At 37.6% G+C, this 576716-nt stretch overlaps 4 long non-coding RNA genes across 14 annotated transcripts; 1 reads left to right on the forward strand and 3 right to left on the reverse strand.

Annotated features, from left to right (window-relative positions):
* The first annotated feature begins 100109 nt into the window (after window positions 1–100109).
* Window positions 100110–177298, forward strand: LOC135580197 (uncharacterized). The gene is made up of 10 exons (XR_010474509.1): window positions 100110–100254; window positions 103396–103506; window positions 113596–113702; window positions 121032–121373; window positions 132063–132215; window positions 136680–136916; window positions 146274–146375; window positions 165555–165633; window positions 173245–173401; window positions 177049–177298. It is a non-coding gene; the product is annotated as an uncharacterized LOC135580197 (long non-coding RNA).
* Window positions 177299–192412: 15114 nt separating this feature from the next.
* On the reverse strand, window positions 192413–209913 carry LOC135580249 (uncharacterized). Its single transcript, XR_010474722.1, has 2 exons — window positions 208829–209913; window positions 192413–201180 (listed from the first exon to the last, which is right to left on the reverse strand). It is a non-coding gene; the product is annotated as an uncharacterized LOC135580249 (long non-coding RNA).
* Window positions 209914–210917: 1004 nt separating this feature from the next.
* On the reverse strand, window positions 210918–396255 carry LOC110358124 (uncharacterized). The gene is made up of 7 exons (XR_010474721.1): window positions 396129–396255; window positions 389483–389658; window positions 385256–385366; window positions 285513–285617; window positions 230165–230330; window positions 227956–228069; window positions 210918–211248 (listed from the first exon to the last, which is right to left on the reverse strand). It is a non-coding gene; the product is annotated as an uncharacterized LOC110358124 (long non-coding RNA).
* Window positions 396256–473123: 76868 nt separating this feature from the next.
* On the reverse strand, window positions 473124–530272 carry LOC135580250 (uncharacterized). Of its 11 annotated transcripts, none has more exons than XR_010474727.1 (12): window positions 530113–530272; window positions 529695–529855; window positions 520841–520990; window positions 497558–497709; window positions 496284–496406; window positions 488202–494401; window positions 486257–486385; window positions 484019–484326; window positions 482609–482740; window positions 480450–480522; window positions 479952–479971; window positions 473125–479475 (listed from the first exon to the last, which is right to left on the reverse strand). It is a non-coding gene; the product is annotated as an uncharacterized LOC135580250 (long non-coding RNA). The 11 variants fall into 11 exon arrangements; XR_010474728.1 differs by lacking the exon at window positions 486257–486385 and having other exon boundaries at window positions 473126–479475; window positions 488202–489054; window positions 489170–494401; XR_010474729.1 differs by lacking the exon at window positions 486257–486385 and having other exon boundaries at window positions 473127–479475; window positions 488202–490273; window positions 494259–494401.
* Window positions 530273–576716: the final 46444 nt, after the last annotated feature.

Genomic DNA, 576716 nt, shown 5'->3' on the forward strand with positions numbered 1-576716 from the left:
AGACTCGTGGCCACAAAGGGAAAGCGTGTAAGGTGCGGGAGAGAGAAGCTGAGGGATAAAATGCAAACCTGAGGTTTGAGAGTGTCGGGAGCAGCAGAGAATGGAGAGGGACAGTTTCTGTGACCAGGGCTCCAAGCCAGAGGCTGAGAGTGGATATTGCGTAGAGGATATTGCTGTGTGATGGTAACATGTGTGGGCACATGCTGCTGGTCTGAGTGCCAAGGGTGGAACATCCTTAACCGTCACTTCTTCACGATGCTGCTGCTTAGCGTAGGATGTAAAAGCTTTCTGGCACTTGAACTGTCTGAATTTTATATGTACACGGTTCACAAGTGGCTCCTCTAGAAATTTTCATAAGCTTTTGAGCTGTCTATATTAAAATTATTTTGAACCAAATTCCTCTTGGGAAAGATTCCTGTGACACTACCAGAACTGTATCATGCAGCATTGGTTCCAAGATGATCCCATTGATGCTGCTGGGTAATTGTGTTTTAAAAGCAAGTTCAGTGTGTTTTCTATGAGAGAGCAAACCAGCCAACTGGGTGTTTCTCTGGTGCCTTTATTCAGCTGGTCAATGTATTAACAGAAAATGTGTCATGGCTGGAAAAACAGATTCCATTTCACAGGCACAAAGAAGTTTTACAAATTATTTGGTTTTATTGTGAAATGAAAGCAAAACCTTTACATCTTTTTAAGAAACAACTGTTTCAATATGTCCAGTGAGGACTGAACACTTGGGTACTCTCCGTGCTCTTTCTTATTATCTATTTTTTTTCCCTTTTAGCTCTCAAATCTAAGAAATGATCCTATGAAAACTTTTTACCCCCATGGTTTCATTTTCATCCAAGTATATGGATTTTACTGAAGTATTTCCTTACTCATGAGACACTAGTCCTCTCTCTGCCCCTCACTGTTTCCACATGTTTATACAGTAACATGAGGCAGGCAAGTGTATTTACATATAGAGCCTATATATTTGCATCTCAGTGACAATGTATGCAGGTGTCCATGAGCTGAGCATCGAGTAGTGTGAGGAACAAACATGGTTTATCTAGAGACATTGGGGCCATTCTAGACATGTCAAGAAAAACAAAATGATTTTTGACAATTGGGAAGGGAGAAAAAAAGGCATGTTATGCTCTAAATCAACATGATTAAAACTAGAGCTGCGTTTGAGGCCTTGACCTCAGTTATTTTACCCTTTCCCTCTCAAGGAAGTACCCTTGGGCCATTGACTGATGCTCTGTTGAATGGGTTACAGACCTCTGACATATCTTATTTCTGGCAGTGGCCCTGAACATAATGCTTTGTTTACAGGAGCCTCCAAGAAAGTTACATGAATATGTAGACATTTTCCTTAGAAAACAAAATTAAAACCTAAAGGATTCCATTCCAATCAGCTCAGTAAAATGTATTCTTCATGGGTGGATGGAGAGAGTAGCCACGGGAATATGCTACACTAACTTACTTTTATACATCTATATATAGGGCAATTATATTCCAGTAAAGTGCTGTGGATTGCTAGCCTCTAACCAGACCAACAAAGGATAATGACATCCTTGTTTTTATAGCACTCCTCAACTTACTCATGATTCTGTTCTATAAAATCTTGTAACGAATGAAATGGGCTGAGGCATTTTGGTGTTCACTTTTTGAAAACTATCTTTAAAATAAAAAAAAACAAAGTACTGCTGGTCAGCAGAAGAAAACCACGTCAGGAGCGCTGTGCTCCTCCCAGTTCTGCCAAGGTAACCTGCCTCCCCTGGGGTCAATAACTACAATCTCAGGGCCGGGCTGTCTGGGGCTGTTGGGCAATTACAGGTGCGGGTAGGTGCCTATTGCCAACTTTTTAATGATGCTTTGGAGCTGCTTAGCCGAGGGGTGCAGCAGCTCACGTAACGAGCTCCTGCTTCCCAGATGGATCTTCATCCTAGCATTAAGCGTCTTGCTGACGAAGCTCCTGCAACGTCTCCATCATAATAACCTGAGGGAGGGATTTATCAGAATCTGGCTGTCATGGCACGTAAGCTCAGAGAGGCTGGAAAGCCATGGAGGAACCTGCTGTGCTGCTCTGGTGCCTCGGAACCTGCTGCAAACCTGCCCCCAGCCCGTCTCCATGAGACCTGCCCCGGGCAGGTCCTGTCCTCGCTGGCCCTTCTTCCTTCCTGCTGCTCCCGGCCTTCACAACCCCTCCTTCTCTCACTATTACCAGGATGGTGGCTTTCATGAGAGGTGTTGTCCTGCCTCCTGCTCACCTGGGCCTTCTGTCACCTAGCCTGAGCAGGGTCAGAGGCACAGGAGGGTTCTTCAGAGAGCAAGGGGATGGGTGGGTGTCCCTTCTCCTGGGAGATACTCTCTGAGCTCCTGCTCATTTGCAGGCTGGGGGAAGGTCATTAGTTTTGGGCCAGCATCAGCATTTAGGCAGTTCATCTGTGTCTGGCCACGTCATGCATGTTTTAAAAATGTGAGGTGAGCAGGCATCAGATAGATTTCAGTAGGTTTAAATCCAAAAGTCCTTTAAAAACACTGGCCTCAAATTTTCAGAAGTGCTTTGGAGCTCAGTGCCATCTCATTGCCACGTTCCTATAGGATCACCTGGAAACTTAACACTTCAATATTCAGCACAAGAATCCCCAGGGAAGCAAGGGAGTTCCCAGCTCATCTGCTCACCTCATTCATCTGTGTCTGGGAGCTTACCTGGGACTTTCCATGGAGCCAGCAGGTTGCAATATATGATGAGGATTAAAGAGCATTTACTATAACCTTTTTAAAAAATTGGTTAAAACTCCCTTGAAAAAAAATTTGAGGTTATAATTGAATGATGATGTTCTTCCACACTTAAAGAGGCTGCTGGGTTGATTGAAGCAGCATAATGGGGAGGGCCCAGAAAAGGTGACACTGGCGTTGGCAGGAAAATAAGGATAAATGAGGTGATCTGGTCCTGCAGGTGGCATGAACTAATTTCACTGGGACTGCCCTGACTTGCGTCAGCTTAAGGATCTGATCCTTAGCTACATGCTACATAAAACTTCAGATAATTTGCATTTATATTTTTCACTAGAAAGTATATTTTAAAGTGTGATTTGGCAATGACTCACATAGTGATAGCAAATTCAGGTTGGTCTTTCTGTCTATTGTATGTTTTTGTGTGGCCATTACTTATGCAAATATTTGAAGTATGTGTCTAACAATACAAAATAATGGTATCCAACAACAGACAGAAAGGTTTTTGTAGAGTCCTGCAACTCCTCGCTTGGTCAGCTTTGTTTTCAGGTTTGTATTATGATGGCAGATGGGTTTTTCTGGCCAAATGCTTAGGATTGCAACATGACATCCTCAGAGACCTTTTTTGTCGTGTTTGCAGCCTCTGAGAGTGCCCCACAGTGGCTGTCAAAAAGACAGGACATCTCTGTATCACTCACCGACTTTTGATGTCTAGTATCCACAGATGGAGGAAAGAAACAGGAAACTAAAGAGCCTCCTCATGCCATTGAAGGGGTCTCAGGCTTGGGCGGGCGCACACGGACACAACGTGCTCCCGACGGCCCGGCAGCCCCGCGGGGCAGCAGCGGCTCAGCTCTGCCTGCAGCGCCAGGGTTCAGGGGCTTCTGCTGACCTTGGTGACCCCTCACACAGGGGAAGCAACCTCATAAGCGGGATGTCATTTTTTCAGGAGCACTGGCAGCGCAGTTCCTGTTGCTTCAAAGTTTGAAGATTCCCCCAGTTGATGTCGTCCCGCTCCGTGGGCACTTGCCTGGTGGATCCCACTGTGCTGGGGGAGGACAGGCGGGGAGCCCGAGCCAGCGGGAGTTATTGAATATTTGCAGGCAGCGTCTCCACTCTTCCTATGCCCAAACATACTGCTTTCATAAGTGTTACCAGCTTCGGAAACTGATGTCCAGAAACTTTTCTTATACAGGTGTTGCTTCACTTTTCACCTGCTGTTGTCTTCACACCAGGCCACAGCCTGCTAAGAGCTACTTTTGACTTACCCACGGTTTTGGAGGTGATTAGTTATGGAGGTGATTAGTTTTGGAGGTGATTAGTTTTGGAGCCAGTTTATCATTCTGAACAGGTGGAAGAGATCGTCAAAATTTTTTAATCAGCTTTCAAAGTGGGTGTAGTTGATCCAAGAACAAAAAGTATTCACCAACTGCTAAATCCAATCAGCCGTGGGTGACTGATTACTTTTAGCTTTCTTAATTGATTGACTGTGGCATTTCTATGAAGAAGCTATTCTGAAACCCAAGGACATCCACACAACTGTTTTAATTCTGAGAATAACTTCAAAGTTATGTGTCAAACCTGTGTTTGAATCCAACAGTACCGAGTATTATAAGCAAAATATACAGATGGGTGTGCAAGAGTTGTGCTGGATTAGAGTGGGTGACTATTTTTCTCTTGCTTAGTAACAAGTTAAATGGTGGGAGAAACAAGTTTATGGATCTTTTGATAAGAGTTTGAGGAGTTTTTCCCAGTTAAAAGTTCCTGTAACATTGCCTGGTAGCTTCCAGCAATGGAGTTTTCAAAAAGAGGCTCCTTTCATCCTGACCAGGTAGTACTAAAACTATCTGTGTGAGTCTATGTGTGTATGAAATGGCCTTGTTTACACTCATGTGCCTGAAAAGAGCTTTGTTCTGGCTGAGTGCCGTGGAGCAGCGCTGAGCACCACAGCTCTGCGCTCACCTCCAGCCCACCCGTGTCTGGCAGAACCACCAAGAAAGCTGCTAAAGTGGCATTTGACGTGGCACTGACAGGGCGAGTGTGCCACTGTGCGGGAGCTGCCTCTGGAGGACGTGACCATCTGTGCATGGGCTCACCAGTCCAGAACCACCCTTGGGAGACAAGTCAGATGTGCTCTGTAATAGTGTCAGTTTTTTAAATATGTTCAGTTACTTTTCCTTGCGTAACTGAAAATGTACCTGACAATTGCTGAAGTACCATTTCCACAGCAGTACTGCTGCCAGTGTGTTCTAAGGCAAGCAGTTAATGTCATTAGCGTTTATTCTCAACACAATAAGACAACTTCAGCTGGCAATGAATGTGTATAATACACAGAGATGCTTTTGGTAGGATACAGGGCAACCGGTCAGAAGGTGGCTCAGATCCAAACAAAGGTACAAACTTTCATTCAGCAGGACTCACTCATGGGGTTGATGGAGAACATTTTACAAAATGCTTCTGAACCTGTGGGAGTTTTTGCCAGAAGCAATCAGGGTCCCTGGGAGCAATCACCTTCCCCTGTAAAATGCAGACTCCTTCCTCCTTCAGCCTCTTTAATAAAAAAATGAACTCTTAATTCTTATAAACGAACAAAAGTAAGTCACACCAATCTGGCTCTTGACTTGAAGAGTTTGGGTGAAACTGATGGCATATTAAAATGATAGAGATTAGACCGGTAAAATTCTTTCTCTGGGGCCACTTTTTACCTATGCGTAGTCTGGTTAAGCAGAAAAGACAAATATATTGTTGATATTGCATCTTTTTGTTGGTTTTGCTTCTGTCTGAGGTAAATGCAACTGGTTGTCTTCAGCACGACCTTTGTAAGGTGTATAAAACCACCTGTGGTCAATGTGTACCTAACCTTTGCCAGCTGTGGAAATTATCCCAGCTGATGCGCATCTCTCTTAATTACAAGCCACAATTAGGGTGCTCCTGTGCTCTTTGTTCCCCAGTGAGCCAGCAGCTGCTTGGAAGAGAAGAAGGAACTCACAGAAAGTCAGTTCCCTGAGGATACTAGGTAATTTTTACTCTTTGGGCTGTGTAGTAGGGAGGGGAGTTTTTACAGTAGCAGTGGTGGGAGATTCTGGCTCTCTGTGAATCATTTGTGGAAGCTGCTCTGGTCCTTCCTGAGGGTAGTGAACTTCCAGGCTCAGCCAGGGATGCACCTGAGCCCTGGTTGTCTTGGGGCACCCCAAGAGATGGTGTTTTTGGGCTCAGATCTGATGCCTTGACTGGTGCTTTTTTCAGTGGGTATGTTTTGTATCATAGCAAGACTTTAGCTTGTCAGTTGCTTTCTAAAGGGAAACGACAAACAAGTGGGGCTTAAATCAGAAACACCTGCAAAATCCTGCAAAGTTTGTGTGTGCGTATGTATTTTAGCTGAGGGCAGGGGTACATATATATATGTTTGTTTGTTTGTTTGTTTTTAGACTGTAGCTTCACAATTTGTTGAAAAATTGTATGGTCTCCATTCCCTCCTCCCAAAGTTAATTGTTGTCAAACACTGAGCCAACTGAAATGAGTGTTTGTTATTCACAGTAGAGGAAGAAAAGCTGAACAGAATTAGTTTGTGTTCCAGAAGTGCACACAGCTGGTTCTGGGCCTGAGCTCAGATTTGTATTTTATTAATCAAAGAAACCAGGTAAAGCAAAAAAAAATAAAGCCGGGGCCTTGTCCGGACTGTCAGCAGTGGCTTCTTGGCAGGTTTTACATGAAATTCTCCTTCTCTCTCAAGAAACCTGCATGTTTTCATTTGAAAAACTCTATCAACTGGTGATTACTCTACACACAGTTATAAGCAGTGCCGGTACTGGGTTTCTTCACCTCTGCTTGAGTCTTCATTTCCTCAGCACATTCATTCTTGATGCAGACAAGCTCAAGTCAAAGCTTGTCTGATAAAGTGCTGGTTTATTGTATTTTTGACTGCTTCCTTCCTATGCTCATCCCAAATTATTCATATTTCCTATTCTCCAGCTCCCATTTATGTCAGTTTTTTCCTTTTGCATCATTAAGCCTCCCTCATCCCTCATTCTCTAATTGCCACTGGTGAGGATTTTCCATTTTCCCAGGTCCCGAATACCCTGTGATTTCCTGGCAGCCCCGCTCTCATTACAGGACTGGAGGGGCTCGTGCGTGTCATAATGACACACATCCAGAGAGCATCACTACAGCATCTAATGCAGATACAAACATATTTCAGCAATAAATGAAAAGCAGCTCCACTTAAATTATTGAGGAAATAAAGACAATGTGCTGTTGGGTACTGGAACGCTTCCTCCCTTTGTTTGCAAAGAAAGCAGTTGTTAAACATCACGCACATGTCTGTGTTTGTGCTCCGTGTTCTGAGGATGAATTTGCTCCTCATGTGTGACTGGGGAGCTGTATGTGGTACTGTCAGCAGACACAGCACTGCCCGGGCAGTTCCAAGCATTCGCGTAACCCAAACAGCTTCCCAGCATGGGACAAGTCACCAGATGACTTTTTTGTAACACTCTTATTTTCTTGCTGGAATACAAATCTTTTGTTCATCCACCATTTTCCTCATTGGTTCTAATTTTCATTGACTGTCGAACAAACTTATGCTAAACCCTTTCTGCTTGTATTCAAAAGGGATTTCCATGGATTTATAAGCTGACCTCTTTAAATCAGAACGACATGTTGGTTTATCTCATAATCTTTAATACCTCATTATCAGCTGGAACAACATATGGAATCTTAAATAGAGCAACTGGAGACCTTATTTGTGAGCAAATTGTGTCCATTGTGAAGTCTGAGTCTGTGCAAAAAAACCCCATGCCTCTTCCATACATAACAGCCTGAACTAACATATATCCCTGTAGATGAGGCAAATTGGTGTTCAGTATTTACCTGGGTCTGTATTGAACTGGTGGGATCGGTGCTGCATCGCTTCATGTGTTTCATTTTGTAGCTTTGTCTTTTCAGCCTCAGTGTTGTGTTCTGGGGCTTTGGTTCAAGTGGAACCCACTTAAAGCAGCTGCATTTCAGCTGTGTGCTCATTTGTAAATGATATTCGATATATATGGTGTTGCTTTTTTTGTTTATATATCATTTTGTAAATCAAAACGGATTGTTTTAATGAATTTGCTGAAGAGCGCAGCCAAGCATTCAACTCATGAAGTGTCCTCGTTGATTCATCACTGTTTGAAATTCAGTGTGTGACTGGGCAACTGAGTTGCATGGGATTTTTTTAATGTTGCCTGAACCAATCAAACTTTCTCAGTGACAAACCATAATTTAAAAGAAAACCACACAAAACCAAAAAAAACCCCTGTTTCATATTCTATGGCTCAGATTTTTACAAGTGTGAAGCAGCCTTAGAGATGTCTTGAGAAGTCAGCTGGGGGTTTCCTGGCATGAAATAGTGCAGAGCTAATGCAGTTTGTCTTACAGCACTTTAGTTCAGACCAGCATCGTAAGCAGGTATAAATCTGCGCAGCCCTGATGAGTTAGGAGGTTGTCTTTGCTTCGTCTGAGCTCCAGCCTGTGAAATTTGTCTGAAAGTAGAAGGAGCTGGTGGGGGCAGAGCTGCAGCCAGACTGAGAAACAACAGGGAAGCCAAGAAAATGCAGGAGGAGCAGAGGGACAAATTATAATACAGAAACGTTATCATTGTAAGAGCATGTTGCATAGTTTTTCAGAGAGGAGAACTTGCTCACTTTTAGAGTTGTCGTAATGAAGTGGAAGGCACAAATTAACAGCATTCACTCTGTTCTGATGAATTAAAAATGCATAACAGTATTTATGAATTATCAAAACAAAAGATAACCTAAGAACACGAAATCTGTTGTGTGTTAAGGAGTTCAGAACATGGCCAACGGACTGAGGCGTCCTGGCCTGCGATGCGGGGCGGATGTGTGTAATGTGTTGCATGTGTCCCTCCATGCACATCTGATTTGGGGCTGGCAGTCTGTGCTGTTGTTTCACTTGATTTGTATATTTTAAAAGCCCCGTCTCCTTCCTTGCTAAAGATGAGGAGATTACTTTCTATCTTTGTTTTAACTGGACATGAGTAAAGCAGATTCCTGACAAAGCAAAAATCCAAACATTTTTCTTTCTATTACTTTTTAGAGAACAAATATTTTGAAGGGTTCAGAGGGCTCTGCAAGTCAAATGTCAGAACTGGGAAACAAGAAAAGGTGGGAGATGAGGGGGAAATTGTGATGAAGAAGAATGGCAGAACACTGGCTGGGAAAAACAATAATGGATATTATTGCTTTCTGGGCAGAATGGAAGGGATATGCCCCTGGGTGGTGTTAATTGGCCTAACTCCTCTAGACTTGGTAGAGGATTGATTCACAGCAGCAGTAATCCTCAAGTGAAATCCCAGCCCCACTGGGATTTTGATCATTGTCTTCAAAAGGAGAAAGGTTTTAACCTGTATGTTATTTCTTTTCAATCACCTAGTGAATCTCTTAATAGTAAAAGAACTTGGCTGAGGCAGCCCTCCCCTGCAGGAGGGATGGGGTTCAGGCTGCTTTATGGACTAGAAATGTGGAGCTAACCTTCCGGGAAAAATGGTCAAAACTCTTCTGAACAAGCCTTTGTCTAATTTTAGTAGATTATGTGGGTTTGTGGTGTTGTGTGTGGTGGTTTTTTTTTTTTTTTTGCTTGGTTGGTTGTTTTTTTTTTTTTGGTTGTTATTGTTTTTTGTTTGTTCACCGCCTCCCCCCACCCCCAAAGAATTTTGGTTAGGGTTCAACCTGTGGCAATGAATGATGTGTTTTCATGTCTTCATGGGAGACAACTGAGCTACTGTTAACCAAACACAGGAGCACATGCATAGATCTCATTTTTACTATGTGGCATGCATCGGAAGCAAGTGTTGATCCTTGCCTCTCACAGCTAAGTTGAAGAAACCAGAAACCACTACTGTAAGGTGTGAACCAGGCCAGCTGACTGGGGGTGATGAGATTTAATGACAGGAATGACAAGAAGTACAGTCCTCATCTGGACTGAATTTCCACCTGAGGGAATCAATGTAGGGTTGACCTTTAGCTGTCCCTATGCACTGATGTGATTTCAGAGCTGCCACAGGCCACGCAACCCTAAGGGACAGGAAAACAGCATAAATTTCTTATTTTTTTTCTTTTTAAACCATGTTTTGCAACTTTTGAACCATCAGGCCTCTGCATTTAAGTTGCTTGTTTTTGCAGTTTCAAACACCACCTCCTCTTTTATTTATCTATGTGGAGTTGTAAGCTGTGTATACAAAATATCGACACATTCCTAATTAACTTACTCATGTATGGTGAATTTAAGAATTAAACTAAATTAAACTTCCCTTAGGAATAAACTGGGCTCTGTTCCTCAGTCTCTGACTGAAATAGTGCGAGCACCATCAAAATCCCACTGTCAACACCATACGGATAAACAGAAAGCCAAGACAAACTCCCCTCACAGCACAGCAAACATCCGTGTGTCAGTGCATGGGAAGCAGACATGGCAAGCAGTACATCCATGGTTCAAAGATGAGGATATTCATGGCGAGGACCAACATGCTTGCTCTGCGTCTTTTTTTTTTTTTCCTGAAAATCCATTTATTTTTTGTCGTTGAAAAGTTGAAATGACTGAATTAGTAGAGTAATTTTTGGCAGGTCTTCACTTGGTTTTTATTTCTTGAAAATAAGTGAGAAGAGTAACTGCTATGCCAGACTAGTGGTATTTTAAGGGCTTTCATAAGACAATGGGCTTGCAAAAAACAATGGAGAATATGTTTGGTTTGGGTTTTTTTTTTCATGTTTTCTCTGTATTTTTTTTCCTCTGCTGGTGAACCTTTCCTCTGAAAATGTTTCTAAGCTTCTATTTCATGCAATTGTGGTCTTCTCAGCTTTACCTTTAGCTTCTGTTTTATTTTCCTTTTTATCTCCTTCTTGCTATATTTTCTTTATAACTGAATTTTTATTCCTTTCTTCATCAGATTGCTGCCAGTCACTGTAGGATCTGAGAGCTGTAATATCTCCTTCTATGGTTGTTTTCTGCAATTATATACCAAATACAGGCTATTGTTTTAGTTAATAAAAAATGAACAGTGTTCCACAGTCATCATTACCTGAAATCTCACTATAGGCTTCAAAATTATGGCAGTGTTCTTGCAAAAGTGCTGAGGGGAGGGTAAAGCTCACGTCTCCAGCTGTAGCTTTGCAGCTTTACTCATGTTTGTGGGCAGGGGAAGGACTGAGACTGGGTTCCAGCAGGGGAGTAAGATGGAAAATTATGGTGGGAAGAGCTTGGCAGGGGGTGTGCGTGGAGGGTGACTTTCCTTTTGGTCATCTTGAAATAAAAGTCTGCTTTCTTTGTCAAGCCACATCCCTATCTCTTCTCCTTAAAGCTCTTAACTGCTTAGTCTGCTTTCAAAAAGGCAATTGCTTTTCTGTTTGAATACTTAAATAAAAAATAATCAGAGACATCAAAATGATATTCAGATTCCACATTATTTTCCTTTACGTGCATGGTCGAAATCACAGCAAGTTTGCTACTTGGGGTGAGACTACAAAGCTCACTTTTTTTCTTTCCTATTATTTGCAAATTTTAACTGGGAATTTCATTTAGGAGTGAATGCAGTGAAATGCAGTTTGGGGGTTTGGCTGTGTAACGGAAGTGTCTGAGGATCAGGCTAACTTGGTGTGGGGACAAGAGCGTCAAGGAGAAAGCCGTTCCTTGTAGCACCCTGTCCCTCCTCTCTCTTTTCTGTCATTCTACCAAACTACCCATCTACATGTGGCTAGCTGCAGCCTGGTAGAGAAGCAGTTTGTAATAGTCTTTTTCTTGTACTTTAGCATAAATTAGCACCATAACCCCTGACAGTAAACGTGAGCAACTGCAGGCTTTGCAACCAACAGCAAGAGACGGTTCAGGCTACAAATGTGAAGAGTGGAAGCCATTCAATATCGAATTGCCACAGACTTTAACAAGGGCAAGCAAAAAGCTGGAGTCCAGAGGCTGTAACAGGAGAATAGCTGTGCACACTGATACTTTTCATGGCTGTCCCTTAGCTGGCTTTTGAGAAATGGGTCACCAAATGCTGTGAAAACTGCTGTAGATATCAATGCTAGTAAGTAGCTGAAGCCCATTTGATTTTGGCCAGCTTAGGGGAGTTAAAAATTCCATCACATCATGCCACAGCTTCCTTTTCGCGCTGCACAGGCACTCCATAAATCCACACGGCTCTCTCCCTCTTATCTGAATCGCAATGCAGTTATTAAACAAATTGTGAGTCTATTTCATATCCTTTTTAATACTTTGAAAACTGCACAATATAAGGCTTAATAAAAGCTGAATGCTCAAAAGCTGCTCTTGGAACTGAAAATATAACTACATCAAAAGACTTTACAAGGGCAGGATTTTAATGGCTGAATAATACGCTGGAACAGAGCAGTAATTTCTTCTTGAATGCTGGGATGAATTATTTATGCTTTGACAACATTATGTGTCTCTAAAGCAGCTTTTAGTTATTCGCCTGTTCGAGGACACAGCTGATCCTGCTGCCCGCTCTTGTAATTACATTAACCTCTTGACACTACATGACAAGCTTTTCCTGTGAACTGCGATCAATAGCCCATAACTGCTACCTATTTAATAGGGCCATGGTTACACTTCAGTTCAGATATAATTAGCTCTTTCCCCCTTCCTCTTTTAACAGAACATGGGAAAAAAAAAACACAACATGTTGTTTAAATTAAAAAAAAAAAAATACACACAACAAAATGAAGACTGTTAAGGAAAAGAATAAAAGCATTCAGATCACTGAATTGGCAAGTAATGTGTTCCCTGAGTTTCTGTTCAGAAATGCGGAGCCTTTCCATTAGCGCACATCTGCATTTAAATGGAACTGGATGCCACAGTGTATGAGGACTTGTAGGAATCAATTACAGAAGTGTTGGTACAGGTGGGCAAGGCTGCGACCTGATACAGTTGAAGCACACACTGATAATGAGATAAACTAGGTTCATTTCCTCTCTGTTTTCACCTAGCTTTGATAGAAGCACAGCATTTGATTGCTTACAATTGGAGCTACTTCACCTCAGCGATATATTTAGATTCAGATAAATTACAGATAGGGCTGGAAATGAGGAAGTTTGACTAATTGTGTTAACACTTTTAAATAATGCTTTCTTGTAACTAATCTTCTTGCTATTTGGGCTGTATTATGGAATATCTGACAAACTCATTAATACCATATAGAAGATAAAGTTTGATCTTGATGTAACAGAAATTACTTGTCCAGTAGCCTGTAAACCAGCTTTCCATTCCTCTGTCTGTAGATAGATGGCCATGCTCATGCCATTGGCCCAAACAACGTTGCCCTAGTTGTAATTTAAAAGCTTATATTCCAAGTATTCCAAGTAGCTGCTTGCATTTTCACGTATTACTTTGCAAAATGGCCTTTGGGCTAAAGAGGTTTTGTGGGTTTTTTTATTTTATTTTATTTTTTTTTTTGGTTGGTTTTGGGTTTGTGGTTTTTTTTATTTGGTTGGTTGGTTTTTTTTGTTTGTTTGGTTGGTTTTTTTTTGGTTGTGGGATTCAGTACTTTATGCCACTGTTCATTTTCAAAGGACAGGATAAGCATTTGTAATTAAGTTTAATAACTTTTTATAAATTGGCTGTTTGCAAAAGTTGCATTCTTTTACTCAAGGTCCAAAGAAATCAAGTCTGCGAGGCTCTTTCCATCTCCTTCAAGGGTTCTCCAGCCAGGTCTGCAGCAAGAACTAACGCTGTCAAAACATTACAAAGCAATATGGGTAGTGAAAGAACTTAGATGGTGTCTCTCATCAGAAACACATCTTTTTAGATCCATGAACACTTCAGGTTAGATGCCTCTGTTTTTTTGGAGCTGTACTTGAATTTCAAACTTTTGGGGGTTAGATGCTTAAATTCATGTGATATCTGGGTCTTAGGTGTTGCTTCCCCTTCCCTGAAATTACTGGAAAATATTTTTTACTTCCTTGACTTCACTGGTAGGAAATGGTCTGTTATGGAAATTTATTTAAAATTTAAAAATTACTGACTCTACCTTCTGTTTATAAGTAGTTATTCTCTAAAGAAAAAATATTCTCTTGTGGTGAAAATATTAGCTTTTGTTTACACATTTTACTTAGATGATACTACAGACTGTAGACACTGCTGAGGTTATTAGGAGGCCTTGTGGACCTGACAATGCCTTGGTCTCACTGAGAAATTCAACCACTCTGTGACTGATTTGCTGGAGTAAGATTGAGGCTAGATGATTAACAACATGTATCCCTAGGAAGGCTTACCTTTGCTTCGTAAACATTTTATTTCCTATTTCAAGACTATAACAAAGCCACAGTTGTACCCCACCCTTAGAGCTCAGAATAGAATAATAGATACGAAAGAATAGTGCTGCTATAAAAACTTCCTCCTCAGTGTGTGCAGTTACTATCTGGACACTTTTTTTTTTTTTTTTTTCAGCATAGATGGATTAACAGAATTGTTAATACCATTCTAAATTAGAGTAATAACCCTGTTTGAGATGGTAACTAGGCGCTCCTGGGGATAGCACTGAAGTGATCAACCATAAGGAAGCTCTGAAATGCCTTCCAATTTCTCCCAGGAGACAAAAGACAAGAAAGAAAAGAGCTGATTTAGCAGTTAATAACATATAATGAGTTAGAAGTTTGAAGTTTATGATGATTCATTATTATTATAAGAAACCAGTTTGTTGATTCAGGAATTCAAGACAAGCTTGTTTTGCCACATGCTCCCTATTGCCACTTGCTATAGTTGTGGGGTGTTGTGCTGCTTTTCAACAGAGCTTCATTTTTTGGAGAGTTTTCTTTCCTACAGCATGTCTGTCAAGTAAGCAAAGGGTTTGGCTAAGTTTTCTGTTCCTCCTCCTTAAATTAAAAAAAAAAGACCAGTCAGATTTTCCAAGATATTTTTAGTAACAGCATTTCCCTCTCACAGATTTGTTGATCTCAGCAGCTGACAAGGTGTGTTAAAGCAAGTTCTTATAAAACTGCTGTCCTAAGAAACATGAAATATGATCTGCTTTTCTGCAGAAGGCCAACATCCTCTTTTTATGACTTCTGAGTGCATCAGAGGTTCTCAAACATGAGCTTCTTGTAGCTTTGACAGTCTTGAAAGAAAAGCGAAGGAGATTTAGGTAAAGTAACTGAGGGAAGAGGAGTTCTTAGTGCAGGGCAGAAGTGAAACTACAGCAGCAGAGTGGATCAGTCTGCCTGAGAGACTGATATTTGGGAATGCATAATTTTTTTTTTAAAAGTCATTTAGGGGCTTACTACCTTCCACAGTTAGCAACCCCTCCATTTCAGATGAAAACAGTGATAATTTTCTTACTACTTTCATAGGTTAGTTCTATTAAGCTGTCAGAAGATCTTGGTATTTCTTTGAGTCTCCCCTTGGGTTATTTAAACATGTCAGTTATGTTTTCTCTACCAAAGATACTCCATTTGTTTATAAAAGGGGAATGTTTCATTTTCCCCGGTTTACAAAGTAGGAATTGAGGCACTTTGGGTAGTTATTTTGTTAAAGGTCACCCAGACAGTATGACAAAGCCAAGAACAGAAGTCAGATTTTCAGGTTCACAAACCTGTTTCTTAATCACAAGAACATCTTTCCTCCTGCATTTTTAGTATTTCAAATGGGCTGAGAAACCCTTTGTGAATGTGGATTTGTTTAATGGTATTACAAGCTTAACACTAGTCATCTAGCTGGAATTTTCACTAGCAAGTCATATCACTATGTATTTATTTAATACAAGATAACCTTTCATTTTCCTGCCAGCAAATATTTTATTTGAGAGATACTAAGCTGACTAAACTTACAACTTGCATGAGCGATATGGAATTTGAAGTTAAACAGAAGACTGTTTGTTATATTTATAACTGATAGCAAAAGGGATTTCAGTTCATAATTAAAAATAAAAAAGTCAACAGCTTGTCAGCATTAAAGTGAAGGAAGTCTGCAATGGGCAATACATAGCATAGCTCAAGAATCTATGCACATACTTATTTTCTTGCACACCCATGTGATTAAGCTCTGTGCTATCAGCCGAGCTTCCAAGCAAGGATTTCCTCAGCTCCTTATTGCACAGAGCAAGGCAAATCCTGAAACAAGTTGAGAGCGGCCTCAGTTTTCCTGGGCTTTTTTTCTTGCTGCGGTAACTGGCGGATTCTGGATTGTTAGGAGAAGGGTGTTTCTGCCAGACCTTTTCCTAGCGCCGTTGCCAACTTGACCTCATACTGGGGTACACTGGGCTTTAGAGACTGAATGAGCTGAGAATATGCTTGGGAGTGAGAATGTGGTTTTGATTACTATCTTCAAGCAGATTTGGCATGTTCGTCTGACATGGGGAAGTATAAATGAAAATCAAACCTGGAATCACCTGTATGGCAATGCAAAGCACTCTTACTAGGCTGGCAAGGCAGAAGTTTGCAGGACACATTTGAACGTAGGCACGGCTCCATTAAAGCCAATATTGCTTTACCTCGGGAGCTTCTTTTCCAGACAAGGCTGGTTCTTTGTTTTCTTAGCTGGGGGGCAGGGGGCCAGGCCCTTTCTAAAAGCACCTAAATTAATAAGGTCTTTGAGTGTCTCACTGAGGTGGCACTGGAAGTCACAGAAAAAAAAAAAAATTCTCCTTTATACGGCAATCCACCCATTTGCCTATACATTATTTAAGAATGGCAGGAAAGTGATATCTCATGTCACCTTTGAGATGTTACAGGAATAGTATTCAGTTACAGCACATAATATCCACAATGGCTTGAGAGATACATTTTCCGTATCCAGTGTCCAATTTAAACAGGGAAGAAGAACAATGGGAACATGATCGCACTATCCATATGCTGGAACGTGGGATACAGATGGGCTGCTTCTTTTGAAAGAAAAGCTTTGAATCTGACAGAACAATGTGCTTCCAAATTTGTTTTTCTATTGCATTATTCCAGAAAGAATTGTTGCCTTAAAACAGGATTTCAACTGCTGCAGAGCAGCTGTCTACAGCAAGCAAGCTATGAACTCCACCAGCTTGTTGTAAGCAGAACAAGTCATCCTGAGGAGAAGGCATTCAGAAATCTAGAAATGAGCTGCCTGTATTCAGAGCAAGGTTCACCCCTGCTCCTCAATCCCAGGGAAGAAGCAACATCCAAGGGAGGGAGTTGCAGGATCCCTGCAATGTCGGTGAGGTCAAGCTAGTTCTGAGCATCTCTGTTACTTGGCTTGATGGTACTTGGCAGGTCATCTCTTATGTTTAGAAAGCTCTGTGTGGGACTGCTTGTCCAAAATTCCAGTAGGATTTTCCTCCTGTCTTTTTCTCCTCATGCTTCTCATACAAATCAAATAGGTAAAATTATTATTCCCCAGTCTTATCCTTTCGTACCTCACAAGTCTTTCTACCTGACTGTTGTTGAACACTGTGCAGCCCAACTTAACCTCCCATAGAAGAAAGTATGTTAATCTTCAGGAACAGCATCTTTCCCATGTCTTTTATTTTATTTTCTTTTTCACGATGTTTGGATACAGACTCTGATTATTTTTAAAGCTCATTCATATTTTAAAATGATTTGATTAAATGTTTTATGAATTTTGCTTGCACTTCAGTTAACTATTTCCATACCTAGTAGTCCCTATCTGGCTGTTTGTTTGCTTCATATTCAGTTCTGCAGTCAAGGGAATTCCATGCTGCTCTGCATGGGTCTACTGCACAGATTGCCACAAAGTGTATGGTATTATTTTTACTTCTTAACTAGATGAACATAACCCTCCTAATCAGATTCCTATGGGAATGATTATGTATAGAATGTTAAGATTTGCTTTCCCAGGCATTTAGGGGAAATCTTATAAAACTCAATTTCAGTGGTATTTGTAGAAATCAAAAATATAACTGGAGTAGCTTTGTGTTTAATTTTGAATGAATATTCTTATTGGATTTCCTTATTCCTTGAGTGTTTTTACATCATCCACTGCACTCCTCTTGTGCCTATGGACAAAATCTGACTTATGTAGTGAAAATTATTGATTCCATGGATAGATTTGACTCTTGAGCTGAAAAGAAAATGAAATATACTGTGGAAAAAAAGAAAACTAATATTTATGAGGGGAAAAAACCTCTCTACAGCATGCTCCAAATTGGGAGAGATATAGCAAGAAATGCTATAGTAAAAAGACTTGCAATGGATTGTTTTCATAAAATTGGCTTTGATCTGCAATGTGATGTAACAGGAAGAAAGGCTGGCGCAGTTTGGGGTGGCCTTCCTTGGAAGGTGTCCTGGAGCAAATAAACCATAGATTTGGTATTTCTTCAACTCCTTGGGTTTTTAATGCCATCTATTTTTCCCCAAATTAGCTGCCCTCAGTCTTTCATAGTGGTGCCGTGGGGCCCTAGTGTCTCCACATGCATCCTCACACACTTGTGTCTGGGATATCTTGTAAAGATATCAGTGACCTGAAAAATACTGATAACGGACAAATAAAGTGGACTGGAAGCACTAGTGTGTAGAGGTAAATATAAAGTGTTCTGGTAAATATCACATGCTTAGCAGGATACTGGCTAAGGAGCAAAATAATGCAATTGATGTATATAGAAGAAAACCAAGGATTCAGTCACACCATAGAAGCTATGATGTTCAACAGAATGAACATAGAAAGGAAAAACTGATTTGAATATTAGGGAAAATATTCTGGACTGCTGTTAGCCTTTCAAATAACATCCCAAATGAGGTTGTGGAGGATTCTTGAAAATTGGTCCAACAGGTATTAATTAAAGAACCAATAAACCTGCAATAGACAGCAGTCTTATCTGTCCTGGTGGGATTGCCCAACGATCCATGCAATATTTTTGGTTTCTGCCACCTCTGGCTTATGCAGATGAAAGAGCAAATGCAGCAGCAAAGTCTTCAGTGCAGGTGGTAACCTGGCTGTCGGTGAAACATCAAGTCAGCCAGTGCTGCAGATGCCAAATGGAAAGGGGCAAAGCAAAGAGGCATTTGGAGGGGAAAAGAGCAAAATGTATAAATGTAGTGCTCTTCTAAGGGGTGCATCAAGGAAAGGGAGAGCAAAGTGGAGCAGAGGTTTTTATAAGGGAAGGAGCAATGAGAGGAAAAGTGACAGGAACTTGCTTGGGAGTAAAATGTGAGCACTCGTAGCTGTCCCCACTGGTGCTGTCTGGAAGCTGCTGGGGAGTGGGTGCAGGGGTGGAGCCGTGGCAACCAACCTGTCTCCTCACACAGCCCATGGCTGCTGCTCCTGCCTGCTCCTTGGTTTAGCCCATCCCTTCGAGCAGAGCTGACTCTCAGATTTAGGAGACCTTTTTTTAGTTTTAGTCAAGCTGGTGCTGACAAGCTCGCCTGCAGGGAACGCGTTGCCTATAAAGTTTCCACAGGGCTGGGGCAGTGGGGCTGGGCTGTCTGGGGTGTCCTGTTGTGGCAGCCGAGCAAGCCCGGGACCCCGCCACAGCCCCGGGCGCTCACCCAAGCTGCTCCACAGCAGCCTCACCCTCCTGGGCAGCACTGCCTGGGCTGTGCCCGCGGTGACAGAAAGACTGATTTGACAGGAAAAAGTAGAATAATTTAGTGGAACTGAGAGAAATTTTTTTCTACTCCAAATAAACAAAGCTGAAGGTAGAAAGTTTCCAGTCAGAAAGACGATGGTGGGTGCCCTGGGCAGGGCTGCCCAGGCCGGCTATGGCTGCTGGCCTATGTGCAACTGGCAGCACACACCGTGGCCAGCCCGGTGGTTGGGGGAGCCAGTCCTTTCTGCAGTGCTATACTCTTTTATGAACTGTATTTTAACTGCCTGTGGGTGAATTTATTTGGTTTGGGCTTAACAAGCACAGTGAATGCTTTTTGTTAAAAAGCTGTTGGGGGGCAGGAGGGTGCTTCCCTTCAACAATGCCTGCCGCCATTTTGGAAGGGTCTGTGCCCAATGCTGACAGGGTGCAAATCACAAAGGAAAGGTAAATGGTGCTTTCATATGCACAAAGCAGCCTTTTTTCCCCAAGCTGATTAATTTTTTTTTTTTTTTTTTAAACAATAATGGCTGTTTGGGAGGTTGTTTTAATGCCACAAAACTGACCCAGCTCATGGAAAACTCCTAGCAGCCCTACAGCGAAACAAACCACAGAGCTCAGAAACAAATGGATTTCAGCAAAAGACTTGGTTACTAACTGAAGGCAAAGGGGATGCTTTCCTTCCACTATTTCAGCTATTTTTGCTGAGTGGGTGCCTCCGTCAGGATCCCAGTCTGTCCCAGCAGTGGGTGCCTCTCCTCAGGCTGGGGGGGGACTCACTCCTGTTTGTATTCATCCTTGGATTTGATGAGGGCAGTGTTGAAAGTGAAGAGCTGTTTTACAGACTTGCATACTAAACATATCCATGGATATATGTACACATGTATTTGAGGGAGTCAAGCTGAGAGGAATAAGGATGGAAGGTGTTCTCTGAGTGTATAACAGTAAAACCAACAAATATATTCCCAAATGTTATGTTAGGTAAAAATCAACAGCTAAAGTAGTCATTGTATCAACTGCTGGTTGATATGTGCTTTGGGCTTTTAGTGTTCCCCATATCATTGTAAAGAAAAATGCCCGTTTAGCCAGAAAGTACATGCAGCAGCACTGCTTCCCTGTCTGTGTGTGGTGTGTTTGCTTGTCTCAGCTAATGCAAAAAGCTGCAAGATGTCTCTCTCATAACATGCAATGAATCTTTGTCCTGTTCAGAACTGGGATTTTTCTCTCCCTTAAGAAACACCAAGTCCAACTCCTGACCCGTGTATTGCAGGAATCCCAGTGACTGGGGAGAGGTTGCTGTTCGTGTGTGTGTGCAGAGGAGCCTGTTCATGTCAATTACTTGAGACAGCAAGCATCATTTGGTGTCATAAACAAGAAGTTAATCTTGTGATGTGATGAGGGCATGTTTTGCTAACTGTTTAAGACTGTATTTTTTTGCAAAAATCCATGTGATTTAATCTAATTTTAACAATATGTAAAGGATTCAAAATGTAGCACTCACCAGTGACTGGAAATGTACAGAAAATTGCAGCTGTTAGTTTACTCCCTGATTAACATTGTAGCTATTTCCCTTATTTTTTTTTCATTTTTATTTTTATGCTTTATTCAAGGTATCTTGCATGCAGATAACTTAATTGCTATACTGTTTTCTTGTACCAGATCCTGTTAAATGGGTGAATAATACAAAAATGCTGCTACTAATGCAGCACTTTTTATTTTTTCTGCATAATTTTCTTCTTAGAGACGGACTCCTATCGATATTATTTTCCCTTGTAATCACATTGGCAAGTGTTCGAAGGTGTGATGGGAAAGCTTTTAAACATGTGAATGCTCCAATTGACTGTGAGTATCGGTAGTGGAAGTGCTTTTGAGGTCATGCAATGATAGATCAGCAGTGGTACAAGGTATCTTTCCTAACCAGACAACAACTAATTCATGTTACTTGCACAATGAGAAATTACTTTCTACAGCAACTGATAGGAATAAACCCATAGCATTCAATCAAAGAATTCTGGGAATTTACCAAGCAAGTGAAGATTACACTCTCCACAGATATTTTGCAATAGAAAGAAAATACTAAATTTCTCTGATAAATGACCTTTGAGTTATTTATCTAGGTCTCATCAGAGTGGGTGCTCTAGATTTCGTCTCTTGATGTTCACCAGAAGAAATTTGCTTTGTTTTTCCCTACCTGATTGCTATATTCCTTTAGAGGATATTTACTGTTAAGCTATGGCCTCTGTTATTTCCTTTGCTGCCTGGGCTTAGTCAGAACTCTGCTTCAGACATGCAATAAAGCCCAGTAGCAGAGGAAATAACAGTGCAGTTAACCTGCTTAACACTGATAATAAATAAACGCTAATAAGATATGCACCAGGGTAGCAATTGCCCTGACATAATGAAATGCACTAGTTTAAATAAGTGGTAGCTGGTGTCATTGTGCTTTTCAGTGAGAAACCTATGCAGGCACCATATTTTCTGGGTAATTTATATGTCACATTTTCTAGGCAGCTCAGCTGCTGTTAAGATATTTAGTTCAAGTGGCCCAGTTTTCATAAATTCTTGACACTGAGAAGAACCCTTTGTTTTTACAGGTGTCTATCTCAGATCTGAGCCATTTCTTTAAAAATATTACCTCGGCTGGGGGTGTTGAGCATTCTTGGAAATCTCGCCTCCTTCTTCTTCCTCTTTGTTTAAACTGCATTTCACTGGATTAAAGCCAGCTCAATTGAGAACTTTGCTTTCCAGTCGCTAGTGTGCCTCTTGATTGAACATGGTATCTCTGCTATCAATTTTACATCCCTGCAGATCCAATAGCTCTCTTCATCTCGACATACTGACAAGCTATCATGACAACTCTGTGGTGAATATATACTATCTGGAACTGGAGGGCAGTTTTGCTTTACTGTAAAGTAATTCTTCAAGGTGGATAGTGACGTATTTTGAAGGAAAGACTAAGGTTGTCTTTGCAGCAGGCCTAAACCTGGAAAATGCAAAGTGTACCCCCGCCCCGCCCCCATCTAAAATACATTTAACAATCTCACAGCACTGCTTTGCACAACTTGTGTGCTCTAATTGAATTTCAATACATATTAAAAAAAATAGTAGTACCGAATAACCAGGACATGTTTATAAGTACCAATATTAATTAGACAATCATAGTTTATAAAAGCTACAAGAGGATTTGTGAATTGTAACTAAGTCTGAGTGATTGTGCTAATTTATTACAGTTTGGAAATAGAAATGTAAATTTGTAAGCCCTGTGCCTCATTATGATTATGATTTTTTTTTATTTTTTTTTTTTTTTTAACTCCACGGTTCCCTTGACACTTATTGTGTTACTAAAGACAAGAATAATAATAGCAGAAAATGGTCATGTTTTATCTCTGTAATATTGCTGGCAAATTGAGCCAGCATGGTAGCAAAATCCTAGAGGAAGTTCTCTCTGACGTGCCCACATCTTTGTTTTATGGAACTTGTCAGACTTTCGTTGTTCCTTGATTGCAAAAAAACATCTGTTCCTGCTTTTGAGAAATATTTGTAGCAATTTTACAGCAGGATTTAATTATTGCCAGTGAATAGTGGTTGGGTGACATACAGTACTCACGAATTTTTATCTATACTCCTTTATATCTATGAAGTGTAAATGACAAATAGGAACACTATTTAACTGTGACTTTAGTAACAAAGGCTATTTGCTGAAGAACTATGTGGTGAAAGAGTTCAAACAATGTGCAACACTCAAAGGATTTGTTTTCAAAGTTACTCACAAAGTGATGTGATTTGTTTCTTCTTGAGCTCCATTTCAGGATGGAGCCCATTTAAACCCTAAAACTGTGTTAGACACAGAGGACAATGTCTAATATGAACCTTGAGTGAATCTGAGATACTGGGAACCTGAGCAGTTGCAGTTATTGCTGTTTATGCTTTTTTTTTTTTTGAAGTGTCACTGGTGTCTCTTGATGCCACATTTTCAATGGAGCTTTGTTTTAATAAATGATTTTTATTAGGTTTTAATCACCCACCTGCTCTTTGGGAAACATCTTCTTAGACATTTATGTTATCATGAAGATACAATCTGATTTTTATGGTGTCCAGAAAGGGGGATATCTCACTCATCTAGAAATAGCAATGCTTAAATAAGATTGATGGTATTTAATGATAATAATTTCTCTGGTAATTAGAGAGAAGCACAGTAGCTGAGGCAGCAGTAGTCCCGTCTTTGGCTCTCTCCTTTTTCTCCAAAAGCTTCTGCCACTCTGATTTTTGCAAGCCTGCTTTCTTCCTATTCTACTAGAAAAATAAGCCTTTTCCCACATCTGATGACTTCCCTCATTAATCTGTGAATTCCCTGAACTCTTCATCCTTGTCAATTGTATCAGCTTTGCAGAGAGACCCAGCAGCAGGTTCTGCGTTCTCCTGCACGGTGTGCATCCTCCGCTGATCAGCAAAGATGGCTTTGCAGGCATAAAGCCAGGGCTTGTCACAGATGTTAGTGAAGTTCCAGTTTGGCCTGGGGAATCTTTCCACCACTCTCCCTTCTCTGCTCACACCCTTTTCGTACAGTATTTGCATGAGAGGTAAAGAGCCCAGCTTGGCTGGTAAGGGCAGGCCTGGGAAGTTGTGGAAAAACTTTTCAGTGCTTATATATAGGACATTATATATGGAAATCATGATGTTATTACAGCTTGTAAGAAACATTTATATTAGGGTGGCACCCACATGCTCTGTCTACATTTATGCATGCAAATAAGTGACAGAGCATTTGCAGTTTGCAACTGAGAAACATTTTTTTTCTTTAATCTGGCTCCTCATTCAGTTCCTGCAATGACCTAGCTGTGGCAAAGGTTCAGACTGTGGTATTTGAAGATAATTTCAAGCACCTTCGATGGTTTTTAGCAATACTGACATGCCTGCACAGGCAAACAGACATAGTCTGGACTTTATATCAGCAAAAAAAGTGCATTTGCCAGTTTATGTTGTGTATGTTTCTAGGACCGAAACAACTTATAGCCCTAAGGATGTCTTACATTGTGCATGTATGGGGCTTTTCTCAGCACAGAAAATTAGAACCCCAGCAGATAGTGTTATGCTGGCAAAAGCTTCATGTGTCAACCTTTATTTTCTTTAAAAATTCTTGGAATTCAAAAAACAGTCATCCTGCCTTTTCCCTTGCTTTTGTCTGCTAATGCTTTGCAGAAGGTTTGGTGATGGATTGGTTTGTCTAGGTGTTTGTTACACACTGACATGCAATAACAAATGCAGGGTTAATGCTATGAGCTTCAGGGAGACTGAGAAATCCTCCTTCGGCTTTCTCCTGAGCCCTAGGAACTCAGTTCACATCTCATTCATTAGACAAACTATCTGATCTGAAAACAGCATGCAAAACACTCCAGTTTACTCTGATGCAAAAGTTTAGTAGCCTGTTCCCCCAAGGAGTGCCAATAACTCAGCCTTTAGACCTCAAAGAAAACCTGATTTTGAGGGTCCAATTTACAATGGCTTGAAAATGAATGTAGGATAGTGTTTGTGAAGAATTGAAAGCTAAAGACAACATGCATTTTGTTAGTTTAAAATAGGAGGCCTGCCCCCTCACCTGTAATCTCTGAAGATTACCGGCTCCTGCTACACTCACGGCACTGACAATGCCCTGTTCATGGCATACTGGCCTGGGGCAGATCCATAATAACTCGCATTTCTGCTCAAGGTATATAATTTCATTGCTTTGACGCAGGCAGTATTTGTAATAGCAAAGAATGATGGTTTTGCCCTATCTCAAATGAGTGACAATTCTCGTATTGTCCCTCTCTCTCTCTCAGTTGGGCCCATTTCTATCAATTCTGATGTGATTTTTTTCAGTCTTGCATATATCTATTTGCAAAGTTAAATGAGATATTTCCTTGTACGGATGCAGGCAACTGATGAGGGGATTTACTAAGGTGGTGTTCAGCATAAACACACTGAATTTGGATACAAACTGTGAGACACTGTCAACCTACAAAGTTGACCAAAATTTTTTTTATCTCAAATTTTCCTACTTGGTCTCTGGAATTTCACTCGTAAATTAATTAGGAAATTCCTAGCTTCTGAAGTAAGAGGAGACCCTCTTTAATGTGTACCTGATCTGTGCTGATGTAGGTCAGAGCACTCAAACTGGCAATTCTGGCATCAAGATTACCACTTCCATTTGAGTGATACTACATCTGAAAAGATTTGTACATAGGGAAATGTACTGGAAACACATTCAAATGTAAAGAGTTCAAAGACCTAAGTGACTGAGAAATGACACCATTCCTCTGGTAATGTCTTCTGATGACTTAATTAGCTATTCTATTTAAAAATATGCATTTTCATTCTAGTGTGAATTCACTGAATTACTAATTTCTAGCTGTTACGTTTCATTATGACCTTTCATTATGGCTTTTTTTACCACTAGATCTTTTTTCCCTGTAGGTGCTTCAAACTCATACCTGTTTGCACTGTGGACACTGTTTCCTCTCTGAAGCGGTACAAATCTTGGTAAGCAAACACAGGATAAGGCAGGTGGGGGTCTGGGTATGGAGGGGTCAGTGTCATCACAGGTATATCTCACAAAGCCTGGAGCCAAACCAAACTCCACGCTCTCGCCCAGAGAGCTCTAGGCATTGCTCTTGCCAGAATAATTTTGATCTGTTCCCAGCATAGCAGTGTTTTACAGATGAGATTATCCTCTGTGAAACCCCTCACAGTAAAAGACTCCTCTCTGTACCCATAACAACACAGTTCTAGGAAAATGCCAACAGTAATAGATTTTATTCTGCATTCTCTAAATGGTCTAAACTCTCCCATTGATTTTAATAGCTCTTTTGCCTGAGTGATTGTTATGTGAGCAGGTCATGATTGAAATGGCCTAATCCCCATTTACAGGAAATGTGTATGAAACAGAATAGAAATGTCCAGAGAATGCCGCCAAGTAATCATTGTGTGTGTGGTACAAAGGGTTCGAGTACGGTGCAAAGTAATTTTAGCTTTAAAGGTAAAGCTACCAGACCTAATTCCTTGCCTCTCCTTTTTATTTCCTTCCATCATTGCCTTCACTGTTTTTTATAGGTCTTTTCCCCCCTTTTCTTGCCAGGTTCTTCCAGGGACCTGAGAGCTGAATGGTGATTCTACGTACAGCTCTGTCCAGCTCAGGTTATGATTTTGTGCTCACCAAAAGTAGTTATGTAAATTCCTAAATACAGTAAGAAATTTCCTCTTCTAATTAGAAAAATACCCCCAAAACCAAACTAGTTGAGAATCTCAGGTTGCCTTAGTCCCATCCAAAGCCCTTGTCTTTTCCAGCAGACTGAAAGAAAGAGATTTAAAAAGCATGGGAAATGACCTTTTACCCTTTGGTCCCCCAAGTTAATAAAATCCTTTTAAGATTCTTAAGGTTTTGGGGGCTTTGGAGGGGTGTTTGAACCAATTTTCATCAGGCAAACAGTCTAAAGTTCTTGACCCAAGTGACATAGCATTAGCAGATACCTGTAGTATGCAGCAGCCTCATCCTGCACTTGCTAGAACTAAACATATTGGTAAAAGTGTCTCCCTTTTTCTGTGATACAAGATGGCATTTTTATCAATCAAGGAAGCACTTAGCTAACTGAAGATAATGCTGTAGCTGAAGGATTTTTTCCTCTAAAATTCATGCTGCAGAAGAAAGTATATTAAGATAAATATTCCAGCATCGGATGCACACAAGGAGGCCTCTGGTTTTGAGCAATGTCACTAGACTAAAAAAAAACAAAAACCAGAAACACACGGTGCAGCCTGCCCACTGTTACTCCAGGGTAAATCTGGTATCCGTCACCTGGTTGTACAAAGAACCATCCCAGCTTTTCATGAAGGCACATGACGGAAGACTTTTCTTCCTGATTTCTTAGTATTACTTAGGAAGGGTTTTTTAATGCCTATATATTTATTGCAAGAATTTTTTTTTTTTTTTTTTTTTTTTGTGGGCTGAATGAGAACTCATTTATTCCCTTGAAAACTATGATTTGAAGCTAGGGACAATCAAATTCCAAGCTGCTGATTTGCATGAATCCACGTATAACATAGATACTTTGGTGTGTGAACTAGAAAGGGAGGAAGGGTGGAGGGGTAGGGGGAGAAATGGTTAAGGGAGGAGGTGATCATGTAAATGGAGTAATCTTGCTTGATCATCATGAGAGAACAAATTCTCCAGGGGCCAAAAGATTACTGTGTCTACAAAGGTCCAATAAAGGGGAAGGCTGAGCTGCTCGTAGTGTCATCATAACTATAATTCTCAAGCCACAATAGAACTCTGCATGTTATTAATTCAGCTGTTCTGATTGCTATAGAGATGATATTCGACTATTGCCATTAATTCATCTTTTTACTAACCAATATATTATCTTCTACAGGGATTCATTGTTTTAACCCTCAGAGTGAACTAGACTGTGGCATATTTCAAAGGTTTCCACCCAATTAAATCAGTCCAAGGGCATCCACATTGCATCAGAACCACTAGCGTTACATTAGCAAAGATAAAAACCCCAGTCAACAGCGCAGGATATCTTTAATGGGACTTTATCACTGAGACTTGAAGTTGTATATATGAGAAGCAAAATATGCTTGGCTATTCCCACAGAGATCATGCACTCTAAAATTATCTTAAAATGCACAATCACTAACAGCAGGATTTGTCACACTCTTTACTCATTAGTTTAGACCAGAAAATTACTTCTGAATAAATGCTGATTTACCACAGAAAATACATAAAGCAGTAACATGTAACTAAAAATGATCACCAAATTCCAGCATTGCTGGGACTTGTTTTTCACACTGATGGGTGATGAAGAGCTTTTAGCTAAAAAGAAAATGAGCATGTATAGTGCTGATAGAGAGAATGGGAAAAGCAAAGTGGAATGAACATTATATGAAAAGTAGCTGAGCAGGACCTAAGCAGCTTTGGTGGACCTGAGCTTGTTTGAGGCCTCAGCACCATATTCTGCAGAATATGACACCTATATTGTTCATGCTTTTGCATTATCTACCATATCCAGGCTTCCTGCTACTCTGGATTGTGGAAAGCTTTGTGCAGCCCTACCACTTAATTTTTCTCTTCCCTGAACAGCAGCTGGAGAAGATAGCAGATAGAAACAGCCATCCCAGAGCAAATCCTCTTCTCTCCTACACTCTGGATGGGGTAAGCACAACTGTGTGTTTAAGTTTTGCTTGTTATTATCAGAATGAGAGTAGGTGTGAATTTGTATACCTATGCTATTTGAATGTCTGCCCCCAAACTCTTAGTACCCCTGTCTGTCTGCTACAGTTCAAATACTTATTACTAGTGTTGGTTTATGTAGAATGCCACCTATTCTTATTGACACTGTACTAGAAATTAAGGAGAAACCTTTCAGAATAACATTAGTTTTCATGGTATTAGTACCTGGTTTTATGACACTGTCATTTACTAGGATCTGACACTGCTGAGATGCAGAACTCACTGGTGTCAAAAAACAACAATGCAGAACATATAGACAGGACAGATTTTTATTAGGCATTATATCACACTAGGGAAGGCATTTTAAACACAAATAGACAACATGTAGCACATGTACTATTAAGCTTTTATGGGGTATTATTCCACTCAAGGGATGCTTGTGGTGTGAAAAGAGAGAAAAACAACCCAGGACACAGAGAGCAAGGCAGATCTTTATAGGGAATTATCCCACACCAGGGAGGCTGCTATTGTGAACAGAGGAAAGGAAAACAAGGCAGGAGATAAAGATGAGAGATTTTACCAGCTTTAATGTTTGCCTATGTATGATCTAAAGCAAAACTGGTAGCCCTGGATGAAGAATGCACACTGAAAAGCTCATCCTAAGATCTCATTCTATTTTCCTGTTTGCTAATTGCAAAGGTTGAACGTGGCAATTTTTTCTCCCACAGAAGTTGTTCTGTGAATATTTTTTGTCTCAATCTATAGGATAAAACGGCCAGAGAGGCACTAGTGAATGTACTGAGAATAGTTCTTTTAAGATCTGAGGTTTTTCAAATGCTGTGAAACAGAGCTGTACAATATATAAAGACTAGTGAGATTCTACTGTAAAAGGGGGCTCAAGAAGAATAAAAATAGTGGCTGACTTAGGGTCAAAATAAGCAAACTGTTTCAGACAAAATAAGGTACAATTTCAAAATGCCACTTTTGTTGTGAATTTAGATGTCTATAAGAAGTTGTGTTCTCTTAAATGTCTTAAAATCAAGAAGTTTATTTTCAGCTTGGCACAAAATATTTTGATCTTAAATGGAACTTTTAATTTTGTTGCTGAGAACATCAAAAGCCAAAATTTTAATTTGGAGGTTTTTTTTCAAACCTTGTTCAGACAACAGTTGCAATAATGCAATTGTTTGAGTACTGACACTAGTAAAGCCTCATGTCTTATGAAGTATGATCCTACAATTTCTCACACAAATATCTTACATTGCTCTTCCTTTGGTATCTGAGAATCAGGAGTCCTTCCTATGACTGGGCATTTATAAAGTTTCTATGCATTCCCTGGTGCCTAATAAGGAGATATCATGATGTAGCCTTTCTCAGAATCATGTCTCATGACATCCTTCTTTTCTCAACTTGACTGAAATCTGTAGGAAATGCTCTTTTGAGACGTCTTTCTGCTATAACAAATTTAGTTGAAATGACTGTCAAAAAAGCTACAACAGCGACAAAGCAGACACAGCATGTTCCTACAGCTCTTTCTCCCAGAGCAAACCAGATAAAGGCTGATCATTGGGTCAGCTTCACCATGTAGTGTTCCCCACGGTGCAGTGTTACCGCAGCGGCCCATCATGCAGTCTGGGGGGGGATGTAGGTCTTGTGGGAGTTCTGTCGGAAAAGGTGTTGTCTGCCAGTGGGGACCTAGGCCTGGCAAATGGGGTCACTGATCCGCTGCCACGAAACCCAGAGTGACAAATAGCCTACCCGGCATCCCTAACAGCTGCTGCATTCTCTTTCATGCATAGAAAACTGTATCTCTTTGCTGTAAAACAGGGCTATTCACTTGCTATATGCCATGCTGCATGCCACAAAAACAGCTGTAATATGGATAGTATGATGCTCAGATATTATAGGAAAGAAGGTGATATAAACTTCTTTGTATGATATAGTAGACAACATGAACGTTTAAGAGGCTTTCCAGGTCATTCTGTAGCATTTAATAGGCTACTATGTTCTTGTGAGTGTACAATTAAAAAACCCCAACAAAACAACAGGACTATACCCAAACAATCCAACCATATAAAAACCAGAGCTTAGTTTCTCCTATTAAATTCTGTCATCTAAAAAATAAATAGTTTGGTGAAATGTCACGGCTGATAAACTCTGGGAAGTTTTTCTAAAGAAATAGTGATTGTGGAAAAAGAAGAAGAAAAAATCAGGTACGTGAAAGTCACAAGGGCAGGAAGAGTTGGCAATTAAGACCAAAACAAAGGGAGGAGATACAGAAGGTGAGTTTTCCAAAGAAGTTGGATGAAGTCCTCAATAGTTAAGAGAACAGTAGCAATAGGATAAGGAAATATGAAGGATGGTGGCAGTGAGAAGGAAACCCAGAATGTGGAAAACATCCTGTAGGTAGGGAAACAACAATAGTTATGATTTATGCACTTTGGCTGGCACAAACTTACCAGTATGCAGTTGCTACTTTCTAAGACTCCTGTGATTCAGTAACTTGCTCACTCTTTCTTGAGTTTTAGGAGAAACAGCCTCAAACCATCAGAACAGCACCTTGAACAATGTGGCTGGTCAAAGGGAATTGGAACATACTAGATACAGAAATGAGCAAAGAACTATATTTCAGCATTTATTTTTATTAACATAGCATCCCTCTGCCCACTTGTTTACATGCTGCCAATCAAGAATGTTTTTGTTCAAGGCATGTTAATGAGCATACATATAATTCATTCTGTTATTAATGGATCTTGTTTGCATTTAAGTATTTTTTTTTTTTTCTCCTGTGATCCATGCATGTATTCCAGGAAGAAGACATGTAATCTCTCTTCTTTCATACAGGTAAATTCAACTTTCTAAAGCAGGCTAGTCCAAGAGAATATGCCATTGTCTTAGCTAATAAAACTAGGGTAAACAAGGAGTTGCATCTTGCCTTATACCTTGTAAGTGGTACAATTTAAGCTTTGTCAGGATTTTTCTGGGGTCAAAGTCCAAGGGACTGCTGCTGACAAAAAGATGCCTTCCTTAGCCATGCCTGGAGCTGCTCAGGGCCTGGGTGAGGACAATTAAAGGATTCCCACTTGACTTGGAGCTGCTACAGGGCAGACCCTGCCTCTGACACTGGCAAACCCAAATTGCTGAGTGCTTTAGCTTGACTTCTGGAATGACACAAAATGAATTAATTGCAGAGCTATCTCCTAGCTTTCCTGTTACTGACTTCCAAGTGTAAACGGATATTTGCCAAATTTTGCAACCGACTAAGTAGCTCTACTGTTTTGAGTAGACATGTTCTCTTCAGTGGGACTACTCACAAAAGCACCTGCATTGATACTCACATGGCCATGCTTTGTGAATTACATTTGCCCAAGGGAATGCCAGAGGTATCTTGCAGTCTTGTTTGCCTTCATCCATGTGCTTTCACCATAAGACAGTGAAAGGCTGTCAGCAACATCTGGAGGCAAATAGAGGACAGACACTGGAAAAGTCATGGTGGTGAAAACCCTTACAGTTTTCTTCTGATGTTGCGCAAAAGTGCTTTATGCTAGAAAATGTGTTTGCTAGTGACAGTGAGATGTGTACAAAAGCCTTTGTCACTACATTCTGTTGGTGTATTACTTGTTTATTCAGCAATTGGTTTTACTGCTGTCTTCAAATCCATGTTCTTTGTACCTAACACAGCTAGATTAAGACTCAAATGTATTAGGCATAGCCCTAAAATTCTGAAAGTTGTGGTCCATGACTCTTCATAGTCATGAAAAAATATTTCTGATCCAAGTCACAATGTGACTTAAGGATACCTGATGCCCAGGGACACGTTTCTAGGTCTTCAGCTGGCACAATCCGAATTTTGGTTGTGTGAACTATTCACTGAACAGCTGATAAGCTCTCTAAATTGTTGTAAATTGTGGATATATTGTGTCCTTTTTCTTTGGTGAAGCAGGTGCAAGTTTCACTCGAGATAAATTCATTCCTTACTTGAGGAGAGCGTGAAAGCTGCCCAGCCTCACTCTCCTATTTTAACTTGTCCGGAGAAAGCGGTATTGTGTACCCGGAGAAGCAGCAACTGTGAGCTCTGTGACTGACCGGTACAACCCTCAAATGGAAGAAGTGTAACTTATGTTTGCATTGTGTTATCCAATGTATTTTTTTATCACTCTGCTAAATCAGAAATCCTCTGTAACCTCAGGTATCTTTGAATAAGTAAATTTGATATTAAATATTACACCCTCCCAGTATGGAATATCTGAAAGAACCTGGTTAGAGAATGTTGGGCTCTGCTACCACCAGAGAAATAGGATCTGGAAGAGACCCCCGCTATCTACACTACACTGTGATATACAATAATTATCCTGGCTGTTATGTTATACTTTCTAACAGGTGCTATCTGTGTCCAGATTAGATTGAGCTGTGGGACTTTGTGTGTGTGGTTTTCAAATTCAGGATTTAGAATCCTGACTCTCACACTAGCGGTGGGATAGAGAGGAAACAACTCATTTTAATATCTGAGTTATGTAGTTAAACGTTTCAGTTTGTGGCTTGCTGAATGTTTGCATGTTCTCTTACTGGTGATTACAATATTTTTTTTCTACTCTGATTAGAAGGTTTTTGGGTTTTGTTACTGTTGTTGTTTTTTGTTTGTTTGCTTGTGTCATTGTTTTCTTATTTTTTTTTTTTTCCTTAATTTGTGCTTACTGCTGGGCTCACAAGTAAATCTCCCTAAATAACAAATAAGCACTTGAAAATAACCTGCATGGAAGGAAGAATAGGACTTGGCTGTATGCACCCTCTGCTCACTCACTTCCCCTGGATTTAATAAAGGGGGGTCTGCATCTCTTTATAACACTAGTTCTCAGTGCATCTGTTCAAGTGGAAGATCTGTGAGCTAAAAGTAGGAGGCCATCTAATATTTCTTTTCACTTCCAGATTTTCTGTGCTTACAAATATCAATTACAAGGTTTGTGTAAATTACAAGGACGATGAACTTGGAGTAGCTACATTATGTTTAAAATGTCTGTACAGGAATAATAAGGAGATTGTGAGACTTCCTAGAGCAGATTTTCACAGACATTTCCAGATAATTAATGCAATATGTGGAAACCTGAAATAAGCACTTATTTTTTGTGTTCTTTTTTAAAACATATTTTATAAACTAGTAATTTAGAAGTGCATTACAAGAACACATTAAATTAACCATTATTAGATGAGGAAATGTTAAGAATATTAAGATAATAAAAGCCAATTAGTGTAGGGTTTTTGTGTATAACATGGGTCTTGTATAGAAAACTTATTATCCAGGAGGGACTACAAATATTTGGGGTGATATTTCAGGTAGAAGCCAGGACTTAAGGGTCTTGAGCTGCTTTTGCAGCAGGAAAAGAGTGTTTTATGAACAATGTACTATTTGAAACACAGTGCTAGGATTGAAAAAAGCAGTTACCCCAAGAGGATTTCAGGTAGCATGTAAGAAGTTTGTCCATTAGTCTTATATCCTTTGGGAATAAGTTGTGGCAGCTTGAAGAAGAATTTGTTTGTTTGTTCACATAATTGTGGAAGCAAATTGTGTGTTTGGCCATGTTAGAATATTTAGATATCATTCCCGGAAGGTTAATCCATCTGATTTTCTTCTGGTTAAGCAGTAAATTAAACTATTTTCATAGACATTAAAAGCTTGACTTCACTGTGGAGACACTGGAAAGGAGATGAAAATCACTCCCAGTCAGTATCTCAATAAAGGCTAACATGATTCTGTGAAACTACTTACAGTAAGCGGTGGAAGATGTCTTTAATATCAAGGCAAAGTTTTTTTATAGCTGTACCAAGCTTTTCAGAGAGTTTGTATGCTCACATTGTCTTAATTTTGCTCCTGTGACTGTTGCAAATGATTAGAAGTTTATCACCCCTTCAGACAAAAATTATATAGGGTCAATAATTTCCCAATTATAAATTTATGACATCAGACATGTTTATAATCCTTGCATCACATTCATTTAGGTGTTTCCTGGGCTGCTATCCAAGTCACCACTCTGGATTCTTGTTGGTTAGTTTGTTGCTGTGTCCAAACCCATTTTTTCAGATAAGCCTCAAGCTGGAGCAAATTAAGGGGACCTTCATGACAAGTGTCTTTCCCATCTGGTAGTTTATTCAAATGATTGCTCTTCATTTATTAATCCCAAATGCTAGTTCTTTGTATGACAAATTATTGTCCTTCAGAATGACTTGCATCCCACAAGCATAGCTGTCAACCTAAATTTCACTCGATTTTTTCCACATGATAGATTTCTTGGAGATGCTATGTCTAGCCAACATAGTATGGCCTTCACTCACCTCCTACTTCAGGAAGATGTATAAAGTAGTTCATTTTGATGTGACCTATGGCCTGAAAATATGGTAAATTCAGCTTTGCATAGAAGTGCATAATTGCATATCCTTTGTATGTACCAGGCTGCCTGCTTGTTGTTGAGACAGAGGCATTTCTGCAGCGCCCTTTTTTTTTTTTCTCAAAATTTTCACAGGTTTTGTGTATATCAGGGCACTGAGTGCACATGGGTGCACCAATAAGCCTTAATTCTCCTGACCAGCCTCACACGAGACCTCCATCCCTCATTTGTGCATCCAGATACCTTATTAAAGCTCAAACCTGGGCCCCCAGTGCTAGGCTGAGCTGGAGGAGCAGAGGACAGTAGTGACAGCAGCAGTCCAGCCATCATCAGGAGAAAGTAGTGCAACAGGTCTGGTCTGCAGTCAGCGTGAGAAATCTAAACAACAGCAACTCAAGTGCAGGAATGGGAACAGGTATGACTGTGATATATAGCTCAGGTGAGGACTGTGTGTTTAGGCCTGAGTTTAAATTATGTTTCTGGATATACGGGCAGGAGGGGTGTGGGTGTAGGTCCTGGATGAGACTGGTGAGGACAGGATCTATTAATGCAATTGAGGCCCTGACTGTCTGCAGTTAAAATGCATGTGAGTTTAAGTGTGCCTCTGCATGCTAAAAGGGCATCTTTGTCAGCTCTAGAGGCAACCCAAGCAGGTGTGTTTCTGAGTTTCAGTTTTTGCAGTGTCCAGTTTTGTCCTTTACTTTCAGCTAGATGATTTCTAAAAATGAATGTGGCAGCTCAGCAAAAACCTCTGGTTTCACCTGGGAGAAAATAATTCAGTACAAAGCCATTAATTAACCTTTGTTTTATTTAAAAATTGGACAAAATTCTCTTAAATGTACTATTCTTATGTCCACCTCTGAGCAAAGGGGGTCTGAGCTACATGCTTGTGACAAAACCTGAAATGAGGCCAAGGCTCTCAGCATTTGGTTTCATTGCCAACATCTTGCAGTGCACCATTACATATCTGTGTATAGAATATCTATAGTAGTCATTAACGTGGGCTCATTACAGCCTGCCATCTGTAGCGGTGACAAAATGAGCTACATTATTGCCTCAAAATGCTGTGATCTTGAAATGATTTTGCCCTGCATCTTCCTCGAAGCATGTGCAAAGCAGTCAGGGAAATTAACACTACAAGGAACTTTCTTTCTTTGCATTTTCTGTTCCTTTCACTCATTCCAAAATTTGCTGTAGTTTTAACTTCCTCTCCAGGCAAATATAAGGAGATGTGTTGATCCCTGTCTCTTCATAATTTTTTTTTATTTGGAGTTTGTCTTATTTTTTATTTTGGGGGATTTTTTTTTTTGATTGTGGGGTGATGGATTTTATTGCCATCCTTCTTTAAGTGATGCTTAATGTTACACAGACTTTGAGTGAAGGGTATACTCCGTGCCTTTGGGTCAATACCATTCACAAGAGAAAATACATTGTAAGCCCCTGCTCAGACACAAAACAATGCATTTGTTCAGAAAGGGAGAAAACATGAAAGAAAGCTGGGGTAGGATAGAGACAGTTTCTGGGCATAAACAGGTAACCTGATCTCATAAGATTATGGAAGATTAGTGTTCTATCGAGGAGCAGAGAATTCTTTTTGGGAGAATAAAACCAATGGATTAACCACAGAGGTACCTGTCTCTGGTCGTGCATGGCAACAGTGCTAAGGTTCTGCTTAATGGGGGAATTATACAAAGAAACAGCTTATGCTTTCTTAAGTCCTTAGTATTTGGCTGCATTGCAAGCTTCAGCAGAATCCTGGATACCTCAGAGAAGTTTACATCCCTGTTGATCTGGGCGGAGAGTGCCTTACTCTCTGTCATAGTTTTACAAAGGAAGAGTTTTAAATGCAATTCTTTTCCAAGCATTTCTCAGAAATGAAGAGAGAAGAAAACCCCAGAAAAACTTCACCAGACCTATTAGAGTCCCAACCTCTCTCTTCTTCTTTATTTTCTAGGTAAAAAAATCCTAAATTTCTTGTTTAATCTGTTCTGGACTTTTTTTTTTTTTTTTTTTTTTTAAAAGGACTTAAATGCTCATTTTTCTCCTCTTCTTACCGCTGTACTGTCCTGTTTGCCTTTTCTCTAAGAAGGTGTCTCTCAGTCCTGGTAGCACCACTGCTTTTCCTAAAAACTGCTCTGTACTTTACTACCTCATTGCAATTTCTGCCTTAGAGCCAACTGCTAACTGTATGTTCAACAACCAAAGATTTTGATGGTGCTGTGACAAATTGCAAAGAAGGTGAATTCACTTTGCTTTGAGGTACACAGGAAAAGGTTAAGCTTTGTATTGCCTCTGTCAGAAACTCCGATACCTATGCACACACATCCCCGTGGAAAAGTATCATGTCTTATCGACATAATTGGCCCTATTTACCGCTGCCACTACTATTTTTTTTTTTCTTTAAGACATTTTAGATTGGTTTTCAAAAATTTATCTCAACACAAAGCAAAAATGAAGTGTAAGTTGTCCTTTGCCTATCATTTGGATACTGTCAACTCCCATGCTTCTAATGAAAGCATTGAGCGTTGAAGGTCTAAAGTCTCTCATGCTATCTTGTCCCTCATGTGTCTGCTTACCATGCAGCAATGAAGCACTGGGAACTGAATCAAAATATATATTGAATCTATGATTGTACTGCTTCCTGTGTATCTATCCCACAATTCCTGGAAAACCTTATTGAGATACATGTGATTGGAAGTTGTATTGGCAAAGCAGGCAAAGTGAATATGTAGAAAGGTTAGAAGGTACCTATTTTGGATTACAATTGGATCACATCCCACTTTAACAGCCTAGACTTCACTGTAGGGCTGTCAGGATCTGGATGGAGTGGATGCATCTTTACCACAATGACTTTGGTTTGATAAGGTTGACTTTCAGCCATTATTACTGGCATGGGAAATACATGAGGCTTTAGGAACACTTCTAGTAGTTAGTTCTGAAAACAATGAAAGCTGGAGTGGTTGCTTTTTTCTGTTAGTCACAAACAGTTTTTTCAGAAGATGAAATAAATTAAAAGTGACATGAAAAGCTAACTCAGAACTAATTTTGAACTTTTAAGGTAAAGCTTAAAGAGGGATTTATTTTTAAAATCTCCTTCCCTCCACCCCATTCCTCTGGCAGGATTATAATGACAACTGGAATGTATTTGTCAGTATAGTTAGGAGGGCATGGCAAAGATGAAGATATGGCTTGTGTGCTTGTGGGAAGCACTGCTATCTCATAGATATCATGGGAGATCAGATAATTTTCTAAACTTCAAAACAAACTAAATGTGAAGATTCCATACGATACTGGTTCTTTGTGCTTCTAACAGAAGTGAGAGGTACCCTCCAGGCAGAGTAGTAACCAGCTCCACTGACTTTTACTGTAGTCTGGATAAGCCCTGTTGGTTGGCCGTATGTTTTGTGTGTTTTGACTGGGTTGGAATGCCATTAAAGCTGTCTTGTTGTCTTGAATCTGGGGACAGCTAATGGCTGAATTGTTATAGGGGGATGCAATGTGCTTTCAAGACAAATACATGTAACCATGCTGTCAATCTGTCCATCTTTTAATTCTCAGTAGCTTTGGAACTCAGTGGACTTCTTCAGCCAAATTTGATAGAGAAGTATTAGTTTCAAAGGTGTTCTGCAGTGCATGTTGGTGGCTCAGAAAAGGCTAGAGTGTAAGTTCACCTGTGAAGTGGAATGATTATAACTTGGCATCTTAACCATTCGAGAAAGCAGCAGCCAGTTGGATAGTCATCACATGTGTAACTTAAGCTTGACAGCAACAGCTGTTAAATATGCTTGTTTAAAAAGTTCTCTGGGAATGAAGAGGGAAGGCAGGAGTGATATAGAAAGGGTGTGGAAGAGAGGAGAAGTGGGCTGTTGAACTATGGTAGACACAAATAGGCAGGAAACTTGCTTTACTTAGTTGTGGTACCCACAGGAAAATTTGCTTAGCTTTTTTACTTAAAAAACAGACAAACAAAAAAAAAGTGAAAATTTGCATAAGGAATTACTATAACCTAGAAAGGGTCTGGTGTGATCTAAGAAAGTAGTGTACTGCAAATGTCCATACTGGATATTAACATCTTTAACAGCAAAGGCAGTTTGAATAGAATAAATTGCAGGAAAACCTGAAAGGAGGGATTAAATAGAGGATTACAGTATATAATTGAGATGAAACCAACATTCCCTTCTAAATTGGATAGTACAAGTGTGAAAACTTCTTGTGGGGCTATTGATGGGAGCGCTTAGCCTGCTACAAATGCAAGCATACAGCAGAACACTTTTCAGTACAATGGTGAATGGTCTCAGTTGTGACAGGACACTTACTTTAAGTTACCAGAACTACAGAATGCCCAGAAACCCAGAACTTTCCTTACGAGCCTGTGTTGAGGCTTGCAATTTTTATACAAACCCAGGTTTTTGCATGTTTGGTCCATTTTTTTTCATGAAATGATAAACTGATGGCAAAGATGACAGATGTCCACAGAGACTGAAGTGATATTCCTCTGTATTCCAAGGCTTTCTCTGGCTGTTTTGAGGGATGCACGTTACAGGAAATTATTGTATTCACAGACCTGTGGGACTGGTAGTAACATCTCCTTCAGTGACACAGAACCATTTATTCTTCCCTTCCACAAAATAAGGGATTTTTAGATAAGTGCCCAATATGTGATCCTCCTATCCATCAAAACTGGAAAAGCAGAAGGGTGACGGGGAGGGAGCAAACAAGTTCCTCTGTTTCTGTGCTGCCTGGTTTTGGAAGAGAGAAGAGCCCTGGCTTGTGAAGGGAGCACTGAAATCTTGCCTCTACCACACACCTTGTAAATGCTTTGAGTAAGTTATACAGACTCTTTGTGCTCCTATTACTACAGCAGAGATTATGCCACTGCTTTACCTCAGGAATGTGGTGAGGGTAATAGCAATTAAGTGTTGTTGTGTGCTCAGCTGTTCTGATAGTAAAGCCAAATGGTAGCCCAGATGGGCAGAAACTCTCAGCTGCTCTTAGGGAAAGTGAGGGATGAAAGTTGGGAAGGAAGTTTCAGGCTTTTATGGTTTCATAGGAGAATATTCTTTCTATGATAGCAGGTCTTCTGTAAGAAGGTGTAAAGGAACAGGGCTGCCACCATAGTTTACAGATGGGATTAACTACCCATTTAGTAATGATCACTGGCACTGCAGGTCAAAGACTGGGTACCCTGGATAAAGTTATACAGAGAAATAAGGAAGAAATTGATGTAGTTTCTTTCTGACTGAAAAAAAAATTAAAAATGGTGCAAAGATAAAGTACATGAAACAGAAAACTAGAAACATCTCTATTTAAACTGTGATACTACCCTCATACTTAAGAGAAATATCTGAAGTAGCTTTTTGTTTGCTGGATCTAGCCTTGTGGATATATAAAAGAGTGATGGATGAAGCAAACCACTTGTTGCAAACCTCCAAGCTGACAACAAGAGAGTAGGGAATATAGTTCAGACAAAGACTCAACATGCTGGTTCTGTCATCTGTATTATTAATGTGCTGTGTTTGGTCCCTGTGGAGAGCTTAAACTGAGCCAGAGACAGGATGTGCATCCAGTGAACATTTCCTATGATACTGGATTCATAAAGGTTTTTTTTTTAATAGCCTTGAAAGTTAACTCCATTCTCCTCTTGGTCTGTCTTCCCTTCCAGAGATGCCCCAAGTGTTTGATTTACCGTGAATTGGTTCCAGCACCAGTCACTGAATGTTTACTTGTACTGAACAAAGAAAGAGAAAAGCCAGGCTCATAAGGAAAAGGTAGAGGCAAATGTGAATCCTCAGAGCTATTGCTGGTTAAAGATTTGTGAACAGTTTGGGAGTTTGTTTTGAAGAAAGGAAGGAAGGGGAAATACAGGCTTAATAGGAAGGAACTCAGGAGTAAGTCCTTTTAAGTTCACTACTTGGTGTTCCTTTTTGTAATCTTGTTTCCAACTTTGTAATCCACCTTCAGTATTCAATTTTCTTTTGCTAGCATAAACTTCTAACATTTCCAGCCTTGAAGTGATGTTTAAATTAATGAAATTAATGCTGATAAATCCAGGGTGAAGTTTTGTTTGGAGTAATAATATTGTGGCTGTTGTGACCTTTTGGAAAACTTAAGTGGATATGAGACACTGACCACTTGACAAGCTGAATGCTTAACTCCAGATTGCTGTGAAGCCTGGTGTTGGATGCCAAATTCAGGAAAGGCAGGGAAAGAGCAGCTCTCCTTCACTGAGGAAGAGCAATGAAGTGACCACTTCTTTCCTCTCTGGTTTGTCACACTGCATTAACGCTTGGACCTCTCATCTCAGTCCCACTCAGAAGCACAATCTCTTCTAAAATCTTGTAGCCAGGATTATTCAGATTGTATAGTCCAGAAAACTGATTAGGAGTTGGGCGTGCACTTCACTTTTTGAAAATGTAGACTAGATGTTGGAGAATGTGTCTCTCACATGTGTGTCTCTCTTTTTTTTATTTTTTTTATTTTTTTGGTGTGTGTGGTCGTTGTTGCTTCTCACCTCTGACAATCCACTTCCCTTCCCTCATTAATATTTTTTCTAGTGTTATAGGATATGGCAACAGTGAAAAACTTCAGTTCAACCAACAAAATATGGTAGAGGTTTAAAAGGTTTTTGAAAGGTCTCTGTTTGATATAACAGTCAGATCCCTTCAAACTGCACTTTGATGTTCTAGGCTTATATTTCAGTATTTCTGTGCCTTTACATGTGGCTAAGTTACCTCTGTATAAATTCAGTCATAGGAACTCTGCATTATCACAAGAGATTGGATATTTCCAGTTTAATGCCAGAACACCCTGCTTTATATGGTTTTGGCTGAAGACAAGCATTACTGTAGACATAGAAACCTCTCTGACTGCAGATAAACTGGAAGAGACTAGCCTCCAGGCAGCTGTCTTTGTCACCCAGAAAGAATACACTGTCCACTGGTATCTAGCAGCTGAGCTGCTGGTGACATTTTCCCCTGACTTTGTTCCAGTCAACATGGACTGGATTAGTGTTAGCAAAGACCTGTTGTTAAGCTGTTTACGCTAATCAGATTTATTTTGTCTGAAACAAGCACTCGGAAAAGTAGCTTAGCTGAGAGATCTGGGAAAGCAGTCACCAGAGGTTGGAAGCTGCGATGCGGACACAGGTCAGTGGGATCTCTTCTACTGACACAGCTAAGTTGAAAAAGAACTTGTAGCCACAGGCTCAAGTTAAAGATGTTCAAAGTCTGATGGCAATATGGCTCCACAACTGCAAACACAATCTGTGTTTCTCTATGGCAGTGAACTTTTTCCCCTCCTAGGCTGGAACATTGTCCTACTAAAAGAGGTGCAATGTACTGTTCCAAATTTGTTATTCCCAGCTTTGGATCATCTCTTGTGTCTACTCAGCACAACTGAGGAGCAACTCAAGTGGGTGAGATGCTGTCTCCCCAGCCAGCCTGATGCTGGTGAGGTAGAGCTTGTTCTGTAGCCATCCTCAGAGAGGAATATGGTAGTCATTCTTCATCATCAGCACTAGGCAATGTTTTATAACTGGGGAAATGAGTAATTTATTAAAATGAAATTAAATAGTGGAGAGAAATAAAGGGTGTTTAGGGTAGAGAGGATGTAGTTATCCAAATTGGAACATAGCCAGGATACTTAGATCAATTTCTGCATTCTTTCACAATATTCCTTGGGATCAGTAATGAGAACAAATGGTCATTTATGTCTAGGTTGTCTCTTTCAGCCTGTACAGGAGGTGAACAAAGAATCCACATTGTGCATGGGCTCCAGAGTTTTACTGTATTTGGAACACTTCAGCTCAGTTCTCAAAGCAAATATCTGGCTATTCAAAAGTGTTTGCAGCTCTGATAAAACTATTACTACTAACTGGTAAAAGTTAGTAATGGAGCAGCTCATTAGTCAACACTACCTCTCTCTGTATATTAAACGAAGAATGTTTTTCAAGTAACAGGAAGCACCTAACAGTATCTAATTATAGAGAGTAGTTGGTAACTATGTCACTTTTATTTTAATGGCACAATCAATTTTATAGATGAAAGTTTGAATTAAAACTTAAGGAACTGTAGTTTTAGGCAGACAGCCAAAGCTTGAATTACTGTACTCTGTAACTTGAAGAAAAAAAAATAATTTATAGAAGCTTACACATGTCTGTATTTTTTAAAAAGGAGCTCTTGATTGCTTTTGTTTTATGTCTCTTTTGAAATATTGACTAGAAATCAGATGAGAAATAATAATAAACTAGATGGCTCAAACTCAAGTGGCCAACATTGGGAATGTATGTGTATGGCCACAGAATATATGTTAATCAGGACTGTGGCTGGATTTTGGAATGAAGCTATCATGGTTTCATGTGATGGAAACAATTCAGTCCTGCCTTTTAACAAGAATGATGTTTAGGTTTTTCTCTCATTCTGAAGCTGTTACATTTTCCCTTATTCATTCTGAAGATATACTTTTCCCTAGTGAGGCGTTCATTCAGACAGGACACAAATTTGAAAAGCTGTGCGATCTCTCTGTGAAATTCTAGACACAAAACCCCCTTAACTAATAGTGAGATACAGGACTCAAATCTCTCTGAACTTAGAATTCTGTACATGATAAAAAAAATAGGTCACCCATTAGTTATTTGTATGGGGAATAGTAAAGTTATATTTGAGGGCTTTTATGTCAAATAGTGCTTGAGCTGTTTATGGACCAAAATATTAGAACAATTTTCCATATACTAAAATCTGTCTCTTTTCAGAAATCTCATAATTCAGAATCAGCTTGTTCAACTTACCAAGATATTTTTTCATTGCTTTTTGTTTGTTAACACAAGTTAACTGTTACGGTACTCTGCAAAGATTCTATTTTGGAGATTGCTGAACTGTCTAAGTTGTATTTAAAACAAAGCCTGTTAAGGAATAACTCCTATGGGTACTGTGGGAAATGGAGTAAACATTGTGAATTAAAGTTTTCTGGAAAAGAGATAATTATTGCAGTACGTGGAGGAATGGATGGACGTGGTTCTTTCCTCTTCTGTATAGTGGCTCTTCTAGCTACATATTTAAAGGATCAAGGTTGTCTCTGCCAGGCTCCACAAAATTACTTTCAATCAGTCAAAACAAAAATCAAGGATTTCCAGTTTTGCTCAGTGGTCAAACCAGGGAAATACAATACTGAGCTGGTGGCACTTGAATTAGACTTTGCTTAAATGAATCACAGAGACTCAAAGGTCTGCAAGCATATTCTATAATATATGTATGCTATAACTGAAGAGACTAAAGAGTTAAAATACCTTTAAACATGTGCTGATCCATCCTGGGTAGTTTAATAATGTTTTAGGATTATGGGTAGATGATTTTTAAATATGTTCAAAGCTTGCAAGATGTGCATTCCAGGCTTGCTGGTAACAGCTGGAAATCCCTAATTATAGTTCACAAGTTACACATTCATCTGACAAAATCTGTAAACAAATCCTGAAAGGCAAGAATTCCACTTCCGTAGTTAAATTCTGAACGTTGCAGACTGAATCACTGGGGACTGGGCAAATAACTCTTCAATAATATTATCTTTCAGTGTGCCAAAGGATGAAAACGTCTACTCCTTGCCAGATTAAAGAGGGATTATGATGCTGGTATTTATGAAATTCACAGGATCATGTTGGTTGCTTGTAAAGTGAAAATATTTTAAGTACTTGGATAAACTGTACCTAGTTGCTAGCTGATTTCATAACATGGATAAAAGATAAATGAAACTAAGTAAAGCTTCCACCTAACAGCTGATCTGTCTCTAAGCCCATCTGTCTTTTTTGCACTTAAATGATGAGGGATGATACCTTGTTCATTCAGAAGACAAGGCAGTGGATCCAGAGTGATTGTAGGCTGAAGTGGAGGTATCTGTGGTCTCTCCTTCCCACAGTACAGTGGATGACATGTGCTTAATTTGAGCTTGCAGGCAGTCAGGGAGCTGAGCAGTTGCCTGATTTCTTGCTCAGGCTTGCTAGAGAACAGGTGTCACTGAGGTTCTTCAGAGTCCAAGCACTTAGGCCAGAAAATGCAATTAGGGAATCACATTTTAGAGAGAGTCAGTAATTCACTATGCCATTTGTTGGGACCTTGACCTGGACTACAGCTAGACCAATAGCTGGATACCCATCTTTTGAGCCATCTACTCTCCCAAACTATCCTCAATTAAAGTATGAGAATAAGTTACAATTTAAAGGTTTAGGAAAAATTTCTCAGAGCAATTTTATTTATTTTTAGGGTTTTCAGTTTATTCAGTTAAAGGAGGTTTGCTCAGGTTTCTTCGTAGCTTTAAGAGGAAGATATACTATTATAGAGAGCCAAGTGACATAATTATACTACTCAGTGACAATTAAAATGTCTTAACTTGCAAGCTTCTGTGAAGATAAACCCACCAGTTAGAGGACTCCATTACTGCCAGTTTTTTGCTTTTGAAGGAGAAATTTTCTATTTGTTTGGATAGAATACATTTAAGCCATTTATTTACACACTTAACACAATTTAAACAAAATAATCCAACCAGAAAAAATGTAATTTGCCTGTGATTGTCACACATCAGACTTACTGGCATTAGTCAGTCTAAGTGTCCTGAGGCACTAACAGATGTAATGTCTGATAGAAAATTGTTCTACTGATTTCCTGTTCAAGAAAATATAGGTTTTATTACTGTGTAACACATGTAATTTAGTTGGATATAAAGATAACATGAGATAACATTTGAACTTGCATTTATGAAAGAGTGATTTAAGCTACATTGATTTCTTTTCTCTTACATTTTTGGAAAAGACTTCTTTCTTGCCTTCAGAGTTTGTCCTCACTTTAATGAGCCTGAAGAAAAATACTGCGTTCTGTCCATATTTCTGATGTTGCCTATGCCACCAGAACCCACACCCCAGGAGTGGGAAGGGTGTGGAGGTGTCATGTGCTCAGAACTTCTGAAACTGAAACAGTGCCTATGTCTCTCAAATAATGCATCCAACAATTTAAACACCCCACATTGAAACTGCTTATGAAAATGCATTTGTCTTTTCTGGGTAAATTTGCTTCTGTGCAGAGGACCTGAACAAGGTCTCTGCACCAATCTTTCATGTGCTTGCTCAAGTGTGAATGTATTACTCTACCTATTTAAAAAAAAAAAAAAACAAATCCATATTTACGATGTGTCCTTTTATCTCCTGTCATTAATGGAGTTGCATCTTCAAAGGCAGACTGCTTTTCCTTAGTACAAATGTTGTGTGTGCCCACAGCAATCACCAATTACAGCAGGGAACATGGGCAAGCTGCCTTGACTAAGTTGGGGTTGGCAGTCAGGCAAAAATCCCCATATTCCCAGACCCTGATATCAAGCATAACCATGTGGCCTAGGGAACAGAGACGTGTTTTCTACCAGCTGAGATGCACTGGCAGAAATTCCTGGTGTATGTAGAGACCTAAGAGCCCTATAAACTGGACAGGCTGCCTAAAGGTTAATTTAATCTTCATGGCTTTGAAGTTTATTTATATATATATATATACAGCACTGTGATGTTGTCTATGTTCAGCACAGCATCCCAATTTGACACAGTGAAGAGAATGGGGTCCAGGTGAACATGAGAGGACATATTCACATATGCATATTCACAGTACCTAAGCTGGTTAGTGCCTAGCTTAGGGGTTGGCTGGTCTCCCTACACCCCTCACAGTGAATGGGAATGTAATTCAGATCTAGTGTAGGTAATAGAAATACCTGAAGCTCATTAATATGGTCTACTCTGTATCTATCTCCTGTTCTCTGGAATATGTCTTCTGCTTGTATGGACTCCATATGCGTCTAGCTGGCTGAATCTCTGGTTATCTTTCTTACAATCTCCAGTGACACACTGCAAACCTTTGTGTGTCAAGAAGGTCTAATGAAATCCCTGCATGGGTGTATGCAGAGGTATTCACAGCACAGAACTCCTGGGCACAGTGCTGTACTGTGACAGTGCCCTCCTTGCCTCATAACCATGGAACCAGGCTACAGTCATCATTTTCCCAGTTTAATCCACAGCACTAACAGATTGAGAGATTGCCCTAAAACCTGAATGATCTTTTTTTTTTTTGAAAGAGGAGGAAGGGAACTTACTGCTGTCTTGAGCTGTGCATAAGAGAAATATAACAATAGAGAATGATGAGCTATTATTTTAGAAAACAAAGGCTTTACTTCATTCTGTCGATCACCTTCACGCATTTGCTATTTAACCATACAGGAATACATCCTGCTATATTAGCCTTATGCAATGAACAAAAGCCGGCATCTTCAATTGATGCAAGTTCTCATTATTTGTTGTTTCTAAGGCTGTGCCCAAGTTGCAAACTGGTTTGTGAAACCATTCCAAACAGTGTGCTAAACAACATTCAGTGCTTCCAATATGTGTTTTTAACTATTTTTATTGCACATTGTATATTGCACAGTTTACACAAAATTATGAAAAATGTCAGTTTATTTTTGTTACAGATAGAGTGTTTTTTACTTGTGTGCATACATATTCCTACTGAATAGGCACTTCCTAATTTGTTGTGGTTGGATATTGTTCAGAATGTTGAAGTGTGTCTTACTGTGTGCAATCCATTTACTGCAATTTGTTTTGTTGCTACAAGGGATTTACTGAGAATCAAGAGGAATGAGAGAAACATATCATTTAATTATTCTGTGCTGAAGGAATGCTTTATCATAGGAAAGATGCATATGCCCACATAATGAGAACAGGTGTCTCATGTGAAAATACATGGGAAAGTTCTGTAACGGAGAAGAAAAATGATTTTATGAATGGAATTTATTAACATCTGCACAAAAGCCTTTAAATCCCTTTAATTTACAGCTGTAAAACTAGTTTACAAGTGGCGGTACTGAAGATTTGCAGTTTTAGTGCATGCCACTTTATGTTTTTATGCTTGAGCCAAACATTTCCATGCACACATAGAAAATCAAAGCAATATGGTTTGTAGCATGCTCTCTGGCGTGCAGTAAGCTGTGGAGGCCTTTCTAGCTGGCACTTGATAAGAGCCATTCCTGTGAAACGGGCATATTCTCTTAATTATTTACGGAGCTACAGGAAGGAGTAAAGGATTTGGAAATAGTACTTGCTTGAGGAGAGCAACCCACCTGTGTCTCCTAGGTAATAACCCCGATGATGATTTTATGCGGCTCGTGCTTGTGCAAATTCAAAAATATTAAACGGAGAGTTGCATAGAATAGTGAAACCCCAAACAAAAATTCCGCTCCTGTTAGAGAACTGTCTTTATTGTTGGTGTGTGGGTTTTTGCCTTTTTTTTTTTTTTTTTTTCCCTCCCCCTCCCTGCTCAAGTTTCGACAACCTCTGATGACATTAGCAAAGCAAATTGCAATGAGGACAGCTGGGAAGCACAATCTCTGAGCAAATACTTGTAAAAAAAATGACCTTAAATATCAGGACTAATGGAACAAATTCTATGCTCTGTTATACTGGTAGGAAAAAAAATATCCCTAACAAAAGCTATCAAACTGATTCCAGTGCAATGCCTGCCTTTGTGCAGGACTTTAAACAACGTTGCTATTTTTTGTGGAGGGAAGCATGTGTTAAAAAGTTAAAAAGCACTAAGACCCTTGGATATTGCTATATATAGTCTGTAATCTCTTAAATAATTAATTTTAATTCTTGATTCTTGCATGGCTCTACCCAACTGAAGTGAGAATGCGAAGAACTGCTGTGCTATCGAGGTAGCAATTTCCCTTCTATTCAGCAGCACAGAAGTGCTGAAAGAAGCAGAGAGGGAACATAAGGCATAGATGTGTCTAATTTTTGTTCCTATCCTAGTGAGAAATCCTGTTTTGAGCTAAATTGCTTTAATCTAAATGCAGTTTAAACAGGGAGAAAGGCTAATGTGCTCTAAACTTAAGAGCTCACATACTTAGGGTTTTATAATTTATTCTCCGAAATAGAGAAGGACCTGAGCCCAGGCTCTGCCTTTGTCCAGGCTTTCCTCTGCTGCTGTGGGATATCCTTGTTGCTGTTCAGCTGCAAAATTGCCATCTCTGGAGAGGTGGAAATGTATCTTGCCTGTTAATATCACTGCTCTAGGGGGAAAGGAGAATGAGTCTGTCAATGTCTACCTACGGTAATACTGATGGAAAAAGAAATTGCATGTACGCTTGTAGACACGGACATGTGTGTAGCTGCAGTATTACAAACAGAAGATATCTGCTGTTGGAAGGGAATTCCTCAAAGTGCCATGGGGGTTTAACAATCACCTGGGCAGGAAAGGAGAAGAAATGTAAATTTCAGTTCTTCAGCTGTGAATAACTAAAGTTATTTTTGTGTGTGGAGGTGATTTATTCCTGTCTGCTTTCTCATCCAAACACTTCTCATTGCAGCATTGCAGGCAAGAAACGGGCCTGTCTGTTACAATGATGTGCTTTTAGACGTTAAAACTGAGACCTGGCAGGGGTTCTTTTTTTTTTTTTTTTTTTTTTTTTCTGAAAACAAAACAAAGCAGAATAATTCTTAGCCTGTATGTTGAGCTTGCATGTTGTAAGTGATAAGTGATTGAAAAAGCCCCTGGATTACCTACTGTTCTGTGGTGGGGTAGGTTTAGTGACTCATGAAAACTTTTCTCCCCAATGCCCTTGGATACCAGTGGTTGTTTAGTTCCCCATCTAGCTTGTTTCTAGAGGCGCTGGTCATACAGGAAATGGCAGAATACCCTGATCAATATAGGCATGATTATTTTTTGTTTTCAGCACCCAATGGACAGTCATTAATAGAGTGGAAAGTCCACAATGAAATGAGTGAACCTTTTTAAAAAAATATGTATATAAATATTCACACAATGTTTAATGTACATCCTCCTAGATTTCTGCATATTTATCCTTGTTTTGCTATGTGGCAACTTTTGAGTTGAAGTATTTTCTCAGAGACAGTATAGCAGTCTGGGTCAATGAATCTCTGCAGCTTTGAAACTTTAAATTAATCTTGCACATCAATAAGGCAGATTAGTAAAATTTCAAAGTAGGTTTCTTCTTTTTTTGTTGTTGTTGGTTGGTTTTGTTTGTTTTTTTTTCTTAATGTGGAAAACTGGGGGTTAGTAGGCTTGTTTGTTGAACAGATAAGTTTTGGGACTATCCCCTTCTTGTGACCTACACATATACTAGCTTACTGGGTGCTTCATAGAGAGAGATGGGTACTTCTAGGAGTGATTCAGCCTACTGGAATCTGAATATTCTTCCATAGATGTCTCCTGAAATTGCTGAATATGATTATACTCCTAAATTCAGTTTTGGTTAGTTTGGGGTTCATCCCTCCTCATTTTAGTCACCTGTGTGTTTGTACAACACCTAATGCCACGGAGTCTTGCTCTCATTTATACAACTTCTAAGTTTTTCTGCAATACAAACAGTAAACTTGCACAGTGTAAGTCTGAGACATAGAGCAGAGTTTCTCCTGGTCTCCTGTACAGTATTTGAGTTCAGAATCAAACACCTGGAATTTGGGCAAAGACTGCTGACAATCTACCAATTGTGCTAGTAGCTCTGATTGTGTAAACACCTGCATTTCTAAGTAACTGTTAGGAAATTTGTTCATTTTATATAGGCTACCAAGCAACCTTCAAATAGAAATTCTTTTTAGCCAGATTGGTCTTGCCAGGTCTTGATATGGCTTTGTTCCAATGTGTTCAATTTAAACTGGTAACTTAAGTACCCATATCTCATTGCTGAACACCTGAGCTTTGCAAAAAGCTGGGTTCACTTTAAGCTTAAATAGTTTTGCAAAGCTCTGTAGCAGAGTAACCACACATCCGAAATGATGTAAACTGACAGACACAAAGTGGAATTAAAGTGAAATACACATACTGGTTAAAACAAAATCATCTATGTCATGAATGAGAAAAACAAAACAGATGGAACTATGTTTTTGGTCATGCATCAGAGGATTTTCAGATTATTTTAATACAGTGTAATTTAATAAAGGGGAAAACCCTTCTATATTCAAAATGTAATAAAGTTAAAAAAGTGGTTTTTTTTAAATCATGTTGGAATTTTGTATCAATAACTGTGAAATAAGGAGTGTATTGATGAAATTACATTAGAGCTTAGGAAGAATATACACATTGATTTATGAATGATTGAACTGATGTATAGTTCAGTTGTGATGTCACCCGAATGCTGACAAAGTGGCTTTATATTAGCATACCCTGTGCTAAAGGGAAGACTATATTGCTCGGTGAGTAGAATTCTGGTTAAAAGAAAGGGAAGTCACAAGGACTTTGAATAGCCTGCTAGCCCCGTCTGCAAAACTGCTCAGTGCTCAGAAATGGTTCCAAGTATGCAATTCTTCACACACACTTTATCCTCCAACACCATGAAAGATGAAGCAGTTTGGTATAATGATTTTACTAGAGTGAGCTGGAGCCACAGGGAAGTCAACAGTCTTTGTGTTTGGAATGCAAAATTTTGAGGTCACCAGGAAAGCTTCCTCCTGCCAGAGGTGGGGAGAGATGCACATGTACAATAGTGCTTGTTGGCAACTGCATGTGGAGAGTGTAAATAAGAATTTATTCACTATGAGGTACAGATTAAGCAAGGTAAGGTTATAGACTTTACACTTACTCATAACAACCGGTGTTGAGTTTCAGATAGTTTGCACAGAGAGATGATTGTATCAGACAGCACCTACTTATGGATGATTATAGCATCTGACTCATTGCTGTGCTCTCTATAGTCTGCCTTATTCCAGTACCTTGCTGTGTAGTCAAAGCCTGTACTGTGTGTAGTATTCCTGTATTCCTCTCAGATCAGAGTAACAGAGCAATATGTAGAGAGAATAAATGCCTTTGAACTTAAAATACAGCTTGCGGAATCTCTTCAAATGCATCATTGATTATATTACCTAATGTTTAATATACAGATATTTTTATGTTCTTTTTCTCTTAAAATAATAAATGCAAATAATAACTATTTTCTGTAGTAGATAGTTGAATCACAGTAATGTGGGTCAGGATCATGGAAGAGAATGTTTCAGATAACAGAAGTCCTTGGGGACTTTTGTTACTGGAAATGGGATCTTTGCCAGAATCTGCAAAATATCTTTATAGAAAAGACAAGATAAATGGATTCTTATTTTAGGATTGTGCCAGACACTTCATTTTCAGGATTTTTTTTTTTTAAACTATCAGAGGGTCAACTTAATTTGTGAATCAGTTGAAAAAGGAAGAAAGGAGGGGGGAAAGGTAAAACAGTTGACATTTTAAGCTATAGAAACCTCCGCAGAAAGCAAATTTCTCTTGGTGATCAAGGTAACAACCATAAACACATTTTCAGAGTAAAAATTACATTTTGCTGTAACACAGATCATATAGAGATGACTGATTTCTCTTTCAAGTTCAAGCACAAAAGGGCTGTTATATATATTTAGCATCTATCCTAGTTCTTGAAGAACTGAGGAATGGTGGCTAAAGGGGTCTCAAAATGCTTTTTGGAGAGGAGTACAGGATAAAAATCAGTGTAAGCATAAACAACTCAGAATGCTGATAACAAGTGAAGTTGTTGATTCAGATAATTTGCCATGCTTGCCCACTTACATAGATGCAATCAGAAAGTTTTTATTACAGTACATTATAAATCAGTCATGAAGCTGCTTTGGGTACCCACTGCTTTTCCTTGTCTTGGGATGTGCTAGAAGTAACTGCATGTATAGAAATTTAGAGGGTGTGTATTTGTGTAAATAAGGAATGTCTTGCAGAATAGGCTTGGATTCTTTAATGCCTCAGATCCTTGTGCAGATAACTGTTCTCTGTAGATGGTGCTGGGAATGATGCTGGTGTAAATAAAAGCTTCAGAGTGCAAAGCGTTAGATAGCTTCTTCCAAATCCAGAGACCATAAGTTTCTCCTCTTATTCTCTTGTTAATTAGTAAAGACCAAAGGGACCCTTTCAGCATACTTCGTTTCAGTGGTCTAGTGCTCAACTATGGCAGCTTGGTTTGTACTTGCAGTACCTACCATTTCCAGGTGGTTTGTATCTTGTACTGTGTTTACTTAGGTTTGAGTTTCAAAATCATGCAAAATCTCAATATGCTCAACATACTACAATTCATACTAAGAGAAAGGTAACTATATCAAAATAAATGTACAAGAAGATACTCCTACTGTTGTTTTCCCCAATGCTTTGTACTTTCAGTGGTGCTACCATGACAGTGTGTTTCCCAAGCTTTGACTTTCCATTTGAGTTTCATTTCAGTTGTGTCTTTCGTAAACTCATCTAATGTGCTGCCTTAAATGGACTTTCTTAATTTTCATATGAGTAGAAAAGATACAGTTGTCCTTGATCTGTTCTGCTGCTGCTCATGTACCTTGCTTTGAATTTCTGTGGGTCTCTTGGAGAGTCACATATAGACAAACACCATAACAGCACAGAGATCAGCAGTTGTGTGAATTTGACCCATGTCTTCTGCAGATGAGTCAAACCAATGGGTTATTCAGCTCTAAAAACAGTATTGCTCTAACCTTATCATAACTCTTGTATCAAATCACTAGGGTTATGGAAAGTGTGGATATGTAACTGCTAATATCACTCAAGTGCATGTAAAGAAATATATTACTAGAAATATAACACGACACCTTGTATTTTTTTGTTTTTGTTTTTTAAATTATTATTTTTTTAACTGAGAAGCCTGAATTCTATCTTCTGATATTTCTATTTAGCTTTTAAAATAGCATAATTTAGTGATCTAGTCTTACTGGTTACCGCATGCTTCATTCCTGTTACAGAGCTAACAAGTAAAGTGACAGATCGAAGCCTTGAAAAGTGTAGCATGGTTTAGAAACTCACTGTGTTATCCAAGTGGGATGAACAGACACCAGTTAAGGAATGTGCAGGACTGTAAACATCTTTCTTTTTCTTAACTGAGAAAGCTTATTTCAAAGCAACTGTTCATTTGTTTGTTTGGGCTTTTTTGTGTTTAATGTTATGTGATTAAGGAGCCTAAGTCTCACTTGTTTGATCACAAGCTTGTTTTAAAAGTCTTGCTATTTGTTGACACCTTGGTGCAATTATGCGGCTTCATATGTTTCTATCTGTCAGCTACACTACAATAGCTATGTACCTGCTCTTTGCAAAAAAGCACAAGAAATTTTAGAATATCTAACTGGAGATGTCTGGAAAAATTCAGCTTTTCAGAAACTTTGCTCTCTGAGGGTTGTCATTCAAGCCAAATACTGGAAAATGCAGGTTTCCTTCCCAGAACATTTAAAGCTTACATGGCAGGACAGCTTATTTGTGTGTTCTTGGAACATATTACTTTGTAAGAGTTCCACAATGCAATGGATGTGTTTCTGAAGAAAGGTCAAAACAGGAAGACTTTTGAACTCCAAGGAATTAATCTTCAACCAGTTCTGAAGATTGTAAAATATGGAATATGGAACAAACAAACAATTTTGAAGCTTAAGGCACACATAACTAGGCTTCTTTCTCCAAGCTACTTCTGCTAAAAATACTAACATAAAATAGCTATTTTCTGTTAAAAATACTCATACATTGTTTTTACCTTACTGCATTTTAAGAACTTCCTCTCCTGAAACACTTAAAAATTAAATGCTGTTTTTTCCCCACCCCCTCAGATTGGTTTTACTATTAGTTTAATATAATGTGTATTAGTGATTTAATAATGGAGACAGAAGATTGAGCAACACCTCAAAAATTGGAAAAGTTTGTCATAGTTTACCAAGACATTGACATAAATATTTTTGTGTGTGTGTAAATGCATTTTATTCTCTTTATCAGTACGTATTTAAAAGTCTAAGTTTTATTGTGTGTTACCACTTAAATATTTTTTAATTTGTAAAATAATCCAAGGATTCCAGAATGATCCTATCTGAAAAAAAAATCTCAAGCCTGTGACATGAGGAATGGTACATAGGCATTAGAGATCTTAAGAACGCTTTAAGCCGCTTGATCTGTTTTTTAACTCAATGCAGGATTTCTTCCTTTATGAGCTGGTCAGCATAATGCTAGGTGAGCCAGCTACAGATTTCCAATGAATAAAAATTAAAGGAATGGACTTTATCAATAAGATAAAGAATTAAACCACCAGTAATAGAAAAAAAAAAGCAAGTGTGAGTTAAATGAATATGTAGTGTAATCTTGCTGATGAGACATAAAACCAAGAACCTGATTGCTTATGGTTATTAACAGTCCAATGGCTGTTTTTGTAGGATAGGGCGCAGTAGCCCCAGTGTCCTGGCCTAATTCCAAATATGTGTTCATTCTCCTTCAAATCTCCCTGAAGTATCAATTGGATATGGTATTCTCTTCTCTATTTCCTCTCATAAACCAACATGTACTGAGGCTAGTGCTTCCCAACCCAGCAGCAGAACTTGGGGATTATCCATAAGAAAACCTGTTATATAAATGTTTGAAGTTGTTATTTTTATTATAATGCAAGTTTTTTTTGTTTTTGTTTTGTGTTTTTTTTTGTTGTTGTTTTTTTTTTTTTCTTTTTCCCCAGAGAAAAATGAGACTGCAGCCCTTCCCAACATAGGTTTTCCTCACATCTATTTGAGGAAATGTATTCGCTTTAGCCCTTATCCCATATATTCGCAATATACTGGAGAAGGTTGATTTGTTCTGAATCATGCTTCTTTTGTTCCTCCTGCCTTTTTCTGACAGCTAGACTTATGAACTTATGACCATCCATTAATAAAATACTCCATTTATACATGACAGTATTCCTTCCTCCATTCATGCTGTACAGCTATTAATTATTGATGAAAAGTCCTGGACCTCTCTTTTAAATCTGGGTATTTTTGTGTGTAATTTTAGGGTCTATCTCACATCTTGAGATGCAAGGCAAGTGTCTGGCTTGGTGTCTATTTCTTGCTTGAGATGCAAGGCAAGTTTTCTTTATACTGGGCCAGTCAGGTTTCTGACAGCCACCAGCAAGTGCTGTGAGGAGGGAGAGAGCAGGAGAAATCTTTCAAGGAATAAACAAAATTTGAAAGAGAAAAAAAAAAGGGAATTTGAGAATAGGAGCAAAGAGCTCTGTAACAATAGTATCAATGACTCTCTAGGGGAATGGCTGCATTGCAGAGTGCAACCTCGAGTGAGTGTCAGGTTGCTCTGCACAGACCTGACTCACTGTGTAAATCAGCTCTGGTGTTTGGGCACTCTGGGTCTGCACATGACACTTGCTGTTGGATTCAGTCAGAGGTATAAGGAGAACACAGTGTATTCTCTTTTGTCCAGTAACGATGGAGTGGCCTCTTCATTTTGTGGATAAGAGGAAAGATGGTGAAGCATAAAGACAACTGTAGTAAACAGAGAATCTGATTCAGTATCTTTAAACACACCAAATCTCAAAAAGTTTTGCGCGCTGCTTTCAGAAACTTAAATGCTGTGTTTTTCTGACAAAGTCTAGTTTCTACTTGTACTAAGATCTCAACCCATTTTGCTGAAGTGAATGACCTCTAGGCAAACACAAGTAAACGCCTTAGGAACTATTCAGAAAGTACTGTATGACTATTCTATTTATAGGATTCTTACGAAGAGTAGTATTTAAATTAATTTTTAAAACTAAAATTAGATGTACTATAGGCATTATGGTTAACTTTCGGGGAAAAAAATCTGATTTTGAGTTTATTCAAACAAACTTGAGCTTCCTTTATTTTTTAATATGATTCCAGCTTTTTAGCATTGCTGCAGTTTCAAGTATCATTGTCCTGAATAACAAGCATTAATTGACTCAGGAAGACTGTTGTATCATTCTTCCTAAACTGAGCTTTCTCTCTGACAACAAGATTATTTTCTTGATTAATTTCCTCAGAAAACTCAATACAACCATCATTCCTAGCACTAACTGAAAAATAGATTTTGTCTGGCTTCTAGACATGCAGAGAAGTCACAGCTTCTATTAAAATATGAGAAATCTGGAAAAGTTATCCTACTCTGGTAAAAGTGAACAACAATGTCTCTTTCACAAACTAACAATGACTTAAGATTTTGTAAGAATTTCTGCTCATTACTTTCTTTAGAAGCAGATGTTATTCTCAGGAAGGTACAGAACTTCCAAAAGAGAATCCTGCTTTTTGCAACCTTATCCTTTGAGAAGTTTACCCTGTAAAAAAATGCTTTGGAAAAGATTTGTACAGTTTTTACCTGGATAGTATGGGATGTGGTCTTTTGTACATAGTCTTCCTTAGAGTTGACAGTATAGCTTAATGGAAGGCGTGATTCCTTTTAGATGTGCATCTTTATTAAAAATATTTCTGTTTAAAGATATTTGTTATATAAATATCTTAACGCTTATTTTTCTATTCAGAATGCCATCAGAGCTGCTAGGCTGAGACTGTTAACAGTACAGCACAGCAGTACTGCACAGCAGTACCAGTGTAAGGCACCATCAGTTTGGGATTTCCCACGGGAGATAGCTTGGGTTCAGCTCAGTGATTTAAAAGTAGCTCTTGGTGCTGTTTGAGGTGCTCCAGTCACCCAAGGATTCCCCATCAGGCTGGCAGGTTCAGTAACAAGACCTACAGGAAACTCAGGCACTGCTGGACTGTCAGCTGGAGCCAGGTGGAGTCCCCCAGGGCATCTCACATGGCACTAACAGGTTTGTTTAGGCAATGGATTGACCCTTCCTTTTCACTCATGTCAGAGACAAAAGTTTTACTTACTTTCCTGAGACCTTTTTTATTTTATAACGAGAATTAAATAGTACCAAATTAATTGCCACTATATTTGCACAGCAGCTTTGGAAAACTCATCATCCTGGGATTGTTTGTAGGTACTGCTGACTAGAATTGAATTAGAAGAGGTACATGGGAAATCCCATGAATATTTCAGTATTTTTATTTATATATGTGTATATACACACACACACAGAGAGAGAGGTTATTACACTAACATGTGTATATTTTAGTCTAATAAACTATCTTCAACTTTTTATCAAAAAAATAAGTAAAACATTTCTGAGTAATGATACAAACACTCCCATGGTTCATATTTCTAATGACTGGGAAAAAGTACACTCAGTAAGCAGCAAACACAATTAAAGGCAGAATATACTGCATCACAACATGTACTAAATTAATTTATCTTGACAAGTTTCATTTAGTTTAAATAATTCATAGTATACTGTTATTAAAACCTGAAAGGAAAAGTAATGAATTCTTGGTTGCATGGTATCTTACTGTAAAACTCTTACATTATTAAAATTATAAATGTAATCACTTGAAGCTATTGCTTTTTTTGCAGAAATCTGTTTGAGGTGACATTTTGTAGAGAATGATGGTATGAGAAGAGCTGGAATTAGAAGGATGTGCTTAAATGTGATATTGCTAGTTACCTATTAAACCATGCTTTGTTCCTAATAGATCTCAATGCAGTTTGCAAGGGAGGTCAGTGTTGTATCCACTGTGCACAGACCAGGCAGCAGAGAAGTGTAGAGGGGTAAAAGAACTCGCACACAACTGTCCAGGAAACTCGTGGCACAAGTGGAAACAGGACTTTAAAACTCTTTTTTTCTTCCCCACCCCGCTACATTTCAGTAAAGTGATTTTGTCAGTACATTTTTTTATTATTATGATTTCTTCATGGCTTTGTCTCTAGTGGACTTATTGACCACCATTGTTCATGTCAGTGATGAATGTCTTAATCCTGCTTTTTAATCTAGTTTTAGTTTATAGTTCTTGGGAAAAAAAAAAAAAAGTCTTTTCTGTGAGAAGAGATTTGAACTCTCTTGCTGCATGAAAACTTTACCCTCTCCTCTAAACAGTCTCCTGAGCATAATGATATGAACAGAAGTTCATAACCTCAGGTGCAATAAAAAGCAGTTGGAGAAGATGATCCTTAACAAAGATCTGCCTTTGTACAAGTTGTATAAAAAGTGAGACAATATAAACTGAAAACATTTCTTGTAGCAAGAAAACAACTGAAGAGTGTGTTTGATAGCAATCATTGAGCAGAGGTTTCCTGAAAAATGCATTCTTTCTTCTTAGAAGTTCTCTGTGCTTATTTAAAGTGTGTGATAACAGAATAAGTGAACCATAATAATAATATTAAACATTTTTCTCTACTTAATGTGTTCTGAGAACTGGTTTTGGCAGCAAGCTCTGAATGGGAGGGCAGACTTTAGGTTCCCCTGGCATCCTGATGCTGTAACTCTGCTCCTTCCCAAGGTCCTTCTCAGTAGTTTAACGTGGGGTTTTTGTTATTCAGTATAACAGCACGGTCTGTCACAAAATGTTTTGAATAAGTGAGGATAGATAAATGATGTTGTGCTTTGTACTGAGGACGTAGCATTCTGTGACTGAAACTTCAGCTTCTAATAGTGTGCGATAGAATAAAACCGTTCATGTGTTTGTATCCTTCCCCAGTTCAGGGCTTTGGATGTGCTGAAGTCAAGTGCTTATTTTTAAACAAACAAAAGAAAACAACAAAGAAAACCTTTCATGGTACAGTTGTTTTATGCAAGCTGCAGAGCAGGACAGCGTCATCAGAACATTTCTCTTCAGGCTGCTGATTGTGAGTTCACACAAAAATGACAAATGTGCGCTTGACACATCACTGAGTGCCAAGGAGGGAAAGGAGAAAAACCAAAAAATCTACCCTGTTTATACCATACAGTACCCTTATTCTTCTATTTTTTTCTAGTCTTTCCTTTTTCTCTTCTGACCTTCTAAATGACTTTGCCCTCACTGTATTTCCTCTCACCATGTCCCAGTTCCCTTTCCTTCGTCTTCCTCCCATTTAGTTTAGAGGTGTTGATTTTAGCCTCATTACAAAACCATTATAGGATCCAGTGTCATTGGCAGGAATTCAAGAAAGGCTGTACAATGCAATAGTTGGCCATTTGCAGAGGAGGAGTGTCATAAAGAGACATTTTCCCCAAAGACCAGTGGGTTCCTGCCATTTTAATAGTCTGTTCATTTTCATGAACACCAAATTCACATACATTTATGTAGTGTTAAGACTATAGTAATAATGCATATATAAAGCATTACTGAAAGATGTGTACACTGTAAAATGTTGCAGACTCTACATTTAACAATGTGAGCAAGCTGTGCTGTAGCTGCCCACTGAATTATAGAATATAGTTTAAGTATTTTACATTAATATGGAAGACTTTTTGTAGGATTAGCATGTAAGTATGTGAGTTTTCTTTTTCTTAGGTCTTCCCTGAGAGGTTGACATCCATAGGACCCCTAAAAATCAGACGGTCTGTCTGCCACTGCCAGTGGGCCAAAATCTCACAAAGGAGGTCACGTCTGCAAGAGCTGATATGCAGTTACAGACCCTGCAGATTTCAGGTAAGTGGAAAAACTCTTTTCAACTTTTGCTCTTATTAAGAAAGAAAATGAACCAAGAAACTTTGTCTGTCTTCAGGTGTTTGGTCACATGCACATATAGAGAAACACAAACTCATTTCTTATGCAGTGTTACTCCAAGAAGAACAACTGAAGAAAGGGGAATCAGGCTGTTACTCTTGCTGTTATTACTCCTTAACTACTACAGTTTTGAGGATATAGACTTTACCTAAACAAGCAGGCTAGTAGAAATGAGATAGTAATACCATTGGGAAGGTAAAAAATTGAAGAAAACAAAAACAGGAGAGGCTTACGGTTGTTTTGTGGGGTTTGGTTTCATTTGTTTTTGTTGCTGTGCTTTTGTTGTGGCTTTGGTTTGTTGTTTGGTTTGTTTGGTTTTGTTTTGGTGTGTTTGTGGTTTGTTTGTTTGTTTTTTTTTTTTTTTACCAAACATATTTCACTCTATTTAATGTTTTTTTTTTTTCTTACTGACCCTGATGAATTGCCATTTCTCTACTGTATGCCACTGGTAGTGGACTGACTGACCTCCAATAATCCAAGTTTTTTGTCACTGATGTAGACAACTCCAGGAGAGGCAACCTGAGGTGGTTGTTTCTGTTCTATAGACACAGCACTGTGGCAGTTGACAGGTTGGACAGTTTCATTTTGAGGCCATATATTGATATTATTTCTAGTCTAGAAACTTCTATTAGATTTGTGTGACGCTGGCCAGTCTCTGACTACTAATCAAAATCTCACTGACTTGCTAATGTGTTTCTTTGGATGTTTGGATACAGTGCACTTCTTCCAAGTTTGTGTTTTGTTTTCTCCTTAAACTCTTCATTAATTTTCTTACATACAGTTTTAGGAATGTTTAAGTCATACCATGAATGTACCTTTGAATGAGTTATAGCTCTTCCTTGAGAGACTTCTACTGTTTTAAATTACAGGAAGTGCAGGTGGCTTCAGAATTGTCCATATGGTTTGCAACATGTGGACTAGATAATGATTTTCCTCTGAGAATGTAGACACCATCATTCTTTGGGGTGCATATTTCTTAAATTTGCCACTAGTATCCTCATTCACTTTTTGGCTATTTGGAGAAGCAAAAGAATGAAGAGTCAATTTATTCTTTGTGGATAGAAACATCTTGTAGTTAAAGTTGTATTCATGTTGCTTTCTTGGTCAGACTGAAAACTATTAATATCTTAAGTCCCCATTGTATCAGTCAGCAAGCTACATTTGACCTTAAGCACTTCACACAAGAAAAATCACTGAATCAGTGAAGTATTTGAGTCAATCATATCAGTGTTTTAACTGTAGACAAAATTTTCCAGTGGAAAGCAGTGGCTTGGGCATGTTAATCAGAACTGAATTACAGCTAACTTGGTCATTTCAGTTTGTAATCCCATATGTTAAGGTTCTGAATGAAGCAGCAGAGTGGGGATAAACCATCTAGAATAGATGGTCTGTTGGTTGAATTATTGCAGTTCATTTCTCCAGATAGCATGCCTTTACTGACCTAGGCTTGTCTCAGGTTAGCTTTTAAACATGTGAAATATTACGTATTTATTTATGAAATCTCTGTTTATTTTATCGCTAATGTATTTTCTAAAGTGTATCACCACTGAACAGGAATTTGATCTTCTCTTACAAGTGGAATTCATTCTCATCTGCAAACAGGAACACCTAGCAACAATATCAGCCACACAACTGCCAGTATTTTATGGTGTTTCAGGACATTATTAGAAAACGTGGTTAAATTTGAAAATAAATGAAAGCACTTTATTCAACCTTACAGAACAAATATGTTTTTCTACTGTAATGTGATCTGGAAACTATTTCAGAACAAAGAACTTGTTCAAACGTTTGCCCATCTGCGGGTTCTTCATGGCTGTGTGCTGCACTATACATGATGCTGATAAAGGCAGCAGGGCCAGCAGGAGTTTGTTTCAAAAACTCCTCTGGCTTGTACTCAACACTTCTATGAACAGTTTCTTCCATTCACCCCTTCCTGTTTCTGATTAGCTTCTTCCCATGTATTTTCCAGCAATATTTTTTTAGTGAAAAAATACATGATGCATTTTGATAAGCTGTTACATGATATTGAACTACCTGTCTCTGACAAGAAGGCTATAAACTAATACTCAGGTCTTCTGTTTCAGTAGCAAATTAAATGAATTTTGTAGCATATATTGGTTATCCAGAAATAAAGTGGAGAGAAATCTACTATGTTACCCAATGTACCTATTAAGGAGTATCTACCTAAAGTATCTGTTACTTTTGCAAAAGCAGTTATGACCTCTTGATACGTGTGTATTAGGAAAGTTAAACTGAAACTTAATCCATTGGAATTTGACGTGGATTGTTGAAATGGCATCAGTTTCTCCCACCCTCTTTCAAAATTGAAATGTCTTTAATTTAGGCTAGACAAGGAAGTAAACTGAACTATATTTGGTTTAGTTTATATTAATTTTAAAGGAGAGCTTCTACATAGCAGTTTAGCCTAACTAATTTTGAGAATTCTTTCAAAAATGAAAACATGACAAAATCTAAAGAATTTGAATTATTCTACCTCATGATTTAACAAAGAACATATGTGTACCTTTAATTTTCTGCTAGAAAAATGAAACAAGGAAGCTTGAACAACATTCATGCTTTGCCTAGCTCAAAAAGTTGTGGGGTTTGTTTGTTTGTTTGTTTTCTGTTGTGTTTTGTTGTTGTTCCAGAAAGCATTTGATTTTTGTTGGTGGTGACCTAAACAGAAGTTAAATTTGACAGCCTCTTTGCAGATAATACCAGAAATGTGACATCATGAAAAACAATTACAACAACCTTTGCTACTGCAAAAATTAAGAGAGTGAGCTGAGAGACAAGCATCACCGGAGCTGTTGTTTCCCATAGTAAATGTAGCACCAATGTACAGGCACGTAGATAGCTGCTCTGGAGGAGGAAAATAGTCTACATGGTAGCATATGGAAAACTGGTATGTCATGTTGACATGCATTATTCATATGCTATCCTTTATATATATATATATATATATATATATATATATAAAATAGGATGACTTTGAGTAGGAGTGAATCCCATCCTCAGCAGTAATAGTTATGATGTTGCCTGTGTCGCTAATGGTGCTCATTCATATGGAAGAGCTAGAAGCAGTAAAGATCCACCCCTGACACTATACCAGCACGTGTCTTGCAACTTGGCATCAAAATAATGATTAACTGTGGGGGACAGGCATATTTTTTTTTCTTGAGGTCAGAGTGTATACTTAGCCTGTTCATAGTTAAATTGAGATGGAAACGTTAAACAGATATTTTTAGTGAGCTATGATTATTCAATTATTTGAAAAGAACAGACTATACAGTTGCAAATTGGGGTGCTTTTGCTATATGTTGTCAAAAGTCTTACATAAAGAAGATAGCACAGGTAGACCTTTTTTACATTCTTACTAGTGTTAGTGAATAGGCAAAAGAACCTTGTAAGCTGGGCTTAGCTGGAAGTCAGCTGCGCCAATAACTTCTTCCGAGTATAGGGGTAAGTCAAGAATAGAAGAAAGTTTTCTCCTATTTTAGTCTGCTAAATTCCAGTATTCTGTGGTTTTGAGAATTCCAGAGCTGCAAGTTATGTTTGCCCTATTTGTATAATAGGCCTTGGTGAAACTCTGTTCTTTAAATTATGCCTTTTTTTTTCTCTAGCTGGCCTATGACTTTGGCACACAAAACATCCTGTGGCAAGGAACTCAACAATGAAATTATCCATTGTGTGAAAAAGTACTTCCTTTTGTTTGTTTTAAACATGCTGCCTGATAATTTCATTTGGCGCCTGCTGTTTTTATGCTTAAAGAATTAGTGAATAAGAAGCCTGAAACTTCACAGAAATCCAACATAAAACAAGACATTAAAGATTATTGATATGACCTGTGCATAGCTGGCTTGCAAATTCACTGTCAATGACTTAGTCATGCAATAAAAAGTATATGATATATTATTCTCATTTTTAGAGGAGTCTGTTGTGCTTGTTACTGTCCAAGGTAATAAGGCAATACCTATCTTCAAGGTCATTAGTGTGGAGTCCTTTTTTTTTTTAAATTTAGGGTATTTTGAGTTGCACATTCTCTGCACCTTAAGAAAAAGAACAGGTCTGCATTTTCTTCAGGATGATTATAAAACATCTATGGTACCATGTTTATAGTTTTAGCAGAATACAAATAGCAAACTTAAAAGCAATTTATTTGAAAAGTCTAAGGTTGTTGGAGTTTATTTGCATTTCTAGAAGTTACAAATTTCAGGAACCCAACTTGTATAGTTAGGTTTTGCAGTGGTTTGAAAATTACCATCTTTCTTGGCTTACACTTTCATAGGCACAGACAGAAGAGAGTATATGGATACATTTGAAGGAGTGAAGCAGGAGATTGTTTTTGAGTCCTATGCTGACCTCTGCTCTGCAAAACTTATTGACTGGTATTTTGACAAGATAGTGCCTAAGTGCAGCATGCTCCTGCATCATGGACAATTTGGTATAGAGGAGTAAAACTCTGCATTTATTATTTTACTTTAAAAGATGCAGGCCTTGAAATGCATATCCAGCCATTAATTGCAAATTGTTTCCATAATATTATGTTCCTTTGTTTTCTTTACGAATCACTTCTCCATATGTAGATTTATTTCATTCAGAGATTCCAGCAGTCTTCAAGCTAAGGCCCAAATACAGTAATGTGCTCTGTGCAGTAGCTAGAATGGCAACAAACCTGATGTTGGAGTATGTTCAAGATGAAGCATGTGGCAGAGAAGGTCCTGAGGGTAAGGTATTTGCAGTTTTGATATTACCAGATGAAGCTGAGCTTGACTTGAACACATTATGACACTTCAACCAATGTAATACTCACTTTGGTTAATTAGTTAAAGCAGCTTAATGGTGGGTAGATTCTGAATATAAACTGGAACTGACTGCATAGCCAGAGGTAGAGAGCTGGAGAAAGTGCTGTGCCTAAAAGGCTCATAGTGAGCTTGCATTTAGTATTGCACGCAGTGCTAATATTTCAGTTCCAAGAATTAAGAGGTGCATAGAATTTCCATTAACTTTAATTTGTCGTGGGTGACTTTCCTACGATATTTAGACATACAAATATGTGCTTGTGGAAATTAACTAACATATGACAGGCTTGGGTTTAAGAATACTGTTTATAATCTTACTTTGTCATAAATATACATCTGGAAAGCAGGAATTGCTCACCACTTGTGAGTATGATCAATAGAGGTTATTATTACTCAGTTGGTTAAATATTTTGGTAAAACATAGTAACAATTGACAAGGTTTGCCAACACACTTCCTGAGATGCAAAGCCTCTCCCATGATGGTTTCAATGTGCAAAAAGCAGAACTTAAAAGGAGCTTATAAGGTCCGTAGTTTGTCCTTTCATTATATTGCTGCATACTTATCAGAAACAGAGTAGTGGCTTGGCAGGCAGAGCACATAGTAGTAACACATAATTGAGACTGGAATTTTTGCGTTCATAAAATATGAGGCACACATTCTCTACCATTATAGATCCAGTGTAGGGTTTATGTTTTTTCCCTCTCTTCTTTTGTGAGGAAATGCAAGCACTGGTGTTTGAGTAGAACCCTTCTGAAGTGCTGAGCTGGAAATCATGTCAGTGGCTCAGGGCTAGCACAGTGGGCTTGTCTTCAGGGAAGCATGTAGTAATGTTTCTTTGCATGCAGCCAGATGGTGTTGATATGTACACCTTTGCCAAGGAGCTGGGAAACTTGTAAAAGGAAGTGCAGTAAGGTTCAAGGGGAGAGAAGATCAAAGAAATAAATAATAATGAGTAAAAGGCCTGCTGATTCCCTATGAGCCGGGTAGAAATGAGAGGAATTGTTATTTTAGTGGCATGGATTGCCCAGATAGGAAGGGGTTTGCTGCCACAGTGCTTAACTATTTACTGGCTGGTGCTTTCTCAGAAAACTGTGTAAGTTAAAGTTTGTGTTTTGTGATTTTGGGAGTAGTTGCAGACCACCCTATAATGTTAGTTGCTAACTATAAGTTTGATTTAGGATTGAGTTTTGCAGGAAATTTGTATATTTCTAGACATTTTCATTTTCTCAGCTCAAGATTAGGGAATAGCACGTTTTATGGCAACTAAGGCCACAAACCATCTATTTAACTTTGTTTTCTTGGTACAAATGCTTTTTCAGACTGCAACATGTATCAGCCATATCCAGAAAGATAGTGAAGAAATACATTTTTGCTCAGCATCAGTAAAACAAATATTTTGTAAAAAAATGTTAGAATTGCAGGGTTTACTTAGAATATACAAGTAGTTTTGCATGAGAGTATCTTATTTTATTCAAACTGTTTTACCTTCTGCCATAAAAATGACTGATAAAGTTGATGCAGGAAAAAAACTTCTTACTGTGATAAAGAATTTGAATTATGAGGATAACTTGAACATGTTTAAACATGTTATTGGAAGCATGACAGGAAGCCTTTTTCAGCCTCTTATAATGCAGGAATTGTTCCTTCAGACTAGTGAAAATACACTGCATATGAGCATTAAAACTATTCATTTATAACTGAGATAAAAATTTGGCACGTAAATTTTATTTCTTACAGGGTCAGAAAAATCCTCTTAATTGTGGAAAGTGTAGCAACAGCTTGGTAAATACAATCAAACCTATAATGTGTGTTTACAAAACGTGCCATGTCGATGCTGCAAGGGGAGAGCAGGACTGACAGCAACCACCTTTGTTCTTCCACGAGCCCCAGTATTACCTGGATAATACTGGTGGACTATTCAAAGGATAAATTCTCTTGTGAGTGGCATATTTGTGACTGAAGGGAATTCTTAGAAAAGTGGTAATCCTGGAGCATAAGCAGCTTTTTGTAATAATTTCTGAGGACTTTCCAGCATTTTATTCTTCATGAAAGAAGGCCTGCAGAGTTGAACAGAGTGTCATAACCAGTGTCTGAGATTTCTGAGTCATCTTAGGGAATTGTGGCTTCAATTCCAATAACAGGAGCTTTGTTATCAACTTTAATGGGCCTATATGCCTTTTACAGAATAGTTCCTTAAATTTTGTTAATACTAGAATAAAATGAAATAAATCGTTCTCAATTGAATTCTTCTATTTTGGAGGGTAATTGTTATAGATTCCTATTAAATTCTAGGCAACGTTTCAATGGTGGAGGTTTGTCTTGTCTTTCAATAATAATAGACATAAAGGATCTCAGGGGGTGTCTCTGAATAATGTTTGCTCTCTCAGTTCCATAAGAAGGAGGAGTATAGCAGAGAAGTGTGTAATTATCTTGGGTGCAGTGCCACGCTACTGCTGCCATACTTCTGCTGGTGTTCGAGTTAATGTATTTTTTGGTGCTGTGTTGAACTGTGTAGACAATCCAGCTCACGCAGAACTAGGTGAGGCATTTCTAGGATGACATCAGATTGTGCAACATAGAAATGTCCTGAGATCTTACCAGTAACTCTGTTTATTGAATCCTACTGGAAAGAAAGGAGGATGCTATAGTAAGGATGCCAGTTCTCAAGTACTGTTGTTTTAATGGGATTACTACTGAATCACCAGCCTGTTTAATTAGACCTATAAAAGTTATTTAGCAAGGTGTGGATTGGGGCTTGGGGGAGGAATATCAGGAGCACAGCATGTCTGGAAAAGTGTCTATAAAAATCTGCCTGTAAAAGTCTCTTACTATGTGGTCTAATTAAGCTCTGGATACAGCACATATAATACATTACTTACAAAACAAACAAGTTAGTTTCTGTTTGCCACACTTTATTTTTATAACCTGATTACAAACTGAAAGAGTTTGTTAATTTAGTCTTAGTTTAGGTATACAGCAGAAAGCAGCGCTTGTCACTGGTTTAGATCAAACCTACTCAAGGCATTCTTTGGAAATAAACATAATTGAATGAAGTTGTATCAAATAACTGCTTTTTCAAATAGTTAATTTGCTTTCTTTTGTTGTTAGAAGGTTAGATTACAAACACATCAATGATATGATGTTTCTGCCTAAGGGAAGTTAGCATACACCCATGTCTGGAAGAGGGAAAATAATTTATAAAATGTGGAAAACTGAACTGCAGAAACTTGATGGTGAAACTATCACAAGAATATTTTGTGCTGCATCTGCATTGAAGAGAAATGTGGGATGGTCCAGCTGAGAATGGGAGAATGGTGACACCACATTATGCTGTAGCGATATGTATTTCAGTGTAAGCTTGCCATTAGTATTGTGTTTGTGCTCAGTAACAGCAAGGCAAACATAAAGTAACCCTGAAGTCATATTACTGCCACTGCTTACAAGCCAAATCTTTACCATAGATCACTAAATTATTCAAACTTTTCAACATGGTTTGTTGCTCTATTTTAGGTCTTGCTGTCACTAGGGTATTTCTTAAGAATGTTCATAAGAAATGCTTGCTGTTTTTTCACGATGAGCGTGGTCAAACACTGAAACAGGGCCCTGAGCAGCTGCTGAATCACCATCCTTGGAGACATTCAGAACCCACCTGGACAAGGCCCTCAACAATCTAACTTTTAAGTTAGTTCTTCTTTGAGGAAGGTGTTGGATATTACAGGTCTACACATTACCTGTCTACCAGGCATAAGATGGGTCACTTAGTATTGCTGATAAAAAGACATGGTACAGAGCAACACTGATTTCTTCTATACACAGGTGGTGACTGCATTCAATTCCAAACAGAAGAGGCACTCTCTGGAGCTATTTTGGCATTGCAGTCCTTGTTCAGTAATCTTAAAGGGTTGTAAGATGATAGTGGCTTCCCAAATGCTTCCCACCAGCTGCTTGTATTGAAAGTAAACTGTCTGGTGTATGTCTAGTGTGCAGAGTGTAAATAGCATCTCAAATACCATGAAATGTCAATACTAATGCTTGATGCAGAAATTCATTTTAGGTCAAGCAAGTCTAAATCTAACATAAGTGATTTGTTTATATTCTCCAGCACTGAGGAACTGACTATAACTCAGACCTTCTCTAGACTGGTTTTAGTGAGATCTTTGCTTTATCTCCTGTATGTACCTCCCTTGCTGCACTGCTCTTATCTGTTAGAGGAAAGCCTAAAATAAACATCTCAGTGAGATACCAGCTGTCTCAGTATCTTCTCAGAGAGAATGAGCAATGTATATGACATAATACATCAGCTTCATCGAATAGAGGGGAAAAAAAGAATTGTAACTAAATCTATCTGTAACAAGGTTCAGAAATAATGGGGATCAACGGGTGGTAGGTTACTGGGTGAGAACAAATTTATGGCCTAGGAAAAAATAATCCTAGTGGGATATAGTAGGATTATTGAAAATGACAAGATACAAGGTTCTGCTGGATATTTTTTCACTATGCTGGCTCTTGTTAAAAGATCGTCCATCTGGCTCTAGATCAAAAACCTGAGCTTTGCTCATTGAAAACTTGTAAAACTCAAAGAGGAAGAAGAAAAAGATCAAGAAAAAATATGTCTGTTTATTTTATTTGCCTGTCTTTCCCCACTCTTCCAGCTTCCCACAAACATAATGGTTTACAGAGGTCTGTTGTTTAGGGCAGAAGAAAGTTTTACACCAATCAAGTTTCTAAATGCAAGTAAGTGAAATTTTCATCAGTCTTTTCCAGCATTTGCCATGTCACTTGTGCTGGAGAAATAACTGGAGGGTGAATGAATGCTATTTGCCACATGATATCCTGAGTGCCTACAGAAGATAAACGTAACTTAGATTCTGACTGATGTTGATGTTGGCATTTGAGGTTGTTAAAGAGCAGTTTAATGGAACTATGCTGATTTATATATGTGGGTTACAGGGCTTTTCATATGCCTAGTTTCTACTGGTTTATAGCTACTTTTTACTGCTGATTTGTAAATAAAGAGAATTCCTTTCATCTTTTTCTGGCCAAAGTCTGAGACCAGTGTGGCAGGTTGTGGGAGAAGAACGTGCACACTGTCATATGATGCCCAAAGCCCTGAAGGCCATGGCAGGGCCACATGCGATTTCTGGGAAAGGTGCGCACAGGGAGTGCTGGGCTCTCTGGGGGCTGTGCCACAGCCCTCGCTCAGAGCCCGTCTGTTGTTGTTACCAGTGGCAGGGCAAGCTGAGCAGCTGTGCGGTACCGATACTGTGGGTTCTGGGGAGAGGTTGCAGCCCTCAGCTTGGACCAGCTTTTGTGAGGGTGGTAATGCTCACCCTGGATACTGTGGCGGCTTCCCAGGTCTGCTGATCCTCTACCCTTTCCCTCTGGTTTAAAGCTGTCTTAACTCCCTGGCTCCCCCAGAGCCTCCTGCTGCTGAGAAAATTGGGACCCTTCTGGCTCCGGCATTTGCAGTCTATTTTTTCTTGTTGTTTTTCCAGTCTTCTGCTTAACCCTCCTTGCCAAAAGCACTCTTCGGTGCCTAGCAAACTTAATTGGCCGGAGGAGGTGTCATCAAAAATTCATCTCAGATAATTAGACATTGAGCTACAATTATCCTTGGGGTTCAGATCATTTTTGTTTTCGTTAGCTGTGTAGTTCCCTGCGGTAGATATTTCTGATAATTTCTTGACACTGAGGGGTTCATGACTCCTGGCAGTCTCTCAGATGTGCTTCTCTTACATGTCCTTGCTTACCTAGCAGGAGTTGAGGGGAAGAGCTCTATTAGTCATGCTGTATTTTATCTGTTATTTAGGGCATCTAATGTAAGAAACAGAGGTTTTGCTAGATAGCTGGCAAATTCAGTGCCACACAGTTTGTGAGGGAGTATTTCTGGTTTTCTAATGTTTTCTGCTAAATGTAATTTCAAACAGCTGTTGATAACAGTAAGAGACTCCATTTGATTTTTATGTATTTACAATTACACAGCAATTAATTTTCTATACAATGACTTATTAATATTAGGATTAGGTCCTTGAGATTTTATTGCTTTAGCTAAAGTAGTGCTCTTTTTCTTGAGTCCTTACATGTGAAAAGAATATAACCAGATTTCCACCAGTAGAGGCTTAGCACTTTCAAATTTTTGATGCAACAGTGAAATAAGGGGGAAAAAAAAAAAGGATAATTCCACAGTAAGAAATAATTAGCCTTTGTCTATGATATGAAAAAAAGCTTTAATTTTTTTTTCTTTTTGAGCTGCTGTTCTGCATGTTGCAATAATAAATAATTGATTATTAGAGCCAGCAAAATATGGAATTTGTATTTTTTGAAAACTCTGATAGTTGGGAATTTGGTTTTATTGTTAATAAAAATCCAGACACAAGAAAATATTTCCCCAAAATATGTACCTAAAATTTTTTCTTGGATCAACTAAAATAATAATTGGAAAGCTGTTTTGAAAGGAAAGCTGAAAATACTTTTTATTGTTGGAAGAGTTAATTTAGGATCAATATGCTCTTACAGAAAATACAGATACTGCTGAAAATGAGTATTTTAATGGAAGGAGTTTTCACTGCAAATATTTTATTTATAATTTCATTATACACGTTATATCCCAGAAATGTAATGTTGTTGGAGTTCATTCACGTATTTAAAATCCAAAAATATTTTGAATGCATTTAAAAATGTATTCATATTTGCTTAAACCCTTGCGCATTCAGCCTTTTATAAGACACAGAAAATTATATCATCTGTCTTTAGAAACTTAGAATAAGCAGTCAGTATTAATTGTTAGCCCTGATGCTATCGATTAAAATGTTTCATGGCTTTTCTCTCCAGCTGTTGATTGCTTCCTGCTAAGAGAGGAACAGTGATGCTGTTAGTACCTCAGAGATGTGGAAATTGCTTGCAGAGAACAGTTGATCTGCAGCTCTTGTTTGTCCTGTGTATGTACCTCTTATGAATTCAATGCAAGTAAGTTGTGATGAGGTTTCATACTGTGCTTGTCATGAATAGCTCACATTCTGCATGATCTCTTGTAACAAAGCATGGACTGAAGCAAAATTAAGTAAACAAAACCTTGCAATAACTCTGAGGTTCTTGTTTGTTTTTAATCAAACCTGGTTTAGTTTCTTGGGTAGGGATCCACAATTTAGTTTTACACAAACATTTTGATGAACAGAGCTGGCAGGAAAGATAGGCGGGGTTATTAAAAACAAACCCAGCTCAAGTTCATCCCACCTTTAGCTAATCTCTCTTGAGCTTAGTACTAGGTTTCTGCTGACACACTTGTTGCCTGTGACTTCAGTGGAGCTCTGTTGATGTGCACCAGCTGGGAATGCGGCTGAGGAAGCTGGTGGCTTTCTAAAGTTGATTTTATTAAGATTACTTAACTTCCTCTTGTCTCTGGCTATTACTTCTGAGTTACGAACAACAGAACCATACACTGTGTAGGCACCTAGATTTCCCAATGGTTTTATTTCACTTTTTTCAAGGATATCTACTTTTTTTTTTTGCCTTAAACCTGTAGGCTCCCTTCCCCATGGTGTGCCACTTCATCACATCCCCCACTGGGGGCAAATATGTTTTTCCATACAGTAAGACTGGATGAAAAGATAAGTGAGGTCACTGTATTTCTCCCCTTGGTTAAGGAAAAAGAGAAAAAGAGTTCCCGTTTTACTGGAGACTTGAACCGAGCTGAAATTTCATTCTAGTGTATTAGCACGTAGGCTGATAGTGGGAAATGTCAAATTCTTCATCAAGATTAGCATATACATTTGCAAGCCAACTAATGCTGTGAAAACATTTTAAGGAACAATAAAGCAAACTAGTGTGAAGGTTGTATATTTTCATTGCTATTTTGAAACCAGGATGGAATTAATAAAAATAAATAAAAATCACCACATAAGTAACATCTCTATTTTTAAAATGTGGTATCTGTTTTGTATCTTGTGAGCAATGCAGTTGTTAGAGGGATACAACTTAGAAGAATTCATGGGCATGTTGAGTGCTAAATAACACGGTAGAAGGACATGGAGACCTTCATCTTTCTTTGATAAAGAAATGAACATCTTATCAGATCAGAAAAGCTGGTAATATTGGCAGATCAGCACAACTCAGTCATGTCAATCTGACATTTGATCATAAGTAATGTACTTTTGGTAAGAAAGTCAAAGTGAAGGACAACACAACTTTTATATGTAATGATCCAAACTCAGAAAGATGGTATTTTTAAAATAAATTCTCTTCCTATTTCAAGTACCATTCTTACGGTTGAATCCTTATAAAAGGATATTTGGTACTTGCCTCAATTTGTTTCCTAGGTCCAGGAATTTGACTGTATCTGTTTGCTCAGGAATGCATAGCACAAGAGAGGTTTGGGTTTTTTCAGGACATTGCTGTAAAGTATGTTGTATCTAAGCTGTTGAATTGACTGCAAAACCTGTACTATTTCACTGTCTTGGTGAACTGCAATTTAATTCTTTTGAAAGAATACTTGTCTTTAAGTCTCTCTTCATTACTAGTTAAACTTTCCCATTTAATATCAATATACGTTGATTGATAAATGAGTGACCCACTTCCCAGATGTTAATTTCACTGTTGTTTTCTCACATTAGAATTGAGTTTCCTAACCTGGTACTCCCTGCAGTTTGCTAGATGATTATCCTTGTAAGGGTATTATCTATATGAAATATACAGCTAGTACTTTTTCTGTCCCCACTTATATCCCATAGGACTTGAGTCAGCTCCAGACCAAGCACTTGTATAGTGGAATATATTAAACGTAAGTTAATATATCAGGTAAAGCAGTCAGGCTGCACTAATTGTACCTAATCAGTGGCTAATTTATGATTTCTGGCTTTTGGTTGGTTTTGCAGCATAGGTGAGGCAAGCTTACATTTGCCCACAGCTTACAATGTAGACCTGCTTTAATTAACATGCATCACTGAAGGTGAATTTGCTATAATTCCTTATTTCATAGAGATTTCTACAGAAAAGGTAGTATTTTGACAGGAAACATGACTCCCTTCCCTTTAACTACGGGCTAGCTCACATATGCTACATCCATAGGTATTTATAATGAGCTCATTTATCAATGTACCTTGAATACAAAGAGTATCTACAGGATTTTATAAATGATGAATAAAATAGTACAGGTTTATTTTCATAAGACCTATCTATTGGCTAATATTCTTGCTTCAATGACAATGACTTGTTCAGCTTTTAAAACAGTTTATACATGTAAATCTTGAGATTTTGAATAGCACTCAGATGCAGTACAGAAGCCCTGAGAAATGAAGTCCCGTGTAAGAATTTTGCTTGTATTTGGGAAAAATTACCTTTTTCTGATATTTGCTTCAGGCTGAAACCAACAAGAACAGAAATATGAACTTGTATTATTTTCAACTTTAAAAGGATATTGTTAATTTTGTTGTGTTTATTTTTTAGGTGTGCTATATTAAGGTGAATGCATTGGTATACTGAGCCTTTGGAAGATGAGAACAACAACTAGCGATGAAGGAGCTAGACTTTATAAATTCGTGTGTTTCTCTAGTTACCAAAAACTCCTCTGAATTTCAAAATCACCTACAGCATCTCTGCATCTTTAAGAGGTCATCCATTTGTGAGTATTTTCTCTGGTCGTTTCTCAGGTCCTCTAGGGCAAATACATGGATTGCCCTCCTTGCTTTCTGCTGTGCTTTGGTACCCGGAGAGAAATACAGAAAGCCATCATGACTGACTTCTAAGTTACATGCTTGAGCATTTTGCTGAGCTGGTTTAGGATGATCTGAAAGTTGCAGGTTCTTCCCAAGATCACTACGTAGCTTGTTTTAAATGGACTGTTAAAAGCAAAAGTAGAAAGAATTGCGGAAAGAATATAGGGACTTGTCTTTCCACCAGAATACATAGGGGTTGAGATGAAAACAGTAGTAACTGCCTGTGAAATGTTTCTAAATACTCTCGTACCATTTCAAGTAGGAAAAGATATGGTGTTTCATTGGATAGAACAAAAGTTATTACTAATGAGATTAGTCATAGGCACTGTAAAATCAGGATAAAGCGTAAGAAATATCTGAACAATCATATTTTCCTCAGTGTTCCTATGACTTAATGTGTTTGTTTTCATAATGCAGAGAAATGAGTATGTGATCAATTTTCTGTGACATTCAGTGATGGCAGGTGTAGGGCAGGATGGGCTTCAAATATTCTCAAGATACTTCCTGAGGGCTGTGGGAACCTTTCACTCAAAACCTGGTGCTACGTCTCAATAAGCTGGAAGTACATACACAAAATAGCATGAAACCTGAAATTTGGGATGGCTTTTTTTCTCTTTAAAAAGATGAATAATCTGGCCTTTGCAGTAGAGCTGAAGTGTTTCCCTGGTCATTGCTTGACCATCTGGCACGAGGTAGGAACATACAGATCAGCTTTTCCCTATACTGATGTTGAAACCAAAGGAGTTACTTTTCAAGGATTACACTATCGTCTTCAAAATTTACCATGTCAGCAGAAAAACAGGGCAATATTTATTATTAGGAACAATTCTGCTGCTATATACTAATCCAAACAGATAATTTAGGGTGTATTATATCATTCTTGCCAACACTTTTTATTACATGCTAATTATTTTATATTTATACCTACCTTATGAATTGTGTTCTTCTAAATAAAAATCCCTGGGGCCTTTATCCTGGTTGCCATTTTTTACAATACAAGTAAGGCCACATTTTATTTTCTTGGTTGATATATGGGTTTTCTGCTGTTACCTCCTCCTTTCTCTGTCTTCTAGGCACAGCGTGCTGCTTCTCTGCAGTTGGCAATTACTTCCCCTCCTTTCAGCCATATGCTCTGGAGCCACAGGCAGGCAGTGCCTTCCCCAGGACCATGGTGGGAAGGGAGAAGTCAATTAACCAAACTGTGAAGAGGCGGAAAGATTTCTTTTCCCTGTTTTCTGTAGGGGTACTAGGGAAGAGATTAACTTGGCCACCAACCTCTCTTTCTTTGAGAGATTAAACTGTCTGAATCAACTGGAATGAAAACTCGCAGTCAGTTTGGTCCTGCCGGATAAATACCCATATTTTCTCAAGTAGCAAAAGAAAATTTCTGCAAAAACTAGGCTAGTGGGAAGCCTGGATGGAAACAGTGTTAAGGTGTGAAAGGAAGTAAGGAGTAGTCATAATATTTGGAGTCTACTTACATTGAAGTCTTAGCTGCGGCATATCAGCATCTTTTGATCTAAAAGTCAGGAGCTAACTTTATGTTCAGTGTAGGCTTTAAAAAGAATAGGCTTTAAAAAGGGAAAAAAGAAAAGAAAACTATAGCCTTTTCCCTGAGAAAAGTGGTATCTGGTAGTTCCAATACATCTTTTTTAATTGAGCACAGTGAGATTGTTATATATGAAACAAATGATCTTGTGGCCATAATTATAAAACCATTTACTTCAATTTTTTGGCCCCATATAATTCGGTAAATTTAGTGTCTCACTGTTACTGTTCATCAAGAGATGTTCTTGTCCCAAGCTAGATCACACTAATATGCCAGACCTTGGTCCATGGCTGCATGTTTGTGGTCATCCGTTTGCAGTTTAGCATTCATAAAGCCTGTTTCTGCTGTTTTTCAATGTCTTGGCATTAGAACATGTTCTCAAATATATAATAAATTCCTAAAATATTGTATTCTACATTTACATTTTCACTTTATCTTCCTATTATTTTTAAGATAATATAAAATAGGTTTGGCAAGAAATTATTTTTCTTGTTTCTATTTCTAATTTTTTTTTTTGAATGGGCTTTCTTAAGGAACAGATGGAATCATTTGATAAATAACATGGAAGACTGAGGAAGGAGATTATTTCTAAAACCAATGGCAATCTTTTTGTATAATGAAGGCTGGCCTGGATATGAGTCAGAGACTTGAAATTATTAGAAAGGAAACTTGAAAGCAAAGGTCACATGCAATTAGTGGGATAAACAATTTGAGAGTTATTTTTATTTATAGTTGCGTCTCTCAAACGACCACTGGATAATGGTTCTTATAAATTCTTATTCAAAAATGAAAGAATGAATCCAAGATAGATGTTAAAATATTTTTTAAATGGCACTTAAGGCCTATTCTGGGGAGAGAAGGCGATAGTATGTGTGGTGTTTTGTTGTGTGTGGGGGGGTTTTTTTGTTTGTTTGTTTTTGTGTGTATTTGTTTGGTTTTGTGTTTTGTTTTGTTTTTCTTCCTCCCTTCCCCCCCACCCAGTCCAACGAGAAATACAAATACTAATCTTAAAGAAAGCTGGAGTAATTTCTATTCAGTAGAATAGCAATGTTTTCAGTTTTGTATCTTCCCTCAGTCTACAATTTGCTATTTACGAGGCATATTTAAGAGTAGTGTTCTTTCCAGTCCCCCCGGGGAACGTTAAACTTGCCTATTACAAAGGGCTCTTGCTAGTGTAAACAGAATTCAGAGGCACTAGACCAGCCCAGAAATCCCATCCTACAAAGTGGCTCATATCTGCTGTGCAGCCCAGTGCTGGCGAGTGTGGAGCTGGTCCTGCCAGGAGCTCTTGCAGTTCTCAGCAGGATATGAAGCTGCTCAGCGCCCAGCACAATGTGGAGATCTTTGTTGTTGCAGTCCCCAGTGCACAGCACACGAAGCTGTAAATAGCACCAGTGCTTTGAGAGTGCCTATTCCATTGTTTACAGCAGAGCAGACCTGTTTCTTTTGGGTGGGTATGAGTATTTGTCTTGGCCCTGGAAGTCTTAACTCATCGCTTCTTTGGATATCAGGTTATTATGAGGAGAAAACATATTCTCCATGGCAAACAACTGCAAGAGAGGGACAGTTCAGTGTAATCCCTTGACCTGCAAGCAAGGCAATACTTTCAAGTGAAATGATCAAATATATATTCTGTGTTGAGGGTTTTCTTTCTAACTGATTACAAACTAATAGAAAATATGAATACAAAATATTACTTGTCACTTGAATCAGTAATTAATTTAATAATCACACTCTGAGCTGTCTTCAGATAGCTAGTTCTAAACAAACTGGGTTGATATGATGTCAACTTGAAAAGTCAGTGAGATTTGAAATGGATATCAAGGATGCTTTCAAAAAGTCTATTGCAGTAGTAACTGTGTAAGATAGAACAAGGTGGATGCATTAATATTTGAGCTGTCAGATTTACTATACAATTTACATGTCAAGTGTCAACTTGATGTGCTATCTTGATAAATGCCTACAAACTATACTGCTACTCAGTGCAAAAACTTTCTTGTTTGACAGTTCAGATTTAGAGACTTCTAGCTAGCTCTTTTTCCTTTGAAACTAAATACAAAGTATCATCTTAGGACATTAAAAAGTACTGCTTCCACTTACAGATGGACTCTGGCAGTCAACAGCTGAACTGTAGTTTAAGATAAAGTCACTCCAGTCAGGGGTCTGGGCCAAGAGAGGAAGTGCAGTGGCACTGAGTATCCTGTGGTATAAACCCTTTGCTCCTGTTAGGGAGGTAATTTTATCTTTTGTTGCATGCATTGGCTTTAATGGGAGTTATTTGTGTCAAATTCAATAACTGCACCGGGTCCTAGAAAAGTAGGTGAGTGTGGGTTTTAAGACATTCTACTTAGCAAGGGATTATTATTTAACTTTTTAGTTATAAGCATCTAAGGAGTATTTTATCTGCAAAGAGAAGATATATCCAAATGCTTTTACTCTTGCATAAAAGCAAAATTGCTGTTGCTATACTGAATAAAATCCTTAGAGAAAGTTACATCTATCTCTCAATTGTTTGAGGCTGCAGGTGTGTTAGTCATATTTTTCTACTCATTAGTTCACATTATCAGTGATATGAAGGACAGCTCTTTGTCGTACATCAAAAGACTATGGCTATACTTCGCACTTCTTTTATGCCACAGGGTGTGGCTCTGTCAGGCTGTAAAATCTGAAATACTGCATCTTTTATTCTGTTTTTAATCATAAGATGACATCCTTGTTAAATATTCAACTTCATATAATAAACATCTCCAAAATATTTCTGTTGTGATGGTTTAAAGAGGTAAATAAATAAAAAAGAGCCTATAGTTTAATGTCTAGTATGGGTTCTTAGTCTTTATTTTTGACTGATATTTTAGAATGTCAAATGAATGACTAGGGAAGGTTTATTTTATGCAGGAAGATATATAATAAATTTCTGCTTTACATGTTAATATGTAGATGTGTACATGACACAGTTGTTATCACATCTTGTGAATTTATGGTTGCTTTTTCCATGTATCCACTTGAACCACATGTACACTTTTTAAACTAAAGAAATTAATTATTATTACCAAGCATTATTATTAGCAGGGATAAAAGGAAAAGGTGTAGCTCACGTCCTTTTGGAAACAGAGGTAGGTTTTGTTTGATAAAAGTGGCACCTTTGGTTCCCTGCTCTGTCTGGGAATTCCCAATAGACTAAATCATACAATGAAGTAAAGGGAAAGGAAGAAAAAGAAAAACAGAAAGAAAACAAAATGGAAGGGAAAAATGAGAGAAAATGGGAAAATTTTTCCAGGCACTGAAAGTGGGACCTGACATCTTAATCCTGACTAAGTCCACAAGTTAAACTACTCCTATCCTGCATGCAGGCCTCTAGCCATGAAAATGATTCTATTCTGCTTCTCCGATAGCCTGCGGGCTCCTATAATTCCTGCTTTTGTGCACGACCATGACTGCCTTGCTCTTGCCACAGCTTTGCGTCTCAGAATCCTCCTGCACCTTGGGCAGATCAGGAGCTTCATTCTAAGTGTTTGTCTACTCATGTTCCCTAAGGAGCTTGTTGTGTTTGCAACGTGTAACAAACAGTAAAGGACTGGGGACCACACAAAGGCTTCCATAGGAAGCTATTGCCACAGCATGAGTTAGATGTAATGTTCAGGTATTTCACCTAGTATATATAAAACAGAAAGTGTTTTCAGATTAAGAATCAGAACACAGATTTTTCAGCACTAGGTCAATGCCCTTGTGGCCTCAGCTGCAGAAGCAATGCTCCCTGTGCTTTATTAAAAAAAAAAAAAAATAAATGAAGAATGAAGACAGGATACAGTGTGGTGCCCTGGCTTACTCCTCCTCAAAGGAAAATGAGGTGGGGACTGGAGATCTTTTGCGAACACAGAACTGAACTGGAGTGTGTAACGCTTAGATGAGTGTTATCACTCCTAAAGCTCTGCTGTGACCTCTTGGTGCTATTCTAATACTGATGATAATGGATTATGTGACAGAGGATTGTATGATAGAGACTCTGCCTGCAGTTATATCTAGAGAAAATTTATACTTGCAAACACAAAGCCAAGTGGGACTGTGTAACTGTTTTATCTTAGTTTCTACTGTACCAGGTTGAGCACAGACTGTGCCGCTGCAGAGAAAGAATAGTGCATCAGCCACTATATTACTTTGGTGTCTCTGTCTGCCAGCTGGTTTTATGAACTATGAGAGATGATGGCATCCCCTTAACATTCTTTGACAGTACAATATTTTTAGTTAGACTGTCTTCTAGAATGATGCTTCTCTGATAGAATGGCCAGTCAATCTCACAGCATGATAGAAAACAGATGTAAGATTAGGATGCAAAGTAGTTTTCCAGATACTTGGTCCCAGCATGCTGTACAACCCAGCCCTAGAGTTAACCAGCCAAGTGCTGACACATGTCTTATAGCAAAATATCACTCACAGCCACAGTTCAAAGGCCTTGCTACCCTCCAGGGCAATTAATACAGCATCACGTTCAATGGTGCTTGAACCAAATCCATCAAACTCTCATGGGAGGAATAACGAAGCAATCTCAGAGCTCAGACATAAGCAGCATGCTGCTGCAGCTAAAGTTTCAGTCCCTAAAAACACAATCCTTCCTTAAGAATGTTTGTGTGACAATGCATTATAAAAAGTGGATTCTTCTCCCATTAAAATCTGTGACAACACTCTCATTAGCATCACTAACTAAAAGTTCAGACTCTAGATGTGGATCTCCACTTTTCAATCTATTTATCCCAAAGGCAGCTCCAAATGTATATGGAAGTTAGCTTTTCAATGAGAATTGTAAAGACAGTTTAAAACAAATAAGTGAAATATTTGTACTGTACATCTACTTTTTTTGTATGAAGCTGTATGTATACATTCAGTGATTGTATTAATAATACTAATAGCTAACCATAATACCTTTTGCTTCAAGTAAGTTTCCAAAGTGATTGCATTTCATTTTGGAAATTATGGGCAGATTTTAATACTAATGCTTTTATTATGCAGCATTTGTTCAAGTAATGGTGCTATTGAAAGTACTGAGGCGTCTCATAGTATAATTTAGTACTTGGTGTGAACAGGATTCGATAGCCTGCCTTGTACCTGGGACATCCGAAATTAACTGTGTCTATTATGTAATTGTGACATGCTATAGAGTGCAGGGAAATAAAACAAGTGGCTTTTAACTCCTGATTTCATTTCAGCAGTTCCCACTTCGATTTCTATTTATTAGTGTATGAATGATGTGTTCCCACTGATCCTTCTATTGTGGTTATGGTAGTTCAGAAAGAAAGAAAAGCTACGTGTAGATGTGCTTTACACTCTGTTGAACGTAACTTGAATATTGAATTGAATATTTTTATTCAGACAATTCTTTGGAATTCCCAGACTGATCATATACGATGGAAACCAACAAGCAGTCCAAGTTCCATTGTAATTAAAAGTAGCATATGCAGATGAACAAATAAAGAGTAAAATTTTAGTGCTTTTACTGTTTAAGAAAATTAATATTTTAGTGATGGCTCCATGTCCTAGATTTTTTTTTTAAGGAGAAGCTGTGCAATTCTTAGAGAGGCATGTTTACATCCTGTCCTACAGATAAGTGCTTCTGGCTCTCAGTTTCTTGCCAACCTGCATGCCTGCATTTATATATTTATTACTCTGTTGGGTTTTGTTTGTTTATTTTGGGGGTTTTGTTTTCTTTATTTGGCTTTTTTTTTAAATGGATAAAATATGTATAGATGAGAGAGATGGATCTTGCCAATCCTTTTTTTCTTTTTCTTGTTTTACATCTGCATGGTCAGTCCATATCAGATTCTCCATACCTGTTTTTCTCCTCTATTCCTTCCTCTCAGGTATGAAAGTTTCAAAGTTCTCTTGTAACCATGCTCAATTTCTCACACGCACATGTAGATGTCATAGATGTGGACAAAGATTGCTGTTTCAGACCTCTTCTTACAACATAAGTCCTGGGGTTTCATAAACCAAATTCGATAATACATATGACATTACTTAACCTCAGTAGGATAGGGATGACAGTGATACGAAATCATAGCTAAAGAAGATAGGATTTTTTTTCTTGACCGATGTAATTAGCCCCTTGAATACACACTGCTGTTAGGAAGATCCGGCTTTATATTTGCAGATGATATGATTCCATAAGGCTAGGAGTATTGCATATAAATGATAGCTTTGGTTGCTCTAAATATTGCAAAGTGTCTTGTCTAGTGAGTGTAGCCAAAGCTGTTGGATAAAAATCCTTCTAAATAAACCATATTTTCTTCTATTTTTACTGGAACATACTTACTTTTATTTTTTTTTAATTTTTTTTTATTTTTTTTTCCTTTTATATATATATATATATATATATATATATATATATATATATAATTTAAAGACACCAGCTTGTCAAAAAGATAGTAATACTTGCTAGAGTTCTGTCCTGAATAGAAAAATTGTATAAAAATGTATGAAGATATAGTCAAAACAGTGTAAACTTACTTGGGATCATTTTTAAAAAATTGTCTTTTGGTCTTTTTGCTTCAAAATATAGAATCAATACAAAGTGAAAAAAAACAGAACAAGTCAAAATGCAAAGGAAAATTTTAAGAGATGGCTTCAATATTTTGAAACTTTGTTGTAAATTTCAAATTGGAATTTTCCTATTTTAAAAAGGAAAAGTGCTTGAGACAAAACAATCTGATCACACTAAAACGATACTTCGAGGATCTGCAGTCAAGTACTTCTTTATCTTTCACTCTTAGAAGTTAAAAGCAAATCAACAGAAAAAGAATTTTTGTAATGACAAATTTAGAACGAACAGTTGATGAGCTAAAAGCTGCTTGGTTAAAGTCTTTTCACAGTATTAAAGCATATTGAGATAGAATGCATCGTGATGTCTATAAATGATTGAAAAGATTCCAGGAAACAGCTGTTCTAAAGAAACTAGTCTGGAATTATTATTTTTTTTTTTTTTTAAGTCATCATTAAAAAAATCTGAAATTAAAATTTTTTTTCTTTGCTCAAGTCCTTCATTCTCTGTAACTGATTGTGTTTCATGAGCTTCCAATGCCTGTCTTTTATATGATTTTCTTTTCATAGCTCATATTACTTTTCTTGTCTCTCTCTAGATCAAAGGAGGGGAAAAAGAAAAGAAAAATGGTGACTGAGAATGATGTCTGCAATCTGCCACATTTTATCTTATTTTTTTTTTTTTTTTTTTTTACTAAATGTTCTTACCTTGATTTAATGCAGCTTTTGCTCATTATAATTCTAGGAATCACGGCAGATAATTCTTCGCCATCCTAAGTATCCCAACCTTTCATACATTTATAGAAGTAAGTACTTTGCCAGCCCTGGCGATAAAAATTCAAGCCCAATGTAATTAAGATTCTAAATACATTTCATTTGCTTTCTTTAAATTTTAGTTGCCATCTGGCTATACAAGCTAGCATAGCTTACATTTTAATTTTCTTTTGAAACTTTGAAAGCTAGAGGCATGACTAAAAGAATGCCAAGTTATCACATGGCTACAAGCACCGATGATTTTAAAAAAACATCAAACATTGTGAGGAAATAGTAGCCCACTTCCATATATTCTTATGTCGAATTTCAGGAGACTAGTGCTTGGCGTCTCTTTGCTTGAGACTGAAAGTAACTCCTGGGCAGTGTGACGATTTGTATCTTGTAAGCATTTAAAACTAGCCTCTGAATTTCATTAGCTATTCTTGGGAAAAGTCCATTGCTGTTAGGTTTAGAGTTGTAGAAGAAGGTAACATACATATATTTGCAGAAAGTGATCTCTCAGGTAGTGCAATTTTTGCCAGTGTACATGAATTCTGAGGGAAACTTAGTGAATACCTGCCTTCTTTATGAATTTCCAAAGCCTGTTGCTAGTTGTGACTGCAGCGCTCACAAGGAGTGGCTTTGTTTTGTTGTAGGTATGAGCATGAACTTCCCAGTGCTGTGACGTCTTTGTCTCCCTCCTCTTCCCATGCCAGCCTCTCCCTCATCCACAGGTTTGGCCTCTTTCAGCAGCGATATCCTTACTTATGCAACGTAAGTAGGACTTTTGATGCTATAATTCTTTTTGATAATGACTGCATAGCTCCATGTCATCTTCCATTAATCTACCAGTAATCACCCTTGTGTTTAGAAATAATAATGGAAGGATATTTAAAAGTTGAATGGGCTTAGGATGGGCTTACAAGGTATCCTTTCAAAATTAAATTGTATATCACCTGAATTCCACTTGAAGGTACAAACACGATAGACCAAAGGAGAAAAAAAATAAGAATCAATGAGGGACTTGGTTTAGACTTTATAAAATCTTGAGAAACATGACTTTTGTACTTTTTCTATAATTTTCAGCATACACATTGTCACAGGTACTTGTAACAGCAAAAAAAGGATAAATTTATGTAATTTTACTGCACTGCATCTTTTTTCAAAGAAATGTAAAAAACTTTCAGAAGTGCTATTTCAACGGAACAGTTCAGTTCTGTAAGTGGTCAGACCTATGAAAAGTCATGGATTTTGATGTCTAGTAACAGCCCGAGTTATTTTCTAACTAAATAAAGCAACCTGTTTCGGGCTTGACCTCATTTTCATATATACATTGGGAAAGCCAGTGATTGTAAACACAGATGGTCTGACACATCGTGTCGTGCTGCTGCCCTTGTTTTGGAACAGGACAAAATCTTGCATTGAGAATAAGGATTTTTATGTCAAACAAAGCACTTAATTAAGAACAGATTTCAATATTTAATGACTACACAGTAGCTTATTAAAGTGTTTGCACTTGTGTTTATGATGTTTGGTGGGTTAAATACCAATATATTTGTTAACTGTAGAAAAACTTGCATTGCTATTGCATCAAATCCAAGCCTTACTACTGCGATGTCACAGAGGGTCCCTCACCTAGAAAAACAGATTTAATCTTTGTGTATCTGGGACAATGTCTGGAGAACTCAGCATGATTTTGGAAGCAGGATACAGTCAGTGGGTACAAGAAGAAACAGAATGGACAATTTGGTAATCTTTCTTGTAGGACCGCTACGTCTCTAAATCAGCTATAACTGGGTAAAATCTTTGCTTCCAGCCCAGCAGAACATCATCTTCACTATTTAGCATTTGGAGGGTTAAAGATATCTGTAGACTCCCACAGCCACACTAGGATGTACATATGTTCACAATCTACCCCAATTTCTTCCCTGAAATCATAGATTGAAGCAATGGATGGTTTCTTTTCCTGAGTTTAAGGTATGAAGCTTATGAAGTCTGTTACATTTCAAACTGAAAGTGCACAGTTGCAGTATAAATAGAGGGATTTGCAATTTAAACAGATGGCCTTTTAACTTGGACCCTTGAAGAACCCACCAACTCTCTCCTTCTTTTAAATTGTGGGCAAGAGAACTATTTCCTTCTTCTGCAACACATACCTTGTCCTGGTGTATGGTAAAGGTTCTTTACTGTTTTCATGCCATTGGCTTGTTAAATGATAAAATAGAAGACCACAATGTTGCTCTTCTATCCAGGATGAAAATGTTTCAACATTTCTCTTCTAGCAGCTCATTTAAAAATGATAAACAAACATCTCATCGCTCTTTTCCTTTGGGACCTTTCCTCCAGATGAAAGAAAAAAGTTCACTGTTCAGTTCCCTAAATGGTGCTTCTTCTGAGAAAGTCATTGTGGCTTCAAACTCTTACATATGGTATTGTACATACATACTTAATGCTATGGTCCTGTGAGAGATGTTAGTAATTTATACCTCCATCTGCAATAAGTTATAACCACCTGCACCAGCTCAACCATGCTGCTAATGTGCGAGTCCTCCTCCATTCCCGCTGCCTTCCCAGATTATCATTTATGGAGGCAGTGTGGTGCCTTTAGAGATGGAAGTGAGGCTGTTACTCATGACCTTCCCTGAGAAATGCGGTTAGTCAAGGGCACCATCCACCCCAGCAGAATGGGTGGGTTAACCTTCAGGGAAAGAATGTGATCTGTTGGTGATTAATGTGAAAAAAAGAAGCATCAATGTCTGTCATCTGAATGACTTCTTACAGGCTATTCAGAGAGCTCTGTACAACATCACGGTTCCTCTTGTACTGTAGGATTTTGAGTACTTTGATGGTAGAGCTGATGGAAGGGACCTCTGTCAACAGATTATAACCATCACCTGTTGTGCATATTTCTGATTAAATCTAAATTAAGTTTTCATTCAAAACAATTTAAAATGAGATTGCAGTTTTTTGCCACCAAATGTTAAGATATCATGAAATACACATTTTAAATCTCTACAGAAAGGACTCTAAAAATTTGATGGAATGATAACGTTGGACAGTGGCAAAATGTCATCATTGAATTAAAGAATATTTATTAAATCCAGCAATATTCCTTACAGTATTACACTCTTTAGTGTAAATTTTCTCAATTCCTATTTTCTGGAGTTAGATCTCACACTGTATATTTGATTCTTTCCATCATCTCACATTTAAAAGAGTATTCAAAGGTGGTTTTTCTGCTCAGTGCGAAATCTTTTTTTTTTTTTTTGCATTTCCATGATATCTTCCATTCAGGAATCTCAAAGACTTTTGATATTAGTGACACAGCTTTGCAGTACCCTTGGAGACAGGCAGCATCATGATCAGTGTCTGAACAATAAGAGAGGTCAGGCAAAGAGAATCTGAGTAACTAAGTAGACAAACAAGCTTGTGGCATAGCCAGGAAAAGAATGCAGAGCTATTCTTTCCAGAGGAGATCTGTTAATTTTTTAGTTTATTTTTTCCCCAGCAAATGATTCCCCAAGCAATTGCAATTTCAATCATTCTGAAATGATTTGTGAGTTTGACTAGAATTTATGCAACAGTTTTAATCGAAAAGTTGAAAGAAAGAAAAAAAAAAAAAGCCAAAAAGCCAGAAACATAGGCTTGGCTCCTAACTGCTGAAATGAACATTTTCACTTTTTTATTTAGGATTGTTTTCCAGTGTGCCCACCCCAGAGAAGGTAAAGCCTCTCTCTTTTTATGTAAGCAGGAGGGAAGGAGGGCTGTGGAGCACAGCGTGCAGTTTGCTGCAGGGTGGGTGCAGGGGCTGCAAGAGTGTTCCTGGCCTCTCAGGCAGGCAGCACAAATGAATCTCGCTATTTCAATCTTGTACTATTACAGAAAAGTACAACAACGGATCTCTTTGGTCTAGTCCTTTGCTGCTTTCATTTTCCAAAAAAGCTTCAGGTCTGAATAGGCTGTCTTAGAAATATCCCTAATCAAGTATAGTTAGACTAAGCATTAGAAAGCTGGACACAGTAGTGTTTAAACTCTATCAGGTGGGGAGAAGAAGAAATATAGCCTTTTGGTAGATGAAAAAAATACATTAATTTTGTTAACTGAATGCAATTTTCATTTTGCTCAAAAAAATTGTTTACGCAGTTTTGCTCCTAGGCTTTACACATGTATTTTCCACTATGAAAACACTGCTTTTCCTTACAGCTTCACCTGTCTGTATCTTCTTTAGGAGCATATATTGGGATGCAGTGAGTTGTTCTTGTTATTATTTCTAAAAAAAGAAAAAAAAAAGTGCATCACCTCATTGGAGACTATTCTGTAAAGTTACAAGTCACTGTTGTTTCCTGGCACATACGGAAGGATGAGCTAGGTCTTACACTTCACCTGCAGCTGGGCTGATACTTGTTCACCTTCTTGGATTCCTGAATGCTTTTTCTAAATCAGAGTTGTGGCTAATTCTTTGTGGATAACCTAAACCAAGACATATAGAAAACTGATTTGAGCTTAACTCTGTTAAAAGGAATGAGAGAGAGATGTGTTTGTTCTATTGTCCTATAGATATTTGATATATAATATAAGTTGATGCACGACTGGAAGAAAGTTAATGAAGTTTCACTGTCCATTTATTCCCAACAGTATAGCTAATCATTATAGTCATTAAATATTTTCCCTGTTTATATCAGTACTGTTGTGAGATCTCAGCTTGATTTCTAGACCTTGCAGATTAGTACAAGGTTACTGAGGCATGTATGAATCACTTTGGAAGTCTAATTGTTTTTCCTGCTCAAATAGCAGAACACACTGCAGTCCTGAAATTGAGGAACAAATCCCAGCAGATAACTTATCAGATTTTTTTACCCCTTTCTGCAAATATAATGCAAATATTTTAAGCCTCTTTTTCATATTATGTATTTATTTCTGTGTGAACAAGTTCCGGCCAGCTAATTTTTTAGCAATTTGCTCCATGTAGATCACTTTTGTATTGTGGTGTATTTTTTGGGTTGGTGTTTTTTTGTTTTTTTTTTTTGTTTTTTTTTTTTTTTTTTTTTTTTTGATGAAGTTGTTTGTTTGTTTGTTTTGTTTTTACCAAGACTATCTGGCAATCTGCTCTTTTCTAATTCTAATGCAGCGTTGTAGGTGCTTTATCTTCTCTCATATTTATGCCACTTTGTTGCATGTACCTTCATTCATATGATCCTGTTTGGAAGATTTGTAAGATATTTGTCTGGTTTATTTAATTCCCCTGGGTGCCTGAGTTTTGAACGCAGGTGTAATTTTGTTAATCTCTGTAGTCCCAGATCAGCAGCACAAGCTATTCCATACAAATGCCTTTTTGAATGCTATTTTCTTGAGAACAGCTACATATTTTTAAGTGCCTTTTTCCCCATCTCAGACTGCATTCTCAGACCTATGAGCAACCTGAAATCAATTCACTGGCCTTCGTATTTGTAGATTGTGTTTAAGTGCTTGCATTTGACATAGTAGTTCATTCTTCAATGTTCATGAGAATATTTGCACTCTGCTTTTTTTGGTGGGAGCAGTTCTTATTGAAAGTTAAAAATGACCAGCACTAAAGGGAGATAGTGGCAATAAAATAATAATGTTCAGATTGAGTAACAGTATTATTTTGGCTAAGGAATTTTGAGAGAATCTAAGCTTTACGTTATGCCTGAGGACTAGATCTGCTTTTAGTTGAAATTTGGAGTTGAAAAGAAAACAAGTAGTTGAACAAATAAGCTGAGGTGTATGAAAAGAGGAAGGAAGAAACTGAGTTGTGAAGGGTCTGGAAGGAGCTTAGATGTTAGGCTGAGAGGCTTAGGACAACGGTGAAGGAGATTTAGCAGACATTAAAAGGTAGTGGGCTATATGTATTGAATGAGTGTTCAATATGTGCTACAGTATGGTTGTGTTAGAAACTGCTCAAGGTGCTACCTGACAAGGAGACACCAGGGAAAACACAAATGTCACTGTTTCCATGCTGTGATTCTGAAGTCTTTTGTGGTTCAGGGGTTCATAGATTGGGAATTGTTTTTTGACAGATTTATGAAGAATCTCTTTTGGTGTGAACAGAATACCTGTGTGAATTACAGAGCTTTTTTTTTTGCTAGCGCACAGACTGCATCAGTAGTTAGAGAAAAAATGGGTGAATACTATGTTTCTAGCACTTTGATAACAATGATTATTTTGCTTACAATTTAAATACAGTTTCCAGAAGTTTTGTTTCAATTTTGTGCAGCAGAAATACATGTTCAGAATGAGGGGATTTGCATTTAAAGTTTATAGAGAAAAATGGTGACACAGCTGGGAACTAAACTCTGAGCTCCTCATTCCTAGAATAGAATCTGAACTGCAAGACTGCTCTCCTTATGTTTACAGATCCTACTCTGAGGCAGATAAATGTTGTGGTACAAAATACAATTCAACTGGTTTACATCAACAGGGAACTGACCTTTTATGAGAAGAAGACAAAGCTTCGGAGTTTGATTACCCACTTGAAATCTATTTGATTTCCTAGTGCAAGGACTATAACCCAAAAGAGAGCATGTCTATTGCAGATTAAAATTAACCTTTGTTCTGTATTTGTTCTACCTTGTAATAAGGATATACAGAGAGAAAGCTACTGGTTTGTTTTGTAATCATTTAACAGTCTGTTAGGTATTTGGATTCTATGCCTGTGCTGTATAACACTAACATCTGTTAGCCCTGTTCAGCTTATTTCTTACAGAAAGACACTATATACGATTATGGGCTGGGAGCAGAAAATGAACAAAAACACTGCAAAATCAATTGCAGAACTATGCTTGCTGAATAGAATTGATAATAAAAAATATGACTGGAAAGAAATTTAATAAATAGAAGGATGATAGCAGGATGACATCTAAGAAGAGGTAAGATTTGGACTTGATTTTTGTGGTTAAGAATTATTGCTGTTACTTTTTATGATTCAATAATATTGAGGTCCAACTACATGTGAGGTTCCTCAATTCTCCACATCTTTGAAAATGCTGTAAATAAACCTGGACAAGAGGGACTGCCATATGTATTTTAGACTCTTTTGTAATGTATACAATTAATCATTTTAGAGTAGCAGCCAAGTGAGATGGGAGAAGACCTTTCTTTTTTTTTTCTTTGGTTCTTAATAATGATTACCAGCCACATGTCATTTCTGGTGAACTTCTGATTCTTTCTCTTTTGGGAGCAATATTTTTGGTGGCATTTTGACACGTTTAGCTGATTCTTCACCCGACATTTCATTAACTCATTGGTCTTGATTTTTCCCTTACAGGGATGAAAATTGAGAGCAGCATATTGGTGTGAAGCTAGTGTGAGAGAGACCAGGTTTCAATTCAGTGACAGAATCATCCCTCACGCCAACCAACTGCTCAAAACATACTAATGTGTCTTTTGGGATTTTGAGACTGCAGCTAGCTGTTGGCTAATACAACCAATATAGTCTTCCCCCTCGTTTTAGTGACTGCTATTCTAGCACAAGCTGTTGCACAAGAAGATGGTGAACCTTACTGTGGAATTGATTTGGCTTATAAAGAAACTGGCAAACATCCCTACTTTATTTTTCAGCTAAATAATTTTCAGTTCTGGCTTGCTGGATGGCTGCCAAATGCTTATAAAGCTCTGGTACAATGGGTAAGATCTGGCAGCAGGGATGTGAGAGCGTCATTATTTTACCCTAGCACTGCTGTGAAAAAGTTCTTGTGATAACGTAGGAGATGCCTTGAGATGTTTTGCCTATTGTTAGATGCCAGGACAAACCTGCAATTCCTCTTTAAACTAAGTGAAAAATGCTTCCCTGGTCCGGAAACCTCAGAAATCTTCCTCCTTTATGGTTTTGAAATTATTTTTTAAAAATAATTTATTTTTTTGTATAATTTTAGCTCTTTTGTAATTGTTTCCTGAGAGTATTTTTTCTCTGGATTTCTGTGTTTGCCTTCTCTGAGATTTTGCTGGTACCTTTTAGCACATGATACATTCAGGGGACATGAAGAGATTCTTTCTTGTAGAGGAACATAATGCACCTGACAATAATGCTCTGTATTTCAGGGACTACCTAGGTAGGTCAATCCTGATTAGTGTGGGCAGAACAAACATAGTTTCTGGTGAGGGGAAAAAAGAATCCTGTGTCCTCTTTAGTACTGAATAGCATGGAAAATAGCAAAGACATTTTGCCATCCTTGATAGATACTGGCAGGAAATGTAGTTAAACCTTTATTTAAAGGTTTTGGAGGCTTACACCTGTATGATCCTCTTTTCCTCCAGTGTTAGGCTAGAGTTGTTGAACTGCTATTTAATACCATTATGATAACATAAAATTGGAATACCTTATAGCCTGTGATTTTTCTTTATTTTTTTATCAGAGATTTTTTTCACTGTGCGCTGCTGACCAGAGCCAGGGTCAATTGCATCTATCTACAGTTGATTTCCAGTTGTGCACTCGATCTTTATTTCAAAGTGCAAAGTTCCCATTGACTTATATTAGCAAAAGATTAGGATGTTGATTTTTGATAGTCATAGTAATTCCCATAAACATATATACTTTTAAAAACCTTCCATAAAGATTACTGGCTTTTGCCTTGATTCTGGCATTGTCTTAAGAGCGACATTACATAGTTAGGAAGGAGGCATCAGTATTTGGCAATATCACAAAACTGAAAGTACTCAAATACAACAGAATGTTACCAAGATTTCTGATTCCATTCAGAATAAGGCAGAATTTTCATCACTGCAAATTGCTTCACACTTAAACACTTTGCCAGCAGACAAAATTGGATTTTTTTACAGCAGCCAAAGAATAGTATTTACATTATCTTAGTGCATAATTAAGCCATTAAGCTGAAGGCTTCCGGGTTTGAGCATACAAGGAGAACATTTGAAAAGTGTTAGAAAGACTGTATAGTGCTAGGACACTGTAGACTGTCTGGTGGCTGCTACCAAAATGGGCTGAGCTCAGGCTTTTATGGGGGATGTAGGAATACCAGATATGGCTGGTTTTACTGTCTTATTTTGACTTGCAAGACACAGTATAATATGTCATGAGGAGGGGTGTAGTTTGCTCTGTGAGCAGAACCAGACATGTAAATGTCACTCTTTTAAAACCCCAGGAAAATGGCAAACAAGGTATGATATCAGTTACTTTATAAAGAGTTCTACTTCTGAATCACAGTTGCCTATCTTATTCTTGTTGCTGCTTTTGGCCTTTACTACCACTAAATTACTTGTCTGACTGCTGGGCTGGCTGACGTCTGCCTTCTCATCTCATTCTTCACCTGTTCTCTGCAGATGCACTAGACAGGGAGGAAGGAACTGGACTTGAAATGAGCAGGAAGGGTGTTAGGAGAGAGGTTCAGGAAATAACAGCTTTCTCCTACTTATACAGCTCTGTAGTTCTGCTCAATTTTTTCATTAATGACTCAAGGGGTGGAATAGAGGGATCGCTAGGTTTATGAAGGATTTGAAAGCTAGATTTAAATGACCAGTCAAAAGAATCTGGAGAGTTGAAAATGTAACTTGGAAAAGTCAGGATATTGTGCAAAAAGGAGAAGCAGAAGTTCAATATTTAGGCAGAACTAATCAACTGCTTCAGTATTGGGTGTATGAATACGGACTAATACCAATTCCAAGGAAAACATCTAGCATAGAGTTATATCTGATTGTGAGTTGGGTTCAAGCCAAGGGCTTTGTGATGCTGTGAATAAAGCAAATATGACTGCGTGTGGAGCATAACCTGTGAGATCCATGGAGTCAGGTTCCTACTCTGTTCCCTGCAGCAGTCTTGCTTGGAGTAAAGTGTCCAGTTCTGGGCACTGCCTGCTGTGAAGGATATTGGCCAATTGGAGAGAGCACAGCAGAGAGCAAGGAAAATGGTCGGTGACTTGAAACACAGGGTAAGTTTGAATAAACTGTCATTGTTCAGACTAGACAAATGATTTAGGTTCATTTAAAAATGCAAAAAAAGATGCTGCAAAGAGGGAAGGAATAATGTGCTATCCATGTCCTAACAGCTGGGATGAGAACTTAGGGAATTACACTGCAGCAAAACAGATTTCAGATACTGAGTTAGTATAAACCTTCCTGAGAAGGATAGTGGCATACCAGGATAAATTACTAGCAGAGGCTATTGATTCTCCATTACTCTGCAGAGGAAATCTTAAGGAATGTAAACTATAGATCTGTCAGGAATGGTAGAGATATCTTGGTTCTCCCTTGTCAAAGAGGTCTGGGCTAAAGGATTTCTTAAGTCTACCAGAGAGTACCAGACTACCAGAGGGTTTTTTTAACCTGAGCAACCGAGGAGGGTGGGGCAGGTGGTGGTGTTTTTGTTTGTTTTCTGTGTGGTTTGGGGGGTGGAGGGTTGTGTTTGTCTGTTTTGTTGTTTTGTTCGTTTCTCCCCCACCCCCCCCTTCTTTTCCTCAGCTGGGAGACAGAGATCAAGTGGGGGCAGTAAGATGCACACGATCACAAGATAATTCATGTGAGAAGAGACCTCAAGAGGTTTCTTGACCAGCCCTGTGCAAAGCAGGGTCAGCTATGAGATGAGACATGGTTACTCAGGACTTTGTTCATTTAGGTCTTGAAAATCTCCAAAGATGAAGACACACAAGTAGCTGCTTTTGCCACTGACCTACTAGTGCCTCCCTCTCCTAGCTGATGCCCTCCTCCCTGGCCCAGTGCAATTGAATCCCCTGCCTCCTTGATTTCCCTTTATAACTCCTGAGTGTGAAAGAGGCATCAGTCGTTGCTCAGAATAGCCATATAGGCACCTTGTACCAAAAAATTCAGCAGAGACCATCTGACTGTGCATTCACTGAGTCACAGCTACTGTCCCCACAGAGATGCTGTCCTTGACTTAGAAGTGGGATTTTTCAAGGAAATTTTGGAGAGTTCAGCTCCACAAACCACTGGTATCCTTTAGAAAATCCCATACCCAAATGAATACAAGATTTTTAAGACAGATGATTTTCTTTTAATCTCCTTCTTGTGGATGTTTCAAGAGGCACTGGATTGAAAATAATACTTGAGTTACATGAAGCAGTTGAGAGAGTAATTCCATGGAGAAGCCTGAAGTAGATAAAAACAAGATAAACAGGTACCTTGGGAGCTATCGATCAGTTGAATAAGTAGGAAGAAATGAATGTGAAATAGGACATCATGGATGACTTTGATATCAAAGGGAGAATGATGCATATTTAAAATAATTTTGTTATTCTTTCTTAACCACAGTGCTTATTCTTCAGTTTGTTCTTCAGTTTCTTATAATTTTTCTAATGTTGCTACAATAGGCTTGTTATGAGCAGATACTCTTGCTAATAAATGGCTTAATCTAGCTTCCTCCGAATACAAGGAAAGATTTCTATTGATTTCAGTGGGAAATGAATTAAGTCCATTTTCTTTAAACTTGGCACCGCTTGTCATCACTTAGATTTATTGCTCAGGAGATGGCAAGTAATAGAAAAGATGGGAATTAGTGTCTGCCCAAAATGTGCTCTGGGCTGGATCCAAAGTAAATTCATATTTTTATAAACTCAAAAACAAATCAAACAGTTCTTGTCCAGCAGTTTATTTTCTTTGCCTGCTACCATTTTGAGCCATTTTATTTGCTTTACCTTCCTATTTGAGCATTCAAGCTCTGTTGGCCGCCCCTTTGCTTGTGGCCTTCAAATTGAGGATGGAGTTCCCATTGGGCAATGGGTTTAATAAGTACCATATGTCCTCGTGATGTTTCCTTGTCCAGACCAATCCTGTTCTTTTGTTTAGATGATCTAGTTTCCTTCTTTAGCAGACTGCTGAGTTGAAAATATCCATGCAAATGGTCTCATTCCAGTGAGTTCCAGTGATGGAGGCTTATTTCCTCCAACAGCTGGCTGTACGTCATTGTAAAATTGTAAATGCTCAAAACTTTTGCTCCCGTTCCCAGGGGTTCCCCTATTAAAATGATTTTGCATTCACTACCTGCCAACAGGGCCTGTAAGTGAGCCAGAAAAGCAGCAGATTAGGCATAACTATGAATTCTAGTAGAACAGAAGGGTTGGAGATTGAATTTTTAGTTAAAAAAAAAAAAAAAAAGGGCCTTTCATGAGAAACAAAAAACTGAGTACCAAGTGCTCTGTGGGGCCTTTATATTGAACTGTAATTCACAATTAACACCTCTGCTGTTTTCTCACCATGGGAATAAAAGTCCTCCAAAAAGTTGATTGTGTGAAGATTTACCCTCCACGTTTTAGAGATCTTCTTCCAGCCAGATCCTCTTATTTCTGTAGGCAGAATAAGTCATTGTGACTTTCTCTTTAAAAAGAAGCTGGGTATTAACTGCACCATTCCAGTCTTTTCCCTAGGCCTTGTAATCAAGGGATCTAAAGTTTTAATCCTTTCAGTTTTACAGACCTGCAGAAAGAAGTAATGAGAGAAAAGCCTCTTGCATATTTTCACCTTTAAGTGCCCAACTTTTCAGTGTTATGAACAGACCAATTGTGTAGTACAACAGATGCTGTGGTCTTTCATCCTTCATAATAAGGAAGAAAAAAAAAAGTTAATTACACATTTGCAACCTGGAAATGTTTTCTAAGGACTGAAGCTATCTTTCTGTAATGAATATTTGTAATATGATTGTTTAATTTCTTAATTATCACTAAGAGCATGTACCTTCCACTTTGCTTCAAAAACTTAGGTTTGCGAGCATGAAAATTTGATCTTTCTTGTGATACGATTTGTTGACACATATGATCTTATGTTGACACTTACGATCTTTCTAGTAACAGAACATTTATTTTAAACAATTTATCTGAATTTATCTGTTTTTGTTTCTTCTATAATAACTTGGCCTCCATGCCAGTGGCTTGCTGTTGATTTTTGCATTGTAGTGTCACTGTTCATGTTTTGTTAAATTGTAATAATTATACTTTTCTGTTTTATATATATATATATGCACACACATATATAAGGTAATAGATATAATGTATTTATGTTTGACAGGTGGAGACAGAGAGAAATTTCCATCTTGTATTTACTACTGAAATTCACTTAGTGTTGTACTGTGTTGTGTTGCTTTTGGAGCTGTACTTAGGTGCTTGATATTGGAGAGCTGTTAAGGAAGTGATAGTTGAATTCTACTTCAATGTTGTGTAGCCTTGTGAGACTTGACACCAGTATATAAATATAGAGAGAATATTTTGGAGGTTGCCATAATGGAAGAATTAAAATAGTTAAAAACAGGAAGACAAAGGCCACCAGTAACCTGTCAGTTTAGCCTTAATAAATGCTCCTTAGAGACTTGTTTTCAGTGGGAGGCCATAGAAGAGAACCTGAAAGGAAAACAACTGAAATTAAGCAAAGACAGGAGATCATTTTCCTTCTTATTTGTGCTGGGTTTGTTCTGCTTTCATTTTTGAAGAGACAGAAGCCAGAAAAAAAGCCCAACTCCTATTCCCTTTTTGATAATCAGCCTATAAAACTAGTAGCTAGTGCCATAAATAACAGCTGTATAACTGTTGAGATGCTTGGAAACTGAAATGTGTGATGATGTATGATAGAACATTAATGATGGCTTTAAAATATTATTGGTGATACGTTTTGTCTTCTCAACAGAACTCAGAAAGAAAACATGAAGGCCAAAATGAATTAAAACAGAGTTTAGATGTGCTTGGCTTTTTCTTAAAGTGGAATTGAAATAGAAGCTTTATATATATCTATGTATATATATTTCATGATATTTGACAGCATAAACTTCTTTGGTTTAACATACTGTGTTGTGAGTAGATTAGTATTATTCTTTAAGTGAAGGAAAACAGGCCAACATGATCACACTGAAATATTAAAAGCATTGCGTATTTCAACCAAAATTAGGTAGCAAGATACATGAAAGTATTTTAGGCTTTTTATTTGACATATTTAACTTTTTCTTCTTCTTACTTCACAATGCTTGACTTAAGCTGTATTCTAAACTGTGACATAGCCCATTGTTACGGTTTGGAGATCTTGAAGAGCACCTGACCATATTACAGAAACAAAGTAAAATAATTTTTGTAGCATTTCTCTGGGTTAGTTCTTAGATCAGAGCAACCTTAAAGGATGAAGAGTGCACATCCATACCAAATTACTGCTCCTCCAGGTACATGATCACACACTTGACATGTTTTATGTTCCCTAGGGGAATAAACAAAAATTCTGGCAAATGTGACCTTCCTAAAGTTTTCACTGTACTGTTGATGACAGGCATGTTTCTTTTATTTGCTTGCTTCTACCTTTATAGAACGAAGGTTAAGCTGTTGGTGTTGCAGATCCTTGTCCTGCTCAATTAATATTTCACATTATTATAAGCCTTAAGAAGCTAACTTCGTTCCTCAGACACTAGTCTTCCATAACAAACCCATTTGACACATTGTTTATCAAACAGTAATAATATATTATAGCAAGCTCTTTTATTTGTCATTTTTGGACTAAGCACATAAAAATGAATATATTTTTATTCTGCATTTTGGTGCAGCTTTTTTCTTACATCTTATGGAAGTAATTTTAAAATATAAACCTATTATGAATTTACATGTTCTTTCTAGTTGTTTTCCTGTTCTATATAAATCTTAATGTTACATTCATGTTTTTATTTGGGAAAAATATAGATGCTCTTTATAAATTACAGTCAGGCTGACATTAAATATAAATAAACCTGACAAGTACAGGTACAAAGTCCAGTGTGACCCTTCACAGTTTTCTCCTTAAGTGTGATCTACACTGATGTATTGTTATTAATAACAATCATGAGATTGTCTTTGCTTTCAAAAGAGACTTAAAAACAATATGTTTTTATAGCATTTTATTTGGAGGTTTCTGTACTTTTGATAGGATTCTGCTGCTTTATGCTATCAATCTTTGCTCAAAAGTAGAGGTAATAAATTGTTTTGAAATCTGACCTTCAGATACAGTCACATGAACCTTGCAGCCAGGATTTTGAAGAAAACACCCAATACAGTGAATATTTGTTAAAATTGTGGGTGCTGACAATGTTATACTGTCTGCTCAGTCTATGCATTTTTTAAATAAACTAGCAGTTAATACGGCATTAGTGTTTAGATGCTTGATGTAAATAGCCATTTTGAAAGAGATGGAGCCTACTGAGTTATTTCATATGAGATTACAAAGCTCAGTCCTAATTTTGGGCCTTAACTGGCTTTTAAACACTGACTTGGAGATGAACTGGATCACATCTTCCACTTAAAAAATTATGGAATGCCAGATATTTTTTTTGCAAACTATTTCACTGAGTCAGTCCTATGATTTTCTGCAAAAATTCCAAGATAACAATGTGATTTATTTTTAAAATAAATCACTTGACATCTTCCAGGTTTTTATAACTTAAAGTGTTTTGTAACTTGTAGAAAGTAGGGGGTAATTCAAGAAAATATTGATATATTTTCCTTGCCATGGGTCTTCTCATCATCCCTACCCTTGGTTGCTGTCATACGATACCTGGAAGAAGCCTTCCCATCAGCAGACAGAACTCTGCACATACCTATGTGGAGATCACTCATGTAGCTTATCTGGGAATTAATGGTGCAACTGTGAAAATAGTAACATTCTAATAGCTGTAAATAAGATGTTTGAGCACAGTAGCATTCCAATGATGGCTGAACTGGTCCTTGAGGGGGGAAAAAAAATCAGAAAAGCTGGTTGATGTGGTACTGACACAAAAGATGAGTTATGAGCTGTTATTCAAAAACATTCATTTCTAAGAGCTCTACTTATCAAGTGGTGGCAAACATTTGGTTTAGGTTTTTATACTTAAAAAAACCCCACAACAAACAAATAATAATAATAATAATAATAACATAAACTAAAACAACATCAACAACAAAACAAAATAAAACCTCCAAGCCCCTAGAGGGGACAGTTTTAACTTTCACTGTTACCTAAAAATTCTGCTCTGGCTGTGCCTTGCACCTCTCTCTCTCAAGTCCTGTATTTCCCAAAAGAAAGAAGGAAGGCTTTGATTCCTTTCTTGACAGACCAGTATACGCCTGAACAGATTTTCACCCTATATCACTGATGTCCTTGAAGCCCTTAAGCAAAATTTATTTAGTGCACTAGCAGTTTTGCTTACTTTGTTACCCTGAAAGACATTTAGATTATACAATATCTCTGTCAAGTGAATAAGATGTAAGTCTGAAATGCTGATGGTTTGTGGAAAAATTGGAAAAAAATGTAGAATATCTATGAAACAGTAAGTGATGCCTTTAGAAGCACTGCTTTTTAAAATCACAGCGGTTTTTGTTCTTTCTCATATATTTCCTGTAGATTCTATTCCTTTACTTTAGTAAGACTGTGGCCTTTCCTATTTTTTGCAAAACCAATAATAAAAATATTGCAAAAGGACTTTACACATAGGAATCACTAAACATTTTACAAACACCTGTTAAATCTCATAGCACTACTTGTCAGATTCAGGCAGGTATTTAGGGAGCTTACATATTTAAAGCACCATCTTTGTACTAGCATGACATGAATAATGATATTATTTTATACTTGTCTCTTTCCTTCCAAGCAGGGCAAATAGTTCATTTGTTGTTCAAGATGGAGAAACCTATTGAAGATAAAAATTATTCACAAAAAGAACCTGAAGAAAGTGTTAAGCTCAGAAAAATCTTCTCAATTTCAGTCAGCTGCTTCTCCAGCTTCCAGAGGCCCAGGAGGAAATCAGATGAAGGTGGGGGCTGTTACTTTTTGTAAAATATCTTGGAGAAAGGTTTCTCAAGATTTTAATTCTGCAGGAATTTTCAGTTCTAACTCTTTGGATGAGGCATCTAAACAGTTTTCACGGGTGTCCACTCAGTTCTTATTTCTGTCCCAGGTTCTCATTGAGGCTTTCAGTATGATTGTGAGAGTCATCAGAATGTATGTGTCTAAAAGGGTTAAGATTCTTCTACTAACCTTAATTGTGGTATTGCTTGACATTTTAAAGCATGACCTTACAAAATTCCTCCACTACAGCTGCTTTATTTGTAATTACAGAGAGAGGCCGACTGGGTTTGAGGAACTACTTGGTTTTTTGGAATTGGTACTCCAGTTTCACCTCTCCAGAGCTCACTACTTCCCAACTAGAGGGATTGTACAAGGGAAGTTATAATATATAGAAGCTCTACAGGGAACAAAGCTGAGTCAGCCACTGGCATAGCTGTATTTTTGGTGGGAGGAAGAGAGCTTCTGTCTGCTGCTGCTGCTGTTGGGAAGGGTTGGGTGAGGAGACCTGTAACTAGGTGACAAGCAAGATGGTGTGAGGCCAATTTCATTTTTTGTGACCCTTCTCCCTTACTGCTGGCATATTTAAAGGAAACGTAGGATGTAACTAGGCTGACCAAATCATAGCAATTTGGGGGTATGCAATAGGTGTCAGGTTAACTTCATGGAATCATAGAATCATTGTGGTTGGAAGAGACCCTCAGGATCATTGAGTCCAACCACAGCCTAACTCTAGCTCTAAACCATGTCCTGAGAACCTCGTCTATTTGCCTTTTGAACTCCTCCAGGGATGGTGACTCCACCACTGACCTGGGCAGCCTGTTCCTATGCCTGACAACCTTTTCTGTGAAGGATTTTTTCCTAATATCCAATCTAAACCTCCCTTGGTGCAACTTGAGGCCATTTCTTCTTGTCCTATCACTCGCTACTTGGGAGACCAACACTCTCCATGCTACAACCTCCTTTCAGGTAGTTGTAGACATCAATAAGGTTTCCCCTCAACCTCCTTTTCTCCAGGCTAAATAGCCCCAGTTCCTTCAACCACTCCTCATAAGACCTGTACTCCAGGCCCCTCACCAGCTTCATTGCCCTCCTCTGCACTCTCTCTAGTATTATAGTGTCTGTGTTATGATGTGGGGCCCAAAACTGAACTTGGAGGTGAAGATGGGGACTTGCCAGTGCCAAGTAAAGTGGCACAGTCATTTCTCTAGTCCTGCTGGCCACATTATTCCTGATACAAGCCAGGATACTGTTGGTCTTTTTGGCCACCTGAACACACTGCTGGCTCATGTTCAGCTGAGTGTCACTCAATACCCCTGACCCTCAGTGTTCTTTTCAGCAGTACTTTGAAATCTGAGGGGGAGGTCATGTGAGATCTGCAAGAATCTGTCCATAGCAAGCACCCATGAATTAAATCATCTCTGTCCCAGTAGACACCTGTCAGGTGACATCCAGAACTGAGTAAGAGAGTCATCTGTGCCCTATGTGTGAACCACTTTGTGGGTATTTGTAGACAGATTTTTTCTATCATAAAAATTATTAAATCCAAATATTACAAGTTCCTAAATAGCCTCAATCAATAACAGCTATATGTAAAGCAGGACATTAATCAGATGGATTTTCAAGACATACTAACAGTCTTCCCACTGACATTTTTTCCTCTTCAGCCCTGAGGTTGTATTTTGTCTGTATGTTTTGCTGAGTGCCTTTTAAGAACTCTATAAATAAAAAGTTATAACTGTGTTTGCATTTTCCTTGATTAAAATGCCATGTAAATGTATTTAAAATAATATGCAAATGATATGAATCCTTCAGGCATATTTTTTCCAGCAAGACCCTCTGCATTGCAAAGGTTGTTAACAGAGCAAGGAATTAAATATAATAATCAGGTCATTACTGGAAGCAAAAGGACAATGAAGGAGACCTCTTAGAGTTCTAAAATGGGGTTAGAAAGTGGAGGGAAGACATGTTGGCAGAGAATTTATTCTTTCCTGGTGACTATTATAAGGAATTAGCTATATCCTTGGGTCTTTTACTAAGTCTTGCTTCATGAGTGCATGCTGTAACCCATATTGTATTCTCTACTAGTTTAGAATTTATGTATTAGGACGGAATTAGCTGAATTATCTTTCTGAAACATCAGACTTAGTAATATTCATTGAAGGGATTTATGGTTTCAGTGGTTTCTTGTCTGGATTTTGACATATCACAATTTGGTGGTACACATTGTGATAGGAACCTTTATGCTACAATTTTACCACTCAAGGTTATGAAGTAAGAACCAAGAATGTGTCTTTAGAATGTTGTACACTATTCACGGATCTGTATCCGCAAAGGGATGGGTACAAAGCTCTGCACTTTCTACTTCGTTGATGTTATAATTAGGTTCTTCTTGAATCCATGATTTCTTGTTTGTTCTGTGTATGTGTGCATGCACGTATAAGGGTGGGTATATACGTATGTATGTCAGTGTGAACAAGTTGAAAGGTTGTTACTGTCCTCTTGTTGAATCTGTAAGAAATGGAAAACCAGACGTTGCTGAATTATGGCATTTAGGTGATTTCTTACTGTTTTTATATCTCCATATAGTAACATAGCAGCACGAGATTCTCTGGTGCATTCTGCATGCTCTACACCAGTTCTTTTAGCTTAACTGGCTTTAGAGCTGCTTTTGGTCACTGACTTGGCATAAGGCAGCAGGATCATACTACTCAGCCAGTTTTGCAACAGTTTGCTGAAGGGAGGAACAGGGGTTTCAACCGAAATTGCCTAGAGGCACTTCCTTGTTAAAAGAGAACTCAGAGCTTGCTTAAGTCTCCCTAACTAGCACAGAAAATTCTCATCAACGTAATACCTGCTGAAGGATATAAGTCTAAGTCAATTATGGGTAAGACAGCTGAAGATCAGAGTAAAATATTTCATCAGGTATTTTTATTTAAGCAAGAATGGAACTGTGATCCTGATTTTAACTTTTGCATAGTCATTCATCTCACCACTGAGCTAAACGTCTGTCGTTGCAGCAGTAAGAAAAGGAACACACTTCTAGGTCTGGAAGATTAAGAAAAGGTGGATGTGGCCTCTATGATATATATTTTTTTTTTTTCCACAGAAAAAGGCTCAGCAGTTCTGGGACTCAACGGGATAAGACAGACACAATGTGCTATGGAGCTGATCAAATTCTGTGGCAACTGGATGCACTAGTTAAGAGCTGACTTGGCAGGTACTGTTCCCAAGGCAGCTAATTGTTTCTCAGAAGTTTTCCTTTTATTCGCTCTTTTTTTAAGAACAGTTTTCTTGGGTCACAGAGAAGCCAACACAAATATGCATAATGAGTATTTATTTAGGTTTCATGCAGGACACAGGGCTTCCCCAACAGTATGTGAAAACTCAAGACACTTTCCGTAGCTCAGACTGAACTGGATTGAGAGCTGCGGTAAGGTTTGACTTTAGGTAAGAATAAATGAAACCCCCATGAGAAAAAGCCAGGTTATGTGGCAGGTACCTTCTTAGGTTAGCCACCACTACCGTGAGAGAGATTAGGAGAAATTCCTTTTATGATTTAGTTAGGTTTTCTTTTCTTTTCTTTTTTTTTTCCCCTCTCTCTCCTGAATGCTATCTCGATTAAGTTAAATGTGGAAAAACTGCCAAGGTCTTTTAAGACATATAAAATAAGGTACGCCAATAAAGTCAAAAGGTATGTTAGTAAAGTTCAACATGTTTGTACTAATAAAATCAGTGATTCAAGAAACTCACACTTCTATAGTCTTTGAATGAGAGAACTTGTTCACTAGGTGTGAGTGAGTCACATTGCATGCATGTCCAGACGTTGCAGTGTTTTATGTGCATGAGGCTAATGTTGTTGTAGTGCCACTGAGCTCATAAGGATTTTTTTCTCCTCTCTGTATTCCTTACCAAGCTTCACATATTTCTGGGAGGAAAGGAAATCTGTGGAGGAATTCATCAAATATGACTAGTATATTTAAATTACTTGCAGTGATAACAGAACGAGACATTAATAAGGGGGTCTTAGTTACACACTTAAAGGCTTATTTAAAGAGCCTAGATTAGATCATAGATCAACAGAGCTTCACTGGAAAGAGCAGTCTTGTCTTACATACAGGGCTCAACACTGCAGCACTTAACTGAAACTTTGGCAAGATAAAGCTGTTTGGCTTTTAAGTCAACCTTGAGATGACTTTCCCTTTAAAAAAAAAATCACTTTGGTTATGTATTTGGTTTGCGTGTTAAATAAGCTGCTCTGCTAAAAATATATCCCTGCAAGGAGCTTATGTCATCTCCCCCCAAACATGTGACAGATAGTGAAAGACAGGGAAGGCAGAAGAGGCAATATAAGAACCTAAGTTTTAATTAGGGACAGGATTAATTGGAAAGTTTGTTTTAAATTATCTAACACATAGAAGACAAAGGCATTAGCTTTTATATGCTAGTTGAACCTGTGATAGCTAGAGGCCACATCTACAGGTAGCATAATCATGTACGGGTTGGTGGACTTTGTTCATTCTGTGCTATTCTACATCAGCTTCCAGTGCTCCTGTGTAAGCTTTGTGACCTTTCCACTTATTCTAAAATACACAGCAAAGCCAGCTAGAAACCCTGCTGCAATTGAGGTTGACTCCTTCACCCCACTCCCCCTATGCACCTTGGTGCAGACTTGGCTGTCCTGGGTGAAGAGTTGGATCTCCAGAGATCTGATGTGCAGTGGAGATGCTGACTCTGTGCCACACGTTGTGGAGTAACAAGTACAACGGATGTACATTTTTTCCTGGCTCGTTTTAGAAGGATATGCCCTTCCGATAAATTCAGCCTCTGTCAGAACGGATACCTTTCTTTGGAATTAACAGGAGGTAAAGTTCTGAAAAGCCAGATTCCCAGTAAATTCTCTTGGCTTTTCATTATTTCTCTGGTTGTAGATACCCCAGGAGACCTTAAAGGGCCTTTCTATTGTTCTAAGGGACTTGTAATTTAAACAGGTAGGAACATTGTGTTCTCTGTGTGAGAGGTGAAGGAGCCATAGTAGGTTTATTATTTTACTAGAAGGTAAAGGATGAAAAATAGGGAGTGTTTAAATTTAGAATTCTCCACCACTGATCAGAACTCCAGCTCTGTGCAAGGACTGTGGAGAGGAGGGCAGTTTTCAAAAGCCTATTCTTCCTGGTTTACTGCATTGTGACCTTTTTTTTTTTTTTTTTTTTTTTTTTTTTTGTAATCTCCTCAACAAAACAGGGATCAGAAATGGAAAAGGAAACCTCAACAATGCAGCCCGGCCCCTGGGGAAGCAAGGCTGATTAATGGACAATTTTATGGCTCATTTGTAAAAAGGGAAACTCTAACAGAGTGCTCTGTTTACTTTATCCATATGATGCATATCAGCATTTCCGGAAGGGAGGGAAAAAATAAAAAAAAAGTTTGAAAATCTTGAATAGCTTGGAAAAATAAGCAAATAGCTTATGGACATCTGCAATTAAGAATACAAACTGCTGGAGGATTTATTACATACATGGCATGTACTAGAATGGTCAGACTTTAGTAGATTTTTCTTTACGCTCATATTCTTCCTATCAGTTTAATCCTAAATGATATTTTGGAGAGTAAGGATGAGTTTCCCTCTTCTAATAGAAGCAGTGTTTACAGACCTGAAGCTGGTTTTACGGGTTTAATGCCTCTTTGGAGTCTATCTGTAAAAAAGAAGAAAACAAATATCACCACGCAACACCCAAAAAGACACCAGATGGAAAGAGTTAAATTAGCCTTTGCCAAATTGTACACAGCGTGGCTGTCTTTGGCACTGAACTGACAGATCTGTGATTTTGGATTGTGTTCAGATGTGTTATGGCTATCGTGAGATGTCACCTGACTCTGAATCACAAACTGGGAAGAGAAAAGGTGAAAGAGTAAAATCAGAAACAAACAGGAGATATGATATTATATTATACAAGGAGGGGTAAGCTGGGAGAATATCAGTAGAAATGAATAGAAGTATCAAATATCACCTGTGTTTTACCAGAAATAGCAAGCAATTTTTCTAAAACACAGAGGATAGACTCTTTAAAGTACACAAAGATCTGTGTGTGAATGTATACAAACACATTGCATATATCTGGTGAGGCTCAAGATGGTGGAAAACGCATTGGAGTGCAAAGCTAAATTGCAACTTTTCTGCTTAAGTTCACCACCTCCGTATCATGGACGTTAAAGGTAGTTTAATGTTAGTCATTAGTTGTCAGTCATAAGATTTACTTCTCTTTTGATATATGCACCTAAGTTACATTTACTTTGGTGAAAAGCTGAAGAGAGCCGCAAGGTAAATGTAGTAAATATATGCAGAAACTTGACACTTTACAGATGCCTTTATTTTTCACACGTGCTAACTGTGGTTGACATGTTTTCACAGAACAGTTGAGGCTGGAAGGGATGTCCAGAGATTGTCAAGCCCAACTCCCTTGCCAAAGCAGGGCCAGCTACAGCAGGTTGCCCATAGCCAGTCAGGGTTTTGGTTATATCCAAGGACTGAGGCTCGACAACATCTCTGGACAGCCTGTCCCACTGTTTGGCCACCCTCACAGAAAAACTGTTGTGTTTGAATGGAATTTCCTATATTTCAATTTGTGCCTGTTTCTTGCTGTCCTGACACCTGTCACTGGATATTACCAAGAAGAGCCTGGCTCCATCTTCTTAATCCCTCCCATCAGGTATTTATGCACATTGACAAGATGCCCCCAAGCCTTGTCTTCTCCAAACTGAACAACCCCAACCTTCTCAGCCTCACCTCATTTGTCAGATGCTGCAAATCCTTTTAATCATCTCTGTGGCCCTTTGCTGGACATCTTCCTGTGTGACCCTTTCTCTCCTGTCCTGGGGACCACAGCATTGGGCATTGTACTCCAGATTTATGCTAGCAGCTGCTTATCATAATGCATCCTAGAAGGCTATTGACTTCTTTGCTATAAAGACGCACTGCTGGCTTGTGGTCAGATTGGTGTCCAGTAGGAGTCTCTGGTCACTTCTTCAAACCTGCTTTCCAGCCTGGTGCAGGGGGTTATTTCTCCCCAGGGACAGGACTTTGCAATTCCCTCTGCTGAACTTAATGAGATTCCTGCTGGCCCATTTCTCCAGCCTGTCCTTGTGCCACTCTATGGCAGCACAACCACCTGGTGCATCCGCCGCTCTTTCTAGTTGCGTATCATCTGCAAATATGCAGAGGCTGCCCTCAGTCCCCCTGTACGGGTCATTTATGAAGATGTTAAACAATGTGGGCCCCAGCAGTGACCTCATCCATGTCATACACCGCTAGTGTCTGGCCTCCAGCTGGACTTTGTGCCATTGATCTCAACTCTGAGCTGGGCAGTGCAGCTCATTTTCAGTCCATCTCACTGAAACATTTATCTAGCCCATAGTTCATATTTTGTTTGTAAGGATATTATGGGAGACAGTGTCAAAAGCTTTGAGGTGAAGATAACCAACATCAACTGTCTTCTCTTCATCCTCCAAGCTAGTCATATCATCATAAAATGCTGTCAGGTTGGTCAGGCATGATTTCACTTTCATGAATCTGTCTGATTTCACTAAGGGCTATAGTCACATTTCTAATAATGCTACAAAACAAACCAGAGAAATATAGGAGATGGGGTTAAATCAGGAAGGTTACATCTACTTTTAAATTCTGGTATATAGATTCTCTACCTGAAGCTCCAAGTAGTGGTGTCACACATAGAACCTCTTACAACACCAACCTAAGAGGATATAAGATATATGTATCTTTGACTTCATACCCAACACAACTGAGAGCTCTTACTGGACTGGTGGATTTCCATGTTGTGTTTTATTTCAGAGTATTAAATTAACACCACTGCTGGAATGTGCTCAGTGTCTCTCTCTCTGGCCTTTTCATGATCTATGGTGTCCTTTTCCACTTGAGTTTTGGAGCTGTCTTGCCAACTGATACCTGTGGTATTTACTTTCTTGTAAGGCCATCCTATCTTTTTAGGCTTTACACTTTCTATTTAGCCTAATTTTGTATATGTCTGAGCAGTGAGTTCCTTAGTCTCTTGGCAAACAGTTTAATTGGTTAATTGAGTTTTGTTACTCTTTCATGCAACAATCATAGCTGCCTTTGAGGGGTTGTCGTTGTCTATTGTACAGTCTTGTACATTGTGGAGATTTTGGCATTGATAAAATGCTTTTGGCCAGACTGGATGTGTATTGTTTACTCCTGTTTCTTCAGAGGCAATTATTCAAAGGTTGACTGTAACATCAAACAGAAACAACCAAACCTACAAATGCTTCTGATCGGCTTGTAGTTGTCTGACAATGCTGGGCTTAGTGGCATGTGCATGTTATTGGGCACAAGCCATTGAGCTCTGGAGAGGATTCAGAGCCAGAAGTCGGCAGCCTAAATGGATTGGCCAGAAAACAGGAACTGAGCATTTTGAATCTCCACTCAACAGTGTGTTCTGTGAGTGCCTGTGAAAATCTGGCCCTCCATATTTTCATGGGCATTTTAATGCCTTGGGGTGCCATTTCTCAGAATAAAATAACAGGAAGCCTGTACTTCTCATCATCTTTTGGTTGCTAGATATCGGAAGTATCTCAAGGACAAGATCTCCTGTTGTTTCTACCTCTTAAGGGACTTCTAGAAGCAAACGCTTTCTTGGAAACACATGGACCCGTACACAAATGCAGCTATTGAAATACTTCACATTAAGAGGGTTTCTTGTGGGATGCTGTATGCAAGGCTTGTTGAATAAGACCCCTTCTGGGTGGCCTTTGTCCATCTTCCAATGTTTTCATGATGCATCTTTTACCACAAAGAGGAATTAAAGGCCTTCACCTCAGAGGTTCAGGGAGAATAGAAGGTCTTGTCTGAACGATGATACATCCAACACTTTTGTTCCTATCGTTTTCCTGATAAGCTCAAGCTGTTAAACTCCAGCTAACCAATCAGTAGAACAATTTACTACCTCTGTGTCATTTTAAGTGGGCTGTCTGACTGCAGCAGGATGTATTCAAATGAAAGTTAACAAAGTATGTTTTCTTTTGAAGATTCATCTGCTACAAAGACCTTGAAGGGAAACTTTGAACAGCCATTCTCAACCCGTTACAGCTGAAATATCCATTGTACCTCCCACGGCTTCAATAACTGGAGTTATTTTCATTTCCAGCACATTTGGAAACAAACAATGTTTAATCTATTTTATTTGATGGGAGAGGTTCATAAAGAAATGGCAAAGGGCTTGCATTTTTAAAATATTTGGCCTTCAGATATCCTCTCCTTTCCAGATGCTTTAAGCCATGCTCAGGTGACCCTTACAGGCTGAGCAGCAATACCCTGCTGGGAGAGGGGGGCCCAGAGCTGCCACAGTCTCACTTGTGGTCCCTGCCTATCAATGTCTGCTTATTCCACAATGAGGCTGGACTGTCTTGGCAGGGAAAGCTTCATGGGATCAGGTATAATCCCCTGAGGAAAACAATTGTATACAATAAGAACTTGAAAGCATGAAAGGAAAAGATTTTCAACTCCTCTAAGCAGAGCTTTATTGATAAAAACTGCATCTGCCAGTTTTCTCTAGTTAGTTTTCTATTATTCTAAGAACTGTAGGAAAGCAAGGCTCAAGCTATTCCATAAATGAGCTTGTCTGGTAATTGAAAAATAAAGCTATTTGGCTACAACTCTTATATAAGTTTCATGACTGAGTACAAGGTATTTGTTTTCTTGTGCAGACTTCTCACATTTTCTCCTCCCCTCACCACAACCCCTCTGCAGAAATGTTTTTTTCTCTTGTTATCTCAAAGCCTGCATATTATAGATTCTGAGTGAAAGACTTAATTCAAATCCTTTTCTCCCATTCTCCTGTAGCAATTCAAGACTTGTTGGTTCAGAGAACATGGGTTCTTCTTGTCTTTTCTTTTGTTTTCCTTTCAGTATGGTCAAGCTGCTGAATTTTAAAGCTCAGTGCTAGCTAACAGTGAGATGATAGTAAAATATCTATTTACATTTTGTGTGGCTGGAACAGGTTAATTTTTTTTTTTTTTTTTTTTAATACAGAATGTAGAAGCCAAGCAAGGTACAAGTATATTTTTTCTCTTTGCTGATGAGAGACCCCTTGAGAATATTCTTAAATGCCACTTTATAAGATAGCCAAGCCTTGCAGGTAAATGTTACCCATAAAAAGGGAATATTGTGCTTGTGCTGTATATACCTGAAGTGCCTTTCTGTGTGACTTGGATGTCAAAAGGAATTTCCCAGACGCCACACACAACTGCAGCCTAAGAACAAAGGCACTAAACTGATCTTTTGTCTGCTGTGACTGCCTTGGAACTAACTTTATAGACCTGCATTTTCCACCCCTCACAGCCCTCAGCCTGCTGTGCACAAACAGATCGGCAGCTGCCTGGGCTCCTTTCCCTGTTGCAGGGTGATGGGCAGAGCCAAACTTGTTCTCCCTAGAAGACAGAAAATGAAACTGCATTTCATCTCTCTCTGGCTACCAAAGCTCAAACCTAAGACTACAAGAATGTAGAATAGGTGTTAAAATCCTACCTTCTTACTTCCAAAGACACCAAATGAGCACAAGTGCAATTAGGCTATTCCATTTTATCTCAGCTGTGAAGAGAGAATTGAGTAAGAATGATGTTTTTGACATCTGTCACTTGCACAATCGCCTTTCAGTGCTATCAGAATAACTCCATTACACTTCCTTATTAGAGAGTGATTTTAGCTAAGCAGAGTTATAGGGTGATACAAGCTACAGTGACAGATATATGTCCTGGAATGCTTTCCCAATCCTGCTGTGTTTATAAAAGGGATGCAATGTTACCTTTTTATAGCAACATTTCTGGGACGAATAAAACCCTATAAACAAACATCATTCTTCCCACAAATAATATTTTGATATGAAAGTTTAAATTACATTGAAGTTACACCTACTACCTGCTAGAAGTCACAGATACATGTTAGTTTCACGAAACGAAAATACAATGTGTAAGCACTGAAGTGTAGCACTGGGAAATGCAACGTTTTCAACATTTAATTTTGCCATGTTATGGTTTGGTTCTAGATCATTGTTTGTGATTAAAAGAGTTCACAACTTTTAAAGGAAAAATCAGAGACAAATAAAACCCGTATACCCTAGAGTTCTGAAAGCTGGGGAACCGTAACAAACCTGAGCTTTAGCAAGCCATCGTCAAGTAACTCTGGCCTTGTGATCAATCAAACCAACACCCCAAATCCAAACATTCCTGAGCACTGGAACTTTTAAAATAGGAATCTGTGGGTTGGTGCTGTATTTCAAATAAATGTGAATCCCCTTTCCCCAAACCAAAAATCACTAGGCAGAAGTTGCAGAAAGGGAAAGGCAGAGGCCTTCCAAAGCTGCTTATTGTGATAACCCTTCACCATATTGCTAGATAGGTAATTTGTATGTTAATGTGTTTACCTTATGATCTAATATACATGTCACGTGCACAAATGTATAGCTAACCTATGTGTAAGGTCAATGCAGTGATGTTGCCCAGCTGGGCTTATATCTTTGTCTTAAAGTCACCTTGTGCACGTGTATTTAGGCACAACATGGAGAAAGGTGTTTGTACTGTTGGTAAAGAAGGCAAAAGGGAAGAGACTTTGGTCACTGTAGTGTGAAAATTCCTTATTGGTATGTGGGTATGGTGACTCAGGAAAAGGGTGTCCCAAGACTGTCTAAAGAAATGGACTTCCAGGTGACTTCTAGTCCATGGGTATCAGCTATCTTTGGTATTAGTGGGCCATCACCATAAAATGGGCCGACATCTATCAAAAAGCATATCAAGCACTTTAAGCTTCCAAAACAATAATTGATAACTCTGTTGTAACATGAAGAAATTCAGCTTGTTCTGCAACTGAGTCTTTACTGAGGCCCTAAGAAGTATGCTAGAACTTCCTGGTGTACTGGGATTCCAGAACCTGCATATGCATCCATAAAGTCAGATGACCTTTCATTAAACTATTCTGAGGATGTTTCATTCGCTTTACAGCTTTTGAATATTGTAAAAGTGTGTAATTTCTTGCTTCCCTTGATTGGCAGTAGCAGTCTTTTCAGAGGGAAATTTAGTAGAATCTTTAGGAGTAAAGCTTTGAAACTTAATGGAGCAAAGAGGCCAAACTGCTCTTTTAATATAGGAATACGCTGTTCTGTTTGATTTCCTGCCTCTTCCTAGGCTAAACAACTTTTAAAATCAAATTATTATTTTCTTGAGTGGTCAGCAACAAAGATAATTAAGATTAGGGGTTTAGGAAAAAAGAATTGGCCTCAGGAGGATAGAGTTGTACAGCACAGCTTGTTGCTCCTCAAGAGTTCTGCTAAAAGTTGGCAAAAACTGGTTTTTGAGTGATTCCTTGTTGAATAGTAAAAATGTTGTTTTGGAACTGTAACAACTTTTCCTTCCTTACCTCTGCTCTGAAATGTGTTGAAGCCAATAGAAGGATTCCTGCTGCCTAAAATTAGTTTGGGATTGTGCCATATCAGCTGAGTGTGGGAAACAAAGGCAAGCTGTGTCTGGAATGGGGGAGACACCTGTAATGTGGGTCTTGCTTGGTTGTAGTTTTCATATCCTTTTCATACATGCTTTCTTTATTTTCATGTAATTCATCACATATCAGTAAAGGCAGCTGCAGTCACGCAAATAGTGGCAGGAAAATGGGAAGAATTAGTTCCTCAAACCAGTAAATATGGATTAGGGAAGAGCAGAATCAAAGAAGGTTGGAAACATTGTTTATGCTAAAACGACCATTTGCTGCTGTAATTTGTGTTTCTCATTGTCAGGTGGCATGGAGCCCAGTGGCTCACTGGCTTTGGCTTAAATAAAAGCAGTGCTATACAGAAGGCAGATTGTCTCCCTTTTGAATTGAGGGCACGGTATCTGCCGTCTGCAGTCAGCACGGAAATGGCACAAACCTCCAGTGACTGCATTCGATGGGTAACTTCAACATTTATCAGAACCATTTTTCCAACTCATCTGCTGAGTTCTGAGTCTGTCCTTATGATGCTATTAAATAGACTCCCTGTGTTCAACAAGGTGAATCTCACTATTCCCTTCACCTGCTTTGTAGGTGTGTGCTCTGTGTTAAATCCACTGTGAGGAGGTTTCCTGTTCACTTGGTAAAACTTGGGCTGTGAACACTGCCTGGCCAATTAATTTTTGTGGTACCTTGGGAGCAACAAAGCCTGAGAAACCAAGTTAGGTTTTTCTTTCTTCAATTACATGCATTGTGGTAGTGAAAATAATAGAATAATTAGATCCAAAATTGTTTTGGCAGGATTCTTCTGTGATGGACTCCGCTGTGTTTACTACTGATTTGCAACGATGTGGTGCTGCAAAGAGCTACCAATAAATTAGAAGTCTGGGCCAACAGGAGGAGAACAGGTGAGTCAGGCTTCCTTTATGTGTCATAAGGACAAAGAGGGGCAGTTTCACACTGAGCATACTTGGTGGAGAAGCAGCCTCCCAGAACTCTTGTCATTAAAAAGCATTGCTGAGTGAAATATCTAAAACAGCTGGACAAGGCAGGAGGCAGGCCATGCAAGACAGTCAGCAGGTGCAGAGGACAGCAGGAGGGCAACAGAATTTGTTATAAAGCCTGCCATTAATGATAACTTTTAGTAGTAATTTTATTAGAGGAAAGGGTTTTTATTATTATTGTTTTTTCATTAGAAATAATAGTACTTGCATGTGAGGTACATTTATATATTGTACTCCAGGACCAGATTTGTTCACAGAGTCTGAAAGAGCATATTGTCCACCATCTAACATATTTTAGGCTTTAAGTTGCATCTTGCTGTCATCTCAGGTAAGTGTTTCTCAGTTGGAAAAACTGACTAATCTGTGTCATTTACCTGCACAGTAAATTCTTTGACTTGTAGAGATCCGGGCCTGAGTTTTGGAAGGGAAAGAAGTGTGTTGTGTGTGGGTTTCTTTGGTGTGCTGGGTTGTGTCAGCTTTTTGTTTTTTTGTTACATGCTACTTCAGGTGTCATTTTGGTAAAATGAAAGCTGCCAAGTTAAGAAAAAAAAAATCTATGCTGAAGTCCTGTGGAGATTTCTCTGCAGGATTAAGAGAGAGTTTGAAGAATCTCCTACCTCCTTATACATTCATGCATATGTCCACACACACATTTCTCTCTTCCAGCAGTTACTGGTTTTTGCAATAGATTTCCCTTGCTGAAATTCTGCAAATGGCTGCTGCATTCTTTGAAATGGCTGTTCCAAATACAAGTGTCTGCCATGTAGGACTTCGCCAGCTGGATGGTTAAATGCATTTCCTTTGCTGCAGCAGATAATTTGTTTTACGTTGCATGAGAGAAGTCAAGAAGTCAATTAATATGCTGACCAAGACAAATCAGTTCTTTACACCTTTAGTCAATCCCAGTGTGGACTCTTCTTATGAGTAAATTATTTATAATAAGTATGTTGTAGTACCCATGTCATCTCTCTTGGAGATACTTAATCCTACAAGTTGGATCAAGAATCTCATTTGCTTTTAATCAGACAGGATATAGCTTTGTGTATGATGAAATACTGCTTAATCTTTTTGCATTCTGATGGAAAGGCTGGGAGCCAAATAGCCATTGTGATTTTAGGACTCATTCAGTGTTGGCAAAAGTGAATAAACTCTGTATTCCAGGGTTTTAGCATGACTCCTGTGGTTTCCTTTGCCTGTCCTTTCAGAAAGTGTTTCACTTAGACACTCAGAAACAATCTGGGGAGGGCAAGCTGTACGAGAGGGAGTCTTAATGGGTCACAAGGCAGCTGCTATTCCAATTACTGGGTTGTTTTATGTTACAGACTGACAGCTTAGCAGTACACCGCAGGTGCAACTTTAGGTGTAAAGGCTATTGAACATGCAATATCTGATGCATGACCACCACAGACACACCTGTGGCTGTGTATTCCCAAGGCTGGATCCTCAGCTGCAGTCAGTTGGTGTCTCAGTTACTACCTAGTGCAACATCTATGCTGGCGGATGACAGCTAAACTCAGGAGTTACAAGGACACCAGCGTGGGTAGGTGAGGTTGGAAGTGAGAGAGGCTTAGTGAGAGGAGAACTTAATGCGAGACCACTGTTGATTAACTGAAGTTCAGGCTTTTCCTGAATGTTCCTCTATGCATCTCAGCAACTGTGTCCAGTAAAAGGCAAAATGAAATTAATTTCAATGTGTTCAGAGATTAAGATGGCTACATATAATGTTGCACTAAATATAAAAAAGCTAACTGGGATTGATTCTAAACCCTGGTATCTTGGTGTAAAGTAAGAATAGTCTAAACACTATGACTTTGTTTTTAAATCAGTAGGAGAACAGGATTTGGCCCATCAGACTTAATTTGCAGTGTGTGGAGGCTATTAATATTCTACTTTAAAAAAAGGCTAGCAGCAATCTGTCATTTAATCTTGAAAAGTCCCTGCAGCAGTGAGATTCAGGTAAGAACCAATTAATGATAATGGTATTAATGAACATTTCCAAATGCATATTTCATTTAGCTATAACAAGATAATTATCTATGATAACACTGAATATCAAATCAGCTATCAAACTGTGGAAGAGAGACTAATGGATCGGATAAATAGCTGGATATATAATTCTTTAGCCTTAATGTGAGAGTTGTAAAGTAAATACTAACTGGCCATCCTGGGCAGATAAGGTTTAAATAAACCCTATCTGTAGAATTAGGCTACAGACCAACACAGGATTTTTTTATATCACTTTAACTCTAAAATAACTAAAGATTCATATTTGTTGACTCCTGAAGAGGACATGCCCAAGTGTAGGCTGAAGGAAAACATTGCCTATACTTCCTCTGCCACAAGCAAATGCTGAGTATGCTTGCAAGACAGAGATTTTTATCAAGGTATATGTTCTGTATTGTAAATATCGCACCAATATAATGGAAATTACATTGAATTGCTAAAGAAAAGACAGTATGTTTGATTATTTGACTCATAACCCAGTTTTGTGAAAGTAAATCCTCTGTTTTCTGTCAAATTATTTTTAATGAGCTTAATATAATTCCTTTTCTTCATATGGCCATTTGTTTGTAACTCTGGCCAGTGGATAAGAAAAAATTATGTATTCCTTGAATTGTACCAGGCACAATTATCTTCTAGCTTCTCAAGGGTGTATTTTTATTAATCATAATACCAGTTGTTCAAAGAGCCTGACTGACAGAGCAGGCTTCAAGTGTCCTTCGAGTGGTTAGAACCACTCATCTGTGTAAGCTGGGTCTGGACATAGCACATCGCTCAGGAAAGACTGGTCACTATGGCAAATGTGCCAGCAAGAAGAGAAGCCCATCTCCACAGATAGCCTTGAAAAAAAAAAAGGGAAGTGAGGTGAACAGAGAAAATAGAGCTCTTTAACTCCAAAAAGACCCACCATTGCAGGGGAAATAAAAGAAGGGGACATTATGGAGAGTATGTCATGTATCTCACACAGTAGTCATGCATCCCTGCCTCTCTGCTGAGGTGTCACATATTCAGCTGAGTTATAGGTATGCTGCAGATATCGTTAGATGTCCCAGCAGTGCCCAGGAAACACATTCTCATGCTGCCTTGTCTGAGGGATCAGGCCAGAGAAAAGTGCCTGCTGTGGCAGTGGAAGTCAAAGCAGCAGCACAAGGTGAGGGGCTAACATCTGTCTTTCTCACTTCTCATTCAGCTCTCAGCAACTCAGACCTCAGAAACCTCTAATCTTTCTCTCCTACCAAATGAACTTTTCCCTCCATAAATAGCAGCATTTACTGCTTTTTGGTGCCAGTAGCCATTTATGTATTGCTTCTCACTTAGTTTCTCAATCTTTCTGACACCTCTAAAGTGCTTTGCCCTGTTCCACACCCTGTCCCAGCTAAGAGTTGGGATACCACTAGTTACTCATAACTTAGATTTATAGGAAAAAAACAAAACAACAAACAGAAACCTTCAAATACTCTTGTTCCTTAAGATGAGGAAACTGTGACAGAACAAAGGAAACCTAGATGGCTGATTAGATGATTGCTATAATGCTGCTAATGGAAATCAGCTGTTAAACAATGGGCAGTGTTGTGATGGAATTCAGACTCTGCTGGTTCCTGAAGGAAGTGATGCCCAACAGTTAATGCATGAGCTTGAGTTGATACCTAACTGATATATAAACTGACTGCTCTATGTCTTGGTTTTCCATATCTGAAATGAGAACAGTAGCTCTTTCCTACACCAGAGAATAAATGTGACAAAAGTGTGTGTAGTGCTTGGGTATTGCAATAAATAGAAGTGCAACAGGCAGTAAACAGATTTACGTAATGTAAGAAGTAATCACAGAAGACTTACCAAGAGATTTCATTTTAGAAAAGCAGCAGAACAAATTCAGGTTTAACAGATATGGGATAACAGAGGAATACTTAATTCTCTCTTTCCTACGTTATGCACAGCAAATCCACAGTTGACTGTTTTCCATTACAGGCTCAGCAGGTACAATTCAGAAAAATTCTAGTGACTTGTATGAAGAAAAAAATATGTTTGCTGAGAATCTGAATGGTCTTTCAACACAGTTTTTATATGCCCTGCATGTAGGAGGCTTCACAAATACAATATCTATCAATTATCTATTATATTAATTTTGAAATATAAAGTTGGTGTAAAGTTCATTTATGACATTAATTCAGAGCAGAAACAAGGAATATTCCTGTCCTAAATACCTATTACCAAAATCCAGTAACAAATCACTATGGTTAAATGTGATACTGTAACAAGCAGCTTAGTAGCCTTTTCAGTGGCCTTTCTGATTAAGCTCTGTAGGAGATGTCTGCTGGGACCAATAGGAAAAATGTTCCTAGATATTCATTGTGAGACTTACAGGGAAAATGTGGTGCTCAGTCCCAACTTACAGTTTGACATGGCCCCTTATAATGAGACCTGGAAGAGATCCCTATCTGCACTTTGTGAAGATACACAGAAAAAAAGAGGAGAAAGTGGTATAGGGAGTTCTACTGTGTGCTTTCTAAGGAATGATAAAACGTTGTAGAAGAAGGCAGTAACAGAGAAGGCTCTTGGATATCCTGAAGCAAGATAGTGCTGTGAATGCCTCAAGAACTGTATCTGGGTGTAGGGTTTTTGAATTCAAGGCTGGAGAGGAGTGCGACTGGGTTGTCTCTCATGTAGTGGTAAAAAGAAGGTTAAAGCATGGGAGAGACAGAACTGTTCTGCTGCAGGAGAAATGGGGGAAGAAGGAAAGGTCTGAGGGCAAACAACCAGGACTGCCACTTGGAAGACTTTATAAAGGACAGGTTTTGGCTGCCAAAAATCAGAGGGCTGTGTTTGTGACATGAATGGCTTCGCCACTGACTTAAAAAGGCCCAGCTCACGTTCCTGTTTAGGATGCCTCGTTTTGCATGAGAAAAAACCAAGCAAAGAGTAGCAGCCAGCCCTCTGAGCAACCAGTTGCAAATGTGACCTGTCAGGAAGCACTTTTGAGAAAAGAAATCTTTAATTATATTTTTTAAATCTCATATTCATTCATGATCATTGCACTCATATTTTCTTCACAAATTCGAAGGCTAAGTATTGGAGGCTTATAGAGTGATCAAGGTTTGGCTTTTCTGTCCGTATTTGCTTGATTTATCTTGATTATAAATGACCAAGCCACTTCCATTCTCTTCTAAAAACTAAAATTATCTGTGTCAAATGTTTGTGGCAGACAAACAACGTTACTTTTTATGCCACAGATGAGCTTTCTACTCTTTATCAATACAGACTCAATAGGGATTTGTGCCTTAAAACAAGGAACCCTTTTGAAAATGTACCTCCAATAGCAAAATACCATCCCATTGTTTTCAGCTAAAATGCCTTAATTGTTTCGGTTGCAACTTTAAGACAACTTTCCTTAGATGAAGTTAATTAAAATTCACCGGTTGTTATGGACACTGCTATGCTTTAGTGAGTTTCTGTGGAGCAAAATACCTGGGAGACAAATAAAGAACACCTGAAGAGGAAGAGAGTTAATGATGGGTTTCAGGTACTGAAGAATGTCTCTTGCACTCAGGAACAAAACCTGAGCAAAATGTCTTGTAATCAGCGTCAGTGGAGGTGGGGACAAAGAAAAGAAAAGGAATGGTTCAGTGGGCTGGCTACTACCAATTAAATGTTTTTATGCACTATCTACCTCAGGTAATGAAATCTGTCTAAACTTTTAGGCCCTGGGCACCTGATAAAGAAGAGAAATACAGCCTATGTGGGGCAGAGAGCTGGTGGTAAAAAGACAAATTTCATTGGGACATCTTTGAATTTATCTGAATCAAATGGCATGCTGCCACATCAATAATCTTTCATGGAATGCAAATAGGTCTGTCTAATGTAGAGAAAATGCACATCATTTTAGACTTTAATTAGGTTTTAATTTAATCAAATATTGATACCAAAGCAGACCTTGGAGAAAGATTCTGATATTAAAGCCATCAAAGCTTCTTTGGAGAACTCTAAATGGTTTGTGTGGTAGTAAATCAACTTGCAAAGTGATGACTATACAGTGTGCATATCTTAGCTCTATCATGATCTATTATAAGACTTAAACCAGGGAATGAGAGGAATGCAGTCCTTTTAAGAGAGAAAACACTGAGTCATACTGTGAGTCCTGTCTCAGGGAGATGATTTCTTTTGAGAGCTGCCTTTTATGATAGTAGTGAATAGAACTATCAAGGACAGTGTGCAATTAATCCACTTTAATCCACATTTAGGGGCTAGATTATATAGCATAGAATTATTAGTAAATAATGTTTAATTGCGAAGGAAGTTTAGCAAATATGAAATTAATAATGGATGTATCAGCCTTCATTATTATGGTCCTGTCTATGTGAGCAGATTCAGATAGTCTTGTGTTCCACTTTGGAAGAGTAAAAGATACTTTCATCTTATAGAGTACGTGGGATAAACTCCAAAATTATTTTCATCCCTGGGCAATGCCCTACCTCATTCCTTAGGTACTCTAGCACTGTCAAGTAGGCTATGTTTGAACACAATCCATGTGGAAGCTCACAGTTTCTGTGAAGGACAGTCATCACTTGTGGATCAGTTTTCCATTTTCAGAGTATGAAAATGATAGAGTAGATGGTGAGGTCCCAGACTTAAAAAGAATGCCAAAAAACACTTTAATAAGAAACCCTCTCCTATTTCCCTTGGTGTTTCTTTAATATTAAATCAAACTACTTATCAGAGCCCAAAGTGCACCAATAGGCCTTGATTGCCATGATCAACCTCGCCTGGGACCCACACCTACAGAGGTCCATTGCTTCAACAGCCCCATTTCAGCTCAGGCCTTCAGTCTGCTTCCTTGCTGGTCCTGAACTGTTGTTTGGATTTCCTTGCTTGACCTCGGATGTGACTTGTTGCATTGCCTTTCCCTGACAATTGTTGAACTGTTGATGAGACCTGTTGTCACCACCCTTCTGTGCTTGGGCATGGTGGAACTGCGTTCTGCTGGTGCCATGGTCTTCCTCTGCCCCCGGCTCCTCCTGCCTCCTAGAGCAGCCCTGTTCTTGCTATTCCCTGACATTGCCAGAACAGATAATACCTGTATTATCAGGTATTATAATAACTAATAATGCATGTATTTGTGCTGGTATAGTACACTTTGAGCTGCTTTAAGCTCTGTAGGAATTTAACGTGTCTTCTAGAAAAGTCTGTCAAATATTTGAAAATGAACTAATACACATCACTTTTTTTTTTCCTCAGAAAACTGCAGGGATGCACTCAGACTGCTTGTTCTTTATTTACTCCCAGAGACACATAGGAAGAGGCTTGTTTTGATGTAGTTTCCCCTCTCACAAGCACTGCTAGGTGTGCTGAAATGGAGGACGTGGCTGTGAACATTAGGATTCCAGCAGGCTGCTACAAAAACTATTGTGGAAAGTCTGAAAATACTCTAAAACTACCACTGATCATTCTAAACACCAGTGAGGGAGTCACAAGGTGCTTCCCCATCAGAGAAGGCTGCTCTACCTTGCAAGCCCAGAAGGGACCTGACAGTGGCAGAAGGCCGAACAGCTTTCCCTGCTTTTGGATCAGTTCCTAAAGGTAAGCGTGGGAATGGAAATCGGTAGGGAAACAGGGGCAAAAATCTTTCTGATCCTTAAGAAAATCAGAACTACCTTGCAACTCTGATTTTGGCTTTGTGTGTGTTGTTGTGCATGTATCACCAAATCTCTATGCGTGGAAATAAGCTGATGGCTTTTGGGATATTTACAAACTTATGTCAGACTGTAGTTTTGATCAATAGTAAATCCTGATCACTGAAGTGTTTACAAGAACCATAAATGGAAAAAGCCTCTTGCTTCCCAGGGTGCTGTCTGTGAACAGAGAATTTGGATGTGGCATTTGTGAGAAATGTTTGAATGCTTGGGTTTGTTGAGTTAAGATTAAAAAGTCTTGTTTTGGATTGTTTTGTGACTGAACTATAACCCCCTGAACTGATGTATGGTCTCATGGGAGACATCATTCTATTGCCTTGTAATTTTAAAGCCTGAGCTTCCTGGCCAGATTGTGTCTCCCATCTCTATTAGAAGCTGGTGTGTAAAGAAGGTGGTGTTTTCTGATAGCTGCTTGATAGTGAAATCTAGAAATTTGGTCCTGAGCTAACCAAAATAAATGAGAAAACTTGAATTAGTTGCACTGGATCATCCAGAGGGCTGTGAAAAAGTAATAATATAATGTAAGTTTAGAACATGGAGAAAGTCAGTATTTTCACTTCATACTTAATTTTCATTCTGGCATTCAAACTATAACTGGTGTTTACTCAACTATAGTATTTGATTTTTGCAGTTAGTATTAAAAGTGTATGTACTCACTTTAAATTTAATTTTTTTTATGGTGGGCAGATAAAGCTTTTTAGGTTAAGGTTAAGTTTAAGGAAAGAAAGGCAGACAAGACAAACCCTACGCTAGCTGGAAGCTGTGCAGAAAGATAGCATCTTTTGATGTGGAGAACAGTGGATATTATTAACCTTGACTTCAGCAAAGCTTTTGACACTGCCTCCCATGATACCCTCACTGACAACCAATGAAATATGGGCTTGATAAATGTTCAGTGAGATGGACTGAAAATGAGCTGCACTGCCCAGCTCAGAGTTGAGATCAGTGGCACAAAATCCAGCTGGAGGCCAGTCACTAGTGGTGTATGACATGGATGAGGTCACTGCTGGGGCCCACATTGTTTAACATCTTCATAAATGACCCGTACAGGGGGACTGAGTGCAGCCTCTGCATATTTGCAGATGATACACAACTATAAAGAGTGGCTGATCTTGACCCAGTTGGCTTTAGAATGCAAGCCATAGTGAACACAGAAGTTATACTACCATGTCCAAAACATTTTTATTTCAGAGAGGATTTTTTTTTTAATTTTTCTGACAATGTGTCTAACCTGTCATAAGAAGCCCAAATATTATCGGTAACTTCTCCTAATTGGTGGCTATTGCTGTTTTGTATTCCTTGTAATCCTTAAACAATCCTGAACTATAGCAGGAGGTTTCAATTTAGTAGAGCTGGTCTTCATAAATAAATGCATAAACACTGCAGCACATGAGGTTTATTATGAGACTTCGTCACTGGGTCTGGACCTCAGTTGAGGAATTGATTCTGTTCTTGCAATGCCCAGTGATTTCAAAGTGATGCTTTAATTTGCTAGGAATGTAGACTGAAATAAGTATCAGTTTACAGCAGAGTGGATCTGCAAGACAAAACTTCATCTCTAAAAAAGAAAAAAAAATTCTGCCTTTATTTTGCATCATTGACAAAGGCTTATTGGCTGAACAGTCCATACATAGATGTTTGCAGCTGTTGCTTGTGCTAAATTGTGACTAAGCAGTTTTACTGCAAGAGGTGTCACTTTAGCATCATGTAGGCTATTGTGCTCACTTAAATACCTTTGTGTATTTAGGAGATTGCTCATTAGTTTCCCACTGTCCCCAGCAGAAACGTTACAGGCTCAGTTTGCTGGACGTTGTTATGAGTTGATTTCCTGCCCTGCATTGTTTTCTGCAAATCGCTTCTTATGAGGACATGGGCTTTTACTGCAATCACAGCAAAAGTAAACATCTTAAATTAACACAAACAAAGTTTGGTTGTTAGGAAGAGAACCAGTCAGGCAGGAAATGCCAAGCAAAACAACATTCTTTGTGCGCCTGATATAAATATGATTCTCCAAGCATCCTGTTGGGTCTTGCTGGCTGGGGCTTCCCTACACTCACTGCAGATGCAAAGAAGTGCAAGGTTAGTGATCCTGGCTGAGATGCAGAAATTATCCAGTATAGAATAAAAATCTCAAACTTTATGCTCATTTTACTCGTATACCACCTTTAGCATGCTCTTATGAGTCACAGAGTCCTGAGGCTTCCGTGCTGCACTTGGAGTCTCTAAAGCTGGTCTGAACCTGTGGTGCTGCATGTCTCAGTGGTGGCACGGTCACCCAACATGACCTGAGCACCACTTTGTGTGCAACTATGTGACAGAGGCTGAGGGGTTTCCACATCAGCTGAACCCAGGATCTGTTACGGAAGTTAGAGGGAATTGTCCTTGGTCACCAGATCAGACCAAGTAAAACACAACATAATGTAAAGATGATAATATTTTAAACCTTAAATTACTTGTGAGTTTCCTGTTTTTCTGGCTTCTTCTGCTAAAGAAAAGATAGACAAAAGCATGATGGTAGGGGCTTTTGTTTTTATTGTTTGTTCTCTGAATGTTAAACTTCTGACTTCAATATAGTCATACTGCACACACATACACTGCAGGAATATTTTCTGAAGGATAAACCTGGAATATCTATGCAGTACTATCTAAGGAAATGTCTGCATTGTCAGACAGAGCTCAGAGTTTTTGAAACTCACCTTTCTCTATGAAATAGAAGAGGTACAAGTTAAACAGCTTTGAGCAGAGTGTAGGTCTCCAACACCACACCATTATCCTCTGGGGAAGCTTTTGAAAGTTTTAGAAATGGGAACTCCCAGCAGCGAGCATCTGAACAGGGAGCCATTTCCATCTGAAAAAAATGTGATGTACCGTTTTGAATGTAGCCTTCCATTTTGTCCTGAAAAGCTTGACCTGCTATTCTTAATACTAAAACAATTCTGTGTGGGAGACAAAAAGGATTTTGAACTATTTGCTTGCATTCTGATACATCAAAGAATCTTATATGGTTTATTTCAAACACACATTCCCACTGAAATCAATCAATGGAGAGGAGTGGCAGGGATGCTGCTAATTTTTATGAAATATTGAATTTGAATGTGTAGAATCAGGGCCATTGTTTTCATTAATAGTAGAGTTCTGCAAGATTGCTACTCACAGAAAAAAAAATACCTTACTGTGAAAGAGGCATTAAAAGCAGTTCTAATCTAGATTACTATATATGTAATAGAAAACATTTCAATCCGATGCCATGTTAATGACTTTCTTGCTAATGTGATTAAAATGACTTCTCCTTGCTGGTCATCATATTAGTGATGGTGATCTCTCCTTAAATTAGATGAGCGGTATAATAAACAGAATGTGAATGTGGAGTCCCCATGCAATGGAAGCATGACCTGTACATTAACACTAATGCTTCACTTAAAGATTGTTACTAAAGCTTCCGTCTGAGCTTTTACTCTGTCTGCATATCCTTGAAGTTACCAAAAGTAAGAGCTGAGTCTTCACTTCAGATCTGGCCTCATGAGGTTATGATAATGTTTGAAAGTCCAATTTGGTTATACTTTCTGATGGCCTATATTTACAGATGGGCAGGAATGAGGTTTGTTATCTTGTGCCAAGTGGTTTCAATTTTACTTTGTTCTTAACTCCATGTGCTCCTCTTCTTTCAATGATTAGCTACCAGTTGGCTAAACTGACTTCACAAAATTCCTGATCTGGGTTGTGGGGAGGGACTTCTGTTCCACCCCTTCAATTTCCTCCCCTTGCCTTTCCTTACCACCCTCCCCTGGCCAAACATAGATGCATCTATAGTGGAAGGCCTCAGATTTCACTTTAAATTCCCATGAGTTAACTGGAAATCTTATTTGTTCTCCCATCTTATATTTTGCATATATTTTAATTCCTGAGGTTTCAGATCAGTGTATTTTTTCCTTTAGTAAACATTTAAGTTTACAGCTTTTAATAATTTTTTTTTTTTTAATTTAAAACCACAAAGAAATGTAAAACCTTTTATGAATTCAAATTAAAAATGAAGTGTGGTGGAAATGATTTACAGGCACTGTAGCTTAGCAGGGAAAATACACAACTCCTTTGCAGTACATCATATTCTGTTCCTTTAATTTATAAGCAAGCTGTAATGTAATGCATTAATTATACAAAGAAAATGTAGCTTCAGTTTGAAAGATTTGTTGTGGTTGAACTTCAGGCACCTGCAAATTATGTATTCTTAAAGAAAGAAAAGAAAACATGTGCAGTACACACTATTGCATACAACAGCAGAATGGATATATTTAGAAAAATAATGCAGTAAATTATTTTTATTTTTATATTTTTGTACTTTTCAATTTCAACCATTTTCATCTCTCTTGAGCTCCGCTTCCTGTGCTCTCTCAGTCAGGCGATCTGTCTCCTGTGGAAGTTAAAGGTGGCTGGAGAAAAGGGAGAAGGATGTCATTGCTACTTCAAACCTTGTGTCACACTTCCCTTTTAGAAGGGGAAGAAGCGACCTGTTACCCTGCAGAGGGAAAAATACAGTCCAAAATACTAAAATATTTTTCAGATTGATATACAAATTGGTTCATTGGGAAAATTCAGATTGATACAAATTGGTTTCTTCAACCAGTATGGTAGACAAAAAGATCGGCAGGGTGTAAAGATATACTAAATAGATGATGCAGCAAATATAATCAAGTTTACTGCTAGTACATTGAATATCTGACTGATACTAACAGAAAACAAGGTTTCTTTTTAGTGCAACAACATGTTTGCAAACACCTGCTACTGAGATGACCGTTACTGTCCAAAAGCAGCCTCTGCCTCTTTTAAGGATTTGAATCTTGCAAACGAGTGTAGGAGAGTTGCAGACATGGAATTTTTGGAGCCTGATTTGCTTAAAATGCAGACAGATTGCAAGGGAAGGGAAGATCAGGCAGATTACAGCCAGCGTTTCAGAGGCGGCAGGTGGTGTGGATATCTCTGCGATGTCAGGCTGGCCTGTGGGTTTCTTCCTCTCTGCTTTCCAAATGAACCTGCCTGGCCCAAGACAACAGGTTATCTTCACCTTACGGTGGTGTTTCTCTTGTTAAGAGCAAAATGATTTTGAAAAGAGTTGTGGAGGAGGAAGAAATCATGATATAATTGAAATTTTGCCTTTTACCTCCTTTCCCAACCTGAATGGGAGAGGTACTTGGAAGAGGATAAACAGAAAAGGGAGTAACAGGGAGTGAGAGGGCAGCAGCGAAACTCCCAGAGGGAATGGTGAGTCTTGTTCTCACAAGTCAAAAGGAACCACTAGGAATAAGTAAAAAGGGAAAACAGAAGGTAGAGGAAGCCAAATGCGGTGCCTCTGGGCATGTGAGTTTGTGTAGAGTGTGTGCAAGGGAACTTCTTTTAACTCGTTCATTCTGCATTATTGCAAGGATGAAGTTGACTTCATGTATTCCTTTTTGCATACAGTACTGTCAGTTTGCTTTACTGAAGTCTTAGAAAGTTGGCTGATTTCTTAGCATGCTGACTGGCAGGAGGTATGGCAGAAACCAACAGTTGCTCTCGCAGATTTCCGTCAGGCTCAGGTGTTATCATTTCTGTGGGGACAGCTCAATGCACCACTCCGTCTGCTGTGGCTAATTCTAATTGTCTTAAAGAAAAGGACAGCTGATAACGCGTAATAGAATGACTGAAAAATAGATCTGTTTTGCTTGACTGAACTTAATGCAGACCTGCTATTTGTCCCCATCAAATCTGAACATTGCTTTTTTCACACAAGCAATATGCCTGTGAGAGCAGAGGACTTGTGACTCTGGAGCCTTGAGGATTAACACTGCCAGCTGAAGACCCAGGGACACTGAATGGCCTCCTCTGTTCCATGTTGCTGGGTTTATCCCCTTAAACTTCAGTGCTAAGCTAACCTGTTAAATGGGGTAGAGTACTGAGGAACTAAACCAAACAACAGTTGGCTGAGTTTCTTAAATAAAGCTAAAGTAGCACTAGCTCAGTTTCAGTCGAAAAGCTATTGCCAGATCTAGTGTGTTTTAGAAAAACAGGATGTGCTAACTTTGGCCCAACATGGTGTTAACCCAGTCATGCCAGGATCTGGTCTGGTCAGAGGCAGCTCTGTGTCTCCACTGGCCTGTACGGAGGCTGGGAATGGAGAGGCTTCCCACATGCAGCAGCACCTGTGTGGTGTGATCTCCCAGAGCTTCATGCACTTTAGCTCAGGTTTGTACTTTGCAATTCAACCCCACCCCACTACAGGACTATGCCTTGAAAGCGTGACCTGGGTCTGAAGTAGCAGCTGGCTGGAGCCCAGCAGCTCTTGCCAAGTCTGAGAGGCTTTGCTGTGTGTGAGGATGGGGAAGCAGGAATAGAGGAGAAGAGCATAAAAAGACTGAGTACATTTGCACAAGCCTAATTGAGGGATTCAGAGACCTGAAGTATGAATGCTTAATCTAAGAGATGGTATATGTTAAAACAAAACCAAAACCCAAACCACTGCCACCACTAGAAAACCACATCCCCTTAATGCTTTGGAGTGAGTAGTGCCTGGATATGAAGAGTTGACAGTGTTTTTCCTCTTCTGCCCTATTGTGCCCTATTGCATAACAATCCCTCACCAAGTCCACCAACACTGACACATATTGATCCAGGGCAATACTTTCAATATGCGGAGAAGATTACAAATGCAGAGTTGTGTTGGGTTTTTTGGTTTGTTTTCGCAACAAAAGCAAAATTGTTAAATCCTCCACAAAAGTAACTTCCATCCTCCACATAAAAGGAGGATAAAAGGCCTAAGATATAGATGATAACTTTGTTGTACTGCAAGACCTTAAACTGTATTATTAAAACAGTTTATTTATTAGTAAGGTCTTGTAATGAACCAAGCATAACAGATGTGGGCAAAACTCTCCTCAAGCAGGTACAAACTGAAATAATAATGAGGGGAGGCAAATAGCTTGACATTCAAATCACTAGCTAGACCTGCTTTTAGTGCTGCTTTGACTTAATTTCTAAATAGAACAAAGTAGGTTTGAACCTTTTCTCAAGGAAAGCTGGAGATACTGAACTGAAATGGCTGATAAATCTACTGCTGATGTAGTTCAAATTTCTTGGTACTGAAACCACATTTTTGGGAAAATGGGACCTTTTAAGTAAAAAAAACCCAAAACAAACAAAAAACCACCCCCCAAACTAACAAAAAAAAAAACCCAAACAAAAACCCAAACAAACAAACAAACAAAAACCAAAACTAAACCAAAACAAAGAAAAAAACCCACCAAAACCCACAAAAGTGTAATTCACTTGTAGGAAAACTTTGTTTTGGACATTCTGTCTCTTTCAGTCCTTCCATACCCTCTTCTTCACAGGTGCATGTATAGGTTATAGATGCCCAGTAAGATCAGTTCTGACACTGCTGGCCTGGAACTGGGTAGTGTGGTGTCTCTGCTGATTACTATTTGCAGCTACAGCTTCATGGCATCACTCTTGTTAGGGTACAGAGGGTTTTTTTGCCTACTCATTGTGCTGCCATCTCCTTTACAACACTTGTCTTAATAACGAAAATTGCCTGCTGAGTTTGTCTCATTTGTTGGGGGGGTGTTGGTGTGTTGTTAATTGGCATACAAAACACCGCAACTTAGCATATGTTTGTAATCTTTTCTCTTAGTGCTCTTCCCACAATAGCAATTTACATCCCTCCTAAAGACCTCCAGAAATGATGACAGAACAGCTCCCAATTTTTTTTGTGGTGCTAAAAGCTAATCAGGTGCGGTTCTGTCTTGTTTTTCATTTGCTGTATGATGTTTTAGACTTTCTTTTATCCTACTAACGTTTATCTAAATTTGGAAGCAAGCTTGAACTCCTTTTGTTTTAAATACGAATTATTGTAATTCATGAACATGGAGACTCTGGTGAAACAGGTATTTCTCCCCTCTCCTTCCTTTACCTGAGGAGGTGAACTTCAGATCCTTCTTCACAGCATTTCAGTTTTGAATTAGTGCTGTACTAGCTGACTAAGCAAGTTGAAAGGTATTTATTGCTGCTTCCTGAAAGTACTGTGTGGGATAGGTACATATTTGAAAAGCAAGGAGTAAAAGTACCTTGGAGTACAAACTATGAATAAGGCCAGATTCTGACTCATTTTTGAATGCTGAAAAGTCTTTACTCTTTGGACTTCAATTTGACTTCTTCCTTAAGTAAGCATTACTCATGGTGATTAGAGGCTCAATTTTCCTGCCCTGTGTTATGTAATTAAATTATGCAAATAATTCAGCTATCCAAGACAATGCAGATTGTGAATGGAATAGTCAATTGTACATTTCACAACTTGAGTATCTTCAGAACACATCTGATTTGCTGAAGAAGTGAATGGAACAATTTGAAATAATGACTACATTTTTAGACTCTAACAATTTATTTGTGAGCAGTAATGGACAATTGGTTCTGAATAAATTATTTGCCTATTTCCAGGATGGCTGTTCATCCCTCCTGCAGTCATGTTCCATCTCTGTAGCTTGTGGGCTTTACATAAAGAGGTTATGAGCAGTCTGCTGCAGAGTCTTTCCCACTCAGTGAATCAAAGCCTTGCTCTTCCTTGGTCCGTTTCCACAGACAGATGATTCAAGCCTCCTTCACTTCTCAGCAGGAGAGGTTGCTTAAACACTTGTCTGTAGCGCCTTGCAACGTTTATGAGGACTGTTTACATAATTCTGAAGGATCGCTCTTCTTTGCTCAGCAACGGCTAGATGTCCCTGCTGAGAATTGGGTATCCTGTCCATTAATTGGCTGCTCACAGAATCTCACTAATGAGCCAGGACTTTAAGCGAAATATTAGACTTCACTGAATCAGTGCTTGTTTCTTGCAATATTGTCTGCAAACAAATAAATATTTGATATTAGTTCAGTAAACTGAATGCTATAGGTTTTTTTTGGTCATCTTATTTTATTATTAAGGGTAGGAGATTGAAAGCATAATGTTACAAATACAGTTGGATGTTTGGTTTTGGTTTTTATACTGCTTTTCTCAAAGTTGTATCATAAGTGGGATTTTGAAATGACTTGGAAGGTGCGTGGAAGTTGATAGAAAGATTCCTATTTGACTCTCTTAGGATTTGGAACAGGCTTGTCAATATGAATCAAAAATTTATGGCAGCCTAAGCATCAGTATGCAGAAATTTCGTGCAGATCCTCTTCAGATTTTTAAGTTAATTAACTGGGCAGAACATTGTCTTGAAGAATGCTGCAGGGCAGGACAGACATAAATGTCTATAAATTTTAAAACAGAATAATATTATCTGTTGGATTATGCAAACAATGCATGGAAACTGATCTCATATATAAAACATATCGGTAACAAAATGGAAGTATTACACAGTTGTTAAGGATCCCTGTTGGAAGGGGTCCTGAAGGGTACATTTCATAGATGGCATCATAGAACCCTTTTGGTTGGAAGAGACCCTCAAGATCATGGAGTCCAGTTGTTAACCTAACACTAGCACTAAACCATGTCCCTAAAAACCTTATCTATGCATCTTTTAAACACCTCCAGGGATGGTGACTCCACCACTTCCCTGGACACCTTGTTCCAATGCCTGACAACCTTTAAGTGAACAAATGTTTCCTAATATCCAGTCTAAACTCATCCTGGTGCAACTTGAGGCCATTGCCTCTGGTCCTATCATGGAGAAACTTTACTCTTCTGACTCCTCTACCTGTCACTCCGAGCAGTGAAGGGCACGGGGAGTGGTGGCTATGGTCAGTCTGTAGCAGCTCCTTCCTCCTTGTGTTTTTCCTGCTGCAGCATGGGGCATTCTCCTGGGCTGTAGTCCCTCAGGATAAACTCTCTCCCTCATGGGCTCTTCCACGAGCTGCAGGGGAACCTGCTGGGGTTCCTGGAGCACCTCCTCCCCTCCTTATTCTCTCCCTGTCTGGTTTTCACATTTTTTCCCTCACCCCTTGCTGCAAGACAGCATTTGCCCCTGTCTTCGATACATTTCCCAGAGGCACTGCTGGCTCCGGGCTCCTCACAGAGGCTGCTCCTGCAGCCCCCACCAACACCTTGGCACCTACACCCAATGCAAATTAAGAATGTGGAAAGAGATAGTAAGTATGAAAGTGATGATTGGTTTTTATAACAGATTTAAAGGGGTTTTTTAAGCATTAGCAAGATCTAGAGTAAAGTACTATTCTGAGGAGCGAGGACCTGATTCTAGGAACATGTGTGGTTTGGAAATAATTGTGTGAGGAACAGGTCATGTAGGAGGACAGGGTTAAGATGTTTGGTGGTAGGAAAAGCTGAAAGGAGAGGGGAGGTGGAGGGAGGCTGGGGATGTGGGTTGGTCTCTGCAGGGCTGTGCCCAGGATGCTACTCCAGCAGCTGCACAGCCTGGGCATGGCTTGCACCCCCGCTGCCTCTGCCATGCTGGCTCCCCCAGGGCTGGGTGCACATGGGGGGCTGCTGCTGTGGGCTGTGAATGGGCTCTTGGACATAAAGTCACCTTGTGTCTTTGCTGAGTACTGCTTGGGTTAGTTTTCTTCATATTCATTAACTTTTGTTATCAAAAACTGTTTTTTTCTTGGAAAGGTATGATTCACAAATATCTCCTGAGGATTCTGGAAAATCTACAACTGACACAAAAAATGTAGGACTTCGACACAAACCAATATTATCTTCCCTTCCCAGGAGAAGGAGTGGCTCATTTTACAATGACATTAAGAATTCATTCCCTTAAATGAGGTATGTCACCTTGCCATTTTAACTTGATTCATTAAAACAGTGGCTCATTAGTTATTCCCTTGTGCAGAATAGAATTTGCATATTAAAGGTGTATGCATTTCATGTGCTTACTACATTCAGGGATAAATTTCTAGCCATCTTGTTTGAAATGAAAAAGTGTCAGTTTTCAAAGAAAAAAAAAAAGAAGTTAGAAATTCTAGGAATCTGCCCCTCCTTTCCCACATAAGTCTTTTCTAATCTTTTCAGACCCCTAATATTTCATTTTAGAAACCCTAACACAAGACTCAGGTAGTGCTAAGATCTTTCCAGACATATGCTTGATATGCATTCTCTTTTGTGCCTTGTGTAGTGTAACAGAGATTTTTACCTTTCTTCCCTTGGTCTTGCCATGAAAATTATCATGTCTGAGTTGAACAAATACCTTAAATCCTGGGCAGGGAGGAGTTCTGCTGTTGTCTGAGTGAGAACACACCTCCTATGGAGTGGGGATTTGCGATTACCTTGTGTCAGGCTGGTTGGATAAAGGCATCTCCAGTCACATTCCAAACATATAGGCCTCTTCCCCAAATAGACAGATCCCCCCATTCTCAAATGACACATTTTCAGTCAAAAGCCCTGGTGTAATTCAGGGTGACAATAGCTTATCTTACCATTACACGTGCTGTGGGAAAGCATGGATCAACTGGAGGAGAGTAGGAATGTGATCGAGAAGTTCTTTGTCCAGTGCAGTGAGCTCTCTCTATTGAATTGGGAGGCAAGGGCAGTGCTGTACAGCCTCCCTGCTTCCCCCTGCCCTCACCTCTCAGCAGGACCTTGGTAAGGTTCACTGATGTGCTGGAAGAACCACAGCTCCCAGTTGTGAACCACAACACCCAGTCTCATGGTGTTGGCTTAGGTTCTTTAGCCTTGCTGGGTGAACAAAATAAAATTCAACATGGGAAGAATCTCAACGAGGGATGGTTGAGAAGAAGAAGAAAAAAAAGAAAATACTAAATTTGTTTGAAGAACTAAATGGAACACACCAGGAAAGGTATTTGATCCTTTTATGTAATATTTAGGCTCATTCCAGACCCTGGCTGATAAACTGCTTCTGTATTCTTAGAATTTGAGGGCAGAGCTGTTGGTCATTTAGCAGTAAATGCTAGGACTGTATAAAAGGAATGGCATCCATAACTAAAGTCAAAGTCCTTTGATTTCACTAGTGACTCAGGCTACAGCAATGGAATACAGAGAGCCTTCATTCTCTCCCCTGACATTTTTTTACTGCATTACAAACACATAGTAAAATAAATGTAACAAAATGCTGATCCTGCTTAAAGTGCAATTAAATATATCCACGTTCCATCTCCTGTCTTGCCTGTGATTTTCTTGCATGTGACAAACTCAGGACTTTTCTTCTTACCTTTTCAGTCTCTGTTCATCAGCATCTTTCTTGTTTTCAAGATGCTTGTACTGTAAGCCAGTTTTTCAAATCCCTGACAAGAAACTCATTCCCATACAATAAAGTTCCATAAAAATATAGCTAATGTCAATAAAGATAAAAAGATAAGCCAGCAAAGACCCAAACAGTCAATTTATTACAGTTAAATATCCTGTCCAGACATTTTATTTACAATCGAAGCTTGTTGTATAAAGCAATTTCTCTTCTCTTGATATCTTTTTTATCTCACAGTTTAGAAATTACTGCCCTTCTCTTTGCATCCCATATGAAATACTGAATTCATTCATGCATGTTCTTTGAATACAATCTTTCTGTGCTTTTTAAATGTTCTTTTTTCGATGATCACTCATAAGTATATTAAAAAAATGGGAATTTGTCACTTTTGAACAAAAGAAGTTGTATCACAATAAATTTGAACTTGAAAGATATTACTGAACACTAACTCTCGTTAAAAAAAATCCCCCAAATGACTTAGAAACATGGTTTACAGAAACTTACATATTTTTATTAGTATCTTCTGTTTAATTATACCCTTTTTCTATTGTAAATATACATAGCAGGAAATGTGCATAGCTTTTTCCATAGGTTTTCAGAATATGACTGTTCAAGGGCAGAGGAAAAGTACAGGCCATTCTGACAGAAAAAGAAAAGCCTAGCTTGACAAATATTGAGATACAAACCCAGCAACTCATTCATGTATTTTTTATAAAAAGGCTACTTTTGACTTGTGATACAGACAAATCAAGCCTCTTCCAGGCTTCTGAAAAATCTTTTGTGTGACTTCCCAACTGTGTGCTCCACAGCTTCTGAACTGGTCCTCAAATAATGTAATGGGAATGTGAGGAAGGAGACCTCATATTAAATGACACTTTCAATCAATTACCCACATCTGCTTGTGCTTGTCAGGGAAAACCTGGGGTGGGTGTGCAGCATCTCTGAGTTTGCATCTGTGAGCAGGTTCCAAGACACTTTATCTGGCACAGGAGAACAGTAAAGGCTTCTCTTCTTATACCAGACCTGCTCAAGAGATTCTAAATTCCTCCATGATAATGAGGTGTCCAGAATAGTAACAAGAGGCCAGAAGTGTACTTTTGGTTTACACTGTGCTGGAATATCTGCTGACTGTGGGCAACTGCAAATTCACATCAGTGTACCTGAGCAAACTTGGCCCAGAGTGAACAGTGAAACCTTATCAGGTGCCAGATCTCCTGGGCTATATGTGAGAGGTATAGGATTACTGCATGTCTAGCACAGCTGTGACAGGCAGAGTGAGAGAAGACTGTATGACAAGTAAAGCTATTTCTCTTTACAATATTGTAGTTTTTGCTTATAAGGCTTTTTCGCTGGGCTTTAATGCTGGTGGTAAGAAATAATTCTGTCTTCTCTGACATATTTTGCATGCAAAATAGATAGAAAACAGCACTCCTTTGCAGGTGTAGTTAATATAGATTCCGAGGAGTACAAATAATTACCTGCCTGGCAAAGCTGATGGAGAAATACTCCCATTCAAGTCTCCGATAGGTGGAGAGTGGAACTGTGAAAATTTCCTGGACTGTGCCATTTTAAGTTTTGCAGATGTTCTCCCTATGGCATTTTTCTCCCATCTCCGGTTTAGCCAAAGCACAAAAATATTTTGACCAACACTGCAGACTCAGAAAAGGTCATACACGTACCTTCTTGTGACATGTTTTTCTAACCTCTCTACCTGCTGTGGGTAGTCTGCAACCTCCTGTGCTGACAAGTCTGTGATGGCTAGGGCTGTGATTAATGGGATTTCATTAATGCTTGTGCAACTATCCCTGAGAACCCTCAGAGGTGCTCCAGTCTCCTCCGCACACTGTGAACCTTACAATGGCAATAAGTGCAGGCAGATATGTTGGAGATCCTCTACCCTAAACTTCCCCCCAGGCAACAGGGGTAAGTAATGATTTGTATCGGAAAAAATAATGTATAATTATTATGACTACATGGTCCTAACAAGAAGAAAGAGTAAAACATCCTGTTATTGCTACCCTAGTATCCCACCTTTGAGAAGAGGTCACTTCATGCATGTTACATGTTTAGCTGGGACTCCTCCCTTCTCTGAGCATGGATGGGAAGGAAAAGAGGGAGAAATACACAGACTGGCTGCATAACAGGTATTTCTTCCTCAGTGGGAGAAAGTGGAGTAGTTTTTCTGCAAAGGAAATGGAAGGATTGAGTGCAGTTTTTAAGACAAATTTACATTGTGGGGTTAGACACATCTATCCTGACTGCGCCTCTGTTCTGACCTGGCAGATGAGAGTGGTGCAAAAGTTACCTGGTTGAATTAGCTGTGCCCAAGTGAATAATACTCTCCTCATCTTTCTTCTCTAGTTTGTTACTGTGCGTATTTTACATTTTGTCATGTGGGAAAGGTCTAGTTTTGGGTTTTCCTTGAAATAATTAGAGTCAAACTGCTATCACTATATTTGCCTGGTGTAGTACCTCTCTCAGCGTAGAACAATATTGTATTTAAAAGGAATGCTGCTGGTGGAGTGTATTCAACAACTGCATTGTGTTGGGGGTGTATTGAGGAAGGATTAATTGGTGCCTGTTCGCTCCTTGTTACCTTTTTTTTTAGTATCTGCTCCTGACACAGCCTGACACAGCTCAGGCGTCCCTATGTTCCATTTTGCTGTTGTCTATATATCATGCTGTCTACTCTTTTTCTTTAAGTTTGTTTGAAATGACTGGTTTTTATGTTTAAGTTTGGAATCTTATACTGTGGTAACATGTTAGGTGAATATAACTAAATTTCTTGTGCCACACTGCCTCAGAGCATGAGCTCTGAGAGGGCAAGGTGTGAATGACAGTGGGAGCTATGGAAGGCTGCGTTATTCATCTCAAACTGCTAGAAATGGAAGAAGAGCTCCCACGGACTGTGATGGGTTCCAGAGGGATAAGTGCATTTCCATTATGCAACAGTATTAATGCATATTAAGGACCGAAGATAGCTAAGGTAAATTAAACTGCTGTCAAACTCTTGTTTTGTATGACTTTAGGAGAGATGGGAAAATGACATCTGCTTATGGTGAGAAAACTGGACAGAAGAGTCAAAAATGCCTATGGATCTGACAACAGTAATGTGTATAGCAGTCAAATTGCAGAGAGCGAGGATTCAGGCAGCTTCCACAAGCAGAGACTGCAAAATGTAGCTTTGTGCCTACTCTGTGGGAGGGAAGAAAGAATAATATCACGGAGGTCATAAATCCTAGATTGATGAGGCTGCTGTGCTTCAGGTAGGTACACTGAACAGGAACTGTTTAATGTAAAAGGAAGCTCTGTAGCTCATTTAAAATACAAATCCCAGTTTCATGTGTGTCCTGATTAGGGATAGGAGCAAAAGTCCAAATACTTGTTAGGTTCAACAGGTTGTTATGAAGACGCAAGAATCTATGCTAGAGTAAGTGGAGAGTAGGTAGGTGAAGGTCTGTCTCAGGGGCAACTACGGGCATTTCTCACAAAATACCTAAGTTGTGTTTTCAAATTCTTAATGTGGTGAAGTAAGGGACCAAAGTCTAATCTTCAAAAAGTTGGTTTTTTATTACTGTGCAACTTTTCATCCAATTTCAGTAAAATTCTGAATTGACTGATACTGATAATGCTCTGGTGAAAACAAAAAAGTTCTAGGAGTCCATCTAAGTTTTATCTATTCCTCTAGATGTCCCATTTGCTTCTGTTAAAAATGTTTTCTTCTCCAGGATTTCTGATGCTTTCAGAAAAAGGGGTAGTTATGTTGCCCTCACTTTCATTGATATTGCTAGAAAGCTTCGGGATTTTGCTGTTGTTGCTCTATGAAATCCCACTTGCAACATATAGCACGTATCTTTAGCACCAGGGTATGTCCAACCCTACTTAAAACATAAATACTCATAATACACTCAGAGTGATAGGGGTTTTTTTGCTAAGTATGTTCTTCTTAGTGTTCTTATTTTTCTCTGTTTTTCTAAAGTATTCTAGCACTTGGGAAGCCAACATACTTTATATTACCACAGCCCAGTCTGTTGCGGTCTAATATTCATAAGCCAGGGATAAAGGCTTGAAAATGAAAGCAACAAAAAGGGCAAGACAAATCATTGATTCTTCCAGCTTTTTGTCTGGGGACTTAAAACATTAAATGTAACTTTTAAAGTTCTCTAGAAAAGCTAATGTGGTGATAAAAGTAAATTCTAACTTAATCACCTTTTCTGACACAAACCTATAATGTAATGATATTCTACTAAGGCTAAGGCGATAATTTCAAATCAAGTCTTTCAGCCCCATCAAGTGTTGCCACAGGCAATGAGGATGGCGGAAGTCATATAGCCTCGTTGTGCATATCCAAGTGGAGCAGCAGAGTGATCAGTTTCTCCCTACTTGACTCATCCTATGGTTTCTGATTATCTCCTCCACTTTTTTTTTATGTTAGGAAAGATCTTGTGGAAGACATAAAAGTGAAAAGCTTCCAACTAACAGACTCAAAGATCTGATTTCTTTCTCTGAGCCTCAGACCTTCAGCAATAGGTGTATTGACACCTGAGTTGCCAGGAAGTAATTTACTGGAAAGTGCCATAGAGGTGTATTTGTGCGCTCTGGTGTTAGTTGCTCTAGACTTAGCTGAACAATTCTCAAGGATGATGAAAACAGTAGAAGAATATGCGGTCTGAGGGTTGGACAGGTGTCTGTTTTGATTAGAAAACGCATATTTCTTGACAAAAGCTATTGTTCAAATGTTTCCTTCAAAATTCTTCTTTTGCTTTTCCCAAATGAAATTTGTGTGCTCATGCACTCAGTCACTGTTCCTCCTTAACCTCTAGCGTAAAACACTTCTCCTAGTTTTCAGGTATCTTTGTATTAAAATCTTTATTTTGCCAGAGTCAAATTAGTGGCTTTACAGCACCTCATAGCTGAATGGCTTATTTTCTTTTCTGGTTTAAGTATTTTATTATTTGATGCGAGTAAGGGAGAAAATTTACTGTCATTTTCAGTTTATCCTGATGTAAAAGGGAGGTTGTCACAGCCATTGTATATTTTGTCCCATTGTTATGAATATTTCAGTGGAATAATTTTCATTGTTTTCCCCCGAGGGTAATATCTTTGATATTTTTTAAGTCTTCAGAGCAGCTAGTCTTGTTTAGGCTCTACTCATCCATCTTATGATGTTTTTAGATGACCACTTTAAGAAAGGCTGGATCTCATGCAGAATTATTAGGCAACAGCCTTTACATGTCCACTTGTTTTTTCAGATGAGTCACTATTTTGCTTAGCAGAGGTCTGTGTTACTTCTGTACTTCCTGCCCTAGAGCAAATAAAGAGGAATTTTCTCATAGGTGATTGTGTTATAGTGATGGCTGAGACCTGCCATTAAAACTCAGACTCATTTAGAAATGCTTGTGGGCCCTGCCCTGAAGAGCTCTCATTTCACATAGGTAAATACAGATAGAAAGCAAATGTGGTGGTCACACTGGTCAGTGCAGTAGACTTTGACCTGGTGATTAGAAATATGACACAAAACACATGACGCATGCTAAGGCATACTGTGTAAAGGTAAACCCACATCATTAGATGAATCAGACAGGATGAAACTAGGAACCATGCTAGACTAATCGTTTAGGAGTTTTGCTAAAACACAATGGCATTTAGATTCTTCCAAAGAGTTTATGGTGATTGCAATCTGCTCCTTTTTCAACACATCACCTCAGTTGTGAGCCCAGGATTGCTGTATTATGATTTTATACTAAAATTGAAGATTGGCCTGAGATTCAGAGTACAGAGGCGTGCAAATGAATAATGGTGGGGTTGGAGCTTGCTAGTTGAAACCAAGTATAATGCTCTGTTTGTGCTTCAGTTGCGAAGCTGAAAAGTTTAAACTGAATTTCACTTTTTAATGTGTGTTCATATCTATGAAGTCATGAATGCAAGTGTGAACAAACATGAAAAGTTGTTTTGGTTCACAATGACTGACATTTGTTGTCTTAACCTGCGTTTTCATTTGACCCTGCAAACACTTCTAAACAGCTGAATGTATGGAACAAAATCTATAGCCAAGACTAATAAATTGCAATGCTAGGATCTTAAGGTCCTCAGTAACTGTAAATCAATAGAGCTACAAAAATCAACTGAGCTGTGCTAATTTACACAAACTAAGTGTCTGACCTTTAGTGTTCATTAGCATCATTAACATTTCTTAAATGATGGCAACTGGAATTCGAGAACAGTACCAAAAGTAAGATTAAAATATATCCTTTACCTCCCCTAAGTGAGGCACAAAATAATTTGACAGGTAATTAAAGTTCTTGTAAAAATTATGACTATATAGCTTGTTCTCTGCAGATAAATAGCATGAAAATCTACTGGTATCAAAAACAGCTTCCAACATAAATGACAGCTTTCTTGTTAGGGGAAAAAAACAGGAATTTGGACTGGTTTCCACAATTGTGTCATTAAAAAGTCTTATGGTACAGGTCTTTTTATTTTCCTCTCCTTTAGCCTACATTCAAACACAAACAATTTGTGAGCCAGAAGAGCTTAATATCTGAGGAATTCTAATCTGCATATTCCCACTTTAAGTCAGGTACTGCTTTCTGCATTTTATAAGAAACTTCAAAGCACTCCTTGCTTTCCCTCTAGCTAAAAGTTTGTGGGGGGGGCACATACCATTTATTTATCTGTCTTCTTAAGCCAAGTCTCCAGGCTTGATATATAAACATACACTTCCAATTAAACCTACACAAACTTGCGTAAATGTACAGTAGGCCAATACTGTTGTGGTTAAATTTATGTTACTTTATTTTGGGGTTGTTCTTATTCAGGTTTCAGAAAATGCTGAGATAATGAAAGCAGCAGTCTGTGCACCAAACTTATAGCAATGGTCTGTATCTGTCAAACTGCAGGACAAACTGTAACATACTCTGAACCAATTTCACCTTCTCTTCAGTCTACCTACGTAGAAGAGGGTTCCTAGGAGTGGGCTAACTGCGACACAGGCTGTCAACAGCCTTCTGAGTCACCGTCAAACAGCTGTTGAAGAGTTTGCCAAGTTTTGTCTGAAGCAATTTTTTATTCTTGTTTTTAAGAAAGACGTAAACATTTTACCAAGCTTTGTATGTTAGCTATCTCTTTTGTACAACTTCTGTCTGGTAGGCACAACATAAGTTAATCAAATCTATCCTTGTTCGAATCTGTGAGCCTTACTATACTTCTCAATAATGTTACAGCTTCTTAGACATTTCTTGACTTGTTCAGAATTGGCTTTTGGCAGATTTTAAATAGTATTACAGCAATGTGCAAAGCAAGCTGTCTTGATGACTTTGCTATGACTGGATGTCTTTAGAGCACAATCACGTTTCTAAAGCAAACATTCACTGTCATGAAACAAATATTTTCTTGTTATTTTGGCAAATGATTCCAACTTACCAGAACACTAATGAAAATAACCACAGTTCATTTGTTTAAAAACTCACTTGCTACTTATGGAAATAGGCCAACAGACCAGGTACAGCTCTGTATATACAGAATTTGCAAAATGTTAATCGGTCCTTTAAGTTGAAAAACATTTTTTTTGGACATAAAATAGTGGTGTTCTGCACAATTAACTTAGCATTTTTTTAACCCATCTTATTTTATCTTAATTATTCCTTTGAGTTTGGTGGTTTGATATTTCTAAGTAGTGGAATATAAAGTAATTGTTTCTATTACTGTTATTATTATTTTCCTGCTCACTGGGAAATAATGTCAGATGTCTTTCCTGTCTAGTCCATACTAATGAATTGAATTTGGAGTGGGTGGGATTCCCATCTTGGCCATGACAATGCACCATGTGATAAGGAATCCCCTGGAAATGACAGACTATGTAAAGAATGAACTGCTATCTGATTTGATTGGTGTGGAAGAATTTGACCCATAAACTATGATTATCACCTGCTTAAAAAGTTATTTTAGTCTGTGTTTTAGACTGTGGCAAAATTTTGGAGCTAAAAGCTGCTTTTTTGGTATCACTAAAGCAATACAGGAATATATTAAGAGCCAGACTAAAATTGTCACCTTTTTAGTAGCTCTTAGATCAATGCTCAGCTGTGAAACCCACGTTCTAAACAGATGGTCTGAGATATTATTCTGTATTCCCTGATTCATTTCTCTGAACCTGTTATTGGGAATGAAAGCAGTGACAAATCACAGCCACAAATGGAGAGGCAGACTCAGAGATAGCTCATCCTGGTGTGCAATGAGGCCATTGATGCTATGAGGATTAAACAGCGGTGCACAACAGCCATTCCAGCTTCTTTATGTGCTCTTGCAGCAGACCAAGGCATAGGCTGCTCAACTCACAGGACAATCATGTTTATGATGCTTTGGGATTTCTTGGTCAAAGCCTGCCTGGTTGGTAGGTGATCTTCTCACCTTTTCTCACCAGTGTGGCAGGATGGGTGCAGACGGGGGACATGGCCCAGTAGCTGCACATGAATTGTGGTATTCAGAGATGCCAGATGTCTGCTGCAATAGGAGATGAGGGCATATGCATAGCACCTGCAGCCTGCTTCCTGTGTGTCTGGTTGGTCCTGTTAAGCAATGAATCCATATGTCTAAGGAGAACTTGCACATACTGAGTCAGTCTCTGTCCTCTGTGTCCTTGGGTCGTTAGGTATACTGCTTGCATTGTGCAATGTACTGAGATGGATCTGGAAAACCTTTTCAACTGAGTCTGCATAGAAAAACAAACAAACAAACCCCACAAAACTAACAAAAAAACAACACACAAGTTTTTTAAACGCAGCTCCTCAGAACTGATCTCTTCTAGCCCTTCTCTGTAACAGCGATGTTCTACTTGCCTCCTTGCGCTCCTTTATAACTACATAATTCTGATAGGCGTTTTTCTCTGTTATGCTCTTTTCAAATGTGTTTTGCCCATGCTATAAACCCAATCTTTCTACCTAATGCCTTCTTGGTATGGCAAAGCTCAGTGCAGAGGAGCCTTGAGCTTGCTCTTGTCTAACTTATCTGTTCAACCTTTTGGGGACTCATAGACTGGTATTTGTCTCTGGTAAAAAGTGAGGAGTGGACACAATCTCTGGCTGTCTAATATGTCTAATGTGGTGGAGAGATTAAGGTTTAAATTAGTTTTCACCTGTCACTTCTGTGTTTCATGCCCTGCCCCAGGGATCCCACGTGTCCCAGACACATCACATCTGACATTTTGTTGACATATAGAACGTCAGTAGGGACTAAAACCAGAGATGGTGGCTGGTTGGTGACTGAACTCTCTCTCATCAAAGAGTCACAAGGACAGCTCTTTGCTGGACACTGTGTGCTGACTTCTCTCAATGAATCAGTTGCTTCTTTTGAACTGGCCTTGGAAGAATGACTCCCAGGTTGTAGCAGTTAACAGCTCCAAGATGCCTTTGTTGCATGTTGTTTTACGTATCAGTCCTTCCCTATGAGTTCTTCAATTTTGATTTCAGGAAAATCACTGCTCTATATCTAGAGACAAGTAAGAGGGGCTGAACTGTAGCAGCTTTGTGGGTTTTTTTGAATGAACAAATGGAGAAACAAGAGCAAATGTAATGTTGATGCCTTTGTGTACAGTACATAAGGTAACTTTCCCAGACTGCCTGGAGTTGAATTTTTGCCTTGTGCTTGTTGCTAGCATGTCTACAGATCAGATTTAAGTGTTCTCCCATGTATTGAAATATCATTTCGTTGCTCCTTTTTTTTTTTTTCTCCCTGTTTTGATCCATGATGTAATCCAGTACAGGGTATGCCAAAGATTTGACCAACAGTGCAAAATAAATGTCATATATCTGTTCAGATTCTATCAACAGTTGAGTCAGATTTGTACAACCTGCTTATATCAGGGCATATACAACTCTCTCAAATATCACATGGCCCAGCAGAGTGAGAAGTACCAGGAGGTCACAATTTATTCCCAACAAATGAAAACATTCAGGGTTAGTTCCATGAATAAAAGATAGACTTCATTAACACAGAAATTTAGCCAGTCAATCCAATGCTACATGATCTGCATTAAAAAAAAATTCCTGGGAATGAGTTTACCTTAACTAGCACCTGAATCTCTGATGTTGCCCATTAATTATTTCTCTGTTTATCTAGCACTGATAGAATAGTTGATGAATAACTCGCAATGTGAGGCACAGATCCTGCAAACCGTAATACACACATTCAGCTTTTCTTGTATGGGAAATCACATGTATAAAGGTTTGTGGGTTCAAGATCAAAAATGACAATATTAAAATGAAGGAAAGAATGAAACACTAAGTTATTCTTTCTGAACTAAGTCTGTAATATAGCAAGTTTTTATTTGCTTTGCACAGTAACACTTGTGATTTAACTCCTGCTCTGGGAAGGTGATGTAAAAGTGCCAAAAAATGTTTCTCTGTTGGATTTCTACTGTGGCTCACACACTTGGGTCAGAGAGTTGGTTAAGTATAATGTATGTCTTTTCATTGTGGAAACTGTTAGCAAAATTTATCTCCTTGAGACAGTCCCTCTCCATCTTGTACCCATCATTCTGTAAGCCATTATTTTAACCTAAGCTTTCCTACTTATTCTGGATAATTCACTCTGTCTCTAAAGACATTCTCCTCTGACTCCTTTTTTACTGGAAAGAGATTTAGTACTGACAGGCAGAATCCTGGGTACGTGTGGGAAGAAAGACACACCTCATCTAGATAAAAACCAAAAGTTTTTATAGATAAGGTCACAGTGTAGTAAGAGATCATCTTAGGGGAGGCTCTATTCATTTTGAAAAAAAAATACAGAGAATCTTGCAATGGTTTACGGTAAGATAATATTTGTATAATTCATCTACCTAAGTATTTACATAGCACTTGCATTTAAGAACAGCATGCCTTCTGTTCCAAATATCTATGATGACCATCAGCTTTCATTTCAGGGGAGTCCTTGGAAATGTCTACTTTAAACTGTAGCATTCTGAGAAGCTTTTCACTGCAGTTTCACCAAAACAGAAAAGTTCCATGGGAACACATTGATGCTTATGAAATTTGGCAGGAAACAGTGCCTAAATAAATGGTTATAAATATGTTTTTACTTCGTTTTGATAAGATAATAAGGTATTTTGACTTTCTGCTATAATAAAACATTTTGTTTGTGCATGTTTTCTTTCATATTTACCTTACTGAAAGCAAATATTAGAGTTTTTACTGTCTGCAAAACCATTTTCATTCTGAATTGGACCAAAAGTAAATGCCAAAATTTTAGAGTTTCAAGAGAAAAGGAACTTCAGTTCTGCTGGAAAGCAGAGAGTGGGCTTGTAAAGATAGATCTTTGGGTGCATTCAACACCTGAAGCTTGTGAACACTTTTCATAAGTCTTTTGTGGCTTACTTTGTAAGTTCTATCCACATAAACACAGTTACCATGTGCCTATTTTGTATATGCCATTGCCACAGACAGAGACATAAAAGGTGATGCAGTTGCCTAACTTGTGTAAGAAAACAACCTCGTTCCTGGAGTTTCTTTGTACGGCATATGTGATGGATATAAGTAACCCTATGGACTTGCCTTGAGATTGCAGGACGACTTTTCAGCTTTATTTGTACAAAAAAAATGTGAGCCACTATCTCCACCATTCCTATTTTTATGAGAATATAAGGCAATTAAATTCATTTTTATCTGGCTGACATGAGGGTAATGAGAACAGAGTGAGACATTGCCACCTTAAAAGGTTTTTCCTCCTAATTGTTCTCTAACTATCTACAGGGAGCAGATTTAATTTTAAGCTTCTGGTCTTTCAATTTATTCTGTAACCACAAAACAAACAAATACCAGCCAAATGAATAAAACTAGACAGCTGCTTTTGCATTGTATGGTGATTCTGTACTTTGCACGCTTAGGGGCACCTAAAAATGGCAAGAAAAGTCAATGCTCCTTTATTCTGCTCTTTGCTCCCTAACATTTGAGAGTTAGTTTTCTTCTCTAGACCAGTCACCATGTTCTTCTTCAGTTCATCCATCTGCAGCCTGCTCCTTCTGCTTCACATTGGTGATGAATTATACTCTGCTTCCTCCATCTAATCCTTTTCATTTATTTATATTTTATGGAGGAAACATAAAAGGCTCCTCATAAAAATCCAACTGTTTTTGATAAACCTTGTCATGTGCAAATAATGGAGTCTTGTCAAACACAAGCCTTGCTGGAAATTTATACCTTCTAATAATAATAACAGGAGAGAACGAGGAACAAATAAGGAATATATTGAATTGGATTCAAAGCATGTTTATGGTTTTAAATTGGTGGCAATAAAGTATTTTTTAATCCAGAAATGTTTTTACATGTTAGAGTAATTCAAATACCATGTTGTGCTTGAACTCTGCAGTACTTAGCCTAACAAAGCTATGAAAAACATTTTGTACTATAGCACAGTGGTGCAGACTGATTCTCTTTCCAAGGTTTGGTGGAGGGGAGAGGAAAAGCCATACCTGATTATAGAGACAGGAGGAAACAAAACAGACTTTGGGGCAAAGAAGCAAACTGGTGGTCAGCTGAGGTCTATATGCAGGTTAGCAAAAAATGGTAGGGATACAGAAGTTAAATAAAATTATTCAAAAGCAGATTTTTATTAGAATATTATTTTTTCTTTAGCAGCAAATTTCCTTGGGCAGAGGCAACTTGTCAGAAGCAGAAATGTTTGTTGCTAAGGCAGTGGATATCCGGAAGGGTATAAGGACAACCAGTCATACGGAGGTAAGGTTAACATCCAAAGGAAAATAAAATTACCTCTTGTTAAAGTCTTCAGCTCTTTGCTGTATGACATTTTATTTCCTATTATAATTTTTGCTTTGAGAATAGGACTAAACAGAATGTTAATCGTTTGCTGATGATACCAATTAGCATTTTATAGCACTTTACAAATGTCAGTGAACAAAGGGGATCTCTCAGGAACAAAACTTTGTGTTCGAATGGCAGAGTCTAATCCAAACAAATGAATCCCTTTAATGAAGAGGTTTCTTAGTAGCACAGCTAGTTCTCTGAATATATTTTCTCTACATCTTCACAGAACTGATATTTATGTTCCCATGAGTGTTACTCTTTACATGAAATACTTGGTTTATATCTTTTCAGGAGTGAGAATCTCTGTAATTCGCTTTCAGGTAACATATCCAAGCTGTCATGTTGAACTACTGGTAGAAATAATATTAGAAAATGAAGAAACAAAGACAAAAAAATATTTTTCAATTTAGAAAACTGATTGTCTCATGTAAAGCCTGCATTTGAAGTTGTATTTTGCAAATATTGAAGGTTTTCTTGAGACAAGCAGGAAGAGAAAACTTACTCTAACTTTCAGAGGATACTAGTGTTCTAGCTTAATTTCATTTTGGTATGGAAGAAAGGACCTTTCTGCCTCTTCTCCCACCTTCTTGTTCAAAAATTTCTTGGTAGACTGGGCTGGAGCTCAGCCCTTGGGTTTTGACTTTGCAAGATAACAGAACCATTGCTCAACTGGGCAGTTACCAATCAGCCAAAGAAATACATTAACAAGAAATCAGGCTGATTTGAGGGAACTGGTTCCTTCACACGTCATCAATTATCATTCTGTATAAAACAGTGGAACTTTAACGATCTCTGACAAAGATATTCTGTCACTGTTTCTGTCTTGCTCCATGTGGCATCAATTGTAATGCATTATTTGGCACCATATGTCAGGGATGAACCAATTGATTTTTCAGTGTTGTCGCAAAATGGTGACCTTTACAAGAAGGATGCCAAAAAGGTAACAATTTAAGCCTTGTAGTTGACTTCAGAAAGGAAAGTTCAAGTTTTGCAGGTGTCAGCCTTTACAATGAGGTTAGTGACAAACTTCCAACAACATATAACTTACGATAGATCTGGTATTTTATTTTTTCAAAGGTTTGACATAGATATATGTATTATACTGTTGCCAAGTCTTCATCTATGGCAGGTATAAATATAACTTTTAAATTACCTTCAGAACTGATGACGCCCTTCTCTTCACTGTTCTTCCCACCATGAATTCCTGAAATAGCACACCAATTTTTAAATAGAACTGGTATAGTTGGGTGTTTCACAGTAGTATCACTTTTGTACTGCTCAGGACAGATTCGGATTTTTCATCACTTGAATAACATCTATGTAATTGAAAATGGAATAGAGAGCTGGTGGAGTTTTTCTGAGGAATTTTACTCCAAGTGCTTGCATTCTGACCCTTAAAGTCAGAAAGTGAATTGCCAATTGGGTGTTTGACAACTGCCGTTTATCACTTGTGCATGATGGTATGTGAGGCATTACTTACTAAAAAGAATTGTTATTCTGAATGACCTGTGGGACTTGGGCAATGTATACAAGCTGCAGATTTCTTGCTGCAGAAGGAAATTCATCAAAAACAATAACTTGGACATGATCTTTTGTACTATGACAAATAGGTTCTATATTTACATTCTCAATACACAGAATGGTGGGTTTTCTGGGAGATTAGAAGGCTGAAGCAAACAGGGTTGCTGGTTTTATTTCTGTTTTTATTACTACATCAATGTTTGACTGATTGTTATCTAGAATCTTATTTCTAAGTTTGATGCTTGTCCATGGATTCACTAGTCCTTTCCCAGTGTTTACTGTACAAAATATATTGCATCCTGGGAACTGCATGAGTACTGATGCTAAAACTAAAAATTTCTGATTCAAAAACCAGTTGTATAGGGTTTTCTGGGTTTGGTGTTTGTGGGTTTGTTGTTGTTGGTTGGTTGTTGTTTCATTGTGGTTTTTTTTTTTGTTTGTTTGTTTGTTTTCACCCTCAGTGAGGATAAAAATATGAATATACATATCTGTCATCTATATATATATATGTTCTGTAGTCTGGGGCTGGGAAATTCTTTATTGTGTAGTTCTGAAATCTGAATGGTTTATTCCCACAAATATAGGGTACACTTGAAAAGACAAGGGGTACCAAGCAGCAAGGAGCACCAGCTGCCTTAATTTTTTTTTTTTTTTAATTATTTATAAAACATTAAACATGAAACACCCCAACAGCTTGATTTCAGTAGTATGATATAGTCTATACGGATTAGTGCTACTTGCGAGTCAGAGGAGCCTGTGAAAGTATAATAATTAAAATACCATACAAAAAGGAAGTTAAATCTGTGAATTCTGCATCTGTGGGAACTTCATTTATTTTACTGAAATAGCAGTTTTGGGGCACTTTTCTTCCTCCACCTCAGCCCCCTCTGCTTTCCATGGGGCCAGCAGTGTTTGATTAGAAAAGATTCTCTCCCTCTGTGGCCTTGACTACAGCTCCCAGCCAGCCCAGTTCAGGCAGTGCTACCCTGGGCACTGGGGTTTTAAGTTCCCAGTGTGTTGCAGGTGTTTGTGATCAACAACTGGAAGGCAAATGTGGAGTCTTGAAACCAAAGGAAAGACCAGATTTTTAAAAAATCCTTTATTCTCATAGTACGTACAGAGTCAGGACATTAAATACATCGATAATATCATTCAAAAAATCCCTTTGTTCATCTGTAAGGTTTTGACCAATATGTCAAATGCTCAGTTTGGAATTAGAACTTCAGTTTTTTTTTACTACATGTATCAGACCTTTTTATATGGCTGCAAATAAGATATGTTGCATTACATTCTCCCAAATAAAGTCTGAGTAAGATCAGGGTCTCTCAAACCTTAATCCTACTTTTCTTTTCCTCCTGCAATGTGTGGTTCTAATAACTCATGGAGTTTATTCAGTCAGCATTTTAAACAGTGTGTGTGTCCCATCATTCATAACATGAGATGATGAAAAGTACTGTAACTGATTTTATGCAACATAATGAAATTAAAAGCTTTTGGTATTACTGTACTGCAGGTATAAATCTAATTAAATGTGGTGTTGGAGAGGAATAGACTATATAGGTAAGTGTTGGAATAATTTAGGGTTATTCGGCTTTTTCTATGGATGTCTGTTCTTGTTTCTGCACAAATACCATAAGTAATTGCGTGGTTAGTATATTCTCCTAGTGTCTGAGCTTGCAGTTTTCTACTGCCTTCATACATTACCTAAGGAAAAGTAAAGCTAATGGAAAACAATCTATTGCACTGAAACTGTAGATTTGCTTACCCATCATAGCAAAATGTTAACCTGCATAATATTTTACTGCCAAATTAATTTATGTCAGACACAGTATTTCAGCATATACACTGATAAATTTCAGAGGGCTGGACAAAATGTTATATAAATATATTCTTATATTTCAGTTCTATCCATCAAATTCTACATGTTTCTATAATCTGGATACTAACAAGAATCTTCCTTGAGATCTGAAGGTCTGCATTGTGCTTATACAGAAAAGTTTACATTACTTAGAAAACATATGTAGCTTTTCCTGCTTCCTTTATGCATTATCATTTATATACTCTGGTATTTACTTCTCCCAGATACGTACCTTACCCCTTAAAAGCCTTGCTATTTCTAACTTTCATAATGTGAGATATGACATTTTCTCTTTTATTTCTTACTGCAATTCAAATGGATCTTCACTCATTTTCATAGTACTAGACTTACTCTCCCGAGTCATTTTTTGCATGTATCAATGCTCAGTTTATGCTATACAAGGTTTTTCTGCCATGGAGCAGCATGAAGAAGACATGAAGACTTTTATTCATTAAAAGGCTAAGAGCATGCTTAGTGTTTTATAACATGGGGAGAGGTGGATTTTTTTTTCTTATTGTCTCATTACATTGCCTCTTTCATCTTGGAACTGCAGTTATTTAAAAGTGTGTGCTCCTAACCTACCCAAATTGCCCTGAACTTTATTGCTCTAACTTTGTATTTACAACTATTTTCCCTCCCCTTAACCAGCATTTAGTGTTATCATTCAACTGGCATCATGTTTCTTCAAGGTGGTTTAGCATTTAAAGGAGATCTTTTCCTCAGCTAGCTCTGTGATTTTTCCCTTCCCAGCCTCCTGCCCCTCCTCATTGTCTGCTTCTTAATAGCTCTGAGATAGCAGCATCAACTCATCTGCCAGCACCTGCCTTGGTGTGCTCTCTACCTCCATAGGGAACCCAAGGACTGAGGTGCTCACAGTGCTCCTGGGCCAGCATCAAGGGCCATGTGAAGGAGTAATGTGGGTGCTCTGCACACAGCAACAGCTCAGCTACCATCTGGAGTATCCCTGAAATCTCAGGCTACGCCAGCAACAGAATCCTCTCTGGCTTCTCTACCAATAGAGTTCTGTTTCTTTTATATGTGCCAGATGGTCCTTTTTCTTTGGTTTGAATGTTAAAAAGTTTTGAATCAAGGTTGATAGTTCTGCCTAAGCCTGTGCTTCTGCAGACGGGCACAGTGCGGTCTTTCTTCCACACTTCTGCACATGCATGATTCCAGTATGCTACTGCCATTATTGCTAGTATTGGCTCTGCAGTCTTATGTGCTGCAAGTAGACCTTTTTAGCACTCATTTATCTTCCAGCACTTTCCTTTTTCCCTCCATTGCTCTATCTCATTCAATTTCACCCAACATTTCCCCCTTTCTTATTGCTGGCAAGTAATTCATGTAGTTATGCATCTTTGCAATGGTGGAGCTTTTTGAGCAATCCCTTCTCTGCAACAGAAAACTTTAAAAACTTTCCTGATATTAAATGCTCAGTCAAGTGCACAGTTATCTCTTTTGAGCTGTGCAAACAAATAATAGCATTTTGGCGGTAGAGAGTGCTGAGAAGTTTCTTTTTAGTTTACTGGTTACTTCAGGACACAACGGATGCAAAACACAAGAAATCTCATTTTACTGAGAGAATATATTTTAATTACAATTATTATTTTAAGTCAGCATTCTGAAAAGTGTCATATTTTAAGACACAGAACTGTTGAGTGAGAATACCAGGAAACGCTGAGTAAAGCAGCTTGACAGAAAGTTGTAGGAAACTGTTTATCCTGCTTCTCAGATTTATTTTTGGTTTCTTATTTTATTTTATGCATCTGACATATATTTCTTTCAGACATTATTCAGTTAAGAAATAAAACTTGCAAGTGTTGCTAACAGTTGGTTTCCTCCTATTTTGAGAGGGTGTCTTCCAGTCAGCTTTTGGAAAGACTTTCTAGGCAGCATCACATTTCTGAGTCAGCTTTGGCACTCTGACCTGAAAAGTCGAGGCAGTTCTTAGTATCACATCATTATCAGATGAAGGACTTTATAGGGCAATACCAGGATGACTGAATTGCATTAATTTACTGCATTAACGAGATCTCTTAGATTATGAAGCTTTCTATTATATACATTATTCTACTTGTTTTCAGAAAAGGAACACCATTGTTTTCACTCTAGTACTGATATCTCAGTTCTAAACTGACTTGTGCAAGGTGACATTTTAAGGGCTCTCAAAAAATAGATACCAATAGCTTGTTTTGAGGAAAAGGCTACATCTGGCATTTTCTGAAAAGCTGGGTCTAAAATTAACCTAGTGTGTCAGATTAGGTAATTGTGCACTAACTAAACCTTTAATTAAGATAATATAATTTCACTGTTTGCTGTTTCATCTGAATGGTTTTTTTTCATATCACAATTCATTTTAAGATTGCCAGTAGCATGTATTATCTAGAATGGATGAACAATAACTATTTTTACAATATTGTTAGGATCAGTCAAAACTTCTTGGCAGTGTATTATTCCCTTTTGCTTTTATGGGGAAGAGACAAGATTCATGACCAAGGTCTGGAAAAAGACAGTAGGAGTATGTCATCCTTATGTGGGACTTACTGGGAAGCAATAAGTGGATCCAGTGCAGTACTCTGCCTGTGAGCTCTGTTATAGGCAAGTTGAACTTTCAGTACCTTAAGTGACTAGTGTTGAAAATGGTGACATAGTAGATACAGCACTATCTTTTATCTCCACAGTCATGAGTTTACCTGTAAGTGCTAATGATGTTATTTTGGGGACGTGACCTAGCCAAAAGTAAGACTGACTTTATCAGCATATAAGCACTGCTGGAACTGCCTGACTGCCAATGTTTCTGATACTGAGTTTGATGTTGAATAACAACACTCTTCAGTAAGAGCTATTTCCTTGAGGCTTAGGTATAAAAGTGTTTGGCACATGGTGGTTTCTCTTTTGGGACAAATCTGCATCAGTGAGCAGGGTAGCTACAGGGCTGATGTATGATCCAGTGCTTGAGCTTGCTTCTTTTTGCTTTGATATTTACTAGCACAAAGATCTTTATTTTGGCTTCAGTCAGTGGCTGTAGTATGACTTATCCCAGTAAAACTTAGTGCAACCCCCTGGCTGCTGCAGTTGAATGGCACCTATCTTTGGAAGGAGGAAAGTGTTTCATTTTTATAAATTGTTCCATGAACTGTAACCTCCAGGCCTGCACCTTCATGCTGCTCTTTCTTTTTGGTATGTGCACCCCCCAGTTTCCAGAAAGCCACCCTGTGAGGTAGTTCTCTCACCCCAAGGATTTTTTTTTTCTGTTACTTTTCCTTATCCTAAAACCCTACAGGAGCAAAATTAAGGGACTCACTAGACTTTGTAGAACTTTGGATCTTCCTAATGATAAGCTGGGGTTAAAAGCACACAAAGCACCATAAAACACAATTCATTTTTCTTATCTTATCTTAGAAGATTATGGTGCTCTCTCACTGGATGAGTGATGCATGAAGTCCTCGTGATTGACTTTCATATTAGCAGGAGAAACCGGCCTTCATTTAGTTCAGTAGAAGTCAGCAAACTATATCAAAGATAATGCTGAGCAAGATGAACCAACTGCCACCAACAAGTGCTTGGAGAATTCAAACAGTATTTTACAACTAGAGATAGTTAATTATGACTTAATTAGAAAGCACACAGGTAATGTGCATATATGGCATAAAAGTAGTGTAGATTTTTTTCAGGTAAACTAAAGTTATTCCACAACTGGGACATCCCTCGAAATCCTCCTGTCACTTACTTCAATTTTGTATCCATATACACTTAGGAACTCTGTTCCCAAGATGTTTCCATATATGAATTGTGCAGGATTTTCAGGCAACCATTGCACTAATATCAGTAAAAGATACATTTCAGTTCTCTTATTCCTCACTGAATTTAAAAAAGTTGTTCCTGGCTTTGGAAGAATTTTTGTAACAGTTTTGTAGGTATACAGGTCAAAACACACTGTACACAAGTACTATCTTAGACCTTGAAAAACAGAGTATATTAATTCTGGAGTGAATTCATCCTAAGTTTGATACATCTTTAAATTTTCGTTTTCCCCTTTCAAGCCAACTTTAGAGCAACATGTTAACTGCAGCTGCTTCAATGCTTCACTAAGCATCAGATTGAAAAGAGAAGGAAAACAGATCTAAGAACACCAGACTGTTTGACACTTCCAATAGATGTGTGTTAAATCTAAAGAATGTACAGCAAAAGACCACTATCAGGCTAAAGCAGGAACATAAAAATATACAAGTCTCTCTGAGCTGTGTTGATAACTGAGCTTGAGGAATGTGCATTATGTCATGACCACTGACAGCTTTAACTAGGCAGGAAAATGCAAGCACCTTTTCTGTGATAACACTTGGTTCATTGATAGTCTTTACTGCCCTTATCTGAAGAATAATAAATTCTTCAGTTCCTCAGTTTGTCTTTATTACTTTTTTTGGTTGATTTTTTTATTTCCTTTTCCTTTTTAGTGACAGATTCCCCAGATAATCAAGAAAAAAAAATCCAACCTTTCAGACTGCCCTCCAGGGTGGACTGAGACAACTGGCAGTAAGACAACTTCTAAGTGATTTTGGTTTAAAGAATGGATTAAGAAAGGCCAGACATTTTATAAGACCTTGTGAAGTGATGACTGTGTTAGTACTGATGCCAAAGGGATGGAGAGCAGTTACGCTTATCATGGTGAAACCCCACTGTGCAAAAGACACCAAAGAAGCAGGTATGTACTGGTCCCAGTGGTATAAGGTCTGGACAGGTGAATACCTTTCCTTGGCACCCCATCTCTAGCACACAGCATAGGCACTTCCCATCCAAAACACAATATTTCATGCAGTCATGAGCAGCAAAAGCATTATATAGGAAACAAACTTTCTAGAAATGCCAAGGTAACATGGCAAATAGAACAAACTCAATAAGTGTGAGCAGTTGTCCTTCAAATAGCACCTTCAAGTTGTTTGGACTGTTCAACTACTGATCAGGAAGAAATTATCATACAAAACTTTTATTTTTAAAAGATTTATTCCCAGGTTGGGCCGGGGGCCGGAGGGGGGTAAGGAATCAACTAACCAACCAAAAAAACCCCAACTTTGATGTAATTTTAAAAATTGTATTTATTATTTAACACATTCATTTGAATCAATTGCATAAAAGGCCACAACATGAAACAAATGCAGATATTAAAACACATCATAGGCTTCGTGTGTTAGCCTAATTTGGTTTCTTTGTTTACAAAGTTAACATCAACATAAATATTTAATACAGTAGCTGCAGTAAGAAAAAGGACAAACTATTATTACTGTGAGAATGCTGAGCACAGTGGAAACTATATTTTAAATTACAGCTTTCTCTTAGCTTGGGCTAGAGCCTTTTTTCATAAAGGAAAAAGTCATAGTACATTAATGGCAAATATCCATCAGGAAATAAGTCTAAAAGCAACTCAAAGAAGTATATTGCTTTGAGAAAGATGGCTTTGCATTTGTGCTGTGTTTATAATAAGCTCAATACCAATATCCTGAAAATAACAATAAATATTTAACTGAAGGAATATTTCATATGATTGCAATAAATGTTTAATACAATGTAACTTTACGGTACTTCAAAAACTTATTGCTGCAAATATTTATCTAGAATTTTAATTAAATACATGTATAATCCATGAAATAAACTACCTCATAGCCTTCATTCAGCAAGCTGCTCTGCAGAAATGCACAGGCATATCCTTATGCAGCTGTTCTTTGTGTCAGAGCCTAAGACTGTGTATTTGAACTCCCAACCCTTGCCCTGCTTGCAGATCTATCAGTGTCAGGACTACCCCTCTTCTCTAGCTTATCATATACAAATTCACTTACTAAGAAAATCAGAGTCCAAGGTACACAGTGCTCTACAGACTTAGGACCATAACCTTTGTCTAGCAGTTCTTGCAGTTAGATGATGCCTTCTGCTCCCACAGCCAACCAAAATGGAATCATAATTGCATTAGCCTCAGGAGACATCCTCCTTCTGGATTTCTTCCAGTATGCTGAATATATATCCTTCCTTTCCAAGGTTTCACTACATGTAAAACAAAATAAACATCCTTTCTTCTGCTGATACAGGGATAAATTTAATTTCATTCTCTGTACTGGGAAGAATAGAGGGTACATTGAAACCAGAGAAGGGCAGCTACAAATGCTTGTAGGCCAATGTGGCAAGGAGTTTCTAGCTGATAATCACTCTATGGCTTAACATATAGCAAGAGCATGTGGTCTCTTGACATCTCCAGTGATTTAAAATTTCTGACCATCTTGTGCACCTCTTCGATACATCCTTGCATCTTAAGGTAACCTAAGCTCACCTATTTTCCCCAGATTGCATAAGTGCTTGAAAGTTGTAAGTCAGCCTATTATTTACTCATTTTGTCTGAAATGTTATTGTTTTTTAAAACCACTGGTGAGGGATTAATTTTTCACAGTTAGAGTTCTTGTGGTTCTAAAACACTTCTAAAAACCTCTGAAACACTTTCTAGTGCTGCACTGTCGTTGCAGGTCTGGAATGAGACGCTGGTAGGGTACCACTCTATGCCACATGGATCAGTGCAGCTTTCTTTAACTGGAATAATTTATATGCTAGTTGAACTACTCTGTACCTGAACATCAGGACAACAAGAAAACAATTCTGTTAATTGTTGCTTTAATGCTGTTGTAGAAATTGAACCTGTATTTCTGGAAATAGCATGTTGGCAAAGCAATGAACACTTCCTCCTTTATGGCAGTAATAGTGCAGTAGTCTGTGATCTCTTTGACCTTTGTTGGAAGGATTTTCAGTGTAAAAGATGTGGTTGTTTGGGAGAAGTGGAGTGAGAAAAAATTAAACAGAGAAGAAACTATCTGCAGTTTGAGTCTGTTTTCTGCTTTCTCTCTTGGAATCCATAACTTCATTTCCTGTTTCTGTTTTTATGGAACTGGATATGAAAACAAGCAGGGAAGCAAAATATTGGTGGTTTATGTTTTCATAAACTATAACTAAACCCATTTTCTTTAAGTTCCCTTTCTTTATTAGATTAGCATTTGCAAAATTTTATTACTCCTTTTGCTCTTTTTAATGTTGAAAAGAGACAATGATTGAAAAGCTAAAAATATAGGACCAATTATCTTCATTTGACACCTCTGTTAGTGCTGTGACTCTATGAATTTTTCTTCTAAATTGCTGTCAGTTAGTGTAGAAACAGGCCCTCAGATGAAATAGAATTGGCCTGTTATAGTAGTAAAAGATTTCTTGATGCCACAAGACTACTGCAGAAGACACTAGTAATTTCATAAAAGTGGGCAAAGGTTATGATGAAAATAGTAATGACTGATAGAGCATCTTATTTTCCTGGATTCCTCATATGGTATAGTCAATGATTGTTATCTAACCAGAGGTAGTCAGGACTGCGTACTGAGTCATGCAATTAATGTATTTGAATATTTGCATAAATTCACAAGTTAAGTAAATCTGCTCATTCAACCCAGAAAGCTGGCCATCCCGCCCTTTGCATGCACTGCAGAAATATCAGGCCAGGGACCGTTAGTAACAGCAATACCCCAGATCCTGTAAATAGTAAACATCTGAGCAATTTTCTAATGAGTGCATGTAAGTGTGGTAAGGAGAGGAGAAAGGGTTCTTTTGCAGTTCTATGAAGCTGCAAGTCTGCACTGATTTCAGTGGGTTTTGGATAAATCTTCAGAACTTTACATATGGAAAGTAAATAATGTGGTCTGAAAAAGAGTGGAGACATTTCAAGGAAGAGCATCTGCATGTTTTGTGGCTAGTAAGTAGAGGTGACCATTGTTTCCTTTTTCTTCAGCCACAAATGTATCTGAGCATTTTGTCAGACTGGTAATGTGGCACTAGAGCTGAGTGCAAAGTTCTGGCATTTGACCTACAATCCATGTGCTCTGAAAATAAGCCTAAGCACAAAATCAAGAAATAGCGTTCAGTCTTTAAGGCTTTACGTTACAAAACTACATTCTGTTCTCATTGAAATAAATTGAATTTTTGGAGCTGATTTCGGCAGGACAAACTCTGATGTTAGAGACCTGCATGGTCACTAGACAGACCATAACTCCCCCAGCATTTCCCTGCATGAACAGCCTCCCTATGTTTCTCAGGCTCTGGCTTGCTATCCTTTATAATCTGCACTGAAAGATACCTACCCACCAAAGTTCCCTTCGAACTGATGACTATTTTCAAGGACCCCCTTCTGAAAGGACCATCCTCTATAATTGCTTTTCAATCTGCGCCATTTATTAGTTGCCCATTTGAGCAATCATCAGCAAATACGTGCTACAAGTAAAGGCATTTCTGAAGCCATATTTTTGATGCTGAATGGAGGGCTCTTAAAAACAATACCTCTGTGTTGCTATGTAATGTGTTTAGTTAAGAATCAAGTATTAAGACAGGAGGACACTGTATGCATAGAAAAGATTTGGATCACAGCTTGATAAACCTGAATGCTTCTCAGATTGAAAAACTTAAAAAAAAAAGAATTTGCTGTAGTTTGGGCCATTAGCTATTTCATGCTGGGCTCTGTACTCTTTGTGTGTGGAATACTTTGAAAGAAGCATTCCTTTCTTTTGAACTGTGCACAGTTTGTCATAACAGCATGGGATGTTGTGGAACTTAAAAATGACACAGATTAATCATTTTTAAAGGGCTCTTTTTACTCATGAATAAAAGGATAACCTTTGAAAATGCAAAAATGAAGGCAAGCAAATGGCTTTTTAGAAGACAAAATTGTTTTAGATTTTTTTTCAGATACCCCAGTGATCTGTTGCTGTTTATGTCCTGTAGTTAAGTGCTTCTGCCCCACAGCACATTTTGTTGTCCTCCAGCCTGGCTCTGTCATTGTACTGACATATTACAGTAGACTTTTCTGCATATCCACCCTTTCTTAGTCCACTTTTCAGAGTAAGCCTATGCTCTGTTGCTTATCAGTTGGACTGGCATTTTACAAACCACAGTGCATTTTGACAGAGTATAAAAGCAAGTCATCATTATACCATCAGTATCAATCCAATGCTAATTGTAGTTGGAAGGGAATGACATTAACTGTTGTGAAGATCATGAGAGGCACACTTGCAAGAAAACCATTTTCTCTGAACAATTAGGTGAGTGGCCTATGCCCATTCTACCTATGAGGAGTAGAGAATTTGGCTTTATTTCCTTGTGCTTCTATTCAGACAGCTGACAATCTCACTTCTACCTAATACAGGGAAAATGTTTACAAAACAACAATAGTTTGTTCTATGCACATACAGTTTCTTCCCAGATTAATTTCTGGAAAGACTGGCTTTATCCGAACGATGTTCAGAAGTCTGGGAAGAGCCTTGTGTGCTATGTCCATGGTACAAGCCTGAGGTTAATCTGCATGGAGCCTTCCAAAGAGGGAATAAACATGGGCAACTTGTTGTTAACCTCATCTCAAGATTAGCACCCATTTTCAAAATGTCATCAAACCTTCCTACGATGAGCAAATGTGCAACTGGGTAGAGAGTCAGTGTTTAACCGCTCCTGTCTCTTCTTGTTACAGACCCACATGTACAGACATGCTAAACCTGTGACTCACACAGGGGAATGCAACCCTGCATTGCTCCCTAACCCCCAACACCCCCTACTTCCCTTCCCCAGCCCTGAAATCTGTCTCACTCATTTTAGAGCACTGGGAGGTGAGTCCTGAGAGCTTCCACCCCTACAGACAGGTTGCTGTGATTCAGCTCTGCAGCTGGGACCTGGCCACATTTGCTAGCAGAACTCCAACAAGGCAGCACAGTGCCCACCAGCCAGCTAGAACAGTGATTGCTCCCCTATCATGTAACCTCACATCCCAAAGATGTCTCTGGCAATGCGATAGGTCATTGTGCTAACACAGGCACTGGGAAAGGAGATGCTTGAAAGACCTGCAAAAGAGGCAGCAGCTGTGGATAAACAGACAGGCATGCTTAATGTCAGCAGGAACTGCTTACGGCCAAGTGCTTTTGAAAATTTGGTATGCTGCAGAAAGATAGCTGTATGGGCGCCAGACTCTGGAAAATCAGGACTCCATTGTGAGGGCTGAGCACTTCTGAAAATGCAGCCTGCAGAACTGCTGCAGATGGCCTGGCGCCCTCTCAACAGGCACAGATCACAGCATCGAGGGCAGCAAGCAGGACCAGGCTCACGGGATTTAGAGGACAAGAGGCAGTCAGTCAGTGACAAAGGACAGGCTGTCAGGTGCAGCAGCTGTCCCAACAGGCACATTTGGCATGTTAGGATATTGCTCTCTCTCTGATACAAGTACTGAACTTCTCTTTCTTTATTTGTGTTTGCAATTTGTTGATTATCATGGTCAACCTTATACTTCTGAGTTGTATATTTCCGCCTGAAATCATGCCAGCTACTGGCTGAAGAGAAGTAAAAACTCAGAATTAACCACAGCCACCTGAGATCATTCAAAATCCCCACAGAGAGGACCCAGATGTAATCTTGACATACTTATTCCTGAAGAAAAAAAAAATCTACCTCATCCCAAAATTCTCTAGGTTAACAAAGACATATTCTTCCCTTCCTTTTTATTTCTGAGACAGTGTATTGACTACCTCAGCCCTTCCTCCCCCTACCTGAATACTTAGGGAAATGCTGTAGTATTTCAAATCCTACAAATGCAAACCTGAGTACCCTTTAGGAAAAAGCAATAAATTGTTAAACTTATGAAATGTTCCAAATATGTAGTTATTGTGACACAAGTAACCTTAACTCTGAACTTAACTGGTAAACGGGAACAAAAATTGTGTCTCTTCAGCTTCCTGGTTCCTGAAAAGTAAATCACTCCAGCAGGCAGGGAGGACATAGCTGGAAGAGAGATCAATATCTTACCCCAAAGGTTTGCAAATATGGACATAGGTAAGCTAGTGGAATGAGGCCATAGCACGCTGTGGGTGTCGTTTTGTGGAGAGTTAAAAGGTATGGTCTAGGAATCTAGCGTCAACAGCAAAGGCAACCAATAACATTTGTTATTGCTACAGAAAGACATGCAAGTGCACTGCCTTACCACAGAACTTAATAGAGACCTCATGCAATCACAGGAGAAGTGGTGACTAAAAGCTTGTAAGAATAATGAAGCTGGAGTGGTTTAACAGCATGTTAGCTAAGTTACAGTAGCTGTGGGAGAGCACATTCTACTCTACTTCCAACACGGTAACACAGAGAAAACATATCCTCACACCTGAGCCTTCATACTACTCACCCAACAAGTTCTGTGCTTTTCGATAAACCACATGTATTCTAAATGGTCTTATAACACAGAAAGAGTATTTTGCAATAATTTAATATAAAAGAATTTAAGTACAGAAAGGACACCAAGAGGATTGAAGTGATGGGATTTGGAAGAGGAGATTGACAAATTATGCTAAAGGTCTTAATTAGGACAGTTATACTCTGTTCCTTTGAGTAGTCAACTAGGTTAAAAAAAAGAAACTTTGAAGATTTGAAGAGTGATAGATTTCAAGGATTCTCACTTTTGTATTATATGTATGCATTTAAAGATCACACTGGTGAAGTATGACCTGACCCAAAGTCACCCACCACTTTCATTGCTTGTAGTGGACAAACTCCATGGTAGTGGGTGGTTTCAGAGGTAAAGGCTTTGAGGACAGGGCACCAGTGCCATGGTAACTTTGAGGAAAGATGAATTTCGCATCAGAGCCCATCACACAGGGAGCTACTCCGTTGCTGCATTGGCATGTTCATTTATGGGATATCATCCTAAAGAGATGGGCCCCTGTAATTTATACAGTGCCATCTAATTCAGAGGAGATCCTCATTTCTGGAACTTGCAGAAGATTACAGAAAAAGGATCAGAAATGGAAGAATTAATTTTACCAGGCTGTATGTGATACTTTAGATTGCTATACTCTACTAACAGCAGAGAATGTGTTCTAGTAAATGGTAATCTATGTAGCTGAAATAAGGTGCAGTATTTATGGTTATACCAAACTGAAAGCATTGAAAAGCCTAAAATAATCTGTTTGCCAAAATGACCTGCTGATCTTTCTGGTTGGTTTTCCTATAAAGCAGACATTAAACCCAGACCATATCTGTCATTTTTTTCAGGTACTATTTTGTTTAAGTTTTCTCTTCCCATACAAAAAGATGCCTTTTTATACCTTGATGTAACTAATATGTTTCTATACTCCTAAGATTAAACTCCAAAACACCAAAGGCCATGGCAGAGTGGGGTTTTAAAACCGAATGGTGAATTTGTCTTGTACCAGAACTGAAATGACTACCCCTTTACTTACTTTTTGTACTGAAGACAAGACCCTTAATGTGACAAGTTGTGAAGTTGTGTCATTCAAGCAGTCATGTATTTTGTTGCCTAAGTTTTTTTTGGAAAATATTTTAACCTTACCTTGTGTTACCCTTCAACCACAGTTAATCATTATAGCAGGATCATCACTCCACGTAAACAGAAAAGCAGCATTGTTCTTGATTGCAGCTCTAATGATTCAAAGGGTGCAATCTCATAATTAGGTATGTATTTAAAAGTTGTTTACTTCACTTCACTTCCATAGAATTAAAGGAAGTGCAGTTACCACAGGTTAGTTTTCATGTGTGCTGGTAGTATACTTTAAAATTCTACCCAACCTGTCCCCATCTCATGTTCTTGTGACTTCGAGCATAACTAAACTTTGGAAGAATTTGGGTTCCCTTCTGAATTGACATCTCTGACAGTTCTCACCCATAACCTTCAGTTTCAGCAAGCAATCGAGACTGAAGAAACACAGAGGGCTTACATATTTTACAAACCCACAGTTTATACAGAGATTATTTTATGTTTAGATATCTCTCTCAAGCAACTGGGACAGAGCCAGCTGCAGATCTGTATAAACAGCAGATTTTACACATTAGTTAGTTCTTATGGATCTGGTATAATGAAAATCTAGCAGTTGAAATCTAGCCCCACTCAGCAGAAGTTTTTATGCGTGTGGTGGTTGGTGTTTTTTTTTGTTAGGGTTCTCCCCGCAATACGCCTCTCCCTACCACCCAAAGAAAAAAAAAGATAAAAAAGAAAGAAAAGCAATAGGGTGGCATTTACACCAAGAAAATACTAAAGGCAAATCAGATATGTGTGCTGCTCTGAACGATGACTTGCTAGTGCTGTAAATGACTGCCAGATGTCAAATAGCAGAATGCCTCTCCTTCCACAAAAGTAAAAATAGTTGACTAATAATTCACTTTAAAAGGTTGAGAGTCCAGATCTCTGTCAGAGATGTATTTCAGCTGTAACATTTGATACAGGCTAGGGGAGAAGATGCAAATATGGATGTAATATAGTTTACCTTATAATCAAAGGAAGAAGAAGAAAAATCATTGCATTTTAGGACACTGGGCCTTCATAAAACAAAGATTAAGAACAACTGCCAACAGCCACTTTCTTTTCTTCTACCAAAGAAGAAACAGTAGCTTATGACATTTGTTAAAAATTCATGGTCAGAGAGCATGTATTTCCCTTTAATTCTCATATTGCAAGAGGGAATCATGGCTGAACAAAATGTGATACACTTCTACATGCACACGCAGATACCCATGTCTCCATATGTGTGAGAGTAAGCGAAAATTACATCTGTTTAGGACTTTTAAACCTCTATATTTTAATTAGCTTTTTATCATATCCAGAAATTAAATTCAGTTTAGTGCATGTCAAGATTCACCATGTTTATGAATTAATATATATATGAATGTTTTTCAAAGGTATTTTCTTAAATTTGATGTAAAATATGTTCAACACAGTTAAAATGTGAGAATTGATCATCTAAAATTCTTCCTTGTGATGATATTTTATCATCACAGATTCAGCTAAAGAAAATAATGCTGCACTATTTATTAGTATATTTAGAAGAAACCCATGCAGCAGTGGATAAGGAAAGCAATGGAACTGTATAACTTGTTTACATTTCAAAAGGCTTTTGAGAAGTTTGATCATGAGAGACTGGAGAAAAAACTGAAGTCAGGAAGTCAAAGTATAGTAATTAATCAAAAGACCATATGAGACAAAAAAAGTAAAAGTAGGAAGAATAAAAGGTGAACTTGTATCTTGGAAGAATATTAAAAACAGGAATCACAAAATGTTGTTCTAGGACTAGAGCTGATCCGGAAACGGGTTAGTAGGATAGTGACAAAATGTGTTGCTTTTATGAAAGAAAGGGAGAAAGAAAGGAGCAACCCGGAGAAGGCTGGAGTTAGAACAATGTCAGATCATACAGTTTCTTCTACTGGCATTGGTTTACATTTAATGTAATATGCTAAGCCCATCAAATTGTTCTATGACAAGTTTAATATTTTTTCCCATTAAGCTGTGGTTACTGTTGAAGGAAAGAATAAGAGGTTTTATTAAATGTCTTAATGCTGCTTATAAATATTAAGGACCATTATCAGCAAGGACCTGAATAAGGCTTTGATTGAAATATGCTGTGTGCATTCTCTAGTACTGTATGCTGGTATTAGGAATTTCAGTTAATCATAAGAATGCATTGAACATACTTGGATAGGTTATATCTACTAATTGGAAAACATCTTCACATATTTTACGTCAACTTTTGAACAAGAGAGAAGACTGAGGTAAGTATCTATCCTTGAAAAAAACCTTTCTTAACAGTGCTGGTTAAATTATTTGCTGAACCTGAATAGCAAAGACTTGTTTCTTTTCCTGCTCATTGTAATGCCTTGATGGCTCATCAGCCACTTTTTAAAAAAATTGCATGCTGCAGTGATTTATGGATGCTACACCTGGGCCCTTCAGAAACATATTTAGTTTTGTGATGAGTTCTGCTTAAATCGCCTAAAATGATTTCACAAAGCAATCTTTCAGTTAAACCTTAAAATCAGGGATTATTAAACCTATCCCCTTTGCAAGACCTGCAGCCCTTCTCATTTGTAAGATGAGGCTTTGCTGAGGAACTGAATGCTTAAAAACAACTGATAATATAGAAGCCTTGAAATGTTAGTCATATTAATTTATTGTTAGAATACGACACTTTATGCTCTCCACAAGCAGCAATGTGGGGACAGCTCACAGGACTGTGATTCTTGTGTGAGGAAGGGGGAGTAGAGAGAAGTTGAACCCCCTTCAGCTTCTGCATAAAAGACCTGGGAAAATGTTGTCTCTTAAGATTACATTATCCGTACGGTGTCAGGCATGCCACAAACAACTGCTTAAAAAACTGCTGTCTCCTGTTCTAGGAAGTCTGTGAATTAAACTGGACATAATGTAACTGGGAATGGTAGTGATGCTTGTGGGAGGAGTTAATCACTGTTGTGGTATGCTGTGGGAGAAATTACTTTGGAAAGAGCTACAGCCTGGAGGAATGAGATATGCATAGAAACAAGACTACTGTGATTTTTATAGATGACAATCGTATTACACTGATCTGGTAAGGCATGTGAGACTTAAGACTATGGAGGATAATTGTACAGTGTCACAAATTATACTGCTGTTTCTACCTTTTTTCCAGTATCTGGTTTCTATTCCTCCTTCTCCTACACTTCTGTTGTGTAGTTTTGGTGTTTTTTTAATACTCTGAGCACTGTACTAACAAGGCACAGTAACACATTCTACCAACACAGTAATTAAACAAAACAAAACAATTTGGTTACATCCAGCTTTTTAATGCTTCCTGTATTTTTTTAAATTTCCATTTGATGTTACTAAAATTTTGCTTTGGTTTAAATTCAAGGCTATACAGCTAAGGCCAGGAGAAGCTTCAGGAGCGAAGCAGCTGACTTGTCAGAAGAAAACTTAGACACTTTGCTCAGGTATGACTTGGTTGTAGATCCTGGCTGTAGAGGACACAAGGTTAACACCCATGTGGAGCTCATCTGCAGCAATGGACTGTGCATTTTATTCGCCATGCCTGGCTGTGTCTCACTTGGTTTCTGCAGAGTCCTTCACCCAACAGAGCCACACTGGGTGCTCCTCTTGGAGATTCCTGTCAGACTGTACCCTTGTCAGTGGAGAGGTTTGGCTGATTCTTTCATACACAGGCTGGGAGCCACCTCACCCAGATCCAAGAACTCTGTTCAGATGCTGCTTCTCTATCACAACAATAATAACCTAATGAATAATCTAATAACCTAATGAAATTTAACAAGGGCAAGTGTAGAGTCCTGCATCTGGGCAGGAACAACCCCAGGTTCCAGTATAGGTTGGGAAATTACATATTAGAGAGCAGTGTAGGGGAAAGGGACCTGGGGGTCCTGGTGGACAACAGGATGACCATGAGCCAGCACTGTGCCCTTGTGGCCAGGAAGGCCAATGGCATCCTGGGGTGTATTAGAAGGGGGGTGGTTAGTAGATCGAGAGAGGTTCTCCTTCCCCTCTACTCCGCCCTGGTGAGACCACATCTGGAATATTGTGTCCAGTTCTGGGCCCCTCAGTTCCAGAAGGACAGGGAACTGCTGGAGAGGGTCCAGCGTAGGGCAACGAAGATGATTAAGGGAGTGGAGCACCTCCCTTATGAAGAAAGGCTGAGGGAGCTGGGGCTCTTTAGTTTGGAGGAGACTAAGGGGGGACCTCATTAATGTTTATAAATATATAAAGGGTGAGTGCCATGAGGATGGAGCCAGGCTCTTCTCGGTGGCAAACAATGATAGGACAAGGGGTAATGGGATCAAGCTGGAACACAAGAGGTTCTGCTTAAATTTGAGAAGAAACTTCTTCTCAGTGAGGGTGACAGACACTGGACCAGGCTGCCCAGGGAGGTTGTGGAGTCTCCTTCTCTGGAGACATTCAAAACCCACCTGGACATGTTCCTGTGGGACCTCACCTAGGCGTTCCTGCTCCAGCAAGGGGATTGGACTAGATGATCTTTTGAGGTCCCTTCCAATCCCAAACATACTGTGATACTGTGATCACGTGTTAGGCAACATGCAGTACTCTGACGTGGCATCTGCCTCTGACCTTGGCACTTATCCTGGTGTCAGTTTTGGTTTTTTTCAGGGAATTAAAAAATAGGCAGAGATAAACTGTAGGATAATGCAGTATAGGTGGACAATGAAGGACTTCTGTGTAGTCCAGTGGCCCAAACATCCTCCTGGCTGCTAAGTTGTTGCTCTTTGAAAAATGATCTTACTCTGCGAAGGCTCTTTGGAGAACCTTATTTGTTGTTCCAGTGTTGCACCACTAAACTTTTCTAATTGTTTGTTTTGTTTTGTTTGTGTGTGAGGGAAGTAGCTGCTTCTATTTATTTATCTTCTTATTTTACAACTCCTCACTTTTCCAACGATGCTTTTAGCATGGGCTAATCTGTATGATGTCTGTAAAATGTGCCATAGTTTGCAATAGCATTTCAGCAATGTAGTTCAAATGTAACATACCCAAAGATTAGCCAGATAGGTCTTTGGTAGCTGCATTTAGTTTTGTCAAGTAAGTTAGTCACAAATGTGTCTATTCATGTTTTAAACCGTGGTGTGGCACAACTGACAGCTGTGTAGTACATCCACCTTTCAGGATCCTCCTTTTATTTATTTTCGGCAGAATCAAAGCTCTTTCAGTTTGCTCAGAGACAGTCTTGTTTCCTGTGCTATTCAATCTCCCAGCAAATTATTTTTTTCATCAATCTAGAATCTACTTTGTTCTTTTTCTCTCTCACAAAAACAATCAACAATAACACATCAGCCCTATGTTACATTCAGGAAGGTTAGTGGGGAAAAAAAAAAGTGATTCTAAAAGATATCTGAAAAGATATCTAAAAGATATCTGAAATACACTTGCATATTCTTTTTCTTGGCTTAGTCACCTGCTCCCTTAACAGTTTTGCTATGCCCAGCAGTTTAGAAGACAGACATGCAAAATAAACTCAATTATTATATTAGCAACTGTTCATGTTTAGTCACAACATCATTTCCTACTAAAACTTTAATACTTTACAGGCATTTGTGGCCATGTGGTTATAGCACAAGACTGCAGTTTAGCCGCTCTGGTTTGATTCTTTGTTCTGTCAGAGGCTTCTTGTGGTGTCATGGAGAAAAATTTTACTCCCTCAGTGACTAAGTTCCAGATCATAAAATCATCACAACAAGGCTTTCTTTTTTTTTTTTTTTTTTTTTTCCCATCCTTTGTCCTTACTGTCCATTTATACTGTAAGCTTCTACACCAAGACACCATTTCTCCAGTTAGGTACTTGTATTTTTCCAGACTCAAGATGGGGTCTCAATAAAACTGCATATAAATAGGGATTTATATACTATAGTATGTATTTATATATTATAATAGAATATAAATACTATTGTTTCTATGTTATACATGAGAAGTAAATGTACATACAGATTTTTGAGTGATGCTTACTTTCACAACAACTTAATGAACAATTTAAAGTTTTCAAGTGTCACAACTGCCACTACCTCTATGCTTTATTAAAATATCAATAATACAATGTTATTACACATATCTCACTAAAGGAGAGCTATATTGTGCAGAGTGACATTCAAATTCACATAAATTAATTTATGTTTCCTGTTCTTTGTCCCCAGCACTTTTAAAATAACTTCATATATATTCGCCTTCTCTCAGTGTATGGATTCAACTGGAGAGCTACTTTCAATAATTACAGTTAATTTCCCAAGAATGAGATGTTAACGTACACAAAAGATCATTCTTGGCTGGTTTTAAGCTGCCTTGATAGTTTTAGTTATTACAAGTTAATTGAACAAGAAAAGTCGAGGATAAGAGTTGTTTGATCAGATTGAATTCTGTTAAAATGACTGACTGTTGCATAAGGAAAGGCAACAATAGGTGAGACTGTCCTCTCATCACCTGCTTATTTTTAAGGACTAGATCAAAGAACAGAAGAGGATGTTTGGTTCCCCATGAATGCCCGTAGTCAATGCCTGGATCTGCAATCTTTTTGTAACTAATTGCACATTAGAGTTGCCACCTGAGTAACGTTGGTGCAGCCTCAGGCAGCCTGGTGCTGTAAATTGTATTAGAAGAGATGTATTCACTTTCCCATAAAAAGTGACCCATGGAGGAAATATGTTTCTAGTATACTTGTCTTGGGTTAAGCGGATGTTGGTGAGAACATCTGGGGCACATGTGAAGCTGTCAGGTTTCCTCTGCATTGCTAGAGCTTTCAATGGTGTGTCAGCCAGTGAACCTCTTCTCTTGCCTGCTCTCTATGAAAGTCTCCAGTCCTCTTCGCATTTAAGACTCTACTGAGGCTAAATGATTCAAAAGACAATGCTAAAAATCAAAATAACTTCTGATTTTTTTTTGTTTCTTTCTTTTCCCATTTCATTTTATTAGCAAGACAGAAAAATGAAGGAACTTGAAAAATCTTGAAATGTTATTAGGTGAATGGGGAAGATATTTATTTGAAAAAAAAAAGCAGCTTATTGAGGAAAGGATATTTCTCTCCAAACCGGTCAATTGAAAATACATTTTTATGTGTAAATTTTCATTTTTAGATAGTGAAGGAAATGACTGTTTTCCAATATTAAAATTATGTTGACATAATTTTTTGCTTGGCTGGCTTTTAAGGCTGATATGATGTTCCATGCTGCCCAAGACATTTGGCTACTCAGATCTCATGAGGAAAATCTCAATCTTCATCCCAATATTGACTGAAGAAGTCATTATATTCAGTTCTGTCATAGGTTGTTATCTAATACGTTTAGTGTTGAGTGACAAGAAGAAAATGATAATGTATTCACGTAGGGACTGCAAGAGAAATGTTTTGTGTGGTTTGTGGTCTTCTGTTAGATAATGTTATGGTCATATTACACTAAATAGGCGCATCCTGGTTTTACACTGAAAAAAATATTTTGAGTTATTGGTACATGCAGATTCTTAAAAGCCAGAAGATCATGTTTTTTCAGCTTTATTTTTGAGATGAGTGCATTTTCTTGACATTTCTAGAAACACTGTTTCATAGAGCTCTAATTTGACATTACATCAAGTAAATCAATATTCTCTGTGTGTTACAAAATAGAAATCATAACTACCACTGTGTATCAAAATTTACCATTACTTAAATTACAAAAAGGCCTATCCCCTATTTTTCAAATGTTGCCTGTTCTTCATGTGATACCAAGGCTATGTTTGAAAGACACAGAAATGTGGTTTCAAAATAAATCTCTTTAATACAGATGTTTCTAAATCCATTAATTATGTGTCACAACAGGGTACTGGTTCCATTTAAACTTTGAAATTAAGCCCTAGCTGACAACCAGGCTACTGATACTCGGCTATGGGAGGAAAGAGTCTGTCACCTAGAAGCTGGTTTCACAACCGCTGTCTGCCTGGCCCATGAGCGTGGTCCTCTACACTGTAGTGCAAAATGTCCTTGGCCTTGGGCATATGATCAGCACAACAGCAGCTTTTCTTCTGCTTAGAGAAGTGCTTAACAACTCTTCTTAACTTTAACATTTCGGGCAGGCTAGAGGTGGAAATGCTGTTTGTTTTCTTGTTTTCATAACTGACCTTTTTTGGATATCTGTAAGAACAGCATGCTTCCTATAAATGTGATATTGCTTTGGGTGTGACGTATTACTTGCTTATCTCAATGAGGTTCAAAGGGTTTCTTCTGAAACTGAGAGCAGAATAGTAACTTCTTGTAACAGAAAAATGATTGTTCTGAAACAGAATTTATTTGAGGGCATATAGAGACAATCAGTAAGATCTTAAACTATAAAAAATAATGTAATGTTCTAGTAAAACTTGTGGTGCTGGGCAGAGTTGAAATTATTTTTCTCTTTTTCTATTTGTCTTGGATGTGAAAAGAGAATAGTATAAACTTCACAGCTGATCAAGCCTCCTAAACTGTCAGATTTCTATAATAACATGTAACTCAAGAAGAAGATATTTTTCAGTACAACTGTCATTTTCAAATACTAATACATTCTCTGTGATTATGTTTAATAGACCTGTATTTCACCTCTTGTAAATACAGAACATTCCCCTCAACTAACAAATGTTGCTCCTGTGAAAACGTTTTAAGAGTATTTCTGCATCCTCCTCGTAATGATATGATTCAAACTGAAAACAGAGGGCTTTCAAAGGCTTATTTTTTTAATAGGTAGTCTCAAAGGATCAAATAATCATGAACTTACTCATAAGGTACAGTAGCTTCATGGCTGAGAGCAGAAGAGCAGAAAGGTTCCCATTCTCTTGTTGCTTTAGTAGCTTTTTTCAAGATGTTTCCCATTTGACCTTTGCCACAAAGACGACATCTGTCCATAATCTCCAAAAATGTAAAATGTAAAAGTAAAGCCAAGTCATGCAGAGATGTCTTAATATGTGCTTTGCACAAAGCTCTTTTTGTATCTAACTAAAAGCAGTGGACCATAGCAAGTAAGTTGTGGACAGGACCACTCAAGCCCAAATGGCCTAAAGGGACACCATTTAGAATGACCTTTTAACATCTGTTGTCAGTAATCTGCATAGATAAAGTCAATTGCCTAAAAGATCTGCAAGTAAAGGACAGTGAATGTTTCGATAATGGTTGAATCTCATTCTTCTGCAGAAAAGATGCAGAATAATTGCTCTACATTTTTAACTCGTATTTTCTGAGATTGTAGAGGCTACTTCAGTGAAACAGGAGATTTGCTAATCTTTAACAGTTTTGAGAAATTAAATTCAATTGTAATCTGTTTCATACTGATAATCAATAAGAAAAACTACGCCTGACTGCAAAATTGTGCTGATATATTTAATTGTTTTTCCTCATATATATGATTCTCTTAGAAACTGTCTTTCTCTAAAAACAGGTGTGAGAAAATAAGAAGCTCCACTAAACCCTAGGTTTAGAGCTGTATTGCTTTTTGAGCCTGACTCGATGAAAATATAAGATTATTAATCTGAAAGTCGTTCACGTTGTCTAAACTGAAAATGAGTTCACAAGAATTTTCTTGTGTTTTAAAAATTTTCTTGCCTTTCACTTTTTAATTATATGCAAAGCTCACTGTATCTAAAACATTTTTTCAAAGACTGTATTTCTAAATAAGTTAGTTTTTGGACAAAGTGTACTGGGGAAAGGTTGCTGTTCTTTCCTGCAGAGTAATTATATTTTGACTATGTGATCAAACTATCAAGACCAACTGAAAGGAAGGTAAAGAAGCTGACCAGCCTGACAAGGTGTCATCTTAGTTGGAATCAAGCATGTGGGGGTGAATTAAAATGGGCAAAGATGATTAGGGATAGCTAACTAAACTGTATAGGAGACTATAAAAAGGTAAGATCTCTGATTAGCTGTTTGAGCCAGAATAATGAGAATTATAATTTTTCTGGGAAAAGCAGCAAGTTTCAACACTGAGAACTAGATGATTCTAGATATGTTGTATAAAATCTAGGCTTCCTAGAGAAGAATAAATCATGGCTGGGCAAGCCAGCCTTTGCCCACTTAATGGTTTTGAAACAGGGAAATTAGAAGTTGTCTAGGAACTGAGTGCAGATGAAACTCCAAAAGAAACACCTGCATTCCTTGGTTATTTTCATGTTAAATCTATGCATATGCTTTTTATTTCTACAGTAAACGGAATCAGCCTGGGATCACAGCATCTCTGTTTTCTGAGGAAGTCACATCCCAATCTGATGTGTGCAGCTTTGGACATCTCCCTAATTTGAAACAGAACCATTACTACCCCATGAAGCTTTTGAAAATAATTGAGGCCTGACAAAAAACATTTGATGGTTTATATGAAATTAATTTATTTTCTCTTTCTTTTTCTATGGAGATGTTCTGGCTCCCTGGTTTATGGAAGAGAAAATATGTTGAGAACAAGTGGTTTTCTTGGTACTGCCTAATGACAGCTGTTTGATATCAAACTTTCCATTGAGATATCGCAAATTCCCAACTCTTAATTCTTGCCAACAGAAAAGTGGAATAGCCCAGAATTAATAGTAATATTTATAGTCTTTCAAGTCCACTTTATGTAATTCATTTTTATTTTTATAATATTGAACAGAACACTACTGCAAAGAAACACTGTGTATTTCTTAAAGATGCTAGCTGGTTTTATTACTGGTTTTATTACTGGTTTTACATGGTACAAAAAATTGCATGCTTACAATATACTACTGCTTTATTTTGAGTATTTTGTACTAAACAATTGGAAAGCTTTGCCTCTTTTGTGAGACATCAATGAGGTAAAATCTAAACCTTGGTTGCATTTAGAGTCAATGCCAGCTGAATCTCCCATTAACCTCATAGTTTTTTGGTTTGTCCTTTATCTGCATAAAGATAGACCAGCGTACACAAACAAAAGCCCAAACTTTTGGTAACCAACTCATTTAAAAACTTGAGGGATCGAAAAATTGCTACATGAAAATACTCATGAAAACCTCACATGAATCTTAAAAGATCAAAGTTCCTTTCAGTAATATCAAGTAACCGATGTGATTTTTTTTTTCTCTGTTTAATGTTACTTTAGGCAAAGAAGCTACTGTTATGGAGCACACCATGGAACTAAACTTCTTTAATTAGACTAACTGAAATAATGGTGGAATTGGTGATAGAAGGTGTGTCAGAGAAGCATGAAGAATAAGATAGAAAAGAACTGCTGCTGTCAAAATCACCTTGGAATTTTAGTGAGTGTTATCATCAAATCTTCCCCAGAAGTTGAAAAATTTCGTAAACCAAATGTTAAGATTTAGTAAAATTGGGAATTGATTTAAAGGTCCATGAAACACTTGAAGACAACAAGCCAGCACCTGATCAAAAGAAGGTCGTCTGGCCCATTACTGATGCCCATTCTTCAAAACAGAAAGCATTCCTGACTTAAGTGGGTCTGTTTTTCTAGCAGGCAAAACAATTATTTTTGGACGCTACATTGCTCACACAAGTCACCTCTGTCTGAGCTCCCCCTGAGTTTTTGAATCAGGAGACTGAGCATCTCAAATTTAGAAGGGAATGCTCCTATCTGGCCAATTCAAGGGAACTGAAAGTTGGACTAACCACTTAAAAGACTTTCTTAGCCAGCTCATCCATATGAATTTGCTTTCATGCTGCTATGATAGGTGCTATAAGCAGAAAGTGACACATGTTTGTGTGTCCCAAATAAAAGCCTTTTGTGGTTGGATCATTATGTAAATGATCTTTGTGATCGATTAGGGGCTGGGGGAACAGAGCTCATATTTGAAAGATCAGGAACATTTTCACAGGTCACTGACTCTGTGTGTTTGTGAGTGAGTCTGGTGCATTAAGTGAATCAAGGAGAATGAGGGCAGACAGTGGCAAAGGTGGTCCTGATGGAGTTTTTTTTCATGGTGTTTGAATGTGAGCTTAATTTTGTGTTTTTAGTTGGTGCATACATACACCTGTAAGAAACTATATGAGCAGCCTTCCCTTCGCTGTTAAAGCAAGCTATGAGTATAGTTCAGCCCTTTTCCTGAAAAAGGATCTGACTCAATATAAACCCTGAATACTGCAACAAAACACCCACTGAAAGAAGACAGAGAGGAGAGAATCCCTGCCAAGTAGGTATTTCCAAGTAAGGGAGACTCATTTTGCAAAGCCTAATGAGGGCTGAGAAACCATGCCATCCATCCAGATTCCATGAATGAGCCAGAGAGGGACTGATGAAAGCTAATAATGCTCCATGGCTATAGTCTCAAATTCCTCACTCAAATTCGTGTTCATTGTAGGCTTACAGTCGTTAGGAGAGAAACCATCTCTGCTCTTCAGCAGTGTCCCAGCCTCAGCCACTGTTGCTGTTGGCCACTGTGTGCCATTAAAAATGGTTTGTTTTTTCAAACGTGGCTTTTTTCAATATTTTTTCTGTCTGTCTGACATTTTTTTACAAGAGCATGTTTGAAAAATCACTTTATAGAAAACTTTGCTTCTCCTTACTCTGCAAACCCTTTCTGATAGACAGTTTGCTAAATTAGCCCCACCCTAGTTTATGAAAAGCAATTTAGCAGTGTAGGAAACAAGATGATATTGGAATTGCATGGGAAAGCTGAAGGGAGATGCAAATGTGGCTGAGAGTTTGTTGCTGCAACTAAAATTCACAGCGACTGTAGCTGATACATATTGGAGGGTTTATCAGAAAACCCCTCTCTGAAAGCATAACTCTTATTCATGTCAGGTAAACCTCCACATTTGTCCAGGGAATTAAGTATTGCTGTCAAATGTCCTACCTATTAGTTTCTGACAGATTTTTGGCATATGCTTTAGCCTAACAGGATCGATCCTGCAAAACTTAAATCAAGGGGAACCTTGTGACTTGAAAGGAATGGAGGACCACTTTGAAGAGTCTGTAATGTGCACTGCTTGGGTGCTAAGTCCTTGACAACTAGTTGTGGTTGGCTTACATTTTTTTCAAAATTACTTGGATACCTTGAAGAGCTCTTAATATCCCTATCACTCATTTCCTCCCACTTGAGGACAGAATATCAGGAATCACTTCTAAAAATGCAAATACACACAAGTTATATTATAGGAAATAATTTTTCAAAAGACTTAGCTCTTGGAAATCGGCTGAACAAAGGGCGAGGAGGGAAATAAAAAGAAAAGTGACTGGAAGGAAAAGCAGTAAATAAGTAAGGTGTTCTGTCGTCTGTGCCATTGGCTTAGGTAAAGCACTTCATCTATGAATTTACCTACAGAATAGCTCTGTGCTGACTTGATAATGACTCCAGTTCAGGTGGAATCTGTAAATGGTTCATGGCAAGTTAGTACTAACTATTGTTTTTAACTGCAGATTGCTTAAGTCTGCTGTGTGATCAAAGATGCCAATGATGAGTGCAGTACATGATTTTTTGTAAAAAAGATATTTTTTTCAAGAATCCAGAACAAAAAAATAAGGAAACAAGGAAATAATAGCAATTTTTGCAAAACTTTGGGTATCAAGGGGATCATCTATCTGCCATATTCAGCTTCCTTTTGTGATTGCATTGAATAATAGCTTTCTCAATGTAGCATTACCAAAAGAAAAAGAAAATTCAGAAAAGAAATATGTGAGTGCTATCAAAGGGATAACAGCACACCTCTTGTTCCAGGGAGTGTGACAGTACAGTTAGAAAAGCAGCTGGAAGTTGCTGGGGAGAGTAGGACAGAGTGTAGGTCTGGTGTCAGTTATTCATACATATACCAGCACTGGCAGGGCATTAGGATGTTAATCAACATTTCTCTGTCACTTTTTTATTTCTCTCTTGGAAAACTAAATGAAGACTATGAGATCCCTCTTGGGTTCATAATTTTAACTTTTGCATTCATACTAAGCTTTTCTTCCAAACCTAATCATCCAAAAGCCTTTTTGTGACAGGTTGTGGGGGGCAAGAGTGGGGAAGAGAAGGAATATTTTTTCTATTGTGTATCTTTTAATCCAAATTTCTACATTCTTGCCCTTTATGCTTTTCCATCTTCTTGCTCTTATTTCACTGGAAACTTTTCATTCCTTTGTTTTTCTATGTGTGTGTGTGTGTGAGAGAGAGAGAGAGAGAGAGGGGAAAAATGAGTCTTTTTCAACTCTTTCACTGGCTGTTGCTTTGGGGTTTGTTTTTTTTTCCTCGGTTTCCTTGTCACGATGTGCACAGGCAGGGACATGGCCCTTTCTTGCAGCTCTAGCGTGCTCTTGGGGATCTCTTGAGGTTCATGTAGGAGAGGTGCAGCTGATTGGGCTGGGTATTTACTGAGCCTATGCAGGAGCTGCAACCATAGTTCACTGCTTTAGGACATGGGAGGAGAGCAGAGAGGAGCTGGGAAGAGTTAATCCCTGTTTCATCTGTAAGTATTGGAGAATGAATGTGGGTGGCCTGTGCTTCGGGTGGAGCTGAGGTCATGATGTTTCCTCACCTTCCCTGCTACTCTTGTCTGTTCTGTTCTCAAACCTGTCTGACAATTTTCTTTCCCAGTTGTTTCCTCAAATTGGGAAACATGATTTGACAACCAATACAATGCTGCATGTCTTCCTGCAACACACTTATCAGTGATGTGAGCATTTTGTTTTGGTAGATGGCTATTAGTCACAAAGATCTAGTTTTATAAAAGAGGTTGCTTTACTTGGTGTTGCATAGCTGAAATGACGTAAATGGCACAGTTCAATTTTCAGAATGAAAACTTGGGCAAGACTGAATGAAGCAATGTTTGATCCATTGCTTATCTATAACCCACTGTAACACGTTGTAGGGAGACCTTTACTCATGTAAAATGGCACAGCCTCATTCTTCACAGCTTTTCAGTGTGGGTAGCTAAAATTCAAAATAAAAACTTTTTTTGCAATCCCTTTGCACAGATGTAACTGCCTTCTTGGAAGAAAAGAATGGTGTCAGTCCCAGAAAGTATGGATTCCTTCAAAAGAAAAACAATCAAAAAAAAAGGAAAAAAAAAAAAAAAAGGTTAGTAGGAAATGTGACAAATAAGGATGCAAAACATGCTTTGGTAGTATTTGTTGGTTCACTGGTACTGTTTCTCCTTCCTTGTATTTTTCTTATTTATTCAGGAGCCTGATTACAGCCTTGCTGCCTTCATGATACTCAAGAATCTCAAACAGAACAATGCTACTTAATTTTAGATTATGTGTATATTGGTCATTCATAGCATGACTTAGTAAAAATGATTAAATCTCAGTCAAAAGCAAAGCCATGCCATCTGTATTTCTGCTTTGTTTCAGGGTACGATAGAGAAAGGTGTGACACTGTTATCAGAAGTCTGTCCATCGTATCTTGCAATTTCTATCCATAGGCCACCATCAATTCTAGTTTTAGAATAACTATTTTCCCCTGTTTCAGTTCCACAGAGCAGATCTTTCCAGCAGTTTAACCTGGTTTAATTTTAACTGAAGATTGCTGGAATGGGAGAAGGAGAAGGGGAGGGAAATTATATTTATTCATTTAAGTTAGCATAGAAGTGTTTTTTTGAGAAGACAGAAATGAGCACAAGAAATTTGTTAATGGCTCCCTTCCCCAAACTCTTCATAAGACTGTGAGGGTCACAGCTGACTTGACACTATAGAAATGGCCATGCATAAATGCTAATACTGCTTTACAGCAAACAAGGTGGAAGGATTTTGTTTCCTCTTGACTTCTGATGATGTTCACTTGTGTACAGCTGTTTACTAGGACTTTGCATGTGGAATCATATTTGTTCTTAGCACAGTTACATATATTTTCTCATTAAAAAGATGAATAGTGTGTTGCAGCCTCAGCCTTGCATAGCATTTGACTTTTCAATAGGGGATAGTGAATGTAGGAGTGGAATGTGTATGTGTGAACTGCTGTAAACTTTCAGGTCCCTCCGTGATGAGTGGATGGCCTGGTGATTGAACAGTACTGTCTTGGGATGTTCTTTCACCTGCCCTCTCCTTGTGGAAGAAATATTTCTTCAGAATCTGCAGTCTGCTGTGTTCAGGTACCCCACAATCAGAACCATTTTCATTAATGAATTTCGAAACATCTCCAGGCCACATAAAGATTTGATTCATACTTGGAGGAGGGAAACTTCGAAGGCCGTAGATATTTTTTTCACTATTTTCAATTGAAAGATTTGCTGTCTCTCTTTTAATAGATTCGCATTGAATTTACTTCCTGCCCTTTAATGATGGCCTGCTCACTTTCCTGGACTTATTACTTCAGAAGGTTTCATTTAAGAAGGTTCTTTCTGTAAATTATTATGCTAGAGATTTATTCTTCAACATGCCTGCATTTGATATATACAGTATTTAAGTTTGTATTCACTTAGCAAAGCATATACTCCATTATCATGTAATCGCTTCCAGCCCAAATACAGAATCTATAGATTAATGTACTATAAATTTCTTCTTGCAGCAGTTTTATTGCTATATTAGTTATTAAGTTATGTTTGCATTGAACTTCCAAAATAGGAAAGATAGATAAGAGATTTGTTTATGCATTAAATTAAAGTGAGTCTTTTATAGTTGGTTCAGACTGAAAAGCTAAAGATTATGGCACACCTACTATCTTTAGAGCTGATCAAATATTGCCAATAAAATTTGGAAAAGCCAGGAAGAGTTTTCACATGGCTTTGTAATTTTACATAATCACAAATGTTTTTGCTTTTTCTTTTGGTTGCTGGGGTGGTGATCATTTGATGTTTTTTTGTTTTTGTTTTTTGTTTTTTTGTTTTTTTTTTTTTCCCAAAGTCCACTAAAGGCATTAATTGGAAAAAGTGGAAAAAATATTAATATCTCCCACTTGCAATTATTTTTCCATTGAAAGTGTCCTAAATTTGTTTATGTCAAGGAGGCTAAGCAGAAAATAAATATTAATATGTAAGGAAACCCCTGAGATCCTAGAGTAGCTTATTCACCTCCTTTTGGAGCTGGTCTCAGTAGCTCAACATGGAACATAAATACTTAGCAACAGCTTAAGACAGGGCATAAGAGTATTTTAGGATTCAGTATGTCACAGCTTCACTGTATCAGATTCATGCACAGGGGCACCACTTTCCCTATGAATCAGAGTGCTCTTAACTGAGAGTCCCACTGGTATCTGCTCTATTTAATATTGAGACATATTTGTTATACTTGAGTAAGGAAAGTTGCTGAAGTCTTAGTCCAATCTGTTTAGAAGGCTCAGAAATTGTAGAAAAGAAATAGTTTATTTTCAGTATTATAATATCTTGTTGATATTCAACATTTATTTCAGTCTTCATCAATATGATGTAAGACTGCTAGAAGAAATGTGTCCTATATTAATCTTTAGATTTTATATTTACATTGGCAAGATTATATGATAGATAACAGAGTATCTAGTTCTTTGCTGGATGAAAAGCATGTTGTGTATACCAGATTTAGGAATAAATCTGCAGTACAAAAGGTTATATACTTGCATCTGTTTACCCATACAGATACTGATGGGCACAGTTGGAAAGGATTTTGCTTAGTCAATTTTTTTGTTTGTTTCTTCTTCTTCATTCTCTAATATTAGACAATCTATTACTATATGTCCCTGCTCCCTATTAAGAACAAGGCAAAATAACGACAACCAAAAAACCCCATAAGCATACCTTTTCAAACACACTGTATGTTTTTATATTATAAAATGTATATAATCTATACTGACATGTTATACAAAATATATATGTTGCTATACATGTATTGAGATATAATATAAATATTTTACGAGAGATGTATGTGATTCTTGTCCAAAATAAACTTCTAGTCCCATAAAATACAAATAAACCACAAGCATTTTGTGTTGCTCGAGAAGAGAGAATTTACATTCTCTGTTTAACTTCCTGTCTGTCATTCCCATCCCTTTTCTTCGTCAGTTATTAAAATGCACAAAGCCACTTCTGCCAGCCCACTTATCCCCTGCCACATTGAATCAGCATTTCCACAAAGAGTGTTTCCTCTGAGCTTGGAGCTGTCACAGATGGACTGGAGGAGCTGCTTTCTGGTGATTCAGTGCAGCAGGGGACAGATGCTCAAATGACAGCAACGGTGCACAATTAACATAGGCTAAAAGAGCATAAAGGAAATTGTAGAGCAGAGTGAAAAGCTGCAGAACCCTTAGCTGCAACTCACTCAGGGCTTTTCAATTCTCTTTGCAATAAGGCAAGTTAATAAAGCACTGAATATTTTTGTAAGTCAAACTATTGCCCTATTTTTATACAGGATTATGAAATATCGATGGACTAAAGGTGACTTCCATATGAAAAATATTCTTAGGGAAAATTTGTAGAACTCAAATGATTAATAATTGTCTTGGGTTTGCCATTCTTTAGTAAAGATTTACAAACGCTCACAACCTCAGTTTCCTTGATCATTTCAATACTTTAAAAAAGAAAAATGTTCTCTAGTGATCTTTACTGAGAAGCAGGTTTTATTGTGAGTTCCCTTGTACTGCCACACTAATCAATAGTTATGAGTGATTGCTATAACTGCTCCATAAGGTACAGGAGTGAAGCATGGAGAGTTTTTCAAAACATTGCTCAGATTCTCCCAGGAGGTGAGCAGGCCTTCCACTCAGACGTGATGAGCTCATTTCAACCTTTGCTCAGTGCTGTGTTTTCATAATTCTATCTAAGCATGAAAACCACCACACTATCTAGTGTGTCCTGCTGCCTCTCCTCCTCCAGCTCTGCAAGCATCACCATAACATCCACGTGCTTGCCTGTTAAAATAAATAGTGCTAATGATCTCCCCAGCAGCCTCTGCAGACTCTTTGGAACTTCTCCATTTTCAAGGTCACAACTCTGCTTGAGGTTGATAAATTCATGAATTATTAATACTTAGCACTTTTCATCCATGAATGTCAAAGGTGAGAAAGCATTGCTATTCCCATTTTTATCAAAGAGGAAATTGAGCTGTAGAAATGACATGTACAAAATTATTTTGGAAGCCAGTGGTAGATCCAGGAAAAGAACGTAATTTTCTGTAGTCAGCTTGCATTGTGACCATTGCATCACACTGCTTCACAGTGCCCTTTGTGCAACAGCGTAGTCTTATTAAAGTTGAGATTTAAGTCTTACAAGAGTCAGGAAATTAAACTCTGCCACACAGTGTGTTCATTGTACATTTTTATTGGACATGGCCAACACCTTACCAAGTGGTCATCCTTTTTCCAAAGGGTAACTTTCAGGGGACCTCATGCTAGTAAGTGATGCATATTTCATTGTTTACTATTAATCTCATTTGTTCTATAACACAACTGCAAACAAACCAACATAAATGTTATTATCCTAATTTTCATGACTGTTCAGGACCACTTCACTGTTTTGGCTTTAAAAGAATATTTTAGAAAATATCATACAATACAAATAAATGTCTTTAGCACTTTTCTGGGGTAGTCCAAAGACGATTTGGATAATTTAGAGCTCTTATGGAAAATGAGAAAGGTCACAGTGAAGTACCCAGGGTAAAAAACGTCCTCTTCTGGAAGTGATCTTTTGTCATGCTTAATTTTTATATTCCTCACAAAAATCTTTTATTCAGCAAGGATGTTCTGTCTTTTCCAGGACCAGCCTTATTTCCCCAGAGGACCTCTTGAAAGTCTATTATAATTCTTTCACTCTCAAAACACTTTCTTGAAATGAGTACTTGTAATAAGCACCTCTGTTCAGGTAAGCACTCTAGAAAATCATCTAGATGGCTAAGAGATGCTGAAGAAACACTCAGAGCCATCAGAGCAATGCTATTTCCTCCCAGAAAACTCTGGGAGGGTTCTTCTTGAGAAACACTGAATGATCTGCCATTCACTCCAGCTATTTAGCCATTTAGCAACTGAAATAGATTCAGGTACAACCCTGTGTAGAATATACAGATAAAGTCTATTAACCTGGGGCTGAGACAGACAGGCTGGTTGTCTGACAGGCTCTGGGCAGGTCCTCCTTATCGGTTTTGTTGTTAAAATCCTGAAATTGCTTCTAGGAAAAAAATGGTAAGGTTGTCTTTCTTTCAGAAACTGTTTAAGCTTAAATTAAATATTAATTTTTTACACAATTTCTTTTGGGAAAAGGCAGCCATGATGTAATACACCTTAAAATAGCTCTGTGTGTTTGTTTTTCCTAATCTCAACAATATTTTCACTGAACCACTTCTGTGTTATTATCTCTGCTGCCTTGAACTGTATCACTTGTGTACTTGTTTTGGAAGAGAACTTTACAGACAAAGGAAAGAAGTCTGAGAAATATACCATAATGTCAATATAGTGGCTGATGAAGTGTGTCGGATTTATGGCCTTGAGGAATGAAAGAGGTTGTTTATCCCTGTGGCTGGTACAACACACTCACTGGCAACTTCACAGTAATCCACCAGTCTACTCAAATCCTGAGTTTTAGACACTGTGACACTGGATGTAGAACTGAGTCAGCTTTGATTTTGCAGAAGCTTTCTCAGTCCATAGCAGTTATCAGTTGCTGCAGGGACGGATCTTATAATTTGATTATAATGGCATTTGCTGCCTTTTCTCTTTAAAACAGTTGGTATTTAGTATTTCTACCACATTGTACATTTAAATCACAATTATTTCTGTATAGAAAGACAACTTGTATTAACAATTTCTCTTTTTCCTCTCCCAAATTCTAAGGGCAGATGCATCTAATTTCCTGCTAAAAATCCTAAATAAAATACTCTATTAATGTGGCAATTTCCTATGTCAACAAATAGTATAACAAGAGTTACCACTAGAGGGCTTTAATAAGGACCTAAATCTTGCCTCTTACACTTTTTCTGATCTGGAGTAATTTACTAGAAAATCTAGTTGTCCATTTTTCTTTAAATTTGAAAGACAGACTGCCAGCTTGTTTTTTCTTTTTTTTTCTTTTTTCTTTTTTTTATGAAATCAAAGTTCAGCTTAATAAATCATGTAGATGATTTGCTTCTCTAAACTTTGGTTAAAAAGGAGGCAGAGAAATTTTCAGAAAATGCAAAGTTTTTTCTTAATTGTAAAAAACCAACTAGTACTCTTTAAAGCCAGTTTGCAGACTAGTCCTTTAAATGCATTTAGGGTGAGTCTGTTTAAGGACAGACACAGTGCTGAGTGGAGGAGGACCCAGGGTGCTCAAATGGACCAGCAGCCAGGCTTTGCTCTGCTCAAGCACTAATACAAAGTAACACATTTCTCTAGGGGCTAATGATTAAAATTCATCTAATAATACTTAGCACTTACCACTTTGGGTACATCTTCAAAGAGCTGAACTAATAGCAGCTAATTTAATCTTCAAACAAGCTGAGTGAGGAGCATTATCATCACTGATTCAGTGAGGGCCAGAGCAAAGGAACGGCACTGCAGAGAAACAGAAACGTATGTCTCTTCCCGGCTACTTTGTGCCTGACTAATAGGAAATGTTTTTAGTGGATTTAATCCTGATAGGTACGTAGAGGGGGCTGCTGACTCTTCCCAAATGCTAAATACTGCTATTTTAAAACGTAAAGGTGAAGTCAAGGTCATAACTAGGAATCTTGCGCATTCACTACCATTTCCTTCAGAAAAAGTTGGTGGATAATTGGTGTTTGGTTTTCTGCCATTGCAAATCCAAAACAAAGCAAGGAAGCTCACCACACACACACATATATATGTTTATATGCATAAAATTAACACCTAGTTTTAAGCAAACAACCTATTATAAAACTAATAAAAACAAGTTTTAAACACACACTTCTACATATTAATATGGTCAAGCGAGGTGGTTTGTTGAAGGATTCTAGCAACTTTAAGTATTTTTTAGTAAAACTGAAGAGCATTTGAAAAAAAAATATATTTTGAATTAAAGAATTAAAACTCCTTACTCTAAGAATGTAAAGAAGATTGTTTTAGTTTTAAATGTTAATAATTTTATTATTAATTTAATATTAGTTTAAAAAATATTTTTAAATAAATAGCTTATTGCCTAGCTTTTTATATTGAAGATAACAAGTATACTTCTTTGCAATGCTGGGCAATATGCCATGTTGTTCATACTCCAAAACCCTGGCTCTAGCCCCAGTTCTCCGGGACAACGACTGGTCCAGTGAAGCGATGCTTCCCCTTGTCAGCCGAGTCAGTATTGCTGCAACGTGTGTTGGTGGTCACCGTTGTTTCCCTCCTGCCACCCTTCCCTTGCAATTGCACTTCAAATCATCAAGAGACTGAGATTCCAGACTGGTTTCAGCACTTCACAGCTTATGGGACACGGTAATGAAAAGTACAAATCTTCTTGCTCTCTTTCTCTTGCATAAATATTTTGTGGTGATACCATTTCAGAAACACTCCCTGCATAACACAAAATGGTGCACACCAGAGTAACAACTTTTTCTTTTTTTTTTTTTAGGTTAGCTCATTTTCATGGCCTTTCTCTTGTTATGGATTCAATTCAGGTGAAAAGGGAAAAACCGTATACTATGCTATTAGCCGTTGCTTTGGACGGTATATGGGCAGGGCAGAAATTTTGGGTGTCTTAGGCAGGTAAGCAATAACAGGTCACCTACCTTATACACATTAACTCAAGGAGCAGTGATAGCTCCTTTCTGTCTACAAAAAAAAAAATCTTTGAAGAAGAAGAGGTGTAACGTGATCACAGAGCACTCGGAAACATATTCTTTGCTCTGCTTTGTCTTTGTAAATCCTTTCAATGTTCAGCAGGACAGCCGTGCCGTGGCTGCTAGCTATTAGGGCTGCACACTGCTTTTCAGATTTACAGCTGTGTGCTTGTCATTTCCAGATGCAGTTTTACTAAGACAGTTGCTCAGGAAACATTGTGAGAAGCAGCAGGTTTCCAGTAAAACATGCCCATAAACACCACGGTTGCTGGCAAAATAAGGCTTACACCCAGATGCTTTAGGAGAAAAACAGTCTATTCTTTGTTCACTTTTACCCTGAGGGTTCAACTCACAACCATAAATATGTACAAAGGAGCAGCCCATCCAGCCTGGCCAGCTGACGGGCCATGTAATTCCCCATCTCAGACACTTTGCTGTTTGTTGCACAGGTCTGTACACGGATTCTAACTGATGAAAGTAATTCAGAAAGCTGTTTCAATCAAAACGCAGTCATGGGCTATGTGGTTATTTTTCTTTTCAGTTCAGCTATGGTTAGTTAAGAACTGGACTTTAGCAGAGAAATGCAAGAATCCAGAGAGCAAAATGCACAAAACTCCTGCTGTTTCCTAACTACCCCACCAACACCCATTTCCAGTTCCTCCAGATGCTGGCAACAGCAGAGTGCAGCACAAAAACTGTAGAGGTTTACCTGGCACCTGACAAAGGGTAAGCAAGGTGGGGACTGTGGGCAACTCAGGCACTGGGGTCCTTCCTGCTGTTGGGTGGGAGCACTAACTGGAACTGAGGATTTCTGGGAGCAGCAGTTCTTCCTTATGACAACGGCTCGACACACGCGGAGCCTCTGCAGGGACAGGGCCAAACTTTGGTTTGACAAAGTGGGACAGTGAAATAGCCCATACCATGTATGGGGAAACTGGGAAGCATCATATACAACTTCTGTTTCTCAGAATGCATATTGACCATACCAGTAAAGCTCTAAATACCAGAATCAGCCATATTTTGGGAATGTTTATTTTCTTTTCTCTCTACCTCTTTTTGTCTAACTGGGTCTCATCTGTTTACTTCTTTACATATTAGGAAAAAAAACAAACAAAAAAATACCAAACACACACACACAAACTATTCCCAGCTGAAATGTCCTATAATTGCCCTTCATTTTTGTATGCTATATTTTGCAAGTTAAGATTCTATGACTGGTGACAACATATCATATGACAGTTTTTTTTCTCATTTGTTTCTCCTAGTTTTGATTCTTAAGTGAAAGAACTCCTGGAAGTTTCCGCTTGAGTGGCGAGCAGCATTGCATGGAAGACTAGAAACTGTATGTACCTGTGTTGATGATGTTTTCCCCCCTTGTCAGAAGGGGAAGGGTATATAGTCGACTTAAACTCAGATGGCATAGCATAAACAGAGCACTTTATCTTTCTCCTTCATTTTGCTGATGGAGCAGGGCATTTATTTTTCTGGCAAGTGTTAAGTTTTCTTTTTAGCTTGTGTACCCCCTCTGTAGCATAGAAATAATTTCCTTATAGCTGTTTTTACAGAGCAGGGTAAAAGTTGATGTATTCATTACCAAGGCTCCCCAGGCATTTTTTGTGCAATTTATAGAGATGTACTGAATGAAAGATATCTACTGCCAGCTTGTCAGCCCGAGCGTGGGACTGTGCAGTCCTTCTCAGCAAGTGCCTTGTCTCGTGACTCCTGTCTGCTCTCCAGCGGCTTTGAAAAAAAGCAAAGGGGAATTGAGAGCTGAAACAATCGTGACAAATTGAAATGTAGAAGTGATACTTCAGAACATCTCCTGCCCCCACGCACATGGTGTAGAATGATCTTTACCCCTTGAGATACTAGCTCATTTGGTAAAATATTTTTGTTAGACAAGAAGCAGTATACCACATAATTCAATAAGTTAAGGTAGTCTATTCCCTAACTGTTTTATTTCTAAAAATCAAAGAGGAAAAAAAAGTAGCTATTTCTCTTTCCTGTTAAGTTAACTAAAATACAAGAGATAGTATTAGCAACATATCAATAGTTCTGTAATATACAAATTTTGTGCCTACTGCGTGTTGACCAGAGCTGACACTTCTTGTGGAAGGAAAAAAAACAACATATCCCTGAGGATATAAAGAAAAAAAATGTTGACATAAACTGCTTAGAGTTGTGAGCTGAGAGTGCTATTCTCAGACAATGCCAGATTTTCTTCCTAAAGGATGATGAGCTTCATTGCAAATGAAAATCTTTATTGTCTTGGTAAATTCATTTGTGATGTGGCTTCTTTCATTCTTTCTGCACAGAAATGCTGCCCCTGTGAATGTTTTCTATTCTTTCACACTATTTTTTCAGATGCTCCATAAGATTGGCAAGACAGTGCATAAAATACCAAACTCTTTGGAAATTTCAAAGTAAGATTTTTTTGCAGTCTATCATAGTAATTTTTTTGATAAAAATTTTGATGGGTTTTAGGTTTTCCTTCCTCACTTCTTTCTCTCTGCCTTTCGATTTTTTTGCTACTCAGCACTACAGTGTGACAATACCCAGGCTCCATTGCATTTCCATCTCAATTTTAGATTTCAATTTTACTTTTTCATTTTATCTTAATTTTCTTTCCTTTTATGAGTAAAGGTAAGTCTGACCATATGATTTTCTTCGAATATTTATCTGTTTTTATAAGTTTTAATTCCGTTACGTAACTTTAATATAAATGAAGACATTTCAATCTAGTCTCACACTGGGTTTTGTCATGTCTCTTTTCTCATATTACTGTTCAGTGTTTCTTCCAAAGAGGTGGAGAGCCTTTTTAATCAGACATTTGTGGAGCAATATTCTTTTTATATATGTTATTTTTATTGTGGTGGTTTTCCTAGGAATCTGCACGTAACAGAGGGATTTTTATGTGGTATGTTCTGGCTTTGTGCACAGCGGCAAGGTTTTTTTTGTTGTTTTTGTTTGTTTGGTATTTTTTTTTTAGAAGCAAGGAATATATATTGAACATATACCTACTGTTTAGATATACTATCTTAGTTTTTATCACTTTAAAGTAATAGAAATAGTGAGCTTTTTATAATAAGCAATTTCCCACAAGTGTATACAACATGACTTCTGAGGGATCTGTTTGGTTGTGCTTTGTAGCTTTGAAGGTCTATCACTCTGGAGTGAAAAGCTCTATGAAAATTTCTTTATCATTATTTTAATAAATGAAACTTTTTCATAGGAAAAAGTCTGTCTAAAACAAAAAAGTCTCCAAGATAGTGACAGCTTACTGACTCCGTGCATCCACTGTATTTTGAAAGTAAATTACAAAATTTTTGAAGTTTTTGAATGGTTTTGAGAATCTTTTCATGTTCTTGAGTTTCCTGTCTGAAATAACCTAGACTAGAGCAGCAAAGGAACCTAAAGGGCCTGTGTTAGACCAAATGCTAGATCATTACAACTGCAGATACCTGGCCACCTTCTGGAAGGATCAACTTCCAGAACAGGCTCCCTGAGGGAATGCAGGTGGATATTTGAACGCAGAGGAATCAAAACCAAAAAGCAAGCATGCAGCTGCCTCTGCTCTTGACATGATGTACTAAGACAAGCTTGTATCTTAAACCCTGTCCCTCTTAACTTTGGATGGTAAGACAATGTTTGGATGCAACACTTGGAATTCCCATTCCAGCTTCTCGAACTGCATTTCTAAACCTTTTATCTCAAAGCACAATTGCCATGGAGGAGCTAATGCCCTTATTTAATGTAATAATTCTGTGATAAATATATCCTGTCAGTGTGTGGGAAACCTGAATTCAATTTCCTCCTCTGCCTGAGGGATTTGAACTTCAGACCACACAAAGTGACCTGATCAGCAAGCTACAGTATTTTGTGGGTGAAGAAGACCCCAATTCATTTTATGTCCAAGCAGCATACAAGACCAATTATTAACGAGGTTAATAGTATTCAGAAAACACAGGACACTGAACCAAACTTTTCCTGCTCTGAGTAGTAACTATATTAGGGTGCTGGCTATCGAAGGTGTCTGTTGTAGCCATGTGCGTAAAGACTGTGAGACAGTGGGTATTTTCTGAGAATATATCTAACTGAGCTCTACGAATGCAACATATGAATGTGTACCCAGTCACTGAATCCCATAGGACTGTACAAGCATGCCAAGCTTCCCCACATGTCAGAAAATGGCCAGAAACACAACTTTAGAGAGCAGGACATCTTGAACACCCAAAAGGGTGATGCAACCATGGGTGGCAGTCAAGCACGTCTTTAGAGGATTGTAATTCTGTGGGCACAGGACTCCATCTGTACCTTTTGTATGTTCAAGGCAAGAAACACACTTCCTTCAAAAGCTGAGGGATTAAACTTTTTGATCACTTTAGTGTGTTTGCGGGGCAATACCACGCTTGGCTGATTGCATTGGGTATGGTTGCCTACTATTCCAACTTGTTGTTATACTGTTACATTTTATTGGTTGCTCAGTTATTTTCATTCCCAGTGCCACTACAGCTCTGAAACCAATTGTGGACGTGTGTAGGTCAAGGGGAAGGAAAATTAAGGGTCATCTTAAGTTTATACAGTGGTGCTTTTTCATTTTCTATAAAGCTAACTACATTTGGGCTCCCTGTTGGGTAAGCTTTTTTTCCCTTGTCTATTATTTTCAAAGAAGAGAGTGTATATGACAGTCTGAGAACAGCACCAGCCTGAACACAGATGGTAGGGATTACACCACACTGAGCCTTGACCTTCAAAAGCCTGCCATTTCTTTTCAAGGTTTCTCTTCTTTGACAGGTGGACTGGCTTTTGTCAATTATTTTCATTAATGCATTTTTTTCATTATGATCAATTACCTGTGCTTTAGACCATGTCTCAGAATTACAGCAAAGCAGGTTCCAAACTGAAAAACTGTTTCCTGTATTTTCCACCTTTCTGAAGCACTGAAAGATTTAACTTGTAATGGAGAAATATCACCCAGTTTCTACTTGTTTCTATCAACTACTTGGTCTATGAGATTCTGTCCAGCACATAAGGTCTAATTACAGGTTAAGTTTACAGGGACATGGATCTAAAATACATTATTTTCTGAGATGTTAAAATGATTAAAAATTGAATATGAGAACAGCAGTAAAACAGTGATTTTATAATGTGGAAAGAAAATTTGCATAGGCCAGATACAGACATTCCTGTAATGTAATGGTACTGTAATGTAAACATCAAATGAAAATCAGCTATTTCAGGCCAAGATCATTGAACTCAAAGGAATGCAGTAGTGCACATGAATGCAGCATTTAGTCTTTTCTTCATTAGAGATATTGACAAGCAGGTCAGAAATTCAAATGTTTATTGAAAACCTCATAACTCGAACAGTCAGAGCCATAGTAGTCTGCAGAACTGGGCTGTTGATGTACGAACAGATTCTCTTGGGAGTTTGTTTTTTCTCTGCTGTTTTAGGGCTAGCTGGAAATACCATAAATGGGTTATTTTCAACATCATAGAATGGTTTCTGTGACTCTAAGAAATGTGGGATCAGTGACCAGTCAACAGGATAATGCATGTTTCTCCCACAGTTCAGCAACTCACCAAAAAGTCTGGTTTGTATTTATTTCCAACAGAAATTCACTTTTCTCTGGTAACAATCTATTTCTCTCTCTCACTTTCATTCTTTCTCTCTCTCTCTCTCTTTGCAGAATATATAATGAGGAATCAAGACCATAATCTACCAGTTTATGACAACAAAGCAAAATGGGATTCTTCATCTCGAGTCCTTTGTATGGCTGCCTTGCTCTCCGCACCTGGAATGAGGGGCAGAAAGGCGGGGTCTGATTTGTCCTGCCTGTGCCTTTTGCTCTTATTCACACAGGAGAGCACAGTGTCTGCAAAAAGACTGCACATGATTTGGCCTGATTGCCAGGGGATGGTTTCTCAAGAGCAATAGAGATGAAGGGAAAAATTTGTAAAGGATTAAAATGTTTTTCTGGCTTGGTGCCTCCTTTTATACGGAGCTGAAACTGAGAGGAACAATCTGCTCCCAAATCAAACCTTAAAAGGTGCTAACATACAGGACAGCCAGAGGGATAGAAACTCCTCATGGTACACAAGGGAGATAAGCAATTAATGCTCATTAATGTTAATAAGAGTTACTGCATAAATCCTGTTTCCTGGCCCAAGCAGAAAAAAATCTAAACCCATAATAAATCTGTCTCAAATTCAGTAATATTTATTCCAACTAGAGTATAATCACTAGAATAAAATTGTAGTGCTGTAAAACGTGTTGAAATATAGTGTTACATCATATCTGCTATTTGTTATGATAATTTCAGTATAATAAATTATGGTGCAACCCATGGCTTGGGATTCAAACTACAGTTTTTATATGGCATTTTTAGTTTGCATAATACTAATGAGCCAGGACAGTAAGAGGTTTGATCTAAAATGAACATGTGAAAAAAAAAAAGCCACATGAGCTCTGCTTATTATTTAACTTCATTAAAAAGGAATTCATCATTAGCACCAAATATGACGGGCAAAACTAAAAATCTGAAATGCTTCATAAATTGACTCCAGTTTTACTATGCAACTTATAATTTAAAAGTAGATTAAAAACCAAATGGTACTCATTTCCTGTAAAAGTCTTAATCGCATACAAAAATGAGCTATTCACTTTTGAAAGCCACAAGCTACCTGTGTTTTTTCTTTTTAAATGTAGCGTTGTGGGTTTTTTTTGTTTGTTTGTTTGTTTTTTATTTTGTTTTGCTTTGTTTTCAGTAGTGAATGAAAATTATTTTCAGACTCCTGAATGAGAATTTTGCCTCATATTCTAATAAAAGTAGGTTAGGTCTCTCATGAGTGCTGCTACAGTGAATAACTTGGAGGAGGAGTTAGGCCAAATTTGTGCAGAATTGTTTTTTGCAGGGCTAGCAGATGCCTTAGCAGTCACAATTATTTATTTTCAACATAAAGGTTTTGGATAAGGAGGGATTACGTTAATTTTTTCTATACATACCACTCCTTCAAAAAGGTGTTGGAATATTTTAGATTAAAAGCATGGGAATCATTTCCTTGCCAAAGTGATGCATCTTGATCTGCACCAAAGCTAATTTGCATCCTTCCTTTATAAGATGATGACTACAGAAAGAATAGGCCTTTATTTGTATGAGATACTTGCAAACACTTAGAAAACCTTACTGGCTGGTCAGGTTAGAGTGTGCAATAAATGCTCTTGTCCACAGGGCCACTGAGGAATGGGTCTGGGAAAGGCTGTAAATCCATCCTGGCTTCCCCCAGCGCCTGTGGTCGCAACCACCCTGCAGAGTCCCTGCTCCGTGTGCCACACGCAGGACTGAACCACCCCCAGGTACCCCCAGGAGCTCCCCAGCCTCTCCCACTCCACAGTGCTGGTAAAAAAGAAATCTAATCTAACATATTGTAGTTTTGTGCTTATGAAATTATGTGATTATTGATAATATTCTGCAGAATAAAAGCCCATTAAAAAAAACACACAAAAAGAATAATTTAAAAAAAGCTTTGTCTTTGTCTAAGCAATATATAAGCGCTTATCAGAAATATTATTATTCACTGCTGAAAGTGTACCTGATTTGAAAATGTGTTTCACATACTGCTCCCCGGTGCCCCCCCCCCCCCCCCCCCCCCAAAAAAAAAAAACACATACAAACAGTTTTCGGCAAATTTTCTTTTAATTTGTGATATATAGTTTCATTTTATTAAAAACCAGAAACTCATTTCTTTGATTGTTTCAAAGAGAAACACTCTGTATCATTAGTTAATACTTTATGACTATGCTCTGAAATTACCTTTTTTCCTTACTAATTTGTGCTTAAATTTAGAAAGCCCCTTAGCCATTTTCTTACTGTCAAGAATGTATTGAGACCTTATGAAAAAATACAGGGAAAAAAAAGGAAGACTAAACAAATAGAGTTCAGTGGGATACCTCAAATGTTTGCTTACTGCTAAGCCTGTGCTTAAATTATGCTGAAATGGGCCTGAGAGTAATTCTAGCAGAAAAGTAACCAATAATCAATTACAAATGTGAAATAAATTATTTGTTCATCAGGCAAACATGGGTATCTCTGAAAGATACATTCCCCAAGAATTTGGTTGAGTAGAAACTGCATAAGAGTTTAGAACTACTGGAGAGCAATGAACTTGAGATCTGAAGTTGAAATATATTGAAAACTTCAATTCACATTTATAAGCACTTAACAATAATCTTTGGTTTTTAAGCTCTGCCTTAACATGTTATTAGTGTGAGAAATAATCCCAAAACTTTGTGCACTTTTTTTTTTTTTTTAATTCAGTGCTTTGTTCTTAATTTGGCAAGCTCTTAAACGTATAATATGTAAAATTAGAGTAATATAATCTGTTATTTTTCTTATTAATGACATAATTATACTGCACCACTATAAAATTGCTTTCAGTCTAATTATGTCTACGCAGAGATCACTGTTAATAATTATAACAAACAATTTTGACTACAACTAGCAATAATTGCTTTCTTGAAGAATTTTCTAAAACCCTTAAGTAACTTTTACTTCTACATAAAGTATTGTAATAATTCTTAAGCAGTTAATAATTAATTACTTAAAGAAGTAAGTAATTAATTGCTACATTGAATTACAGGTTGGAAACAGAACAAGAACAGAGCGTACATTTGCTTTCAGAGCTGGTGGTGAACGACTTCTCTGGTCAGTGGGTCCAGACCCCAGCGGCTCCTGGCCTGCCGCTGAGCACGAGCTGAAGGCTGCTCTTCAGCAACCAGGAACGCCACCCAAACTGCTGCTCTGCCCCATCCCTGGAGCCACGGGAACCATTAAGTGATTATGGAAACGAGCACCTAAGTCCCTAAATACATTCCCACAGAAAGCAGCTGCAGCGTGGGGATGACGCCTACAAGGTAAGCAGCTGTCTGAAACTCTGCTGCAGGTAAAAGCTCTAGGAACCTGATGTGTGTCTCAAGCAGAGTGGGTGGGTGGGGGCTGGGGGTGTGTCCATGCATTGTCTTATTGCTAAAGGGGTGGTGGGCAGCTGTGAATAGAAAAGTAATTCAAAAGAGAAGTTGTCTAAGAACATGGTGTTTCATTTAAAGATGATTTATGCTGTGAGATAATTTGGGAAGCTCTGATATACTGTATTATCCCAAAACATCACACATTAAAATACGAGTCTGTGAAAGTCTGTCATTTAAAAGACCATCTAGTACAATATTTTATATAAGTTGATAACCATCTTATCAGTAAATCTCTTTAAAAAATAAGATACATGATCTAAAATTTCAAAGTAAAATTTAATTTCCTCTCCTTACCAAACACTACACCTCGTGCTTCAAAATCCATTTCACTAAGGAATCATTTTTATCTTCTGTACTGTGTTGCTTCTTTATGTCAGGTATTTATATGTGCTTTATGTTTTCACCTGACTGTATCTTCCCACTAATACTGACATACCAATTGCTGCTGCTGCTACCACTCACGTCTGTCCATTCCCTAAAGTCTTTGTGATCTATTAATCAAGGTGGGACAAATTTCTCAAGTCTGGGAAAGAAAGGCTCCTTAAAGTAAGATTTAAGCCTAAGCTATTATAAGTAAAAATGCTTCAAATAAATGTTGTGTGGGACATGGAAGTCCTGAGCACCAAATTACAGACATTGAATGCTCCTCTGCCAAACAAAAGTAAAAAAAAGAGGTAGCTCAGTGCTCACGTTCAGAAGGTTTCCAGATGAACTTGTTTTCATCACAGAACAAGTAATTTGTCCAAGATTTACAGCAGGATAGTAAGGTGTGACCTCAGAGTAAAGTTTGTTTTGACCAGATATTCTAATGATGACATTGAAAGTTTGCATTTGAAAATTAATTTTTCTGTTTCAAGAGGATTGTGTGTTTCACTGTTTTAAAATTTCCTACAGCCCTGTGTGCAGTGGGAGCAACCTAACCTGAAATTACACAGTTTAATTTGATCAAAAAGCATTTTTTTCCTTAAACTTTCATTTTGCAAGGCTTCTCCCTTGTTTTCTGGTTTTACTTTGTTTCAGACAAAAGGGGATCATTCAAAAATAACGAATCTCTCTCTAAAATGAAATTTCTGGTGCTCCTTAATAGATGTACGAGACAATAGTATGAGTTGCAAGCTAACACAATATATCTACCAAAGCACCACCAGCCTCTTTCATCAGCACATCAGCTGGGCATCATTCAGAGATATTGTAAAAGTAAACTAAAACCAGATTTTTCTTGCTTTTTCTCTAAAGCTTCAGTTTTATTTTTTTGTGACACCACTGATGTTATTGGATGGGGATGTGTCATGAAAGGCAAGGTTTATTTTGGGACATTATATGATTTTGGGCTCCTAAACTCAAGCAATTTTAAAATTGTTATTATTAATATTATTAAGCCAAATAAAATCCAAAACGAACCTCATGTTTCTCCACAAGAAGTAGAAATAGAAAATCAAAATGTTCTTTTTCAAACATCCTATACATTTTGAGCAAAACACCCAGGAGTTGTCAGAATAAAACTCATAATCCTCTTTTACTGTTGGTTCTACTAATGCACTAAGCTAAAAATAACCTATACATACTAAGAAGAGTAAGTATATTCTGAATCCCAGCCTAAAGGTTTAATGCTGAGATACTATTTCAGATCTTTTTCCTGTGAAAATTGGCTCCAAGTCATAATAGGTCAGATTCCAGAAAGCATTCCTCAAGCTGTTATTTGCAGGCTAAATTGGGTTTAAGAAAACTTTATTTCGGTATTTATTATTGCATTGCTTACAAAACACCACCCCATAGTTCTATTTTACTAGGTTGTGACATATTCACAGAAATCAGAAAAGGATTAGCTGGTGGTAATACCAAACATATTAGAACAATCCCTTTGCATCTGACAGCAAATTGCAAACAGTAGCTCCGATCCTATAAGCTGTAGAGTTTATATTTCAGAAGTGCTGAAATATTCAACAGCTTATTAATAGTCATACTTATTGTTTTGTCTGATAGAAAATGCAGTATTCCCTCAAATATTTGAAGTTACAGCAAGAGATCTGTGTAGCTGAGAACAGAAACCTTGGGAATTTCGAAGTGATTTTGTTATTAAATTAATAAGCACCAGTAATGAATCAATGGAAACCCTCCTGTCTTCGCAGACCTGCATTCACTCACCATCTTTGTATAACCTGTGTTTTGGTAATCAGTGCTGTACAGGAATACTTGTCATTTCATATGCATTGCAATGTTTGGAAGAGGCTTTTAAAAACATTACAGCATCTTTACCTTGTGACTTGTGCGAAAGGCTTCTTTACAGGGTGTAAAATACCATGCAATTTAAGTAATATAATCAATTAAATCAGTTGCAACAATTTACAGGATAATTTAATAATCTAGAAGTCACATATCTCATAGGTAAAGTTAAAAAATGCTAAAATTGTGATGAGGTGTGTCTTCAAATCTAACATCAGCTCATAGACAGAGCTGAATGTCCCAAAAAGGAAAAGTATTGTAGAAAGAAATAATATTCTATTTGGATTTGGTCTTCTTTCTTAATTTTTAAGTAAATAGGTGTCACTGTGCTGGACAGAGAATGGGAAAGAAGGTGGGTTTTTTTGAATACCTGAACAAGGTATGTAAAAATTTAACATATATGTAAAGATTTAGCAGGAAGTTATGCAAATATGTGGAGGATTCTGCTGGTTTTTTTTTAAGCAGGTCATATGGCTGCCAGTGCACCAGGCTTTACAGAGATCCCTTGCCAAAACTGTGGAAAGGCAGAAACATTTTATTTCTGTTCACACTATCAAAATTTAGTAGAGTTGAACCCTCCAGGCAAGAATCCTGACAGCTTCCAAGATCGCACTCCAAGTTCTGCAATACTGCTGAACATGCAGCTGATAAGCAACATCACAAACCTCCCTGGTAATATTGCTTTTCTATGGAGATTCTGCTTTATGTACATTTGCAGTCTTACAACATCTGCATCTTGCTGCTACTATCCTCCTGAGTACCAGTTGTTCTGTGCTCATGCCATTTGTGCTCACATAAAAAGAGAGGGAATTTGCTTTTCAGGGAGAAAAAAATGTACGCTGTGTTTTCAGTCAGAGCCTGGGTTATAAATCTCATCACCGATACAGGTGGGTTTGCCTCAATGTGAATATTAGAAGGCTATAAACTGCTCATGTAATGAATTGCATGAACAATGTAATATGGGAGCTTTTCTTAACACAGACATTCGTTTATTCACAAATGTCACTGAAACAGGACAGCAGAAACATTTGAATGGCTTTTTTTTTTATGCAGCAATGTATTACAGCACCTTTTCTTCTTTTGTTTCATGTAGTTTAGCTTACAAAATGTTTAAAGACTACTTTAGAACGAGAAATGCAATGTTAGAAAATGAAATGAAGCCAAAGTGTATCTTTGGTTACAGAGCTAACTGACATTATGAAGTATACCAGGCACCTGTTGCCATGAACTGTTTAATACTAATTGTGTTTGTTTTATAATACCAGAGGCAGAAGTGCAGCTTTTTTGTAACAGATTAGAAATTTTCTTCTCATGGTTTAAATGTGAGTATTGCGAAGTATGACCTGCAGTTGTCTTCCCACCTCCTAGATCCTTTCATGAGTTACATTCATGGATGGGTGAATATTTCTTCCTCCTGTATCTGAAGAGGAGAATTTCATAGAAAATCTATCCTCCATGTTAAGAAGTTGTTGGTTCAGATTCCTACCTTTCTGTAGAAGAAGGAGATCTCTCTCTCCCTGAAAATATCACTTGAGGGAATATTGTGTTCCCTGCACCCTCCTACATCCATTATCATTAGTTAGAGAAGGTAAGCAGATGTGCAGGTTGCATAAATGCAGGACAATATTTGTAATGGAAAATACAGAATAGAATATGCCATTCTTATTAATTGGCACACATGGTAGACTTGTCCGAACACATTAGGTGTAATAGTCGCCCTTCTCAGAGATCTCTGAAGCATACTGTGGTAGACCGTAAGGTCAGGAGAAGGGGTAATTGCCAAAGCAGCTGTCATCAAACAAATGAACTAGCTGAAAACTTCTAGTAAGGCTTCCTGCTTTTTCTAATAGTTTTCTACAAACTGTAGCACTTCTTAGTTCCATGGTTAAGCTGCTGGTACTGGGTGAGCTACAAGCATTGTTCAGGTGTGATTTATTTTTTACATTGAACAGTGGCTACCATAAAGGCAAGCTCCTTGGTTGCTGTATTTCTTTTCAACAAAATAACGATTATTTTGAATAGTTGGTGAGCTAATACTTGGCACCCAATAGCACAACAAACTAAAAGACATTTAAAAAAAACCCTCAGTGATATTGTTTAAGTTCAGAACACCTATAATGCAATTCTTAGGCTCAGTCTGACACTGCATTTTTGTCAAAAAAAATTAGAATTAGGCCAACTGTTGCATTTAAAAAGGGATCAAAGCTGGGCAACCACAATCAGTTCAAACCGCAAGGCAGGTTGCAATCAAGCCTCTAGAGAAAGGGTTATTATATACCTACAAGTACTGCTTTGAAAATGGAGGTGTCGATTTCAACTTCCAGAATAGAATGTCAAAAATAGCTTAGAAACAGGGAATTATTTAGTCAGGTGAGATGGGGTTGACATTAGAAATTTAACCAGTGTCTAAAATTTGAGTTTGTTCACAATCAGGAGAACCTGTTCTTAGTGACACAAAACCAAAGGACTCTGTAAACATTCACTTCGGGTATCGCTGGCACTGTTGTTGCATTTGTTTATAGTGTTTGTCACTGAGCCCTACCTGAAATTGCTGCCCAATAGAATAAATTCATACTGATACGTATTGTGTGTTAGGGTTTAAAAGGCTTGTAATCTGAAGCAGGATGCGTTCTGAAGTTCTGGCTTTGTGAAGCAAATGAGGAGGTGATGCTTCTTCACTGGAATTACTTGTCATTGAGTGAATACAGAGAGGACTCCTCAAGGCCTTCGGTATATAATTATTTTTTGTCAGAACCTTTATGTTACACTTTAGTCTTCTAGTTGAGAAAACTAGAGGGTATGGAAAATGTAGTTAATAATTGCGTTTGAATCTTAAGTAAAGGCTTTCAAATGTGCACTGTTTGGGGGAAATATGTCATGCAGAATTATTTGGCTGCTTTTTAACACCTCAATCCCATTGGTATAGGAGATGTGTCTTTTGCTTCCTTCAGCTGGCAGCCAAATCTTGCATGACCTATTGTATCGGTCATATCAGTCTCTGGGAGCAGAAAAGAATCTTCATCAAATTTAATGACAACAGGTCCTCATGTGTTTGAGTCAAGATCAGATCAAGAAAAACTACTATGAGCTGGATAAACCTTAGACCTGTAGAGAGTTGAGGTGTTTACAGACTTCACAAATGGAAGAGATTTTTAGGATGGTATAAATAATGAAGACAGAAGTCCTGAATTGATGCAGTTCAGTAGACATGATTATTTTTTCCAGTGAGATGCACTCAGCCCAGAAGGTTCACGTGCTTCCAGAACCACAGTTTGATTTGTAGGGTTTTGTTTGGTTTTGGGGCTTTTTTTTCCTCCTTAAGCTCCCTCCTCATCCCTGATCCTTTCTTTGCTTGCTGCTGTTTCCTTTTCTTCTGGAGGTGTAGAGATGGAATAATTTCTGTCTGTTTTCACATAGAAGACTAGCAAGATACAGATGATTCCTCACCATAAATCTATTTATTAGTGTGTGTGGTTTTTTGTTTGGTTGGTTTTGTTTGTTTCTCACAAAAAATACCACAATTATCTATCTAGAGCACAGACTAGCTACTTGTTGTTGGAAGAGCTCTGTTTCAGGAGTATCACAGAATTTTTAGGCCTGTTTGATTTCATAAATGCACAACTGAGAAAGGCTTATTTTTAGTCTGGCAACCTTCTGATGTCCTAAAATCAGTTTTTAAACACACATAATATACTACTATTTTATAGTTATTTACTTTCATGCTTTTATCAAAAGTGTCACAATATTTAGTATTTTTCCTCAAGCCCCGTTTCCTGAGGTAATGTTATTATGTGAGACTCTTGGGTGTCATATTAAAAAAATTAATTTATTTTAGCTGAACAGAAAAGTGTGAAAACATGACCCAAGTGCATGCTAAAAATCTTGAAAGCCAAAGGCAAAAAAAAGAACTAAAAGTTTATTATTTAAAAAATAAAGCTCTTTAAAAGTGGAGTTCATGATTTTGGGAAGAACAAGAACAATTTGTTTTTCAACACCTGGGACAGTGATTTCTGCATAGCTATAATTGAAGTCTTCCAATGTATAGACAAAGAAATAGATTTTAAATTAATAGAGAGTGTCCTTCCATGTTTGTCTATTTTGTTAGCTTCCTGTATAAGAAATCAGTGATTTCCATTTGTTCAGGGAAATGATCCAATTACTTTGCTCTTGTAAAATTTAAACCACTGTAAGTAATGCTGAGTTTTTTCCACTATTAGCAAACTCTTTTTAAATGATGAGATAATAAGCTGGCAGGCAAGAAGTCAAAATTAGCAATTAAATTAACATAAGTTTTTTAAAGTTACTTTAAATTCATAGGGAAAATAATGGAGTATCCAGTACTACCCTCTTCTTATATTCTTACTTTATCTGTCATTTCAAGGGTATCTGCCTTTTCAAGGCAGATACAGCCTGCCCACAGACTTTTTTCCACGTATGCATACCAAAGTCAATTCCTGAAAGTAGCATGAAAACAGCATTCACCTGAGTCCTGTGGACTACTTTAGAAACAGATAGTTTGAATTTAATCTGTAGGCAGTGTGTTCAAATAAATGCAGATATCAGATTGAGATAGCTAGAGCTACAGTAAGTTCCGGATGCAGTATCTTCTTTTTTTTTTAAAGAAGCTTATCTTAATTCCCTTACAAAGTGTCAAAATATCAATTCATATTATTTGTAGTTAAAGTTATCTTTATTTCAGTAACATATGAAAGTAGCCAAATATTCAGTTTCATAAGTATGTCAGAGTAGTGACTTCACTCCTAACTTAAACCATCATGGCCATCTGCAATAAAAATCATTCTTGCTTTGGTTTCCAGAACCACTGTTAAGTTCATAGACTAAACATTCAACCATTGGAAGCAGTCAGCAGCTTTATTACTTCTCCTGCCCATGCAAAGGGATCCTGGATTCAATTTGTCTCAGTACATCAAAGTATTTCAATTTTGAAGAACCCCAAGCGTTTTGGAAAGTTTGAAGACTATTTGTCTTCTGAAATGTTCAAATGTAAGCTAAAATGAAAATAGTCTTGATGATTCTTTTCTGTTTTAAATGACAGTCACATTGCTGTTCTGAAAAAGCCCCTGAAGCTCAAATGTGTGGTTTCCCCCTCCTATTTTCCCCCAGGTAATTGTAGGTAGGCTGGTTTCAAGTTACCTGGTCAGCATGGCTTCCTTCATCCTGAGAGTCCTCTCTTCCTGTGTAGTTCAATTAATTAAACACTTACTAACACCATCAATCGATCCATCAGGCTAAGGTAACACACAGCTACTTCCAGACTAAAAATGATGTGAATGTCTGAACTGGTTAAACAGCATTCAGCAAGTGCAAAACTAGATGAAATACAGGTATCTGGCCTGCCAAAACAGACACATAATTATTTTGTTTGGAATTATATTAATTGCTTTAAAATATTGAAAAAACCATACAAGTAAATATCTGATAATAAGGCAGTAATTTGGTAACACTTTTAGTAGTTTAAGTTTTGAAACCTATATGAAATACATATATATGCATAACCAAGTTTATTTTAGTCATTTTTCTGTAGTATTAAGTCAATGCGTGGACAGCCTTCCTGATAGCACCTTAGTCCATTCAAAACTCCACTGAAGTCATAAAACTCTCATGATACAGACACGTAAATTTTCCTTAAATGTCAGTCCTCTTATTTTTAGTTCATTAACAATATAGATAAGTTATAAACTTCATTTATCTAATTTCTTTCTGTGTACTTGAAGACTGTTCTTATATTTCCTGTTGTGTCTTTCTTCTTTATTGCCAATCCCATACTTGTCCAGTCATTATTTGCAGATGATGTTTTATAGTACTTTGTTGGAACTCGCTGTGCTCCTCTGGACCTCTTTTTTTTAGACTCTCTCTACCTGTTCTGTCTCTCTCGAATATGGTACCCAGAGCTGAGGCTCAAGGAGAAGGGCATAAGGATACGCAGATTGCACAAACTGACTTCTTAGCTTATATGTTTGGCTTATAAGGGATACCTCAGCACTATAGGTAACATATTGTAGCCTACAATCATTTAAACAAATTGAAATATCTAAATGTATCAGTCCTAATTAGAGACAAGGAACCTGATTTATTAGAAAATCTACCCTGTTTCAGTAATCAGAACAGCCACAGAAGGCTTATAAACTTCTGGTTTGTGTGCCTTAGAACAAAAAGTTCTAGAATCACAAAACCTATTTGTGTAACTTTTTTTTAAAAGAAGAACAGGGCAGGCTATTTAAATTGTTGCGCCGTATCCTGTTCCAGGCTGGAAATGTGTATAACTGTATGCTATATTTAAGCCCTACAACATTAGTTACCAAGAAAAATGTGGCAGAATAAGTTAAAGGATGTTTAAATATAGTCCTTATTTCATAACCTGGGCACTATATTAGCATTTTAAAACTACCAATGAACCACTGGGAATTTTCTTTTTCTTGCTGATCCTCTCTAAGACCTTTATGAATAGCAGAGAAAACAACTCCACTGTAATAAAAACAGGGTTTTGTTTTCCTTTTTTAAAATTGAGGCATTGGGTAAAATAAAGGTCATTGCAACTACCTCTGAAAGAACAGAAAGAGTAATTTTCCCCCTTTTACTCTTTTACTGATTTTCAATGCAATGTGAAAAATCATTTTTAAGTTTGCCCATCTGTTTTACATAAAACCTTAGCTGACCTTACACAAAATGAAACAAATGCACAAAAAGCTTTGCTGTTGGGTTCTTGCCAGTAAGACAGAGCAAAAAGAAAAGAATATGTAAAGCTAGATCCTGCTCTGGTGTAAATTAGCCTAGCTCCAGCGGGGACTTATGTTGATTTATACCAGCAGAGGCTGAGGCTTGTATTTCTTATAGAAGCCAGACCTTTTAGTCCCAGTCCTGCTACCATTGAAATCACCTCAATTTTTGCTTTTGATTTTTGTGGAAAAAGGACACTCACTGAAGGAGCCATTTGCTACAGGTAAGCACTACACATCCATATGTGCAGCATGTGTTATTCAGCAAATTGAGCAGAAAGGTTGTACCGTAAGTAACTGAGATTAGTGGGCTTGCAAGTGTGAATTATGGCTTGAGTTGTACCCTGATTTGTACTATTTGTGTACCAGGATGAGTGTGAGCACTGCCTAACCAAGCCAAGGAGAGGCTTTGATGTTGGACTTGGAGCAAAAAGATTCTCGGCACACAAAGGTGAGGCTCATGTCCTGCTGTGTTTTCCTGTTAGCCTAAGTTCTCTCATGCAGTGTTATCATATGGGCTCAAAGTGAGTCCTGAGGGACATAGGTTGAGCCACGTATGAAATTAGGTAAGGCATGTGGAAGCAGAGCACGCTGGGAGAGAAACAGCATCTTTAAATCCTCACTCGTCTTACCCTGCACTTCAATAAGCATCTGTTACTGTGTCTTAAGGGTGAACTATGCCCATTGTATCAACAGTCGAATCTAACATGATTAATGAGTATAAAGTAAGGTTCAAGCTTTTAATTAAAAAGGCAATAATAAGTTACCAAACAGTGAAGGTCTAGCTAAGTTTCTCAGAAGTGGGTTATTTAATAGAATAAGATGCCCCAAAGAGGCAGTGGGCCAACAACCTCTCCTGACTTACATTTTGTAGACAGGTATTGACTTCTATTTATAACAGAGAGCAGAATTGGATGTGTACAGAAATGAGCACCTGTATATGTGTATTACAGTGTGAACGTATGGTAATGCCTGCATCTAGAGATTGCCTAAATTTTCCATTAATAGCCAAAGTCTTTCCAGTTTCTTGCTAATTTGCCATGTTTCTCAGAATGAAAATTCTTCCTTATAGGATATCTGCCACACTTCAAAAATCTTTCTTGTGTGCAAAAAAACCTCCACAAACTAACAAACAACCCCAACCAAAGTAATGTTATTGTGACATGGTCAAGAGAAGACTTTAGAAAATAAGTCTCCAGACTGTAGACTTCTAAGTGAGTTTCAACATTTGCATTGAAAGTAGTTGCTGTGTACTCACCAGAGATCTGCTTCTTTTATCTTTCTGACTGAAAATAGTCCAAGTCTGACCATGTCATTAATTTTTGTTCACCTATGTCCAATAAATACTTGACAGAGGTTGACATATTCTGTAATTTTATCACTTTATGTTTAAATTAACTTAAAATGAAACCTACAGTATAGGTTATTCCATAAGTTTTTCTCTGGCCTCTAAACAAAGGAAAATGTCTATTTTTGCAATGATGGAATATGATGGAATATTTGCAATGAATGGCCAATTATTTTTTGAAAAATAAAAAATAAAAATCTGACTTTAATCATCTACATTCTTAAACACAATTAATATACCATAAGGCACATGAATACAATATAGATAAGAATTGTTGTTGAATCAATAGTCTATCAAATACAGTGTCTGACTAAGGATGGCAAAAGAAAGGTGAGCAAAAAAACACCCAAACAATACTTGCAAAGTAATCAGACCCCTGGAGAGGCACAATTTTGGGTGCAATCAGTAGTTCCCTTCTCTGTGAACCTGGAGGTTTTATATTCTTATCCATTTCTGTTCAATCTAAACTTAATCATCATTAAACAGGGAAAACAACTGACATCTAAAGCCTTTCACTTATTTTATTTAGAAATATAAGATCTGTCTGTAAATGAGTCTAAGAACTGTGTGGAATGGTTGGCTTTCTTTTTCTTTTAAGCTGTTATGGTGCTATTTAAAGTGGAACAAAGTCACTTATGTCCATATTCAAAACATTGAAGCCAACAGAAAGCAGTGAGCTGGAGGAGGGGAGAACTCATGGCAATACAAAGAGTCAAAATCACCTCCATTTGGGATAGTTTTTCATATAGGTTGCTGTCAAGCAGAATAATTATTCATCTAGAAAAAAGTCTCATATGGCAGAAACAACTAATGTAAGAAGGGAGAAAATTCAAAGGGTTTCTTTCACCGGCCAGACTGTGGGATATTTATCTGACCATTTCATATTTGCTTACCTAATTCAGTGAAAAGGTTTTGGTTCTCTTAGCAAAGGAATAAAAGTTTGAGGTAGGAAACAATTTGTAGAACCACAGAATAGTCAACCTCTCCTCTTTCTAATCTACATAAGGCTGCTGAAGCCCCTAGAGAGCTGGGGCTTCTTCAGTCACATTTAATGCCACGTGTCAGCAGGCTAACGAAAGTATTACACCTTCTCTCTGAAATTAGAGTTTGTAAGAGGTACCTGTAACAGTAGTGAGACAGTTGGCAACAGTAAACTGACCAGCCAGGAGGTGCTGTTTCTTAAAAAGACAAGCTGTTTTGGAATAGCTAATGTTAGCTACTGCCTCAATGAGGGGCAACAAGGGAATTGTTGCCTTCTGCTAAATTTCTAGCCCAGTGTGAGCTGGGACTTTTTTCTGTGAGCTGAGCTCTGAGCAGATGTTACCTTGGGAAACCATTCCTGCTGGGCATTTCCAGCAGACTGCCAAGCCCTGCTCCTCTGGCTGCCGGTCCTAAAGCCTTAGGAGTGGCTCTTGCAACTCTGCTTCAGCAGCTTGTCCTAAACTTGCTGTTGTGCTTCAGAGCAGTTTAGTGGTTTGGTGTGAGAGGAAACAAAACACATAAAGAGCTAATAGTTCTGGTGTTGCTCTCTAACGGTCTTTAAGTATTCAATAGAATTTATCTTGATCTGTTCCTTTCTATCTGTTTACTTTTGTTTGGTTGTTTCCCTTGGTGGTGTGGGTTGGTTTTTTTTTTTCCACTCTCTCTCTGGAAATCAGTAAATAACTAGAGAAATACATCTTATTCCTAAATTATTACACAGGAATTCGAGGTATATTGAAAGCTTGGTTATAGCACTTCAGGAAATACCATTTGGAGGAGGTGTGTTGCCCCTTTGGCTCAATTCACCTTTCTTCAAGAGGCATTTAACTGACTAGCTTGCAAACATTTTGGTATTCTATTCTGAGGGTCTGGGGTTTTTGATGGAAAAAGAGAAAGACCTAAGCAGATAAATTATTTTATTTTAGTTAACTTAAATGATGTGCAAGCCATTCCATCCCTGCAACGATAAAGTGAAAACCCAGAGAAAATTTGCTGAACTTCTACTCTCTCTCTCATCACCTCTACTCCCTGTTTCTGCTACGCTCCCAACTTACTAGTGAGCTACAAGAACAAAAATTTATTGCAATTTCTTAGGCAATCTCAGCTTCTTCAGCTGTGGTAGGTAAAGTTCGTCATTTTTCCTGCTCCTGCCTCATCAACCAACTTGGGAAAACAGCAGAGCACCCTCTGTTTAATACACCTTTAGCAGACTGCCTCTAGGCTGTGTCAGCAGGAATCATGGTCAAGTAACCCTGAGTGATTCCTCTTTCAATGTCTTTGGGCTATGTTGTATCATTTTTTTCATTATTGCTGTCCTAGTTCTTCTGGTCGATCTACTTTGCTAAATGAATGTTCTATAAATATGTTAGTGATCAAATTCTTACAGAAGGATTGTTCCAAGTGGGAAGAACTTGTAGCAGATATCAAAATAAAGACATCTTTCACACGAAATGCACTAAATCAAACTGTCAGCCTGTTTCCCCAAAAATAAGACAGGTTATTATACAATTTTTGCTCCAAAAGATGCTTACTTTTTTACATGTATAGCTGTCTGGACATTATTTAAATTGACTTTTTTTATGAACTGTTACTAGAGCTTATTTTTTGAGCATCCTCAAAAATCCTGAAAAAACATGCTAGGACTTATTTTCAGGGTAGGTCTTATTTTTGGGGAAACAGGGTATGTGCACATTCTGTCACTGAATGGAAACATTACGTAGTGACAGGTATTCCTTACCAGTTCTCAGGTAAAGCTAATTCACAAATAGACTCATTGGCTGAATGTGAGAGAAGTCTTTAAGAGTCATTTACATATAGAAAAATCCACTTAATAGCAATAGACATTTCGTGTTATTTTTGTTCCTATTTATGATGGAGAGCTGAGAAGTCTCACAGAGTAACTTTGTTCACAACTGCAGGAATTATTGCTTTCATGTACTAGAAAATAACGCCAATTTAGAACTTTTTTTAGAACCCTGATGAAATAGTAAGTACAGAAGATTCTCTTGACAGGACCAGCACACAGAGGATGGAAAGACTAGACTTGACCATAGACAAATTCTGGTCCTTCCAGTACATTTGTGGCCGCTTAGGGCTAGGAACCTGAGTCCTTTAGAATACCTCACCTCTACTCAGTGCCCTTCTTGCTTTTACTGGAATGAAAGTGTTAATGGTCCCCCCCCCTCACCTTTAATCTTTCCTTTTGCACTGTGAGGTCTCCAGGGAAGAGCCTATTTTATATTTGGTGTTTGAAGAGCTCACAGCTCCAGACAGCTCTGATCTGAGCTGTAAAATTTAGGTCTGTTGGAATACAGACAATAAAGAGCTGACTGTTGAAGTATGCAGATCAGTTAAATCCCTGTGGTCTTCACAGGTGTCCCTATGAGACAGATGCATCTGCCTAAAGATAAAATAACAGCCAAATCAGAAAGCTAGTGTAAATGAAAGAGATTTCTGTTTGTTTTGCCAAAATTTGCTTAAATTGTAAGTTGTAGTGCTTTGAAAGCACACTGAGATGGCACAAGGTGCTATTTTTACGTGCTGCAGGGCATTTTTCCAGTCATTTGAGGAGAAAGCTCTACATATTCTAAAAAAAATATAATTGTATCCATTCTTGTAATGCAGGTTCATTAGGCATCAGATTGATTTATTGTATTGTTTCCTTTATAAATTATTTTCATTATGTTTTATCACAGTACATGACTACTGCCCTAAGGGAATATGCAGGAATGAACTGAATGGCAAGCATAATAGACTGCTTTAATTAAAATAGTGTAATGCATATTTCAGTGCTATTAACAAAAACAAAATTGATTTTGTTTTCTGGGTAATTGAATATATTAAAGTCCAGGTGCTATTCTTTTATTGTTTAACCCTCTGAGTTCAGCTTCAGTTGATGCTTTGAGCAGAAAATTCATTTGTTACCAATAATTTCAAAAGGGGAATTTTCTTCTCTGCCAGTGACACTTCTTTCTTTCTGTACCACATCTAGTCCATTAGTATATGTGTGTACTATTACTGAGGAAGAGGGGTGTGTAAACATGAATTTCAACAGTAAAAACCCTTTGATTGTTTCCAGTGTCTTTGAGTGAGCTCCAAACAGTGAGAACACTGATCCATGATGAAGAAAAGCCCGTTATTCCACTGCGCTTTTAAACCTGATGCTCTGTGGAGGCAGCAGTAGTCTGCGACCATAATTCCATTAGTTAATGAACACTTCAGGAATTTGTCCATCATAAGAAAGACCCTTTAAAATTACAGTCAATCAATGACACCTGCTCTTCTAAGTGGCTTCCTTTTCTCCTTTTTCTCTTGATTTATATTGGCTATGAGTCTTTTTTATTTCCTTTACCCTCCAGTTACTGAAAGTTTACCTTTTATCAAGAAGATGCATTATGCTAGTGGTATGACGAACACAGGCAAAATCAGGTTAATGATTTCTGAGTAGCACAGTCGAATGAAACCAACCACCCAAGAAAAAGAACAGTATCAGAACTGGGCTACATGACCCATCTGCCCGTGAAAAGAACCATTTTGCTTAATGGTTGTTGCCTACCATACCATAAGTATCAGAGTCTTCTTTCATCACTGGAGTTTTCACAGAAAACTACTACGTTCTAACAAATACTGTACAGAGCAGGTGTTTCTGGTTCAGCTGTCATCAGGATTCCCTGAGTTTTTATCACTTGTTAGGATGACATGTTGTGTTTTGAATAAATGTGTTCCTAAGTGTCCACTTTCACTCTTGTTCTGTATTTCAAGGAAAAGCACACTTACCTTTAGAGGTCTTGCTGGTGCCATCACTACAGAGAGATGCAACTGGGAAAAGAGGAACATTATTGTAGATGCATCTTTTCTAGTCTCTGCAAAGCAAACTGCAAAAAGGTCATGGGAAGTGGACAATGTTGTCAGGATCGACAGATCATTACACTCCTCTGGGACGGTCCCTGAGGAATAGTTGCTGCTTGTTGCAGCCAAAAGTATTGGGATTCAAAACTGAGAAGAAAATTCTCCTCTGTAGCGCTCATCACATCTGAGGTGTGTATTACTTAGAGCAGATATGCAGTGGATATAGAAGATCTTGTTTCCCATTTTATGGGGTGAAGGATTGTGGTTTTCCAAGCAAACAGTAAAATTCCCATAGACAGCAACAGGAGGTAGTTCACCATTTTATAAACCCTGCCTTGTTTCCCATGACTTGCTAAAAGAGAACAGTATTGTGAAATTAAGAAATAGTAATGGTAATTTTAGCTATTTCTTTTTAAAGAAAACAAACAAACCCCAAACCAAACAAAATCCAAATAAACAAACAAAAAACCCTACTCCATCCATACTGAAGCAGCATGAACTATGGTAATGTATGTCTGGGATATATATAATTCAGGAATAAATCAAACGACTGAACTGAAAAAAAATTCAGAAACTGAAAATTAGGACAATCCAGACTGCACAAAACCAGTTACTGCTGATCCATCCAGTTACTCTGGGGATACTCACGCAACACTAATCATCATGTCAGTCTGAAGACATTCTCTATAAAACTTATGCTTCTTAAAAAAAAATATGGTTATCTGCTTTCCTCTATCAAAGATTTTCTGGTCAAACTCATTTACTCAACATGAGCCTTTTAAAAATGATTGTCCCGCTTTTATAACAGAAGACTACGCCGTAATTAAACTGTGAGTCATCAGTCCACTGCATTTCACAGGAAATCCCTTATTACTTTAAAGCACCTGCTGTAGCTCTTCGACTCATTTCCCATAGAAGAGTTGCAGACCCAGACTGATTCCAAATAGTTCCCATAAAAGAATAGACCAGTGAACTGACTTTACATAAATTTCAGTATTTATAGTTTCTATTCCTATGCAATTAATGAGATCTGGCTGAATCCCCAGTTACTTCTGGGTTGTGATTTATAAAGCACAAGTCTACATTCGGACTTTTCAAAAATTATTTCCCACATTTTAATGTTATTAGCTCACTTCTTACAGTGCGTCTCTCCATGTTTCTTCTTCTTGGAACTGGTCACCTTTAATCAGTTACAAGATGTGTTTAATCATTAACAGGAATATGCTAAATTGTACTGAAAAGTATTTAAATACTGCAACGTGACAAAATGACATGTATCTTGGCTATTGTTGTATTTGGATAAATGGTTATTAACTATTTAACTTTTCAATATTGAAGTTAATCAATGCATTAAAATAATCTAAAACATGCCATTCTAATATCAGCGTATGATAGACTGTAGATATCAGTAGTAGACAGACAAAAAATATTGCTTGATCATTTGCTGTATAAAATTTTCAGAGAAAAGATTTGTAGGAACCAAGAGAAATCACAGCAATTAATTTAAATTTAGTAAACAGTTTACATCAGAAAAAATAGAGAAGGTAGTGTGAAATATGCCCAAATATTACAAATATGACAGCAGTTTTTAGAACTATTTTTAAGTGCTGCTCTAAATAAGCCATAGTGGTCAAATAACCCTAAACAAGATGTGATCATTAAAAATGTCTCAGAATAATGAAAATTATATTCTCATAGATAAGAATATTATAGAGCCAGGATGAAGTGAGTTTAGCTTTGTCAGAAGAAAGAGGTCTTCATTATTCATGACTAAATACAGTTTATATTGTCATTTAGATTGTGGTATTTGTATTCAACACAAATACTCTATAATATTATAGAAGTATAAGGCCCAAATTTTAAAGCCATTGCTTAGAAAATATGTGTTCTTACTGTGCAAAAAAAGATACACATAAAAAAGGAATCAAGAATGGCATGAAATGGGCTAAGTCTAGAATTAATAAAAATCTAAACAGTTAGTAACTTCCAGGGATAATGCACCACATTTACAATATGCAGGGATAAAGACAGTTTTTATTTAGAGTTTAACACTTCACTGCTGTTTGGAAGTAAAATAGAAGGGATTTTTTTGAGGAATAACATAAAATAGTTTCACTCAAAGATGTGGGTTTGGAGCTAAACTTATGCACTTTTTTAAGCAACCCATGTTTGAGAAGCACAAAAGATAATTCAGTTTGTTCAGAAACACACTCAAACCTTTCTGGGTCAAATCTGCACCTTCATGTGGAATCAGTCCCATTGCAGTCAACTTCTAACGCTTTCTCTTCTCAGCTATCCAAGTCCAAAGTCCTCAGATGTCTGTCTGCAGTGTGTCCTATGCACAGTTGCTACAAGGAATAAAAACAGAGTCAAATACAGAGGCAAATACAAATGCCTAAGCATCCCAGGCTGCTTATGCTCACAGGTTCTACCACCACTGAAAAGCAATTTGCACAGAAGCAGCAGCCAGCCTTTAACGTTATGCTTCACCAGAAATACTGCATATTTACTTTAGTTTTTTTGATTGGAAACGTTACACTCTTGTCATTTATCTTTTGTTTGCATTTACAGGTGTCAGTCTTGAAAAACGTTGTCCTTTTTTGAAGTTCACGTAGGAGCAATCCTGTTAGTTCTGCAGTCACAAAAGAAGAACATGGACAGTGGCCAACAGACAATACATGCTATTAGGTATGTGTTCAAATCTTTGAAGTCTCCTTAGACAGTAAAGTTTTCAATATTCAGATAATTTTTTAAAAAACCCTTGTATTTGCACAGGTTGTTTGGTGCCCAGCACAATGGATACCACTCCTTTTGAAATCACTAACTATTATCACAATACATTACATTTTCATTACAAAGACGTGTAATCGAGGATTAATAACATGACCATTAAAGTTTTTCTTACTAGATGAGACATATTTTCTACTATTCTGTGCTATCACCAAACCTTGTTCTGCCTTTCTTTCTGTCCTTAAAAGTCAGCCAGCCTTGCTTCTCTCAAGTCAAAATGAACTGGCAAACAGAAAGTGTCTGCTGCTCTCAGACAAGCTACTAATGTAACTTAATTTTCCATAAATAGCATCTGCATTATCTAAGTTCAGCTATTTCTGTCTGCTAATAAGTTGCACATACTGACTTGTTCATACATAGCTTCTCTGAAGTCAAATCCACCCCAGCTAAATATGATTTTAAAAGCTGAGATTTACGCAGCAGTTTTGGCTCTGAACCAGAGCTGGAACTGGACAGCTGGAACAAGAACTGATCTTGCAACATATTCAGATACAATTCTGTGAAAATCTATGAGATTCTTCAGTATCAAATGCACACCTGGCCAAAAAATAACAACAACAAACCCTCTTTCAGAGAACGGAATGAAAAATACTGACTTTTTTATTAGCCTTCTCAGTCAGTCAAGGATGGAAAATTCTTCCCTTCCCCATTTATTTTTTTAAAGAGAGTGAATTCCAGTCTTGTGTATACCATTATGGATCAGTCCTTCATTAAATTAAAACATTAAAATAAATTTACTCAATATTTGTTAATCCAGCAAACCTCTGGTCTTTAGTGTAGTGGTACTTATGAAGGAAATTAGGCCACAGCTAGACCCTAAGTCCTTGTATTCCATTTTACCTGTACAATTGATTTCAGATCTTAGGCTGTGAGACTAGAAAACACTTGGAGTGTTCATTCAGTTCACCTCTAGGCTAAAGTCAGGATCTACCCTATGAATGTCATTTCTCGACACATTTGCCTAGCTTGTTCTTAAGTGGTAGTGGTCTCACAAGCTTTTTTAGAGTAGTTGGGTATCTATTAGCCTTTCACAGTATGTTTGGGATTGGAAGGGACCTCAAAAGATCATCTAGTCCAATCCCCCTGCTGGAGCAGGAACACCCAGATAAGGCTACACAGGAATGTGTCCAGGTGGCTTTTGAATGTCTCCAGAGTAGGAAACTCCACTACCCCCATGGGCAGCCTGTTGCAGTGTCTGTCACCCTCACTGAGAAGAAGTTTCTTCTCAAACTTAAGTGGAACCTCTTGTGTTCCAGTTTGAACCCATTACCCCTTGTCTTGCCATTGGTTGTCACCGAGAAGAGCCTGGCTCCATCCTCATGACCCTTTGTATATATCTGTAAACGTTAATGAGGTCACCCCTCAGTCTTCTCCAAACTAAAGAGCCCCAGCTCCCTCAGCCTTTCCTCGTAAGGGAGATGCTCCACTCCCTTCATCATCTTGGTTGCCCTGCGCTGGACCCTCTCCAGCAGTTCCCTGTCCTTCTTGAACTGAGGGGCCCAGAACTGGATACTGGTGTGGTCTCACCAGGGCGGAGTAGAGGGGAAGGAAAACCTCTCTTGACCTACTGACCATCCCCCTTCTAATACACCCCAGGATGCCATTGGCCTTCCTGGCCACAAGGGCACAGTGCTGGCTCATGGTCATCCTGCTGTCCACCAGGACCCTTCATCTGTATAATGTATATATTTTTTTGAGTGTGTGGAAAAAGTAACTATTCCACAACTGGGGAAAAAGCAGGAGGTATTTAAGAATGGAAAAATATGTCTTAGCAATGTATTATCTAGAGGTTTAGAAAATGGATTCAATTTAAATGAAATGACAGAAATCAAATCTGTCAACATATCTGCGCTCTAGTGCTTCTCTGAGTCATGAAACTCCCAAGCTATAAAGAAAAGTTACAAATGAGACACAAAGAAGAGAAAAAAACCCAAACAATTCTTTAGAGACACAAATTCAAATTTAACTTCTTGATAAAATATGATTCCTTGCAGGCAAATTACTACCCATAATACTAAATCATGATTTTCTGTATTGTGGCCAATCATAGGGAGCAGCACAAAGAGAGAACTGTCCTTCAGAATACACCCACTCTTTCTGTATTTAAGGTACAAATATATGAAAACAATTGCACACTTATATAAAATATTAAATTGAACCCAATAATACATAATCCAATATATCAGACATGTGAAAGAATTTGATGAAGTACCTATATCTACAGCTAATGCCCATTTATCTGTGAACCTAACATGACATGGCACAACTCCTAAGAGCAGTTGCTTCATTATATCAGTCTTCTCAGCTTGACCTTGAGCAGATCAACATGACATCACTCTAAAAAAGCTGAAGATGGTTTGTATATTTGCCTTAGAGAAAAATTATATATTGTGCACAGATTAAAAACAATAGATAGTCCTCAAGTGTATATTACATATTTTAGCTCTTCTTGCTCTTCTAGCTACTTTCTTAAACTGATGTTCCTTGTGGTTTCAGCTGCAAGTTATTTTGTACATGAACAAGTAAACACCACTTTTCTGTACTGCTCTGAATCCCACTGAGTGATACAAACTGTTTGTTGAAACTGGGTGATAGGATAGCATGGTCTTGAAGCTTAAAGGCACCATTTAGTTTTTGATTAATTTGTGAAAGAATGCTATGACTTGAGACTGAAACATCATTAATAGTTTAAAATAGAGGGTGGTGGAATTCCTAGAATTTCCTTCTATGAAACTGTGTAAATCCTCTTCTAAAAAGTGCTGCTTTAATACGCACTTGCATCCTTTAAGCCTGTTCACACTGTTTTCTTGTAATGCTTTCTATCACATATTGATGATTCTTTTGAATAAAAACAAAGGCATTTAAAAACAAACACAAACAAAACAAACAAACAAAAACCCCCTAACAAAACAGAATCTGTTTTTCAGCAATAGCTTTGTCAAGCACTGTTTATTTCCCTAATCTTTACAAGGTAACGTTTTTCTAAATGAGTCACAGCACCCCCAGGTCCCTCAGGTTACTCTGCATTGCTTAGACACTGCCTATCTGTTTACAAATCTAACATCAATTGCATAAATTCCTCCCTATTCATTTTGTCACAAGACACTTGTGCTTAAAATTTCTGAAAGGAGAAAGACTCTAAACATTTCAAAGATATATCTTTTAATTGCAAACTTTTGAGCATGTGAAAGTGTGTTTGTGGGTTCACTTGTCAGCAAAACCTGTCACAGGGAGCTGCTCACAGGAGAGAGCCTGTCTAGTTTCTTTGTGAGTTCGGGGGTTTCACTTGAGAATGCCTGTGAATATGGCTATCACCTCAGGGATGCGTTCTGTGCAGCATCACATACTGATTAACCTTCCTGCTTTTCAACCCAGGTAAGAAGATCTAGATGAAGCCGTTCATGGTAAGTCTTTGTTGGTAGATGTGATCATAGTTGTCATGTTTGAGTGTCAGTTATTTTGTTGCATGTTTGACTGGATTTTTTTTAAATGAAATGCAATATTTTGGGGTTGGACAGAGAGGGTTAACCTACAAACAGCACACAAGGTTGCATTCATCTAAGGCGGTGTTTGAATGATAAAACCAATGAGAAATATTGAAACTCTCACTGACAGCCAGCAAGTGTGTATAATAAACAAACACTCCTACTGGTGCCAGGGTGGTAAAAGAGCCAAAACTTCTGAAAAGATAAACGTGATTATTTCTATATTTATAACTAAATTCTGAACACTCACACATTTGCTTATTTCCAAACAGACTGACTATCACTTTAGCCTTGGAAGGGATCTTTGAGAGACACACGCTCTTTGGGAAGCCTATATCACCTGTCTATGAGACGAGACAGAGAATTTCAAAATGCAGATGAGACACACTAGGGAGGGATCAAGTGTTGGGCCAACGTGTGGCATGATGGAAAATACGAACAAAGGCAACATTTAAAGGAGGAAAACCAGATAACAAATACTTTCTGAAGTGATGAGGAACAGTCCTGGACTTGCACCATAAAATTTGGAGAAAGGTGTAGGCGAAAGTTTCTTGGGAGGTCTTGCTGGGAGGTATCTTAAAGTTCTCATTCAAGGTCAACACTGAAATGCTGGTATCAGAATCAAGGATACCTGAGGACAAGGACCACACAGGACTCTGCAAACCAGCATACAAAACAAAATAGTCTATGCTTTTAAATTGGATCCTATAAGGAAAACAGACCTCAGAAGAGAAACTTCCCATATGACATATGTGCGTTTTGTCACAAGGAGATAACCTGAGATATTTTGAAAATTTGGGATCTACATCCCAAACCAGCCACCATTGCTATGTAGAAGTGATCATGTATGTTCTGACCTTGAAATATACACAACCGTTTTCACTACAGTACAGCTAGGATTGAACAAGGGTTTAAAAATAGACCTTGCCTATGCAAATGGAAGCATTTGTACCTGCACTTGAAAATTCTTCCACTGATTTTGGGTAGGTATGTGAGGTTTCCACATGCATGTTCTTGAGTATCTCACTTCGGCTGGATGAAACTTGCAATCAGTGTGTTATTTTAGCCTTTTAATTCCTCTCAGGGCTTTTACTTAATAAATTAGAATGTAGTTCTCATTTAAGTGTATTTCAGCATAATCTTTATGTTTGATTTGCTGTTTGAAATCCTGGGTGCTCTAGGCAAAATACAGCACTTGGTTACTGAGAATAATTTTTTTCCAAAGTTTACTGTGGATTTGCCTTCTGATGAAGACATAATGAACGCTGTTGATCTTTTTTCAAGTATGATTAGCATTTTTAACCATTTCAATAAATAATTAAAAGAATACAATTAATAAATAAATACATTATTACTGAATAAAACCTAAATAAAATAGCAATTAAAACCACTGCTCTTTTCACCTAAAGCTGGCCAGGATACTCCTTCTGAAAAATATAAAAAAAATATGCAAAAAAATTGCTGCCTAAATTCTGAGTCTTCTTCAGGAGCAGTTTGCTAAGGTGCTCTCTAGAGCCAGTGGAGAAAGGGCAGTACCCCCACAGAGCTGGTCATCTTGCTGACTGTTCTATTCTATTCTATTCTATTGCTTATAGAGACACCCTGACACATGTACATGCCTGATAAAAAACCATTTGAAATGCTGCAGGGCACCCCATCTGCCCCACTGCTGCTGACCCAGATGCCCAGATTTCCTGTATGCCATGTTCTATTTGCCAGCCCCTTGCAGATGTCCTTGATACCCTTACGTATCTCAAATGGCATTTGATACTTATGTTTAGGGAAATTATTCAAAGGCTAGTTATCTAAAGTCAGCTGAGGTGAAATTTTGCTTTGGAAATTGTGTTTAGAAAATTTCCCCTTTAATGTATGGGACTGACATAAACAATTTGGTTTAATTTTCACACATCCTTAACCTGTAACTCTGCTTAGGCTAAATTACTAACTCTGCCATCATTACACACATGGCCAGATTGTATCTGTCTGTGTCTTGGCCTCACCATGTGCAGTGGAGATGGCATAACTACCTTCCCCCTTCTCTCGTTTTATGTTTCTTGTTCTGATACTGAGGTCTTTGATACAAGGATTGTCTTTTTCTGTAAGTTTCCACATGGTACTTAATAGATGAAGGTCCTACTCCTGCTTAAAATAATGCATGTAATTTTGTTAGACCTACTAAAATAAAACGGGAAAAAATGTATTTAGGTAACTTTTACAGAAAACAGGTTTGGTTTTGTTCGTTTGTTTGTTTGTTTTCTAGGCCAGACTTTTTCCCACATGTTCATTATGTTTCCACCAGGTTGGTAAATGTAAAAATTTTGTTTGTTTCCCAAATTATTAGCCTTCTGCCCCACATAATTTTATAGAACTAGTCAGTTGGTGGTTTTGGCAGGCCCAGTTCTCACTATCTTGGCTTAATCACAAGAAAATATTTACAGGAAAATTGTGTTTAAATACTGTTTATCCTACTATTGTCTGGATGGGAAGAAAATAATGTTCTTTCTGTTGCTAAGTATATAACACATCTCTAATAGCAGTCTGCTCCACAATTTGTCTTAAGAATATGAACACTGATAAAAAGACTGATGGGTAACTAACTACTTTAAAGTTGAGCAAAACTGAGGTCTTTGTGCAATAGCAAAATGCAAACTTTTCAGCATTTATATTTTAAGATAGGACACAGAGTTGAACCATTTTTTGCCCATTAGAAAACAAAATAAACCCAACTACAGCACTGCAAAAAATATCTCTAAGAGGTGATTTTTTTGAAACTCCCTCCCCTTTCTTTTTCATCATGAGAATAACCTTGACAAAATAAAGAAGCTAAGCTAACCACTATAAAAAGGAAAATCCATAATCTATACCTGTCCTCCCTTGTCCAACCTCAGCTGTCAGAAACAACATGCTAGAAACTGTATGGATAGTTGTTAAAAATTACCCTCTTTAAGTTTCTTCCCAGAACCTGCTCTCTTCAGCTTTCCCCAAGCTTTTAAACACTTCTTTGCCTTGTCCTTCTATCTCATAATTACTCAGAAACAAACCACTGTGACCCAAGAAATAGAATGGAGTCCCATTCCATTAGACAAGGCAAATCTTACCAACTTGTGTTCACAATTATAACAGCACCTGTCTAGTACAGCAAGACCTTCACACTCCACGGATGCTGCACATGGGCATCCCAAAACAAAGTAAAGGTTACCCAATCCACTAGAGGCACTGAGGACAGCAATGATAACAAAATTATACAGTCGCTATGCGTGGAAATGAGCTCAGACAAACAAATCAACAAAAAATGAAAATGCCCAGTTTTGAATGAGAGATTATTTTTCATAAAAGAGTTGGTTAATCTCCAAGTTCTCAGTCCTGGTCCTTATCATACCTTTAGAAAATATCTTCAGAACAAAACCTAGGAAGCAAATTACATCTTTTTACTGGATAAAAAGGAAATAGTTCCATGGATTAAGGAGGGATACTGAGTTTATGGGATATTTTAATAGTCTCCACTTTCATTTTAACTTGCTGCACACAGTTCTTGGATGAGGTATTTTTTTTTTTCTCCACCCTGTTGCAAAGGCTAAGGTTTTAAATATTAAAATATTTTTATATCTTTAAATATAAAAAATAATACTCTGAAAGAAGGAGAAGACATGATTAAATTTTGTAACTGTTTAGCTCTCTTGGACCAATTGTTTCTAATCCTAATCCTCCTTAGCTGGAGGTTTGCTGCTCGTTTTCAGATTCGAATAGAATCATAGAATGTCCTGAGTTGGAAGGGACCAACAAGGACCACCGAGTCCAGCTCCTGCCCCTGCATAGGACAACCCCAAAATTCACACCCTGTGTCTGAGGGCATTGTTCAGCCACTTCTCAAATACTGACAGGCTTGGAGCCATGGCTGCCTCCCTGGGAAATAGGTATTTGCCAAGTATTTTTCCTCATCTAACTACTTGTCTAATGAAAGATACTCTCTGCCTTGCTTCTCTTATATCCTTGGGTCATGGTTGCAACAATCCTACTGTAATAGATAGAGGAAATTCTATGCTAAGGTCCCTATCTAATCACCTGAGGAAAACCAATAACTTAATAAAGTGTTGTGTTCTTCACTTACTGTTCTTAAAATCATGAAGACATATTGATAATGCTCCTGTGCACAGCTTATGTCCTAAAAGGCCTAATGCCCTTGGGCTATTTTGCAGAGAGAAGGAATAAACTTTACTTCTGATCTTCTTTAATGCAGAACAGGTTAGAGGAGGTCTTTAATGAAATCTCAGACAGTCTTCTGACAAGGTACAGAGTGTAAATAAAGTGTAGTGCTTGTGTTCTGTTGTCTGTCTGCAAACTGAGATGATGCATGACTATTTTTCACAAATGGTATTAAAAATCACTGATAAAGAGAAAGGCTATCCATTGATTTCTGCAACCTTGAAACACATTCTCAAAGGGAGAAAAAATTAAATGAAATAACCTATGTCTTAAAGTTATTTAAGAACATAACCACAGATGCATGCAGAGGTGTATTTTAGGGTGGTGAGACATTTATTTGAATTTTTATGCATCTTTTGAATTGTTTCAAAAAATCTGGGCTTTCCTAGCCTGTGTGATGGGATTTCCTTAAGACTCAAATGTCCAGGGAGCTTTGAAATGGGATCTAATCTCCTAAATCAACCAGGCAGTTCTGCAAATGTTCCCTTGCTCCTTTCACCAGGCTGAGGGTCAAGTCTGGTTAGACAACTCAAATGGTTCCAGGTCCCACAGCATCTGTCAGCACGTGGCTCTTCCTGCCCATCTAGGGTGGCAGTTCAAAGCTGCACAGGTCCTCGGGAATAATTTTACCTGCTGAGCTCAACATCATTTCCTGATTTTTCGGTATAGGCCCTTGCATTCTGATTATGCTTGGTTTTTGAAATTTAATTGGCTATATAACACAAGCCACATCGACTATTGAAACACAAACCTAGTATTTAAGCAAATGAATTAATAATTATTTCTAACATGCAGCAAGGTTTTTACAGGAAACATGGATTGTTTTCTTTAATGTTGTTGAAATGTTATTTAAGAAATCTAGTAGGTACTAATTTTAATTAAGACTATATTATCCAGGACTAATAAAATGCATGAATGATAATATTTTTTTGTCATTAATAAAACATATAAATTTTTGCAGTTGATCTTTGAACAGCCTTTTTCCTTTCAGATGTGCTCTAAAGCTACAATTTGGTGCCACCTATTAATTTGATTTATAACTCTGCATTTTCCTTTTATTTAATTTCTCTATTTTTGCACAGAATAGTCATCTCTCCTAGTCAGAAAAATGAGCTAATTTGAAAAAAATAAAAGCTAATTTTAGACAAATGCTTTCACGAGATAATTTCATTGACGTGTGCATGCCCTATTTCCAATGACTTAACAATCACATTAACTTTTTGCCGGCTCCATTGCATTGCTGGACAGGCTGATAGGGTGATATAGAGATGTTGTTCATCTAAACCACAGTCCAGCAAAGCAGTTTAACATATTAATAGTTTAAACATATCTATACTTCACTAAAATCAATTCAAGTGCTCACAGGTTCACTTTTATGTATGCTTTGTTGGACCAAAGCCACAATTACCCATCTGCTAGAGTGGAGCTTAGTAAAATATATTAAGGGGAGCCATCTTTGTGAATAAAACTAACAGTTTGGGAATTTGTTAACTATAAAATAACTAGAGTTTCATTTTCTCTATAATTGTAGGGAAGGGTATTAAAAAGTCTTTGCACAATAGGCTGAGTAGTAATTCTTGGCTGACTCAGAGAAGACTTAACACATAACTTACCTCCATGACCTTTCCAGTGATGCCTGTTCTCAGTCTTTTGGTCTTTCTTCATTTTAACATCATTCTCTCTGTCTTTCTTGACATCACTCTCTACAATGTAGTGCGGCCTCTTTCTGAGACCTCTTAAAAGGTCTGCTGCTATTCACTGTCTGAAAAATTAGTTACTTATCTTGATGCTTTCATTCATGAGAGTCATTCAAGAGAGAACACAGTTTTTTAACTTTCTTTCCTTGAGAAGGGACACGGCAAAACACGATTTGTTACTGTTATATGGACCTTTTACTGTATCATCTTTTTCCTAAGTTTACAGACTTTCCCTTACTCCTGTTGATATCTCACGTATTAACCAGGATTCACCGAATTCTCCTGAGCTTCCAAGCTACCACACATGGAACCTGGTGCACTGAAATGAACAGAAGGCATGGCAGCAGCTATCTAATATGCTACTACTCCATCATGAGCTACAGTGAAGGTAGGAGCTCTGTGAATAAGACTGATATTTAAATTAGGCGTAAATTACTTATCAAATATTGTTATAATTTGGGTTAAATTCCAATAGTCTGGCAGAGATTCTTTTTATATGTTTTTAAGTGACCTGCCCATTTCTAGTACTCAGTATGAAGTGAACACGTACTATGTTTTTCTTTTTCTATGCTTCTGTTCCTCTCTGAGCTGACTTGTAACTCAAACAGGCCTCTTGGATTTCATGCATGTATGTTGTAATAAAAAATATGTAAGTCAAGCAGCTTTAAAATAAATGGGAAAATAGGAATTACTTGCACCACATGGGAGCTAAAGGCTGTGGAGACTCTTCACCTGGACTCCTTCAGTGGACATAAAGGACAGCATTGAAATCTATACTGAATGACATATTAAATATTCGATTTAAGTTGGAGGGAATAGGAAAGAGATCACAGAGAAACACTCATGATATTACTGCTGTTCTCCAGCACACAAACTGTAATGAAAGTCTTTTCTTTGACTTCAATATATCTTAGGTTTGTACACATCTTTTTAACTAGACAATTACATCCTTCAGCCAACTGCACCTGTACTTGAGAAAGTATCATAATGACTCCAAGACTGTATCACTTTTTATTACATTTCTGAACTAATCTACAGCTTAATTTTCATTTGGTTTAGATGGTTGGGTAAGCATTAGAAATTATGTGAGCTGGAAAGCCTCAGAAATAAGCGTGTACTTTCTTTTGTAAGAAACAGGTAGCAGGGCCATCCTGTCTCTGGAAGTTGTCCCTTTTCTTTCATCTGTTGAGGTTCGTTTCACACTGGGCACGCTCACTTGAGGTAGAATAATATAATCAGTACAGGTCACCTTTTGTGTCTGAGCAAGTGGAGGAAGTTATGCTCTTGCTTCATGCTACAGTAGTTAGAGAGATGTTGACAAAGTTCAGAGTCTGGGTGACACTGAAACATGTGGCTCCTGTCTTCCGCATGGTCAGGCTGAAGCCTCTGGAGGTCTGAATGCAGGGGTTTGCTCCATAGAGCCCCAAATGATGTGACACTGTCAAGAAGATGTTACTTACAGAGAGGGTAAAACTGAAGAAGTAAAGGCGCCTCTTATGAACTGAAATCAACTTCTCTCCCTTTCACTACATCTATTGTCTTTTATAATAAAGGTGATAGGTTTGCAGAGAAACATTTTCTTCTAGTCTGGAAAATTCTGTTAGAAGAAGAGTGACCTCCCTTAGAGTTTATGTGATTGAAAAGTTTTATATGAACTATACTTCACTGCACCATAGCTCTTTATATTTCCATTTTATTTAATTTAAAGCGGTGTGGTTTGTAATCAATGAAGTTTCTTTGCTGGAGAGAAGGAGGTTTTAGCTTCAGAACAAATACACAGCATTTTTTCATTTCCTTAATCTTGTGCTGTAGGTGGTCAGTTCCAACTGCTGCATTTGGCACTGGAGGTTTGTTTAGTTTAAAGCCAAGTAAAACGGACAGGGAATAGCTAAATTGAAAAATTGAATTTAATATGGTAAGTATTATGCTGCAGTTTATATAATATCAGTGTTCCCTAGAGTTATATATTATTGTTGTAATGTTCTTTGACACAGATTGGTATGAAACAGAAGTGATTAAAAGGGCAGGTAGGAACATTAGGTTTGCTCCTAGGGGAAAAAAGCCTGAAATATGGTATAAAATTAACCTGGCTGAGGAAGATGCTACTGCAGAGCTATGGTGATCCAGTGACAGTGGCCACATGTGGTTTGTTTGCATCATGGCTGATAGAGTCATAATTCACTGTTTGAGACAATAATGTCGGGACTACAAGAGGCTCCTCGCTTATTGTTTACTTCCTTTACAGGAAAATGAGAGAAGTATCTAGATGCAGCAAATAGTTTTTAATACCTTTACATTATCCCAGGAATTTGTGAGTGCACAGTGACAGGGCCATATTCAGTGGCATCTAGTTCAACACACTTCTCAGAGATGATGTCCCAGACAACTGAGCAGTAAAGGCAGACAGAGCAGCACAACAATGAGCTGCTGTTATGACACAGAATCCCCCTAGGAACGAAGCTATCGCCTTTTTTTTGCAGTCGTACACTGGCTGCTCCTTATAAGGTGAACATTAATTTGCTTGGTGTTGTGTAGCAGTCTGTGATCTTTCTTGCACTTAGTAAGTTCTGCAGAACATTGTGCAGTTTGTCCTGTGCTGGGAGAACTGTAAACAGGCTTTGGTAGACCAAACCCTGTGACACATTTTAATGCCTTGGGATGGTCAAGCCCTTGCATCTATAAAACTACATTGACCTAGTGACTCCAATGTAACTGTGGTGCTTCCAGGGGCTGAGAACCCAGCCCAGAGCTCCCATCTTTTATGATGTTCCTTTAACTGTCATACTAATACTCAGACTTTGAACAGACAAGCAGTTCATTTAATATACGCTCTCAGGTGAGCTCTCACTGACCAATTCTCAAAAACATGTGAATTTGGGAACTGGATATTTTGCTGCTGCTTATATGAGGCTGTGACCCTAAATTTGAAGCATTTGTGTACAGCTAGGGAACTACCCTGCTTTCAAGAAAAAACTAAAACTGTCCTAGCCCACTGCAAAGGTCAGAGCCTCGCAGGAATTTTCTCCTCTTGAGTCTAGGCGACTGTAAGCCTTACATGGGCTTAATGGGAATGTGGAAAGTTAAGTGCAGCCTTTTTTCTAAGGAGAGTCTTGTGTGGTTCATTCCTACAATTGCGATGTCTGTCTCACAGATATGGAGTTGTTCAGAAAGCTCAAGATGAAAATAAGCTAATTTGTCTGAATTTTCTATTACTAACAAGTGTTACTTTTACCTCCAGATTTATTCCACCAAACCACAATTTATTTTTTATTATCACCTTCTCAAATATTAGCTTTCTTTTAAACCAAGGGTCTATGTCCACTTACTTTGAAGTTATAGGCAAAAATTCTCATCATGTTCAATGAAAAGAAAATTAGGCCTAGGTTTGCTATTTCCCCTGAATTATTAAAATGTTAAATGCTATAAAGCTTTTATTTTTTTTGACATCTAAGCAGAATAAGTAGATGAGCAAATGATTTTTCCAGTCAGCCTACAAAAATGCTTGTCTTTTTAATATCTGAAAATGACAGCTTTGCAGTTCTATTCTCATTTTATCCATAATTTTTAACTGCAGAGTAGAGTGCTACTTTCTCAACTGCTTGTAGCTTCTGTGGTCATTTATTTCACTGCAAAAAGGGTGGAAAAGACACTACTCAATGCTGTTTAATTCTTAAACTTCCTATATATAATGTTTGCCTTTTGAAAGATGATATTTATTTTATCTGTGACAGATAGCTTTCCTACTGGTTATAGTGGCAACAAGAACAGAGGAAAATTATATTGCTATTTAAGACATTAAAAAGTGTGAAAATTCATCATGCTTTTATTTTTCGGTGCTCCCTGTGCTGAACAAATAGAGTGTTATCCTCTTTTGGTAAAATTCTAACAAGAAGCTTGCACTGGGCTTCTTCCCAGACTGGAGTCTGGCAAAATTATCATCCTGAAGAATAACTTATATCTCCAGAATTCAGCAGACTTTTGAAATATAGACAGAAACATCAGCCAGCACATGTGATGTAGTGTTTAAAAGTTTCCTCTGTCCCCTGCCCAGAATGAAATGAATTTGGAATTAAAAGCTTGATAAATAAGAAGTTGCAAAGTTAAAACAAAACAAAACAACAACAAAAACAAACAAACCCCGAAAAACAAACAACAAAAAGCCAAACAAAACATGACAGCAGAGTTCAAGGAAAGAAATACTGAAAAATACAGAAATATATTCACCATTCAGAATAGCTTTACTGAATCAAATTCACATTGACCTATGACCTGGTCATGAATTGAAGTTTATTACAGATGTTCTACTGATGTGCAGGCAAAGCCGGAGAGAAAGAATGATCAAATGTATGGGTGTGACACTACAGGTTTGCTCCTGCTGTTTTAGCTGTGTGCCTCTCCAAAACAGGGGACCCTCTTATTGACAGCAGGAATTACTGAATGCAGTAAGAGTTTTCCCCAGCAGCCTGGGGTTTGCTGCCACTGTGCCACACCGAACAGGTTGGAATGGTGGTTGAATAGGGCTGTTACAGAGGGTGCACTGACTCACTTCTATGTCTCCTGCCATTGTAAGTCCTGGAGAAACTATGACAAGAGAAGGAGCAGGTAAGAGCAACTTGGAACTTGTTCCCGGAAGAACAGAGGATGTTCAGTATATTCTTGTACCAGAATGGGCATGGAATAAGCTACAAAATACACTTTCATTAAAATTAATTAAAAAATCTACTCCCTTTATATTCGCATTTGTAGTGCTCTTAGTAACCTGATTCCCTGTCCTTTGTGGGTTTGATGGCAAAAAAAATATTGATTATTTGGAATGTAATTGCATTGACTGTTCCTATTATCACATTTGACTATATTGATTTGAAATTACTCAGCCACTATGTTATCACAAATGGCTGGTGTCATTCTTTGTTTAATTTTTTGTTTAATGCAAATGTTTTGAATTAGGAGTCTCTGCATCAGATTTAGGCGTACATTTTCTTGCTTCTATTTCTTGACCATGTTAGTGATTTAACAGGAATGTCTGCACTTGTCAGTAGGAATCTCCCAGTCTGGAGGCTGATAAAAAAAAGCCACGAGCACCATGAGGCTGACTTTGTCACTCTAAATGATTAAGAGTCTTGACAATATTTTCCATATTTAAAAATCTCAAATAATGACCAAGGCCAAGGGAAGTGTGGCTGTCCTAGGTCTCTTTTTATGTACTAGCTGATGTGTTATTTTCTTAACTTCATACAAAACCAAGAAGTTAAAGCAGGGCTCACAGGCAAGCAGCCAATATCTCAGTGGAAAATGGCATCAACATAAGCCCAAAGGTTGGAGAACTGAATGTGATACTAAATATTACACACACCAAATTTTAATTGGCTCACTATGTTGTCTAATCTTTATGATCTTAATGGATCACCTAATGATTTCAGTAGATAGAAAATGTGAATTTACCTTGATCAGCCCTGAATTACCAGTAGGTTTTTCCAGGAGTCTCAATTTACTTTTTCAATGTTTACTATTACAAAAAGTAGCTTCTAAAAACCTGCTTCAGATTGAGCTCAAAGAAAAGGTATCTCTCAACTTCAGTAACACTTGGATTAAACCATAATTGGTGAACATGATAATCAAAGTAACCGAAGGCACCAAAACAACCATGGGTAGAGTTATTGTATCACTAAAGTTGACTTCTACAGTATTTACCAAATACCATTTGTAAATATCTCTAACAAGAATCTTAAGCTCATTTTAGACTTTGAGCTCTGTAGTAGATGAAAAAGTGTGTAAGAGGTAGTGATGATTTTTTTTTACCCACTAGAAAGATGTGACTGAAAATTTACATACATTTATCAAAACCAGACACTGTTACTATTATAATGATATTTTTTGCTTGCTTTCCTGTTGCTTTTACTGCTGGTTTGGTGTGTGGTGTTCAGTATTTAAAAGCAGCAGTTTGGGTGCTTTACGTCAATCTCAGTATACGGAGCACTCTTACTTCTCAAAATCAAGAAAAAGTTGTCTTATATCCCAGTTACAGTTTATTTTAGAATTCTTTAATTATACCTAAGACCTACTACTTGCTTGCTCTGTGATATTAAGACATTGCTCTCTGCTACCTTGGACTTGCATAATCATAGAATATTCTGAATTGGAAGGGACCCGCGACAATCATTGAATCCAACTTCTGACTCCACACAGGGTAACCTAAAAGTTACACCATGTATTTAAGAGACCAACACCTCCCTCTCTGCTCTCCCTCATGAGGAAGTTGTAGACAGCAAAACTGGCCATCCCTCAGTCTCCTCTAAGCTGAACAAACATCCTCCGCCACTCCTTGTAAGTCACTTGTCATTTCACCACTTCTGTTGCCCTCCTTTGGAAGCATTCTAATATTTTTATATCCTTTTTATATCCTTTTTATATCCTTCCTATACTGTGGAGCCCAAAACTGCACACAGTACTTGAGGTGAGTCTGCACCTGTGCTGAATATAGTGGGATAATAATTTATTTTGGCCAGTTAGCTATGCAACGCTTAATGCACCCAGCGTATGGTTGGCCCTTTTAGCCACCAGGGCACATTGATGACTCGTTTTCAGTTTACCATCAACCAAAACCCACGCATCCCTTTCTGCAGGGCTGCACTGCAGCCTCTTGTCCTCAGTCTGTAGGTACATCCAGAGTTACACCATCCCAGGTGCAGATTCTGGCATAATTACTCTCACTAGAAATTGTTTTCAGTAGAAATAAGCGAAGAGTTTTACAAAACCAATTATCTTCATTATTTTACACCAACCAAATTATAGTGAAAATGTCTTCCCAAACAGTAGGACAACAGAGGATGACACTTACTGTGACCATTTTATATTGTAACTCCCAGCAAGCTGAGCATACCTGTTAACTGCTGCCTCCAGATATTTACTGATGAACTGTTGTTGTCTCATTGTTATCCTTCCATTTGGAATTCCTTTCTTGAGGGTAAAGAACATCTTTCTTTGTTAAGGATTTCTAAAAAAAAATAATAAATAAAGCAAAGACATTTTTCTAATTTAGTCGATGGATATGTTATGATAATGTGTTTAAAATCCACTGTATGTCATTTTGTTGATGTCAGTATTATGAGATACCCTATAAATGAAATTGTATTTTATTGTAAACCTGTCCAGTAGATCAATAGATATTATGAAGGACCAAACCAATTTATTTCACCTTCCTCTGAAATGAAAACCTAAGTGGTCTGAGACTGGATTTTTTATTTGAAATAATCTTTAAATTATTTTTTTGGGATAAGATTAAAAAAAAAAAAGATATCAAGAAAGTTATAGTGGAAAGATTAATAATCATTATTTCTAAAACCTTATAGGATAATAATTTTACAGTAGCGGAAGTATATGAGGAAAGAAGGGAGACTGATACTATATGGCGTTTTCTACATTCTTTGTATCAGGTACTAGATCTCCATGTGTGTTAGTGCTGAGACATTGCTAACTTTGGCTGGAAGCAGGCTGTGCCAGGAACTGAAACTGAAATGAAAAGATTGCATTATTGGTTTTTTTCCTGGCTGTGAAATCTGTGCACATATACACATATGGTCACTGTGTCTGAATTACAGTGCAGACTGATCTAACCTAGCTATTAGCTGTTATTTCTGTTAACAGCCTATAAGGTACTTCAACTGATTGTTCAGCTATTTAAAAAAGTGGCTGAGCTAATATTTCGTAAACTAGACATAAAATACATGAGCAATATGAAAAGATGTTACTTCTTCTTGCACCTTCTTAGGTCTGAGAGAATTTACTGAGAAGACCAAGAAACTTTTAACATGTTGTGCCAGGATTTGATGTTCAATTAATTTCAAGGTGGTGCTTTTGGTAGAACACACGTTGTTGCTGGTTAAATGTAGAGTCCTTTTTCATGTCAGCAGGAATGGTGATAATTACATAGCCAAACAGCTTACCTGCAATCTTTTGAATATCACAGGTATACCTTTCTATACTGTTAGCACAGTTAGCTAGATTAACTAGAGTAAATAATTGTAAACATATGAGCTATAGTTATGGTACTAGGCTAAAGGCTGCCAGTGGATTATATCTCAGATTGGCATGCTACTGGTACAGCTTGTTGAAACGCAAGTTATTTTTGGAAGATAATTCTTTTTGAACAGCTCTGTTTTTAGATCCCTGAAATTGGATGTTTGTCCCATAAGTAATTTGAAATTTGCAATTTCGCTGTACTTTGGCAGCACTGCGATAAACATATGATCCTTGGTAAGTCATGGGATACTATGTTTATTCTGAGATATCTTGCTCTTTCCGTTTCAGAAAATCAGAACATTGTTTGTTGGCATTTGAACTGAACATAGAGTACTAATTTGTACCAGAAGGGTACTGAATTTAGGTACTGAGTGAGAAGGCACCTGGCTAGCTCTTACCTATTTGCACACATGTATGAAGCAAAGGGCATTTGAACAAAAAATTTCACATTTTATCTTTTTGCTGTAGTTGCAAGTGAATGGTAAAATTATTACAGTCTTCACAGTCCTTCCTTAAGTGCAAAGCAACAGCAAATTGACTGCAGAAAGTCAGGTATTCAGGTTATTGTATCCTGTTCTTCCAGCTTATTTTTATTTCCACAGTTAAGAGTGAGGAATTAGCTTTGCCTGTTGCTTCTCTTACACATTCATGTTGTTTCTTCAGGCTATGCTTAATCTGATCTTTTTCTGTTGAGACATCTATGCTTCTATCTGTCATGTGCTGTCAATTCTCCATTGTCTGCTTCTTCTATTGCTATAAGATCCCCATCTCTGGTTTCCATAAATTTCAAAGTTCTTTCTCCAAATCGTTTAAATAAACCTCTGCTTAAACTATGTCCCTCAGCAACTTTGACTTGATCAGCCTGACCCCTTCGAACCATCAATTACCCTTGTTTTATCAAATCACATTCAGGCTTCCTGCCTTTATCTTAAGACATCTTAATGGGTGCTTTTTTTTTTTTTTTTTTCTGCAGTATGCCTGTTTCTGTCTCCGAGATTAAGATTTATTAAAAGTATTTAGGCATTTTAAGATGAAATAATGTGTTCAACTGAATATTCAAAAGCACTGACCTTGTAATTCCCACTGAGGGTAACAGCCATTCATTCTCCTCATCAGGAAGATCCACAGTCCAGCCCTGCAGACTCTGTCCCAGCGCCCATTCTGGATTCTCTCTTCCTCTGGCAGGAGCCTAGTTCCTTCCCCTTCGTCCCGAGGGCAACATCAGTGCCATCCAATCTGTGGAGAAAGTTTGCAGCAATTCAAAACATGGCTCCGCCAAACAGTCTCTTCCTTCCATTTCCAACACATTTTTTTTTAGGGTTTTGTAATTAACCATAGCACAATTGAAGAGGTATAAATTATGAGCAGCCCAACAATGGCATTTCCGACAAAGAACTAGAGCTAAGCGGGAGAATCTCTCATTTTATTCATTTTTCTCCGGCTTTGAAAATCTTTTTGTGTCACTCTTGCGTGAAAGCCAAGTGTGCAAAAGCTTTTGGCAAAAATGGGACTTTGGCAAAATGTTTGCATTTGGCTCAAGAAACTCCAGTTTTCTGTGTTCTACTCTCACCTTCCTGGAAGTCTATTCTACACTTTAGAAATAATCCCATAAAAACTTCATCAAAGTCAGTATTTGATTCCAAAATGTTAGAGTTTTGGCATAAAGTCAGTTGGAACAGAAAATATTTCTTTGAAAAAAATTCTGACTAGTTCCATAAATGTCATTCCATTCATTAAGTACATATGTAACAGTAGCTGAATTAGCTATCTGTTTACACACATCAAGTCATCTGAAATATTACGAAGTCAAACAGGGCTTAAGGGTTGGTTGAGTAACAGTATCATAAATTTTAGTAACCTTTGGTCTGAACTTGATGTTCATTATAACACACGTCTATGAAGAAAACTAACTGAAACATCAGGAAATGGTCAGAACGTAAATGAAAAGCATTAGCAAAAAAATTGAAGACATTTTAATTAACTTAGAATAATGCATTAGGGTGACTGGCAAATTAATTGCTATCCAAGTCCTGACACTTTTTTTTTATTTGAAACCATAACACGATTATTTACCAAGTGAATTCATTTTCTGTTGATAATAATATTAGCTTTTAAGTAACACATGAGGACTTAAAGTTTAATCCGAGGCTTCATGGGCCATCATTTCTAACCCTTTAATGTTATTGTGATCAGGAACAGGTTTAACTAATATAATCATACTGCATTCATGGTAAAATATAAATTACATTAAAAATGTACCTTTTTGAGGTTTTTGTACTTTATCTGATTTTTCTGCTCTGTCATGTAAAAGTAGTCAAGTCTTCTGATTCTTAGTCAGGGCAAGTGAAGAAATAATGCATGTTTCCCAGAGAGTTACCCTTGTATTCATATGTAATTTCTTCTATAGTTTCTCTCTGTTTTGTGGGGGTGTGTGTGTCTGTGCATTTATTCCATCTGTCCTGTATCTCCGTCTATCTGAAGACTTAAAGACTGGTTGATATTTCTCTCCTGCATGACAAGGATGTCACATGGTGATGCTGTGGAAAATGCATAGAAATAACATGGCCTGAAAAAATCAGAAGGAGCTGGCAGAATTTTTTTACTCCAAACTCACTGTATGTCTTTGCTTTCCATGCTTTTGAAACTAGTATCCTGTGAAGTGCAATTGTTATTTTGAAAGCAATACTTTTTATCTGTGCAGCTGTCTCTTAGACAGGAACCGCTCATCAAGTCTGGGACTAAGTCTGGATCCGGATACACCTAGACTCCTCTCTGAGAAGGAGTTTGGAAAGCAAGGGGGTCCATTCTGAACCTTGTAACCCAACGGGAGGACCTCCCTCTGCCCTCTTGCATCCGCTGTCCCCACAGAGATTATTCTAAAACAACTATCACGCAATTCTGCTTGGTATATTTCCTCCATGCAGTAAGTAACAGCGAACCTTGCCATCAGACTTTGTTAAGTTGCACTTTTAAGTGATCTAAACACTGCTGTGTGGCAAGCAGGACCCTACATCACTCATCTGCAACAGCAGCATATGCTGTCAGAGAATCACTTCTTGTGCATAGAGCTGTTCTTTCCAACTTGCCAAGCACATTTCTAGTTTCTTTAGGTATCTTTTAAAATGTTCGTTTCTAAAACTAGTCACTACACTGAAAAATCTTGCATATAAGGGTAATAGATGTCATTTTCTAATGGATGGCAGATCTCTTGCTCTCTCCAGGGCCATGCTGTTAGACTATTGTTGAAGCCAAAAGAGACCACCTTTATTTGACTAGCAGAGAAGACCGCTGATGGCTGCTCTTCTTTGTCTGGAAGTACTTCCAAAAGGTAAGCAGTCTTTCCAAACAGTCACCAGAAATAGGAGGCAAATAAAGAGGCTATTGAAAGTATATTCACACAGGGATGCTGGAAGAGTTGCTGCTCAATAACTGAAAAAATAGTTTTAAATTCTTTACCTTAAACTGCATACAACTCTGTGTCTTATCTAGAATTAAAGTTACTTTAATTTGATTTAGCTCACTTTGCTCCCAAAGAAACATTAGACTACTTATGTTCACTTAAAATGTGAATAAAATGCTTTCTCTACAGAGAAGTCTAATTCATTTTAACTAATTAACTGCAAAATATATTTTAGACCTAGATAATCTATTACTTGCTTTCTATATGAAAGAAATTCTGATCTCAAAAAGATTCATATCGGGATAATTCATTTTGTTGCTACTAGAAAGAACCTCAGGATGAGTAAGAGGTGGACAAATGAAAGCAGCTAGTATGGGGGATCCAGTGCAAAAAGACATTATGGTTCCTGTCCAGCCAGCCAGGAAGCAGCCCATCACCAGGAGAGTGCATATTAATTTGGGTAGCTGAAATTCTATCTTGACAGAACAATCCAGGAAAACTCTGCTAGAGAAGGTCTCTATAAGCACATATAAGCAGGCCTGTTCTACTCAGACCTATATTTTACCTCCCTGGGGGAAAGAGAATGAGTTAGTGTCCACTAACAATGAGAATCTAGAACACGTCAGTTTGGAAAAGACTGAAGAGAGAGGTGACATAGGAAGAGAGCTGAAAAGGTTTCTGATTATTACACGTCTGGTACAGAATATCTGAAGAGAAGAGCCCCTCATTAAACTCTCCTCAGTATATCCATATTTCTCTCATAGTGGGGAGCCAGAACTGAACACTGGTGAGGTATGACCTCACCAGTGCTGAGTAGAGGGGAAGGATAACCTCCCTCAACCTGCTGGCAACACTCCTCCTAATGCAGTCCAGGATACCATTAGCCTTCTTTATTGCAAGGTCAGATTGCTGTCTCATGGTCAACTTGCTGTTCACCAGGATCCCTTGGCCCTTTTCTGCAATGCTGCTTTCCAGTGAGATGACCTCCATCATGTGCTGGTGCCTGCGGATGTTCCTCCCAAGGTGCAGAACTTGGCACTTCCCCTTGTTGAATTTCATGAGATTCCAGAAGTCAGCCCATTTTTTCAGCTTGCTGAGGTCTGTCTGGATGGCAGCATGACCTTCTGGTATATTAGCCACGACTCCCAGTTTTGTGTTCTCAGCACACTTGCTGAGGGTACATTCTGCCCAAAACCTGGATTATTTTTTATTTCTCCCTTTGTACAAACTTAAACATTTATGCTATTTTTAGAATTTTTTTCAAACCATAACCTAAAGTTTGAGGTCCAAAGTTTAGTTTAGGAAGTTATTTTAGGCTATGGAAACCTGTATCTAATATGTGGGTAAAGATATAAAACAGGTGCTACAGAGCTTGCACTTGCCATAATTATCAACAGTACATGTACACCTTTATAAACACTGAAAAAAAAATCAAGTCACTTTTATATCACTGCTCAATACTGATGCAACTGCTTCATTATAAGCATTCAAGATTGACAGTTTCAGCTTGGATGTTTATCTGAAATAGACAAATTACCCTCTTGGTTATGCAAAATAGACTCAGGTTATACAAAATAGGTGCAAAATCTCAGAAGGAAATTTTCTTTAGTTGGCATTTTGGTGTTAGCACTTCAGGCTCAGGAGAGGAAAAAAGAGAAAGCCAAGTGAAACAATTGAAAATAAATGTAAAGGATTTATTTGCATTGCAAAATTACCATTTGGGTTTCAGTTCTGGTGAAACACTGGACTGACTAATTTTCATTGCTTAGGCATACACACACTGTATACACAAATACATCAAACCTCAGATGTAAACACAGTGTGTCTGCCAGTATATAGATCTTAAAAGATCTGTCAAGTCTCAAGCACTGTGCATAAAACCTGAGGCACCTTGCCTGACTTTCCCCTGCTGCCAATGCCTTCAGCTCCCAGCTGGGCAGCCACTGCCTTCCTCCTGCTCCCGGGCCCTGCATGCTGAGCACAGTCCTCACAGCAGCTATGGAGGGCTGGCCTTCTGGCTGCAGTCATCTGCAGGACTCCTGTGACACTGGGAATCTCATGTGCTGAGTTAAAAACATCCACAGAGATGGTTACAGATCTGTGTCACTGACACCACATCTCCTGTCCCCAAGACAATATACCAACAGACCCCAAGAACTCCAGACAATCTAACTTCATTAAAAAATAATGATGATTAGCCAGTACAGTTGAAAAAACCTTCTGAAGTGTATTATAATGTACAATATATCCCTCTGTTGCTTCATCAGTCTAAACTAATCATGTGCTATTGTGATTTAAGTCTAATCGGAACTAGCATTCACACCACTTTGCAGAACAGTTCAAGGTTGATTTAAATGATGTCATGAGGAAAATAGAAAGGGGAGCGACCAAAATTTTCAGAAACCCAGCACAGATAAAAGAGAATGTTTGCTGTTTTGATCATTGTTCATGTGGTTTCTATGCCAACAGCTTCTTTATATATTAGGAATATGATATTTTGTGTTGTGTTGTTAGTCATTAAACATGTTTGTTGGGGGACAGCTATGTGGAGGCCTTAGTATCAGTGGAGCTCTAGTTGGTGTAAGGCTTGGCTCAGTCCAGTTTTAGGTCTTTACTTTGGGTCTGTTGGGATGTAAAGTATAACTAAAGACAAACGCTGATTTTCCCTATCCACTGAATTTTACAGAAATTTAAGTGAAACTAGGTGACTCAGGCCCTTTGTGTAATGTATAATTTACATGATCTTCAGTGAAGGATATTTTCATGTAGGAACGTAGATCAGCTAAAATCTTACTAACATTATTCCTCTTGAGACATGGGAGAAACCCAATTGCCTACCTGAAAAAAAAAAAAAAGTAACATTTTATGATTTCTACAGTGTTTCTGTACTGCAAGTGTTTTTTCTATTAGCGCACAGATACATCTGAGTATATAATAAACAGAAAACAAGCTATCCCACCCTTTTCAAAAGAACTAATCAAGTACTACAAGGAAAATAAATGTAAATAAAATATTGATTAAGAACTAAAAGGATTTTAATTATATTACTTTCAGAAATAATTTAATTTAACCTAAACAGACAACTGGGAGCAGATACTTTGCCTTAGCATTTTTCAAATTGCTAATTAAAATTTCCAGGAGGAAATTCAAGTTTAGTGTCTGGATTTTAAAGATAAATTATGTTTGCTTCTTTTCATTATGAGTTTTTGAAGGTTTATGTGGTGCCAAGATGTAATATTGCATGTGCATTCTTTTAAAAATAATCAGATAACATGGGTGCTCTATGTAATACACTGTGGGTATAAAGCAGTTTTTAATTAAGAAACCTTGAACATTGAAGTGTAATTCTGGTTACATCTGTCATGCATTTTCATACAGATTTATATCTACATTGTTTATGGAATTATTTGGAGATAACTGGTTTTATTTTTTCTAGTAAGAAAAAAGCAATTATAATGATATAGCACTCCTTGTGTGCACATTGCCACTGAGTGACAATTTTACTATTTATTGGAAGAGAGATGAATCCAGTTCTTTATTCTCTGCCGTAAAGACTTAATCCAGAACCCAGGGAAGTAATTGGATATTACTCATCACTCTATAATTTTGTATAGTGTTTGGCTTTCAATGGTGTTTCCTACTTCACTTCATTTTATTTGACCTCTGATTACGTACATATACACTACCAAATGGAATGGGATAACAATAATAAAGATGCACAACATTTCAAAGATTTATCTGAAGAAACTTTCACAATTATAACTTCTTTATAAACGCAATTGAATTAAACTGCTTTCACCCTTTGTGGATGCAGAAGGGAAGAAAAGTGTCAAATTAAAGTGGAAAGGGTAGTACTGAGCTACCTGTCCACACACTTAAGACAAAATAAGAGATGAAGTAATAGACCTTCACCGATACCCCTTAGCACTAAATCTAGGAGCGGTGGCAGAGAGTCCTCTTTACACCAGAACAGGGGCTAGAACATACAATGGGGAGATGAGAAGATGCAGAACCACCCTGAAGAAAACTCTGACACAGTGGGCTCGTGTGCCCCCCTTAGCCAGTGCTTCTTTTCTTGGGTCGTTATGAGTAGGGAGGTACAAACAATTTATATATATCTTGAAACTGTTTCTCTAAAACTGTACAATCCACGCCTCTGCTCCAAGTTTCAGTTTGCCTGTCCAGTCCTTATTGCAAATTTTGAAGCAGTTTCAAGCAGCATTTCAACAAACTTGACAAGTAGGTTGGGAGAGACTTAAAACATGAAATTCAGAAAAATAGACAGAAACCCTGTTAAAGCCCCTAATAACCTGCAGCACAGTTTCGTGAATTGCAAGATAGTTGATAAAAAGTGCAGCAATGCTGTGACTCCTGCAGCCTATGGAAAGCTTTGTCTGGGCTCACTCTCCTGGACACCAGAAACACACATCTGAGGAAATGCGACTTATGCAACCCTTATAATCCTCCACCCATGGTACTTCTGCAAGAGTAAGCTTTAAACACGAAACCCTTTTTCTCTGTGTAGGCAACAAAGATGCAAATTTGGTGGGTCAGAACCTGAAGCCTATCTCCTCACCTGCCCTTTCTACACCTTAATGCTTCCTTTGTGCTTTGAAGTGGCTGTGTTTTAGCTCCTCTGTGTACATAGAGCATGCTCGCTCAGGATAAAAGGCAATATGAAACTAAATACTGCAATGGCAATTATAATGCTTGAAAGAACAAAGGAAGTAGGAGAGATGCACTGATATTCACCATTAATCACTCCAGCTGGTTACACCTACGTGAAAAATGTCTGCTTGTGTATTTACACAAATGCACAAGTGTGCAAACACTGAGGAGACAGGGAGAGCACACTGCTTGTTGTGTGCATTGAGTGCATGTGAGGCTAGAATGCAAGTAAATGAGAATGACGTTGAAACATGACGTGCAAGCTAAAGGGAGTGTTTGAACTGTTGGATGTTCAGTGATATATGGAGAGTCAGAGCTGACATTTACAAATACAAGTTATATATTCTGTTTTCTTTTCTTGATCCTGTCTGTAAAGAAATCCTTTCACCACTCAGGAAAGGGAAGAAGAGACAGAATGCTGATAGGAAACTGCACTTGCTTTTCTTCGGTGGGCCACAGCAGTCTACACATTTAATCTCTGCCTGACTCCCTTCACCTAAGCTTTACAAATACAAAAGCTGGACACAAAATAATACATAAGATGTTGCTCATACTTCATTATGTAGAGGTTTATCAAGAAAAGTTTTATTTCTATAAGTCATATCCATTAATGCAAAGTGAATGTTGCTGTGAACTGATCTTAGACTAATCCAGTATATTGCTTTTAAAATCAGATGCAGTTGGGCACTTAATATTTCTCTTGATCTAGATAATGGTACAACAGTTTGCACTCTAATATTAAAAGTTATTTGGTCACTTTTAATTATTATTTTTTTTCTCAAATACTTCAGTTTCTCAACTGTAAGAACAGGAAAATAATGTTCTATTAGGTGCTGCGAGAATGAATAAGTCTGAAATTGTGAGATGTTCAGATCCTACAGTTAATCAGGCTGCATGAGTAGGTTAGACACATGGTGATTACCACAACTGAGGACCATAGTACTGCAAGGAGTGCTCAGCAGTAAATTATACAGCGTGGTTCGCATTTTGTTCTTTGAACCTGATCAACTATAGCATGAAGAAACTTTGGAGGGGCCTGAAACTCATATTCCTTACTCAAACAAATGAACTTCAAACATGAATATCATACCCCAGGGACAATCTACAGCTAACACAGTCATACTGCTGATTTTTTATTTGTCTGAAAGGAAAACGAAAGTGATCTAAATATTGGTATATTTTACTCTAAAGCAAGTGTGCTTTGGACCAAAAATGTGCCTCTAAGGGATAACAAAATAAAAATCCCACAGTGTTATCAGTCAGTGTGGAAAATTCACAGAACATAATAATTTATAAAACCCACTGTATTTATTAGCCTACACTATTTGTTTTGTAGTTTTGAATAATTTAGTTCTTGACTCTGTCCCTCAATTAACAGAGGTGGATGAGTATGTATGTTTGCAATTTCCTTTGAAATCTGCACAGAAAGCAGGAGTGAACCCTAAATTCAAATAAATCACTGCAAAGACTCACTGGCTGACAAGTATGTCTTGCCTGAATGTGCCTGGTTGCTTGCACATGTGTCTACTCATTCATGTGGCTGACAAGGTATCATCTTAACAGCACAAAAAAAGACAGCCTTTAAACTGTGACCCAGATGTGGACTTTCCACAGAGGCATTTAATTTCATGAACTTCTTTTTAAGGTGAAGAGAGCACGACTGCCAAAAGAAAAAGAAGAAAAAAATGTGGATAACCTCAGTGAGGGAATATATCCCATATTCTCTGAGGTTTGTCGTAAGATTTTTAGTTCTCTGCTGTCAGTTGGATGAATCCAACAAAGAAAATTTTTGTCAGGATAGATGCTTTTGTTAAAACCATTTTCCTCCACCATTTCTACTGTTTGACTGTTTTCTTTGTAAAAGTAGCTTAATGATTGACTCAGTTGTGTAAAAGCAGCAAAGGCAAAGCAAACTCATGAAAGAAAGCTTAATGAGCGCTTAGGTGAGGCAGATTTTTTATCCAAATGTTACTTTATTTCCCTTTTTCTGTACAACATGTGCTTTTTTCTTTTCTCTCCCAACAGCCTTCTCTCTTTCTCTGCTTGGCCATACTGCGGAGGTGACTTAAACATAGGAACAGACACAACTATCACATCCAGCAGCCACTTTGCCACAAGTTACCCCACCATTCATTTTCTGTTATGATACTGAGCCAAGGAGGTGATTTACATGTGTCTTAAAGCACGCGGCCTTCTAAATTATTTAACTGAACTGTGACTGGGAGACGTACAACTGCCCAGTGTATGCCTGGAAATACCAATAGCAGCATTTCCCAGTCTTTCTGTAACTGAGCAGTTTTTGAGAAAATTCTGATGTTTCCTGCCTCACAGGTACTGTGATAGATATTCACCTATGAGCAAGGTATTTGCCTACTTGTTACAGTGAATAGAGGTCATTTTCCCTCAGAAATAAGAACACCAGTCTATATATTCATTAGCTATGTCATCTAGTGAGTGAACTGACTACATTAAATATAGAGAAAATATTAATCATGCTTTCCTTATTAATGTGAGGTAATGCTTGCCTTTCTTCACACAGCCCTTCAGAGTGAGGGGGTGGGAGGAGATGACTGTATGGTGTTGTAGAATCGTCTGCGAGCTGGAATGATACTGGTTTAAGGGAGTGGTTGTAGGATAGTCACTGGGAATGTGTGATGGTAAATTATTTAAGTTAGCACATTATTGCAGTGTTTGCAAAATCCTGAGGATGGGATCTGTGTGGAGATGACCTTGAATTTAACTGAAATTACATCTGTTGAAAGAGGTGTGGTGGCAGGGAGGATACAGATGTCACCAGGCACCCCTGCCTGAAGCAGTCATTGCTGAAGGCTCTTGAGACCAGAATGATGTGGAAGATAGTGGGGCTGAAGAGTGCGGTGGATTCCAGGGAGATACTGGGGTGTGACACTGTGATGTGGTAATAAGGGAAAGTACTGGCATGATATTGGTGTTGATGGTGCTGGGACGATACTGGGGAGTCTAGTGGGGAAGGAAAGTCGACAGTTCCTGGGCAGAAGGGATTACAGGGACGTGAAACCTGGTGTAACCTGACGTGGCTGCTGTTGTCCTCTCACAGAACAGCAGGGATGATGAAATTATCTCCGGGTCAGACAAAACATGTGAAAGGAACACAGCCCTTGCATTTGTGCTGTGCTGAAGTTGTCATTGCTGTTCAGGGGAGACAGGAATAAACTGGATCAAGTCTGCTGCCCCTCCCAGTAAAGAATGCTCAGAAGCCAGGATGGCATGGAAATGACCAGTCTGGAGCCACTATTTATCTGATATGTGTTACCACATTTATGTTAGTGCCCCAGTATTCACAGTAATATGCCCTGGAAAGCATACAGCCTAAGGTGTCTATCCTGCAGGTTCCTTGGTATGTGATTAATATCTACTCATAGGTTTCAGTAGGTTAGTAGGTAGATTAGTAGGTTATTTAATAGCTTAATTGGTAGACATGACCTATTAGTAGATAATTATACTAGTTAATAATAATACATAGTTGTTACTTACTAAAAACATGCAGGTATTTTCTAATTGTTTAATGTAACAGAAACTGTTATGCGTATTTCTTAAAAAGATGCCAAACTTGAATACTGGAAGTCACAAAGAAATGCTCATGAACTAGAAGAGGATAAAAAAAAATGTTTGCAAAAAATTATAAAGTCTACTTTCAAACAGTGTATGGATCATAGTAAGCTGGAGTTTATTCAGACACTACTTCCCAACACAAAAATCATCAACTAAATTATTAATGAAAAAATATTCATCTAGTCCTAGTGGAATGGATCTGGCAGTTGTTTTGTCATTTCAACTCTTTGTGCTCTCCCTTCAGTCAGTGAATTTCCATGTGCGCTGTGGCATGTTTTGAGATCTTAATCACCTTCATGCAGCAGCGAGTGATTTGATTTTCCAGTGATGGGAGATATAAGGGTGAGGGGGAAAGGAATTTCTCAAGCAAGAAGGGTGTCTGGACTAGAAAGTCAAACTCATGACTGTCGGTACCCTTTCATTCTGTACAACTGTGCTGTACTCCTGCAGCAACTATGAACCCTTCCAGATGTTTCTGTGGTTATTAATTTTTCCTATGTCATCCTCAAGTTGGTAAATTTATAGCCAAGCAAAAAATCTCCCTGTATGTGAGCTAAAGAGGGTGAAATATGATCTTCAAAAGTATGAAGGCTGAACTAGGGGCTTCATTACTGAGACCTATTCATGAGGAATATAAATTCCATTTTGTAGCTGTATGGCTTGCGTATGATCTTAATATCTAACATTTTGTTTCACTTTGCTCTTTTTTTTGGGTGTAAAACACCTGTTCCACTGTCTTAATTTTAAATGTATAAGAAAGGCTTCCTAGGGTTTTTCTTCTATATGGCATTTAAAGGAATGTTCTTTCTTTTTTCTTTCTTTTTTGGGCTTTTAATTGGAATGATTACCACCCTACAATGTGCACAGTTGTCATTACATTTTCTCTATGCTCTTATCAATGTATTCCATATACAACAACTGTCCATAAAATGAATACGATAAGAAGAAATTAATTTGAAAAATAAAAAATAGCAGGGAAAATAGATGATACAGTATTTATGAAAATAGTTGAGTACATCAGGTAGATCTAGTAATACAAAAACTTGCATAACTGTCCAAACATTCAGACCCACATCCTCTGTTGGATGGGGGTCATTGAAGCAATTTTAGCTGTCACAATTCACACTAGAGTATTATGATAGAACTGAATTCCCTTCTGATGTTTGAATTCTGAAACAATCTAATTATATTCTACAAGCATTTATTGTATGTAACATTTGTGTTACTAGTATTTTTCATTTGTGAATAACTTTGGATGTATTTTAAAATACATTTAACTTCCATGGATTCTTGTTCTCATTACATTTCTGAAATTATCATAAACATCAGAAAAAAGCAAAATCCTTTCTGGATGGAGTCTATCAGAAAAGGATAGAACTCAGTGATGCACTTTGTTCTAGCACAGATAAAAATTAGCATGAGAATTCAGTATTAAACTGAATTCTCTTGCTTTGAGAAATGTTCATAAGAAATGACAGTAATCCAGAAAAAAAAAACTCATGGGTAGGATCATAATGGGGAAAGAGAACACAAAATTACTGAGCATCCTAATGACACTGTTGCAGAAAATATTTTACTGTAGGGTTTTTTCAGTTATTTGGCAAAGCGAGTCTCAGCAATTCAGAGGTAGGTGTGTTCAGTCAGTGAGAAGAGAAGTGGATCATCATATAATTTTTTTTTTGTTGTTAGTTTTTAAACTTTTCTGAGCCAACTTGCGAGGCCAGTCTCCTACTCCCATGCCCTGGGTTTTATTCCTGGGACTTAGACTTTAGATATAACCAGAGTTAACATTTATCCTTGCAGGATAATAATGTGTAGGAACCAGGGATTCAGTATGTTTTCCTCTGGTATTACTCTTTCAATTAAAACATATTAGTTAATAATTGTTGAAACCACAATGTGAAATTGTTGTTTGACTTGGGGCTCAGGCTTAGACAGAAGAGTTGTTTGGCTGGGCTGAAAGACAGATAGAAAACCAGAAAATGAATTCTGGAAAGACCTAAGAAAGAACAGTGAAATGCAGAAAAAAAAGACATTATATAATTTTCTTAAGTAACTGAGCTGGAACTAAGACCATTAAGGACAGTCTAGCTCCAAAGCAGTGAAGACTAAACATTCTAAGAAGTCCAGGTTTGTGACCGTGGTGCAGGACTCTTTTTGTTGTTGTCTTTTAAGAGTAACATGTTTTCAGATCTTCTTCCACAGTTCGCTGATTTTTCAAAAAATTTGTTGTTCTTATTTTCCATTTGGGCTTCACAACTACTTTTTAATCAATCAGATTAATTACAAAATTAATGAACCCAAATTGTAATAACGTTTAACCAAGCTCTGTGAGTACAGTACTCCCTAGACCTAAATGACTGTTTCATACAAAGATCACAGTCTGCTGCATATCATTTAATTATGGACTACAAACAGTGAAAGCTTCTAACCAAACACATATCTAACAAAATACATATTGAAATCTCTTTGTGATAAGGAAAAATTCCACCTGACTGTAGACAGTCTAGAACTATTGGAGAGGGTGAAACATTAGACTCTACATTATACTTAGAGATGGGTGCAATTTAAGTGTTCCATGCTATCACACAAAAGACATCCGATTACTGCTTATTTCAAAATCTTAAATGACTATCTGTTCAAGTTTTTGAAACATTAGGGAACATCTGATTTATAGAACTTGGAACTGAAAGTAAAATATATCCATGTGGTACACAGACAATAGTTGAAATGCTTATGTGCATAGGTATACTTATAGATGTGGGGGGGCAAGAAAAAGGAAAACTGATACATTCTGAAAACACAGAACCAGATTACTGTCTGACAGATTAACTATGCCCCAGTTAGAAAAAAATAAAGCATCTGCGATCTCCTAAATGACTTCAGAATAAACATTCGAGTAAAATCTTTTGAGTTCTATCTGGGATAGTTAGAAGAATTTTTGGATTATTTACAAATCACAGAAAATAATTCATTGCAGACATAATCAAATCGCAGGACAGCTCACTCCTGAGCTGAGATTCCTGCGCTCCTGGGCTACAGTTTCCATAACAATGGTACTCAGAGAAGCATAATTTACACATCGCCACTGTGACACATCATGTTATTCCTCGGAACACCAGGGTGCACTGCTCGTGTCACATTACATTTGTGATACAATTAAAGTAACTGCCTGAGTCTGACACAGTTTTATGTGATTGTCACACAGTAGATTGTGTACTGAATGATCTCAAAAAGTGATCAAGAAGAAAAAAATCCCAAAGCTGCTCTGGGAGTGGAATAGGTGTTAAAGATTAACTATGTAACTATTACATATGCATGCATACTGTATAGATGTCTAGATATATGAAATAAATATGCATATGTATGCATATAGTTTGTTACAAAGAGTTTAAATCATCACAATTTACCACTCCTGCTTACCCTCACAGGACACTTGCCTTAGAGCTCCTTAAAGACAGAAACTAACAAACCTTCACAGCCAAGTGTAATCTGACAGAATAAAGAAAGCATATTATCACTCAATATAAAGCAAAACTGTCAATCCCATGGTAAAGTGACCTGTGAAATATTTATACATCCCCAACAAAACCAGAGGAGTCTGCTGTTCAGAGCATTTAAAGCCATGTTGGCCACAATAGGATGTTTTCACACTGTTGAACTTTAAGCCTTTAATTTACACAGTTTAATTGGGAGGAAAGCTCCCTATGCAGTTCACATCCTCTGAGGAATGAATCAAAACACCTATGCAGAAGCCTATTTCTAAACAACGATTACACAGGGAATCAAAGTTCTATATTTACGTACTTTGTTTAAAAGCCTTTAAGAAAACAGTATGAACATCCCCAATACCAGAAAATGAACAATTAAGAAAAAATATTCTCATTTAGAATGACACCTTCTGAGGTGCAAAAAATTTTTAGCAGAATTTAACAAATAAACCAGAGATGGTAAAAAATTTCTGTGAGTCAGTTTGATGCTAAATTCAAACTAAATATGAATTTAAGGAATAATACCTAATTAATAATAACTAATACCTAATTAATAATTATGGCAAGGGCAAGGATAGCTTTGATCCAGCCAGATTGCTACTACCTTTGACAAAAACCAGAAACTACCTCAGTGCTTTCTAGAACACATGATTTAGATGGAGAAGTTGTTATCTGGCATATATTAATAACAAACTTCTGAAATTTAATCTTAGCTCAACTGAAATTGCTCAGAATTTGCTATTGATGTCAACTGGAGTGAAATTTTATTTTTAATCTGAATGTGATAATCACTTTTTTTTTTTTTCTCTGTATGCAAAGGAAACTAAAGCAGAGATATCACCAGTTTTTACTTTGCAGACATATTTTATGCCATTTATATAATACTGTAGTCTGATAGAAAATATGCACACATTTTCACAAGATTTTTAGTTTGGCATTACTAGGACTCTTTAGAACTTTACTGCTTCTGTAATAAAGGGAAGATATTCTGCTACTATTGGTTCTTAAACCAGCATCAATAGTTAATTTTCGATAGTGAGAAAGTTAATGTTTAAGAATGTCAACTGAAGAATATGCTTAATTAATACTGACCACTTGATTAAAAACTTTTGAAGCCCCACATGAAACATTTAATGTATGCACCTCAAACTGTATTAAGAGTAAAACTCTTCAAGGCAAATTCAATCAAAGAACATTGATATAAATTTAAGGATTTGAAGAGGAGATTTATAATGCTGATGCTGAACCAAGCTTGGAAGCATGCTGAAATGCACTTTTCTGCACTAAAACAGTACTTTATATCAATATATTTCTGCTTAAATTGATAGCGTAATCATGCCCCCCTTGTGCTTTGTGAGAAATTTTTATGTGTTTTACAGTGGCTTGTATTGTTAGGACTGATCAAAGAACAACCCATCCTAGAAACTGGTTTGACTTGAAGTCAACCCAAAGAAGTTGGTTGAACTAAGAACAGTGCTGTGTGTGTAACCACGTGTTGCTTGTGTTCTATATACCCTTAAATGCTCCCAGTCACACCCACTGCCTGCTTGTCAAGAGTCACCCTGGCTTCCCCTGACCATCAGTATGACAGAGAGATCCTTGCTAAACCAAGCCAGTTTCAAGCAGCACGGTCTCATAGAGATGGGTCAGTTGGAAGCAATAGAACTTCTGTACTCAAAGTATTGGAAGGAATTCAAACACTGGAAACGAGATCTTCTTGCACTCAAGCTGTACTTGAGCTAATGACTATAGACAGAGGTCAGTAGATTGGAGAAAGTGGTTGGAGAAAGGCAATCTGCCTCAGCAAAGATATGCATGAATGAAGCCTGTATGTAGGAAAGTGCGAGTGGCTCTGTGCTGTATTCCTCAGCACTGTCCATTCCAAGTGGGACTGCAGAAAGTCCACCTGGATCCGCACACTTAATATTCAGTCATTAGAATCAATGCTCGTTGAGTTCATCGAAGCTTAGCAACTGTAGCACGTTTTTCTGATGCTTCCAGTTTTAGATATAATACTTGCCAAGAAATCCCAAGCTACTAAACTTGAGCTGTATATCAGATATTAAGCAAGAAGGAAAATAAGGTAAACAGTCCACAGCTTGGAAGTATTGCAGTTATTGCAGGTAGCAGGTTGTAGAATCAGCTATTTGGCCTCTCCCCTTTTTTTACAAGTAGCAAAATGTGCTGTTATATTAGAAATGATGAATCAGCTGATCATAGCTAATCAAATACTAAGCAAAACTAATCATACATTCTCTTACAAGAGTGTATTTCAAACACAGATCTATGTTTTTAAAAGGATCCCAATCAATGTTATTCTTTCTGAAATGAGTTTCAAACAGAGAGTGCTCTTACTATTATTTTTTAATGAAAAAATATATTTTGTTTGTAGGAACCAGAATTAAATGCCTAGTTTCTAGAATGTAATAGAGCTTTTACAGGGAAAGATTTTTAATAACTTGCGTTATTTTAATATGTATGCAAATTCATAAATCTACTGTGCTTGCTAGGCGTATAAAAGAAGATAGACTTTACAGATATTTCAGCCAATTAATATAGATACAGGTCCAACATGTGAACCTGCAAGACGTATGTAGGAAAAATCAGGCTTACACATACTGTAAGTCTTATCCAAGGTAATGGCTTTGTCAGAGGGAGAGTGAGTTGAAGACTGGGTTAGACATAAAACAGATCAACTCTATTAATCTAATTTAAAGGTTTTCAGAGGAAATAGAAAAACACTGATGGATTTGTTAGTAGGATACCAAACCTAAATCCCTTCCAATCCACCCCTGTTATCTTATGCTCAGTCTTTAAAAATCATTCAGCTGACTTTGGGTGGTTTTGATCGCTTTGTCTTATCTTCAAAGTAGCTACATTTTTTACAAAATTCCTGAAGTCTGCTTCCATAAATAGATAAACTGGTGATAGTCTCTAAAGGAATATCTACTGACCTGTTGTTAAAACTCTCCATGTTTTAATAAAACTATATAAAATTGCATTTCTCCAACAGCTGACAATTCATAGGCTCGATAAGGAAAGGAGGCAAACAACCTTACAAAGCTGTGTAGTTTAAAAAGAAAAGCATATTCCTTTTCTTATTCCACTAAGAATTCCAGTTTCCATACCTTCTAGACAGGAATAACAGCAGCACAGATAAATTCTAAAAGTAAGATTCTTGGCAGCACGTGTTTACTGAAGGACAAACTACTGTTTTGGTTACAGTGGTTGGTTTCTTTCCAAATATTTGTTTTTATGTGGAGGTAGTGAAGGCAATGAGCCTGTGCTGTTTGCAGTTTCCAGCGATGTTTTCCTGGGCTTCCCTTCGGATTGCTGTTCTTTTCTCCTTTGCTTCAGTGATACATGGGTGACTATTTTGGGGCCAGTCTAAAGGAAGAGACTGACCTCACTTCCAGGAAGACTGAAGCACTGATGTGTGTGAGATTTCAAGACACAACAGTGCAGGAGGGCGGGAGATCCCACCTAGTACTTAAAACCATATTCAGAAGCCTAAAGTCAATAACAGCCTTGCTCTGCCCCTGCCATACCAAAATCAATATTCAGGTCTTCCCTGAAACAACTTCTCCAGCCAAATCACTTAGCCCATAGACAGTTGGGCTTTCTTCTTGCCAGCTTGTTCAAATATTAAGAACTCATTAAACTGTAAATTATATAAGCAATGTTTTCTGGTCCCCTACTGTAAGGAATAGTTTTGTAACACAAAATTAATACCACTATCTGCAAGGGATGAGGTCAACTGATATGGTACAAAGGACTGTGCTTTCAAGAGCACTTTAGTTCCATTAAGTGAGGTACAGTAGTAGACTAGGAAAAGCTTATGAATGATTTTCCAGTTGCATTCTTCTCACTGTCACATCTTCCCTGTGAAACCTGTGATTCTCAGAAGAGGTCTTTCCTGACAAGTCCCACTGCAGATGACAACTGCATTTTCTCGATTTCATTACTGTCTCCAGCCAGCCAGTGAAACTGGCCACTTTGTAGTTTGTCATCGTCTCGGAAACTAATTTAATACTGCCCTATGAAACGACCCCTCACTAGAATGTGCTGTATAACTGGCATGGCACATGGATTTTCCATCCCATTTATGGCAGAGAACATATAATCATAAAGGAAGCAGAGAGAGCACTGTCACGTCAGCCATGGAGGAGGTTATTTTAACTCATGCCAAAAAATTATTTGAGTTTGTGCTGCTGTTTGAGGGAAGCATGTTTGTAATGGTTATAAATGACAAACTGGGAAGGGAAACAGATGCTTGATTCACCCTTATATTTCCAGACAAATCTGCATTTCCAGATACTAGTTTGAAATTTTCTTAAATTTCATTTGCCTGAGTACCATGTTGAAATGCTACATTAATCCAAAAAGTTACATAATTATATCTGATACCAGTGAGATACAGAGACTGAAAAAAAGAAAAATTCACCAGTGCTCTGAATATTTAAAAAATTCTTTGAGATTTGGCATGTATGTGAAAATGAAGGGGTTTTTAGATGAGTTAGAGACAGATTATTTGAGTGTTTCATGATACTGATAGTGTCATCAATGATATATATATTATTCAATATTATTATATGAAAGAAAATAATATAAATTACACTCCTATTATGTAACTTTCTGGACAAGTGCTCAATAGAATCTTGAAAACTTATGAAGTGAGCATCTGTCTTTGTCTTGCTCTCTTTCATTTTTATTTATTGTGAAGGAGCCAAAGAGGCAATATGCCATGCCTACTATCCCTTCTCCTGGGGGAAAGGAAAAGGCTCATACCAGGGTTACTACGCTATGCAAAATAGGTGAGCGTGCATATCTAAGGTCCTGTAATAATAATCTTGTATCATTCCCAAATAAATCCTAAACAAAAATACCAATATACATTTTCAGATTTTGTGGATTCACTGCGGTATGTCAATGTCATTTACATGAGATGATGTCATCAAATATCAAATGATGACCTTTACGACTGTAGTGCTTCTTCAACATTCAATTACAAAAGAAAGAATAATGGGTGCAAATTAAGGTTGTCAGTTTAGACCAAAACCAGCCAGTACTGCTTCTGGAATTTATAAAGGACAACAGATCATGTTATTCCAAATCCAAGAGAGATCTACTGCACCTTTTCCATTCAGTGCTGCCTTATGTTTAGTCCAACAGGTGTAAAACAAACAAACTGTATTTCATTTAATAAGCATTCCATGGAGAATGTGTTGTACTTTCTGAAAGGTCAAAATGGTGAAGATACAGTTCTCAGTAAAATACCAGTCTAATATTTATATGAAAGCTTTGTGTGCATGAGTGTACATTTACCATTAAAGGAGAGAAAGCTGATAAACAGATAAAATTTCAAAATATTCTAATTTTTAAGAAGCAGAAATGTAAATCCTGGACTAAACATGTAATTCGCACCGGAAAAGACAGTAAGGTAGATAATAACCAACAATTTTCTCTCCACCTGCAAAATGAGAAGATCTTAATGATGGTGAAATAAATGCTAACTGAAGAAGACAAAATTTTAAGTATTTTGACAGATTAGTAATAGAAACTCAAAACCACTTTAGAGTGTTTACCCTTAATGCAGATATCAGCACAGCAATAATAGGAACTACTTAGCAATTCTTTCCTATAGTCATTTAAAAGAGTATTGATCAGCTGTCCAGGTATTATCTATGCTTTCACATTATCTTGTCTGATACTATGTTTCATTACAGCAAATTTTAACCCCAGGGCACTGGGATATTGGGGACTACTGATTCTTAACAGGGAAGCAGAGGAGGAGGAAATAAAGCCCATAATGTTTTGTACAAGCTTTGAGAGACAGAAATTTTCAACTGCTTGTGATTCCTAATCTCCCAATGCTCTGTATGAGGCTCCACAAGAACAGGGTGCATCAAGCCACCAGGACTAAGAAAAATTTAAACTTCCTTCAGAAAACATTAACATGTTTTGCTGGCAAGAGCTGAAGTGAGATATCCCACTCACACCTACATTTTATTATGTGCCACAAGGTACAGAATCAGGAGGCAGCAACTGAGGGAATCACCAACAAGTACTGACACAAACATAACTGGCATTTAAGGTTTTTTGTGTTGCTTACCACACTTATTTGGAATTTGGTAAAGCAGAGACATTTATTGATTGAACAAGATAATGCAAATGATTCACATGTGCAGTATGCAGGTATCTGAACTGCCTGGAACCTGGCAACTATCTAAATATTTACCTTGACAGTCCCACAAAAAAGGGAAAGACTTTTTGCATGGGAATAAAGGAGACTATGCTGGAGACAACTGTTGAGAACGTTTGATAAATATCGGAAAAATCTACCTGGTGAACTTCTGGAGAAAGTTGCTTTACCAATGAATTAGGTTTCCTGATGAGTCTCATGCATTTCTAACCACAAGCAGATGCAGGGGAAGACAGGACAGAAAAGGCACAGGTAAAGAGAACTGGAGTGAGCCTTGTGAGAGTTTCATAAATGTTGAGATCATTTATATAAAAGCAATAGTTTAGGACATACCCCTAAAGTACTCAGAATCTTTATATTTGCCAAGGTCTGTTCACCTCGACTGTTATTCCAACAAAAGAGATGTGGTGATGTAGGAACACATACAAAAATGATTTACCTGAACAAGGGGATCACTGACAGCAAGAGGTTTCGGGCTTATTTTCTTTAGTTTTGATAAAAGCACAAATAGTCTATGTAAAATAGTTCAGCAGATAGGAACATATCACAGATGCTTCATCTGTGTATATTAATAGTTTACAGAGAATCTTAAAAACAGTATGAGGAAATGAGCATTTTCTTCTTTTTTGCTATTCTTTCCTCTATGAGCTATCAACTCAGATATTGATTAAGGTATGGATATCCCTGCCTTTGGGCTGGGAAAGCCCCTTCAGCAGCTTGTAGCTATTGCCTTCCAAGTCTGCAAGACTTAAGCATTACTAAGTGTCTTGTACCTCAAAAAACTTCGTCAAACAAAGCATGCATATTTGATCCTTAAAAAAAGGTTATACTAAAGGTATAAATATAATAATGACTGCTAGACCACACTAAAGTTTTTCATGGCATTTGCTGTACCTTGCACAGTTTAGGTAACCTTTCATTTTTTTCAGAAAAAAACTTTCATTTGGATTTAGCATAATTTAACTGTGTTAAAACCTTTTTTTCTATCTTAATTCACTGAGAATGCAAAGGTAAATGTTATCAGAGTGCATTTGGACAGAGCCCATAAGGAAGTGTGTGTACAAACGGTGTGTGGTACTGCATAGCCCTGGATATATGTTGGCTACTCCTTCAAGAATCTTGTTTCCTTTAATACTGGCTCAGGAAGCAGAATTATAAGCCTCACCTAGCATATAAATTCAAACTAATTCTACTGGGGACTGGACCTTCTTATAGACACCCAGAAAGGCAAGGTGATGTTCACTCCTCAGTTGCTATTTGCTCCTTAAGACCCCTGGTTAATTTGATAGGGTTTGGTTGGTTGGTTGTTTTGGTTGGTTGGTTGGTTGGTTGGTGTTTTTTTTTTTTTTTGTAAAGCCCTTGATAAAATATTGAGTTGGTTTTGGCAACTTGGTGTACACCAGATGTTTTTTGTGACATCTTGATCACAATCTCCTTGCTAAGTTACATGGTTAGGTGGTATGCAAGCGTGCTAAGAATCTCAGCATTGTTCCAGAACTGTATGGAGTTTCCATGTGAAGCAGAACTGATGCTTTAAGTTTGTCACCACCTTTCAGAGGATTTAGGAGGAAAGAGAGTATATGAGCTTTTGTTACCACACTTTTACATGATCAGCTGGTAGTCAAAGAATAAATTACTGTCACTGAAACTTCTTGTGGGCTGGGTCATATTTATAGAAAAGAAACTAGAAGGGAAGAAACAGCCTTTTTGAGGTTTCATCATAAATACTGGACAAAAAACCTCAATAATTCTCATCGCCTTCATGCCCCTGCAATATCCTACAGCTCACACGGTGATGTAGTATGATTTGTGAAATGAGACAGAAACAAAATCTTTCCTGTTTTAAATGAGACCTTAAAACACAAATATTCTGTACTGCAAGAGAACAACAGGCAGCTCAGGCAGGAGCTGCCTACATTACTGAAAGGTAAAAGGCAAAAAAAGCTTGAAAACAACTTGCTTTTGCAATAAATAATTGATTTAAGAGGTGAAATGAACACTTTTTCTCACATGACAGCCTTGAAACTGTTAAAAGAACGGCACTGAGGCCTTGAATTCTTCATGTGCTTGGCTTCTCATGGCAAAAGGCAGAAGATTATTGGGGCAGCTTGCTAAGGGGGGAGTCTAGGTCAGAAGTGCCGTAATTCTGAGGTCTGGATATGGATCAGTTGGCTAATTGCAGTCATCTCAACTGACACTACCCTTGCTGTCCTGTGTGGTATCTGTTCTCTAAACATAAGATTGGGACCAAGTTTGATTTAGAGCACATTATTTTAAGAAGAGAGTCTTCTCACTCTTGCCTACACACTGTTGTCACCTAGGGTTCAGGAACATCTGCTTATCTCCTTAAGGGCCTGACTCAGCGGGCCTAGTGTGTCTTAACACATTGAATTCAGCAGAAAACACAGAAGTCAGCAGAGTTCCATTCTAAAATGCTAACAGAGGAATTACTAGTACCTTTCTACCATATAATTGGCCGACAAAGTGTCAGTCTAGTGATTAGTGGCTTACTTTTGGTAGGAGAGAATGTGTTTGTTTCTGTTAACAAACTTGAAGAACAACCTTTGCAAGGACCAGGCACTTTGTAGGCTTCACATGGATTTTGGACTGTGATAACATCCAGATTTGACCATAACCTGCTAACATATGTGAAAATCACAGACACAGGTTGATCTTGAGTGAACCGATTCAGGCTGCTCTCTCAGGCACAGTTTTGTGGTATTGTAACTATAACATTATCAAGGCCAGTGACAGTATGTCTGCAATGTTTTGACGCACCTGTTGAGGCCAGTGTGGGTTCAGAGACTGCCACATTGTGCTCTAATTAGCTTCACTGAGAACCTAATTTGGTGGTAATTATCAAAAGGTTGTCTATTCTAAAAGCAGGTCATGTTCATGGGTAGCTTCCATATGAATGTCCAAATCTGATCATCTCCTACCCACACAGGGACCTTACATTGACAGCATATCATAAAATGCAGTAAACCAGCTAGCATTTGGTAGATTATACATTCAGCTGTTTAGTATGCTCAGGCATGTCTTCAGGACAGCCCATAGGATTGCACTTGCAAAGTCATGATCTCTGCTCCCTGTGACTGACACAAAGTCAAGGTGTCATTCAAATTTTACTGTAAATATGCCCTTGTCGCTGAGGCCTAATATGGATATCAAAATCTGTATGTGCAAAACTGGAATTAAAAAACAAACCAAACTCCAACAAGCTAATTCTCAGATTACAAATTCAATTTGCAGAATTGCAGATTGGATACAGACCCAAGTAACCAGTAGGTCTCATAGGTAACCCTGCTTTGAGCTAGAGGTTGACAGAGATCTCCTGAGAGGTCCTTTCCCACCTGAATTAATCCTGTGAATCTAAGCCAGTTTACCATGGGATCCCCAAAAAATGGTAAATATTCACTTGCAAGTAACACTTTCAGATTTACTTTTTGGAGCAGAGTTGCACTTCAAGGAGGTGCTATCCGATGCATAAGTATAGTTTCCCTGCGTCCCCATCCCTAATGAGCAGCAGATCATTAGGCAATTTAAATAATTATCTTCTACTTTCAAATAAAATTCTAATTTCTTCAGTATTCTTCTCTGGAAAACAACTCAGTCACAAACTGAAATGAAAACATGGGGGAACACCATTTACTGGTGGCATAGAAGAGCAACATACTGAGCCTACTAGCCCTCATCCCCCAGACTTCTCCAGAGAGCTGTTAAAAGATCAAGGCATAGAACCATTACAAAATAAACAAGCACTACAGATTTTGCAGTAGGTGGGACCATCTGGACCCAGATAATGTCACCCTAAACAATCTGCCATCCAGTTGCAGGGGAAGGAGAAAGTCTTTTGTGACTCAGAGCTAAAAGGCTGAGATGGAAATGTGGCTTATTTGCTTTCTGATCCCATTACAGAAAATAACTATTACTTATTATGCCAGATAATGCCAGTGGATGTAGCCAAGTACCAGGATGGTTCACACTATCTGAATTGTGCCATGTAGCTGAAAAACACCAACAGATCTAATAGATGCGTGCAGGTATTCAAATGGCTTTCTTTGCTGTATTTCTGCAGATCAAAGAGACCACAACACAGCTTTTTCCTTGGCATTCATACAGACTACTACAATGATCAGCACAGATCATAGTGTTTTGTGCCCCAGGATTTGCTCTAGCCTTGGACGGACCTGCTTGTGCCCTGGGAAAGGCCTTCTCTGTTTATGGCAGAATTAAACACATAACACTGAATAATCATGAGACTGAGTTGCAGGCTATGCACAGTGAAGCAAAGCACAACAGTTCTCAGCAACCAACCTCGAGCATGATCCAGTCCTATACAACCGGTAACATGCTCTTATTTTCCATTCTTAAATTACTCTTCTAAAAAGTGCTGAAGTCAGAGGGGTTGCTTTTGAAGGGCACACAGAGTCACTGATGAAAAATTTAAGCAGGAAGCTGTAACAGTATTACCAAGAGGGAGGCTTGCTCACACCCTGGAATTTTAAGAGCAATTTTGAAAATGTTCTGAAGAACATAAGGAACCAACACTTAATGTCCTGTGCAAGAACTGTCTTGTTGGAGTCATTAAGTTTCACCACACATAAATTATTACCAATTAGGGCCTAAAGCTACTTCAAACTCCAGAATCCTGACTGAGTTGTGAAAAAGCAGGCAATTCATTTGCAGCAGCAATAGAAATACCATAGGATTCATGTGAAACCTTGCTGTCCTATTATTCCAGTTGTGTGATTCATAGTCACAATTAGAGATCACTAAGGAATACAGAAAGACAGAGAACAGAGCCAGATACTCATCTGGTGTCAAGGCATTGCACTAACTGCTACGGGGTAGTGCTACATGAAGATGGGAATGTTTGCAGCACACCCACAAAATCATTGTAGTATGTGAACCTGGACTATTTCAGGTTACAGGTCACTTGTTTCCTCTGATTACATGTGGGTATTTTGGAGTGCAAATTATATTCCAAGGATTTCTGGTATAAAGTATTCTGAAAGGAACAGGGAAGCATGAATGCTTTTACAAGATCTTTCTGGTTATTGCTTAGATTATACTGTTTTGATAAAAAATACTTAGGCCATAAATAGGAAAGCAATTCCAAAGGTATTATTGTAAAAAGATAATACTTTTACCCTGAAAGAAATGTTGATATTAGATGAAGGCATGAGGTAAAAACAGCAGGTGTTAAATCTATTACAAACTAAAAAGACAAAACAGTAAATGAAAGAATTGAAAAAAGGGCTTTATTATATTCAAACTACATGGGTGAAAATTTCCTTTTCTTGTATAAACTTAAGAAAAATTCCAGTCTAATAATCTTCCCAGCTAATAACCAAAGCAAATTTCACTCCCTGTTTCTACCTTCTCTTTTTACTTTTACAGTTTTCCAGTCCAATGATTGTCAAAAATGTATGTAATTATCTACTTGGTTATCTGCTCTAATACATTGGATACAGTCAATCAATTTTGACTATACTTATGGTTAAGAAAGCTACAAATGCCTTCATGCCCTGGCTGCTAGCATTCCATTTGTATGCTGGCATAGAGAAGGTGCAAATCAGTAAAAGCCAAGTGCTACTTTGAAGGAGAACAGAGATCACAGCACAGGCATGTGTATATCCTGTCTGCATTATACTGCCAACTTCCTCTTTGCATTTTGGGACTTATATTTGCCTTGATTCTTATTTTAATCTGATGAACACATAATTGGGCAAGCTTTTGTTTTGACTTCATTATTTAAAGATATGCTAATTTATTTTTAACGAAAGGTAGGGAGGAAAATTTTGTTTCATCTTAGACTAGTTGTAACTTGCATCATATATCCGCGTGAGGAGGTTCCCTTTGTTTCATTGTATATATCACAAGAGCTGGAAGCAGCAGTACCTCTGATTTCAGTTCCCCATTCGTCACTGGGAAAGAAACTGCATCCAGGTTCCTCTGGCAGACGCACTAACTAAAGAGTTACAGAATCATACCCAAGGTCTCTTTCCCTTGTGAATGCTAACAGCTTCAGAAGAAGACAAAGACACGGATCGTCCAAGATCCTACAGGAGCTCAGTGTGAGTGCTGTCTGGGGAAGCTTGAGATCAGATTTATATCCTTATATCAAAGAGATATGATATTTTATAACTCTTTAATAAGTTGGTTATCAGGTTAGGACAGTGCCTGTAACCCTAGCATCTTCTTGCTATGCTATTGTGTTTATCAGTTTCTGAAGTGGGCAGCGTGTAATGAAGGATGCTTCGGATTTAATGACTGGATGTTTGAGCCCAGAGGCAAAAATATTATATAGGTACTTGGCAAGTTTTCCTGGTGGTGACTTGGGTGGGAACCAATCTCGGTTGGCAGCTGAGCATCAGTTGGACAACTGAAACTTTAAGGCCTGAAAGTTTCAGGAACTCTTAGATGACTAAATATCTTGAAAGATCTATGTTTTAAGAAAAACTTGTCATTACCTTAGTTGCTTCCTTAAGCACCTCAATATATTTCAAAATATGGCTCAGCTTATTCTGAAGCTTCTTTCAAGTGTTCCCTGGAGGTGTTGCTGGTAAGGGCTAGTCCAGACCATAATGGTTATTCCTTCTTCTTCCCATCACAAATACTCCCAGTCATTAATTAACTTCATATTAAAGGATAACTGCCTGCAATTCACACCAATGAAAACAATAAATGTTGTTTATTTAATCCTCCTGTTGGATTTTGGCCAAGTGGATTTGTAGTTATTTGCTTTCTGCTCCTGTCACTTAAACACTTATTTTTTGCATTCTGATGCATTTCTCAGAAACATCAAAACATTTTTACTTGAAACTCTGAAGGCAGAATTTTTTTACTCTGAATTTTGAGATCACATTTTTGTATCTTAAATCTTTCTTGGTGGGAAAAATAACAAGAAAAAACCTGCACCAGAAAGCTTAAATAACCCCCATTCAAAAGCAAACACCAACTTGCAGAAAACATTGTGTTTTCAGTGGAACACTACCTGGTTTTTTTTATGTGTGTGTGTGTGGTTTTATTTGTTTGTGAGTTTGTTTGGATTTGTTTTCTTTCTACTTTTTCAGCTCAGCCACAAACACAACATATCCATCATTCTCCCAGTTGCATTCTCAAACTACCCACTGCTGCACCCCTGCATCCAGTGCCAGCTGCTGAACAGGAGCACCTCTGCCCATTGCATCAAGGAGCACCAGGGAAGTCTCACATCCAAGTCCTGAGCTTAGCTTGTGCAAACTGACAAGATCCCAGCAGATAGTAGCAAATAAGGCCTCAGACAGCCACCGTATGCTTTCCTCTGGAACTTGTTTTTACAGGATTTAGATTAAGTCAACACAAGCTACATTATGTTACCACACCAGCTCTGAGACACCAAAACAGTCAAAGCTTTGCTCTTTGTACAGGTGTCAAGACACAAGACACATAACGTGGCCTGGGTAGTACCCAGAAACATGTGAACTAGCCACTTGGATTTGCACATTCAGGTTTGAGTGTTTGATGTTTTTCTGTTGTTTGTCCTCAGACACAACTCACCTCTAAGCAAAAAATCTAGAACATTTCATTATATTTTATATAAGTAACTGAATTAAACAATTCTTTCATTTTCCAAAAATAAGATCTAAGTAAGTAAGAATTGAGTATATAGGCTGTTGTGCTGGTTTTTGGTGGAGCGTTTTTTTCTTTTCTTTTTAAAGTTGGGCACACAAAAGCTAATACAACTGTTTCCAGCCCTTCAGGGGTTGTATTTAGTCCAAATATATGAGAGATGCAGAGCATTATCTTAACCAAAACACTTCCTAAATTTGTCTTTTTGCTAAAATAAGGCCACCTAGAAGATTAAAAGCTTTCTTCTTTTTTTCTGCCTTAAAAAACATAATTACACTCTAATTTAAAACTCTAATTGAGTGCAGTTGTATTGGTAAGATGTTCTTTTTCCCTTTAGGGACAGTATTCCTATTAGTCACACAAGCTGTCTAATCATTTCATGGTGCTTCTTTTTTCCCACCCTACACCTCCATTATAAATGAGAAAATTAAAGCTTAAAGGAGCATCTCAACGATATCCTCATAAATTCAGCAACCAAACATTTTAGTTGAAGCAGTAAGCCACATCTTTAGCCAGTATCAATTATAATTACTCTGCTGATTTCAACGAACAAAAGAAAACTTGCATCCGCTGAGAATCTGACCAATGAAGACCAAGTCGATTAAAAAGTATAAAACCACATTATTTTTTCAAGCATGAGAATTTGTGTCCTGGCTATGAACACACAACAGCTGTGCTATTATCTTGGATTTTATTAATGCTATAAGTTTTTTTTACATTAAACAACAACTGATCAAGTTCTACAAAATAATAACACTCAGAACAGGATGACAGCATCTGTCTGACTAAATGTGACATATAGAGTGATACAGACAACATTACCTTTCCTTAAGATGTGTGACTTTATTTGAACTTTTATTTTGCAATCCGATCAAGGGGAACACTTGATGTTATCTCTTTGCCCATAAGCCCGTCTTCGCTATCTTTAAGCTTAGCTTTCTACATCTACCATGTAATCAATTGCTGATGTTTGTGAGACTCTATTAAAGTAGCTCTTTACAAAAAGATCTTACATTTTACTAAGTCCTTTAAGGTGGCAGTATTCACCCGCATCACAGGAGCATTTTAATGCTAGGTTATTAGGAGACTACATTGTTTTTCTTCCACCAAATCACCTGGAATGATGGTAAAACTTGGGGAAAATAAGCATGTCTGCTTTTAACTGGTTTTCTAAAGCTAAAGAATTAGTTCTGGCTTCTACAGCCATTCCATAGTCTTTATAAAACAAAAGACATTTTACCATTTATCTTTTCTTTTCCATGCTGTGCCTTCAGGCTTCAATTCATAAACATTATCTTTGTTATAAGTTTAAAGCTTTTAAGGACAAACAAACTTAATTACATATAGAGTATGGAAAATTTGGGTTTTAACCACTAATCTGTGGCTTGTAATGAATTTGGATGGAAGGAACTCAAGGCTCTGAAGTATCAAGTTTCTCCACTGACTGTGAGTTCTAGGATTTCTCAATGGAAATCATAATTTGCTTAAATAAAAGACAAATGAGTTGACATGAATCTTTAAAGTTTCTGAAAACTTTCATTTTTCTATGTTTTTCTTTTGCAAATATTTATCTATAAATATTTGAAAGAGAATATTAAGAAGGTAAACAGTTCTTGAAATAATAAAAGCTACCAATGACTGATGTATTGGAAATCATTGCTGATAAGTATTCATCTGCACTGGATGCAGAAAAAAAAACGCAGATCACTGTTATTTTTATTCTTCCTGCTTTAATTGTTTTTTAAGCATAGAAACAAAAGATAGAAATATCCTTTAGAGCAGAGGACCAGATACACTGGTGAACACGTACATAACTCAGCTAACATCAGACTGCCTCGCAGTTCCCACTAGCTGAGGATCTAGCTCAGGAAATGTTACTTTTCTGGTGCCAGTAATTATTATCCCTCTTTCTGCTCTGTCAGTTTGGGATGTATTTGGTCTTATCTTAAACAAACACATCTGGTGGTGAATCTGAAAAGATGGATTGTTTCAGACCCTGAACCTCCTTCCTCCGATACGTGGACCCTGAGGATATTCAATACGATTAAGGAAAAATTCCAAGTTTGTAAGAAAGGCTCAACATGAATATTATTTCAGATCGTGAGCCTGAGGCTGCAGTATTTAATTGAATTCACTGAATTTCAGCTAAGTAGGCAACTGTCCTTCTGACCTGAGGGAGGCTTCTATGTATTAATAACATCAGTGTTATTAACAAAGCAGCTAACATAGCATTGGAGATATGGCAGGAAGTTTTATATTTGTAGACGAAAAAAATACCTTTGATTGATAGGATTCCTGATCAGTCATTTACAGCTTACTGTTGTGACCTCACAGACCCTCACAGTTCTGCTGCATTAGATTTAATTGCCACAGTGTGTAATTACTATGTGCCAGTCATTATCACACCCGCTGTACACAGGCTATTTGTCATCTGACTGTGCTTGATTAACAATACAAAATCCTAACTCTATATGCACTTTTGACTGCCTGAGTTCATGATGAAGTATTTGCTATTTAATTATTATAATACTGTGCAAATAACTAGCGGTCAGCTTAGAAGGGACTGGCTAAAGTACATTGGATGTTTGTGGTATGGCCCATGAACAAACTTAGCAGAATGGTTAGGAACTAAAAATGTTGTAATGTTGTCAGTCAGATATCATTTGGGCATCTAATGGCTCCATAAAAGCCATTTAGTGAAACACTTTAATTTTCATATGTTAACATGCTCATTTTAGATTCCCCTTGAAACTCACAGGAAGTATATGGCTTAGATTGAGTTTGACGGAGGATGAAATACCAGCTGAGTTTGTGTCAGAAGTAGCATTGGGTAGGAAATTTATAGAAACAAAAGTAACATGTCCTTATACTCCAGAATATTGTGTTCTTTTCCAGCAGTTGTCCACAGAAAAATAAAGTTCAGGTAACTGCTATAACCAGTAAGATCATGAAAGATGGAGTCTGGGTCTCCTTTTCAAAATGTCTTGAAAACTTGCATCTGCACTTCCCTGTCACTCCCTGCCTCTCTTCTAACAAACCACAGTGTAATTTGTGTGGCACTGAGAAACTACTGTGGAAAAAAAGTAATAAAAAATTCTGAACCAAGAAATAGTAAATGAAAGTAAGAGACATTATGGAGAAAGTAGGCACTTGTCTGCTTATATCTCAAGCACACATTTACTCATGAAACCAGCTCAATCAATGATAAATTCTCTGTCCCATATCAGCAACATCTGTCTTCGCAGGTTTCCTTGAGAGCTCCAAATAAGTAGTACTCACAGCTAAAAATTAAACCCGTTTTACTGGTACCCACCATGCAGATATCACTGACAGCAATGCATGTCAACGGTTCTCAACTGCACTGTGTTTCTAAAACTGAAACTTATGATTCTTAATAATGTCTATATATCTCCTTCCCAGGCACATTTATTATGAAGAAAGAGGTGATGCTTCCCAATAGTCTGCTTGGATTCAACAGTGAAAAACTTGGCTTCTCTTCCCTGTCTGGGAATGTGCAAGTGAGAATAGTTAGGGAACATGAGAAGCATGAGGGGCTTTAGCACTGCCCGTTCCTATGCTTTTGTGACAGTAGTAATCCTTTAGAACCAGCACAAACACACTTTCAGGCTTGAGCTCCCTGCCAAGGAGGTGGCATCATCAGTCTAAGTCAAAGAGGTGGCAGTTCTGTTATTTTTTCAGAATGAAGTGGTATGTTTAAGGCAAATGAAGTTCCTATAAGCCTAGCAATGGCAGTGGTAGCTTGTAGGTGGGCACTGTTTCTTGCTGTATCAACAGACACATCATAAATCATGTGGCGTTGTGGGTTTATTTTTTGGAGTTATATCTCTTCTCACCCAGGCAACTTTCAGAGGGATTCAACACACCTGGTTTAGCTTCTATTTGTCACTGCTGTGACAGCACAGAAACATATTCTATCCAGCTTGGCATTGGCATCCTTCTTTCAGCACAGTGAATGTTTTTTTAAGCCTTAAAATCTATCAAAGTTCTTAAGCTGTTATAGATTTGCTGCAGAACAGTTAAATTTATTCTGTGGATTTCTTATGCAAAGCAATGATGTCATAGATCATAATACAATATTTCATTTGCTTTAATTATAGTAAGATTTCAGAGACAGAGATCATACTGCTGAAATCCTTTATGCTCTGTGCCATGCTGCATTCCCACATACCAGAAACATGACAGAACCTTTCGATTACATGGTGTAAAGTACCAGCATAGAGCAACAGTAATGGAAAAAGTGAAAACTGTGGCACTGCCTTCTTCATGTAACCTCTGTGTATTTAAACTGCACCACTACTATAAGGGATTATTGTGTCAAACTACTTTTGCAATGTGCTTGAAACCTTCAGACAAAAGGGGTTTTTCTACTGATTATTTACTGTCTGCTGTTTACAAATGACCATCTCTAATCTATAACTTAGAGCAGTGGTTCCCATCTTTCCTGGAACGAATATGTCACTTTTTGCCATGACAGCCAAAGGCCTAAAGCAAATACAAATTCCCACCCCACTGGTATGGTGCTCATTGGCAGTACCAGAGTAACTGTGCCTGCTCCAGTTAACTGTACTGTCACTGCATTCAGCTCATGTCAGACTGAATGTGTCACTTTGGAACAATCAGGAAAGAGGGTGATCAGGCTGTGTCCTGCCACAATCCACTCCTACCTGCTCTCTGCTATTCTCCAAAATGCAGCTGCTCTTTTGAACAGTATTGCTAATGCAAAGTAGGAAAGACATATTGTAACTTTGGTTTTGTAATTCTTGATGAACCAGTCAAACTTCTTATGTTAGATAATAATTATATGTGAGGCTGTTCTCTAACATTCTACAGTGACAATGTCCAGACTCTAATTTTATTACTCTGAATGTTTGTTCTTCATGATGATCAGCTAAAACATATGTCATGGCCTTACTTTCTTTCTCCCTGTGTTGGACTGGAGCAGGAAATGAATATGAGCACAGCAGTGAATGACGAACACTGTACTTTCAAGATGGATTTGAGCCAGAATGATTCAGAGCTACATTTATGAAGCTTTGGGGACTCAAAACACTTTTGTAAACATGCATCAGCCACACATCTATCAGCTAACAACAAATAAGAAAACATATAACTGCAAAGACAGTGTTTTGATATCACTCCTGAAAATATTTGGGAATTGTTCTTTGCGTTATTCAGCCAGTTCTATCTACTTAAGGTTTTCTTAAAAAATTTACTTCTCTAAAAATTAAAGACTCATCTTAATATTCAGCCACAACTATTTCATGATTTTTGCAGCTTTACAGCTTTGCCTGATGCTTACATATTTGTGTTCTTCTCCTTACCTGCATATAAATATTTTCCCTGATTTATCAGTCTAAAGCAATCTGCCTCAATAGATAATTGAAATGTTTCACTCTCAGTATTTCTAATTCAGTTAATAAGCTATTTTTTGTTCTTATTGACACTTTCATTCTTTTTGAAATAAAACCAGGCTAATGAAGTTATTAACTTTCTTGAGATAATTAGTAGTTTGTTGTCATATTTTCTTTAATTTGTTTGCAGGACCAATATTTCTCATTAAAATTGAATTCAGCAGTTGTCTGATTTCTTCCCTTGATCTTCAGCTAATCTATAACACTGCCAAAACAGCATGACTGGGATTACTAATTCAAAATTTTCCGTTTCCAATATCAATCCAACCAGACAATCTCCTTTCTGTAGCACAGCCATATTTCTGAGCTGCCTGATACACTAATGTATTTTCATTTAGTACATATTCATGCAAGACACTGAGCCACACACCAGACCACACAGTCAAAAACTCTATGAATTTAAATAAGGCTAGAAAATAACATTTCTGAGAAGGAAGGCTTAATAACTGTTATTTCTATGAGCAAGTATTTCTTCAGCAAAGACCCATTCTGTTGTAAAAACACTTGTACATCTTTTAGGAACCTTGAGCTAAATTCTGAAGTTCAGACTAATTGCTAATTCCTCTTCATTTCAGAGAGGTTTTTCCACAGGTGACAGTGCTCAGACCTTGGTCCTGAACTTTTTCAGCATGAAAAATAACTTTCTTGATACTAGCAATTAATTAATTTATCTCTTTTACCTCTTCTTTTTATGATGACAAGTAATTATAGTCTTCTCTATTTTACTTAATTCAGTGGAAAGGTTTGCAGTAGCACGAACCCATCACCAGCTTTCAATCTCTTCACAGGAAATAACAACCCCTTTATTATTAATAATTCAAATAAAATTTTCCATTTTGCAGGTTGAGAAATAACAAAATAACTATAAAGCTATAAAACCCAGGTATAATAATGGTCTAGTTAGAATGACTGAACAATCTTCTAACCTTCATGTATGGTATCAACAACTCAGCTATAAAGTACACACTTCTACTGATCTTTTCTCCTACACACAGTAGACATTGTTGTGTTATATTGAAGGATTTCCAAGAAAAACTGAAGGTGGGTAGTAAACCGACCATTAAACATCGACAGTCCTGAGATACCTGAATGTCTTTACAGATCATCAATACATAGCATGACTAAGGGTCAAAGCAGCACAGGACAGGAAAATTGCACAAAGTGGATGAGAAGAGATTGTTTAGACATCAACCAGACAGATCGGATTTATCACATGCTAACTCTCTACTGAGAAATATGCCAGTTTCTGGTGCAAATGCAACTGGGGTATAAAAATGCCTTGATGGGTGTCACATTTGTGTTTTTATTCAACCGGCTTTGGCTTCTATCAGATAGTTCAAAATATAGAACAAGAAAATTTGCATTCAACAAGCCCTTCTTTTTTGTTTACATGTTGACCATTTCTCTTAGCTATTTTGAGACCTTGGCTAGCAACAGTCAAAAGTAATAAGGCCATAGCTTAGGTCTGTGTATTATCTTGCTAGATTTGCATCTAATAAATTTATAAAATAATGTCTTGTTTACAATTTACACATGCATTCTTAGACAATTATCAATATATGGTTCATAACGGAACTCTGCCCATGTTTTCTTTTGTTTCCATTCTTTAGAGTTCAGAAATTTGGGGCTAGATTTCTAGAGGTAATTGGATACCTAAAGCTAATTGGGCACATAAAACTAACTAGATCATATTGAATTAAAACATTGCATGTTGTTGGTTTTTGTTTCTTGTGCTTACTTGTTGCTCGGAAAGATGCTGCTATGTTAATACATTTCTAATGACTGTACTTCTTAACCCTAGGCAGACTGATTGTTTTCAAAGCACAAGCTACCAAGACAAAGTAATTTTCTTTGTTTTGTGAAAGTTCTGGAATCATTCACTTGTATTTTTGTCTTATATGAGATTCCGCAGAGTGCACTGAGTTAGCTATGCTTACGTATTCCTGCAGTTCCCTCTGATAACTCGAGTTAACAGTACAAGTGTGAAAAAGACAAAAAAAAACACAAACAAAAACCAGCAAACAAACAAAACCACCACACACACCCCACAAAACCAAACCTGACAGCCCCACCGAAAACCTCCTGAAGTAAACACGGGCGGTTCTGTTACCTGTGTTCAACTTTCAGTGAGCCCTAAGGCAAATAGGCTTTGGATAATAACCAAGGTTACATTTTGGATCACAACATGGTTATTTTCAACTGACAGTCCCTCCCAGTCAGTGTAGAGGCCAAGTTGCTGAAATCTCTGTTTCAGCTTTTAACCTGATGTAAATTGACATCACTCTATTAAAGCTAATACAAATTTAAACTTGCTTAGAATCTATTTCTCAGACTACTATGGACATCACCGAGGAAGAACACTATAATGACTGAAGTCCAAGTTATAGCAATAACAGTACCACGAGTGCATGATATTTTTATAACTCAGGTTTGAACTGTATTGCTACATAGCATAAGCATTTACAAAAATGTATGGGGTGGGGTGGTTTTGGTTGTGAGGGTTTGTTTGTTTTTAATCACATCCAGTAGTCAGAAACACACATAATAGCTGCTTGAGAATTTTTTAAAATATATATGCACACAAATTCTACAGCAAATACAGTACTGACATGGTTTGTCTTAGGCCTAGGTAAATCTCAAGTCACTTTGGAATTGACAAAACAATTCATTAACCTTAATCAGACATAAGTATGCAATAGATTAATTCTACATTGTGATGCTTACAAATCAGAAGTGGAATTCAGATGTATGAAATTGGGGCATGAGACACGCAAATCCTTTTAATTTATGTATATTTCTTTTTGGGAGTACTGTTTTATACCACCTGGTTCTGACTACTGAAACCACAGGCTGTCTTGTTAGAACCGATGGGCTGATCCCACACAACAAGTTCTGCTTGCACAGGACTTCACCTTTTGTATGAAAAAATAAACCCTGGAAACAGTAAAATCTCAATCCTTTTACTAGCATATTTACTCACAGAAGAGTTCAAAGAGTGACTCTGTCCTTGTGAGGCTCTTGAGGTTTCATCTGGCTATTTTCTTTAAGGAATATGAGAAAATATTTATGGAACAGATACATTAGTATTCTATACAACTGATTCTTTAAGTTTGATTTGTTTTTCTGTTGATACTGCAGAGATATCACTCATAAACAAACTGGTGTCAAAATATTTTTCTCCAGATATAGCAATGATGAGGAAGATGAGTGGTTTGAGAAGGCAGAGGGCAGCTGCTGAATTGCTTTGCTCCAGTTGCATTTGCAAACTCCTGCATGCTGTGAAGTTCTTTAGGCAGTTGAAGGGATCAGCAAACTGAGAGCTGGGCAGGGGTAAAACAAAAAACATAGAGAAGCAAGAATTTCTTATCTAGATGGAGATGCTTTGGCAGTAGCATAATGAATGTAGTCATTTAATAAAGATTTTATAGCAAGAGAAAAGCTGTTTGCATGTATGAGAAGCTAATTCTGCCAGAAAAGGAGGAAAATTATTCATTATGACATGCACATATCCTTTTGGTTTCAGTTAATCTAATGGATCCTAAACCAGATATTAATCTCCTATCAGTGTGTGTGCATACAGATGTGTGTTGCTGCATACACGTACTTCTGAAAATAAATATACTGGTTTATATAATTACAATTTTTTTTCTTTTATTGGTTCATGCTGGCAGATACTTACACTTAAAGGTCAAGCTGCTAGAGCTAGAAGATATAATGCTAACAACAGTAGCAGAAACTGCTGAAGTAGCAGTACTAAAATATTTCTCTAAATACTTGTATTTGCTACTCTGCCTAATACATAAAAGGCTCAGGAAAATCTCAGAGGAGATGAGTGTCTCAGATTGTTGGATGAAAGCAGCTGGTGTGCTCAGATTGGAGCAGGGCAGTTTGCAGCCCTCTGGATACGAGGGTGCAGGGGTCACAGAGACAGGCAACAGAACCAAGCTCACCAGTCTGACGGGACTGATCCAGCTCTACTGCGCTTGTTCCTGCTACGAAGTTTTTTTCCAGGACCTCTTCCCAGCTTCAGGATGCATTTTCTTTTCACCAGCACAATGCTTATTTCTATCTGGTCCATACCTGATGCTCTAAAGCCAGTGTAGGAGTGCTTGACTTCGTATTTATTTCTTCTCTTAAAGAATCCAGTTTAATTACGGAAGCATAGACGAGATATAAACTGTCAAGATTTTGATGTCATATGCTAGGATCCTCAAAATCTGCCTACTCTTCCATATGCTTTTGGTGAGCTTTACATTAATATTTTGATCTGTTTCACCACACAACAACAATCACAACCTCAGATCTGAATGCAGAATAAAAGGTTAAAAATGTAAGGAAATACGATGTTTAATTAAGTCAGTTGTGCCAGGTTGGGCACTCTAAACGCCTTTTTTTTTAAAAAAAAGAAGGAAACTGGATTCAGTATTTAAAGATGTTGCCAGAAGCTGACATGTTACTCCAGTTCTCCTATTTTAAACAGAAGTTTTCTGAATACATTATTAACAAAAAAAAAAAAAAACAAAAAACAAACAAAAAAAACCCCAAACAAAACAAAAGAAAACAAAAAAAAACCTGAGGGTCTATTTCTATTTCTATTGCCAATTGTCCTGGCTTTTTGTTAAGACTTTTTCTTCCATGCTTCCTTCCTAATATAACATTATTTAGACCACTAACGTGAAAAAATTGCATTATTCAGAGCACCAGGCACATAGGCCAAGCTTTTGTCAAATTAACATTAAAGCCTTATTTTGTAGCCATTGTTCATAAAAGTAGTGTTTCAGAACTTTCTAGAATTGATGTAGGAATATACTCATGCCCACATAAATACAACGTTTTTGTTTTAATGTATGCATTGTTACTATAAGACAAACAAATCTAACAAAACAGTCCTGATTATCATAGACATACTACATAGAAGACTAACAAAATACCGAGGTCAGAATGGCAAGAGATGGTAACCTCTTTCAAATTTCACATTTTTTAGATTATTTAGTATTTCTAGGTTTAGACTTAGGAAGGTGAATGTCTTATTATGAACAGAAGTCTGTCCATATTTCTCTTCAGTATGACAAATATTCATAGCACGGCACATGTTCACTATCAGTAACTGCTCTGAAACCCGTGGTCTTCATAATCCTCTTCCTAACCTTTAAATGAATGAAGGATTCATGATACTTCCTAGAATATCTGGTTTAGGTACCAGATAAGTTTGTAAAGATTATGATGCAGTAAGTGGCTTGCAAGATACAACTGGAACTAAGAGAGTCACAAAGTTACCGCTTTAGTGTAAGGTCTCTGCCAAAATTGTGGACTGCAAATGAAATGGTTTTCTGATGTTGAAATACAATCTATGATTCTGTATATATGAATATTTATAAACTGATCTTAATAATATTGTTGGACTGGGTAGGTGATTTATTTGAAGCAGGAAATTTTTTTTAATTAAAATGAATGTTTAAATGGAAAAAGCTCATTATTTAATTCATAGCTTATATAGCACAACTACAAGTTTTTAAGTTAATATTGTCTGTTTCTCCTGGAGAACATTACAGAATTTACTTTATCAAAATCCATTTAGCTGATCAATATGTAAATCAAGTGAACTTTTTACCCTCTGAAGTCTGAAAAGAAAGATACTGCCCCATATTGTAGAGTGCTGTGAACCTGAAATACACAGAAACTGCGTGCTGTATGACTTCAGTTCTCTCACAGACAAAAACTGGTCTATTAAATAATGAAAAGTATTGGTACAAACAAAACGGAAATTAATGTTTTAAAATGGTATATGTTTACTGAGATGAAACAGATTGTATTTAATGTATATTAAAAATTTATTCCATAAACAAAACATAATAAGTTTGCATGTTTAATTATTGCAAGAAGCATGAGTATAATCTTAAATTCAAGTGCTGGAATTTGTCTTGAATAATTTACACTGTCCTTGAAACATCAGTATTATGGGTTTAAAAGAGGAAAACAAAAAATGACTGTCCTTTCAAGATAGTTTACAGTTTTGGAAAAATACTAGTAAAATCAAATTAGCTATTCCCCAGTCATCTGTCATAAAAATATGCATCCATGCAATGACTCACATTCTCTACATTTGTTCTCAAAAAAATACAACTATCATTCTATCAAGACTGTTATAACACAAAAGGTCTACACTTTCAGCTGTAGTGTGAAACAATAGGTTCATTAGGACCGGTATTAAGCAGCTCAGAAAGACAAGACATCAGGTATCTTTCTCTGAATAACTTTTTAGAAAAGTATTTGCAAAATCAGACACAACAACCATCTTTTACTACTAATAATGTTTTAGGAGACATCTTGTCCATATGCCCTCTTGCACTGCTGGAGCGCATGTGCTGCAAAACAAGGAGATTTGTAATATTATTATGGTTTTATTTTTTGGCACTTGTTCCAAGCTTTTCCACAGTTACATGCACAGTAGATTCCTCATTTTTTTTGCCAAGAAAGCAGGGCTGCTTCCCATTTTCCAGCTCTGCAGCCACTTCTGCTGAGCTCAGCCTGGGGAAGGACCTGAGCACACGCTGCTCTTGTCCCCCTGGGGCGGCTTCACAGGCACCCAGCCCTGTCCTGGGCTGCCAGGGGCTCCTCCGGCTGATAGATCAGCACATTCTTTTCTTTCTTGATATCTAAGTGCAGATACAGCCTGCAACCCCCAAATCTCCAGTCTTGCAAGCTTTTTCTGATTAATTTCCTAGTCGGTAAGAAGTTGTGGGGGTCATAAATCAAAGTGTTTCACACTTTGACACATTTGCCTCTAAAGATCATACTCTCCACAGAGATAATTTCAGTATGAAATATCTGTGATGCCTGGCATTATAACATGATTGCAAACAGTAATGTCAGCAACCCTGTAAAATCTCGGACAATTTAACATGTTATAAAATCCCTGTTAAGGATACAAAATGTGTCAGTAAAAGTCAGGAAAATGAATTCTGCCTTCCTGTACATACACAATATGAAATGTCCCTGGATTCATTATCACCTCCTGTCTTTTCTCGCCCTAAAGCTAATTCACAGGATGGATTTAATATTCAGCAGATAATGTGAGCACTAATTTATTTTCTTCCCCCTTTCATGCTCACTATTTAATTGGCTGATATTTCATTTATAAGAGACATCCACTATAGGTCATCTTATGGTTTTCTTGCATCAATATTTAGTATTGTAGAATCTACTGAATGATGCAATAAAGTATATATCTACATAACTGTAAGCATTAGAATGTTGTATTACATGGATTGTAAATTGAATGAAGCTCTTTGACAAGCAAACAAAGATTGCACTCACTTTTCACTACCCACTAAATTGTTTCCCATTAAAAACAAAACAGTGATATGAAGGGATATTTTAAATTATTGAGATAGTCTGTGGAAGAGCTCCTTTGACTGTGGAAATGTGACAATTGACACAGTTTAGAAGAGTTTTATTGGCGACTCTTTGGAGTGAAATATTCTGAGTCTTCACTGCTTCCTAAAGAATTGACTGTTTCCTATTTGGCACTGACACAGTAGGAGGTAGATGGAGGAGAACTGCAGGCATTCTAAAACTTGTTGAAAAATATGACTGGCTTTGCAATCACAAAATTTAACAAAAAGGAAAAATAAATATAACACATTCAGTAGCACAAATCACTTTTAGTGAATAATCTTAATCTACACATAAGAATCAAAGTGTGAGAGGGTTCTGTCAAGAAGCCACTATTATTTCTCTCTCTAGATTATGTCTCCTGCCCACTTCTTTCAATGGAGGAAGGAACAGGAAACATATACCAAGAAAAAAATTAAAAAGGAGTGTAATTTTCCATAAACATGTAGTTGTTTTTTCCAGTCTATTATTTCTACCTCTTGGAGAGATTGCTGCCCTAGACAAATATGGAAGTACCAAAATGTCATTAGTCGTAGCTAAGAAGTTGTAAACATATATTGTACATTAACAGAATTAGATGAACTAATCTTGAAGAGTAACTACTGGCAAGACTAACAACAGTAAACTGGAAGCACTTTCAAAATACTGTGTAGTTTTTAACACTCTTCAAGTCTGATCCCAATCTTTCCAAAGGTAATGGGAACCTCTTCACTAACTAATATGATGCTTTGCATTAAGCCATTCATACAGCTGTATCTGACCCTGAAGTTTTAACATTCTTACACTTCTCTTTTTAAATAACTTGATGAAATAAAAGTAGATATAAATTGGTGAAACTTATGCTCTAAACCTGTAATTAGGATGCTCAATTAATTTCTGTATTTTATTTACACAGGGGTCTGTCATTTAGGAGCATTTGACTGTATTCACAAATGTAAATTCAAAAAATACATTCTCTTTGTATTTTAAAAATTTAATTCCTGTTGAATCAATGGGGGTTGATTAAGAGAAAGAATCATTTTAGTTGTTCTTTAGTAGAATTGATTCAAAAGTCTGTGCTAACTGGACCAGATTTTAGGATATTTTACGTTACTGTCATTTTTTTTTTTACGTAAGCAGAGATGCTAAGATCTTTTACATCAGTCTGGCCATTGAATTCCATGTGTCTGTCAATAAAGAAATATAAGAATGGTGTTCCAAAATGCGTGTATGTTTCAGATCTTTTTAACTTCTGAGAGAATGCTCCGGTAACTGTCCCATGTCTTCTGTCACAGGGTAGGATGAAGATAGAATAATGCCAATACTCCTTGGAATTTACCTGACATAGAAAAAATACCTCTAAAAATGTCAATTTACATGCAGTTAACAGACTTCTGACCTGTGCTTAGAACTGGAAGTGGCAGACTCTTTGTGCCTTCTTCTAGCACTCTGCTCACCGATACGCAGCTAGTAAGAATCTCACTTTCAGCAGATCACCCATCTGTCATTCATATTCTTTCATCGCTTACAAAAAAAAAATCTCCATTTTAATTTTTCATACTTATATTCTAAATTCAGGAATTGGAGAGCTTAATAAATAGGAATAGAAACTAAATTTTAATTCTAGGAAAATCAACATTTTTGGAAACACCGTTCTTATAGTGAAAACAAAAATGGATAAAATCAACTGAATTCCTGCTTAGGGAATGATTTGGTGATAACAGTCTTGTCTTTTGAGCAAATTTAAAGGAACTAGATGTATTCACCATCTGATGAGAAAAATCTGATTATTGTTCACTTAATTCATTTCAATCAGGAGTGTTAGGACAGACCATAGGCTTGTGCTGTCACCAACATGACTGAGGTTAAGAGCAGAGCAACCATAAAAGTGAAAACAGAAGAGCTAGATATCAGGGAAGAATACAATTAAGTTGTGTGGGAAACTAAGACATCTTTGAGAAAGGAAGAATGAACTATGAAATGAAATTAAACAGCCTCTAGACTGGGATCAAAAGACCCACCAGATAAGTGCTGTCCTGAAAGACCAAAAAAGAAAAAGGTGTCTGATGCATATAGTTGATGGATGAAGCCCTGCAATGGAGTGGCAAGTGTAAGATGAAGTATGGCAAAAAGAAGATGTACCTCAGAAAGCCGAGTACAATAAAAGAGATAAAGAGATAAAGATCAAAGAAAGGGACCAGGAGAAAGCATATCTTGAGGGACTAGGATCAAAGAACGAGGCACTAAAAGGATGATATTAAAAGGCAATGGATTAGCCATAGCTCAACTGGAAAATTTAGCGACATCTAGAGGTAAAGATATTTCAAGGGGTAAGGACAATAGGTTTATCTGAGTAACTTCCATGCTAATATTAAAATATAGAGTGGAACAGCAGGCTGAGGAAAGTCAATGAATTAAAGACACTTCACCTGGGTTGCCTGAGTGGGAAACTTAATTTCAATACTGAAAAATTAAACTTTAAAAAATTATAAGAAAACTGTTGCCATAAAAGGTATACTGTTGAAAAACACTCAAGAAAGATGGTTTTATTGCATAAAGAATGGCTCTGTGAAGCACGACATACTAAAGGAAAAAAAAATAAAAAGTTTCAACACCAGGAAAGACTGAATATAGTTGAGCAGATGCAGAAGAAATGGTACGGTATAAAAACATGTACAGTCTAAAACACATATGAAACTTGAGTATAACTGAAAGAAGCGAAAAGGATACAACTTGGGTCTGTAATCACTTTTGGACTGATGGATAAAAATAAGAAAATTATCCCTTGTAGGAATAGGTTACATAGGAGACAAGGAAGTTCCTGTCTTGTCCAGACTTTCATTAATATTAATTTCATTAATACTCTCGTAAGCATGCTCAGGAGGATCCTCTACTAATAGCACGCATTCTTTAAATTTTTATGGTTTCAGGAAAGCATTAAAAACAAAGAAAAAAAAAATTAAAAAAACTCTGGAAAGTTCACATCTAACTTGTGTGTGTCATTCAGTGATCTCCCTAGTGGTCTTTAAGTTCGCTCCGGGTGGCACATTTTACATTTAGGGCAAGTCTTCTGCTGGAGGTCAGGTTTTTAATTTCATATCGTGGTTCAACTTAATGTTCAGTTTGGCTGCCTTGCTGCATAAACTTCTGCTAAGAGCACTGTATGTTGTTACTGATAAAAAAATATGTTGCTCATGGACATATAAGGCATAGAATTCCTCTATAAATGTTTCTTTTGCTAGAGGTGTTGAAACTGTGGCCCAGTTTGTCAAAAACACAGCTGCTTTCCTTGGGGTTTCAGAATGCTCACAACAAATAGATTTTTTTATGAATTTGTGAGAACACCCTGAGGAAAACAGCTGCATTATTACAGAATCCATGAAATCTCAGACGAGTCTGAACTATTGTATCTTAAAGGACTGCTACTCTGAAGACCTTTTAGAAATAAAATGAAGATATTACTTGAAACTAAAAAGATATTTTACAGGAATATATGATAGCGACTTTTTCTAGTTGACTGCTAACACTGAAAGATTTTGACTGTTACCCTCACCTGTTCAAATGATGACAAATCAATACGTTACATACAAAAAATAGTGGTGGTTTGTGCTTTTAGGTAATATTTTCTGCCAAATACTCAACAATTTGACTGGGAATGACCCGATCCAAGAGGCGATGCAGGCAGGTAGAATCACCTCTCAACTGTTTCACTAATCTCTATGTACACAACTAAGTCAAGAGATTCAAGGCTCCCGTCATGGTTGAAGTCCCTTATAACACACTCCTTACTGAAAGTTCTCTTTGAGGAATACTTGTTACCTTTATCTGTAGTCCCTACATTTTGCTTTCAGTTGTGCTCTACTTTTTATGTGACCTTTTCAGATTTTCCAGCGCTTCCTTAATGCCCAGCAATTTGTGCCTAGAGGCACAAGAGAATGCTTCTAACAGTCGTTACAAGAGATACGATATTGAGCACACCCAGTCCTCGAAGGTGCCGCACTCTCTGCTACAAAAGCCTTGACAGGAATTGGCATTGGATGCTACCTAAGTGCATTCACATGCATGCCTGCTTGTATTTACAGAGCTATGTAACAAAACTACTCACTGAAGGAGAAAGTGTAGTGTGATATCACAGAGATGTTCAGTACTTTGGATTCTCAAAGCCACCGTTTATAAAACACTTGCAGATTCTGCAAATAAAAAAAAAATGCTCTGGAAATGCAAAGAAGTCTTTGCAGCAAGGAATTATTTCTACTAAGTTTTGAAAGGAATAGCATTTGGCTTAAGCAAGTAGACTATTACTTGATGAAATTTATGCCTCTGTCTATAAATCCAGAGACTCTCTTTGGGCACGAGACAAAGAATGATGAAAGATGGTGAAATTACTTCTCCCTAAATATATCCTAAAATATATCTGACAGGACTACGATATGGTAATTATATGCTATGAACAAGATAAAAAATAGCCAGGAAATAAATGTTATTTTATTTATATACAGCCTATTTAATTAATTTACAGCCAGCAGGAGAATTAAATGGCTATAGGTCTCTCTGCCATAGCAGACATGAAACTTATTCAAGAACAGTGATCCTGCGTCTGATCATTAAAATCGAGTCAACTATAAATCATCTTGCAGTGTTTCGAAGTCTGGCATCATATGGCCCTGTTGTGCTCAGGTGTTAATTTAATCAGTCTGATATCAAAACTTGGCTCCAAGCAGTACACATTTGGCAGGTACATTTTATAATTAGTGCAGGTGAAAGTTCCATGACTTAAATTACTGCTGTAAGCTACTGTAATTCACAGACAATTATTATTATTATTACGCTAACAAATCCCAGAATGGTTCTAGATTGTAAAATACCTAGAAATATTAAAAAACAAAAACAAAAACAAAAAACCCAAACTTCTGGAAGGAAATATGATGGGTAAATACCAAGAGGCCATTGGAATTTTCCTAGAAAGGCCCTAAATCAGGGGATTCTTGGAGAACATATAAAATAATCTTAGAAAGTACCAGGGAACTCATAATAGTTTGGAACAGAAAAAGTCCTAGAAAGGAGTTTTTAAATCCTCAAATGCAATGGGAAATTCCCTAAAGTGCACTGAAATTCCTAGAATGTTCATTGAATGTCCTGTAAAATTTCTAGATCAGTGAAATTTCAGAAAGTACTGTGAACTTCCCCAAAACTTTTCAGAACCCAGAAATATCACTTTTCCATCACAACCCATTTAACTGTGTCATTCTAGCATGGTTAAATTGTTTCCTTTTAACTTTATCAAGTAGGACTTCAAGGTCTTAATTACACGATACGGTTAATTTTCAGTTTTATAACTATAATATGCTTCTCTTTTCAACCTTTCAATATTTTTTATTTTGTTGGATTCATTATTTGCTGAATGCTTCTGAAACTCATATTCTAATCAGTACATTGTATTCTTATTGCTCATCGTCAGTGTAACAACTGGCGTTGAATTTGGTTTTGTATGTATCATGACACAGTCAATTAGATGACTTACCTGCTAATTGGAATTTTTAGTTTTGGCATTTTATCTATCAAATATAGATGCTTTATGTATATAAACATAAATATAAAATTTACATACATAAAATTCTGTATTTAGCATAATATCTAGATATCCACACACAAAATATATATATATATATTTATATACACACACATTGTACGTAACAAAGCTTCCTGCTTTCATTACATATGCTTCTATAGGGATTTCATAATATCAAACTTTATATATTTATGTATAGAGTTTTCTAATAATATACTTGTTTAGTGCATTTCAAGTGACTAGTAAGCATATCAGTTTTCAGGCTGGAATAAAAGACAGGTAAAGCCTGGAAGCTGAGGCATTTGAGATGGGAAGCCGGGAGAGTCTTCCAGCCCAGGATCAAAGTGTGCGGTGCTGGGGTGGCTGGCCTGGGCAGTTCACCCACTGTAAAAGTCTGCTTTACATCATAAATGTTAATTGATTCAACACATTCCAGTAGAAAATTTGCCCTTTGACTTTTCTATATGTGGGAATCACATGGAAGGATTTGGTAGACTCTCCATTACTCGGTGCCTGCACTGTTTCAACCACAGCATTGAATATCCTCAGCCCTGTTTCTTTTTTTGTGTGTGGTGTTAGATCCTGTCCCTGTACCCAGTTCAGTTACTGAATCTGGTAAAGTTGGTGTAGTAATTAAAAACTGGTTATTAGAAAAAAAAAAAAAAATAATAATAATAGGAGGGCAAGAGAAACTCTTCCCCCCTTGCTGTTTTTTTCCCCAGTTTTTCTCTGACAATTTCCTCCAAAAGCACTCTGGAGACAAAAAAAAAAACTAAATCAAAACTTAAACATCCCTTTAGAGAAATTCACAAATAATAGATAAGAGCAATAACAAATTAATTGTCTTTTATGTGTTATTATTCAAACTGCCATAAAGCTTCTAAATTAAGAGCTGTTTAATATGAACGAGGGCTACACTGTTGCTATGGGAATAGAAACAGCATAAATCTATATAAAAAACTGTACTCACATCTCCCAATACCATTCTACCAGTCCGTCTCACCCAGCTACAGACAAAACAGGACTGTAGAATTAATTCACACCATGAAGTTTATCTTTGGAAGGAAGGTTACATTTAATTTGTAGTGAAGTTAGATGACTGTTTATAGACTTCAGTATGATTCCCAAACATGTGTAACTGATCTAGGAGCACAAGTCCATTTGGTTCTCAAATGCAAGTCACGCTCTAAGTCACCCAGACATTTTTTTTTATACCAACCTTCAATCACACTTTGATCAGGCCGAACAAAAGATGAAAAGCAAAAAAACCCCACACAACAAAATTGCACAAGTAACCAAAATCAGTTGGAACCTACAACCTGTTTTCCTGTTTAGCTACATATTATAATTTAAACTTTCAAACATGAAGAGTAAATTGACAGACCTGAAGGATGAGAATTGTTGACACATATATAACCAATACCTGGAGACCCACAGTTTTCCAGCAGATCTCATACTCCCTAAGGCTCTTACACATAAACCTTGGATGGGATGAAAAAAAGAACCTTGTAATACGTCTTATGCTTAGGTTGCACACATTCTATGTTTTTGAACTATGTTTATTCATTATTAATATGATGTCATATTCTGTTAAAACTACTGTTTAAAGTATAGCAGCAATTCAACAGTGAATCAAGAGCACACAAAATTGATAAAAACTTTGCTTTCAGGGTGGAAATATTTTTTTTTTTTTTTTAAAGAAGAAAAATGAAAAGACTGAACAGAACACCCTTCTTGAATTTTTTTATGTCAAAATTATACATAAGGTTCAGAATGAATTTGTATTCAAATGTTTATGATGCATGACGAAATAGTGTTAAAAATGTTAAAAATAGAAAAGACAATTGAAACACTTCAAAACTACACTCCTCAAAAAAAGGATGGATTGCTTTAATCTGTTCTCATTCTCTTGCCCAGTTCTGGTTCACAAAAACATCAGGATTTTTTCCCCCCAACTTTAGAAAGAGGCAGGAGGAGGCTGTGCCAGCTCTTGCCTTCTGAAAGGTTTCAGTAGCTAATAAGAAGGATTTCCCCCTTTTTGCTCATGTAGGACCGTTAGCCTGCTTTTGATTGAAAGGCAGGAATTTGCCTGAAATAAAGTTTGCAAAATTTCATCTTCATTTAAAAAGGGTGACTAGTGGTAAGGAAAACAGGAACTGACAGTAAATTATTTCAGCCCAAGAAGTTCATAGCGACACTCAGTCCGTGCAATGATCAGGAGTGTAAATTAATGTGAAACCAACAGATTCTTTTATTCTTTACATCCCCTCACTGTTTTCTCTTTAGTCTCTAAGAAGTTTCTGCATTTAGGTTTTGTGTCTATTGTTATTTTCATCTTGGTCAGTATTGATACTTGATATAATGATCAGGTAGTTTGCAGACACTCTTAGGAGTGTGACATATAGCTTAGCTTTACTTAAACACAGCATTATAAACAAAGCTTTAGTGGTAGCAGAGTCAGGAAGACCCTTCTATTGCTCCCCCCAAAAGGTGTCAACCAATCTTTCAGAAAAAAAACTCTGCAAGATGCCGCAGTTAAAGAAACCTCAAGTCCACCAACCAACCAAATGAAATCGTGACAAGTATCTAGTCAACACATGCTTTACAAAAGACATGGACTAAGTAATAAGCTAATCAGTAATTTGCAATTTGTCTGATATCACAACAGAGAGGAACCTTCAAGAAACTCTTAAGAATGAGGAGACAAAATAGAAACCCAAAATTCAAATGCTTCAAGTTTTGTATTTGAAGAATGAGAGGATACAAAGGCAACACACTCTGCTTCCAAAGGTCTCTGTTAAGCCAGGAGGGGAAGCCTGTCACTCCCTGAAACAATATTTCATTGTAATTCTTTCCAGTCTGTCATAATTTATGTGAAAGACTGTAAGGCAAGTTCAGGGTCAGTGATCAGAAACATACATGAGTTATGGTCCCTGCTTGTGCCCTTACTGGCCTTAATTTTGCATGGCCTCACAGTCACGTTCTCCCAAGCACTTAACTTTTAACCATCCACCTTAAAAGACAGAGCAATTAGCGATTAAAAAAAGAGAGAGAGAAAGAGAATGACTACATTCTTGAAACATCTGGAGGAGAGGCCTCTACTCGAGGATATTTGCAGACAGTGGGATGCCTCAAATGAGACAGAAAGAAAAAATATGGCTTTGATTCAGACGATAATAAACTTTTTAACAAAACAAATTTTATGACCTGAACATATCAAGAATCACAGCACAAAGTTTGTTTACGAAGTTCTACGTTTGAACAGAAGTTATTACTTTGATATGTATTTTCAGTAACTTGTGAAACCAAATTACTGAATAGAGTCACATCTAAGAACAGGAAAAACCTTGCTTAGTTCATTAAATTTCATTCTCGCCACATGCAAATATTCTTTTTCACTGAAATACACTTGTCTAAAGTAAATTTAGAATTTAGGTCTTCCATTACTTTTTTGGGGAAATATTATCCCATACTCTATATCATAAAGCTATGTTTTATAACTTTTTTTATAGCACACTTACAATTTTCCATTATTAGTCTCCACCAGGTTTTCTTCCCATATGTCACTCTTATTTCCTCTTTCTTGGTGCTTCTTTGAATTCTGTCCAAATTTTTATTATGTATTTGGCAGGAAAGTGCCAAACCACTGTGAATCAATCTGGGTATGGTGGCACACAAAGTAAGCTCCATAGTGCTGTCCCATGCTGTGACTCTTGCATGGACCCCTGAGAAATTTATTGGCTATCTGAATCTTTCTGTCCCATTTGAGGTGTACCTCTCTGTGACTTGATAACTTTGATATGAACTTAAAATGATCAATAAAAGTATTGCTCAGTATTGTATTTCCAGGTGCTCCATCAAGTGACATCAGTTAGTATCAGCCACTGGAATAACCTCCCCAAGGTAGTGGTGAAATCCCCAACACTGGACATTTTTAAGATTCAGCTGAACAGGGTGCTGGGCCATCTTTTCCAAGCTGTGCTTTTGCCAAGAATGGTTGCACTAGATGATCCATGAGGTCCCTTTCAACCTGGTATTCTATGATTCTATGAATATTAAAAACAAACACTGAAAAGTTCTACATTATTTCTTTTCTGGACAATAAAATGATTTATATAACTATATTCTGATATGATTCCCCAGAAATTTCTGTACAGTGGAAAAATGTCCACAGTTTAACATCAGCTATATTTGCTAATAAAGAAAATTATGTTTGTACTGCTATGAAAATTCAGAAAGAAAGGCTTAAATTAATTGGTTTTGTGTTTTGAGTCAGTTGCCATCTAGGAAGAGAGAAATTCTAAAGATGTTGTTTCTGGATTATTTTTTTTAGTGTTTTCCAAATAAAGATATTAAATATCAATACTAATATGTTTTTCAACTGACAGAAATATCTGTACTGGACAAGACTAAACTGATTTAATGTAAAGCCTTCATTTTCAGTGAATGCAAGCAACTGCAATTTTATAACAATTTTTTGTTTGAATACTTGGAATATTTTCTACCGTTTGTTCACAGAAACTTGGCTCTAGAGATGGGAAAAAAAGATATGTACCTTCTATTTTTGTGTATGCTGAATCTCAATAACAATTTTTCAGAACACTAGAAATGTAAGGTTTTATTGTAGCTGTCTTTTGGGGTTGCAAATTGTTAACATCTGCCTTTTAGTATCATTTTTTACAATACTCTGCTCTCTAGATATCCTGTTAATGACTGTAATTTTCTAGTCAGCTGCTCTCTGTCAAGGTAGTTTAAAGGTCACTTCTTGCTATGTATTAAGAGAACCTCATGCAGAAAGTGGGCATGGGTTCTTTACAGTAAAGAGAGCTTATGCTTGGATTTACTTTGTGTTTGAAAACAGGGAGTTCAGCAGCCCCCGGTCACATTGATCTTTCAATTTCACTCTCCTTTGTTGCTTGATCTTTGGTCATACACTTCTCTGTATTTTTTCTAGTGACAGCTTGCTACTTTTTTTGTTATCCTCAGTTATCTGTATTCCTTACTTATCTGTAACTGGTAACACCATTAAATCAGAGATGTAAATTTCTCACCCACCTGTCCCTCATTGATCTCATTTTCCTGAGTTTTTAATTCAATTATAAATATTATTGAACACATGCAGTCTTTTTCTGTGATATTTACAAACATTTGCAAGTGAAGAAGTTTGTGTATTTATACCTTTCTTTATACATACTGAATGAAACTTTTCAGGGGCTAAAAGAATGATTGCACATTTGCCTTGGAAACACCTGTCATTCCCCCCATCCCATGCATTCACTAGTATGACTTAAAACTAAAGGAGTGCTTTTCTCTCATGGCTAAAATTACACAAGAATAACAAGAACATGTTTAACCTCTTTTAGTGCAAAGGCTGCCTTACATGAGGATCTGCTTCACATTTGGGGCATGCTTAGCTGAAGGAGTCATGATGCTCTTCCCCCTTTTGGAAGCTGAAAACATCCCACCGAATCACAGAGTTGCTGAGGTTGGAAGGGACCTCTGGAGGTCACCTGATCCAAACCCCCTGCTCAAACAAGGTCACCTAGACCAGGTTGCTCAGCACCTTGCCTACTTGGGTTTGATTATCTCCAAGGACGGAAACTCTACAACCTCTCTAGTGTTCAATCTTGTTTCCAGTAAAAAAGTTTGTCTTATGGTTAAACAGAATTTCCTGTGTATCAATGTTGTGTAGAGTCTCAACCATCTACAGTTATGCATTAATCCAAACTGTAGTAATTAATGAAGTAAATTGTAAAACATAGAAACTGCGAGCTGAATGAAGCTTATTCAGAACAATTTAGTTCCTTAAGACTTATCAGGACGGGACTAATCTGGCTGTCTTTGCTCTTCACTGGAACAGAAGAACTCACTTGACCCCTTTGTGCAGGGACTCAGCTTGAGAGGACTGTATCCTATAGATGATGGGCATGAAAACAAGGAAAAGCAGTATTGGGGTTTGGATTTTGTTTCTTAAAAAAAAAAAACAACAAACAAACACCCTTAAAAATTGCACTAGACTTTTAAAACTTTGAATACATAGTTCGCAAATGAAAAATAAATGGCCTTCATTTCTCTAGGCTAAGCTCTGTAAGTATATGTTTGACTGCAGGGCTGACATAGCAGGTTGAAACCCATACACTGCAGCAGAAGAGGAAATAGAGAGCGGTCTTGATCATATTCACAGCCTCACCAGGCATTCTCAGAAACCTAGATTGAAATCGGACGGACCAGGTCCAAAAGAAGATGGTATTGGAACCATCAAGTTTTCTTTAGTTTAAAATCATTGAAGTGGGATTATATCTAAAGAAGATAGTGGAAAAGATTTTATCCAAGCTGCTTTCATTCTACTGCATCTAGCTGTTGGTCTTAATCATCACAGCCACCTCCCTATGGTGTTTTATAGCCTTAAATTCTGTCTGGAAGACTGAGGTCAAGTAACTTGCATTATCCTCAGCATTTCTTGTCATCTTCATCAGTCACTCTAACTTAGGCGATGAAGCTGTCCAGTAGTCTGCCTAGGACCCCTTTGAACAGGCAAAGCAGTGACCTACTCCAATACACCTATTTGTATAAACTTCTGTTCTGATCTGCCCTCTGAAGGAGGAACTGAAAGAGGTTAGTAAATTAAATGAATCAGATAAACTGTGTAAGTAGTTTCTTCCTGTGCCTTGTTCTTAACTCATGCCTACAGATCCCGCTAAGACTAGTAATAAGTCAAATGAGATATTGAGATTTAAATTTCATTTTTGGTGTTAGCTCTGAGCCCCAGAACATTAGTTTCCATCCAGTATGCAAACTTTACAGTAAGTGTGTTAGCAGCTGTGAAAAATGGAAGATTGGCAGACCAGTGTACAGGGTTCCACAAATCACCAGTTTAACAAATACCAGAGTCTACAAAGTAATAAGCTCCTCGTGAATTGAACGATTGGGTAGTAGAAGAGAGATCTTAAACTCTTGAGAGAATACCTAATGACTTCTGTTTAAAAACCCGCACAGGTGGACCTGAAAATATTTCACAAATCATTGAGAAGAAGGGTACTTCTGTTATAGAAATACTTCTATTGGAATTAAAGTTGTTTGCATAGAAAATTTCTGAAGAAAAGTAAGACATTTAGCATGGTAATCTAGGGCAAGTTACAACCTGAAAACAGAATCACCATAGAAGAAACCTGGGCAATTATCTTTTAGGAAAGTTATTCACATTAAGCCACTGACCAAATCTTTCAGCATGACCAATGGGAGCAGTATGTAGAATTCTTTTCCCAGCAGTTGACTGGAAATGATGAACAATAATACATTTTGCATATTGAAACTAATATATGCAGGAGCTGGTCCTCTGGGACTAAAATGAATTTCATAAAATCGCTCACTTGTTAGCTGAATGGCATTAATGACTGACCTTCTTAATCTATATTCAGAAACTCACAGATCAGAAAGGTCATCTCTAACTGCCAGCATCTATTCATATGTATATTCTACAACACACTTACAAATGGGATTGTTGTCTTTAGATTAATAGAAAACCAACATCAATGACATCATTAATTCTGTGAATACACTGTCTTGAGAATGATACAAATCTTTGCATAATAATAAGCATTTGAATATTCCTTGCAATAGCAGCTACAATCTGCAAAACCCACTCAGTGGAAAGTAGCCCACAGACTTTTGTATCATATAATGTTCTCAGTGAAAATATCAGCTTTCAAATGCAGCTATTTAGGGGAAGAGATACCCATTAAGGTGTATCATCTGGATATAGAATATCAACCAGCTCTTAGTAAAACTGAGCTTTTGGCTTTAATGTAGGCTTTGGTTTAGTGAGTCATAGACTTTTAAGAATAACAAAGAAACATATCCTGAACTTCACTGTATTACTTGGTACCATTGATTACTTTACAGGTAAGCTAAAACAAGTTGCAAAAATGAGGCAATAAAAAGAGGTATTGAAGTTATTTCATTACGTATTCTACATTGCTGCTCAAAATTACCATTTTTCTTAGTGTCAAAAAGACACTAAGACAACATTAACAATTTTTATAAAAAGTGAAAAGCTCTAGTAGATACAGTAAGTCAAAAAATGATGGTATCTTTAAAAAAATCATAGTGCAAAGAGAGATAAAAAGCAGATGTTTATAGGTGAAATAGCTATTAGTTTGCCAAATAAAATGGAACTTACTATGGCTGTGAACTTGGCAGAAGTGTTTTTAGCATAGGAATGGACTACTGTTTATTGATATCTAGCCTAAGAATGATATACACTTTGTAAAGCATTAGCCCACATTACATAGTCTATGTATTAGAATGGTGACTACTGAAACTGACTAGAAACAAATATGGTTCAGACTGAAGAAAATATTTTGGACCTAGAAAATGTATTATTCTATTGAAAGAAGCAGTGTCCTTGAGCCTCCTGCATTTAGTCATATGAAACAGCCTTCTAAATTAACCTCTTGAGCACCAGCCTTGCTCACCAATCACACAATGGTATTTGTTATAAGATGTCATAAAAACTGAAATAGACAGGTTGGTGGACAGGATTTGCTCTCCAAATATTGAACTTTAACTGTCATTGAAGCTTTAACTGTTATGTTGGGGTTTTTTCTAGTGAATTCAACAATTCTCTATTAAAACTTACACATTCAACCTACAGTAAAACAAGAATACATTTAAACCCAAGCTTGAGAACTGTGTCTCTTCATTATTAGGAGTTCAGCATAGCATAGCTGGTTAATAGCTGTAGTAAGACAATCTGCTGGAAAGCATACTACAAATAGAGAATACCTTACACTCTGCCACTAAATGTTTGGATTATATTCAGCACATCACAGCACTTTCTTTGATGAAGTAGCGTTAGTGGTATTTAAGTATATACGTAGTGTTCTACTGATGAAGAATTATGTAAATCCAGATGTAATTTTTACTTTACTCAGTTATGTCTTCAATTTAATTGTTGTATTATGTAGTTATGATAAAGGTACTTATTGTGGACTAGGCCATCTCATTGACATGTGCAACATAAGTACAGAATGAAAAGTCAGTCCCCGCTGAGTGGGTTCTAGAGTTGTTCTTACCGTTTCCCTTCTTCCAGTGTCTATTCCCAGATGTCTTCCAATGGTATTTGTCTCACTATTGTTTTTCTTCTCCTGGTCTCTCCCTCGGTAATCCCATTGTGCACCCTGGAAGTACAAAAATGCCATTTGCCTTAGAAGTTGGACTATACAGCAGCTGAAAGTTGTTTTTGCTTGCTGAAAATGCTGTACAAGTCACGTGCAGAAAAGGACTTCACGCAGTCTCTGTAACCTCTAGTCATTTTGGAATCACTGCGTGATGTTCAATGCAGCTTAGACACCAGTCATGTACACTCTGTAGATTTACATCAGCCTTAAATTCAGTGGAGAGAGAAGTAGGCGACCAATACAGCTCATGAAGACTGAAGTTAAAAGAAACTGTAGTTCTACTTTTTTTTCTAAATTTTCCTACTAACTAATTATGTCTACTCTGGACAGTAACTAGGTGAACACGTTGAATTAAAAGTATCCAACTTCTCTGATGTTTCTCTTTGTTTAATCAGTCCCACATGATCTACCATACCCTTTAAAGCCATTTTATGCACAATATAAATGGTCACCTTGGGGTCTTTTAACAAAATATTAACCAGTACTGAGAGACCTTCCTTTACATTGTTAGTCTTAAACTGGTAATAGAGGATGGCTATTTTCCCGTGCCCAAAAACCTTAAACCAAGGCTTAACTCTATTCTATCTATAGCAGATCATAGAATCATAGAATGTCCTGAGCTTGAAGTGACCCACAAGGATCAGAGTCCAACTCTTGTTCCAAGTACAGGGATTCGAAGAGACAGATCAACCAGAATGTTAATATTGTCTGTCAGAAAACTAACCAGTACCATCTCGACATTATGATTAAGTTCATTCAGTGTTGATGAACACCCGATCACCAGATGGTAACTTCATTTCAACAAGCATATAGGCTAGATAAAATTGGATAAAGCCAAAAGGTAGAAGGTTCTACATCCCTCAGGTGAACAACTCCACCACCTATTTAGCTACACCTATAAATAACAGAACCAACACGATTTGGACCTAAAATCATAAGTAACTTTTGAGGGTTTTTCCACATTTTAGAGCAAGTATTTCATCTTGTCCTCAAGACAAGGATTGCCTTTTGTTTCCTGATTCCCTCCCCAGCCCACAAGGGGCAGGGGAAGGGTGAGTAAGCAGCACATAGTTGCCAAAAGGGGGAGAAGCTGAGACTAAGCTACGACAATAGTCCAATATTTTCCAGTGAAAAATGTATTCAGATATTACAGTCATTACCCAATCACTTGTTGAATAAATTATTCATGAAGAGAATAAGTATCTTTGACCTTTGGAAGATGGAAAATATGTGACAACCCCAAATAATTAGGAACTACAATTAGGAATATGGAGGACACAGGGAACAGTGTGACTGTACTTTGATTAAAAAGTCTTGCAAGCGACAAGCTGTTCAGAAAAAAGTTTGCATTTGATTTCCTTTCTGCAACAGAACCATTAATATTTACAAGACAGTAATATTTTACCCATTGCAGACAATTTCTAATTCCAGTACACCTTTAATTCAGAGAATCAAATCAATAACCAGCTCTATTTTTTAACTTTACCAGTCAGAGTTCAAACAAAACAGCTAGCCAGCTCTGCAGGAGGCTGCTCTTGGGAAAGCTATTCTGAGTGTATGAGCGGACATTCACGTGATTCATGCCATAAATATGTGATCAATGTCTCTTAGTAAAAAATAATTATGTATCTCACTAGATAACCAGCACATATTACATGTGAACTTGCCACTGATAAACTTTCTTTTTGGTGGATACCTTTACCAAAAGCAACTTCTCAATTTTCTGATTTTTCTCTTTTATGCTTAATGAACATTCTTTATTTCACAATTAGTTGTATGACTTTTTACTACTGCAGAAATAATTGAATGTACAAAGATGTGCATTTACTAAGGCTGAACCTGAAGCCCTCCTTTCTGGAGTCAAGGAATGGCTGACCTGACATTGCATTTTTACACCTCCTTTCAGATTCCATGAAACTGGTTCACCTGCACTCTGCTTAATAGACGGAAGCTGAGCTTTCACACCTGAGAGCTTCCAAAGCTATTCACTTATTTCCTGTAGCAATAAACTTCAGAGTCATATTCTTGTACCTAATTGTAGAAGAATTTTACTGCTGGATGTGGTGAAATATTTTCCTTACTACAGAGGTAGTGAGAATTCTATCCAGGATATAGTATAAAGATATAGAATCATTGTTCAAATTGCACATAAGCACTTATGAAAGGTCCTCCAAAACATAGTACAAAATGACAAGCAGTTTCATCCAAATTCTAAACCTTCCTGTAGAATATTAAGTGGGACTATAACTCTTTATCATTGTTTTTTAAAAATAGCTTTAGAAATGCTACACAAAAAATGTTACTCTATTGCATACAATGCTTTTTGGGTTTTGTCTTTCTATTTTTAAGTAATCATTTTTGGACTTCGCTACTTTTGTTCTCTTAAATTTTACAGAAATTATGAGAACATATATGGAAATTATTAACATACAAGTTAAACTAAAATTTTACTATACAGATAGTTTCTTCTGATGTTACATCAACAGCAAGATTTCTGTATATTCTCTGCCAAAAGACCACTCAAAATCTGTAATGGAACAAGAATTACATGGCTCCTAACAAATAGCTCTGCTTCACTTTCGAAGGTGATTCTGGGGAGAGATAAGGTGAAGAAGTGCAGACTGCCAAAAGTCAAAGAGGTATTTGTGCTTAATAACTTCGTATACAGTTCTCTTATTCTTTCTATGTCTACCTCTGAAAGAACAAAGACCCCAAAATGGTGATTTTCCCATTTCAACAGAAATTACATTGAAAATTTTACAAAATGTGTATGATGAAAAAGGCAATAGACTTTCTCAGCGGTCACCTCTAACAAGCACACTTACCAAGGAAAAAAACATATTGCTGGTTTGTTCTCTCTTTTGCTAGCTGCTCAAAATTGTAACCATACTCAGCTACTTTCGTAAAGCTCTCTGAAGCATTGCTATCCTAAAATCATAAACTCATTGTGGCTTGTGGAACTGGATGGCAAATGCAAGTTAAAAGTCTGGCAGTCCAAAGGTGCTGAACCATGAATACCAATGAAAGCCTCTTTTTTTCTGAATGTCATCAGCATTAGAAGTTAATTTATGGACTCCTTCTCTTGAAGTGCAGACACTTCATCTGAATTCACTGACAGGCCGGCAGTTTTAACACTGAGTTAGGTATCAAGGTTCTTCTAGACTGAAAGGCAGGAGAGCAGCTTCCTTGATTGCCTGATCAATATTCCACTTGAGCTGAGATACGTGCTACTGGTTAGTGTACCTCCTGACTACATTTTGCTGCTTCCTGCTTAACATTTAAACTGTATACCTATCTCATGCAAAACTAGATGCAGAAAGATATGTACACTCTTTTTCTAAAGCATTTTTGACTGCTCTATCTCTACAAAGGTTTGCCTTATAAAAAAATAAAAAGGACTAAATTAATTAATCTACTGAGTCTCTAATTTAGAAAGAAAAGAACGAAGAAATTCACTTCAGGTCAGGGGTTTGTTTTTCTAGTTTAGTTAGTTTGTTATTGTTTTGTGTGGATTTGTTTGTTATGGTTTTGTGTGTTCTTGTTTGGGTTTGGTTTTTTCCTTTTTTTTTTCTTTTTAACATTTTGGAAGGTAGAAAGATGAACTCAAAGCACACAGCTGGGTTTCAAGGAGTCAGGAACTAAACTGGCCCTCATTTGGAGTAAATCTGTTAATGCTTCATTGAGGGACTAAATAGGCAACAACTTAACTGCTGGGTTCCAGTTTTGACTGGGCGTTAATTTTCCAGTGTCAAATTTGGCACTTCAAAAAAAAATACATTATGCCTCCAACTACCATTCTCTAAATTGGAGATATGGATCTCTCTAAAATGGAGATATTTATCACGATCAGCTCAAGGTATGGTATGTTGTTTACTTCACTAAGAACTCCCTATTCTGAGAGTGGAAAACTATCTGTGGTTAAGGTATGGTTCCTCTTCAGGATCAGCAAACAGCAGAACTGTTGGCAAATCATGTTTTAATTTGCTGTCTTAAAAAATTAATCACCTTTGCAGAATCAGAATGTAATGAACAAAATCACACCAACATCAGAGAGACCAGCAAGTTTCTACTTTTCACTGTATGAGCTGAAAGAGAGATTACTGTGATTGCTTGAGGATGAGGGCTCAACCAGGAAATTAGACTGGGAGATATTTGAGTAAAAAACCCTTGTTTTCTAGTAAATTATGTGAGATATTAGCTTAACAGAAGAGTTTTGTACTGTTTTTAAAGCAAGTAGGAAACCTGTGGTTATGTCATCACCTGCTGCTGACACCAATGACTCTCACTGTGTGAGGAGCCTGCAGGATAGCAGGAGACAACCAAAAATTTCAGGAGTAGAATAATGAGTGGAAAAGAGAGACATTACAAGCAACTGGCTGGTGAGGCTAGGGTGACATTCACAGCATTAAGAAAAGCAGATAAAGACAGCTTTGTCAGGAGGGCTAACCAATCCCAAAATACTTTTTTAGCACAAAGCCAGCTAACAGATTGCAAAATGTTTTCTGCTATGAGTCTGCTACATTTCCAAATGAATCAATACATACTGGGACTCCATTGGTCTAAATTATTTGTCTGCTGTAATAAGCATGCTTGATTGCCAGGGCCTGCCATTCCAGAAGCCAAATCAAAGATATGATATTAACTTATTTCAATGATGCAGCAACCAAGGCAATAGAAGAATGCAAATAAATCAATTCTGCATGCTTAAGCCCATCTCCCTTTCATGCCTGGTGATGGAAAATCACTTTTTTTTTTTTTTCCCAACCCTGCCTTATCATTCTGAGGTATGAAAAATATATTTTGTCACAGTAATGAAGCACAGGAAAAGAGAGCTTGTTATAAACTGATTACAGATTAGATTGAAGGGCAGGTTTTCATTAGATTTGTTAAAGTGGGCAACATCTTTAGACTAAAGTAATTGCCACAAAAAATTTCTGAAAGAGAAGGTGGGTCCAATGTACAATGCATGAAAGTAAAAAGCAAAGACCTAATGAGCAAAGAAGAAAGGTAGAAGTTCTCTTATGCAAAGCTGAAGCTACACTAATAAAAAATATTAAACTTCTCTGTTAAGACACTCAACAAAGAAAGTAGATGTTCTATTTGAGAAACAAAGAATTTTTCTTTGTTATTTCTTGCTGCAGTTAAGCTATTCAATCTTTATTTCTGCAAAGTGTCCAGAGATACAAGTCTATCTTTCCATCCAATTAGTCACGCATTAGTAGCAGGGGGACGAGCAGGACTGGTGACCATGCGGTTTGCTCAAAGTCAGAAGCACAGTGCATATAGCTCAACCTGGCCTTGGTGCAACTTCTTGTATTTACTTGCTTCCACTGAGATTAACCCATTGTAATCTGCATAAAACTAAAACAAACAAACAAAAAAACCCCAAACTGTTACAGACTTTATTCCTTTCCTCGGGAAGAGACCAAACAAAAGACCTTTACTTCAAACACTCAGAAGAAAGCTTCAACAAATTTGCTAACTCAGAAAAATTATAGAATTCTCCAAAGGACAAATTGTTCATAAAAGGAGAAGCAGTTCTCTATAAAATAGATTAAAGGCTGTAATGATGGTATCATTAATTCTCTTACAATTCAATCTCATCTTTATAGAAAGCACCGACCCTCTCCACTCTATTATGTTTTAGGGCCTGATTTATGAAATAATCCCAGGATACTAATGATGCCACAGGTAACAGTTGTAATATTTCAGGTGGTTTACAGCACTGCTCTAACAATGGAGTACATTTTGTTTGAACTCCATTGCACTTTATTCTTCATTGTGTAATACTTGCTTTGGAGAGCACTGAGCAATACATACATGGTTTCAGTCACAATACTTCATAAATTCCTTTCTTCCACACTTCTTCCTCTTGCCCTGCTCTCCAGTGCTCTCCCTTCAGTCTTCCCTTGGTCTTTTTCTACACGCACACCTTTTGTCTTGCTGCATATCTCCAACAGCCTTCATATTCACATATACTAGATGGCTTTCTCCACATTCTTTAGCAAACCTCCCCATCTTCTCTCATCATTAATAATCCTCCTCAGCTCCTTTTCAAGTGTGGTCCTATGTATGCAGATATACACACACACATAGATAGTATTTTTTCCTCTCATAGTTTGATTTCAGTGTCTAGCAGGCATCATCCACTGAGAGAATAAATAGTTTAATGGATACAACATTTGAAAGGGGCCAGATCACATGGGTTCTGAGCCTCACTCAGCCTTGTTATCCCCTCTGTCCTCTTTCGTGATGCTTAGCTTCTGTCTCAGCTTCAACAATCTTAATGGCTCTTCAAAACGCAGCTTTCTTCTACATGCCAATACCAGTGCTGATACTACAGCACCTTGTCCAAAAAAGCTCTGATCTCAGTTTGGACCTTTACAGACTATGATGACATGAACAGTATTGAATGTAACTGCAGACTTTCAAACTGAAGATCACATGAGGAATGGCAAGAAATTTTCTATTCCACATAAATAATTGAATTTCCAAACAACATTTTGTCCTGACTCATCTTGAAAAGCCGAAATCTTTAAGTGCAGTACAGATAAGTTCAGAACAGCTATAGGGATGCTCTCAATTATGCAGTAGGCTACAAATGCTCTCAGTATGCCCTTAATATTCTTTTGCATGTTTTTCCCACTTCTTTTTCCCTGTCATTTAACCTGTATCTTTCTTACCACAAACTACACAGTGTCACAATGACCTGAGCTGCACCAAAGTCCTCCAAAACAGAGATGTATCTACATTTACTTCCCTTTATCGTAAAATACCTGTTGTCATTTAACCGCAGTGGCTGGCCCTTTCCCACTTTCCTCCCAAAAGTCTGTCGTAGTGGAAAGAAAACAGGTTACAATCTAAACCTACTCCAAGAAAGAGATATTAAGTGAGCCATAAATCTGTTTGTTCACTAAAGAGACTGCTGAACAAAATCATATTAATTTTCTCACTCCAGAGTTAAGTAGATTTGTAGCACATGCATGTAGGCGAAGGAGCTCTATGCTGGATATTTCATTTTGGTTAGATTGCAGTCTGAATCCCTATAACAGAAGTCTATACAGTTATGAAGAAATAAGACAAAATTGTAACTTGATAAGACGTTTTCTTGCTCCTTTTTTTTTTTTTGTCTTAAGTATACGTGTGAAAGCAATTTTTTCTACTTCTGCCCCAGAGCCTCCTCCAACTATACATATTCTTGTGCAACTCGTAAATACTCAAACAGGTCACAATATTCAAAAATATGTTCACTTTTTTTCCAGGAAGAACATGAATTCTCACTAACAACAACAGTTTTGTTCAATACAGTACCTTTTGCCTGATGAGTGAAGAGATTTATAAGGCTTAATTAAGTCTCAAATCACTCCTTTAGATTAGAGAAAAAATATTTTCATGATTTGTACTTTGGATCACCCAAACTGAAGTTAGTGAGACAAAGGATCTTGATCCTGAATTTCTCAAGCAAGAATTTGGGTCATCTGCACAGCACAGAGTAATTTCTATTAGCTTTTGCATTCACTGAGGTCTAAATAGGACAGAATGGAGCCCGATGCAAAGTGCAGTCATGCATTTGTTTATTCCCATCTCTTTCCACTTAACATCACAGTATTTGTAAGGCAAAAAATTGAACTACTGTTGGAAAGGAGATATATCAATAAGAGATTAAGATCTTGTTTCTCATTTATATTAAACTTTGCGTCAGTTTTTTCAAAAGACATTCTAAAACAGTACAAATGATCACACACACGTGGTGTCTCCCTCTCTCCATTTTCCTTGAACAAAATTGAGAGTAAAAGTGTTACCTATTTTTTTATTGCAAGCTGCTAAGACACAATCACTGTACTGATTGTCATTGATATCCTGCTTCTTCCTACTACTACAGAATCAAGTTTTCAAAGGTTGCTGGAAGAATTTAACCCCAATAGATCCTGCCATCAAACTTCACTTTTTCATGGTTTGTTATTTCTACTGTGCTTGACACTGTGAAAGCAGAGGTCAGGGCCCTATTAAGACAGGTTACCAGAAGCTGGAGGAAAGTGAATTCATACCACCATCACCATTAGATGCTGTGATCACACTCTCCTCTCACTGCTTATTATTTAAGTCAAACCTTGACCCAGCAGCACAAAACAAAAAAACAAAACCAAACAAAAAAACCCCACAACCAAAAAGCCACCACACACAAACCACTTTACTGCCTTCTTTATTCCCTACTGATGAAAAAGCAAGCCCTGCCCTCTACAGTGCCATAAATCTAGCGTCCATTAATATCCATTACAAAGACTATTTTGCAAAACATAGTCCCTAAAAATTTAGGTGAGGATTTATCATATTGGGCAGAACTACACACAGCCATGAACATCGTGTCTGAGAAACGGCTTCCATGCCCACTTCAGTATAATAAATACTCTATTATCCAGTCATACAACTATCTACTGCTCCTTATTCATAGTACTGACATCTGCAGCAGAGAAAGCAAATTACCTGGCTCTTCACCTTAAGCAAAATAGAGGTTAGAAGACAACAGGGATAGGCAAACAGAGACACCTTAGATAACAGGCAGGCTGAGGAGCTCTACTGCTGGGCCACTATTAGGGCAGGAGAGGAACACCCATCCTCGCCTGGGTAAGGGGCAGGGTGTGGGAGTGTAACCAACAGGATAACACTGATATAACTGGATTTTTCGTAACCTTCATAATTCCTGTTTCAGAGAATGGAAAATATAGAAAGAATTCACTCTGGACTCTGAGGAAAGAAAACAAAACAGATTACACAGTGGAGGTAGGCTGCAAGAAGCTTAATTGGTGGGTGAGAGGAATTATTAGTCAGCTGGAGAGACAGATGAGAGGCACAAAGTTTTCCTTCTGCAACCTTTGCCTAAGATCTCCTCACTGAGGTCCTTGTACAATGCTTCATCTTGTACAGCTTGAGAGACAGAGGCTGTGCTTTGAGGCTAAGGAACAGGTATGTATTAGAGGAAGAGAAATGGAATAAACAACAGGAGTGGTCAAGACAAAATTGAGGGAGGAAAGGGTTAAAGGAGATAGTGTGTTCTGCTTGTTCTCCTATTTCACTTCAAATAAATCAGCCTTTTGCTTTTTTGAGCTGTGTAATCTGTGTCACAGAGATGCAAAGTTTGGATGCAAATTTGGCAAAACTGAAGACAGATGTCTTCTATTTATAGAACTACCATTCCAATTAAGCAACAGTTATCACCATTTGCTGGAAATCAGTTCCCTAAGATTAAACACATTCCTGATCAAGCATGTCTTGATCAAGTGGTGTGCACTGTACAATAATATTACGCAGCAGTAGGTATTTTGAATTGATCAGTTAATTCTTAAATTTAAAAATAAAAAAAAAAAGGAAGAAAAGTCCTCCATTAGGAACAATGGAAAGTTTATTACAACTTGATGTCACTTCCTTTGAGAAAAAGGGCATTGAAAATCTTAGCTGATCAAGCTGTACATTTATGTAAGATTTACAACATACAAAAAAATGTCCTGATAGTGGCGGTATTGGCAGATGTTACCAAAAAATCAGTGCTTAACATGCTGATCTATTAGACATATTACTTAAAACTCTCACCATTTTCAAGCATGAGAGATTTGAAAAGGCTCTGTACAATAAAATCTCCATTATTTGATAAAGATATTATGATTTTATTATTATATCAATGCATGATACCTTCTCTCCCCCTTTCATACACTTCATCATAATATTTTCCTCTTGTTTTCTGTTCTGACATCAATTATTTTAATTTATCGTCACAGCCCTAGCATTTGGAAGAGCAATATTTTTTGTTCCTTATTATAGCACAGAGATAAACATATCTGAACCCATCCCCTCTGACAATCACTGGATGAGGAAAATAGATTTTTCACCTGATGCACTGATTATAGCTTGAGTTTCACAAACCAGCAAGAAGTGTAATGGCCTTTCAGCTATCTTTCATTGCAGGAGAAACCAATAAATTCTTAAGTCTCCAGCAGAGCATTCCGAAACAGTAACGCTAATTTAAGATAATTCGACTTACAATAAGAGGTAATACACAGAAGGATCCTTATTAGACTGAATAAATGGAAGGGTATAAATTCATGCTGCGTATATTTTCATTTCTAGATAATTATTTAAGACAATTTATATAAGAATTTGGGCTACATTTCAATTATCTACTGCAATATAAAATACATCACTATAGCATTACAAATATTGATATTTTAAAACTGGCATTCATATCAAATCAGGCTAACCATCCTCTAGTCAGCCCCAACCTGATTAGAGATTCCTCAGTACTCTAGCTGTCCCCATCAGTTAAGATGTTACAGTTTGGCACAGATCGTGTGCCATTGCTGTATCATCATTATGCTGTATTTCACCACTGCACTAGGCAAACAATTTGACATCCCCTCAGCAATTCCACTAAAAGAGATTTACTCGTGTCTCTGACCTCTCCATGACATAGCGGTGATATTAGGAATGGCTATTTACATTCTTAAACTAAAAGAACTACCTAAATGACCTGTTGAACAGGAATCTAGAGAAGTAAAATTCCCCATGCCATGCCCTGGATCCTGTATCTCATGGGCCACGTTATCTTCCACATACACCAGCCTTTCCCCAGAATACTACAGTTGCAGACTTCAATGGAGTTATACTGGTGTAAATCACAAATAAGACTCAGAATATTTAGAATAGAAATTTAAGATCATTTGCCTTTGCCATAAGAACTAAATAAAATACTTGAACTGTAGCTCAGAATCGCAGTTCTTGAAACAAGAGAATGTTTTCAATTCCTCTGATAGCAAAAGAAGAGAATGCTGACTAAACCTATTATCTTTTCTGTGTGATTATTTTCACTTTGATGTACAATAAATAAAAAATGGACCGAAAATTCTAAAATATGAAGACACCATATCACTGTCACTGTGTTCTTACAAAGCTGATCCACTCGCTGTTTAAGCTGCTGAATCCTTTGAAGTTGGAAAGTAGTACCATAAACTTCTAGCATTGGTAATTAAGACATAGTGTGGTAAATCAAAGGAGATGTGCTACCTAGCATCTACAGTTCTTTCTTAAAAAATGCAAGCTGGGAGTCATGATAATAAATCAATTGGTTCTGCCTTTCAGTAGGAAAAAAACCTGTAACTTGTTATATTATAACTCAATCCCATCTTGTATCCAAGATCAATTCCTCTTTCTCTTCATGCTTTATGATCTTTGAATTTCTTAAGAGTAATTTTTCTTATAGAAATGGAGGGGAACACTATGGCTATTGGAATTTTTTTTTCTTTTTAAAGTATCTCATCATTTGTCTTCCCAGTGGGGAGAACAAGAACATTTCCTTTCCCCTCTCTCCTCATTATTAATACCACCTATTTTTTTCAAGCTGTTGTTCTTTTTCCCATAAATTTGAGCAGGTTGAGCTTCTGAGGCTGTGCTAAGCACTGAGCTGGCAAAACATAGTGTATTAGCACAACTGGGTTAAGTAACGTGTGTGAGCCTCAGGGAGCCTTATGTTCTGGGTAGTAGACTTTCTTTACATTTCATAATGTATTAAAAATATAAACTATACAACATTTCCATAAAAATAAATTCATATGTGCCCTAATTGGAAAGCTCACTACCATATTAATTTGCTTACAACAATAAACCATCTTATGATGTACAGATTTTGGCTGAAGTTAAGTCATGGGTTTCATTAAAACTTTTCTTTTTCCTACCTCTACTGCAGTGTATGGTTTAGGTTTTGCTTCAAAATGGATAATAGCATAAGGAGTTATTAAAAAAAATGTATATCTAGAGGCTACTGAGCAGTTTTTTTTATTCTAAGAAGCAAAAAAAGAAAACCTTCTGCATAGTGGTAACATTATTCAGCATTTTCAAACCTGTGGGCTTTTGCTTGGCCTTTCCTGTCTAAGTCTCCATCACTGAACTAAAGCTTTGGATTCCATCCCAGAGCTGTGAGCTTCTTCAGCTGCTCCTGATCTGTGCTGGACTTGTGACTGTCCAGCCCAGCCCACCAATCCAGACAAATTTTACAAACCTAATTGTGTATGTGCAGATTAGCATGTGCTGGTTATTTCCCTTCTCTCCATCAATTTGCCTTACAGTGGCAAAGCTTTGACCATCTACATACAGCTATGCGTGCAAAAGGCAGATCTCACATACTTACATTCTACTAATTTTCTTAGACTCCTTCATAACTTTATTAGTGAATTACTATATACTTTGTTAGATTTTCCCTGCGCAACCACTCAAGAACAAGCTTCAAACTCCTGCCCATGGGCACTATCTGAAGAGTACTGAATGATACTTTGTTATCATGGCTTTGACACTTCCTGCATGATCCTGCATTAAAAAAACCAAATCTCCTTTGTTTAAATCATGAGACACTCAAAGCAGAGCATATTTCTCATTATACATTTGTACAGTGCCTTTGTAATAGGACTTGACATACAAGGCATTATCAAAATATTAAATGTCTGTCCCAAAATGCTGTGTGTTTTGTCAGTCTTCCACCACAAAATATGTGTAGCCTTCAAGTACCATCAACTTCCCTATTTTTTTCCACAATACCTGAATTTAAATGTTTCCAAGATGACAAAACATCACAATTTTCCCTTGGCATCTGAATTGTGCTAATAAGTACACAAGATTTCAGTGTCCAAATATTTCCTTATATTTTGTATGGGAAATGCATAGATTAATTACTACAGAATTCTGCCACTAGAAATCCTAAGGGGCAATAACTGTCATCTTCATTTTAAAACAGAAATTTTGTTGAACACTAATGGTATTTTAAAAAAAAGGGGAGAGGAAAAAACCCCTGCCTTATGATAAATGACACTACCGGCATATGGATATATAACGTATAGATATATGTATAAGCTATACAAACTAAAGAAACAAAACAAAAAACCTATTCCATTTCTGGAGAGACTTTCCTAAGAAGACAGTAAGATAGTGCAATGAAACGAAACACACAATCAAATACCACCCAGTGCACAAAAAGTCACAGCATTCATCCAAGCGAGTGTGCCTGTAATAACACAGACTCGCTTTGCTGCTCTGGACACCTCTTTCTGCCAAACACCCTCCCTGCTGCGAGCAGAGGGGGGCAGCGCACGGGAACGCACTTCTGAGATGTTCCTGAATGAGATACATGGTCATCCTGCACAGCTCCTCTTGTGTATGGTGTTTTGGACAAATTCTGAAATATATTTCTAAACATAAACAAGGCCACTTTCCCCATGATTCACCCAGATTGGAGGGGAAAAAAGAAAAGGCAACTTAGAGAAACTTGAAATGGCATTTTGAATTGTCATTTTGAACTGACAAATTCATCCGTTACACTTTTCAGAAGGCTTCACAGCCCAGCATTAAAAACCTTTATTTAGCTGTGACCCTTATTCAAATCAAAACTAAACTATGATTCATAGCTAATCAGGGGAAATCACAAACCAAATGGGAGAATAGAATTAAAATGCAGCAGAGAGTGTATTGAATGTAAACATCCCAAATTTCTGATAAAATAGTGGCATTAGCAGGCTGGTCAGCTAAGTTAGCTAAATTACACCCTATTTTCCTTTAAATCCTAGAATGCTTTAAAATAAATTTGTAAAGAAAATGACAGAAGCACTTTTCTGTAAATAAAAATTATTTTCAGTTGAAAATCAGAAATAAAGCCAATAAGGCCTTGTAACACTCACTGGATGAAAAAAGTGTTTAACAAATAATTAAATAAATATTACTAGGCATATGTCTTTTAGTTTGAGACTGCCTTATTTCAGGTAAATTTAATCCTATAAAAACACAAACCAAAGGGCTTATGTTGTTTCTGAAGGTGAATCTATGCACAGATGCATACACATGTAATTGAGTGCATACCGTTGCAATTCATTTACCCAGTCTTGTGATTTTATGAGTCACAGATTAAAATCTACAGTTAGTAGTAATTCAATATCTTATTTTTTCCACTATAATGCCATAAACTAAGGCATGTATATGTGGGATACACTTGAATTCAGCTAGGGTAACAAAATTAAAAAAAAAAGAATATTCAGATTGAAGACTGAAACGGATCATGACTTCCCAAAAGCAAAAGGTTAGAAAACCATTTTCATCTCAGAGTAGCCAGTTGGTGTAATCTTATACCTCATTTAGGCAATGATAAGATAATTTTAGTCATATCTAATTGCCACAAATAATTTTCTCTCTGCAATTATGATATTAAAAAATTCGCTCTGCACAGTGGTCCTCCAGCATGGACCTGCCCTCACACTGATGTTCCCATTGCAGTGCTTCAAAACCTTCTTGCAAACTTAGCCTTTGAAATTAGGCATTCAAATAAGATTTGCTTTCCTAAATGATAGCCTTCTTATTAGTGTTCACAGAAGTACCCCTCTGCTTTGGATTTAAATATCTCTTCTTTCTTCTATCAGCTATTTTATTTAGTACCCTGTTTTTTACAAGTAATTTATTTACCTCCCACTTCTAGAAAAGTATTATTCTTTCCTTTCAAAGATATTGCTACAGAATACACATATAAACAACATGTTAATAATATGTTACAGATAATAGACCCCCAGCACACTGTAACAGTATTCAGCACAGAAAGAGGAAAATCCATTGAGAAACAACTCACTGTAAGAAAAAGCCCAGTAAAAGCCACACAAGTCTCTGAAAGATAATATTCACTCACAGTATGTCTTGAGAGTTGACAGCACTTATAATAAAAAAAAAAAAAAAAATCAAGGCTACAAATAAATGAAAGAGGAACAAGAAATGCTAACTCACTTTAAAATGCATTTTAGAAGTCTCCTAAAAGATGGAAGGGGCCTTATGAAATCGCAGAATCACAGAATCGACTGGGTTGGAAAAGACCTCAGAGATCATAAAGTCCAACCCTTGGTCCAACTCCAGTCCACTGACTAGATCATGGCACTAAGTGCCGTGTCCAATCTCAGTTTAAAAACCTCCAGGGATGGCGAATCCACCACCTCCCTGGGCAGCCATTCCAATGCCTGACCACTCTCTCTGTAAAGAATTTCTTTCTAATATCCAGCCTAAATTTCCCCTGGCAGAGTTTAAGCCCCTTGTCCTATTGCTGACTGCCTGGGAGAAGAGACCAGTCCGCACCTGGCTAGAACTGCCCTTCAGGTAGTTCTAGAGAGTGCTGAGCTCACCTCTAAGCCTCCTCCTTCTCTAGACTAAACAACCCCAGCTCCCTCAGCCTCTCCCCATAGGTCTTATGTTCAAGTCCCTTCACCAGTCGTGTTGCTCTTCTCTGGACCTGCTCCAGCACTTCAATCTCTTTCCTGAACTGAGGGGCCCAGAACTGAACACAATACTCCAGGTGTGGCCTCCCCAATGCAGAGTACAGGGGAAGGATCACTGCCCTTGTCCTGCTGACCACGCTGTTTTTGATACAGGACAGGATACCATTGGCCTTCTTGGCCACCTGGACACACTGTTGGCTCATGTTGAGCTTCCTGTCAATTAGCACCCCCAGGCCCCTTTCTGTCTGACTGCTCTCCAGCCACTCTGCGCCCAGCCTGTAGCGCTGCAGGGGGTTGTTGTGACCAAAGTGCAGCACCCGGCACTTGGCCTTGTTGAACTTCATCCCATTGGAATCAGCCCATTTTTCCAGTCTATCCAGATCCCTCTGCAGAGCCCATTTTGAAATGACATTTAATACATCATATGGAAAAGATATCTAATTCTTTACAGAAATATTTTCTGCAATGTCAAACAAAAAAGGGATTTTTGTCTTTTTGGGGGGTGGGGGTGGAAAGACCAACCAATAAAAAAAAAAATCACACCAAACACAACAACAAACCAAACAGAAATTTGAGCTGCTTAATTGCTACCATCAATTTATATCAGGACTTGTGGAAAAAATCCATTCATAGATTGCACACAAGGTCTCGCAGGAACACATGCATGTGCTTAAAATTTATGCTTCCTTCCTCTCTGGTTGTGAATAGAGTTATGTATATGCTGAAGCATTTGCAAAATCAGACTCTAAAATTAGAAACCTTAGCTGCACCTAACTGAATTCCTGTTCTGTGCCTAGTCAGCAAAATATCCTCCCAGTCACCATTTCACCTTTACATATGTTATGGTGCTTATTTTTGACATAAAGAGACACTCTGTCTGAAAAGAAAAAGAAAAGACCATCCTCAAGATTTTCTGATCCCCTGAAGGAATTATATCTCTTCTCTGCCCTTTTTAAAAGCAAGGAAATTTCTTTAACAAATATCTGCATATTACCACTAACCTACCAAGATTGTCTCAAAATCAGAAGTTAGGATGTGCGTTTCTTTCAAGGAAGTGACATGACAGATGTTAAATCTGACAACACTCCTTTTCCCACAAGAAAATATTCATAAATGTTTTCCTGCCCCAGTGATTCATTTCAATTTCAGTTTCAAATACATTTTGAAATACACCTAAGGCTGTCAGATACATACTATGGTCTTGGTTTTAAATTTAAAATACATCAAGGGAATGAAGGAGATAACACCACTTTTACTACAGGTTGGGGAAAACAGACAAACATACAAAAAATCCCTTTCAATATTGAAGTAGGCCACTGACTACCTGCATAAGCTTCACTTTGAGTGTGAAAGGCTGATAAAGACCCACACAGAAACTACACATACTAAAGGTATGCCACTACTCCCGAAATATCAAGTAAATGGACATGCAAGAAATCCAAGCCTTGACACACACAACACTGAAATAAAAGAACCAGTGCATGCAAAATGCCTCCTCTTTCTCTCTTTCCCACAGCTGCACCCTGGCTCTCTTGTGCCCCTGGGAGCCACTGGGAGCAATGGCAGCTGTGCGAACTCTGCAGAGCCGGCTCCAGAGCTACAGCAAGTCCCAAGTTCTCTCTGTGTCCAGGAATTCAACACTTGTAAGCTCAGTATCAAAAAAAAAATATTTCTAATCTATTCCATTCTTATTCTTAAATCATATAAAATTTCTAAAATGCCAGTAGTTTTATGGAGACTGGCTTTGTCTAAATTTGGAAGGATGCATATCAAAATGGGATCAAGATTGCTGAGCTGCCTTCCTAAGTAAGGTTAAATAAGAAACCTGGAGCCTAATCAGAAATATGATGTAGGAGAAAATCCTGCTCAACAGAAACAAACCAACAGAACAGATTTTTAAAAATCTTTTCTCCTGCACTGGAAGTTGATATGGCTGTGTTCAGGATGTACAAACACGAGCATGATCATTCAAATGGCTTCCTAGACACACAAGAGAAGCTTGTGGCCAACGAAATAAAGGAAAGATGGGTAAAATCATAAAAAAATAAATGTAAGAAACAGTGAGAATTTCCTTAAATCTGAAGAAGATATAAAAGAATCAGGGGGAGAAAACAATAAAATAGTCTGTGGGACTTAGGAGATTTCCAGGTAAGGACAAATCAAAGAGCTTGTGGGGTTTTTTTGTTTGTTTGTTTGATTTGTTTTTCATGTGGAAAAGGGAGCTTGTTTGTAAGATGAGGCTGTGAAGATCCCACAGTTCTAGTAATTAGTGTTCTGCTAATTAAATTGCCACATTAGTGAGGCAGACATTGTATGTGTTAGCAGGATTAAAAGACACCTATACCAGTGGTCTCTTTTTTTACAGTTTGTCATGGTTGGAGCATCTATTGATTAAATGCTGCAAACATCCCTGGTAAATACTTCACTCTGGTGAACTATCACTTTCTCTCAATGCCACAAAGGCAGTAAGCAGAAGCTCATGTTTGAAAAAACATACGTGACTTGGTAAGAATCTAATACTGTAAGGTTATATTATATTAGTGAAATGACTGTGTTCACCCCAAATTATGCTCTGTCAGTGCCTTAAGGATGTGTTATGTCCTTCTTGGAAGAAACAACAGCAACAACAAGAACACAAAGGGTTATGTTCGCAGGAAAATGCCCATATTCCTGATTCGTTTGTCACTGTTAATGACTTCCCTGTCTGCGGCAGGAGGAGCTGCACTGAGTGCTGCAGCGGCTGGAAAGCTCTGCACACCCAGACCCTCGCCTTCCCACACCGGATTTGATCTCCTGTACCAGAGCTCTCAGGTGAGATGTGTGACCATGTATCAGAATTTTCAGTTATCTGTTCAGATAATTAGTTAAAAATTAACTACACTTTGAGTCATCCACAACTGTCTATAAAATTATTCCCCCTCATGTCTTTATATAGAACCAATATCCAAGCTTTATTTGCTAAAACAAGGTTTGACACTTCTAGAAGAATACACAGCAGGATTTTGTTAAGTCTTTACCCAAGGGAAAGCAGCTACTCTGATACACTTCAACCTCTGGCAGGGACCTTAGGTTACACAACATGGAAGGAGTGACCCCCAGGGGCTCCCATTTTACATAATGAGACTAACACACTGCAACACATTTCAGCAATTCTTCTGGATCAGATACTTTGCATTTAATATGGTATTTTGGTGTACTTCTAGCAGGGCAATTTAATTAGAATTATCCATGGGCAGTTTAAAAACTGAATCTGCAGATCATTTATTACTGGTCTGTATTTACTGATGCAGCAACAAACCCAGCTGGTTAAGGCTTATTCCTTAATTAGTTCATTTAACATTTTTGTCTAAAGTGAAATCGACTACAACTATATGTACTGCATAGGGGTATAAATCAGTCACTTTGTGTTATATAATCGAGTAACTTAATGGGGAGTATTTTTTGTTGAAGCCAATTTTTATATATTTCAGTCATTGTGCCAGAGTTGTCAGTGTGAAATTGTGACAACAGCTGGCTCAAGGTGAGGGATTATGACCTCCTCACAGTGATTACACGCTAAAAATTAATTGTGTTCCCCCCACCCCGCACTGTAACATTGTGATTACTTGAAGCAGAGAGCGTGGGTGGGTGTGGGCACAATGCATGTAAGAACAAATAGATTACAAGGCACACAAATCAATGCTTGTTATTTTTAAGTCATAAAAAATGGTTTCTAGCTAACAAATACTGAAAGAAACAAACAAGCTTAATTTAATTACCAGTATATCTGTTTTGTACTCTGGAGTAACTGAACTAAGATAAATTGTGAGACTTACGTTCATCTGTATGTTATATTAAGATTCTGGTACAGCCATATCTTTCAAAGCCCTGAGTTTACTCCACCAATCATTTAAAAAAATACCTCAGTCCTTTTCTATGCCATAAGTAATACAGTAAATCTTGTTTCTCTCAGTGTAACAGAATCTTTCTTCTTGATGTTACTTTTTGCCAGCGTTTGCTGTAGGAAATATTGATCTCAGCTTCTTCAAAATGAGTTTTCCTTGTATCCTTTGTTACTCAGTGGACCCTACAATTTGTATGTTTGATCTTGCACATTCTCTCTCTAGGGAAAGCTCTGTTCTGCCACTTTACAGTTACTTCCAGCAGAATTCTTTTCACACTTTAAATAGTGGAAAAAACCCAAACCAAACCAAAACAACTGACTTTTTAAAATTGTATACATTTACTTACACTCAAAACCATTAACTGGAAGCCTGAAGGCCAGATGAAGCATTAAACTATCTACGACTTAGTCATATCCTTTCCCAGTGGTTTACAGCACAGTAGGCTAACAGAGGAGCTTCAAATAAGCTTCGCGTATTTGTTCAATGATCAAAAGCCTATGAAACATCTTAATTTGCAAACTCAATCCTCAAAAGGTAGTATAGTTAATATGGAAAAAAAACCTAACTCTTGGGCCACAATTCAACACAGTATACAAGCACATTCCTAATAAAACTATGTAGATACTGCTCTGTATGCTCTACACACACGTTCGTCTTGCTTTAGGTACATGTTTCAATAACCTTTCATTTTTGGGTTTAGATCTCCAAGAGACATGAGTGGTTTCCACCTACTTATTGACAGACGGTAAAGTTCAGCAATACTGTTACTTTCCATAGGTTGAAACTGTCTTTCTGCTCAGTACATGAACAGCAAATAAAAAGTACTGTAAATAAAACACATTTTTTTTTCCCTGACCTCTGATGCTGGTGGCTGGAAATAAGGCTGTGAACACTGGCAGAGGATTGGCTGAGGAGAGAGACATTTTTTCGTGTTGCCATACTCTTTTAAAGAATTGTCTTTATTTTCCAATGCCTACATATTTATTTTCCTTTGGTCTTAGCATTACATGAACTGCTTTCCAATATGTGACTTATTTTTCAAAAATGCTTAGTCAACACATTTTCCATGACATCAGTGAGGACTGCTGGTCTCTGAACATTTCCATATTTATTTACTCTTCTTTAATCAAGTTAATTTAAAAAAGGCTTTAGAGACTACCCTTAGGTCCTTATTTTAAGAATGTTACTAATAGCAATCTGTGGGATCTTTTTCCAGCAGAACAAAACAATAACAACTTTCAGTGCTCTGCTTTGAAGAAGTATAATCACTCAAGTGATTCATCCAGCTGTACTTCCACTGGCAGCAGGCACATGTCAGTATGCCTCAGTAGACCACAGGCAGATTCTTTCTTTCTTACCAACACTGAGAACTCTTTATTTTGCATTTTCATGATACTTTAAGTTAAAATTTCAGTTAGATCAAAATGTTTTTCGAAAAGCAATTACTCTTCTCCCCCCACCCAGCCCAGTCCTTTGGGGCAGGGCGGCTGAGTTTATTCCCTAGGGCAAAAAGCAGAACACAACAGAAAAAAGTTTCTTCTCTATGAAATCTCAAAACTCACTCACTCTGGATTTTTCTTGAATCTTCTATTTGGAAAAAATAGACATTTTAATACAAATTTTTTATCAGATCAAAATTTTAACATAATGGCTGTGCAATCACATAAAATCACCCACAAAAGTAAATTTTCCTGCTTACAAAAAGGTTATGTACCTGACACAACCCTCCACATCACTCCCAATTTCAAACTAGATTTCTAGCAAAAAAAGTAATTTCTCTAGCTGTCTCACAAGCTAACTCTATATATAAGGTAACACCCTATAATGACTATTTGAGGTGCCATATTTTTACTTTTGTACTTACCCTTATCTCATTTATTTATTGCATTGATTACACGCTCTTTCTTTAAAAAAATATATGGTTGAATGGACACTGTCTATTTGAAATCTTGCTAGTTGTTGGGTTTTATTTTCATTCTTAATAAAATTAAATACCTGCTTATACTACACCTATACCTGTACCTAATGTCTGCTTTTGTAGTTCTACAGTAATTTTATTTTTATCTCTAGTCATTACATTTTGAGATTATTCTACATTTAATCCTTGCTAGATTTTTCTGAGGTAAGTAGATAAAGGTATATCCTTTATTCCATTGTAGATTAGAAAGCAAAACTATTCAGGGCTACACAGAGAAGAAATGAAAATATAAGATCCACAACACAGGTATCAGGAAGTCGTGCTCCAAATAACATACTTGCCGGTCTGTTATTGGGAAGTTAGTGTCTACCTAAAAATTGACTTTTATTCCCACTCCAAGAAAGCCATCAGCTTAAACATTAATTCTTCTGGGAGGGAAAAAGAAATAAACTATTTCCTGAAAAAAAAAAAAAAAAAAAAAAAAAACAAAAGAAAAAAGGAAAGACTGTTTTTCATTTATACAGAATTGCAAACAATGTCTTGCAATTACAAAGTTGTCATAACAGATATGCACATTACTGCATGTATTTATGACATACGTACAAGAAAATAGGTATGTAAATATTTGTTTTTCTAAATGCATGTGGATACCTGTAAGCATGAATCATCTTCTTGACAGAGTCAGTAACCAGACAGAGATTCCTCTGGGGTGGGATTTGCATGCGACAAGGCAGCAAGGTTATCAGATCTCCTGGTAGGACTGGTCCCAGTGCCCCGGCCCTGCCAGCTCCTGCAGGCAGATCCCGGCTGCCACGCCATGTCATGGTGAAGCTGCCAATCATTCCCTGCCCGGAGTGCAGGCTTGTGTCTACTTTATCTACAATCTCTTTGAGCATAAATGGATGTTTGCTGGCTCTAAGGCCACACAAATCACCTCAGGTAGAATAATAATTGTACTTGTAACAGCAGCCAAGCTATTTCATGGACATGTTGGGTTGGCAGAAAAGTGAATCAATTTATAAAAGAGTGTGCAGCATTAGATAAAGCCCAAGCCCTGACAGCTTTATCTGATAGTTTCAGTTTATTTCTTAGAAGTAAGTTGCCCTGAAGGCATTTTGCTCAGTTTTATCAAATAGTCACTTTATTTGAAGAAACAGAGGTTTAATAGGAAGGGGAAACTTGCTGAAAGGTCACCTGTAGCCACCTGAGCAAATGCAAAGTTTGCATCATGTAAATCTCTCTACAAACTGTCAATAACCTATCATCTCCTAGAAGCTGTTTCATGCCTATGCTCACACTGAAAACACTGTTGAATTATCTTAGTTATTTAAATATGATTTTCACAGAACTAACATGGACAGAGTAAGAAGCTATATTGTAATAAAAGAGATAATAAATGAGTGGAATTTAGTTCATTCCATAAAGTTCTTTTGTAATGTAATACATTCTTAGATAATTTCCAGAATAGCAAATTAAGCAAGCACAGACATAAATTTCTATACATCTTGGAAGTATAATGATTACACAAATTAATTACTACTAGATGCTAATTTCAGTTACTGCCAGCAAAACCATAATTAAACTTTGGAGATGACAGAAAAAAAAAGAAAGCAAAAAAGGAAGGAAGTCTTAGAAGTTTTAGAGACTATTTTATTCAGGTTTATTTTTCATGCAAAAGGTAAAAAGTTTAGAGTTAATACAAACTTAATTTACAATTAATTAATCTAACCACAGCAGTAGTGATGCTCATTCCATTGAGCAAATCCACAAATTACGTGATGTAAGCTTGCAAGACAAACCACTGCAAGAGCGTTCAAAGGCTCTTTCATTTATCTATTTCCTTATAACAGCTAAAGTATGTAAGGAAAAACACTACATAGAGATGGTATTATGGGAAAGGTACTTTTCAAGAACAAGACCATGATTTGTCCTGAACACCTTAAAAGCACTGTTTGCTCTATTACTTGCACAAATTAGTCAATCAATAATTATAAGATCCTAGAAGACACCATATTTACAATCTTTAAGTTAGCAAACCCATCTCTTAAGCTAGAAAAAAAATCCCAGCACACAACAAAACATCTTGTAAGTTACAGGTGAAGACTGATGTTTTCAAACTGGGGTTTGCATCTCAAATCCACATTCATGAATCAACATGAAAAAGAACTTATATTAAGAGGCTACAAAAATTCTAAGTAACTAACTGTGAATTCCTCCATTTTAAGAAAAATAATGATCAGTATTTAGGAAACTAGATTTTTAGGGGTGGGTACCAAGAATTGTTAAGTTTGTTACGTTGTTTAGTTCTGTTAAGATCCCTAGGATCCCCAGACATCAGTCAGTGGCAAATCCCTCTGATATGTTTCATCATCTATCTTTTTTTAAATTTTTGGATTTGCTGGAAGAGTCCAGATTTTTATTTGTCCAGGTAGCATCTAGATCTTGTCCATATGATTGCCATATCCCCACTTCAGTGAGTTAATAGAACTATTAATACTAAGTATTAGTTCAGACCTTACAAGAACAAAGGGACCCTGCCATCTAGATAGTCAATAAACACTTCAGCTTTCTATACAACTTTCATCCAAAGATCTAACAACATTTCAAGAATGTAAGACAGTTGCGCTTCCTACTCCTCCCAAACAGTATTACTGCATTTTACAGATACAGAAACTAAGAGCAGATGGAGAGCATGTCAGCAATGCTGGCAGAGCAAACTAAGTTCTGGTCTCCTCATTCTAAAGATGCAATCTTCATACCCCCAAATATCAGTAAACTTGAAATCTGAGCTTTCCAGTCATCCAGGTATTCCTCCCTATACTGAAGAATTTTGAGCTGTGCTGTCAGCAGAGACACACGGGATCTGTACCACAGACATGTGCAAGCAGCATTCTCAGTTACTTTTGTCATTCATAACACAATAAGCTTGGATTTTTTGTTTGTTTACTTGGTATCATTGTGCACTGGATTGCATTGTTGCAAAGTGACAGATACATTTCATTTTATTCATAGCCAACCATATTTTTTTTTCAGGCATCGTAATAGAAATTCAAAGTACAACTACTATATTCAAGAACCTAAAGAGGATATGGGAGGGTTAAGGTCTTTTGTATTTTTTTTTTTTTGTATACACCATTGATTCAGAAGCATTTATTTAGGTGTCCATTGAAACTCTCTATCTTTAAAAGAACAAATCTGTATCTACAGAGGTGGGGTAGAACTAGAGCAGAATGATAGGAAACATGAGAAACCCCAAAAAGTCAAAAGCCAGCTTCGCGATATTTTCCTCAACAAACATGTCAAGTACCATGAATTATTTAGGACATGCTTTTTGGCAACCAACTCACAGTCTCTCAGTTGCATTTGTTGGTAACTCACTAGCTGTGAAACACTGCTGCACCTCTGCCTCTCCAAGGCCTGCCAGCTACCTCTATCTGTCCCCAAGTCCCCCAGAGGAAGGGAATCTATAGCTGTGCTGTCCTGTCTGAGCCCTGCTTTCAAACAGTCCCCAACATAAGCTCTTTCGTGCTGCAATCTTAAGATACTGCTATTTGCCATGATGTGATTCTGTACCTTGACATGACTGATGCACAAATGCGGTGTTACTGTATGTCCTAAACATGTAACTGAAAAACGCAAGAAGTGCCGGTACTCAGAAGATCCATGAATGTGTGTGTGTTTGTGATACCAGAGAGCATCACATGTGTGCACTTTCACTGTCTCTAGCAGCTGAAAAGGAAGAAGGGGTCTTGACTGTCTGTGTTTATGTTTTGTGTGAGTCCTACATGCAGGTGCCGTTGAACACAGCACCTTGCCCGTGGCACTCTACGTGCCTGGCCCTGTCAGCATCCTTTGTGTGTTTTTGGGATACATGCTCAGATTTGCTACTGGTTGAACTGGAAGACAGGCAAGTGGCAGCTGCGTCCCCCCAGCCTCGGTAGAGAGCCCAGGTCCCTGAGCTGAGCTCCATGCAGGAGCAGGCAGGCAGGATGGAGCCCTGGGCTGGAACAGGCAGCCACGCTCTTAACACGAGCCACAATCATGAGCCACTGACGGCCTTTGAGAAATTCACTGCTCATTTACAGCCTCAGTGGATTCAGTAGACATGTTGGTGCTGTAAAGCAAATATCCAGTGTGAATGAGGTCATCAAAATTGTCCCAAAACATGTTCCATTAATTGTCCACATCTAACTCAGTAAGCTGAATGCATTACATATGTATTTAGATGACTAAGTGTCCCTGTTCATTTGCAGCAGAGCACTGGATTTTGTGATACAACAGTGCACTAGAGTGGAAATCCTACGGCATCTTTGACTACTGAATAATTAATTGTCTTACTGAATTAAATATTAAAATGGTAAAGGTCATATAGAATTTCTCATGCTATTTAATAAAAGTCTCTTCAAAAGCACATTATTAATTTCATATCAACATCTATTTTATTTACTCTCTATTTTTACCATGCAGCACTCTGCAGTATTTTGTACTAGCGGCCACATAAAAACATCAGATACTGTCAAGTGGGAAGTGAAGATTTTGACAGTGGACTACAGGGTGTTGTCAGCTTGGAGGCAGCTTGGGATTGTGGATTAGGCTTTTTAGCTCAATGTCTAAAAATGAAAGCAGTAAAACAGTTAATAAGGACATTCAAGTAGTAAAAGCTGGTTTCCTCGGGAAAAAATTGTTTAAGCGTATACATCTGGCCATACTTCTCAGCCTTTACAATAGCTTCCTACTGCAGGTATAGGAGGAAGAGGAAATAACACTGCAATAACCCTTACCACAAACAAGCAAGCTAGAAAAATGTATAATTAAAAAAAAAAAAAAAAAGTGTATATAGGTCTGAGGTTCCTATGCATGTCCTCGTTAGCCACATTCCGCAAAAATCACTTTCCCAGAATGAGTTAGTCTGCCCTGTCCTTCTCCCTAAGCTTTGCTATGGGAGGAGCTCCTCCACCCGTGTAAGCGGCAGCCTCAGCAGCGGTGGGAAGCTGTTTCTGTGAGCTCCACAACATGCCGCCAACAGAACTGCCAGGACTCCCTGCCCCCATTTACACCTTTTGCCAATATTTGGAATTTTACAGGATAAATTCAGCACCACGTCTCCCCACAGCTGTACCAACCAGGACCACAGGGGAGTCTGCTGGAGGTGCTTTAGTTAACAGTATTGTTTGCCAGAAAATCTGAGATAAAAAGTCATCTCTCATCACTGGGAATATTAAGGTGGCTAATACCAGAACGTAACAAAAATGCTGATATTTGATAATACAATATGAACAGCTATAGTGATGCATTTGCCCAATTTAGGATTTGTACAATAGCACAGTTTCATTTGTGAGAAACACTCATGAAATGTTTGCATTGGAACAAAGACATAAAACATCTGGATAGAATCTGTTACAGGCAGGAGGTGAAAAATACCTGCATAGAACTTAAATACTAGTCTCTTTATTAAAAGTTGAACACTGTATCTTGAAGTTATGAACTTCTAACACACATTTCTGAACTTGCTGGGTCTACTCATGGAAGTATTGGAGTAAAATAAACCAGACGCAGGTAGCCATGTTGCAGGGAGACAAAGAGTTTACCCACTGTTAAGGTCCGCAAAATAACGTCACATACCAGAGAGGGAATAGAGTGTACTATCAGCAAGTTTGCTGATGACACTAAGCTGGGAGGAGTGGCTGACACACCAGAAGGCTGTGCTGCCATCCAGCGGGACCTGGACAGGCTGGAGAGTTGGGCGGGGAATAACCTGATGAAATTTAACAAGGGCAAGTGTAGAGGCAGGAACAACCCCAGGTTCCAGTATAGGTTGGGAAATTACATATTAGAGAGCAGTGTAGGGGAAAGGGACCTGGGGGTCCTGGTGGACAACAGGATGACCATGAGCCAGCACTGTGCCCTTGTGGCCACGAAGGCCAATGGCATCCTGGGGTGTATTAGAAGGGGGGTGGCTAGTAGATCGAGAGAGGTCCTCCTTCCCCTCTACTCCACCCTGGTGAGACCACATCTGGAATATTGTGTCCAGTTCTGGGCCCCTCAGTTTAAGAAGGACAGGGAACTGCTGGAGAGGGTCCAGCGTAGGGCAACGAAGATGATTAAGGGAGTGGAGCACCTCCCTTATGAAGAAAGGCTGAGGGAGCTGGGGCTCTTTAGTTTGGAGAAGAGGAGACTAAGGGGGGACCTCATTAATGTTTATAAATATATAAAGGGTGAGTGCCATGAGGATGGAGCCAGGCTCTTCTCGGTGGCCAACAATGATAGGACAAGGGGTAATGGGATCAAGCTGGAACACAAGAGGTTCCGCTTAAATTTGAGAAAAAACTTCTTCTCAGTGAGGGTGACAGACACTGGAACAGGCTGCCCAGGGAGGTTGTGGAGTCTCCTTCTCTGGAGACATTCAAAACCCACCTGGACATGTTCCTGTGCGACCTCACCTAGGCGTTCCTGCTCCAGCAGGGGGATTGGACTAGATGATCTTTTGAGGTCCCTTCCAATCCCAAACATACTGTGATACTGTGATACCTATCCCTGCTAGCAATTCTCTGCAAGCACCTCCTATTTTCTTCCAATTCATCTACCCATACTTCAACTATGAGGTTCAAGCATTTTTGCCGTGATGGACAACTACATAAATATGTAATTTAGTTGCTTATAGAAATAACAAATACCAGAATAGCATATATTTGATGGAGTAAATAGAGTTTTCCCTTATGATCGAAATCACTTTGCCCTTAAAAACAAACAAAATATCTGGAAAACAAAACAGACGATATTCAAGTGATCTTTAAAGAGTGAACGTTATGTTTAACAAAAAAAAAAAAAAAAAAAGCCAACAACAACAAAAAATCCAACCAACCCTGCTACAATTTTAACAATTAAACTGAAAACAATGAAAACGTTAGCAATAAAATCCAGTCAGTTCAGGCATCCTCTGCTTGAAGTTGAGAATCTGCCAAACTCGTATAAAAAAATTTGCATTTCAAAACGAAACATGAAATCCCTGTCTACCTGTTTGAAATGAAAAGAAATCCCAGTGGAGCTTGCAGAATATATGCCCATTGTTTAATGACCTTCTAATACTAGTGAAAGAACATCCAAGAACATTGTATATAATTCTGGTCTAATCAGGTTAATTGCAGAAGCCAAGGCCAGGACTACAGCAAGCTGTTCATTAACATTTGATATTTCTGGCAAATAAATTCACTGCTGTTCATCCATTAAGTTCACATCCAACAAATAGTAACAACATTCAGTACAGAATATTCTGCTCCCATCTAGAATCCTGCTGCTATAAAGAAGTCACCATTGGCTTGAAAGAGGAAGCCAAGCTTCTTTCAATGGCTTCTGCTAAACCATTAAAGCACTAAAGCTCCAGCTGAACAGGGGAAGTACTAATCATATTTTTTTACTTTTTCTCAATGTGTAAGGAAGAAACTAGGGATATTTTATTCTTCACTGAGATGCAGGACAGGGAAAAATAAAGAGCCACAGATTATTAGGTTCCCAGCCTTTGTACTGAGATCATGGTTCAGTGGTCACGTTGTGAACATCATATTATTTTTCATAAGTACTGTTTAATCCACCATGTGCGAGATTCCACATTTCTGCTGGCTTTTAAGTCCCCATTTTATTTCTCTCTTGTTATCAGTATGCACTGGTGAGCTAAATGTACATAATCAAGCTTGCTAGAGCTGATCACTGACCAGCTTTAAAAGGCCCAGAAGAGCTGTTCTCTCCAGCTGGATTGTCGATTGAAGCTATTTCAGCAAACATGGTATGTATGAGCACTCAATTTCCAGCCATTTGCCTAGAGAGTATAGGGAAATGAAAGATTTGCTGAGGTCAGACTGAGATGTGTATGAAACTGATAGCTTGTTTGGCCAGAAGGCATTATTTTTCCATTCGCTGAAGTACTTGCTCTGCAGACCAACAACCCTCATTACAGTTTGGAGCTACAAAATGCCTCAGATTCCTTCAGAGATCTAATATGCTCTGCAGCTGGGAGACTCCTGAATGACATCTGTCACTGACAGCCTTGAGGAGTTGCTCAGGTAACTTCTGGTTCCTTAGGCAGTAATGGACTCTACCCTTTGCATGGGGAGGTCAATGCAGAGACAGAACTACTCTTAACTCCCCGTGAGGACACCACTACACCAGTGACAAGAGAAGCTATCTGAAGGACTGCCTTTTCCCCGTTGCAACTACTCCCCATTGTTGCAGTCTTTCTACTTATCTGTCTTTACATATTTTTCTGAAATCCTGAAAAACACACTGGAGGTAAGCACATATGCATATTCAGAAATTTACATAAAGGAAAAATTTTGGGGACCATCTTAAATGTCACTCAAGCATCTGCTTATTTTTTCAGAAGAACCTGGATTCCTATGTCCAACCTAGATGCAGACTGGACATGGAGTTCAGCTGAGCATGTGAAGCAATATCTGAAGTTCAGTGGAAGTCAACAAGACTCAGGCAAATGATCAAGACCCTCAGTTAATCTAGGTTATTAATAAAAAGTATAAAAACATACAAAAAAAACACAACAGCCAGTCAACAGTAAATATAAAAAAGAAGCAGTTCCTGTAGTAGAAAAGGAATCCATTTCCTTACAGTTGGATTCCCAGCGTTTTCCTTTGGTCCTCCATAAAGATACAGAATCTCTATCTAGAAGCCTCAATGCTCCTAGGGATGATCAGTTACTAGAGGGTGGGGTAAAATCTTCTCATTCTGTTAATCTAATCTGTTTGCAAACCAATGACATGTTCCATCTGTCTCTTGAAATTGCCTTGCAAAGTGGTTGACAACTTTTAATTCAAGCTAGTCTACCAAAGCAGGTGTTCAACTTTTTGCTCTTCAAGTGATCCATACAAGGTCCACATATGTCATGGACTCTGTCTACTCTGTGCAGGAAAGCACTTTGCAGAGATTCATTAGGTTCCCCCTAGAAGGCTACACTGAAGCTGCTTCGGGATCCAAGCTACCAACCTCTCTGGCACTTAACGTTACCTCAGTATCGCTGCTATATTAATTCCTTCTATTGCTTCTCTGTTAAGGAAAACAAAGTGTAACCCTTTATAAAGCACCAGTAAAGTAAATCTAATGGCTCAAAACTCAAAAAATGAAAACAAGAGGTATACTGATAATAATTCTGGAATTTTGTTTTTCATAATTTGGGGATTTTCAGTACTATACTATGCGTTTCTTCCAGTATTGCCACAGTATTCAATGGACACACAGAACTGAAGTCTGTCTGACAGGAAGTAAACCAAAGCATTTGCCAGCTGAATTCTAAAAAGTGAAAGGCTAGGGATAAATACTCTGATAACGTTTTATAGTCTATTTCTGGAAGTGTTCAAAGCCAGGTTGGACAGGGCTTTGAGCAACCTGATCTAGTGGAAAGTGTCCCTACCCATGTAACTAGATGATCTTAATGGTCCCTTCTAGCACAAACCATTCTATGATTCAGTAATTGATAAAGAGGAGACATGACAAAAACTTACTAAGCCATCTAGAAGAGCCCATCAAGGGGTCTTTTATGTGTAAACACTTCCTGATTTTAAGACAACTTAAAGTATAAATAATTTGTCTTGGTATGTTTTTAATTACTCAGTCTGGACAAGCTTAACTGCAATTTATTTCAGCTGAGGTGAGCAAGAGTATCAACAGTATAAATCTCTCCTACTGAGACAAGTCTATATTCCCCTTGTCTGCTCTCCAAATACAATGGAGATAAATTTTCTTCTGCTCAAGGTACTTCTTGCTTGCAACTACAGAGCTTATCATTTTCCAGTGGCTTCTTCTGAGTTCCAGGTTTCTAAAGCCCCTGAGGTCCAAGAGTCCCTCTGGGGCTCTCTTTCCAACGTTTCCAGGTTTGTCACCATGTCTGCACTTAGGTGAAGGATTCGCTTCAGAATCCGAAGATGAGAAACAGCCTGTAGTTCTGAAAGCCTGCTACGCTTACCCATGCCAAACTACTAACAGTGCAGGTGGAAAGGGAGCAGCACAGAAAGCAAAGTGTAGCGAGGCAGAAAGCAGAAACTGGCGGAGCTGGTGGTTAAATCAGGTGGGAGTAGCAAGGCACAAGATCATGAGCCATTGCCATTTTAAAATGAGAGGAAGGAATCGTGACTGGATTGTAGATTAACTGGGAGCAGTAAATAAAATAAGGTAGAAAAAGCAGATTGAAGTAGCAACTTACTTTGGTACATTGTAAGACATTCATTACAAGACCGCCTGCAGCAGAGGCTGAAACCTCATTACTCATATGTGCTTCTCTGCACCAAATGTGTGATATTTACAGTTATGATTAGTTTATAGACTAACTGAAGCTTGGACCAATGCCTGTTTTTGCTCTTTCAGAAGCACTTGAGCCATCTTCAGGGTAACACAGATATGACTAAATTAAAATGTATAATGTAGAGTGGCTAAACAGTAGACTCAAAGAGCAAAGCCAGCAAGAATGGGATCTAAAAAACAAAAAACATTAAGAAAATAAGAGATGAAAACAGACTCATGGTACACACTGCAGGTGTATGATACACACTCATTTCCAGTGGGGTAGTTAATGAAATAACCTATACAAATGTAACTGCCTTTTAAAAACAAAATTAACGCCCAGTTATCAGCTGATTCATTCCTCCTCCAGTTTGCTGGAGGTTTAAGCAGTACTGTAGCCTACACAGATAATAGCTTTCTCTTACTGCGGATATTATGCATTGGCCATGAAGAAAATGGGAAACAGCAAGCCACATTGAGCCCTAATCAGAATTCTAGTATTAGGGAAAAAAACATGATTTTTTAAATAATGTTTTCTTCATGTAGCTCAAAGCACTTCTTCTGTGAAGGCTGGTTCTAAATCAGGACAGAATCTTAGTTGCTAGTAGCATTTTAGGGTGCTTCTCACACCAAACAACATATACATTAGCTAGCTGAGAGTTTCTCAGTTGCAAAGAAAAAACAAGGTTGTAACTATGGCAGGGAGTGTATGCAAAGGAAGGGGAGACAGAAAGGTAGCCAAGTAGAATAGAAGGACCAAAAAAAGATTGGCTGTCCCTTTGTGAAAGGAGTGAGACAAACCTAAAAAGAGCAAAGAGTGATGAGTTTTGAGCAGAGTGAATACTGGTCTCTCCCTCTCTCCCCCTTCCCTGCTTATCTAAGCTTGTCTCCTACTTTGGGATCTCTTGATTATTTAGGGGACAGACCTGCATTTCAAAACTGCTAAATCAGGCCTTCTTCCTTCAGCTTTCTCTACTCATCTGTGTCCTGCTGTGCAAGAAGAAACCAAGGGAAGAGCTGGTCCCTGTCTTAGCAATGCAAAAGGAGATACACCAAAAATAGAGGCAGGGATTAGGAGCAGCAGATCTCAGAGAAGGACTTTCTATTCTTCTTTCACAGGCAGCAGGAAAAGACTGTTGCTGCTGGAAGAACCTGACTCTTGTAGTACAATTAATCATTTTTTGTACTAATGATTTAGTGGGTTGAAGCAACTCACTGTGGAGCCACTTGAGTACCAGAACTGGCACTGCTGAGTGGAATCATTTAAAATCAGGAAGGAGATCAACTACCCCTCTCTGCAGGAGTGAGCTGTTAGATCAGCTCATACTGGGATCAAATGCTGTCTAGCTGCACCTTAAACTTCCCTGTCATTGCACATTTCTTCCTTTCCAAAGCTGGTAAAAATGCAGATCTGATCACAGAAGGCTAATACTACTTGCGTGAGAGCTGTCTTTGCTGGAAATCAGCTCTGTTTTGGCTTCCTGATTCAATGCCTACAGCTCTTTGATTGACTACTTCTAGGAGCACTTGTCCCAAAGGAAGTTCTAGTTAATGATCATTAAGTCTCAGTGAAGAGTTAATTAGTTTCTGTCTAAAAAAATAAAATGAGTGTCATTCTGTGTTAGAATCTTACCAACCCAACGCAGAGCTCTGTGAATCATGTGAGAATAGGTATTGATTCAGCTGGGTTTGAAAAAGACACTCACTGAATGACCACAGGTTACCTGAGTTCATATTTTATTTTTCAAGGTTTATGGCTGACTATTATTCCTATGCTTTGTTTTACATCAGCATGTGGCAAAAATTGTTAGGTTTTTACTTTCTCTTCTGATATTTTCCTTGGAATGCCTCATACAGTAAATCCAGTATGGTGTTTAGAAAGTCAACTGATGTATGAAGACCTTAACAATCAGAGGAATATCAAATTGCTTGGAGACTGGAGAGGAAAACAAGGAGGGAAATTGCTTAGGAAGAGATGAGCACAGAGGAAAATATATAATTCACAGAGCTCTACATCAAATGACTTTAGCACATGTGTGCACATTTATGTTACTTCCCACAGAAAATACCAAAGGACTTTTCCACAGCTCTGCTAAGCGAAGACAGACTTTTCTATAGGTGAATACTTGTTAGGAGTTAGGGAGTTTTAAACAACTGTCTACGCTATTAAAACAGACAACACGTGCTTCATGCAGTCCTGGCAGCCTTTAACGGAAGCATTAGAAAGTTTGTTATCTTTTTAGGTTGGACTTGGCTTGTTTATATCAGATATATTCTGGATTTAGACTCTTTAACCGTGAAGACAAAGGGGGTCTACATGCTATGGTAAAAGAACAAAAACTCCAAAATGATTGAGTGAAAGTAAATCAGTGTTTTCTGTGTGTATAACAACAAAAGGACACTGTGTACACATACGCAGGCACGTCGCAAGAAGAGCCAGAGGCCACGAATGCATTGCAAAGAGCAAGTTTTATTTTAGTTACTTCTTTACTGGGGGATCTCCAAAGTCGTGCCTAAGCTCCCAGGCAGCGGTGACACCAGTGGGACGCAGGCGCTGGTGAGTTCACCGGCCTGCTGAGCTCGCCTGTATTTCAAGGCTTCAGGTAGGCGCAGCCTCCCATGCTCTCTCACAACAAAGCAGGAATCTCAGACATAGTGATGAGGTGCCTAGGGTTTCTCACAGGCCTATGCTATCTAGCACAGAGGTTCTACTCATCAAGCACACAAGATCAGTGAAACAATTAGTGTGATGTATGCACTTTTTCTACAGACAGGTGCAAGTCACTTGAGCATATTTATATTTAACTAACCTCCTCACCAATCTTGTGCTATATTCCCATACAGACACCTGAAAGAATTGACAAAATGGGACACTGAAAACAACATCAAACTGCAAAGTCTACTACAGGAAGCTACTGCGGACAAAACTTACGATTCAAAACTGTTACAAACTTATACGTCAATAGCAGACTTACCTAGAGTTGCTATCATTAATGACAATCTATGTACTTTTGAAGGAAGATTGAAACTTGATTAAATCCTGAAGCACAATCTCTAGCAAGATCAGGATTAGACATGTGTGAAGATGTGCCATAGTACATCTGCCTGCTATAAGACCTTCTGAAGAATTTGGGTTTGGCCACTTCTAGAGAGAGGAGATTGGACTGCCTGATTTTATCCTGGATGAAATTTCTGTGTTCCTATTAATTTCTTAATTAAATCAGAGTCTGTTTCCAACTTATGAAATTATTTACTTCCCCTCACCTTGAGGTTTAACAGTTCTTAAACAACAATCGGTACACGCTTATTTTTACCAGGAAGCCACTTATAAACTCAGCTAAATGTGATTCATGCCAAATATTTCTTATTTTATTCATTGAACTCAATGGGTTTGAACTGCACAAGTGTCTCAAACAAGGAATTTAACCTGCAACTCTTCAGGAGTTTCTGGTGGTCACCAATGCAACTAAAAAAAATGGTTACACTGTCCTTATAATACATGGTTGCTGTACTCAACCTCTAAGTTTTCAGAAATAAAGGAAAAAACAAACCAAAACATATTGGAATAAGTAAGGGTATGACATCTCTGTAGAAAGCGTTATTACCATATTGAAGAATATTCTCAGTATGGAGCTCTGGCCTATGCACAGAACATGTATTGTCTCAGCCATATCTAGAGCTACCCATTTTGGTTCAGCCCATTCAGTTTAAACCCCAGGATAATAAAGCAAGCCAGTTAGATCATCCAATCTCTTATCTCTAAAGACAAAGAGATGGTGCTTTAGAAGGAAAATTTGTTTAAGCCTGTAAATGGAGTCACAGAGTGTCATTGACTCAGCCCTGTATAATGAAACAAACACCAAGGTTTGACACTTTGCCTCATCTGCTTTAAACTTCAAAATTCTAATTTTCCCTTTGCAAGTATTGGTGTACCTGAATTGCCCCAATATTTGTCAAAGTATTGATAAAAATATTACAGCGCTTTCATGGCTCATGTGGCAAATATTTTGCATGGCATCCAGAATTTCTGCCTCTTTAGACTCTGTTTCTGGAATTCTCCTGTGTTAGTTTTCTTCGCACATCCAGTTTCAGCAATTGGAAAATCCTGCAGAACAAATCGTTTGAGTCTCAGAATTTTATTTAGTCTTATATTATTTCTTCTCAGCAAACCTGAGCAACACAGGCTGTAGTACTGTGAAAGCAAACCTGATCTTTCCACTTTTATTTGGTTATTTCTCACAACTTCTGTCTCAGTCATTCCTAGCAAATGTTTAGCGGAAAAATAATGATGACTTAATATCTTCTGCCATCAGCCTATGTTAACCTATGCTACCTGTGCTCTGCTGCACATGCTCTGTTCCAGTGTAATTATTCCAGCCCAGTTCACTAGTGAGCAATGCCTGTCACTGTGGAGCACAGATTTTAAAATCAGTTGGAAGTTCTTACACAGAGGTTTTCTTTTCATATTTGTTATTTAAAATTAAAATCATCACACTGCCACAAATATACAGAAGAACAGTTTGACTTATTAAGTTTTCAGTCAAATTGGCAAAGAAGAGATGATCAGATTCAATAATAAAATTCTCTGGTGTAAACAAATGAGGATCAGCTGGGCAGAGTCACAGCCTTGAAAGCGAGGACAAGTGCTCTGTCTTTGATGCAGCAGAAAAATCAGTGGAAAGGTGCAAAAACTGAACGATGAGCTAGAAAAATTATACTGTCTGCAGTCTTCTGTAAGGATATGTAGGAAGCAAGATCACATTCCTCCAGGCAAGAGAAAATGAATACGTAGTAACCAAGAATATGACCTGATGGAACTAGTCAGCAATTGTAGGTGTGTGAACCAACTGAAAAGGTACTTAGAGCTGCAGGGCAGAATGAGACAGCACAATCAGACTTAAGGAGGATGTCAGGACCTGCAGAGCTATATACAGACAACAACAGTTGGGTTTTTTTAAAGCTAGAAAAAATGAAAATCATGCTGTAAACTGAATGAGTCTTAAAAAGAACTAAACATACTAAGGAGGAAACTGAAACATGACACTATATCATAACACATATTAGATAACAAATGGGATTGTTCTGTTCTGTCTTGGCATTGACCATTGAATTATCTTTGATTTATTTATTCATTGGTATTTGAAGTCATTTACAAGTACAAATAGAAACGTCTCTCTTCTCGAAAAAAATCAAAGATGATTTAATACAGGCATAAATTATTGTTTAAAACAATAAATGCTGATGACTTGCTGGGTTTTCTATACATATGTTTTTGCTATGACAAGACTGTGTTTCCTAATTAATTCGACAGTGTGATTCAATGTAATCCAATCCAGGTATATAAAGAGAATTGTGTATAAAACGCAGAAAAGTGCTAAAACAGAACTCTTCTGAGAAGGCATTTGGTGCGATGGTGAAACTTCAGGAAACTGAAACAGAAATCTGAGGCAGGAAACAGAAATCTAAAACAGTGCTGCAAATCTCAGGGGGACAGCCATTTGTAGATGTGAAGTATTCCCACCACAAATCTTGGTATTCGTATATTACATAAAACTAAGTGTTCTTCTGGGAACAAATAGAGGAGAAAAAAACCCTTTATATTGTCCTGAAACATTAGAGCATTATTATTCATTCTCATGTAGTTTAAATTCTCAGAGCATTCCTATTTTGAACCTCTATTTTAAGGGATACTACCATCAGGCTTTACTATGCATGTTTAGTTGCAATTTGGCATGCAAGGTATAAGCCCAGTAGTGAAATTATTTTGGTTAATTGAAGGGGAGAATGTAATCAGTCAGATTCTTTTCCTAATTAAAAACTGAGAAAAATATAATTAATTCCAAATGCTTTCTTGCACAAAATAGTTCCAAATCAGATAGGGATTTAGGATACATAATTCAAGCTTGGATACAGGGTTGAAATTATCTTCAGAAAATTCCAGGGTATTTGCAACCAGATTTTGGGCTGTAAACAGTTTTGGTTCAGTCATTTTAAAAGATGCAAAATAAGACAGTTGTACAAGCTATAAATATGTTTTGAGCCCTTTAGGGAATTTAAAATTACAGAGAGTGTGAAAGACCCAGGGGCTTAGTTTGGATTTGAAAGACCCACAAAACTATGAACATGTTAATGGGTTACTCTACCCACATAACAGAAACACCGACTATAGGCACAAGAAGCACTTTGAGAGGTAAAATAATTTAGACCAATGCATCATGTTGTTTTTCACTAGGAAGTTTTCCTTTGTTTGATTTAGACCTTCCTTACTGTTTTTAAGTTCGTGTTTGATTATTTTACCCATCCTAGACAGGGCAACTAAGTTTCCTAACTCTTTACACAATGGAAAACACTTTCATATCACCCCCTTAATGCTAAACATTCCCATTTCCTTTCTTCCTTTCGTTCCTGAAGGTTATGCTGGTTTCCTTCTCAGTTTGTCCAACCAGTTTATATTTCCCTCCAGTGCAGTGTCCAGACCTGGACACAATAGGCAGTCTCTCTCAATGCCAAGTACAGCACAGAATGATTTCATGAATTTTGCAGGCTGTAAAATATATCATATGTCTGGACACTGCATATATAACATTGTTGTGATATATTGCCTGGGTACTTGTTCTCTTGTGACAATGTAATATTTGTCAGTCACGATTTATATGTGATTTCCTATAATCACCAGGTCTTTCTCTGAAGGATTTCCAATTTTACCTCATCTTGCGAATGAGCGACTTATTCTTATCAAAATGTGGCAGACTGTTTTTTGGTGACGACAAATGCAATACACTTTTAAGCAAGATCTTGAATTCATAATTTTTAATTCTTCTACAGTTTTTTGGCATATTCTCAGCTCCTTCCCTCATTGCTGTCATCTGCAAATTTAATAAGCATTAATAAAAATACTGAATATAATCAAAGTTCACAATAGAGCATTTTAGAGCCCTGTCAAAGCAGAAGAATGAACTGAGCGATAAATAACTAAAAAATTGAAAAAACAGTCTCACCCACTTGAGAGCCAGACCCTGTACGCCTAGATTATAAGGATGTTGCAATAGTGTCAGGATGAAAGTCAAGCTAGAATCCTTAGACAGGATTAATTCATAGGCATAATCCAGAATTCTCAAAGTAAAGAGATTCTCCCCAGTAGGCCTTTAGTCAAATTCTGCAGATGCGTAACGGAAAAGTTAGTTTTAATAAAACTGTCAAGCTTATGTAGTGCATAGCTTGCTGTCTTCAGAAAACACAGGCTGTCCTCTGATGTGTTCTGAGGACTTGGAAGAGATTCTTCACTTCTGCACTGAGTCACCATTCCAATAAGCCATGTTGGGAGGTGCAATACAGCCATAAGTCTTTTTGGAGTGGGACCACAGCAGCTCCTGTAAACATGATGGGAGCGGCTCTGGCCCTCCCTTTGTTTGACCTTCCCTCAACTATGTTCTTATATTCTTTGAAAGGAGAAGCTTATTAGAAGAACAGATCCTTTCACATGGGATAAGGCAAAGCAAGGGGCTTTTTCTTTTTCATCACCCAGCCTCTTTTTTCCCCCTCTCCAAAGAGAGACATCATTTAGCTCTGTAACTAAAAATCAGTTTGGTAGTAAGTGTATTAAACACACTGCCTAGTTACACTGTATTTGATTTGTGATTAATTCTGTTCTATTATTTTTTTCCTCTCTCATCCATGAAGTGTGTTTATGAATTACATGTGTAAATGTAATTAAGAGTAACAATTGGTGAATTCTACTCTAGTAACCTTGCTCTATCTTTCAATATCTGTGACTGTACCAAGATTATGAAAGCCGCAAAGGTTACCTTATAAAATCATAACTACTCTGTCTAAAGTTTTTTAGTATGCCAACTGCATAGTATGTGGGAGACTAGTTTTGCTATCTGATTTCTGCTTATTTCAAAGTGATTAACAGTCTAGCTTCTGAACTGGAGAAATATTGACCAGGTATATAATTGAGTTAAATTCCAGTGTGGGTGGTGGAGGTGAGTGTTAGAAAAAAAGTGCTGCTTAGGTTTTAAATATTTGATCAATATATCACAAATTGTTAGCTCCTAATATAAGTTGTATTATTCACAGTCCTTCTATTTAATATGGTTAGAACATAGTTACATTTTGAGCATTCTGACTACATTGTATTTGTCTTTTGTCCTCTTTTGAAAGGAATTTTTTTACCTACACAGAGTCCGATAAAATAGTTTTACCCACAGTTGATCTGAGATCGGGCTTCTGAAGTTTATCAGAAATTATTCTGAAAATGTCAGATTTGAATTAGTGCTCTTACAGTTCAATTGTAATCAGATCTATGGTTTTGCTCAAGTCCTTCTATTATCAGAAGGTTGAGATCTTTCAAAGGAATCACTCCAAACAAAGGCACAAGACACAGGAGCATTTTCTGTCAGCAAACACGCATCATTCGCTAATAAAAGGAGCTACCACCTATGCAAGATAGCCCACTAAGATAAACAGCTCATTTTTCCATTGTCTGTATGAATGAGTTCTAACATCTTGCCATTCTTTCCTCATATTTTTCAGATAAACTGGTGGTTTATGCTATCTAAAAGTGTTATTTTAGGCACTTTACAAATTTATTTGCTTGTAATGAATATGATGGACAAAACCTGAAAACATGTTTTAATCTAGTGCATAAACAGGTTGCTAGCACAGTGTATAAAAAAATGCAGACTGAAAAAAATCTGTATATGTGCCCTACTTAGGGCTATGGCACTAACAGCTCAGGGCAGAACTGGAACCTTATTCTGGACATAACAGGAAACACTGACCCAAACAAGCTTGGGTTGAGAATTCTGTGCTGAAATACAGTCTTAGAAATAATCCTACACTGTTTTGATGATATGATATGATTATGATATGATATAAGGGGCTCTGCACTAATCACAAGTCACCTTGCAAATTTTCAGATTTAATGCCTAAGTGATGCTTTGTTTCATCATTGCATTAATCCAGCACTTCACTACCTGTGGGGTATTTTTGCCTTACTCATTCAAGCTTGACTTCTATGATTCTGGGTTTCACTCATTAACCTTAAACAGAGATAAAGAATCTCTACCATGCCCCACAAAATACATACATTCTTTAGAGTATATTGCCATTACTCTGATCAATAGTAGCTCATTAGTGAAACTGAGAATAAAATGATACTAATTAAGAGTCTAGATCATATTTCCTCCCTAGTTGCTTTATAGTCTTCATAATTTCAGGATGTGTCACAGATTTGTTTTCCTTAGCCAGTTCCACTTGCTATTAAGATTCTGCTTCAAAAGATAGTTTAAGAACTCATAGAGGCATAGGAGAACTATGGGTTTAAATGTACAGCTACAATATATTACATAGTTCTCTGCTATGTTGTAAGCAATCTGTTGACTCCAGCTACAAAGCAATCTATTCAAATTGACCAAAAGTTTATTAATAATTCTCCTAATTTATTAACCTTTTGAAGGAGTTTCTAAAGAAAAGCTTAGCATAAGGTTTGGAAGGAGATAACTTCAGAAGAGTCCTAGATGGAAAGAGTCTCTGATGAAATAACAGTCAATGCAGTTTATTCTGTTGTGCTTACTATACTAGATAACTAGATATATGTCTTTTGTTTTGTTTTGTTTATTTCCTTTATTTCCTGCTTTTAACATTTCTTTTGTGCCACTAGAAGAACTCAATAGTGAGAATAAGACAAGCGACTTTGAACCTCAATCCTGTTAAATCCTTTCACCACTGCTTAAATTGTCCAGGTTAATTGATTTTTCCTCTCACACAGTGCTGATGCCTGATTTACATTTCCTCACTTTCAGTCACCTGCTACACCTAACATCATTCTTCTATTATTTGGCTTTGCTTGTGAGATTTCCTATCTATAAATGTTTAAGGAAGGAAGAAAGCCTGTCTTTCTGTCTCTCCCTCCAATTTCAACACCACTTGTTTTATAGTATATCAATGCCTTTTATGTAAAATGTACTAACCAGGAAATGAAATGACATTATGTGACTTGAGGGTTCCTGGAAAATGCTTACTTGTAAATGAGCTTTATATGAACATATATACACATACACACACACATATATATATATATATATATATAAGGATTTACAATTTACAATACTATAATGCTTCAGAGGCATTAACTGCTGTCTTAAAGACCAGGAAGGAAGGTAAGCAAAGAAAGTAGAAAAGATACAACTGCATATCTGGGCTTGAGTTTTCTGTTTTGTTTTGTATGGGAAATGATAGACCGTCAAGAATTCTAGGCATTAAGAATTCTTGACTGGGAATGAAAATGGCTTGCAATCTCCCCTTTCATGATTTGAAAAATATCATTTTTAAGAAACTTTAGATTGGATGGCTCCACCGACTTGCCATCTGTTTGCCCCATGCTTGACCCTCCTCCTTCCTTCTCTAATAAAAATAGGATTATTTAAAAATTATTTTTTTAAGTGAAATGTAGAGAACTTTTATCTGATTGATGGCTCCCTGTTGTCATTAAGGAATGGCAGTATACTATCAGAAAGAATTTTCTGAAAATGTCGTGCTATTCTGTCATAAACTGCAAGCAGGAAGCTATCACTCACAGAACTCTATGGTTTGTTTTAAATAATTAAAATCTGTTAATTGACATACAGATTTACTATGAGAAAGAGGAAATCAGGCACTAAAAGTTTTCATATCACTGAATGATTGCATTGATTTGGGAATCATGAAGATTTGGGAAAGGCAGGATGACCTTTCTCCTTCAAAGCCAGAAGATTTTGCATACAGATATATAAATGCATATGCAACACTGCATATGTTATCTACATATACTCAATATATATTTTATATCCATAGGTAATAATATACTTACGTATAAAATTAGTTTCAAAACATAAAGAAGTTGAAAAGCCTTATAGAGCATAAATCTTACTGCATGCTTACTGGTGAAATACACACATGGCAGGATTGGATATGGAAAACTTATTTCAACTAATATTGACTGTGGATTATTACATACTGTCCAACAAAGACAGCACTAAGATGAGAAGTATGAGCCTCTTGACTTTTCCAATTTACATTAGCAGAGAATACAGTTCATATAGAACTTTTTTCAGTGTGCCACCTTGCTAAACAAAAATCTATTTAAAAAAAAAATCAGGCATGCTGGATATTCCCACTGTGGAAGGATCTTACTGACACTCTGAAAGTGCCTACTTCCAAAGGTAAAAGTTGTATGTGGTTGGAGTGAAGAGTTTGCTGGTAGAAGTCAGACTCCCAAACCTTTCTATACTTTAATATAATCCTTCACAAACATCAACCCACAAATCATATGCTAAACTTAAAGTTCATCTTTTAGGTTTACATGAATACTGTACTGAATGCATATAAAGCTTATTTGATTTAAGTGCCTCAGTAGAAGGGGAAAACCCAAGAAGCAACCATCCTCAAGACTCTCTTCAGCAGTCAAAGAGGGAAAAAAAAGCAATGAATGAAAGTGCCCAGCCGTGTTTCCCTGTGATGAAGTCAACAGTGCCCTGAGTTAGCATAAGCATGAGAAAACCCCCTAGAAGAGTTATTAGTAAGCCCAATCTCAAAAAAAGCAGCAGAGGAAAGCTCCTTTTTTGGCCAGGTCCTTAATATCACCTGGCTAAGTCAGTCCCTCCATTTTAAAGGTTATACTATTGATGTCAATGTTCTATTTCAAGTGTATCTCTGTGCAGAGGGGTTTTTTTTGCTGTTTTTAAGAAGAATATGAGATTATCATCGGTGTGGCATACAACGTGCTCCATCAAATGCCTTATGTGTTCCTCTAATATATCCAGTTCCATTCTTGAATAGCATACCAAATCTGTAAGCTAGATGTCCTTAAACGTTATCATATATTTGATCAGTTTCTACTAAATGTGTTTATTTCTACCAAATGGGGTGTGAATTGATGACAGTAACAGTAATTATTTAGCAGAGTGACAGCATAACCTACCAGTTGAGGAATTATGTTAACAAATCCTTTCGGCAGAAACAGCAGACCTCTAGTGGTTGGCTCTATGGGGAATTAACCAGATCTTTCAAACAAAAGCTTTGAAAGTATTCTGGACACATTCAGTATAGTATATACTTATCTTCTATTTTAGATTTTTTATTATGTCTCAGTTTAAAAGCAGTATATCAAATGCATAAAACAGGTTTTTTCAAAGATGGACAAAAAAGCCTTGAAAACACTGTAGTTCAAATCAGTATATCCTATGGAGATCTTCTGCAACCTAGACAAACCTTCTGACATCCGTCTAATACAGAGAAACCCACTACTCCCTTCATGTAAAAAATGGTAGCATTATGAAGCATAAGTAAGAAAGGTAAGGTCGAGGCAAGAAAGGTCTCTAATAATTATTTTCTCCCCATATGTATGGTTTGAGTAGTTTGCTTTGAGTCCATAAGGAATCATGACTGATGACTGCGAAAACAATACAAACATTTTACATTCTGGGTCTTCAATTTACAAAATAATCCATCAGAAAAAAAAAAAAAAAATCTCCATTAAAGTCTTCAAGAACTCCTTAAAATGCCACTTTGACAACTCCAAAATGAATGAAATGGCTTGGGCACACGACATATTCCCAATAAGTCTGGGCTAGAATCACAATTTAAAACACCAATATTCTTTTACCTAAAACTTTGAGACAGAACTTAAAATATGCTGCTCTATATAAGTTTAACATATTCTATAGAGATTAGTATTTATTGCAATTTAGTAACTGTAGTAGTAATAATACTTTAAATGCTCATCTTTTGTGCAACCTACAAATGAAAAAATACAGAGTAAAGCTAGTTAGACGTTATTTTTTAAAAGTTATTTTTCCTTTTCCTCCCCAGGTTTCTCTAAACAGAAAACTTCAGAGGATTCTTGATTTTTCTCCCCTTCACTACACATGAAATTATGCATCCTAAGTATTTGTCTTGCTCCAAGGAAAACAATATTTTTTCAACCTGCTGCCTCAACAGCAGGATAAGAAAACTATCAAGTGTCTTCCAAAACTCAGGAAAGTCAGCAAACCTTGATTATTTCAGGTGAGAAGGGAATATCTTCTCAGCACCCTTTAACATGACTGAATGCTCTACCAACTAAGTGTGAGTAGAAAAAAAGAGGGAATAGAAGTTTCTCTGACAGAAAGGAAACAGTCATTTGGGGCTTTATAACTCATGATGGCTCTATAGCTCCACATTCAGATAAACTGGATTCCTTATTATGTTTTCTAGGTCTCACAAAATTACATGTAATAATTTTATGCCCCAATTGATGTGAAACCTGATCGTCCAACAGCTTTCAGCGTGTTCATCCCTCCAAAACCTTACTTTTACTCCCAATTTATTGACAAGGACCGAAGCACAGATGTAGCAAATTACATGTTCAGCTCTGTGGCCAAGCAGAGATTTGAGCACAGGTTTCTCAAGCCTTAAACTTCATCTAGTCCTAACTAGATCTAAGAAAAGGCAAACTTCTCTTGCCTTAAGATGTCACAGATGCCATTATTCCTGATACAGATAAAGCAATTAAAATAATAATAATAATAATAATTAGAGACATAAACGAGGAAAATACAGTATATACGCTACTAGTGCATTAACAGCTTTCCCTGCACAGTTGGAGGACACCCAGATCAAACAACATTTTTAAGACTACCCTCAACAGAAGACACCCTTTTTTGTCTCATTCTACGGAGACACACAAGACACAGACCCATTCGCTATCCTCTATTGCACAGAAGCATCCAGCTTGGGTGTCAGCACTGATGGAGCCAACATGAAGGCTGTGAAAGCACATTTCAACAGCATGAGCGTTTACATAAATTGCACCCAAATAGGGCAAGAACAAAGCCAGCACATAAGATTTAAAAACAAACCAAAAAAACCACCACAATCCTCCCCAACCCAAGCCCTCTGTAAATATTTGTTCCAATGTAATAGTTTAAGTGTTGTGTTTTGGTGGGGGGGGGTTTTGTTTTGGTGGGTTTTTTTGTTGTGCAGTTTGTTTTATTGTTGTGCAGTTTGTTTTTGTTTTTTTTGTTTTTTTGTTTTTCCCCAACACCTTTTCCAAAAGAAAAAAAAAAATCCGAACTTTTGGTTATGACTTCCTTACTACTATCTACAAAATGGTTGCCCAGTAACTTAAACAGACCAGACTCTGGATCAGTTCTGCAGATCAGGTGACAGAAGTTTTTTGCTCCAATGTGTAAGGATCTGATTTTTTTATGTCTTGAACTTTAAAATGTCAAGTCCCATAAAATCACAAATGTGAGTTTTTAATTCCCTTATCTCAAGTCAAAACTCTCTCTGAGCTCAGACCAGGTACAAGGCTGAGCATGTTATAAAACAAACAAATCAGCATTATCCCAACCCTGACAAATCCTGTAGTTACAGCACAGCTGTCAGACAAATGAATATTCTAGAATACATTACATAATAAAAATGCACATACCAAATAGTGAAAGATTAATCTAGACCCCTTAATAAATCCATTCTGCCCCAATTTATGTCAATAATTTGCATATAATAAAATTGTCCTTGAGCAAATAACTGATAAATTAATAAACCTGTCAACTGCATAAATGCACTGCTTGCTAAGGCTATCTGGCAGTTTGCTCCTACAGAGGCAGATGCTCTGGTACAATACGCAATAGCTGCAGGAAACATTTGTCTCTTATGTCATAAGAGGGGAAAACAGAGTAAAGATCAGGTTTGATCTTACAGCAGGTTAAGTATTCATTGCAGAATAAATGAAAATGCTCTTAAAATAAGTGATGTATTTGGCACTAAAACAAAATCTGTGTATGTTAAGTTACTTGAATTAGACTACTTTTTCAACTGGTCTAAAAAGGTTAAAGGTTGTTTTGTGAATATGGAAGGAGATTAATAAACTGGATATATGCACTAAGCACTTATTTTGTACTGAATATTTCATGTTGGTCATATTACTTAATGAAGAACTAGCAAGTAGCAAAGAACAGAATAAGAATCTACACAAACAATAAGGCTAAAAAAATCTGAACCTAAAATGTTAGTCATCATAGGTCATAAAACACTCGTGTTCTCAGTACACCCATTTTATAGCTGATTAAACTGACATATTTACTACAAATCTCGTATTAAAACCCTGTTGCTGTATTTTCAGCAGTCCTTGGCATATGTACATGAAGGATTTCTTGCTCTGAATCAAGACTTGAAAATGGCACAGCCCTGTTTAGTATTACATGAGACCTACTTCATAAGGAAGAAATAGAAAAATCCTGAGGAAACACAAGTGTCAATCACAAACTATTGTTCCTGCCCCTTTCTTTCTCATCCCCTGTGTCTACACAGGAGCTTGGAAAACTGTTCAAAGAAGAATAAGCTGTGAGCATTTAAAGGGTTACATTATTCAGACAAAAATGATATCCGTTTTGATATTTAGTTTCCAGTGATTCTTGAAATGCGCTCTCTATTAAATCATGTGGAGTTAAACTAATTTGAGGGATGACAGTAAAAATTCAGTGTTTCCGAGATTTGATCAAATAATAAGACCTGTAAAATTGTGCCTGTCCCTGTCTTCTTTTCTGCTCCCCTCTTCAAAAAATAAATAAAGCAATAAAAACCAAAAAGCTAAGAACAAATCAAACACACACAAGAAAAGAACACCTAACATTTTTATTTAAGCCACTATTGAAATAGAGACAAAATTCCTGAAAGCACATGGATTTCTTGCATTTAATACAGAGCACATTAGGAGAATGGCAGACCTTGACTTTCTAACTCTTGGGAAGTGAGATTTTTTCAAGGAGTTTGAAGTGATGAATAGTTGGCATCATCCATGGCAATTATATGGTTGTGTCCAATTGGAAAAGCCAATTTTCAGCATGCCGGTTCCTGATGTACTCTGGGAAAATATGCCTGACAAGCAGTAAAATCAAAGCTGCTCCTGGTAAAAGTAAGGAGTGGGTGCTTATATAAAAAGAAGCTGTCAGAGTCAACTGAAAAAAGTCACCTTACCAGCAACAAAATAACAAAGTCAACTGATCCTGTCCCTGGTATATTACAAGCCTCAAATTCTTCCACTGAAAGCTTAAGGTGGCATTTATATGTACAAACAAGCACATTTATTTTTAAAACAAAATCTAAACCACCAAACTGCACTTTGCAAGAAATACTTATAGCAGACAAAAACTCCTAGCTATATATACTGACCTCATGGTTATAGCAGGATGTGTAATCTTTCATATTACCTATACTACATAACATTTGTGTTATTGAAAGGTAAAGCCAAAGCAATCAAGCTCGTATGTGTTGTTGTAATTTATCACTTCTGGTTATAATGAAAAAAATTCCTCTCGGCTCTCCGTAGCTTCTCAACTTGTGCTGTTGTATGTTACTGGAGAGTTTAAACAGCCTTGTTTCAACCCAGCCCTAAGAAAAACAAGACTCTTGATATTGTCTCTTCTAGTCATTTTGCTCTGAATAGGCACTATGCTTTCAAAGCAGCCATGCTACAGCCCTTTCCCCAAGTGACAGAATCCAGGTAACTTAGGGGAAGAAACAAGTACCACACTCCAGCACATCATGGCACGTATTAGTATTCTCCTCTCACAAGAGCACCAGATCAGACATTGCCAGTGAACAGGAAACACAAAGGCTCAAGCAGGGCGCTGCAGAAGAAATGTTTAGGCTTTATTCAGAAAACATCTTTGTTTGCATCAGGCTCTATGATCACCCTCCACCAACACTGGAATAATAAATTTCTATTTGATAATGTATGTGCTGCCTTTAAACAAAAGAAAAACAAACTGTAAAGTACACAGTATGGACCTCAACATAAAGGTTTTTGAGCATCCATTTCACATAGCACTTATACATCTTTGAGGATCTGGCCTTCATATTATGCTTATGCTAGTTATTGAGACTGGATACCCTGTAGGAGACTGGTTATGCACCTTAATTCCTTACCAGACACATGAAACAAATTGCAAGTCTGCTTGAAACTGCAACAGCTTCCTGCACTGTCTCTGGAGTCATGCAGAAAATAGACACTGCAGCACCTATTTAATTTCCCTCATTCACCCTTCTGTTTCCCACTATCCCCCCAAGGGATCCTTGTGTCTCAAAAGTCAGCATAGTAACTGGACTTTTTGTTTGGTTGCCAGACCCCCCTACAGAATCTATATATGCTCATCACATTTTTTTACTTGTCATTCTCAGTGTCCTCAGGCAGAGCTTCAGATTGTGATTCTCCTGTGCTTTTGGGGGAAGTGAGGTGAAACAGAGACCCCACCTGAAATTTGTTTGAGCACATCAGGACTGTAGTGAGCTTGACTTACATAGGATTTAATCAAATAAAAGGGGACTGGGTCAATTTAAAAATCTTGCCAATAAAGTTGTGCCTCAACACAATTTATGTAATAAAACCAATATATGATATAGCTAGAGAACAGCATGACAGAGAGTAGTTTCTCATCCCCCACTAGTACAAGAAAATAAAAATTTTATTCAATTTAATGGAATGGCATAGGTATCTGAAAAATTAGATCACAGCCTATTTCCTGAGGTGCTTAAAACCCAACACTGAAAATCCTCCTTATGTGATTAAGTAGTTCCTATGTGAGCAAGTCTATATTTGTGAGTGATTCCCTGGGTGTTGTAGTAGCTGCAAGTGAGCAGCCTATACCAAGACTGGCTATTACAGTACACATGTGACGAGAAACTCAGAAGTAGATATGAGGAAAATCAGGCAGACAGGCGGGAATGGGTCATGCTCCAAGTCATACCATTGTGCTTAGCCTATATTCATCTGTATAATAAACTACTTAGAAGAAAAAAATGAATGACTTAGATTGAGTTCCTGTTGAACAGAAACGTCATGTTTTCACAGACCTGTCATGATGCTTGAGGTGACAAATAAAATTCCTTCTACCCTCTGGTACTGCGGGGTATCTCTACATCAAAACAAAACAAAGCAAACACCTGACCATTATAAGTCTCCTTTAACCAATCACTTTATTTAAGTGGTATGACTCCATCCCTGACAGTTAAGTCAAAATTTGACATCAAATGATGAAATAGGAGCTTCTTCATAAAATGCGAAGGGTTCTGAATTAACTTTCTCTCAGAATTTTCACATTTTCTTACTTATTGGTCTGTCATCAGACACACAATGGTCAGCCACACTCATCAACACAGAAATCGTTGTATGTCCTGTCTCCCTGGGCTGCTAGAACATGTGGGAGCAGGACAAAGGGTGGTGCAAGCAGTTTCCAGATGTCTTCCACCTCTATAATGTTTGCTAGGGGAGTTTCTTCCTGGCAGGTTTTATCATTCTCAAGGTCTATCATGACAGGTATAAGTTCATAAATAATTAAATAAAATGCCTGAAACTAAAGCTCCTTTTCCTTCAGAAAATATTTTGATATAAGCAACCATTTACTTAATCTTCAATGAACATAGAGGAAAGAGCTGTTTTATTCTTTGGGTTTGGAGCTCAGGACAGTCAAGTCCTGATCTTTAAACCCCTAGTCTAGCAGAGCACAATATGCTTCCTGACTCCTTTGAAACTACTTATGTGACTTAGGTTACCTGAAATGTTCATGGCAGGTGCCAATCCTAACAACACATTGAAAAGATGGGACAGTAAAAAGGATTAATGCTATTATGGAAATGCTTTAAATGCATGATAACATTATGCAACCATTTACTAGAAATCATTCAAATTCCTGGTAGTGAAAGCATAATAAAGTGGGGATGTTCACAGGGCCTGAAGAATCAGAAGTATAAAGCATGAGTCACTCAGATTTAGCAATTACAGTCTCTTTTGCTACAGCTATGAATTATGATTCCAGCTCCATAGCGCTCAGTGGAAGTTTTGCACTGATTCCAGAGTTCCAGTTTATACATTCCGAAAAGGAAATGAAAGGCAGAATACATTCCTCCCTTCTGTCCACAGCCCCTGAACTACAGCCATTACATTTAAGCAAAGGAAAGGGGGGAAAGGTATGTTGCATGCCAACTGCATATATTCCAGTTCCTTAAAAAGCAAACCTTACTGGACTCTGGGCCAGTCAAAAGGTTTCAGTATCATAAGGTCTGTAACCCTGAAGTGAGAATAAGGATTCTCATTGTTAATCTCCTACTATCTCTTTCATGTGCTTACAAACATTGTACTTTAACCTCTGGCATTTCAGCAAATCATCTCCACAGGATCTTCCAAGAGACAAGCAGAAGTCACACAGACTGCCACTGGGATAATAACACTTGATTTACTTCCATGTTTCAATTGTTTTATGAATCAAGGGCATCACTCATTGTATCAAGCAGGTCTCATAAGCCAGTACAGCTTAATCAGACAGTCTTGATTCTACTTCAGTTGTTATGTTAAGCTGTCCTACATATCAGGTGGCTCTTGGCCTGGGTAGGAAGTTTCAGCTAGCTGAGTGTGCTAGCAGCTGGTGATCATTTAATGCTTTCAGAAAGTTGTACTGTACAAGAGGGGGAGGGATGGAGGGGAGTGAAAAAAAACAACCAACAAACAAACCAAAAAAACCCACAACACCCAGACAAATACCCACACTCAGAACAACAAAACCAACCCATGATCAGAAAAAGCTCTGCCTTGTTGCCTCAGGCACCCTCCTCTGGGCACTGTGCATGGCAGGGCAGAGGGTGGGATGTTTGGTCTGACCTGATATGGCTCTTGCTGTGCTGTGATGAAAACTAACTGGGAGTTACTCAAAATTTGTTGACTGAACACTAACAAATAAAGCACATAGAAGAGATCCTCACCTGGGGGAAAAGCAAAGCTACAGTGATTTACACCACACAAGTCTCACTCTCACATGTTAATGACTTTTAATCAGTTTATCAAAATAGATGTCTTAATGTAAAACTAGGATTCATCAATAAAAAAGAGTAGCTTGGAAACAATTAGCATCTTCTATAAGGTCTCACAAAGAATAAGTATTACATTTCTTTGTTCTTTATAACCCCTCAAGGATCCTGAGATACAATATTTTAAAAAGTTGGAATTAAGCAAGGACAAAACTATGTCTACAGACCCTAGTCCAGCATCCCTTAGATCTGAAGGAGGTATTTCTTACTCTAGACAGAATCTAGTTTGGAATAATTTTAGTCATCAGTATTTTTAGCTTTCTTCTGATATCTATACACATACGTAATGATGTCAGTGGTAAATAACTGTAAAAACAGTATTGTGTCAATACATCTCCTCATCCACTATTTTTAAAGATGACTGAAGTAATGGGGGTGGTGGGGGGGGAAGGTGTTTGTAGGGGAAATAGGATATATGAGAAAGGTATTTTCCCATAAATTCTCCCATAACCTTTTAGACTCTAAATTCGATACACAGATGTAAGCACACCTGGTTTCTGCTGGCAATAAAACCATGACCATCTCACGAAGAGGCTTGGGGCCAGGTCCAATAAAGGACTTCACTGCCTCCAGTTTAGGCACTGCACAATCTGTACTTCAGGAAGTTGGCCCCAAAATGAAATCCAAAACCGTAAGAGGCTTCTAGGCTTTCTGCACATTGGGAAAGGATCTAAATCTTCCCACACTACTGCTGGTTAGAACTATCCAGCATGAAATATGAAGCATAGAGGCATCTCTGGATTCAAGAACATGACTTTGGGATTATTTCCCATTTTTTGCCAAGAATTGACTAGTGTAAAATGTAGAAATCCGTCCTACTGGCAGGCAAGGAATTGCTGCATTCACTTGGTTACTTTAAACTCGATGATGTCCCTGCTGATGTCCTCCTTTTAAATATTGCATTGCTTGCTGCACAGTGACCTAGATTCAACAAGACAGAAGCAGAATTGTTTTGGATGCCAGAAGCACCTTAAAAGAATGCCCTACTTGGACCAAATAGCTGTTAACTCTAAGTCAGGGCTCTCCCCTGAGAGATAACAGTGTGAATTTAAATGTCTCAGGCCTAAGGGCAACAGTGAACTGTACTGTTCAGCTTCTTGGGCAACCAAACTTAGCTACAAAATGATGCCTAAAAGAAGGCTACTGCTTTCTCCTCAATTTAAATAAAGTGGTTATAACTGCTTTGGGGTGAGACATATGTGTCTGTTAGTGGTTCTGCACTCAGAACCTCCTGTTAGGTGAGACCTTTCACGAGAAAACCAGCAAGGTTTAAGTAGGAGCCAGATATTTGGTCCAAGGCAGTTTTGGTTATATGAATAACATATGAACATGTGCTGATTTTCATATCGAGGCACAGAGGGAGCTGTCTTCTGGATAGTGATGCTTTCAATTCCAATTTTGGTCATAGACTCCTAAAGCCTGAATAAAAGCCATGGTTTAAACAGGGGGTGTGTGTGTGTGAGGGGGCAAATCTAGAGGATGGTTTGATTTTGTTTTGCTTTCTTCTACTTTTTTTTAATGTTTAGTCTTTGCCATATCAATAATAATACTGAAACAAGATTTCCTCCTCTGCAGCTGTTTGTAGGCAGAGTCCATTGTCAGTATCTTAGTCAGGAGCTCATCTCTTAGAATTCTGCTCTTCATCTCTCTGAATGCTTTGATCAGGTATTTTATTGTTTAAGAAAAAAATTAACTGCCAGTCCTCCAAATCAGGTGATCTATTTTATGTTCATCATCCAGTATTATTTAACAGCATATGTGATCTTAACGTGTACAGATGTGAGACTTTTCACACTAAGTACAGACCTATGCAAACAATGAAAAAAACCATTATATGCTTACCTACTTCTCAGTCAATCAATAGCTGTAATAGAATACTGCCTAGCTAAGAACACCAAACAAATGCAGGCCTAATATTATTGATCTGATGTATATTTTATTATAGGATTTTGACTCAAAATTTGCTCATTCTTCCAATAACCTGATAGGACTGGTTTATTTGTCTATTTAATTGTCTGACTGAAATACCTAGTTTTCCAAACCAAATTGGAATGAGAAATCACATTAACAATGGGTCCTTTAGAAACTTTCAATTTATAGCACCAGAAAGGTATAATATAAAACTATGTACCACAATATATTAACGCAAAATATGTTTTCAAAAATTAGTTAGATTTTTGGTCTCTTCATTACAAGAACATAAATACTAAGCACCCTGACAACCCAGAGCCTTCCCTGGGTTGTCTAAATTACTATATTTCCTTTCAAGAATGTATGTTTTGGTCCATTTTTCCCTTACAATGACTCTGTTTCTGGTCTTTCAATGGATGCTGGAGGATAATAATAATAGAATTCTGTAGGGACATGAATCTTCAGATCTTATTAATGGATTGGAATCTTTTGTAAAAAATTATCCTCACACAGCTATAAAGTGTATTGCTCTTAATGATTTATCAAAAGTAGCACATGACTTCCAGTATCTTTCAAATAAATGCAACCAACAATGTAAATACAAGCTTTTGTAAAATACACAGAAAGACAGCGTTATGAGTTTGTGGCTCATAATAAAAAAATATGCCTTGATGAGATAGATCAGACAGAGGTAGTATCTGCCTGTTTAAAACCAGGTGCTTGTGATTATACTATATATAGACAACTTTAGTCAATTACACACCTCAAATTCAGTATTGTAATAGTTTTAACTTCAGTTTTCTTGATGATATCTTGTGATGGCCTTTGACTAAGGCTAAGTTTGATTAGGAACCTGAGACAGAGCTGAAAATGCTAGTTCTAATGGTCAGCTTTGCCACCCTTTAAATTACCATGTTCAGGAAAATAGTCCTGAGACATTGGATCCTCATGGATAGCAAAAAGGGTGAAAGCTTTCTCACAATCTCTGCAGCCCTGCACCATTCTGTATTTCTCCATCTTTGTTAATGGTAAATATGTGTGACAAAGTGTGTAGTTTGACAGGCAGGGCTCAGACAGAATAGCTGGCTGTAAAGAGTTTTATTCACCAGCTCAGCAATTTCAGTATGGACATCAGTAAGGCACAGTGCCTAAGGAATCCCTGCAGTGCAAATTTTTTCCAAGTCATTTTTAGGGGTATTCATGAAGGTATTTCTTGCTTAGATATATATAGTTTATTAACTCTATGGTGTATGATAAAAGGGCAGAGCAAAGGAGTCCATCCTATGTTTTAAAACTCAGCTGTCTGTGGTTGCCATAGTTACTAAATATACTATAAACATTGTTGACTATTTGCAATATGTTGCCCTTTAAGAGAAACAGAGCAATGTATGTAGCATAGCTACATAGGAAACCCACACAGTGTTTGCAGTTGGAATTGATAATTAGCGCTGGCAAGTTCCACTGCCAACTTGCCTTCCCAGCTGAGGGGATGGTGCTCCTCGCTGTGGAAGCAGCTCAAACCCTTCAGGAGAAAGAAGCAAGCAGAACTTACAGATCAAATGGCTCAGTTTGAACAAGGAGTGTTCCAGCAAAAACTGTCAGGGCAGGACATGAAGTTAATAAAGCAGCATTACCTAAGTAAGCTAATCAATTTGGTATAAAGGATTCGGATGTTCTCCATACTTCATCAATGAAAGACTGAATATCTCTGTATACCTAAGCCTTAGTCAATACTCAACCAAAGTGACTTGGCAGCTTGATGGAACAGATGAGTAATTCTATTCTCCATTCTTACAAATTTGAACTGAAGGCAGCTGCATCCGTTTGGTAAATGTGGAAGACCCATGTTCACAACAGAGGACTGCACACAGATTGCAGCCAGCATTTTAGGCTTGCAACCATCCTTATGAGAAAGTTTCATGATATGGTAGCTAGAAACAGCTTTGTCAGGGTTCTTTATGATTCTTTCAAAATCCTAATTTGCATGTCTCTCTCAACCAGTCAGAGCCTACAGATGAAATTATTCCTCCCATAATTCTTGACTAGTCCTACCATGTTACATTTTGCCATGCTGATGATCATGCAAGCTGGTACGGTCAGCCTTTAAAATCTTTTTGGCTAATGATACAAGCTATAACCGGACTCACCCAGTTCAGCTGTTAGGAATCTGGGGAGATAACTGAGCTCACAGACCAGGGGGAAGACAAAGTGTCTGTTCATTTGCAAGTTAGCAATCAGTGCCTCAACTGATTAATAAAAATACTGAACCCAATTGTAGTCAAGCTTCCTGTGCAATACTACTGTCTGCTCCTATTCGGTTCTTCACAGATACAATGGTTATAGCATGAGTTAGCCCTTGCCAGATACAGGATGATCCACACAGAACTGTTATGACTATCACACCTATGGGAAATTATTCAGAGCCTGACTCATAGCAGAAATCAAGTAACTAAAAGGGCAAAAAGTATGGATGACAAATGAAATACAGAAAACTCTTGATCCAAGAGTGGACCAAGAGATGGTTTGACACATTTCACTAGAAAAATACTTCCTCTAGATAGCAGTAAGCTCTTTTATTTTTGCCCATTGTTATTTGAATATCATTCATGTAACTAGGCTACTTAAACTGAGACAATAAAACATTCAACATATTCTATTGCTATTAAAAATTAGTATTTGACCAGCCCTACTCATAAATAAATACTCGTCTTCAGAAGGGTTAAGAAAAAAAAATGAAAGAGCACATATGTCATGTGAAAGTCTTCCGATTACAAGAGAAATTGGATCTGTCCTTTAAGACCACATAATCTCACCAAGCACAGACCAGATTTAACAAACAATTATTTTGTGTTAAAGACTAGAGTTTCAATGGCAACATCCAAAGCCATCATAGCACATTGCAGTCCTCTGGCATTTGAAACTTAATTATTGGCATTGAATATTCAAAGTTCCATGTTTCAAAGAAACACAGATGTGACCTCTCACAAGAAGCTCAGATTGAGAGTCACTGTATTATCGTGGAGTAAAATACAGATACAGATGCTATCTCTTCCCTGTAAAAATCTCTCTGAAATATCAGGTGGGAAAAATTATTTACTGAATTTAATTGTTAGGGTTAGATCATCCCTGAAAATGTTTTCCGATATGCAAATGAAAGGGCTGCCTACTGGGGGATTCAGACAGATTTTGATCATCAAATAAAGCTCATTGTATTTCAGATTATCTACCATAAACTTCAGAAGTTGAAAAGAACTTTTTGAGTAGATATGAGAAATTAAACAGCAGCCAGAGCCACCTCTGAAGCATAACAACATATTTCCTTTGTTTTTTTCTGTATCCAATATAAATAGAAGTGAAACAACCATGAATCAAACAAGTAAGCAAACTAGGAATAGAAACAGTGTCCTGAGGCAAAACTGCTTTTACTACCTGAGATTTCTGAGTGTAATCTGTATTGGATTTATTTGACCATAATCTAACCAGTAGCTGGAGGAATAAAAGCATGAGTCATATCTTAAGGTTTCAAACAGTAAAATTAAAAATTGAAGTCAAAATCATTTTTCTGCACTGGATTTGAAGTACAAATAATCAAAATCAGTGGCAACTACCAGAAAAGGTTGTGAAAAGTTCTAATCAAGAATTTGGTCAAGTCCAATACTTTCAGGTTAAGCACTAGCATTTTTGAAATTATCAGCTTTTCATACTATTTGCTCTTTTACATGACAAGTCAGACTCAAATATGTCAAAATCCATCTCCACTTCTGACAGTGGGGGGCTAATTTAACCCCAGGTAGACTTTCACCAATTTAACCCAGTGGCTGACAAGTTTCTACACGTGCAACATAAAAGGAAGGTGGTTGTAGTGGGAATAGAGTCAATTTCTGTCACTGGCTCCTGAGGACAGGGAATAATAGAAGCTGAAAGATCAATTAAATTATGTCTTGAATGAGTGTTTAAAAATATTTCACCTCTAGAGAGAAGCAGCTTCAAAAATTGGTGTGGGATACGGAGCTTTTTGTTGCCTGGTTATTGGCTAGAATCCCAAACAGGTCAATAGTAAATGCAAGTCACTTCCACTTAGCAGTGTAATATATGTGAAATGAGTAGGTAATCTGGCCAACTTCTTGAAGATGAGCACCCATTTCACAAAACACATGAGGCTTAATGAACGTATTGGCATCCTTCTGGTACCAGGACTGAGTAATTGCAGAAACTGAACAGATACCACATAAATGGCCTAGCTCCATCACAGCACATTAAATCACAATGTGGGAATAATGCCATTTTGGACTTGGAAGTTTTATTCTCTAATTCTGCCAGTATTTGCCTTTTTGAAAACCCTTTATGGTTTAAATCTCCAAAGAAATAATAAAGGCATCAAAATCTCTAGAAGATTCAGTTCTTCATGCTTTTATTTTGTGTGTTTGATGAAACATAACCAACCTCTTGCTTCCCTAATACATTTTTAATTACTAGTCTCATAAAACAAAATTCTTTGAAGACAGGAACTTCTGCACAGAGAATCTCTTTATCACAAGTTTCGTGTGTCTGCATTACAACAAAGAAAAAAGATTCTTTTCTCATGCAAAAGTATACTGTCAGTCATCTGAAATAGGGTTACATCCCTTGGCATTTACTAATTACACCAAAAAGTCCCTGGACTATTTGAACACACCACAATCACTGTTTCTTATGACATTCAGATAATTGAGGCTGCACTGTATTTTATATTGGATAAATATGATTTTTTTTTTCTTTCCTAAAACTACCTAAGAAGTCTGGACGCCTTCCAGACTTAGGCAGGCAAAGCCGTAACTGACCTTAGCATGTCGAAGACAAGCTTTCTTTGAATGGGAATATGGACTAGATGATCTCTCCAAAGGTCTCTTATGAATGATATTGCTGTGTTTTTTCCTTCAATGAGCTATTGCTATGATTGTTTTGATTCAATTAGGGCACAGAATCTCCAGTTCAAGGCATCACCCAAGAACAGACAAGGGGATATGAGCATTAACACAATGGATTGAAACACTTGCTTAAGTAATCTCCTGAAATAGGGCCCCTGTACCCAGACTGTAATGGCTTTGGTATCACCTGAGGGGGGGGAAAGAAGAGTGAAAGTGGGAGACCAAATATTGAAATAGAAGGTCAAAACCTGAAGTAAAGTGAAAAAAACATTAAAGATTTAAATGATCTGAATAAAGCACCAGTTAAGGGACAGGGAGGGGGATGGAGACAAATGGGTGATGAACACAGGATGGGACGCAAGCCCAAACTGTATAACATAAATAAACTACAAATACGAAGAGAGGGAGACAGAAATGTGTAGGAAAAGATATAGAAGTAATCAACAACTGATACCCTCATTAGAGGAAGAAAAAAAACATCAGAGATTTGGAAACAGTAAGTGAACTGAAGCTGCCATTTACTTCTTGACTGCACAGTAAATAAAGCACAAAAGAACAAAAGGAAATACAAAAAGGGGAAAAGCATTTCACTTATGACTACAGTAGTCCAGTTTTCCATTTCTAACAGAAATGTTTTAAGGGGAAAATTCTGGTGTTCCACTTTTGTACCTATGGGTGGATGCCTCCCTTTTGGGAGACAACGACCTCAGGTGCAAATATTTTCGCTCTTTTCACATTCTCTGTTATCCTCAACTGTGGAGGTAATATCCAATTTTTGCCTACCAGGAGCTTTGCTATGAGATTGCTCAGAAGGCTTCTGCTTGTTTTTCCTGAGTAAGGCCTATTTTTGGCAATACTCATATGCTGTTACCCTTTCATGGCAGGGAAAGAAACTGAACTCTGATTTCTGTGAAGTCCAGATTTACAGCTACTCACTTGCAGCTAGGAAGCAAAGACTTGATTCTCTTTCAAAGCTTCTGTGCAGTCCACACTGGAATCTGTACAGCGCATTGTTTCCAAGTTGTCCTCTTTACATGCCCGTCACCAAGCAATCTTATTCAATCTTTTGAGGATGGTATACAGAGCACAAAATATAAAGAACAGAGAATTCTCTTAGGATAAGGAGCCATAAACTGACTGCTGTTCTCAGGCTTACAAAGCAGACTTCAGCCAGGTGGCTTCAAATTTTTATGTTTTAGTCAGTAGGAAACTCTGTTTAGTACATACTGTTAAGTATTAAAGAGTTACCAGGTGTGGGCTCACTGAGCTCAGTCAATGATGCTCTTTGATTTGGACCTTTTTCTCAATAATTGTCCCATGCTGCCTGGATGCACGCCCACTGTTTTTTGTTGCTCTGTACTATAGGCATAAGGCTGCACATTTAAAAAGCAGAAAAGCTGCTAAAATAATTACTTTTGCACTGAAATTACTGACGGATCATTTTTTTTTGGATGGAGAAATATAGACATTCTAAATCCCAAGACTGCATTGACCCTTGCTTGATTGAAAGCAACATCTGTTTTCCAGGTTTCCAGCTGTGCTTGGCTAGTCAGAGGTAGCCAATTGCAGACATGTGTGACATTTCCTTAGCACATTATGTTGACATCACTGACATGCACCTTATTAGAACAATGGGCAGCAAAACTTCTCAACACCTTTTAAGTCTGAAGTAGCTCCATACCAAGAAAATCAAATACTTGCTTGCTTTTTTGGTCCTCCTCCCTTTGGGGATGTTTTGAGCTCCTAAAGAGAAATCCTACACTATTCACTATTTCAAAGCTGTAGATCCAGAAACCTGAATTCAATAAACATGGCATAAATTAACCTACACACACCATAGAAATGAGGAAAACCTATAGGAATGAGCTTAGTGAAGAACGGTGCATTATCAATCCACTGCAATTGGATTTTTTTTCCTCTTCTGTACACCAAGAGGATATCCAGTACAACAGGAAGCCAGGAGTACACAAGATAGAGTGTTCATTCTGTGGCTGCAGATAAACTATACAAAAAAGGCAGGTTAGGATTTCAAATCTGCAATTTTGTGGAATTTTAAGGTAGATCAGGAAATAAAAGATTAAAATATCAATACAATACAGCCAGTTCTGAGGCTCCTAATAATAAGTGATTTTAAGATCAATATACTATTTTGTTTATCAGGCTGCTGAAACAGAGGCATCTGAATAGAATAAATGTGTAAACAGCATCCTTTTCAGGATCAGCCATTTGATAGCCCCATCTGGAACATAAGATACTATCAGCCAAGACACTGAATACGTAGTGACAATAGCTTAATTCAGTAGTGAAAGAAAAATAAACGTATGACCAGTTTAATGACAGATGAGACACCGTTCCCCTTCCTGCGTCTCTCCATAGCTGCAGGTCTTGAGCAGGTTAGAGGAGGCAGCAGCCTCCCAGGGCTGTGACATCTGAATACCCAGATCCATTGCTGAGAAAGCAATTCTTATTTAGCTTCCCCTGGAGTCAGTAGTGTCAATCCAGTTTATGCTGCCTGAAATTCACCATTAGACACAGAGCCAAATTACTCTAGTTCTGCAGTAGGAAATGCTCTGCTCTTTGTCCTGGAATAGCAATTTCTGCCACTATTTATCCTCTGTCTTTGGTGGTAAAGCTGATAGACCTTTTCCCTGTTTTAGTCCTGTCTACCTCAAAAATCTCATTCTCCTGGCTAATGTTATCCTCAACAACCCACTCTTTCCAATATACGTAAACTGAAACACAGAACAGTTACATGACCAGCTTCCTCATCTGACCAGACCAAGAAAGGGTCTATGTGCTTTGTGCCTAGAAATGCATATGCCAGCACAGCAAACACATTGGCAGAATTTGAAGACTTTATTTTTTCTTCACAGTGTAACTAAAGAGGAATGAAAAACAGGTAAAGCCATCAGCTGCATGAATTCAATGAAAAATTGCCAATACACACACCTGACCTCCACTTATTTAAATAATATGTATTCTACTTTTTCTCATCGTAGTGACTGACTGATGTGGATACTTCTTTCAGACATTCAGTGGCACCCAAGCATAAGATCATATATTAAACAGAACTAGCTAGAAAGCATTCTTGTAACTATACTGTATGCAGATCTAGTTGGATCACTTCAAGACAACCCTGAAGTTAACAAGCAAAGAAAAGCACAGCCAGACTTTTAAAGTTTAGGCCTGAAACTAAATCAGTATTCTAAGCATTATTGACATGTTTGGCATTGCTAGGCGTTGTAATTACTGTGGAAATTAAGGCAAAAAAGATTGAATTTTCTTGTAATTCTCAAGACTAAATGCATTAACGTATGTAGCATTTCCAAGTTTTGGTTATCTATAGACTTCATGTTACAGGAATTACACCAGGTTTCAAAATCATACCAAGAAAGAAGGGAAGAATAAATTAAAAAAAAAAAAAAAAAAAAATCTGTCCTTGCTTGTAATACATACATCACCTTTCATTACTGAGTTTGAAAGAATGGTTTAAGTTGAACTTTCATTTGACCAACAATTCTGCTTGCTTACTTTTCCCATTTACTTCAGATGTGAAAATAAACTAGCCATTTATACATTTGTTTAGACTTCCAAATAAGTTTCATTTTCTGGTTTTAATACAGTGTTTGAGTTATATGCACCACAAGGGAATGCTTGTTTAAAAATTCATTTCAACTGGAAATTTTATATTCTGGAAGTTGTATAGGAAAATATGTGCTGGTCTTCAATTAAACAAAACTGCAAGTCTAGCCTGATACTGTCCATTTTGTCGTATTGTTTATTAAGGATTCTGCAGCTAATGAACAGAAGAACCTGCTTGATTTGTCTTCATTACTGAGCACATCAACAGTGTACTCCACGGACATCATGCAATGGATTGGGGAGTGGGAAAAATCATCTTACATTTTTGTGCTCATCAGCATTCAGAAAACCCTACACTATTCATAAGTGGAGCCAGCTCATGCTGTAAAATTTTCCCTCTTTTCAGTAGTGTTCAAACATAAAACAAACAAACCTAGGGAGAAAAGGCTCAGGATATGAGTAAGGGTATTTGTGACCCAGCCAGGGACTTCTTAATCGACCCTTAGGCCAAATCATTAATATCCTTTAGTTATTTATTTGCATATGCAAGTAGCAATGCTGCGCATGTGTTCAAATACATTATTCAGGTATGCTCTACCTAGAGATGAGATCTACATTTCATTCTGGAAGAGAAGTTTGTTTAATAACGTTTTCTTTCTGATCAATGCCATAATGTACAGGGGCTTTAGTCTCAAAACAGTGCTACTTAGGGATCAGCATCATGTTGCTTCAAAATAATAATAAGGAAAAAAGCTTATACCCTGTGCTAAGGAGCAGTAAATGAGCACTGTTAACAGAGAGAGCAATGAACAATCCAAGGGAATGGTAGCAATTTTAACAGGCAGTGATCATAGCATGTTAGTCCTGTAACCATTGCCAAGTTATTTACGAGGGTGAGTTTATTCACTGGCAGCTGTGAGAGAGGCAGTCTAGGATAAAGATGCAAGTTTTGAAAACACTACATGGGTGATAAAGCCCAGCAGGGTGCAGGCAGAATAAGGTTATATCATCAGAACCTGAAATATGACCTTACTCGTGTTTAGAATAAAATACTGAGGCTATGGATTGGACAGGATATTCAACTGCACCAAGATTTAAAGCTGGGGTCTTTTTCATGAGTATTCCCACAAGATTTCCCTACTAATATGTTCTCTTCAGGCCCATTACTTCTATTGCAATTGTTTTAAAAACAAAAACAACTGAAGCAAATTTCACAAACACAGGTGTAAACAGAAAGTACATTTCAAAGTTGTGATCTGTGGTCTCTACAAATTACTTGCACATAGATAAATATTTATAGCAGGATAGCCACGATACGGCTGACACACAACAAACAATCTCCAGGATTAAAAGCATGAGTTATTTGCTGCTCCTGATTGTAACAGGCCCTTGTATTCTTGTGAACATGCACAGAAAAGACCTTCCAAGACACATTGATCAGATGTTGTCAGCATTCAAGTAGGAACAAGAAAGAGCCCTACACAGTTCCTCCGAACAACAATTATTCCCTAAACTGTTCAAATTATGACTATAAAGGACTCAAATAAGGCTGCTTTCAGTCAGTCTAAGGAATTTATGAGATTCTTGAAATACCTACAATCGGAACATATTTCAGCTTAAAGGTACAAGGATAAAAATCATTGAGCTATCTGCCAAGTAATAACACATTGAAGGCTCGCATCTATTTCCTGAAGTGAGAAACAAACACCATTTACCAGTCAAAGCTTGGCAGTGTTTGTTGGATTAACCAATCTTTCCTGCCTCCCATCAAACGTTTTGTTGTTGTTCTGACACCTTTGCACACTGGGTCATGGAACAGGTATTTTTCCAGACTGCACATCAATTTCAATTCTTAATGCATTAATGGAACAAATTACTGAGCTGAAAGTGCTCAAAACAAGTGTCAAAATCAGAGTGGAAATGTTATAACACATTTGAACAAATCAAAGGATTGTGTGAACTAATTACACTAATCCAAACTCTGAAAAATTATTAAAACAACTTAACAAGTGGCTAAAATTTTTAGACAGCTAAACAAGGGTTCTGTCTAAAAATAAATCCACAGGGTAGAACTTATTAGAGAAATGCTTAGCAGGGGCAGATTTTTTCAAAGTCCTTTTAGAATCTCAACCTAAATACAGAACTTCCATCACTTTAATGAGTTGCAGCTTGTTTGCCCAAGTGTAATGTCTATGAAGTTATCCTATATCAAAACTGCAAGGACAGAAATGACCCCCACAATAGCCCATAAATATTGACATTTTACCTGAAAATTTAAAACAGGAGGCATTTCCCCAAAACATCAAGTTGATACTGCAGTTAATATTTTGACATCTGCCCAAGAGACTAACCATTCAGTTCCAGATTTCCCAATTTCAAATACGCTTAAAAAGATTTCTGTCTTCCACTAATTTATTCAGTATAAATTCTGTAGTAATCTGAGGAGTCTGCAACCTTCTGGAGAATGAGCCACAATGACTTACATCACTCTTAAGAATGACACCTTCAATCCATAATCACTTATTTCCTGGCACATGCCTGTGTGAATCCCAATATTCTGAAATGTCAAAGTGGGACTAAAGGAATAGCATCTATAGAAATTGACATCACAGAATCACAGAATGGTTGGAGTTGAAAGGGATGTCTGGAGATCATCTAGTCCAACCCACATGCTAAAGCAGGTTCACCAGGGCAGATCACAAAGGAATGAGTCCAGGAGGGTTTTGGATGTCTCCAGAGAAGGAGACTCCATAACCTCTCTGGGCAGCCTGTTCCAGTGCTCTGTCACCCTCAAAAGAAAGGAGTTTTTCCTCGTATTCAGATGGAACTTCCTTTGCTTCAGTCTGTGCCTGTTGTCCCTCATCCTATCGTTGGGCACCACTGAAAGGAGTCTGATCCCATCCACTTGACATCGACCCTTGAGATATGTGTAAACATTGATGAGATCCCCTCTCAGCCTTCTCTTCTCTGGACTGAACAGACCCAGCTCTCTCAGTCTCTTCTCATAAGAAAGGTGTTCTAGGCCCCTAATCATCTTTGTAGCCCACTGCTGGACTCCCTCCAGTAATTCCTGGTCCTTAATCTGGGAAGCCCAGAGTGGGACGCAGTACTCCAGCTGCAGCCTCACCAGGGCAGAGTAGAGGAGGAGGAGAACCTCCCTCGACCTGCTGGTCACACTCTTTTTATTGCACCCCAGAATACCATTAACCTTCTTGGCCACAAGGGCACATTGTTGACTCATGGTCAACCTGTTGTCAACCAGAACTCCCAAGGATGTTCCCAAGAATGTCCTTTATTACTCTCCAAAATAAGGCAAAAATTCATCACCAAGACCAAGTAAATGCATATGCTACTTAATAAAAAGTATTTATCAGTCCACAGACCTTTGCCACCGTTTTTTTCCACAGGAAACGATTGTTCAAGAAATGTTTTTATGATTTATTTGTGCACGATAACTAAGGAATAACAAATCCCTGTGACAAAGCAAAACCATAGACAATATTCACAGAACTTTTAGCCAGGACTAGTGCTCTAAAGAAACAGGTTCCAAAGATGAAAACTGTTTTCTGAAATCAGTGCATCCAGTAGATGGAAAAGAGGGAGAAAATTAAGAAAGAAGGAGAAATCAAACAAACAAACAAAAATGACAAAAACAAACAAACAAACAAAAAACCCAAACACAACACCCACTCAAACACTCAACACACCACCTTCTTAATTTTGAAGTGCAAATTCTCCTTAAACAAAGTATCAGTTAGAGCCACTGTATCTCCACAAAACAGGCATGGTAGTCGGTAAGTTACACCTGAGCATTCGTATGCTGTATTCAGTGCTAATCTCTTTCAAGGTTCTGCTGCAAGAATTAGGTAGCTGTTCCAAGTAAGCAGCTAGCTGCTCTCATACACTTTACTCCAAGGAGTCATCATCTGACATCAGCCTCATGCACTTCGTATTGCTGAAGCAATTGGACAGAAATCCTGAGGTGCCTCAGTTTGCAAGTCACCATCCTTTACTTCCTTCATAGAAATTATAGCAGAGAAAGGCATTTCTGTGCAGCTCAGTAGTTACTGGCAAGCAGTTCCAGACACATTTGGCATAAACAGGGTCCTACACGTCATAGCCTCCAAAAGTCTATGTAAAGAGTAGACAAATCCCTGAGCAGTAACCTGAACAGTTAGAGAGATAAGGTTACTGTGGCACTTTATATCTGCTGATCTATTCAAAGGTCAGCTAGAATCAAGAAACATTTCCAGATCAAAAAATAAGCAAATATTATTTACAGAGAACATGCCCTCTCAGAATGTATGAATATGCCAAACACATCTAAACTCATAGCAGATAAGAGAATAAGCTAGGTTTAACGTAAGCTTGCAAACATCCAACACTAAATTAGAGTTCGACAAAATAGCGTGGTTAAAAGCCCGCTCATTAAAAGGACCTTATCACAGAACTCATATACAACTGCCAAATTCGTGTTCCTCTACAAAATATTTTTTCAGACCCATTCCACATCAGGATTCACATATACACCACTTATTCCATAGTTGCATACATTCAACAGACAAAATTTCAGTCAGAGTTGGGTTCACTGAGCTCATAAGAACAGAAATATTTTTCAAACAATAGAGATAATTAAGCGTAAGTTAACTATCATACTACATTATAGTAACAGTTATTGGGAGCTCAAAACACTGTGAAGAGTATTCCCATTTATGTATGTATAGAGAAAACATAGTGGGACTGTAAGAAATACTGCACAATCATACCTACATCAAATATCACTTGGTGGGAGCATGTTAGGTAGGAGGCTAATTAGAAGAGTTGCTGAAATGGAAATGAGAATTTGCCTTTTCTTCAGAAGAAAAGGAGAAGTAAATCTTTTTGAACCATACAAATTTAAGGAAGATGTTTGCATCACAACATTGCTCCATTCCATCTGCCAAGGGGAAGCTGGAACAAATTTGATTCTGTGATTTTGATCAAGTGCCAGAGTATTTGGATATCGCCTTGAGACAAATAAGCTGTAGGATTAACTTTCCAAATTATTCCACAACTTCTAATAGAAAAAAAGAAGAAAACAAGTGTCTCTCTTTTCTTGGACTAGAAGTTCTTAAATATTTTATTTCATAGAAAAATCACTATGTTCCAAATTCTAACTACCTAAGCCAGTGGGCTGATGTGCTATGTCAGTACCAGCCTTTGTACAGGCTGAAGCCCAGTTTACCCTGACAGGAAAGCTGTTTGCAGAACTGGACAGACACATAACATGTAAAAACTGTTAAGGGTCCAGGAGATGCAACCCATGTGAATATCTACAAGCAAAACAGTTGAACTAACATACATCTTTTTATCATCTTTAGTATTGGACTAGAGCTTGAAATGTTACTTTGAATATTTGGTAGCTATGAGAATAGAAGAAATGGCATAAGAAAAAATAAAAATACCAACATTTTGATTAAACTTCTGAATAAACACCACAGAAGATATTTGCATTTATTATGACAATTTTAAAGTTCCTACCAACTAAGAAGCATACCATTTATGTGAAGATTGACTTATTTGCATTTTATATCAAACAAGTGCATACCTTCTTATCAGTTCAAATTTTCCTCAGGTGAAAATATACATATAAATAATAATTGCCTTATTTACAAAGATTGTCAGCTGATTGAACAACATTGTTACCGGCAATGTTCCCATTTCAGAGGATTCATTTAATACCCCAGCACATAGTTTACATGAATTTCATTTTTTTGTTTTCCTACCCCTTCATACTTTTATGGAATTCTCACAGGAGACATTCCAGCCCTATTGTGTGCTGCTGCACTCCAGCTGCAAAAAGGCTGGGATTGGGGCCAGTGTGTGTGAATACTTGAAGGGTCACCAGGTCAGGAGAAACTGGCTGCTTCTACTCTTTCGCTCTCCTCAGAGAAACTGCTCCACACCTCATCACTGAGAAATACACATCCCATGGCCGCTTTTGCTTAATGCAACCAAAACACATGAGGAGAGAGCGTGAGGTACTGGAAAGCTGAGGTCACATTCCAATCAAGCAGATGTTGATGAGGAAAAAAGTACCTTTAGCAAGGTCTTGAGAAAGTAAAAGCATTTCTATTTATGTTGTTTGTAAAGATGCACTTTATTAGGCAGTGGAGCAAGGCCAGGGCAGAGAAGCTATCCGACTATGCTCAAACATGGCAAAGTACTTTCTGTGCATTAATGCCTAATGGTGGTAGTTTCTCCTGCTTCTTTCAACAGTTTGGAAACAACCATCCCAGAAACTGTACTGAACTTCATCATACAAGATGCACAACAGTGAAAGCAATGGATGTTTACTCAAGTTCTCCAGTCTCTTCCTCAATTCTAACCCTCTGCCTTCACTGTGGATATTTCCTTAGATGTGACCCACTAGTATTTACGTTGGCAGTTTCTCCCTTGGATAGTAAAACAGGATCTCCGTATTTACCCATACAGTTTCATAAAAACAGTACCAATTAAGATCAGCAGTAATCTGAGCAGATTTATATCCAGTGATCAAGTGCATATGGGTCTATTTTTTCTTCAGTGAAAGATAAACGAATCTGTAGTAGATTAAGGAATGTGTCACCTTTCATCTGGAACCCTTGGAGAAGTATTTATGTTATTTCCACTGGTTTATTCTGTTGCTTTTTGCCTACAGCATTTAAATTGATGCATTTTAATCATCCTGCCATATCCAAAAATACATATTTCTTATGTACTGGATTTCATCAACATTGTAGTACATATAATCCTCTCAGATGAGTTCATTGGCTTTTTAATTCTAGAAAGCTCTCAGTATAAACTCTTTGGAAACTTTCTTCCCTATTTTTGCGTCAATACTTCACTAAAACTTAAAAGTCAACGTAACTTATATTCTTGCCTGCACTTCCATCCAGGAGGCAGAAAATAACATGCCCAAAAGTTTAGTAAAAATTTTTAGCTTTTGCTTTATTTTTTTTTTTTTTTAATCCGTTTGATTCTATTTCTCCACCAGTTTGGCTTATTAAAGAGTGAAGCTGCTAGGTTTGGGTACATGTTTCTTAATACAGCATCAAATGCAACGGGCTCCTAAGTCTGGGTTTTTTTAAATGGATGAAGGGAAATATTTAACACTTTCTGACTGAATACCTGCATATGCTTGCAACCATAGACAGAAAGAAACTGTTCCTTAGTGGGAAAGCGTGGATATCTGGTAGACTAAATGTACACAAATAGTCAAAACTGAGTAGAAATTCCCCTGCTTACAGCTTCCAAAAGGAGTTTGATACAAAAACATAATTGTATGTGAATGCAGAGACAAGAGGTGAGATTTATTCTTAAACAGTACAACAGAAGACAGACCTTTTACCCCAGGCGGCGTGCTTACTTAATTATGAGGATGCCACAGGAAATGTGTATATTGAAACATCAAAAATACTACAGTAAACAAACTAATGCATGCATTTTCTTAATGATGCCATGCACAAGCAAGGCAATATGCCAAATTCGTTTCTATGCCTCAAGTGGCAAATGCTCTTGGAGGGCTGGTTACCTCCTCAACCTGCTTCCAAATTAATTCTGACCTACTTGTCTCCAGCCACCGTCTGAGCTCACTCTCACAACCACTGCAGAATCATCTGTATTGACCTTAGACTGTCCCATTTCTCAGTTGTTATCCCCAGTTTTCAACTGGAAGTTACCAATGCCCAGGTATGCCAAGGGCAATCCTTACACATTTCAGCACAGTCAGACTTTTAACTGGGGTTGACGTTTATTTGTACTTCGCAGCTGATTTTGCAGTGTGATAGATAAAGGAATAGTCATGACATTAACTACGCCAGTTTGGACATTGACACAATAAGCTCTAGCTGTTGAACAGTGACAAAGTTAATTGGAAAGTAGCACTTTAAAACTGTAATCGCAGTTTCCAGCTGCACATGTGATCTTACTGCAGCTGACAGGATAGTGTCCCTAGTGAGACCATTAGACTTTTTCTAGTATGGTAGTGCCAAATTTGAATCCCTAAAAGATAGATCAATAAAGGAATTTGAAGCAGTTTCTGCTGGTATTAAGATATTCTTTCAAAAATGTATGGCAGAAATAGAGTACAAATCCAGATCCAGATGCATCATCTGAAATTGAAGCCCCTTAAAATAAATCGTGAAAAATAAAGCATTCTGCCCTACACTGCTGTGGTCAAAGTATATTAACAACTGCTTGCTGACAGTAGATGCTAAAGATTACTCAAATCAGATCTCTATAAAGGACTTTCAGAACTTTACAATTACTTTTTTCCTCCTATCAGCTTTTAAGGGTATCTTCTGAAAAGATACATAATTTTCACTGTAGTTTACACCAGTTTAGTTTGACTATGCCTTATCAATATGAAATAATTCAGAAAAGTACCGATATAAAACCCAGTGGAAAAATATACATTTTTTGAGCAGTTTAACTTTTTGCCACTTAAAAAGAGGGTTATAAATTTACTATATGAAAAAGCTAATTAGAAAAGCAGACACATCTTATCCTTCTCCCTATATTCTGGCATGTTGGCAACTGCTCAAGAGTGATCAGAGACTGGCCTATTTCTCAAGGACCTCAGGAGATTATAAAACTTTAAATCATGATCTTAGAAAAATGCCTAAAGTAATTTTTTTTAAATGATCTTATATTACGGGGAAGAAAATTTAAAAAAAAAGATAAAAAAAAATAAAAAAAAGTTCTGCTCTCTAAACTGGCAGAGAGACTATAAACAATGGTTTAAGGAAAGTTTGAGACACCTTATATTGACATGGACTCAGGCAAGTCTGAACTTCTTCCAGAATAAACATGATCTGGGAGAGGGAAAAAAAAAACAAAATGTTGTTCATGAGCAAAAGTAAAGCAGCTCAATTGGTCAATGGTACAAACCAGTCCTGGGCTGGGAATGAGGGTGAGAACAGCTTAACCTTCCAAATTACACATAACTGTACCAACGCTGGAGAAAGGCCTTAACAAGACTGAAGAGATAACTTCCCAGTGTTGTCCATACTATGGTCATTATTCCCTCTTCACAGGGGCAGATACTAAGGCAGTGGACAGGCTGAGCACATCGACTCCAGGTGATTCAATTGATTATAGACTGGCCGTAAATTTAAATATTGCCTTAAGGAACTACCCTCTTTAATTCAGCCCTTGCACTCAGCAGGAAGCGTAAGTGCCAAACTTTATTTACAACTCGACAACAAAAAGCTTTTCTGTCCTATCATGAAGTTTCATGCCAAATAGCATCCCTTAACATTGTTTGCAGGACCTGCACTAATACAATGTTTGGGAACCAAGTAGTTTAAGAAATCTGCATCTCAATTCTTCTGGGTGTTAATGCCCTCTCTGAAAAAAAAAACAAAAACAAAAACGAAACACACACACAAACAAACAAGCAACAAAAAAAGCACCCCATATTTGAAACTATTTACCCTCACAATAGCTTTGTGAGGTTAAATAAATTAAAGAGCATTCTTTGTCACCATATAAGGCTCTAATGTAGACTCTTAACATGTTCTTCTTTTGGGACATTTTATATTCATTTCCTTTTGTTTTGTTCTTATTATTCTTTTAGCATACAAGTTCTCAGCATGAGAAACCACATAATCTATGGAATGTTAAAACTATTTGTTTTAACAGCTAAAAAGACCTAGTTTGGCCTTTCACGTCCATGTCTAACGCTGAGTAGTTTTAATTAGAACAGGACTGATAAACATGAATATTCATTAGTAGTTCTGTTAATATTAAAATCATAATGCATATACTTCACAGTATGAGATACAAATACACAGATTCTCTTCTTATCTAGTTTCCACTATGTGTCACAGCCAAGTATTTTTGAGTACACAAATATAGTTTTTGTATGTCTTCTTGGCTTCAGTGTAGATTTGCATAGTAGAAACAGACATGAGCAAGTGGGAGAAAAGAAGTAAATTTCTCTCCAGTACTACCTTTCAACAGTCTTTACTGATGTTAATATATTTCAGATTGTCCATTTGGGTGAAAGTGCAAAAAGAAAATAGGCACATGTGTCCTTACACTGTCTCAAAATTACTTAGCCTGTTCAAATCAAATCCCTGCATCCACTCAGGAAACTTCTGATTTCTTAAGTGGGAAACTGCAATACTGAAGGCAGAATGTACCTATATTAAAGTAAACATTGGTGTGTCTATAGTAAAAGGAGGAAGAGAAGGATGAATTTTACTCTTATTAACAATACTTGCAAATAACTTCAGTCCAAATTAGAGTTATGAAAGGACCCAAGGTAGCCTGCAAAATAATTAATTGTATTTCCATACGGTTGCTCAACTGGATATCATTTTAGCTTCTGAATATTTTTTAAAACAATAAAATTATATCATCCTATCAGTTTGTAAGAGCTCATAAAAATAAACTTATGCAGCATTGGACTACGACTATTATTTTCCAGGTCAGATTTCTTATATCATTTAATAAGATGCTTATCTTATATAATTTGATAAATAAAATGGTCAAGATATTTGTCTTCTTTTGCAATTAGTGTCACTGACATGTAAAATTATTTGGAAATAATAATAATAATAAAAACAAACAAAACTTGAAGAGAGGCTTATTTTAGCCTTTTCTTTGTTTAAGCAAATGGAAGTTTACTGTCCTTACTTCTGACTTATTTCCAAGCTGATAAAACAAGTGAGTGATGTTTTTACTTGGTAAGCCCTTATTTATTTTATGTTCACATTTCATGGATTAGTATCAGTATAGGTTAAGTAAAACAAACAGAATTTATAATAATAAATATTTTGCTTAAGCAGTTTAAGATAAAGGTATGAGAAAGTAAAAAGCTGGGGAAAAACCCAAACAAACCTCTTCACAAAAGTTCGCCCTCACTTCACAGAACATCACTAGTTCTGACTGAGGTTGCTAGTTCCAATGCTATTCTGCCTTAATATCCACATGTGCTCTTTGCCATCTATGTGAAATTAAACACCATAACTTCCTATACATCTGTTCACATAGTCCAATTAAACAAGACTGTTCAGTCCTCCTGCAAAGAAGGGAAATTATGCACGACTCACAGAATATTGTGAGGCCTCAGTCAAATACTTTAGCAAACTGTTAATGACCAACGGCAGCCCTGTTGATTTCAGTCAAATACAGGTCTTTATAGGTTTTTGAAGAACTATCTCAAGTTCATTTTATGTCTCCAGTTCCGGCATGAGCGATAAGGTGTAATAAGAGGCCATAAATACAGATACATAAGGCTTATTTTCCTTGGTCAGTCTCTGACATATAACTTCTTAGCTCAGGCACTGACAAACAGCTGCTCCAATTGCACTTTCAAAGAAAGATTGAACATATTCTTTAACCAAAACATTAGTACATGTCTGAGTATTCTATACAACCTCAAACCTCCTCTTGTCAAAACAATGCTATTAAAACAAAAGTGGAAAAAAATTCAGCACCTCTCTGATTACAACTACCTCTAGTTTCTTTGTGAGATAGAATTCTGGTTAAATTAACTATATGAAAAAAGGTATTTGCTGTATCTGGGAGAGTGAGGTTTAATACAACAGATCAGTATTATAAATGTGCATTACATTTAAAAACGCAGAAATTAATTTAAAACCTCTGCATCCCTTTCTTTGGGACAAATATATAGGTCTCCATATATTTAGGTTTCTTCAATGACTTAGCACTTGAATTTAAGTTTGATTTGTTCTTCTGCAAGCATCTTGTTCATCACTGATGTTTCAAGCAAACTACAAGAAAAGTGGTATTTATGTTAATTCCTTAATTGCATATATGCAACCATGGCTTTCTTTCAAATACCTCTTCCAACTTCAGAGAACTGGAGTTGGATGCAACTGTTCTACACTGGCACTAGTTCTACAGAAGATAAATAGAATCATAGAGTATCTCAAGTTGGAAGGGACCCATAAGGATCATCAAATCCAAATCTCTGCTTCTCACAGGGCTAGCTAAAACTAAACCATATGACTTAAAGTGTCATCCAGACGCTTCTTGAACTCTGACAGGTTTGATACTCTGTCCACTTCCCTGGGGAACCTGTTGACCAACCACCCTCTCACTGAAGAACCTTTCCCTTATGTCCGATCCGAACTTCCCCTGGCGCAGCTTCACTCTATTTCCTCACGTCCTAATGCTGGTCAGAGAGAGATCTGCACCTCTCCCCCCACCCCTGCCTAGAAGAAGTTCTAAACTGTGATGAGATCACCCTTCAGCCGTCTCTTTTCCAAGCTGAACATAACAAGTGACCTCAGTCACTCCTCCTAAGTCTTACTCTCAAAACCTTTCACCATTCTTAGTCACCCTTCTCTGAACACATTCTAATAGTCTGATGTCCTTATATTAAGGTGCCCAAAACTGCACACAGTGCTCAAGGTAGGGCTGCATCAATGCAGTGTAGAGTGCTCTTGTTAAATTTCACATGGTTCATGACTGCCCAGCTCTCTAGTCTATCCAGATTCCTCTGTAAGGCCTCTCTACCCTCAAGGGACTCCCAAGCTTCTCCTACTTTAGTATCATTTTCAAACTTATTATACATTTTGCATCCAGATCATTTATAAAAACACTGAAGGGCATTGGCCCTAAAATTGAGCCCTGGGGAACCCCACTGGCTGGCCAGCAGCCTGATGTAACCTGACTTACTACAACTCTTTGAGCCCAACCCATCGGCCAGTTGCTCACTCAACATATTAGGTACTTGTTCATCTGTGTGCTAAATCTTTTATCCAGTGAGATACTGTGAGAGACAATATCAAAAGCTTTGCTAAAATCCAAAACTACTGCATCTATTGGCTTTCCTTGGTCAACGAGGTGGGTGACCTTGTCATAAAAGGAAATTAAGTTTGTTAAGCAGGGCTTTCCCCTCCTGAACCTGTGCTGGCTGTGACCAATGACTGCATTGTCTCTCAAGTGCTTTTCAATAACTCCCAGAATAACCTTCTCCATAATTTCACCAGGTGCTGATGTGAGACTCACAGGCCTGTAAATTACCAGGGTCATCCTTCTTCCCCTTCTTGAAAATTGAGACAGCATTTGCCAGCTTCCAGTCAACTGGGACCTCCACAGACTCCCAAGACTTTTGAAAAATCATTAAGAGGCCTCACAATGACATCAGCCAGCTCTTTCAGTGCCCTGGGATGAATCCATTTGGGCCTCATAGATGTATGCACACCCAGCTGGAGCGGCAAGTCTTGTCTATTTATCTGTATTTGCAAGAATAGAAGGAAAGATCTCCCATTCCAGACTAAGTGGTGTTGCCCTTTCTTCTCTATCTAGCATTGTGTTGGAATCCATCGCAAGACATATAAATTTAATTTATGTAAATTTTCTAAAATTCCAGGTACTTTATTTTTTAAATATAGTAACAAATTCAAATTTAGAGTGACAAATATGTCTCATGCTGAGCCCCATTAACAGGAGGGCTTGCCAATCCCCAAAGGATATCCAATGGCAAACCCTTTTTGACTCCCCCATTTGCTAAGAGTTTTGATGCAGACATGTAATGGGCTCTTAAGGAAGATCCACAGCAGCTTCATTGCCATCTCTTGCAATCTATATCAGTTAGCAAGGTAGATGGTATCGTACTACTAGCTGCCACATGACAAAGCAGCCTTCATCACTAACTACAGTTGATCAAATAATCCACTGCAAACTTCTTATTGGATCTAGCATGAGGTATATATAAACAAATAACACATTGATTGAAGTGCAGACACCACAGTCAGAATGGATTTATTGGTTCCTAGCTGATTCATTCAAGCAGTAGGATGCTCAGCTAATTTGGATGATGAAGTCAGGCAGGACTTTAGAGGATTTTCAGTTGTGTGTTTGTATTCAGCTGGGGTATTATGCAACATCCACTGTCTATTAATGCTCTCCAATATTAACCCTGATAGTTGGCCTTGATTTCAACATAGAAGCAGCATCTGAATACAAACAAGGAGAGGAGAATTGAAATAAGAACATAATTTATAAATTCTCTTCTACAAAGTGCAAAAAAAAGGCAAAGTATCCTAAAGTTTGTTCAATTATTTACCAGCATTCCTCAAGAGATACAAAAACCACACAGGGAGAATTCTATTTGAATAAAAATCACCGAGATAAAGTATCAATAATTGGCCAGCTCAGGACCTGACTAAGCCTAATATACCCCAGTAAATCATATAATCCCCCATATGTTTATCTCTGCTTCCAGACAATTAGACAACCATACTCCTGGGAGACTCCAGCTTAACGTATAAGATGTTGACACAAACTTACTTTTTATAATTCAGGTAGGCAATATACTTTGAGATTTTTATTTGCTGACACATGAAGTATAGCTTCTCGAATACAGTACATTTAAGGTACACATGCCCTCAGCCTTTAATTCAGCTAGATTCTGTATGCAGTACAAACTATAGAGAAACACACAGCAAGCTTAGGAAAATGTATGTTTTTAGAAGTATTATTTAGTCTTCTTTCAAATATAACAAAAAAATGACAAAAGGGGGAGGGAAGCAGCAGCCATCAGACAGTGATTTTTCAACCATGATACCATTGAAAACTATATGCATAAAATATCATATAGTACTTTTCATTACTTTGGTTGCTATCAAGAGCCAAACACCAGTTATTGTGATAACACAGATATGATCCCACAATCATATGGAAGTAGGAGTTAAATGAATACTTAACCACACTTAGTAAATGGCAACTGTACTGAAGGTTGAATTGTGTCATTTAGCATGAACACTGCCAGAAATATTTGTATTTCTGTCATGCCCCTAGTGCCACAGGAGTTTAATCAAGAATCTACTTTATTGGGGAAATGTAGCTCATGTCACCTTCTATCTGACGAGCTCTCATGACTGGATCCCCAAGTCATTCACTGTGGAAATGGCATACCTTGGGAGAAACTCAGTTATACACTTCATCAGTAAAGATGCACAGAACACCACTGTAGTCCTGGCAATCCACACAAGTTAAAAGGATGCATTTGTTCCTGTCTGATTTCTTGACTGTAGCAAAACCACCTCAAAATAAAATCCCACTGATTAATGTAATTTCAATCTTGGAAATCAATAAACGCTGGTAAAAATAGACCACATTCACCCTCAGTGGGACCTTAGGTCAGTAGTACTATGCTGAGAACATGATTTGAGAGTTCAAGTTAAGCAGTCACAATCCTTTACAAAACACAAACTTAGCAAATTATTTTTCATCAGCTTTAAAATAAAGACTATGACAGTGGCAATCGTTGCCTTGCACATCTACTGTATAGCCAAATGTTTTTCTCAAGGCTTAAATTCACAGAAGTGCTTGTCCTTGAAAATTTGCTTACGAATTTTAGAACTTAAAAAAATTACAAAGCAATTGCTGGTGAAATATGTTCTAAGGTTTTTCCAATTTTGCCATCTTGGAAGAAAGGAAACACAGGTGGACAGTTCTACTTGGAGGCAGCATGTGCTAATTTGATGATAAAACTGAAGACACACCCTTTACAAAATGAATAGCATTTTCTATAGAAATATATACTGTACTGTCAGACATAATCAATGTAATTTGTGAAAAAGACTGATAACAGACCAGGCAGAAATAGACCACAATCTTGAGGTCAGATCAAATGAGGAATAAAGTGCTTAAATACATTCTCAGTGTGTGCTGCCAGACAAGCCCTTCTCTCTTTCTGGGGAAGAGGAATATGTATTTGTTTGTGGGATACATTGGTATTTATTGATACTCTTATTTTATACTTTAACAGTTTTATACTTTATACTTTATTTTTATACTTTATACCCTTATTTTGCCATTCCATTTGCAAATCTTTTGCTGGAATTAAATTACGGCCACCCCCCTGTTCACTAATGCTTACTTACATTCTTATTAATGTTACTTCTGACACCTTCTCCAAGAAGCAAATTCAGGGTTTAATTATTCTAACTATTGCCTGAAATACAGTCTTTCCCCATTACCTTTTAGGCAGATAGACTGTTTCCTAATACCATGCTACTGCATCTATGTCTGTTTTTACAGAGGTGACAGAATGAACTCAGACGTCCTTCTTTAAAGGAAATCTGTGTTGCCAGGTTTCTCTCTTTAGTTTCAGAGAAGAGGTAATCAAAATATAGATATCTTGTACAAAGCAGGAAAAAGGATTTTCTGAGCTTTCTTCACACTAGAAAACCCATACTAGAGAAGGTATGCCTTGGCTCAAATAATCACTACTAGAAGCTGTTATGAGTATATTTTAGAGGCTGTCCATATAACCTACTGATACTGCATAACTTTACACCATTTTGCCTGACAATTCCTAGCAGATGAACTGACAAAATTTAAGAAGGGTGTGAGAAGAAAACCCAGAATTCTGATGCAGCTGGAAGCAGCCGTGAAGTGAGAGCTCATAACAAAATTTTATTAATAACTCTACATTTTCTTAGAGTGGATCGCAGAGTTAATTAATAATGCTGTATAAGTAATAATTAATATCTCTCAGATTTGGCATGGTATTACTCAAAGAAAAAGATGACTTTGGGGACTGAAAATGTAGGTCACAGAAGTATGCTAAGGACATATTTTAGGAAATTCTTGTAGGATTTCCATCCTCTGAAGCAAATAGTTTCATCAATTCATTGATTTTTTTTTTTTTTAAATAAAGATGTGTATGTATGCTGCACTAGCTGAAATAGCCTTTTGCTTATGACTCTCCATCCTCCTGAACCCTTTATGTCTATTGGGTATCTTCACAAAGATATAACATAATTTGCTCCCTGTTTGGCTTCAAATCTTTTTCCACTGAAGCCATAGGCAAAATTCCCACTGAACAGAATAGTGATGATCAGGCTTTAAGTCTCCATTATTAGACTGTCACATTTAACATCACTTTCCTTGTGTCTCATCTGCCACTGATTATTTAGGCCAACAAGTATCCTTTTTCGTAAAGAAAGGTGCTGCTTATACATTTAGGTATTTGAATGGTAGCCTTGGAGGCATCTTGTCTAAATAGATCACTACTACATAAAAGCTGAACCAGGAACTTTTTGTTACATTTTATCACTGTTTCACTATACTTCAAGAATATTAAATCTCCAAACTAAGAATCAGGTAATAATCCAGACGAAATAATCCCATTATAAGTTAATGGCTGGATTTTTCAGTTAATGGACCAAGATGAAGACAAGGGCAGTTAACACTATAGGAAACTACAGTAATATAACCAATTTCAAGTGGATTATTGCTATCATAAACTGTATTAAATGGTTTATAAAAGCAATGGCTTGAGATTTTTTTTTTCTTGAGTTATGTGAGGTAGAAAGACTGCTTTGTTAGATAAGTTGCTTCCAATCAATTTTCTAGGCTCTTAGAAGACAGGGAATGCTGATAGCTGTATTATGAAGATTTTAACTGCACCAGAGGTTGTTCTTTAATAGGTGGAGGAAATAATCATCTCATGTATGTGATCAGATTTCAATGAAGCTGGTCTATAACTCAGTGTAGAAAACAAGCACCAGATTCAGACTATGCTCGGTTCCATTGCCAGAGCCCATTGTTTGACCATTTACAAATGTCATAATCTCCCAGCCAATTATATCACAAGGCAAAAAGAGGATGAAAATAAACATACCAGGAACCCAGTTCTGTACTCGGTTCTACAAGTAAACTACACCAGTAACTGTCAGGGAAAAGTCAAGCTATATGTATTTCTGCACTTTGACTACACAGTGGAAATAGACTTTTCCTCATTTACTTTCAGATGTGATGCATCTTTTCTTCAGGTGTTAAGTTCCTACTCAGAAGAATTCACACAAGACGGAAGTCATTTATTCAGATAACGCACTGCTAGACAGTTCAATAATTCTGCTTCTAACTTCAGCAACCACATAGAGACTCTCAACTCTCATTCCATTCAAACATAAGAATGGCCAAGCTGACAATAACAATAGAGGATGGCAGAAAGGAAAGAGATCTTTAATGAAATGTGGGGGAAGGGCAGGGGAACAACAAATGAAAGACAAACCAAAAACACCACACAGGTAAGAACATACACAACACGCTGGCACACTGCATCCGTACTACCCACTGATGCCTGAGCTACTCTGATAACCATCACAACATATACCACAACTAGAACATTAGTCTTTGGCTAGAATGTGGCAGTAGTACACATGTGCAGAGCACTAGCTTCAGACTTCTACCCTCACATTAGGATGTGGGTATGGAATTTTTCACAAGTTCCATATCTTCACAGTAGTAACAAAATGCTACCATGCTACCTTTTTTTTTTTTTTTTTTTTAAAATCTCAACACCAGAAGCAATCAGGATGATGTTGCATAGTCTGTACTAGTTCCCAATAGTTTCCTGAAGCGTATGTCCTTTCTCCAGACAATGGCTCGAGGTTACCATGGATCTGCCCTTCTTCATTGCTCTACTCCATAATGTAAGATCACCATTTAGATTACTATAACTTAAATAAATATCCTTAATATTATCAATTACACATAACAGTTTAGGTTAATACAGCTTTAAATATGTTTCCAATAAATAAATAAATCAGAGACTGTATCCAATGTAAAAAAATACTTGTTCATTAAGAAGGCAGAAATAATAGGGTGGAATAATAACATCTCAAGTTATTTAGATAACAACCTGTACATAAAAAAACCCTGAAAAACTAAAGGTCCTGTGTCCATGGACACTGTAAATGGAGTGCAGTCAATCATGTTCTTTTACAAAATCTGTGAGCCAAATTTTTTCTTGGAATGTCTATTTAAATAGGTGCATCGGGGATTAGAAGCAAATGTCATGCTGTTGCAAAAGGGCAGCCATTGTAGTGGGACATATAAACATGAGTACAGGCTGCCAGATGCACAGTATCTTTTCGCTCTCCTCAGCACTGATAAGGTCTCCACTGGAATATTGTCTACCAAGGAACATGTGGTCCAACACCAAAGAGTCTAGAGAATGACAACATGAAATGTCAATGGTCAAGAAGATGCAACCAATAATGAAAACTACAATCAGACTTATTTAACCTATGAAAAGGAAGGGCCGAGGGAGAAAAATCTTAGAAGTGTCTTTTGCAGAATAAAAGAAAGTAGTTCTCCATGACCTTGCTTAAAAGGTCATCAAGTAATAAGCTTAATTTATATCTTCCTCAAAGTTCACGTATCCGGAAAACTATCTACCAACAACTGAATGCTAGAATAAATTTTCTAGGAATATCACAGCATTCCTATTGTAAATCTTCTAAATTCTACTAAAAATTTCTCTCCCTGTATTCCATTTATTATTGAATATATTTATGGAATTTCAACTCAAGAAGAGTTTGGAATACAAAGTCAATTATAACACACTCTGTGAGTCATAGGTAGAAGTTATCAGCTCATTGCAAAGGATAATAAGTATATAGCCTAAAGTTTTTGGGGGCTCATCAAAAAGTTATGCTACAAAATATCTCCCATATGAAGGAAAGGCCTTTCAGCAGGCAGTGATTAGAATAGAAACTCTGGAAGCCTAGAACCCTTTCTAATTTTTACTGTGACCTGCCATATGACCTTAGACAACTTTGATTCTATCTTTATTTGTCAGCCTCAAAAAAATCCCACAAATTTGTCCATAAGATCTTTTGTTGAGCAATAGCTTACAAAAAGCAACACTATCCCTTGGAAACTAGTTCCGTTTCAAGAAACAACCACTTTCTTATAGAGCTAGTAACACCGATCACTTGGCTGTTGCTTAATAAACCAACTTTCTCCACACCTGGTTTGCTTGAGATAAGCCTATTATCAAAGCATCACCAATTAGTGAATTTGCTGATTGGATACTTCCACAACCACTGCAGGAGCATAACATCTTTTTTGTCTTTTCACATTGTAATTAAAGACATTTGGATGGAAGAACACGTTCCTTAATTATACCTTTTCATATTCAGTATCAGATCACGGGAAAAATCAAACAAATGTTCACAACATTGCATCTTATGAGAAGTACCTGATTTCTTTATCAGATGGTAATTTCTTCACCTTTATAAACAAGATAAACATTATTATATTTAAAGGAATAATTTCAAAATTAGGATGTCAGAATTCTCTACACACACCATAGAGATTAAATATCATCAGTATCGCAGACTTTTAATCCATGTATTGTCTTTCTCACACACTTGTGTACATAGAATTTGTTTTTGTGTCAGTGTTACTAATTTTCAAATTCTTCAGGATAGGATGTTTTCATTCTGTTCCTCAAGCAGCTGTTCCATGCCCTTAATCTTCTGCAGATCATTTCAGATTTCCTTTTATCTTCTTTTTCTGTCCATTTGTGGTTCTTTAAGCTGTATACCTTCCTAATAGTTGTATAAATATCATATACTCTCACACCTATAGTAGAAGTAGCAGTTTTGAAAAGACTAAACTAATCTGTTCTGGTTTCTCTATCATCTTAATTAAGAGTTAGAGTCTTCAGCTTACTAAAATGGGGGTCCCATGATGCCTCAATTTATTCTGGACTAAACTGGATTTGAGGGAAGCATTCCTCTATCCCAGGACATGGGAAAGATGCAGAATGTTTTTCATCACCAGTATTCTTCCTCTCAAAGAAAGGAGAGCACAATGATACTGTGCTCTCCCACATTCAGTGCACTCAGCCACAGCCTGGCATGCTGCAAGATGAAACAGAAGGAAGCGCTGCTCACATTCTTGATGGTATTTCCTACCGTCAAAAGGTCTAGCATGTATCACACAAATATCCACTAGTACCCCTCACTTTTGGATTTCTTAGTAGTCAGCTTCCTTCTTCCAGTGGAATACCCATGTGAAAGATAATTTTTTCTCAACTACTTGTTATCTTCCTCTTTCTCACTGATCCCATTTTGTTATTTTGTGCTCATGTTCATAATTTTACACAGCTCTTCTGTATTCATTTGCTCTATCCAAAGGGCTATTGCAATTTCTTCAATTGAAAGTGCCATTAGTATGCTTGTTACTTCGTCTCTTTAATCACGAAAATGGATTTAACCCCAGTATCAGCAGTACTTCTCTGGAATACCTCGTCCCTGACAGAGGTCCCTTTCAATTATGGTCTGTGAACAGGCACATCAAATTCTCTCTTTTTGTACTGAGATAGATCATTCACAGTTAGAAACCTCCTTTGACTTTCCCAGTATTGATTAGGGGCAATTTGGACAGTTTCCATGCTGCATCACATCCTGTATATCTAACAGGCTCACAGGCAGTGCATCTATATTTCACTGCAATCTGATCACAATAGACAACTGGCTTTTGATTCTCACTACTATGATTTCAAGGCAACAAGCAATGAGGAACATATGGCGCCATTGCTACAGAACCAGAACATTCAAGTCTTCTAGAGAACCAGTCGACCTCTGACTTGAAAATGGTAATTTTCTGATTTTTAAAATCTCAGCAGTCTACGCTGCATAAAAACTGTCAGTTAGCTTAACAACCTGCACACACACAGCATAATGTCTTCCAATAACACTGCCTGCCAGGAGTCACCATCTGCACTTTCTCTGTTGAGAACAGCCAAACTGTTACACAAAGTTGGGCTAACATAGGAATAGCATAGAAGATTTCTCACCACAGATGTTGGGGTGCATATGAAAGCTTCACCTTCACCATTCTGTACGTACATAAAGATTCCCATTTTTATACTGTTTCCATCAGGTTACTAAACAGCAAGAGCAAGGAAAGTAAGTTACTGGAACAGAGCAAGGTCTTTGGAAGTGCAAAGCTTTTCTAGGCTGTGACAGCTGGTTATGTCTTCACATGACATGTTCTGGGGGAGTGAAAACAAAACTACCCTGTCCATCAGCAACACAGGAGTGATGGAGCCATTTAGATGGTGGGGCAAGCAGATGGATATCTAAGCCTTGCCTTGACTAATGCAGGGGCAGCTGCTTAGCTGGTATAAACTGATTGGGCAGTGACAAAATACACAGCTGAGGATCTGCCCACACTCTGTTGTCTTCTCTTCTGTAAGTGAAAATGTCAGTGCTCCATATGCTCCTCTACAGCAGCTATGCAAGAATTAGAGTAATAATTAAAAAAAAAAAAAAAAAAAAAAAAAAAAAAAAAAAATTGCCCAAAGCTATTATTGGTCCTGCCCTTCCACAACTGTATCACCAAATGCTTGTCATGCTGACCATCCTGTGGCAGTTCATTGAGCTGCACATGTCTGGGAGCTGAGGATAACTCCAGTAGGTCCCACCTGAACATTAGGTGCTCATAACCCCCTGCTTCACTCAGTTGGACAGCTTTAATTCCCCCCTTGCAAGCTTTGGTACAAATGGGTATATCTTCTACCTTCTGCTGTCTCCAGGGTAGGATCCTGTTGCAAAATTATTTTTTCAAGCTTTCTTCCTTGGCCAAGATCTTGCCTTCTGCTTTGTGTTTTCCTTCCTGCTGTCCATAGAGTGAGTGATTCCCACATACATACAGTCCACAGCCTCTTTCTGGGCTTCAGACTCTCAGCATTATGAGAATTTTCTAAGAACACAAGACAGCAAAACCATTATTATAAAGCATCAGATTGAACCCCAGAAGGAATGAGAGAGGTGTGGTGTGTGTGCAAATCCATAATCTCTTCCTTCCTGAGCCTCCCTACTGCCATCCTAAAGAACCATGGCAATCAAAAGGCAAAGAGAAGAATGCAAGTGTGATTGCTAAACTGACATGTAAATGCGCTATGATGTGCTATTCTCAGCCAGCAACACCTTACATCTTTTTTTTACTGGCACGTGTGACTGCTTAGATAAAGGAACATTCAGCAACTTGTATCCTGCACTTCCACTACTTCCTATGAGGGTACTTTTCTGGACAAGAAGGCTGTCCCTATACCTTTGAAAAATATAATCTCTCTGTGTCTGTGACAACACATGCCCAAAGTTTCTCTGTTGATGCCTGTGAGATGAAGGAGGTTTGGATAAGGAAAAAAAGTGCAAAGAGTTGGCTCCAAAGATGTTAGACTTATTTTAGAAATAACATTGGAATACAGAGGTGTTACTTAAAAACTATTAAAAGCAAAAAAGCCTAGAATCATGGAATGGTTTGGGTTGGAAAGGATATTAAGCCATTAAGCACCATCTAGTTTCAACCCCACCTTCCACCAGACCAGGTTGTTCAAAGCCCTGTCCAACCTGGCCTTGAACACTGCCAGGGATGGGGCATCCACAGCTTCTCTGGGCAGGCTGTTCCAGTGCCTCACCACCCTCATGGTGAACACTTTCCTACTTATACCTCACCTAAATCCACACGCTTTCAGTTTAAAGCCATTACCCCTTGTCCTATCACTACATGCCATTGTAGTAAGTCCCTCTCCAGCTTTCTTGTAGGCCCCCTTTAGGTACTGGCAGGCTGCCATAAGGTCTTTCCAGAGCCTTCTCTTCTCCTGGCTCGACAACCTCAACTCCATCAGCCTGTCTTCATAGGAGAGGTGCTCCAGCCCTCTGGTCATCTTTGTGGCCCTCCTTTGGACTTGCTCCAATGGGTTCTTCTGTTGCAGCTCCCAGAGCTGAATGTGGCACTCCAGGTGAGGTCTTATGAAAGTGGAGTAGAGGGGCAGAATCACCAGCCTTGACCTGCTGGTGACTCTTCCTTGGTGCAGCCCAGGACATGATTTGCTTTCTGGGCAGTAAGCACAGATCACTGGGTCACGTTAAGCTTCTCAATCATCATCCCCAAGTCCTTCTCCTCAGGGCTGTTCTCCACCCATTTTACACCCAGCCTATATTTGTGCTTGGGATTACCCCGACCCACACACAGGACCTTGCAGTTGGCCTTGTTGAAATCCGTCAGGTTCACACAGGCCCACGTCTCGAGTCATAATGCATTTTCTTGACACATTTACTTTACTGCAACACCATATTTGCTCAGCAGATCAGCACATTAAAACACTGATCACTTACAGTGGCCACCTGTACACCATGTTTACAGTATTCACTTAGAATAAGCTTCACTACAGCGTCTGGGGCTTTTTGAAGCTCTGGGTTTTATCCAATTTTCAATCTGGGTTGAATGAGGCACAAGTAGGTCAAGTCACTTTTCCAAAGTCACAGAGAAAATATGTTATTTACTTTAAATTGGAAATCCAGGACACTCCTACTTTTAGTTTTCTTGCTTGAAAAGCTAAAACTTAGTCCATATTTTCCAAATAAGAATGATATTCTGCAGAAAATGTATAACAAAAAGCCTCTCTGCAATTTCTGGACAAGTGTTTAGTGTATAATAAATCGCTATCCTGGAAAACACTACTGTTACCATGCCTACTTGCTGTCTTTCCCATTTCATACATACAGGAGTAACATATACAAAAAAGACATATGCCACAGAAGTTAGCAACAGTTCAGAATTTAGATTTCATGCTTTAGAGGATAAGGTTTGATTAGTTACAGAGTTGTTCAACATTTCTGAACAACACATACCCTGATCCCTCAGTAGGACTCCTAGACCAGAGAATATTAATAACACGGACTTCATCTTCCACCTAGTCACTATAGAAAACTATATTTATTCCTCAGCTTCACCAAAAGTAACAAATCTGTCCAAATAAATGACTAGACCTCTCAATTGTAAAGAAGGTTAAATGTCTACCTAAAAGAAAGCATGCACTGCCATGCAAGTACAGCCAAGCTAGCCAGTCTGTTACTTGGAAGAAGGCACCTGTAACAGCTCAATACTAAAGGTGTAACACTGCATCTGTGCAGTTGTTTTTCCAATACCTTGGCTAAATTAGAGATCTCTACTGAGCCATGAGCCAATCCAGTCCTCAGCTCATAAGCACAAGTGTACCATTCTAAACACAAGGATGAACATCATGATCACCAGGAGACCGACTTTGGCCATGTTACAGATTCAGAAAGGAAGTATTAACCTTTTAATAATTCATACAATTGTTTATAATTCAGACTCCTTCAGTCCTGTGTGTTACAACATAAGGTACCAACACATGTAGAAACAGAATAAAAATGTGCAGCTACAACTTCCCAGAGCCTATATATACTAACACTATAAGCCTGCAAAGGCAATCTTGTTTTTCTGCTGTCCTGAAATGTAACATAAACTGCAACCAAATCACCTTATTTAAGAAAATGGCTGCTAAAACTCTCTTCCAAAGGCCCACATAACAAAAAAAGCTAGTCCTCTAAGCAGATACCAAATCCTCAAGAACCCAACTTACCTCCTGCCTGTAATTGTCCTTCCGAAGCCAAAAGTTTAACTGTTGTTTCCTGAAACCGGCCCACAGTGCTCCTGCTCTTTCCAGTCTTGTTTATCTAATGGGAATTTGCCTCACCTGTTCTTGGTCTTTTATCTTCTACAGCTGGGCCAATTTCTACCACTCTTTAATTGTAACTTGGGTTAACTCCTTCATTTCTGGAAAGAGTTCATGAACACAGGTAACACTTAAGAAAATAAGGGCAAGTACTGGATCATAGTAGGCAACAAACTGATGACTGATGCTTAAAATGTCAGATCCAGTAGTGATTTAGTGCAGACAGATTTTCACACACTCTGATTATTTGCATAATTCAGTCTTTTCCACCATTAGTATTTGTCAGTTCTATGTACAGTGCTCCCTATAGCCACATTCTGCTCTTCAGCAGTGCAAGAAACCACTCATTCCCCTGGCAATATTCAGCTGGAATCTTTCAGAGCCCTGAACTGATTTCTAACTTCACAGAGCATGTGCAAGGTACTTTAAGTTATGACATATCTAAATTTAGACTTCTCTATCACATCAAGAAGGCTGTTTACTTATTGACCTTATGTGAAGCTGCTTCTACAAACCAATGCATGTCTCTTATTACCTAGCTAACAGGTAGCAACACATGCTAACATTCTGTTTGCTCCTGAAAGAATGAAATCTTCACAGATTGAGAGATACCTTGAAATATTGTTTTTATGTATGTATTTTTATCACTGAAGTCAATTTGGATTCTGACACCTTCCAGAAAGATGAGATTAAAATGTCCTGAGATAACTTTAAAATTTTGGGAGGTTTAAGTAAGCATTCAAACCAACAGAGATTTTCCCAAATATTTAGGCTTGGAAAGTCAGAATTGCAAATGATTTACAATAATTATATTATGCTAGAAAAAGGCAAAAATAAGAAAAGCAAAGCACACTGGAGAACCTCAGAGGGAACTCAAGAGGATTCAAGGGGATAATGTAGGAGACCAAAGAGGAGAGCAGTTTGTATATTGTTTAATTCAATAGTTTAGCTTAATCCTACTGCATGATTGCTTACTTCAGGCAAACTTTAATCAAATCAGGTCTCTATCAAGTGGTTGCTAGGCTATAAATGTTACAATGAACCACTCTTACAATAATTTCAATACTTTCCAGCCTTTACAAATAGTCACTGCTGGTTGACAGCATGAGCTGTCGTTCGCCTTGTTCCCTAGCTTGTTCATACAAATTCTCCCATCTGCACTTCATGTACTGATTCCAACCTTTGAAGTGACCCTTTGTGAAAATACTTTAAAGGAGAAAGTTCTGAAGGGTACCACAAATCTGGAGATGAGATGGAAGGAGTTAGTATGCATTACAAAAGGTTCATTTCCAGACATTTGTCAAGGAATGGGATTCTTAAAGGCGAGGATAATATGAAGTCCATACTAACACTTAGATTCTTACTGTAGGAAAGAAAGAAGAAAATAAAAGGTTAACCACAAGTGTGACTAATCAAAAAGGATGCCACACTTGAATACAGCCAATTCACAAAATACTTATCCATCTGCCACCTTCTGTGGCATCTCTGTAACTTTTACATTAGCAATTGTATTTAAAATAAATTTGTAATTCTACACATTAAATATAACAGAATGTATAAAGCAAGATGTCTAGGAGAGAGTGTAAGGCAGCTGACCTGATTTTCCTAGCCCATGAAATTTTTTCTTTACTATTTATTAGTTTCTTGCCCAGGATCACCCTACATGGAACTGTAACACATTTCTGGTCACATGGTGCCTTTTTCTTTTCATAGTTCACCAGGGTCCTCCTGGGTGACTTCGCTGACTGCAGCTCACATTTGCCAATCTCAGTGCTATTCACTGTCTGTAGCTGCCTAATCGGCACACACTGCCTCACTCACTGTCCAAACATTCTAATTAGCATTCACAACATCCTCAGAAAGAGAGAGCAAGAATCTTTTGTGGCTTGTTTAGATATCTCCTGTTTCATATACAAGATTTATCTCCAGAAAAACTTGTAATGTGTGACCTTGATATGTACGGAAAATTTTGCCTGGGCATACTGCCAGACATTTTGTTTGATATCTACATTTTCTCCCTCTTGGTTGTCTTGTTGTTGCATTTTTTTCCCTTCTGGCTTTGTGGTTTTTTTTTTTCATAACTACTTCAGGGTTCATTATCTTAACCCAAAGACACTGGCATTATAGATCTTTCCAGTCTTCCCAGTCATACCTTTTAAATGGTGTTCCTAATTATGTACTGTGAAAAGCAGGGAGAAAATTTTATAAACATCTAACTAACTTAGGAACTTAGATTTCACTGACTTTCCATCAGGCAATTACAGCATAGTTGTAGACTCACACAGACTATGAAAATAATATTTTACACTTACAGATATAGAAATACGTATGACCACATACTAAAACATTTAATATAATATCATGTTTGACTCTGAAGGTGTATATTTTCAATATTTTAACAAAAATTGTTGTATAGTGAAAAAAGAAATAAATGTTCTTCCTGACCTTTTAAAATTGACCCTTGAGAATTAGGGTAATTTGTTGAAAAGATAGATTTTATTTGTTCCAGAGACAAACATCTCATACATACAAACCCATCCCTAATGTCCCAACATACATGCATATTTAGGTTCTCTTTCCCAATTCTCATTGACAAGATGAAAAAAAAAAGTGATGTTGTTAATAACTGAAATTTCCTCAAGTCCTAATTGTTTACTTCTCTCAGAAAATTATTTGAAAAAAACCCAATTGAGATATAATCCATCATTGTACCACGGTAAAGCACCGGCTGCTTCTAAAAGCTGAATGGGTTATCTCTGCTGCTTTGCAGTTTGTTAACTTCGGGAGTGTTGCAAGGCTTCAAAATATGTTCCTTGTATTTACCCAGCTTATGGGATAATTACTACTTTTATCCCCATCTAAACATTACACTGGTTGATCCTGGTTTAATCTTATTTGTACCAGTTCTGCTAATATCAATAAGCTGTGGTATTGGTAATTTTCTTTTCTAATGACCAAAGAGACACATGAAGTACAAGGAAAAAAATCACAAAGTAACAAACCAGACCCTTGACATTTGAGGCACTGGGAAATAACCTCTGTCATCAGCTTGCAAACTTCTTTGTATTGATGTGCTGAAGATACTGTTTCATGAATCTCTTAGCCTGCCAAAAGGCAGACAACATCCAAAGGAAAGCTGGTGGAAAAGACAGACAGAACCTTAACCAGATTTGGAAGTTTGGCATGAAAAAGTTATTGTAGTTACTGTTTTGCAATTTAGGTTGTCTAGGTAATTATACTAAGAAAAATGCAAAGTGCTTACTGAATATGTTGTGAATAGGCCTAAAATTGTTGAATTACTCCTCAAAGGAAGAGGTGGTGACAAAATATATTCTGTATCAAGTTCTAACCCATAATCCCATCCACAGAGGAAAAAAAAGGCCATCCAAACTGACCTTGAACTCTCTCTGAAGATATGACAGGACATGCACATCACCTAAATTAGATGCTCCCAGGTCCCTAGGAGAAACTTTTCAAGATTTATACATGGTTATTAAATTTCACGCAAGAGGAGCTGAAGATTTGCTCTTGAAAAAGGAGGAAATCTGCCTGAAGCTAAAGCAAATTAGTATTGTTGACCTTGGCCTCAACTCTGCTCCCGTTTAAGATAACAGAAATACTCCTATTAATTCCATTGAGACTTGGATTAAGGCTCATGTTGAAGTAAAATTAGAAGCTTTAGATTATTTGCAGGCAATGCTAGGATAACTAAAATAGAACCTGACATTCTAATACTGAAGAGTTATTGTCTGATGTAGGCTGAGTGTTTCATTGTTTACAAGAAAACTCGTGTATGCATCCAAACACACTGGAAACTTGGTTAACTGTGAAAAAAGAATGACTTAGAGGAGCTTTTTGAGTTATTTTTTTAGACTAAAACTAAACCTATGCTTTTAGGGATGCAGGAATGCATACAAAGAATGTCTTACAGACCTGGGCAAATCATAAGGAATCAGATGACTCCCCTGTTCTGGGTAAACTGAGACACTTCTCAGGACCACAACCTCAAAGTGCCTTAAATACCTACATTTCACTGAACCTCAGTTTGTTTCCTATTTCAATGAGAATAGCAGCATTACTTTCTCAGAAATGTTGTGACACTAACTATACTTAAAATACAAAATTTCTCAGTTTCTTGTGCTAAATACAGTTACAAAACCAAGGTCAAATCTGACTCTAATACTTATTCATTAAATATTTCAACCCCAGCAGTAGGAAAGATCACCAGGTATGTTGGATTTGTGTTCTTTCCTAAAAAATTGTTTGCTTAGTTCAAAAGTCTGCTTTGTATATTCCTTTCACCAAACTTCAAAGCAATTGACAAATAATAGTTAATTGCTCTGAATCAGCTTTAAAATAAAAAGGAAACAACAATCCTAATAAGCATTAAAAAATTCCTCATTTTAAAAAAATCATTCAATACATAAATTCATCTATCTGGACAACACATTTACCTTTCTTGTGAGTTAAAGAATTAGCTAGAAGCTTAACCCAACGCCCACAAGAAACTCTTTTGTTCTAGTGATGTTTAAAGGTGTAGACTCTACCACCATTTTTCTGAACAGTTTATTTGAACCATGGAAGGCTTACTGAAGCCACTATCCATGTGAGCAGAGTTATGGTTATCTAGTGTCATTATTTTAAGTGAACGTAATTTTTCAAAATAGCTTTTACACCTTACAGATTTTTGTACTAATTAAAATAATAAATTCCCTGCATGTTTACAAACTTTGCTTAAAGACTTCAGATTATTTTATATAGTATTTAATGGTAACTTATTTTGAGTGTTAAAACCTGGTAGTTTTTATCATATCGAAGACACTAATCCTGTAAAGAGCCTTCTGCTCAGTGTGCATTCGTATCAGGGACAAGCAGAACTTTCAACACTTTTCTAATCTCAAGAACAACAGGAGAGTAAAAGTTGTGTTCTGTCTGTGGTCTGAGTGGAGGAAATGACCTATTGTATGGCAAAAATAAATCACTTTCCATGCAAAGCAAGAAACAGTGCTAAATACTGAAAGATCCCAAGGGAATGGATTCTTGAATTTGTATATCTAGATTATCCAGTAATGCAAGGCACAAAGTATAGCTATGATAATACAGTTTAGACAGAACAAACCGATTTCTTATTCAGTTTTCAGCAGATTTGACTGCCCATCTTCAGAGTGTGTGGCTTATAAAATTAAGGAGATCACCTCAATGGCTTACACTAATACAAATCCCTACATGGTGGGAATATCATTTTAAGGAACCCATACTTCAGAGAAAACAGCTCTTTATTTCTCTGCAGTATTTCAGACAAGAAGGATATATTTCCATGAAGATTTTTTTTCTGAAGGAGTATTATTGATGCTGGTATTTGGAAATGCGGACACGGTTTAACAGAAATTAACAAAACACTCAGCACAGGAAGAATCATTGTGCTTTAACTGTTACTTGTGTAAGGAGGAACTGTAATCCACTGAATATTATTGTTACTTTTGCTTTGCACTCAAGAACAGTGACTCTGGTTCCTCCTCACAACAAAAAGACAAATGTCTCCAAAATTGCATGGGTACAGTGGTTTCAGTACCTGTCTCAATCCACATCAAAGCATTAACAGGTAAAAGACAGGGACCAGAGTTATGAAATGGGGTTTCAAAAGAAAGAAAAGAAAAAGGCATACAAAAATGTCTCATTATGCAAAAAGAAAAAAAATCTGTATCTGATTAGCATTATTAAAAGCTTATGAAAAATGAACGTGCAACAGCTGAGAACAGATAATCACTAAAAGCTAGTTCTTGGAAGCTAGTAAATGCAGAGTCAAAGCCAAAAGTTCAATGTTGATTCTGCCCCATCTGCTTTGTAAGTTTAAATATGTCACTTGGTTTGAGTAATTTTGCATTTCTTGATTTATTCAGGTTATAAAGAAAATTCTAACTGGAATTTCTCAGAGTCTGGCACACATACATATGAAATGAACATATTCTATTTTTGGCTTAAAGTTTCAATCTCACTGAGATCTAATAAAGAAGTCCAGTTTGAAGGAATTTGATTTAATAACGTATTAGCTGGTGGAAACTTAACACTGGCTCAACCTGACAGGATTAAAACATTTCAGGTTGTTTTGAGTGCCTACATTCTGGAGGAAGCTTTAACAGGTGGTTCAGATGGGATAATAAGCAAAGATGGAAGAAGTCAAGCGACTGGAACCATTTCCCATGGATTTGTGTCCTTTGCCTCTTTACATGCACCACTGTGGTAACTCTAGCATCCCCCATACCCCATAACATTCAGGGTGAGCAGGAGAAGCTCAAGTAGCCTGAGCTCTGCTAACAGCTGATGGGTGGTTGTGCACCTGCTGCTGGGCTGGCCAGCCAGAGCACTTGAGGGCTCAGCTCCCCTGGGTTTCTCCTCCCTCAACACTCATCTGAACTTTTCTCTTGTTCCCCAGTAGCTGATTCTTGTGAAATCTGAAGGTATAATCCTCCTTCTCTGTTGCAACTGGATGAATGTGACTTACAGGTCAAGAAATTGGTGAAAAAAAAAAAAGTAAGCTCAATGGCTTATGGTTATTAATTTGGGAATCATTCTGTTTGGGAAATCATCCTATAAATGATCTAAATATGAAAAATGAAGATGGAGGGTAGAGTATCTGGATTACATACAGATTTTCACAGTATTTTATATGGCTAGTGTCATACACTACACATTCAGAAGACAATTACAAAAGTATTGTAACAATCTGTGTAACCAAGGGATTTCATCTACAGAAAATAAAAAGGAAAAAGCACGTGACTGTTTCATAAGTCACCCTCTGTTTTCCTAGCCCACACAACAATCAAACACCAAGAAGTTTGAACCACTCATGTGTTCATTTATCTTGTAACTTATAAGAGGATTCTGAAGGTCATGACTTAAACAGAGGGGGCTGTATTTTCTATTTTGGTCTGGTTTTAATTTGGGTAATCTTTCCATTAAATATAGCTATTTATGATATTTGTTAAAAGCCTATATTGCTAATTTAGCTTAGAAAAAAAAAAAATAAAAAAAAATCTAATGGAGCTGTATTGGAAGTTTTCCATGAAATTAATGTTCCAGACTTAATGGATGTCTAAGGTATCATTATTAACGGGAATATTCCATAAACTAAAATCAGAGTCTTTGAATTGGTGATCTGATACAGTTAGATTGGAACTTATTGAAAGCTGAAACTATGCCAAAGTACCCAGGAATTCAATTTAAACACCTTACGGAGGTTAATGCTTTTACAGTATTTACTTTAATTAGTGTTTTATTAAATGCTCAATTTCACTCACATACTTGGGCAAGAGTAGCAGCCAGCCAGTGGGTAAAGCAAGTATGACAGAGGTAAGATCACTTTACTCTCTCTACATCTGTCAAAAATACAGATCTTCTCTATGATTTCTAGGGCTATATTACAACATCATTGAGAAAGTCATATGAAGTCACACATGTGTGTCATTGACTGTACAGTAGCCAACCAAGATGATATTACAGACTGTGGGTCTCCTTACAAACCAGTGTGCTCTACAGATTCACTCCTGTCGGTCCCGCACTACTTGGTAATGTAGGTACAGACTGTAAGTCTCCAAAGTACATAAGGTGTGTGCATCTCTTGCCTTCCCTTCCATGCTGAATTTAAAAGCACTGTTTTTATCTTGCTAATTACACTATGTATTTTTTATCCTATGGGGAAAAAAGGGACTTAACCACTTAACAGAAAATAGTTTAGTCTTCCTTTATTTCAGGACTGGTCCTAGGACAATAAAATCAGATTTTGTCTCTGTTGACGGCAATAGGCTTAGAAATAACTTTTTATTCCAAGTAATGAAGTAAAATAAAATCTAAAAATGTATATAATTTATTTTTATTGTTATTTACAAATTAATCAAGAAGAAAAATAAATTTTTGGGCTATGAGAAATTCTGCAATCATGGTACATGTGGGATGACTATATTTACCATACTCTTTGGACTATCATGTGTGACCCATCTGCAAGAAATGAACTCCATAAATGTTTAACCTTCCAACGCATATATCAGCTTCACAAGGCCACCATATTTAAGCAGCTTTAATGTAAAATAGATAAAAAATGTTTCTGTCATTTCTTCTCCTCCAGTGTGGAAGTTTATTTTTCAAGATGCATCTAGTAGTACCCAGTAAAAAGAATTATTCTGTTATGAACCAAAGTCAACTTTTCTACACAGAAAGAATTCAATAGTTGATATTCTGTTATTTCTTGGCACCACAGGACTCAAGAAAAGAAATTTATCCTTTTATGAAAAGCACATTCTCAGCTTCCAAATGTCACCTAACAAAAGCCACTAACACAGATAGATGCCGATATATTCTGTTGTCTTCTTTTACAGAGCTGTTAAAGGCGCCTGAATTTTGGAAGCACTTTAACTAAACTTTGCAAATTGGAAGGCAGGCATGTTTGCTTGATTCTCTTTTCAGGTTCATCTTATTATGGACAGAAGACTGTATAGACTAGAATATATACACACACAAATATATTAATAAATACAAGGAAGATGAGAGAAATAGCTTTAGGAATTCATTTTCAGCACTGACACACAGAAAAAAAGGCACATTCAAGTTGTGGACCTCACCATTAAGTGCAGTTTTAAAGTGTGAGGACTTCAGAAGAGTTTCTTTTGTAAAAATGAATTCACAGTGGAGCTGATTTGAAGGCACATTTAAACATGGACAATTATCATAAAGTAAGCTATTGAGTGACCTCCTAATATTCCTGCTATTCCCTAGTAACTGCCAACGCTGAAAGAAATAAAAAGTATAAGCTGCCTGATATTTACAATACAGTACTGAAACAGAAGAATATGCACATAGGCAATAACACTGAGAAGTTAATGCAGTAAATTTCAAGCACTGCCTTATCGCCTAGAAACTTATTCATCTGTTAGACTCTGCATACACTCTGGATTTAATTCTTGCCTTTACAAATATCTTTGTTGTAGTATTGATCAAAACACACACAGTTCTGTATTCCTTACATCCAATTAATTAAGGCCATACCTTCCAGAAATGAACTAGATTGACTAATTCATTAATTATTAAATGAGTGAATATTTACTGAAGCAATGTTGTGTAAATATTTACGTACCTATCTGACATCATGGCCAAGAGATACAGAGGTCCACAAGCAATGACATGGAAAAAAATTAAAGGATGCAATACTTCGAAAGGATGTGTCTAAAAATTACAGAGAAAATAAATGAATCTTTAAAAATAAATTGAGCAAACAGAACAGCACTTTTGGCCTAAAAATATCTAAATTTAATCTATCATATAGTAGGTAACTAAATAGATCAGAAGGGTAGAACAGATTATGGTGGGGGTGGAGGGGGAACCACACACCATGAACCGAATACATACACCCCACTTTTAAAGTCTGCATGAAGAACACTTCAGAAAGAGGATTTTTTTCAGATTATTATTATTTTCTGAAGTCTGAGCATAGTTGAGTCAGGAAGATTTCCAAGTCACTGGGCGTAGCTTCAGGCTCAGATCATTTCAGTAGGATTGCAACGCTTTGTATAATTCTGGAAGGAAAGTGGCTAAGAGATAAAAAGTAACAGTGTGGGAAACCAGTTGGGTCAGATTTTTTGCTGCTGAAAATCAACTTCAGCGGTTCAACATTTGGAATGAGGCTATAGAGATACTGTAACGCCTACCTTCCAGAAGCATATTGATGTGTTAGTTCTTGACTGGCTCTCTGGGAAGCTCAGAAGGTAAATGTATTATTATACTGTGCTTGAGCTTAGAAATGATGCAGTAGTTTAGGGGAGGTGGGTAGTAGGAGGGGATGCAGACAGGAAAAGGAAGCTGGCACACGTTTTGTCAAGTCCTTCCAGATGTGCCTGCACAGAGTGCTGTTCCAGGGTGTCATCGTTGCCTTGCCTGGGAGAGCTCCAGCCATCCTTGCTAAGGGAGCACCTCAGAACAACCGTGCTGCCATAGCACTGCCTTCAGCTCGTGCTGCTTGTGGTCATAAGCATGTTAGCACCTGACTGGCCTATGATGAGCTCCATGCTGCTGAAACATTACAGGGGCAATAAAAGATATAAGCACAAGCGATAAAGGCTGCAAGAAAAATCACAACATTTCAGGGTAAAAATCAGGCTCATGCACCATTGCTGGCTCTTTTAATGAAGGTATGCAACACCCACAGTGTAAGGTATTGTCACCTTTTATACTGCTGAACAGCTCTCCAACCCAAGGATTTGACTAGAATTGCAGATACAATTTTGCTCTGAGATCCATCTGGCTGCAAGGGATAGTGACAACCAGACCTGTAAGATGGTTTCAGCAAGTATTTGCTATCACGTGTTAATTCTCTAAGTGACTGAAAGGTTTGAAGCTATTTGCTCAGTTCAATATTTAAAAGTACTGTAACATTTGCATTTCAATCCTCACGTTTAATGAGCCACTGTTCTTACAGGGAAGAGAGAAAGGTGTCTTTAAGCCATTGCATGTGATCTTCTGGCTATAAATAAAAATAAGTGTTTCTGACAGCTCTGTGCCAGGATACAGAAATAGAACTTATTGCATTTAAGAAGCAAGATACTGCATACAGCAGGCAATTGCCACATTAAGGCCTTTAATTACAATGAGAACTGTCCATGTCCATGTCTTAATACCTTAACTTTTATGGGCCAGAGCAGCAGCTAAGTGCTTCAGCAAGATTGTAATGTTGTCTTCTAGACTCAATGTTCTTATGGTAGAGAGTAGCAATGTAGTGTATTTCTACTGATCGACCCAAAGACTGAAGTTTCAACCTTACCTTGAACAGGCTGATTATGTGCCTACTCCTCTGTGAAAATGGCAGAGTATATAAAACTCTTATCAGGCTGGAGGAACAGAATAATATCCCTGCCATATTTCTTCCACTGGCATGAACATATCAGTTCAGACCCGACCAGTCCAGGTCACAGGCCCACCAGACAGGCTTCAAGCAAGGATGTAAAGGCCTGGATGTGAGCAGGTATCCTAGATGGCATTATTTCTTGAGGCATTGCTGAGAAACACCAAGGTGACTGAGGTAATGGTAGTATGGTACCTGGTATTTGTATGGTACCATCCTTCCAGGAAAGATACAGGAATGTAATTGAGAGGCTGAGCAAATGTTGCATATATCAGCAGAGCATATAAAAGGTAACTAGTGAGACAGAAAAGCAACTAAGGGTGAGTGTTAATAGGATGGTTGCTATCCCATGGCACCATAAGGCTGGCAGCCTACAGTCCAACTCCCTTGTTTCTTGGGTAGGTGATGCTTAAAATATTCATCCCTCTAAACCACACGAAAATTCCTGCCCTGCTGGTGGCCTTCTTGTAGGTTTTCTGATTAGCAGTGGTGATTTGGCCCTGAGTGAGGTATTTTAAAGCAACCCTTGTAAGCTGGATGCCAGGAAACAACAGATACTGAAAAATCTTCATTCAGATAGACAAAATATACCTAATCCTATAATAGTTGGCATGAGGTGTTTGACAGACCTCCCAGAGTGAAGGACAGAGGTAATCAATATTGAACATTTACAAGCAAGTGGGGCAAGCCAACAAGAAACATAAAGGAGGTAGCCACTATTTTGAAAGAAGGGGGAAAATTCAGGCTAATGGAAGCAGAGTTGGTATTTGGACACTATCTCAGTTAAATGCAGATTTTTTTCAATTGGATTATGTTGAACACGATTAACTATAAGCACAGATTTCTACCTGTGTCACAAGGCCTCTCTGGAATACAGCTTCTGCCAGAGCTCTTTAAATTCCACAGCTGAAATATCACATTCTTTTTAAGAAAACAGCTCTACAGATATTCTTTTAATAAGGTTAGCTTATAGATTTTCATCTACATCCTTTGTGCAAAAGAGAAGAAAAGAAAAAAAAGGTAGCAACCTCCCTCACAGAACTTTAAAGTTTGAAAAAGAGAAGGACAGTAAAATTAATCAAAGAAAAATATTCCCCATCAAGTCAGCATATCCCAATAATATGTAGCTTTTCAGCTGCTGTTCCAACAATTCCATTCACCAAACTTCAGAATAGGTTCAGTTTTTAATTCACTCACACAAGGACACAATGTGGCCCATGCCATTCTAAATCCCCAGGACTGTTTAAGATGTCTGTTGCAATTAAGTTCACCTGTACTTTTAATTTAATTCTCCATTCCTTAGGCTTTTGAGCCTTTCATTCAAGAAAACCAATTCAGAGACAGACCCTAAATCTTAATAAATCAGAATTGCTTTGACATGTAACTGTTTCAGACCTTACTGCTATGCACAAGAGCTAAAAAGAGAGTGAACGTAAATGTATATTATATCAGGTGCTATAAAGTTGGCTTGTAAATATCTTAAACATTCCTTCTATTCACCTGACTTTCTAAACTTCATTTTTTATATGACCTCAATTTAAATGAAAATCTGAGGTTTTCTTACATTCTTCTAACCCTTCTGTTTCTAGTGTCCTGAATGCCAGACTCACATATTTCAGATGCATACCTTGCATGGAAAAGAAAGGATATTCAAATAACATTTCAAAATGTCAGCCAAGCATATTTCCTTTCAAACTCACCCCCGGTTCATGCTGTTTATTTTGTACTCTTCCTGACTAAAATATGCTCTATTTCTCTTGAGCTTTTCAGAGATAGAGAGCATCTGGGAATCCTGGAACATCTCTTACCTTATCAGGACAGGAATACGGTGCTGCACTCAGTGGCACCTGAACGAAACAGGGGATTTCAACTCTTCAGCAGGAATAAGAGCAGTGTTTCAAGATGAAGTCCTTCTTCACCTACATGAAGAAGCAGGGGACAGAGGAGATTTAGGAGCCTTTGTGTGAAGCATGGGGCATTCTCTGCACATTTGCTCTTACCAGTGGAAGACAGCAATTAACTGTTCAGCATAACAGAAAGGGCAATTGTTTTAAGATATTTATTTCCAACTGCTGGTGTAAAGAATAACCTTACAATTTCCTCTCCATTAATATTTGCCTCATTGTTTGGGAGTGGCAGTCTTTTTACACAATAGATTTGATCCTCCTGCTCACACTGGTAAAGGGAACCAAATTAGAGGGTATGACCCAAATAATAGACAACTTTTAATGTAGCTTTTCTCTGAAACATCATCTTGTTTCTATTCACTTCACTTGAGCTGAACTCCCTTCAGAAGGTAATGAGACTCTGTCCCTAATCATGTAACTCATATGTTGAGGTGAGCTTTAGCGGAAGCTTTAAAAAATTCCAACCATCTACTATGGAGGTCACTTTACAAGAGAGAAAGTTGCTGTAGTAACTGGTAATAAGTAAAAGATACATCTCTGTGTATTTCCTATCTATACTTAATTCTATTATAGTAGTAAGAATTTAGAAAAATAATCAATAAACCCCCAAATCATATAGGAATAGAGAGAGACAGTGAATACAAATTAATAGTTGCTGTGTAATTCCAAAGAAGAAAATTCAAAGAAACTAGGCAGAATCCAAATCATTTTGTTGCTGTGTGTCTTGGTGAATGATAGCTCTGGGAACAAAATTCCAGCAAGATTTACCTTACTCAAATTGAATGTTTGTAATTATGAAGTGAGTTTTAGTTCAATTGTCTCAAAACAGGAAACAGAAGATAAATGCAAACTTGCATGGGAGAAACTGGAGACAGAAAACAAATAATGATTGTTTACAAAGACTCCAAAGAAATCAGAATATTTTAATACATGCTCATTTCCAGGAGCTTGGGACTGGCAAGTGATTTTTATTTACGTTCCCTGTAGAAATAATAGCTGGGGTGTTTGGCACTTTAGTCAAAGATTCTTCTAATCCCCACACTCATGTTTCACGTGAACAGACAGTATTCATAGCCTGATATATCTGCAGTCATAGTGTTAATTGATCGAATAACTATACAAACACCACATGCAACTTCAGAATTTAAACCAAAATAATAAACACCACCTAGAGATGTCTTAACATTAATATAATTCTGGCACTCTGAGAGCACTGTTCCAGTGATGGCACAGCTACTCAGTTCGCTAGGTTCCATAGCATTTGATTCAGCTCAGAAGTACTGTCACAAGTCATAGATAAACTGTACATAACGTTTATAAGACAGAAAACATTACACTCTGACTTCAGCAATTATGTCAGCTCATCATGTGGCATATCTAACAATCTGACTACGGATAGTACCCAAATGGCCTGTTTATTCTAGACCATTCCCATAACTAGCCTTGGCCATTAAGGCTTCTGAACACCTCTAAGAAAGACCCTCTAGCTTTCAGGGACTCTCTCTCTCTTCCAGTTGTGACTATTATCACCTTGGCATCAGTACTGAAGGTATATCTCACTGCTAAGGGCCACTTGAGAAGCCAAACTTTTAGTTCCCAGTAAATAGCTGCAACAGGACAAGGTGCACCCAATCTGCTGAGTTCTTAATTAAAAGTCTTTCTGTAAAAGTCAACAGCAAACTTAAAACTCGCTGTAAGCATAGGCAAAAGCAATGAAATAACTTCATGAAGGTATGGCCATGGGACTTCCTAACTATTTTCCATATATGTTGTCCCAAAGTAAGATGAACTGAGTGTTTAAAAGGCACAAGATCATGGTAAATACAGTTGCCAGGACTTAGCAACAAGAACCTGGAGAATGCCTGTAGCAATTCACATACTCAACAATTCAAAGCAACTTGATAAGTTGCCTTTTAACATAGGGCAGGTTAAGCCACCATCAGTTGAGATCATCAGTGAGTTCTCAGCCTCCTGGGACATTAATTGCAATCAAGGGGACAAATGCAGCTTGACTGCCCTTGTAGGGCTCATAAGAGGACATCAACATTTTCTTCTTGGAGAGCTCCGATTTTGTTGAGTCAATCTCTTCAGCACTGAACAGTTCTTGGGAACAGTTTTAAACAGCTGTGCAGTTACACAGTGGCTTAGGAAGCAGATAAAGAGTTTTAGACCAAAACCAAGAAATTTGTGAATTTCTTCAGGAACACATAATAATAAATAACGATGCAAAAACTTCAGAAATTATATGACAGACGATTTAAGATACATAGGCAAATTCTGCATTAGAACTTTATCCTCTGTTTTGAAATGTGAAAACCTCTGATAAACTCTATCAGACCTTGAACACTGTGATGAACAGCAGGATGACGCGTGCTCCAATAATGATTTTGTCTCCACCCTATTCTCATTAGTACTCAGCACAGGAAAAAACTATCTGCAATGGTAATGTCATATGCAAAACAAAAAAAGACAATCATGCTCTTTGGAAAAGTGATGATTTCAAGTAATAAAATCTGCAGAGATTACTATGTCAATCTCACAAAAAAAATTTATCAGGCTGTTTTCTCCCAGTAACGCCCTCTTGTGGCCCTAATAATTCACGCAGAAAACATCTTCATATTCCTAGAAGACCTCCCTCTTCCACCTGCATTCCTCATATTCCACAGATTCCAGCCCCTGGATTTTATACAAAATAATTCCACAGAGTTTTCTTCCACTGCTCTTCTAACTTGCAGCAAGTCATCTGCTCTGCCTCTCTTCATCCCATAGCCCACTTCATCCCTCGAGCTGAGGAAGCTGAGCAGCAAAAGCTTTCCTCAGCTTCTGAGGGACCACCAACTGCAGCCACATTAGCCACTACTTTAGTAAGATCTGCAGATCCCTGGAAGACCTTTAAAGCTGCCTTTGCCAACAGCACTTGAGGGTCTCCACACATTTCTGGAATGTACTTTTTTCATTCACAAAGCCATCCACTTGCGAGTATCTCTCTACCTCACAGTCTTTAATGTACTCTTTTCTCTCACATCAGAACTAGACAGATTATTGTACGATAAGGTAAAGTCTGTTCCCAACTGATTTACTTGGATGTTGGTCACTGGACCATTCTTACCTTTTCGGTTTCCATTAAGGAAATTCTATTGTTTCTCAGAAATTATTAAATTAGGTGAAATACATGGAACATTTCTACAGCTGTGTTATCGAGAAAATCTCACCTATATATTGCCCTTGAGAGCTTGCAACCAGTTGTGTCTGAGACATATAGTACTTTCTGACTCATTCACTGATACGTAATTATTTAATTGCCATCACAGAAAAATGTGCAGCATGTGTCAGCTGTGCAATAAATATCCTCTAGTGTTTGGGATTTTTAGTAAACATAACTGCACTTTTTTACACAGTCGATCACATCCTACAGTAAATACAGATGTAACCTCAATATGGTAAGGTTAAGAGAGAGAATAAAAGCTTGGAAAGGGAAAACAAAGCATCAAACAGCAGAGATTTATTGGTAAGGGTATATCACAAAGGTCATGTCAAGAAAGTTCTCTATCAAATCCTTATTACCAAGATGTAATAACTTTATGCAAAAGCATACTGCGTATCAAAATTGACATTCAACGTTCTGTACTTTGACCTAGAAGTCAGGATAATGGTAGTCTATTATATATAATTTCAGATGGTTTTATATTGCCTCTTTTTGATTATTTAGAGTTTTCTCAATGATTTCTGTAAGGATATTATATCATTGTGGGTTTTATTATAAGAAGGTATAGTGATGATCTTCTCTCACTAGATCACCAAAATGACGTGAAAGCAATGATTTAAGACTTGGAAGCACGGTAGGAACCACAAAACACTGTCAGAGACCCATAGACACCAGGAAAGAAGGTCCTACGACTCTCCTTGAATCCTGGAGCCTAGGAATCAAATAGCTCAGGGTTCAGTATTGCTGCTGAAAAATGCAATAATTTAAACATGTAGTTTATAATGAGTCAGCTTCAGTAATTACAGTATTCATAAGGAAATAGTCAAGTACATAATGCTTTTGCACTCAGATGCCTAATCATCGTTTTTCACTTAAGAATATAAATAATAGAAACTATGGACCATTAGAAAACACAGTTTTACCTCGTATAATGTCTCTCAGCTTATATAATTTTATTTGATGTTTGAAAGGCAGACAGGCCACCAGGATCAACTCGTTGTCTTCAGACATGTAGACATTTCTGGTTTACTAAATTTCATTCACCAGGCCCAGCTTTCTCTCATCTGCTCCCATTCAGCATATTACAGTCTAACCTTCACTGTTCAAGAAAACATTTTTATTAGGAAAAACAGTGCTAAGGCTTAATATAAATATAATATATCTTAAAAAAATATAAATAAGGCTTAATATAAAAATAATAAAAATATACTAATATTAGTGAGAAAAAAGAGAACCCAGGAACTGGGAAAAAAAAACCAACCAACCAACAATAACAACAAAAAAACCCCAACCAAACAAAAAACACCCAACAGAAAAAATAAGAGAAAGTTTTGATTTTTTGAGTGTGTTTAAAAGTATCCCATCTCTTGTGATGGCTGGTTGGTTTGTTTTTTTTTTGTTTCGGTTTGTTTGCTTTGTGTTTTGTTGCTGTTGTTGGTTTTGTGTTTTTAGCTGTTGTTGGTTCATTTTGTTTTGTTTTGTTTTTTTCTATTTGCTTCCAAATTTTTCACTATTTGGATAACTGAAGACTTGGCATTTATCACAAAGAAAAACTGCTTAATAACAGTTTTTAAAAATAAACTTTATTAAAGAAGAAAAAATAAATATCATTAACAGTGTTTACTGTCTCTGCTGAGGAATTCATACTTGCCAAAAAGTGTCAACTTTATACCTCTCACAGATTCCTCTATTTGTAGCAGTGGAACCAAAGAAGGGGAGAAAAGCTGTCCTGTCCCTATCCCGTCACTGACACTGCATGCCAGACCACAGATCAGGCAATATCCTTGGAAAATACATAAACCCAGGGCAATCTTTTCAGGAGAAACTGTAACCTTTTACTAGTCATCGTCTTCAACTTGCTTAGCCAGCTAGTAAGGGATAATATATTAATATTTAGATTATTCCTAAATCCTGAAAGTAACCAAAACTGTCAGCTAATCATGGGTGTCTTGAAAGCCTCTATTCGTTGTTACATAAAAAATGAAACCAAAACAAAACCACAAGACAACAACCTGTATTCTCTCTCCTTTTCAGTTACATGGAGAGTGTGTTCAATGTATGACCTCTTCCCCTCTTCTTACAGGTGAAGATCCTTTTGTATGCTGACACCCAATCAAGCTTTTATGGCTTAGCACATGACTGCACATTGACTCAGTTGTGATGACTCGTCCACATGTCTACTCTTCATCTGTAAGAAAATTGCAGCCATGCTGCTCATTTTCTTGCAAGACTGGCTCAAATTATTTTGTCTGCTGCAAGGTCCCACTTAGGGGATACTTTCCACGGACAAGCTGATGTGCAGTAACTTAAAAAAAAAAAAGTTTTGTTCTTATAGCCAAAATGCTTGGCTAAGCATGACTGAAACTTTTATGCTGCTTCAGAACAGAATCACTGATTCACTGGTCAAGAAAAGCTTGATGTTTTGTTAATTTTTACTAACAACAGACCACAACTTCCATTTTTTTTAAGATCAAAGCCACACGTTAAAAGACTGTCTTTGATTGTATTCTTCTCAGTTTACTTTTTTTTTTTTTTCATTTAAACTTCAGTACTTAAAAAAAAAAAAAAAAAAGTGGTAGGATACATAGTGCATTAAATCATTATATTTCTCCTCAGGCTCCAACCCTGATCAACCATAAATTACAATATCTAAAACTACATGTCCCTTTTTGACTCAACCCACACATATTTTATTAAATCCTTAACAAAGTTATAAAGCTAATATCTCTGACTAAAGACAAAGAATGATTTGTTCCCTCTACACAATTGGTGGGTGAAAGACGTTGGTTCAGCAATTGCAAGTACTGAGCATGCAGCTGGGCGTATTGCTTTAAGTTAATGACATCCTTCCTAATGTTAGAATAATGACTGAAGTATTTTTTTCATAACTGAGAGATATGGGCCTCAAAAGGGGTTTGGAAATCTCAGTAGAAAATAAACAAACAAAAAACCCCAGAAGAACCTTTTTGGCTGTTTAAATGCTGGACTACATCCAAGCTAAGAGCAACATAATAGATGGATTGATGATGTACTCTGGACCTATCAATAACAGGACTCCTTAGAAATTCTGACAAATTTCACCCACTAGTGGCTCAGCATATCAATCATTCCACTCATTGCTTGGTGTTTAAATGTTGACAAATGGCAGGAGGCTGCTGGTTTATTCTGTATCACTACTGTATCATAGAGCCAAACTCTTTTTGTTTCATCTTCTTCCTCAACAGAAAGAGTGAATGTAGATTTTGCCTTTTTGCCATTTTAGACTGAACTACATGAGTCAGGTTGTGCCTTTGGAGGGGGAACAGGTATTTTTTAAAAGAGAAAGAGAGAAAGAGAGAGGGGAAAATGCAGAAGTAAAGAAGGGAGGACTCTGCCTTGCAAATAACTGCATCATTATGTGATGTTTCGGATGTTTTCTTAGGTATATAGATATCTAAATCAAAACTCACATTTTCAAATACCAAATTTGGATATAATTGATCTATGCAGCATATGACTAGAGACACCACCGAAGAATGAACTAAAAGGTTCCTAATTGCTTATGAAAACTTATCAGCCAAGAACAGAAACTGGAACAGAAACAGACTTAACACATCTGTAAATCAGGGTGATACATGGAATCATTGAATCCATTCCGATTCATTGTGACAGCTCAGTTCTAGTTATTCTGTGGACTAATTTTTCATTTACTATCTGATCTGTTTTTTTTTTCCTGCCTAAAGCTCTGGAATGGCCAAACCACGGACACTTCTCCAAGCTTTGAACAAAGTCCAAAATTATTACTGATCAAAATATTCTTGTAATACTTAATATATGTTCAATAATGAAGCAATAGAGTCACATTTTTTCCCAGTGTGATACTTTGCTGGATAGATCAAGTTTGAAAACCTAAAGTGAAAGAGTAGCACTTAGGCTAAATGCTATTGTGTGATCATACCACTTATTTTTTTTTCCTGTTAGTCATCCTTTGTTCTACAAACTCAAAAGCATATGCTCTCCTACACTGACATATCAAGCTAGCTAAAGCAGTAAGATAAAAATTACTTTTAGACACCTTTAAAATTATTTTAAATTAATTGAACATACTATGTACTTGATATTTTGGAAATGTCATAAATATTTGTTCCAGAATAAAAAGTCTTTTAGCTTATGCTACTTCAAACTATTTTTGGTGGGAGGAGGAGATGAAACTGAGCTCATTGTATCTTCTAGATTTTTATCTAAACATTTATATTTTTTGTTGGCTATGATTAATCAGACAAAATATGCTACATTTTGGGTGGAAATGAAGAAGCATTTCTCAGGCTGAGGTAATCTTTAATGAGTCAGTTCCTTAGCATAGCTCACAAAAAAAAAGAACAGAATTCGACTGATTTACACCCCACAAGAATCTGACCAGAGACTCGTAAGGCAGTGACTCTGAATCAGCATAGGTAAATTTACAGTGGTGTGAAATACCCACTTAAGGAGAAAGTGATGGCTATTCCACCTGGCTGAACAGGTCTCTCTAATAAAGCTGGTTTTTCAGTATTAGTTTCATGTTTCCTTCTCACTGCAGGTTGTGCACTGACCACATATTTCTTTCCAAATATTGGATGAACTGCTGGAATTTGATCAGACACTTGACATATTTCCTGGTTCAGCAAAATGAGTTGAATACAGTAAACACAGAACTCTCTTTTGCTTTACATTTTCACTGCACAAAGGTTCTTCAACTAGAAAGTGTGGCTTTGCTATCTATTTAGCTTTGATTGCTTTTCTTTAGGGTTGGACTGACATTTTTTTCTGCCTAAATGGAAAGCCATGCACTGAGGCATACTTCCAAAACCAGAGGATATGTGCATTATAGCAAAGCAATTTAGTAGCAAGCAAGAACAAACCAGGTGCGGAGTAAAGAGTACAGTAGGAAGTAGCTATAAGCAGATCTTACAGGATGATTTCTTTTCCCATACCACCCAAAGTGGTGGATTTTCTCAAGGACGTACTGCATTAGGCACAATGGACATGTGATTTCAGATATGCCCCCAAAGCCAGAAGGCATTGCCAGGAAGATTCTTGGTCTTTAATTTCTGTTTTTTCTACAAGTAAGGCATAGTCAGGGATGTGACTCACATGCAAGGAAAACGTGATTCTACAGTAACTGAGACCAAATCAACGGTCAACTCTCCTTATAGCAAACTGGTTTTATAGTTTTACTTGCCACATGCATAAAGCCCATATTTTGAAGCCTTCAGAGAGACAGGAAAGTGCTTCATTTGCTTTCTTGAAATAGAACACGTTGATATGAACTACTACGTCTGAGTTCCCAAGCAAAGCTTTCTCTGTCACAACAGCAAAGGTGAGGTATTGGTGGTAGATTCCACTTTCTGTGTCAGATTTAGGAAAGATACTATACTTATGTTAGACACAAGACCAACAACACAACTAAAAGATTTAGTCCAGCTCTATATACGCAAACAAGTCAATGTCCCTGCTTTACTTTCACCCTTTAGCTGCAATGCCTTTGTAACTTCATAATGCATAAAACTGGGGTAGATTAAGCGTTTACAGAGGTTACAGTATCCATTTTAGAAAAGTAATAGGTTATTCAGGAAATGCTATTTTGGACAAATGCTATTGAACAAATGAAATTTCAGTATGTTGCCAGCTAAGGACAATTATCAAGTATTATGTTCTATTCATGCAATTTACTGATGTCTTTGACCATTCTGACATTATGAAGATTGAGTCAGCCAGAATTTATAAACAACAAGCAGAGTCAATGACAACTTGCCTCATTAAGAAGAAATGTTGGATCACTGAAGAAATATATTTAGTCATTTGCTTGTCAAATCCTGTTTTTAAACAATGCCACGAGCTGATTTCTCCTCCTGAGTGTAGGGGCTCGACATTTATTGTGGCCTTCCTGTCTTCCACCTCTGGCTGAAATTGGCAGCATGACGGAAATACCAGCTACTGTGCCTCATCTGTAGGGAGCTATGATGACCTTAACATGCAAACAAATGCATGTACACAGCCTCACAGTCTCTTCTCTGAATGAAAGCATCACACCCTGATACAGAAATACACCAAAGTTCGAAATGAAACACCCTAAGGAGCTTCCTTTATACCCATTCTTATGGATGGGCTTTCAGGTCAAGGAAGCAATCAGGGAGTCAGATATTTCAGATATAAACAGGTCCGAGAAGAAACATCACCCCTTGGTTATATTTGGGGGTGTTGCATGCAACCTATTTTAAGTCAATACAAAGTTGTCAGAATAATTTTGCTTTATACATCAAATAGCTTATTCATAAGAACTGCAAAATTTGTCTTTCATACTTTCCTAACTCCATAAAATGTGGGGGCTTTGTTACCAGGAAGGAATCTTATGACATTCAGAATTATTAGATAATATCAGTTCAGTGCATGCCTTATAGTGGAAAACATTATAGTTGGCATGAAAAAAATGGTTGCCAACACAACTATCTGAAGATCCTGAGATAAGATAAATTTATAAACCAGAGATGATAGCTCAAATATACTGACTAAAAATACAGAAAGCTTCTGCCAAGTAAGAAAAACAAAGCGATATAGTTGTCTCTGTCATGTCCTGTATCATAATACCTCATCTGATAAATTAATCTCTGCACTTCAGCTCCAGCTCAAATTGGAGATAAAGAAAACAATACGATACATGACCATACAACAACATGTCTTATCTACCCACATGGAAGGCTTTTTATAGAATCAAGGCTTCATTTTACTTCACAATTGTAATAAGTGACATTTAAAGGCATATAAGCATAGAAGTATAGATTTGTGTCTGTATATATATATACACACACTTTGTGTGTGCTAATATGTAATGGTCTGTAATAATCACATGCATATCAGCACACAGACTATTTCAATGGCTAAGAAACCCTCTTATAGACAACAATCAGTTTAGCAACGTGGATAATTTTAATAGACACATTACTTTAGAACAAGCCTTTACCATCTGTTCTGTTCTCTAATTACAAACGCAACAAGAATATAATTCACAATTTTATCATTAAAAATACATAGGAATTTAATGTATGTTCTGCTCCCCTTTAATGTAGCATGCATCTATTATGCTTTCCTTTTGCTTTGTAGACCCCAAAAAAGCCCAAGGAAAACTTCTCTTAACACCTAATATTCTCCCCATTTGCATTTTTTCCATAAAAGACATTATCCATATAAGTAAGATTGCTGAACATATGTGGAATGCATATGAATGCAAGTGCCTGCCTGTCCCCTGTAAGCTACTGTTATATATGCAATTCCAGAACACCATAAACAATCTCTCTAGGTATCTGGCCCTATCAACAGACAAAGCACTCTCAGATTTCATGAATCAAAAGCAATTGAATCAGTAAATCTGGGCCAGCTTCCATTTAGTTTAATAAAATAAGGTGCTGAATGTTCTTAATTACTTCAAGAGAATTAATTGATTCAAAAGAATTACAGTTAAAATGAAATGCCTAATTTTGAAAGTTATCTGAAGATACAGGAAATACACAGATGTGTAAAAAAATGCCACCACTAATGCCACCAAGAACGTACCTCATTAAGTCCTTAACTACTCTGTTATCAGATCTAGAGGTGTCGTAAGTGCTAGGTCCTCAAGAACCTAAAGGAAGACTGTCCTTCAGCAAAAGATGGACCTAAAAAACATTAAGTTAAATTTAAGACATCACCATGTGTATTTACCCAATTGAGGCTTTAACACCTTTAAAGCCCTACCACACCTACACTGTAATCAATTGGAACTCTGCTCAGGTGTGGCACCTGCTATCACACTTTTGACTGCAGGACAGATATACTTCTGAATGCAAAATACATGATCCCAAATCACTTTGGTGAGTTTTAAACATGTTGTCCATGAAAATGTATGATGTACCAGAACCTCCATTTTGCAGATCACAGGACGTGTAACAAAAGAGAACTCCTCCTTGCACTTAAATTCTTGCTTGGGAAACAATGACATACAAACCAAGTACAGAGAAGCATAAAGATTCTTTTAAGCTTCCCCCTTTGTTTTAAGGTGCTATGTTTTATAACTCATTGTGAAATACTTATTTTCAAACAAAAAAAAAAATCAAAATAAAAATGCAACGTCTATTTTATGCAGTGTGTCAGATAGAAGAAGTTCAAAAATCAACCACACAATACAGGGAATTCTAAAGATAATGTTGCTACAGCAACTCACCCACATCACAAATTATGTATTTTTATTATGTTCCTTCCACAACATAAACATTAATTTAATAAGGAAGAGCTTTAACATGGAAAGTAGGAGGAAATAAAACTGTGCAAATACAAAGTCATAGAGTTACAACCTCTATAGGCTCCCTAAATTACAGTTTTATTCTTAAGAAGGACCTTGGAGAGGTTCAGAGATTTTGAGATCAAATTGTTCAGTTAATAAGTTCCAGTAATGTTGAGTAATTTTTCCCTTAAATGTCAGTACTGGAACACAGTACCAAGCTGGGTTCCCTTATTTGGTCTCTTTTTTATCTGTTTTTCATTCCTTCACAAAGCAGGAAAGCCCATGTAACAGAGAATAACTTCTTGTTTGTGAACAATCTTGTATGCTTTTGAGAAAAAACTCTTCACTGCCTTTATAGAATCTACTAATTAAAATTTTATTAAAGGGTAAGAATCAAGCTCTACTCCTTTTAAGCATATTTCTTAAATAGTGATCAGTCTTAAGCTTCAGCATCTGTTCTATATGGTTTCAGTTTTGCTCCTTAATATTTTACTGAGAATTTTTAATGAGAAACAAGCTAAATAATCATTTAATATCAATACTGAATTCATAAGTGTCTGGAGGATCTTTTTTAACTATACTTCTGCAGTGGAACTAGTTTGGACCATATGCAAATTTATAGGACATTGGAACAAACGTTTCTGATAAAATTTTTAAAGGAGCTGCAATATACAATATACAGACCTGTTTTGATAATTTGGCCATTTAACTAGATGCCTAAAAGCAAAGCCAAAGACTTTTGAAAAAACTAATCTCAGTTCTTGGTGCACAATACTTCCAAAATGTTATCTTTTGTTCTTCAAGTTAACCCAGTTCTCCTCTTGGATTTATGATACAGTAAAAATAGTATACAGATATATATATGCAGATATATTCACAAAATGACACAATTTGAGATTTATCTTAATAGCTATGGCCATCTATGGATCTGCCTTCTTTCCAGCCTGCAGTCAAGAGCACACAACCAACCTGTCCAAGACCTAATCTAATCTTGCAAGGCTGAGCATGGAAGCTTCAAATGCCCAAGTGCAGGCCCCCTGTGCCTGTGCACTGCCACGTCAGGTCCCTCCTCAGCCTTTCCATGGAACAGATCACAAAGCCCAAAAGAATTCAACACATTGTTGTGTTCCTTCTCAAAGCACTAAGATAACCAATTTTATTTTCTTTACCTCCTCCCTACTTTTTGGATCCCCTCATTGAATTGAATAGCATTACCAAAAGGAAATAGAGATTGTGGATGTACTGAGAACATCCATAATTTTCCTAGTGATAATGGCTTATGGTGTGCAATTCCGCAGAGGCAGAGAACAGAATATTTCTATGTGTCTCTGGTGAGATTTGTTTCCTCGTGAACATTATGTGTTTTATTTTAATGCATTCAAGAGGGGGAAAAAAAAAAAAATGAAACACACCTAGATTAAACAAAAGCTCACAAAGGTTAGACATTACAGGAAAACCAAAATACCAGCAGGTGTTCCTCCTCACTTTGTACTCTATCCCAGTAAAATAAACTACCACACTACATGGGAGAAAGTGTGAGTCATTAAACATTGTAAATTTTCCTAATGTATCACAGCTACAGAAACACCTGTGCTAAACACAGTAACTTTGTGCTAATCCTCTGTGAATATTTCAACAGCCCTCCAGTGTTTTCTTTCCTTACCAGCATGCTGGGGTGATCAGTGTGTTCCTTTCTCTGCCACTCCACATGGTCCCAGCACATCCAGGTTTGAACTCCACAGGAGTCCCCGACCATTGCCCAGCCCCTGTGGATCTTCAGACCAGAAGCTTCCACAGGCATGTCGGCCGTCCTGCTCAGGGGACAAGGCTTTAACGCCAGAAGAGCCAGGCTAAAACATCCTTCACGGGCAGCACGAGGCCAACACAAACACTTTGCTACTTCTGCTTCTGCTCAGCCGGGCATGTAGCTATCATGCTGGCAACATTTTCTAATGCATTTTTCTATCTCTATGTAAGAAAAGGTGTTACAACTCAACTGGGCGACAGTCCTGTGCTTTAAAATGGCAGCTTCTATAAGATATTCAAGCAGTGTTCTCGTGCCATCCCTTGTGTTGATAAAGAACAACAAAAGCAGGCAGGTGGAGGACAATTGCATCTGGCACTGCTCCAGAGCACCAAGTGAATGAATCACAAGGAAAAAAACAAACAAACAAAAAAAAAATTGTTTAAAACCACAGGGGATAACACCTCACGAACTTTCCTGTGGAGCCACCATGCTGGGCCCTGTGGCGATACAGTCCTGCTGGTCAGAGCTGCTTCACCCACACATGGCTGGTCCATCTCACAGCCCCACACGCCTGGGGGTTCCTCTGGGGGCTGCCCCATGAGGGAGCAAGGAGCAGGTCCTGGGAAGCTTCCGGAACCTCCCAGGGCACCCAGCCTCACAGCTTTCCCGCCACCCTCCCAGCTCAGGACTGGGGCAGGGAGGACGGTGCCTGTGAACCTCAGCTGTGTGTCACTGTCCTTTCCAAGGGCTGAGGAGACAAAACAGTGCCTTGTTGGAGCCGAGCAGTGCTTTGTGTGGGTATGAGAGAGGAGACAGCCCTTTTGGGTCCAGTCAGCCTCCCTACCATCAACTGACTTGTCTATTTGATAATGACTGGGCTTGCCATTACAGATCATTTAAACCTTATACTCTGGATTTAAGCACATTTCTGACTCTAGAGTTTAGAACAAGCTTTGACTTTGAAGGGCAGAGACACAGTTTCTGGGCTGCAGGCCCAGTTGGGTCTGGTGGATGCTACACAGTTACCCTGCACCAGCTCCTCACATCGCAACCACTGCTAATCCCAGGCTAATACACTAGTGGAGGTTAATAATCCTAATGACCTGATGCAACTGAGGGAGCCACAGTGGGGAGGGAAAAATTGAAAGGAGACACAAATCAGGGATTGTAATGCTGCTGTTTGTAAATAGAATACATGCAGCTAAACTGCAGTTTATTGCACCACTGACAGGGTTAATGCTGAGAGTGAGCCAGGGAGTCAAAAGTACGTCTCCTATAACTTGCAAACTTCACAGTTTTCATGTCAGCTCTTCTCTAAATTTAGGTTTTGCATTAAAGAAAGCTGTGGTATACAGCAGTCAAAAAAAAAAAAAAAAAAAGTTCAGCACTTGCAGAATTGGTTACCACTCATTTTTGGAAGGTTGAATTAAAGACCACAAGTATTCCTGCTCTTCATCCCTGTGTGGAGCTCTGGTGATTAGTTCCCGCCTTCTGTCAGCACCCACACAAGCCCAGCCCTGTACACCGCATACAACAGGGAAGAGATTTCTGACCTGAAAGGTCTGCAGCCCAAATACAAGTAAAAAAAACCAACCCTATCTGAGGAACCTTTAAGCAAATAAATAAGTGAAAAATGGATGGCACAATCTAGCATCCATTTCCATTAATCACTTTTTCAGTTAATTTTTGAGTAAAGTGGGACACTTTGAAGACATTAGCACAATTAGTGATGTTAAGATATAAATTACAGTTGAAAAAATATTCCACACTGAAAAATGCTTTTCTTTCCACAAAATGGATAAATTTTAATTATAATAAGCACTACATAGATATTAAATGGCAATTTTTTGCCAGTGATCTAAGAGACAGGGAGACGTCCAGAGCTATCAACTGAGGAGGTTAAATGGGTAAACCACAAATATTCCTTCTGTAATTGTTAACTGTGTGCATCCTGCTTTTTCATTAATAAGTTGCTATAAGATAGCTGAGTGTAACTAGAATGCAAATCTTACTCTATCAATTAAGCATACTACCCCTTCACACGTGAAACTTTGTTTTGTGGTGAAAATTGTCCTGCTCCTTTCTGCAAAACGCACCTTCCATAAAACCCAACATGACAAGTATTGAATATATAAGGCAAATAACATTAAAGAAAGGGAGCAGGATTTCTGGGCTAGGCACAGAAGTGCTATGACTAGAATTAATAACTACATGATTCTATGGCAGCATTTTCAGAAGTATCTGTATGATTTTTGAGCTCACCAGCACTGCATTTCAAGGGTCAGCAGTTACACTGACCACACCACAAATTCTTTGGGATTGGTCTAAGTATTTTAATGCTGGTTTTGCCAGCTTACCCTCGACTGGGAGTATCCCACCCTGCATAGAGGTGCTCTTCCTCTTGTGCAAAGTGAGGCATACAACACAGAGGCATTTGAGAATGGCTCGCTTTGGAGTCATTTGTTGTGAGGTGATAAGAGGCTCTCTTGCAGGATGGGAGAGAGTGGTCCACATTTCCCCCAGCACAGCTGACAATTCAGAATCTCTACAATTGCACTCATTCCATTATTCTCAATTTTTAAAGAGAAGATGACTTCTCCTGTCAAGTTTTGACAGACATAGAAAGCAGCTACTATGCCAAGTAGATTCTGATTAAATAAGTGGTTCTTTTATCCTCCATTGTAACTTACCAAGGCACAGTGAAACTTTTAAAAGATATTAATATATGCCATAAATTAGGAAAAAAAATCATTTTAACCTCTACTGTAGTCGATATTTTAGTCCTAATATTACCTAAAATTACATTTGGCCCTTGAAGGCAACAGCAAGGCTGATGTGGCCCCCAGTGAAAATGAGTTTGACACCCCTGTTTTAATGGATTTAAAAGACACAACAAGGTTATTCCTGAGCAGTCTTTATTCCAAGTGGAAGTCAACTGTGTTCTAAAACCAGCGATGAAATCCAGTCTATCATCTATAGGTATTTAATAATTGTGCTTCATTGTGTGCTTTCTGTTCATATCACATCAGCAGCACAAAAAATTATTTACTAATGGCAAGACTAGTTGAGAATTCAACTTTCCACTGTCATAAGTGGCTTGACCTAACATTCTATCATCTCAGTGAAATCTCCAAATGAAGTTCACATTTTTTTCCTTATCTTCCAGCCTATTAAAGCTCTTGAAATAAGTCTCGTAGGTGGTCTAGAGTGATTCCTTTTCTTATTAAAGATTGAGATAGTTAATGGTCTCATCAGAAAACCTGTGCACTGATTGTAAACATTCCTGCACCATATACAGTTCTAGAGAAAGGCAGTCTGGTGCAGTTACATTTTACATGATAAAGCTATTGGAATTCCTCAAGAATTTAGTGCATACTTATGAGGGGGCACATATAAGCGTCCCCTTGTATGCCTGATCACCTCTATGCAGTCTCAGCAACTAACCTTCCTTCCAGTCTTATTGCAACAACATGGCAGGTGTTCTTCTAAGTTTCATTACAGGTATGTGGTTCTGAAACCTGGTTTTGCCTTACTCCACCCCCAAGTGCTTGGTAAAGAATCATTTCTCTTCTTATTTTATCCACCAAACCATTTGTTTTCCTTTCTATTACTGCTTCAGGAGATATGTATAATGTAGAAAAATGTACTGGAGGGAGTTAGGTATTCTCTTCTCCCAAGTCACGTGTAGTAAGCCCATGTCTGGGTGTAGCAGTACAGGTCAAACACTATGTAGCATTTAAGTAATGCAGGCTTCTGATATTAATTTCTTTGTAGGGCACAGAGGAAATTCTAAAATTCTTTTGCTTCTGGAAGGTTCTTCAGGAGTAGTTCTAAAACAACAATCCATATTCAAAGACCTCTTTCCAAGGGATGAACTTCAGAATTAGAGTCCTTAGCTTTGTGTTTCAGACTGCAAAGTAAAAGAGTGGCAACTAATCAATCAATTGTCATTTGCGAGGATTTTGGTTTTTTAAGATAATTAAAGTTCTTTCATGAGGTGTCAAAAGGTATTGAAAAACAAGGTCAATAAACCTACTGTTCATTCAGATCTGCCTCACAACTTATTTTGCTGAGGTTATATCTGTATGAACTAGAATCAGAAAAAAAATCAGAAACAGCTCAGGCTGTTGTCTTATCAAAACGTGTCAAATTTAACTAAGATGCCCACAATCCCTTGTGTCATTTAGCTCTAAATAACTCTTCAGAATAAATAAAAAATAAATAAATAAATTGCAAGTCAAACTAGACTTTGTATAATCTGATGACCCCTCTCCATGAATAGTTTACACTAGTACACATGAGAACCTGGAGTGAGCAAGTGTCAAACCTTAGGAGACTGCTCCAGCAGCACACACAAACACATTCTGTAAATGGACTGGAGGCCTCGGGTGATAGCAATTGCCAAATACTTTTATTAAGCTGACTCACTTTTTATGATATCTTTTTATTAATTACCTGCTGATTAATATTTCACCCTATGAAAAGCATTGCCCTGTGTCATGAGTCTGAAGCCTAAAAATATAGAATTATTTGAGAGTTTTTTTTCTTATTCTTGACCTTCTAGAGATGTCTTCTATAATTTAGTCTTATATGCTTTTAAAACCTTGAACAGGTTTCTTGCCTTTCCCAGAAAAACTTCATTTATTTTCCTTTGCATTGCTACATTATGTAACCCTTTAATGCAAGAAGGAATATCTTTGTAACATCTTTAGGCTACTACTATGATGAAAAGAGTGTATTTTTTTTTGAGTAATACACGTTGACCAAATCAGCAGTAAATTTGTTGGAATGACATTAAATTCTTTTGTTGGGCTCCAACTTTTCTTGTTAACATGGTTTGTTTTAGTTTGTTTGTTTGTTTGTTTGTTTGGTTTTGTTTAAAAAAAAAAATAAAAATGGTCCCTTCCTGTGTCAACTTGTGCCTCAGGTTTAACAGTGATGGACTGTATTGGAGGTCTTGATAGATTTAAAACATCAAGGTAACTTAGGACCTCAGACTGTAACCACATTCCTCAATACAGCTGGGAGAAGTATTCTGAAACGAGCAGAAGCCCAGCATCACAGCATAGGTCAGCTTCAATAAGATTGTTCCAAGACAGGTACAAATCTTCTGTAAGATCCTTGTAGGATCTTGTGGACCTCTTTCTCTAGAAGGTGACCTTCTTCTGCATGTGGAATACAGTTCATCCTTATTTTTGTCACTTCACTCTCAGCTGATCACAATCAATGGAACCATGTAAGGTCACTCACAGTTTTACAACAGCATATTGGCAAATGTGAATCTTGTTCATATTCATCCATCTATCCAGCACATTTGGCATCACCCCCATGTTGCACAGTGGTGACATCTTGTTACCCGCACAAAGACCTTTGATAATGTCTGAAACGCCACCATGTGCATGTGACTGCTATCAGATCAACTGTTTGCCACTAGATAAATAAATCCATCAGATCACTCATCATCATAGTAATCCACATGTAGAGCTCACAAGACCGTTTATTGCACACTCTTATGGCACACAGAACTTTATTTTCCACCTTTGGCACTTGGCTCATAGATTCTCTAATATCTTGTATTTGAGTAACTGAAGCTGACAACTGCATACTTGTATTTCACTTTTTGTTAATATGCAAGTGTCCACAGATAGAACCCAGTTTTCCTCCAGTCTACAGCAGAGTTCACTAAGGACAACAGTTGGACCACCCACAGTTATGCTTGCATGGAAATCCACCAAGAGGAGAACCTGAGCACATGAGTTCATCTTTATTAGAGAACTTTTCTTAAGTAACCAACCTTCTTTGTCAGTCTAACAGCTATATGTATATTGCCTACATACGCATGCAGAGACATTGATTCCCACAATCTGTTTTATGTCAACTGAATTTGCCTCCATAGACACTTGTGTCAAGGGTGTTATTGCATATAACTGCTGGGAAATCTTATGCAGCTGCACACATGGAACAACAAGTTGTCAATGTAGTGACATATAAAGGTATAATAGAACTGTGTGTAACATAACAGCTGAAAAAAGCTAGGAAAAGCTAAATATTTCATGGCAGTAAGTTCTATTCCTATTTAAGAGAATGCAGAAAAATAGTTCAAATGAAATAAAGCATAATCCTTTGCTTAAAAGGATTATGGGAACTAATCTATGTATATCACACAAAGCATCATTTTCCTATGCTTTATTTATGTTTAAGAAGCTTACTTTTATAGTATTTTGTCTATGGAAAGCATATTTTATTTAATTATTCTATAAGTGGGTTTTTTTGAACCACTTTAGAAAAAGTCTAAGTGTTACATTACTTATGTTAATTTTATGTCCTCACTTCAACATTGCAAGAATTTTGTGGTGATAACACACAGCAGGGCATTTTAGTGTCACTTTTCCACTTCTTTTTTCAGTCTTTACTGTAAAAATTCAGACAGATTATTTCTTTCCTCTATGGAGAGGTCGATGTTTTTTTCCTGGTTTTGAAAGTCATGACAGCAGAACTATATAACCCTTTCACCACTTCAGTTTCTTAGGATTAAGGAACATAATAGCATTACAGCATTCCCAAAGTGGGTCAGTACTGAGGAGGTTTTTTGGCTGGCACTAATTCGGAGATGCAGCTCTGATGAATCAAAGCAAACAGGCTGTATTTCCAACATAGCTGTGATTATCAAGTAAATGAGTTTAAATTTTGTGGTATGATATCTCTCAAGTCATCAATATCAGTAGTAAAAATCTGTCTGGATTTAAATTGCTTGTCCCTTATTTAAGGTGTAATCTACATACCATATGTAAACCAGAAAACATCTATGATACTTCGATTTTTCCCGGGGGAAAGGTACAAAAATTTTACCATGGTAAAACTGCAGGTGGCCATGTGTTGAACATTAGATTTCCAGAGCTGGAAAAGCTGAATCCACATTCCAAAATGCACTGAGAATCAATATACATATTAAAATTTTTATAAAGAACTGTTACATTCACATTCTAAATGGATGTGTTAGTTGAACTTGTGACTTTAAGTACCCTTTCTGCTAAAAAGATTATTCTGTAATTTGAAAGCACTGCAGACATGGCATATGCTGTTGATGCAAAGCCTGGCCTTTTGATACATGGTACCACTGTTTTATAAAATCTGTCCTGGCACTTTATTTTTGAATACTCTTGATATATCACAGTAAATTTTAATGTGCACAAGTAATACAAATAGAGCTGTGTGTGCATAAATGCTTGCAGAATTGGGGCCTATTTTTATTCTTTCCATTTTACTACTCACAGTGAGATGATCTACATCATGCTTAACCATGTTATAAGCATTTTATACAGCAAGAAGAGACAGACTTTAGCACATTAAATACTGAAGTAAGGATTAATGGAAAATAATTTCTGTGTTCTTGTGTTTCTCCCGTTGATTCTCTGGTGCTACCGAGTATTTTAACAGCAGATGCTGTGATCATGAAGTATTCATTTATTGGAAAATTCATGAGTTTCAAATAACCATTATTGTTTTATAATACCAACACTGAGCGTCAGCATCAGTAGTTCCTTATTTCTCCTCAGTTTAAAATACGGCATTATTTTATTTGAATTCCAAAACTAATTTCAGCTTAAATCTTAGATATCATACATCTGTCTAAAGTTAAATTATAGACAGGTTCTAATTCTACCTGTTTGAGTTTTTCACACATTTTTCTCATCTTTCTGACTAAGAGTGATAATGGATTTTTGAGACATTTTAAATGCTTAAATATGCGCAAGTGAGCAGGAGGCAGTTTAATGTGGTTCATTTACATCAACTACAGTATAAAAGATCACAAATGATTCCTGGAGTCACAGCAAAATAATGCATATTATTTAGTGGAAATGATGCACTCATGCCAACAGACATAATGATAATTATACCATAACTTCAACATTTTCTATGTACATAACTCTTGTCACTATTGAGTGTCCTACAAATCACATTAAGATTTGTGACAAGACAAAAAGCTTGATTATATTAAGCATATGAAGATGAATTTAAAGATGAAATGATTTTAATATACTTGGGGGCAGGGGGGGGATACGATTTTCAGAAAGTAGCCAAATTTTCCACTTTTAAATATAACTTGAGAACCATTTTGATTTTATCCACAACTAGTTTTTTTTGGGATACAACATAAGTTTGGTTTTGCTCAGTGATATTCATGTATTGTATATCCGTGATGCAGCAGAGTTGCATAACATTAAGACTTTTGAATGGAATACATCTGGCAATGGCTTATAAATTGGACCAAAGCAGAAAATCTTCTGTGTTGGTGACCTTACTCAGTCACGTTACTATTCATGTTTTAAATCCAAGTACAGCTCCTTTTTCAGGTCTGGACTCACCATGACAAATCAGAATGGTCTGTCCTGGAAAAATCATCTCCTCAGGTTGAACACAAGCACAATAATATCAGAAATAAATATTTTTGCAATACATTACCCAGAGACAACTCTGTATTTGATATCCCATTACATTAAGAGACTTCCTGATATAATCAGCAAACAGACAACAAAGATTGATTAATCAATAAGTGGGCATGGCCTTATTACAGTGAACAAATTAGACAACTAGGGATATATTGCTTTATAGGCAAGATTTCTTCTTTACAAATATTCTCTGTAATTGATTGTAGTGACCTTTTGGCAATACTGAAAAACATCCTCAATTAAAAGGCTACTTTTGCAAAACAGATCACAGTAGGAAAACGATGTGGTTCGCACAGTAAGACTTTAGAGAAAAGGAGGAAAATGTTTTTTAAACCTGCTCAGTGGGAAGCAGATGAGAGTTTTACTTTCTGAAACAGTATTTGTTTAATAAAAGCAATGTAAAGATAATTTAGCATTGATACAATATTTCAAGAGCCACATCACCAGCTGAATTCTAGTCTGTTGGTCCCTCTGTTGTGGGAGTACCTAGGAATCAACTACAACTTATGAATTACTGTTAAATGCAGAAGTCCTTTAGTAATAAACATACTCTTTGTTTATAATGCACACTCTGTATCTAAACAAATTTTACAGAGCAAGTGAGAAGAGAAACAAAACCAAATGGCAATAATGGCTTAAAATCTCAGATATTGGTCTAGAGACAAACAACAAAACTGCTTTTTTTCCTCTCCATCCTAGTCTTGTTTGGTAGAGGAGATACCCAAGCACTGTATTTAAAGGCTATTTCAGTCACAACTGCACGTCTGCAATAAACTCACTAATCACATTAACAGACCTTCCAGTTACTCTTCTATACCTCATCTTTCCAGATTGTGAAGATGTTCAGAGTGAGTTTAAAATATGCACAAACACACCAGTTTCAAGCCAGGCTTTGAGGGGGGTGTGCCTGAGGTTTCTTCCTTGCAGAAAATTGGTACAAAAGTATTCATGTTTTACTTAGTACACTTTTTCATGGAACCAGTAGGCCTTCTTAAAGTATTATGGAAATTGGTAAAGATTTGGGTGCTCAACCCTGATTTCAAAGTTGAGATCTGGGAAACCAAAAAAGATTAGAAGTAGAAAATTAAAAGAAATTACATTTTTGGTTAAATGAGAAGTACAGGAATTAAGATCCTTTAAAGATTCCCTCTGCTTTGTGGTGGGAAAAAGGAAAAGAAAAATAGTAAGAATAGTGGTCTGGTTTTAGGGTAACAGCTATAATATTTATCTTCTGAGTATCAGATAACCCAGGGACTAAATGCATCTTCCCCTCCTACCCCTCAGCACATTTCTTCCTCTCCATTTAAAGGGTGAAACTCTCGCTGCACCGTTACCCCCCAGCTAGCTGCCTTTTAGGGCATGGAAGAGTATCTGTAGCTGTTCTCATTTTTTTTTTAACTCAAGCTGATGAGAGGAAACGGCATTTTTCCATGAAGTCAGAGTAAGAAATGATCACCTCCTTGGGAAATGTTGTTGTTAGCTAACCCAGGAAGGTTCAAATAAATTTGCAGGCCAGTTAAAGACAAACAGGTCAAATTTTGTCTGTCTTTCTCCTAAGACAATACTCTATCCCACGTGCAACCCAGATGAGCTAGCTTGAGAGCTGAGTGTATCTATTTTCTCTCCAAGACTGGCAAATATATCCAACAAGCGTTCAATCCATTTCAGAGCAAAGGGAATCAGGCTTACCCTTCCCACACAGCAAGCCTTATATTGATGGTCTTGTGTGTAGCTGTCTATTTTTATTAGTTTACAGGCTGTAAACATTTCAGTGTGCAATATCCTGAAGGAGAGTATGTCTGCAAACTTGTATCTTTTTTTTTGTTGTTGTTTTCCTCCCTGTTTCTATAATGAAAGCTAATTAGACTTGCTTTTAGTCCTTTCTTTTGTAAGAGTCTTGTCCACTTGTTTTGAGCTGTAGCTTCTGGCTACACTGTGATCAAGTGTCACAAAAATACCATCAAGTCCAGAAGTTGCTAATTTAAGCAACTTTCCTGTTTCCTGCCCACCCTCCACCGGTACCAATCTTTCCATCCTCAGTTCAAGAATTTATAGAGCTATTTAAAAAGGAGGATTGGAATTAGTCACGATCCCACTACAAGAACTGATTGAAAGCTAGCACAGATTTTCAGGCACAGCATTTGTATAAACTGGCCTAACAAAAATAAATAAATAAATGAGAAAAAATTAAAACATTAGAAAAAGGGAGGCAAAGGAAGTAACAATGTTTGTCCGTTGCTAGGTAATATGACCCATTCCATTCTGTATATCATTGCAGAATGGTTCTTACAGCGCCCCGGTAGAAGCCAAATAATGTAATATATAGGTACAGTTACAGAATCCATTAGACACTGCTTTGTCAGCCCTTGTCACTTTCCATAGACATATCTGAGATGCATTTGGAAGCTAGATGCTAACATGAAAAGAGTATTCTCACTGTTTCTTTTCTTTGTCCCATCCACCAAAGGATTGCTGAGCAGAAACTTTGAGCCAGGCTGATGCACCTACACCATCTATCACCTTCTAAAGCTGACAGACTAAATTCACTGTCTCTTCCCTTTCCTATGAACAGAGTAAACTGGGTAACAAACTGAGGAGCAAAGATGAGTCGCAGCCCACAAGGCTGGCCAAAAGTGATTGCAGAATCAAGCCAGTGGTGCAGAGAAGCAATTCCTAACATTTCATACATTTCATTCAAGGGAACACTCAGACGCAAGCTAGTGCTGCATGGTGACTCTGTTATAGGCTATAATATGTACTGTAGACAGGAAGATAGCAAGCCCTATGTTTTGGATTACTAGCACAACCCTCTGGGTTTGTGGCTAATTGTCAGTGTATGCATAATCCATGCTTCAGCTTTAGCAGTTCAGCATCAAGTAAGCTCATCTTCTATTCAACACAACAATCCATGCCAACTGGCATATATCAGAGCTCTTTAGAACCACACATGTCCACATCTTCCTCTCCTAAACAAACACAGAAACCACATACTAAATGTCAAATAATTCTAGTCAAGTTATTCACTGAAATAGCACCAGTTATATTTAATTATGATTAGGGTAATCTGTGCTCCTAAGCAAATGAGAAGGCTTTTGACAAATCAAGATCCATTTCAAGCAGCATTGACACAAATATGCCTGGTTGTACCATGTCCTCAGACTTCTCTACATTTTTTGGTGGTAATTACCTATCTAAGATTATTGAGTCAGAAAGGCCTCCTTTGAGGTTTTGCTGGTATAGCTATTTTGTTAAAGAGCCTGATTTATTTCCTTTCAGGCTTGGACACTTAGACTGGGACCCAATTTCAATGTATCATTACTGTATACCCTGTGAAAACATAAAATGAGGGCCTGTTTACCTGAAAAGTCTACCTTTTGGCTTCACCTCTTCTTTCAAGGATGTGACAAACACTAAGCTTAAGGCAGATACTCAGTTCATGTATACAATGGAAATACTATTTGACTTCAATACATTGACTTTCATGAAGTACTGCCAACTTATGAGAACTTTTTTCACTGTATTAAGAACAACCTTGAAATTATACTCAAATTTAATACTTTTTCAAAAGATGCCTCCTACATGAAGGTAAATGCTTCATTTGATAAGCAAGCTTGTTTTCCTTCATGCAGTCATTCACAGATATTCTGTCAGATCAACCATTCTGCATAGCTGCCCTCTGCACTCTTTGCCATGATATCTGAGCATCTAACAACATTACATAAATTCTATATAGAGTCTAAATGTAGACTTTTTGAACCTACGGACATCAAGTAGATTCATAATAATTATTACCAGTAAAAGTTGTACTAAAGATGTGAATTGAACTTTCCATCCTCAGGGAAAAAAAATTCTTACTGGTAATTTATTATTATTATACTTCCAGAGGAAATTTAACTAGTTACAGTTTAAATTGAAGAAAAATACATATATCTTAATGGATCACACTTCACATATTACAGTGTCAGGTGTGATAAAGGTCCTGTCTTCAAAACTAGTCTAAAAAGTATTTAAACCCAGCTAAAGAAGGTATTTGAAAATGAACTCACAAAGTTTTAATCTATTTTTCAACAGGGCTTTCCTGCTCCCAGATAGTACAGTGTTACAATTATCTGTCTTGCTTTATTGGATGTTTCTTCAAGGTGAAAAGCCTGGATACTTTTTGCAAGACCAGCATTTTCATTGCCAGATCATGAGCATCGTGAAGCTGTAGGTCACCATGCCGGTGTTTGCATCTGCAAAGATAGGAAAAGCCACCTCAGTAACTGCTATACAAAAATTATTTTTAGCAGCTGATGGTGAGTAGTTTTTGAGTTTCTTTAAGGAAATCAGGAAGACCCATGAGCACACAATTGTATGGTAAAGGCGGTCTCTAGGACCAGAGTGATGGAAAGCTAGTTTCTCTGCTCTGAGAAACACAGTCCTCTGCCCTCTACCACAAACACACCAATCCCTGCATCTGGGCATCTGCTTCTAGCTTTTTTAAGATGGAGATTTTTAAATACAAAGTCCAGTCCAAATACAGAACATTTCATTGTCATTTTTATATGGTTGTAAACTTTTTAATTCATTTTGATGGCTCATTTGAGCAAAACAAACCACCCCTCCAGTCACAGAGAATTAAAAACCTCTTTAAAAGTGGGGGTTTATCCAATATTAAATTCATCTGCTGCTATTACTGACAAGTATTCAGGTTATGACAACATGGCTAACTTGCCTACTGACAGACTCCAATATTCTCTCTCATTCAGACATTTCCTTCCACAACCACATGCTGAGGCATTAGTTCAGTTCTGACTCAAAAGGAAGAGTACCACCCACTGCATCAGCTCCTCAGGCATCCTGCCTTTTCCTTAGAGAACCTCCTCAGCCTAAGGTCTGGACGTTTGATGTGATTATAACCCAAGGCAAAATGGGGAAGAAAAAAAAAAAAAAGCATATATACATAATATACGCATATATGTGTAACATATGGAAAATATATCTTTGCCACATGAGACTGGAGGTTAGTATAGCTCTCCTTAAAAAAAAAACAACCAAAAAAAACCCCACCAAAACATAATTTATAAAACATACATGCTGCTTTCATGCTATTCCCTTTCCTTACCTTCAATAGAAAACCCCAGAGAAAGTAATTTATGCTTACTAAAACTAGCAGTATCTCTTGTAAAAGTTAAATGCCAAATTATAAAGTGATCAGGAAACTTTGGTTGTTAGCTCATTGGAGTTTTTTTTTCTCTGTAGGATTTCATTTTTTGTTTTTATTTTTTTTTCTTTTTTAAATACTCTCTTCTTGTCTTCCCAAACCATGAATACTCTTGCCAGTGACTATGAAAAAACCTTACACACACACACAGAAAGATTACATTTTCAATTTGATTAAAATTTTAGTACATCTGTTAAAACTCATGGCTAATGGAAGGCCACCTGAAGATATCTGCCAACGTCTCCTGTTCCCAAAATAAAAGAATAAAAAGAATCATGTCAGGCGTGTTGTTTAAATATCTATTAGCAGTTTTGTTTTGACAATTCAATACAGAAGGAAGCAACATGTTTGTTTAAATTGTTATCAGACTAACAGGGCAAACAGGTTTTCAGTGGAAGCTGCAGTGCATGTAGAAATTCAGATGGAATAATTACAAGAAATATAATAGCCTTGAAAAGCCAAGTAGTCTGTCAGCTCTAATAATCCTTCTTTCCTCATAGCAGATGAGGGGCTTTGTAAGGTGACATTGATATTAGAAGAAATAGGGCTTCTCATAATAAAGCTATGCAATATTTGCTCTATCCCTAAATATTTGTATAGAATTAAATAACATTCTCCTTCATTATTATGCTCCTCAGGAGTCATTCATGATATACATAGCAAATCAATAAATCACCAGGAATGCCTTGCAATACTAATATGCTTTTAAAAAGAACAAATACAAGGATTAAAATCCTAATTATAGGGGAAATAATGAAGGTGTACGATGGAACTGTGGATTATATATTACTAAAAGTGTCCCATTTAATTACTATACCTACCATTTTCATTCTCAGAGAGGAAATTTACCCTTAAAGCATCACTTTTACCTGACAATACTGACTGCGTTATAATCTCAGCTAGTACTTGTAATGGCTTATACTCTGTTGATGTTAAACTTGGACAGATTTGTCACTTCCTGTTCTGGCCATTTTACATATTCAGGAGATACAGAGCAGTGAAAACTGGATTTTCTTGCCAGCAAACTATCCCCCAGCCTCAGAAAAGCTTAAGTTTTCTTGTTCAAGCTGCTCTTCACTATACAGATTCTCAAAATGTAATATGATCAGCTTCTCAATTTAAATTTTGCACTGTGTTGATTAAAGCACATAAGCATGTAGCCACACAGAATTAAACCCTATCACGTAGTAAGGTCTTGTTCTCAAAGAATATATGCTCATATGCTCAACACAGAAATGCATGCAGGTTAAATTTTCTATCAATGGATCCATATGGCAAACAGACAAATTTGCAGATTACCTAACATCAGGAAAATAGTCAAGGACAAACTAACACAGTAGCAAATAGCTTGTATCTGCTGTGTAGATTGTTGCAAGTATTCAGCCGATTGATTCATGGAATAGCACCAGGCATCAGCTACAAGTATGGGCTGGAAGTTGCTTATATTCCATTTAACCAATAAAGATAAGCATATTTTAACCTTATCGTATTGGGAGTCCTGACAAAAGGAGAAAAGAATGAAGTTACTGAAAACACCTTGATATTAGATATTAATCCAAATGTGTTTAGTGAATTTGTAAGTAGAAGGGAACTGCTTTTATTGTATGCACTAAATCACTCAGACAAAGACGTTCCACAACTTTAGACATGGCCTAAAGAAGCCACCCACAGTCCTTTAAACTGAACTTATCTAAGTAAAGGCCACATTACAACTTCTACAGCTTTATGAATGGGCCTGTGGTTTTTTGCAGGTAAGAACAGTACTTTTGACAAGGAATGTGCTGCCTCATGATTGTAAATCACTATGATAGTCCAATGGCACTTGAAAGGGCATCTGGCACAGAGCAAAGAAAAATGAAGAAAAGGAGTGTGCCTCAGGGGTAACTTAAATAGATGGCTTAACGAAAAGGTTCCTTTCACTTCTGATCGCTGCTCGACTTAAATCAGTGATCTTAATAATGCAAGATAAATTGAGAAGTTTGTACTGATGGAAGAAAGATATAACTTAAAAAAAAAATAATAACCTAACATCTCCTTCCCCTCACTTAGGTCCAGCCTTTTTAAAACATTTTGTCAAGCTCTTTGGAATGGCAAGACAATGTCCAAATAAATTTGAGGCTCAGAAGACAGCTACATGGTCAACTCACAGTATGATCCTCTGTAAGGGGTATGTTACATACTGGATGCATTCTGGTTGTTTGCGGGACTCAGTAAAGGATTTTTTCTGGAAAGATAAATTCAATTAGAAGAAATACTTTTCTTGCTTTCATCTAATCCTGAGGGGTGACTCTATCATTATTTTTTTAATCCAGTAGTAGGTTCCAGAGAGTAATACTATCTTTTAGCACCTCTACTTTCCTGTCCTTAAAATGAGCAGATCAATTGGAAATGGCAGTGAGAACTTCAGAAGAATCGACTACTACATGGAAACATTGATCATATACTGCAATTTAGCTAAAGGTTAGCTTGAGAGAGGAAGTGAAATTTGCAGTGGCTTAAAGTACTAACTTCCCCCATTTTATAACAAAACTCTAGTGCTTCTTTCTAAAAAGGCTTTCATTTCAACCTTTGCTTTTTATTATGGCAGAGTTGGAGCGGGGAGGGCGGAGCAGAAATTACTTCATTTGATTGAACTGCAACAACTACTTGTAAATTCCTTTGAGAATTATAACATGTTTATGTCTCATTTAAAATATTAAAACATACTTTAAAATTTCACAATCTCTCTGAAACAAAATTTTCACCTCTGGTCTAAAATGATGTGTGAGAAATCAATAACACTGTAGCTTTACAAACAAGATTCCTAACCACACAATTTTTTTTTCCTAGTTCACTGCCATTTACATAAGGCTCTATTAGTAGATATCACATTGAAATGCCCCATTTAAACATCTAGTTTTACGCTCTCATTTCAACACAGTTTTGAATAAAACCTGTATTTTAATAGAAATATTAATAAAACTTAAAACTCACTAGCTGGTAAGGTATTCAGACAGCTTAAATAATGACATAGGGAGAAAGAAATTTGGAGGCAGAAATTAAGGAGAGAAAAAAAGCTGTTGCAACTGAGAAGTGATGGCAAGTGAATGAGGCATGGAAAGTATTTTAGACAAAGCATCAGTACAAAAAAAAATCCTGTTAGAGCCTGGACAGACAGCAGGGGTGAATGAGAAAGAGTAGGTAGGTGCTAAACGGAGCTGGTCAGAAATTCCTGTCCAGACAAAACGGATTAGATGTACATAGTATTTTTCATTGATGTTTTCTCATTCTTTGTTTTCCCAGTTACTTATTCCAGGATATTACTAAATGAAAAGGTGAAGAGCAGAAGATTCTACTTTGAACTGGACCCTGAGAAGAAAACCATGGAAGTTACTAATGCAGGGTATTTTTGTTTTTGTTTTGAAGGGCACGATTTTTGCCATGAATGAAAAAGCATATGATAATATATGAAATGTAGTTGTATAGCTCAAGATCATTTCACCAACAGGTTTTCCACTCATTCCTTTGCAATGAGGCTTTCAAATTTTCCATTCAGCAATCCAGCAGCATTCATTCCTCCCCACTTCCAGGTCCAGTGAGAATGACCAATAGTTCCATTCGGTCTGTGCTTCTCCCCACTTCAGTTAGTAAATATTCCAGTGAAGTAATACAGCATATACAGTCACAGTTATTCTCCACAACCAGACCAAAGTCTCATTAGGGGTTTTTTGTGTTTGACTTTGGCAGAGTTTTTTGTTGATTGTTGTTCTATTGTTTGTTTGTTTTTAAAAGAAAACTACAGGTTACTAAACCTATCACCTGTCTTAAGAACCACGTCAGTGATGTCCTGGTGTACTAGGCTCTCCTACTCTAATTACCTCAATTTATCACAACTATGATTAAAAGAGTCCCTGATCTTTCCTGATATTGCCCATAGGAGAAAAAGCAAAAAGCAGACACACATCGTAAAAAGAACACCCATCCAAGAATCTTTGGGATTGTTTTGTTGAATGTCTACACTTTCTATTGATAAAATGTATGTAGACATACCTAAGGCGAAAATGTTTTGGTCCCAAAATGGACCCAAAATTGTACCTTCCCACAGCCATACCTAAACCCTCCATCCCTACACCTGAAGCCCACCAGCTGTGTCACAAGGTCTTCTCTCACTGCTTGTAGCAAGGCACAACACAGCAGCATGCTCTGAACAGTACAGCTGTGCTCATATTAAAACTGCCCTAACTTATGCTTTACACAATCTGACTATAAAATCAGAGCTTGATTTCCAAACCAACTCTTATTGTTTTGTTTTGCTTTTCTAACAGAAACTGCAGTTCCAGAGTATTTGAATTGTCCTCTGTAGATTCCACAGGACCATTTTTAAATGTCTGTGGCTCGCTGTGAGCATTTCTTAAGCAAGTAACTCCCCACTACCACAGTTACTTCTCAAAGTATCTTACGTCTCTTTGGAAGATATCACTTGGGCTACATAGACGACTTTCCACTCCTAACATCTGCCTCTTGAGCACATCTGTCGAAGCTTTTATTAAACAAAATTACCTGAAAATATTTAGGAAGGGTGTTCTTACCTCCCAATTCCTGTCATAAGTTTTAGATCTCAGTCTTATTTATGTCAGCTCTTACTGTCAAGAGTTAGAAAGTAAAATAGGGACAAACTGGGAGATATACATAGATTCTAAAAAGTGCCTATAGACACACAGGAAATAAAATACCCTGGCAAGTAAGGCTTCCCACTGCCCATCTCCTCCACATCCCCCCAGTTGTAAGTCTCTGTCCTTAAGAGGTATTAAGTCCTGGATGACAGCGTGTGATTTTTGGCTCTCTAAGTATGTGGATGGAAGCCCAGGGTAAAGCCAGGACCTAGAGGTTAAATGAAGATTTCTTTAGCTCCTTAATGCATCCCAAGATGCACACAGGTGTCTCTTGCTATAGGGTATAACCAGTCATCTGAGCCAGAAAATTTCACTCTGAGAATCCCAGGTTGCCTGAACTTCCTATGTCTATTTTGTAGAGGGCTCAGTCTAGCTCAGCACACTCCTTGCTTCAGGAAATTATTAATTGTATTGAGTTTGTGTAAAGCCTAAAGCCTGTTTACCAAATACAGTTATTATTTTTCTGTTCAACAATATTTTATCCCCTTGGTGTTTTTATATTTTTCTCAGATATATTTCAGTCTTTACATTTTATTGAAAAGTACTGGCTCAGCACATGTGTGGTTCATGGATAATCACAATATGGACAAAATGTGTTATTTAGTTAACACTGTTTATTCTCTCCTACTGTTTCAGCTGAAGTTGTTATTCCCGAAGACTGCTGGGCTTCAGGCATGGACATATGAAGTAGTAACTTTTCTTTTTAAAACTATATTAATAAGTAGGCAAAGATCATGCAACAATATTTACAACTCCAGTTGCATTCATTGTTTTGTTTGTTCAACAGTTTAAAGGACAATTTGAATTAAAATTCCTTTTTACTTAAAAGATGAAATATTTCCTTTTTGTTTGTTTGTTTGGGGTTTTTCACTGTTTTGTAGCTGAAGACCTTAGTGCAAAGCTTTCAGTAGGCCACTAACTCTATCACAGAGCCTCAAGCTATGCACACATTAGCCACATATTTACTGAAATAAAAACCAGTATTTGATAACTATGTCATTTTAGTGAAGGTAGCAAGCCCTTCAGGGTGGTCACACATGCCAAAACTCTCCTGCTATTAAAGCTGACCAAATTTTGATGGAAAGCATTCTTTGATTGCAGGCTCCCTGTAGTGGCATTTCAGACCATCCAGCCCAAGCCTCCTTAGCTCATTTCTTCGGGAAGCAAATGTTATTGGTAAGAAATTAGTGGACTCCAGTTATTCTAATTAGTTCAGTCCTTACCAGTGTTATTCATTCAATAACCTGAAGAATCATATGTTTAAAAAGTTCACAGATGACGTTCTAGTGGTGAGTTTAAATTCCGTTTCTTGTTACACAATAAGACCTTTTTAAATAACAGGAATTTTAAAAAGAAAACCAAAATGACAAACACAAACAAACAACAAAAAAAAACCCACCACTGCTATTTCCAGAGAACAAAATTATTCTAGTTGATAATGGATTCTAACATTACTATGATTGCAGGCTCAATAAGCTGTATATTTGATTAAATATTCCTTCAGGCACTACTTAAAGTAGAAACTTTAAGTTTCTTATTGATAGCTTCTGTTTGTGGTAACACACTGGTCCAGCATTTCTGAGGTTTCCTATTTGTTATACAGCTTTTGACTGTCTTATCCTACTTCTTGTTACAGTATATCAGAGCACATTTGTCTCTCCGTTGAAGTAGATATGCTTGTTGCATTTGTTGTCTTGAAAAAGCATGAAAACAATTACTGGGTGTGCAGGGATACCATTTTATCATTATCTGCAGAAAAGAACATCTTCAATAGCTTTGAATCAATAAACTATTTTCAACATATAGGTCTTCATTCTGAACAGCTGGCATAGCTTTTCTTTTTGTTAAGGAAAGCAGTCCTGTTCCCATCCATGTGCTATGCTTTGAAGTTTTTGTCAACAATATCTAGATCTATCTTCCTCTCATAACCTAACAGGACAAGGACTGTAGTTTTCCCAAGGAAAATGAACTCAAAAGAAACTCTTATTACTGAGGCTGAATGATAAAGACAGTGTCATAAGCTTACTCTATAAACTTGCTAAGGAGTTTTGCAAAGGTATACTCCCACTTATTGATAGAGTTAACTCTGCAAGAGTGTTGAGAACTTGCTGTGAGTATCTCTGCATGAATTAGGATGGAAGATACTTCACTAAATTTGAGTTGCTATGGAATGTTCTTGAGTCTGGAGATGGGAACAAGTATTGCAGAGGAGCCACTGAGGCTATTCTGTTCAAGTTTATTGGTATACAAGAGTCTACTCTATAGCCTATAGTACACAGATGAGAACTATACAACTGTATTCTTTTTGCCTGCTTTTTTTGCCTCATCTTTTCAAGTAAACTCTGGTTGTTAGCTAACAAATAAAAAAACACCCAACACTTATGTGCCAGATGTGCATTGGTATGCCAGGGCAATCTACCTGCATTGTGTGATTCATACATTTTGCTTTAAAGAGGATGGATGGAATAAATTCCACAACACTTTGTCTGATCTCAGAAATTCATTAGTGATAATAAATTTTTTTCACAACATCAACACTTCAGAGTGGACCCTTGAGTCTCCTAATACACACGACTAAAAACTCTGAAGTGCCTATAATTTTTTGCCAGAATACTGTGATAGAAAGGGAGATTTCTATATCTAAAGTATAGTTGGATCCAAAAGGCCTCTAAAACGCTACTAGTTTGTAATATTTCTAGGTAATCAACTAGACAATCCAGTACTTTTCTTGAAAGATGTTGTGCCAGCAGGAAATCAGGTGAGAGGAGTTGTTTCACCTTCCCTGATGAAGGTCATTGACTATTGTCTGACAAATCAGCAGTAATTAGACAAAACTGCATTGCAAGGCTCAATAAATAAAGCTGTTGTTCTACTCTGCACAATTCTGTCTGGCACCCACAAGAAAACAGAGCTGAAATTAAGTCTCCATTCATTACAAAAAAGGTCTAACAGTAATTCAGAGCTATGGACTGTCTGTTGTTTGTCAATGGTATTGAATGGTTTCTATCTACTGTAACAAATCACTCAACAGTAAAATAAATGGTAGTTGATTGTATGCCAATGGTATATTTAACAGTACTCTATTGTATTGAATGCTGCTGGAAATGTAACAGGTCTCGATAGGGGGAAAAAATACATGCTATTTTTAAAAATAAAATATTGATGTAATTGGCTTTCCCACCCACGGTGCTTCACAAGCCTAGAAGCAAGATTAGTTTTAATAGTTCGTTATAAAAGTTAGGGAGATTGGAGAAAAAGGATCTTGTTGGCTTCAAGGCATTTTGAAAGTATTTAATTAAAAAGAACAACTATCACAGACCTCCTTAGAATGAATTCTCAGATTTACTTCCACCTTGCCAACAGTTAAAAAAAAATCAAGTAGCATCCTACAGTGCTAAAAGAAAGAATGGAATAGTAATGTTCCTCCTAATGAATACTCTCCGGCAAAGAGGAGCAATCACAGAACCAAAGCTATAATCATTCCTTACTGGCAGCCAGTTTTACTGACTGATTGGCAAGCAGGAAAACCAAACAATAGAGGATGGTTTGCATGTGCTGCAAACTTACCCTCTGAGAGCAGAATTTTCCCCCGCAGTCTTCTCTGTTTGCTGTTCTGCATTTGCGTCTCACTAGGTCACAAGAATCCTTTCTCCTCCTTTACTTTTCTTTCCTTTAATCCTGGCATTCTGACTTTCTGTAAGCAAATTGCTGGTTGTTGCAAGGTCTGAACCAGCAAAGAGAACTTGAAACTGTTGTTCTTTTCACTAAAAAAGTAAGAATATTGGCCTTTCACTTCTTGCAGAAGATGAATGACACAGCCCCAAATTCATGAAAAATACTTTATTTTGGGGATTCTCTTTTCCAAGGTCCTACAGCAAATAATAAATTAATGAGTATTTTACTTGTAATTTTTCCTTGCTGGCCTATGAAGATGTGTATTCCTCTGTCCAAGGGATACAACCTGGATGGATGGTGCAGTGAGCAGAACTGCATTTACTGGACTGCTACATTTAGAGTAAAAAGCAGAGCATACATTCATTCTCTGAAAGGTACTAATCAATATTGGGTACCACAAAACCCTCAAGCAAGAGAAAGCAGGAAAAATAATAAAAGCAAGCAGGACCAACAACAATGGAAAGTTCACCTATTGTAACAGTTTAAAAACTGGCAGCCAGCTGGTAAGTACAACCTTTGCACCTGACTCAGCTGGACAACAGGTAACATTTAAATGGTTCCTCTCTTCTCACAGTTTGCATTAATGTGATTTTTAGGATTCGGGTACCTAGGCAATCGTGAGCTAGAAAATCATAATTAAATGAACATATAACAGACAAAAACCCCCTTATTTTTGCCCTTGTTTTTTCTTTTCAGATGTGAAATAATGAAAACTATTTTCAATATATTAATAACAGGGTCAGAGAGAGAGGAGGGAAGAGAGTCAAATTATTTCAACCAACCAGGATCGCTGTACCAGTTATACATCAGAAAGCTTTAAATCAGAACTGTGCAAAATACTTTCTTTTTTCTAAGTCCCTTACAAAATGTAAAACCAGTTCAATTATTAAAAGTAATCAGCAACAATCATCTCTTTTGTCTCCTGTTCCTATAAGACGACTTTATGTGACTAGTTATTATGAAGTGGCTTAAGAAACTCCTAAGAACAGTCTTGGCCCAGTATTGTTTAGCTCAGGAGAAACGAGATATGACATGACATAAAAAACTGAGATGAAGTTGTCTAGAAATGCATACCAGTCATACAACATGTAAAATGAATTCAAGCTATAGGCCAAATCTGATTGATCTTACTGACAAAGTAAAATATACAGATTTATGCCCTCATAGTATCGTTTTAATCTGTTCACATGAACATATCCAAGAGATTGAAAAGCAACATAAACAAAGTTTTGCAGAAATAATCCTGCATTCTTTGTATATGTGCCTGGGGGAGGGAGCAAGGTAGTATGTTTAAACAGAATTTTAAAGTGAGGATTCATCTTCATTTCTTTATTTGGTATAACTAAAAATCACATAAAATGCATTTTTATTTAGTCTCAAGTAAATAATAATTCATATGTTTTCTCAGTAGATACGTTTTTCACCTATGAGCAAATTATTTCCATCAACATTATTTTAAGATTGAATGTGAGTCATCTGGATGCCAACAACATAATTAGAATAGAATTAATACAACAACAACCCACATAGTGTCTGATTATATTTCAATAGCCTTTTTTTTCCACCTCTTAAACAAGCAGCTTCTATTAGTAACATGAAAATGAAGCACGCTGAGTGAAACAGGCACAGCTCTTTGCAGATGAGCTGTGGATTCACAAAGAAATGCTTAAGTTTATAAACTGCAGACTGGAGAATCAACTTTGGTGCATGGAGAATACCTAATTACAGTAACATTTATGCCAAGAAAATGACATTCTGAAAACTCCATGAAAAACTGGCACTGACATACCATTGAGAGGCTTTTTTTCTTTCCATAAATAGACTGTGGGGCCTAGCTATTTACTGCCTGTGATACCATGAAAGGAGGAGAGCACTGAAGGTTTGCAAGGATCTGCTGTAGACTGCATTCATTGAGAAGGTGCAGAACGTATGTACAACACTTCAAACTGCTCAAAATCGGCAAAAGCCCTGGAGCGTTTTCCAAGTATACAGAAGACTGTCTATACATCAGCTGGAAAAATGATGAAAAGAAGACGAGAGGATGAGGCACAAAGTAACAAAGATATTCAAGCTATTTTATAAAGCAGCTTATCAGAAGTGAGGATCTTAGACATTCACCTGAAGGCAGTTATAAAAGCATATTTGTCAGAGGTGATGGCAGGCATAAACAGCTGTAAATGAAAATCTGATGCTAATCCATTTTTAAAACTCAGTTTTCCTCCCTCATGGCCCAAACATCCCTTTACATAGCGTGACTATGGAAGCAAGCACTGGTACCACAGAGAAGCACCTTCCGTGCTGAAGCCCTAGCTAAGTAGACACAGTCTCTCTCTTTCTCCTTGTCCATGAAGAATTTTGGGAAGCATGGAGCTAGCAATCCCACAGAGGTGGCGTGACAAGGATGCCAGAAGATTAAGTTAAATTACTATTTGCTATGCTATTTCCTGGCTCTGAGAACATTGTTATATACAGGTATTGTACGATGAAAATGAATAAGACAGTAGATGGAATAAAGAAACAATCCAAGTGACCCCCATAGTCAGATGTGGACAAAGAAGGAGAATCAAGAGGGAAACCACATCCTTCCAGGTGTAAAGACTAACGGTAAATGATTAGAGGATTTTCCTATATTTTTAAAGTACTTAAAAAAATATGAATCCCTGTTATACACCAGAAGTAACGTTTATATTGTAGAAAGACTGTGGAAAGGCCTTTTTCAAAGCTGTTCCATTTTCAACATTTTACTTTCTCCATGGAAGAATTTGCTTAGGAAAATCCCATCCTAGTCTTAGTTTATGGTTTGCCCCAGTGCCTCTGATTTCTCTGAAGACATGTGAAAGATCTTGAGCTCAGACTCACTGTACACAGGCAAATGCGATGTTTATATTTGACAAGTTTTCATAATAAACTTATGCAAAACCCTTCATAATTTAGTATGCTGCAACATTATTATCAGAATAAAAATGGATCCTTCGAGAACTTCTATTTGTGACACCTTTACCCATATAAAATTAATTCAGTCAAAGACTCATGGAAATTACTAAATATAAGCATTATATTTAGCATACCTAACAACAGATTACATATATATATATTCAATATTCAGGGACAGAAATTAAAATCAAATATTATTAGCCTAACCTGTCAGTTAAAAGATAAAAGACTCCTTTTCTGTATGATTGTATTTCACTAAAATATAAGTGAAGAGAAAATATTATCAGCCAGAGGGATTTAAGAAAATAGTTAATAAAAATCTAGTTAATTTTTTAATGATGAAAACAAAACTATCTTTCTTAATGCCAAAGATACAATACTCATTATAATCAATTTTTGTATGGCTTCTTTAAAGGAAAACTTTTCGATGAAGATAAAACTTCATGCTTCTTAGCAGGCTGAAACTGGCTGATGATGAAAGCTACAGAATTCATTGCTCCAATTAATAAGCAATAAGTTTGGAGTAAAACTCTGCAGAAATTATTTCTAATTGGATTTTTTGCTTTGCTTGTTGGATAATTCTCAGATCACATTTCAAAGGGATAGATTGCAATGAAATAACTGATTGAATTGCAAGATTGCAGAACTATTGAAATACATAGAGATCTAACTCCTCTTAAATAGCACTGACACAATGAATACTGATGTCAGTGTTACATAAACTCAAACTGTGCTTCCTTCTCAGCCCTAACATGGGGACAACAAAATGTCAATCTCCAACACACTAAACGCTCTGCCAGAAGAAAAAGCAAGACCTGCTGCGGGTACAAACTGTGTCTTTAGAAAGGCTTGCATAGGAGCACACTGGTATGAGGGTCACCTCTATGTGCTGTCTCACTGTAAGAAGGAAAGAATAAAAGAGCATCTTTGTTTACACAGTACAACAGAACTGGAGAGGTTTAAAAGATTAAAAGTATTTTTACTCTATAAAGAAAGAAGTAGAATCAGAGAAAGATGAATCCAGAAGTTTCTTTGACAGTAATTATTCCCTTTTCAGCTTTGCATGCAGAAAGCATTACTGGAATTTCATTATGATCCCTGTTATTTAATCAATTATGTTGGTAGGGAGGTTAAATTTATTATCAAATGGGAATAACAGGAATTTAAAAGGGCTGTAGGAGGAACCACAACAATGGGGTATTACAGAGTTCTTTATGTGAGCCCAAATTTGAAAAAAGCATTCATGAAAACATTTTAGATTGCTGCTAATTAACCAGATTGATACATATAGTCTCAAAAACACATCTGACAGCTAATGGTACTTTTCTCAGAAAGCCTGATCCAAAGCCTATTGAAATGAAAGGAAAGACTCTCATTGATTTTTATTATGCCACACAAATGTAATTCTCGTATGTATAGAGTGCCCAGTAAATGATCTGCATTACAACAATCATATCGTTACAATATTATTGCATGTTTATAATGACTAGTCTACTATTTTTAAGACATCAAGCATTTGCTGAACAGCCTATACATTTAAGAGACCCATCTGTAGGGCACAATGCAAAGTTAATGAGAGCCTTTACACAGATTTTAATAACTGATTCCACAGGACTAATTTCAGCATGGGATGCCAAGCATGAAAAAGAGTGACAGAAGGGTTTCTTTTGAGGCAAATTTGATTTCTTTTTTCCCCAGGTTTTTAAGAATGGTATTCTATTGTGCAGAAAAATCAAGTTCTTCTTCAAAGTGATCCCCTTCTGTTCTTCCTAATTTTTCTGAAAGCAGCCCCATGAAAACAATGCAGTTATGCTCTGACCAACTCAATGCAGAAAAAAGTTCTAGTAAAGGTGGAGGGCATTCAGATATCCTTTTCTTTACCACCTTTATTCCTTTTCTTCACCCACTCTCTTTTTTCTTAAATTTGCACATGGAGATTTTTCCTTTCCTTTTCTACAAGTAATGATGTTTCCCCACAGAGAATCATAATCCTACATTAACCTACTGAGAAACTGTATATCACCATTTTTTTTTGCCCTAAGGACAAATTAAAGAGTGTTTATGGAATAACAAATACAATTTGGACTAGCAAAACCAAATCAACACATAGCATCACTCCACAGAGCAATTCCATGCTAGGTACTTCTGGAAATTATCTGTATGTATTTTTTGGTGGTTGAAAACAATCAACGTTAAATCATTACGGATCTTGGCAGTCATTTGTGGTCAGTAGGTCTCTTAGAAGTTACAAAGGATCTCACACTTATTTTAGAGGTCTTTCCCCACCTAAATGATTCTATGATTTCAAGAAGAAACTGTGCTTGACTCTACCTCACAAGCAGAGGGGACTACAAGATGAATACTGGGTAACACACTTAAAGTGTTAAATGGTGTTTACAGAGACGTAAAAATGGATCATTCCTATAGTACAACAGAATTTTCAGGAGGACATCACATTCCAGAAGCTACAGTTCTCTAGTTAACTGAGTCAGCACCACACAGAACATCCTGTCTGCCTCTGAATACAAGAAGGTAACTACAACTTATTCAGACAAGAGTGATACCATCTGAAAGTGAACAAAATGAAAGGAAAATTTAAAATATAGTTAAACTTCAGAATACAGTCAGTTAACAGACATACACTTGGAACACTGAATCAACAACAAAATCGTGACTTAATATTCTAGTCTTCTACCATTTCAACTTATTACAGCCTCAGGTAGCTTTGCGTAACTATTGACAAAATGTTTTATAAGTGTCAGTCAGGCAGAAAGCTTCTCAGAACGATGGGGGAAGAAGTTTTTTTGTTAATTTTTAATAATCAACATCCTTGACAACGACCCAACACAATGGATTATTTAATTTACATATACACTCAATGACTGCATGCCTGCCTGCTTTCTTTGTACATTCGCACTGTTAGCAGTGGTTAACTGAAATTAAACTGTCATAGGCTTATCAGAAATGTCATCTGAAATGAAAAGAAATGTGCTGTTTTACTCTGGAATATGAAGCTGGAAACAGAGTAGTGGTCATCTGGTATTATTTGTCTAAGAAGCAAAAACAAGCAAACCTTTACTGTATCTCTTTTAATTTTTTATAGGCTGACATCATCTTCCTATTCCCTTGTTTTCATTCTGCTGAGGTTTCTTCAAACTTATCACTGGAAAACAATTTGGAATAAGCCAATAACTTGTTCTCTGTTCAAATTCTATTGTCAAATAATTCATAATTTTCCCAAATATCTCTTCTATAAGCAATTCTTTCATATAGCTTACCTGGTCAAGTACTGTCAAATCCTAGAGACACACTGTGAACAGCACCAATAAAGCTGACTTCTGAAAGCTGTCAAACCAGAGCTAATTTGTATCCTGACATCCCCCAAACCGAAGCACCTTGCTCCTTCAGTTTTCTTCCTGGTTTTGTTGTTGTTGGGGGTTTTGTTGTCATTGTTGTTTGGGGATTTGTTTATTTGTTGCTTTTGTTGTGGTGGTGGTATTTTGTTTTGTTATTTTCCTCCTGTTCTCCCCACCAGAAGATGTGATATGAGGACAGTCTATCACAGCACAAGTATCATGTTAGGTTTGCACAGCCCATGGGGAAGCTTATGCTGCTGCAGTTTTGGCTCCAGCTTCATCCAGTTAAGGTGTGAGATACACCAGCCACATCTACAAAAACTGCTGGCAGCACAGGTGATGCACCATTCCAACAATTTTGTATCCAACAATAGATATAGGAAAGATTATATGGCCTTTACCGGAGGAGGAGGTTGGACTTAAAAAAACCAACAACCTTTTGTCTTCATTTCTCGGCTGTTTAATTGTCAAATGTAGAATAGCAACTCACTCATAAAATAGGTCTGTCTAGCATAAAGGGAAATGTAGCTAAGCAGTAGTAACTGAACAAAGTTAGACATTCAAATTGCAATTAAAACAATAACAAGAAGGGACATGAATATTGCAACATACAATCACGGCTTCACATATTTTGCATCACTCTGTTTTCTCTCACAATTTTTTATCTCCCATAGATTAGGGACTTTTGGAACATTACATATGAAACACTACAACTGGGCTGAAAGTTCCTTCTGCATATGTAAGACAGAGCCACTTGAAAAATTGAAATTTAGAGGAAATCAAACAATATTGTTATCAGTCTTGGGGAAATGTAAAGTGTTACAGGAAAAGTACATGAAAGCACAATAATTTGTTCTGTACCTGACCTCAAAATGCAATAAAACAAATAAAACAACACACACCTTGGTAATCAAAGTTTGTACTGGAGGGTCTGAAATGTCATTTCTCTTATTGTTATGCAAGAGTTCTCATTTTTAGCCTCATTACCGATGATACAGGAAGTTAAAATACTGTGCTTCAGAATGGAATCATGCTTCACCTGGAATTATGGAGGAGGTTTTGGTTGAATATTGCTATAATGTTAGTTTACTGCATTCAGTCCTTACTTCCTTATTTCATTTTATTATTTCACTTTGACTGTTTCTTTCTTGTATATTTTTTCATGAGAATTTCTTTACTGTGTATGCCTCTTTTGTTCTCACCACTGCTCTTTTATTCTGCGTCTTGCAGAGCTCAACATAATTAAGACAGCTAAATCAACATTACCAACCTACTCAAATTCTCTTGGCACAGTAACCGTCATTTAAAATTTGTATGTCCTACACAGCTTTGGGCTTTTTTATTCTGGAAGGTCACTTCAAAGTCATCTCAGAATTACTGAACTGTTTATTGATCTCCTAATTATTCTGTGTTTGCAATTCTTGAGCTGTCTCTCTTTGTGCTTTGTTATATTAGCTTAGCAATTTAATAAACAAAATAATATTTATTAAAAAGGAAGATTGTATAAAAGGGAACAAAATCCCAAAGTTGTTCATATGAAGGGGAGGACAGTTGATTTCCACTGAACTCTGAGCATGGAAATAAAAATAAGAAACAAAACTGGAAAAAAAAACAAACACTAACTAAATAAAAGAATAACAGATTTAGGTTTTGAGTAATGTGGTTGCAAAAGGTATGATTATACTGCAGGAATCTCAGACAGGTATTGCTGGTTGTATTTTGCAGAAGAATTTCAGACTTGTTTTTTGTATATAAACCTTGTTCCCCACAAAATGTTCCTGAGGATGAATTTAGAGACACCAACAGAGAAAGAGAAAATACGTCCTTAGGGAGGTACTGACACTGCTTACATTACAGCAATGTTTGATCTCTTGGTATTTACATCCTTAAAGGTATTTCTGTGCTGTTGTCATTAAATACATTCAACAAACTGAATGAGACTCAAGTTAACTTCACAATGCAAATATTTAAAATCATTTTTACTAGAATTTACCATATGGTTTATACAGTTGAACACAGCTTTTTAACAACCAAGACTTCTGTGCTGTAATATGGGCAAGATCTGGAACATAGCTATTATTTTAAAGATGCACTGAGTGACCCCACAAGTTTAAGTTAAAATAAATGTCCCTGACTTCATTTGTGGTCTCTAGCTAGCTGATAGCTATAACTTTTTACAATCTCAGAAATCAATAAAAATCACCCAGATTTTCAATATTCCTCTAAAGCAAAGGAACACACCTTTCTGGCTCATCTTAGCAGCTTTACCTTACAAAAGAGAGAAGGTATTATGCTTTATATTTGGTAATCACAGTTCATCACTGGGTTTTACTTCAGTTTTTACACAGTGACTATTCAATACAAAGTTCACTGCATGACATGACCTAAAATTACATCCATACCTTTTCTCCTCAAAGGATAATCCAAGAATCAAAAGGAGCCTAAACAATTCATGGTCCATTTTCCCTACACCAACAAAGCAAACTGCACTCCCTGCCTGCTTGGCTGCTTATAGATTTAGCAAACGTAATCCATATATCTCTATTTGACCCACATCTTTATTGCAATTAACAAATAATATTGTATGCAGAACAGTTACCCATGGAAATTCCTCTCAGCACCTCCTGTTTTAACATTGATACATTACAGTTTTCAAAGCAGTTTTGCATGACATCATACTGGTTTAAACTGGATCATTTGCTCAAACTTGCTTCGAATGTTATTGCATGTCTCTCTGTGGTCTCAAATGTTTAGTTTGGTTATTTGTAACATTTTCAATTTCTATTGGCAGTCTGACAGACCAGCTCAGAGAAGAAAGAAAAAGCTTTAAGGATGGGATCCCAAGCAGTCCAAGAAAGCTGCTGAGAACTCCTTTGGGAGCAACAAAGCAATCCTTTGGGGTAAGAAAATTAAAAGTCTCCATATTTGTTTGGCAATGATTTTGGAATCAAATTGGAGTGTTTAATTATTAATTGACCCAGCTAAACATAATTGTCTTCTCAATAAATCAAGATAATCCTATTGTAAAAATTAATCCATGAACACATTTTTTGTTATCTTGTATTTGCATTCAGTAGTCATTTCCACATACTGTGATCTTCAAAAGTACTAGTGTGGTATGTAGAGTGCTGTGACTTTTATTTCCCCACACACAAACCCCATGAGAAGAACATGGGCTTCATACGCTGGCTTTGCTTTAGGGAGTACTTGCTAAAGTCCCTGTAGAGTACCATTTACGTCATGATCAAACAAAACCATTTTGTTTTTCTAATGAGCTCACTGAGCCAGGATGACTACCATGTGCAGACAGCAAAAGAGAAGGTTTTCTTTTTCTAGTGTTCATAGTAATTACTAATGGGCTTTCCTGTAGCTTTTGTGGTAGTTATGTTCACAGTCACATATTTTATAGTACAGTTGTTCATTATTAATGGTAAAAAGAACTACAGAGTTGCATGAAACAACCACCTGGGTTGCAAGCTAATGTAAAAACCTCTATATTAGAGTTTCATTTCTCTATACTCTTTTTTACTCAGTTTATTTCCATTCTCCATTCAATTCAATATTTTTATCTTAAAAATACTGGGATCAGCTAATATTTTTCCATTCATTATTTCATTAGGCAAATGCACCTGAAATTACCCAACATTTCACTGATAATTCCCTCTGAAATCATGCAAGAATTTATACAGAAACTATTTTTCAGTATTGTTTTTTTTCTGGCTTGAAGAGAGCATTAGGGAGAAACTGAATACCCTTCAGGTTGTAGGAAATACATTCCACACACACAGCCCTCCCCTGTCAACCTGCCTCACAGTAGTAAACCTCTTTCATGTGGCAGTATCCGATTCCTTTGAGCTTGATTAAGAGCATTGATTCAGATGCACTTACTCAAGTGCTTAAACTTTAGTATTCATTAAGAGTGAGAGCGTTCTGTAAACTCAACGAACATGATATGTAGAAGGGCTGAAAGACCCTATTCTGGGTCTGAAGTCAGAAGGATGAGTCAAAGCTTTCTGAAAGGCTGATACAAATTTCTTGCAGTCAATGGAAAGACAAGTATTGTCTGCAATGATCTTTGCATCATAGCTCAAACAAATACTTAAACGATAACAATGGATGTGAAGAAAACAAAATAGCCCAACAATATAACAGCAACTGTAAACAGTTCTAAGTTGCTCAGCTTTTTGAAAGCCTCCCTAATTCACACTGACAAAAGGCAGTGATACAAGTAAGTGAATCTACAGACACACATCTTATTTCAAATCAAAGCAGATGAGTCATCTGACAATCTAGCTGTTGTGAAACAAAAAGAGAAATGAGAAAATTGTGTCAGTTTATTTCTTGATGAGATTTTGTTTCATGTATTTTATTTATGGTATCTGATTACCACTGTTATTTATGTTTATATAGGGTGCTTTCATTGGCTCACTTGCTGATTTTTGAAGATAAAAATCCAAATTACAATTAAGCTGAAACTAGATTTAAAAACAAACAAGAGAAAGAAGAAGAATTTCCTGTGTAATGGCTGACAATGAAATTGTTTGAAGTAATTGGGTCCCATTTAAATACCAAGAGCTTGGCAGACCTAGCAGCACTGAATTTGAACAGGCTGTAAAATCTTAAGCGTACTTTGGAAGCTTGCTGGAGTGCTTCACAGAATATAAAAATTCTTGGCATTGTTACAGTCTTCATAAATTAATAGGAGAAAGCGAAACACTGTTTACAGCTAATTTTGTTTTCCAGGTATGAGGTTTTCTTCTTTCTCCATCTACCTCTGCTTCAAATTTGTGTGCCAGATCTTTCTTCTGTGCCCCTCTACACCTCACAATAAGTAATTCCCATTGATTCAAAAGATGCCTGCTAGTGAAGGCACAGCTGATCATCACGGCTTTTTCTGCTGCCAAACTTCAGCCAGTGAGCTATTCATGGCTCCAGTCCCTGTCTCCACTCATTAGGCCACTGGGATTGCATGAATCATTTTCATTCCCTGCCAGGAAGCAATGCCAGTGTTTACTATTACTTATGCAAAATAATTTTCCAGAATCACTTTACAAATGCTGAATGCTCAGTTGACTTATAAAGACTGAAATGAATTAATAAGAAATAAATAAGCACTCCCAACTGCACGGGTTATCAGTTTTATGCACAAGATGAGTAAGAGCTTTACATATTTCCACTAAGCTGAAATTACAATAACCCCTTTTCTCTCGGGAGAAACAATGGCTGAAGAACAAAATTAAGATGTGCACTATTTTTATTTCATAACAACAGGGAGTGGACTTAGTTGAACTGTGTTCTACAAGGTATGCAAATGATGCTAGGCTATACGTTGCCTTCATCCTTCTCCTATTTGCTTTCCTCCTGAATAGTTTCTAATTCTTTTTTCCTCACAGAGAACAACAGGATGCAGAAGGGAAATAATATCCCTAAAATGTAAAACTGCAACTAGCCTGAGATGGGGAAAAAAAATAAAAGCTCTTGCAACTAGATTGCAAGAGCTACTAAAAAGAAACTTGAATAGGTAGCAAACAACAAAATAAATATCAACATAATTGAAATATATGAATCAGAACAATAATTGTTTATAATAATTTGCCTGTCAGTTAACTCGACTACACTTGATCAGCTATAAAGACATTACTGTTAACCCAATAGAAGGGAAATTCTATTGAAAAACAGAAAGAAGTCTTTGTTGGAAAACCAGCAGAAAATTGTGCATAAAACCTGATGGGAGCCTCAGAATAATCTCATTAAAGTGGAACACACTTATTCAAGACAGACAAAAAAGGTTCACAGCAGTCTTAAAATCTGGTTTAGGAATTTCACTTTATCTCCTTCACAACTAGATTTCTCTCCAATTACTCTATATTAAACTCTATGACATTTTAATGTTCTCAGCAGGGTAAGGATTTGTCCAGAGCTAGTCATTTTAATACTCAATCTACAAAACAAATCAACCCGATAAAGACAGACCCCAAACCGTAAGTCTGTGTTTCTGTAACACAGAAGGATACATTGGCCCAAACCTTTCTTCTATGCTCACCCTCTCCTCACAGCGGGCTTTCTGCAGGCTCGGTAGAAAAGTGCCATGGTTTAACCCCAGCCAGCAAGTAGCGCCACACAGCCCCTTGCTCGCTCCCCCGCAGCATGATGGGGGAACTGAAGTGGAAGGGTAAAAGCAAGAAAACTCATGATTGAGATAAGAACAGCTTAATAATTGAAATAAAATAGTACACATGATAATAATAAAAATTTGTAATAAAAAAATAAGAGAGATAAATAAAACTCAAGAAACATAAATGAAGCAAATGAAAACAACTGTTCACCACCAACAGAACAAGAATTGTTACTAAGGCAAGATACAGTTTTTGGTGTCCTCTAAGCAATTGGTTCTAAGACGATCTATCACAGAGTCTCCCTCCTTTAGCAACAGAAACAGCAGGAAACATTTCCCTCTTGTCTCTACAAACACCTCCTTACTTTGTACCTTCCACATCGTCAGCCTTTCCTCTGAGGCACCCACATGCCATCTCCCTCCAGTCGACTCAGGGATTAGCTCAGCAGAGACATTAACAAAAAAAACAAAAACAAAAAAATACAAACAACACAAAACGAAACAAAAAATGTATCTGTTTTCTTAGCAACTAGCTTAGGCCCAAAGGCAGCCCAACACTGCTGTGCCATTTAGAGGAACATGAATGCACTCTATGAACAATGCAAATTAAAGTTGGAGAGGGGAAGAAAAAGAGAAAATAGTCAGATCTAAACCTCCTCAACCAGATTATTCAAGTTTTAAGGAGGAGATAACACTTGTTAACTGGCTTTGAGAACCTGCCAAATGCATCACACACAGTTCAAGACAATATTTGCTGCTTTTACACTTCAAGTGAGATTTTCTACATGGTTGCAGACTACAATTTTAACGAGACAGGAAGAAAAAGATCCTTTAACCTCTTTTTAAAGTTATATTTGATAGATGCCCTTCTATTTGAGCAAATAGAACTTCTAAAATACTAACAAGTATAGTCAAAAATAATGTGAAGTGTAGCTTTCTCCTGAAGGGGTCTTCTTTTGCAATATATTTAGGAATAATTTGCCTTAGGAATTATTTGCATGGCACAGAGCAGGAAGTAGTCAATAAAATCCTATCATGTAGACCTAAATGCAAAATAATAAAATGTATTTCAAGAAGATGCCCCCAAACAATTTAAGGAATAGGAGAATGTTTTCTTGCTTTGTTTATTTGTAAATAAGAAATAAGTAAGAATTCATGTTTCCCCCCCACACCCCTCATTAATCATTCCTTCCTATATCTTGCAGCCCTCCTAAGAAGAACATAAATCTGGTAACAACTGAATCAACCATAAATCCCACAATGTCCAAGCAAATTTTAAATATGGAAAAATGAATATATCCATTCCTAATTACCACCTGACTCATATAACTTCATTTACTGTTGACTGGATAGATGGTGAAAAATTAGGCAGCATCCAGAGGATCTCATTTACAGCTCAGATCAGAGTTGCACTGCTTGCCTGTATTCATCTACAAGTTCATATTCAAACAGCATTGTAGACTAAAGGTTCTTTATAAAAACAAGGTCAATGTTAGCTCTTAAAAGCTGCTTCATGTCCAAGGTGTTGATATTGATTATTGTGCAGAGAATTGAATGACCTTTCTTACTATTTCTTCCTACTTTTCTTCTTCTAAAAGCATGTTGCACACAATGAGATACACAAGGGTATCAACAAATTTGCCTGGAGTTTAAGATTAACGTGGAATATTTGTGCACAAATAACATCCAAAGAGAAATAAGTAGCTTTATAAGGAGCAAAGCAAGTGAAGGTTGATTGAATTCACAAAGAAGAATGTGCAAACTGCTGGTAAAATCTCCAATAGGTATTTTCCCATTGTTTAGACATCAGTACATGTTGTTTCAAACCCACTAAGGACTGAACTCATACTCTCACATTTTCTTAAACCGAATACACAAGCAGGATATCATACTGTACCACGTTTTCATTCCATGACATTTGTTGAGTTTCTGAGACCAGATTGTCTAGATTAAACTAAAGAGGGGAAATAGTTCTTAAGGAAAGACAAAAACACCCAAGACATCTCTACCCATATACATTCATAAACAGCACAATCTCATAAATCTTCATTTCTCTGGAAAAAATGCCAGAAAGCTGATGATTTGCTTATATTTATAATTTGTAAAAGCATGTCACTTGTGTAAACTCCAGTTCATTTTTAGGCCTTCACGTACTAATCTGAGTAAAAGTAAATGCTATTCCTCTAGTTGAATGGCACACACTAGCAGACTTGAACTTTTCTAATATGTATTACTATTCATGTATAAGATACTCTGCCCATTCTAGGAGCTCCAGTTCAAAAAAAAAGTCAGGAAATAGGGCACTTTGTTCTGACATGTTTCCACACATCAATAGAACAAAGGCCAGTGGTCATGAAGTAAACACTGAAACATTTTTAAATCACCTTGTATGCTTATCTTGAGCTATACTCCTAACAAGAAGAAATACTGAATTGAAGCTTCCGGTTTAAAACCTATGAAGAGCTACAGTATCAGAAATAATTGAAAACCTACAGTTAGTAAAGCACATGACATTTTCAGAGAAGAAATGAGCTATTCTTTGCAGGATGAAAACTCTAAGTATTCTGCATATTTTATACGGCAGAATAATTCTGTCTTTACAGAACACCTGGTTCAGTGAAATGTATCTTATCTGTTAAGAAAAGCCTACAATAAACAAAGTATCTTGTGTATATTAAAAATATATGAGTAAAACAATATAGTCAAAATGCCTGACTACTCCTTATCTTCTTTGAATGCACTTTCTTTTCTCATTTGAAACCCAGTCCTGACCCAGAGCCAACTGCATTAAGTCATGAACACGCTTTTGATTTAAATCAGTCTCAAACTATTTTTTTACTTTCTTTGTAAACCAGGAACAAAGATAGATATTCTCAGAATTCCACAAAATCTTTGGTTGGTAAGAAACAGACTCAAGAGCTGCTCAGATGGCACTCCATTCTCCAAAATTATTTTTCTGTCCCTTCATTCCGTGTGGTAACACATGGGAAAACAAAACCAGAATAACATTGCAAAGAGAGAATAAAGCTTTGATTATTCCCAAGGCTGTGTTCACTCAGCTAAATTCAAAATACCTTGTTTCCTATTCCACATCATAGCCAAATTAACAGGATTCATTCTTTTTAGTAGCTTTTTCCCCTGTAAATCTCATGAGTAAAGGCTTTTCCCAAGATATCCCAGGATTTCTTCCTATTAGAGTAAAAAGTAGTAAGGGAAAGTCACCAACATTAAGCTAAACAATTTGAAAATATTTTCTCAAAAACTTGTTTTAAAAGTCATTTTCAAATCCAAACATAGTTATTAAATAGCAGTAATTGTTCATAGACATTCCTTTGCAGTGAACTACTCAATGCCAAAATGAATTTCAGCTCTTAATTCCTAATTTCCCAGAATTGTTGCTTTTTTCAGTCATAAATGTGTGTTCCAGGTTTGACATTTTAGCTCTGAAGATCCTTTAGCTTGCAGAATATTGAATAATCTCTTGAATAAAAGGACCCACTAGGAAGTGCTAGAAGGTAATTTGACTTGGTTAAGCATTATATGACAATTGTACTGACCCCCATGTGAACCTTGCCATATTAATTTACATTCTCATACCGAGATTTAACATTTCTAACACCAGAAAATATTATACTAAACTCATACTAACTATAATTTTCTAATCTAGCTGACAAATCATGCTGCTACTAAGCAACGAAGGTCATTTCAATAAATGATACTCATCCAAACTATTGACATTTCAACCAGGATTAACTGTGTCTAGAAAAGCAGAAGTGAGGGTTCTTCACTATCAAGCAACATTTCTGATGATTATTCAGACTCTTATGTATTAGAAGTAGCCGTACATTTTGTTCACAGAGGTGCAAATGAAAATCCTGAACATACAGAGAGTTAGCTATCACTCTGTTATTAACAAATTAGTACCACTGCTCTTATTGGGGGTTTTTGTGTGTTCATACTCTGCAAAACTGCCCATATCAATCTTACTGTGACCCAAATTAATATATTAACCAGCTGAGATTTCATATAATATGAAGATAAGTGATCCAATATTTGAGAAACTCAGATATTGTATTAGTACACAGGTGTACCACAACATTCAATGTGTTACATTTATATAGCCAGTTAAAGAAGCCCCTATGAACACATTTTTTATTCAAGGGTATGAAAGTGTCAAAAATGAATACTGTGATACACACCCCTGCACTCCACTGTGGTGCTGATATTACTAAATACACTGGGGTACCATGAAGAAAACACTCAATTCTGAAGAGCCAGTTCCTTAATCCACCTATGACAAAATAATCAGAGAGGAACGCAGTCAGAAATAACCCCACAGGGCATACATTCAAGCACCCAGTGCACGTGATCAGATATATAAGCCTCCACAAAGAAGGACTTAGTGAATCTGCCCATTTAACTATACTGAGGGCAAAAAAGTGTACTGAGGGAATGACACAGGGTTATTGGAACTCTTTTTTTGGCAGCACCTGATGAACCTATGGTCTTTGGTTTGGTTTCTCACATACCTAACATACACCAATAATCAGATCTAATTCTAAACAGAATAATTCTGCATGTAATAAATTTCACTGTAAACTTTGTAATGAAATTAGACGAACTGAAAAAGCAGTCACTCAGAGGGACTGTCAATCAACTAACAAATAGAAATTGACAGTTTGAGAAAGGTTTTCCTTGCATTTTGAATAGTCTGCACTCAAGAAGTGAAAGAACTCAAGCAAGAAGCTACTATTTTTAAGGACTTCCACAAGTATAGAGTCCTTGAAAACTATTCCTGTCCTCAAAAATTTCAATTTTGACAACAATTTTGATAAAATAAACACTTTTGTCCATAACACCCAAGACCAGACATTAGAGCAAACTCTCCCAAACAGAAGCCAAAAATCTATGGGTAGCCGTAAGCATGACATAAGTATGCTCTCAAAATTTTCATACACTACCCTATCCTACCTTCCCCAAGACTGATGATAAAACCACTACTGTCATCAGTGGGAGTTGAATGGCGGTTTGGGGCTCTGGAGCTTGAGAACTATGCAAAGCAGAATCGAACTGGATTCGGTGAAGGCATCACTCCAACAGATTTGTCTTCTATTCCAAATTCACCACGAGTTTCATGTGTGATCTTGAACAAGCAACTTCCCTTCTCTGTGCTGTATCTCCTCATCTTTCAAAAAGGGAGAACGGCACTCCTTATCCTCCCAGGACATGCATGCTAAGTCTGTTAGAGATCATATACACTCAACTGATGAGGCAGAAATACCTGCATAATATTATTATAAATACACAGATTAGATCTATGATAAGAATCTAGACAAAATTTCAACACCAAGAAGAGAGGAATAGATACCTTTTGGCATACATTCCCATTCTTCCCCTTTCCTTTTATCCCATATCCAGAGTCAGAATCAAAAAAATCAGCTGCAAACAAAGCAAGCAGCTTGTATTCTGGCATAGTTCCTCATATCTGGAATTGGAAAGAGCACAGCAAGAACTATTCATTCTTGGATGAAAAGTGCATAAATATAACAGATGAGCCCTTTTTGGTAACTCACCAACAGCAACTGCCTACTGACTGGACACATTTGGAGTATTCAGACTGGGTGCAGGAGAAATAAAGGGCCCCAGGACTCTGGGAATGTGTGCAAACATCTGGAGTACATACAACCTATATCTGTAAACTTAAGCAAACAAATCAGCTTGCTCTGCTCCTTATTTAAAACACTTTCCTTTTACAACGCATGGGAAAACTATAGCAATATCTGTTATACCATTTACGATTAAGAAAAATCAGGAGGTAGACAGCTTAGATCTATAAAAGTGATTTGATATATTTGGCAATCCAAGTTGGCCTCCCTGCAATGAGCTGTTAAATGAAATTTTGCACAGCCAGGCCATCAGGCTTTATACACTTGCCACTTTTTATTCTGTAGGGCAAAACTGATGTCTAGTGCTAATCACCTCAATTATTGCCAGAATTGTGCCAAATTTGGGGATGAGATCAATCCCTTCTTAAATGGGGGGGGAAGGGGGGGAGGGGAGGAGATGGAAGGTGTAATTTATAAATAAATCAGAAATCACAAACCAAACTGAAGAGAGAGGTGGCCCAAAACAGCAAGAACTTCCCCTTTCTTAGGGACACAGTAGATCAGTATTTTGAAAAATTCCAGGTAAGATTTTTCAAGGTTTTCTTTAAAACTAAAATTTAAAAAAAAAATAAACAAACACCATCAAGTCACAATGTAGAGTTGTTCATTTTTTTTTTTTCCCCTGCAACAATTGTTTGAACAAATCTCAGTACCTTCGAAGACAGTTCTTCTAATTATAGAGAGAAATGCCCAAGATCACTCTCTCTGGGAACAACACCAAGAGCACCAAGAGCAGCATTAGAATAAAGGACACAAAAGCCTCAAATCTATCAGAGGTTCCGCACATGAGTTTCTGTACTTGGACAAGCTGCTAAATTTCTCACTTCAGTTTTCTTGTTAGTTTCACAGATAATATGAAAAGATGAATTGTAACTCCTCCTCCAATACTTCTAGATGAGAAGTAGCCGTCAGCGTAACACTAACTCCAGCATTTTCAGCTGTAGTTGCATATATTTATTACACAAGATTGACGGGAGTGAACACAATGGTGGGATTCCTCTGTACCATGTACACAACCGTGTCACTACCTGTTCTGTGCCCTCAAGCACTAAGTAGAAAGCCAATAAAAATGCTATAATGTATATTAATTATTAGATATTAAAAGGGGAAAGGAGGAGAGATTTCTTCTTCTAAATGCTGCAGGTTTTTTCTTTTACAGAACCCAGAAAGGACATTGCTGCCAGAACACGGTCTGGTTCACCCTAACTCCTGATGTTGTTTAAACAATTTATTTCATCATTTCTTGTAGCCAACACTGTTCCATTTCTGTTTACACACTCTGCAGGGGCCACCAGCTATGGGAAGAAAGATGAGAACTTACATTATGGTATCTGTAAGACTCATTGAGTCTCTAATGATTTTCAAGCAGAGTCTTGCTGTGAAAGCGATGCACAATGTCGACAAACGGCCCAGGTACAATATTCTTGTAACAAAATTACTAAATGAAACTATTTATATATAATGCATCAACTGACACCAGATGCAGTCTGTGTGAACAAGGCTGGGCTCAGTGAAAGCAGACTGTGCAAACTGATACAGGTTTTCTAAGTGCGTGGCATGTAGATGGTCCTTGCTTCATGAACGTATTTTCTTTTCCCAACTTGCTGTTTCAATGACAGCAATGCTCTAGACCCAGGCATGAAAGAAGAAATATTGTCCTGTTTCAGAGTTCTTAAAAACTCCTGGGTTTAGCCACAGAAGTGACTAAAACATAATACTTTTTTTAAATAGAAATTTAGATATAGCAAAAAATTAATTAAATTATATATATGCATACAATCTAGACCCAGGATAAGTACTTAATTCTGAATGACTTTTCAATGCACATTGTTATATGGACATTTTTACTTCAAAGGAAACTTAACTTTTCATTTAAGATTTACTACTTTTTGAATTTTTGGCTGACTTATATAAATCAAAACAGCATACACATGGATCTTTCTCTAAATAGCTCAAGTGTTTAAAAAACAATTGTTTTTTTTCTTGATAGATTTGCTGAAAAGGAAGAGAATGCCTCAAAAAATGCCACCAAGCTGTTCTTGATTGTATTGTGATGATTTCTATTACAGTGGCAACTGAGGTATCAGTCTATCAATCAGCGCCAGAAAAGAGGAGGATGAAAGTAAAAATTTTGGGATGAGAGCAACTGCTTTGCATCATCAGGAAACAGGCTCTGGAAGTTCAATTAGGCACTAGTTGTTCAGGTATCCATTTGACAGGACTCCGGAAAGGCATTTCCAGATGAGCAGACGGCATTCCACTCTCCGTTCTCATTCATCTGCAGTTTTGCTGGACTCTGTGAAGGGGTTAAGTTTCCCCTCATTTATTTCCTGTTTCTTTGGCAAACAACCCTCATATTAGTCTCTTCTGCATCATATAGCTGGCACTGTCCTTCCTCATAAAGACAGATAATTACGTTTCCTTCAGTGATTTCATCTATTTTCCATTGGTCATGAGCAGTTTGGGGTTCTTTCCCTTCATGACAGAGCCTGGACTCTTTTAATCTATTGCATGTTATTTTCTTTCCAGTACTACTTTTTTTACTCTGCCACAGAGAAGCTCTATGATGCCTGTAAAGTCAACAGTGTAAAACTTATTTCTGTGAAGTCAGCAATGAAAATGCAATGGCCTCATGCAGTGTTCAGTGCCAGCTCTGCAATTAAAAGCGGATGCTGTAAGGGAGAGTGAACTATACTTCTGAACTTTGGAAGAAAATAATCTCATCCTCCTTTTAGTTGTTTACCCAGAAATTACTCCTGTTCCTGGAAAGCTAGACTTACTCTAGCAGAATATGATCTTTAGCGGGTATAGAATCTTTTCAGTACGGCAATATAGGCAAAAATACACAATAACTGACATTTCTATCCCTTTTCTCCACAAATTTGAAAACAAACATTTCTATGAATTTTCTCAGAATTTCATTTTTTGACCAACCAATGATTTGGAATCTGTAATTCATACAAAAAACAGCCCACCACATAAAGACAGCATGGCAAAAATCAGACAATTTCAGCAATACTATCAAGAGCATTCATAATGAGCAACCAATAATTCAGAGAGTTTGATGATTAAATGAAAATATTAACAATACACCATGGGCTATTTTTAAGTATTAGGTTTTTTTTTTCCATGATGCTGACCATAAACTCCAGATCTGTATACCGATCTAGATTTTTGGATTAAAAAGCCAAGGAAGAGAGTGATGTTTTGACTAGTAAAATCATCAGAGGAACAGACAGAAAGCAGACAAACACTTTTCACTTTCCTAAGCCCAGCAAAACTAGGAAAAATAGGTGCATACACATGTATTTATATAGAAAGATAGAACTACACATACACTAAGGCCATGATAATAAAATATTACTTACATCCTCTCCCAATCCCTGTCTTTGTAATGGGGTTAATTATTCCTTGACAGTACCTATTTATTTTCTTTTATTATAAAATACAAATGGACAAATATAAAAATCTACATTTTAGACACCTGCATTGGGATAGATTAATCCTATCCTAAAATTGCTAAAATGTGCAGGGCAGTAAGAGCCTTAGTTGTTATTAGTTGCATTTTGTTTGTTTGGGTGTGAGAAGGAGTGTCTTTTCCTTTTGATGATCCACTTGTAGCTACTACTAAACACTGGTTTATTAACTTCATCCCACTCATTTCTGTATTCTGCCTTTTCCTCCCCGTCCATGTTTCCCTTTTTCTGTCATTAAAGAGGGGGGGTTCTTTAACCCCACCTCAACTGACGAACAGACACGCATACGTGACCAGATCTTACATTTCGCAAAACAGGAAGGAAAACATGTAACACTAATGTAATATTCAGAGAGCAGCACAGTTTATTTTGTTTGTCTCACACTATTGATTCCTTCATCCTCGGTCTTATTTGGTTAAGCTTTACAGGCCTATTGCAAAGCAGAGCGTAACTCACCTCCTTCCTGTCCTGACCCTACAGAGAATAATAATGAGTTTGTCCTTGAGGGAACAGAGGTGGAGAGTGGCTTTGGTCACATTTTACTTTTGAAAAAAGAAAGAAAGAAAAATAAAATTCTGGATGTCTTTCTGTAGTCATCACACCTATGTTGGTCTGCCAAGCAAGGTACTGACTCATTTCCCAAATCTGAGATTTCTGCTAACTCCAAAGCCACATGAGATGTATTTAGTGTACCCCCACTTGTCAGCTGCAGACCTCTTATCTTGCTAGCCACATCACTTTGATAGCTTGTGCTCAAAGCCACTTGGCGAATTATGAAAGAAAACTAAGCTAGATTTGTTTTAGCCATAGTGTTAAGGATACATACTCTTTTAAACATCCAAGTACACACTAAGATGTCTGGCTTTTTCAACAAAACAATGACTGATTAATATAACTAATGTTTTTTAAAAGACTGGTATAGTCACTTGCCACATTTTTTGTCCAGTCTACAAATAAACAGTCAATCACTGTTTTTAAGCATGGAATCACAGTTTGGGGGGGGCGGGGAGAAAAGCACTTATCTATACTCTCTTTAATCTATATCATATAGCACTTACCTATACTCTCCCTAAACAAGAACAAATCAGCTAAAGCTGGGAAAGCAGTGCAATAAAGCATGTTAAAAAGATCAAGGACAAGTTGCCAGGCAGTTGTAAGGTGCTGCTGTAATCTAAGCCTCTTCAGAAAACGTGACACCACCTGTTGCTCAGAAGATTAAGCTACAGCAGTGTGAGGCTACTTGACTTCTGTATGAGAACATCCACAAAGAGATACAAATATTTTCTGCTTCCAAGTGCACTGACTTGACTCAGGGGACTGACTTCAGTTTTCTCGAGTACTGCATGTGGATAAGTCCCAGCGTAGGCACAGACAGTAATCTGAGCAAGGGGACTGTCACCTGGCTTTTGTATCCTTTACTTCATCAATGAATCCATGTTGCAGTGTTTAAAAAGCTACTCCAGTGACAAAAAGTTAAAAAAGCCCCAAACAACTCATCAGAAACGTCTCTCCAGCTGTCAGATTCCCTGAATTTAGGAAGAGTCCATTAGGTTTCAAAAAGGCAGAGTGAGCACAGAGACTACCATGTTAGTGCAGTAACAGAACAAGGGGATGAGTGAAGAGGCAACTTAGAGAAGAAAAGTTTTATATGGGCCAAACAGGTCAAGGACTAGACCAGGAAATTAAATTCAAAGCAAGTCTGAACTTTGGAAAATTGAATCCAAATTTGGACATAATGGCATGGCCTTTGAAAGCTGGCAGAGAACTTCAATTTTATTTGATTTAGTTATATTTAAGTAATCTACATTAAAATTATTGCTTGGCTGTTCAAGTCCCTACCTCCCACCACGTTTAAAAAGCCAGAACAAACTGAAAAAAAAGAAAAAAATTACTTAACCAATTCAAAAACATCAATTTGAGGAAGACAATTTCATGATGTCTAACAATGCCTCTAAAAAGTGTGTTTAATTGAACAACATAATACAAAATTATCTTGCAAAAAGAAAGCTCTGATTAAAAAAAATGTGCCCATACTCTCATGTAAACGCTAGCAATTTTAGCTAAATGAATGCAATTCTCTAAGCCTAGAGGCAGTGTCCTTCGAACAATTATTTCAATAAAGGCATTTTTACTGACCCAGATAGTCATTGTAGGATCTGTATGAAACACACTTGCTCTCTTTATGAATGCCCCTTTCCAAACAGATAAAGTTATTCCACAAAGAAATTAAGAATAAATAAGACATTTGTCCAAAATAGAAGATATTAGTTCCTCCACTTTTAAAATAAATAACAGCAAAGCAACTGATTAGTAGCTGGTCAGAAGCACCATTAAAATGCAAGTGGTTGTTTCAGGTTCTTTAGACTGGAAAAGAACAGAATTACGACTTGGAAAGCCAAAAAAAGCCTCCCAAAGTCCACAATTCTGCCCATTGAAAACACTGGAAAGGCTTCGACTGGAAGCTAAGGGCTGTGTTTACAGCACCAGGCACAAACCCGAACCACCGTGCCCACCCGTGCGAGCTGAGGTTTGTGACTCAGGAGCCCCAGGTTTGGTTCTTGGAAATGGGTGTACTCTCTCTTCTGTGCTTTTAAACCATTTTTCCAGTTAAGCCTGTAGTTTATTATAAATCTTCATTCTTATGCCTATGGAAGACCTATCATATTTATAAGGTTGTAATTTAAGCAGTTTTACCTCTAAAAGGAAGTTTTACGTCCAACATTAATTCCACTGAATCCATTTCACTAAGAAAATGAGTGATACAGCTGCCAAATTCCATCAGCAAAAGAATGACTTTTTCATTTTCCTCCTTCAATATAATTTGTGGTAGACAGTTAGAGAGTTATGGGTCTTCAAATACTTCATAAGTATTTTCAGCAGATATCTTAAGGATATTTTTCATAGCTTATCTTATATGAAGTATTTATTCATGAGACATGAAATTATTTCATTTCCCATCAAATAGGACATCAGCACTCACACCAAACTAACCCTTCTATAAGCTTGTTCAGTAGAGATACAAGGACACAGATTTCTCATAATGTGAATCATGTAACAATCGGCAAGTAAAGAAAGGGCATTTTCAAAAATGTTTATAAATCATATGATGAAGATAAATGACATTTGAATCCTTTGAAATCTGTGTTGTCTTTCAGCCTTACACACTGGTATCAAGAAGTGTTTTTCACATGCACAGAACTTTTTTTTTTTAATGAAAACATCGACATGAGCTGTCATAACATTACAGTGTCATTCTAGCTAGCTTATGTGAACATCATAAAAGTAGCCAACTTGAAATAAAAGCAAAACTCAAAACAAAAAAATTTATTTGTTATATAACAATTGATGTATTTCAAATAGTTCTGTAGTTACCCGTTTTTTTTCAAAGGGGAAGAAGTTGTTTATATTTTCACTTGGAAAGATATTTTATTTCTCATTAATTTTATATATATTATTCTTTGCTAGGTAAAACATCAGAATCTGTTGCATTTCATTTCCTCACAAAATACTTTAGCTTTAAGAAAAGGAGAGACTCATTCAAGTAAACTTTTAAGTACTCCTTACAATATATCCTCAATCTACAGAAAACAAACAAAAAAAGTCTAAAACTTTTATCAGCTGTATGAGAGCTTTTATACACTTACCTAGTCTTACACACTATGCACTCACTATTTAATTTATGTCTCAACCAACATTCTTCCATCCTGACTGCAAAACAGTAAAAGGATAAATTTGGAGCAGAAAAGATTTCCAGGAGTAATACAGCATTTTCCTCCTTTTTTTATGAAAAAACCTAAAACACCACAAGATATAAAGGAACTTTTGCAACTGATTTAATCTTGTAATTTAATAATAAAAGCTACACAGGTAGGAACAAAAAATTATAATACTAATCTGGGTATTGTCAGGGAAGATTCCTTTTATTTCTTTTTTCCCCTATTGTCATTTTATTAAAAAAAAAAAAAAAAAAGTTAAATCTAGCAGCATTTCTAGGCTTGTTTGCTAGGTACATTTGCCTTGAAAGCCAGTATATGTGTTGCTTACATCTGCATGGACCATTTTACATCTTCTGTCCTTCAGCATACTCTATCTACTTTCACTTGCCCATTAGTTTTCAAGTAATAGGTTCTTTTAGTACCAGTTCAGACATTAAACAATTATATAGAATGAACACTTTACGCCTAGATCTTGCTTTCCTTATGAAAAACCATTCAAGCAAGACTATCCCTATCAGCAGTATTTGTCAGAGTCCAATATTCTCTGAGAAGGTTTTTTTAGATATTCCATGCAAGGAAGGTGTAATTTAAATATAAAATTTACTTCTTTGAAGATGGCCGACTTTACACAGGATTTCTGATTTAGTGGTGAGATACAAAATATACTGCATAACACAATACTTAAACTTAGGAAAAAAAAAATAATATATGTATATGTAGCAATCGCAATTTACAGTTCAGTCACAATCCTATTGTGATTCCCATTACTGGTATCCAGAACACACTCACCAGCAGGGTGCTGGGCATCCCCAGTTGCTGAGAAAGAGTACATGAGTTGGTGCCAGCTCAAGCCTGTTGCTCACTTCAGTTTTTATAGTATACGTTGGGCTGAGCCACCTATTCACTCCCCCTGTGTTTGTCTGTCTGAACTTAGGGAGAAACACTGACACCACTAGTTGATCCACTCGGCTGTTGACAGCTGCTTGTCCAAAACAAAGACCACCTTCTGAATCCTTTTGTGCTGAGATCCATCCTGCATTATTCCCTGAGATTCATGGGTACATCGCCCTGGACCATCTCTTCTGAGCCTTCTTTCATTTGAGAGGTCTATTGCTAAATTAGTTTTTTCTTTTGTATTTTGACAATATTTGTCTTCTTATGTAGAGGAAGTAAAATCCTTTGTCGATCATTCAAAAGCAACATTCCTTACCCATACAATTCTGTGGTGTCAGGTTACTAGGGTAGGAACCGCATGGCAAGCCACAGTAATTTTTGATCTCTGACTATTTGAATTATTTATATAGTTGTCATGTCTAAGAGAAATAACTTCATACATTCATTATACACTTATAATGTGTGCCTAATAAACGAGATGAAAGACAGATTGAAAAATATACCACTGCACAAGTTATTTAGCAAAGAAAAATAATGTGTATCATTCAATTTTGGTATTCAGAGAACTTTAAACTCCTTTACACACAGCACAGTTTAACTCAGGGAAATCAAGAACTAGCCTTTTGTTAAGAACAGTAGGGAGCAACAAGGGACTAGGAAACTTAATAGCAAAAAGATCTGTTGCTTTAAGAAGTGCTTTGCCTAAGAGTAAAACCAACCCCTCTCTCACTTGGCACCCTCAACTTCCTTGTGAAGTTGGGGTTAACACCCCAGAGCTAATATGTGATTAATGAATTCTAGGGTCTGTATAGCAAATCTGGAGAAAAAATCTAGGACCTAGTGAAAACAAACCAAGTTCTATGAATGGAAGTACATGTAGTATTGCAATATTTTCTTGAAATATTTATGAAGGTGTGTACTTCCAATGTAAACACAGCCACCACCAGCCTTAATAATAACATGATGTACTTTGCACTTAAAGTAGATTTATAACAGACAATCTCACCAAGTCACAGGCCATATTCCTGAAAACCTTTGTATTTGGAGGCAGCAAGAAAAGAGGAATTAAATCTCACACTGCACAACTGCAAGAAGCAAAACAAGAATTATCTGTTTTTTTCAGCTGAAGAACAAGGAGTTGGACTTCTAATTAAAAATAAACTACCCCATATCAGTAGCCACAAATGGCCCATCTTGGTATCACCTGGCCTCAGCCAGCTCAGACTGTGTCTAATTGTGACAGGAACTATGTTCCCTCAGGAACATAAGTGTGTTCAATTCAGTAGGACAATTCACATCCAAGATTACACAATTTGTTTTAAAAGGATACCTAAAAGCTTTGACACTGTCATTAACTGCAATTCACAACACTGCTATCTGAACTATTACCCAAAAGCACTGGACAAGCACATCCAAATGATCACTTCCAATATTTACAGTATGGTTGTCCAGAAGACATGAAACACCTATTAATTCTTTACAAAGGCCCTTTTATAACTGTTTATTAAATCAAGAGAAAATTTCTTTAAACCTGCCTTATAGTCTCTTTATGTTGCCAGGAGAATGTAAAGATGATCATCAGGCAACCTCAAGCAAATGATTCAGCAAGTCTTAGGAAGTTGTTAAACCTCAGCTGAGACAAGTTAACTGGACTAGGAACCTCCCGAGACCACTACAAAGGCCAAGCATAGTGGGTTGCATCAAAGCAGCACCACAGAGTTTTAAGGATATGTACTCAGCTTTGTGTTTTCCCTGGACTAGGAGCAGTCCATGGTGCCACTGCCAGATGACAACTGAAGGGTACTAAATTTTGAAGATATCATGAGACAACTGCTTGTGATTCTTTCCCCACACATGTGTGTCCAGAGACTCAAAGAGCCAGGACTCCCTTGACATTAACCTAGAAAAAATACTTAATAAAGTTTCTTTGTAATTAATTGGATATAAAAATCGATATAAAGAAATCTATTGAAAGGAGATTCAGAGAATGACAGTGCATTCATGAAAGCATCCAAAAAATAAGTGAGTGCATGCAAGGAGCTTCTCTGTTCTGTGTCATCTGTCAGCAGATCCCAAAAGTTTTACATCAGGAAAAAAAAAAAAAATCTGTATCACAGACATATTGAAACTACTCAATACATTTCCACCTCCTCTCTAGTATCAATTTAAAATTTGCTGTGTCAGTAACAATTCCTGCCAGTAATTTTCTGCTACTAAATATTCAGAGAGTAAATATCAAACAATTGGTCTACGCAAATGAACTGATTTTAAAAACTAGCATCAGGAGGAATTCTTATGGTACTCTCCCTCACAGGAGAAATTAAAGTGTTATGAGCATGTGCTGTTCCTTTCGTAACTATGAATAAATAAAATTCTAACACACCATTTTGAAAACATAGATTTTGAGTGCTGGAAAAAGTCAGTGAAGAGGGAAATCAACATATTCTGGAGGGAAGCCCAGGAAAGTGGAGGGGGTAGCCTTTCTTGGATGCCCTGTCACAAACCAACCTGGAACTTTTGGAGATTGGAAGATCTGAAATTTAAGTAATTCACATGCCTTCAAAGCAGACATTTCTCACTAGAAAGATGAAAAGTTCTTGGCAAAATATTTTGCTAAAGTATAAAATAAGCTTGGCATGCTGAACCACTGATTGTTAAGTTTATCTGAACTTCACCCTTACTTTTACAACACCCTAATATATTTTAAAGTGTTAAGTGACTTTTTCCCCCTGAATTAAGTACTTGGATCTATTTTGTTACAGAGCCCATCAATATTATCTTATAAATATAAAATTAGTTGTTGATAGTTCAACAGGTAATTAATTAGTTAGTGACTCTATATGGCAACCATTTTTGACTGTCCCAAAATTTAGTAATAATTTATGGTGAGCCAACCCCCCAAATGTTTTTGAGCCACCAAAATGAGAGGAGAAGCAAAAAACTATTTCTTTAAATCTTTTTGGTAGTTGATCTAGGCTCAGTGAACAAATACCTATTTAACAAATTAAAATTCCTAATTATCAGCTTCATTCTTTGCTGTTATCAAAGCGATCAAGACCTGAATTAGTCTTATTAGCTTAATTATCTGCTCAATCACACTAATGAACATCACCCTGCTGTTAACCAGGACATGCAACTCTGTGAATCTCTCCAGAAATCCAGATCAGCTCTGTACCTTTCAGGAAGCGTTAAATAAGTTCACCCCCCCGCCCCACCCCCCTGCCTCCCCCCACCCAAAACAAAAAAAAAAAAAAAAACAAAACAAAAAAACAACAACACACCAAAAAAAAAAAAAAAAAAAAAAAAAAGGAACCAATGCCAGAAAAAGAAGTTTTTAAAACATTAGATTCTAGTTGTATTGACAGCTTGAAGAGGAAAGGAGCTTGATTTCATTCCTTTAGAGATTCTACTTTTAGAGCAATATATTGCACTCCTGGCAGAATTAATAGATGGCTCATTCATTTGTCACAATTAATTTTTCATTTCAATACTCTATTTCAACAGCACCACAGAAAGACCAGCACATATACATAACTCCCAATATTATTTTGTAGCATCCTTCTGCAGCAGGTGAAGTATCTAATCAGATACAATGGGGCTAAATGGAGCATCACAACTGTCCAGGTACTCCCAATTACTAAACCTGCGTGGCTATACATGAAAATTTTCAAGATCTTGAACCTATGATCCTGCACGTGCAGTTTAAACCAGTGGCGATTCCAGCCTGCCTGTCCTTAGTGCAACCTCCCAAGGTAAGAAGCAAGTCATGACTCTCAACTTGAGGTTTTCGAGTGACAACAATTGCATTACCTTCTTGGGAAATAAAGTTCATTGCTTTGGTATAAAACAATTTCCTTCCTCTCTTTATAAATGTTATACAACAACCATTCTTCTACATCTAAATTCATCAGGAGCTTTCATGAGGAAAAGATTGATCTATTGATCTATTAGGGAATATTTGCAACTACATATGCTCAGAATACAATCCGTTCAGTTTTGGCGTTTGTTGAAAAGGATTTATTCTATGTTGTATAAAGGGAATAAAATTAATTCTGATCTCTGATCTCTTGTATCACGTATTTCATAAAGTGCACTGAAGATGCATATAGAAAAATAGTTATATACATTGAGAAACTGCCAGACCTATAGGATAGCTCAAATAAGCTAAGAGTTTTCAAACCTGATTGTCTAACACAGTGTATTCAAGGGCAATTCTCTTCACAAGTTGTAACTTTGATATGAAGGACTAACAGGATTTCAATTTTAATAAGGTCATGCTGTACTTGCTAATACAATAACTAAGGAAAAATTACTGCAGATCTAGGATGTGAGACAAAGCAACATGATTTTGTAATATAACAATTAACCTGGAACAAATACTACAAAAATATTTTTCTTATATGCCATGCACAATGATGTTTGTAGTCTTCTCTCTCATGTTTTGGTTATCCAGGAAAACTGACATTCAAACAACATATTCTATATTGCATGCATACATTTTTTCTTAAGCCTGTGATTCCTTAAGTAGGTATTAAATTTTAGGGAGTTAATTATAAGTGGAACAATAATGAACTCTATTTTAAATACATTATGTGAACATTTGTGAACTATTGAAAGAGCTGACACACAAGATTATGATCAGCTCTTATTTGTCCATCTTCCCTTGCACATGAAGTGTATAGACAGATGTGGTCTTTCAGAGTAGCCTAAAACATTGCAGCCCCACAAATGAGATGCTGTGGAAGATAATGTGTGTCTCCTTCAGAGCAAAACATCAACTTAAACCTATTCTAATGCTCAGTATAAAACTGGGGGAACTGTCTGGGGGAGGGACTCACTGCCTGGGGAGTCACTGCTGTCTGGTCTCCATTTTTCCAGGACAGGCTGTTCAGCACAATCATGTTCAAGCACAAACTGTGCTCTGGGTCTCCGTTCTTCTGGGATCAGCTGTGTGAGACAAGTGTTTGTGACACACTGCTTGGGAGGAGGCTGGGCACCAGTTTTCCAGGTTGGTAAGCAACTTCATTGTGTGTACCCATTTTATTGTTATTATTATTGTTGTTTCTCTTTTCCTTTGCTGTTCTGTTAAAATGTTTCAATCCCAACCAGCCACAACTTTTACCTTTTGTTTCCCAGTTCTCCCCAAGGGAGGGGAAGAGGAGTGAGTGAGCAGCCACATGGTCCTAGTTGCCAGTTAGGGCTAAGCCACAACAACTTTAAAACCTCACTTTAATATAATAATAATAATCACAATTATACTGAATTTCTTTGCATGTTTAAATAATGCCATGGAGATTTCTTGATTTGAACAAAACCCTTCACAGCCCAGTCATGCTTTGAACTGAGGAGACTTAAACCCCTTCAATTAGCATTGTATGTCTACACATGGGGAAAAAGAATAATCAGGAAATGTGTTCATTTTTGCATGTCTTCTTATTAAATATACATTCAGTTTAGAAAAGAGGGGAAGGGGAAAGGTGATATCTGAGGAGCTTGAGAGGGCTAAGTAAGAAAGATAATCGAATTCAGCACAACTCTTAGATTACAAGAAGCTAACCCAAGAGAATGAGATAACTGCAACACTTTCCTCTGGTTGCTTCTAACAGTTATTTTAATTTGTTTTGTCTTCCGTGACCTTTTACAGTTATTAAGGTTTTTTTGCTGTTGTTTTGTTTCCTGTCTCACACGTACAAATGAGTGAATTTCCAAGAAGGACCAAGTCCAGTGTACCAAACTGGTACATGGCATCATCAGCAAATGAAGGGGTAACATCCCTACAACACCAAGCAGAAAAATTTGCTAAACTCACAAATTACTAAAAATATAGTGGAAGGCAGCTCAACAGGACCCTACAGAAATCCAATAAATGTTTCTGCAGGATTCTAGCACTTTTTATCAAAGGACATGGAAAAATGCACTTTCTGAAATTTGTTTAGAACAAAAGAAGGATCCAATGGTGTAATTTCAAAAGTGGTTACCCTCTTTCATTGCCTCCTAAGCTGAGCCTGGAATAGTTCAAAACCTTTCACTGACAAGACAGAGCAATTTTCAGCTGACAATTTATTAGAGTGAACATAAATGACAACAGGCTTGCAGACTTAGATGGTTTTGTCATCCAGAGCAAAAGTTTCAAGCAAACACATCTGTGCAATAGTTCTAAGGCAAATACTACCCAGTCCGCTCCAACTGAAGTGCCTTATGGCAATTCCATGAGTATTTCTCCCTACTCTTTTTATACACAGCCTAAGGACTTCGACAAACTTGCTCTTTCCCTTCAAAGGCTTGTTAAGTATGTGATGAATAAATCTGTCACTTCCAATTCTAAACTTACTTTCTGTTTTGATTGCTGCAGGATCTTGTATCCATGGCAACTTTTCACCACTCAGAATCGATTAAAGAAGTGATTGGTTTATCTAAATAGCCGTGCTGATTGAGGCGATGGTTTTTTCTGAAATAGCAACCATGACAGGTACTGTACATTTCCTTGACCAGTTAAGTTTTCCAACACAGCAAGCAATGAATTATCAAAGAACACTTTGTGGTCATCTGAATGCTCGGTTCATTCCTCCTCTCTAAAACAGGTCTCTCATTAAATAGCCCTGCATATCAGTATCTACATTTCTCATTAATATGTCCTGCTCTTTTTTTTAAGCAGAGTAGTACAGCATACAGATCTTGTCGACGGTCTGAGCTGCATTTGTCTCTGCAAACAAATATTTTTTATTTGCTTCGGAGTTTAGGATAATCAGATTTATTTAATAAAATATGAAACCATCAATTTTTTTCAGTCAAGCATAGATGATGTTCAAATTAATTACACAGCATGGTAGCCTAATGCATCAAAAGTGTGTCAAAGCACTGCTACAGGTAGAGGAATGTGAGGCAGAGCAACGCTTGCAAAGGACAAACCACTTCACAAAGTGTTTCATATTCTACAGAATATCTTTATTCTGCGCATTTGTCACACCGTAACAAGTTCCTAACTGCTGTATGCATATGTGAAGGCTCTTGGGACCAAACATTAAAGACCTTAGGCACACACTGGAATTTACAGTGATTAATGTGGTAATGCATCTTGTAAAGTCTACAAAGGCACACGTTCAAAAAATAAGGAAATGCTTGAGGGGACGGAATCAAGTCTTAATGCCTAAGTGCAATAAACGGGCAAAAAACAGCTTAGTGGGCTTTACATGACAATGTATTTAGTTGTGAAAATGGCACCCAGAGAAACGCTGCAACTTCAAAGTAAAATATAATAAATTAAAGCACAGAGGATTACTTCAACCATAATTCAAGTTCTCTTGCATTGGAGAGAGAAGCTTAATCTGTGATCAATATTAATTGTATCAATATTAGCTTAAAACAAGCAGGATTCAAACCATTTTTGTAACACAAGGATTTTGTGCATATTTCTGAGGTGAAAGCTCAGGATTCCAGTTCCAAGATCATTCACACTGTGCTGGGTCTTGCCAACTTCACCCAGGCAACAAATTAAACAAGCTTAAGCGTGAAGTAACTGCAAATGTAACAGGATGCCTGACACTGAGCCGTCTTCATCCAGGTGATCTGACAGTCAAACAAAAAGTCAGCAATCCAACGTGATCATCTCTGCTGTGTGCCACACAAGCCTAGTAGTATACAGTGAATGTTGAGAGATCACTTAGGCTAGTCAAGCTGCAAATGCAAATACTGTTTTCAGTCTAAAGAATGAAGAAGCTTTTCCTTTTGTTTCAACCTCACAGAGAGCTCATTTGGGGGATATCTACATACAGCACTTCTACAGCCACATTATGAGTATCAAGCTATTAAGATTGTGCTGACAAGGTGCTGAAAATATGAAACCTCCAATAGTGGGAACTGTGTTGTGAAGGTTTCAAAACCTCTCCCTGAAGTGACAGAAGATGGGAAAAAGAGAAGGTAGAACAAAAAATTCAAAGAATGAATGAATGTAAGGTGAAGAACCAACGCTGAAATGGTCCAAGTGCCCTTTGTTGTTCCAGGTCTCCAGTGGGAGGAAAGGCAACTCAGAAGAATCAGATCTTTACTTCCACACTGTCCAGTATGAGGTTTCCATGCAAATAAAATGTGAGGTTAGTTATTTATAATGTAAAAGAGACAACAGATTCAAATTTTGGTGAATGACACCATGTTGTCATTTCTGGTATCGCTGTCTCTGTCTGATGGATAAGCAGGAGGAATGAAGAAAAACATCACAACCACAGTGTTGACAAGTGAGTGCTGGGGGTCTGGGGTTCCTCTTCACTGGCTTCAGACCTCCATACCTGAGCCTGTGAGCCATACACAAATCAGAAGAAAAACAGGACTGCTCTGACTATTTTTTCCCCTACGGACAACCATGAACCACCAAGGATATTTCTCCCTGAGGACTATAAACTAGTTTAAACCAGGAAACTGTCCTGCTTCAAACCCAGAGCTGAAGACAGTATATGAAGTTGAAGTTTAAGGTCATTTCATGAGGCATAGTGACTGCAAATGTGTGTCAGGCACAGAAAATCTCAAGCTCAAGTTACATCTTCTGGTGGTGCAGTGGCTGACAGTGACCTGTGACTTGTGTGAGGAACAGCAATTCCTCCCTCCGCTGGTTGCACCAACTTGCTGGATTTCTGCAAGTCAGTGGTGTACAGCACCAGGCACTCAGATTCAGGACATGGAAGACTCCGACAGGCTTGGTGTCTCCTCAGACATGTCTGAACAGCAGAACTAGCACAACCCAAGAAAAGTGATGTTGGGCTGGCCCATGACACTTCCACTAAATAAACACTGAGTTATAAACAGTGGTTGTAAGCAGAGCTCAAAAGGTTCATTCAGGACACCACACATTTGTTTCAACAGCCACTTGCTATTACACTACAGCTGCAAGAGCTGACAATAAAGACACTTGCAAAGAAGTAAAGCAAATGAATGACAATTAATTACCTTTGTTTCTGTCTCACAGTGCTAAACCTTCTTAATACCTTTTTCATTTTATCTCTGGTATAGTGTACTGTTATTATTTAAGTTATTTCATTTTCTTTGCTCGAGTGCCTGTAACTTGAATGTCTCTGCATGGTCAACTGCCAAATTTTCATATTTTGCCCGCAAAACACAGAGACCATACGTTCAGCCTTCAACACCAGAAACATAAAAATACAGTCCCGATTGAGCAGAAACAGCTGCTTAGAAAAAACAGACTTGGGAACCACGAAGAACTAGAAATAAAACTGTTACACCTAGTATAGTGCAAAATACATTATTTTTATATATAAAGATACCCATACTTCTCAATCATGTTTTCCAAACTCAATATATACACTAAGAAAAAGGATCATAAGAGTTGAGCCATCTTTTTTTTTTTAACAGATTTCCATTTGACTGTGTGAACTTGAAGCATTATTGTCACATCAGCTGACATAAGGGCAGGACAATTACAATGCATCAGTAATTAACAGATTTTAGTTCAGTATGTGAAAGGGTTTTCCACATTTTAAAAATCAAGGATGCTAGAAAGGGGGAAAAAAAAAAAAAATATCAGTAGTATCATACTAACCACACCAACAGTACATTCAACTAGGAAAATTAAAGGAAAAATACTGGTGCCTATTAATGCCTCCTGTGATGTTTGCTATTCAGTTTTGTTCTGATAACTAAAAAGTAGTATTTGTATTGTTAATTTTCCCTCTCCAATATTTCATTTTTTTTTCCACACCTACTGTTCTGCACTGCAAGCAAGCATGAACCCATTTTTCATACATTGCTGGAGAAAAAAACAACCTCCTTTGCCAACAGAGGTTTGTCAGTGTGGATGTACACTCCATTTCCAATCATTTGATGTTGGTCCCCTCTCTGCTTTAAGCTTTTTAGGTACAGATGAACTAGATCCACCCAATGTTAAGCCTTTGACACTGACACATCTGGTCAAAGGACAGCTACCCTAGGCTTCCTCCACAGCCAACGCACAGGGAGGCCCTTCCGAGAACCACAGGCCCTGAGAAAACATCCAGGGCTACCTGAACTCTTAATCTCAGCCATTCAATTATATGGTGAGCTGGGATTAAGATAAATTTTTGTGGAATTCTACTTGTATTGCATGCAACATCACTGATGTCTTGTTCACCTTCATAAGGGAAAGATCACTGAATTTGTTTCCAGCTTATATTGAATTTAGCAGTTTGGTGGGGGATGAGGGGAGGTGGAAACCACCACACAAACACTTGTCTCTCAACCCCACAAAAACTTGAACACAAACCCTATCCATTTGAGTTTAAAATAAAAAAGGTCTAGTAGACCCATCTGAAACTTTTCACACATTTGCTTTGATCTACTAACTTTAATGTTATACGAGACTAGGTAACAAACTCTACCATCATGATACTACAAGATAGGACTGTGAAAGAAGAGGCTTAAGTCTAGTTTTATTTCCTATGTAATTCTATTTATTCTGTAATTCTATTTATCAAAACAACCCAAGATACCTTAAGATCTACTCAATCAGTTTTCTACACAAAGATGTCCAGAGATCCTGGATGCACATCAGGGAGCTAAATTTTAAAGCTGACATAGTCAGAGCCTCAGGTCTCTCCTCTACAGACCTGGGGCTTCAAGACCACAATAAAAATTCTGGAAACCTTTAACTACCAAAAATCTGGAGTGAAATCTTCCTTGGATCAACAATACGACCTGACAAACTGCAGCACAGATGAGCAGGTAACACACATCAACAATAACGTTATCTGCAAAACATTCTACATTTGACAAGCTTCCATTTTTCATAGAAACAGAAGCCACTGGCCAAATTACTTGGGGAAAGGCCTACCCAGAATGAGGCATAAAATTTTCCCTAGTATGTACCAACATCCTTCAATTAATTTATGTAATAAGACTGGAGGAGAAGATAGCAGAGGTAATGAGATGCCTTTTCCGTTGCTCTCCTCTTCACCCCTGGGTCAGTAAGACAACAGAACCAAGGCAGAATCTGAATTTGTTTCCCCTCAAGACACAACACAATGATTATTACAGAAAATCCAATATTGATACAGGAATTACACTCAGTAATTTGAGATCACCTATACATGTCCGTAGCCCACCAAAAATAAAGAGAAACAGGCAGGATTTCTGTGTGTGTGTGTTTGGAAAAGGTTAAAAAACCCACAAACTGATGTAGTTAGCATATGGGTGGCAGAGAGAGAAGTTGTGTTTTAAGACCAAGAACAAAAGCAGCTCTACTAAATCCAAATGCTTTCCATATTCCAAGGATATTAAGCAGAGGAAAAAGAATGAATGGCAGGAAGAAGCAAGATGAAAAAATGAGCAACAAGAATCATTTGAGTTTATGGGGCAATAGAATCTATTACTTGAAGGTAGAAAAAAATTTACTTGGCTTAGCTTATGTTATTCCACACTCAGCTCCTTTTCATATTAGCTACAGTCTTCACAGAAAAAAAGCCTTCAACTCTTTAATAGCCTAGGTGTAAACTAGCTTATTAATGAAAAAGAACAAAGGCTTTGAGTAACTTGGCTTCCTACCTCTCTTCCTCTCTACTATTCATTAATGAAGCTGTGCCTTCACCTGGTAAATGGACACAACAGCAAATTCTTAATGCACTGAAAAAAATCTGTACATTTAACATACCACAAAGTTTTGGAACATATGCTATTGGCTTCAGTAAACGAAGGATTTTCAGTAAATGAAGACTTTACACATGGAATTTGTTGCAAACTCACATAAACATTGTACCTACTTGATGAGTTCAGATGAAATGTGTGGTTTAGTACTTAGAAAGCTCAATGTGGTTTAGTACTTAGAAAAATTGCATACATCTATGGCTGCCTGTTTTTCAAGCTAGAGTTTAAAAGCTAGAGTAATGGTATTGGGAAAAAATAATATTAAGACAAGTTTGTTGACTTAAGAGAAGGCACAGACCATTTTATGGGCTACTCAAAACCAAATCTGGCCCAGCAGGTTGGGACTGTGTTGGTATAACATGAGCTGCAAATATTCAGTTTTATTGAAAGTAATTGAAGAAGACAGTCCACACAATTATCTCAAGTGAATTTTTGTGCTGTTGTTCTGAGCTGAAAACCATGTTTTATGGAAGGCTGCATATTCATAATTTTGTTCTCAGATATAACAAGTAATTTTATAAGACACTTTGAACTAAACAAACACTAAAATCCTAGGTAACCTTTCAAGACAAAATGGCTCTTTCTGACCCTCACAATTTTATTTAACAAAACACCTAGAAACGGATTTAAGACAAGTGGGAGGAAGGAGAAACATTCCTCATCATACTTCACACAGAGAGGTGGCTTTTCCTCATTCCTCCTCAAGGATCTCCACCTCCGTTTTATGCAGTGGAAACTGCAGCTCCTCCAGTCCCATAACACAATAGACGCAGGACCATCCAACCCTGGTTGGTTGCTGAGTCCAAGGCCCTGTACAGAGCTGGTTGCTTCTGCTTAACTAAGAAGTCAGTGTCCTAAATCTGAATTTGCAGGTTTTTGGGACAACTGGTCTAACCCAGCAAGATATGCAAGGACATGTCCAACTAGTTACGAGAGAAGTCTTAATTACTGCTCTAATTGGGATTATTAACAGCTGTACTCACTACTTAAATGCAAGTCTTTTCCTCTTTATACTACTCATGGTCCTGTGAAGACTTCAATAATTTACACCCATTTGGTGGTAAATTCAACCAAGAAATTATACCTAGGACTGCAAGAAGTTTAACCCTCAGCATTCTTTCTTTCCTCACTCTTAGTGATAGTAGACAGAATACCATCAAATATATTTATTCCCAAGTTAGTAACAGCACAGTATTTGTATATTTGGATATTTCTGAATCCCAACCAACCAGAAGAATTAAGGGAATAACCTCACACTGACATGACTTCTTTTAGACAGACACTAGATTTTTTATTTACACTCATATTTGAAAAATCCAGGAGTCATTTTTCCCAAATTTCCTATTCTCCATGCTTCTGTGACTTCTAACACAGACACAATAGGGATATCTTCTGTTAATCTGGTATTACAGTACAAAGTTATTTGGTCATCAATCAACATATCACAATGTCAGTTACCATTGTTCTGGTTTATTTCAGTTTCTCAATCTGTTACTTAAAATACCTTTATATATTGCTTTCATCTTGCAGATTTCTTAAAAGTAATAGCCAAAATGTAAAATAGATATTATTATCTTTAAAAAGCTTCAGCAGTCAGTAATGAAACTTCAAAGAAATGGTTAAGTTATAATACCAATAAAACAGCGATCAGTAAATTCTCTACAGTTTTACTGGGTAGTTAAAGGCCTATGACCTATGACAGATTATAAGCTATAAATAAGTATAAAGTTACTTATTATATTTTTAACCATTATCGCTTAGTATATCTGTCTGATTAACCATATAACTATTTTCATAACTCATTTGTCCTAAAAGGTAATTAGATACTAACTCCAAATGGGTAGCTTCTAAGAAAACAATTCTAGAGAAATTTTAAAAAATAGTTCCCTAAAATCAAAAAGGCAATAAAAACCCAAAAGTTGACTGTTTTCCTAGGTTGGATAATTTTCAACAAGAAGGAACTATCTCAAAGTATCTTATGCCGGATTGATTGATTTGAAGCCCATATTTCTGGGGAAAAAAAGAGCAAATTAAGGTGGTACACTTATGCTACGAGCAACAGTAGGTCTGGACATGATCAAGGTTAGCATTAGATTAATTGAAAAAGTTGTTATCTAGTAATAACATTTGACAGATGGAACACTTGTGTTTAGACTCCTCACAAGAGATCCCTATATTAGATCCCAATATACAGAACAGAAGGTGGGCTGGACTTAAATGATGCACCAGCACAAGGTCTGCATAACACTGCACACATAATCAAAATGAAATACAGCTGTTCATCAAAAAAAGCTGAAAACCCTCCATATATAGAAGTCCTTACTATATTAAATTGAATTTACCTGAACCTATGCCTACTTGAGTTTTCTAGATTGTCCTTATGGTCAGAAGTTAACACTGTCTTTTGCTTCTTGAGGGAGAGTGAACAGTCTCCACAAACTGCTGGCATTTGCTCTCCTCCTTTGACTGAGGAACCAAAGTGATCAGACCCTGAGCTAGCATAAACAGACAGCAGATGCACACAGTCATACCAACAGAGCATGTATCCTACAGCAGGATTAGCAATTTTGTTTTTTTCTTTTAACAGCCAAGACTATTGTATAGCATATTGGAATTGCAGTTGTTCATAAAAAAACCAAAACAAAACCAACCAAACAAACAAAACACCTTGTAAACCATACTTGCTTTATTTCTATAGGTAAATCTACTGCTCTCTTCACAGTAATCTGTGTCAGTGCATTTACAAATTACTTATTTTTTCAGCAAACTTATTGCTTGCATGTATTTCCTCAGATCTTTTATCCTTGAGGTTTTTTGTTTCTTTCATGGCAGGTAAGATTTCTTTTCCACATGGAAAAATAATGAACTAAACCTAAAATACAAATATAGAAGTTTTGAACAGCCACAACAGGGAAAAGAGCCTCACAAAATTATCAGAGATATAACCCATCATTCACAAGACAAAGTTACTTCTAAAAAGGAAGGATAAAATAACTCTGTAAATATGACACTATGTGGTAAAAAGTCTCCAGCAAGTTCAGAAATATCCACTATGGAACAAAAGTCAAATTGAAAAAAACAGTGATAAGGGCAGATGTTTAAATCACTGCTTTTAATTACATGAAAGAATTCACATGCCACATCAGCTGGCACAGAATCACTCATCGGACAGCTGCTTGTGTTCTGCTTTCTCTTAAAGGTGAGCTACAAATCTAAAATGAAAGGCAAGCTCATTTTAGATGTCTGAGCTGAATTCCCTCCTCCCTCATAACCAGACAAGTGCTATTTATCCTGCCTCATACCTTGACCTCCAGTCTCCAGTCACACATGCACTCCAGTCTCTGATTCAGCATCTGTATTTCCCAGCGTATGGCAAATCAGCATACCTCCCCCTTGGCAGTGTAGCTGTTAGCTAAGTTGGGCATGTTGTCCACACGGAGCTTCAAGTTGCTTCCAGTCCACACCTCTTCCCATCAAGGCCCTAATAATCCAGCAGGCCTGTGATACAGGCTTTGATAAGAGTGAAGGCCATAGTGAGGTGGCACAGTCTCATTGAAATCACTGCTATTACATGCTAGAATATTTTCACACCAAAAGTATAATTTTCCAGAGTGTTTTCAGCAAACCTTGGATGACTACACATTCTCCTACATTTCTATTGATACTGAAAAAGATGCATGTTATTACATTTATTTCAAAAGTTTGTGAACATGCTTCCAAATTCAATTATGCCTTTGTTGTTTTGCAGTTCACATTAAGAACAAAAAAGAGAAAACTGAAAAAAACACACACATTCAAGACTTAACATAAACTAATTAGAGAAATATCTGTCTTCTTAATATCTTCTCAAGGACTTTTCAGGTCTCCAGCCACAAAGGGAAGCTCTAAGTGAAGAAATGGGAAATATAATTGACAGCCACAGATGCAGCAGGTCCACACCGCACATACTCTGCCATTTCAAGAAACGTATTTCCTGTAATGATCCATGTATAAGTTGCGCTGATTGACACTTAGAGCAGCAGCTTTTAATTCTGTTCGCATTAGTAGATATGCATCATAACACAGACTAGAACATCCAGCTACCTATAATGCATGTTCTATTTATCAATATGGGTAGTTACATTACATATATAGAATTGCACCAACTTAATCTGTATTGGAACCAGATTCCCCACCCTCCAAAGTGCCATTTACGTTTTAGCCATTTTCTTCCAAGTGCAAAGCATAATGAGTTCCTCATGGGAACTTAAGCACATTTAAAATGTTTAAAAATAAAGACTTTGCAATTCATTAACAAGTAGGCTGCTATGAATTTTGTCTTTGAGACTAATTCACACTCAAGACCAAATTCTTCCCTTAGATATGCATGACTGATCTCAGTTCAGATACTCAACTTATAAACAAATCCTTTTAGAGATTCACACATGTACAGAAGAAGTCATTCAGAACCCAGATCTAGCATCCAGTCCCAAAGGAAACGACTCATCCTCATTGTCACAGCTGAGTAGGAAAGAATCACTCCCACACAGCTCTGTTAGATTTTCCATACAACTCACCTCCCTTGTGAGAGTGAAACCAAGACCTCCGGATGATTTTCCCCGAAGTATGAGAGTCATTCCCCCAAAATTATTCTAAATTTAGTTCATTACCTTGCAAATCGAGAGGTTCAAATCTTTGAATGATAATTTGGAGTCTAAACCACACAGCATAGCCCATCAGCCCAGCTGATGTTTAACTCAGCTATTTCAGTGTATTTCTTTTCTCTATTTTGGACACCATCTTTCACTTTGCATAGAAACCACACTCCCTGAGAAATGATTCATCAGAACTGCCAGATTGCATACCTGCAATTCTGCTTGGAAATCACTTCATCTGCTCAGGTTGAAATAATTTTAGCAGAGAAGTGACCACAAGAAGCACACACTCACCAGTACTGCTGAAGAAGAACAGAATTTATTTCAAAAAGAGTCTTAGGAGTATACTTTGTGACATGCAAATCAGATACCGCACATCACTTCCATGTTTTAACTGTAACACAAAGAGAAAGCAACCAGACCTAACCCCTCCTATAAATATACACGGCTCCATTACAGAGAAGGTACATTGACCCATCTACCCAGCAGGGGACCTACTGCTAAAACTTGGTCATGGAATAGACGGCAGATGTTTGTGTTCTTGGCCAAAACTAACAATTTCTATCCTATATACCATTCACAACTTTGTGTTCAGGTACTTATCAAACTCATGTTACTCTTTCCAGCTAGATATTCTAAAGGATACCTTGAATGCAATGAAAAACATACCACCCTCTGCTCACCTCGCAAAAGCAAACTCTCTGAACTATATTAATTAACGGATGGTACCTTTGTGTCTCCCAAGATTTAAGGGACCTGGCATCCACCAATCTGTGCAGAAAGAGAATTTATAAAGTCACTTGTTTTGTTCTGAGTGTTTTGCTAGTTACTACCGATCTTGCAGAGAAGCAAAAGGAGGCCTTCAGCTTATATTGGAATATATTAATTAATTATATGGAATTTATTAATTAAAACCAGATAGTGGCAGAACTGAAAATTTACCCTGCTTTTCAGATCCATAGGGTACACGACTGCTCTTCCACCTTCAAGGACAACCAAAAACTCTCTGCCCCTGTTTTTCTATGCCTCTATTCAGTAGATTCTGGTGTCTCCCATTCATTCACTCTGAATATAGAGGTCTGCTTAATTAAGTTTGTGAGAAATATCTTATAGATGGGGAAAAAACAAATCAAAGAAAAGGGAGAGGTATTTGAAATTATGAAGAAATGGAAGGTCAACGTCTACACAAGAAAGAAACAAGGACATAAGCATAGCAGGTGAGGAAATAAAATATGAAACCTCGGACTGCAAACATGCTTCACAGAAATGTAACTTCTTTTCATCAGATAACAACATCAACATGGAATATTTGGATACTTCAAATACAACACTGAGATTTATTTTGCACTTTACATAGAAATATTTTGAGTTTGACTGAAATACCATTTGGCTAAACAAAATTTTCAGGAGTGTCCTCAAGAAGTACTTAGAATTGTTGTGATTTTCTTCCAAAGTGGGATGAAAATAAAATCTGAAATCACACAAGCGTGATTAAACAGAAATTCTATCTTAAACAATTTCTATCCTCTACAGAGCTTTGATGGCAAAATAATTCCTGGCTTCCAGTCCTATGCAGCATTATAAGATTACGCATCTGTTACATTTTCGTTCTCGTGTATTACAGATGGCAGAAGCAGGTGAAAAGGGTTTGTTATATGCCTATTAAAAATTATGTTTTCTGGAGACACGGGCTCTTTCTTGGGAAGTTTTTACCTGACATTGAAAGTGGTCAAACGTGAAAAGCTGTATTTGAAATAGAGTTTACCGACACTGAGTCAAACATACATCTTCATCATGACACCTTCCCCAGTTAAATCATGTTTAATTAATGATTCTTCAGGTCTCATTCTTCCTGAGATAACTCTATTAAATTGAATGGATGTACCTTGCCTTATATGTTTTATCCTCTAGAGAGAATGCTGTCAGTGAGGCTAAACGAATAAGCAGATTGGTGTATCACACTTTAAAAAAGATGAATGAAACACTTAGGATATAGCAAAGTATTTATCAGATAAATTCCACTAAGAACGTAGGGTTTGGATTGCTTTTATGGTTCATTTTACTGATGGTATCTGGCAAGCTCTCCAGGTATAGCAGCGTGCATCAGGGAATGGTCTCATGAGCCACTACTTTAAATGTGTCACAGTAAACAGACTATTGCACATAAACAGCATTCAGTGGATAAGTGTGATGGAGTCACAAATGTTATTATTCTCACCAAAAGACAATAGTTGATTTTTCATTTCTTTCTTTTGCTTCGAAGCTTTGAATAAAAGTTGTTGCAAGACTGTCAAAGCACTTCACACTTGGCATCTGAATGTAATTATACCATTCAAAGAAAAGTCATGAAATATTGATTACACTTGGGTTTACAACTCCAAACTGCTTTATGAAAGCAAATGAAACAAATACAAACAAATCTCATATGTCTTAGTGTCTCCAGAAACAGAATCTTCCAGGATACAACTATTTTGCCAATAGCACTGGCTCATTGGTACCACTAAAACCAAAAACATTCGGGATTTGCCTGTTTCTTTCTCTCCATTCATAACCTAATTTAAAACAAACAAAAAAACCCCACAAACACAGAAAACCAAACAAACCACAAGGTCAAACAGAGGCCATGACAGTAAAACATATATTTTTAGGAATACGTGGAAATGTGCTATAACACTTAAGATTATTCTATGTGACCCTCTTGTATTTGGATGCTGCCAAAGGATCACTTAAATGTAGAATATTCATTCTCCTCCTCAAAATTATAATGTGTACCTCTTCAAAAAATAGGGTGAACCTTCTTGAGCACAGAGTCCTGTCATTTATGCTGACCTACAGGATTTTGGCAGGGTTCCCTTGCTCAGTATAAGAACTTTTTCACGTAGAGTGGGAAGAAAATCAACAAGTCACACAGTATCAGATCAAGAATACCATCTGAGACAAATACAGAGAAGGCCATGCTTTGAAAATAAATCAGTCTTTCCTATTTGAAAAGATATCAGATATTTGAAAAGATGGGAGTACACCTCCTGTTCAATTATATACAGCAGAAATGCTCTCAGTCTGTACATCAGTGTTTCTTCACAGCCTTCCATTCAAATACCGGAGAAATAGAAAGACTAATATATTTTTCCTCAAACAGCATTAGTATTCATCAAGAGATAAAAATTCCAAAGCTAGAAAAGGTTTTCTTCGCAAAAAATTATACACCAGACTGAGAACATGATGCCATAGCCAAAAGTGATTGGCAACATGTGACAACGGAGAAAAACAACAACAACAAAAAATTACAAAGAGAACACCACCTCTACAAAGACAGCAAGTAGATTTAAAAGTAATGAATATCTTCATTTACTGCCCAGTCTTCTATCTACAATTGTGACAACATAGTGGCAGTAGGCAGAAGCTTATTTTTACAAACCTGAGGATGGCCACCCAGGGTTTGGCTATTGGAAATAAGTCTGGGAATATAACAGCTCTTAATTCACCTAAACCTTTATGGTTTTCTCCAGTGTTTTTACTAAAAAAGAATGCACTCTTACTTCAAATGGTAGGGACAAAATAAAGTGTTACATTTTCCAAATGAGGAAATTGAGACAGAGGGAATGGGCAGACTAAGGTAGGCTTGCTCTTTTAAGTAATAATCTAAAGCCCATTAAAAACTTCGTTTAAACTTCATGGATTTTAGATCAGGCCCCTGGAACTTTTTCAAACTGTTGGGTAGATAATTGCATCTCCATTATAAGCACATTTAAATTTTAGCTTCTTTGTATGCCAAGTCCTTTCCCTCCTCTGAGGTATTAGAGAAGTCCAATGGGTAATTAGATAGGATACCATGTCCGAAGAGCTTTCCATTCCCCCCAAAAAAGCTTCAACAGCTTTCTCCTGGTGCAGGGATTCAAGAGACTCAAAAGGACTTCAAGCACTTGTCATCAGAGAACTTGCAGACATTGCAACGCCTCTCTCTGATAGTTCTCTCCATTTCCTCACATGCCTTAAGTGTTCTTTCAATGCATTTCAAAAATGACCTTTCTCACATCCAATGGCCCCTGTTGCTTTTATCTCTAACATTTTCCAGAGCTACTAGCATTTCTTAAACTATTCCGATTCCCATCAGCTCCAAAGGCTGCACCCACAGTTGATGGGAATAAGATGAAAGTTTGGGGAGAAAAGCCGTTCAGTATTCAGGTTCTGCACCTAACTCTCATTTTACAATAAGCTCTGCACAGACAGACTTTTGCTCTCAGAAGCTGAGCTCTCCTGATACAGCAAACCCCTCCCCATTTCTTTATGAATGATGACAAAGAGAGGTTGCTCCTCAGTGACCTCCACAGCTTCTCCCAAGAAATCTTACTACTGCCAAAAAATTGGTTGTTGATGTTCAAAGCGGTACTGATGAGAAGAAGAGGATAAGAGCACACTCTTCTCCAATTCGAGTGATAGATATCCCCTCTTAAACTCACAAATTTTAAAACTATATATATATTTCTTTTTCCAAACAATTTTTCTGTTGGAGGATCTTATGTGGAGTCACTGTGAGTCCAAGGGGGTTCTTTATGATGAAAATGAGCAGTTAATTATACAAAACATTTTTTGTATCATGTGAAAAGTAGTACCAAACAATGCCATATCTACTTTAATAGTCACAGTATATTATGATTCAGCTCATGCGATGAAAATGCTTCTCAAACTCTCTGAAGTCCTTCTGTAACAAAAATCTTCATAATGATCAACTTACAGTCCAAAACACCAACGCTACATGAGAAGAATTCCTTCTTGCCACCTCCAGTTGCAGGCCCTGGCACAAATGCCAAACCCCAGCTGTAAAAGGTTCTTAAAGCAGTAAACATCAACCAGGTCCAAAGTCAGAACCTGACCTGCATGATCTACTAAGCCCCCAGACCAAGCACCAGCCACCTCCAACAGCAAAGCAGACGGAGGCAGGAGACTCCAGATCCTCACTCCCACTGAGCTCAGCATATTGCAGGACTCAAGGCCTTGCATGAACTTTGAACATCAGCTATTTGTCTTAAGACAGGCAATATATGCCAGTTCCTGTGGAGTTTCTGATTTAGGAAAGAAAAATACAGTGTGACACACGGCTGTTGGAAGGTTACTGACCTCTTGGATAACACTACTGTTGGGGAAATTCCCTGGATTAGTTCAAGACATCCCTGCAAAAAGAGATTATTTCACATTTTTCTAGCTAAAATAGTATTTTTAAACTGTATTTGAACTCTGTGTATTATTAAGGATTAATTTCTCATTAAGTTCCACTAGAATTTCTGTTTGCTGACAGAAGTGCAAACAAAATTCTAACATGAAACCCAAGCAGGCACACACTTTTCATATTAGAATGATCCAAACACTAAGTTTAAATACACAGTATCTAGCACAGAATAACTCCAATTTCACATAGATGTCCTACCACTTAGTTTTCACCCATCTACTTTTATAGAGGTTTGTAACTTACATTTTTAAAAGCCATTGTTGGCCATTTGTTAAAATAGCTTGCACAAAGCACCCGAAAAAATTTACTTCCACGAGGCAGTTTGGTGGATGTGCTGGTTGACATAAATTTTGATTACAACTAAGCAGAAAAAACTAAGACACAATTGAAATCCAATAACCAGGTTTGGTGCCTGTGGTCTCAAGCCCCAAGAGTCGGTCTTAACTTGTTAACAGGCTGACAGAGATAATTGTGATAACAAGTCTGTAACAGAGACCAAAATACCACATCCACAAGCAGCTGAAACTGTAGTAAAATACTTCTAAGAAAACCTCCCTCCATTTTTGTCCTGGTTTTGTTAAAAACAAGACAGTTTTTTGTTAAAAACCTGTAACGTCCACTTGCCTCTACCCGACACAAAAAAAAAAAAAAAAAAAAAAAAAAAAAAAAAAAAAAAACAAAACACACAAAAAGACCTACAAGAACACATTTTCACAAACATTCCTTCAATTTCTTCAAAATTTCTACTGAAGGAGTAAACCTAATTGCTAGACAGAATTCTGCAATTCTGCTCATCTACAGTAAGACTAAGTAATTGTGCTTGAAGTATTACTGCAATTACGCTACTAATATACTTCAGGTTTCTTTTGTCATTTGTATGAGAAAGGGTAACCAATTAATCTACAAATAGAGCTCATTTTGTAATTTTAAGGTAATGCAAGACTTGTATGCAAGATTTCTAGAGAAACATTTTTCCCTACAGACAATATGAAGATTAACTGACAAATCTAGTATAACAAGAAGAACAGAAGACCAGTATTCAATTAAGAACACAACAAACAAGTAGAAAAAAACAAACAAAAATAAAAACAAGAACAAAAAACCTGCACAAAACAGACGCACTTAACACCTTTTTTTTTTTTTTTTGCTATATCTCACTACATTCATGTTTATACTTGCAATAATAAACAGAAAAGCCAAGAATAGGAACAATGATCCTATTTGTTGTGATATACTACCAAGGTTATGGACTCAACTGCCTTCTTCACAATAAAAGCAGACTGGGTTTTCTGGGACACACTGTCATTTTACAACCACTTAAAGCATTGCTTTAGGATGTTCGGCAGGGAAGAGGAAGAAAGGGAGAATATAGTGATGCAAAGTCACAAATTGGAACTGAAATCTTTGTTCCAAGATGTTCCACTTGTACAGTCGATGCCTCATTTCTAAAAAGAAAAAAATCAGCTTTATTGTAAACTAAAATAAGATAAAGCATTAAAAAGGCACTATTTCCAAAAGAAGCCATGCTGTTCCTGTGCATTGGCAAATAGGCAGATGACACCTATGTTTTCAAATGGAGGAGACAGCGCTGTATATCAAGAATAATGAAATAAAAAAAACAGTTTTTTAGTATAGAAAAAGTTTGACATATTATTACAGCTTTATCAACATCTTTTTCTCAGAGTAGTAAAGTGTGTAATATAATATTCTCAATTGCTAAGAAGAGAGAAGACTTCTCTCTTGCTACCTCCATTCCACCAGCAGAGCCATGTTGCACACATCCCTCCTCTTCTCTCCCCAATCCTGTATTTTACCTCACATTCCAAGATAAAATATTTGATTTCTTATTAGATCCACAACTCATATCCCAGAGGAACAAGAAATTTCAATAGTTAAACTTCAGAGTCTGAAACCAAGCAATCATACTTACACATCCATAATGGAATGGCTTTTTCCACTGGGAAAGCAGGGAAACATCACAGAAACGCTGCAGAAAAGTTTCCCTTTGCTCACACCTGCACCACAAGCCTGGGATATGGGCAACACCTGCAGCTTACTCTCTTTGAGGCAAAAATGCTTTTAGCAGCTGCAGCTTGATCTCCAAATCACCAGACTTGGGCAGATGCCATTCCCAGGATGGGTGTTTGTGTTATAGCACACCCAGAGACCTACTGAGACTTCTTTATCAACTTGCCCTGTCTCTGAAACCCTTTGCAAGATCCAAACTCACGTGACAAATTTCATCACTCTTGTAGCTGAGCTTAAACACACGAGATGGTGCTCCCATCTAAAATTCACACCAGGTGTTACATGAATTAACTAAGTCCCAGACATCTGCTGAACAAAAGCTTACTTAGCAGTTATCCAGTAGTTAGGCAGGTACATTATCTGTCAAGTAACTTACGTTTAAGATACTCAGCCACCAGGTGTCCCTGCATTATGCTTGGTTTGGTGAACAGCTACAGTCTGTTTGCCCAAAGGAAGATGGAAGCCACATTCATTTCTTTGTAAATCTCCTGTTTTAAATAACTATGTTTTAAAAACCCAGTAGTCAAATGGTTAATAGCCTACCAATGAATATTAATGTATTAATACTAAGATTAATTCATACTTCCTAAAATACACCATAATTACAGCACTCTTATTTTACTAAATGCTTTGATAACTGCTAGAAATACAAGAAATAGACCTGCTAAAAGATTAAGTTACTTTTTCTAACATTTCTAGAAGTATATGATATGTCTACAACACATCCTAGAAATAACTAGTGGTTAAGCACATGTGATTGTATTGGTGCTTTTCCTAGTACCCAGTCATTCATTTTGAACCGTAGATATGCACAGTTTACTTTATGCCACTATGGAAGCACTATATTTTTATTCTGTTGTTACAATACCATCATCACCTATAGCTGGTAGCATTCATGTTGTTAATAAAGATTACAGTAATATTAAAAAAAGATAACCCCATCAGTGCATCCGCACTAACAGCTGAGATCGGCATAAAAGTCTAGCTGACGGCTAAGGCTTGAAACAGTTTACTATTACCCACCTATAGATAAGTAAAAGATATAATTTAACTATAGTACAATATTGAAAGCTGTAACATTCACACTTCACTTAATGGAGCAAATTTTAACAACCCTTTTTTGTGAAACATATATTTACCCAGGCACATTTCAACAGGTCATACTACCTATATCTGATGGGAAAGAAGCAGGGCAATGACACACCTCTTCAAATACTTTCTGTAGTGCTTTTATACCCTCTGCACATTCCCAGTCACTACCTAACTAATTACAAGCCACCGATGCTGCAATCACTCAAGCACGCACATGAAGACCAGAATCAGAGCTAGAACTTAGGAGCATCTGGTTCTTAATTATGGGGCTGCTCTGCAAGAGCGCAACATGCATCTGCCTGTTACGCACACAGTAGCAGAGGCTTATTTATAGTTGCTCCTCAGGATGCTGTTATTTGTATTAAAATATGTAATGACTGAATTACTCTTCAGTGCCTGTACTTGAGAATAAAAAAGTGTTCCCACCAATCCTCATACCATCTAAAGCTGTAGCTAATAACAAGGATTTGTTCAAAAGGCAGCCTAAATTGGAATGAAACCTGACCTTTACACGGCAGAAAACAACTATTTTTTTTCAAGGATATTTCACCAATACCACAAAGCAGAATTCTAGTTCATTCATGCTGATATACACGCATCTGCGAAGTATTAATAGGGCACACATCATTTGCCATTGGTTAGACATAACACAGAAGCTTGAAGTCATGCTTGAAAAAAAAAAAATATATATATAACTGTAAAAACACAACCACCTTCTTTCAATACTACCTTCTCCTTCCCTCACATACAAACTCTCTTGAACAGAGTACTAGCCAAAGCTCTGTTCACTCAGTGCTTTAATGTGCACGTAGAAGTTCTTCCCTGTTTACTCCCCCTGCCCTGGGCTGGGCTATCCCTTTGCTCCACTCTGCTGTGCACCTTGCACACCTGGCAGTCAGTTGCAAGTTTCATATAATTACTCTGTAATATCTGCCAGTTCACAGAATCACAGAATATCAGGGATTGGAAGGGACCTCAAAAGATCATCTGGTCCAATCCCCCTGCCAGAGCAGGAACACCCAGATGAGGTTACACAGGAATGTGTCCAGGCAGGTTTTGAATGTCTCCAGAGTAGGAGACTCCATAACCCCCCTGGGCAGCCTATTCCAGTGTCTGTCACCCTCTCTGAGAAGAAGTTTCTTCTCATATTTAAGTGGAACTTCTTGTGTTCCAGTTTGAACCCATTACCCCTTGTCCTACCACTGGTTGTCACTGAGAAGAACCTGGCTCCATCCTCATGATACTCACCCTTCATATATTTATAAACATTAATCAGGTCACTCCTCAGTCTCCTCCAAGCTAAAGAGCCCCAGCTCCCTCAGCCTCTCCTCATAAGGGAGATGCTCCACTCCCTTAATCAGTTACATTATCACCTGCTCTGCCTACAAACCCAGGGCCTTCCCACCTTCTCCAATTAGCAAGTTCTTACTTAGTCCTTTCTAGCATGGAGTTGGGAAACATAATTTCCATTAAGAAATTAACTCTTTCCTCAAACACTTTTCACTTTGTTATATCCAGGTTGTGCTTCCAAATAAAATAACATAAACCCACAGCAAATCCTCACAGTGTGACAACAAATATTGCACTCCCTTTAGTGGCCAAGTGACTCTTGCACTTTAAGCAGGGATGCACCTTGTTCCACACATACATTACATAGCCTAAACCTTCATAATCCAATTTTAAAAGGTTATGTAAATTAAAATTAGATCACATGAAACATCTGTGTTAACTGGTTTGTAAAAGATCTGTACAACACAGCATTCCAAGGACATTCAGTTTTCCCCAGCAAAATCCATAAGTGACATGATTGAATAAAGAAAGGATGATTCTGTTCACTATTTAAAAATTAGGGAGTTTTACAAAGATATTTCTTTTACCTAAATCCCGAAAAAGAGAGTGTATGGTTCATATACAAGTTCAATGGGTACAATAACAGAAAGCAAAATTATACAACACAAGCCCCACCCCTTCCCGTCCTCTCCCCCCCAAAAAAGAGAGGGGAAAAAAAAAAAGAAAAAGACTACAGATTGAGCGAACAGGCTTGTTTTGCCTAGAAGAATGACAGTGAATGTAAGTCATCAGGTATGTGAAAGTCTGTGCAGAGATACGAACAGTTTGTCTCAAAGCACACAGAGCAGACAGTGTAAGATGCAGAAAATAAAAGATTCAACTTCAGGAAAAACAAAAGCAAAAAAGCAACTTCCTGATAGCAAAAGTTTTGAGATACAGGTAGGGAAATGGGGACGTTTCTGTCATAGGGGGTTCTGGAGAGAGTTTGAAGGAGTGTCAGTCAGGGAAAGCCTGGCTTAGAGGTCTCTTATAATCCAGTACTATCTCTGTGCAAACCAGAAGCAAACAGAAGAGGTGATGTTCTAGATACTCAGAGTTGGTTTAAAACAAACAAAACATAAATAAAACAAAACACAGAATCAGAACTATTTTTCTCTGGTAGATTTTAAACAGGTGACTTAGCAACTTACATTGTTGATCAACATGCAGAGTTCACTCAGAATACATTCCAAGACTCGTAATCTTTTCACTAGCAAAAGCACAGATATATCCTGTTTTACCTCATTCTCTTGATTTTATAGAGCTGCACATTTCAGAACATCAACAGTTGTGAACTTCAGGTTCCACATAACAAAGACAGAATTTACCTGGTTCTGGAAATAATCTGAATTCACAAGATCAGGGATTGGGTAATTCATGTTAAATTTGAATACAATTGCAACCAGTAAGATTAGAAAACAGTAAATCCTTCAGATGGTCAGAATTTATCTTTCCTTTTTTTTTTTTAATTGTGTTATCATTGGTGTCCTTTGTGTGTATTTATCTCCAGAAATTTGCTCTGAATTCTTTGATCACCACTAGAATGAAAGTTTACGGCAAAATCAAAACTTGACACAAATTTCCCTACATTTTAGTCCAAGTTAAGTAACTTTATCATTCCTTATGGGTGTGTGCATGCACTTCTAGCTGAAGTAACCCAAGGCCTGTGTCCCACACATGAAAGCCAAGCAGGACTGGACACCGTGCACTGAGGTCATGGTCCCATTTCCTCCTGGTTTATTCCCTAAAGTTTCATCTCCAATACCACTCTCTAAACTAATTTCAAATATCTTTACAGGCAATTTTCAGATTGTTAAAGTCCTTTGTTTTCTGAATTATTTCCAATCTTGTCCATATATCTTGTAGCTAAATGACTCTCTACTTCTGCCACAGAGGCACCCCAAAGCGACTCCAAGCTTAAACCAACTTTAATTCAGAACCAAAACCAAACAACAGAAACCAACACAATCCAAAATCAGTCAGCACTCCGGCAGCATTTACCAACCTGCAGGTCATGTACCATCTGGGGAATCTCATCGCCATGCGAACCCACAGGCTGAGGATCCACAGCCCACACTAAGAGGCCTCCCTCACCACGGGGTGCCCAGAAGCAATGACGGCCTGCCTGGGGGAGCAAGGGCCCACTCGGGGATATTTCCGGACGGAAACAGTCCCTCACTGAGGAGAAAGGGCGGGCTCTTGGTCCCGAAAGTCCCGGACGGGCTGTTCTCACAAGGCCCAGTTTTTAAAATCTATGAAACAAAGACAAAACCCCCCACTACCTCATGCACAACTCATTAGAGATCTTTAATATCCACATTCCTCTCCTGTTCCTTGTCAAAACCACTTAGAGAAAACAGGGGTAAAGAAAATTAAGACTCAGACTTTGCTGCTGATCCTATTAACTTGTGAGTTTAGGACAACTTATTCATTTTCATATGGATTGTAGGGAAAACGGATATACCTTGCTTTGCAGAAACTGTAACAAAAAAAGATGTTAGAAAGTTCCTGCCAACGTATTTCAAGTACAAAACATGAGAAGTATGACAACAGTGACATCTTGTTTTACTGGGTTACAACTATCAGCTCTCAAGCAAACATGGGAAAACCTGATTTGCAGTCTCGGGAGAAAAATCCTGAAACATTTTCCATCCGTGGTTGTGAAGTGCTGACACTGACCTGGGAGTCAGTTCTGAAACCCGGTAGCACTTGTCCAAACAAACATGGCATGCTCACCAGAGCTCTTGTGCACACAGCTGATAAATATTACACCCATGTTACAGATTTCTCACTTGTTCATCTACTTAAGCAAGGTCAAGATGCATATTTGAATTGAATCAGCTTTCAGCCATGTTGCAAATTTCCACCACAGTCTGTAGTTTTATTGGATAAAATATCACAATATTGCTTACCAAATCAATAATATTAATACAAGGTAGAACTTGCTTTGCTTCAAAAGAGGACAAGAGCACTCTAGATTGCTAAATCAATTTCACTTTCCTGACCTTCCTACCAGTTTTGTCAACATAGCCTTATGGCAACTTTTTTCCAGTTTTTGTGGTTTTGTTGTCTTTGTTTCCACGTATTTAGTGCCTAAAAGACAAAAAATGTCCAAAATATTCACTTTTCTGTCTTAGGGCTTCTTAGACACTTGAGATGAACCTAAACAGACCCTGATGAAACAAGCTCTTTTCAGTGTTCGCCATTACTTAGGTCCCAGTTTGTTCCAACACAGAGCCAGGCACTAGGCTGGAAATTCAGAGTTAGGTCAGAATTACCTCCTGACATATTGGATTAGGGGTTTTAATTTGGAAATATGTGATCAATTGGACAAAGAACTGTATTTTAGTGCATAGTAACGGATACAGACATTCTCCTAAAATTATAGAACTACTTTTGCAATAATATTGTTTCCTTTGTATACAGGTAAGTTGTAGAAATCTCTGAAAGGTACATAATTCTCTTATAAATTCCACAGAATTGTTCACAATGACTACACTGGTACTATGACTTTTTTCAGAATATTTTTATTTTGTTTTAATACATTTTCCATATGGCTAAATTGTAATATTTACTTAGAAGGGTCTAGCATCCTATAAACTTAACTATGGCAATTTTACAAACTTAATGATTTTTGATTGAAGTTTTTCCCTGCAAAAATGTTATGTTCGTGTATATAAATGAGTGTGGGATAAGGACCTGAAGGGGTAATGCTGCCAGATGCTGATTTCAGCAGGGACTTTAGCACTACATTGCTGCTCTCAACAGAAATTTAAGAGGAAAGTTCATTTTAAGGGTTCAAGTCTATTTTCATAAAAGCCAAAGACATTTTTGAGATGAATTTCAGAATTGGGCCTTAGTTGAACTTTTAAAGACAGATAACAAATGCTTCAGTTTGCATGACATTACACTCACCTGATCTGAGGTAATAAAAAGGAGGCAGAAGATGAGTCAACAGTTCTCTACATGATTAATCTACACAGATATAACCAAGCGTCTTCCCCGTGCAAGCTACCTTCACTCCACTGGCTTCCAGTACTCCCACTTCTGCCAGTCACGGTTAGGAGTGTTTATACTTAATCTGAGTCAAACTATGCAGTTCTTTAATAATGCAAAACAAAAATGCCATTTCTCTGTGCTTCTGGAAGATGTTACAAATCAGGTTTTCTAAAAGGCAGGAAAAGGGGATGAACATGATCTTATCCATAAAGCCCTGCAGTTTTCCTTCTACCTTGGAAAAAGCTGCCTTTATGTTTTCTTAGGGTAGACATATGTTAGTTTAACATAATGTCAATCAAACTCTACAGGTTAAAAGGGCACAGTTTGTTTACCTTCAGTTCTGAAATTAACCAGTAAAAAAGATTGAAAAGCAGCTATCTGGACTTCAGGGACAGTATTTAAGATATAAAAAAATGAAATATTTGGAAAATTAAAACACATACCCTACAATTATTTATTATCTGCCATTTATTTTTACAGTATTGTTAAATTGCAAGTGGATTAAAAGCATCTATAAATCATCCTAAAATTTAAAGATTCAGAAGTCCATATCTTAAAGCAGAAATAGTTTAGTTTTAGCTCCAGTCCTTTCTCATTTTCTAATTTGAGAATTCATTGGAACTGGCACCGCTAACCACAAAATACAGTAGGAAAATTGTAGGCTATGCAAGAAAAATCTGAATCTGATCTGCAAAGGATCACTACTTTGTCACTTGTTTTTATTATACCATCCATTCTAGACAAATAGTGCATTCATAAATTACTATGTTTTCAAAATACTGGGGACTAACTTCCATCCCTGCTCCAGATCAAAAGCATGTGTAGGGAAGAAAAGAAAAAAAAACAAAAAAAAAAGGCAGCTTATATTCTGTTTGCCGTTTCTTCTAATAGTTATTCAGGAAGTTTTAGATTTGTTTGTTTATTTTTTGGCTTTGGTTGTTGTTGTTTTTGTTTGTTTTCATTTTTTTCTCTATGAAATTAAAAAGGACTATGACCTCCTGTTCCAGAGTTCCATGTTCAGTTCCATCCTGGTTTTAATCAAGATTACACTGCCAAACTGGCTAGGTACACTTCAGCACCTCCTCAGCCATGTCATCAGTTTCAAAGGACTCAGAGGCAGGTTAAAGATGAAATTACACCAGAGTGTATGGTGCACAGTTACTATCTTTGATCACACACCTAGGGCCAAGTCCACTGTGGATATAAAGAATCAGATCTCCACAGAAGCCATTTACATTTTCTAGAGCCAAATATTAAAACAGGCTTCTTTTTCAGGTGTCAAAAAGGATGGTACTTATACACTGAGTTCTCCTAGTTTGTCTCAGCTCCCCACCTAGATGAAAACTATTAAGAGTATTTAACCACAATTATAAAATGGCCTCTAACTTTGCTAACAAACTGCAGTAATTGGAGAATTAAAGATATATCAGATCAGTCAAATATTTTGTTATGTAAGACCCTACATACAGTCCCGTAGACAAAGCTTCATATTGTAAAAGGACATCAAGTCATGGGAAGTGTTTTGACCTCCCACTCTGATGATCGCAACACAGTATAGTTGAGGGTATTCTGTAGAATTTTTAAAAAGTGTGCTATTTGACTCAAAATACAGCAGTTATCCTGACTCTTTGTAAATGAAGCTAAATGTTCTTTATGCAAGTTACAATAAGCAGCTAGTGTAATGATTCATGGCCAGCTTCAAAATTTCCATCTTAATTTTCCACGTGTCCTAAATCGCTTTAGAGACTGACCTGCTGAGACTGTTCACGAGCAGGTGGAGCATGGCTCCATTAGTGATTTGGTGCACAAGGTTTTTTGTCCAGCTGCAAATTTGCTGTCACCCATACCTGGCTGTCAGGCAGTCTGCATTCAAGCATGCCAGTGGTAAACTTGTATCAGTTTCCTAACCAGTGGAACCAAAGCTAAAATCACTTATAAGGGCACTATCCGGAACACTCCACTTGCCACATCACCCCAAGGTTTACCCATAGTCAACTCTACACGTTCAAAGTGTGTGTCTAGGACCAGACACCAGCAGGAATTCCACCTGTGGTAAGGATACAATGGGTATGAATGGTCCTGGAACCAGAATTGCTTGTGGACAGCCAAACCCTGCCCCCTCCCTGCCCATCACCACTCAATAACATAGACACAGTCCATGTCTTGCTTCAGAATGGGCTTCTACTTACAATCCTCAAACCCCTCACAATCAGTAAACTTATATTTGATATACAGGCATCTGGCTCATGAAGCAAAACTTATGGATGCACAACAAGAACAACCATATTTTTAAAACCCTGAAAGCTCAGCTCTCTAGATGTTGTTGAAAAGTTCCCAATGTAGAATTTCATCCACCAGCTGTTATTTTATTGATAGCCACTGGGATAAGGGATTTGGGGTCCGGAGGAAAAAGCAAAAATTATTCACAAAAGCTAAAGGTAAATTTTCCCCTTTCTTCCTTTCAGATTGTTTTCAGCTTCCTTTCAGCTATTTTGTAAATAACTAGTAATGGCATATGACTTTCAATTTTGTTGCACAGGTGTTTTATGACATTTAGAAAAAATTTTAAAGAAAAAATAGTAAATCCTTCAAAAAGCAAATAGACTATGTATAGATTCTAGAACTAAAATAATAGGATTCTTCAGACAAATGTGTCATACACAGCCTAGTTTCAAAAATTAAGTATGTGACAAAACTAGAACACATAATGGAGTGGGATTGCATGGCTGCATGAAGCTGAAGCAGCATTGTGTCACTATGGAGATGGGCTGGCCCTGGATTTTCAGCTTCAGATGAGCACAGCTTCCCGAAAAATGAAACAGAACTCTGTTGGGGGAAAAACAAGAAAGAAGTTAATAAAACCAGAGAGAAATTAAAACTTGGTCTTTCTTCACAAAGGAATTTAAGAGGTTCATACCTGGACTAGAGCAACTATTTCTGACCAGCATTCCTGCTTCAAACAGTAGACAGCCATAACTTAACTTGTCCCTCCCTTCTGAATTCTGCCCCCACAAAGTTTTTGCCGGGTCTGATACCACCTGTACCCCTCCAGGCTATGGCACAATCTGCCCTGTTCCACCACGTGGGGAACAAGCCCACTGCTTCCTCTCTAGCCTCTGATCAAGAATGAGGCTTACAAGGAGGTTGTCATGGTTCACCAGCTGCTCCATGTGCACTCGCTTTCTCTCAAACAATTTTGAGTGGGCCTCATAGCCCCTTCAACAGCAACAGCTTCACTTCTCCTGGCTAAGAAATATTTATTAACTCAGCTGCCGTGCAGAAACTTGTTCACGAATACTTACCTACTGCAATGCCCAGCACCCTGAAATGGAAATGTTACAACTTTAAATTCATTATACTGAAGAAACGAAACTTTCATATCAAGAAAACCTTTTCACCATCGAGACTATTTCATTAGCTAAACTAAATCACCAGTCTGTGATAACCATAATAGTTTGAAAACTGGGGGCCAGCCACATTCAGAGGAAAATGAGTTCACTGACCTGGCTAGTTTATTGAAGCACTTCCCCCTTCATGATGAGTATTAGTTTATTAGTGCTTAAGTTTAGTTGAAACCAGATGTTTCTGATTTTTTTTGAAGACAACCTCACTATGATGGCTCTGGCAGCCCTTCAGCCCTAGGTGCTTGTGCAGTTTGGGAGTCAGTTAAGCCACAGATCAGCTAATAAAACTGTTCTTAATTCATAATCGATGTTATTTGCCAATCATAAGATTACAGCACCCATTTGAGACTCTGGAGATACCAATGTCTTCTTACATTTATGTCAAACCTTTCTTACCTAACAGCTCTTGACCTTTCAGGTTGTCTGTGGTGGAAGGGCTGTTACCCTCTGGAGGGGACAAATTTCCCACCTGTGACAGAAACTGAAGTCAGTTAAACCAGTATAAACATAAACAATTCCTTTACAGCAATAGAAACTTCACATTTACACACTGTAGCAGAGACACAGAAATAATTTAAGGACAACTGAAAGCTAAGAACATACGTATAGCTTTCATTCACAAATCCCAGTCTACATCACATTGTAGGAAACTCTTCTACTCTGACTAGATGCTGCTGGACCTTCTGATGCTGCAGGACAAGACATGAGATATAGAAAATGTACTTTTTTTTTTCCTTTCCTCCTTGCTGCTGTATGCTTGCCTCATGCTGACCAGAGAGGAAATGACAACCAGATGCCCCTGTGACCCACCATTCCCCTGAGGTGACCAATCCAAGTGTAACATGTGGTCGTCTCATTTGGGAAGGAGCCAAAGCCTGTTCGCTTTAATTGGTTGAATGGTCCCCTACAGCTGCAACAGATTAGGGACAAATTCTCTTCAAATAAAGCTGTGCTTTTTCTCCCCCCCTCCTTTTATTTGGGGGTGTTAGGGAGAAATCATGCCTGGAGAAACATGTGCACATACACAAAAAAGTAAAGTTAATAAAAGTGTCAGGTAGGCAAACAAAATACCATTTATTATTAAATGGCAATAAAAGACCACATTGATGTGTATAAGGAATCAGGCAACCAGGGAGCTTGAGAGAGAGGGAAGGTAATAGTATCTCATGAATCATTACAAAGGTTTGCTCTGATCTTTAATATCAAACCTGGTGACTTTGGGAAGGGGCAAAACATTTGTAATTTCAAGTCCTAAGCCCTTTCTTTCCAATTCTACAGCAATTCATGACTGAAAGAGAATGAAACCAGCACAGCTAGAACAACAATTTGCTGTAAAATGAAGTCTAAGCTGTGAGAGCCATCCCAGAGGGGACACTCATTTGGCCCGGCCTGCCAGTGAATTCTGTTAGCAGTTCTTTTAAAGAACAAAAAGAATATTTTAAAGAATAGAATTTTAAAGATAAAGGTATCTTCAGGGCAGAGACAGGTTGTTCATTTATCTAGAGATCCACTTTCTGAGAAATTTGTGATGGAATGGCTATATTTAGCAGCCATTCAGCTGGCAAATAAGTGCTCTGCTATCCATTATCATCTCAAATCTTCATGAAACAAAGCTCATTTTCTTAGACTTTGGAGAAGCTGAGTTTTAATGTAGTCTTTTTTTTTCTTTTTTTTTTTTTTTCTTTTTTTTTTTTTTTGTTCTCTCAGACACTTCTTAGTGTGTTTTTCTTTCATTGGCCTTAATCTTGGGTGTGGAAATGAACACTTCAGGGGACGTATGTAGAAAATACTAAGGACAGAATTTGGGGGAAAGAGTTGCCAAGAGTTCTATACCAGCAGTTCTGGGGCACCAAACAGATGTGAGACTGTTCTTGCTGCATAGACTCCTTTGCATCCTCACAAAAAGCTTGTAAGTTTTTGGAGGTCTATTAATAAAGTCCAATGTAACATAAAGGTTATTGTTTCTACTTAAAGATAAGGAAATGCTACCTTCCTTTACCGATGGTCTATTAGGAAATGGAATGCAACATCAGTGCAGAGGGAGAATAACCGTATGTCTGAAATTCATTCTACTCCTTTTGTTAAAAAGAGTGAAATAAATTACTCTTGCCACATGTCCTGTTGTACTTAGTTCAGAACTGTTCATTATTTAGAGACTGATTTGATAGCCTAGTGCCATCCAGCCACATTTTATTATAGTCATTACATTAAACATATCCACATACTATACAGTTAAAATAGTTATACAATTAGAGTAAATGTTCCAACTGAATTCCTACTTCATGGATTATAGTCCTGGAAGACAGGATCAATCATTCATAAGAAGTAATTCAACTGGAGCTGTCACTGTGCCTTAAATAAACATATATATATATTTATATATATGTATATATATATATAAAGACTGCATAGATTCGTTGTTCATTTAACTGAAAGGAGGAATCTTAATAAGAAGCTGAAAACTCTGAATTTGAGAACAAATATCTGTATGTGGGTCAGCAATATGAATATGTTATCCTAGTAAGATTTGAAAATGCTCAGAGCTACAGACTTACTTTGAAGACCTTTTCTACCATCAAAAGATTAGACAGAATAAGAAAGCTCCTCTTGCTTTGGGGTATCGGAGTGTTTAATCTCCCCAATTCTTATTAATCATCTGATTTGTTCATGTCCCCAAAAAATATCTTCTGAGGAGAGAGGGAATGAAAGAACAATAAAGAGTGAAATAAATACTTGTGGAGACAAGATATTTTAGAAGATTTGCAATACTTAAAAAAAACCCTCTAGCTCTCTGTCCATACACCCAGGTATTTTCTTTTCCCTTCACTGCATGCATTAGCGTTAACTGGTTTTGCATGTATCTGTTATACGTACAAACGTATATACTAATAAACATTTTGAATTATTTCCTCTGTTTATTTTAGAACAATGCACACTTTCCTCAGCTTGAGACATCATGGGTATTTACTGTATATTCATCATACATACACATGCAATGTCTTGTATCACTAAATTAAGCCTTTTCCTCACGCAGCAAAATGGTTTTACATAATTTTCCAAATAGGATGCCAAAGAGGTGGGAATGGGATGAGCCCAGCACAAGTTCAATTCGTTCTCAGGTTGCTACCGTTCCATAAGCAGGCAAGGGAACAAAAAGAGCACTTTGTGTTCTGGCACATTTGACTTGATGATTCAAACATGATGAGACCCTTTGGACAAAGCCCATAGGCTCATGTATGCTGATGTTTTCCTGTACTCGGCTAAACCTGAAGTATTTTATGTTGGGAACAACACCACTGAGAAATTCCTTGGTGGCCACCTGTTTATCAAATCTACCATCTTTCCTCCACTGTTATCAAGGAGAACTTGTTCACATTGGCATTTATCTCACAAAATGTTAATTATATTCATTCTGTATGTCTACCAGAATTTTGTCAAATACAGGACTGCATCATCCAGAAGCAAACCATCAAAGGCAAAAGCAAAATTCATAAGCGCATATAATGCAAAATATACGGGTTTTTCCTTCCTACTCCTGGTTTACTTAGTGTATAGAACCTTTTTTGCTGACATAATTGCATAAAATATACAGAGTGTTCCAAAAACATGGACCCAGTTCCAAAGATCTAGTGATTTCAAATTGGGTCCGTCTTGTTTGAAATACTTTTGAGAGCAATTCATTTTTAATAATTCAGAGCATGTGAAAACTGACCTGTATTTGTGGATTAGAGTCTAGTTCTAACCATTGGTATCTTTTTAAAATATTTTTAAAATATTTTTAAAAAATATTTTTATAAAACTCCCAATTTTTTAATATTGGATACAAGTATAGTGCAGAGATGGGTTTGTTTTGCTTTTTGGTTAGTAAAGTCCATGCATAAAAACATCCAGTACTGCTGGATATTAAGGTTCCTGTCTTAACAAATTGATAGGTATGTTACTACAGTAATCAATACAGTCCTTACCTTGCTATCAATAATATCCAGCCTGTGAAATTCCCAATATGCTTTTCAGCCTTTTGTTTGATGGGCGCTGTGAATCACGATTCTCCTGCAAAAGGGTTTTGGTGGTGCCAGCCCTCAGGTCTGTGCTGGCTGTGCCATCCCTCTCAGCAGGAGGCGCACAGGGCTCATCCATGCAGGCTGAGCTTCAAGTCAAAGGCAGCTCCACATTTCATTTTAGTAAACACAAAACTGGCCATCACTCTTCTCTGGATAGGTCCAGCAATGCAGACAGGTTCCTCAGGGAACTGGGGATGTCAGTGTGGGCAGCTCTAAGGTAAGGAGAATGAAGGGTAAGTCAATGACCATTTGTTAAAGCACAGTTAACGGATTTCGTAGAGCAAGCTGCTCATGCAGTTCTCATTCTTGCAAAAGTATCGCAAAACAAGCCAGCGTATAATTGAGGAAAACCAGTGCTTTGTAGAAAAACATGGAAAAAGTGAGCAAATTCAGCAGGCCAAATCCTGTACCTGAACTAACACAATTCTTTCCTGCCTCCTCAAAAAAATAGGGAATTCTGCCTAGTGCTGCTGACTCTTACCAGTGTCACATGCTATAACACCCATGCTTGGAGCAGCTCAACATGTAAATGTGGTTTCTCACAGAAAGTGTGACAAAAATCTCTCTACAAAAATGTCCTTATTTTTCCAGAATTCACCAGTCTATAACGCTATATGGCCGTGAAGTTTTGCAGTGAACTGCAGATCAATTGCAGCTCTTGACATTTATCTAACTTGAATGGTAGAGAATATACTTTTTGGTTTGATTCGTATCTGTTACCAGCTAAATGGATCAATAAGGCTTTTTTTTTTTGCTTTTTTTTTTTCAGTGAGAGAGGGTCTACATTTGACATCTTCTTTTAAAGTTGGGCAGACAGTGACATTCAAACTGCAATTCTCAGCAACCTCTGATATTCTAGCAGTTCCCAGCTGCTCTGCTATTGTTAAGGGAAGGCTGAAATCTTTATTATAAGCCTTTTTTTTTTTTTTTTTCTTAAACGAGTTTAAAATGCAGCTGTAAAAATTGCTTTGGGATGAACCTTGGCATGCTGAGCTGACTGCTAGCCTCTCTTTCTCCAGCCTGCACCCCCACCTATTTAAAATTTGAATTTAGATTTATTCTGCCTGGAGAGAGGGGAAGGAAAGCAAGTAATAAAAATAAACTATTCCAAAACTAATAGGCATGCACCAAGCCATCAGATATCAGGTATGTGGCTTGACTATATATAAAAAGCCATATTAGATACCATGTTTTTGCTAGTGCCATACCCTGAAATCTTCACAGCATTAAGAGAAAGGATGTAACAGGTAAGTTGATGTTAAAGGTCATACATCTGAAAAAGATCCTCTCTCACCAAGTCAGAATTCTCCCTCAGGCCATCTCTACAGTAGTTCATGGAGCCACTCTGGGTACTGAGGAGGCAGTCAGAACTGAAAGTACTATAGCAGCGTGCTTTGATATAGCAGCATGCTTTAATATAGCAGCAGATCAATGCAATTATCTATACTGTATTTGTTATGTTTCAACAGATCAGAACATACCGTTGTATGACTATTGCCAAGTCCCTGCTTGCTCAACAGTGAGTTCATTCTCCACAGTAATGCAAAACAGAGCTATTAAGAGGTAGACAGTTAATTCTCATGGATATATTTTAGAAAAAGGCTAATAATATGTGCTGTCAATGTGATGTATTCTCAATGGCTATGGTGCTGATACAATCAGTGAACTACATAAGGCTCAGAGTTAGCCTTCACTAGCTCTGGAAGTAATTAGCTATCAACTTGATCTCCAACTATTAGAGCCCATGGGTAGGATGCCTTCTGTCAAGTACACCACTAGCTATTCCAGCAGCCTTTCTTTATGCCTGAAGCCAGGATGCACTGGAAAGAATTCTCAGCTTTAATCCAGAATTTCTATGCTTTTGTAGATTTAATTAAGATTGTGCTTGGTCTGAAGAGAAATGCAAAGTTTTGTACTTGCTATTCACACCCGTATTTGCTAGCACCTATTAGGATTATGAATATCAAATAACAAATGCTAAATGCTGATATTTTAAGTTGCAAAACATACATAGAAAAATGTCTTGTTTTATTTCTGAAAAAAAATCTAGAAGTTTTATTTGCCAATATTAGAGGCCTCCAAATATGTTCTGAAATCTCAATACAAGTAGCTGTTTCCATCTGACAGGCATGCATTATGTACCTCTGAAACAGAAGCTTTTTGTGAAAACTCCTTACAACCAGGTGGCATGGTGTCCTCCCTCTGCCAGCAGCAGTATGGCTTATATCTGGGGCATACAGGTAACAATACAATGGGCAATTGTAAAACAGTCTGTCAAACAACAAATACAACCCTAATCAGGATATGCTTTGTCACAGATAGATCTCAAGTCCTTTGTCTCGCCTCTTGTATCACTGCTCACCGATAAAAATTATTTGTCCTTTTACAAACTATTACTATGTTCAGCCTTAAACAATTTCTTGAAGTAGTATATTTAAGACGTACTTCATTTTCCATTTACACATCACTATTTTGAAAACATTAAAGAAATTAGAAGCATTCTCAGTAATATTCACTTCACGTTTCTTGTTAAATGGATATATATATTATCTTGTTCATATCACTTCAAACAATCCTATTTAACAGACTTAATCATTACTGGGCTGCATCTAAAGGAGCTTGACCAGCAGGTCAATGGAGCTGATTCTATCCCTCTACTCTGCTCTGGCGAGACCCCACCTGGAGTCCTGCATCCAGCTCTGGAGCCCTCAGTACAGGAAAGACATGGACCTGTTGGAGAGGAAACAGGGGAGGCCACAAAAATGATCAGAGGACTGGAACAGCTCTGCTGTGAGGACAGGCTGAGAAAATTGGGGTTGTTCTGCCTGGAGAAGAGAAGGCTCCATGGACAGCTTGTTGTGGACTTTCAGTACTTAAAAGGAGCCTATGAGAAAGATAGGGACTGACTTTTTAGCAGGGCGTGTTGTGATAGGAGAAGGGGTGATGACTTTAAACTAAAAGAGAATAGATTCAGACTACACGAGGAAGAAATTTTTTACCATGAGGGTGGTAAAATACTGGCCCAGGTTGCCCACCCAGAGAGGTGGTAGATACTTCATCCCTAGAAACATTCAAGGCCAGGCTGGATGGGGATTTGAACAACCCGATCTAGCTGAAGATGTCCCTGCTCATTGCAGGGGGTTGGACTAGATGAGCTTTGAAGGTCCCTTCCAACCTGAACTATCTTATGATTCTATGATTCCCTTCCTTCTCTTTATGGGGGAGACTTCATAACTCTTCCCATCTTTAACCATTAAACTACAAAGTTCTATTTTTAAAACATATTTTCTTCCTTAGAGAATTTTCCTGTATCTTATTCTGATGTGATGGAAACATTAGTGTTTTGCTAACAGAAGTTAAATGTTAAAGTATCAAAGCTAATCAAATGACAGTTCCATAGTGAAGCAACTCCTTAACTGTTTTTAACTCTTTCTGTGCTCTTTATTAAGTCATTTTGAGCTTTACGCATGAAAATATGCCTCACATCAAGGGTCCACAGAACTATGATATTGTGGTTCTGTTGCTATGAAATTCTTATCCCAGAATTTTAATGGCCTGAAGGGACAGAAATATATTCCCAGTCCTTTTCATTTCAGGGAGCTGATCTAGGACAAAGTCCAGTGGCTTTCATCTTCTGTGTAAAATATATAAACTGTGGAATCCAGGAAATAGGGTATTTTATGTTCTGTGCAGAAGGAAAAAGACTACAGTGCTGCAGCATGGCAATGCATACCAAAGACAGCTTCAAGGACATCTCTGCTTTTCTCTTTGCACTAGAATGTAGGAACAGTGCACTCTATTGCTAAGCCCCAAGATGAAATTTTTTGGTAAAAAAAGGGACAAACCATTACTTCAAACTCAGTGAAAATATATCATATATGTATATATATTTCTTCAATAAAGTAATAATTTAAAAAGTTATAAATTACTACGGTTCATTTATTTAAAATTTAGCAGTCTTTGAGCCAAAGCTTTGCAGAATAGGTGTGCCTCAGAGCAGCAATATAGCATCACAAGCATCAAAAGCTGAAGTTGCTAATTAAGTTCACTTTAACTTTCCATTAGGAAACTTGGGTCAGGTACTCACAATCTGAAGGCTCACCACTATTTGGGTTAAATGAACTGTTCCGTACAGCTGTAATCATGATGTACAACACAATTTTGGCCATGGTCATTTCCTCTCTGTCAGAAATCCATCCGTAGTTGCAGTTGGAACCCATGTGCATGCGAGGATTGATTTCTTGACATTTTGTCAGTGCCACTTCTCCCTGCATGACTGCTGATCTGATTAGAAAAAGCAATGTGCCTCGGTGGAAGGCATGTGTTCCATTTCCTGCCCCTGGCAGCAACCAGCTCCACAGGGTTTCACAAGCAGCTCGTGTTCAGCAAGTCCCTCCTCTGCCTTGCCCTCACCCAGAGCCAGGAAAAAAAGAAGTTGTCGTTTAAAAACAAACAAAGAGAGAGAGAGGGAGAGAGAGGAAAATTTGAGTAAACATCTTGAGAAATTAGTAGAGGCTGAGAATAAACCTCCATTCCTAGTCCCTTTTCAACTTTTTTAGAGCAGATCAGATTTTATCACCTTTTGGTGCAGAATGGATTGTAACAACAAAATTTAAATGTCAGGAGAGAGGAGAGGGAGACAATGAACTCCCATGCTAGAATTTTAGCAATATTGTGAATAGGAAGAAACACTTTTTCAGCTTTTGGTTATCGTGCATTGTAAGTGATACCACCTCAATTTCACTTGCTGAGTGGCTGTAGAACAGCCTCCAGAAAACTGGAATGAGCCTCTAAGCAACTGCCCCAATGCCAATCATAAAACTAGGAACGCAGCACCACTTCCAAGCTAGCCCTCATTAGTTGTTCCCATATCATCTTCATCGCTTAAGCTGTTGCAGCCAGCAGCTTATTCCATTAGATTCTGAGAGTAGAAATTAACCCTGAAAAAGAAAAACACCAAAACCAGTAAGAGATGGAAGAGAAGGAGTAAAAAAAAAAATAAAGAGGAGAACAAGGACTGAGAGACAAGGAGGCTCTTGAATTAGCTGGACTCACCTTTCAGTCTTATAGTCTTTAAAACAAGTGCCTTAGTCATTGCTATGAAGAAAGGAAAAAAGGAGGAGTTGGCATACAAATAACACCTAACTTCTTAATGTTTTTTTTCAGAGGTATTTTTCATTGAAATAAAAAGACCAGCGATTCTGTTACAATCATACATTCGCGTGTTTAAAATATGCTTTGTATTAGCACAGAAATTTTAATCAGCCAAATTTAAAAGCTTTTTATATACTCAGGTATTAAACAGAATTATAAGAACTTGTAGGTTGTTGATGGCAGGAGGACATAACAGATAACAAGTGTCCTAAAATGTTATCCCCAGAGATGTAACTTGCTTAAAGTCAATCTGTAGGTTTCTGAAACAGAGAACTGTTGGGCTGGACTCTTATACACTAGATGCCTCTTTCATGGGATCTGGGCTTTGTAACTAGAGATAAGTGTTCTGGAGAGCATTCCCAGGCAGGTGTCTGAGACTGAGCAAAAGGCAGTAATTAGAGCTATAAAGGTCTAATTCAAATCTTGAAAAGAGATGCTGGGATTATTATCTGCAGGATTACTTAGCCCTTAATGTACATTAGTGGCAACATTCTCTACCTGTGCTAAATATATTAGATGTATCTGAGATCATGTTTAGATTATTTTGTTTGGTTGGGTTTTTTTTGTTTTGTGTTTTTGTTTGTTTGTTTGTTTTTTAATCAGAGAATGAAGAAAAAACACGACAGCAACCACAAGAAAAGGAAACAAATCACATAATCTGCTTATAAGTAGTAACTATTTTTATGGAAGTGAAGTTCTCTGTGTCATCAGATCATAAACCAAATTAGAAAATCCCAAATGAACACCCACTGGAATATAAAGTTAAGAGAAAATACTGTTTTGAATTCATATCCCAAAAACAATGCAATCGCTAGCCTCCATCTTCCATTTTAGTTTTCCTCATGTATGGCAAATTGGATGGAGTCCACAAGAGCTGAAAGCAAGGCTGAGAATACCAACATTTCTAATTTAAAATGAAAATATTTTTACTCACAGTTAAGTCTGAATGCAAAAGGTGGAAGTTTTCATACCTCATTGCCAATGTAATGAGCCTTATAAATCCATCTTTAGCATGGCAAGAAAAGAAAAAAAAAACAAGGAGGAAAAATATTGTTCATCAAGCCAAGCTCAGAGCAACGCAGCATTGATTAAAAAAAAGCATTTATTTGAACTCTGCTCTAAGCAAGAGAAGGTGACAAGGCTGTTAACATCACAACAACATCACAACTCAAGGACTTATGTGCATTGACTTGCTGGTTTTAGTCTGGTTCCTAGAGAGGAGCTGTTTTGTTTTGTGGAAACCCACTGCAAATGGCAACATCAGGAGCTTTGGTGGACAGAAAGACCACGCTTCCTCCATCGCAGAGATGGTCCTTTTCATGAAATTTGAAAGACACAGATGTGTACTTTAAGTAAACTTTTGCATTTATTTATTCTATAAACAAAATCAATATTTGTAGCTTTTTATAGTTTTCATGAATATTAAATCACTTTGAGAGAAATAATATTTATATAGAACACTATATGAAAATGAAAAGAGAGCCATTGATGAGCTACTGAAACAAGATTACACATCCATAGTTTGGAAGGAATGATTGTGCTGAATTAAAGTAATTCTAACTGGTTTAACGACTTTCAGAATGAATGGCAAATTGATAATAAGCAATTTTCCTTTGATAGCATTACAATGCCAGGGATTCTTTCAAATCAATTCCTATTTCCTCCACAGAGGAGGTTTGCAGATAGTAATTGCAGAAAACACATCTTTACTGTCAGAGCAGATCAGCTTTTGTCTCTGAAATTGGATCAGCTCACCTTCTTCAATTGCTGTTTTCCATTGAACTATAATATAAAGCAGTGCAAGTGTTACATAGCTGCATGGTGGGAATGTACCGGGGCTCTGAGAGGAAATAGTGGGATGGCTGCATGATCTGTGCACGCAAAGGGCACAATACTTGATCTGGAACCCTGTTGTTCATAAAGAGAATGCTGACTGAACCAGGTATTTTAGACGAGCCTGGAAAATAAGCCAAAATTAAACCAACTTTTATCTGTTGAGGTCAAAAGCTCAAGAGACAGTGTTACCCTTCAGCATGACTCCTAAAGAAGCAAGACTGTATAATATCAGTATCAGTCTGTCAGGCATCTTATTCCTTTCAAAAGTACATTTGTTAGAGACTGAAGTTTTCCAGGGGTGAACCCTTTAAAAGCTCTGACACAGCCCTTCATATGCTAACACAAACCATGCGGTATCACCAGTAATATCTTTGGTGCGATGATAATAGCAATATATCATTTGTGACTTTAAAAGCTGTTGCATGTCAGAGAGGAGGCAACACAACAAAATCATGTCATGTCATTAGCAGCTAAAAAAGAAAAAAAGCAAACAGAAAAAGACATCAAGAGAAAAAAGAAAAAGCAGTAGTAAGCATCATGAAGGAAAAAATACAGCCAAGACATGTTTCTAGTGATTACATGGGCACATGAATATTTCCAAGACTACATCAGAAGCCCTCCTACATGTACCAAAAATCAACAATAGATCTTTTTCCTATTCCTCTCCTTTCATTTGCAAGAAATCACAATGCTTAAAATCAGGTATTCCACAGTCTTCCAAATCCTGGGGGGAATGCATGATCCAAGATCGTGGCAGGTACAGAGCTCAGTGTCCAAAGTGGGAAATCAAGAGCAGTCATTATTTGACTACGTCTTAAAGAAGAGGTTCAGTCAGCTTCTCAGAGCACAAAGTGAGTGCACCTGCTGCTAGCTGGGAAGTGCTGGCTTTCCAGAAAGAGAAAACTTATTGCATATAATGTACTGGGATTTTGACTCAAAGACAGGATGCCAATGAAGCTTTTGGGACATACTGTGACATGGCTGCTAATGTTAACCTCTTGTGTACAACCTCAGCACTGAATGTTTTGCTGTAATGTGGAAGCTGACCTAACCTAAGACTAGTAGTGGTTTCTTTTCATCACCAGCTATGCAGGTTGTCCGTGACTGAAGCTCTCCTCAGATACTCATACACTGTTATCTGATTACAGCATTTACAAAAAAAAAGACTAGTTATACCCATAATCCTCTGAGTTCTTGCTTCCTAAAAATTTTCATAAAGCTTGTGACAAAGGAAGTTTCTTTTAAATCAGCCTTCACAAGTGACCCAAGCAAGCCTTTCATGGTTCCTATACCAGGTTGTTTGCAGACAGTCTCAGTCCAGCTGAACTGCTCCCAGGCATGTTCCTTTGCACTGCAGTTTCAGCAAGTTTACTGCAGCATAAACCACACATCCCCAGTGGCCACTCTTCAAGAAAAGAAAGGCAATTGCTTGGAAAAACATCATAAAAATAATGTTGGACATCAAAGACTGGGAGAACTTCCTGAATACTTTGTAGAGCATTTAGTGGGGGGTCTTATAATCTGGTAAGGGGAATCATTGCTCTCCAAGATCATATGTTACTAAATCATCACCCAGTACAAACTGTAAAAAATTTCCTAGACTGACAAGTGATTGAGGAGACAAAGTAACTGCTCAGACAACTGCTTCAGGATTCTGATATTGATCCTCTGTTCAGTTCCTGAGTTTGTTGATCTTATGGCACGTCTCCCAACAACACTCCTCAGGCTTTGTTCTTCTACAACCTGAACAAGGAACATCATCTACAAAAGTCACATGATTAAATGCACTTTTTATTCCTTTCAGATTGAAAGGTGGTTTGTCTGGGGCAATGTGACAGAAAGAGAGGAATGGATATGTGGTAATGGACACTGAGCACTCCCACCTAAGAGCAATGCAGGAAGACTCTGTAGCTGGTGAGTTTGCAGGAGTGTCAAGCTCATTTTCACTGGGGACCACATCAGCTTTGCGGTTGCCTTCAAAGGGCCGACTGTAATTTTAGGACAGTATAAACATAACTACTCATAGGAGTAGTCCTAAAATGAGTTGGACACTTTTGGTTTAGGGGGATAAGAAGTTGTTTTTCTGTAGGCTACATTTTCTTTGAAATAAAGTTGATGCATTGTAAATTCTAGCACAACTTTAATAACAGTGGGGTGGAATGTTTTGGTTTAGTAATGAAAGTATTTTTTTGACTGAAAAAAAAAAAAAACACCCTGGAAGATTCTGGCCAGCTCTGCTCATGACTTCCATTCCTTCTACTTAAATTTAGGCTAGGCAAAATATTGAAGAATTGTGTTTCACTTCTGAAATGAATAACACTCATCAAATGCACTTTACCATGCTTTCCCGCTATTGGGTTTGGCACCAGCAAGGAGACATACTGAAGATCCTTACACTACTTAAGTGCACAGTAAAGATTTGTGGTTATGAGAAGAGGATGAGGTTTCCAAGGTACAGCACGTAATAGGCAGTGGTGCTCAGTAAGTCAACTGCAGTCCTCTCCCAGCTACACCACTGATTGACTGCCCAGCTTTGAGCTGGTTAACTTTTCACTTTCCCTTTTTTCTGTCTTGTCAACTTATATTGTCATTCTTTGAGCCACCAGCTCTCACATTCTGTGACAGTATAACTACAGACAAGATCAGTCAGGGCCTGTCAGTGCTACCATAACAGATACAACAGTAATAATGATTTTGCAGGCTACAGGTAAGTGTAGGTGGGACAGGAGAGAGAAGTCTGTCTGGTTGGTATATCTGAAAATAGAGGTTAGATTTTGAGTTCCACACATCCCCATACATTCTTTTGTTTGGAAATCCATAAGGAGTGTTATCGCGTAATCATGCCATTATAAGCACAAAGTAACCCTGCTGAAGTAAATGAGATTAGAGTAGACCAAAATGATAATACTCACTAGCTACCATTGAAAGAAGGTAACGTTTTTATCAACATACAGTCCCAGCTCCTGGTGGTGCTGGTTTATTACTATAAGAGGAGGCTTTGAAATCATATTTTGAGGAACAAAAATGCATATGCTGTTGAGATAGAAATACAACATTTCTTCTTTACCTGTGCAGAGATTAGTTTTAGGAAGGTCTCCCAGATGCTCCAGTGAGAGGGGGTGGTAAACACAGTACTGTCCTAGTTTTAACTTACCCTCTTCCTGATCCCTGCAATCACTTTCCAAATCTTGATTTCCAAGTTGCACTTTCTACCAAAACCTGGCTTGACCCATGATTTGGGAACAGTTATTTCCAATGTATGGGTCTGACACAGTGCTGGGAGTGCTGCCTGACAACCTAAGAAGGAGAAAGAAATCCAGGGGTGAAACATAGTGAAGGAGAACAGCTGGGATATTATATTGAAGGGCTGGTGAAAGCAGGGGAGAGAAATAAGTGTCATGCAACAAGTTTAAAAGCCAACAATACAAAAATATCTGTTAGTGAACAAGAAATTATTGTGCACTATTCTTAATGGAGCTACTAAGAACGATAGACAGAGAGAACAGCAGACTTCACACTGCTTACCAATTACCTGTTTCCTCCCAAGGTCTGCAAACTAGTTGTGCTTAGAAACTTAAAGATAAATGGTAATGATTTAAGCACATTACTAATAGTACCTTCACTGTAGCAATTGGATTTCACCCAAAATTCTGCTGCACCTAAATTATTCTGTCATACTAGCTGCTCCTGTAAAAATGCAAATTTGTCTTCTAAAAGCAGGATATATTGTGCCACGTATCTCCATAGCATTTATGACCAAAAATATTTTATTAAAAATGTCTGGATATTTTCAAATAGTATTCCAATGGGCTGTCAAATTAATAGTAAAAAAATAAAATAATAATTCAGAGCTATAAAGCAAAAAGAAGTTGTGCTGTGGCTATGTACAGTTAAAGCCTACCATCAGACAAGGACACAAATTTGGAAGAAATACAACCCTTTTCAGTTGCCTATTTTTTATGATTGAAATGTGAAATACACATTATTTAAACAAAGAAACTGAGCGCCTACGTGGGGCAGGGGAGGAATTTCTCTGAGCAGTTATTTCAATTATCCATCTGTTTAATCAGAAGACTGCCTGCCATTCTGCATGAACAGCAGTACAGACACACACAACACGGTCCCATACCCCGACACTGGTGTAAATGCAGAGCATTCCACTCCTCTGACTACACAGTTAGTCCGTTGTGTCTTAGCAGAATTCAGAGCATTCACTAGAAGGGCCAAGCAAAGCAGCTACTAAACTCTATGGGACCTTTAACACAGGATGAGGCTGCATTTGTGATAACAGTTCAAGTGGATTCAACACTACACTTCAACTGACAATAACAGAGTACAGACGAAAAGTAATTCTCCCACAAGCTGCATGTGGTTAAGACAAAGAGCTGATGCATCAAGATGATGTGGGATAAGCAGTAACTAACTACCACACTTATCTTAATTGAGCAAGCTTCCCTGCTTGGAGGTTTAGGTTCTTTTAATCAGAGATCAGTTTGTAGCTGTCTAGTCAGTTTAGAGTTTATACCTTCTTAGCAGCTTTAAACAGTTTCCTGTAGTGAGGGCACCAAAACTGAACTGAGGTGTGGCCTCACCAGTGCTGAGTACAGGGGGACAATCAATGCCTTGGTCCTGCTGGCCAGTCTATTTCTGATACCAGGAGGAGGAGGTACCTGTTCTTGGGAATGGGGCAAGGCCTAACTGCCCTACAGAAGGGAAGACCATGAGCCTCCTGGCTTGCTAGAGGCTCCTAGAGTCTTGCATCCAACCCTCCCTTTTTGGTAGCTCAGCACCTCCTGACCCACACTGCAGTCACATGGAGATCCCAGTCAGTAGCTGACCCTTTAGCCAAGGGTTCTCAGAGGCAAGGGCATTCCAGATAAGCAGAAGGGGGATTCTGAGTTAGGTAGGAAAATATTGAAAAAAAAATTTGCAGAAGATGGAAGTTAGGTGGAGCAAGATTTGAAGGAGGCATTAAAAAAGCAAAAGCTGGAATATTAAGGTGGGAGCAGTAGCCACAAGTATCCTACAATCACACCTGATACGTGAGAGGAGCAGAGCTAAGGTTATGGGTGACAAGCAAGCAAAGAAAAAAGACTGTATGACAACTGGCACTGAGCCACTACTGCTAGTAATATAGCTGTAAGGAACTCTCTGTAAAGTCACTTAAGCAAGGACCTACATTGAACACATCCTGCTTTGGCAGCCCAGGAGCAGATCCCAGGCTGGGCAGCTGAGACGCCATGCTGTGAGCTGCAGTAAGAACAGGAGACAGGTATGGGACACAGCCTGGAAACTAAAGAACCTGAAATGAAGGCGGAGAGTAATTATGGTTTGAGGAGAGTGATATTGTAGTGTGTGTTAAGAACTGGTGCAGAGAAGAGCATTAAACAAATGTTTTTCCATCAGGAATAGTTTACCACTGCATACATCACAGAGAAAGATGCAGAAAGAATAAAACGCTACCATGAGCCACTTAGCAACTTAAGGGAAACTCATGTACGTAACTTTCAAAATCCTTTAAGAAAGTATTTTAAAGAGGCAAAATTAAACACCATACAGCAGAGCCTCAACCACATTAGCGGATCAACAGCATTTTTGTAGTAAGTCTTTCAAATCTAGTTTTACTTTTCTCTAAAGGATCCTTAAAAAGACTTTTCAAGTTAGCTCTGCTAGCTTTGGCTAACCATACAGAGCAAAGAATTGATTGCATTCCTACAGAACTGCCTCTAATAACTCCTTAGAATGAGCTGTGGCATTTTTCCACTAATTGTAGAAATAACTAATGGGCACCTTGAGCATGTGTTATTAATCTGTGTGCCAATTTAAGAGATTTCAGTTGTGAAAAACTACAACGCAGTATTTACTCCAGAGCACACACTCTGCACCAATAAAAATAAAATGCCCATTGTGAACTGGAAAAATAAAAAGGAACTATTCTAAGGCAACTGTATTATCATTAAAGACACAAAATCCTCTGTTATCTCCCCCAGGAACAGAGTATTAATCTGAGTTCAATTTTCATTGCACGAGTTCTCAGAAAGGTGGTAGGAACCATAAGCAATTGTGTTCCAAGGATCATAACTCTCCAAGAGAGAGATATTAACCCAAGTAGGTTTGGATTGTAGCTATATATTTTATCCGTTTCAACAAACAGAAAAGAAGGAATAACTGGAATTATGCTTTTCCACTCCATGACAAACATATTCTACTCTACCTCATTTCAATTTTTTTTGCTAAAGATGCAAGATCTAGAACACCAAAACAATATAAAGCACAAGAACTTGAACTCCTCTGTGGCTAAGATCTTCTGAAAAACACTACTCTATCTTGGACCTTTATACTTTGTTTTCCATACAGGCCTAGTCCCAGTTCTTGGTTTCCCACATTCTTGTTGTAAGGGGTTTTTCTACTATGAGTAAGTAAGTTTGACATTTGAAAAATGTTGGCACTCACCTGAAATAAAACAAAGATCTTTCCTGTTTTTCACAGGTATCATGAAGTCCTTTTCTTCTCATAGCTGGACGACTGGGACATCCAGTAAGGGCACGACATGGCAGCTTCAGGTTCCTGCTTTTAGCCATTTGCCCACATTCCAGATTTCCTGCCTTCATTACCAGAATGACAACTGTGTTAAGGTAAACAACATCCAAAATTTCCTACTGAAATTCTTCCACTATTTATAAATAAACATGAAAAAAAAAGACCTTGAACCTAGATATGGTTATCTGTGGAAGACTAATGACTGAAAAACTGAGCAGTGGGTAGCAAAAATTTTATCTAAATTTACAAGTTCTCAGCACAAATCCAGTCTTGCCAAATCAGCATTTTCTAATTTTCAAAGATGCTATTGGCAAATTTATATGCGGCTTTCTCATTACATTACCTTCATTCAACTCTAAATTTTTCTGGATCTGTATCAGGCCCAGAATCAGCATAAGGGTAGATGGCATTGGCATGAAGACTATTTAAAAAGAAAAGAAATGAAAGAGGAAAAGAAAAAAAAATATTGCTGCATTTATAACCCCTCCACAGGTTCTGTGCCAACAGCAATTCAATTGGGCCTCCAGGAAACCCGGTTATTTTTCAATAACTGGGGAAATGGGAAAATGCCTCTCTATAGTGAAGAAGATCCTGACACAGTCTTCTTCCAGAATTTCTGTATTTAAAAAAAAAAAAAAATCAAACAACTAAAAAAACACAGGCAGGTGAATGAGAGACTATATTGCTGTGTGATAGATGTTCAGGTACCATATTTCTTCATCTGCCTTCATTGAGCGTAGTTTCATAATGAGTGTTAACAGGCCAGCTTTAAACACTAAAGAGTACATTTGCAGTGTAATGTGTAGAGACTTGACTGGACAATTTCCCATTAACACTAATGTGCACTGCATGGTTAAATCACTAAACACCATGTTTAAAATCTACTTTCAGAAGTGCCCATTACGTTTGGGTGTTGGATTTTTTTAGAACAGTTCTTAGGCTATTAAACATTCATTGCTCTCACACTAGTCAGACAGAACTTCTCTTTTTGTTTCAGTTTAGACAGTTCATCAAAAGATACATTTTTGCAACAACTTCACATACTAAATGAAATTTTTAAAATGACTATTTAGAGCTGACACTGCTTAACATCTTCATAATGCCTCATCTAAAGATCTACTCATAAATGGTAAAAGCTTCAGATAAATCTATGATGTAACTACAGATTTTGTTCACAAATGGCAATGCTTATTTTTTTACAAGCACAATAGGCACTACACTTAATTTTGGTCACAATTATTTCGTCTTTAAAGACAAACTGAGTACATGCATACTTGTATTTGTTATTTGATCTTTTTTTGTGAATGCACATAAAACCAGGTAGAATACAGGAGCAAAAATATAAACATCAGGCAAGACTATGATTGTAAGTAAGTTCTAAGTGACAACAATGCAAGCATTAAAAAATAAAGTATGAAAACAAATCTCTCCTGCTCTTTTCTACCATACAGTCTAAGTGTGTCTGGTTTGTAAATCATGAGATCTTAAATGAAATGTAGCATAGTCTACGCATGAGTGGGATCATCTAATCTTATTGGGAAAAGGCACCACAGCATTGGACCAGCGTTTCCGCTAATAACGTTTGTTAAGGAAAACAAAGAGTTATCTGGGTGTATGCTGGGGAAGGGGAGATGAACAACAGAAATTCTTGAATGTATTTCATAGAGCAAACTGATATGAAAGGCCATCTACAGACAATGGGTAAGTTCAAATTAATATTGTGTGGCTTAGATCTGTAAGTGGACATGAACAAACGGAACCTACTACATTTACAACAGTTTGCTCTTTCTTTTTAGTGGCTTTGTGCAGTGGAAGTTTGCAATTACAGACAGGCATTTAATTCTTCAAAAAGCCCAATTTCTTCTTACTAGACAATAAAGTACTTCCTCTTGCAACAGCAGGCAAGCACTGAAGGCATCCTTAAAAATCTATCCCAAATGTGCTAAAGACACTTAATAATCTTTAAACTACATACAAACCATTTCCTCCCTGGTACCAGGATGTTGTAAAACATCTAATTAGTCCTTATAAGAGTGCTGACACCTCCACAGCACATAAAAGAGGACTTTTAATTTACAAAAGGCAACTCTGGTTGTCCTGATTTTTACCTTTAATTAGACTGTAAGACACAGCTCCGTGAGACTGCAGATGAATATTCCCTTAATTTGGCTGTTAACCAACATATGAGGTATCAGCTTAGGGTACCAGGTAGATTTGTGAGGCTTAAAATAAATATTTTAATATTTTGAATTGATTTTTAATACATATTGTCTCATAAATTATTTAACTCTCTAATGAGGTAGAAAGAAATATTAAAGCCAATATTTTAAACGTCAGGCAAATGACCCAGTTTAAAGGCAAAAGAGGACTTTTCTGTTGATTTTCTTGTGACAGTACCAATAACTGCCTAGATTTTGGAAATTGCTTTGTGAGGTTTAGATTTTATATTGGTGCAATAATTATGCTCAGTAGGGTACTGTACCTAGATAGGAAATTCATTTAAAAATGAAATAAGAGGCATGTTAAAAAATACAGAAAAGTCTGTTGCCCCAAAGGAAATATAAATAATTTTGAAAGTAAAAGTGTTTCTGTGGCAACATGAACTTTAATAAGTCAAAATTTGTAAGACCAGTAAGCTATACCCCAATGACAGGTAAATGCATGTGTCTGAATAAGAGGACCAGTGGAAATTATAGTCACAGAGCTGTCTAATGAAATCAACAGAAGTAAGCAATATAAGTCTAAGCACTTAATAAAAATCATCATCCAGCTCACAACATGTAACACAAGCCCTAAAATAAGGGGAAATCTGCATTGCGACATGTAAGGGCTTAGTGTCATCTGATCTGAGCACTTGTCTCTACAGTTGTCCACTCCAAACATGACAAAGAAGAAAGGCAGCCCAACAGGCCCTTCTTTCTTTGTGCCAGCACATCTGGAAGTGGCAAGGAGTTGGCTGCTGTCCTCTAATTCTCTTCCCAAACAGGAGCTTCAACAAGATCTTTATGCATCCTACTGTAATGAACACAAGATACATGAGACAGTAAAGCTGCTGTTGAAGTTACACACCACAGGAGAAATGTAAAGAATATGTAGAGTCTATCAGAAGCTACCTGAAGACATAAGTTCAGGCACAAAAGTAAAATTACCTTCCTGCTTTATAAAAAGTTGAAACATTGGGGAAACGGAATGTCTGCCCTGGAAGCGGGGAGAAAAATCATCCAACAATTTTGATTCAAATATTTTAGTAATAATTCAATGTCAAAACACTGAGTTATTTTATATAAAGAAAATAACCAGAATACTTAATCAGAAATTATTTTTCTTGCTTTCTTTGGAAATGTCAACTCAGCACTCAAAACAAAGGAATTATTGTCCTTTGCCCAACTCCTACAATCAGGATGTTGCAGCCATATAGATTTAAAGGTTCTGTACAGCCCTTTGCTACCCGCTCTTTCCTCTCCCATCTCTAAAAAAACTCCTGTCGAGTGTGTAAGAAGCTGCACGACAATATTAACAGATGGAATAAATACCAGGATGCTGTATAGTGGAGAATCATGCCCATCTCTACCTCAGTCACAGCCATCTCCCCTACAGCCATCTTGACCTACAGAGATTTCAAAGTAAGGCTTAGGGTCATAGAAGTAACCAAATCCTTTACCATGGATACAGACAGATTTGTTCAATATGAGTTCTCACCAACTATGGACTGATAAGGCTCAGTCCAGAATAGAGGGTTGTTAAAACCTGAAAGTACCTGCTACTTCAGTGTACATGTTACTGCCTGGGTAACACCTCCTTTACAATTGTTGTTCCAGAAGTTGAGAAAAAAGTTTGGGTTTTTAATAATTGAAATACACATTTATCTAATCTATAAGACCTAATACAAAATTTAGATGGCTCATAATGATCACCTATTCATTTCAAGGGAGAACACTGGAAAAGTCATAGGAGAGGATTAAATACAAATAAATTAAAATAACCAAAAAATTATTCAAAATATGATGACTGTGTTCATGACTACCACCAGAATTCCAATGTGCATCATAGTCTACATAGATGAGTATAAAAACTTCTCCATCCCATATTACCATGATGCATTTTCATACTATAACCTATGCTTTAGTTACAACTGGAGACACCTCTGTAGGGGTGGTAAAGCTACTTTTAAAAGAAATAAGAAAAATTAAAATGATCAAAGAGAAAGCTTCAAACATTATAAGATTGACGAGAACAGGAGCGATGTATTTGAACATGAGAAGACTTGGGAAAGCCTGAAAAGAGTACAGAAAATTAAAGAATGGTATAGGAAAGATTTTTGGGGAATGGCTACACTGCCTATATCATTATAGAATCATGTTAGATGAAAATAAAAAAGTTAGAAACGTGGTTAAAAAGTTTGGGTTGTTGTTTTTTTTTTTCCTACATGATATTATAGAAGTTATAAACATCAAAACATGAAAATTAAAAGTATATTTCCAAAAGCATTCACAAGGGATCGACAAATATGTGGAGTGATAATTAATGACAGTTCACATTTAAGGAAGTTCTCCAACTATTGAAGATCAGAATGAGACCTATGTAAAGGCAAGGGATTCTACTGAAAAACAAGTGACTCTCATGTATGATTGTACATTTGCATTTAGGACATATGAAGAAAAACTTTAAAATGGAACATTACTAGAGGTAATAAAAGCATGACTTATGAGAAAAGAATTGAGGTGGTTCAAGCTACAGAAGAGAAGCCAAGAGGAGGTGACCATATTACTCAAAGCATAAGTTATTGTAAAAAGGATACTATTTATCTATGGTAGAAAGGATGAGCAAAACTGGGCTTGAATTGCTGCAAGAAATTAGAAAATCTTTGTATAAAAAGTTAAATGCTAGAATAAATTTCCAAGGACGTTGCAGTGTTTCTTTCATCAGAGAAGTCTTGAAAACAGCTCAGGAAACATTTGCAAGAGAAGAGATAGCTGCAAGTTATCTCGGGACAATCTCAAAACTTTTCTTGTTTTCTCTGATTGTATACATTCCAAATTCAAACAATAAAGGTGATACTTCATTTTAGAAATGTCAGTATTCTAGATCACATGAATAAACCACTAAAGTTAGTCTATGCCCCTACTAACCCACCTATTTACTCCTGAGGCAAAAAACTAGTACCCTCTCTATTTCTGCTACTTCAATTTACAATGTTGATTATCTCTGAGTAATGGAAAGACTTATTCCAAACAGTTTTCAGACCGGCCAGACTCTTCAGAGAAACAGAACAGAGGAATAAGGCTATCTAGTTTTTTGTTTGTTTGTTTGTTTTCCCTAAAGCTACATTTTTCACAGATATATGATGTCAAATCAGCTACAGCTACCTAGCTTTTACTTTTAAATACAGGCAGATTGTTAATAGGCCCTCCAGAGAAAAACATGTAACAAAAGATAACCCTCTCCTTCTGCCTGGCTGTCGGCTCCAGCAATGTCAGGAACAATAAGAACAGAAACCAGAGCTTTGGCCAAGGCATTCTATGTGGGGCAAAATGAAAGGGAGGAGTGGCGGGCATCAGAATATTCCAGCCCAGACCCAACTCTAATCTGAACTAAACTCCTGCTGGTCTATTTAGATGAAGGCGTTCTGTGAAAGTCTTATTCAAATTCACCTGGAACAAATGTGCCAGCACCAATTTAACATGAGAATCACACTTCATCTTCCTTGTCTCAGTAGAGGCATGCAGAATCCACTAACCAGTTTGCCTCCACACTCCTCTTTCTTCTCTCATATTTAAACATACGATTTAAAGTACAGTTCCAGACAGTCTCAAACCATAACCATTTTGTTTACCAAAAGTAGTAAGTAAAGTGAATTTCATGAGGCCCGTATAATCGTGTTTGAATCATTGAAACAGTTGCAAGGCCCAGAATACAGGTCTTGTTCAATAAAGATATGTAAACTATAAGCTCTGTTTTTCTCTTCCACATCCTTTTAGATGTCAATGAACCAGTTTGTGTCATTGGTGAAAGGGTACAGGCATTGTTTGCTCTAATACCCTGACAGCATTCCCTGAGAGACTGGCCTTTTTCACTCTTTTCTTCTTCCTCAAGAACTGAAATCTCGTTTCTCATAACAGAGGTCGAGAGGGCAGAAACGGTTTGCTTGCAGGTGCCATGGCTCATCATCATGTAGTTCTCTGTGGGTACTTAAGGTTAGTTATCATAGCCAAAATGAAACAAGGAGATATTTCTTCCCAAGTGAAGTGACAATCCACGAACAAACTGTGATCTGCTCATCTTAAGTTTCTATGCCGTCTCACATCTCACGCAGCTTGCCATCCACAGCACAAAGCTTTTCAGCAGTTTAATTCAATGATTAATATACTGACAGTATATTAAATGAATGTACATATTTATTTTATTTTGGTGCTGGTGATTTTTTTCATCTTCCTTTTCATGTACATATAGTCAATGTTGCTAACTCCTTCAGCCAGAGATTTTATTCTTCCTATTAAAAGACAACAAAAGTATTCTGATCTCTTTTTACAGGCCGGGACTATGTCCAGAATTTTCCAAGAGGTTTAAAGGAAGGAATAGGACAAAAGGGCCAGAGCTAATAACAGACTTCGCTGCCTACAGACAAGGAGCTGGGACACCTCACTGCTAAGGCAGCTGAGCCCTGGGGCAGCCTGGCAGCCCCACATCTCAGGAGTGACCCACAGAAGTTTCATGCTAAGCAGTGAGCCATCAGGCAGGGCACACCCAGTACCAGAATATTTATTTTTCCCCATATTGGGCTCTTAAAAGCAGTGTGGAAAACACACTCTGGCTCTTGATGTCAAAATGCACTCACTTTTTCTGCTTTATTTTAAAGCAAATGACTTGGACCACAAAGATGGGAGCCATCCTCATTCCTCATTCCCTTTCCTGTCTAGTCATGGAACTGTGGGCATTCTCCCAGGAAGGAGACATGGTTGTGACACTCTTTTTTTTTTTTCTGCAGTAGTCTGTTTCAACACGTATGTTAGCTACGGTCCCAGTGGAGCCTCCCGTTGGATCAATCCTGCCATTTGCTCATTTCTGAATCACGTTGCTGCTGCAAAGCTGCTTAGAACAGGATGCTTCTAAATATGCCAAGAAACAGAACAGGAGGCACTAAGAGAAATTTTAAGATCAAAAATTGAACTGGAAAAGGAATATAAGGTATTCCAAGGGCTCTGCCAATAAAGTCTGACTTTTTTTCTTTTTTTTTTTTTTTTTTTTTTTTTACCAGCCAGCTTATATTAGGAAGCAATGTCCTAATTTTTAAGGAGAACTTTAGGCTCCATAGAAACTACCTTCTTCATGATTTACTCAATCATTACACAAAGGTGGTTTCAATATTCTTATGTTTCTCATTATTTTACATATGGCTATCCATTACAGCAGAAGAAATTACAAAACTCCTAGAAGATATTATCATTTTCCTATCTAGTAAACCTGATGAGTTTTCTATGAGCAGGATGCATGAAAAGGTGCCTAAGGAAACTGGATTACAGGAAATAAATGAAAATATGGAGAAACAGGAAAGGACAAAGAAAGGACGATATTTCACATACTCATATAAAAATGAGGGCAGAAGTGCTATCTTTGTTTGTGGAGGCTACAGCTCTCCTCTGAGCTCATTAATGATTCATTGCATGTCATAGGATTAGAAACAAGGAACGGGTACATCAGCAAGCCTGAGCAGCTAGCCAGATTTCTGACTCAACCATCCAGCCTTTGCAAAATTCTCCTCTTTTTGAAAACTCCCTATTCTTTCCTCAGAAAATAGTCCACAACTGTTTGCCTCTGCAGTACTTGCAGCTGTAAACAGTGAGGTACCATAAAGCCCTGACCTGAAAGCACAGACTCCGGACGTCAGGCCTGACCGTAGCAAACATGTGCTCTGCAGGGCCAAGAGAAAGGTGCCCGAGGCTGGCCTTGGTTACTGGAGACAGCTTATAATCCCTTGCCACCAACAGAGCTGGTGACAATAGGGGCGGAAACAGAAAAGAGTATTCATTGTTGAAAGTTCTTTACTTTAAAGAATACTCAGATGGGCCTTCAGCCATAATTTAAATGCTTCAAATTAGAGGTATATGCTTCACTAATGTTTCCACCAGCATCAAGAGGGCATTTGTCAAAGGCTTCAGTGGGAACCAAAATTACCCCTTAATGATTTTGCCATTACAAGACTTCTCTATTTTGCTATTGCAAATCATAACCCACAGTCACATCAACAAAACATTACAAAAACAAGGCTCAGGAACTCAGGAAGTCTTGGAAATCGCCCCTTTTGTCTGCCGGAAATGAAATGCCCTTCTCCAGTTTCAGTTTCTGCTGTTGCAAGTCAGATTGTGTTGCAGCACATTCTGCTAAATCAATCACACTGTAAAATACATTAACACTACTCACCCCCAAAATGTTGTTATTCATGTAATCTTAGGATGATGATGACACAAAGCAACCAAATCAAAACCATTGACATATACAGCTAATGTTCTACCCTCATCACATTGCAATGCTCTTAAGAGTTATAGACCAAATGGTGCTTACACATTCCATTGTATGTTGCCTCTTACACCACACCCGTAACAATGGCACCGTTGACATACACAGCAATGTGACTGGGATCTGCAACATTCAGCTCAAGCTTCCTCAAAGGGGAGAGCCTGCAAGTGCATATTTTATGTATAGTTTCTAATTAATCACTTAATTCGTGTCTCTGCTTTCATATGTGCTTTTACAACAACTTCAAAGATTAAAGAAAGCATGAAAAACAAGATGCTCACGGAATATTATTGTATAGAGTTCTCCAGGTAAAGCTAATGATTGTAGCTGTTCTGGTAATTAATTACTCAGAGCTATATAGTAGCTTATCAAAACCCTTACTATATAGTTAGATGTTTGTTTTACATCTGATTGCAATATCGACAAAAAAAGACAGAGAACTTCTATTTTGTAAAGTAAAAGTTGATATACTGAAAAGTTGCAACTGCGTGTCTGGAAACTGAGTAAAAACACATACAAATAATAATTAAAACAAAAAAAAAAGGCAAAAGCAAACTTGTATGAACTAATGGAAAATTTAGTTAAAAACAGAGGATGAAGATGGATTCTGCACATTTTTCAGGATCAAATGACCCGGAAAAAGAGAGAGAAAACCTTGAGTGGATAAAGTGTTTACAGTACAAATGAGAAAAAATAAAGTTCGTGTAACAAATTTAAGTAATTAAAATTGTAAAGGGACCTTCAAAAAGATTTTAAAAGATAAAATCTGGTATTTATATACCAAATGATATTTGACACTTTATTTACACAAAACCACATAATTTTCCCCTCACTACTGCATATTTCTTCCCCTTCTACAGTCATTTAGCTGCTACAGTATCTCAGACACAATCATTTTTTTTTTCCACATTTCGTCATTAGTTTTTGCATGGCAGTGGCTCCAAACATCCATAGGATATCTGCATCTGAGATGAAGTACCTACAAAAGACATGGGAGAATCCTGGTTCAGAGCAGTGGTCTAAACCATTTACCCAACAAAGACACTTTCTTTTCAGAAGAAAATGTCAAGTAAGTAAGAACTGAAACAGGTAAATGACAACTGAAGCTACGTGACTTTATTTTGTAGAGGCATTATAGAGGTTCCCCTGCCTGTTTTGAATAACTCTTTCAAACTATATATGCATGTCAGTAAGACCCTTCCTCACCCAGGTAACCCTGTCTTTGGACTAGCATGCATATTTCCACAGAAGTTTTTCATATTTTCATCCTCGTACCATTCCGAAATTACTTGGAGTTGTTACCATACCAATTCAAGAATGTCTAAATTTTGCTTGAGTGTTTGAAAATTGTGTACCCCAAACTGTAAGGCCAAAAGCAAGAGAATCAGCTACAATTTATTTCTCACAGCTACAGACCAAAGTTACTCACTTCAGCTTTCCCCAGTTCTGGCAATTCAGGGCACCATGAGTCATTATCCTCTCTTGCCAACTACTGTTTCAAAGCACAAATCTCCATAAGGGGAAATTAAACATTCCTACAATCTCGCCCTTCAAGAACCAAAAGAACTGTCTCACTGAGAGTGCTTCTTGACATGACACACAGAAAAAACCTCAACATTACCACTGCAGAGTAATCAGAAAATGTAATCATATTCCAGACCTGTCACTTCTTCTGTTTCCGAGACAGGCAAGCACGCTTCTGACATTTGGGGCTTGTTCCTGCTGTCACTGAAGTCAAAGGCAAACACTCCATTGGCTTGAACCAGCACAGATGCACTATTATGTTATAGAGCAGAGTTACCGTAAAAGAGGCAGGATCTTCCTCAGGAGGATAGATGTACATAGCTGAGCTGATGCTCTTCTCCAGCTATTCTACAAGGTAAGTTGTGGGGTTTCATAAAATAGGGACAAGCACTAATAAGATCAAGAGCTATTCTTCTTGTGACAGGGACCAAATTAAATTTTCATAAGATTAATTTACTTTCCCTATTTCCTCTAAATAAATAAATAAACAACACAACAGCAGAACAAGACAAGCTTATTCTAGTGCTTAACTAATTAACAGTACTAATTAGTGTTTAATGGCAATGATAATTATAATCACATCCCTGTGAGTCTATTGAGGCTGCCACATCAGATGGATTGCACTGCTCCCTCTCCCTCCACAAACTCAAATCAATATCACTTCAAACCTGACAGGGTCATTTTGTAAAAAGTGATCAGAGAGTCACCTTTAGTTTCTGTGCTACACTGAGAAATTCAAAAGCCTTTTGAGTGGTGGGAGGAAAAAGGATACAGCACCATTTTGAGTAATAAAATCAGTAAACAAAGTTCCTTGCTGTCCCACCTAAGCATCATTCTTTAGGTTTTCATTTGAAGCAGCCAAATATAAACAATCACAAAGCCAATATTTGTAGGCTCTGTGAAACTAGCATGTTTCTAATAAAAACACAGAACCACAGGATAATTTAGGTTAGGAAAGACTTTTGTAGCCCTGTATAACATTCGAAGTAGGGCTACTCAGACCAGCTTACCCATGGTTTTGTTTAGCCAAGCACCCAGCTAATACAACCACAGCAGACAAGAAATTCCTCTAAGGAATGGGCAGAAGGACACTCCAGCAATTCACTCTGCTTTACACAAGGCCACACTTGACCATTGCATGAGAACAGGGAAGAAATACAGGAAAGCTACCGAGCAGCTAAAATCTAACATATACTTGGCATGGTACTGAGAGACATAGATACAGGTCAGGGCTTCACACACACAATAAGCATATATAGCAGACGTACTATTACGAGTATTACGATAATAATGAATGCAACATGTATGAACATAAAATTCCAAGAAAACAGAATTTGGAGCATCCAGAGGTCAGAATTGAGAATATGACTGTTGTTTTCAATGCCAAAAGCAGAAGTACAGTAGATCTGAGTTTCATCATGGCTTTCATTGCTGTCATTAGCTCTAAACACGGCAGAGGAATCTTGTAATAGAGAGACAACTAACTAGGGAACACAGGCTTTTGATTTATCCTAGCTAGCCATCCTATCTTATTGTGATTTTTTTGTGTGTGCTTTGCTTTTTAGAAAAAAATACAAAATACAAATACAAAAAAAAAAAAAAAAAGAAAGCAGAAGTTCAAGTCTCTCATTTGCAAGAAAAATTGTCACTTCAAAAAAATGCTTGAGGGGCAGGGACTTGTCCCTGCTCCTTGGTCGCCACTCTCTCTCAATCTCTCCCACTAGGAATATATCTTTCCCTGTTATGCTGATTCCAGGAAGAAATCAAATATGCATTTCCACTAGTGATTAAAGCTCTGATCCCACAATGAGTTAAATTCAAGCTTAATTTAATGCATGTGAGTCATCCCACCAACATCGCCATATGCCAGACACTTTGTGGGACTGGTGCCTAAAATGAAACCAGCATGAATGAACTCCATTTTTGAGTTGCAGATCCAGGGTTGGAAAGTACATGAAGAGCTGAGATACTAGAACACAGTATAACATCGGCCAAGAAACTAAGCATTAAAAAAAAAAAAAAAAAAGAAAGATTAGATAAGCCTTTATCCTGGACAAAAAAAAAAAAAACAACAACCAACATACAAGAGCTGATGTTATTAATTAAGAAGTTTAATTCTTGTTATCCAACAGTGAGTGCTTCTCCAACAAAAACATGGCAAAATGCCTCATTTTAAAGAGCACATGCCAGATTTTGGATTTAACTCTGCCTTCTTTTGGCCACTACAGCATCATAAATTAGGTACATATTTCATTCTGCCCCACATGTTAGAATTAGGTCTAAACTAAACTCTCTTCCATATATGCAAAACAAAAAAACTTCAGGGATTCATAGTATTAATTAAAATCTCTAGCAAGCACTTATCATTTTACGTTTGAAAAACATTCTACAAACATTAGCTAAATAATTAGAACTAACTAATTAATACACTAATTAATTAATTATATGAGTACTGTGTAAGCCGCTTAAAATGGCTGCAACATTTTAGTAATGAAAGGGTTTGTTACAACAGTGGTAACTGTTAGCTCTACTGCAGGAACGTGTGCCAGAATCAGACTTGTAGTGTAAAACAAGAGAGTAGAACAACCTGTAACAGCTCGGAGTGAAATCTCAGTGCTTACATTGCTGAACATGTCTAAAAGCAATGAGCCCAGAATCTCTCTTCATTGACATTTTTGCCACCTGCTAAAAGACAAGTGTATTGTACAACAGTTACTCAAAAGCAAATCTGAATTATTACTTCAAAGCTCAGAGAAATCTCACACTGCTAGTAAACAATCATCTTCAGCCTTTTCACAAGGTATCCTATAGAATCATCTTTCCCTGTGTACTAAAACAACTATTTTAATATACATTTAAGCACATCTCCTGTAAACCCAGTGCATCATGTGCTGTATACAGAGTCATTGTCAGAAGAGAGCAAGTAATTTCTCCACAAATATCACCACTTTGTAGTTCCAAACTATCCAAACTATACCTCCTTCTCTAGACGGTTTGTAATTACACTACTCACAGGCTACAGCAGCTGGGGCTTACTCTGATTTGAACCTACATAGCAAAAGCCGCTTAATTCTGCTTTTCCTTTAAGCAGATTAGTTGAAAAACAAAAATGGGAAACTTTTAATACCAAAATATGAATTTAAAATCTAGAGTGTGCAAATATTTACCATGCTCTCTTCTCATAATGTTCCTGATAGCAAATTTATCCCTGACAATATTCATCTCCTGTAAACACTGGCAAAGCAATTTCAGAATTGTTATTCCATTGCATATTCAGTAGCTGCTGCTAGAGGTATTTTGTTCAGCTCTAATTAGCACAGTTAATAAGATCAATATTTTCATTACTGAATGCTGCAGTAAGGCAAAACATGCTTAAAAACTTACATTTACAAAATCCCAGCAAATATATTTCTTGGGAAACCCTAGTCTTGCAAAAGCAAAAACCCTCAAAATTGGCAGAAAAAAAGCCACTTTTGGTGTTTGTCATTTTGATGAGAACAGAAAATTAAAATTAAAACATCCATATTATTTCAGAATGCTTTTAAAGGAAAGAGGTATCTTTATTGTAATTGCTTTTTTAGTACTATTTACAGGTGTCCAATGGCTTTTTCAGTGGAAATAAACACTGAATTTGGAATTGCTCTCACAGCCCTTAGTGTTGACACTATCACTCTCTTTATTGCCTCATCTACCGTAAAAAAAACCTCAAACCTGGAAGAAGAAAAGCAGAGGCACTACAATTTAGTGACAGTGTTTAAAACTGGGCTTCAACAGTGGGAAATAGAGACCAAAGGGGGCAGCAGACAAAATGAGCACCAGGCCTGTGGAAAGAGCACAGTCCTTGGCATCCCTGCCCTGAGAACGGCAGCACCAGCCTTGGGGCTTTCAGCCTCCCTTCCACCTGCAGAAAGCACCCACTTCTGCCATAGAAGACACAATCATCTCTGCCTTCTTTGGACCTTGTCACAGCTACGAGAGCACCAAGAAAAAGGAAGCAGAATACATATGACAGACCTCTTGTTTCTCAGATATCTGATTTGATAGTTAGCATCCTTCATGTCTAATAATAATAGCTCCAGAAAGGATCCTGAGCCTGCAATTCTTCTTTTTTCCTAGCATTTTTCTGTTCTTTTTAAAGAAGAAATCTCAAATTTGTACTTGGAAAGCACTCTTCCATCCATCTACATAACCGCTCCAACTACAGCTTAATGAATTGACAATTCGCTGTGCCTCTCCTTCTGCAGAAATGTCAGTCAGGAAATTGTCACTGTAAACCAACCTAAAGTAATTCCGTGCTCATGTTGAGTAATTATTTTCAAAACAGTTCCTGCAGAAAAATATTATCAAATATCAAACATATTGTATAATTAAGCAGCAAGACACAACAGGGAGTAGAATATAGGTCTAGGTGCTTCATTAAGCATGAGGCTGAAGGTACAGGTTGAACAAGCAGAAAGAAGGGCATTATATTGCACAGCTTGCAACATAAAGCTGTTTGCTATGGTAACACATCCCGCACCTATTGAGGTTTTGCCACCCATTGTGTCCAGTTGAATTGTATTTCTTCATTTCCATGGCCTTCTTTTCTACTCACCTAGGCCTACTTCTTCTCCAACTAACATGCTACACTTGTGACTTTTAGCATCGAAGCTGACAAGATATTTAGAAGCCAAAACCATAAAAGACAAGACAAACTTGGCATAACACTTCTAGGAAAGGTAGGCAAAAATGCTGATGAAACATGCTAAGCCAGTCTCCACGCATATTCATTTTGCTACTAACTATATGAGCTCTCTGGAAAAAGTACCTGTTGTTTTTAGATGCCAATTATAGCAGCCTGATCTACTGTCCAAATATGAAACACTAAATTTGCAAAATGGAGGAAAGCTATTTAATAGGAGAAACATAAAGAGAAGCCGTTTGGGGACTTACCTGATCAGTAAGCTTCACATATTCATTTTTTAACAGACACAAATGCAAGCAGTGGGCTTAGAATTACAGAAGGCAGTATATGCGTGGCTAACTTGGAGAATCAAATAATACAATATTTTGACTGTATTGCTGTTTCTCCATCAGAAAAGAGCTAGCAAAGGGCTAGGAGAACAGAGGGTGAGAGCAGATGGTTACTTAGAAAACCTAAAACCAAACATACAAATAGAGTGTTCAACGGACAGTACTTCAAGCCAATGAAACCCAATTATTTTATTGATTCTCTACCTCCACTAGACCGAAAAAAATGAATTAGATTCTTAGCTGAAAGGAGGGGTACATAAAAAAAAAAAATAGAGATTTGATTCCTTGTCTGGACATAAAACTCTGGCAAGATGTGTTATTTCTAAAGGTGGTGGCAGATATGAACCATCATTTCCAGAAGCAGTCTTTTTTTCTTTTCATGAAACTGGGTAAACTGTTGCATGACAGATCTTCCACAGAAGAGATGTCATTCCTAAGCATACCTTTGTGACACAGACTGTAAAATTACCTAACAAGGAACAGTGCAAACATAACACATTTGGATTATAATTTTAACACTGTGTTTCTGTCACCTTTTGAAATTACACTATTGATGGGTGTGTATATATTATATACATATATATGTATATATAAATATGCATTTCCATAGTAGGAAAGCCAAAATTCCTTGCTACCTTAGGTGAGGAGAGGTGAGGACAGACCATATGCAGTGTTAATACAAGAAAGGTCTCTGCCAATGGACAGAGAGAGAAAGTGAGGGCAAAATAAGTCTTTTCTGCTTGGGTCTAAGATTAATAATCACCACTGTGGACAGTATTTATTCTGGAGACTCCATAATTGTGGTTGAAAAGGCAACAGCATTGCCCTCATCTCATGGCATTCCTACTCCAGGTCTCAGTTAGGCATGTTTTGCAAAGGAAAGCTGGAATTAATCCTATGTACGAAAAAGCCACTTACATCACTACTCCAAATGTTTGACTGCAGAAACCAAAATCAGATTTATACTCTTATGTTCTTAGAAATATTAAAAAAAAAAAAAACTCTAAAAAAAAACAGAAACCCAAAATGTTCAGAAACAATTGCCAGTAGTTTTGTATTTATTTGTTTGTCAGATGGTGGTCTGTGCCTAATAAACAATGCATCCTCCTAAGCCATCCAATTAAATTGAAACCAAACAAAGAACCAAAATCCATCTCTCTCTCTCCTCACCCCCATTCACAGGAAAACTTTGATCTGTCACGCTGGTAGTAAAACCAAAAAAAACACCCAATCAAAAACATTCCTATCACTCCACTGCTTTATTTAGACCATGCTAGTTAAACTCCACTCAAGTAATCAGTTACCATTTATTGGCCTATTTGTCCCCTATTCTCTTTAGTGTTGTATCTCTACAATCAAATACAAAAATAAAATACTGTAACTCAGTAAGAGCAATGCAAACACTGTTAGGAAGGGACTGTGCTATTTGAAGGTCAAAAACCTGCCACATTGTGCTGCCATTACAGAGCTTTAGCTCTGCATTACACTGAAATATAACTAGAATTGCTCTGGAATTTCTGTTCATTTACACCAGAGTAAATCAGCAAAGGTTTTGGATCATAGGAATTAAGTTCATTGATGACTGAGCTTAGTCACATCACAGAGGGATACCTACCCAGTCTTTAATCAGAGAAAGCTTAGTTCTTTCTTAATACATAAACTCTGGATCTTAGATCATAAGAGGATACAATTTTCTGTTCTGCCAGTGAATCACGGCTTGAAGTTTGCTTAATTCTACCACAGCATGCATCTCATGTAATGGCGTCCCCTGCAGACAAAATTTCTACCCAAAGTACTATGCTATTTGAGAAAGAAACCACTCTTATTTGCCTGAATTGGTTGGTATGGTACTTAAATAGCCACATTCACCTAGTGATTTTTCTAAATGCTTGTTTTCAAATGTTTGAATTATTCTTGATTTTGTTACAGTATAGAAAATAGCTTAGGCAAGTAAGGAAGACCTAAGATTTAGAACAGATTCATATCAATCACATATTTAAATTGGGAGCATGTAAAGCAACAGGCATATTAAAAGCTGGACCACCAGCTTTTCTATTTCGGGGACTACTAGCAGTATTTTAGTTAGGTACAGAGACATCCAAGTGAGAGAAAATTTAAAAAACATAAATAAACAAAAAAGGGAAGAGGGACTGTGTAAATCCTCAGATGGCTTTGACATTTAAATGTATTAATTTTCAGATGAGCCATGGACTTTGGCCACAACACGTGATAGGAAAAAGAAGAGAACTCAGAAATGGAGGGGAAGAATTAGCAGTGCATTAAGCAGCTCCATTCCAGTCTGGTGGAATCATGTGTTTTCACTGGCCACCTGGCATATCATGTTAAAATGAGAGAGTATCAAACAAGGAAAGTGAAAAGCTTATGTCTATGAACATGCATGAAAATGAGCAGGCACTTAATGAAAAAGTAAAGCAAAAAAACAACGTCCTGCATCACTATTAAATAACTACTGGAAATAAATTTGATAAGCAGTTACATATCGCTTAGGTATTACAAGTCTCTCAAACTCTAAGGGCTTCCACTGGCAGAGAGATTTTACTCAAAGGTCATTCCAGGCCTCATCTCATTCCCTGGCACAGTATGTGGTCTTTCACAGTTACGCTGAATTCATCAGCATCCTGAAACCAACCAGAATCCAGATATCTTTGACCTGCATATATTCACAGAGAGTCTCAATCTATCACGTCTTTTCACTCCTGCTACAGCAAGAAGATTTGAACTCCAGATTTTATATTGCAACTGAGTAGGTAAGAGCACTCAGTCCAGAAAAGGGAAACTGTCTGAGCAGAGCTGTGGGTTTGACTTTCCACTCTCTCTCTCACTACAGAGTGCTCTGGTGACAACACTAAACCACCCTTAGCTGGGAGCACACTCCACCTTCTGCAGGCATCTGTACCACAGCAGGCCACAAAATATTGCAGGATATGTGGAACCAAAAGAGCAGATCTGCACTCTCATGGTTAGCACATGAATGCATTCCCGTCTCTTCTCTTCAGCCACGTCTGTATATTACCTTTAAAGGAAATGAAAAATACATGGGAGTCATGATCTTCACTCCTAGTTCAAAGGGAAATGGAAGCCCCTTTGTCGGCTATACAGGGTACAGAGTTGCAGATCTCAGGTAGATCTCTGCAGTCTTTAGTCTTTTTGGGAAGAAAGATTTAAGTGCCTTAAATCTGTGCCCCAGCTGAAGATCATGGGCTCTACTGCAGGGCTGCTTATTCTGTGGCTAAACCCCTTTTTTACATTTGATCCTAAATGACCTTCAAAACTCTCTAAGTTAGTCTCAGACTCCTAGGCTACAAGGGCATGTTTAGAGCACACAATGGAGCATATTACAGAGCCGATGAATGCAGTTGACAGGCCATTGAAGCATGACTTCCATCTGGATGATATGAGACAGAACAGCAGAGAAAACTTGAATCCTCACCATGAGGAGCACCAACCCAGCTGAGGCCTGCCCTGCACCGTGGCAGTGGGACCCATGGGCAGCAGTCCTTGTCCCTGTCTTCCCCTTGGTGCTGTGAAGCACTGTGGAGTACATCTGAGGACTTACAGTCATTAGGATATTTAGCAGCACAGCTGCTTGGCTAGAAAGACTGATTACCTGTCCCCACATGTCCAATATTTCCAGTTCTGAGGTCGTCACAAACTGAACTAGCATAAGGGATCTTCATCTACTGCACAGGTTACCCAATGTCTTAGTGAGAGCTGACAATCTTTACTTAAACAGAAGCCAGGCCTAATCTTCTCAAAAGCAGGTCCCTGCCTTCTCATCTTTCTCCTTACACAGGGAAAATTCAGTTGATTATTATATTGGAAAAGATAGCTCTTATCCACCTTTTTTCTTATACCACAAGGTCTCTGAGCAACCTAATATGGTGAAAGACATCTCTGCCCATGGCAAGGATCATCTCAAAATGTCCCTTCCAACCCAAACCATTCTATGAGGCTCTCAGTATCCAGCCTTCAAGTCCACTATGCAAACCAAAACATGAGTACAATTTATCAAGTTTGCTAATGGCACTGACCTGTTTTTGTTTCTGACCTTCTCTTTATTTTCCAGTGACTGCCTTCCTTCACAGCCCTTAATGACCTTTAGAACCAGAGTTTTAATTAAGCTGCCTACCAAGCAGATAGGCAAATAGGATTTTAACAAATACCTCGTAGGCTAGGCATATCAGGTCTACCAATAAGACAGGCGTATACTGTTGAAAATCTGTCAGACATCTATCTACAGCTTAAAACACCTAAAGACATTAAAAATATTATAACCTTTGAATTCTAAATATTGTATTTTTTTCTTAAGATACATGATATTCATATATTCAGAGGGAATATTGTGAAGCCTCTTTCAAGCAAGAACCACAAACATTACAAAAAATATACAAAAACCCAATCCTTTGAGCCTCATAAACTTTCTAAGGAAATTGACTGTCCTGTAATCCTGCTGGTAGAAAATGAGTGCAAGTTGCAAACAGTATTCCAAAGCACAAGAGCAAGAGTAATTGGCTTCCCCCTCCATCCCAAAGTTCTTGACCTTTTGCTCCTCATTAGGGACATAAAACATTAGGAAAACAGTTACATTTGTCATATTTCTTGTAAAATTATATAAGTAGAAATTGAAATGGTTTGGAGTCAGTAAAGTTAATTTGAAAGGCTCCCTGTAGGAAATGGCTAATAAAAGAATTCTTTAAATCCCCTTTAAGTAATTTTAGCAATAGTTATGCAACATGCACTTGTACGATGTACTACAAAGTATTGAAATTTTAACAAAGTGAAATTATAAACAAAGCTGTAAAATTTAAAGATGGTAACACATCTGTTACTGCTCTGGCATTTAAACCACGGATCCTGGTGAAAAGAACAGTAATTATACTAACACCTGACTTTAGAGCTTTTTGGATCTCTACTTTTCTCCCTATAATTCATTACTGGCTATAAAATTCTCATTAAGAGAGGACTGCAGAATCAAAACATATTGTCCCTAGAAATTGTTACTCACAGGCTTGCTCCTTCTGATTTTATTGGTATTTTTAATTTACAATCAGGATCCCATGAAGGAGAATATTATACCAGGTAAGTCTATCTTCTATTGACAAAAGTTGGTAACTTGCTGCTTAGAACAATTCTATGAACTTCAGTCCCTAGGATTTAAGATGTAAATAACCTTAGGCAACATCTGGCAGCATATTTCAGGCATGCATATTAATATGTACATTAATATGGGAATTACTGTTGCCTCTGATAGAAGTGCAAGAAAGTAGTATTGATAATAATAATTTACTTCAGTATGTAACATTAAAATAACTGATGTGTCAGCATAGAAATGCTGTATTTCCAAAATTACGATAGAATATCTCTTGCAGGTGATTCAGCATGTGAATTTTCATGCTATAAATCATCAATGAAAGAAATCTACTAGTTGCTATGAGGAAGCATGAGAGAGAACTCCAGTCAAGGGTGTGAGAGTAATTGCCACCCCAATCTATCACTCTTGAGTAATTTTCACCAGTCAGGTTCTCTGTGTTCGGAAGCTGAAGCAATAAGGCAAGCAAAAATAATTGAACCTGTAGTTTTTGTTGTATGTGCCTACTTGTTCGACATATATAGTTGTTCTATACTATATATGTATAGAACATATGTAGTTCTACAAATACTAGCTCTACAAATATAATTTAATTGCAATGAAGGGTAACATACAGATACCTAGATAGCAGGGTATGTGGGGAAAAAAATGTTTTAATCAAAAGATAACTACCAGCAATGTAATCTCATACAAAGTATCAAAATATTTAGGAAACCCACAAAAAATACCAGCACAGTTTAGATCTCTCTAGGATGCATACTTTTTATTTATTTTCTATGCCTTACTCTACTATTTGAGTGTAAAAAATGTCTGCATTCTTGTGTTATGTTTCCTCATAAAATATCCCATTTCTGTCTCCTGCCCACAGCCACACATCGAATGATTCATGCAATCAACTAGCAGCACAAATTTTGTTCTTTAGAACTAAACTGGCACATTTGAAACTTCTCAAGGAAATTCCATGGTAGACACATTGCTAATTATGATTTAGGAATGCAGCCTGAGAGAGAAACAGAAATTATTTTATTTCGTTGTATTTTTTTTCTGTGATTCACAGATAAAGCTATTTATTTATTTACAGCAAACAAAATAAATTTAATCTTTATAGTCATAATTTGGCTTGTGACAATTTAGCTCAGTTTCTTTGGGCAACCAGGCAGGTCCAAGTGTGAAACAGGCAAATATAAACTTCTTTGCCAAAAAAGATTTTTCAACAAACTTTGCTACCCAGGTTCTTCGCTAGTTTTGTTAAATCTACCAGTTTAAAAGTACAGAAATCTTTCCAGGACAGACCTTCTGGCACTCTGACATTTATTTTTTTGTTTATTTATGAACTTGTTTATTAAACAACTTCTTTATTTTCTGATTATGAAACCAGGGGTTTGCATATCGAAGGTTAATTGAGAGTTTCAGGGTTTTTTTCAATATCCCACACTGAAATACATGAATAAGGCTATAACGTGCAAACACTTTCAAATATAAATTTACGAATACTTTATACTGCTTAGGTAACACAGCCCATACTCTTAGATCATTTTGCTTCAAGGAGGAACAGTCTGTAACAACTGCTCTTGTATGGCAAGGACCCATGGCTCCTGGAGACTGTGGTTACAGACCTCCAGCGTAGCAACATTCTTCTTGTCTAGCCTTGTAATTTTTTGCCAGGTACTCTGTACATTAAGTTGTTTCATTTCCATTGCCCTAAGGGTTTCTTGCTCACTAGCTAATGGGGAGCTTGACGCATCATTACTTTAACATGGCACAATGTGATAAAGCTGTAGGATTCTCTAGTAAAGAAATTACTGGTTCTGTTCTTAATAGGTTAGTTCTCATAATATTTACCCGCACATCAGCAAGGCCTTTATATTTAAAATGTTATTTAGAAGAGATATTTTACTTGGTTCAACTAATTTCTATAAAATAAAAGGTAATTTCAAACATAGTTTACCTACATACATGTAAAAAAAAGGAGGCAGAGTGAAGCTATGAATTTACTTCACACAAAAAAACCCCACAGAACTCTATGTGTTCATAAATGTCAAGAACAGGTTTGGGATTTTTTAATACCCTAATTAAACTGAAACAGCATACAAGACCTTTGGGGGGTACAATCCTAAACCTAGGGTTGTTTGAAAATACAGAGGTTGTGCATTGTTACGCATTGTACAAGGCCCTGATCAGAAACTTCAGAATGGCTTACGAATCATTTCCCAGACATTGATACAGAGCTGGGGCAGTTCAGATAAAAGCTGCTAGACTGGAGACAAATCTCACTCTATACATTCTCATTGACTCCATTCCCAGACTGCATGCTTTGCTCTGTGTTTTGCATATTCTTTGTTTAAAGTTTCTAAGTATCATATCCAGGTTTTCCTCTCATTACAATCCCATCAGGAAGAGCCTGTCTTATAAAATATTTTGCTGATAGTCCTTTTCCTCTTCAGCTCTGTATATTGAGAAAACAGCTTAAGTATCTCTCAGACTCAGGCTATCCACCATACACCTCGATCTATTTGAATCCCACTTAACATCCTCCAGCAGTTTCCTTACTGACTCTTGTTTATCTCTATGAATTTCTGTCCAAATTTTAAGGATTATAAATTCCCAAATTATTGTCTATATTATTGTTAATTGTTTTACAAGCATAACTGGTAGGGTTTAGGATACATCTACGCTAGTTAGATAGTTGCCAAATCCTACAACTGATCTAGAGTGAGAATACAAGAAGGACATGGCATCAACTACATGAACAAAGTTTTAGTCCCTCATTTCTTCATTGTATTTATTCCAACAAGAATCTGGATGTACTGTACATTCAATAGCACAGACTGTAAAACGGTTGCTACTTCTTGGCAAAAAAAGGTGACCATTCTTGTGCTAAATTAGCCTTCCTCCCCAAAATACTGATTTTACAATTTCTTTGGTTTCTTCTGAAAACTTCAGCCCTCACCTATGCCTGGGAAGGAAAACTTAGGCATTTCAGTAGTTGAAAGCATCAGTTATCAAGTATGTTAATACTATATTGGGTAATCTACCTTTTCATGCCAAATGTTCACAGGGGAGGCCTCCGATGCACTGTGGTTTAGCGGACCGGAAATCCTGGCTGTATGTTTGACCTGTTACGTCTCTGTGGGGAAGTCAGCTGACTTCTGAATTTCCTCTTACAAAGTATGTCAGGATCTGTGCTGGACAAAAAAAACATTAGTTAGTATTTCAGCGATTATACAAAAAAAAAATATGATGGCATAAGGTATCGTTCATGTAAAGAGGCTGATCTGATCTGGTAAAATCAAAAACGTTTTGTTATTGACTTGACTTGGAGAAGGATTGTTCTCTAAAGGCAACAAATGCATTGAATTAGATTGGTAAATTACTGTTCCCACGACCAAGTTAAAAGACAAATGAGTAGTTAAGCGAGAGTCTGGTAACAATATCACATCACAGGGCTTCCTGGTTATTTTCTCGTGGAATTCACACAGTAGAATTTAAAAAAAAATATATATTCTCTCATCAGTACACATGGGAGTTTTACATAAAATATATAAATGCTTAACAAATAGAAAGATTGTAAATCTGTCTCATACCAAAAAGAACCTAAAACTCAAAGTTAGACACCCTGTTTTGAAGTCTGCATTAAGATCAACTGATGTTCTCTTGACTTAGAGATTCACACAGTTCTAGCTAAATGCATTAGAAAATAAAGTCTGGCAGGACTGAGTATTTAATTTAAATATGTTTTCAAAAATTCAGACTATATCTTGACTAATGAAGCTTTTCTTGATTAATGGAGCATTGCAGAAAGTCTCTGTGGGAGCATGCTATATTAAAATGAAGAAGACTTTTAAGATTTTTCAAAGTGGATATTCATACAGGTCTTAAGTCTTGCATGATCCATTTATATGCAGAGATTGGAAATGATGGCATATCCTGTTTGTAGGGGATTCATGTGTCTGCTCCAAGAGATTACATGACACAGTCAAGCAGTTCTCAGAATGAAACACTCTACAGAAAAGATGACCTATAATGCAATAGGTTATGTGCCACAAAAGACAGCATATAAATATTTTAAAATGTAGAAGTAATGAAAAAGCATCTTTACTTTCATTTGTTGTCTCATGCCAAGGACAGAAGCACCTTCTTTGGTAAAAAAAAACAATTATGTATTGCTTATATCTACACACATATATGGATAAATTTTAATATATAGTAATATAATTAAATGCCACGATTCCTATATTTATAAAATTCCTCTTACAGCGAACTCATTGGCAACCAAGCACTTGGCCAATAGGAGCTCTGCAGTGGATAAATTCTTAATGATGGAAAGTAGGCTAACACTTTGAAATTCTGTTTGCATATGACCTTATTTCCTTTCTCCCCTTTCCTTTAACTCGTATATTACCCCTTTTCTCCAAAGTGGCTACATAAACTTGAGTCCTACAGAGAAGACAAGCCAGTGCAAAGCACTTAAATTCCTAAACAAACAGCCTGGACTCAATGTAAAAATGACCTTTTTGGTTCGAGAACTTTTTTGAAAATTCAACATGACACACATAAAATCTTTATTGTCAGCAGTCAAGCAGTTCAGAGCTAGTTCTGTAATCCCAGTGTGGGACCTAAAGTGCACACAGGAAGCTGGATTCAATTTTTCACTTAATTCCAGAAGTTATCCATTATCCTCCCTTACTGAGTAAAAGGGGTTACTTTTCTTTGGCAAGCTCCTTGGTATGCGGAGCTAAAATTGGGTCTCAGTCACAAAAGACCTGTCAGTAGACATTAAATTATCTAATTAAAACTGAACATGTTATTGAACAAGTCACATTTAAACTATGAATGACACAAGTCAAAATCCATTCTTAAAATAACCCCAAGTGATACACATACCCCAATATAGCTTCATCGTTTTGCTACTGTCTCATGCATGCAGTGGCCGGTATGAGTCATAATTGAGACTTGTGAAATGATACATACTCAATATTTTCTGGCTTAATAGGAGATGTGGTTAGAAGCAATGCAAGCAAAATAAAACCATCCAATCAAGATCGTATTTTTTAAAAGACAACAATTTCTGCCCACAGAGTTTTATTCATCAATAATAATTGCAGTGAGACCCAACACAAGAAGCAGATCTTTAATATCAATTACACAAAATGCTACCTTGCTAATGAAGACATATTAGTTTATTGATTAGCTGTGCAAGAATCTTTATGTTGGTTTTGCTCTTATATGGATGAGCTCTTTAATTTTACTGAATCTGCATTCAAAGACTGGTAGAAATGGTTGTAAGGGTTTTCTTACAGCATGTGTCCCTCCCTTCCATCTTTCTTACAGCCTATATTTCCCCCTAGCTGGGTTCTGCTATAATTGGTATGTGTTAAACATAGGCAGAATAAACTAGGCTTATGCTCAGCCTGTGGAAATCCAGCTCACCTTAGTCAAGTGTGGGTTTAGCAAATGCAAGTGGGCCACCTCTCCATTACCACCTCTATGGCCTCTTTAATTATGCATTTTTAAAAAAAGAGTCATTAATAAATAAGTACATATTAATAGTAGCATGGATCTAAGAGCAGTAAGTCTCAAATGATTGTATATGCCTACCCAGTGTTCTGATGAACACATAGGTATTCAAAAGGACAGCTTCTTATTCTAGGAGGGAAAAAAGTACACACACATCTATATATAGTGGGTTTGACCTTCAAAGCTCTTTCCAGTCTTTCATCATTTTCTTAATGAGGAACAGTACCTCATCAAGGCAAATAAACACTGGCCGAACTCCAGTGCTTCTTTACTCTCTACAGCAGGAGATGGGGGCTGCAGCACAAACACTTCCACAGCATCAGGTACCAACAGCTGCCAACAGAATGCAAATCGTTAAAATCATACTGGAGTCCTCGAGCTCGTTTCATTAGGACGGCCCTTTGAAGGATATGATGCACAGACATTTGCCTGTACTCTTTATGACAAAACTACCTACCTCTAAAAAGCCAGTAACTTAAGACTGATTACAGTAAATTCACTTCTGAGAGAGCAAGTTGCACAATCTTAGGCTCTTGGACAACCTTCACCTTCAAAGAATATCAACAAAATGAGTTTTAATATAGAAATCACTTCTAAACCAGCTTTGATTCTTTTCTTTTAGATTGGTTTCTTATACTGATATGGGCCAGATGAAAATTCCACAGCCTGATACAGCTCTAAACCTATGAAGTTTCCGAGGTGTGCAGATTCAGGGTTTGGTTTTGTCTGACTTTTAGAATAAAATAGCAGAAGAGTTTCTTCTTCAATTAAGAACAGATGTTTCCACTACTACTGTCAATGACAAATTAAGACTTTTGTACCTTTAAAGATAGAAAAACCCATAAAAAATCATCTTTGCTCGAGAGTTTATTCTTAACATTTTTCTTCCTGAAATCTGCAGAGGAAATCAAGAGGGAACAGCTTTTAATTACAGTATGTTTTCCTGCATGTTGGCCACTTCTAATTTTACTGCCTGTGGGCTATCTGGGAACTAGCAGGAGAGAATATCCTACATTGCAAATCAAAAGCAAAAAAACTAGAGCTCAGTGCAAAACCGCATTGTACAAAACACACAGTGTACCAAATTCTAGTGCATAAGCAGAGCTTCTTCTTTCTTTATTTAAAAGCATAAGCACTTCTCCATAACAACGCAGAGAACTGTTCTAGGGAAATACGTCCTGCTCATCCCTCGTTGCTTCTGCCTACACTGGGACTTTATGACAAAAAGGAAAGGATTTCTCCATTTTCGTTATTTTCATATGACTCCAAAGATCTCATCTCTCAGTTTGTCAGATTGAATGTAAGAATGCAGGGGCATAGAAGTACAGACATTTCTACAGGGCATGTCAGTCATTACAATACTTCAAAAAGCAGGACACACTACATTTCTGTGCCTGCCTTCCCATAGTTGTCTAACCTTTATTAAGATTACTTTGAAGCCTATCAAGACCTCCAGAGGACATTTTAGAGTACTAGAGTACTTGTTTCAAAGTATTTACTCATCTGCCAGTTTCAATACCTTTGCTCAATTGCCAATTGAAAAAAAAATATGAAATGGACCCAGAAAATAAGATAGAACACGATGAAACCCCCATTAGTAGTGTGACAGTTAAACACCAATAACTGCCATAAAGGAAACATCTACCTAGCCAATTTTGCATTGATTGTTATAGCAGTCTCTCTGAACTCTGGTTCCCTGGCTTGCTTAGGAAGTCAGCACAAGAGGCAAAAAACTCACCAATCACAAGATACATGACACTCACACAAGGGCTGACACCTGCAGAAATGATTCAAAAATCTTAAATCCAAGGTGGCTTTGACACAATTCACAAATATTCTGTTTGGTCATTAGTTCTGGTGTGTTTCAAGAAGTTGCTGTTAAACTGACCACTGTCTAATTCTCCTGAATTTTCTCCCTTCTCCCATTTCAAATACAGGCATAAAATTTGTTGTGTTGTTTTTTGTTTGTTTGTTTGTTTTAATTCATCTATACTCCATACTGAGTTTGAACAATACAAACTAGCAGCTCTTTCATCCAAGTCTTCATGTACTCTAGGTTCACTTCAAATCTGTTTGAATAAATGACCTTGTATTATAAGAGAAACTACTTATTTTAGTATCCTTCAAAATCCCACCATGTATTCAGTTATCTTTTACAAATCTGGCCCAGGAACTAAATCTGAACTGTTAGGACACACTACCTTCCTCTGTGAAATTCAAACACACAAGTCAAAGGTGAAGGCATGGTATATAATTTTGTGGACAGCACCATTGTGCAGAAGAGCCAGCAGCCTGCTGGCATGTTCAGCTTGACTCCGTTTATTGCTTTATAGAAAATGTTTTAATAGAGAAAGGACTAAAACTGGTAGACAATCTTTTTGTTTAAAATAAATTATAGAGAGAAATCAATCTTGAACTGATCATGTTTTCTGAAATATTTAAGCAAATATAGGCAGAATAACTTTTGCATGTATCACACAACTTTAATATCAGACCAGATTTGACAAGGATGAAGGTTAGCATGACTGTTCTGTCCACACCTACCTAGAAATGCCTGCTTAGATAAAATTTCTATGAATCTGATTGATGAAGAAGTAGCTTCTTCCTAAGAAAGAACCCACCACCTCTCACGTAGTCCCTCAGAAATCAGGCAATGTAAAACTCCACAGGAACTGGCTTTCCAAATCTGTGGTCTCTTTTTCCCAAAAACATTTCTTTTGTATGTATACATATAAAATTTAAAAGTGTATGTCCTAGAGATATAGCCTAGAATATGCCAACATTATTGGCAGATAATGGATTTATAGGTCTGGATTTATAGGTCCTTAAAATAAGAAAAAAAAAAAAAAGTCAGTAGGAACATATCACTCAATGTACATTCCATTTTGCACATTTTAAGGCCTCGTGTTAATGGGTCCTTGTAAAGTAGTGTAAAAGTATTCTCTTACCCCCTACTTGTAGAGACATTCACTATGCCTACAACAGGCATATGTATCATCTGTTACTTTTCATATATCAGTAATATTTTAAGCTCAAAAAATCTACCTTTGCAGTAGAAATTATGCTTAAATGAGAATTAGCAGTGGGAAAATACTTGAAACTCTGATCTCTCTTTTAAAGATGCCAGAAAATTAATTATTTTCACTGTTATCAATGGGGCATTAAATCTGTAACTAATTCCATATGTGTGAAAGCTGTAAGGATTAGAAGTGTATAAGGATGTTGTAGAATAAATCAAAACCGTAGCAAATTCTGCAAGGTTGCTGAAGTGAGCCACTCTAGGCAATCAGGATATGAAAATTAAATCAATTTATGGGAGGACAAATCATGCTTACCCTCTAAGTATTAATTATTTCTAGTACAATGGCACCTGATGATTGAACCCCTTTGTTCATTGAACTATACACACACGTAAAAAGAAGGATCTAGACCCAAATGATAAACGCATTAACTGCATCCTTTTTCCTTAGCTTTTAAATACTCAAAAGACTGCTTGAAGAGTCAACACTCACTTTATTTTGTACATGTTTGCAGAGAAGAGTATTTTATATGTGCATATATATATATTTCTAATTAAACATCCACAAAAGTGGGCTCAAATCTAGGGTTATTTCAGCTAGATGAGGCAGTACCTGTCTAATCTCCATAATGAAAGTGAGAAAATTCCAGAGCAGGCCTCTCTTTTAAGAAGTCTGATTACTTTCTTGAGCTGTCTTCTGGCATGCTTAAGCCCTGTGAATCAAATAACTGAGGAAGGCTCATAAAAATGAGTAAACAAACATAAAAGGCTGGCCCTGAGCGCTATTGTATTTCAGAGCTGGCTCACTGCTCTTGTTAAAGGGCTGCTACAGACATATACACAGAATCATATGAATAATGCTGGAGCCATTTACCTACAACACAGAAACGTGATCTTTTCTGTTCAAATGTGTTTGAAATTTGTTAGAACTGGAAAAAAGATTACTCTTTCCTTAAAAGGGCATGATCTCATGCTCACTGCCTTTTTTTGATGCAGGACTGGGAGGCGAAAAAAGCCTTAAAAACCTATTCAGCCCTTGCTGGCTTAATAACTTTAACACATTATTTCTGATAAAGATGAAAAAATCAGACTTGTAAGAACTGATCCTATAAAGAAAAAAGAGGCTTTAACTAACAAGGGGGGAAAGGTAAGTATGGGAGGCCACTTAATGCCTCCACATCGGTTAACAATACAAAAGTCTGAAGTCTTTAACTCATTAATTTGAAAGAGTTTGGCTCCAGCTCTTTATTTTGGCTTTTCATTTTTGTTTGTTTGTTTTTCCTCTCCCAAAGGAAATCTGGACTGTAGATGATTACTTTGAAAACAAAGCAGTACACAACTCTGGCAGAGATATTCTCTTCAAAAGAGATCATTTGAGAAATACAACATGCATTAAATTAACCATCAGTTGCAACAGTGAGAGGCCTTGGGGTTTGGCGACACAACCTCACATTAATTACTTGCTAAAAGAATGGGATTGTGTGCAATATAACACAAGGATAAATATTAGGATAAGAAGTTTCAAGAGGTTAGGCTAAAAGAGAGCCCGTTTTTGACATCAACATTGAGAAATCTGGGGAGGGTAAACACAAAGTGGAAACTGATACACATACACACACAATATCCTTTTCTAATTAGCACAAATCTCTGGATGTGAATCTGCTCACAGTAGTACATTAGAGATAAGACAGCTGTTAATGTCCAAAACTAAATAGGAGGGGTTTTAATCTATCAAGAAGGATTTGTACATTCGAAGTAGAAACATCAGTTGATTACTAATTTAGAGTACACCGAGTTGTGCTAAATTTTCCTAGAACTACAAACCAATTCCAAGTTAATTTCAGTGGGACTGAACCTGAACTAGTGAAACGCTGCTGATCAAACAGGATCTTTACAGACCGTGAGCACTCTGTTCAACCTTTTGTAGAAGCCTCATCATTTAGCAAATGTTCAATAAGAGATGCTCTGAGCTAGAACTATGTTACTTGGGAGAGCCCTCATGAGACACCTCAGATGATCCTCCTGAAGTGCTCTGCTAACTAGTTTCAGACGTGAGGGATACTCGTTAGTTTTCAGAAAATGGTTAACAACAGACTATGGGTCTGTGCTGAAAGCACGATCGCAGGACACCAGCCACTGTCTGCTTGGGGAAAGCGAAGACATTGCTTGGGAAGTGTTTAATTGCTCACAAAAAGATTTTCTCACCCCACTGTACATGCTTCTGCAATTCAACTTTCAAGCAACTTCCCAAGCTTTTTTAACCTTACCACCAGGGCGAAAGGAAGCAAGAGCGGTTATTGCATACTGCATTTACTACGTTTCTGCAGTAGAAATTATAATTTGGGGGGGCATAAGGAAAAGACTAAGCAAATAAATTATTGTTTCATTCATGAAACAGAGTATATTTTAGCAATCTTGCCCAATGAAACTCCAAAGCCAACTTTACCCTCTATGTGACATATTAAAATGGATTTTTATTTCACCATGCCTGCCAATTTGAATACTGCACTTGCTGACACAAAAGCATATAAAGAATATTCTAGAATATGGTCTATTAGGTTAGCACCTATAGAGAATTTGGTTCATCAGAAGAAGCAGCAGGATTTCAAATTCATTCTATGACCCAGATGGAGAAAGGAAACCATTTTCCTTTTAGCTACTGTATCAGCCTCTGACAACCCATGATCTAATTATGTTATCGTCTTCAGTAATGTGTCTAGTGTGTCAAAACCGTCTTACATTATTGTCTAGTCTTAACAAATGCATAACAGTTTTACAAGGGGAAAATAGGTTTTTCTGAGATCAGGAGGTCTGCTCTGCAGAGTGGTAATCCAGTCTGAATAGGTTTGCCAGAGACCAGTGCAGGTGAGTGCACACTGTACCTCCTGGAAATTCCTCAGCTAGGGAAAAATCTTTCAATATTGAAAGTACAGCCTCCTATTAAAATTTTCATTTTTAAATGCCACGTTTTATCTTAGTTTTCTAGTCGAATTTGTTTCAAACATCAGCTGAAACAATGTATTCTCCTGTGGATTAAGAAAAAATAATTGGAGAGGGAGCTGGAAGGAGCCAGGAGCTTTTCCACTATGCTATCTGTGGCTCAAAAAAAATATAGTCACCGCTCAAGAAAAATCACAGTTGTTCTGCACCGTATTTCAGCTGTTTTATTTCCCAAGGCCAACACTCCTGTTCCAGTTTTATTCTTTTTTTCTGTCTCAGAGTGAACTAGCCCTAACTTGTACAAACCAGTATGCAATTCCAAATCTTGTCTGTGCTTTCTGTGAGACTAGGGGCGGGGGTTGTTAAGCCGAGTTTGACAGAGAATGAAAGCACAAAACATTTTGAACTCTTACCTCAGCAGTAAAAACTCAGAAGCTTTCAAATAAAAGAGAGAAGTGGCAGGCATCAGCCAGTCAAAAAGCATCTTCAAGGCAGCAGCTATTTTGCTTTGCAAAATTTAAGTGGCCACTCCCAGCACATCGTGATGCAGAGATGTCCCCACAACCACACAATTCTGTATGAGAGAGAACAGATGGGGGGGACTGTCACGAGAAGGCTCTGAGATCAAGAGCTGGATACCAACCACATACCATAAAGCCTCTTAGAGAGGAGAACTAAAAAGACAGTCCCATCAAGATCAGTTGTGATTGACACTTATTACATACATGTAAGACATAAGTTTAGCTTCCAAGCTTCCACAAGCCAACTTGATCCAGTCTTAGGTGAGATAAATCCTCGACATCACGCATAACTCCCGCTGAAAAGTCTTACCCGGGAGCCAGCCTGGGATTGCCAAGGACAACTCTCAAGAAAACAATCAAACAAATAAATAAGTCCCAACAAAATGTAAGTCCTTCTCCCACTGGATCTTTTCTTCTGTCAAACTAAGGCAGCATTCAGGAATGTGGACAAAAATAAGCCTTCCTGACCGTGGAGGTGGAGACTTCTATGGATTTTTAGAATTAGCTAATAGGTTCAAGGAAAAATTAATATAGTGCTCCGAACACTCCAGGTGACCTGTGCCAAGTGTAGCAGCTGGCATTAATAGAGTAAATTACATGATTATATTAAAGATGAATTGCTCAGCTTTACAAAAATAAATATCTAACACTGTTTAGAATTCAAATCAGCTATAGCAGGAGCAGACCTAATGCATATGAACAAACATAGTATTAAAGTGTAGAAAGGAAAATCAAAGTCTCCATTCACCTTCCCACCATGACCAGGATTTAGACCTTATGAAAGTATAACAAAGCCAATGACATTTTCTCAGGACTTTAAAAGACAAGGCCATACCACTGCAGTATTTTAAGCACCTACTGACATCTTGTTGCGTGGGAAAAGAATATATTCCGATCAAGACAAAGGTATAGCTTGATCTCACTGGAAACCAGAATTCTGTCTATAAAAAGACCTTGACGCTTTGCTCTGTGGAAGAATGAAAACAAAACCTTTCATTTTGGGGGCTGGAGAGTAGAAAAGTGAACAGACTTTCTCAGAATTTGCAGTAGCCCAACGCTTACAGCATTTGCCATGAGTAGGGTTTTTTTTCTGAAGTGAATATGTGAAGCTGCATCTCCATGTCCCTGTGAGAATGCTCTAATCCAGACGTGTCTAACTCATTTTCACTGGGGGCCACATCAGCCTCAGTAGTTACTCCTACATTTACACGGTCCTAAAACTACATTCAGCCCTTTGAAGGCAACCGTGAGGCTAATGTGGCCCCCGGTGAAAATCAGTTAGACAACCCTGCTCTAATCTGTGCTACTGGCTATTCTGAGCACTGATCTCTCTCCTGCTCCAGAGAATATCTGACCTTGGCCCAAAAGGCCACTATTTTCTAAAAAAAATATTCAAATGTTGATGTGGAGAGGGGCAAAAGCTTCCTGGAAAATTTTTCAGAGAGTTCTAGTTATAGTTCTGCAGCCTTGCTGTAATGGAGTATTTCTGTTGGCAATAACAGGATTACCTGCATCATTAAAGGTTACATGAGCTCCCTTGGCAGGTGCAGTAAATGAAGAAAATTATTTTCAGAGTATTTGGTTTATAACAGAAGGGCTTAATTACAGTTCTAATGAGGCTGAGCTGCACAGATCATGGTGATCAACATCAGCTCCAAAAAAACATAATGCGGTACATCTGAGAGGTATTGAAAGCAGCACTGCAGGCCACAGGACAGCAACACACGGGAGCAGCTTCTGAAAAGGACAGAGGTGATTCTGTGATAGCATTTCATTATTTTCTTCCCCTGTCAAAGGATTATTGGAAAGAAAAAGCATTCTAATGTGCTCTCAATGTAGCACAAAGTGTAGCCAAACCAGCAGTTTCATGTGGGGTCACACTGTGTACTGAGTATTATTGCAGTGCTGAGCCTAAACCCGTGACAAACCCTAGGACACTAAAGAATCAAAGCCAAAACCAGGAGATCTTGCTCACTGCTATGGATGAAGCTGTGGGAGAGAGAAATAAATTAATTGTTAGCCAACAGAAGACGTTACTTTAAAATTGTTCTGAATCCAACAGAGGGTTGAATTTGAGGTGAATCACCTTTCCTCTCTCTCGGTCTGAAGCACAATTATGTAAGTGTACAGAATATGCCACTTAACTAAGTCTATGTAATACCCTGGTTCTAACAAGTCTTCCTCTTACTATTGGTCCTATTAAAATCAGTAGTTATTCAACCAAGTGACTATGACAACCCAAAGAACCACAGTTGGCCTAGGCTCTTAAAGGAAACAGTTTGCCTAAAGCTAGTGACTATCAGAGATTGATCTTTATTTAAGACAGCAGTTGTACTTAGGCATTTGGCCAAGGGCCAAACTAATAAATATAATCTTGAACATATATGTATATACACGTATAGTTTTCAGGGTTGTTTACTCAGGTATTTGTTACATTTGAAACAATGCCAGTATCAACATGGAGGAATGACTAAGGACATGATCCTGTACAGATCTGTAGACAGTTATGAACTCTGTTAAGTCCATCTGAAAAAAAAAGAAATGGCAACTAACTGTATTGAATAAAAGTCTAGATTTATACTTGTAAAACTAGGTCAGGCTGCCACACAAATCAATCAGAACAGGAGTAAGCCTTGTACAGAACTCTTGGGCAGAATTCTCTATTGTTTCAAGTATTTTTTTGTCTGCAGAAACGTTTACTCTCACAGGCAAATGCTGAAGCATCCAGGCAGCCTGGCAAGGTAGTGATAAGAAATACAGTGGGGAAGACTCTTTTCCTTATCCAGCCCACAATAACCGGTCTGGGCCTCACACTTCCCTTCTGTTCCCGTTATTCGGGTTGGTTTGTAGCAGTGAATGCTTTTCGCAAGGCATTTGCAAGTAGTGGGATCCATGCAATGGTACATCATGTGGCTGCACGCTGCCTTTTTTCTCACAGATCCTCATTTCGTGCATACATGTGAAGACACACCATTCAGCTATTCCTGTATGTGCAGTTTAGTGCAAGAACGGTATTTCCTGTCCTGTCCTTGCCAGTGCAGCACACACGCATAACTGCCAACAGAGCACGCAACAATTCTGTATGAACTAAAGGAAATTTATGAGATGCCTTATATAAGCTACTAACAACCATTAATGATGGAAAGTTTTTAAGATGGCCTTGTGGTTCAAGGTACTTTACAGAAGTCAGTTGAAATCCAGCCATGCTTTAAATGGTTTGATATTGGGATTCCAATCACTGCTCAGCAAAAATAAGGCAGTAGCATTTGTCCAGCTCAAGGGACCACCACATAATAATTCGGGATCACATATTTCTGATCTGATCCTCTGGTTGAGAGGAGAAGGATTGAGCAAGATTACACTCCTTTTCCAGTTTTTGCAGTAACTTAAAACACCCCGATACTTTTAACAAGCACGAATAGTCTGACTCAAAAGCTCTTGAAATCAGAACTCTAATTTAATTTTAGTGGATCAGCTGATCAAAGGAAACTATTCAGCACAAACAACATTGGATTAAAAGCAAAACATGACTTCAATTTTTCACTTTATTCCCTGCCCCATCTGCTTCTGATGACTTAATTTCTGCTTCTCAAGATCTGGAGAGATTGGTATTCATTAAAAGAATCTATACCAGTTCAAGATTCTAAGGCCTAATGCTATGGTATAAAAATATAGACAAATTGAATTCACATTGGTAACGTCAATTACACAATTGAATTGTTATATATTTATAGAAGCAGGCTCCAGAAAGTCCCAGCTGCAGCAACAGTGACAGCAGCCAAGATGTCCTTTGCAAGTAACTGTGAGCTGCCTTTTCCTCATCAGTCCCAAGTCTGCCAGCACTGTCTTGAGGGTACGGCAGCCACCTGTTTCCAAAGGATGCTGAGTAGTGGTGCATAATTCTAGACAAATGAGAAACATACATGCAGCTACATTTCTAGTCTTACTGTTTACGGTACAGATTACTATCTAAGCTACAATGGCATAAGAAAAACAGTAATTGGTCATGCTCACAAGATAATCACTTCTATTTGGGAATTTTGGCCACTAGGCACACGCAGGCAGCCATGGAAACCCCAGGTCTCCTCCAGAAGGTATCTATTGTACTACAACGCCCTTCACAGTGGCCATGCTGCTGCTTTTAAAAAAGGGAAAAGGGTCATTCAGCATTCTTTTAAGTATCCTTTTCTGTACAAATGAATTTTAACCAGACATAAGATGGGATGCTACAGTGAAAGCATGGAGCTTATGCCTTGGATATCCAGAGCATTGCTGATTTTTGGATACTGCAAAATTTTAACAGCTGTGCCATCCATGAAGAGGAAGCTGGCACTTCATCCTTAGGGACCTTGTATCTCATTACGGAGAAGATGCACGCTTTACAGTCTCCCACTGAGACTTTGCCAGATGCCCTGTTTACTGTCTTCCTTAACACAGAATACTGAAAACAAACAATGTACTTTGGGAAAGGAGAAATACATTTCCTATTTTCTTGCATGTTTCTTCATCTCCACCTCACTCCATTTAACCACACTAAGGTCATAGCTCATGCAGAACGGCTTACTTCTAGTAGTGTTGCTGTTACAACTCTTAAAGTGCAGAAATATTATAAGCTATGCCTAAATCAGGAGACTGGAGGTATCAAACAACTAACTCATTCAGAAAGAAAACCCAAATCAGAAGCTTTCACTGGCTTGTCAGTTTGGATAACCACAAGACCAGGACACTGAACTGACATGCAGCTGTTTACTCCGGATTCTTGTGTTACTTTCAAATAACACAGAACAAAAAGATGGAAAACTTGCATTTAACACATAAAAGCATTTAGCACAACACAGCAGCTGTATTAAACATCCTACAGACCCCACCCCAGAGCTCTGTCTTTAAGAAAGCAGTAAAAAGAAAGGAGAAAGTACCCTTTGGCCTTGGAAGTACATTCTCTTCCTAACACAATGACTATGACTGATTCATACATCACTCTTCTGCATATCTTGCCAGTCTAGGACTTGGCCTTAGTTATATTGCAGTTTTTAATCGTATACTTCATATTAGCGTCCATGTGTAAGCAACACCAAGTAGAAGCTAGCATAGTATTTATTCTCCTGCATGCATTTTAGGGTTTCCTGAGATTAGCACTGCATAGTTGATAGAAGATACAGCCAAACTCAGTAGTAAAGGGTTTGACTATTCTCATGAATTCTGGTCTTTCTAATTTTCTTCTTGACTTCCATCTAATAAACCATTTTACAAAGGCTTACCCTTCATGCTCATGCAAATTTTAATGGAGTGACACACAGAGCAGGTAAAATTTCAGGTTCAGCATGAGTCTTTTACTGCATTATAGCTGGCTTGCAAATGAAAATACCTAAACCATACCTAAACCATACCTAAAATTTGCGTATTTTTTTTTATGCTACAGTTCCAAAGCTTGCTCTTGTTTCCAAAAGCGCTAATGTGCCTTACCCCCTGTCTTATACAGTCAGCAGCTCCATGAGACCTCAGACTGTGCTGATTCTAAAAGAAATGCAACAATATCTGCATCTCTGTCAAAGGCAACATGAGAGCGGTTCAATCAGATTAATGGATTAATATTTTTCCTTAGATTCTGAATGTCCAGACAATTCTCACCTAATTGAGAGACCCACAGCTTCTTCACATTTCAGTCTGAATAAAGCACCTTTTTGAACATCTCAATAGAGACGGTGCTCATTTTTCTCTTGAAAACAAAACGCTAAAGGTTAGTCTGGCTTTCCAGTGTCTCTTCATCACACAGATTGGATCTCCCAAGAATAGGTGTGGGGCGGGCCCACCCCTTCCTGCCCACTTTTGTTAAGATGGTAGGTTAACATGTATCCAACTGGGAAACAAAATAAATTTGTGGTCCTGATCCTGTACATAGAGCAGGACTGCCGGGCTCTTTGTCATTCTAGAGAATTTGACCCATCCTGAGGATAATCAGCATTTCACCAGACTGAACTGTAAGGCATTTCAAATAATTGTTTAAACTTGAATGTGATTTTCAGTTGCCAGAAAGACACAATAAGTTGTATACTTTACAAACACCAGAAAAAACAACCTTATTCCTATTTGCTTTTGAAAGAGGCACTAAAATAAACTAAGATTAATACATATTGGAATAATTTATCATGGCCATTCAGATGTAATTTCTATAAGAAAGAAAACACAAATAGCTCAACTTTAAGGACATATAATTGCCTTGAAGTATAAATAACAATTTACATTTACATTCCTCTCTGTCTCTATAGGAATGCATGCTTCTTAAAGCCATAATTGGAAGGCAAACAAACAAAAAATCATTCTTGTAACCAATCAAGAAATTGAAGGGTATGTTTTCCTTCTAATCCCAGCTTAAGTAACATTAATTTCTGTCCTATTTCTTCTCCAGCTCTAACAAAATATAAGCACATGAAGAATTACTTGAAGTCACAAAGGTGGGTTGGAAGAAAAAAATGTAAACTTCTACCTTTAGTCAGAAATATAGTCTTTTAAAAAGACTGTTTATTTCCCAAGATCCCTCCATACAAAGATAACAGTGTACAGTGAGGTGGGACAGAGCTCAGAGAATTACAGGATTTAGCAACTGGTATCCAGGGGACTCTATTTTTTAAAACTTTTTTTTTACTTTATTTTTAAAAAAAAAGAAAATAAGTTAAATAATAATTTTAAAAGGTTTGAGCATTTACATAGTGTCTACAGCTATCTGACTTCAACTTCTATATTCTGAGGAGAAATTAATTTATACTAAAAAACATATTATGATGTTCACCAAAACAAGTGGGCAGTAGTTATCACAATCTCTGTTAAGAAGTAAATATTAACAGCGGAGAAAGGTGCTGGACAGAAAGACACAGCCTCTTCTCTGCTACCAGAACCAATACAAACAGCGTGGGTATTAGCCACAATGCTGAAATCCCAAAGTACATTTTATTCTGGGAAGTAGTTTGACTCTGTATTTCAGTCTTTCTCCTGATACAAAGGAAAACAATATTAAACAGAGGAGAAGGTTAAACTGCCATCCCAGGAAGTTCACAAAACCTTGATTCACAATAGACCTGCTGTAGGACTACAGAAAAACATTTTCAGCCAAAACTTCAAAGGTACTAGCTTAAATCTGTACTTATTCATCACCTATCACATTGTGAAGATATAAGCCTTCATCCTTTTGCTTCCTTTTCTCATCTGTAAAATCTGGATAGAAATATTCACCTTACCATTGGAGTTTGACTGCACTAAAGCTGTAGGGTGCTCTCATAATGTGACAACAAGGGCATGCAGGAATGTAAGATTATTTGTAGTTTTGACTGTAGTCCGTATCTCAGGAAAATCAGCTGGGATCTTACTGCAGAAATGAACATTGGGGAGAGAGCTAGCCATTGCTTGACATCATATGAAGACATAAATTTTACCATATGGCCTATGAAATGGAGTTATGATTTAGCTGTTTCACCATAGTACAAATTCCAGGCAGAAATTTGAGCTCCTCCTTAGCAACTAGAATTTGTAGTTTAGGAAAGACTGGGAGACCTGTAGAGTGTGAGAAGTCATGGGCTGAGAATATTCTGCATTTACCAAAGTGTGTGTGTCCATGTACAAGAGGCCACCAAACTGCAACAAGAGATAAACCACCTCTTTTCTCACAGCCCCACGTGCCTCAGAAGTCCTATTCTCAGAGAGTCTGTGGGGTGCCTGAAGTGTACTTGTTGGTCACAAGCACTGAATAACTTATAACAAGATCATTTTGCTTAGACATAAAACATGGTATAACTATGTAAAGGAACCACGGATACAAAAAAATACTTGCTCTACATGCAGGTTAGGCCAAACTACACAAAGATTACAGTCTATAGGGTAAGATAATGGTATATAAACTGAAAGCAAGTTCTTAAAAGAAAATCTTAACCTTGAGAAGTTTTCCTCTCCTCTTTCCTGTTTTCTTCCTTAGGAGACAAAAGAAATAATGAGGGTAAGAGGGAAGAGAGGAGAAAGTACTGTTTATTTATATAAAACATTACAGCTTGGCATAATTTAGTATTTCAAAACCCCACCCTAAATCCCAAGGAAAGAAAAATTGTTGCTTCCTGTAGCAATTTTCTCTCATTAAATTCTGCCTGTATATTATTGTGGCTTAATACAGTTTTGTATGTGGTCTGGTTTTGTTTGTTTGTTGTGGGTTTGTTGTTTTTTTTTTAATTCTCAACTGGTTTTCATTCAAAGAGTAAAAAACAGAAATCTTTAGAAGGTACAGCTGTCAACGCAAGGGTTTCACACTAGCAAGAACACTGATATTTCAAAATATTTTCATTCTATTTTGGTATAAAAATGAAATGATTCAAAGATATTCCCAGGAATGGTTTTCTGAATATCAAATGATTCATGAGAGCAAGGAATGGATCCTCGTTAAAACACCTACATGTCCAAGAAGCTCACAACTAACTGGTTATCAAATTAGCCTCGCTCTGTCCCCTTCACATTTAAATTATTTTTATTAACTCAAAAAGCTCCTCAAGAAACAACTTCCCTCTGCCATATTGTGCTCACCAGGGGACTCACCTGACCTGTAAAAGGTTGAAGACCAAATTTTCCACACTAAAAAAGAAGATTTGGAAGAAGGTTTTTACAACACCATCTGGAAGGTTGTCTTGACTTACCAGATACTCTACAGTGGTCTCATTGATTTTTACTATACATTTCTCTCTACTTTTGGACCTGGAAAGCCTTTTTGTTTGAATATGTCATCATGTTCCTATTAAAATTTTCAGATATTAACTCAGAGTTTTTCTTGTTTTTTCAATGTGTGTAGGGGTGTTTTTTGCAGAAAAACTTATGAAAAAGAAATCAAAATAAACTCGTTAATGTTCTTAAAACCTAATTGTAATATGAACAGTTTCTGTAATCTTCTTTCTTCACTTTTCAAGGAGTTATTCATACAAGTATAATTTCTACAATGTTTAGGGAGGAACTCTTATACGCATGAATTCAGGCATGAACTATATTATTCATATAGTCTATACATTTGCTCTAGAGAGCAAGCCTGGAAGCATTTCATTCTAATACCACACATGCAATTGTGTGGTGGAAATATGATAAGACAAAATTGGTAGACAGCCAACAAGTCTTAGTTTCTCTGAGTCAAAAAGAAGTTATTAAAATCAGAGACTGACACTGTACAGAGTTAAACATTTTGCTTTTCTTCTGCAACTCGCTCACGTCCTGCATTGTCTCATCACTTCCCTCATACTCTAAATCATTTTAAGTCCTCAGTTCTGATGTCTTAATCCTATCAGAAAGCAGAAACTCCATCATTTTACCCTAGTAGCTGACCACATCCCCCATATTTAGAGTAGCAACTTCGTCAAGTCCATAGCAGCTAAAAAATCTGAAGGCACATGGTGAAAAACATTGACAATTTCAGAAGATCAGCAAATGGAGAATTTCTTTCTTCCCAGTTCTATCTTTGCACTATGCAGTGCAAGAGTTCCAGAAAACTCAGGATGTATTATAAATGTGATGGACATTATACAACAAAATCACTGTATTATTACAAAAACTGGATTTATCTCACATCAGCAGCAGTTTTCTATCAAAAAACCCACGTTTATTAAAGTGTCATTTGTAAGAACAACTTATCTTAGAAGAGCCAAGAACTTATATTCTCAAGCTCTGTCCTTTGATAACTTAGGGCCCTATCCAAAGACCACTGAGATATAAGAAAATTTCAGTTAACTGACTTCAGAGGACTTTGGATGAGAAGATCCTAGAGTCTCACTCTACAACAGCTCTTGAAAGGGAAAAGTCTTGAAAAGTCTATCATATCCCACTATACACATATAAAAAAAAATAGAATGGCACAAAAAAGAGGTGAATGTTATTACTGGGGTACATATGTACTCTTTAAATATCTGATGGCCTAAAAAAAAAAAAAAAAAAGAAGTGAGGGATTAATAACATGTACTTTCAGAAAAATGAATTTACAGGGAAAACCACAATGCAGCCCAGCTTTAATTTTACCTCCTTGTTGACTGCAGAGCCACATGCATACTCAGAAAATTTTCCCTTGTTTTAAACATTTTTTGAAGAAAATTAGACGAAATGGGATTGTTATCTCCAACATCAGCACGAATGGGATGTAAGGGGAGACAGATAACTCACATGCAATGTCTGAACCTCGTATGGTACAATCCCACCACACATGCCAGGCTCCACACATGCTCTCCCTCTGAAACTCTGCAAACAGAGCTATATTCTTGTGAGAGAACAGACTGCCTCAGCTTGTTGAATTATTGGAAACCTAGGGAAACAGAACTTCTCTAACAGTTCTCAAACACCAACATTGCACCCTTTTCTATAATATGAGTAAAAAACCTGCAGTAATGATCAGCACCAAGCAGAGACTGTGTGACAGTTGACCTCACTACTTTGCCCTTGGAGACCTTTACAAACAGTTTTCTTTGCCTACCAGAAGCCAAGCGCCGTGGCCTTCTCCCAGCGGGGAGGCCACAGCTCAGCCTTGGGCTCCACCCCCAGCCCTGTTTCACTTCACGGAAAGGTGGGGGAACAATATGAACAGCAGGTACCAGGTGTGCAGCATGTTCTTCCTGACTGTGACCACAACAGGCCCTTCAGCTGTAGGGACCCAGGAAACAAAGCCAGCTAGGGAATCTGCACTCACATTTGCATCAGAAAATTATCTCTTCAGCTCTCTTTAAAGCTGGTATTTCTCTAAGAAAACTCCATCCTTATCTGAAGCATTGCTACTTTACCAATAACCACTGACAAGCATTTTTGACATTCAGCCTCTTCACTCTAAGACAGCAAAGACAAAATGGTCTGTATTACACCAGGACTAAGACTTTTCTGACTTTATATCAGGCCCTTAACATTATTAGCATGCATTTACTGTGGTCTGGTAAACAGCACAGAGAACACAGCACATGGTAGTGATTTAAGCTGTGTCATTAGCACATAGCAGGGGGGAGAGCTTTACTTGTATAGTTCACACATACCATACAAATTCTTTAGACAAATAAAGAGCTGTGGAGGGAGGGAAGGAAGGAGGGACAGGGAAGAGACGGATACAAAACCCAAATTTTTCATGCTCTCCCACTCTCGTTTAGAGGGTTGGCTTTTTTTTTTCCCCCCACAATCAAATGGAGTCTCTCCTCTTACCCTGTTCATCAGAAATGCCCCCCACACCGCACACCCCGACGTGACACACTGTCTACAGTTCAGGAAGATCCAGGCACTGCCCAAGCACCTCTAGAACATACACTGCAGGCAGAGAACATAATCTCATGTATTTTTTAATAAATGCAGTCACCATTTCACATGCAGTATATTAACCCTTTGTGCCTATGAACTCTTGACAGAAACAAGTCCTGTAATGAACAAAGTCCCAGGTAGAGGCAGGGAGCACAGGTATCACATGAAGGTGGAGAATATGATGCCTTGCCCTTTTAAAAAATTTAATGATTCATTTTTGTGTATGTTGGAGTTACACAATGAAATGCGACTCAAAACAAGTGTTTGTCAAAGCTCGGGATGGCATACCAAGCCATGAGTAATTCTGTGTTCTCAACCTCTCTGCTGGCACATAGCATAAGGCAAGCTGCTGTGCTCTGATGCAAGCAGCACTCGTCTCATCTGTTACGTTACTTTCAAGGACACAAGTAAAACCAAAATGAGAAGAGAGAGTACTAGAAGAAGGCAATATACATGAAAGTGATTGTTTTATAAGACATGACAAGGCTCTCGATTCAATCTAATTTGTCAGGTTTTTTAGCATGGTGCTGGTCTACAAAATATGTTTCATATGGAATAGAATTAGTAATACCTCACATATATTATTTAGTCATGGCTTTCAACAATCTTGTAGATAGGTAAATAAAATTACCTCTCTTTTACTTCTAGGAAAACGGAGGCAAATTATCCAGGATCAAATCTACTCATCAGAAGACACAAATATTTCTTCAGTGAATTCCCCAATAGCCTCAAGGTGTCCAAGCAAGACCTGTTGATTTCAACAAAGTTGTTATCTTGAGCTACCAAGCAGTTCTAAAAATTAGAGCTGATGGCTTAATTCAGATCTATGTCAGAAACCAGATTAAAACCTAGGAACCTGAGAAGTCCAGACATACCCAGAGACACACAGGGCAAAGATGATCTGGAACAGTTTGAGTCTTTTGCTCACAATCATTATGCTTTAAAACCTTTACTGAGCAGGCAGCAACAGGCCTGTAATAACAGGAGAAGATCACAATCGCACAAGTATGTGGGGCAGATTCAATAGAATATCTAGATATTTATATGTCACTGAGATCTGCAGCATGTCAGGTAATTGATTTATTGATTCTGAGTCCTAACAGCTCATGAAGGAGGAAGAATTATTGCTCAGACAGGAAAATGAAGCAGAGAGGGAATAAGTGACTTTCTTATAATCCCACAGGAAGCACACTCTGTTTAAGTAGACCACTGCATCACCTACAATTTCCAGGTGAATTTTACACAAAGATTGTCAGTATAGCAGCTTCCATGAGTCTTTTCAACAGCAGCGTATACCCTGTTCTCCAGGATTCAATTCCAGCTTGAATACAGATGAGCATAGAGGAGCTGAGAGAACTTTCCAAAGACATGGGCAGTGGTCAGCTGTCAAAGCCAACTGGTGAAAACTAAGTGTTTTCTGAAGTCTCCTCTATATACATGGAGTTGGAGCACAAAAGGACCAGAGGGATTTTGAGTTTGGCAGATATGATGTAGAGGAGGAGAAGTTACTGCTATTTTAACATATCTCATTCCTGAAGGATTTTTTGAACCATAATTTAATCCAGATACATTTCTTACAAGAATTAACACCATCCTGCACAGATAGACACATAGTAAGTAGATCTCCCTTCAGTATTAAGAAGGGATTAACATCAGCTTTCCATTCCCATCACCATTCCTACCTCTGCATCTCCGGACTGTGTCAAATTGACAAGACTTGTCAATTTTTACAAAATATCACCTGAAAAAATGCAGAGGGAAAGGATTAGAGGCAAGAAGACAGCCACAGGGAGAGAACGCAGAGCACAGTGGTGTATTTAAAGACTGGTACTTGTGATCCCCTAGTGCCACCTTTGGTTGAAGCTCACCAAGTATGAAAAAGCCTACCATCATTCCCAGGAGAGAATGAAGTTTAATTTGCTTTATATTGTCTCATTTGTGGTAAGAGAGTCCTTGCGGATTCCCTATCTTTCTCCAACAGAAAATCAAACACTCAATTCTTGTATTATAGTGACTGAACTGTATCTCCTGTTCCTATGTCATGACTGTGGCCCCTGAAGTGCTGGCTGGAAGAGGCCCATTTGATTTTCACGTCTCAGCATTCTCAGGCACCATGCGGAAGCAGTGTGCACAAGGAACCTGCTTTGAGAGGTTCACACAGTAGTGAGGAGAAAGGACCAAAAACCCTTTCTGTTTTTTCAGTTATCAGACATGCCCTGTGGATTTTTGTGCATTCTAGCCCATGGTTAAAGCCACAAGCCTTTTAGGCCAAACCCTCAGAGCACATAAAATGCTCCAGGAAAGTCAATATAACAATTTCAGCAGAGCTTCAGCATTTTGCTCGTGCTAAGAATTAGGCCCAAAAGCATAGTAAAGACAGTTGCTTAAACCTATTAATAAGTAGCGCGCTTTTACCACCCCAGTATTGCAGTGGTGACTGAAAGTCATTTCAAACACGTATGTAGGTGGTCTGCTTCATGATGCAGAAAACAGAGAAGAAAAGGAATTGAAAAGAAAAATGAAATAAATTGATACAGATGCACCTATATACATTAAAAATACACAGAAATGTGCGCATACATTGATGTATATTCTGAAACATACACATATGTATCTAAATATATACAAATACATGTATATATGCAAACACAAGACACACAACAGATATATAGAATTTTTTCAACAGGATATAAACAATTAACTTATAAAGCATTCTAAAAGCCTTTTAGTACACAAAACCTAACCTTTGAAATATCAAGCAAAACAGTCATTAGGAAGCTCATGGACCTGCGCGCTGCTCTTTTAAAGCTTCAGGTTAATGGTTGCTGACAGAGGCCCTTCAGGCTTCCTTCCCTGCTGAGAATCAGGCAAACTCCACTTCTAGAGAGCTTCAGTAGTCAAGACGTTCTTCTGTAGTGGTAAGTATTGTACTGCTGAAACAAATGGCTTTACTTCACAGGTAGTACAACCAGGTATTGAGAGAACTTGCTTTTGCAAGGATATTATCCACACTGTGTAGTCAGAAACCAATTTGTGGTTTTTGCAAGAGCGGTTATATTGCACCATGGGGTTTTCAGACAGGGTTGAAGAGCCAAGAAACACGTCCTCATCTTTCTTCTTCTAATCCTCCTCTTAGCATTTTTAATCCCAGAGCACGAAAGAGGGAACAGAGCAGTATTTTTTTACTACTGCTGTATAGCAGAATGTCATTTGCAGACTATATTATCTGTAAATTAGCAAAAACATGGATAATGCTATTCCAAGTGTGTCTTTTCATGTCCTGACAGAAACACCTTTGCCACCATCTTATCACCAGGCAACTTCACTTTCCACCCCAGACTCTAGTCCTTTGCTTTTTCTTGATGCAGTAACTGTATTGTCACTGGGTGCCTCACACAGCTACTCACTTCCAGCTGTTCTCATTCTTATGCAGCACTTCTGAAAAAAAATATCCTAAAGCAGCCTCGGGCTATTTCAGTTGCTGCCCTGGTAATGATGTTCTCTTATGTGAGCACTTGAGAAAGATGACAGGTTCACTCTAATTTACTCCATGCAGGTGCTATTTGAATGTTAATTATACCCAGCTAAAAATTCTACTTTCAGGCCATCCTTCTGTAAATTTGAAATTAAGATGGCAAATTTCATACAACAAGATTCATTCCTGGTGACTGTAGACAGCTAATAGAGACATCCAGGTTAGGATCCTAACTAGCAGAAAGAGCAGATTATTTGTCTCTCTCCAGTGACTGTGAATAGGGCTCAGTTAAGAGCCTGAGGTTAGCTCAGGTGAATCTAGGCTCTATTTTCTAGTTCTCATTTGCAGAAAAGAATCCTGCTAGAGAAGAGTTGTCCCCTCAGAAGAAATTCTCAGGGACAGTGGAACTTGAAGTGGAAACTGCTGCAGCCAGTGGCAGGATGAGACATGACAGATGTGATATTACATTTTCATGATTGGTTGTACGGTAAGGGCACATCTCTGTCTCACCATCCTTACATTACCATAAATACTATAATCAAGCTACAGGGGAGAACAAACTGTGGTGCGATTAAAGCACTATAACTCAAGGCCATTCAGATGCTTTAAAGCGTTCTATTTCTCTCTTAGCCACAGGCAACCTTCTATAAGGTACCTTGCACTGAATGTAGTCCTGGAAAATGTCATCATGGTCAGATACAGCTGAAAAGTAGCCAAAATGTACTATAACTTGTCCATTTCCTCCTTAGGGAAGAATTTAGGTCCTTATTTTCCTTTTTTATTCCCTTTTATTTTAAAGCTAATGTTATTTCTATAGTCTTGTTAATGATTCTAGCATTCTATTCAATATTAAGTTTCTAGGTGACACTGCTAGATCCCATATATGAAATACAAGGAGAAGGGGAGGAAGAAACTAAAACCAGTTTATAATGTTTAATATTTCCAGACTATAATCTTGGCATCTCTTTAAATGCACTTATAATTGTTTGCTACCTGTTCCTGAATATGAATAGGCTACTTCACCCATGAAGGGCGAGTGGTGAGTTCCTTTGCTGGTTATTAGAGATCCATAACTCAAGAGGGCTGCAGGCCAAAGTGGGGGGTAAAGATCTGTCTTTCCTTTCTCCGAGTAAGTCGAGGAATCACAATCACCATTCATGGATGAGACAGCCTGTTTGCTCTTCTTTGATTGTATTTCTTTTAAATTAAGCTTTTTAAAAAGGGACTGAACCTGGCATCACAGAGTAAACAGGAGGTTGGTGATAGATGGAGATCTTTGGGGTTTGTTGGATATGCCAAAACCAGCAAACAAGCAAATAAATAAAAATGTGTTACCAAAACTATTTGGAGTTTTCTTCTGGGCATATTTCCACCAAAGTGAATAACAAATATAACAATGAAGGAAAAGTTTCTTTTGACCAGATGTGAAATACAATCTTTAATTTGGCCCTATAATTATCATTAAATTCTTTTAAAAAATCTAAATTTCAATGCAGTATTTTATTTCAATGACTGTTAGAAGAATCACCAATCCACCTTGGTCTAAAATGGAGATACTGAGAAATGAAACAAAGCTTTGGAAGCACAGCAATGTGGATATCAAGGGACATCTGAAATCTGGTACAATCATGGAGAGAGAACTCACACAGGGATGCAGGCAAGACACCCACTCCAAAGTCAGGCAGGTAGCGCTGTCCTTTCCTCAAGTCCACTAGCGATGCACAGCTGAAATCCTCTAAGGTGAGGGTGCAGGCAGCTTCCTGCATGATCCCAGTTCTCTTAAAAAATGTACACGGAACTGCTATCTCTGCAATAAAAATTAGTGACAAGTAATGAATTTTACTTACCAGACATTTCTAACTCTGTATTCTAACTATTAATCCATTTCTGCCAGAAGTATTTTTAACACGTCAAACATCCAATAGCTGCAAGATGCTTAGATTTGTTTTGTCACCTTAACAGGTTTCCTTCTCCTCACCAACACCCTCTGCTACAGCATTTCCCTCCTTAAGTTAACATCGGCCCCAAACGCTGAAAGACTGAACACAGGGTTTAAAAATCAATATTATGCCACTCCACAAAGCTAGAAATGGGAGCTTTTTGCTTTAGTGATTAAAGGCTGCCAGCTTCCCAATGGGTTTCAGAGTATTTGTTTCCAGCCCCGAAGGCCCCGAGATTTTAAAGCAGTGACATTTTAACTATCCTTACAGGAAATGCATCTTTATCATATGAACAGGTTTTAAAACCTCAGGGAGCATTTCCTGAAATGATATACATAGTTTTTACAGCACAACAAATTGGTTACTGTTAATTGTACTATTAGTTGTACACGGTCAACTAGGTCACCTGTTTACTTCATTTGGCATAGGTACTTGCATTGTAAAAGAACAGGAGTGCTTTAGTGCACGGTGCTTTACAGGCACAACTATAGAGGATAAGTGTGCCGAGAAAATGTTAAAATATTTGTAAAAGAGTTTATTTCCCAGATCATCTAATAGACGCAGTATGAACAGAATGCGAATTCTTTAGCCAGTAATAACACTGAACAGAGCATTGGTGAATCTGTAACCTATATTTGCCATTTTTCCTTCACCTTTGGTTGTCATTTGTTCATTAGTAATTTTGTTAAGCTTTTACACTTTGGCTGAAATATCTTTGTATGATTTTTGCTCAAAAGTTGAGAAGGTTTGGAATTTAAAAATAACACTAGAAAAAAGTAAAAGAGAATGTTTACAAATATTAGAAAAATGTACTAAACTTATTTTTTAAAAATTAGAAAACATCCCCTGCCTTTACTGCCATTCATGCTCACTAAACAGCTGACCATTGGTTTTCAAAATCTAAACAACTATCGTAGTTAAGTGAAATTCAAACATGCATTATTCAAAAATAAATAAAAATGTTTAGCTTTAAATCTCTCTCGTCTGCCTTCACTTTCAAAGGACTTGCAGTTTCACTGCTTTTACCCTCACTTCCCAGAAGGAACTGGGATCTATAACTGCCCTTCACTTCCCATAATGCATTTACACTAAAATTATACTGAATCTCAGGTTGCTCTGTGGAAATGTATTAGAGATCATATAACAAGCAACAGCTGAGGCAATAAGCACAATCTATCCATTTCTGTTACCCACTGCTCACTGCTGCATCAAGCAAAAATCAGGAAATTCAAACATGGAAATAAATATTTCAAAAGCCTTCCAAGAGTTTCTGAAAAAAAATCTGCATCATAATTTCTGTATTTATTTCATTTCTCCATTTTAGCATGAATTCTAATTAATAAGAATTAATTATAGAACATCTATTTTTATGAAAGTCTCCCAAACTCCAGTAAAAACTAGAGTAACACTAGTTGCTCACTGTCAAAGCTCCTTATTTGTGATATCTCAGCAAACTGTAGTGGAAACATTCACACGACAAAGGTAATTATTCTTTTATTGAAATTATAAACAGGAGCAGGTTATTTCCTACGAAATAAAAATCTTGCAAGCATTTTTATCAGTAACAAACCCTAAAAGATGTCACACAGGGGTGTGAAACGGGGTGTTAAACATTTACATTTCACCTTCTACAATGTATTTCCTAGCAGAATTTTTTTCAAAGTTACACCAGATATCAGTGATATCAGGCTTGGGCCCTAGAGCAGTAGGCTACTGTGCATTTTACAGAATGAAACTTATTGGTATCTATAGTGGAAAGAATTAGGAGTCTCAATTCACTCCAAGCACTGCTTGCCAGACTTCCTGCAACAAGGGCATAATATTTTTTAGATGACACATTTTAAGTTTGTGGGTTTGAAGAAACATATACCTCAGGCAAACATGCACATAAAGCACATCTCATCTCATTAAAGGACTGCATTACTGAATCCAATCACGTCTTCCTGCTGTCATGCCTTTTCTTAAGATAAATATCCACATTCCAGTCATAATGAGCCCAACAATTCCTAAATGTGACTTTATTCAAATCAAAGATGGTCCACATGGTAGTTCAAGCTACCAGCAGCATTTTTTTATGAGAATGTTTGATTCTTCAAGAGCCATGTAACACATGAATCCAATGAACAGATCACAGGAGCATGTTTTTTGTTAGTATATAAACACAATGGCGAGGCGTTAACTATGTCTAATTTTCTTCTAAGCATTTGCAGCTAAGTTTTACTGAAGGAAGCAAATAAAGATGTGAAGATGAAAATTTCTTCTGAAATCATGTCGAGACTTAGCATTTCTAATTTTCTCCTCACCATTTATGAACAGAATTACATCTGTGGAAAATAATGAATTAATTTTACATTCAACTTTCAAATTCTCCAGACTAATTCTCTCAGGCATCCCACAGTGCTTTGCTCAACACCACTACATTATACTGACAGTCCTGAGAAGACCAACAGTGTATATAATGGCACAGAGCAGCCAGCTGATATCTTTAACAAGGCAGTAAATATCCCCGTATCTAGTTGTATCAGGATTAGAGGACTGAGGCTGGACATTTGTCCGATAATGTTATACACACGCAGTTTGACTCCTGTGGCATGTCACTGAGCTATACTTTCTATGCACTACAATCGTTTATGTCAGTTCCATTTCAACACTACCAAGCAAAACAATTTTCACTACCTTTGCATAAAACAATTAGTGTCTCAGTTAATACAAGATGTATTTCTAATTATTTCCTAAGAATACACATTTCTGATTATCTTGGAAAATATTTTCCTGCATTGCTTTATCAAAAGCTACTTGTCTGACTTGTACCTACCCATCATGCAGACCATTGCTTTATTTTTGATTTATATTAATGTGATTACTGTTACAATTTTAGATACACATATATGAAGCATGAATGTTTTTACAGCATAAACAGCACCATTACATGCTATATTTGTTATATGAACAAATTTGTTATAAGAACAAATCATAATAATATACTTTGCTAAATACTACAAAGCTTTCCTTTCCCTGAACAGAATCAGAAAAAAAATACACCTTCAAATATATATTTAAAAATACAGTATTGTTAATGGTTTTAAATAAATACTGTATAGAACAAAATACTTGTTTCTGGCATTAGATACAAGGATGAAGTCATTTCACCTTTGTTTAAGACTGTTAAAACTTGGTTTTAAAAATGTTATCAGTTTTAAAGGAATTAAGCGATTTTCCAAAGGTCACTCCTCTGAAATAGTACTATGCCGGCCATGAGAATGTTAAGTTTGAAACATGTAATGCTTTTAAAATGAGAAAGCTTTATTAGTGAAAAGTGATTCTTTGCTGTTACTGTGATAATCTATAGGTCTGATACATACACAGAAACACATCCATCCATAGTGTTCATATACTAGATTTCCACAATCAAAGCACTCACCGTTTCGAAGCAGTAGTGAGGCCAGTGCAGGTTCCACCTACTCCTATGTCAAGCATGTGGATTTTCATGCAGTCTCTCATCGCCGAGAAAGTGCAGGCATCTCCTTTGGACAGAATGCTTTCCTGCCTCTCACACCTCAACAAGTCCTGTGTTTCTTGCTTACCTATTTCCAAGCTCATCTACTCAGACATCATTTTCTGAGTACCACAGTTCCTTCCAATCCAGTTTCTTTGTCTAGCCAGTCCCAGCTGTAGCTGCCCCAATAGCTGTTTCCTTCCTCTTACATGGGTGTAAATAGAACCTCACTAACTCCTCTCTCAATTGGATGCTGATCGTTTCTAGATCGGCAGCAGGCAGCTCCTTCTTTCTGGTACCTGAACTTCAGCAAAGAGACTGCAGCCACCCAAGGAAGAGACATCCCTGTTCTCATCCTTCTTCAGTGGAGCTGAGATATAGAAAGTTCAGTCTTGTTATTTATTACAGGGTGCAGCAACACACAAGTTCACCTCTGAAATGCACAGCCCACAGCAAAGTCACTGTTGCATCTGTTAGAAAAAGAAAGTTTCTCGTCTCCTCAGTTCCTTAATGTTCTACTGCTGCAGCTGTTTCCTAAAGAATAAAAAATAAATTGAGATTTAATATTGCACCTCAACTCACCAGGTTTTGCACCACCACTGCTGTTGAACTCTGAAATGTTAATGTTGGCCTCTACCATTAAAACAGCAGGAGTAGGTGAGTATTTTGGACATGGAACATTATTTCAGCCTTTCATGAAGCTGGAACAGGGTAACAGAAGATGTTAGACAACAAAGCAGTCAATAACCCCCGTCTTTCTTATTGCAGTAGCACTTAACTTTAGCTGTGGGATCCTGGTTGGTCTCCACACATCAGTACATTTCAGTTTTAGAATTGCACAGGTCTGCTACAAGCATATTTTTAAAAATACAAACTGCTGGTGATTTAGCAGCCTTTCACTGTCACTCTCTCAAAACACAACTAAGCCCAAATGTTTTAAGAATCCATAAACATCAGCAAAACAGATCTTTCGTTGGCTGGTGCCATGGAAGTTGTGTACCCTGGACTAGGTATTGTTTTACCAGGCAGTACCAAGATGCATTTTTATTTGCTATTATTGGGGTCAAAAATTTTCTAGTTCAACAGCACATTCTGACAATTAACAAGTTCAATAAGGCTCCCAGAAAAGAAAATTAACTGTGAGTCTGGGGAGATGGTGTTAAGACTAAAAGCGAAGGTGAGATTTCCACATAAAAGTCTCCTCCAAGTTACTGACACTTACTAGAAGTCATGTTGAATCCCAGCCTCTGTTTCTGGGCAGCCTCCAATGCAGCTGATGTCATGGTGAATAGAACTAAACTGTTCATTCCCGCACCACAACGGCTGTGAAACAGAGGTTTCTGAAGAAATGCTATATGTACTTAAGAAGCCATTAAGGTCCTTCTTTTCATGAATCAAGTGTTCTTCTGGTGAAAATCTAATGACATCACTCGAGTATCTTCGTGTTCATACTAGGATTTGGCCTAAGTGTCAGAAAAGTCGACACGTCTAAGAAAAGACAATAATGAAAGTCTGCCCTTATTCACATAGATATCTTGCAAAACCAAAAAAGGTAGATATTTCCTTTCATTTTCTTATCCCCTTCATTCTGTTCCTTTTTCAGAATAGGTAATTGTAAAAACACAAAGCAGTTAATTCCAGATTGTAATTTTGCCGTCACAACATGAGCTATTTCTATACACAAACACAGAGAAGGCTATTTGTGCCTAATACTGTTGTCATTAGCATATGCCAGCACATTACCTATCGCATAGAAGTGTTGAGTGACCTGTCGTACTAAGTATGTATGATTGCTAAGGTATGCAACACTAACTAATTCACATGTGATTCAAGTACTTAATTTCTAAATTCTTTACAGTATATTCTGCAAATCATATCCTATCTCTCATTAAAGAACAATGGAGAGTTGCCAGAGGTGGTAACTATACTTCGGAATTGTTCATTTTGTGCAGAAAATTCACATGAAGCTTTTATAAGAGAATACTCACCACTGCATATGTTTAGCTTATGAGATTGATTTTAAAGGATAATGAAACAGAGAGAAGAAGGTGTTTGGTTTGTTTTTGTATAAAAAAGGGTGAGGAAAGAGAGTTACTTGAGATACGTGATATATAAAGTTTATTTTCCAAACTACCGTGTATTTTTTTAAGTTAATAGTGGCAAAAACCCAAAACTGTATAACACATTTGAAGTGTCTAAATATGCTCCCAGTCTGGACTCTACAATAAGTTTTCCAAAACCTATACACTGAGCTGAATCTGTAAATGAATCCCATTACTCTGAAGGTTAGATTTTTGTGTTAACGTGTGCTTTTTAGTTTGTCTGCTAGATGCAGTATCTTGTCAGGCAAACTAAATAGCATGTATATTGTACAGACTTCAATTAATACTTCGCAGATGTAAACTAGGATTAGTTTTAAATTGATTGTGCAGATTTTACACCACCATTTGAGTCTTCTTGCTGAAGGTTGTTGTACAGATGCTTCACTAGAATACATTTGGGTATTACCCTGTGGAAAATGTGGGGAAGTGCCAGGGATAGAAACCAGGAAACAAACAATAACGCAGAATCAGCAAACCTGGCCTCTGAGACATCTCAGTACCCAGAGCTGAATTGTGAAATTAATCTGGTTATGCAGCATGGGATTTTCTAGTTGGGCATCCCAATCTTCTAAACTATTTTTAAAGTTTCTCTCTTGAGAAGCAGAGATCTAGTAATTAGTATTCTTTTATTTCAAAGACAAACTCTGTACTTATTTTCTGAATGTTCCCCTTTGAAAGAACAGGGAATATCCTGTCTGAGACACCCACAGCAATCGATGTCCTACTTACTCAGGATTCTTCCACTGAAAATGATTTTTCATTTTAGAAATGCCACTTCTTTAAAAATCAAAGCTTTTCTGCAGAAATGCATTACTTTCAAATAATTAAGGTCTGGCACAAATTAACTCAGGGCCTGTGATTAGCTGAAGGCTTAATGATTAAGGCACTTCCTCAGTATGTGGAAGATCCAGGTTCAAACCTGATCTGCCGGATTCAGACCAGGAATTTAAATCCCAGTCTCTCACACCCCCACCAAATACTTCAATGTTTTGGTCTGGGAAGCCAACCCTTCCTGTATCAAGGGATACATATTTATACAGAATAGAGCAACACCAATAGCAAGTACTTTCACAGATTCATGCCTAGCCTGTTGTATGCAAATGTAGCCTATTGAAGAGCCTACAAAATATGGATCAAGGCATGCACACAGCATATAGAAGGCTGAGACAGCATTCAGCTGCCTAAATATGGGGCTCTCGTGCCATTTCAAATACCTTGTCATGAGACATCATTTCCGCAGATATAACAGAGAGAATTGCAGACCTGGAAGACGAGCCGTGCCCAGCTGGAGCGACACTGGATGTCAGATGAGAGAGTTTAAGGCATCTCCAGTGACACTGATTCCTTATGTCTAGTCAGCTAAATCCTACCCTGAGTTCCTCACACAAGTCTGAATTGGGCAAGCCAAAAGCTTGAAGGCAGACCACCAACATCCTTTGTGAATAAAGTGAGTTATCTGAATACTAGCTGCTCTGAATGAACCTTCTCTCAAAATCTGAGTAGGTCTCAGTTAAGTTTCAGTTTAAACCTTTTTTTTATTTTTCTTTTTTTTTTTTTTTTTAATACTGAAAACTGTAAAAGATGTGAGAACTATCGATCTGTTAGGTAAAGTAAGTCTGGAAATAGGTGATCTAGAGTGGTCTCCTACTATGGCTTTGTATGGACAAGGAGGGAATTTAATGGTAAAGCTCTGTTTCAGGGGAAGCTGTTAAACAATGTCAAGGGAGATCTAAAGGAGAAATCAATCCATTACATTTGGGTCTGTAAGTTTTCTACCCAAAACCAAAATTCATCTGGTTTACTGGGTCAAGCTGCACATATGCACTAATAATAGCTGTGTTACATTGCTTGACTGGCATCTTCACTCTGTTTTCCCCAGTACAAAATTACCTAAAATAGTGTGTCCTTGAGGACAGAACTGCTGTGAGCTCTCTATGGGAATCCTATGGTATAGTTTACTACCATTTGTGTCATTCTATTTAATTTGCTATTCCTTCCTTCCAACATGTGGGTAATAATCACAGCAAATTGATTCCCATGAGCTTCTTGGACAATTAAAGCTATTGGTTATTGCCACCTGCCTGCTGTTTCCATTAATGTGATCTTCGAGGTATTTTTTTTTTCCTTCCTGCTTCTCACCCCAGTAAATTCTCTGCCCAGTCTTGACACGTTGCTGTTCTGCAATTAGTGTTAAAATGCTGTGGAGGGCATCTGTCTCTGAATCTGATCATTCACTTTGCCAAATATTTCTTTGTCATATGCAAATTTAGTTTTGAGAATTTGTGAAATCTGGTTTTTTTCAAATATAGAGGCTAAGAGAAATGTACTTAGTGACACACGATACTATTTTGAATCAGAATCTGGGTAGCTTTGCTATTATTAAATCTCTTTGTAACCATTTTATTCTGATTATCTTTGTGATAATTAATAAATCACCCACTGTGTCCTTACCTCTCAATTAAACACACATATTGGAGAGGAAAATCGGTGCTATATTTGTCCTTTTTTGTGTTATTGCTGTCTTGTCATGTCTTTAACCTTTTCTTTCTTGGAATATTTTGCCTTTCCTCCCCTATTTCTCTAGTTCACTATCAGATTTTCCATTCTCAAATAAGCGATATTACACAGGCCTCTTATATTGTGATCTCTCTTTCCAAGATCAAACTGGCCACTGACTTGTGGAGAAGAGGGGCAAAAAGCAGGATAAGGTCACGGATCAGAGAAGTAAAGACTGAAAAGTAAGCATGAAATGAAAGGTCTCAGTCCCAGTTCTGTTCAGGAAAATTCAAGTTTTGCTTTATACAGAAGCTGGAACAAGAGGGAATCTGCAACTGATTTCACCTTCTAACATGTAGTCAAATGGAACTAGATTTACTCATTGATCTTTAAATGCTATGTTGATTATAGTCAGCTGCATATGCCACACATTGCCTGGGTTCTCCATACTAAATTATCAAAATTGTGGGACTGCAGCAGGATAAACACTTTGCAAGAATCTGGTGAATCATTCTGATAATCAAAAATAACTGATTATCTTAATGACAAATTCTGATGGACTCACTAACTTGTCACTGCACAAATATGACCTAATAACATTCTTCATATTGCAGGAGGCAATGAAAAGAAAACTATGAAAATAGCCTTGACTTTATTCGTCACTATTATTCATTTTTCAGGCAAGTAAGGCAAGTTTGAACATGAAAATATTTAGATTCGCAACCTAAGCACAAATGTGGATCCAAGTAAGTGTCCTGCAAACTGAATGTGCATGTGGAACACAAATAGGACCTGCAACAGAGAAGACAGACATCAGTTGAAGTTCTGTTCTGTTCCACAACAAATATGGCACAAAACTGATGAGTAAAAAGAAGCAGCAGGAGTCACCAAAAAATTCCTAATTTAGGAACAAAGCTTAACCCATCTTTTTGTATTTGCTATGTTTATCTAATATCCCACTAGATTTTAAACACCAGTATAGAATTTCCAGGCTTTGCTGATCATTTAAAAGCTCAAGGGATTATCAAACCAGCCATTTAAAATGACGTTTTGTCTGTGCAAATATTTGTCTGTTAAATAGGCTGTATGGCAGAGGACCTGATCAGCCTTGGCAGTATTACAGGTTCCTCATACACTGCAAACCCCACTGTTTCCTCATAAAGCTGTCAAGTCCCAGTTTAATGAAACATATATAAACTCAATAATGTTAGCCATGTCTCAGCAAGCTAATTAATTTTGTTTTTTTCCCATTGAGTTCCTCCTATTAGAACTTTTATCAATTTATCATTTTAGGAGCACCCCAGCAGGTCTGCTGCTGGCACTGGGATCCAAAATTGAATAATAAGTTTAACTTTCAAACAGCCAAAACATTTACATATATAAAAATACCTCTTCTCTGACCATTATTATATTAACTCACAGAAGATGGAAAATTAGGGAGTTTTAATAAGAAGTGTCTCCAAAATGACTCTAGAACTGCTTGTTCTTCCTATTGTGGATGGATTCTTCCATGCCCTGTGCTACTGTTGTCTAAGAGGCATTCCTTACCACTTCTCTTTGTTTGTAGTTAGAGCTGAGGGATTTTACTACATATACCACCAGACTCAGGGGCTGAAGGATCCAGAAGATACATAGTTCTAATAGCTGAGGGTGGAAGCTGTAATTAGTCTTATGAAATTAAGACTATTATCCCCCCAGTTTTGTGGTAGCCAACTCGGAAGACAGATCACCATCATCTCTATTCTCTTCTGCAGAAAAAAAATAATTCTAGAATTTTCAGCTACTGAAAAAAGGTGGTGAAAGAAAATAAGTGAATAAACATAGCCATGTATCTTGTTACCACCACACAATACAAAACACTTGCCCTCTGTAAAAACTTCGACAATTCTACTGAAAACTTGTCTTATTCCAGAATATGTTCCTGCTGGTTTTTAATTTGAAATCTGGAAGGAAGGACCATATTATAGCATTTCTACCAATAAACAAACTAGCTGATGCCTGCCATTAACTAATTAATAATAATAAAAAAAACCCACTAGTGCAAATAGAAGAATAAATAACATTCTGTCAACATCTGTCTGAGTTTCTGACTAAATTAACTGTTTCTGGCCAATCCTACTCCCTACTTCGTATTTGCTTTCCACAAATATTCCAGCAAACAGTTTTTCTGGTGCAAATATTTCTGAAACAAATATCTTTAAATGAATATTGCAGAACACAGTTGAAAAGTAAATTATTAGTATTTGCAGTGGAAACATGATTGGAAGCAGCCAGGTTCATTCAACTGAAAAATATAAATACACAATGTTTCCAGGTATACAATGAAAACCTGAAAATTTGTGCACTGAATTTATGACAAACACATTAAATTTCCTTGAAGATTCTGAACAGCCACATTTAAACATCTGAGATAAACAAGCAGTCTGTCTCCCGAACAATTTGTAAGAGGAATAGAAAGTAAGAAATAATCCAGTACATTAATTCTGTCAAGTTATTTATTCAGTCCCATTTATGATTCTAGTTGAGCTTAATTAAATCTGTAGAGAGTTTTGAACTAAAGGGAGAAATTTTGTCCAAAAAGAAGTATGTATGTAATCACACTATGACTTTTTTTTCCCTCTTTCTGTGACCCATATTGACAAATGGCACTACTTCGTGCAGAACACAAAAACAAGAGCTGCGTACTGAAGACAAAATGAGGCAGTCTGTATGCTCTAGTGCTGTAGGTATCAGGGAAGAGGGTTAGCACTGGCAGTGGGGTTCCGAGAGAAAGCTGCCAGAACCAAGCTTATTTTTTCTGCCAGAAGCATGAGCGAGAAAAAAAAAAATAAAATAAAATATCAGAGCTAGCTCTAAACCTTCCCTTATTTTCCTTTACCCTTCAGGAGATTACTTTGATGGGAATTAGACAGCCCCCTGCAGGAAGCTCTTTAGTTCTTGTTAAGTCTTTTCACAGCATGTTTGGTGGAAAGGAGAGTTTGTGTTTGATGCTGTTCATCACTGTTGCTGCTGATTTTCTGAGGTTAAGAAACATCACTCTGTTTGCACTGCTTTTGAGGGCTGCCAGAGTAAAGATTTCACATGGTTTCCAAGCTCCTGGCTGCTGTGTTACAGCACATCCCCTTAGGCAAGCCTGCGTGCCAGGCCTGAACAATCTCACATATCAAATGCTCATTTGAGGATTTTCAGTAGGTGAAACAGCTCTTTCTCCAGGTGACTGCATATGCTTGTGCTAATATTGATTTAATCACATTTCTAGATTGTATTTGAAAATCATCAGTGAAATCTTTTCTCCTCTCGGACAACAACTATTACAGCATCTGTACCCAATGGGGAATTCATGCCCTCCAATATAGGCAGAAGAGGTTTGTGGGTTTGTGTTTGTTTTTCTTCTGTCTCCACTCCATATGATACGGGTAGTCCCATTAAACAGACTAATAATTTGACACCATAATACAGTGCTTCACTAAGGATTGACATGCACTTTACAAGACATTCTCTTCTATTTTATTTAAGAGCATGTCCGTGTTTTGCATCCCTGCGATCTGCTGAGGTATAAGCAGAAACCAGGAATCCACACTGCCATTGCCCTGCTTTTTTCAGTAAGCCACACTTTCTCCTGCTTGATTTGTAACAGTGTTTACCCTTTAGTTCTTCCCTCCAATTTTTCCTGTATGGAGTCAACTGAGTTTTGTTCCCTGACCTCTTCTCCATTTGCTCTCTGGGTATAAGTCTGTTCAAACAAAATGAGTCTCTCAAAGACTGTCATTACAAAATGAACCTTTGCCTCTTGACTACCTTTACTTCCTTTCACACTTCTGAAAATTACAGAGAGCTGATAAAGTCTAAGTCACTTTTATCACTTATCAGGGGTTAAAAAAAATAATAAAAATCACACTTAATAAGACTCCACGACCTCCTTTGGTTTCCTATTTCGCTCCCTTTACTCAAGCTGCCTTTGTATTAAGCGAAAAACTGCCCTAAAGCTGTCCTTTATGTCTACCAGATCCTATTATGTCTATGTACAAGGGCAGAATTTCAGTGAATCTGGATCTCTCCCCTTCCTGTTCAAGGTCTGCTCTGCTGCTGTTACCAAATGTGGTACGTTATCATTGTACACACACACAGAGGAGAGATTTCCAGCTGGGAAAGGCTTATCACATCTCCTCGTGCCATAGTCAGCGGAAGGCTTTTCTTTAGCACACCTTTATGAAGGCTTTGCCTGCATGGCCCCAAGGATCCCGGCTTCATGTTTCTAATAGCTGCACATGTAGTTAATTAGGGCAATGACATCTGTACAGTGTCCAGCCACCGTTCTGTCAGAAACACATTTGAGCACAATCCGGTGAACTTCACCGGTGCCTTCAGCTCCTATGCCAAGAAAAGTCTGGCTCTCCTCATGGCTAGCGACAGACTTTCCCTATCCCCTCACCTTTCCTTTGGATGAATTTGTACAACATACTTAGTTAACAGACCAGCTTTCAAGTATCTGCTCATCCCTGCTCACAGGCACAGCAATTTCTCTTTTAGCAGCTGTGATTCAGCAGCTCTTTGGTCCATGGTCTCCTTAGCACCTACATGTTAAGTGGCATTAAGAGTCTGAGTCAGAAACATCAGTCTTCAGCAATTTTGTGACCAGCTGGTCTCAGGTGTCTCATTTTTCTGCAGAGGATTTTTAATTCATGGTTTCCTCTTTCTGCTTGTTCCAATCAAGTAATACAAAAATGATTTAGCATGTAGGCACAGGTTACCCTGATTCACAAGATCTATTTATGTGATCACTCATTTTTATGTGTGCCTGTGAAATAAAGGTATTTTGTGACGAGATGGGTATTATCACCATTATTTACGTTAATACAAATAAAATGCTACACAAACACCACAGACCCCCCATGGATACACACTGATTTCACACACATTTTCTACATATTTCTATTGGCTCTGCTTGAGACCACATATTAAAACCCACCAATCTTCCCAGTACTGACTGATGAAAGCCTCAGCAGAAACAGCTGCATTTCACATGTGGTTTAAGTTAATGTCTCATCCTGAATGTTTAACTCTAGCTCGCCTTGCTGCTTTTTGACACTCACAGTCCTCTTTAGCTTCACATTAGAAGCAAAGCACTCTCCCCTGAAAAGCAGAGAAGAATACAATGAGGTTGGTAGCACTTCATTTCCAGAATGTCCAAAATCACTTTTTTTATTGCACGTAACATGAAGAGTAGTTCATGTTTGATATCCTGTAAGCACATAAACTAGTTGCATAGCACTGCTAGACAGCATAAACAAACACTGATCTGTCCACATAGTAATATTTCTTTTCAATAAAAATGAATCATTACCAAAAGTAATGCACTGCATCTTTTTCAGCTTAAGTCTACTATTAAAAAGAAAAAAGGAAAAGTAACATAAAACACATCTTTTTCTACTTTCTCTTCGTGAATGGGCTAGCAGAAGAAGAAGAAAAAAAAGCACAACTACTTACTAGGAGCTAGAACATGCCTAAAAAACAATAGCCCTACATAAGTCAGAGTGTTCATCAGTTGCAAAACACAAGCATATAAGGTCCTTCTTTTTTCCCCTCTTGAAATATCAGTAATAATCTTACACAAGCAAGCCTACACTTATACATATGTCTCTCTCATGTGAAAGACTGTCACAGATAGAGACGTCAATGCTAGCACTTTTTTCCTGGCAATGCATGCTTCAGGCCAGGAGAGTGTTCTCAGCAGGTGACTTCACTGCAAGTCACTTCACTTCACTGTAGCATCCTATGGACTGACAGGTAACCACTTAGAGCCATGGCATGGGTTTACTTGTGTGCCAATACATGACAAACTCTGGTTTGGCCAACGCATTCACTAAATCAATGAGATCACAGAGGAAAAAGTTTACCTAGGACCTTCTTGAACGTGCTAATTGTTAAGGGTACTATGACAGTGTTAGACAAGCTCTCAGGAGAATCCATTCTCCACCAAAACCAGTGGCAAGAATCCCTCTTTCAAGATTATCAACTAATTTCTTCAGCTCTAAGACAATAATAACTTTATCTGCTTAACAGGAAGCCTTCCTACTCTCTATTTACTTGCAAGAACAAGAACCGAACCCATCAAATACCTTTCATTATTTTAGCTATTTTCTCTTCAATCTGAAATGACAGACCATATCACCTGAGAGGTTCCCTTCTCAGTGAGCACTACATGCCCATTACACCTAATGTCCGAGAGTCTTTCATTTCAAAAGAGCTGCAAAACCCTTTTTCCCTAATATTTTTGACAATACACAGTGAAATATAAATGTCTAGACTGTGTGCAGATGAGAGAAGCATCAATCAGTTCAGAGAATAAGAAAGCACTTTCCAACATTATGAAGCCACCAGAAGGTAGTGGCTTCAGCCCACAGCACCAGTGTTAAACATGTTCCACAGAGCAGGGCTTGGCTCAGGAAATTTACACAAGCATGTCTCATTGCACATTACCCTGTGGTAAATATAACACAGGTGCCTGTTATTACTAGAGCTCTTCTATCCTAGTATTTGTAGTAAATCCCAAGGAAAGACAGAAGCAACTTCAAACTAAATATTGCACAAACTGGTAACACCAGCAAGCAGACAATGGGAGAGCAAGGAAGGCCTCATTTTGAAACTTCTTTACCACTAACATACTGAGTAGCAATGCCTAATGACATGGGGTTTGGTTCTTTACCCGTACTATCTCAAAAGAACTGGTGCAAGCATTACGTGCAAAGCCCTGTTGGCTCTGGAGTATGCTGTGCCCCTCTTAGACAAGTCTGGCAATGCAGTGATTCCACAAAACCTCTTGCAGCACAGACTGAGCCCTTCATAAAGTCCAAATCCACTCCAAGAAACATGAGTCATAGGCAGTAGTCACAGTATTCCAGACTCATTTGGTTGTTTTCAAATATTGTTGCCATTAAAGCAGAACGCACTTAGTAAAAGAAGTTATTTCAGCTACAGTTTTTATGCCTCCTTTTTTCTTTATTCTTTGCTTCTGGCCATTTCTCTGCTAGTCAATCCTATTTTTAAATGGTAAAAGAAATCCAGGCTGTTTACACGGTTGGGAATCCTCATCCATTTTCACTCCTGCCCTTCTCATACTACACACAGGAACGGCCACTCTGGTCCCAGTAGTTGTGCCTCTGCACTGCTCTGCAGACACCAACAGCAGGGAAGGGCAGCAGGACCGGGCAGTGATCCCCCAGGACACCTCAGAAAATCCTGGCATTGCAGCTTGGCAGTTTCTTGATAAAGCTGACAATTGCTTTTAATAGCCTTGATGGATTTTTATTTGCCTAATTGTTTTTGAATGTGTTGTAATCAAAGTGAATAGACAACAGGAGTGGCAAAAGGTCACAGCTGAAAACTGCCTGATAGGCAGAGGGAAAGAATTTAAGAAAAACATTTTTCTCTGTGTCTCTACTTCCCATGTGGAAGAATGGATTAGGTCAGGCTCATTGCATCTCCCCTTTCTCCCTTCCTGTAAAGGTGTGTAATAACTAAAGGCAGTCAACCTTAAAGCCCAGGAAAACAGCGTGTCTGATTCTCAACTGATGCATACTTATGCATACTAAAACTAACTCTGGTGCAAAGTGGAATTATCCAAGGATTAAACCAGCAGAGTCCCAAGGTCAGAGTTGCCAGTGCCACCTAACTACAAAACCTATTTCCTTGGAAACCAAAAATAGGACAGGTCATTCCCTAAGATGTCAAAATCTACTTTATTGCTGTTTTAACAGCCAAAACAAAAAAGCCACAAAGAACAAAGGGGACAAAGAAAGAAGTGATGTGACTAAGCCCTCCCAATGGACCTTTAAAAGGAAAAGAAGAAAGGCAAAACCAGAGAGAGGTCTCAAAAGTACAAGTAATTAACATCATTAGTGTAAGAGTGGTGTCAGCAAATTAAAAATAGAGAGTCCATAACACCCAAGAAGTGTGCTCAGGGCAATGCCATGAAGAGCCACAAGATATGTGCACTTTGGAATGAAGATGAAGTGATAGGATTTCTAGTCACTGAAAAATGTACACATACAATGTATGAAAAAAATCCTTTAACTGGATTTCAATCATTAATGGTCAAACTCAGCATTTTGCATACATTTATGGTATGCAAAGATAAATTCTAAAGGCATTCAAAGCTTCCTCCCTCTCCCACCACCTTCCTTGCACACTCCCCTTTACAGAGACAACAGCGCTTTTCCATGGGGATAATTCTTTCAGGGAACTCTTGAAAGACAGGGACTAAATTCCCACTTCTTCAATGGGAGCAGGGCTGGATTCTCTCAATCTCTCAAGCGTTTGGTGAAGTAAAGCTGTGGGATGAAAAGCCATTCCAGGCTTGGACAGAAGGCAAGTCATTTACAAGCATACAGGAGCACATACATATATCATGTGAAGTGACTTAATAATCAAAACATTTGGGATCAAGCTTGACGTCCACGGGTTTATTTTCCTTTCTTATCTATTTCTACCTAACTACCATTGAGCTATCAGAGGAACACTCTAGTATGTGGTTTGTTTGTTTGTTTGGTTTTGTTTAAACACTGAACAGCATTTTCTTTGTAAACTAGGGTTATTGAAATGTTTTAAAGTTTTATTAACCCCTACTACATCCCCTCATTACACTGTACTGCAAAACCTGTTTCCTTTCTTTGAGAAGAACCATTGAAAAACTATCAAAAAGGAATTATACATAAAACCATAACCTCTGCAGAAATATGTTGCAAAGAAAAATTCTAAGAATGATATGTGAGACATCCTTATTCCTGATGCTATTGTCCCTCATCCGTCCTTGGGTAGCAAATCAAAAACCTTTGTGCAAGAGCAAAACAGAAGACTAATGTGTACGGGTAAAAAATAATCAGATGCCTTCACAAAACTCGTGAAGATCAAGGGTCACTGAGAAAGGTAAGTGTCAAGCAACTTCATATTTTCCAGAAGTTGACAATAGGAACAATTTTACATCCAACAGAGGAGAATCAATTGCTTTGCTTTGGCTGCCCTGAGCTGCAGCTGCAGGACTGACTGAACACCTGCACACCCTCTGCATGTTGGTCCAGGAGCCCCATTAAGCTCACGGCCAGGTCCCAGTTCCTGCTTGAACTACACTGCACTTGTATTTGTGCACATGTCCATTAAATCTGGATTCGTCAAGTGGTAGGCTATAACAGGACAAAGATGGAACAGGCTGAGAAGGCTGAGCCACTGTCTATTCCCTGGAAGTTGTGATCTCTGTAGCAGGATGGCTGAGTAGGATGTAAAACAAGCTCTTAACGCTGTTGGCTTGGTTTGCCATATTAAAAATAAATTAAATTAGCAGCTCAATAAACTCAGTTGTAAACTACAGTTGCTAAACCATTCTTGCCATAGGGGCAGCAGCCTCGGGGAGAGCCAGCCGAGAGGTGCCTCAACCCTCTGCACTGACACCTCTGCACCCAGCAAACTGGGAGACATTCTCTCCATGGGGAGCAAGACACCACTTCCTTCTGCTCACTTCACTCCATAGAAAGGGCAGAAAAAGTTGTCCTCATTCCTTCATGTCTGCTAAGCCCCTAAAATTTCACCTCTGCATTTTCAACTGTTTCTTATTCAAAAATATACTTTAAAACAGTAATGTTGCAGATGGTGCTACTTGAGAATCCTGTTGTTTTTACCTGAAAAGTCACCTATTTACTTCAGTCATAGGGAATGTCTCCTCTTAGTCACTCAAAAGCTTTCTATTCCATCTTGTCATACATCCCTAATCTGTTAACAAGCCACAAAAATCTAACACTAAACATACAGCCTTGAAACACAACATTTTGGATTTTCCAAGTTCCCAGACGTTGGGAAATAAGCTAGTCCTTGTTCCTATGTCAGATGCCAAGTACAGGAGACGAAGGATGAAAAGAGAGCTGAGTTTTGTGATTAGCCTGACTTTTAAAGCAAAGAGAAAGTCTCCCGTACTGCCGGGTGCCAGGAGGAGCAGGGTGGCTGCAGTGCCCACCCTGCCTGGCTGCTGCTCACAGCCCGGGGATGCTGCCGCCTTCTCCTCTGTCTCCCTGCACAGCGAAGACAACAAACAACTCCCTCCCGCTTTGCATATTCCAATCTACCATTTCAAACAGAATCTTTTGCTTTTTATCCTAAAGTGGTACTTGTTAAAGGAGCTGTGACCACTCAGGCTATTTCCTTTGAGGATGATAACACTGCTGCAGAAGCTTCATTATTATGCTAATCGAGCACAGTCTGAGCAGCTTTCATAACTGCCACATTAAATCATCTACCAAGGGGAGGCCTCAAGAGCCATTTACATTGCACTGTATGCATATTAATGAAGCCAGCAGCAGCAGAATTGTTTTTGAAGTCAGGTAAGAACAAGGAAAAAAAAAAAAAAAAAGACATTATTTTGAATGTTGGAAAAACTGGAGTCACAAAGGTTTTGCGAGTTCAGAACTGGGGCTCGGTTCTGTTGTTTGTAATTAGGACTGAACAACACGACAGAACAGAAACCTGCAGCAGCTGCCGTTGTGATAGAGGTCTCTGTGACAGACTGCAATGGCTCCAGAGTATCTATGCTGTACAACACACAGTCCTAGTCCCCAGCCAAAGCCAAATAGCTACAACAGCCCTTTCTCATCCTGTCCTCCTCATGCCCTGGCTCCCTTCCTCTTACCCCAGGACACACACTTGTGATGCACATAAAGAAGATAATGCTACTAAGAAATGAGATAAAGAACAGTAGCTAATAGCATGCCTTCAGAATAATTCAAACACATCCATCAAGACCAAAGACATAAAAGCAAACAAGTGACATTTAGAGTGATCTTGGACTGACAGCTGAATATAGATACACTTTTCCCAAAAGATAAACCACCTGGAAGCCACCACTGATGAAGGTGGATGATAGAGACAGGTTAGGCTGAAGAAATGGCAGGAGCAATAATCACAGCAGCTCACCTGCCCAGACAGTGTCACACTGCTTTTTTTCACATATGTTCCAGAAAACATGTATTGTCGAGAGACAGTTTAAGAGCAGAGCAGTAGCATTATTGACAGGAACTGGGAGCTTTTCCCACTCACATGAGAAAACTGCATAAAGGAGAGAGCTCTCTGGAAAATGAGGATGACATTGGCATTGTTATTGAAGCAAAGTCGGGACCTTTTTATCACATCACAGGTTTGTTTAGACAGTTAGGCATATTTTTAAATGATTTATAGGTGAATATTATGTGCACTGTGGAAAGACTTTAGAAACATGGCATCCCAGGAAATGTTTTATTTTATGATTCAAGCTATGCACTCTGTTCCATCACCATGTTCTGTAATATCAACAGTCTGCTTCCCTATCTTCCTTCTGCTACTCTCCTCCCTGGATACCTACCCTCCAGACCCAAACAACGCTTGACAGCAATCCTTCATGTCCTCACGATATCACCTTCTAGCACTCCCTCCTTCCACACACCTCTTTATTCCCAGGGCATTTGATAAGAGAAAGCCAGAGTTTACAAGAGCAAGAATTCCCCTGGAACCAATGACTTTCTATATGATTAAGAAATGTTTCTCCACAATCTCAGTTGAAAGCCAAGAACATATCAGCATCAAAAATATTTCTTTTCATTACAGAGACTTTTTGCATACTCTTGCTGCAAATGCCACAGTAAACCTTGCACATTACATATGTGCAAAAGGTTGATAAAAAGTCGATCACAAAACCTTCCAAGTAAGTGTTTGCAAACCTTTATCCACCAGGAAAAAATTAGAACTAGAATAATGAGTCTGCAGTAGTTTCCTCCACCTTATGAGCAAAGAATGACTTGGGACAGAGTGAGTCTTGAGAATAATGATGCTGCCCAAAAGTAAAAGCTCTGTACTCTGTACTCCTTCACCACTGCTAAAGAAAAGCAGACACTTTGCTGCAAGATGGCTTACCTCATCTTCCCCAACCTGAGAAAACATGCTGTTTTCCAGTCTTTAATTGACTTTTGAAGATCCACAAATTGACTTTTGAAGCACCTTCCTAGTCTTATTTTCCAGGCATTTAAAAATGTTTCCCACCCAACTGATTTTTTGACAACATGTCATTCAAAAAATAATGCTCATGTTCTCATAACGACTGCCCTCCCTGCTGAAAGCTGGAAAGTTTCAGTTGCTCGTTTTTGAGATTTGTCCTTCAAATGTTACCTTTCCTATCTCTCTTGTGTTGCCTGCATTGAAGGGCACCATATCAGCACGTGGAATTACACAATCTAAGTTTAAATAGACTGTCCTGAAGATTCCAATGTTGGTTTTGATTTTGGGTCTCAATAACTTAAACTAAATAAATTAAAGGTACGGTATAATTCTAAAGAGATTATTTTGAGGTTTGCCAGCCCCAGTCTGCTATCGATGTTTTTCTAAACTAATTAGGCAGATGACACATATAGATATTATAATGTCCATCATTCATGACTTATGAGACATTTCAAAATACCTAACTTTAAAGGGAATCTAGTATATACCACCCTTGAAAAGGAAAGAAAATATTTACAAATATCTTATAGTTCAACAAGCAATATTCATCTGATTATATGCTGCGATAGAACAACGTAACACAATTACACAAATACTCCCACACAACTAGGGGCAATATAACCGTAATTATGAGATATAATATATACATATCTGTAACTAGATTTTTGTACTCCTAAAATGTACCAGCAAAACATAAGAAATGTTTGGAGTGACTGCCAAAGAGCTTAGTTTAGCAAATGGATAAAATATGTAACATTTCAAGCATCTAATCACAAATCATGTACATACACTGCATTTCTTTTGTTTTTTTGCACATCTTAGTCCCATTTATGTCTAATTAGCTGCTCAGCTTCAAGCGCTCTGGGATATAGACTGATTTCTTCTATATGTTTGTATAGTACCTCTCAACAGCACAACAGGGCTCACTCCTAAATGAGGTCTTTGCATACTACTACACTGCTATGATTGCTGCTGTTAATGATTGTGGAAATGACTTGTGTGTAGCAATGTAAGAGGCACATAGTAACAGTGGATACATGTATGCCTTGCATGTATTACAAGTAACAATTTCACAGGCTAATTTTCTTTCATTACCTAAGGAAGGCAAGTATGTCTTAGAAATGCGTTTACTTGGCAGTTCTATGAAAGGGATTGTTTTGTGTTATAAGCAAATTAATTAATCCTAACCTTTGGAATATGAACAGATGGCAGGAGAGACAGAAATTCCATTAGCTAATAAGATAAAAAGTGTACTCGACAAGGTAAAGTTCATATTCAAGAATCTAGTCTTATTCATACACACAGAGCTCAGAAGATAACCAGAGAGCTCTGGATGGTTTTGATTTGTATGAAAGTCCCACAAGTCTTCATTCCTAATCTCTGAAAGCCTGGCATTAAATTAAACCTATATATGTGGTTTTGCTGGGGGCAGGATGGGGATGGAACTATTATATGTATTTGCTAAGATATTATCAACAGGGGGGACATTTCCCACTGTTCATACCCAGGGATTCAGCTTCATTGCTAGTCTCTGAATCACAAGTTCCTAAACTACTCTCTGTCTCTTTCATTTTAAGTACTATTTTATCCAAAACATTTAATGTCTATTAGATCACTGCAACATGCTGGCTTTGCACTCTGTACCCTATTGCTGTGTCTTCCTGGAGGGATTTTTCTGCAAGATGGAGTTAGGAGAGATTTCAGTGTTTTCACTGCAGAGCTGCTCTCTCAAGTACCACTGGGCTTAGGTCAGCCATCTGCAGCGTCATTAGGGGGAGTCACAGGGGCTTCATAAGTCCATCTACAGTGGAAGAGCCACAGCAGTGTATCAGCTGTGCTGTGGGACCAGCACTGCAACTGACCCAGCAGACTGGACACTAACATGCCAAGACAGCACCTGAGTCTGCAGGTAAGGCTGAATCACTCCTGGGTCCCACTTTCCTTCATGGCACTATACAAAGTCAGAAGGGCCAAAATGCTCTCTGGAAGCAACTTCTGATTCTCAGTTAGATTCATCACTCAGTGGTTAAGAAAGAAAAAAAAAAACAAAAAAGAACCCTATCCTTTATTACAGAATAACTGTCTAATCTTTTCTACACTGTAGGGGACAATTTTGGAGCTCCAAACTCTATAAGAGTTCATATTTTGAATATCAGCCATCCGCATTTCTGTCTAGCAGGCAACAGTAGGGAAGAAATGGTAAACCTTTTCTTTCAGGCTCAGCACACCAGCCATGAGAAGCCAGCAGAGACACAGGCCAGAGATCCTTAAAGCTGAAATCTGCGAGTTGCTGTCCTGCGCCAGAGGCTGCGAGGAATGGCACAGGCGGGCAGGCAGCCTTGCAGGAGGAGCTTGTTCCCCTCCCTTCTTATCCTCAGGGCCATCAACTAGACATGTTGGTAGGAATATATACCCTGTATTTATCTTAAAATACAACACTTCTTGTAGCTCTGCAGTTTGGTATTTCCAGTGAGAACATTTTTTAAAATTATATAGCTCAAATTGATTATGTTTCCATGTATCATTAATTAATCATCAGAGCAGATCAGCCAGCACCTAGGCTTCTTTGATGTCATGTAGGAGCTGAGCTAAGAAATCAACAATGTTCATAGGAAAATCTATATTTACTAATGGACAGAACAAACCAAATACCCAGGTTAGAGGAACATGCACATGTGTAACACTTCCCAATTTTGAAAAATGAGTTATTTCTCTGCAGGGACAGCTTAATACAAAGAGTGCACAGACCTGGACCTCTGCCAACACCTGTCTGTTCAGGAATTTCATCCACTTTAATAAGCTGCTGCTCTCTGGATCTCAATTAACCAGACAAGCTGGTGCAACTGTAGAGAACTCAAAAATAAGAGAGAGAAGATTTCACAGATTCTCCATCTGTAGGCCTTCTGTAAGCATGACACATACAAATAGAACTTAATATTGTAGGTGACATCCTTAAAATTATGAATTACAGTGAGGCAATGAGAAGCTGGTAGAGAACCATCAGCATGAGTCCCCAGAACAAATGTTATTTTTCATGGCTTGCTTCAATCATTGTCATCAGAAGTCAGCATCTATACTAAGCACCTTATTGATACAACCACTCTAGTGGAATGTGAGATCTGCCAGAACTGCTCACTGCTCTGTGAATTAACCCTAGCTCCAAGTAGGCAGAAGGGTTCACCAGCATGAATCTAATTACAGGACTGAGGCTCACATTTATACAATGACAACTTAACTACCAGAATAGAGATACATCAAAAGGTCTGAATAGCACAGTAAATCATGAGAACCTGATTTTCACTTTATAAGAGACTCACAGGACTGGAACCAATAGGTTCTAAAGAAATTACAATAAAATCCCACAATATTTGCTAGATAATTGTATTCTTTCAAAATATTTTCCAAACTTACTATAGAATTCCAGAGCAGGGATAAGTTTGCAGTAAATTATTTTCACTTGCCCCTGTAACCCCGAGATTCCTATTAAATGCCATTAGATTGCTCACATGAACTTTATTTTTTAATAATGACATAAAATGCTGTTACCCTGCCTCATAAAGCAGCCTGGCATTTACTAGACTCATTATCTGTCTAGTCTATTGGGATTGCACGCTCTTAGGATGGGATCTTTCAATGTTTATTAGTACTTAGCGCAAGATAGCTGTTAACTAAGTTGTGTTGTTCAGGTTTTATCATGATAATGCAGAATTTAGCATTTCTTTATAGGGCATTCTAGAAAAGTGTTGTCAAAAAATTTATTGTTAAACAAAGCTAGCAAAATTAATACAATTTGTATGTTTCTCATCTTGTAATGAGAGATGTTTATTTTATTTCAAGGCAGGGCACATCAGCAGAAGAGGTAATATTTGTTAAGAACATTTGAGAAGTGGCAGGATGGAATATGGATTAAAAGAAGTAGAAATCAGTGTGTTACACACCTTTTTTTTCAAAGCAAGTTATCACAAATCGGAATAAGAACATGTCTGGTGATATACACTACTCATAAAACAACTTACTTCATCTCTACTACATCACCCTCCATATCACTTTCCAAAGTACTTAGAAGATGACTGGAGATGATATAACCAGGTATAAATTTGGTGGTAAAATAACCATCAGTAGAACACACATATAAGGCAGGGTCTATTGCTGCATTTAGGGGTGTTTAATCAACTCCTGCTGATTCTCTGGAGTCTTATCTATAGGCAAGCATAAACCATCAAAGACAGCTGAAAGTGGCAGACACCTATCGATGTGTAAGGCAGGCAAATAAACACCAAGGGTAAACTGGCATATAACAAGAAAACCACCTGACTGAAGACGACAAGACAAAATATTTCCAGATCTCATACCCTAATATCTCACTATTACATAAGTTTGTTCATATCCCAAGTTATTAATTCAGGCATCATTCTCTGCTGTGCTGCCTGACACAAACTGGGTATTGAAAAGACAATAGGCATACACACTACATAGAACACAGATATTACACAGAACACAGATTTTTAATTTACGAAACGCTATAAACCACTTTCCAATAGTTAGTCAAGTTCAGATCTTGGCCCAGATCTTACGTTTATATCCCAAGGAGATTAATATGAAAAATCAGTCTGAGGAAGGAATTAAGTATGAAAACTTTAAGTCAATACAAACACAAGTTAATATAAATTCTAAACAACTGACAGAGTCCCTTGTGATAGAAACTAAGTGCAATCACATTCACAGGCAGTGCTGACCCCCACTCTCATATTAAGAGTTTTTAAGATTCTGAAACTACAAGGAGCAGAAGCCTTTAAACAGAGGTCAGCTTCCTTAAAGAAGAGTAGTATATTTATTCTCTCTTATGGCTCTACCACTATTCTTATTATAATCAAACCCATTTTTCTTCAATTCTTTTTTCTCTTTGCAAGTGCTAGAGGTGCAGTAACACATATGTCTCCTGCCAATGTAATGACAACTCTAAGATGAAGAGAAAAATCATGGTTTTCCCAATTCCTTTTGGCTGATCTTTGGACTGTTTCACACTACGCAGACCTCTTCCAACACTAGTACAATGTGGCCATAAAATTCTTACTCTCCTTCCATGGGGGCACAGCACATTAGATTATCATGCTCAATGACATGACATAACCTGATTCACACTGTAGATCTTCACTGGTAAATTGAGGTCAGGGTAAAATAAATTGCAGTGTTATTTGTGGGATCAATTGATTGCAAGGTCTAATATGGCTAAAGTCCAAGAAAATATGTGAATGCTCCAGACTGAGGAAATTTCTTTGAAATCAATGATTGCTTGAATGGCTTGATAACTAGAGGCTTTGGACTATTAACATCAGCTGGTCATTAAGTCCACTCAAATTGTTATAGCTTTTATAACCTTTTCTTATCTAAAGAAAACAATTAAACATTTTAATTACACTACAGGCATGACAGAAGATAATTGGAGTTATCAGGAAATTATGTAGTCCTGTTAATGTGAGTTACTATGTCATTTCCATTGCTTACTAATGTACTTGCCATCTAGATAAAGTAAAAGTAACTGTTCATTTAGGTCCACATTCAAACCACAAAGATGGAAGAATACAAACTAAGTAACATAAAACCAAATGAATTATCATATTGAGCTGGTATTGTATAATCTTCTAAGTATAGATCCGGAAACGGGACATAATGAGGGAGCCTGAGCTTAAAAAGTGCAGTTATCAGCTTTGAAAACTAATTATTTTCATACCTACCTTTATTTTAAAACTGTGAGGTTTGCAGAAGGATAGGAAAAAATTATGTTTATATAGCTTCTGTGAACTATTTGCACCACTGACTTAAAAAAATAGTACTACCAATAGAGGACAAACTGCCAACAGGTACTCTTTGTGTTACTTAATAAAGTATTAGCCTCCTTAGTTCTTTTCTAGGTATGTGGGTCTTACAAATCTCCTACTTCTGAAATATTAGGAGTTTTGCACTATATTTCAATATATCAATTCTCCACTGGGATCAAGTTATTATGGAGAGATTTGCATAGAACTATGACTGTGTCTAAATGAGGTGCTTTTTACAGTATTACTTCAGCCTGTTTGCAATATGAAGAGAATATGTAGCAATGTACCCCTTAATCTTTTGCTGCCATTCTTTTCTTGCAGAAATTGCTAAAGCTGAACAGCAGGCACAACAGCAGTTGCATTAGTTCCAAGGGAATTCATGGTCATGATGTGCCATCCTGTTGGACTTTGAAGATTTACTGGTTTGCACTTAAGGGAAATGTATAAGAAAATATTTACAAGTGCTCATTAGGGCTAAATTGTATCCTTATCCTATGTGGGCACATAGGGAATTAAGAAAATTCTATAATGAGAATGGATATAAGGCTGTAACACTTATGCAGGAATGGTCAGCGGGACAAAGGAAGGATGAGGAACTGTACTACAAATACAGTAAAAGTGCCACAGTTGGTAGAAAGTGGAATATGAGTCACCTTTATTATGGATACAGTTACACTGGGATGTATAAACAGGAATAAATTCTAGATATATTATGTTATCTAGCCTTTTCCCACCTTCAGCCCCGGTGAGACTTCATCTATAGTACTACACCTGGGTTTTATTCTTGTACTTGAAGCAGGTTGAAAAACAATGACAATACAGAAAAAAAAAAATGCAACAAGATTTATCTTCCATAGAGTCTACATAGTCTAGATGACCCAAAAGGAAAGACTGGACTGCAAGAAATTTATGCAGAGAACAGGACTGCAATTATTAATTACAGAAGTGATACACAGGAGATTGCCAGAGCAGACAAAACTGGAGTGGAAAAGCTCAGGTTGAACATAGGAACAGATTGTGCAGATGTCTTTCTTACAGAGTGGGTAAGTAATGGCAGGCAAAGATGATCCTGCTATGAAGGGAGAGAGGGCCAGTCATGTGATTTAATACAATTTTTTTAATAAAGTCACACTTCAGTTCCTCACTGTGTTTCTAGGAACTGAAACTGTACATCATGATGCTTCTCAAGGAAGTAAATGAGTGAAAAATCTGCATGCCTGCATACATCAGGCTAGAAGTCCACATACCAAACAAACAAACAAAACTGGTTCCCTGGGTGGGGACTTGACCAACATCACAGGATTTGCACATAAGCAGAAGAGGATCTGCTATGCATGCTTTTGTTTACTTATGCAGTATCTTGAAAGGAATAAGAAACACTGCTTTGAATTTGCATGGCAGAAGATTCTGAATCAGATTCAAAAGAGTAATTTAGATAGTGTATTGCCTAGTGGAGTCATAACTTGCATCAAGTTGGGTAGCTCAGAATGAAGTAGAGTGCTTTGGAATGTGAGGTTTCACCTATCTGATAGGTGATGCTAGTGGAAAAGGGGCAGTTAGTGCACCTTCAGAAAATTTCAATGTTCAATTCTGATCTGGTGAGGTCACTCGAGATTCGTTTGAGAACTTCATCAGCTCTCAAGCAAAGCTCTCTTTCCAAAGACTGAAGAGAAGTAGTAGGATAGTCCTTCTAAAACTGCAGAACAACCTCTTCTCTATCTAACATCCCATTTTAAACAGTTACAATTTATATTTGTTCCAGACCTTTGTTTTACTCACTTGCCATAAGTGTCCGGCCATACAGGCACAGTCTTCAACAGTCACTGGGGAGACCTAGTCATTAGTGCCAAGGTTTTCTCTTTGCCAGAGAATGTGCAAAAAGGATAGAAAGGTGACCACCAGAGTCACCATTGTCATCATTGTTAGGCATGAGGACTTAGCAGAACTGAGGGCCTGGCTGTTCTTTGTAGTGGCAGTCCACAGAAGAACTACAATCCCTGAACTAATACTCTGTTTAATACCTTTAAGAAGTTTGGTTACAGCTACGCAAAGTCTTAGACAGTTGTATGCAAAAATAGGCACAAGCTGTTCATGAGGCAAATGCTAAATAAATCTTCATAGCAAAGCTGACACTGTGGAAAAATTCTCCTGTCTATCTGAGAGTTCTACATTTACCCTAATATGTCAGCCTTAGTCCACTCGTAACAAGCATCGCCTGCATGTCCAGCACTGCTTGACCCTGATAATCTGCTCACTTGCCTTTTAAATTCTTTTCCCGCGGGATATACCATCTGTACAAGTCTCCAGTGTTTTTTCACAAGGTCTCTGTGCAAATGTGACCTTGGGGAGCAATCCACCATATTAAACAATTGCAAATAGTTCTCCTGATCTACATGACAAGCTATACTGGACAAAATGGTGCTGTAAGGGAAGAATTATTTGAATGTGAAAAGGGTTATAGCTCACCAGGGAAAGCTGGAAAGCAGACAATGGCCACAGTATCACTGATGATATTGAGAAAGTAGGACAGTATTATAGTTATCTCCTTATCATGGCTGTCTTTTCTTAAACGAGCCATTAAGAATATCTGATACAGATGCTTAAATATAAAATAAAATTTCCAGATTGTGTTTTTGTGGTTTTGTTTGTGGTTTGTTTGTTTGTTTTTCAGCTTTTTGTGTCTCTCTGTCCACATTCTGGTTTTGGGGGGATCTTACATGTGGCCTTATACAACCATCCAGCTTTGCAAAGGATGTGACATTCATAAGGATGCAATGCACTTTTATCATGCAGGACCCAGGACAAGTTCTGCTTAATTTAATGATGCAGCCCAGAGCACATACTCTGGGTGTTTTATGAAGCTGGCTGTGCTGCATGTTGGAAGGTCAAGTCCAAAGTACATCAAGAGCCCACAGGAGTGGGCTGTATCTTGATCTTAGACATTTTGTTTCTACTCACAAGGAAAAGCATCCTTGTATATAAGGCACCTGCAGAGAGAACTGCTTAAAGGAGGTGGTGACAAATCTTTCAGACACTAAAATAGAGGTGAAATAGGGCTGTCAATAGAGCACTTATAATAATATCAAAAAGTGAATCAGCAGTTTTTGCTGGTTTAAAGACTATTTAAAATACCAGCTTTCAGACATTTTTGTTTTTACAGTGCATCTAAGGGAAATATCTGCTTCATATGAATTCATGGTTATTACACCACTGCTACAACACTTTAGCTTGTGTCAGCATTTTCATAGTGAACCTTGTGGTACTAGATCTGTAACTTGTCCATAAAATTTTACCCAAGGCAGGAACTTGACATAAAAGCTAACACAGGTACATTATTCTAAGCTGGGGAGGATGAAACATTTTAACCTTAGATAAATATAAATACAATTAACAATAACAGGATTCGGTCACTTTCTTGAATCCAATTTAATACAAAACAATGCCAAATGTAATAAATCTATCATTTATAATATCATCATACCCTTCTAATATTGAGATATTTTAAGACATCCTAATTACCTAAAAAGGGTGTCTCCAGCATTTAAGAAAGGTGTTGTTGTAGTTGTACAAGTTCAGAACACACACCTTTCATGCAGCGGTGTTACTATTTCCATCTTATAGATGGGATTCACAGCTCAGAGACTTGCCAAAGGTCAGGAAGTGTGCATCAGAGGGAAACATCAACCTTCTACCCTAAATCCTTCGCCTTCACACCAATCACAAGAACACCAGCAACATTCTGATCTCCTCAGAGTCAATTTGCACCAAAAGCTTATATTTTTTTATTAAGATCTGTCAGTTCTAAGTCTCTTGCAATAGCAACTATCACTTCTATAACAAGTGGACTAGAAGCCAACTAAATTAAAACTATTCTGAGATCAATTCCACATCATCATGCATATCGTTTTAGGAACAAAATTACAAAATTTAAATGGAGATTATTCTGAGCACACATCTTTCGGATGACTGTGAGCACTGGTGATTGTGCTATAAACCTAGACTGACTGTTGATATGCACTGAATATATTTACATTTATGTCTGGGAGGGACTGCGTATCTTAACGATGAAAAAAGCAGTTAGAAAATCAGTTTCCTTCCTCATTCCACAGTTTATAGCTTTGAAAGGAAAAATATGATCTCTCAAGCAATTTGCAAAGCACACAACCTAAATTTGAAAAAGACTAGGATTATTCTATTAATGAAGAGGTGCAAGCACAGTGTTAGATTACTAAGATTGGAAAGAAAAGAAAAAGCAACATCACAAAAAGCTGTTTCATTAATCTCAGTAAAAGTAGAA

The sequence above is a fragment of the Columba livia genome, chromosome 9 (genome assembly GCF_036013475.1).
Source record: "Columba livia isolate bColLiv1 breed racing homer chromosome 9, bColLiv1.pat.W.v2, whole genome shotgun sequence".
NCBI lineage: Eukaryota > Metazoa > Chordata > Aves > Columbiformes > Columbidae > Columba > Columba livia.